Source organism: Bos indicus x Bos taurus, chromosome 15 (assembly GCF_003369695.1).
Source record: "Bos indicus x Bos taurus breed Angus x Brahman F1 hybrid chromosome 15, Bos_hybrid_MaternalHap_v2.0, whole genome shotgun sequence".
NCBI classification, from domain to species: Eukaryota; Metazoa; Chordata; class Mammalia; order Artiodactyla; family Bovidae; genus Bos; species Bos indicus x Bos taurus.
In genome coordinates, this window is record NC_040090.1 from 43,606,907 (window position 1) to 44,138,857 (window position 531,951).

The window sequence follows — 531,951 nt, forward strand, 5'->3', positions numbered from 1 at the left end:
GAACCTGAACTCTTGCATCATCCCATTCTTAGAAAAGCACTAAAACTATTAAGTAACACATGTGTTCCTCACGACTGGCAGCCACGTTTTATTGAGATGTGGCCTTGGTTGCACTTACCCCTTTTGCCAGAATCATGGATATGCTGACTTTCCCCCCTCCACCTTACCTCTTTGGAGCAGTTCCACAGAGCTTTCTGAGAGGCTGTCTCATGGGCTGTCATCCTCAATAGGTCCCCAAGGAAAATTGAAACTCACGGCTCTCCTGTTGTTTTTCTGAATTCGGTTGACTAGTAGTAAGGGTGCCTTGTAGGAAACGAGGATACCGCACACCGGGAAGTGGAGTATAAAGGTCAGCTACTGCAATGAGAACAGAACTTGGTCTATTCACAGTACTCTCCTTAGGGCCCTGAACAGAGAGCACTCACATAATTTTTGAAAAATACCTGTATTTTATTTGTCAAACTGCCTCCTGTTTTTTCCTGTTACCTTTTCTGTCTGGACAGCCTTCCCTTCTCCCCTCAGCCAGACTAACTCCATCCCATATTTCAAGACTCAGAGCCTCTTGTTACCTGGCCCAGCTCCATCTCATTTCTCCTCTAGGATCACCATACCCCACCTCCCCTCTGCCCATGTCCTTCCCCATGGAAGCCCTGACTTGCCATGATCTATAGGTCTGGTCACCGGCCCAGGAGCTCCTAGGAGGCAGGGACCAATCTGCTCACCTTTGTGTCACTGGGGCTTCAGTTATATTCCATACTTGGTCACCAAGAAATGGATGGACTGGTCATTCTATCAGCTACTATTGATATATCAATATAAAAGCATTTACACTACTGAGAACTTGCTACGTGCCAGCAACAACTATCAACTCATTTATTTCTCAGACAATCTCTGAGGTTGGTACTACTACTTTTATTCCATCTCACAAATAAGGAAACTTCCCTAAGGTCATGTAGCTCCTGCGTAATTGGTTGAACTGGGATGTGAACACAAGAATTGCCAAACTCCTCTCCTATAAACCTGGTCAGGAAGTATGAGAGGACTTGGGAGCATGAGATAAGCAAATTTCTGCAGGTGACCACTTAGAAAACACGTGTTTAGAGGAGAGAATTCAGGACATGCCGCCCCAAAATACGCCATTTTGGCACATTGACTATTTTGAATGGAAGGTGCTTGAGAAACAGCAGATGCACCTGCCCTTTTCTACCTAAAAATAGGCCATAAAATTTTTCGGGAGAGAGATGCCCTCCATGTACCAGGGAGAGAACATCCTTATCACCAGAGAGGAAGTCAATGCCAAAATGGATCTGTACAGACACATTTACTAAAATAACCCTTATCTTAGATTTGCCCCATATCGCTCCCAGTCACTTCCCCACAATTCACTGTCCCTAACCCAACGCCCTTGGCCTTGTCACTTCTTCACAAATCTATCATTTCTTTGACTAAAAGGTACATAAGCTTTCTGCTCTAGGTACCTTCTCAGGTCTTCATTTTCCTGTGAAGTCTCCCAGGTACATGTAAAATATTTCTGGAGTGGGCACGCAGCCTGTGGGGTCTTAGTTCACCGGCCAGGGATGGAAGCACCTAGTTCTAACCACTGGACCCCCAGGGAAATGCCTACATGTAAAATTTTAATAAAATGTGGATGTTTTTCTCCTGTTACTCTGTGTTTTGTCTGTTTAATTCTTAGGCCCAGCTGGGGACCCTAAGAGGGTAGGGGAGAAACTTTTCCCTCCCTACAAGGACCATGCCTCTTTGGCATGTTCATCCAGCTGAGTCCACAGCAGAGTATCATTCAGGAAGAAAGCATATGGGGGCCTTCTTGGCATCAGGCATGGTGCACACCCCAAATCTGTAGTGAGGGATGGGACCCAGAGAAGTCAGACCCTCTGCCCAGAGTCAGACAGCAAGTGAGAGTTTGGTCTGGAACTAGACTCCGAGTGTGACTGACTGTAAAGCTGGCACTCTTAACTTTCCTTCTCATGATTGTCTTTGCACATGTCTTCAAATCACTATATATCACCAAGATGTGGCTTCTAGCCATGTTCTCTTCAATTTCTGGGCCTTTGGATCAAGCCCTGCTAAGAATCCAGGGAAAGCCCATTCACCCCCAGTATCCCCTGCTCTGCAGCCCCGGCTCAGCTATTCCTCAGCTTTCTCGGGGCAGCTCACCCTGTACAAGAGCCTGGAATGCAATCTCCCCCACCTTGCCTCTCCAGGCACGTACACTGGAAGAAATGAAAGCAGAATGGAGACACTGTGGGGCCAAGACACGGCTTGCTGTGGTGCAGATTTACAGAGCCAACTGTGGAGTCCTGCCCCGAGGCCACTGCAGTGGCTCCCAGAACCAAGGGCACCTCCAGAACTGACTGAGACCCTTTGTAGCCATTGCCAAAAGCCCTGCTTGATCATCACCAACAAGCTTCCTGACCTCACATCAGGCCAAAAATGCCCACCCCAGTACCTACCCTATAGCACCCTATCCAATCACCTAATGCCAACCTTCCAGCAGGAATTTTCTTTGTCTTAAGGCTATAAAGATTAGCTACTTGCCCTTGAAAAGTGTCGGCTGTCCCTTGAGCCAGGCTGCTATTCTAACAGTGCCTCGTGGACTCTCCCTGACCTGTCAAGAGGTGTTGGCCTGCTGTGCTTCCGGTGCCCACATTATCTCTGCTCTTTGTTCTAATAAACTCACTCCTTTCTGCAATACTCTGTGTTTGGAAATTCTTTTCCAAACCTCGCTCGGACTGCCTCGACACAAATCATGGTCTTCTATTCCTCCAAGTTGCTGACTTAAGAGACTAGAATTTTCTCCAAGTAAGGCTTGTTTTCTACCTTATGTCTTTTGCCTGAATTCTAGAGTTCTTGACTTTTAGACTCAACTTTTAAAAAAAGAAAAAGAAAAATTTGACCTGCCCCCAAGTGACAAGTGAAGGACTACGCGTCCCCTCATATGAGGTCTAAATTTTGTACCCTGAAATGTAGGAATGTATCAATAGTGTCATTATTAAGTGAAAGCAGCAAAAGAGATAAAGATAAAAGGGAAAAAAGAAAGGAAAGGTAAGAAAATCTACACTCCTCAGATGTAAGTGCTCCCCGGGCCCAGCCTGGTGATGTAATCTTACCACCAGCCTGAGGCAGGAAAACTCGTGGGGCGCGGGGGTGGGTGGGGGGTGAGGGGGGTGGGAGTGTGCGTGTGTGGAGTGGGGGGTGGGGGTGGGGGGGGTGGAGGGGGTGGAGGGTCGGGGCAGGCAGGTGGCCACAGAGATGGGCCCCAACCAGACCTACACGTATTGGCTCCAAGAAGCTCAGGGACAGGAGTGGGGGGAGCCCTCTGGGTTTGGGGTCTGACTTGAGAAAAGGTCCCAGTCTGGATCTTCATTGTGAACAGACAGGCCCAGGGGCACACAGAGCAGGCAGAGCTGTCCAGATTGATCATCTTTAGGGTAATGAACTTGCTAAGACACCACAGTTTCTTTTATATCCCTGCTGTAAGTAAGCTCTATATCCATCAGGGACATTGTTTTCTTTCTTTTAGGGTGTTGGAAGCACTTCAGAATTATCATTCAAAATTTTTCTAAGTCCTCACATTTTCTCTCCTGGGGTCTCATTTTGTGATTGAAGAAGTAGAAGCAGAGAGGTTGTCACCTGCTGGAAATTACATACCAAATCGGCACCCACACAACAGTTTCAAGTGTAGCTATCTCAGACGTCTGCTCACGGCCATGTGCTTGAAAACACTTCTCAGTGTCTTTAGCAGAAGGATGGGTGAACAGGTTTCTACAAACAACAGAGAAGAAAATGGCAACCCACTGCAGTATTCTTGCCTGGAAAATCCCATGGACAGAGGAGCCTGGCAGGCTACAGTCCATGGAGTCACAAAAGAGTCAGGCAGGACTTAGCTGCTAAACAAGAGTTAAAAGTATGGACCAATATTTCTAGGCAACAATGTGGTTACATTTTGAAAGACAAATGTGGCAGTTTTCAAAATGAGACGCACAGAATGCCTTTTGTGCTTATTTTTAAATCTCAAAACAATTATCTACTGTTTTTGAAGGCTACAAATAAGGGAAAAATAACAGAAATGGGCAGGCTGCCTCTGAGGTGGAAGTCAGGGGAGGAGGTGGGGAACATCTTCAGTCATATTTCTAACATTTTATTTCTTTAAGAAAGAGAATGTGGCAACCTGGAGTTCTGAAGCAGAAGTGTCCAAAGACAAATGACTATAGTTGATGAACAACATGTAGGTATATGGGTGTGTCTGTATATTATTTTCTGTATATTTCTGAATATTTAATATACAAACTATATTTAAAATAGTTTGTGAATAAATTGGTGACTCAGTGTTAAAGAGCCCATCTGCCAATGCAGAACACATGAGAGATGTGAGTTCGATCCCTGAGTCAAGAAGATCCCCTGGAGGAGGGCATGGCAGCCCACTCCAGTATTCTTGCCTGGAGAATCCCATGGACAGAGGAGCCCGGCTGGCTACAGTCCATGGGGGTCATAAAGAGTTGAACACAACTGAAGTGACTTAGCATGTGAATAAACTGAAATAACCAAAAACTTAAAAGGCAAGCACCCCTACCCCGGGCCCCCACCTCTATCCTGCACCCCTCCAAAACAAAACAAAGCAATACAACCTCTTAGAGCCAAACAGACTTCTTAGATCTGTTCCTGGCAGGAATGCTCTCTTCCTCAAGGGCCAGCCGTGGCCCTACCGCTATGAGGTGAGAGGGGAGGAGGGGAGGGTCCACCAGGCCCATAGAAGAGGCCTTTCTCTTCATAAAAGGCCCTTTTGTCTGTTCCAGTGCTTAGAAGCTTTCCTTCTGTAGTGGATGCAAGGGTAGGGGGAGCTGGACTCACGAAATGACCCTGGGGACTGGATGGGGCTTATCTGTCAAACCCTCCCTCAACTCACTGCCACCACCAAGATAGGGCAGAGTTTGCAAACAAGGAAACCTCAGCCTTCCGCAACTTAGAGGCACACATTCTGGATAGGTGACTATCGTACTCTGATTTTTAAAACTTCAACCATTTAGAATAATTAATTAAACCAAGGAAGGATTTATTCCATATTTCCCTTTTCTTTCCCTTCCATTTTATTAATAGATAGACTACACTGAACATAATTTGCAAACAAATGTGAAGGGTTGGCTCAGAGATCAGGTATCTGCATGACTCTTTAGCGTTTAGTAGCTGTTTGCTGGAATGCAGGTCCCGTGAGATTGTCCAGGATACCGGGCTCTGCAACCACCTCCTGTCCTGTCCAGCAGCCAGTATGTAGGGAGTGTGCACTCAATAAGGAAATCCTGAATGAATGTGGGACTGTTAGGGACTGGGGTCCCCACCCACAAGGAGTCTAGAGTATATAAAGAAACAGAGAAGTAAGCAGATACTATCAGGGCAGTAAGAGAGAGGAAAAGACAAGAGAACTTGATTCTTTTCAGAACATCCATAGAGGTGAGAGGAGTCCACCATGGTCCAATTATCTCTAGGGAAGTGGGCAATCCTGTGGTATCTGCATGGATGACCCACCTCTCTCACCCTTTTGATTGGATCAGGATGGATACCTGTCTGAAACCCACCTGTTTTCCACCTGAATTTTAAGGCTGGAGGCACCATTGTTCAGCTGCTTGAGGATAAAAGCCAATGCAGTAAAAAATCAGAGAGAGAGATTGAAGGAGAGACACATTTAGAGAAATGAGAGTCTATGAGTGTGAGAAAGGGGGTGATGGGGAGAGAGGGGCAACCTCACCCCATGATGTCATTCTGGTTCTTGGTTCTAATTTTTCATGAGTTTGAAACCCAGCTGCTCTTAGACTCTGAGATGTTTGGGGATTCTCATATATTTCCCTTTTTGTTCCAGCTGGGTTTCATAACTTTCCTTTATTGGCTACCAAGCTGCCCTACATGTCTAGGGTGGGGCTGCCTATATTTTAACAAGACGATCTGCATCAAGGAAGTTTGCATTAGAGGAGGTCCATGACCAAGAAATAGAGGGCCACCAGGTTCAGCAGAACAGGGAATGGTCAGCCAGGGGTCTCCTCCTCTTTGCTAGCCACTCTGACCCACGGTGCCAGTCACCAATTTTATCAAGGCTTCCCAGTTCCTGTCTGTAAGTTATGATTGTTATGAAGAAATTGGTGCCAAGATTTTTCTGAATGGAAACACCATCTGGCTTTGGAAAGAGTGTTCATGTGGACTCAAGGTTTCCATGAGTAACAGCTACTGAATATCCAAAACATATGTTTACTGTGCCAAGTTTCCGTGGGTCAGTGAACAAAAGAGACCCAGAGGGCCATATTGCTGGCCGTCGCCCTCGGACTGAGATACTGGAAGGGTGAGCCCCAAGCCTGGTTGTCTTGCTTTGCTATTTAGCAGGTGGATTCATGTGCTCTGTATATTCTTGCATGTGTATCTGAAGAGAAGGACGACAAACGACCAAGAGAATTTTGGTGGAGCCAGTGACAAAAGAGAAAGAGCAAAGAATTGATCTTATCAGGCAACCATAGAGGAAGATTATAGATGTGTTTCTACCCAGTTCTTTGCATTGCTTTGGGTCAGAATGGTGTGCTTATTTCTTCCCTGGAGCAGTTTTCAGTGCTGGCTCCATAATAGAATTACCTGGGAAGTTTGCTAAACAATTTTTTTGGGCTCCCGAATCACTGGAGATGGTGATTGCAGCCATGAAATTAAAAGATGTTTACTCCTTGGAAGGAAAGTTATGACCAACCTAGATAGCATATTCAGAAGCAGAGACATTAGTTTGCCAATAAAGATCCATCTAGTCAAGGCTATGGTTTTTCCAGTGGTCATGTATGGATGTGAGAGTTGGACTGTGAAGAAAGCTGAGCACCGAAGAATTGATGCTTTTGAACTGTGGTGTTGGAGAAGACTCTTGAGAGTCTCTTGGACTGCAAGGATATCCAACCAGTCCATTCTAAAGGAGATCAGTCCTGGGTATTCATTGGAAGGATTGATGTTGAAGCTGAAACTCCAGTACTTTGACCATCTGACGTAAAGAACTGACTCATTTGAAAAGACCCTGATGCTGGGAAGGACTGGGGGCAGGAGGAGAAGGGGACAACAGAGGATGAGATGGCTGGATGGCATCACTGACTCAATGGACATGAGTTTGGGTAAACTCTGGGAGTTGGTGATAGACAGGGAGGCCTGGCATGCTGTGATTCATGGGGTTGCAAAGAGTCATACATGACTGAGCGACTGAACTGAACTGAACAGATGCCTGAGTGTCCTTTGGAGATACTGATTCAGTACTTAAGAGAGAGGGTCCTTCAGGGTACGATCTGGAATGGTCCTCACTGAGAATTCATTTTTCATCAAGTCTCACCAAAGATCTCCCCTCTCATGCCATCAGCCTGTCCCCTGACCTGTGCAATAGCCAGCAGCACTTGTTCCCCCTGGATGTGACTGGAAGCTGCTGGAAAGATGGCTGGATTTGGAGCTGGATAGTGCTGAATTTAGGTTTGGGCTTTTACCCTAACTGCCATGATGTGAATATCCCAGGACTCTCTAGCTTATGGGCACATCATGCCCAAACCACAGGGCTTTTAGCCCACCCCTGCTGTCACTGAGATAATCTGGGAAGTCCCCAGGAGATCTGTGCATGCGTCTGTGATTCAGTTCTGGTTTCCAGTCACCTCCGCTATCACCATCTTCAAAATTGTGTGCCACCTTGAAGATAATGAGTCAAAACTTAATAGGTGAAGACCTCAACAATGTAGCATGGAGTTTCCAGTAGGTAGCTGCTGTTGGTTTTTGCTACATTAAGATCTTTGCTGGGCAGCAGTAGAAAGGAATGAACTACTTACACACACAACACAAATGCGTCTCAATGCATTATGCTAAGTGAAAAAGAAGCCAGACCAAAAGGCTATATACACTGATTCCATTTATGTGACTTTCTAGAAAACGCAAAGCTACAGGGACTACCAACAAGGCTGGGGTGGAGGGAGGTGTTGACTGTAAAGGATCACAGGGACCTTCAGGGGATTCTATACTTGGATGTGATGGTGATGGTAGCAGACACACAAAGTTAGTATCCTTTTGTCAAAACTCATAGAACTGCCCTAAAATCTAAATCTAAATCTAAAAAACTAAAATCTCTGAATTTAATATATGCAAATTATACCTAAGCTAAAAGAAAATGGGGGAGGGAAATATGCAATTAACTTGCCCAAGGTCCAAGCCAGGGATTCAAATAGGTGCGTGGAAGCCCTGGATCCAGACTTTGAACCACTCAGCAGTGTGTGCTCAGGAACCCTGGGCAGCTCAAGAGGGAGGCACACCTCTCAGGAAACACTGTCCCCGGTCAGGAACATCAGACAAAGAAGTTCCAGGTGGGGGCACCATAGTGTGGGGAAAAGTGTTCCAGTCATGGTTTTGCTACCTTCTAGATTTATTATTATTTTCGATACGAATTCTTCTTTAAAATAAGTATTTATTTAGGCTGTGCTGTGTCTTTGTTGCTGCGCACAGGCTTTTTCTAGTTGCAGCAAGACGGAGCGACTCTCTAGTTGCGGTGTGAGGGCTTCTCACTGCGGGGGTTTCTCGTGTTATGGAGCATTGGCTCTAGGCACGCAGGGTTCAGTACTTGTGGAGCGTGGGCTTAGCTGCACTGAGACATGTGGTATCTTCCCAAACTAGGGATCAAACCCTGTCCCCTGCATTGGCAGGCAGATTCTTAGCCACTGGACACCCAGAGAAGTCCCCTTGTAGATTTATAATCTTGGATAACTCATTCTCTTTCTAAACCCTAGTTTTCTCATCTTTAAACTACTTTCTCCTTTGCTAGAAGCACTGCTATGTCATTGTAAAGAGAAGGAGCCCGGGAGCAACCCCAACTCTGTGTTACTTTCCAGCCAGGTGACTGGGACAAGCCTCTCTGAGACTCTGAGCCCCACTTTTTGCATCTGCAAAAAGGCAGGCACTGCATTGACCTCATGGGACTGATGAGAGCCTTACAAGAAGCAGCTCCTTAAGGCACTCAGCAAAGCGCCCAGCACTTAGCAGGCATCAGTGAGTATGAACTATTAAGATATGATCATTTCCATGTTGTTGCCAGGTCTGGCCAACAAAGCTCTTGCAAAGTGAGCTGGGAACAGAGCTCCCTTTGTGTGCCCTCAGCCGGGGCCCTGGGGAAGCCTGAGTGAGGGGAGTGTCCACGGCAATTTTGCTCAGACCGCGAAGGGTTGTGGAGGGTCTTGTGCAGACAGCTCTTCTCTGTTTATGCAGGCAAACCTTTTGTCTGCCTTGGTGCACAGTGCCGCCAACATGGCTGGGTCAGAAGAAGTTCACATAATAAACACGCTCTGTACTCAGAACACGCTCCCATCCATGCTTAAGTCCTGCAGCTGAGGCGCCTACAGTTTAAACTCTTTTTCTTTTCTCGCTCATGGTCTGCATACCCCTTCCTGCAATATGATTTCCATCCAGTCCCCTGATGACATGTGAGCAAGTGTCGAAATCCTAAGTCCCATTGTTAACAAGGGAAAGACTTTCTATGATTGGAGCAAAATTGTCTTCTCACTTTTATCCCTCTGTCATTGTCACTCTTGACTCCTTCTTGATCTAAAACAAATGCCTGGAGTGGGTATATTTGCTTAATGTCTCTGCAAGGCAACAGCCCCATGCCAGAATGATTGGACTATTTTGGAAATTCACCCTGCTGGCCCTGATGCTGACCATTGCTGCTGAACAGCACCTACCATCTTTTTGGCTAGTGTCCTTAAACCTTAGCAAGCATCAGAATTGCCTGGAGGCAGTGGCAGTGGGTCTTAGACTCCTGGATAAGGCCCTGGGCTTTGTGTCTCTAACAATTTTCTAGGTGATCTTAATACTATCTGTCTGGAGACCAAACCTTTAGAATGTCTATTCATAATTGTTGGAGGAGATGCTAAGCTTCGCCAGAGATCAGAAGATGGTGGCAGAGTTGCTGGTAGCACTCCAGCCCAGGTCAAAGAGAGAGCACAACTGTAGATAAAGTCAAAAGAGAAACTCAAGTGCTTTCCAAATTTTTCATTCTATTTTCTGCCAACGGCTATCAGCAAACGTTCTTGATGGGGTTCAAATTAAGAGCCAGGAAAGGAGAAATTGGTGAAAGATTTGCTCAAAGAAATGGACCATTGAAACCCAGAGGGACAAAGAATGATACTTATAGAACACAACTGATAACTAAGGAGCCAAGCTGAAAAGAAGAGTGTTAAGTGTCACAGCCAAGGCAAGGTGAGGTCAGAAACAGGGAGATAACAGAATGTGGACACATTAGAAGCAGAATAGGATGCAGCATTTGGCACAGGTCATGGCAGGCAGTGCAGGCTCAAGTCTGCAAGGGTACGTGGGGGCTGGGGAGTGGTCTGAGTTCATGAACTGATGGCTATATAAATCCTGGTGTAGATGGCTGATTGTTTATGGGGCCAGACAGGACAGAACAATTCTCTTAAAACTTAACTGCTAGATGGCCAGAAACCTTATGCTTTAAGAATCGTATTTGGTAAAACTACAATGGGATACTGTTCTTACCTATCAAAAAAAATGAGGTAGCTCTATCTTTTTCCATTCATTCATTCATTCATCCATTTTATTATCCACATGCTAACCTCTGCTCTAGGAGCTGGAGAAGACCCTGAGGTTGGGAAAGATTGAATACAAAAGGAGAAGGGAGTGGCAGAGGATGAGATGGTTAGATCGCATCACTGACTCAATGGACATGAGTTTGAGCAAACTCCAGGAGATGGTGAAGGACAGAGGAGCCTGCAGTCCATGGGGTCGCAAAGAGTTGGACATGACTGAGCAACCGAATAACAATGAAAGGAACTGGGAATAAAGATGGACAACACAGCAAAGTATCTGTCTTTGTTGAGTTTTCATCCCAGATGATAGAGAGAGACCTTCAAACCTACACACACATGCATATACACACAGAATATTTTATATTTTAGGAGGTGATAAAATAAAGCCAAGGACTGAGAAGGATGAGGAGAGTTGCTATTTTAGACGTGCTATGCATAAACCTCTGATAAGGTAATATTTGAGCAGACACAAAGAAAGTGAGGAATGGTATCTGATAAAGTTCTAGCATGTGGAATAGGGAAAGAACTCTGGAAACGTGAAAGCAAAAAGACAACCCCACTTATTAATGGACAAAGGACTTGAGTAGACATTTCTGCAAAGAAGATAAACAGGTAACAAACACATGAAAAGACACTCAACAGCTTACACCTTACACCTAGAATCATTAGTCCCTGGAGAAATGCTAATCAAAGTGACTTCATACCCATCAGAATGGCTATAATAAAAGAATCAGAAATAACAAGTATTGGTGGAGAGGTTGGAGCCCTCACGAATTGCTGATAAGTCTGTAAAATGGCTTAGCCGCTGTGGAAAACAGTTTGGTGGCTTCTCAAAGGGTCAAATATAGAATTATCATATGACCCAGCAACTCCAATCTTAGAATTGAAAACAGGGCCTCAGCACATATATGTTCATAGCAGAAAAGCAGAAGCAGCCCAAAGTCATCGATGAATGGATAAACAAATTGTGGTGTATTTACACAATGGAATAGTATCAGCCTGAAAAAGGGGTGAAATACTGATGCATGCTGCAACGTGGGTGAACCTTCAAAACATTATGCTAAGTGAAAGAAGTTAAACACCAAAGCTCACGTATTATATGATTCTACTTATATGGATATCCAGAATAGATAAATCCATCCACAAATCTGTTCAAGACAGAATGCAGGCTCTGGTTACCAGGGGCTGGAAGAAGAGGTGAATGGGCATAAACTGCTTGATGGGTAAGGACTTGGAGTGATGGGAAATCTTTGGAACTAGATAGAAGCTGTGGTTGCACAGCATTGAGTGCACTAAATGGCACAGAACTGTGCACTTTAAAATGGTTGACTTGGACTTTTCCTGGTGGTACAGTGGATAAGAACCTGCCTAACAATGCAGGGGACATGGGTTTGATCTCTGATTCAGGAAGATTCCACATGCTGCAGAGCAACGAAGTCCGTGCACCACAACTATTGAGCCTGTGCCCTGGAGCCCAGGAGCCACAACTACTGAGCCCACGTGCTGCAACTACTGAAGCCCTTGGGCCTAGAGCCTATGCTCCGCCAACAAGAGAAGCCACCTCAGTGAGAGACCTGTGCACTGCAGACCTACCTCTACTCTCTGCAGCTAGAGAAAGCCCTCACACAGAACAAAGACCCAGGGCAAACAAAAAGAAATGAAATAAATTTTTTTAAAACTGTATGACTGGGTGAAGGAAGATGGGTTATTTTAATAAAATGACAATTTAAAATAAAATGAAGTGGTTGACTTAACATCTTGTGAATTTCACCTCAGTTCGGTCCAGTTGCTCAGTTGTGTCTGACTCTTTGCAACCCCATGGACTGCAGCATGCCAGGCCTCCCTGTCCATCACCAACTCCCAGAGTTTACTCAAACTCATGTCTATTGAGTCAGTGATGTCATCCAACCATCTCATTCTCTGTCATCCCCTTCTCCTCCTGCCTTTAATCTTTCCCAGCATCAGGGTCTTTTCCAATGAGCTGGTTCTTCACATCAGATGGCCAAAGTATTGGAGTTTCAGCTTTAGCATCAGTCCTTCCAATGAATATTCAGGACTGATTTCCTTTAGGATGGACTGGTTGGATCTCCTTGCAGTCCAAGAGACTCTCAAGGGTCTTCTCCAACGCCACAGTTCAAAAGCAACAATTCTTTGGTGCTCAGCTTTCTTTACAGTCCAAGTCTCATATCCATACGTGACTACTGGAAAACCATAGCTTTGACTAGATGGACCTTTGTTGGCAAAGTAATGTCTCTGCTTTTAATATGCTATCTAGGTTGGTCATAACTTTTCTTCCAAGGAGCAAATGTCTTTTAATTTCATGGCTTCAGTCACCATCTTCAATTTCACCTAATCTATTATTAAGGGGAAGAAAGTATAGACTAGCATGATCCCCCAGATAAGCTGCTAGGTCAAAAAAGGAAAGTACAAAACAGTATGTGTATGATAGTGTCTGTCTATCAGCATGAAATAGCCACTATTAATCTTTCTGTACCTGAAAGGTTTCTGTACAATTTCTGTACAATTTGCAAATTGTCCATATACTACTCATGCAAAAAATGAAAAGTGAATTAATGAACTGCTTTTAAACACAGTGCTGACCTCAGAGTCAGACCAGGTTTGAAATCTCAACTCAAACAGGCATCAATTGATAACTTTGTGTTACTCTCAGTCACAGTTTTCACTTCTGTTATGGAGGCACAATAACTGTACCTACTGTCTGGGGGGCTATCAGCTACATTAGTGAGATCATGAGGGAAAGGACCCAGTGCTTGGGATGCTGTGAACACTGAATGAATGGTGGGAGTGTTTCCTACTCAGAGCACTTCTGATATTGACTATGTGGGCTTTTCCCACACCAACCACCAGTTTCACAGCCCTTAGACACCGACTGGGTGTCTTAAAGCTCAGTTCAATCCTGATGCTATTCATTCAAGGTTAGTGCAGACTCTCAGCTTAAAAGCTCAATCCCACAAGACTGTCCCCACTTCTGATACCAGTCCCAAGTCCCAAGTTGTCACCTATACTTCTGACTGACTAGCTGTAAAATAGAGGTTCCCATGCCTCCCTCCTTCAGATTTGATAATTTGCCAGAAATGCTCACAGATCTCAGAAAAGCGTTTTCCTGGCTATTCCTGGTTTATTATAAAGGATACAACACAGGAACACCCAAATGGGAGAGATGCATATGGCAAGGAATGTAGGAAGGGGTGTGGAGCAGCTTTGCTCCATCTAGGCGTGCCTCACACCCAGCACCTTGAGGTGCTCACCTATATGGAAGCTCTCTGAACTTTGTCTTTTAAGGGTTTTACTGGAGGCTGCATCATGGAGGCATGATTGATTGACTCAATGGTCACTGGTGATTAACTCAATCTGAACTTCTCCCTTCCCCGAAAATCAGGAAGTTGAGGTGAAAGTTCCAACCCTTTACTCAAGCCGGTCTTTCCGGTGACCTCTCTCATCCTGAAGCTACCTAGGGTCCTCCAGCTTCCAGTCATCTCCGGAGCATACAAAAGACACTCTCAGCACTCCAGAGATTCTGAGAGATTTTTGGAGCTGTATGTCAGGAACTGGGGGCAAAGACCAAATATATTTCTCCCACAGGATATTAAGCAGATCCTTACAGAAGAAAAAACAAAAAAGAGCAAGAAACACACGATTTAGATCCTGCTCCCCAAATCTAAGCATGCTTTCTCACTTTGGCTAGGTGCTCTGGTGGAAGAGCCCAAGAAGTTTAACATGCCAAGGAGGGAAGGTCATGCATCAGACACATGGCAGTGATGCGCTCTGAGGCTGGGCGAGGTGGCCACGGATGGTGTTCTGAGGTGCTAGGGCACATTGGAATAAAAGCAAACCGTGGCCAGGTGGACACAAAATCACTTCAAAGAGGGATCAAGAAAGCCAGCTGGCATTGCTCTAAAGTCAACTTCTTTGTGGCCCTACCAGGCTATACTCCTGAAGCCCAAGGCGGGTGCCTGGGCACCCCTTGAGGTGCAGCCTGCGACTTCTGAGCACAGGTCCATCCTCTGCCTCCTGCCCCCAGTAGTCCGGCGCCCAGAGTGAGATGCTTCCGCAGCCACCTGGCCTTTCCCCTGGGCTGCTGAATCAGTTTCCCGGGAGTCACCTGAAAGAAAGTTGCGCTTACGCAGCAGCTCAGGAGGGGAGTGGTGAGGGTCAGGAAGGACACAGTCAGTGCAGGCTTGGGCCCTTCGGTGGCTCCCGAGAGAGCAGGTACAGAGCAGGTACATAGCTCCTCCTTGCCCACTGGTCTGTCAGGCTCTTACTTCAAATACAAACGGCCGTTCCATTTTAAATTCCTATTGAGGTGCTTGGCTCTTGTCTCTTGGTGTATGTCCTGGTGGCTCAGATGGTAAAGAATCTGCCTGCAGTGCAGGAGACCTGGGTTTGATCCCTGAGTTGGGAAGATCCCCTAGAGAAAGGAATGGCCTCCCACTCCAGAATTCTTGCCTGGAGAATTCCATGGACAGAGGAGCCTGGAGGCTACAGTCTATATGATCACAAAGAGTTGGACATGACTGAGCGACTAATACTTGAAATTTTGTCATTCTCACTGGGCCATGAGCATCTTGAGGGCAGATGCTTCTGTTTATCATCATTCAGTCCATTGTACAGGAGGGCAACGCTTCCCCATGGGCAGTGTCATCTCTGCAGGGCAAGAATTGGTTCTTGGGGGGAGAAAAATTCTTATGCTTATATATAAAGCACAGAAGTATATACAGTATGTAAACAGATATACAGTATGTGTGTGGTACTAAAATTTTATGAGTGGAGTCAGTTAGAAAACATTGCCTAAGAAGGCTTGTAAGGGAGAGACATGTGTATGTATGGCTGAGTCCCTTCGCTGATCACCTGAAACTATCATAATATTGTTAACTGGCTATACCCGAATACAAAATAAAAAGTTAAAAAAAGTCTGAGAGTCCCTGGAGCAAGAAGTCAGAATGTCCACTTCTCAAGATGGAGCTCTTAATTCCTTCCCCTTGTCCTGTTGTGAGGATTAAATGCGGTAATGGGAGGTGCAGCACACAGCAGACACACAACACACGTAAGATCTATCGCACCGTGGCGGCCGCCCGAGAGTGCCACTCTCCCAGAACCTGGTCTTTCTCAGTCTCTTTGGCTGCCTCTATCAGCTGCCTACCTGTGCACCTGCCCATTGGCTGCTGCGAGCACAGGTGAAGATGCTTGTCATTTGGGCTTAGCAGGCCCCTGCAATAGACAGGTGAGGCAGGTCCATGCAGAGCTAAGAAGTGCAGCCCTGGGCCCCTCTGCACCACTGACTCCATGGACACAGCGCAGTCCCTTTGCAGGGCTATCTCTCCCCCTGCTGCCTGGCTATCCTTTCTATTTGTCCAGCTCCACAGAAGGCAGGAGAAAAAAATCTCTGACCAGAGCACTCTCAAAAGGGCTCCTGTGATCAAAAAGACAGATAATAACAAGTGTTGAAGAGGATGGGGCTCTCACACACAGCTAGTGGGAGTATATATAACACGGTGCAGGCACTGGGAAAATGTCCCAGTTTCTCAAATGGTTCAACATAGTGTTAGCATATTGTCCAGCAATTCCACTCCTAGGTATGTACGTACCCAAGAGAAATGAAAACACGTGTCCCCACAAAAACTTGTACATGAATGTTCATGGTAGTATTAGTCATAACAGGACAAATGCAGAAACAACCCAAATGTGCATCGACCTTTGAATAGAGAAATAACGTGTAGTCTATCCATAGGTAGATGTGCTCAGTCGTGGGTGACTCTTCAGCCCCATGGACTGCAGCCTGCCAGGCTCCTCTGTCTATGGGGATTTTGGATTTTACCAGCAAGAATACTGGAGTGGGTTGGCATTTCTGCCTCCAGGGGATCTTGCCCACCCAGTGGTTGAACCCTATATCTCCTACATTGGCAGGTGGATTCTTGACCACTGCGCCACCTGGGAAGCCCCAGTATATATCCATACAATGGAATGCTGTTTGGCAATGAAAAGAAATAGAGTCTTGAGACCTGTTACAGCATGGCTAAATATGACACTAAGTGATTATTCCGTGTTTGTCTTATCCCATCTATCTGAAGGAAGTGCTCCAATGATTTGCCTTCCTCATCCCTGTTTCTGTACTTACCGAGCACTTGTTTGTGGGCAGATTAGGGTTTAGGAAATTGTTACTAGATTGAATTACTAGTATTGCTTCCCCTGTCCCCACCTATACTATGAGTCAGCACTTGTTCAAGATGACAAAGCTAGTTTCCTTTAAATGTTTCCACTCTGAATCTAAGTCCTGATATATTAGACTATTAAGTATGTTACCTGAATTTCATACACCTTGGGACCTAATTCATTGTTATCCTTAGCAGGTGGGTAGAAGACATTAGCTGAATGTATGATTTGGACAATAGAAATGCTGCAGGAGCCCAGCACCATTTGAAGCCTGCCTTTCCCCAGGGGGTTACTGTTCAGCGTGAAAACAGTAACAGAGTTACTGTTCAGTGTGTTCAGGAGAAAAAGACCACAAATCCTTGTGTGCTGTGAGCTTTCCTCCTCTCAAGATGTCTGCCCAGGGTTTCTGTCTGTGTGGATTGGGAAATGATATTAACATTTGCAGAATCCTAATTACTTGTCTCAGGAGCCCAGTGGATCTATTTGTATGCCTATATTGCATTTATTTATTCATTCAGTGACTAGAGACTTACCAGTTATGATGCCTGGCTCTGAATACATGAAAGTGAAGAAGTCAGGGTCCTATGTCTAAGGAACAGAGACTTGTTTTCACATTTTCTTTTCATCAGTTGAGAACCAATATTTAACAGCCTCTCCACCCACCTTTTTTTTTTAATACCATTTTCTCCTTTATTATTTTTAAAACGTGTTTCCCACTAAGCCTAGAATAGACTCAGCTCTAGACTATTTTGTAAGCTTGTTGCAAGAGTCCTGAGGGCTAGTTTTTTACTTATTGTTTTTTTATTTGACACACACTCTGTACTTCAGGGCCAGCCAGGTGGCAGCCTTTCCGGGCCTTGTCCGTTCCCAGATCTGTGGGGTATCCTCTTAATGTTCCCCAGCTCTCAGGGATAGTGTGAGGGCCGTGCTGAACCCTGGATGCTGAAAGGGCTTGCAGTGAGCAGAGATGGATGGGCGCGTCATGCATAACACTCATTCTGCGCTGCCTGAGCCATCATCACAGTTTGAAGAGAATCTGGGCAGAAGTCAAAGAGAAACTTTTTAATTCTCATTGGAAACACCTGTCTTTTGAGACATGGATTTTGAAAGCAGCTGCGTGATCGTAAGTCATCTCTCCTTCCTGAGTCTCAGTTTCCATGAAGTAAGGCTGTGGGACTAGAGGGACAGGTTTCAAACAAGGCTCCAGAAAAACACTCACTGGGAAGAGACTCTTCTATCCCCACAACTGCAGACATAATTTTTAAAAATTCCCCCTCATTTTACATATTTGGCTTTTATGTAGGTTTTCTGTTCTTTATTTTTTTTAATAAAAAAATCCTGGAGCTAACACAAAAAGGAAAATAAACCGTACTGCTAACTAATCTGTAAAGAATATCCTCTGGCTCTGGCCATCCTACACACACACACGTGGACCCATGTGCTACTGCTCAGCACGTGTGCATGCCTCTTGCGTTAGCTGTGCGGCTGGGCCTCTGGGTACTGAATTCCTTTGTAGAGGAGAACCGGCATTGATCGGCGGTCTGCACTCCACTCAGAGATGATCATTTTCCATAGCAGCATTCCTGAGTCTGAATAACCTTTGGCAGATAAAAGCCGAGAAAGAAATTCAGCAACTGGTCCAGGGGGAAGCATCTTTTTCCAAATGCTGGCAATGCGTTTTAGTTGCAATGACGGGGTTGCGGGGGAGTCTGTGGGGACAGCGCCACCTTGTGGTTCCTGTGGTCATTTTCTGGAGCAAGGACTGGCAGCTGCTAAAGCCTGGATCCTGGACGAATGCACTCCCGGAACTGGGGATTTTGAATTTACTGGGAAGGGTCTTTCTGGAAACACAGCCTGGGTCGAGTGCAGGTCCCGTTCAGGCATCAGGCCCAGGGGCCTGACTCTGAAGCCCTTCTCTGGAAGCCACTGCACTGCTGAGGCCTGTGAAGGTCATGGGGCAGATGTGCAAGTTCTGGGGAGCAGTACGCTGTTCCTGGTGGGAGAGTGTCTGGATCAGGAAGATAAGGGCAAAGCCTGAGAGGCTATGGGACAGTTGACAGGGCTGAGGCCAAGTTGGGAAGATGGTCCCCCAGGAAGTACATAGAGGGAGGGTAGGAGGTGGCAACAGAATGGGAAAGACTAGAGATCTCTTCAAGAAAATTAAAGATACCAAGGGAATATTTCATGCAAAGATGGGCTTGATAAAGGACAGAAATGGTATGGACCTAACAGAAGCAAAAGATATTAAGAAGAGGTGGCAAGAATACACAGAAGAACTGTACAAAAAAGATCTTCATGACACAGATAATCACAATGGTGAGATCACTCACCTAGAGCCAGACATCCTGGAATGTGAAAGTCAAGTGGGCCTTAGAAAGCATCACTACGAACAAAGCTAGTGGAGGTGATGGAATTCCAGTGGAGCTATTTCAAATCCTGAAAGATGATGCTGTGAAAGTGCTACACTCAATATGCCAGCAAATTTGGAAAACTCAGCAATGGCCACAGGACTGGAAAAGGTCAGTTTTCATTCCAATCCCAAAGAAAGGCAATGCCAAAGAATGCTCAAACTACTGCACAATTGCACTCATCTCACATGCTAGTAAAGTGATGCTCAAAATTCTCCAAGCCAGGCTTCAGCAATACGTGAACCGTGAACTTCCTGATGTTCAAGCTGGTTTTAGAAAAGGCAGAGGAACCAGAGATCAAATTGCCAACATCCACTGGATCATGGAAAAAGCAAGAGAGTTCCAGAAAAACATCTATTTCTGCTTTATTGACTATGCCAAAGCCTTTGACTGCGTGGATCACAATAAACTGTGAAAAATTCTGAAAGAGATGGGAATACCAGACCACCTGACCTGCCTCTTGAGAAATCTGTATGCAGGTCAGGAAGCAACAGTTAGAACTGGACATGGAACAACAGACTGGTTCCAAATAGGAAAAGGAGTACGTCAAGGCTGTATATTGTCACCCTGCTTATTTAACTTCTATGCAGAGTACATCATGAGAAACGCTGGACTGGAAGAAACACAAGCTGGAATCAAGATTGCCGGGAGAAATATCAATAACCTCAGATATGCAGATGACACCAACCTTATGGCAGAAAGTGAAGAGGAACTAAAAAGCCTCTTGATGAAAGTGAAAGAGGAGAGTGAAAAAGTTGGCTTAAAGCTCAACATTCAGAAAACGAAGATCATGGCATCCAGTCCCATCACTTCATGGGAAATAGATGGGAAAACAGTGTCAGACTTTATTTTTCTGGGCTCCAAAATCACTGCAGATGGTGACTGCAGCCATGAAATGAAAAGACACTTACTCTTTGGAAGGAAAGTTATGACCAACCTAGATAGCATATTCAAAAGCAGAGACATTATTTTGTCAACAAAGGTCTGTCTAGTCAAGGCTGTTTTTTCCTGTGATCATGTATGGATATGAGAGGTGGACTGTGAAGAAGGCTGAGCGCCGAAGAATTGATGCTTTTGAAGTATGGTGTTGGAGAAGACTCTTGAGAGTCCCTTGGACTGCAAGGAGATCCAACCAGTCCACTCTGAAGGAGATCAGCCCTGGGATTTCTTTGGAAGGAATAATGCTAAAGCTGAAACTCCAGTACTTTGGCCACCTCATGCGAAGAGTTGACTCATTGGAAAAGACTCTGACGCTGGGAGAGATTGGGGGCAGGAGGAGAAGGGGACGACAGAGGATGAGATGGCTGGATGGCATCACTGACTCGGTGGACGTGAGTCTGAGTGAACTCCAGGAGTTGGTGACGGACAGGGAGGCCTGGCGTGCTGCGATTCATGGGGTCGCAAAGAGTTGGACACGACTGAGCGACTGAATTGAACTGAACTAAACTGAGGAGGTGGCAACCCCCTGTCCAGAAAGAAACTCAAGATTAATGCAAGGAAGAGAGGAGTCTATCCATCACCTTGACCTCATTCTGACCCCAACCCCGGACTCTGAAAGAGCCCTCTTGCTCTGCCCCTCTCTCCCTGCTGGGAAGATAAACAAAATTTCAGAGTTTAGCCCAGTGCTCGGCACATGAAAATTCCTGTCCCTTGTCTGTCTCTACCCTAGTCCATTTTGTGGACTAGACCTAAGGGTGACGGCAATTAACCCAGCCCAGGCAGTATGAGAACTCACAGCCTGGCACAGCGCTGTCTGTTACAAATTTAACACGCGCCACAGATGCCAACTGCTTACTTATTTAAAAAAATTTTTTGGTAACTACATGAAAAGAAGAGGGGGAAAATGTGAAATTACTTTTTAATAATATATTTTATTTAATCCAGTATCTTGTCATGTCAACATGTAATTAAAATAATAATCAGTAATGATATATCTCATATCCCTTTTTTCTCTGCACTACAATTCTGTCTGTATTTCACACTTGCAGCACGACTCTCTCTGCCCTCCGGTATTAAGAGGCTGCAAGAAGCACTATTTACTATATCTAGAACATGGAAGCAACCTAGATGAATGGATAAAGAAGTTGTGGTACATATACACAATGGAATATTACTCAGCCATAAAAAGGAATGCATTTGAGTCAGTTCTGATGAGGTGGGTGAACCTAGAACCTATTATACAGAGTGAAGTGAGTCAGAAAGAGAAAGAGAAATATCGTGTTCTAGCACATATATACAGAATCTAGAAGAATGGTACCGAAGAACTTATTTTCAGGGCAACAGTGGAGAAACAGACAAAGAGAGTAGACTTACGGACATGGGGAGAGGGGAGGAGAGGGGAGATGTATGGGAAGAGTAACATGGAAACTTACATCACCATACGTAAAATAGATAGCCAACGGGAATTTGCTGTATGGCTCAGGAAACTCAAACAGGGGCTCTGTATCAACCTAGAGGGGTGGGATGGGGAGATGGGAGGCAGGTTCAAAAGGGAGGGGAGATATATATACCTATGGCTGATTCAGGTTGAAGTTTGACAGAAAACAGCAAAATTCTGCAAAGCAATTATCCTTCAAAAAAAAAAAAAAGAAAAGAAAAGAAAACAAGCAAACAAAAGAAGAGGCTGCTAGAACTTTCAGGGCTCCCCCCAAGGAGCTACTTCTTTGTCACTGTCTCCAATGTGCCCGTTAGTCCAGCACATGTCACTCCCTAATGTGGGGCTTGATGTCCTTTCCTATGAAATGCCAAGCTGGACTGCTGACCTCTGACCTTCTTCCCTGAGGGAAGTGTTGCTGTCATAAAATGCAGCCTGACCCTAACCCTAGTCCTGCCTGCCCTGCCACACTCAGGTAAGAGGCTTGGCTGTACTTTCCAACGAGAGAGTCATGCCTGTTGAGTGGTGGCCCTGGTTCCCCATCTCAGCTTCCTAAGGGTTGCCATTCTGACTCCTCCCAAAGGCTCCAGCACTAAAGATGCTGCTGACTCTGTAGCCCCCTGAGAAGGACTCCCGGGGCTCATCTGATGGCGTCCTGGGCTGAGGAATCTCTTGGGAAAAAACCTGAGGTGGGAGACTTCCCTGGTGGTGCAGTGGTTAAGACTTCACCTTCCAATGCAGGGGGCGCAGGTTTGATCCCTAATCAGGGAACTAAGATTTCACATGCCACACACACACACACACACACACAGGAAGAAATCTGCTGTGGGCTCCTCAGGTTTTTGTCACTAGACAGAGCCACAGACTTCCCCCGGCACCTTGACAGAAGGACCCCCTTGGTAGAGATGATGGAGAAACTCTGTGAGGCTGAACTCTGAACAAGAGACTCCTCCCCTATAAGCCTCTAAGGCTCAGCCATGTGTCTGACCCTCCATGAGGGCCTGTTTCCCCCAGCGCCCTTACTGAGGAACTCAAGACTCGGTGGGCTTCATTCAGCGTCTGCACAGAACCAGAGAAGGGCTGCAGAGCCCCACCCACACCCTCCTGGGCAGGGGCTGTTCCCCAGAGCATGGCTGTCTCCACTCCTCACTCCCTTCCTGTGCTTTGGGACTCAGACTGGTTAAGCCAAAGGTGATGGACACCATCAGTCAACTCCTTTCTGTGGAGGCAGCTGCGGCCAAGCGAGAGGAAGAAGGTTGCTGGGTCCCAGAGCTGGTCAGCGGCAGAATGTCCTGTCTCCCAGCCTGGGCCTCTCTCCTCCCGTCACCCCCACCCCAACCCCATATAGCTTCTCTGCTATACTTGCCAGCTGCTCCAGCTCTGTCATGGGTAAAGCTCTGGGTAAAACCACTCAAACTCAGAAGCCCCTGGGTGATCTGGACCCTGAGGCTCCCTCAGCCTCACCCCAGCCAAGGGCCTTTCCCTACACACAGACTCTGCTTTCTGGCCACCCGGAACCACTTCACCTCCCCCAGAGGGTCTCCCTCCTTCTCACCTCCAGGCCTGACGCCCAGGCAGCTCCCTCTGCCAAAAAGTCATTCCCTCCCCCTTCTCTGGGTGCAGCCAACCCTTCTCATCCCGCAGCCACTCCATCACAGCCATTGCCAAGCTCATGTCTGCTTTCTCCTGGTATATCCCCAGCTTGGGACAGTTTAGCGATGAAGGTGTGAACGAGGTCCCAGGTTCTGGAAGGTACCCATTCCAAACTCACGTCGTGCTTGAGCTGTCTCCCTTCCCCTTTCCCCGGCACTGTGGTCTCACCCTCCCTTCCATCCCTAGGTGTCCTTCCCCAGCAGGAAGGGAGTGGACCCTGTTGCTGTCCCTCAGCCTGTGACCAGATGGGGCCTGCAAGGTCTCTGATAGCTGCCAATGATCAGCAGAGGCCCGTCCTCGCTTCCCCCCAGCCCACAGACGCTCTGCAATCTGCCCAGGAGATGGCGCCAAAGTGCTGCCTGATAGGTTTCTGGGTCCCTGGGCTCCCCTTCACCGGGCCAGAGCCCACCCTGGGTTCTGTGGCCGTGGCCAGGGTGCTGCTCCCTAATGACCATGGGGCTGCAGGCTCCTTGACCATGAAGGCCAGGAAGGCTCACTGCCACCCCGTGCTCAGTGAGGCTGGGCTCTGAGTCACCCTTTGCACCGTAGCCTCACCTCGGAGCCTGGCACCAACTGTGGGGAATGGAGGGGACAGAGACCATGTGAAGACTGACAAGGTCCCGTGCACGTCCCTTGAATGTCCTCATCACAGTGACTTTGGTGTCCTAGGCTTGGAGGCTAGAGCTGACCGGGAACTCCTCGTTATGAAGAGCCGTTGTGCCTGGAATGGGTTCCACGTTCACTGCAAACATTGACCCTGAGGGACGTAACTCTTGGGGCGGCTGGGTGGGAGCAGGAGGGCAGGACTCCTTGGGCCAGTTGTCCCCAGTAACAAGCACCTCACCCACTGTACAATTATAATTATTTTCTGCCTTTACTTGGTGTGAACATGGTTGGGAAGCAGTGACCCAGAGACACACTGTCCAATATGCTAGCCACTAGCCACAAGCCGGAGAAGGCAATGGCACCCCACTCCAGTACTCTTGCCTGGAAAATCCCATGGAAGGAGGAGCCTGGTGGGCTGCAGTCCATGGGGTCGCTAGGAGTCAGACACGACTGAGCGACTTCACTTTCCCTTTTCACTTTCATGCATTGGAGAAGGAAATGGCAACCCACTCCAGTGTTCTTGCCTGGAGAATCCCAGGGATGGGGGAGCCTGGTGGGCTGCCGTCTCTGGGGTTGCACAGAGTTGGACACGACTGAAGCGACTTAGCAACAACAACAATAAGCCACAAGCCACTACCTACAGTTCGGTCAATTAAAATTAAGTAAAATTTAAAATCCAGTTCCATAGCCACACTAGCCATTTTTCAGGTCCTCAGTGGCCACATGTGGCTGGTGTCTATCCTACCAGACAGCACAGAAATGAACTTTTCTCTCATTGTAGAAAATTCTGCATGCATGCTCAGCCATTTCAGTTGTGTCTGACTCTTTGGGATGCCATGGACTGTAGCCCAACTGTAGGCTCCTCTGTCCATGGGATTGTCCAGGCAAGAATACTGGAGTAGGTTGCTGTGCCTCCTCCAGAGGATCTTTCCAACCTAAGGATTGAATTTGGGTCTCCTGCATTGCAGGCAGATTCTTTACCACTAAGCCACCAGGGAAGCCCAGTAGAAAGTTCTACTGGACAGCATTAATCTAGTGCTTGCTTTAGACTCTTTTCTAGATAGGATGTTCTTTAGAATTTCAGAAAGTTCTCGACTTCTTAGTATACTGCCTTCCACTGCTATGGTTGCTGCAAGGCAACTGAGAAATGGAGTCAGACCAACCTAGGGTTAAATCCTGACTCTGGCATTTGCTTGTCTTGTGGGCTTGGAGAAGTCACGTGTCCTTCCTTATCCTCTGTTTTCTCATCTATGAGATGGGGATAGTATTACCCAATTCCCACGGTTATTGGAGGATTAAATGAGGTAGGGCTGGTGAGTCACTGGGCACAGTGCCCAACTCGCAGTTTTATGGCTTGACCACCCCCAACCCCAACTTCATCTACTTGTATCCTCTCACCCACAAGCCCTTATCACTGGTCTGTACTGTGTCGAGACCTGCGTCGGGTTCCATAGCTTATTCACAGTGAGCACAGGGCTCGATTCTAGCAGGAGATTGCAATCTAGGTGGGAGGGCGAGATAAGTGCAGTGAAGCAACTTGAAAACAATTCTTGGGCAATTCACAGGGCGATGTGTCATCCCGTGATACAGGGCCTGATGGGAAAGGCACTTCAGGATGGGAGATTTATCTGAGAAGGACTCATAGGGGAAGGGTGGGAGTCCAGCCGGTCTGGAAGGAGACTCAGGGCGTGGGCTGGCAGAGCTGATGGCAGAGAAGAGGCAGGAGAAAGGGGTTGTGGCAGAGCAACAGCGGAGTAAAGACAGGCTCAGAGGTGGACGGAGGAGGGGGGCCAAGCTAACCCACAGCAAGGTAGCCCTGCCAGGGTTGTCCCGAAGAAACCAGAGGGTTTGCTGAGAAAAATCGCTCAGCTCTTAGAAGCTGAGTCGCTTGAGTTTGATGAAGCTGATGCTTCCCTGGACAGGTAGGGCCTTGAGCTCAGACACGGGCAGAACTTGTGGAAGATTGTAGTGAAAGCACTAGTAAGAGGGTCTGTGAGGGAGATCCTGAAGGCAGGGTGACCTACAGTGAGATGTGAAAGGAGAGGCCTTCCTGGGGCAGCAGGAGGCACCATTTACCAGGAGCTGGTCACACGCTGTGAGCTCAAACTGCTGGGTCCCCACCTGACCGGCAGCCCTGTGCAAGAAGCTCACGTCCGACCAGGAGTAGTGGGCAGGGGGTGGACACTGAGAGGAAATGGAGGAAATGCATTTACAGCATATCAGAATCTGAGCCCCAGCTCCTCATTCAGGTGAGAAAGAGAACAGGATGGGGGTGAAAGAAGAAGGAGAGAGGAAAGTGTCTACAGAGAGGCCTGGATGTCTGAGGAGCAGGGCTGGGTGCAAAAGCATCAGGCAGAAACATACACACACACACAAAAGCACATGCACATGCCTATTACACACACACGCACATAACGGTATATGCACACACAAGTACACATGTTTAACTCCCCATATACATCTGCATGCTAACTGTACACAAAGATCCATAAGGAAATACCCTATGTACATCTGTGCAAATGCACGTTCATGCACACGTCCAGGCACACATCAACACCCATGTGTATATACATATGTTCTCCTTCATCCTGGCCTATCCTTCCAGAGCTGGAGCTGGGGCTGGGGTGGGGTTTACAGTCACCAAGCCAGAAAGCATCTGTCCTCCTGGGCACTGAGTGTGTTTCTGATGGAGGCTTCCCCAGGCTTTGCTTGTAAACACTATTTGTTTTGGAAAGCCACTTCTCTGTTTGCAAATAAAAAGTTGGGACATGTGGTATTGGATTTCCCTGATCTGACATTGACCTAGAAAAATGTGCTGGCAGGAACAGAAAATGCGATGCCCCACTGTGCTGGCAGGCACGAGGGAGTTTCACTCCTCTTGGCTTTGATGGCAAAGGTTAAGATGCAAGAGAAGGGGGCAGGGCTGTCTCCCTGCCTGAGTGGCTCTCTCACTGCAGAGCTGGGGGGAGTGGAGGTAATGCGGGGTGGGGGCTTCCTGCAGGCCCGGGTACATTCATGGCCTTGAACAGCAGGTTGACAGGGGGAATCAGAGCAGCTGGAGAGGGGCTCTGGAGAGGCAGCCTGTCCTAGAGACCAGTGACGCAGAGCACAAGCAGCTCCAGCATGTACATACTATGAATGGGGCCAGGCTCTGAGGGTCCCCAGAGTTGTCATCAAACAAATGGGCAATGCAACCTCAGCTCTGGGTGCAGTTTGAAGTGAAGAAGGATGGGCTCCTAGGAGGCAGAGTGACCACAGCCAGCTGCAGGGGAAGGTCATGGTCTGCTGCAGACCTGTGGGGACCTGGGTACTGGTTGCATAAAATAGAAGCAGTACCTGCGAGGAAGGTCTGAGGTAGGAGCCCTGCATTATGGTGGGAACCTGAGCCCCCAGGGTATCATGGGGGCACAGGGTCATTGTCTGATCAGCATCAGAGGAGACCCAAGAAGTAAGATGCAACCCTTGCCTCAACCAAGTCACAGAATCCCTCAGCTGAGCTAGCAACTTCATTCTGGGCCTGTTAAGGCCAGGGTTCATGTTCCACTCACCTTCCTCAGGGCCACTTAGAAGGATGAAGTGGCATCAGAAATGTTAAGGGCCCAGCCAGGGCCAGCAACAAAATAAGTGCCCAATAAATTTGAGATCAAATCCCAGCTTCACCACTCACTAACTGTGTAGCTGGGGTCAGTCTCCTTATCTGTCCTTTAACCTCCTCTTCTGCAGATGCAGAGATAATAATATGCACCTTATGGAACTGTTAGGGGTGAAATGAGTTAATGTATGTACATCATTTTTGAACAGTGCCTGACCCTGAAGAAGCACAGTTACTGTTTACTAGGATATTAAATCTTATTCTTAATAATTCATTCATGTATTCATTCGCTTATTCATTCAATGAGTGTCAGATACTGTTCAGGCCCTGGGAATAGACCAGTGAAAAAGAGACAATAAACCCTCTGGTGGGAAGAATGCAGGTCCCCCAAGGACATCCATATCCTAATCCCCAGAACCAGTTGGCAATTAAGGTTGGTAATCAGCTGACCAAGAGGTAACTTGGCCACCTGGGTGGCCCAAGATAGTCACAAGGGTCCCTGCAAGTAGAAGAGGGAGACAGGTGAGGCAAAGTCAGAGAGGACATATGATGAAGCAGAGATCAGAGTGGAGTGATCTGGGGCTTTGAAGCTGGAAGAAGGTCAAGGGCCAAGGAATGCAGGCTGCCTCTACAAGCTGAAACAGGCAAGGAAACAGATTCTCCCCCGAGTCTCTCAGTTCAGTTCAGTCGCTCAGTCGTGTCCAACTCTTTGCGACCCCATGAATTGCAGCACGCCAGGCCTCCCTGTCCATCACCAACTCCCAGGGTTCACTCAGACTCATGTCCATTGAGTCAGTGATGCCATCCAGCCATCTCATCCTCTGTCATCCCCTTCTCCTCCTGCCCCCAATCCCTCCCAGCATCAGAGTCTTTTCCAATGAGTCAACTCTTCGCATGAGGTGGCCAAAGTTCTGGAGTTTCAGCTTTAGCATCATTCCTTCCAAAGAAATCCCAGGGCTGATCTCCTTCAGAATGGACTGGTTGGATCTCCTTGCAGTCCAAGGGACTCTCAAGAGTCTTCTCCAACACCACACTTCAAAAGCATCAATTCTTCGGCACTCAGCCTTCTTCACAGTCCAACTCTCACATCCATACATGACCACTGGAAAAACCATAGCCTTGACTAGACGGACCTTTGTTGGCAAAGTAATGTCTCTGCTTTTGAATATGCTATCTAGGTTGGTCATAACTTTCCTTCCAAGGAATAAGCGTCTTTTAATTTCATGGCTGCAGTCACCATCTGCAGTGATTTTGGAGCCCAAAAAAATAAAGTCTGACACTGTTTCCACTGTTTCTCCATCTATTTCCCATGAACTGATGGGATCGGATGCCACTGCACTTGATTTTAGTCCAGTGAGACTTCTGACCTCTAGACCTGTAAGATAATAAACCTGTGTCATTTTTGTTTAAAGTCTTTATTGAGTTTGTTTCAATATCTCTTTTGTTTTATGTTTTGGTCTTCTGGACCCAAGGCATGTGGGATCTTACCTTCCTGACCAGGAATCGAACCTGCAACCCCTGCAACCCCTGGAAGGCGAAATCTTAACCCTGGACTGTCAGGGAAGTCCCAAATCTATGTTGTTTCAAGTTGCTACATTTGTGGGAATTTTTTGTAGCAGTAATAGAATTACTAACACAAACGCTCCATCATGGGCTTACATTCTTACATGAATGGAGATAGACAATAAGGAAATAAATGAATACATGCTATGTGGAATGGACATTTCCTCTCCCTCTGGTGGGGTGATGAGCCAGGCTGCTGAGCACAGATGTAACAGAGGGAGCAGGGGGCGGGGCAGGCTGATCAGCTGATGGGTCCCCCTAGCCAGGGGCACTGCCCACTCCTCGATGTGCACCCCACTGGGGGGCCTGAAAGACAGGGCTGCTCTGTCCCAGTGCTTCTAGGCTCTGGCCTGCCACACAGCCAAGCTGGGCTCCTGGGCTGGGGAGGGGGCTTGTATGCAATGTCAAGCCCAGGAGTGGGTGGGGCCTGCTGCCAGAAGCCTGGAGCAATTAGCATGTTCTTCAGATGCCTGCTGGTGGGGAAGTGAGTACATGTGATTTGTCAAAGTGAGTCAGGAGTGAAAGCCAAGGCCAGGCGGCCCGCCTTGCTAAGAATCTCTTTGGGTTTCTGTAATTGCAAGCTCTTGATTGGGCATAATAAGAAGCACTAAGAATCCTCCCATTAGGAGGCTGTAAAATACCACTTGGACTTGGCTTTCATCTTGCCCAGCTGCTTACTGAAGCCTTCCTCTTTCATCTTGAAGGCCTGTAATTGGCAGCCTGAGCCCAAAGAGCTACCTTAGGAGATGGCTGTGGCCTGGGGTGGATTCTGGCCCCCTCCCCAACCAGGCCCTCCTACTCAAGGCCCTCAAGTCTCTGCTGAATTCTTGAGCCTAGGCTGAGCAGGGCCGGGAGGTCTTGAGGAGTCCAGCCCACCACCAGGTGGGGTACAGCTCATAGATCTTGAATGGACGGTGCCTTGCAGCCTATGTTCGGGAATTCAGATTGTGTACTGCTCAAGGGCGCTACATCTATGGGGCATCGTCCACATGGGAGACGCACGGTAATTTATGTGGGAGAATACTGATGGTACAGAAACTCTGGGTCTCCAGATAGGTAGCAGGGGAGAGCCACTTTTGACCTGAATTCACAGTGGCACTCCGGTCTATGCACAGACTCTCTGCACACGCATGTGTATCCTGCCCCACCTGCACTGCAGCTGCCCTGTGCAGTCTTATCACCTGGTGCCCTTTCGTGCCTGATTCCCAGGCCCTTGAGCCTTTGAACCTGATGTTGTTGCCTCACCTGATGGGGGTGGGGTAGGTGGGGTGGAAGAGTGGCCCTCTGAGTGTGTGTGATGTTGGCCATGAATGTGACTCCATGGCTTGTGTGTACATGGAGCCAAGGTGCTACTCACCCTGATCCTGCGTTTTTATCCTCAAGAAGGGACATCTTTGCCTAATTTGCACAAAGGTACTTTATGGATCCACCAGGTCCTTCCCTGGACACAGCCTTTACTGCCACTCATGTGTGCTGAGGGTTCACTCTCCATGGCTCTGGGTAAAGTGTCAGCTCTCTAGTAGCTCCAGCTCTGCCCCCAGGACCAACATTGATCTGGACGCTGGCTTGCTCACCTTAGTCTCTTAAGCCTGGGGCTGGACCCAGACCGTGGCCCTGCCTGATGTCCACTGTGTCCGAGCCCACTGCCTGAGCCTGCAGCCCACCTGCCCTTCAGAGCGTTCAGCCAGGGCAAAGGCAATGTCCATTGTCCAGCCACAGCCAGCAGAGAATTAAGGTGGGAAGACACTTCTGAAACCAGACCTAGGGGAGTACAACAGGAGAGCAATTGGCAATATGGCAGCCTTTGACACAGTGGTCCTACTCCAGGAAATCTGTGCTTAAGAAAATCAAGGATGTGTGCACAGATTTTGCCAGAAGGATGTTATCTGAAGCATTGTTTGTTCTAGCAATAGTTGAAAATAAACCAAATGTCCATCAAGAGAAGCAGTAATTGATCACAGGCCGCCCTCTGCTTTCATACATGTTGAGTGTTCCCAGAAATTTATCCATATGTCAAATGTTTGAAAGTTGGACACCTGCTTATTTTTAAAAACTGACAATAGCTTTTAAAGTTATGAGAGATGTTTATACTCCCTACTAACTCCCGAATTAAGAGCATTATCAAATCACTAAACATGTCTAACCTTTTAGATACAATCTTTAATAATATATGTCTTATTTGGGTTTTCCCCAAAATAACACCTGAGACAAAAAGTTGCATGCAGGTGGTTAATTTGGGAAGTGCCCCTAGGAAATGCTGCTTTGGGTGGCATGGTAGGGAAATGAAAAAGGGAAGAGAGAGAGCTAAGAGAGACTTCTCCAGAAAGTTAACCACTGCGGGCAGCTGGAACTTGCCTCCCCTGGGTTCTCTGGGAAGCCAGGCAGAATGTTCCTGTCTCAAGGGGCAGACGAGCTGGGGTATTTACCCACCACCTCCCTTCAGTCATTGGCTACAACTGCTCCTGAGGGCATGGCTTCCCAGCAGTGCCCAGAGAAAGCAGTCTTAGGGGCTGGGGTGGGAAGTTAAGTGGAGTGCACCGAAATGGGAAATGCTAAAGTCAGACACAGAACTGAACTGAACTGAAGGGGATAGGCGGGCACTGGTGGAAATTGTTATAGTACATTTCTGGATTCTCTATGGTGTTTTTCTTTTAAATCTGTTCTTTTCTTAAACAATTCAACCTACAAGTGGCAAAGAAATCCAGAGGATATTTATTTGAGAACAAAGATTTCCTGCTTGATTTCCCCATCTTTGTCACAGTTTAATAATCATCAGCACCAACACTTCTACATATCTATTTCCCACTGGTGTTTATAAAATAGTAGTACCAAATGCAATCTCCAGCTAAGTGCACAAAGAAAAATAACGATGGCTAACACATATAGACACATACTGCGGGCCAGCTTTACGATATCCTTGCAACAATGCTACGTGGTAGATATTACGACTGTTATTGTTATTTTACAGATAACAGTCTGACTGTTTGTGACCCTATGGACTATACAGTCCACGGAATTCTCCAGGCTAGAATACTGGAGTAGGTAGCCTTTACCTTCTCCAAGGGATCGAACCCAGGCCTCCTGCATTGCAGTCAGATTCTTTACTGGCTGAACCACCAGGGAAGCCCAAGAATATTGGAGTGGGTAGCTTATCCCTTCTCCAGAGGATCTTTGGACCCAGGAATGGAACTGGGGTCTCCTGCATTGCAGGCAGATTCTTTACCAGCTGAGCTACCAGGGAAGCCCATATGTTATGACTGGTATTGTTATTTTATATATTAAGAAATGGAAGCCCAGGAAAATTAAGTAATTTGCTCAAGGACACATAGCCATTATGGGACAAAGCCTGACAGTCTTGCTCCAGAGTGCCTGCTCTGTCACGTGACTGCTAGAAAATCCCTCCCCCTCCGCCACAGCTAATTGATGAAGGCTTGAGCATGGTACAAGATAGGGAGTGGGTGCGGGGGCAGTCAGTATTACTGTATATACAGTACAATTTTCAGACTTGGATATATCAGCACCACAGTGGCACAGAATGGTTTATGACTGTAACAGGTACAAATATAAATCTGTTCACTCAGTTGGGTTAGAAACATCGTTTCATCTTTTCCATGGCTAGAAGAGAATTTTAAGATACATTTCATCCGGTGAGAGAAATTCGCCCTAGTCAGCAAGGGGCTGCCTTGACCCTTTCCCAAGGGATGAAGAGGTGTTTCCTGTCAGACATTAGTCTGCAAGGCCGCTTTGCTGTTCGCTTGTCAGGCCCTCGTGCACACCATCCCCTCCATCCTGCCCCGGATCCTCTTTGGGGAGCTGGCTCTGTAGCAGTACTCCCATGCCCCTTAGAGTCAGGAGCATCATCCTCTGACGTGCTTGAAGACCTAGCGTCCCTCTGCTTTCTGAGATCAATGCCTGCACCTTAGTGAGACCACCATCGTGTCCCCCGCCCACCTCCACATGCAGGGACTCTGCCTGGGAGAGGGAGGGGAGGAGGGGAGGGAGCTGGAGCCTCTCCTCAGGAAACCAACATCGGCTCAGCTCTTGTCCCGGCCACTTTATTTCTCCTTTTCTCCCACCGAGGAAATTTCTCTTTCTTTCTCTCCTTTCTTGCTCCCTTCCTTCCTTCCTCTTTTTTTTTTTTTAATTTCGAGAGTGAGAACAACAGCTCTGCTAGCAGTTGTATACTTCCAACCCAGTGTATTATACGAGAGAAAGATTCCTTTCTCTTCCCACTGTTCTGGTTATCTACTGCAGCATGACAAACCACTTCCAAAACAGCCGTATTAAGCATATATTTTCTTTTGGTCTAGGATTGCCAGATAAAGTACTATGGATATTTTACCTCTAAATACTATACCTATTTATCTTTAACGTTAAAAATATTAACATTTATCTTTGTGTACTATATGAGTAAAAATTTAATCCCAGTTAAATTTGAATTTTAGATCAGCAATATATATTTTTTAGTATAAGTATGTCTTAGCATATTTGAGAGATACTTGGACTAAAAAAAAGGTTACTCATCCTTGATCTGAAATTCAAATTTAATGGAGCGTCTTGCTTTTTGGAATATTTTTTTTAATTTGGGAGCCCTATTTGGGTTCCAGTTTTGTGGGTCAGGAATTTGGGTGGGGTTTGGGCAGCTGAAAGATGCTCTGCTGCTACGGGTGGTACTCCATGTGCGTGTCTGGTGCCTGGGTGCCCCTGGCCTCACACTCTCCCTTCAGGTGGAGTCTCATCCTCCAGGGCTTTTCCGTGCAGCTGAGGACTCTCACAGGAGGGCAGCCTCAGGTGGCCAGACTTCCTACATGGAGACTCTGAGACCTGACTCGGAAAAAGGAAATGAAAACTGCCTGTCTCTTGAATCTTGGGCCTGTCAAGTAGTACAATATCACTTCTGCCTTATTCTATAGGTCAAGCAGTCACAAAACCAACCTGGCTTTCACAGTGGGGGATGCAGATCTCACCTCTTAGGGGAACAGTGATGAAGAATTTGCAGTCATCTTTAGTCTATTGCACCCACTAAGAAGGAACAGATTTTCTGCCACCTGAAGATTGAATATCATGTTTCTCACTCTCAGCATCCCTTTCTTCTTGAGAGATACTTGGACTGGAAATACTACTCATTGTTGATCTGACTACTGGTACAAGTCCAAGGCAATGACAACGGCTCATTTCAGCTTCTGGCTGGTTGGGAGAAGGACATTAGGCAAAAAGGATGCTCAGAAAGGTAGGGGAATTGTGGTTAGTGTTTCAATATATGATTCCTGGGGTTGAATAATATATAATAATTCAGAAAGATATTATTAAATTATTAAGGTGACTTTTGTCAAGTGACAAACGTGTTTTTACAGTATCAAGTTTTTCTTAAATGTTATTATACTATATAAATCAGAGAAGGCAATGGCACCCCACTCCAGTACTCTTTCCTGGAAAATTCCATGGACAGAGGAGCCTGGTAGGCTGTAGTCCATGGGGTCGCTAAGAGTCAGACACAACTGAGCGACTTCACTTTCACTTTTCACTTTTATGCATTGGAGAAGGAAATGGCAACTCACTCCAATGTTCTTGCCTGGAGAATCCCAGGGATGGAGGAGCCTGGTGGGCTGCCGTCCATGGGGTCCATTGAGTCGGACAAAACTGAAGCAACTTAATAGCAGCAGCAGCACTATATAAATGTTGGATAGCTATATGCAAAAATATTAGCAGTGATTCATCTGTAAAAGGTGCGATTCTGGCACATTTTGATCTTTCTGCTTATAAATGTTTTTGATGTTTTAAAAAATGAATATGTGTCACTTTTATTTTAGAAAAAAGGAGGTCATAAAATAAGACAAAAAGGAATCCACTGTCCTCCTATTTATTAACCTTTTAGTTATTCATACAAATCCTATCGAGCATCTAGCATGTACTGGTTACTGTACTAGATCCTGGGGATTCTGCCATAAGCCAGACAAAGTCTTCTCCAGAATCTCTGGAAAGAGCATGGCCCTGACAATGCTTTTGGTTTGGACTTCTAGCCTCCCAGATGGCTAGTGGTAAAAGAACCCCCCTGCCAATGCTGGAGATGCAAGAGATATGGGTTTGATCCCTGGGTCAGGACGGTCCCCTGGAGGAAGGCACTGAAACCCACTCCAGTATTCTTGCCTGGAGAATCCCATGGACAGAGGAGCCTGGCAGGCTACGGTCCATAGTGTTGCACAGAGTTGGACATGACTGAAGCAACTTAGCACAGCCTCCAGAACTTGAGAAAATTTTCTGTTTTTTTTTCTTTGTGTGTGTTTATTCTTTTTGCCACCTGCATTGCAATAATTTGTTCTGGCAGCCCTGGGGAACTAAACACAAGCCCTTCATTCCTGGGTATCTTATTAACCAATGGTGGAGATTTCCATTTTGGAAGCAAGTAATCTAATTGTTCCCACTTTACAAATCGGGAAACTGAGATTCTGTAAAGATCAGTAGTTTGTCTCAGACCCCACAGAGCATGGCTTCCATAGCAGATCCAGGATTCAAACTCTGGTTTCTCCATCACCAGTGTTTGGGCTGTCTCCATGATGCGGCAGCTTGTAGACCTGGGTTTCCAGCAGTTTCTTTTAAGACTCATGCAACTGTTTCTGAGATCCTTGCTCCTTGTTCTGTCCCCCTGCAATGACAAAGCAACCAGCCCTGGGGCCTCTCCACAGCAGAAGCATCTCCTCCTCTTGGCCAATGAGGGGAAAGCGTCCTTGCAACAGCACCTGCCCTGTTCCTTCATCTCTAACCGGCTGTGAGTCCACGCTGGGATGAATGGGACCCAGACAGCTGTTTGCAGGTGTGCTCACTGCCATTCATGCCTGCATGTGCTGATAAGCCCTCTACATCATTTTGTTGAGGCCGCGGTGTGCCCCGCACTCAGGATACCTCAGCCTCTCCTCTGCCCATGCAAGGAGGGACTGCCATTGCTTTCCTTCCTTTAAATATTTTCTTTCCAGATTTTAAAATGAATACATGCTTTATAGAAAAAAAATACAGAAAGATAATGGAAGGACAAAGAAGAAAATAGAAATGACTTATAGGCATCAGCAGTTTCCTATTTATAAATGTGCAAGAGGAAAAAAAATAACTATATTCAGATATGCCTCTGGTTGTGCTGCGTATGTAGACACATCCATTCACAGAACAAATTTAGCTATGTTTAAAAATGAACATTTTTATATAGATTCTTTCTGTGGTGGGGGGGGGGGAACAGCAGAAATCTGGCCATAAGAACAATTTTGTAATCTATCCTCAGCATTTCCCCAGATCATTAAAAATCCCTTGTAAATACCATTTTTAATGGCTGCATGGTATTCTATCAAGTGGATCATCACTTACTAAGCATGTATTATCTATTATTAAATATTCAGAGATTTTTACAGTTTTTCTCGAGAAGGCAATGGCAACCCACTCCAGTACTCTTGCCTGGAAAATCCCATGGACAGAGGAGCATGGTAGGCTATAGTCCATGGGGTCACAAAGAGTTGGACACAACTGAGAGAGTTCCCTTTCACTTTCATTAACTTAAAACACTGTTATGAGCATACTTGACATGAGCCTTTGTGTGCCTTTCCAATTATGCCCTTGTTATGAAATTATTGGGTTCAAGCTTATGAACATAACATTTTTACAGCTTTATTGAGGTATACTTTATGAAACATAAAATTCACCATTGTAAGTTGTTCATTTAATGATTTTTAATAAATTTATACATCCATGCCAATCACCTCCACAGTCCAGATTTAGAACATACTGGTCATCACAATACATTTCCTCAATTTCTTTTATGACCAAACTCACTCCCACTCCAGCCCCAAACAACCACTGATCTACTATATATAGAGATTTACCCTTTATGGACATTTCATAAAACAGAATTGTACATTATGTACTCTTTTTCTACATAGCTATGTTTACTTATCATATCATTATTTTGATCCAGTGATGTTGCAGCATGAATTATGACTTTGTTCCTTTTTGTTGCTGAGTAGTATCTCATTGTATGGATTTGCCACATTTTGTTCATCCATTCATCCGTTGGTGGAAATTTGGATTATTTCCAGTTTTCTCCTATTAAGAAGAAAATTGCTATGAATATTTACCCACAAGTCTCTGTGTGGACATGTTTTTACCCAATTCTCTTGGGTAGATAGATACCTAGGAGTGAGTCATATGGTAAGCTTATATTAAACATTTTAAGAAATCACCAAAGAATGTCCCAAAACTTTCCATTTTACCTTCTCACTAGCAATGTATAGTATCAAGGTTACACTTGTTTCACATCCTCACCAACACTTATTGTTTTGAGTATTGTCATTCTAATCAGTCAGTTCAGTCGCTCAGTCGTGTCTTTGCGACCCCATGAATTGCAGCACGCCAGGCCTCCCTGTCCATCACCAACTCCCAGGGTTCACTCAGACTCATGTCCATTGAGTCAGTGATGCCATCCAGCCATCTCATCCTCTGTCGTCCCCTTCTCCTCCTGCCCCCAATCCCTCCCAGCATCAGAGTCTTTTCCAATGAGTCAACTCTTCGCATGAGGTGGCCAAAGTTCTGGAGTTTCAGCTTTAGCATCATTCCTTCCAAAGAAATCCCAGGGCTGATCTCCTTCAGAATGGACTGGTTGGATCTCCTTGCAGTCCAAGGGACTCTCAAGAGTCTTCTCCAACACCACACTTCAAAAGCATCAATTCTTCAGCACTCAGCCTTCTTCACAGTCCAACTCTCACATCCATACATGACCACAGGAAAAACCATAGCCTTGACTAGATGGACCTGTGTTGGCAAAGTAATGTCTCTGCTTTTGAATATGCTATCTAGGTTGAACATACCTTTCCTTCCAAGGAGTAAGCGTCTTTTAATTTCATGGCTGCAGTCACCATCTGCAGTGATTTTGGAGCCCCCAAAAATAAAGTCTGACGCTGTTTACCCATCTATTTCCCATGAAGTGATGGGACTGGATGCCATGATCTTCGTTTTCTGAATGTTGAGCTCTAAGCCAACTTTTTCACTCTCCTCTTTCACTTTCATCAGGAGGCTTTTTAGTTCCTCTTCACTTTCTGCCATAAGGATGGTGTCATAGGTAAGCATTAGTATCTCTCTGTGGTTTGAATTTACATTTCCTTAATGACTAATGATGAACATCTTTCCATGTGCTTCTTAGCCATTTGTGTATCTTCTTTGGGGAAATGTCTATTAGAATCTTTTGCTCATTTTTTAATTGACTTGTCTTGTTGCTCTTTAAACATTCTGGAAACAAATCCTTTATCAAACATGATTTACAAATCTTTTCTTCTAATTCCTGGCTTGGTTTTCATGTTTTTCAAACGATGTTTGTTGATGAGCAAAAGCTTTTAATTTTGATAAAGTCCAATTTATTTACTTTTTGGATTACCCTTTTTTGTGACTTGTCTAAAAGCTTTGCCTTACATAAATTTACAAAAACTTTTCTCTGATATTTTCCTCTAGAATATTTTTGAACATAATTTGAAAATGATTTTTGTTTTTTCATTTTGAACAAAATCCATGGTAATTTTTTAAAATTAGAAAATATGGGTGAACAAAAAGAAGAAAATACAGATCACTCATAATCAGACTACCCTAGATGAGCCACCATGAATGTCTTGTTGCGAATGTGTGTATTAGTTACGTATTACTATGTAACAAATTATCCCAAAAACATAACTTAAAACAAACATTTATTTTCTCAAAGTTTCTGTGGATCAGGCATCTGGGAGCACTTTACTGGGCTCCTTTTTCTTGGGATCACTCACAAGGCTGCAATCAAGGTGTCATTGTGACAGCAGTCATTTCAAGCCTCGACAGAGAGAGATGCGTTTCCAAGCTCACTCATGTGGCTGCCAGCAGCCCTCTAGTCCTTGGTGGCTATTGGTTGGGGACATCAACTCCTTGCCATATGGGTCTCTCCACAGGGCAACTAGCAACATGGGAGCTGTCTTTCCTGAGAGGAAGAGAGGGAGGAGGGTGCGCATAAAGAAGTCATAGTCCTTTCGTAACCTGGTCTTGAAATGACGTTCCATCATTCTGCTCTGCTTCATAGAGGTGAGTCACTAGGCCCAGCCCACTCACAGGGGGGGCAGATCACACAAGTGCATATGTCCTAGGAAGTGGGGATCTTTGGGGCCATTTTAGAAAGCTGCCACCGTGTCTTTGTTTGTTTTCTATTTTTCTTATGAATTAGGTGGTGAATGTTTGCCTGTGACACATAGAGACGCAGGGGCCCCTTTCTAGATGCTGGATTCTACTGGATCAGAATCTCCATCGGAAATGCCTCTTTCTGTAAGCTTATTTTTCAAAAACATCACAGGTTACTCTAACAGGATCCAGGGTTGAGAGTCACTGGCTAGCATAAATTTAAGTGTTTCCTGACATGGATTACCACTGTGCATACTGCTTAGAAGTGTGTTCTGTTCTTCCCCTCAGATAGGCTTGAAGATAAATGTGCTCAGTTCCCGGTGTGGGACTGCCATGTTCGCCCCTCTGCTTCCTCGGAGCCGCATCTGAGGGGCTGTGCCAGGCAGTCATGACCTTCACTTCTAGGAGCTTCAGGGAAGTCGAGTGGGTGGCAGGGACTGCCTGCCTCCGTGTTTGGCTCCAGAGCAGTTCTGACATCAATTCATCAGTCCAGAGGACACTTTTAGATGCAAGGCTGCTGGTGTGAGGACTTTATGAGAACAAGAATCCCTGGCTGTGAATTTGCTGGCATTTCATGATGTGAAAGAAGATTTACAAGCTCCATGCTGTGCTAAGCTATAAAACCAAGCACAGCAGTTATGCAACCAAGCCTGTGAGGCAGGCAAAACACAAGGAAGTGGCAGGTGGAAATAAGGGAAGCTACCACCTCACTGTGCCTGGGACCCCCTGGCCCCAAACACATGCCCACGGGGGAGTCAGGTCAAGGTTCCTTCAGCTATATCCACCTTCTGGGGAGGCTCACCCAGTAGTCATTAGGGAACAAATGGCCAAGTAGTATTATGTGAGATCCCCATGGACTCAGAATGGAAGGGGTTTCAAAGGTCCCTAGCTGATACTCCCTGAACACCTTCCTTGCTAAGAGGCCATTTTGCTTCTGCTTGATATTCACCCTGTGACCCAATTCAGGGGAGACACTTGGAATGTACTCTCCCATAACCCTATTTAATTTTTTTGTATAATTAAAAATTATTTGTCTTCCCCACTAAAACGTAAGCTACCTGATAGTAGTAACCTTGCCTGTCTGGCCCTCAAAGTGTAGCTTATATATGTAGCTGGCATATGCTTATATATGCAACAATGCATATATGTTGACCGAATAAATGAAAGAATGGATATTTGGATGCTTCCAGGGATGGGGACCTCACTGCCTTACAGGCCAGCTGTCCCCGGTCAGGATGGCTCATGAGTACTGGCTGTCCCTCACCTGGCTGCCATCTACCTCCATGTGGCCCTCCTTCATTGTCCTCACCTGTGGGGCCCCCTTTGAGCAAGTCCGCTTCTCTTCTCCACTGGAACCATCCAGAGAGTTGAAAACAGTGGCCAGCTGCATGCTGTTCAAAATGAGTGTCCCCATTTCTTTCAGCTGCTTCTCGCTTGTCAGGGTCATCTCAGCCATCCTCCTCCCAAGGTCTCTCTAATGGGGTACTGTCCCTCAGTAAGTTAGGTTAACTCTTTTGAGATCCTTAGCAAGCCTTGGCAGTTTGCAGATTTGAGATTCTTCTGCCCCAACACACATTTAGATCGCTTCTTCATGCTCAGAGTTTTTAGATATAAAAAGAGTCAGTGGATTTAACTGAGGAATGATGCTGTAAGCCAGTTGACTCGGTTCCTTTGCTCAAAGTTTCTTGAGAACAGCAGTCACAAGTAGGGGGCCCAGATTTGCGGGGAGCAAATGGCTCTACTGGCTTTGCCCTCCCACCCCCCTAACTCTTAGGACCAGGCTGAGGGGTACGGAACTGAGGGCAGAGTGTACTGTGTGCTGCCACTCAGCAGAGGAGGGGGGGACCCGTGCTTTCTCGTCATCAAGGGCAGTGCTTCCCTAGGGGAGTGGTGAAGAAACCGGGGGCTTGGGCCCCTAGGGGATGCTACCAGGGTCTGAGATGGATGTTGCGTTTGAAAATGAATATACAATATTTTTATTATTCTCATAATTTAACCTATGGGTCAAACTTCAAGTTTTCCTGCTTGCTGGGGAGGTAAAACAAAGTGCTCTGGTGTTATTGGGGAGTGAGTTTATAAAGGTTGGGACACTGGCTGGGACTCTGGAAGTGCTCAGATCCCCTAAGTTTGGGGCAGTCTCCTCATGCTGGTGTCCAGCTGGTGTGTCGATCCTGACCACCCCTCCTCCTGCTGGCGTGGTGGCCCTTTCAGTCAGAGGTGCAGGACCCCAAGGGCATAACAGGAGAGAGCCCCCCTGCCTCCTTGGTGGGGTGCTCTGGGAACCCATGAGGGAACCATGTGGCTGGGTTTAACAACCCAGGTTGGAAAGGGCTGGTGGATGCTGTGGGCACCTGGCCCGTGTCAACTGCTGCTCCGGCCGGGGCCTCAGGTGTTCCACAGCCCCTCAACATGGGGCTGAAGCCTGAACATGTGAGTGTTTGGGTGAAGTACTTAGGATTTCTGGACACTATTTTGCAGGTGACCAAAAGAGGAAAGGGAGGAGCAAGGATCCCTTAGATCAACTGCTTGGTGATAATTTTACTCATCCATCCATCCATCCATCCACCACTCACTCAGTTAACAGGTGTTCCGGACCCACCATAGCCAGGCCTTGTGCCTCTTCCTTCTTTATCCTTCTCTCTTCCAGCAGTCCCACCCTCCTTCTCTAAGGAATTCATGGAAATTTCTAAAGAAAGCATTCAACAATAAAACTAAATGCCCAGATAAAGCAAGTTGTGTATAAATGCTGTGTAATTTTTTTTTAATTTTAAGTAATAAAGTACCAAAAACTTTAATTTTGGAGAAAAGTCCACATTCCCATCAATCAAACTCCAGTCTGCTAAAATATCTGCGGGTCATTTCTTACCTGAAGATATCCTGGCTTGATCTAGTTTATAGGGGAGGGCTGAGGGGAAAGGGGTTTGGGCAGCAGCTTTGTTAAAGAAAGGAGCAGAGTGGGTTGCATCTTCCATGGAACTCCTGTTGGGCAGCTGGGACTCGGGTAGCTATCAGGGTCACTTAGAAAGCAAAGGTGACCTACGATCTCACACTGTCACCAAGCAAATGCAAACAGACACTTAGGGGGCTGGTAGTTTGGGGGCTTGTGAAGACCTGTATCTGCCAGTGCAAGGAAGGGAGAAGCCCCGTTCCATGCCCACGGCCACGTGAGAATGTGAGGTGCCTGCTCTGGCAGGTGAACCACTAGCTTTGGGGAGTGGATGGGGGCCTTTTGTACCACCAGTCAACCCCTTGACATCTAGAACTTAACGCTGACCATACACCTGTGGCTCACCTGGTCCACAGCTGGCGGGGTCCACCCAGAGGTAAAGTCGGTATTTTACTGGGAAGATGGTTATTACTCCTGTTGTTCAGTGGCTAAATTGTGTCTGACTCTTTTGTGACCCCATGTACTGTAGCCCTCCAGGATCCTCTGGCCATGGGATTTCCCAGGCAAGAATACTAGAGCTGGTTACTGTTTCCTTCTCCAGAGGATCTTCCTGACCCAGGGATAGAACCTATGTCTCCTACATTGGCAGACAGATTCTTTACCACTGAGCCACCAGGGAAGCCCCTATTATTCCTATGTACTGCTATTAATCGGAGCCCACTATTGGGCTTCCCTGGTGGCTCAGCTGGTGAAGAATCCACCTGCAATGTGGGACGCCTGGGTTCAACCACTGGGTTGGGAAGATCCCCTGGAGAAGGGAATGGCTAACCACTCCAGTATTCTGGCCTGGAGAAGTCCATGGACTGTATAGTCCATGGGGTCGCAAAGAGTCAGACACGACTGAGCAACTTCCAAAAAAAAAAAAAATCGGTGCATCAGATATTTAGTGAACATGCCTGGGGAACAAGGCCCACCAGTTCATCACTCTCACTAGTTTATTAATACTGATTTAGGCACACACCTCTTGGTGCCTCAGTCTCCCCACTTCTAACATGATGGTTACAAGGTGATTAACCTTGGAAAGCTTATAGCAGGGGTTGTTGTGTAAACAACGAGAAGTTCAGAGTGTTCTGAGGGCCCCTGCGCTGTTCCAGGAGGCCTGTGTCACTGGACCTATGAAATCTGAGGCCCGAAAGGCCACGAAGATGGGAGCACATGGTGCCCGCGGCCCCGGTGCCCAGGATGAGGGCCACCAGTGCACACCGTGTACCCTGGCTTTGCAGCTTCCTGTCTCACTCAGTGCTGGTCAAGGTCAGCGGTTACAGCCCTGGAACATTTACAACTTTCACTGTGAAACTGAGGGCCACAGTGCCTCCTTCTTCCGGTCTATTTCAGTCAGAGTCGAGTTCTAGAGGGAAGTCGCAAAACCACAGCGGTGGTTTGTTCCCAGACACCTCGGCAGGTGTCTGAGAATATGGACTTGGCTCCCACGGCATCGAGTTCCAGGGATAGCTCTGCCACGAACATCCCTGTGCTCTTGGGACTGACTTCCTTCTCTTAAGACTGGATCCCCCATCTCTAAATTGGAGATTAAAAGTACTTGCCCCCAGGGTGGTTGGTCAGCTGAACTATATGTAAAGAGCAGAGCATAGAGCTTGGCACAGACTATGTGCTCATCGATGGGAACATCCTTCTTCCCCCAGCAGGTCCTTCCTGGTGGGCTGCCCAGGCTAGTCGACAGTCCTGGGCTCCTCAGTGGTGATATGTCTCATGCTTGCCTTGCCTGTTTGTTGGCTAGGCTTTCAGAACTTTCTATGTCTTTTGGTATCAGAGGCAACAGGGTCTTCTCAGGACTCACCTTCCAACCAATCCCATTGACACACAGACCCAATCTCCCATAAAGTGTCATGGGTAAGATACTGATCACTGCCCAGAAGTGACTGCTCTGGGGTCCCAGCCCTCCCCAGCCTCTCTATCAATGTTCATGTACATCAGTACTGGGAGTCCCAGGCTCTGTTCTCTGTAGTTATAGGGACCCTCAACTCTTACTCTAGTGAAACACAGAGAAATCTAGATGTGGGACCCTTCCATCATTTGCCCAAAAGGACCATTTTGGAAAACAAGTTACATATTTCCAAGGTCATAGGCTCTTCCTACCTACTCCTGCCCCCTTTCTCCCCATCATGCATATGTAGAAACACACTCCTGCTTCTCTGCCCATGAAATCCTTAACTCCAGTTGCCTGACCACTGGGCTCATATCTTGTTCTTATTTGCCTGGTTTTGGTTTTATTTATCCTGCAGGTTTTGAGTAAACTGTCTTTGAGGCTTTTGAAAATAAACAACATAAAAATAAATCAGTGTAGAAGCTCTTCAAAACATTAACTTGTTTCTGTGCTAACCTCAGAATCAAACTTTTCTGGAGATCTGTTTAGCGAAGAATTTCTAGAGATCACGATAGATTAAAATACCCTGTTTTCCACTTGCAGTTATCTCTTTGTGCCGATCAGTGTGTTAGTCATTCAGTCATGTCCGACTCTGAGCAACCCCACGGACTGTAGCCTCCCAGGTTTCTCTGTCCCTGGAATTCTCCAGGCAAGAATACTGGAGTGGGTAGCCATGACCTTCTCCAGGGGATCTTTCTGACCTAGGGATTGAACCTGGGTCTCCTACTTGGCAGGCAGATTCTTTACTGTCTGAGACCCAGCAAAGTGCAAAACATAGAAATCTGTCAGATGCAGAGGACCGCCCACAGCTGAGTAGCCTGATTCCTGATTTCACTTTTTTGTGCTTATCAAGTAACCTTCTTGTTCAGTCCATGTCATTGATCAACTTATTATAATAAGTAAATCTGATATTTACTTATGAAATTGAATACCATATAAAATACACGAAATGCATTTATACAAGTTCTTTTAAAGTACATTTCTCTAGTTGTGTATTGTCAGTGTTTGGTTAACCACTGCAAGAAATGCCCCTCAAATTTCAACATCTTAATTGATGTCAAACTAGAACATGAGTCAGTGGGGAGACTGTCCTATGTCCTTCAGGGACCCTGACTTTTTCTACCTTGCAGTCCTCTTCCTCTGGGTCCTCAGAGTTCTCTTCACTTACGGGAAAAGCAGAGTCTCTTGGGGAGGTGGCTGTGGTCAGGTCTGTAAGTGGAGCCCATTCCTTCCGCTTGCACCCTGTTGACCAGAACTCAGCTGCATAGTCATCACACCTGAACACAGGGAAAGAGAGGGTGTGAAAAAATTTCCATGTTCTAATGCTCAGAATCTCAGAAGATATTATCTTCATGCAAAAGAGACTTTGCAGATGTGATTAAGAGTCTTGAGATAAGGAGATTTTACTGGATCATCTAAGGGAGAGGTGCAATGTAATCACAAGTGTTAGAAATAGAAAAGTGAGACAAGAGAGACAGAGAGAAGTTTGAAGATGCTACAATGGTGGCTTTGAACACGGAAGAAGGGGCTATGAGGTAAGTAAATGCAGGCAGCCTCAGGAAGCATTAGAGGCAAAGGAATGGAGTCTCCCCTAGACCTTCCAGAAGAAATTCATCCTTGAAAACATCTCGATTTTAGCCCAATGAAACCCATTTTGAACTTCCAGTGTTCAGGACTGTAAGATAGAAATTTATGTTGTTTTAAGCCACTAAGTTTGTGGCAATTTTCTAGAGAGCCATAGGAAATGAATGCACAGCTCATTTTACTTTGTATCCCTACTGTGTGCCTGGTACACAGTAAGTACAGATAGCAGGTGCATTTTTCACATGGAGTTTGATGGGGAGCAAAGCAAACTTGTGAAGCAAGAACTGAAAATCAAGGAAAGTGGGGCTCCTTCCCAAAGACTGGGAGACTGTTGTCATGGAGCCCAGGTAAGGAAGGAGACCAAATTCCCAGTAAGGAGGAGACTTGGAAGGTGGCAGCCTGGGAGCAGTTGAGTAAGAAGCATGCAGCCCCAGCATGGACGTGGGTGGGTAGAGTGGTTGCTTATGATGATTTGGTAGTATTGGGGGAGCTGGGGAGCCAAGCTTCTATCTGGAAGGGAACTTGAGGAGCATGGGAACAATAGGCTTTCTGAGGGGAAGCTGGAAACAGGCTCTTGGGTCAGAATTCCAGGATCAAAGTCTGACCTCGTGTTCCTTCTTCTTATCTGGCTGTGTAACCTTAGGAGTTTCACCAGTATTGCTGCGTAACAGATCTCCTTAAGACTTAGTAGTGTACCGCAAGCTTTGTACCATGCTCAGCATTCTCTGAGTTGGACGGGGCATGGTGGGGACAGCTTATCTCTGGTCTATGAATCCTGGGTCTCCAGGGGGAAGATTACAAGGCTGGGGATGACTCAACATAGTCTGGCAACCTTATATGGAAGTTCAGAGCTTCAGAGAAGAGTGTCCTAGCCCATAAAGTAGAACCTGTAGCTTCTTTTATGATTTATCCTCAGCAGCCATCCAGTGTCCCTTCTGCTGCACTTTTTTAGTTTACAATCAAATCACAAGCTCATCCAGATTCAAGAGCAGAACTAGAGTCTCCCTCCTGATGGGAAGTGGCAAGGTTCTAGTAGAATGCCTCAGATAGCAGAGATTGCTGCAAGTACCTCAGGAAAATGTAATCTGCCACATTGGGTAATTTTCCAACTTTTTGAGATTTGGTTTCCTCAGCAAGAAGAGAGGGTGATAGCTGCAAACCTCCCATCTGGGTTAAAGTATCTAAAGCTTTTGACGCAGTGCCTTGAATATAATAATATCCTAAGTCCTTCCAAGAAACCAGAGAGCAGGTCTGTTGTTTCTCATGACAGCATCCACAGTTCCTTGCACAGTGCCTGGCATATGAATGAATCTTAGAGAATTGTGCCAGATTGGGGATCGTCTGTCAGTGTATCAGCTAGATACCGCTGTGTAACAAGCTACTGCAAAACTTAGTCACTTAAAACAGCAGCCATTTTATTTGTCTGTAGTTCTGTGAGTCAGCAGTTCAGGCTGGATTCAGCTCAGTGGGTCTTCTGCTGCTCTCACCTGGGATCATTTATGTGGCTGCAGTTATGGGCAGTTGAATAATGTTGGATGATCCCAGACCCATCACACGCATCTCACACATCTGACAGTGCTGGCTGTCAGTTGGAGAGCCTCAGTTTTCCTCCACATGGCCTTTCTAGCCGGCTAGCTCAGGTCCATTTGCACCCTGGTCCCAGGGTCCCAACTGCAGCCAAAAGACAAGCCCTAATTTCTAGGCACTTCTGAAGCCTCTGTCTGTGCCTTATTTACTAATTTCCTGTTGTCTTAAAACTCAACATTCAAAAAACTAAGATCATGGCATCCAGTCCCATCACTTCATGGCAAATAGATGGGGAAACAATGGAAACAGTGACAGACTTTATTTTCTTGGGCTCTGAAATAACTGCAGATAGTGACTGCAGCCATGAAATTAAGACACTTGCCCCTTGGAAGAAAAGCTATGACAAACCTAGACAGCATATTAAAAAGCAGAGACATCACTTTGCTGACAAAAGTCTGTATAGTCAAAGTTGTGGTTTTTCCAGTAGTCATGTATGGATGTGAGAGTTGGGCCATGAAAAGGCTGAGTGCCAAAGAATTGATGCTTTTGAACTATAATGCTGGAGAAGATTCTTGAGAGTCCCTTGGACAGTAAGGAGATCAAACCAGTCAATCCTAAAGGAAATCAGTCCTGAATATTCACTGGAAGGACTGATGCTGAAGCTGAAGCTCCGATACTTTGGCCACCTGATGGGTAGAGTCAACTCATTGGAAAAGACCCTGATGCTGGGAAAGATTGAGGGCAGAAGGAGAAGGGGGCCACAGAGGATGAGATGGTCAGATGGCATCATCGACTCAATGGACATGAATTTGAGCAAACTGCAGGAGATAGTGAAGAACAGAGAAGCCTGGTGTGCTATAGTCCATGGGGTTGCAAAGAGTCAGACACGACTGAGCGACTGAACAACATGGCAGGTCACATGGCCAAGCCTGGACTTAAGGGATGGAAAAATAAACCCCACCTCTTGATGGAAGGGGCGACAAAGTTGCATTACAAAGTACAGGAAAGGAGGGATCATTACAGCCGTCCTTGCAAATGATCCATCACAATTAATACTGAGCTGTATAATAGAGGTTGAGATGGGGCTGGAGGCTCAGTGGCATGAGGGAGGTGGCAGGGGGTAGTGCTGAGCATACGTGACAGTCTATCCAGCAGGACACTGGTTTGGCGAGGAGAGTTCACTGCACCTTCTGCCTCAAACTACAGGGAAGTGTATCATCTCACCTGACAGGACTGCAAAGGCTGGGCTTGCTCCAGCATGGCTGAAGGAGCAGCTCAACAAAGTCAGCCATCCCAGGTCCTTACCCATCCACTCCCTGCCCTCCTCAGTGAGGGCCTTGTCCTTTAGGCTTGCAGTATGATGACTGCAGCAATTCCCAGAGCCCCATCCAGGCACCTGGAGAAAGAAAGGCAGAAACTTCTCAGAATCCAGCCTAGCAGTTTTTTTGATTATGGCTCCTTGGCCAGGATTGGGCCAAGAGGGTAGGATTACCATGGCTGCTCATGTTAGTTTCCTGGGGCTACCATAACAAAATGCCATATGCTGGTGCCTTAAAGCCACAGAAATGTATTGTCTCACAGTTCTGGAGGTTAGAAGTCCTACCTCAATATGTTGGCAGTGTCATGATCCCTCTGAAACCTGAAGGAAAATCATTGCTTGCCTCTTCCTAGCTTCTGGTGTTTCACCCCAAATCCTTGACATTCCTTGGCCCGTAGATGCATCACTCCAGTCCTCCATCTTCACATGATCCTCTCCTGTGGGTTCACACCATCTTCCCTCTGTGTATGTCTGTCTCTAGGTCCCACTTGTCCCTTTTAATAAGAACACCAGTCATATTGGATTAAGGCCCACCTTCATGACCTCATTTTAACTTGATCACCTATGTTAAGACCCCGTTTCCAAACAAGGTCACATTCTGGGGTGGTAGGGGTTAGGACTATAACTTACAATGTAGTTGAATGTTGAAAATGAATCGCAATGATCCTCACAGCCCTTGAATGAATGAATGAATGATTGAATGAAAGACCACAGTACTTGGAGTCTCCCATGGAGTCCATATTAGCTTCCTGGTGAGGTTTGCAGGGTAATTTTAGCCCTAGAACTTATTGAGGATATTTGGGTATTTGTGCCTTCTGCTTATGACAGATTGTTGATCACATTTATAATTTATTTCTGGCCTGTATCTTTAGTCAGAAGCACAACCAACTCCTCAAGGAGAACAAATGCTATTCCTTCAGGAAATTTTGACAAACCACATTATGACATAGTTTCCAGGAATGTATTGTGATGAAGAAGTCCAGTCTGCTTACACAGACACTCAGCAAATACCCACAAGCACCCACCTCATATACACAAACCAGCATCTCCAGGGCAACAAAGGACAGCAACTGGCTGCCTAGCAACACTGCCTCCCTGGCTCCCTCCTTCCACTACCCTCTCCTATGTGGAATGCAGGCCTTTCCCCTTCAGAGCAACTCTCTGTGGGTAAGATGATGAGATTTCCCTGCGGGAGGGAGTGGGGACTCTGGATACCCTATCACAAAACTTACCAAAGTTGCCCTGTTGTTTTAGAATATATTTAGGTCTACCCCACTGAGCGACTTCACTTTCACTTTTTACTTTTATGCATTGGAGAAGGAAATGGCAACCCACTCCAGTGTTCTTGCCTGGAGAATCCCGGGGACGGGGGAGCCTGTTGGGCTGCCGTCTATGGGGTCGCACAGAGTCGGACACAACTGAAGCGACTTAGCAGCAGCAGCAGCAGCAACCCCAGATATATCACACAATTCTTAGAAGCCAAACTTGAAGTTTGCACCCCTGACTGAAAGTCCTGAGTAATACATAATGAAAGATTAGGGGCTGCCAGTCTTGTGGTGTGTATGTGTTCAGTCACTTTGGTCACGGTCGACTCTTTGGCACCCTATGGGCTGTAGCCTGCCAGGCTCTGTCCGTGGGATTCTCCAGAATACTGTAGTGGGTTGCCATGCTCTCCTCCTTGTAGAGGAGGCACCAATTCTCTTACCTTGCTCTTTTGAGGTGGTGGGGGACTGGGTGGAACTGGGGTTTAGAGCCCCTGGGAGGCCCAGGGTTAAAAATAAAAATCACCTTCTTGACTATAAATTCATCACAGCAGATACCTTTAAAATGTGCATCTATCTGCACAGAAAGCTAGCACTCAGGTACTTTTTATTGTAGTTGTTTTTCCCATTAAAATGGACTAGGTTCCACAGCAGGGAAAGGAGAGTGTGGAACGAATTGAGAGAGTAGCACTGAAATATATGTACGTGAAATATATATACACTACCATGGGTGAAATAAATAGCTAGTGGGAAGCTGCTGCATAGCACAGGGAGCTCAGCCTGGTGCTCTATGATGACCTAGAGGGGTCAGATAGGGGATGGGATGAAAGGCTCAAGAGGGAGGAGATATATGTATACTTCTGACTGATTCATGATTTTGTATGGCAAAAACCAACACAACATTGTAAAGCAATTATCCTCCAATTAAAAATTAAAAAGACAAAGCTCTCTAAAAAAAAAAAATAGAGAAAAAGAGAACAAGTTCTCTTAAAAGAAAAAAAAAGGAAAAACGACTGGGTTTCAACCAGTGGAAAGAGGAGAAGAGTGGAGTCATAGAAATCGATTTGCAGCCAGGACACTTTTGAGGTCAGACCCCTGTGAAAATGGGTATTTGGGGACTTATAAGTGGTAGAGAAAAAGGGTACAGAACGGAAGAAGAAGGATGTTGTAATTCTGACCAGAGTCAAGACACAGGGGGACATCAATCTTTCTTCTCACAGTTGCCTTTGCCTCTGGAAAACAGTGATTTTTTTTTCACCAGGAGGCTTCCCTGGTGGCTCAGATGGTAAAGAATCTGCCTGCAATGTGGGAGACCTGGGTTCAGTCTCTGGGTTGGGAAGATCCCCTGGAGGAGGGCATGGCAACCCACTCCAGTATTCTTGCCTGGAGAATCCCCATGGTCAGAGGAGCCCGGTGGGCTACAGTCCATGGGGTCACAGAGTCAGACACAACTGAGCGACTAAGCACAGCACAGCAGTACCTGTGCTTGGACTTGAACCCTCTCTTAGGTAACAGTGTCAGCACCCACCAAGTTCCTCGGGCTACTCTGGACACCTCCCTTGTCCTTAGACTCCATCAACAGGTCATGACTGTTCCACTTCCTCAATGTTGCACGAATCTTTCCCTTTCCTGTGTTTAGTTCAGACCCTCATACTGTCTTCCTGTCCCTATCCTTCTGCCTCTGTTCATCCTCCATCCTGCCCAAGATGGTCTTGTTGAACTGCTCATCTCATCACATCACTCCTGGGCAGGACATCTTCCATCTGCCCCTGCAAACCTGTTTTATTCTACTCTTAGTCCTGGGAACTGACCTGGATGGACCACAACAATGCCCCCCCCAGCCCCCTGCCTTGGCTTCTGGCTTCTGGCTGGATTTGGCCAAAGGGGAGCACCACCAGGAGGTCAAAGGGGAAGGAGAATGAGGTTGGGGTCTTTGTAGCCCCTCATGATGGAGTCTTGCTTAGTCGCTCAGTCGTGTCCAACTCTTAGTGACCACATGGACTACAGCCCACCAGGCTCCTCTGTCCATGGGATTGTCCAAGCAAGAATACTGGAGTGGGTTCCCATTTCCTACTCCAGGGGATCTTTTCAGCCCAGGGACTGAACCCATGTCTCCTGTGTCTCCTGCATTGGCAGATGGATTCTTTAGCACTGAGCCACCTGAAAAATCCAAAAAGAAGTGGGCTTGTCCAGGATTTGAATCCAGGACCTCTCACAACTGAGGTGAGGATCATACCCGTAGACTAGCAAGCCCAACAAGCCAATTTAGGATCCCCATGGTAGGTTCACCTTAACCAAAAGCCTCAGCTTCTCTCAAGGTGACCTTCGCATGAGTCTTTCAGCAACTGCTCCTTCCCCTCATCTCTTCCTCTTGTTACCTGACTCAGGGATAGCATTTTACTTTTTAGTTTTACTGCATGCTGCGCAAACCTCAGTAAATAGCTTTTCCATTGAACACACCTCAGATTATCCCTGTTTGTGCCGTCTCTTTCCGCTGCATTCCTGAATGATTCACTTCTCCTACTCAAAATCCTCAGAGGTTCCCACGGCCTTTAAAATAAAGTCCAAGTTGATGATCTTGGCACTCAAAGTCCTTCATCACCCCATTTACCTTTCCAGCCTGGTTCTTGTCACAGGCCTTCACTTACTCTGGAATCTAATTATAGAGTCATACGTATTTACACTCAGATATTTGCACCCCTGAGCATGCAGTGTCTTATGTCTGAACTACTTCTCACTCTTTCTCAGTCTGATAACAGCAGTACTAAAGGTCTGGCACTGTGTCTAGCATTTAGAAAACTCTCCGTAATTACACAGTGAATGAAAAAAATGAGAATTTTTGAGAATCTCACTTCCAGGCCCAAAGTCATGCAAAGGCATGTTTATGGATACGTAAGCCTCAATTCTTAAGGAAAAGGATTTCATGCCAAATCAGGCACTATATAGTCTTCTTCCCTAAATTCTGGGGACAAGTGGCAAGGGGAAAGTGAGGAGGCTTCTAAGCACAAATCAGTGCAAGGTAGTACAGCCCTTTCAAAGCTGGAGAAAAACAATGGCATCTTCCCCAGATGGCTGTCTCTGATGATCCCTGGGTGAATCACTGCGGAAAAAATAGAGAGAAGATGTTCCAGGCAGCCAAACACGTAATCAGTAGGAAAATCTATCCCTTCAGGGTGTTCTCATTTAGTAAACATTCCCCTGCTGTGGGCTTCCTCAAGCTGGGGAAGCCCTGGTGAAAGGTAGGGATGGAGCAGGAGGTGGGAGGGAGGAGTCGGGATGGAAGAAGAGAGGAGGGAGGGAGGGTCAGCGCAGACCAGCCCGAAGCGGAGGCTTCCTGGCTCCAGGGAGTTGAGTCCATCACCTGGAACGTGGGCACCAAGCCTCGTTAGAGAGGGGGCCACAGGGTCTGGAAGGCTTGGGATCGCCCCTCAATTAGGTGGGACAGCTAACAGAGCAACTCACCAATCCTTTTACTCTGCGTCTGACTGCTGTAGAAATAACAGCAAAATCACAGAAGAAACTGGCTGATGGGTCCCAGTGGGAAGGGGAGACTCAGGAAGAGGATTTTGCGTTTCTATCTTATATTGTTCTATACAAATAACGTGCAGATGATACTGGATGCTTGGGGCTGGTGCACTGGGACGACCCAGAGGGAGGGTATGGGGAGGGAGGAGGGAGGAGGGTTCAGGATGGGGAACACAAGTGTACCTGTGGCGGATTCATTTCGATATTTGGCAAAACTAATTTAATATTGTAAAGTTTAAAAATAAAATAAAAATTTTTAAAAAAAGGAAAAAAAAAAAAACAAACAAATAACGTGCAGAGGTATTATTTTCGAAAAATGCCTAAGAGGTTATCTCATCTGTGGAACTCTGGACCAATTGGTTTTTACTTTATTTCTATATTTAAGAAAATAATATATGTTATTGAATGCAGCTACTGTACCTCTAAGATTCCCAACACAGCTCTGAGTTCCAATATTCTGTCCCTTTGGTCTCACAGAGCATAGAATTGTCCCAGAAATTCTGACAGCATGTTGGCATCTAAACTCCTCACCGACCTGGAAGTAGTGCCAAATATCAAATCAGACCTCAGTTCCTAACGTCGAGGAAAGAAAATATATTATAAATATATTATAATTTTCATGTCTAGTAAGAACATTCACTTTTTCTTTCTTCTCTGATAATAATAATACATTGTTATTACTATTATTATGGATGGTCAAGATAATAATACATTAATTTTTTCAAGAATCTGAGGATGCAAACATCCTTCACTAGGGCTGGTGTGAGTCTGCCAATCCCCAATTTTAAGAATGGTTCCCCAGGCACTAGGAGCACTCTGGAGGCACTCACTATACTGAGAAATGGGGAATCACTCCCCAGGTTGTCTCCAGTTATAGATCCTGCAGAGACATGGCCTTGGCCAGGGCAGCAGGTTTCCATTCCTGTTCTGGAATCTTATCTTTTCTATGGAGCTTCATCTTATCATGTCTTAGCAACTACTGACTCTCTTAAAGCAAAGGCAAGATATTCCACTGAAGACATTGCTGGAACTTCTGAAACAAGCTTCTTCTGAAGGCAGGCCTATCATTTTATTTTGTTAGAAGCCAATTGTTGTTCTGTCCCTAAGTTGTGTCCAACTCTACAATCGCATGGACTACAGCATGCCAGGATTTCCTGGTCTTCACCATCTCCTGGAGTTTGCTCAAACTCATGTCCATTGATTTGGTGATACCCTCCAACCATTTTATTTTTTGTCATCTCCTTCTCCTCCTGCCCTCAATCTTTCCCAGCATCAGATTTTTTCCCAAAGAGTAGGCTTTTCGTGTCAGACCGAAGTATTGGAGCTTCAGCATCAGTCCTTCTGATGAATAGTCAGGGTTGATTTCCTTTAGGATTGATTAATTTGATCTCCTTGCAGTCCATGGGACTCTCAAGAATCTTCTCCAGCACCACCACCAAGAATTGAAAGCATCAGTTCTTCAGGGCTCAGCCTTCTTTATGGTCCAACCCATTTTTGTTCAAGAGTATTCAAGTTGGGATTTTTGCCTCCATATAAAGATCCCTGAGAGGGATGCTATGCTGAAGGCAGCATAGGTCTGTCCCTGGTCTCTGGGCCTAGTGCTCCCTGCGTGTTCCAGGCTGCCAAGAGGAACTATTGACCCTCAGATCCCATACATGATGGTGCCATCCTGCCACCAGCCCTGCTCCAGCCCCTGCCCTATATAATCTCCCCTGGTTTCCTGTCTCATGGCTGGGGTCCCACTATGCCTTGGAACAATCCTCAGAGAACAACTGTTCCTGCCATGTCCTGACTAGATTAGTCTGGAAACCATATGAAATGAGTGTGAGGTCAGGGAAGTAATTGGCTTGTCAGGGCTTTCCTTGTGGCTCAGGTGGTAAACAGTCCGCCTGCAATGCAGGAAACATCAGTTTGATCCCTGGTCAGGAAGATCTTTAGAAAAGGGAACAGCTACCCACTCCAGAATTTTTTCTTGGAGACTTCCACGGACAGAGGAGCCTGGCAGGCTACAGTCCATGGGATTGCAGAGTTGGACACGACTGATCGACTAATACTTTCATACTTTTGGGGGAAGCTGTCACAGCAGAGGCTGGGCCAGTGAGGCCATGGTGGACAGGCCCCATAAACGAGACATGGAAAGAAACAAAGGCGCATACAGGTTGATTTCCCAAAGACGTTCTCCCTCCTAGAGCATCTCCTGGGACCTGCAGTTCTGAACCTGTGGCTTCCTTCCCTCAGCATAGCTGCTACAATCGTGCAACAGAGAGAAGGCAAGAGGCAGGCAACCACTTGGAAAATCATTTGCTAGTGCATCTAGTAAAGGTGAAGAAATGTGCATCCTTTGACCCAGCAATTCCACCGTTAGATACAAGCCCTGGAGAAATACATGCACATAACACCAGGCTATACATACCAAGAACGCTCATAACAGCATTGTGGTAACAGTCAAAACAACTCAAATGTTCACCAACGGTAGCATGGATAAATAAATCTGACATATATATATAGTGGAATACTATATAGCCACGAAAATGAGGGCACTACAACTGCACGTGACGCTATGGATGATTCTCAGAAACACAACTGAACAAAAGAATGATTCTATTTGAATTAAGTAATGATTCTGTTTATGTAAAGCTCAAAACAGGCAAAAACCATTTCCTTTAGGAATGTAAACTTAAGTGGTAAAACTAAAAGGCAGTAAATGTTATAAGTCTCAGGGAGAGGGAGAGTGTGATAAAACAGAGACATGCAAGGGGCTTCAGAGTCCTGGCAATGTTTTATTTCTTGATGTGAGTGGTGATGACATGAGCATTTGCTTTACAGTTATTTATTAGAATGTATAAAATTCTTTGCACTTTTCTATATGCATGTTAATTCTCAGAATTTAAAAAATGAAAGAATGAGAGGCCTGGTTTTAATAAGAGCTTGGATAAGGGCCTCACACTCTAATGCTCTCAATTTCAGAATCTACCATCCTGGTCCTGGAGGAGGGACATCCCTGCCCGGTCTTGCATCCCTGCCCTGCTCCAGCAATCAGTCCCAAGCCACCAGTACTGGCAGAAGCAATCTCATTCTTGACTAAGCCTGACTCAGCTGGCCCTGATTGCATCTTCTGGGCTCCTGCATCCCCAAGGATGTAATTGAGTGTGTTCTGTGGGAGACAGTCTGTAATGAATTTCCTAGGATGGAAACTGAACGGAAATCAAGAGAGTTGTGCCAGATTGCTGGTGTGGATCACAGCTGAGGAGTAGCCCTGATATGCCTGGCCCGGGCTGGTGCCTGGTATGCACGTCTCATGTCTGGTTTCCTTCTCTACCTCCTCCACCTCCTCCCCCATTTCCTCTGCTCAGGTGGCTGGTATGTGTGCCAGGTCTCTGAGTGAACCAGGAGGGGGTTGTGTTTAGCTCCAGTAGCTTCTCACCAGGGCATTTTCTGAGGATTTGGCTTGTTTGTTTCCACAACACTCAGCATAAATGAAGCTAACAACAATTATAATAATAAACCAACTTGGCATAAATAAAGCAGGTGCCCGTGATGGGTTGGTAGTAGGTGACACTTTGCTGTTCTGAGATGAGCAGTGATGAAGCTGGGACTGAGAAGGCCACTATCTCTGAGGAGAGCCTAGACTGAATCACCAGTGAAGCCCAGGAACTTTGTTCAAGGCATGTGGGTCCTCTTGTTTGGGGCCTGGGGAGTGGTGAGGCTACAGTTGTCCTAGTCTCCTGGGATGGTGGTCATTTGAAGACTTGCTATTTCAATGGAAGCTCAGATTTTCCTCCACCTTTTTCTCCATTGTCCCCAGCAAGGCAGGGTCAGAAGCCCTGTACTCAATGCCTTCATTAGGGATTGCAGAGGTCAATCTTGATTACTGCCCTCTTTGCCCATTCCCTTGTCTGAAGTTCCCTCTTCCTCCCTTTGGCCTCAGAGATCTCTGCTCCCTGGCTCTGTGGATACAAAAGCTCAGCTCAGCTCAGCTCAGATTGGGGGTCCCTCCCTGAAGAGGCAGCTGCTAAGTTCCTGGGACAGAATGCACTTGGCGAGACCCAAGCTTGGAGGCAGCTGGGCAGTCTATAGTAAAAAAAAAAAAAAGAGGGATGTAGGGATAGGCAGGAGGAAGTTAGGAAGGAGCCTGTATCATGACTGCAAATAGAAACCTCAGTTTGTGGTGCAATGAAATCACCGTATATGGCTTGGGAGGAAATTCTCTGCAAGGAGCTGCATGCAAATAGGTCATCAAGTAATGGCAAAAATATGCAGCCAAATGGAGGTGCCTCTGCAGGGCTTCTGTGTCTCTAAGGGCTAAGTAAGCTCCAGGAAGCCATAAGGACTCTGAGCTTCATGCCACAGAGAATGGGGGACAAGAGATGATCCCTCTGTTTCTCTGCCCAGCCTCCAGCCTCCTGCTTCTCCCCTCCCCACCAGGACCACACCGAGTCTAACTAGCATCCTTGCTCTCTATTGCTGAGATCAGGCAGGGATTCGGAGATTGCCTGAGACACTTTCTGGTGACTAATGCAGTACTTGAACAGGAAACAGACTGGAAAGGGCTTAGGAGGAGCTATAAATAGCTCATGTCCTAAAAAAATCTAACTTAGGGAGAAATGGAATTAACACACTGGAAGGAGAACAAGGAGATCACAGGCTTCAAGCAAGACCAAGACTCCTCTTGGGAAATGAGCTTTTCTCCCAGATGGAGCTCAATCTGCCCTTGTAGGAGTTAACTCTATTAAGTGTTGATAGAGTTGCACTTCTTGATCCTGAGGTTGACCAGCTAGCCCTGTCTGCCTGCCAGGTATACCTTTAATTATCTATGGTTCTGGGGATTGCGCCATGGAGGGATCACATAAGGGCGTGTGTGTGTGTGTAATGGGGGTCACTGAGGCTCAGAGCTCAAGGAGTACAAATGTTCTCACATTAGGGGGATGTAGAATTGAAAAGGTGTCAGTTTCCCCTCTATCCGTTAGGCTACGGCAATCCCTTTCCATCTTGAACCCAGTGAGGAGAAGAGAGAAAAAGCTAGGAGATCTAGCTTTGGAATGAACAGTGGATCAGCAGACTGGGGTTCTAATTCCAGCCAAGACATTCATTTGCTGGGCAACTTGGAGTAGATACTCACTTCACTAAGATTGGTTTTCTATCAGAGGGAGGAGTTGGTTCATTTCAGTGAAGTTAAAAATCTTTTTATTTTTTCAAAGCTGGCTAACATTTCCCCAAAGAAAGTCACAAAGCCAGAGCTAAGCTGCCCTGGTTAAGGCAGGGACCTCACACTTAAACACATTCACTCGCCTTGTGGTATCTGCTAAAAAGCCACCACAGAAGCCCAGGGCTTTGCAGAGTGCCAGTTGAAAAAGCACCAAACTAGAGCACTTGATAAGGGTGGCTGGCTGCCCCAAAGTTCCTCCTATGAACCCTTTTCTCTTTACCTCCATGTAGAGGCTGGAAGTTTAAATGAAAAGTAATATTGGATGATGGAGATCTACCTAAAGATGTCAGTCAAAACAAAGGAGAGTTTTTCGTTCACAATACCCAGCAAACTTCTTAACATCCTCATTGGCTATGGGAATAGACTGACTGCAAAACAGCCACAATCTCCACCCACACAGTATTCACACCCTCTGCAATGTGACTCTGTAACTCCTCCCATCAAGAAATAGAATTGATTTCCACATCTTTTGAGCATGTGCTGGCTTTGAGATTTGCTTTGAAGAATATTAGTGGAACTGATAGTATTCCAGCTTTAAGTTTAGGTCTTAAGAAGCCTTGTATCTTCTACTCTGTCTATTACACCCCTGCTACCACGCTGCAACTGGCCTGGGTTAGTCTGTCAGGGAACGAGAGGTCACATAAATCAGAACTGACTCATCCCAACTGAGACCACGATAGAACAGCCAGCCCCCAGCTGACTGCCTGAAGACAGATGAGCAAAGAGCCTTATGAAAAATATTAAATGGTGATTGTTTTAAGGCATACATTTTGGGGTAGCCTATTTCTGTTCTAGCTATCTATTACTAGTAACAAAGCACCCCAAAACATAGTGGTGTAGAACTATTATATATTGATTTGTTATGATCTCCATGGTTCTATGCCTTGACTAGTTTCATTTGGGTGATTTCCACGTGGGGTCTTTTCCAGGATGACAGTCCGTTGTCAGCTGCGGCTACAGTCATCTGAAGGTTTAACCAGACTAGGTGTCTGAGATGGCTCATGTGGATGGCTGGCACTTGATGCTGGCTGTCGTCTGAGGGCTCAGCTGGGGCTGTTGATTGTTCCTTATGGTGTTGACCTCTCTACGTGGCTTGAGTTTCTCACAGCATGGCCGCTGGTTTCCCAGGGGCTGGAAGAGAAAGCTGCCAGGCCAGTTAAGGGCTATGCCAGTTACAGTATGGCATCGCTTCCTCCATATTTTATTGGTCAAAGCAGTTACAGGGTCCTCTCATACTAAAGAGGGAATAGATGTTAAAAAAGAAATAGATGTTATCTCTTGATGGGGAAATGGCAAGATCACATTTCAAAAGAGAATATAGAATGAGAGATACTGTTGGGACCATCTTTGGGAAATAAGGCCTGCCATAGCTGAACAGCCTTATTGTGGCAAAAGATAAGAGGGCAGTTTTGTTCTGCATGGTCCTTCCCTGCAGCACTGCTTTCTGTCCATCCTTTCACATAATCACACAGAGATTGGCAAGCACTGAGAGGAAGAACTGCAGAGCTCTGCTAAGCATTATCAACTCCTCTGGGCTCAGTGGGAAAGAAGGCAGAGACTCAACAGCATCTCTGCCTACCAAGAGCCAGGAAAGGAGAAGGTGTCCAAAGTGGGAGGTAATAGTTTGTCCCCTTGGGGAGCTTCGCTGGTGGTTCTTAAGTTAAAAAATATGATCCCCGGGTCGGGAAGATCCCCTGGAGAAGGGAATGGCAACCCACTCCAGTATCCCTGCCTGGAGAATTCCATGGACAGAGGAGCCTGAGGGCTATAGTCCAAGGGGTCACACAGAATCGAACACAACTGAGCTGTATCTGGGTTTTCTCTTTTTCATTTTTTTAAGGGCTATTCAGCATGGGAATGAGGAAATGCAATTGCCAAATTTAAAAAGTGAATGAATAGAGTCAATGCTGCTGCTGCTGCTGCTGCTGCTGCTAAGTCGCTTCAGTCATGCCTGACTCTGTGAGACCCCATAGACGGCAGCCCACCAGGCTCCCCCATCCCTGGGATTCTCCAGGCAAGAACACTGGAGTGGGCTGCCATTGCCTTCTCCAGAGTCAATGCTAGTTAAGTGTTTCGTCAATGCCCGGTACTGTGGAGGGGAATATCAGATGATGAACAGGTTCAAGTTGAGATTCTCACCTTGTTACCCATATGATGAGGCTGAAGATGTCAGTCTCTGATGCCTGATCCAGGCCTATCTTCAGAGGCTGGAGATCTGCAGCTGCCCCCTTTAGCTGCTACTCCCAGGACCATTGCCCAGTGGATAAGAGCCCCATCTGGGCAGTGGGAGAGGGAAGATTAACATCTGCGTTCATGACTCATGGGGTGCCAAGGAAGCTCCCCAGCTCAATCTGGGTGACTGGGCTTCTGCTCTAATTCTCACAGGTTTTCCAGTAAATGGGGAGTCCCCTGGGCCCCATTTGGCCGGGACTCTAAGGACCCAAGCTCTTGTTCACTTCTCTCATCTTTCCCCTTGTACGCTGACTCCTGTTCCTGAATCCAAAACCACTTCCTGTTTTGAATGTCCCCTCAGAGTTGAGATGCTGCTGCCCACCTGATGACAGAGGCCAGAGTCTCTTCCTGCCAGAGTCCCTGCCAAGTCTACAGCCAGCCGTCACCTCCTCTGAGGGCCGGGCCCTGCTACCCCTGTCCCAGTGCCAGGGCCTGGTGGCTGGGCCCAGCAGGTCACAACAGGATGCCCCCACCTCCTGGGCTGACTTGGGCTCGGGCTGCTTTAGCACCAACATCCTGTCTGCCCTATTTCCTACCGAGGGTAAGGTTTTCACGAAGCCCATACCCCTGAGAGCCTGGGTGAAGAGACAGCCTCATAGAACTCCTTCCGCAGCTATCAGAACACGATAGAGTTCTGGGAAGCTGAGAGCAGGAAAGAGGAAGGTAAAAACAAAGTCAGAAATCCAGAGTGGCTCCCTCCTGGCTGACATGCCTCCTGTGATGAGTAGCTTGCCTGCTCACAGGAGAACCAGCCCCTCCAGGTAGCAGCCACAGCTACACCCACTGCACAGACACACCCGTCCCATCCATCCATCCACTGAGCGGTGGGGAGCATCTTTGAATGATGTCCTTCAAATCAAGCAAAATAAAGGGAACTGTATCGACTGTAATATGGACATAGAATAGACTATCTGAACAGAGGAAAGAACATTTCAGGAATTCCACCCTTAGAAATAATTTCTGTATTCTGGAAGAGGTTTTTTTTTCCTTAAAATAATGTTTAACCAAATTATAGCCTTCAGATATTATGTCTCTGGTGCTCCCTTTGGTCTTTAGCTGAGCCCCTCTCCGGGGCTACAGAGGTCATGAGGTCGATTTGGCTTTTCTGTCCTCATCTTAAAGGGCAGGGCTACCTTGGTCATTAGGCTCAGGATTTGCCCTTTCACCCCACGGCCACTAGGCCTCAAGGAGCCCTGCCTCCCCCATCAGAGAGGATCCTTAGCTGTGAAAGTCTGCCTTCTCCTCTCCTTCCTCCAAAGGCAAAACAGGGTACTCTCACAAGATTGCTGCAATGGGGCTTCTAGACTCCCAGGACCCAAGGACGCAGCCTCCAGGAGAGGAGGAGGAGGGCAGGCCTGGAGCCTCCAACTCCACCTGCCTCCCTCCCTCTGCTCTCTCTTCTCCTCCTCTCTCAGCTTCCTCCTTCCCACATCTTCCTGCCCGCCACCTCCTCTCTTCCATAATAGGCAGAAGTGAGTATGTGGCCCTGGACCTGGATTCTGCAGTCACAGGTAGACAGAGATTGGTTCTCGATTCTATCATTGACTGTGTGGCCTTGATTGAATGAGTCACTTTAGTTCTCTGAGCATTTATGGAGATGATAATACCACTGAGGTGAGGACTAAATGGGTTTAGATCTTAAATATTTAACCCAAGGCCTTATACAGGATAGACTCTTAAAGAATGTTAACCAACTGAATCTGCATCAACTAAGCCCCTACTGTGTGCCAGGTGCCAAGGGCCCAGAAGGGAACAAAGGGACGTTTTTAAAAATCTCTGTCTGAATCTCTTTGAAGTATATTGTAATGATCATTATTAGAAAATGTGTAAGGAAACTAAGTAGCTCCCACTGCTCAGCACTCGGGTACCAGATTTTAAGGGCTTCTGCACACCCAACAACACAGAGTGGCCTGGTGGCTGGAATGAAGTCAAAACCAGATCCTGTGGCAAATTATATCTCCCTTCATTCTACAGGGCTAATTGGTTTGCCTAAAATCTACTTCTCCGGGGGCGGAGATCTCTAAAATAGGAGGAGGTCACACATCGGATGTGCCAGCCCTTCTATCTTGAAAGACAGTAAGCTCAGAGTCCTGTGCAGGCCTTCAGGGCCACCAGTGTTGGGTTGTCACAGGGCCCCAGGAAATGCCCCCTCCAGAGAGGTTAGGTTGGTTTTGCTCGCCATGCCAGCTCTGGCTAATTTGGGGGCCAGGTTGAGAACCCAGGCTTGGACACCCTGCTTTGCGGACTAATACTACCTGCCACAGCAGGCTTAGAAAGCGGGAGTTTGTTTGCCACCCTTGGGTTAGGCAAACCTTGACAATCGGTTTGAAAAGCTTACTTTCGTTTCCTGCTCATATCCAGAGATCACTTTCTGGAAGCTTTTTACTCTTCCACTGGGAACTTCTTTGGGAATGATGCTCTGTGGTTCATTGCCACATCCCACACAAAGGGAAACGAATCAGTAGAGCTCTCTACCTGACCCATGGATTGGAAGACTCAGTACCATAAACATGAAGATGTCTCCCAAATTAATACCTGTGTTTAATGAAATGCCTATCAAAACCTCCATAAGGATTTTCCTAGACCTTTACAAGCTGATTCTAAAATTCACAGGGAAGAGACAAGGCCAAAGAATGGTCAGAATGGCTTTGAAGAAGAATAAGAAGCAGAGACTGACCCTGCCAGTTCTTAAGAACTATTATAAATCATTGACATAAAGAAATTTGTGCACCAAGAGACAAATATACCAATGGAATAGAACAGAGAGCCCAGAAATAGACTCACATGTATCTAAATACCCGATACCTGACAGGGAAGGATAGACCATTCAATATACAATGTTGGCTAATGGGTTATCCATATGGGAAAGTTAGTATTCAAGATGGAATGCAATTGGGATTGTATATTTATAACTGATTCTTTTTGCCATATAGCAGAAACTAACACAACACTGTAAATCGACTATACTTCGATACAAATTAATGAAAAAACAGAAAACAAAACAAAGATGGAATGCAAAATAAAAACAGGTTTTTAAAAAGTAGAAGGTAAAACTTTTTGAAAGACAATGTAAACAGAAGAGGACAGATTTATGACATTGGGGTAAGGAAATATTTTTAAAAATAGAGAATAGCAAGAACAACAAACCCACAGGCCATAAAGGAAACAATAAATTTGCCTAAATTCAAATTATAAATTTTGTTCAAGAAAAGACAAAGCAAACCAAGTAAAAAGATTCATTCCAGATCATACCAAGAATATATCAAGAACTCCCACAACCAGCATGAAAAAGGCCACCCAGGAGGATAATCAACAAAGGGTATAAACTTGAAATTCAGAAATAAATGACACCCAAGTGTCCAATAAACATAAGCGGCTTCACCTCTACAGTAACTGGGGAAACACAGATTCAAATCACAGTGAAGTTTCACTTCATCCCTATCAAATTGGCAAGGCCTTTAAAATGTGCACGGCAGTGGTTCATGCTGTATAGAACGGCACTAAAGAGGGTAAACGGTATAATCGCTTTGAAGAGCAATATGTTCCTAGTGAGTAGAGTTGAGAATGAATATTTCTAATTCAATTCTAGATGTATAGGATGATTGTCATACATGTACACAAAAAGACAAATACAAAAATGTTTTGCAACTTCAATTATAAAAGCAAAAGATATCAACAGGGGAATGAGCAAATAAAGCATTATTAGTCACTCAGTGGCATGCTATTCAGCAGTCAAAACAAATTAGCATATCCTCAAGAGTAAATCTCAGATATTAACATGGATAAATTTCAAAAACATAATGTTAAAGGAAAAGCAAATAGTCATTTCATATAGTATGAGTCTATATTTTAAGTTAATATGCTTTAAAATATGAAAAACCATATAAAACATTATTTGGAAATATATACCTATGTGGTGAAAGTATAAAAACATATATTAGAATGATAAACATTAAATTCATCAAAAAGTTAATGGATCTCTTTAACAGCATGCATTAACTATAATGTTTATTTTTTTAAGAAATAAAAAGTATATCTGAAATAAGCATGGCAAAATAAGATTCATTAACAAGAGCGTTTGGTGTGTTATGTTGGGTTGGCCAAAAATTTCGTTCAGATTTCTCTATAAGATGGTACACCTGAATGAAATTTTTGCCCAAACCACCTTGGTTTTCTTATGTTTGAAATATTAGAGGAAGAGCCCTCAGGTCCCTGGTCTCTGAGTTTTCCCCAAAAGCATGCTTATGGCTTGGGAAAGCAAAAGGCAGAAGTGTTTTTTGCCTTTATGTTATATCCAGCAGTTTTCCTAGAGACTTGGCCCTCCTTAATGCACCTCTCACACAGGATATTCAATGACTTTGAGCTCAATTCAGCACCAGCTCAGTGCTGTCCAAAATAAAAATTAAGAACTCTTCCTTTTCTATATAGGAGTTTGTAGGATGCTAAAACTGAAGTGTGTTTTAAAAAAAAAAAATGTTTGGGATAGCACAGTAGGAAGGAGTGAGTCATAATTCATTCTGCTGAAGGGGTGGATACTGAAAAAGCAAAGAATTGGGCTTTGAAGTCTACTTAAGAGTTGGCAAGACAAAGAGGATGACAGTGTGAGTAAGGAAAACAAGGCATGGGATTGTTTTATGGGGCTGGAGGGCAGCATCTCGACTGGACACGTGCTTCAGAAAAATCCTTCTGGCAGTGGCAGAGGATGGAAAATCTGAAGGAAAAAAAAGGCTTAGAGATTGGTTAGAAGCCACTGAAAAAGTGTTTAAATGGGAGGTGATGAAAACCTTAACGACAACATAGTGATTTTGGTTATAGTTTCCCTGCAAAACTACAAATTAATTGAAGGTGGGGCAATGGCTTAATCCGGTTTTATCTGTGTGCATCCCACAGATCCTACAGTTGTACCCGGCATATGATAGGAGCTCAATGAATACAAGTTGATGGAAAGAAGTGAGACAGGAAGCAGGCAGCTCACCCCTCTTTTGACAGATAAGAAGGCTGAGAGAAGGAGAGGAGGAGTGATGTTTTCAAGGATATTCTTAGCTGGAAGCTTACAGCAAAGAGCCCTGCAACCACTCTGCTAACAAATTAAGAAGCATGTAGGTTTTTTTTTTTTTTTTTTTAATATTTGTTTATTTGGCTGTGCCGGCTGATAGTTGCAACACACAGGATCTCCAGTCTTCATTGTAGCATGCAGGATTTTCAGTTGTGGCATGCAAAATCATAGTTGCAGCCTGTGGGGCCTAGTTCCCTGACCAGGGACCAAACCCAGGCCCCTTGCATTGGAAATGTGCAGTCTTAGCCACTGGACCACCAGGGAAGTCCCACACATAAGTTCCTAAAGACAAAGCCTAGACAGGCAAAGTTCCATTGTAGTCAGTTTCCTTATAAATCTGTGTTCTTCATGAGGAAGTACTTTCTCATTCCCTTAGGCAGAAAAAGAGTTCCTTTAAAATAGGCTAAATTCCCCAAGATGAATAATACAATATCCCTTTACCTGGCCTGGGTCCAAAGAACAGGCTCTATTCAGGTGACTCTGAAAACACCTGCTTGTGTGCCTTTGGCATTGTGGGCAGGGCAAGCCCAGCAGTAGTGAGAACTTTACAAGTCCTTTGTTCTGCCACCACGAGGTAATTGGCTCTCCACCCCAACATAAACTTCCAGCCACCTGAACAAAATTCACCTATGTTAACAGCCTGCATGCAAAGCAAAACCACCTCCACAGTGCATACAGGTTTGAAGAGCTCCACATCAACCCTCTGTGATTCCTCTGGCCTGGAGAGACTCAGTTCTCTGTGTAGGAATAAATGAAAGAATGAAGATAGAGGCTGACACTGTGTGCTCGCTGTGTGCTACCAATGTTCTAAGTATTTACAGGCGTTAATCTTGACCTGCTGGCCACATCACTGTGGTGTGAGTGCTACCGTTATTTACATTTGATAGATGAGGAAAGCAGGCCCAGAATGGTTGAATACTTACACTGGATCCCATGGAACCAGGATTTGGGCAAAGGCAACCTGGCTCCAGAACCTAAACTTTTTTACACTTTGTACTCAGTACAAGGTGGCTTGAAGGAAAAAAAATACTTAAGAAAATGGCATGAACCAAGGGCAAGCATTGTGGCCAGGCTCAGATCACAAGAAGATGGCATGAACCTGTCCCACTTATTTATTCATTTGTTAATTATTTAACACTCACTGAGGGCCTACCCTGTGCAAGGCAGAAGGGATAAAATACATAAATCTACCATTTAGATGCTCAGAGCCCAGAGAAGGAGGCAGGCCAGTAATATGGCGGCATGAAGAGCCCCGGTAAGTTGGAAAGTGGGGAGCTGGGGAAGCAAAGATGAAGCAGCTTGCTTTACTTAAAGTGGTTTCCATGCTTTACTCTGCACTGAAATCACCTGAGATCTCTAAAAATGACTGATGCCTGGCTCCCACCCCTAGCCTTTATGCTCTAATTGGCACTGGGAGTTTTAAAAGCTAATGTTCAGCAAAATTTAGGAAACATTGGCCTAACAGGTCATAAGCTGGTTTGCAAGTAACACAAAACCTAACTGAAATTATCTTAAGGAAAAATAATGAAAAGAAAAGGAGGGACATGGGGCTTAATGTATTAGGGTACAATAAAAAAAAGGGGGAACAATAGCAAAAGATACAAACTTCTAGTTATAAATGAGTCATACAGATGTCATATGTAGCATGGTAACTATAGTTAATAATACCATATTACATATTTGAGAGTAGATCTTGAAAAGTTTTATCATAAGAAAAACATCTTTTTGGTAACTATGTATAGTGACAGATGTTAAGGAGGTAATCATGTCGCAACATACAAATATCCAATTGTTATCTTGTACAACTGAAACTAGTACGTTGTACATCAATTATACCTCAATTTTTGAAAAAAAAGGAGAAACAAAGGGTATATGGTTTTGAGAAGGATTTGATTCAGTCTTAAAGATGTCACCAGAGTGAGGTTTTCCTCTTTCTCGGCTCCATTCGCAGGTTCCCCTTGGTTGCAAGCTGCAGCAGTCTGGTCTCTACCTTGTTTCTTCCTGTCCAGTGCAAGGAAGATGTTTGATTTCCTCCTGGCTCAAACAAAAGCCTGGAACTGCATTCCACTGACTGACTGGGGCCTGAACAGGTTGCTGGAGTCAGGTGGAAACTGCTGACTGGCTCAGCCTGTTTTGTAGTTTTATTTTTGTTTGGTTTTGTTTGTTTACTTTTCCTAAGTTTGATTTGCTCAGTTTGATAAAAGAGGTGTGACCAAGCTGTTAGGGAAAAAAAGAGAGGGAAGAGCTGAAGCAAAAGTGATTTTCCATAGAGACTGAAGCAGATAAGTGGTCACCAGGGGTGGGAGAAAGGGTAACGGAGAGGGATGCCTTAAAGGATGTGGGGTTTCCTTTTGAGGTGATAAGAATGATCTGGAACTAGATAGTGATGCTAGTTGTGTAACACTGTAAATTTACTAAATACCACTGAATTTTACACTTTGAAATGGTGAATTTTTTGTTATGTGTACTTTAAACATCCCATCCCCCTAACACACACACACAGTGATTTTATATACCTTGCTTGGTGGGTTTTATGTGGATCATTTTATTTAATCCTAACAACAAAATTAATTTAACTTTGGGGAATTTCCTGGTAGTCAAGTGGTTGGAACTCTGCTTTCACTACCAAGGGTGCAGGTTCAGTTAGGGAACTAAGATCTGGTAAGCTGTGTAGCACAGCCACAGAGAAATAAAAATTAATACAACTTTATAACTACTTGATTATTCCCATTTTACACAAGAAAAAAACCGAGGTTCAGAGAGATGATTAATTTATCCAAGATCACACAACTAGATTTGAGATTCTAATTCCAGCTGATTTAACTATAAAGCCCAAATTCTTAAACCCTCTCTCATACTGCCTCTATAGCTACATAATTTCATATCTATATATATATATAGATAATATAATAGATCCATATTCAAAGTATTGATGGTCTAAATCTCTGAGTGATGAGACTATATAGTTTATTATATTATTCTTTTTGATTGGGCATGATTTTTATTTAAAAAAGATAAATCCTATTTTTAACATAAGGAAGAAAAAGGTTTTTATAAGTACAGCACTTCTCTGAAGGAGATGTTGTGGAAACAACTAGAGAAGATGCGAAACTTCACAGGGACACAGGCGAGTCTGCAGGCTGTGGAAGGAGCATGAACTCCAAGGCAATAAGGAAGACTTCTCAAGGGGGTGACCCAGAGCACAGTCTGGAAGGGAGTGACAGTCATCAGTGGGTGGAAAGCAGGAGAGGGAACAGCCGGGCTGAAGCCCTGTGGCCAGGATGGGGAGGGTCAGGATCCAGCTGGGCCGTGTTTCAGGGCCTCCATCTGCCCCACTTCCAGGTCCCTCTGCTCCTCCTCTGCCCGGAGTGAACGACACCCCTCAAAGCTGCTTTGCTCTGTCTGTCCATGGGGCAGCCACAGCTTTATTCTGAGATGCTTTCCTCAGTCCTCTGGGGAATAGAAAACCTCGAGGGCTGGCCTCCCAGGCATTCTTAGAAGGCCGCTGTGGCCATGCCTTCCTGCTTTGTCCTGGGATCCTGTGACTCTCGGGCACAAACCCAGAGCAGCCCTCACTCAATCACTTCTTTGATTTTCTCCCAGTTGGACTGTCAGGGCTTGTTGGCCAGTGGGAGGGTGCTGAGTGGTGAACTGTGCAGAGAAACGACGATTGTATTTCTTTGGGTCAAAAGTCAAGTTTCTTTGCTGGGAAGGCTGTGCAGAGAGGACTCAGACCCCTTCAGAAGAGACAAGACCTAAACCAGTTTGCATAAAGAGCAAGTTGCCCCATGACTAGCAGGTCAACTTAACGCCCTCCTGACAGTGTTTTACATCTTTGAGGGTATGTCCGTCCCTTTTTTATTTTTCGCCATGTCTTTGGCAGGTTAAACATTTTAAATTAACATGTCTAAGAGTCTTTCCTCTTTTTTCTTTCAGCCACACCATGTGGCTTGCAGGATCTTAGTTGTCCAATCAGGGGTTGAATCTGGGCCACCCTAGTGAAAGTGCTGAGTCCTAACCACTGGACTGGGAAGGAATTCCCTTTCTATTCCTAATAAGAATATACCACATTTGTAGTACTTTTATAATTAATGAGATTTGTGCTTCTGATAAATTTCAGAGTGACCAAGTGATCCAAGCTTAGTCTCAGGAACTGGACACACCAGGGTTTAAATCCTAGTTCTGCCAGATACTAGGATATGGTATTTAACCTTCTTGATCTTTGGCTTCTCCAAGGGTGATGGTTAATTTTATGTGTCAACTTGACTAGGTCACAGGGTACTCAGATATCTAGTTAAACATTATTTCTAGGTGTGTCTGTGAGCCTGTTTCTGGATGATATCAGCATTTGAATCAGTAGACTGAGAGAAACATATGGCCTTCCCTGGTGTGGGTGGGCATCACTCACATCCTTTGAAGGCCTGGATAGAGCAAAAAGAGAGAAGAAGGGAGAAATCACTCTCTTAGCCTGTTGAGCTGGAACATTCGTTTTTTCCTGCCCTTGGACTGGGACTCACACCATTGGCTTCCCTGGTTCTCAGGCCTCCAGACTTGGTATAAAACCACACCTGTTTCCCAGGGTCTCCAACTTGCTGATGGCAGACCGTGGACTTCTCAGTCTCCATAACCAAATGAGCGAATTTCTCGTAATAAATCTATCTGTATCTTTACCTATATTGACTCACTGGAAAAGACTCTGATGCTGGGAGGGATTGGGGGCAGAAGGAGAAGGGGACAACAGAGGATGAGATGGCTGGCTGGCATCACTACTCGATGGACGTGAGTCTGAGTGAACTCCAGGGGTTGGTGATGGACAAGGGGGACTGGCGTGCTGCGATTCATGGGGTCGCAAAGAGTTGGACACGACTGAGCGACTGAACTGAACTGAACTGAACTGAATCTCTTATTGGTTCTGCTTCTCTGAAACACCCTATTACACCAAGTATAAAAGTGGGCTAATAATCTCAGTCCAGAATTCTCAGAAGTAATCTTGTACGGATGATGTGAAGATGTGTAAAGTAATGACAGGTCCACTGTAGGCCCATGAGGAGTGGCAGTCTCATTTACCTAGTGTATCAGTTAGGGCTTGATAGGGGAAGCAGGGCCACACTGGGATGTGGGATAAGGGATGATTATCGAGAGAGAAGTTCACACAGCCAAGGCAGCTGGTGAAAAAGTCTGGGAATGCTGTTGCCTCGATGTCTACTAGGGGCCTGAAGTTGTGTTGGCTAGCAGGGTTGGCAGGTGAGAAGACAACACAGATGTGAAACAAACAAACAACAACAAAAATAAAACAGAGCAAACGGAACACTGACAACCCTTGAAGAGAAGCTGGAACTTGTGTCTATTTTTCACCACCTCCTCCTTTGACAGCCTGGTGGCCCCAAGGGAGTTCTGGGAACCCCAGTTCTAGCTTCGTAAGTTGCTACAATATAAAATAATCACACTTACAAATAGGAGGGAAAACAACTAACATTTAGAGCCAACAATACACCTTCAAGTATGTTTGTCACCTGATTTAATCTATACTCTGTGCTTACCAAATAAGGCGTATTATCTCCATCACCTGTTCAAAGTCTACTGGAACCCAGGTTGTCGGGGCCTGAGCACTTTCCACCAGAATTTGACCTGTGAAGCTGAACTGTGCCTTTTTGTTTGGGGGTTTCAGCCCTGCAGACCCCACACATCTGGACAAGGGGAAGAACCAGCTCTCTGAACCCATCAGAGGCTGGGCTGCCCTGGGTAGTTTCTTGCTGTCTAAGCTGCATCTAGGAGAAGGATTTGAATAGAAGAGCAGTTGGGCAGGAATTTAATTTTAATTAAAATGTATTTATCTGCTACAAAATGCATGGAACTTAGAGAAAACCTTCATATGAGGTGGTATGTGGGTGGGGTCAGAGTGAGGAGCGGATGATAGAAGAGGAGGTCAGGATGACATACAAGGATATTGCTCAGAGGTGAAAAGCACAAATTCCTTCTGAGTATTCATATTGGCCAAAGTCCATGGCAAAGATCCAGACCCACTGGAGAAGCCGCGGTGGGTGGGACAAACACCTTGTGCTTTTGAATAGCTTCCTCTTTTATTCTTTCAACAAACATTTACTGACACCTTCCAGGTACGGGGTGCTGTTTCAGCTACACACACGGAAGGTACAGCATTGATAAACTCACTGTTGCTCATCTCAAGGAGTTGTAGGTCGGGGTTAGATGACTCTATAGTTTAGAATGGGTTCCCCCAGAAGCAGACCCTGAGAAGAGAATCTGAGTTCAAGCAGTTTATTTGGGAAGTAAGTTTGGAAAGCATCAGGAAAGAGCTGAGGAGGTGATAAGAGGGAACCAATATAGAACATGTTAATGAGCAATCACTGCTGTGGGCACCTGGGCTCTGCCCTTCTGGAGATCTCTGGGACAGAGACAGATAGAGCACATACCTCCAAGACATCCCACTTGATGCTGAGACATTTGGGGTATGTATCCACCAACTCTTGCCCACTCTTGTTTGAAGGCTACTACTGGAGGTGTTAAATCTCCAGTACTCTGGCCTGTGCTATGCATTGGCTGAGCTCACTGCAGAGGCCAGAGGAAACCCACAGGTATGGAGTCACAGGTGCTTGCAATAGAAACCCATTTGTGGATATGAAAACCAGCAGCATCTGCTATACCCACCCAGCGTATAACCATCTATCCCTTCTCCTCCCTTCCTAACCATCTCAGCTTTTATTCAGGTGTCCCTGTCCGTCCCATGTAGCCTGAGTGTCTCAGGGGAAGCTGAGCCTACCCCAGCTCCAGGCAGGGGTCCTGACTAGCACAGCCAATCAGCACATTCCAGACCTCTGGTTATGGTATGGGTTCAAGGAGGCATGTGACTCAGTCCAATCAGAGTGGATCTCAGGATTCCTGCTTGGAATGCTGGGTCAGAAATGGCTTTTGGTATCAGGTAGCTTCTGGCATTGAAGCTTTTCTGGTACTGGCTACAGAGAGAAAAAATCAGCCTGAAGACAAAACCAACACAAGGGAGGGCAGAGTCAAGAGAACTGCAAAGGATAGCTGGAACTTTACTTCTTCAGAGGAGTCTCCTACATGCCTATTGTAGTCAGATCTCTTCCATCACATGTGGGACACAGCTACTGGTAGCCCTGACTTCCAGGGGCAGAGAGCTTCTCTTGTGCTACCTGTACACTGGTCCTGAAAAAGAAATCTGCTTGGACCAGACACATGTCTGTTGGAACTGTCACCACTGAGCCTACATGGCTGGCTGGGCCTAGGTGCTCTGTCCTGTCTTGTAACCAGGAGTAGGGAGTCAGTTAGATTCACCCTGTCATATACCAGCTCCTGGGAGACTTTGGGAGAGTGGCTTCACTTCTCCAAGGTTGCATTTTTTTCATCTCTAAGGTGTGGATGATAATTATCCACCTTAAAATGTGGCTGAAGATACACAAGTGTAGCACTGGGAGGGGCCATGTCCCTGACTTGGAGTTGCTCATAACGGTGTCTCTTAGAGACTCCAGTTCTCTACCCCCTTACTGATACCAGCCCCCAAGTTACTTTAATCAAAACTCATATATGTCATTTACTATGTACATGTGTTCTAAGCACACATCTCCCTCTAACTATGCTATCCTGTAACTATTCCCCTATTATAGGTGAGGAACCTGCTGTACAGAGAGGTTAAGATCTTACCCAAGGTCACCTAGTTAATAAGTGGCAGAGTTGGGATTCAAACTCAGGCATCTTGACTTCACGGTTTGTGCAACTAACTACTTGACTATGATGTCTCTTAGAATAACTGCATTGTACCTATTTGTGGGGTGGATATATGTTGGATGGATATACAGATAAACTTGACTGAGTGCCCTCTATGGGCTAGAACAGAAGAGAGTATCCCCATCCTTGCCCCTAACCAGCTACCCTGTGGTGGTCTGGGAAGCTTTGTTGAATGAGAGCAGTATGTTCTAGAGTGGGCTTCAGGTTTGCATGAACAGGACTCTGCCAGGGCAGCAGTTGGGCCCAGCCTGCCACCAGGGTGCAGTTGGTTTGGTGGTATTGTTTAGTCTCATTTGTCTCTAGGGGCCAGAACTGTACCCTTGGATTTCACAGGTGGCTTTGAGTATGTATGTATCTACCTGTGACTCAGCCTCTACCATCTCCCCAGGCTGTTTGGAGCTGGTCAGACTACTTTCGTGATCCTGTGTCTCCTCCCCTCTCCTCTGCATACCTGCTCTGTTTGCTCTGGTTCTTCCATCATCACCTCCTGCCTGTGGCCTCATCTCTCCAGCGCTGATCTTCCCATCCTTGCAGCCAAATGCACACATTCCCCCAAAGTGCTGCGGTGGCTCTGAGGGCATTATTGATTTTGACAGGTGCCATCTCTTCTCCAAACTGTCTGGAAAATGCACTGCATGTGTGGAAGGCCTGATGAGTTCCTAGTGACCTTGAAAACTTTTATATGTCTTATCTGTGAGAAAGAGTGCATTCTGCAGCCATCAGGATGATAAGGGATTGGAATAAAACCCGAGTGATTCCTGCTTCTCACACAGTCCTGAGTCTGTTTGAGAGAGGTAAAAATGTTTCCACTTCCTGACTTAGAAAACCCTTCTCCAAAGATACCTCCCAAGGATAGGTGCCAGTCAGCCTTTTCTTATCATCTAACAAGGTCATCCGACTCTGTGTAGATATCAGCCTTCCTCCTCTTTCTAAGTATTCTTGCCTGGAGAATCCCATGGACAGAGGAGCCTGGCAGGCAACAGTCTATTGGTCCAAAAGTCAGACTAAACTGAACGATTAAGCGCACACCTCTTTCTAAAAGGACTGAAGTCCTTTGATAGTGGTTTGGGGAGGAAGTGTGTGAGACCACACTCACTGACCAGTTTTATCCCTTCCTGGAACATCTGTATATGAGGAAGGGGTCTGAGGGAACAAACCCTTTCTTATTTGGAGGAGGAGGCTCAGGTGGTGATTCTTTTCCTTAACATTCAAATGCTGTGAGACACACTCAGGCTCCTCAGCAGGAAATCTCTCCATTGGGAATCCACTTAGTTCAACTCGGACCTTTCTTCAAGCCAACTGCTTGGCTGAAAATAAGAAGAAAGGCCTGATCCCCCCTCCCTGCCTCCTGCCCCAGCCCCACCCTGGGACACCATCAGGTGGATAACTGCTGAGGATGAAGATCACCAGCTGGAGTTCTTTCAGGAGGAGGCATGCGCAGTGGTGCTGAGACTCACTGCTTCCAGTCTGAGATGCAGATATTTTTAGGAATGAATCTGGGCCTTCCTTTTCTCCCTTCCTCTGATGCTAATGTGGCCATCTGCATCTCCCAGACAACCTTCACAAGCACACATTCGCCATCCCAGAAGAGTGGGCTGGGGAGAGATTGTCATTAAATATAGAACTCTAAGCCATGGCCCAAAGAGGTTGAGTTTGCCTGGCATGCTCAGAGTGAAGTAGGGGTGTTAGAACCTCCTGGAACCCACTTTTGTACTCTGTGACTCTCATGGTACCTTCCCTTCCCGATTAATGTGTAAATTTCTTGAATCTGTTCAGTGAGGGTCTTATATAATATTTCCTTTAAGTTCACTCTAACATTGTAAGATCTCTTCTTTGACGATCTTAGTTGTATAAACTCCCAACAGAGTCCAGGCTACCACTTTGTCCAGAGAAAGGACAATTGTGATCTTCTGTTTCCATTCCTCTCCACCTCCTAGGGAGCTGGCCAGCAAGGGTGGCTTGGATGTAGCAAGAGGCTCTGACCACTGATTCAAGAAGTCTCAATGCTTATCTCCCTGCAATCAGCCTTCATCAGCTCCCAGCTTGCCCTACATCCAAGGAAAAGCTCACTCTTCAGCCCTCAGACTCACCTAACAGGGGCCTTTCTTATCTGAGGCCCCCAAGTCAAAAAGTTTGGGAATAGGGTTGGGAGAGGAGGCACCTAGGAACACATTGATTTTTGAGCTAATAGAATTTCTCTGCTGAGCCATGCTATCTCACTGTGGTGGGCACACAGTTGTTCCTGCAATAGGGTTAAATTTGTTTATTTGGAGAACACATGCCATAGATAAGGTGACAGGAATCATAAAAAATAAAAGTGATAAAGAACACAGCCCCCCTAGCACTGTGTACTTCTGATTATTTATCAGCTGAATAAGTTACATGAATGCAAGAATCATATTCAGCTCACAGTAGCATCAATGAAATGAATGAATGACTCTGTCTCCATCTCCATCCCTAGCATGGGTGTCTCAAGCCCAGACCAGAAGCAAGAAGCTTGTGTCTAGTGAGGATCTGGGCTGGGGGCAGAGGTAATGCTGTTTCCTCTATCAGTCACTCTGTAAATAAGGCAGGGCCATGTTGATCTCATTTCCTGTCCCTGACAGTGCCCAGGCCTGAGCTCACCAGAATGGTGGATGGACTGGGGCTGGTTAGGCCCCAGAAGAGTTTCTTCAGGGATAGACCTGGCCTGTCCAGTGCTCTAGAAGCATGGGCAGGACTGCAGAGACCCCAGTTCACAGTGATTAGGCATGCAGTTTCTTGAATCCAGAATCAAACCTAGGCTCTGAAACTTATTAACCATGTGACCTTGATAAGCTACTTTACTTCTTTGAGTTTTCACATCTGCAAAAGGGGATGATGATAAAAATGCACACTGTGCAGAGCCACTGTCAGAATTAAGTGAGATAATGTGTGTAGAAGACACTCCATCAACTGGCATCACAGGGAGAGTTGCATCCGAGTGGAGAGCTGCCCCTCTGAGAATCAACGCTGACTGAGTCTTGCAAACTGAGCAGGGACGGCTTTTGCTGAAAGTTCATCTGCAGGAAGTGGATTGAACTCTGAAGATGCTAAGTGAACAACCAAGTAGGACAATCCCTGGGAAAACCCTAAAGGTCTCAAATAGGGTCACATGGTAAGGGGCATGGGAAAAAATAAACCCCAGGTTTGATAGGGACAAACTGCTCTGTTTAAACTTGCCTGGCAAGGGAACACAGTCTCTTCAGGGGGTGGTCTGATGCTGCGGAAATTTCAGCAGCCTGGAGACACGATACTGTTTTCTTACTGCCCAAGTCTGCCTGTTCTCCTACCCCTGGGTCAGCTCTGTCCCAAGAACATTTATATTGGGCCAAGCCCATGACAGGCGCTTAGGCCCCAGAGGTAAGACATACCTCCTGCAGGGGGGATGCCTGTTTCATTATCACTGCTACCACGGCAGTCTGCCCAAGGTGTTCGCCGTATTCACAGTTCACAAAGCAGCGTCACACCCCTCTCACTGTTCACAGTTTTTTCTGTGAATGGTGCTCTCTGGAGTTGGGGGCAACCAGGGAGGGTGGGCAGAGCAGAGATTAAGGTAGCCATTTGACAGACAAGAGGGTGCTTGCATGATTTGACTAAAGTAACAGGTGAAAATTGCATAGGAACCTGGAATGTCAGGTCCATGAATCAAGGTAAGTTGGAAGTGTTCAAACAGGAGATGGCAAGACTAAACATCGACATTTTAGGAACCAGTGAACTAAAATGGACTGGAATGGGTGAATTTAACTCAGATGACCATTATATCTACTACTGTGGGCAAGAATCCCTTAGAAGAAATGGAGTAGCCCTCACAGTCAAAGAAAGAGTCTGAAATGCAGTACTTGGATGCAGTCTCAAAAATGACAGAATGATCTCTATTCTTTTTCAAGGCAAATCATTCAATATCATAGTAATTGAAGTCTATGCCCCAACCAGTAATGCCGAAGAAGCTGAAGTTGAATGGTTCTATGGAGACCTACAAAACATTCTAGAAACAACTCCCCAAAAAAGATGTCCTTTTCACTATAAGAGACTGGAATGCAAAAGTAGTTGTCTGAGGAAGCCTTACAAAAAGCTGATAAAAGAAGAGAAGCTAAAGGCAAAGGAGAAAAGGAAAGATATACCCATTTGAATGCAGCGTTCCAAAGAATAGCAAGGAGAGATAAGAAAGCCTTCCTCAGTAATCAATGCAAGGATATAGAGGAAAACAATAGAATGGGAAAAACTAGAGATCTCTAAAAGAAAATTAGAGATACCGAGGAACATTTGATGCAAAGATGAGCACAATAAAGGACAGAAATAGTATGGACCTAACAGAAGCAGAAGATATTAAGAAAAGGCAGCAAGAATACACAGAAGAACTGTACCAAAAAGATCTTCATGACCCAGGTAACCACGATAGTGTGATCACTCATCTAGAGCCAGACATTCTGGAATGTGAAGTCAAGTGGGCTTTAGGATGCATCATTATGAACAAAGCTAGTGGAGGTGATGGAATTCCAGTTGAGCTATTTCAAATCCTAAAAGATGATGCTGTGAAAGTGCTGCCCTCAATATGCCAGCAAATTTGGAAAACTCAGCAGTGGCCACAGGACTGGAAAGGGTCAGTTTTCATTCCAATCCCAAAGAGGGGCAATGCCAAAGAATGCTCAAACTACCACATGATTGCACTCATCTCACATGCTAGCAAAGGAATGCTCAAAATTCTCCAAGCCAGGCTTCAGCAATACGTGAACCATGAACTTTCAGATGTTTAAGCTGGATTTAGAAAAGGAAGAGGAACCAGAGACCAAATTGCCAACATCCGTTGGATTATCGAAAAAGCAAGAGAGTTCCAGAAAACATCTATTTATGTTTTATTGACTATGCCAAAGCCTTTGACTGTGTGGATCACAACAAAGTGTGGAAAATTTTTCCACACTTTGGAAATGGGAGTACCAGACCACTTGACCTGCCTCCTAAGAAATCTGTATGCAGGTCAAGAAGCAATAGTTAGAACTGGACATAGAAAAACAGACTGGTTCCAAATCAGGAAAGGAGTACATCAAGGCTGTATATTGTCACCCTGCTTATTTAACTTATATGCAGAGTACATCATGCGAAATGCTGGGCTGGATGAAGTATAAGCTGGAATCAAGATTGCTGGGAGAAATATCAATAATCTCAGATATGCAGATAACACTACCCTTATGGCAGAAAGCGAAGAAGAACTAAAGAGTTTCTTGATGAAAATGAAAGAGGAGAGTGAAAAAATTGGCTTAAAACTCAACATTCAGAAAACTAAGATCATGGCATCTGGTCTCATCACTTCATGTCAAATAGATGGGGAAACAATGGAAACAGTGACAAATTTTATTTTGGGGGGCTCCAAAATCACTGTAGATGGTGACTGCAGCCATGAAATTAAAAAATATTTGCTCCATGGAAGAAAAGCTATGACTAACCTAGACAGCATATTAAAAAGCAGAGACATTACTTTGCTGACAAAGGTCTGTCTAATCAAAGCTATGGTTTTTCCAGTAGTCAAGTATGGATGTGAGAGTTGGACTATAAAGAAAGCTGAGTGCCAAAGAATTGATGTTTTTGAACTGTGGTGTTGGAGAAGACTCTTAAGAGTCCCTTGGACTGCAAGGAGAACCAACCAATCCATCCTAAAGGAAATCAGCCCTGAATATTCATTGGAAGGACTGATGTTAAAGCTGAAACTCCAATACTTTGGCCACCTGATACAAAGAACTGACTCATTGGAAAAAACACTGATGCTGGGAAAGATTGAAGGCAGGAGGAGAAGGGGACAGCAGAGGATGAGATGGTTGGATGGCATCACTGACTCAATGGACATGAGTTTGAGTTAACTCCGGGAGTCAGTGTTGGACAGGGAGGCCTGGTGCAATGCAGTCCATAGGGTCGCAAAGAGTTGGACACTACTGAGCGACTGAACTGAACTGAACAGGTGATATGCACCACCGCCTCTTTCCACCAGTTTTATTCTAAGGCCAGTCCAGGTGAGGGGAAGGGCCTATCCGCTAGCAGGGGTTTGCTGAAGCCCAGAGTGATCAAGAAGCAAAGCAAGAAGGAAGGGCCACGGCCGGTACTAGAACTGGTATGCCGTTCCCCCAAGTCCAAAAGGGGACACCGAGGGTTGCTTTCCAGCTTCTTAGGCCAAGGAGCGTGAAGCCCAGCCCTTGCCTCTCTCTTGACATTTGGATACCCGCACCAGGGTTTTCATCTAGCAGCACCACCACGCCTTGTCCCCATCGGCCCTCTGCTGGTCTCAGAATTGCACTGATCTCGGTGGGAGCGCCGGGCTGCTCCCTACTCTAGGGCCGGGCTACAGCCCACGTGCGCCCGCGGCTGCCGCGGTGACAGCTGGCCCCCCAGGGGCGGGGCGGGTGGAGAGCGGGGGTGGGGGTGGGCTCCGCGCCGCGCCGCCATTGGCTACGGGCCTCCACCTGGGGGCGGGGCTGCGCCGCCCGTGGCCCTGTCATTGGTCTCGCCGCAGATGGGGGCGTCTCCCGGTCTTGTCCGCCGCAAGGCGCAGAACCGCAGGCGCTCGCCGGGCTAAGCCTGCGCGGGGACGCCTAGCTCGCTCACAGTTCGGCCGGCGGCCTCCGGGTCCCGACCACTGCGCCCGCGGCCCTGGGCGAGAATAGAGGCTGGACTCGAGGTTCGGCGGCCGGCGCCGCTCTCGGTAAGGAGGTGGGGGGAACGGGAGGGAAGGGGAGAGTGGGGTTCCAGGAAGAGCGGGCGGGGACCTTGGTAGCCGAGCCTGGACTCTGCGCCTTAGCTGGCGCCGGGGAGGGTCAGGTGCGGCGGCAGCATCTCCCGCCTCAGACCCTCTCCGCGAGGCGCCCAGCGAGCAGGTGGCGCTGCCCAGGGAGGCCGGTGTACCCCGATAGCTCTCTGAATCCATTAGAACGCAGTACCACGGACTACCACTTACTCCGCCCCACAACACCCAAATTCTTCCATTCTAAGCCTAGAAAATACCCAAACGTCGCCATGGAGTGGGAGCGACGCGCCAGCAGTACCGCCTGCCACCGGGGCAGATCATCCCCAAACTTACCTTCCCACGATTTGGACACCTAGCCTGTCACGTTCTTTCCCGGCGTTTCGCTGGGCGCACCCCACACCCTAGCAGGGTTCCCCTCCCTTAACAACAGGAAGTTAAGTTGGGCCAAATGTCGGTGGCCTGGCCGCCTGCGGGGTAGGATTGGGTCTGGGACGGTGGCCCGAGGGGCTGTGGAGCTGTCTTTTTCTGAACCTCGCTCCCCCAGCAGCACGCACGCCCCCCAGGCACCGGAGCACCCCCGCGGGGCTTGCCCTTGCGGACCGGCCCCGGGTAAAAGTGCCCGCTAACTTGACTTTCAGGCCGGGGCAGGTGGGGTTAATTTATCCTAGGCCAGCCTTTCGGCAGAACTAGGAACGGCCTTTGCTGGATGGGGAGGAGGCGTGTTGAAACCAGAGTAAACGTGCGTCTCCTTCCACATTGTTTATTCTGAAGCCAAAGAGCTTTTATTTGGAGGCACATCGGGCCCTAATGGGACCTTAAGCAGTGTGGGGACCTCTTTCTGTCAGTCTCACCTGCTCACTACAGTCTTGGGTGGTGTCCCTGAAGGATGAAGTCCCAACCAGTTCCCTTCTGGGCGGCCTGGTGGGAGAAGTCAGCAGCTGGTTGGCCCTGAGATGTTTGCTTGCCTGGGTGCTCTGAGACCGGGGTCCCCTGGGTCTCCAGGCCAGATCTGTTCCTGTCCCTTTCCCAGGGGAAGGGGGCTCAAGGGGGGCTCAGGTCTCCAGGGCAGCCACACATGATGCTGTGGAAGCTCTTATTGCAATAAGAACTGTCCTTCAGATAGAAGATGGTTCTATTAAGTGCCTACTGAGCAAGCTAGGCACTTAAGTCTTGGCTTGTGGCACTTTTGTGGCCAATTTCACGGTAATTAAAAACCTCTGAGAGGTTTGCCCTCCTCATTTTAGAGATGGGGAAACAGACTCAGGTAGGGTAAGTGCCCAAGGTCACATAGAAAGTGGCATAGCCAGGATTTGAAACAGACTGCCAGAGCTCAGGTCCAGAGCTCTTCCTGCTGACCCATGGCTGTGAAGAGTGAGTGTTGTAGGCTCCTGGCCTCTGAAAAGATTCTGTCCAAAGATCCTGAGGGTGCTTCTTATTATTTATTTATTTTGATGTGGATCATTTTTAAAGTCATTATTGAATTTGTTACAATATTGCTTTTGTTTTGTTTTAGTTTTTTGGGCCACAAGGCATGTGGGATCTTAGCCCCCTGACCAGGGATCAGACCCGCACACCCTGCCTTGGAAGGTGAAGTCTTAATCACTGGACTGCCAGGGAAGTCCCCTGGGTGTTTTTGTCTTTTTTTTTTTTTTTTTTAAGCAGAGCACTTGAACTGACCCAAGTTAGCCAAGTTGTTCAACCTGCAGACGTCTTGCCCACCCTGTCCTTCAAGGATGATGGCAAGTGTTGGTCATGCTGTGAGGGGGAGGGGTTGATTGTTGGAGTCTGGGTGGTATTTGAGGGGGAAGGCTGCCTCTGCCGCTGTTGACTTGAACCTACCTCTGAGAGCTGACTTCTGCAATGATTTAGAAGGACTGTTATTTGCAATAATCTGGCACCCCACTCCAGTACTCTTGCCTGGAAAATCCCATGGACGGAGGAGCCTGGTGGGCTGCAGTCCATGGGGTCGCTAAGAGTCGGATACGACTGAGCGACTTCACTTTCCCTTTTCACTTTCATGCATTGGAGAAGGAAATGGCAACCCACTCCAGTGTTCTTGCCTGGAGAATCCCAGGGATGGTGGAGCCTGGTGGGCTGCCGTCTATGGGGTCGCACAGAGTCGGACATGACTGAAGCGACTTAGTAGCAGCAGCAGCTACTTTAGGGCCGATTCTAGTTTTATTTTGTTTTTTTTTTTTTTAGGAGGGAGGGCAGATGTTGAAGTACATTAGCTGTGATTGTAAGGTGACTGAGATCCACAGTTGGAGTTTATGTTTATAAAAAATGAAATCACTGCCTCTTTCCTTCTTCAGGCCCAGGCCTGGCTTTCTGCTCATCCTTCTCTTCTTAAAGAAAATTGTGATTACCAATTAGTTACACCTTAGTATAAATCAGCTTATGGACTAAGGCTGATTGTGGTTTGGTCATTGGAAGCTTATTCCCAGGAACTTTAAGGAGCACAGGAGCACTGAGTAATCCCTCTCTGCCTGTGATTGGGATGTGTCTCTCTTTTCTCCACCCACGTCCACACCCATCTGGGTGTGCCTCCCAGTCATGGGCCCTGTTCCTTTCACTCCCTACTACTGAGGTCCTGCCTTCCTGGGGGAGAGCCTTATCTCTGCCAAGAGGAGTGGGGTTAGGTGCAAGAAGATTTGGGTTGAACATTGTCAATCTTTGAGGCTTTTCCAGGGCTAGAGAGTCTCTGTTGTTTAAAGAACCAGAAAAGGGAACCCTGTATATCATGCTGGGATTTTTCATTCTTTATAATCATTTGATTCTCACGGTAGCCCTCTGAAGAGGTATGTAAGGTTATTCCCATTTTACAGATTAGGAAACTGAGGTTCAGGGACTTACCTCCAATTATAAGCCTAGTGAGTGACCAAACTAGGATTCTGTTCTCCATCTGCATGAATGAGGTCTGTGTGGTAAATTCAACACTGAGAGAAACAGGAAAAAACTGTGGCCATCCTCTGAACTTTGGAGGCTTGGTGTGTACAGCCCTCTGTTGTGCTTATGATTCCCCAGCTTATGTTGTAATTATTTGTGAACATTTCTTTCCACCCCACTATGAAATGGCATTTAAAACGCTCATAAACATGGCATATTTATGGAGGTCCAGTGGTTAGGACTGGGCACTTTACTGCAAGGGCCTGGGTTCTATCCCTGGTCAGAAAACTAAGATCCCACAAACTGCGCAGTGTAGTCCCTCCCCCACTCCCCCCACCAATCATTGATATTTTCAAGCACAAAAATAGAATAGTATAATGAGCCCCAAATACTCATTATCCAGCTTCAGCAACCAAGATCATGCCAGGCTGGCTTCATCTCTCTCTTTCTCTTTTTTTCTTCCCTATCTATTTTAAAAAGAAGGTTCTTTCATGACCACATCACTATTATTGCATGTAGCAGAATCAACAGTAACTCTTTGGTCTCATCTGTATATATTCAGATGAAGTGACCTTCCTCATGAGTTTGTTCAAATCACGATCCAAACAAAGTCTGTGTGGTACATTTGGTCGTTAGTCCTTTTACGCCTACTTTAGTCTGGAGCACCACCCGCTCTGCGGCACTTCTGCTTTTATCCAGCCGTTTTCCGTTACCCTCCGTTTTTAAATCTCCCACTGAACAGCGAACCCTGTGATGCTTGAGTCTGCTTTTGTGCTCTGTTGGATCCCCAGTGCTGTCCCTGGAATGGGGCAGGGGCGTGGTGAGCATCTGCCCAGTGATGTTGCAGCCACTCAGGAAATGCATATTGAATGAATGAATCCTGTGGTGGGTTTGTATGACGGCCCGTGCGTGTGTTTAGCTAAGACGTTTTTTTTTTTTAAAAAAGATGACTTGCTCGAGTGTGGATATTTCCTCTGCAAGTGTCAGCCTGTAAACATCCTAAAACAATAGGAGAACTATTTGCCGTGCTCTTTGGCGCTGTGGTTTGCCGTGTGGGGAGCCCAGGCAGCTGCCGAGGTGCCCTGATCAGCAACTGGCCTCCCCAAATCACACGTGGGGCTGACAGGGACTGAGATCATTTCTGCCCAAGCTCTGAATGCTGACTTATGCAGCCACAGGCATTACCACATTAGGAGTCCGGCATTTGGCCTTGGGCTGCCCAGAGAATGCTGTCTACCTCTCTCTGGGCAGTGTAAGATTCTTGCCTTGTGCCTTCGGGAGCCTTCTCTATCTGGCCTCATACCTGGGCAAGGTGTGGGCTCTTCTCAAATCATTATCCACCTGCAACTGACAGACCATGACAGAAAACATACACTTATAACCTTTCAGTGTCTGGTCTGAATTTATGGTGAAGAGATAGTATCACCATCGGCACCTTTGTAGGCGTCCTAATGAAGGAGACCAGAGGCTCAGTGAGAAGGACGAGGTGTGTTCCCTCCCCAGATAACAAGCTTCACACCTGGATTCCTTGTCAGATCTCTCCAAGGTGCTGGGCTCTCTGATAGCCATCTTCTGACCCACCCAGCAAAGACCCTTCTCTGCAGATAGCCCCTAAATGAGGAGGCTTTTTTCTTTTCCTCCTCCTCCTCCTCCTAAACATAAACAGGCTTTTCCACTAGTCATTTAGTATAAGAGAATGTTGTTTTTCTCTCTGTATGGTGGAGATAGAGTTAATTTTTTCCTGTATATTTCTCAGCATTTTTCTAAAATTTTTATAATAAAAATGTTTTATTGTTCTAATGGAAAATCAAAATATTTGGGGATATTTTTCCTCTTAAAAAAGAGAACTTCCTTCAACTGATTTGTGTAGGTAAACAAGGTTATACATGCACTCTGTCCAGTTTTATGTGTGGATAGGTTCCTATACCCATTGGGATTTTGATATTTGCCTATTTTATTTTTTGACATTATTTTAAAGAATATATCTGTGTTTTTATTTACATTTTTTAATGTTTGGCCTCACCGTGTAGTTTGCAGGATCTTAGCTCCCTGACCAGAGATGGAACCCAGACCTGTACAGCGAAAGTGCCAACCACCAGGGAATTCCCATACCTAACAAAGCTGGAGCTGCGGAGACAGGAAGCTGTGGAATCCACGCAGCCTGACCCTCTTTCTCATTGTACTACCTCACTTTCTTTCATGAGAATTTCATTCTGGTTTCCTCAGAATGAAATCTTTCTCATGGTAGGCTCTTGATTTTGATTTTTTTTATTCAGGGAGTTGGAGATATCAAAAGAGGACAGAATAACATAGTGGGTTAAGAAAAAGGCAGGGCAAAGCTTCAGGCTCAGACGGCCTGTCTCGTCCCCTTGGGAAAGTGCCTGATGGCCAGATGCCCCACTCACCTCACTTCGGGGGACCCTGACCCCTCCCTCCACCATTTTCTGTTTTTCTCCCTGCCACCTCCTCTGAGGTAGAAAACACAGCTGCTCTGCACTGATAAGGCTCCTCCTTCTCAAGCCCTGATCATCTGGTCTCTGAACTCAGAGTTAGTGGGGGTGACGGGGACATGGGCCTTCTAGTCACAAACAAACCTTCATCTCAGGGCTGGGTCACAGTGGAGTGTGATTTTTGAGATCCTTCCCTTCTCTGCCAGCTGTTGAGAAAATGTCCATCCCTGTGTCCCAGAGGAAGAGCCGTTTGTGAATACCAGGTATGCTGGTTGTTGTTTAGTCACTAAGTCGTGTCTGACTCTTTTGAGACCCCATGGACTCTAGCCTGCCAGGCTCCTCTGTCCAGGGGTTTCCCGGGCAAGAATACTGAAGTTGGTTGCCATTTCCTTCTCCAGGGGTTCTTCCCAACCCAGGGATCGAACCCACATCTCCTACATTGCAGGTGGATTCTTTACCACCGAGCCACTGGGGAAGTCTGGTACTAGGTATTGTATGGTTTCTTAAATGCAATTGCTCTAAATATTACTACAGTTTATCCTAGGAAAACCCGTGTGTCTCCCTGGTGGCTGGCAGTGAGTTGTGTGTGTTTGTGTGTGGATGGTGTGGTGTTTGTAGGGTTGGGATTTTAGTGTGTTCTGTACTTGCACTGGTGTTTCTCTCCCCTGAGAGTCAGAGCAATCTTCCTGTCCCTCCCCACCTGAACCCCCCTTTTCTTGGGGGTATCCAGAGACCTTGCCACTCTTGTACTTCTTCCAAGGCTCGGTCAGCTTTCTCTTTGGGGAATACAGAGATCAAGGCAGGGACTTGTTTCCTGCTGGTTTGGGGCTCAGGTTTTCCCTTTCCCGTGCAGTGGAGGATGTCTAGTGCTGATGTCCTTTCTAAAGGCAACAAGGTAGGATAGCAAAGAGTCGGCTGGCAGTCCCTGATTCCTGAGCTGCTGCAACAGCAGGTTTAATGCAACATTTGCAGGCTGGAGCTCCTGACACACCCAGTGCAGAAACCAACCAGCCCAGAGACAGAGGGGGAGTCTAAGAACATCTTGTCCTGCACTGTAGTATCAATGTGTTAAGATGCGGAAACTACTTCTTGGCTCTGGTGACTTTGAATGGTTGGCTTTGGCTACTGATCTGAGAACTGACTGTATATGGTGAAGAGTTGCAGGATCTCAGGGTTTAACTTGTGCCAGGGCCAGGAGAATGAAGTGTAGGGGAGGATGAAGAAGTGCCAAAGTCGCTTGGATGTTCTGATCACCAAGGAGAGCTGCTGGGGGCCTGGTAGAGCTGCTGAACCCTTCTGTTGGACAGCTTCATCTCAGGGGAGCAGCATGGGGGGTTGAGGTGCGGCCTGTGGAGTTCACAGCTGCTGTAAAGTTGGGGCGCTGATGACTCTGCATGTCAGGACGGCTGGGCTTTTGCACAGTGGAATACAAAGATGGTAACAGTCAGGAGCTCTCTGCTTGGAGGGGTGAGAAATCCGATAGTGGAAGAAAGGGACAGAATAGAGGATTAAGCAGGGGAGTCAGGGAAGCCTCTCTCCAGACCCTCGAGAAGAGGATACAGTCAATCTGTTTCCTAAGGGGATATCATGGGGGGCTCATGCAACTGGTTGCAGCCTTGGAGACCAAGGGGTTCATGCTCAGAGAGCTTCTGGCCATCTGCCTGGGCTTGCAGCGAGTTACTATTGTGAGGGAGATAAGAAGCTTCTTCTGGATTCCAGGCTTGCTGCGACCAGGGGACCCAGGACTTCCTACTTGGTCCAGGTCACTATCTCCAGCTTGGGTGTGTCTGTTACCTTGTACCTGACATCTTAGGCTCTCTTAAAAATGACTCACCCATGGGAATTCCCTGGTGGTCTAGAGGTTAGGACTCTGTACTTTCATTGCCAAGGGCCCAGGTTCAATCCCTGGTGGGAGAACTAAGAGCCCACAAAGTGCATGATGCGGCCAAAAAAAAAAAGACTCATCCTTCCCCTACCACGTGCATGGATGACGGTACTCACCCTCCCCCGCCCCATGTATACACATACACACATACCACACAAGTGATGCTACTTACCTCCACACACACATGCATAGATAGTGATGCTCACCCAGCCTCCCCCCCACATACCTGGATACATGACATTCACCACCCCCCACACAGATGAGGCTATTCACTCCACACATACATGGGTGCGTGGTAACATATTCACTCAATACAAAGAGAATTCAATGAAAAGCAGTCCCCCAGTCCTCAGTTCTCTTCCTCAGCGGCACTACTGACCCCAGTCTCCTGTGGCTCCTTCCAGATAGTCTAGGCATATATTTGTGCCTATTTCCCTCTTCATTCCTCTCTCAGGCTGGGAAGCCACCAGGCTGGAAAACCAAAGGACCCGCAGGGCTGCTGAGACTCAGCAGTTATCTGAATTAGCCAGGCATGGCTTGACTCCTGCCCTTCCACCCTACTTTGTCACCTCTCCCATTTAGGACCCTCCTTTGGTTGGATTTGTGGGTGCAGAGAGTCTGGTCACTTAGACGCTCAGGGGCACTTTCTGGGTGCAGGTGACGGAGGCAAAGACAAACAAGTGTGCTAAGACAGACCTGGGTTTGAATCGGAGCCATGTGGCCTTGGGCATCAACGAACCCTAGTGTTTTAGTCTGTTAAAAAAAAAAAAAAAAAAGGAGATAATCACACTGAACTCAGGGAATCGATGTAGAAATAAAATATTTGTGAAGTGCCCCACTTAGGTAGGCACTCAGAACTGTCAGTTTTTTTCCACTTGTAATGAGTGACCCATTTTCAGAATGAATGACACTGGCATGGAATCCTCTGGATGACTTCCTGGAAATTTTCTTGGTGGATCCCTGAGCTTTTATTTCCCTGCAGATGGCAGCCAGTTCTCCATTTTCTGCCAAGTTGGGCTCTCCCCCACCACCTCTTCCTGCTGTGTCCACCCCAGCCTCTGAACACCACCTCTTCCTCTGTCCTTTCATCCCCTCACCTCTCCCCTACTGTTGGTGAGCAGGAAGCTGCAGGTGCCTGGAGAAAGCTCTGGGCTGTTTATGGCTGTTCTCTGGGGGTGTTTATGCTCTAATCTTCTTCAGAAGCTCCAGCAGATGTCTGTTTATTGCTGAAACTTCATCTTTATCTTCAGCATAAGAGAAGAAAGAGGCTATTTTTAAAGAACTTTAATTGGCAGGTCTGCACACCACGGCCTAGATTGCCTCCAAGTTTCGTTCTTCATCATGCTCACTCTACCCATTTGAAACCCTTCAGATCCAAACAGAGAGACCTTATATGTCCTGATTTTAGGGCAGCACTTACATTTGGCAGGCAGTGGTAATCTCTTAAAAAGGTAGGTCAGGGAGCAAAGGCAATCAGCTGACTGTCTTTCTGGGTTGGGACAAATGGAGTAAGAGAGAGTAGCATGTGTATGTCCATAGAAACCAGCATCTTCCCCCACTTCTGCCCCTTCCTTCTCCCTACGCTGAGAGGGGCCTGCCTGCTGTCTGCTGATTGGCTGGGAGATCTTTAGCCTTAGCTTTCCCTTTGGACTCCGGTGGGGCTCAAGGTAAGGGGGGAGTGGAAGCAGGTCGTTTGAAATGATACTGACCTCTCAGGAGGGAGGGCGAGTAGAGACTATGAGTCACAGAAACTTGAGATGTCAGATTGGAAGGGACCTCTGAGATCACCTAGTTCTCACTCCTGCCACCTTGTTGTTGTTTTTTTTAACCTGTGGGGAAACTGAGGCTCAGAGGCTTCTTGTATTTTTGTTTAATTGAGTTTTTTTGGCTGTACTTTGCAGCATGTGGGATCTTAGTTCCCCAACCAGGGAGGGAAACCACACCCCCTTCAGTGGAATCATGGAGTCTTAACCATTGAACTGGCGGGGAAGTATCAAGGTTTCCTGATACTGAGTGGAGGCCAGAACGTGTGGTTCCTGGCTCAAAGTCACCTAGCCAGGTCAGAATCTGTTCTCCATCCTCCATTTCTGTCAGGCTGTGAGCCTGTGACCAGGCTCAGGCAGCATACTTGGATCTGGCCTTCCCTTTTGCAGCACCAAGCTGTATCTCCCCTTTCTAGCAGGTCTCTTGTGCTTTGAACTGGGACTTCCTAGGTGGCACTAGTGGTAAAGATCCTGTCTGCCAATGCAGGAGACACAAGAGATAAGTGTTCAATCTTTGGGTAGGGAAGATCCCTTGGAGGAAGGTGTGGTGACCCACTCCAGTATTCTTGCCTGGAGAATCCCATGGACGGAGGAGCCTGGCAGGCTCCAGTCTAACAGGCTAGCAGAGTCAGGCATGACTGAAACAATTTAGCACCCTGGTAGCACTGGCTTGCACAGTGGTTTGGTGCAACATCTTCCCTTATCAGAACTACTGCCCCCAGAGTTCTGGGGCCTAAAATTCCCACCTTTGTCTTCAGCCCTTGTCTCCAAAGGGCCTTTGTTAAAAATACAGAATTTAACTGCGAAAGATATTATATTGATTAGTTTATCTCCAATTAACTGTCAGGTGAGAGCTAAACCTCGAGAGAATGGGGAATGAGTCAGCTTGAAGTAGGTAGAGGAGGGAGTCAGAAAGGACTGTAAATAGGGTGCTGTCTGGGCTGGCATGGAGCATGGTGACCTACGCTCCTTAGGGCTTGGTATTCAGCTGCCACGCCGAGGGGTACTCTGCTGAATGACAGAAGCAGAGCTTTCATCTAAAATGTGGAGGGAGGTGCCTTAGACAAGCCCATAGATGCCCACACATCAAGATAAGAGTTTGGAATGTTGCATTAGACAGTTGCAGTGTGAGGGAGTCAGGGGAGACCTCCTGGAGGAGGTGGCAGTTGGTCATTGAGATGGGCCTTGAAAGATAGGATTTCATAGGCAGAGATGGGGAGAGGTAGAGCGCAAAGAGATGTGGAAACATAACGGTATGTTCAGGATGTCACGTGGTAGAAATGTGGGGGTTGCCTGGGGGAACTGTGGAAGCTGAGGCTAGAATCAGGCTAGCCTTAAGTACTGGTGAGAGGGGTGAGTATGGCCCTAACCCTGCAGGCAGTGGGAACTATTGGAGAGGGATGGTCAGAGTGCTCCTTCAGGCAGATCAGGTTGTGCAAGATAAGCCTATGTGAGAATCAGGGGTGGGGAATCTCTTAGGAGGTCTGCGCTGCCCTCCATGTGCTGAACAGGTACTCTGACCAGAAGGTCGTGGGGGTTGGGGAACAGAAGGGTCGAGGGGTGCTTAAGTCTGGGCCCGACTAAGGCCTTGTCTGTGCTTTTGCCTCACCGTCTTCTGTGTGAAGGGGTCAGTATGGGCAACCCCCGTCTTTCAGTTGATCAGGAAGGCAGCCCATTTGGAATGCCTCAGTTAGGGTCTTAGAATATGGGACATCTATCACTTTCTGTGCCCCCAGTGTGCCTGTTCTGTGCTTCGGTGGCTCTGTCTGCTGTAGAACAATAGAATTGCCCTTACTTTTCACCACCATTACTACAGGAGGTCTCCTCCCTCAGGGTCAGCCTGAGGGGGATGCATAGAGGAGTCATGGGTGCTGAACCCCTGGAAGTGGGTACCCATGAATTAAGAGAAGGTGTTACATGCCTGCACATGGCTGAGGCAGCACAGCTGGCATGGGCAAGGACCTCCATGATCCCCTCCTCCTTTACTGGAATCATTTCTACAGATGTCACCTGCTCACAGCGCACTGTGGGTCATCATCAGAAATGACTTGATTCTCCTCTTCTATGGTCTCATAAGCCCCTGACTATCCCCTTCAGGCAGGTGCTGCTCTGGTATCTGGTGCCCACTTTGAGTTGTTCTCCCCAGTGGAGGAGGAAGCCTGGGCCTGCTGGCCGGCCAGCCTGGAACTGGACTGGATGTCTCCAGGCAACTGGATCATATAGGGCGGGGAGTTGGCTGAATCTCCAGCCCTCTGGACACCCTGGCCCTGGGAGGGGACAAAAGCTGAGCTCAGCTTCTGCCCGCTCCAGTGTTAACCTGGCAGGTGGGAGGCATGGCAACCTGGTGTGCTTACAGCTTTGACATTTGAGCAGAGCTGCTGGCACCTGTTCTCTGCCATAGATGTCTCAGAAACACCGTTGCTTTATGTGTTGGAATAAATTGCTTCAGCAGCGAGCAAATGGCATGAGTTTTGTGCTTGTGGGAGCTTCTGATAGAGGGTGGGGATGGAACGCTGAGACAGCTTTCCTCTTTCTTTGTTCTCCTAGCATCTGTGCTGCCAGTATGAGGCCAAGTTGGTTCATTCATTGATTGCTCAGCTGAGCACTCCATTCATTCTGCCAGTCAAAACTTTTGGAGGTCCCTCTATTTGAAGCATGTTGTCACGGACTGACCATGGCTTTCAGAGTGGCAGTAACACCTTGGTAAAGCCACTGACTTTCTCTGAGTGTCAGGTTTCTCTTCTGTAAGATGGGGGTGACAGTGCTTGTCTCACAGCGGGCTGTGAGGATTAACTGGGCAGGGTATGTAGCACACCTGTCACACGCCTGGCACATAGCAGGCATGTAGGTGGCCCCCGGCTGGCCCACCGGAGTCTGAGAACACAGTTGCGGGCCATGTTCCACTCTGCTTCAGATCCCCCATTCAGTGCTGTTTCCTAAATGGCTTTTAAGTGGTGACTTTTTAAGAGAATAACTGAGCTAAGCACGTAGGTGGGTAACAAAGAAAGACGGGTTGCCTTTCTCTTTGTGGTGAGTTTTCTCTGTCAGACCTTGGGACCACAGAGCTGTCACATGGGTGCTTGGTTTCCCCAGTGTGGTCCAGCCTGGGTTTTGCCTCAGAGGTGACCCATTCCATCTTTGGACAGAGCCTTCTATACCCCCTCCTGGCTCCCTATAGCTTCTGGCATCTGGGCCTAGATCTTCCTCCTTGGAATCATAGAGAACGATACTCTAGTCTCTCTCCCATTTGAAAGCTCTTCAGATACTTTTTTTATATATATATTTATTTGGCTGTGGAGAAGGAAATGGCAACCCACTCCAGGGTTCTTGCCTGGAGAATCCCAGGGACGGCGGGGCCTGGTGGGCTGCCGTCTATGGGGTTGTACAGAGTCGGACACGACTGAAGCGACTTAGCAGCAGCATCAGGTCTTCATTGCAGCTAGAGGATTTTTTTTTTTTTCAGTTGTGGCACGTGCAATCTTTTTTAGTTGTTGCATACAGAATCTTTAGTGGCACATGAACTCTTGGTTGCAGCATGTGGGATCTAGTTTCCTGACCAGGGATTGAACCTGGGCCCCCTGCATTGTGATTGCAGAGTCTTAGCCATTGGACCACCAAGAAAGTCCCCAGACACTGTCTTTTAAATCAAATCTGTGATATTGTTGATTGTAAGATATACCATTCTCTTACGAACCTGTAAGAAATAGAAAGTACTTCCAGTTAAACTGAAGAACAATGCTTTGTTATCACTTAAAATGTTTATATTTACTGAAAGAATTCTCTTAGATTTTAGATATAAGTTTTTTGTCCATATCACTCTTGCATCCACATAAAAAGGAAAAGAAATTAGTTACAGCATTTTGAAAATGTCTTCACTTTTGGAATCCAAATCTTTCAAATCACTTTCTGACTCAGAGTTATCAAAGTGTTCTTTTTTTTTTTTTGACATATTATATTTCTGGTGAAGTGGTGATGTATTTCTTAATCTCTATTGTCTTTGGAATTCTTTTTTCTAGGACTCACATTTCTTCCTCAAATGGTCCTTGAATGTTCTGGCTCCTGAAGTTTGAGGGTTGCAGTTGTCCAGACATGTCACGGGGAATAATAGTCAAATTTCCATATGGTAGTGGCAATGAGGCAATGACAACTATGCCACAGCTGCACTCTGGCCTAGAGACTGTTAGATGCTAGGGTATTATAAGATAATTCTGCTTTCAGACATTCTGTAACTGAAACAAATGCACATCTCCTAATAAGTAAAATATGATACTTAAACACAGCCCTCTTGTCCTCTCCTGAGTTTTCTTCCAGATTTACAACCCTTGATGTGGGTTCGGGTGTTTTCCTGTGGTTCTTCTCTGAACAAACTCCATTTTTGTCTGTATCCTTCTAATACAGCAAGGCTAGTGCCCAGACCAGCTATCATATTCATGGTGTGGTGTGACCACAGCAGAGGAAGGCAGGTATCCCCTCCCTAATTCAGGCCATTCTATTTCTTTTAATGCAGCCCAAGATTGCATCAGTTTTTCTGGCAACTACTTTACATTTTTGACTCACTGATATTACTCCTGACAAAATCTTTTTTTTTTTGGCTGTACCACACGACTTACGGAATCGTAGTTCTCTAACCCAGAATCAAACCTGTACCCACTGCATAGTCCTGATCACTAGACCGCCATGGAATTCTCCTGACCAGATCTTTTTAACATGGGGTATTGCTAAACTGCTTCTCCTCTGTCCTTAACATGTTCTTTAGAATTTAAGTGCAAGCCTCCTCCAATCTGATTCAGAACAAACGTTTCTGTTAAATTTCAGTGTGTTAAATTCTGTGCAACCCTTTCCCTTGAGCTTTTTCAGGATCCTGTTTAATGTGCTTTCCCTAGCATTGCCCAAGTTGCCAGTAAAATGCTTATTAGCAGAGAACCCTCTGCTAGAGTCCTCCCCTCCTGACATGATCTTTCATCGGCTTGCTTGGGGACCCCTGCTTCAGTCTCTGCCTTTTGCTTTCCTGACCTCTAGCCAGATGCCTTTTTGGATCTAGTTATGCCAAATCTATCGTAATTCTCCACCAACTGTCAAGTATCCTATCACAGAAAGGCATGGACACTCCTTGACATCACGTGCTCTCAGTTCCCAGAGGGCTCTGGGACTGCTTTCAGGTGTCCCCAGAGTGCCCTCATAGGTGCAGTTCAGTGGTCTCACCTGCCAGAGTTTCCAGTGCTCCAGGCCAACCAGGGGGTGGATGGCATTGAAATTATCTAAATATCCTTTCCTAAAACTCCAGACTCCCCCCACCCCCTACCCTTTCTCATCTCAGTCTTGGATCTTGGCGTGTCAGTCTAAGGATAGCGCTCTTCAGCAGGGGCCATTGTGTGCCCAGAGTCGGAGCCAGGGTCCCTTGGTACCTCTGGACCTCTTGGCTCAAGATGACCACTAGCTCTTCCTGTGGTCTGGGCGTGTTGTGCAGCCTCAGCTCGTCTCAGACTGTCCTCCTCTGGTTCATGGTCTGCGAGGAGGCTGTCTCAGGGGGTTCTTTTGGTTCACATCCTTCTCCCAGTGATGGGACCCGTGCTTTTCAGCAACTCACCTTGTCAAGGTTCTGTGTGTGACCGCGTGGCTCCATTCTCTCACACTCACATGCCAGCACCGTGTGAGGGCTCTGTAAACACTAACTCACTTCATCCCTTTTTTTGAAAACACAGTATTTATTTATTTCAATTTTGGCTGTTGTGGGTCTTTGTTGCTGCATTTGGGCTTTCCTAGCTGTGGCCAGTGGGTGGGGGGTAACCTCGCGGCGGTGTGCCGGCTTCTCCTGGCGGTAGCTTCTCTTGCTGTGGAGCACGTGCTCTAGGGAGGTTTTGCCAGTTGCAGGGCACGCGTGGGCTCAGTAGTTGTGGCTCCTGGGCTCTAGAGCGCAGGCTCAGTAGTTTGGGGCTCCTGGGCTTAGTTGTTCCACAACATGTGGGATCTTCCTGGTCCAGGCATCAAATCTGAGTCTCCTGCATTGGCAGGCAGATTTTTTTAACCGCTGAGCCACCAGGGAAGCCCTCGCTTCATTCTTGTGTCAGTCCCATTAGAGAAATACTCTCATGATCCTCACTTACTAACGAGGAAATTAAGGTGCAGAGGGTTCACTGACGTCTCCAGATTTCACAGCTAGGAGCTGGAGGGGGAGTTCGTATCCAGTCAGGTTGCCACCAGGTCCAGCTCTGAAGCATAATGGTGAGCTGCCTGCTTCCTAAAAAGCCCTGTCTGCCCTCCCTGTCCTCCTCACCCTCCTGCCCCTCCCTCTCTGTGCCTTCTTGTCTTCACTCCCCTCTGCCCTTCCCCCATCCTCTGCTGCACAGTTAGAATTGCATTTCAGAGCATCAGAATCATTTACTTCCTCAATCTCAGGTTCCAGAGCCCTCCTATTCTTTCAGCAATTTAAAGTCTGTTTCCTTAGAGTCTCAGACCCAACTTCCCCTTCTTGGTCCCTCCCAAGTTCCAGAGGAAATGATTGCTTTTCCTCCACAGTTCCTTCCTGTGTCCCCCGTGGTGGTCAGTACCCATTCCGTCGCTGCCATGGGAATTAGGTTAGTCCCTCTCCTGTAGACGCTTCCTCTCTCTTCTCGAAGGTGAAGAGCTCAGCGAGGCTGATTGGAGCTTTTAGCCAGTGGGGCTTTAATGCCAACAGAATGGTAGATGTCACTGCCTGCCCAGCAACCCCATGGGCTCTCATCGGCTGACTTGGGATTAGGGTCATGCCAAGGCAGTAGTGCCTGCGGTGACTGGACCTTTAACCTCAGTCACCTCTCACACGAGTACTCTGGAGAATTCTCTCAGCCCTCTCTCCTCACACACTGGTCCTCCAGAGTATTCCCTCAGCCCTCTCTCCTCACACACTGGTCCTCTAGAATATTCCCACAGCCCTCTCTCCTCTCACAGCTGTCCTCTGGAATATTCCCTCAGCCCTTGCTCCTCACACATCTGTCCTCTGGAGTATTCCCTCAGCCCTCTCTCCTCGCACACACGTCCTCCTGAATGTCTTTTTGTTTCATGGGACTTTCACGTAGACTCACCTCTTTTTCGTTGTGTAGAGATCCTCTGTCTCGCTGTCCTAGTCCAAGTTCATTCCTTTAAAAGAGAAAAGCTAGGCATAGAGATGTGTGTAGTCTGCCCCCCATAAGAAAGAATACATATTTCTGTTTGCATGTATGTACATAAACACCATCAGGGATGAGACACAAGCCGCTGATAACCAGAGTTACCTGTTTCAGAACAGGGACAGACTGGGTTGATGTGACGGGAGTAGGAGGGGCACATTTCCTGGATATATCTGTACTCTTTGAACCCAGTGAAGTGTTTGCCATTCAAAATTTTAAAAAGCATAGATAATCTGGGAGTCCTGATTGGCGAGCTGTAGATAGAGGATGACAGCTGGTTGAATTGGCATGCTGCCGTCTGCTCCCAGGTGTGCCTGCTTCCTTAGGTGTGAGCGGGCTGGTCACAGCTCACTTACTCACAGCGAGGACACCAGGAGACCCTTCCCTGGTCCAGCACAGAGAGATTCTGCAGCACAGAGGGCCCCCTCCATTCCTCCCTGAGTCTCATCTCTCCAAGCTCAGAAGTAGCTTGAGATTTTTCTGCCTTTTGTCCTAATCTCAGTTTACATTTTTCTGCCTTTTGTTCTAATCTCGGTTTACTTAGAGCTGGTACTCAGAAGGTGCACCTGGGCCTCGAGTGTTGGTTTTCTGTGGTAAGTCACCTAAAACATCATGTTTTGTTTTTTTATTTATTTTTAAAATTTATTTTACTATGTATTTTTTTGTTTGTTTTGTTTTCTCCTCTGTTATTCGAAGAAACTGAAACACTCTGAATGTCTGGGTTTGCCTGGAACAACTATGTCCTTTCCCTTTCCACACCTGTGGGACTTTACATATCGTTTCTTTCCTGGACATCCTCATCTGCCTAGTGCATGCGTGTGTGTGATTAGAAAGTGTCTGAACACAAGCGCATGACTGGGTTTGCAGATAACCAAGGTCAGAGCAGGCCCTGAAGAAAGAAATCAGGGCATTGGGAGAAGCTAGTCCAGGTACCTATAATTGAGGAAGTGACCTGATTGGGACGGTGACTAGCTTATGTTGGGCAGTTAATTAAAAAGCATACATTTAGCACCTACTGTGTGCCCCAGGCCCTGTGCCATGTGGATGACAATATGGTTAAGGCCCAGCCTCTCCTCCCAAAGCCTTCACAGTATTCTTGGGAAAACAAGACACACTTTTGTTTTGTTTTGTTTTTTAAATGAACAGATTTTGGTAACAGTTCAGCTCAGTCATAGCAGGCAAGTGACAAAGTAGTTCATGACTAATTTCCTTGTGACTGGTGGAAACAGCAGTGGGTGTGGGGGAGTGTTTTCTGGAGGCTGGAGAGGGCCTGGAAAGCTTCCTGGAGGAGGTGGAAGCAGATGCGGCTGCATTTGGTATTATCTTCAAGAGTAGGTAAAATATAGATGGATAAGTGGGAGGAAGATGAGAGCATCTCTAGTGGTGTCCAGGAGGGGAATCGCCTGGCTTGAAGGTGGGACTCAGAGATGAGGCTGGCAGAGGAGTTTAGGATGGATGCTGACTGCTTTCAGTATAATGGACAGAGAGGTGTGTGTGTGTGTGTGTGTAAAAGTTCAGAAAAGGAATGGGAGGATGAGGGCCCAGGGTCCTACAGGGAACTCTTGTAAATCCTGGGAAGACTTTGGCTTTTAGACATTTTAATCGAGGCATCTCTCGTGTATCTTCCAGAAATGTTCTCAGGAGCAAAGAGGAGGCCAGAAACACTAGGCATACCCCCACCATTGTTTTGTTTGGACACTTGCTTCTTAGAGGCATTTTAAATGTTTATTCATTCAGCAGTTATTTATGAGTTCTTGTTATTATTTAGTCGCTAAGTCATGTCCAACTCTTTGCAATGCCAGGGACTGTAGCCCACCAGGCTCCTCTGTCCCTGGGATTTTCCATGCTAGAATACTGGAGTGAGTTGCCATCCCCTCTTCCAGGAGATCTTCCCAACCCAGAGTCAAACTCATGTCTCTTGTGTCGTTAGGCAGATTCTTTACCACTAGCCACCAGGGAAGCACTTATGAGTTTTTTGTGCCAGAAACAGTTCTAGGTGCTGAAGTTACAGCAGGGAAAAAGAAAGAAGGTAAAATCCCTTGCCATATGGGACTTCTATTCTAGGAGTGAGGGAGAGAGAGTAAAGACTTAAAATGTGTGAGGCCAGGTGATGAGAGGTGGTTGAAGAACACTAAAGCAGGCAGGAAGCAAGGGTGTGTTGGGTGCAGGTGAAGGGAAGCAGTCGGGGAGTGCTGTAAGTTTAGAGTGGTCAGGAAAAGCCTTGCCGACTCACCCTGTTCTGGGACTTACAAGCCAGCAAGTGAGAAGTCTGGGGCCAAAGAGAAGGAGACTACTCCAGACAGATCTTCTTGGGACTCTGAATCCTTTATTGATCCTCTTCAATCCATTGGGGTCTTCAGTTCTAGGCGGCAGGGAGCCTTAGAGTATTCTTGAGTAGAGGAGTGTATGGGAAGATGTCCCCAGTGGTTTTGTAGAGGATAGGATATAGGAGACTGAGGCAGAGAGGCTGGTTGAGAGGCTGAGATTCCAGAAGAGGACCAGGGCCTAAGACAGCCCATTGGTTTGACATTTCCTGCCTAGGAGTGGTGGGCCAGAGCTAGGGAGCAAGCCATGGCACTGGGGTGAGGGTGAGAGTGGACACTGGCAGAAGAGGGATGATGACAGGGCTCAGGTTGTGGGGTAACGCCAATCCCCGAAGCTCTTAGAATGTGAGACTTACACATTCTTGCTGTGACTTTTCTTTCATTATTTTAGTATAGTAGAATGTTAAGAATCATGGCTGAGTTACTTTGGGCAAGTTATTTAACCTCTTTGTGCCTCAAGCTGTTGCCAAGTCACTCCAGTCGTGTCCGACTCTGTGCAACCCCACAGACAGCAGCCCACCGGGCTCCCCTGTCCCTGGGATTCTCCAGCAAGAACACTGGAGTGGGTTGCCATTTCCTTCTCCAATGCATGAAGTGAAAAGTGAAAGTGAAGTTGCTCAGTCATGTCCAGCTCTGTGCGACCCCATAGACGGCAGCCCATCAGGCTCCCCTGTCCCTGGGATTCTCCAGGCAAGAACACTGGAGTGGGTTGCCATTTCCTTCTCCAATGCATGAAAGTGAAAAGTGAAAGTGAAGTCGCTCAGTCGTGTCCCACTCTGTGCGACCCCATGGACTGCAGCCCACCAGGCTCCTCCATCCATGGGATTTTCCAGGCAAGAGTACTGGAGTGGGGTGCCATTGCCTTCTCCGTGTGCCTCAAGCTCCATATCTGTAAAACAGTACCTGTCATATAGGAAGCTTGTATATTACAGTATATCATCTTTACAGTCTATTTCTCTCTCCCCATGTATGAGTAAAATTAATGTGTTGGACATATTCTTTCTGTTGTCCTAAAGCTACACCAATTGAAGAAAGTGATGCTTTTAAGGATTAAATGAGAGAATACCAGTAACGGATTTAACTTAGTGACTGGTGAATACTAGTTAAAAGTACTACTGTTACCACCAAATATTGTGGGAAAAAAATGATTTTCCAATGGAAATCCTTTGTGAAGTCATCTGATTCATCCCAACGTATTAAGCCTATGGTGTGCCAGGTGCTACAGTAGACATGTTCCTCCTTTCTTCTTTAAAACGACTGCCTGAAATGAGAACTGCTAACCACATCTTACTGACGAAGAAGCTGAGGTTCAGAGAGGCTTAGATTTGCCTGAGGTCACATAGCCAAGTAAGAGGCAGAGCCTGAATTCGCAGTTTCCCCCTTCTGACTACCTTTTACAATAAGCACAAATTACTTCATAAATGAGCCGTTATGCAAATGTACATTGACATACAGTTTCTTACATCAATCTCCCCTGGTATTTGGTGCCCACATGGAGCCTTAGTGGGTACAGAGCTGTGGCCAAACTTCCTGAACAGACCGGGGCAGCATCAGAGTGGAGGCCCTGGCAGCGGTCAGAGCTGCCCAGAAGCAGGAGAGGCCATGAGTGAGTCGGTGCCCTCCCTCAGTGACTCATCCCTGCAGGCCTTATCAGGGCCTTTCAGCTGCAGAGAGTCTCTGAGACCTGTCTAGGTTGACTACGCCCCTTGTGTGCTAGAGGAGCAGTCTGATGGGTTCAGATTCTAGCTCCACCATTTACCAGTTGCATGAGGCCAAGAAAGAAGTGAATTGCTTTGTGCTTCAGTTTTATCATCTGTGAACCAGTTCATAGGCTTTTTATGAGAAATAAATGAGGTGGGCCATGTAAATACTTAGAGGTGCCTGGCCCATAGCAAGCACTCACAAAGAAAATATTATGCTAATAACTATTATAATATTATTTTTAAAAGCCTCCAAAATTCTGAGACCAGAATGAAATGTCCCATCCTCTCCACACAATCCGGCCAGTAACACGTGTTTGCCTTATCGTACAAATGTGGGTGGAGCTTTCCCCTCACTAGACAGTGAGTGTGTGGGACCAGGAAATAGGTCTCAATCAATGTTTTTGACATCCCTGAAGACATGTGCCTTGTCTAGAAGGTTTGCCAAATAGAATGGATTCCCAGTTTCCTGTTTCCCTTGCAGTCGAATATTTTACTTGAAGCCCCCGCCTCCTAAGACTGTGGGAAATGTCTGCCATTTCTAAGGGCACTTTACAGCTTGCTCAGTCTTCACAGTCATCCTTGTATGGTCATTGGTTATTATCTCCATTTAATAGATAAGGAGACCGTGACTCCTCAGAGTTAAAGTAATTTACCCACAGACTGGCCGGTGGAAGAGAATGACACAAGTGCCCCTGCCCATCCCAGGTGCCCCCACCTGGAGACTCAGGAATTGACCATTCCCACAAAGCCCCTTCCTCATTTCCCCTTTGCTCTTCTCTGGAGGAGGGTGGGGTGGAGATGTGACCAACACACCTTTCAACAGTTTTATCCTCTCCCTCCTCCAGGTCCTGTTATGTCTAAAAAAGCACATGATGATGGCTTGTGCTAAGCCAACGATCAGAGTTGCTTAAATCATCTCAGCCCTGTTCTACCTTTTGTGTGGGTCCGAGGCCTGGGCTGGGCTTGATCAGGAGCTGAGACATGGGAGGGCATTGTAGCTTTCGGCATTTGGAGCAGTGCCTGAGGACAGACACTGAGCTCAGTGCCCAGGCTGGCGGGTCTAGGGGTTAGGGGGGAACCTGTACTCGGAAGTGGAGGAGGCTGGCATCACGGCTTGGCCCAGGGGGAAGAGCAGGTACTAGGTGTGGAGTTCAGAACCATGTCCAGGGTGCATGGGGTTGCTGGGGGCCAAAGCAGACACTCCTGGAAGCGAGGGGCACTTCCTTTCCCGGAGGTGAACAGGCAAATGGTCTTTTCAGCTAAGGTGAACCTAAACCCCAGGCTCCAGGATGGACTATAATCCAGACTTACCCAACTGTAGGGTTGTTCCTTAAGCAAAATTTACCATTTGGTCCAGGTTATTGAGAAAGTACCTACCATGTCCTGGGAATACGAAGTCCAGTGAGATAAGGACTCTGCCTTGAAGAGTTATCTGCTACAGCCTGGGACCTGTGCCGCCTTCTCCTTCTTGGGAACCTTAAATGTCAGGATGGTGGTGGTGATACATAGGTGCTTATGCAGTGTTCAGATTCCCAGTGTCCTGGAGCTTGGGCTAGAATCTGGATCTAGCAGGTTGTCACAGCAGCATAGGCTGGGAGTTGGCAAAAACACCTGCTCCTCCAGTTGGGTTTTAAGCCTGCTTTGGGGAAAGAGGGGTTATTGGGCCTTTATAATCATGGTTTTTTATTCCCTCCATGATTATTGTGTGACCAAAGGAACAGTCACAGGTGTGCCTCTGGAGTGAGGATGAGAGAGAGCCTAGAAAGAACGACCACCAAGATAATGGTTCAGGCGCCCATCCGTTGCTCAGAGCAGTCCCTCTTTCTCTCATTCTCCAACTTGGTCAAACTCTGCCACCTCTCTCTGCCTACCTGCCTGGCTCATCCCTGCCTCCAGCTCTTTGCTTTTATGGTCTGCGGTGCTTTCCTTTACTTCTTGGTCTTTCTCCAGTCTCACCCTTCAAAGCTAAGATTTAGCCCTGCCTACTTCAGAAAGGTTTCCTAAACTCTGTCAGCCAAAACTCCCCCTCTTTTTTCTATATGCCTCCTGGGTGGAGAGCCAGCAGCCCCCAGTTTGGCATTTACATGTTATGTAATGTGTTTTGAACACTTGTCAACAGGCAGCAGAGCAGAGACTGGGACTTTGAAGTCTGGTGGGTCTGGGTGTGTGTTCTAGCTATGATTCTTATGAACTGTGTCATTTGGGGTAGATGCTTTGATTTCTCTAAGTTTCCTCATCTGAACTTGAGGATGTGCCTGTCTCACAGGCGAGTTGTAAGAATCTGGTGAAATAATCGACACAAAGCACTTAGCACACGATTCCTGGCTCATAGTAAACGGCTGATACACGGCAGCTTTTGTTAACTATTTGACATGTATTATTTTATTTAATCTCGGAGAAGGCAATGACACCCCACTCCAGTACTCTTGCCTGGAAAATCCCATGGATGGAGGAGCCTGGTAGACTACAGTCCATGGGGTCACTAAGAGTTGGACACGAATGAGCGACTTCACTTTCACTTTTCACTTTCATGCATTGGAGAAGGAAATGGCAACCCACTCCAGTGTTCTTGCCTTGAGGATCCCAGGGACGCAGGAGCCTGGTGGGCTGCCATCTATGGGGTCGCACAGAGTCGGACACGACTAAAGGGACTTAGCACACTTAGCACATTTTATTTAGTCTACACCCTAGCTTTATAAGGTAGACATCATTGCCCCAAGGTCTCAGGATATGCATTCAGTGAGGCTCACTTCCAAGCCCAAGTGCCAGCTGTCCCTGCTTCCCAAGTTCAGACCCCTAGTCTCCTGCTTTTTGGTATTTTTCACAGTCTTAGCCAGAAAACTTAGCAAATGTTTATTAAATGATTCTTCCTGGCTGATTTGATGGGAACCAGGAGGGCAGGAAATAGGACCCACTCAAGCGTTCCATCCCCTTTCAGATGTCTAGCTGATCCAGCTTGTCTACAGGTCCCTGCCAGTATACTGCATACCATTCCAATACCAGGCAGGGCATGGTGCCTTATTGCACCCAGTCAGGGAGGAGGGAAACCAATTCATCCCTTGAGGGCAAATCAGTCCACTCCTTTTAATTAATGTATTTATTTTTAAATAGCAGAAAATAAACTTTGAAAAGAATAAGAAAAGTAAGGGAAATACATGCCTGGCTAATCCCCCATGACTGGGCAGCCACTGCCTAAACCCAGCTGCTGGAAAGCAAACAGGAAAGCCGGTAGCTGGCAAGCAAGTTTTGGGCGGCCTGTGGTGTTGTGAAGTGTGTGTCCTGCGAGGGACAGTGGGTGAGGGCCCTCAGGAATGGCTTACTGAACTACCCAATACCCGTGGGTGCAACTGGGGCCCTGACAAGGCTGCTGCTCTTCTTGACATTATTGTAGTCAGGATGGTTTTCACATCATCTTAGATCATGGTTTTCAGTTTTTCTCCAGCAAACTTTGGAAGCTGCCACTTCCTTCTCCAGCTGAGTCTCCTTTGGTACCAGCTGATGTTTGTGTCTGCATAGTCCTCATGCCAACTGGTTATTTAGTTTACGTCTGTGTAGACCTTGGCATTGAGCTCCAGGGACCTGTGGAAGAAGACTGCTGTGCGTGCTGGTTCTAGTGTTCACCCCGCGGCTAATGCTGCAGGAGGTGAAGGAGGTGACCCGTGCGTTCTGATTCTTTGTTTTTGCTACCAGGACAGGGTTTGGTTTTTGCTTTGGTTTCTCTAAAACTCTTTAAAACACATGTGGAGGTGGAGCATCTTTCCCTGGAGGGAACTAAGAGGGTGCTGCTAGAAGGCCTGGAGGTACAGGAATAGATTCCCTTTGGGTGCTGGCCCAGGAGGTGGCAAGAACATGAGACAAAGTCTTTACGAATATTGTTCAGCCCATGCTGTGTGTCAGGCCCTGTAGCTGTACCTGTGGAGTCAGAATCTCGTGAGAAAAGTGACAGAAAAAAGCAACTCCCCCCGCAAAAAAAATCTTTCTGGGATTCTGACATGCATATCCTGTTTAAAGCCCATGGATACATGCTGTCTTGTTACCATCACACTGGAACTCTTGGAGACTGAAATAATTGATGCTCAGAGAAGGAAAGAGCCAATATGCTGCCTGTTCTGTCAGTGCCTGGGGGTTTGTCTCTGGATGGGGTGGATGCTGGTTGTAGATAGGGGGGCTGCGGTGTATCCTGTATCCCTTGGCTGGGTCTGAACACAGGTGTGAGTGGCAGCAGATGAGCCTGGAGGAAGAGGAGGCCTCAGGCTCAGGGATCAGAGAGTGCTGAGGAGGCAGCATGAGGGGTACCCCACGCAGCAGGCGCTACTAGTGTGACCTCAGCCAGCGAGTTACTGATCTCTCTAAGCCTCAGCTTCCTCACCTGGAAAATGGATTGCATGAGCATCCAGATCCTAGGGCTGCGTGAAAGTTAGATGCAATTCTATCAGCAAAAGTCATTTAAGGGCTCAGACAAGCTAATTTTTCTTTCCTCACTTGCCCTCTAAAGGGATTGTTTCAAGTAGCTGCCCGGATGTTTTCCTGTATCACTGTGAAGCCACTAGAAATAAGCTGTCTCTTTCTTTCTCTTCTTTCCTTTTCCTATTGCTCACGGCAAGTGGGACCCACATCTGAGGCTGGGTTCCCAGCCCAGGGCTGCAGGGCTGGGCTATTCCTCTTTTTGGTTCCAGCATCTTCCTCTCCCAGGAAGGGCGTGGGTCCAAGGGCTGTGGGCAGCTCCTGCCACCTCAGTTTGTGGAGATGCCTTGCTGCCCATGTTTGCTTTTTCTTGGCTGCCTGGGTCTCAGTGAGAGTGTGGGTGGAATTTAGTGATGATAAAGCAGCCAATTGTTGACTGCTGCTGTTAGTGGGGATTCTTTGGGTTTCAAGTGATAGAAACCCAACTTGAAAGAGCTTAAGCAAAATGGAATGCACTGGAAGGTTCTAGCAGAGGTACAGAAACTCAAAGGAGGCACTGCAGAATTCAACCCCAGAAAGAGAACAGGTGATGTCCAGCATCCCTGGACCAGCATCCCCTACTTAGTCTGAGTCGGCAGGCAGCTCCCACCTGACCCCACACAGTCCTGCATGTGATCCAAGAGGATTAGGCTTTCCCCAGGATTTTTTAGATTGGATTGACCCAGTGTGGAGTGCCTGCACACACTTTATACCTAAGAATGTGGCCAAGAAAGAAAGATACTCTGATGAACCTATCCTGAGCCCCATGCTTTTCTTTTAGGCTGCTGAGTGAGGGATGGAATGGAATCTATTATTGGAGCAAAGCTAGAAGGATGCTAGAAATATTAATAATTAAGTATAAGATGAACTTTTATTGAGTGCTTACTTTGAACCAAAAGTTAGTCTAAGCTCTTTATGTATGCTGCTGCTGCTAAGTCGCTTCAGTTGTGTCCGACGCTGTGCGACCCCATAGATGGCAGCCCACCAGGCTCCCCCATCCCTGGGATTCTCCAGGCAAGAACACTGGAGTGGGTTGCCATTTCCTTCTCCAATGCATGAAAGTGAAAAGTGAAAGTGAAGTCGCTCAGTCGTGTTCGACTCTTAGCGACCCCATGGACTGCAGCCTACGAGGCTCCTCCGTCCATGGGATTTTATAGAACTTGTTTAATCTTTACAATCAACCCTATTTTATACACCAGGAAGCTGAGGCACAGAGAGTTAAAGCAATTTGCTAAGGTCACATAGCTAGCTAGTAGGAGAGCCTGGACTGAACCCAAGCAGAGAACTCCAGAGGTGCTCCTAACTGCCACCTCTGATGCAGACAATACAAGATGCAGATGCCATCTCCAGCATTTATTGTTGTTGTTTGGTTGCAAACTTTGAACTAAACACCAGGCTGTGTCCTTTACGGCATTATCTCATTTCATCTTCTGAACAGCCTTGTGGAGTAGGTGCTAATGTTATCCCCACTTTCAGATAAGAAACAAGCTCGCAGAGATTATGTGACTCGCCTAGGGCCACCTGACCAAAGTGACAGAGCCGGGATGGGAATTCAGGTTTACCTGGTTCCAGGGTCTGAGCTTGTGCCCACTTTGCTGGGCAGCCTTTGCATTCAGACATTCTCCTTGCTCTGTCAAGTGCTCCCCCGGTACTTGGGGTGAAGAGCAGTTCTGACTCAGCATCTGGCCTTCATCCTTTGTCCCCAGAGGTTGGGGTGCGGCACACACTGCGAAGGGGCTGGCTGTGTGGTTCTGAGCTGATTTTGGTGTGTCTCACACTAACTCACACCGAAGGGTTCTTGAACAAGCCCTCAGTGCATCTAAGCTCTGGATGTCTTCATTCCTCCATTCAGCAAATACTCAGGGATTGCCTAGGGGGTGCCAGGCCCTGTTCCAAGTTCTTGAGGTTCCTCAGTGGGACTCTGACTCTATGGAAGTAGGAAGGTCCCCTGAGTCCCTCTCACATCTTTCGGGATCCATGAGGCTACTCAAGCTCACCGGAAACCTTTCCTGCACCACCTAAATCAGGCCCTCCCAGGGGCCTGGAGACTTCATACTTCTTTGTTTGGGATTGGCATGATGGCAAATATGAGAGCAGAGATTGTTTCCTCACTCTGATTGATGACAAAGGGAAACGTGTCAGGGAGCAAGTGTGGGCCTGGACTCCAGCCAGCTCCACCATGAATCCCAGGCTGCTGTGGCTGGTGCAGATTGAGACTGGGCCATCCCTCAGTTCTGCCGTCTGTGATGTGTTTGTGTTACCTGCCTCACTGGGTTGCTGGGAGGATTATCTGAAATAGCACATGCTAACCATCTGTTGTAATGCCTTCCTGTAGGTTAATCCCACTCCCTCCTCTTAACAATCACCTAGTTTCGTAGGTCTGTCTAACAATCAGGGCCTCTGGATGAGGGCAGTTATAAGGGATCCTTGATGAGGAAATCACCAATTACGTCAAGTTCTTCCTTTTGCCAATGAAAAAACTGAGGCCCCTCAAGGGGAAAAAAATGGCCTTCTGATTGAAGGGTGCTAAAGGGAGCTTGAAGTGTGTTTGACTGTTGGTCATATGGAGGGTACGAGGTGGCCCTTGGAGTGCCTGGATCAAAGTGTGTGCACAGGCCCGTGTACCCAGGCCTGACTGGTGGTTAGCCCTTGTGGACTGGTCCCAAAATGCCCACCTCCACCCAACCATGTAAAGAGTCCAAGTAAAACCTCCAAGAGGCCCTGTCTCCGACTGTTGGTCTCAGCAACATCCCACAGGGGCAGGGCTTCCATTCCTGGCATCAGGGGATTCCATGGTTCTCAAACCTGATTTTGAGAATGGTGGAATTCTGCACCAGGGTGTCCTGTTCCTCCACCCCCTGTACCCAGATACTGCAGGGGAATAGAGGAGTGGAGGCCTCCTGCCCCTGACTTCTGGCTAGAGGCGACAGCACAGAGCCTATAGCTCAGGCTGATAGAATGTGGCCAAGGTAGGCCAGCCTGTTTGTCAGCTGCCAGGGGCTGGAGAGGTGTGGCTCGATAATGTAGATGAAGACAAGGATGACTGTAACTTCTGCCCAGGTGGCTGCCATTGGGTGTGCGGGCCCATCACAGCTGTGGTGGGACAGCTCTCACCTCAGTGTGGTGGGAGAGAGACTGTGAGTACCTGTGAGCCAGGCCTGGGCTTGACAAGTGCCTTCTGCTTTCCAAGCCTCTTACTGCTGACTGTGAGGAGCCACTGAGATAAAGCATGTCTGGTCTCTAACAGTCCTCCTTCCACACATGGCCAGTGTTCAGTAAATAGTAGCTTTTCTCTCATTGATAGTCTGAGGATTTTGAACAGTGAATCCCAAATCCCAGGCTCTAAATGCAGCCCTTGTGTACTAGAGAGAATACATATGTGTTTTTGTGGGCATTAGGCCTCCTGTCTTGCTGAGCCAAGAGTGCCTATGTCCATGGAGTGTGGGGATTGCCTCTTGTTGGTCTCAACTTTTACATATGTCTTAACCTTTGCCCTTTTGAGGTAACCTCTTAGAAACTGGGAATTGTAAATCTTTAGAATTTTTGTAACTCTAGGCTTCATTTTCCAAACAGGTGTAGAAGAAGTTTCTGCAGAAGAAAGGGGATGTAACCAAATCACTTGGAAGCCAAAATCATAGTGTTTAGGAAACTCAGCCATGATCAGATGGTCCACTTTTATGACTTCTTAGTTTATTCAGCATTTTGGACCCTTCTACCTTGGGAAATATGGCAAATTTTACATTGTTGACTTGTTACCAAGTTTTTACACCATTTTGATTACTTTCTTCATGTCTTAATCTTAGAAATTCTGGCATTTTCTGTTTCTACTGAAGCAACTAACAAAGCATTCTTGGGAGTTTCCTGGTGGTCCAATGGTTAAGAATCTGCCTTCCAATGCAGGAGATGTGGATTTGATTCCTAGTCAAGGAGCTAAGATCCTACATGCTGTGGGGCAACTAAACCCAAGTACCACAACTAGAGAGCCTGTGCACTGCAACCAGGGACCAGCCCAGCCAAAATTAAAAAAAAAAAAAAAAGGCATGCTTTTCCAGATCTATCTTATTTTCTCTGCAAGCCTTTGTGTAGAGGTGTGATAAGCTTTAGGATGCCCAGAGAGTGACAGACAAAAGATAATAACAAAAGTGACATAATTCCTTTCTTCACATGAAAAACTTGGAGTGCAAAGAGACATTCACTGTCCATCTGGGACATTCTCTGTCCCAACCCTTGGGTAAAGTGTTACTACAGGGCAAAATATACAGCATGTAGGACCTTTCGGTAGGAAGAAGATTGGAAGCTGTAATGTAAGATAATATACTTGACATTCATTGTCGCACTTTGTTTTTAAAGGAAGATGGCAACCTGTGCATGGATCATCCTGGGAGGAGCTGACTTCAGTCATCACGATGCCTAAGAATCGAGTAAGTTACAGCAGTCAGTCCTTTTCTGCCATTGAGTCGCTCTTGGGGGTCTGGCTTTGGGAAGGATAGGGATGCTTGCATTCTTCTTTCAAGCCCAAGTGAATGGGACCTCTTCTGAAGAGAGAAATAGTGCCTGTCTTTGCCTACCATGTCCAAGGCTGCACAGCCCTCTTATGCTGTCAGAGAAGGGACGGTGGCAGGTATTGAGACTGAGTTGTGTTTGGGGACATGAAAAACCTGTGTGACTCAGTGGACTTCGGGTGGATGGAATCTCTGTTCCTCTTTCCCTAAGTAATAGCAGCAGCTCAGCTATCCTGACTCCTCTCCCAGCTCTGATGATGTTTCTGCCTCCTGCTGGGCCAGGTCTGTGCCAAGAAAAGAATCTGGCCAGGCAGCTTCTGCAGGGAGTGACTTCAGAGCAGGGTAGACCATTTGTCCAAGAATTGGAAATGTGATCACAGCATCTTCCTCTGCTTGGGTTCCATTCTAAGAAGAGCAAATCTGTTCACAACTTTCTGTAGATTCAGCAGGTGCATGGAGGCTTAGTGTCCGGAAGGCTTGCTGTAGGTGAACATCAGTAATAACTTGTTTGGTGTCGTTACCCTCGTGAACTGCATAAGAGCCTCCACACTGTTCTCCTGGCTCCACTCTCTGTCCCCCTGCTCTGTCCTCTTCAAGGCTGCCTTTGACCTTCTTCGGGGACGTGTCTGCCCATCCCTCTCTCGATGGCCTTCGAGGCCACCTCTGGTCACTTTCCACACTCATTATCTGCCTCTCCTCTCTGCCCTGGCTCCTGTCCCACCATTCCTGGAACAGGTCTACACATCTGGGACACACCTTCCCTCTTGAGAAGCATCCCTCACTCTCCCGAGCAAAGCTGGGGCCTCCTCCTCCTTGCCACTCCTGCAGTACTTTGTTCAGACCTCAGGTGTGTCATCAGCTGAGTTGAGTTTTGTCCAGCTGTCCATCTTCCCCATCAGCTGTAGGAGCCTCGACAGCAAGGACCTGTCCTCCAACATTCCTGTCTGAGCTGGGCAGCACCAGGGCTGGGCACATGGCAAGGGGGTGATACTGTTGACTCAAGGTCAGGTCCTGAGATTTCTTCAGGGCTTGATGGCTCACGAAGCCCTATCTTCTGTCTCGTGGGGGCCTTGTAACCTGGGAGGGGTTTATTTTACAGACGTGGAGATTGAGGACTGAGCCATCAGACTGTAGGCTGTTAAGCTCCAGGACCCACATTGCCTGTGAACCGGGCTAGTCTGGTTTCTGCAAGCAAAATTTATAGTTAGAGAGAACCCAAGAGGTTATTTAGAGCAAACCCCTCATTACTTGATAGGGAAACTGAGGCTTGGTCTGAGGATATTTTCTCAAGATTACATAACCAACTGCTGTCCAATGGAGAATTTGGAGGCAGGCCCTAGATTTCCAGTCTAGCTTTCTCTCCACATTCCCTCCTTCCTCTGCCTCCCTTTTGTGTATAGCCATTGGAGAATGTTTGGGGGCCATCAATCTATATTTCAGTTCAGTTCAGTCACTCAGTCGTGTCCGACTCTTTGTGACCCCATGAACCGCAGCACACCAGGCCTCCCTGTCCATCACCAACTCCCGGAGTTTACCCAAACTCATGTCCATTGAGTCGGTGATGCCATCTAACCATCTCATCCAGGAGGGTAAAGAACTTACAGAATACCCAGAGTTAGAGGGAAGGTAGACATGAGTAAAACTGGCCCTGCCTCCAAGAGTTTCACTGGGGTTGTGAGACCAGGGGCAGAGACAGGGACTGAAGAACCTGGTGGAGAGAGGATGGGGGACGGGTGAGCCTGGAGCAGGGTGGAGGCCTTGTGGAAGGGCAGCTGGCAGGCATGGCCTAGTGGGCACTGAGGACCCATGGGTGCGGATGGCAATCGTTAGGTTATGGTTAGGGTTATTGCAGGGGAGTCCACATTGACATCCCAAGCAGCAGCATGAGGAGAGGACCAAGGAGAAAGCTGCTCTAAGTTGTTCTGGTTCTTAGTGTCTGGGCAGAGAGGTCCTGACTAGCCAGCCTGCTGTGACTTGAGAATCCCTCCTGTTTCCTGGAGACACACAGAATGTAGAGGGGGCACACAGAGGAGGGTCAAACGACCAGTGGACAGAGAATTCCATCATTGTCTGAGATGTATATGGGAGGGAAGCGTGTGAATATCTGGCTGGCTTACTCCTACTGTGCTCAACTGAATTTTTGGTTTGTTTCTGACTGACCACACTTCCAGTTGGTCTTCACCCCCATCTCAGTTTTAGGGCTCTCCTGAAACATTCCTTTGGTTCAAGCATGATACAGGGCCAGGTAGGTCCTGCTCTTTCCAGTTTTACCCTGCCCCCTCTTGCAACTTCCTGGGCATGCAGACTGGCAGCCTGGGACTGACTGCAGGCTCCATCTCCACTGGCAGGTTGAAACATACACTTTGCCCAAATTACAGAGAATATGGTGTTTGCCAAATAGGTACCTTGGGTTATTTTCCAAAACATGACTAGGTTATAAACTTCCACAGGGAAAGGGTGCAGTGTTACATCATTATTGTTTACACCCTAGGTTTACATTATACTCCATTTCATCAGGACCATTTCATCTTTATAAAAAGGCAGGTGGATTTACTCCCACTTTGCAGATGAGGAATTTGACTTAGACAAGCTGTGACGTGCCCTGCATTAATGTAGCTGCCTATGGGCTGAACTGGGCCATAGCCCAGGCCTCCTGTTTATAAATTCCCTCATCTTTCTACTCTTCTAAGCTTCAACCATATGCAAATTTCTGAAGGACCAAGGACATAAGAGGAACTCAATAAATATTTGTTGAATGAGTGAACTTTGGTTATTTCCTTTTTTAGGGGGTAGGTCACTCTTAACCGTAAATGGATCCTCTTTGGCAGCAAAGGAAACACTACCCTGTGAAGTATTTGCATTTCTTACCATGATAAGAAACCAATGAGTTCTCTTCTCACCCAGCCTCACCTCCAGGAACTGGGTCACCCACACTGAATAATTAATTCCTTGAGTCTTTCGCTTGGAGCTTCCTCCTCCTGATGCTGAGATGATCTGACCAGCACTCATCTGACCACCAGAGGCAGAGCCTCTTGTTTGTCGTCATCAACCCTCAGGTGACCCGTCTAATTGCTTATGGGGAATACTCTTGCCTAATCAGGTCAGACTTCCAGTGGTTAAATTTGATTTCCTCCTGCCCTTCTTCCCCATCAACCTCCCCTAGATGGAAAGAGAGAGATTTCTGTGGGTTATCTTAGGTATTTAGGCCCACCTCTCCTTTCTCACTCTCCCTCTGGACTCCCCAGAATTTTCTGGTGAGGGCTGGAGAAAGAACAGTAGCCCATGTCCGGGATGAGAAGGAACACATGGGGTGGGGGTAGGGGGCAGTTATCAAAATATCTGCTGGGTCTGCTCTTTCCCTGAGTGACACTTGGGTCATGTTGCTTGGCATCTGCAGAGGATCCAGCTGGCCTCATTAGAGCAACCTAATTAGATCTTGAGGTCAACAGAGTCGAGTGGAAAAAAAGAGCGGGCTGAGGCCCAGAGACCCACGACCTGGTGCTGGTTGTTCACGGCTTAGCCACGTGGCCATGGGCCAGCCACAGAACTTCACCTGCCCTCAGATTTCTTATTAAGGAAGTGAGGGAGGCGCAGAGGGTTGTGGCATCTTACAGGAGCCTTCTAGACTCCTGTGTCCCCAGTGGCCACTCTGCTTCTCCTCATGATCAGCACCGACTTCTCCTACAGGTTGCCACCTCCTCTGCTTGTTTCTGTAGGCATTTTTTTTTTCTTGGACTCTGAGGCATTGCCACCTCTCCTCTGCCCCACCCTGAGATATGCCTGAGCGCAGATAAGAACTGCCTGTTGTTGCCCTAGACTCCAGCCAAGCAACCTGGAAGAAATGTCTAACCTTTCAAAAGCATGTTGGGACCTAGGGCATTCAGGTTGGTATAGGAGATGAGTGGGATTAATCCTCAGTGGAGCAAGTCAGGTCAGGTGACTAGAGCTTTTTGGGATACAAGAGATCTTGACGCCCCAAGGCATCTGTCCAGTTGTTTGACCAAAGGGTAGTCGATGTGTTCGTAAAAACATGGCTCCAAGCTTATCATCATCTTCCCTGGCCAGGGTCTGTGGTCAGAGGGGACCAGACACTTTGGAGTAGAAAAGGTGATGGTGTTGGTGGAAGGCTGCTCAGGGGGAGCTAAGAGATGTCTCAGACAAACAACTAACACACAAAAAGGCCAGGGTTGGGAGGATGGATCTGTCTCTAAGGTTGATAATCTTCGGGTATGAAAGCTGAAAAGAACCTACAGGTCATCTGATCTATTTCTCTGATTTTATGGGTGAAGAAACTGAAGCAGAGAGACATGACTTAACCAGACCCAGAAAGCAAGCTAAAGATGGATCCGAGATGCAAGCCAAGTCTCCTGATTCCTAGCCTTGGAATCATAAACCTGATACAAAGTGGCTCTTTCCCCAGCGCCACATTGCCTCCTGTCTGTGGGTTTAGCCACCACCCTTCCCACTCCGCTCCTTGACCCTGAGCTTGATTGTCTAAGGTGTCAGCAGGGCCCCACTGCTCCCACCTCCTTGTTTATTGAGGCCTAGTAAAACCTGGGTGTGACATCACAGCACAGCTGAGACTACTCTCATGTGTGGGCTATTTGACTTGTACTTAGGGACTTAACATTGTTGGGTCATCAGTATTCTGTTTTATGTGGGTCTTGGGGTGAAAGATTAATGCAAGACAGGAAACGAAGGACCTGATGGCCCAGCCTCAACAATAGTGGATTCGCGTGGGTTTACGATTCAGATAAAAATCAGCTTTGTTGCTAAGCTCGCCTCGTTCTGAGACTCTAAAGCTGAGGACATGGATCAAGTGCAGCCTGTACCGTCCCTTGCTCTTGACAGAGTGCACTTAGGGTTAGAGGCTGTCTGCCTGGTCGCCGTGTTGCTGGCATGTGAACCAGAACGGAAGTCATTCACTTTTTTCTAGAGAGATTCATTTGTCTCAGCACTTCCTGCTGAGCTCAAGAAAATGTATCATGAACTCTTTCCAGTGAGCAGGCACTGGGTTTATAGACTTGACCTTGTTTTTCCTCACCATGGTTCTCTGAGAGAAGTGAGCATGGCTGTTTGTTGTATTGAGGAGCAAACAGGCAGATAACAGGCTAAGTAACTTGCCCACGTCCCATAGAGGCCAGGGTTCAGAGGCAGGGGGTCTGATCTTAAATCTTTTTTCACTCCACATTTCACACGGCCTCTCTTTGCATGGAGAAAAGAGAGCTGGGCCAAGTGGACCGGGCATTGGTGGAGGTATCGAGCATTCATGGTGGGACTTCTGAATGCTGAGTGTCAGGCTCTGGTCTTGGCTGTGAGGGTGCAAGGGTGAGTAAGACCTGGTTCCTTTATTCCCAGAAGTTCATGGCCTGACCTGGAGGCAGGACTGATGTGTATGGAGTCACAGCCATCAGTCTAAGCTCTGTCATAACGAGTCACACACCAAATGCCCTGAAAGAACTGAGGGGAGAGTGACACATGGGGAGCATGGCCCCAGGCATGGGCTCTGGGACTTGGGTGTTGAGGGATGAGCAGGAGACCTCCAGGCAGAGACTTTGCCGAGCGAACCATGTGGTGGTATGAAGGCTTGATTCGGTACCTGGAAGTGAGGAGGAGTCATGGGCATGTTTTCTTCTCAACTGACGTAGAAGGAGTGGAACTTTCAGTTGGGAGATAAGCTGGGGGAGGAGGGGTTTAGAACTAGACCGTTAAGGGCTAATTGTGTGAGAGCTGTTGAAAGAAACATCAGTCAGAGCCAGCAAAGATTCTCCAGATATGTATTATCTAGGTAGCTGAAGTACCCTTCCCTGCAGAAATGTGCATGAGCTCGTATTCAGACAGTTTACGCCCATTTTCCACATTTTGTGTCTCACGCACCAGTGGAGGTGTTTATTGATGGTGCTAAGGCATCGGAGCCGGCCGGGCCATGCTGACGGTTCATATTTAAAATGTCTCGGATTCCTCTTGCCAAATAAGCTGATAGCAGACACCCTTATGAATTCATGTGCAGACTTTCTCCCCAGGGACTGTTCTGCATTCCAAACCCGGCCACACAGTCATTCTGTAGGAGCTAGGGGTGTGGGGTGAGAAGGCTACTTAAAGATCAACGAAAATATATAGCTGTTTTTAAGGACAATATTTACAGGGCAAGAGTATCTAGGAAATGGATCATTTGCCATGAGAGTGAGCCAGATGCTTTTAAAAATTCCAACCCTTTCGAGTGGGAAGGGTCGTGGGGAAGAGAGAGAGCCTTCCAGGAACTCTTATCTGTCTCCTCTCTGATGAGGTCCTTGCTGATGTCTGCCCCCAGCAAATCCATTCCGGAAGCAGATCTTTGAGCCTGATGTACCCTTCTGGGAGGGGAGGAAAGCAAAAACCCAGACAGCAATCTGGGGTCCACAGCTTCCCAGTCTCAGATCACAGTCCATCTTTTGTGACCTCCTGTGTTTCATTTTTTTATAAGAAAAGAGAAAATCCTTTCTGGGACGATGGCTGCTTTAGTGAATATGTTTTTCAGAACATAAGCCCAAACACCGAGAGAAGAGTCCAGCATCTTCATTCAGCCAACCAAGTTTATTATGTCAAAATGGTGGGAGACTGTCTCCTGAACGTTAACAGAAAATTCACCAGCTCGGTCACACCTTCTGCTGTCCTTTCTGGGGCAGCTCTCTGGTGGAGTGTGAGTCAGAGAGGGGTGTTTTAACTCACTGAGTGGACAATGACCAAGCTGGCAGTCACTGGTCCTGGAGTGCTTATGCCAACATCTCTGAGCTCACAGAAATGTGGCCTCTGAGCGTCACCTGGAGAGCCGGCTGTCCCTCCCTCAGAGCTCTGCGCCCCTCACACAGGCCCGTGTCGCCCTCCACATCAGCCTCTTGGCAGCTACCAGCAGTGCAGCACAACTTACCAAGCTAATCATCTCCTCAGAAGTGGGGTCAGCAGTTGAGTGTATTTTAGGGACTGGTTCCACCCTGTCTTATCAGAGAGGCCTTTCTGCATTTGCTGTCTGAAACCCTGAATGGTTTTAAAGAGCTTTTGTAAAAATAGTTCATAGGCGACTTTAGTTCCTCTGCACAGTAAAGACGTGGCCCAAACTTTCTCTCTCTCTTCTGCTCAGAGGTCTGAACTGCCCCCTGGTGAGGGCGCATTGAATGTGGGCACAGAGCCCCTTGGGCAGGTCTGGAGAAGGGGAGACAGCACTGCTCGGGGCTATCTTGACCTGTCATTGTCTGATCTGCTCACTTCCCAGACGCTGCATCTCAGGACTGTTAAGCTGTGTTCATTTAGCACATTGCCTGGCACAGGGTAGCCAGTGTCTGTGGGATGAATGCGGGAACAAATACACTACCAGCAAGAAAACCATCCAGTTTTCCAGCAGAAGCCAAGAGAAGTGAGCAGCTCCCAGGCTGAGTGGCCCGAGTACTCTCCACAGCCCAGCACACACTCCAGGAAAGATCCCTTTGGTCCTGGGTACAAAGGGATGTACAGATCTCCTATCTCCCGGGTTGGGTCTAGAGGGAGGGTCAGAAGAACTTTGATCCACATCCAGAAATTCCCCCACTCAAGACTGTGAGTCCTATTTCCAGGGATTCAGATAAGCACAACACACCAACAAAGAGCAGTGACAGCAGCAAGGCGTGGGAACGTGGGCCCAGCACAAGCAGCGTGCAGCCCATCCTGCTGGCTTCCCCAGCTTGCCCAGCCCACTGCCCTCCCCCCGCAACTGCTCCCTTGGCTGAGCATCCCATGCTTGGATACGTCTTCCAGGAGCCTCCCGTTGGGCATCTGTGTTTTGTCAGCCTGCTTCTCTACAGCACAGGGCTTTTCACCTTTACATCTCAGGTCCCAGCTTCCCAAGTATGTTGACAAGTAGGTTTTGAACAACCCATTAGGCCTTTCTGACTCAGGCAGGGCTCACCTGCCCTGGCAGGTGCACACACCTGCTCGTAAAGGCTGACTGTAGTTCACAGGCCCTTGTGTGGAGACTGAGGTAATTGGCGTGGCCAGCTGAACTGCCAGCTGGGTGGACACCTCAGTGGAAGAAACAGGCAAGCACCCCCTCCCCTGCCCCAGGCACACCTGCTCAGAGGCCGCCCGACCGTCAAGATCTAGGGAGGTATTATTTATATTGCTAATAACATTAATGACAATATAAACAACAAAGCAAATGTAATGGCAGATCAGGAAATTAATCCTGAAATTAAAGGTCTATAACTCAAATGGAAATGTTAGAAGCCCTTTGAGTGAACTCTAAAGATGGTGGGTATAGTGTGAGCTGTTCCATTCCTCCCGAAATAAATTTTTACTAGTAAATATTCATTCAACAAAATGTACTAATTACCTACTAGGAGCAGACACCACACTGGCACCAAAGTTAAAAAGATAAAAATCAGTAGACAATTCATTAATGGATAAATTAGTCCAAAGGGACATAATACAAAAAGTTGAATTATTTGCTTAAATATTAATTGAAAGTCAGTGGCATACTTAGAACTGAGCTGAATACTCTGGGAAATAGAAAAGAAACAAAAGACATTGGCCTTTTCCTATATAATGTAAAAGCTATAACGTTAAGTTATACATTAATTGTCTAGACAAGATTAATGCACAAAGCTGTTGGGTTCAAGGTTGTAACTGTCTTTCTCCAGAAATTACTGAATGGTAGTTGCCCAGAAGCTAGGGAGACAGAGCTTGTTCCCCTGATGTCCAGAGTGCCTAGCAGGTTTCCCCTTGGACCTGTATGTGTATGGGAGTGGGCCCAGGAAGCTGTATTTTGGGATACTGCCTGATAAATCTTCTGGTATGCAACTAGTTTTGGTGACCTCTGGCAGAGAGTCTGGAAATTAGAAGAATGCATGAAAAAGAAAGCTATGACAAACCTAGATAGTGTGTTAAAAAGCAAAGACATCACTTTGCTGACAAAGGTCCATATAGTCAAAGCTATGTGGTCTTTCTAGTAGTCCTGTACGGATGTGAGATCTGGAAAATAAAGAAGGCAGAGTGTCAAAAAATTGATGCTTTTGAACTGTGGTGTTGGAGAAGACTCTTGAGAGTCCCTTGGAAAGCAAGGAGATCAAACCAATCAATCTTAAAGGTAATCAACCCCAAACGCTCTTTGGAAAGACTGACACTCCAGTACTTTGACATTAGTCTTTGCAAAGACTGACGCTCCAGTACTTTGGCCATGTGATGAGCTGACTCATTGGAAAAGACCCTGATGCTGGGAAAGATAGAAGGCAGAAGGAGAAGAGGATGAGATGATTGGATGACATCACCAATGCAATGGTCATGAACTTGGGCAAACTCTGGGAGATGGTGAGGGACAGGGAAGTCTGGCGTGCTGCAGTCACAAAGAGCCAGACACAACTTGGCGACTGAACAACAACTTGGGAAAGAAAAGTCAGTATGGGATGGGGAAGCTTTTGTTCCTGAAAGCTCCAGCCCATCCCTCAAGATCCAGCTCTGGCACCACTTCTACTGTGGGCCTCTCTCCAGGCCACACAGGGGTCATTCCATCTCCCATCTCTGTGTCCACACATCTTGCTGCCCATCTCTGTGTAACTCTTACCTATAATCATTATTTAAAATTGATTCCTTGAATGGACTGTGATGATAGCATTCTATTAGTACTATGGGGCCTGACTTTGCTTCAGATGATGGGTAAGATTTGAGCAGGGGTGGGAGGAAGAAGACCGAGACTGGATGTGAAGCATCAAATAGCCCAGCCTGTCTGATGCAGCCACAGCGGAGCCCTAATACCTTTGGGAACTGAGCCTAATGAGGAAATGGGAGCTGCATGGAGTAGGCTGATGAGACCATCAGGGGAGTTGGGACTTACACAGTGGGGTATAGGAAGCACTGAGAGCTTTATGAGCAGAGCAGGGTGGTGCTGGTCAGATGGAAAGGGGAAGATGGGGAGTGGAGGCTAGTTAGGAGGCTTCCATGATAATTCTGGTGGTGGTTAGAGAGAAAGGGCTGTCACAATTCATGTCACCATGTTACCTAAATGTTGTGGCTGCTCTTGATTGGGTTTTTCCAACAAGAAGTGGTTACTGAGCGTCTACTATTGCCAGAGGCACAGGTGCCTGGCCCTAGATGTGCAATCTCTGGCATCAGACAGTTCACAGTCCATTGAGGCAGGCAGACCCAAAAGCAGTTCACGCAATAGTCTGTTTGCAATGATCACTGGAACCTCCATGCAGCACAGCGTGGGAAAACAAGGTGTGGGGAAGCCAAGGGAAGACTTCAAAGAACAGTGCAGCCAAGGATACTGCCTAGCCTGGCGTCACTGAGTTTCATCCTCATGTAATGCAGTGGGATCAGGACTGTTATTATCTCCATTTTATGGATGAGGAAACTGAGGTTCAAAGAAGTTAGGTGACTCATCCAGGCTCACACACATAGTAAGTGATGGGGCAGGTTTACAATAAGTCTGCTTGACTCCAGAATCCACCCTGGGACCCCTCCAACATTCTGCTGCCTTTAATGTTTCAGTCCTAAAGCCAACTGGGTTTTTACCAAGTGAACAGAGTCTGGATAAACTTTCTGGATGGAGCGACCAGCATAAGCAAAGGTGAAAGGAGGGTAGCCTGAAAGATTTCAGTTTGTCAGGAAGCTGCAGATGGCTCAGTAAGTCTGGACTCGGAGGGGACGGGGACATGGTGAGGAGACAGGCTGGAGAGGCAAGGGACAAAGCATGAAGGGGGCTTTTGTCTTGCTCTGCTAAGAGGTTTGGTTCTCACCCTGAAGACAGTCAAGGAGCTGATGAAGGATTTGAAATAGGAACAGGACCTGACCAAGTGTGCATTTCTGGTGGAACGATCTCTCTGGCAGCAACTCAAGAGAGAGGCTGGTGGATTGGAGGGAGCAAGCAGGAAAGGTGTTTATGAGGAGTTTCTGAGAGTTCAGGTGACTGGCTGGCTCCTCAAGATGAGGGAAAGGGAACAGAGAAAGTGACTCCAGAGGTTTGGTGTGAGAGTCTGAGTGCAGATGATGCCATTCACTGAGGATGGGGATGCAGGGAGGTGAGGGCAGAAGGAAAACTGACCACATGTGAGGTCTCTGTAAGATAGTCAGGGGGAGTGTGTAACTGGCAGTTGAATACAACCCTGGAAAGCAGCTCGAGGTTCACAGTGGGTCATCAGGATGTAAAGTGTGCTGTATCTGTGGGAGTGTTGAGAATGAGAGGGGTGGTAAAGATCAGAACCTTGGGAGATTTCAGGAACATTCAGAGAGAGATGTGTCTGCAATAGACTGAAGATGGGAGAGACCATGAGCAAGATAAGGTCCGATAGGTGACAGTTGGATTTAGTGACAGAGTTGATGTTGACCTTGGGTGTGATGCCTGGAGTGGGCTATGTGTATGAGTGGGAATGAGATTCTGGAAGATTTGAGGGTGAATGAGGTGAGGAAGTGGATATTACCAGGCTAGACTCTACTACAGAAGGAACCTAGGCTGTGAAGGGAAGAGGGGAGGGTACCATTTTGTTTTGTCCAATAAGAGCAAGTATAGATCAACTTGCGTTGAATTTGTGCACATTTTGGAGACTGACTTCACACTGATAATTCACACCTCAAAAAAAGAACAAAAAAATTTTTTCAGATGATGAATTCTTTTTTCTCTATTTGGTTTGAAAAATGTGGTCACTTGGCAGGGGCCTTTGGAAGAAAGACTTCATAAGACATGGTTGGGCTTCGAGCTTCCAGAGCCGGGACTGCTCTGCGGTCTTCCTGGGCTCCTGGGTACGGTGTGTGTGAGCGAGCAGGTGTTGTTGAGAAATCCTTTTCAAGTTCACTTTTCCATGACTTCTGTGCCTCCTCCCTAGCATTCTTCTCTATTCTCCAGACTAATTACTAGGGTTGCATTTCCTGAGGGCTGAACTCACCTGTCCAGGCACAGAGGCTCACCTGGGAAATGACTTTAATGGTGTGCTAGGCAAAGACTTGGTGGAAAATATACTTTAACTGTCCCATCTCAGCTTAAGGTAGATTAAAGGGAGATGATCGCCCTTACCATCTATGTGAACATGCCCCAGTTTCTGCTGCAGTTTGGCTTGGGCTCCCTCTGGGTGGTGGGAGTTGTCCCTGGGCAGTGGGCTGGAGTGATGCTAAATAAGCACACCCAAGCCCACCCTGTGAGAGGCACCTTCATCCGGTTCTCACAGATGTTTGTGACCGGCTCAAGGGAGTGCTGGAGGACTCAGAAGTCCACATTCTTTCGACTGCACCACATGGGCTTCTAGGCACTCAGGACCTGAGGGCTCAGGGTTGTTGAAACCAGGGAAATGACTAGCCTATCCATCCCAATCTCGAGTCTTATTACAGGGAAGGATGTGGATTCTCACCATAGGGTATATATGTGTGGGGAGAGGTGCTTAGGTGAGGGGCGGTCAGCCGTATTTCTGGGCGGGTCAAGTGACTTTTCCAGGGTATAGAGAGCCTAATGAAAGGGAAGATAGAAAATGCCAGAAATCGTTGTTTGGAAGTCAGCCTAAAATAGTGTTGGTGACAAGAGGGACGTTAATGCCCATGTGATCAACCTTCTTACTGGGAGAGGGTTCTTTCTAACCCAGGCTAAATTTGACATACCCACTATACTATGGTTTACCTACTGGATTCGTTGATACTTCCTGCCTAATAGATATAGCCTTGATTCTCAGCGTCTTCACATGCTTAGGTTTATTTCTCACTTATGTGAGGTCCAAATGTTCTTGGTGTAGAGGGCTTTCCTCCCAGTGGGCATCAGGGGGCCTAGCTCCTCCTCCTGTGGCCTTGCCATCTTGCGCATGTGATTTCCAAGGCTGCTGTACCCTGACAGAGGTGGAAAGAGCCCGGAGGATCGCCATGAGAGGTTCTCATGGGTTGGTCCTAGAAGTTGTGTGCATCACTTCTGCTCACCTTCCATCACCTTGAACTGGTCATGTGGGCTCACACAGCTGCAAGGAAGGGCCCAGGAGGAAGGAGAAATATATCTGGTGATCAGCTGGCCTATCTCTGCCACACCCACCCAGGGTAGAAAGTCACTCCTCAGCTGACATTTTATTGTATTCATCACTGTTATCCGAAACTGCATCGAGATCTCATTACGAGAGATCCTGGCATTTGGAGTTTGATGAAAGAGGGGAGTATCATGAACCAAAGTCTAGACCAGAGACTGTGTCCCTGATACGGTGTGTGAGGCAGAACTTGGATCCCTCCATGCATTTTGTGTGGGAGCAGTATGGGATGGTGGTCATGGATGTGGGCTCTGAACTCGGGCTATAGGACTTCAAGGCATAGCTTCTGTACTTCTGGCTATGTGACTTTGCCAAGTTGCAAACTTTTCTACTTCTTTGAAAAGTGGGGATAATAAATAGTGTCTCATGATGCCTTGACTTCTTACAATGATTAACTTCTTTAATACATAGAAAGCTTTACCATATTGCCTAAAACTTTATAGATGATCATTAAATGTCAACAATTATTATGTTCCCAAGGATTGAACATTGTTCATTCATTTTGCACATACTGTATAGGAAGGGTCTTGTGCTGGGAACTGGGAGTAGGGAAGTGAAAAATTAAGTTCAGCACAGAAAGACTTACTGTGACTGCTCCAAGTACAGGTGCTGTGGAAGGGATCCATTCCATTTGGGGAAGGGGTCAGGGTTAGGGAGGTGGGGAGTGTCTAGAGGAAAAGAGCCTTGAAGAAAGATTAGGAGTTAGTGGGGTAGGGATTAGTTCACATCCGTGTGCTTTGCTTAAGAACAGTAAGGATGGTATATGGTATGTCAGACATACTGTTTTTTTCAAATTGGCAAGCTTCTTTGCCTTGCAGCAAGATTCTGCTAACATGACAAGGATTCATACCCAGTGTCCCTGAAATTGATGTTAGTCAATGAAAAATGTGTAAAGCTCTGACTTTGAGAGACAGAAGTCTCATCTAGTTGCATAGCCATTGTCTCCCCTCATTTGGGCCCGATGGCATGTCCACCAGATCTGAACTGATCTAGATGGGCCCTCAGGGAGTCTTTAGGGAATCTGTGTGCTGCAGGGAAGAATGCTCCCTGCTTTCAAGGAACGAAGTCTGCTGACTGTTCTGTCCAGGTCCTGTTAGAACACAGGAGTGTTCTCCCCAGGCAAGGGATGGTGGGCTCTGGGAGCTAAGACCAGGGAGCCCTCACCCAGCCTTCTCTGAGATGTTGATGCCGATTTTACAGGTGCTGAAGGGGCAGGGGGTGACAGTGGTGATGGTGTCCCCAGGGAAGGCAGAATAAGAGATAAATTTTGGAATTTGGCAGGGCTGAACTTCCAAAGGCTTCCTGGAGTCAAATGAGGTTTGGAAGGAAGACTGAAAGCTGTCTACATGACTTACAAAAACAACAACAACAACAACAAGAAATTATGCCACTGAGCCAAATAGAAAACAACAGGATTCTTTCACTGTTTATTTTATTACATTTTAACTCAAAAATATTTTTTAAAAAAGGTTCGTTGTTAATTAGGCCACAGATTCTGTACTCTGGCCTTGGGCAGCTCCTACTAGAAGGTGGTGATAGTTGTTTGTTTTTTAATGGATTTTATTTTTTTATTGTGGGAGAATATACATGACAAAATTTGCCACTGTGGCCATTTTTAAATGTTAGAATTCCGTGGCTTCACATGGTTGTACAATGATCACCACCTTCTACCTCTAAAACTTTTTCATCATCTCAAATTGAAGCTCTGTCCCCATTAAACCATAACTCCCGTTTCCCTCTTTCCCCAGCCCCCGGTAACCACCCTTCTACTTTCTGCGTTTATGAATTTGCATATCCTAGGTACCTCCCACCATTAGTTTTGAGAAAGGCTAGACTCCTGAAATGGAGAAGGCAATAGCACCCTACTCCAGTACTCTTGCCTGGAAAATCCCATGGCTGGCAGAGCCTGATAGGCTGCAGTCCATGGGGTTGCTAAGAGTCAGACACGACTGAGTGACTTCCCTTTTGCTTTTCACTTTCATGCATTGGAGAAGGAAATGGCAACCCACTCCAGTGTTCTTGCCTGGAGAATCTCAGGGACAGGGGAGCCTGGTGGGCTTCGTCTATGGGGTCACACAGAGTCGGACACGACTGAAGCGACTTAGCAGCAGCAGGTACCTCCCACCATTAGTTTTGAGAAAGGCTGGGCACCCCACTCCAGTACTCCTGCCTGGAAAATCCCATGGACGGAGGAGCCTGGTGGGCTGCAGTCCATGGGGTCGCTGAGGGTCAGACATGACTGAGCGACTTCACTTTCACTTTTCACTTTCATGCATTGGAGAAGGAAATGGCAACCCACTCCAGTGTTCTTGTCTGGAGAATCCCAGGGAAGGGGGAGCCTGGTGGGCTGTCGTCTATGGGGTCGCACAGAGTAGGACATGACTGAAGTGACTTAGCAGCAGCAGCAGCAGCAGCAGACTCCTGAAATGGAGAAAGCAATGGCACCCCACTCCAGTACTCTTGCCTGGAAAATCCCATGGATGGAGGAGCCTGGTAGGCTGCCATCTATGGGGCCACACAGAGTTGGACACGACTGAAGTGACTTAGCAGCAGCAGTAGCAGCAGAAGACTCCTGAAAACTGGAATTTGCACTTCACAGTCCTCCCAGGCAGCCAGTGTGTGATGAAGGTGACTCAGAGCATATGCAGAACAGGCTGCTGAGTTTTTGTTGGTGAAATGGACTCGCTGTATGTGGTGAGATGTGTGTTGTTTTGTCAGCTCCTGGACTGCAACCTAGGGCTTCTCAGGTGGCACTAATGGTAAAGAACCCACCTGCTAATGCAGGAGACCTAACAAACACTGGTTCGATCCCTCGGTCGAGAAGTTCTCCTGGAGAAGGAAATGGCAACCCACTCCAGTATTCTTACTTGGAGAATCCCATGGATAAAGGAGCCTGGTGGACTACAGTCCATAGGGTCACAAAGAGTCGGATACGACTGAGTGACTGAGCACACGGACTGTAAGCAGGAAAGCAGGTGTCTGTCTTGTGGGGTGTGGCTGGTCAGGGGTCTGTGGACACAGCTGAGACTGTCAGAGGTACTGTTTTCCCCCTACCCCAGCATGGCTCTTTGGAAGGGCCTGCCTCACTGGACTTGAAGGTCTGTGATCCAGAGAGCAGAAGTGTGAGAGGAATGCAACCTAGGGGACCTTGTCCCTCACCTGTTGCAATATAAGCCCCTTCATTAAATTAGCAGTGTCAGGACTTCTTACAGGAAGGCTCTTTGTTTTCTGGAGAAAAACGGCACTGCTAGTATGACTGGAGTTGGATTGGCCAGAGGAAGGGAAGATACATGAGATGAAGATAGTCTAGCCAGGGAGAGAAGACTCCAGGACTTGGGATGCATATATAGGAGGGAGTTATAAAAGCTGTATGTGCTTCCAGTGGGGAATCTGGGAAATACAGAAAAGTATAGAGCTACAAATAAATCAACCGAAATACCATCACACACACACACACACAACATGGCCAGGGATCATGTTTGGCTTGATTCCTTTCTCCTCTGGATATTACTCTAAGGAGTTGGAATCGTTGAGCACCTTAATCTGTATCCTGCTCTTTTCACCATGATTTAGGGCATAAGCATTTTCCCCAAGGATTAAATGTCTTCATAAATATTAGTTTTAAAGGACTGCCTAATACGTTATTGTTTGGTTGCACCATAACTTAAGAAGCCACACCCCGTGTGACATTTGCAGGCTCTCGGAGCCTGAAAGAACTTCAGAGACTACAGAACTCACCCTGTTTAATTTATACAGCGACTTCAGAAAAGGCAGGTTGTATTATTAACATTTCCATCATCATGGCTCATGTCAGTTGGTGACTAAGAGCGTGGATTTGGAAGTGAGGTAGAACTGAGCTCCTTTACAGCATGCCCATTCAGTACTTGGCATATGAAGGGGGTTGCTTGCCCCTCGGAATCTCCTTCTCTTTTGTCAAACAGGGATGGATAAATGAAATCATGGATGTAAAAGATCTGGAACAGGGTCTGGCACTGGGTGAGCAGCTGAGCAGTGCAGTTGTTGCATTCTGATGAGGCTCAGTCTCCTCATGCCCAGGCCCAAGTTTTGCCTGCCTCAAAGGCTTTGCTTCTCCTAGAGGTTCATACAGATGGGCTTAGCAGTACAAGCAGAGATGGGGGGCACTGGCCAGAAATCATTATGGAAAAATTTTTAAATTTGTATGTGTTTGTGTGCACCCATGTATACATACACACATATACACAATACACATACATGCATATATAAACATTTATGCACATACTAATATATATGCATATATTAGCATGAACACATGCGTATACGTACAGTAACCACACATGGCAAACTTATACTTGCCTTGCAGGAAAGTGAGATGATCAAGTTCTGGAATCACCACCTACCCTCAAAGTCCTTGCTTCTTGTAGAGTAGATACAGAGGGAGAGCAAGAGAGTCACCATACCCTCTAGACTTCCTGGCACTTTGACTGGTCAGCATATAGCTCTCTGACTCATGGGGGTGGGGTTGGGGGGGTTGACCTAGGTCATCCTGGGATCTGTTAGTGTGAGTGATTCCACAAGGAAATGGACTGAGGTGAGGAAATGGGAATGTGTGAGGTCATTTCAAGCCAGAGCAGTGGAGTCAACTCACTATTAAAAGACAGTGAGGAGAGGGCTGGGGATGCATGGGCAAGACCACATGGCCTTGGACTCTCAGAAGAGGAGCAGCACAGAAGACCAGGGCCTCCGATGGGCCTGGAGTCTCTTTCCTGAGCTCCCCACCTGGGCCAGTGTAGACAGAGGGCAGTGTCCAGGCCCTGCTGCAGGCTAGGGACTTGGGTGGGCTTTCAAGTACCTCTCTTGGATGTGTTTTCATTAGCCTTTCCAGTAGGGGCTCTAGAGCGCATGTGTAAGAAGACTGCACATGTGGGTTCAACCTGCATGGAAAGGGCTTTGACTTCCTGTGGGTGATCTCAAGGGCTAAGACCAATCGCGGGGAGAAGCGGTTGGAGAGACAGCATCAATCTTGCTGGAGAGGGACCAAGAGAAGTCATCTCACTGAGGCTGTCTTCCTGTCAGCGGAGACAAGGGTGGGCAGGCTGCCCCAGGAAGCGGTGCGTGCTCAACCTGGGGAGGTGACGGAGGGAAGGCTGGGGACCCCTGGCTGGAAGGAAATTACAAGGGGGCCCTTTCGGCCCCTTCCCAACCTTGGGAGTTGCCCCAGGGTTAGGTTCAAGTTAGTGTCTCATGCCCTGGTAGATGGAAAGCCGGGCCTCCCTGGGCCAGGTGAGAAGATGACATCTGCAGACATCACCTGTAAGGCAGGTGTTCTGCCTGTGCTGGGCTCTGCAGAGATGCAGTGTGTGAGGATTTCCCACCGCTTTGGCCCTGGCTGCCTCCTGCCTCATCTCAGATGTCGGATCCAAGTAACCATGCCTGAGGGTCTTCTGTGTGTGAGGTGCAGACCTGGGGGCTTTAAGTCTTTCCAGCAGCTCCGTGAGTGGATGGGGTGAAGACCTCCCCATCTTTCACTGGTGAGGAAACTGGACCCTGCCCTCATGGCCCCTTGGGGTGGTTAACCTGAGAGATGGTGAGTTTGAATAGGGGTTTGGCAGTGGAAATGACAAGAGGGTTTGGTTTTTAGATTGCATTTGCCTTGAAATGTGTCTGTGAGCCTTGAGGGTGGGGTTGAGGGCTGCCATTTCCTCATTCTGCTTTGAGAGAAGGTTTTGCTCATTGTCTCTTCCAGCTTTCCTTCAGTTTTTCTAGAACTCCCTCTTATATTTATTTATTTGGCTGGGCCATGTCTTAGTTACACCACGAGGGTTCTTTAGTTGTGACATGTGAACTCTTAGTTACAGCATGTGGAATCGAGTTCCCTGACCAGGGATCGAACTTGCGCGCCTGTATTGGAAACGTGGAGTCTTAGCCACTGGACCACCAGTGAGGTCCCATCTTTTATACGCTGCCTGGTCACACTCTTTGATGCCATTTCGCAGGTGATGAGGCCAAGGAACAACAGAGGTGTGGGAGTCCCACACGTGAGTATACTGGTAACTCTTGGGCCAGGAGCTCATCTCTTATTTTGAGGACTACTCAGGGCCTCTACATAAACCTTGAACTGGTCTCCCAGATGTTATGGGCCCAAGAGCCCATTACCAGTGCTGGCAGTCTGAGACTCTGAGCTGTAATTTGTAACAGCCAGAGGCAGGGAGAGGGAATTGCTTTGTGACTCATGAAGTCACATAGGCAGAACCACAAATAAGGGACTCGTTGGCAAAGACCAAATTGCTTCAAGGCTATTCTTAGAAACTAAAGCATCATGTCTTGTTTCTTCCCAGAAAATGCAGAAACCTTTCATATTTCTGAGTAGTTCATTTATTTATATTTCATACCAAACTCCCAAAAGGCAACAACTGGGTAGTGATTGACAAGGAAGGCTAACAAGGGCTATTACCCAGGATCCTCTGGCTTAACTAATCCTGACTTTCTTCTCTGGCAGAAAGAGAAGGGTATCCAGCAAAATACTACACTCCAGTTTCTGGAAACTCAGACTCAAACTTATGGGAGTCCTTCTAAATCAGCCTTTCTAGTTCATTCACAAAACTACTTTGTACCATGGATGTTTTCAGCTCATCATCCAAACTTCTTCATGTGAGGTTCCCCACATTTCATATGGGAACTTAAAACTCAGAAGTGGAGTTAGTTGTCCAAGGCTACACAGCTAGGAAGTGGATTTGAAACCAGATCTTCTGTATTGAAAGCCCATGGCCTCTAATTGTAAAGTGTATATAATTGTTTGACTTGGGATGCTAGTGCTGCTGCTGCTGCTGCTGCTAAGTCGCTTCAGTAGTGTCCGACTCTGTGCGACCCCATAGACGGCAGCCCAGGCTCTCCCGTCCCTGGGATTCTCCAGGCAAAAACACTGGAGTGGGTTGCTATTTCCTTCTCCAATGCATGAAAGTGAAAAGCGAAAGTGAAGTCGCTCAGTTGTGTCCGACTCTTCGCGACCCCATGGACTGCAGCCTACCAGGCTCCTCCGTCCATGGGATTTTCCAGGCAAGAGTACTGGAGTGGGGTGCCACTGCCCTCTCCGAAGCTAGTACTAGTGGTCCTCAATTATATTCTCTTCAGTTTGGTCTGATGGTGTTTGAGCCATTTGATGAATAGTAGTGAGTGGTGGTTGTCAGGGAGTCACAGGTGCTAAATATATCACACATGATTGAGTTTATTCCTTACCACCTTATGACTCGAGTATCAGTGTCCCCATTGAGCAGATGAGAAAGCAGGCTGAGAGGCTAGATAACCTTCCAAGGGTCCTGTGGCTAGTGAGCGCCTGAGACCAGACCCACAACCAGGTTTGCCAGACTCCATATATCCAGATGGTCTTCTGTGAGGAGACTTACTCCTAGGGGCTGTCAGTCATTCCTAAGGTCTCTGACTTAAACTAGAAAATGATTTTAAAGGCTGAGACCAGACTCTTTAGATGCAGGGTGGCAGGGCTGAGGCTGGCACGGGCTGCGGGGGCACAGCCCCAGGCAGGGCTTATCTCCTCCTGTCCAGTCATCTCCCTCCACCTCCTCATATCTCCCTCCAGATAGGAGCTAGTTCCTACAGCTCTCACGCCCACCCACAGCCCTCAACACCACTCTCGCTCTTTCCCTTGGAGCTGTAAAATTAAGTTGTTCATTTTTCTTTCGGGGGAGGAGAGGAGGCAGCTGGATTGGGCGGAGGCAGTTTCTTCCAGTTTATAAATTATTCTCTGGGAGTTGGGTCTAGCTTGATAACTCAAAACAGTTCACCATTTTAGACAGGGAGGACCTGGTGACTTGGAGAACTGATTTTCAAAGCTCTTTTTTCAAACTGGGGCATTCCGCAGATTCAGATCATCCACAGGCGATGGCTTCAGCATACATCTTCACGTCTACCCAGCGCCTCCTTGGGCCAGGCTCTGCCATCACTCTCGTATCTCCCCCTCCACAGCAGCTCTGCAGGCTCTCATACAAAAGAAACAGCAGGGGCTCAGAGTTTATGTGGCTTGTGTGAGGCCAGGTGGGCAGCGAGGGGCCAAGCTGAGCTTTGGACATGGCTTTAAGAGCCCCAAAGCCTGTGGTTTCCTCTGCGCCACCTGCCCATCCCATACTACAGGATTCTGGTGGAATTCAAGTAGCTTTGCAGCTGTCAATTAGCTACTCCTGCCCTTCTTCAATCCCTGGCATGGAAGCAATTCCAAAGATAAAGACTGAGGATGTTAATATGCTCTGCAAAGCAGATAAGTCTTGTTCTCTGTTTATGCTCTCTGGGTGGTGAGTCCTGCACAGGGGAAAGGTTGGAACACAGGAGGAGGCAAAGTTTATGTGAGTGATACCAATGTGAGCACTGCAGACACTAAAGGCTCTGACTGATCCATGTGGGAGGGAATCCATGTCTTCTCAGTCCCGGGTAGAGCACAAAGCCAGCTTTCGAAGTTGGTTGAATTTGTTGAGTTGAGGGAACCAGAGGACAGAGGCCTGGCTGCAGAGTAGAGTTTGGCTGGGTCTGAAGCAGGGAATGTACTATTCTCCCTTCTGCTGAGTCTGGCGCCGGGCCTGTTGGAAGCTCTTGGAGAAAGAGGGACGGGAGGGAGGTGTCCTATGCTGTAGCCCGAGCCACTTCACCCATCAGATCTGGGTGTCTGGAGAGCTTGTCTGCCCCCAGCGAGCGGCCCCTCACAGGTGGCGCGCAGCCAGGCTGTGCATAACATACGTGTGCGTGCGTTCCTTCCCCTGCTCTGCCAGTTTCTTCCCTCATTGTGCCTGGGCAGTGCTCACCCACCTCCTTCTCCAGTCCACCCCTGACATCTCATTTTCCCAACGACTCATCTCACCCCGCTGCTCTGTCTCCTATACCCCACGGCCCACTGGAGAAGCCAGGTCCCCTCTACAGTCTGCCCCAGACACCTTGTCACGAGTCCTGAATTCCCAATGCCTTGAACTTGCTGTCATTCTGCAGCCATGCTGGCTCTTTCCAGATCCGTGCCTTTGTATGGTCCATTCCCAAGTTGTCTAGCAAAATCCACCTCATTCCTGAAATCACAGCGTTTAGGCATTTTCCTGCTGTGGCTCCTCTGGGCTTCTCCAGGCTCTGTTGAACATCTCCTTCTCTGGGCTTCCATGTGCTGTGTTCAGTTTTACAAGCACTGGCCTGTTGTCTTATAATCAGCTATGTACGGGGCTGCCTTCCTCGCTAGGCCCTGTCTCTGTACCCTCCTCTAGCATCTAGGGTGATGTGTGGCCCTTGCTAAGGCACCAGTAGTTATTGCTTAATGAATGAGTAAAGGATTAAGGAAGAAGATAAACACCATCCTCTGCTTTTAGTTTTATAAGGCCAGCCCGCAGGCCACGCGCACCCACAATGGCGTTTCCGTCTGGAGAGTGGGAAGCTACCCAGCCCGAGGGCTTTGTCTCTGTTTGCTGACCTCCGCCTGCCAGGCTTCTGTCTGGGGGAGCTTGGTATGCTCTGTCCTCTGTTTACAGACTCCCTCAAGCCCTCCTGACACCGGGGCCAGCCCCAGCTCCTCCATGCTTGTTTTCTTGCACCAGCTTCGGATTCTGGAAAAATAGCTAGTGCTTTGGAAAATCAGTCTAATTTATTTTTGTTCCTTTGAAACTTAAATGACTTTCCTAAGAAAATGCTTGAGGTTAGAGTGGTGCAGAGAAGAAAGGATGATGGCCAAAACCCCGGCAAGCTATTTTTGTGATGTGAATGAGCCTCCATCACATTTTTCTTTCCTTTAGCACTTGTTCCAAATAGTTCCCAGCTTGGGCTTACAAAGCACAGGCTTGTTTTGTGCATCAGGAGGAGACCCACATGTCTCTCTGTCTTTCTGTATGTCTCACTGAAGCAGATGCTGTCCTTCCAGCAGATTTGAGAAGTTGCCATTTGTTGTCTGTATAAAGAGAAGATCCGCCCTCTGATAACTAATGAAGGAAAATGTAAAAGAGTGATCTCTAAAGATAGGTGGGATGGTGGTCATGAAATCTAGAGAACTTTACTTTTGGGGAACTGTGCCTTCATGTCATGTGGTTAGGTTACATTAATATTAGTCAATCAGTTTATGGTACCAAGAATTATAGGTTTTCAGCAGTGTGAAATCTGGGTTTCTGGGTTTGTTTGTTTTCCTTTTGCTAGTTCCTACTTCCAGAACCATCTGGCTTATGGCAAGATTGACCAGATAATATTGACATCAGCCAGGGTATGTCTTTGGCAATCTGTAGTTCTTTGCAGCCAGCCAGGGGAGTGGAGTGTTGGGGAGAGAGATTGCCAGCAAGGCAGCATTTCCAGGTTAGATGGTATGATTATACCTCTCCTGTAGAGTATGTATGGTTGGCATTATGTTTACTATGTTAGTATCTTAAAGGAATTGTATTTTTACCTCTCTGCACCCTCTCCCCAGCCTACCCTCGTCCACGGAGCTCACCTCTGCCTCCATCTACCTTTGCAGGTGTGACATTTCTCCAGGCACTTCATGGTGTTCTCCTCCATCCTCTCCACATCGCTGCTCTGGGTGGCTCCTGAAACATGGGGGAGAATGAGGATGAGAAGCAGACCCAGGCCGGGCAGTTATTCGAGAACTTTGTCCAAGCTTCCACATGCAAAGGTACCCTTCAGGCCTTCAACATCCTCACCCGACAACTGGACCTAGACCCTCTGGACCACAGAAACTTTTATTCCAAGCTCAAGTCCAAAGTGACCACCTGGAAGGCCAAGGCCCTGTGGTACAAACTTGACAAGCGTGGGTCCCACAAAGAGTATAAGCGAGGAAGGTCTTGTATGAACACCAAGGTAAGGGAACCCCTGCAGAGATGCTTCCTACCCTGTGGGGCATGTGGGCTGGATTGTTGGAAGGTTAGGGAGCTGTTGCCATTTTGGCATTGTAAGCTTCTTAGCGGGTGTGGTTGTGTTTTATTGTTTGACTCAGCTGAAGGTTGCCTTTGTCTGTATATGCACAGCGTATCTTGGTTGGGGGCTTCTATCCTATCGTAGTGGTCTCAGCAATTCTTCTTATGTGCTTTCCGAGGCACAGAAAATAAAGGTGTCAACTTGAAAAATATTCCTAACCTAAAGGCTGAGAGCTATGCTTTATTTGGTAGGGACTTTTAGGATTTTTCAGGAGACAGCATCTCAAGTAGGAGAGAATTGCTCCAACGAGGTGAGGAGAGGATCCAGGTTATATGGAAGTTTTGCAACAAAGAGCAGATAGTCTGAATATCAAGATTATTGCTAAATAAATCCAGATACCCCAAGTTAAGGAAATCAGTGCTTCTCTGTGCATGGGAAGATGCAAGAGTCTGGGCTTACAGAAATCATTCCTTTCATAGGCACCTCAGCTCTCTGGGGCCAGTGTCCTGTTTTTATATCCTGAGTTCCTCAGGGCTCACTGTAGGGAGTGGCTGCAGTCCTGTAGCTGCTAGATGGCAGGTATTCTGCTCCTTTCTGAGTGCCCTTAAGGCTCACCAGCTGGCATTGGAGGGCTGCAGTTGAGGATGACTTGTCACATCCTTGTTTATTGATACGGCAGGAAATATTCCACTCATCAAAGGCATGCTTGATGTTATCCTGTTTCTGCTATTACTACTACCACTACTTCTAGGAGCCATTATTTACCAAGTAGCTTCTCTGGGCCAGGCCCGTATGAGGTCTCATTGAATAGTACGGTAGTCCTTCGGGTCACTTGAGAGATATGGAACCTGCAAAGTCAGTCTCACTTAAGGCCACACAACAAAAAGGCAACCTCAATCTCTCTGATTTTAGGGCTTATGCCCTGAAGTCCCTGCAGAGACATAATTAGAGTTGTGCTCCTCTGGGAATAAACATTTGAGAAAGATCCCCTGACTTTAATTGGCTAAGAAATAGGTCTTTGGTATTTATTACTGTTTTCTCCCTCTCTTTCTCTTCCTCTTCACATCTCTGCATTCTCTACCACCCTGTCCCCTTCCTCTGCTCAGGATCACATGTAGGTGACATTGCTCTGAAAGCTCTGCATCGCCCATCCCCAAATGGGCAGCCAGAAGTCAAGACTTCCCTGGGGGCAGTCAGCCCTGGGCACTGGTCCAGGCTGTATGTTTAGGTTAAAAGCAAGCATGCTGTATTTAGACCTCACAGGAGGTAGCTCAGCCAGAGCCCTTGGAATTCTAGTTGGTGCCAATCCTAGACAAGAGGATTGAACTCTCCATAGAGATCAGAACTGTTGTGTTTTTGTTTTGGTGATGCGGAGCTGTTGAGTCCACCGTGGGATACAGCCACTTTCCTTTGCCCTGGGGAAGACAGCTGCCAAGCTCCTCTGAGCCTGGGACACACAGACTGTGCAGGGTATAGGAGAGCATTTTGTCAGGCGAAGCAGGAGTCATTTTGGCCCAGAGCATACTAGCCATCCAGGAAGGGCTTGACCATAACCTGCTAAGCTCCAGCCTGACCCAAGGAGAGGAAAGCTTTAAAGAAAGAAGAGGGGGGGCCAGTATCCTAAGTGCTACCCCTGCCCAGCACCTGCTTTCTAGCTGTTGTAGCTTCATGGTTCATGGCTCACTGGGCAGCTCTTCAGAGTTCTAGGAGTGGGAAGCTTTTAACTTACAAAGCATCACCCTTTTCAGTAACCGTATATAGTGGTTTCCTTTTTCAAAGGTCCTATGGAAGTTAGGTGGCTAGAGTGCAATATGTTTTCTCAAGGAAGATTTTCAGAGCTCTTATTGTATCAGAAAATGCATCACCCCATACACCCAACAGTTCCTAGCTATTGGGGACTCTCTCGGGGATCTGAGGACAGATCTTCAGAGGGAGTCAGCCAGCAGAGGGATGGAATGAAGGGATGACCACCGGGAAGGTGTCCTTCCAAAAATCACTGGCTGGTTGCCTAGCTTGCCTGGCCAGCCCCTGTTTTACAAGCTTTGATGGCTTGAAGTGGAGGAGTCTATACATCTCGTGGTTGGCAGGTCATCAGTGATGTCTAAGATATTAAAACAAAGGGAAAGGACTCATGTCTTTCCTTAGTGATGCTGAGTAAGAGTGGTTCTTGTGCAGGAATTTTTACACCTTTCTCAGGAGGAGGAACAAAGACATCAAATGTGGTGGCCCATCTCATAAAAGCTACTTGTTTCCTGAATTGTAGAAGACCTATTGGAAAATGTACTCAGTGTACAGAAAAAAGAATTCAAACAAAATATTGCCATTCTTCAGTTTTGTTTGTGATATTTGAAATTACTAAAATTTAAAATCAATTACTGGACTGTGGAAATAAAGAAAAATGGTTGTGACTATTAGGCGAATTTATTCGCACATTTCAGAAACTCAAACTAACCTGAACATAACAGGGAGATGATTAACTCACGTGAGCAGGAAGGTCCAGACACTCAAAGTGTCTGGACACTTTCCTACCCTCTCTTCTTCCATCTAAATATCTCTTAGATATTTTGCTCTGTCTTGGCTCCATTCTTCCCTCCTGCAAACATGTTTTCTCCATGTTGCTAGCCTCTTATTCATATCTTTATAGCTCTGGGACTCAAAAGACCTTTGTCTTCCTGCTCAATATGGAAAATAAAATCTCAGGCAAGGATTTCAGTTAGCTCACTTTTGGGCCAGTTGTTGAGGCCAAAACCAAGGGAGCTGACCGCTGTCTTTGGCAGCTCTTTTAAGCATCACAGGATTCACATGAGGGGAGGAACAGGTCCTCAGGGATGGGGATGGGAGATAGACAAATACTAGGTGTCCCCTACATGACGAGCAACTGCTTGTTTGCATCCTAGGTATGGCCCAGGCCTCTTCATGTTGGATTCACGTGGGTAATGGCAATGATAGGTGATGTTCACTCGAAGAGCCTGGGTCTCCTGGTTGTGAGTCAAGCAGAACACAGAACATGGTCTTCCCTCTCTTCCAACATGAACAGACACTGTCTTGCTCACACATCTCACTTAGGTTTATCCCTTGGTGTAGTAGCTGATGCTGAGCATTAACAAAACAACGAGTGATGGGCATTAGCATGCTTGTGGTCATCATTAATGCTAAGCCATGTGTCACAGATGTGTCAGGTACCAGGCATATAGCCAAGCTCCTGCTTAGTCACAGGTAGAGTGGGAATGAATGAACTGCAGCCAGAACTCCCACCTTTGCCCTGATGTGGATGTATCTCAGCACCATATGGGGTGGATCTAGGCCTCAGTGATTCACAAGCATTAATCAGCCCCTACCAGGTGCTGTAAGCTCTTCATGCCAGCAGGAGTTTGTGTGTGTGTGTGTGTGCATGTGTGCGTGTACACGTGCACGTGTGTGTGTGCACATGCATGCACTAGTGGTGATGGCAGGGGAAGACTGGTGACCAGGGTCTGTCTGGAGAAGACGACCTCTGGTTCATATGCCGGGGATAGGGAGGAGGACCTGCAAGGTCCATAGAGCAGTAGTTTAGGTGCCAGTTGCATAATCTAACTTGGGGTTATTGTTCATTATTGATTATTACTTATGAGGGTTTAGCCAAGCACTTAATAATTCTTTCCCTGGGTGTGATCTGTTTGGATAAGAAATAAGCGAACCAAGGAGCAGGCCAAAGAAACTCTTTCAGGGCTGATTTTGGCTGAGTTAGGGTAGTACCCAGATCAAATGCCACATCTGATTGTGCTGTTCCTGGGGAAGACAGCCCCCAAGAAAGTAAAATACATAATTTGGCCTGGGAGTTACTATTGCCACAAAGTCATTGAGTCTGGTCATTTATTTTATATATACTTTTAATGCTAGAAGGAAGTTGAAAGAATGTTGTATACAATCTCTGCATTTGACAGATGACAAACCAGGAGGCCCAGGAAGCTGAAGCTGTCTGGTTGAAGCTAGTGGGTGGCGTTGCCAGGGTTTGGATTCTATCTGTTGGATTGCTCGTATAGTGTTTTGTTTATTCATTCATTAGGTATTTCCTGTATCCTACACCTTAGTATGTGTTTGACAGAGGAGATTGTTTGAAACAGTAGTAAGAAATGGTTCTCACTTGAGCTTTCTATAGAGGGGATAGAAATGTCACCATTTCGGTATTTACTCACTTATTTAATCATTTTTGAGGTAAATGATTATTAAGCAGCTGCTATGTGCCAGGTACTTATCTAGGCACCAGTCAGTCACTTAAGAGCTCTTTGTCTTTGGGCAACTTACCTAATTCCTTATTCTCAGTAGCAGCCTCTGTAAGATGAGGACAATGATGCTTCTTCCTTCATGGAATTTTTGTGAATATTGAATAAAGTAATCTTTGAAAAGTGTCTAGAACTCTGCCTAGTACTTGGTAAATGATCAGCTAGTGTTTAGCCATTAATATCATTATTAATATCCTAAGTGATATGAGAGAGTTGTGTACACTGTACTGCAGGACTATAGAAGAGCAAGTGATTGGAGTAGTCTGGGAATGCTTCCTGGAAGAAGAGAAATGATTTAGGGTTTGACAGATGAGTAGGAGTTTGCCTGGCTTTATTGAAGGAAGAGCGCAAGGGAACATAAGGCAGAGAAACATATTCTGGGAAGAGTGGGTTGCTCATGTAATGGGAATGAAGATGTGCATGGGGAGAGGGAAGAGGAAGGGGAGAGCGTGAGAGCAGGATGGATGAATGGCAGGAGACCAGAAGGCCTCCTGGGGCCAGGCTCAGACAGAGGATTTGGAGGATCACTGAGGATGTGTCCCTGATCCCAATCCAGGGTTCCTGCTCCCACCTTCCAGGGGGTGGCTTGGTAATCACAGGTAACCAGTTCAGACCAGAAGGCATTTGTACATCACTGCCATAAAAACACGTTTGCAGGAAATGACTCACAGGCTCCTGTCACCAGCAGCCACAGGGCCAGCCTATATAATGAAAACTTGGATTATCCTGTGAGAAGGAAATGTCTGTATTTTGGGTCACACCATGCCTTCTGCTCTTGAACATGACCTTTGCCCGTCTTTGTGTCTGCACTGACTCCCCGGTGGTGGGTAACCCCTGCCTGAGTAATGCTTGCAGCCCAGCTCATTACAGCGTGGTTCCCTAGCTGCCTGAGCAGAGCACAGTAGAAGCAGGGAAGGGGGGAAGGAGAGGTGAAGCTCGGAGGGAAGGCTGCTATCTCGCAGCCTAGATAAGCCTATCTGACATTCCCCACTTCTGAAATCACCCACCAGGGCCCTCAAAGCCTGGCTCCGCTGCACCGCTCTGCCTAATACAGGCAGTTGCAGGCATAACCGACAGAGTAGAGGATGGCCCCTGCACTGTGACCTTCTGTGCTGTGTGTACAGTGCTTAGTCGCTCAGTCATGTCTGACTCTTTGCGACACCATGGATGGTAGCCTCCCAGGCTCCTCTGTCCATGGGATTCTCCAGGCAAGAATACTGGAGTGGGTTACCATGCCCTCTTCCAGGGGATCTTCCCAACCCAGGGATCGAACCCAGGTCTCCCGTATTGCAGGCGTATTCTTCATTGTCTGAGCCACCAGGAAAGTGCTAGTTGAACAGAAAGCTTCCATAAACTCTGTATCTGTCCACTTACCTGCCAATGGACTATGGCACTGCCCAAGTAGGCAAGTCTGCAAGCCTAGACTGCCAATCGAGTTCTGTGAATCACTACACTTGTCACCATGAAGTGTGACATGCACAAAGTGCACCTCACGAAGTGTGTGGAGTTTGCCTGAGTGCATGCATTGAACATGCTATGTGAGACTGAGGAAGTCAATTATCCCAACAATATTAAACTGAGATGAAAAAATTCTTTTTTGGCTGTCTTCATAGGAAGTGGTTAGTCTGGGTTCACTGTGGTTCATTTTACAAATACATTTATAATTAAAGAGTTCTTTGTCTATTTAAGAACCATCTAATTCGTTTTCTTTAACTAAAAAAGAAATGCAGGACTTCCCTGGTGGTCCAGTGGTTAAGAATCCTCCTGCCAGTGCAGGGGACACAGGTTCGATCCTTGGTCCAGGAGGATGTCACAGAGCAACTAAGCGTGTGCACCTGAACTACCGAGCCCATGAGTATCTCGTCCTGTTGCATGCTCTGCAACAAGAGAAGCCATCGTGATAAGCCCAGGCGCCACAACCAGAGAGTACCCCCCACTTGCTGCAACTAGAGAAAGCCTGCTTGCAGCAACAAAGACTGAGTGCAGATGAAAGTTAATTACATTTTAAAAAAATACATGCTCATGATAAAAAAAATTTAATTCAAGCAGGACAAGACAAGAAAATATACCGGGAAAGGAAATGCCTTTGCCCAGGCCCCCAGGTCTTCTCCCTAGAGGCAACCAGTATGCCATTTCCCACGCGCCCTTCCTCAAAGTCTCCATCTGTGTGTGTTCGCATGCATCGCCCTTCTTCTTATTTAATGGGAAGCTTTTTTTTTTAACATATTTGTTGTGTACCTTTTTTTTCACTCAAAAAAAAAACATATCTTGGAGATTGTTTTACATCAGTACATGGGGACTCTAACCCTTTTATTACTTTCATGGCTTTTTATGGCTTCCCATTTTATGGCTCCATCACAGTTTACTTAACTGCTTAGGTTGTTTCCAGCCTATTGCCATCTTAAACAGTGCAGTACACTTCCTCATATGGACTTTGTATGCACATGAAAGTTTGTCTGTGGGATACACTGTGAGAATTTCAGAGTCCTAGGGTGTGTGCATTGCATTGACAATGTTATAGGCATTGTCAAGTTCTCGTCCATGGAGGTTCTTGCAGTAGACACTCCCAATAGCGCAGGAGAGTGATAAGAAGGGCCCTGATTGAAAAGGGAGCCACAGTGGGATGTTGCCTACTTGGATTTCTTCGGCTTGGTTGAGTGGGTATTGTGATGGACACCCTCTGAATCCTGGAGTCTGGGCTGGGTGGTCTTGAATGGGACCACTGCCACCCCCGTAACAATCACAATGATTTCATTACTGTTACATCCAGCATTTGCATAGTGCTTCACAGTTTCATACACATGACTTCATTAAGAAATTCGCTTTGTAAAAGGTGACTGTTCTTTCAAAGAAGAATGAATACAAGAATATGCTTTCCTCTTCAGAATTTCATCACATATTGGGAGATTTTACAGCCTTGATCCATGGAGGGTCTGTACTCTTTGTGCTGAGCAGCGGCACCCTCCTGGCCTAGCTAACTTGTTCTCTTTATGATTCAGTTTAAGCTAGTATCACCTCCAGGGAGCCTGCCCTGACCTCCTTTCTCCATTTCCTTTCTCTTATTTCATCCCCAATTGAGTTTGGTGCTTCCACAGGCTCCCAACTCTGGCCCTATCACTATCTTGCCGATCAGTGTCCCTCACTGACTGCTTTTTGGCTTCTCACCACTGTGGGCTCCCTGAGGACAGGAACCAAGACTGGCTCCTCTTTGGGTCTAAAGCACAGCATAGGGCTTGACACAGGGAGGGTGCTCAGGGACTAAATGAACGAACTGTGTAGCTCAAGAGGCTTCTTTCTGCAGTAGTACAAATAGCATACTGGGGGCTCCCCAATGACTCAGCAGGTAACGAATCCTCCTGCAATGCAGGAGACATGGGAGACTCAAGTTCGATCCCTGGGTTGGAAAGATCCCCTGGAGGAGGAAATGGCAACCCACTCCAGTATTCTTGCCTGAAAAATCCCATGGACAGAGGAGCCTGGTGAGCTACAGTCCATGGAGTCTCAAAGAGTTGGACACGACTGAGCACTCATACACAAATAGCATGCTATTAACATACAGTTCTCTCTGTAGAGCTGTACTGGATGAGTCCCAGTATATTTCCAAGCCCTGATTGTGGGTTTACAGAAGCCAGGACTGGCCAATCCCTTATTTTCTTATTCAAACATCTGTCCAGATTTGCATCTGAGCACCCTCTCCCAGGGGTGTGTGATGAGGACCATAGCCTTGTCGGTACCTTGACTAGCATCTGGCTGTTCATGGAGCTTTCAAGGAGGATGGGGAAATTAGCCAGCAGGCTTGTTAGACTGAAGGGCTGGGTCTCTTTTTTTCTTGGCGAAAAAAGAAAAACCTCTCACAGTTCCTGGCCCACCCAGGGTTGCACAAGGCCTTAGGGAGTCTCTGGCCAGGATTATCCAAATTAATGTGTACCACTGGGCAAGGTAAGAGGAAGCCATGAAGCAGTTTCATGCTCTGTTTCCCAGACTGGAAGGTGTCCCCTGGCTTCCCTCCTTCCTGCTCACTGGAGGCACTTGCTCAGCTTTGCTTTTCTTCATAATAAAAATATCTTGGAGATAAATATATTCCATGGCAAGGGATTTGTCCACTTAAGTGTGAATATATCTGTCTAACTCTTATCAACTAGATGGGGTGCCAGGCTGAATTCAGCCTTCCTGCCTTAGGGCAGGTCCAGGGCAATTCATACTCCCTCTGAATCAGAAATAATTGCACTCAACTGCAGACTCAGCTGCAGTGACTTTAAATAAATAGGAGCTTATTTTTTAACCAGCTGTCAGGAGAAAGATAGTGACTGAAAATTCAATGGCTATATTCTCGGTGATTCTCTGAGCCAGTGCTGTCCAATAGAAATATAATGAGCTACATATGTGATTAAAAATGTTCTAGTATCCACATTTTAAAGAGTATGAAGAAATGGTGAAGTTTATTTTAATAATATATTTCACTTAATATATCCACTATATTATTATTTCAGCATGTAGTCAATATAAAACTTTATTGCTGAGATATTTTTAAAATTCTTTTTTTGGTATTAAGTCTCTGAAATCCTGTGTGTTTTACAGCTCCGCTCAATTCAGACTAGCCACAGCTGAAATGCTCAATAGCCTATGTGACTAATGGCTGTTGAACTGGATGGTGCAGCTCTAGGCTTTTCCTCATACTTGTCACCTTGTAGTTGCAAGGTAGCTGCTGCTGTATATCCAGCCATCATGTCTGCTTTTGAGGCAGGAAGAAGGTAGAAGGGACTGCTGTGGCTGCATACACTGCTTTATCACATAGACAAAAGTGTTTCCAGAAACCCTTCTATTAATAAAATGTAAGTTCCATGGGGGCAGGAGTTTTTGTCTGCATAGTTTCTGCTGATTTTCCAGCACCTACAATAGTAAGTAATGAATAGTACATATTTGTCACAGACTGAGTTCTGCAAAAGCAGATGCTTAGAAGGTATTCAGAGTGCAAGACGTTCATTAGTAATCAATACCTGTGAAAGGAATGCGGGAGAGAAGCAGGATTGGGCAGAAGTCGAACTGTACAAGAGAACACATGCCTGCGGGTTCAGGCAGCTGAATCTTTTCTTGCTTGGCCTTTCAGCCAGTGAGTTTTGCAGGAGACAGGATTGGGAGGCCACGAATATCAACTGATATAGGAGGTCAGCCATGAGCTACCAGCCCTCTCTATGACATGCTCAACACGTACACCAATACGAATAGTGTGTTTTAGAACATGTGTAGTTATAGACTTGTATACTTAAGGGTTGGAAAGCAGAGACATTACTCTGCTGACAAAGGTCTGTATAGTCAAAGCTATGGTCTTCCCAGTGTTCACGTACGACTGTGAGAGCTGGACCATAAAGAAGGCAGAATGCCAAAGAACTGATGCCTCGAACTGTGGTGCTGGAGAGACTACTAAAAGTCCCTTGGACAGCAAGGAGATCAAACCAGTCAGTCTTAAGGGAGATCAACCCTGTATAATCCCTGGAAGGACTGATGCTGAAGCTAAAGCTCCAGTATTTTGGTCATATGATGCTAACAGACAACTCATTGGAAAACTCCCTGGTGCTGGGAAAGATTGAGGGCAGAAGGAGAAGAGGGCGTCAGAGGATGCGATGGCTGTATAGCATCACCAATGCAATGAATATGAACTTGGGCAAACTCCAGGAGATGTTGAGGGACAGGGAGGCCTGGCGCACTGCAGTCCATGAGGTCTCAAAGAGTCAGACATGACTGGGTGACTGAACAACAACAATAATACTTAAGGGGAGTAAGTTACAAATTTAATAGTATATACATGAATAGCATATAGTATATACAGTACATATATAGTATATACATGAATATATTATGTATTAAATTATATTACATAAAAAACTATTTACCTTAAACTTTTATGCAGTATCTTGGGAAGAAAACCCAACTGTGTTCTAACTACAGAGCCTTCAACAGTACAGAACATGTTTCACTGCCACCTGGCATACCCTGCACCCCCTCCTATGCATCACAGCCTTAAGAGATATAAATACAGGGTAGCAAACTTCACCAGCGGTTTGTCCATGGGGGTTCAGCAGTGAGAGGACTTTATTCTCAGACCTTTCTCCAGGGAGAACTGTCTAAATTTGAGGAACATACCTGGAAAAATTCTCTATGTCCAAATCTGTAGAAGTCCAGGAAAGTTTCTTCGCCCCTTCTAGTTAGCAAGCCAGTGGTTACCATATAGCTGTGCATTGTTCTCTCTGCCATAAAGCATTCTCTTCCGTTTCCTCCTTCTCTCTCATTCTCTGTTTCCATCTCTGTCTCTGTCTTTGATTCCTCATGTTTACCTTTTTGACTGTGGTAAAAGATGTACAACATAAAATTTGTCATTTTGATCATTTTAAATATGTGAATCTGTGGCATTATATTCTCAATGTTATACAACCATCGCCATTTTCTACTTCCAAAATTTTTCACTGCCCCAGATAGAATCTCTGAACTCTTCAGCAATAACTTTCTACTACCCGCTTCCCCTTAGCCCTTGGTAACCTCTAATCTACTTTCTGTCTCTATACATTTTCCTATTCTTGGTATTTATGTAAGTAGAATCATGTAATATTTGTCTTTTTGTATCTGGCTTATTTCACTTAGCATAATATTTTCAAGGTTCAGCCAAGTGGTACCAAGTATCAGAACTTTAATCCTTCTTTTTCCAACTTTAGTAATATCTTTTATTTAATCCAACTTATAAAAATATTCTAAAATGTCTCTATAAAAGTTATTAATAGGATATTTTAGATTTTTGTACTATGACCTTGAACTCTGGTGTATATTTACTTTACTAACATATCTCAGTTTGGATGCTAAATTTTAATCAGAAGTACTTAATCCATATTTAGATTTCATAATATTTACAGTTAAAAAAGTAGATTGACGTGTGCGAGTTATTTCAATCGTACTTTGTTTTCCAGTAACTGAATTGAGTTTGGGTTTATTTTTTAACTGTGGTAAAATACATGACGTTAATTTTACTATTTTAATCATTTCTCAGTTTACAGCATTTACGTAGTCAAGCAGCCAGTACACCATTCATCTCTCAAATATTTTTCATCATCTCAGACTAAAACTCTACATATTAAATAATAATTTCCATCTCTCCTCTCTCCCCAACCCCTGGCACTTCCATTCTACTTTCTGTCTCCTCAATTTGGCTACTCTGGGTGCCTTATATAAATGGAATCATACATATTTGTCCTTTTCTGACTGACGGAGAAGGTGATGGCACCCCACTCCAGTACTCTTGCCTGGAAAATCCCATGGATGGAGGAGCCTGGTAGGCTGTAGTCCATGGGATCGCTGAGAGTCGGACATGATTGAGCGACTGCACTTTCACTTTTCACTTTCATACATTGGAGAAGGAAATGGCAACCCACTCCAGTGTTCTTGCCTGGAGAATCCCAGGGATGAGGGAGCCTGGTGGCTGCCATCTATGGGGTCGCATAGAGTTGGAACGACTGAAGTGGCTTAGCAGCAGCAGTATTTTACTTAGCATAATGTCCTCAGGGTTTATGCACGTTGTAGCACGTGTCAGAATTTCTTTCCTTTTCAAGGCAGAATAATATTTTGTTATATGCACATACTACACTTTGTTTATCCATTCATCCCTCGATGGACACTTGCGTTGCTTCCCCCTTTCACCTATTGTGAATGCTGCTGCCATGAACCTTGGCATACAGAATCAGCTCAAGTTCCTGTTCCCAGTTCTTTGGGGCATATACCTAGGAGCAGAACTACTAGGTTGTATGGTAATTCCGTGTTTAACTTTTTGAGTGCATGTGTGCAAGCATGCTCAATCACTCAGTCATGTCCAACTCTTTGTGACCTCATAGACTGTAGCCCGCCAGACTCCTCTATCCATTGGATTTTCCAGGCAAGAGTACGAAAGCGGGTTGCCATTTCCTACTCCAAGGGATCTTCCTGGCCCAGGGGTTGAACCCATGTCTTCTGCATTGGCAGGCAGATTCTTTACCACTGTGCCACATGGGAAGCCTACTTAACTTTTTGAGGAACCACCAAACTATTTCTTCTTACTCTTATTTTAAAATTGCCATCCCTGAGTTAAAAATTGCACATTTATTAATTCATTCAAAAAACCATTTGAAATGCCTGCTACATGCCAGGCATCAGGGTTACAGCAGTAAAGAGAACAGATAAAATCCCTGTCCTCGTGGAGTTTACGTTCTTCTCTGAGAAAGACAGACAACAAATAAATATATGTGACCCGAGTGTGCACACATGTGTGCCTGTGTTGGTGGTGGTAAATGCTATAGAGAAAGAACAAGGTGAGGGCGATGTGGGTGCCCTGAGTAGAGGTGGGTTGCTGTTTTATATCGGATGTGCTGGGAAGGCTTCTGTGTGATGGTAACATTTAAGCAGAGACCTGAAGGAAGTGCGCCTGTGGCTCTTAGAGGAAACAGAGTTCTAAACAAAGGGAACAAGTGACGCTGACAAGCAAATGTGCTCAGCGTATTCTCAAAATAACAGGGAGACCTTTGTGACTAGAAAGAGAGGCTGATGTGGTCAGACACAGGTCCAGGAAGGGAATGAGGTGAGGAGATCCAGATTGCATGGACCTTGTAAAACCCCTGGAGGTGGATGAACAGAGTCACATGATCCTCATGGAAGGACTTGTGAAACCCTGGAGATGAAGAAAGCGAGGTGGACTAGAGTCTCTCTCTCTGTGAATAACAGCTAGCTCAGGCCCAAGGAATTTATTGCATCCTTTTTCCATCCTATCTTAGAAGAGCTGTCTGCTCTTTCATTACAGACCAGCACATCAGGGACAGGCTGGGACCAGTCTTGCTGCCCAGGTGAGGGCAGACTTGGTGATACTTTGCCAACAAAGGTCCATATAGTCAAAGCTGTGGTTTTTTCAGTAGTTATGTATGGATGTGAGAGTTGGACCATAAAGAAGATTGAGTGCCGAATAATTGATGTCTTTTAACTGTGGTGCAGAAGACTCTTGAGAGTCTCTTGGACTGCAAGGAGATCAAACCAGTCAATCCTAAAGGAAATCAAATCCTCTGATGAATATTCATCAGAAGGACTAATGCTGAAGCTGAAACTCCAATTCTTTGGCCACCTGATGCGAAGAGCCAACTCATTAGAAAAGGCCCTGACAATGCTGTAGACTGAAGGTGGGAGGAGAAGCGACAACAGAGGACGAGGTGGCTGGATGGCATCATCGACTCAATGACCATGAACTTGAGCGAGCTCCGGGAGATGGTGAAGGACAGGGAAGCCTAGTGTGCTGCAGTCCCTGGGGTTGCAAAGAGTTGGACACAACTGAGCAACTGAACAATAATTGAATAGTCTTCCTGGAACGGAAAAAAATCCTCCTGAACATCCACAGCAACTAACACTATCCCCGGAAGGAGTAGATTCATTAATTTAGTCTTTCCTCACTCATTTAGTGATTGCTGAGTACTACTCCTCAGGCACCGGAGAGGAGAGGTGAAGACAGCAGAGAAGGCCCCTGCAATTGTGCAGCTTCCTGTCTGGTCCATGGGAGAACAGAAGTACACAAAAACAATCTTATCACCTCTTCTTAAGAAGGCCATAAATAGGGCATTATGATAGAGAGAAGCAGGAAGGGTAATTGATTCTAGACAGCGTATTGTTGTTCAGTCGCTAAGTCGTGTCCTACTGTTTGTGACCCCATGGGCTGCAACATGCCAGGCTTCCCTGTCCTCCACTATCTCCTGGAGTTTGCTCAAGTTCATGTCCATTGAGTTGGTGATGCCATCCAACCATCTCTTCTTATCTCAAGACAAGGTATTATAGGTGACATTTAAGCTTAGATCTCCAAGGAGGAAGCAGCTAGCTGGCAAAGAGCTGGCTATTCAGAAAGGGCAACAAGTGCAAAGGCCCTGAGCTGAGAAAGCTCTTGGCCAGCTGGAAGAGGCAGCAAGGCAGCCAAGAGGGGGCTGGAGGGGAGAGAGTGGAGGGGAGTGTGGTAGGAGGTAAGGTTGGGGGTTAGGTGGACAGTAGACAGATCACTGAAAGGCCTTTCATGTAGTCCATTCTAACAAGTTTAGGTTTTATTTTCTCCTTGAAAACCAGCTCCACTGCTTGCTAAGTAGTGTGACCTCACCTCTTGGAGCCTCTATTTGTTCATCTGTGAAATGGGAATAATAATAGTTATGTCCTAGGACTGGGGTGACGATTATAAACCAAATGAACATGAAGCACTTAAGTGCCTGGTAGCTGTTAATTGCCTCCTCTCCTTCTCAAAACTATCCTATTGGATTTGTGACACAATTTTTCAGACACATTTTTTAAAGTCATCCTCATGCTCTCCTTTCCTGGAGTACATGCTCAGTCTCCTCCAAGGGCTTGTCTCTGACACCTGCTTCTGCTGGGTGTGCTTCCCAAGGGAAATCTCAGTTACATTCATCAGTCACCCCTCCCTCCCCCATGAGGGCGACTCTCTACTTTTGTATCTCTGGCCCTACATGTCTCTTGAGCCCCATGAGTCCACTTAGGTAACTTAAGACATCTTCAGGATGTCCCTTGGGCACCCTTAAACCCCATTGACCTATCTTCTTTCTGAAACCTGTTTCTCGCCTCCTTTTTCTCTAAATCTTGAAGGCTCAAAACCATACCAACATCCTGGATTCCTGTCTGCTTTCTGCTATCAGTTGTCAGGTTCTGCACCTTCCTTTGCAATTTTTTTCATAATTGTCCCCTTCTATTTCCACTGACAACACTTTGGTGGGGGTAGCAATCTCTTACCCAAGTAATGGGATTTGTGTGCTCGAAGTCTCTTTTGCCTTTTCTTCCCATCCAGACCAGCTGCCGACCCCCACAGAATTATCCTTCCAAAGCACGGCTCTGACTGTGGCTCTCTGCTCACATTCACAGCTCCCCACTGCCTTGCACTGCAGTTTCCCCTCCAGCCTGGCCTGGTGTCCTGTTTGGTCAACCTGTCTCCTACTTCATATTCCAAAACTCCCTTCTCACATGCCCATGTTGGCTATATTCCCTCCTTGCTCTCAGCCTCATGTCCCCCCTGCCTCTGGCCAGCTTTTGAGCACTTCAGTCCAGCCTACGGGGCACTCCCTTCTCAGAGACTTTGGTCTCTGTGACTCCAGCAGCTTCTTCCTCCCACCTTCCCCTTGGCAACCCATCCCCATGGCCACACCTTGGAGTTTGCTTCACCTAAATCCTCCTTTGAAAAGCTCCTCTCTAACCACAGCTCTGAGCGGTTGCTTTTCTCACCGTGTTACTCTCTCAAAATCTGCTGCTAACCTGCCATCCTTTCTTTTCTGCCCATTTGTCAGCCTCCCCTGACCTTCACTTTCTTACTCACTCTGGAGCCTGTGCTCTGTCTTTGCAGCCATGTTCGGCAGCTTCTCAAAGCCATGACTTTAGGCCAGCCTCGCCTTGGGATCTGACTCTCACTCTGCCCCATCCACAAAGCAGAGCCTGACCAGCTGATCTTGATAGCAAGTTGTGAGAACTCAGTTCTGAGCATCTTTGTGCTGCCAGGACAGTGTTTTAAGGAAGTCTAGCCAGTTTCTATCCAAGTTGTCCCTAGCCTTTATCGCCTTCTCTACCCTTCAGTCCCTTACCTTTAAGCAGCTGTCCTACTTCTCAGGAAAACTGGTATCATCAGCTCTGTTTCTTCTTTTCTTTTTCTCAACCTAATTTCTGGGCAAGATAATCTCTATACTCCTTGCTCCCTGGCTTCACCTTCCTCTCATTCCCAACCTGCTGTAACCTGACTTCATTCTACTGTGCCAGTAGAGATGTCTTTTTTTTTTTGGTGTCATGGGGTCCTCAGAGTTATCCAAGACCATGGCTGCCTTTGCATCCTTGTCTGCTTGGCCTCTTTCTGACACTGGACATGGCAGATCATTATCTCCCTGAAACTCCTCTCCTGAGAGAGGCACCTAAGTGTAGCCCATGAGCTCTGGTTCTTGAGGGAAGGGAAAATATAGGTTATGCTTCTTTACAAGGAATTGTAAACCTGAGTATTGACAGGTCCAAACTCTCCCTGTTTTTTCATATTTTTTGGCAAGAAGGCTTTCTGTAAAGAGCACATCATTGACCTTTTTCTGCTGCTGAGCTCAGCAACAGGTGAGTGGCATGGATTTATGATGCTCTCTGGTGCTGCAGGAGCCTCTTGCCTTTTACCCTTATAGATTTACTCCAGGGCTCCAGATCATATCAAATGACACCGTTCACTAGAATTTAGCCATACATCACAACACTACAAAGCTTTTCCACTTGCAAAGCAATTTTGCATCCAGTATCTCGTTGGATTCTGACAATAACTCTAGGGGGGCAAGCAGGGCTGGCATCATCAACTGTACTTTACAGATGAGGAAACTAAGGCTTAATTGGGATAAAGGACGTACCTAGAATTTCACAGGGATAAATGTAAGAATGCAAGAATGTTCAAAACCAGCAGGCCCAGATATTGTTGCCAGTTGTTTGAGGACTTCAATACAGATAGACAGTGACCCTCAGAAAGATATAAAATCAATTGTGTCTCCAACCACATAATTTCTTCAATGCCTAGTATTGGGTGTTAAGGATACAATGATGGCTCAGATATTCTTTCTTTTATTTTCAAAAGAAATTTTACCTGAAACATTTAAGGTAGACAGCAGCATTACTTAGTATTTATGAATTTATGATTTTAGAACTTCACATTTTAATGTTTGCTTATTAAAAGGGTCTCAGTTAGTTTGCTTATACCATGAAAGCTCTTTTGATGGATGTATTAGTTTGAAATTCAGCATTAAGTATGGTGGTGTTGTTCAGTTGCTCAGTCCTTGTCAACTCTTTGTGACCCCATGGACTGTAGCACACCAGGCTTCCCTGTCCTTCACCATCTCCCGGAGCTTGCTCAAACTCATGTCCATTGGATCGGTGAGACCATCCAATCATCTTGTCCTCTGGTGTCCCTTCTCCTCCTGCCCTCAATCTTTCCCAGCATCAGGGTCTTTTCTAATGAATTGGCTCTTCACATCAGGTTGCTGAGCTTCAGCTTCAGCATCAGTCCTTCTAATGAATATACAGGATTGATTTCCTTTAGGATTGACTGGTTTGACCTTGCAATCCAAGAGACTCTCAAGAGCCTCCTCCAACACCACAGCTCAAAAGCATCAATTCTTCAGCATTCAATCTTTTTTATGGTCCAACTCTCACATCCGTACATGACTACTGGAAAAACCTTAAGTGTGGTACTCACAGCCTTATATCAGATTTAGCATCTAATTTATTTTGTCTTATTTACACAGATTTAAAATAGGGTTTCAAGTAAAATAATTTTTTAACAGCTTGTTTTGCAATCTCTCCAATCATAGTAATCCAGAAACTTGACATATAATAGGTAGATACATCCAATTTGCTTTAAGATTCAACTTTGAAACTGAAAATTTCTAATCTGTAGAATGAAGGTAATATTTACCCTATTCAAAGACTTGTAAATAGGAAATGGTTTACCATAACAGGGGGCTGCAACCTTGTAAACCTTCAGCAAATGGCCACTGTTACTGTTCTGCCCTACAGCTTTAAGGGAAGGGTTGACACTGTCCCACATGCTAAGGATTCATAGCAGTGTTTGTGTGGTATGGGTTTTGTTTGTTTTTTGTGGTTGCATCCTTTTTCTCTCTTTTTTCTTAGAGCAGTTTTTGGTTCACAGCAAAATTGAAGGAAAGGCATAGAGATTTCCCGTATACTCCCTACACCCACACATGCATAGCCTCCCACGATCAGTAGTCATCCAAAGTGACTATGACGTCATAGCACCCAAAGTCTGTAGTTTTCCTTAGGGTTCATTCACAGTGTTATAGACTCTATGGGTTTGGGCAAACATGTACAGTTGTGTATCTCTTTACTGCCCTAAAATTTCTCAGTGCTCCATCCATTCTTCCTGCCTTTTCACCCTACCCCCATGACTCTCCTGGCAACCACTAATCTTTTTTACTGTCGTCATAGTTTTTTGACATTTGTTTTCAGAAGGTCTTATAGTTGGAATCACATAGTAGGTAGCCTTTTAACACTGGCTTCTTTCACTTAGTGATATGCATTTAAGGTGCCTACATACCTTTTCACAGCTTGATAGTTCACTTCCTTTTAGTGCTGAATAATACTCCATTGTCTGGATGTACCTCAGTTTATTATGTACCATTCACGTACTGAAGAACATCTTATTTACTTCCAATAAGTAATTTGGATATTACTTATAATAAATAAAATAAGTAATTTATTTACTTATTCCACTTCATTTGCAGTGATGAAAAAACTGCTATAAATATTCATATGCAGGTTTTTAGACATAAACTTTCTTCTTCTTTGAGTAAATACCAAGGAGCTTGATTGCAGGATTGTATGGTTAAGAGTGTGTTCAGTTTTGTAAGAAACTGATAAACTGTCTTTCAACGTGGCTGTACCCTTTTTTGTTCATTCCCATCAGCAGTGAATGAGCGTTCCTATTGCTCCACATGCTCACCAGCATTTGATGTTGTCAGCATTCTGGATTTTGGCCATTCTGATAGACATGTGTTTGCAATTCCCTGATGACATATGAGGTGGAACATCTTTTCATGTGCTTGTTTTCCTTCTGTACTGTTATGAGGTTTTTTAATCTTTAGGAATCTGTGAACTTGGAAGGCAGGGGCGGGGGAATTCTTATTTTCACTAACCTCTAACTGAAATGTAGCATTTCTCCCATTTGCGAGTGTGGTACCTGTGCTTTGTCACCCATAGAAATCACAGATATTTTCGTTTATCCTTACAGTTGTAGATATCTCAACCTCTGGTTTATACATCACTATTTGGAAATTATTTAAGGCCTTAGAACTGCAGCTAAGTCTAAGGTCATCATTATTTAATAACATATTATGAGATATGTTAAGTGTGTTAACATTTTATTTCATGCATTTAAAGATTGAGAAAGTTTTCATAAACTTCAATGGGTTGCCAAAGTAACCCAGGGCACAGACATGGTCAAGGGCCTCTCGGCCGATGTCACAGACCTGGGAACCAGGGACCAAGAGCTGTGTGAGGCCTGCCTGTGCGCAGCCAGTGCGGGGAGGGTATGCTGGGAAGAGCCTGGGGCAGGACCTGAGTCAAATCTCTGCTCCTTCATTTAGTTTACAACCCTGGGCCAATTACTTGAGTGGTTTGATTCCCAATGTCCTTATCTGCAAAGCAGCGATATTAACACACACTTTACTGGCTTTAACAGGCAAAGAATCATTTCTGGCACATTGGAAGTCTTCAAGAACGTCAGTTCCCCTCTCCTTTCCTCCTCGCTCTGTTTCCTCTTGTGTGACATAAGAGGTCTCAGTAGAAGTCTTCTCTGAGTTCTCTCTTAAATTTGTTGTTATCCTGAATCTTACAATCAAGGCAAACCAGGTGGTCCATTGCTGTGGAATTGGAGCTGGTGTCTTCGTGCCCCTGGCACTGCCAGTCTCCATTCCTGGAGCAGCAGGGAGTACCAGCATCCTTGGACTTTTCCCGCCCTTCCGCTCTCCACCTGGGCTTTTCCTGGCTCCCCTCCAGGCTGAGCTCATGGGTTGGGAATGCGTAGGCCGAGCTGCTCCCTGAGTGCCTGAGAGAGGGCCGTTGGTGTAACATGTTCTAAGAGCGTTCTCTCCACCTCATGTCTGGGACAGCTGATAGCAGACCTGGGAAACCCATTAATCAACATCCTCAGTGGCTCAGCAGACCCCACTCTCCCTGCTTGGCCATCTGTTGTTTCAAGCTGGCTGTTCTTAGATGGAAAAAATGTAGCCTATTGTTGTCTTGGTGAGAAGGTGCTAAGGTGACAAAATGCTTCTCTGTACAGGAAGTTAGGAGTATGGGGGAAGATGGCTCGATGCCATCCCGGAACCATATCCTGGTCCTTTTTTTTTCCCCTTAATTAAGCTCTGAATATAAAAAGGGTTTGTGGTTCCTGGGTTCAGATGACACGTAATTGTGGGTTTTTTTCTTTCCATTGTTGAACTGCCCTGGGCCTTGGAACCATGTTCTATTCCAATTCAGTTTTCAGAATAGGTGAAAACCTGTGGTATACCTGGCTAATTGCTGCGCTATTCCTTAAGACAATTGCTAGAGTCTTGGCCCAGTGGGCAGCCATTTGGAGCACAGCCGGGGAGGATCATCATCCCTACTCTGCATGTTCGCCTCCCAGTCCCAGACCCGATATGGAGCCTCCACTCCAGTTCTGAGCCCAGAACTAACCTCTGCTCTGCCTCGGCCTGCAAGAGAATTGAAATGGAGTTTCTGAGACTGAGCTGAGCCAGTCTCACGTGTCTTGTCCCTTAAATATCACTGGGAAGACGCTGGCTGGGGACTGTTGAAGTGAGAGGGACCTTCCTGCCCCGGCACATAGGAGAGTTAGGTGTACCAAGGGCTCCACTGAGATAGACAGCCCTCCAGGCTCTCACTTCTTTAAGCCAAGAAGTGAGGCAGTGGTGTGCGTGTGGTGCTGTGCCTGGACAGCCTGGTCTTTGAGTTCAGACCAACCTAGGTTTGCATCTCAGTTTTAGCTGTGTGACCTTTGGTATCTTACTTAACCTCTCTGGCCCTCCATTTCCTCAGTTGTAAACTGGGGGCAATAATAGTACTCAGGTCACAGGGTGACTGTGAGACCTACATAAATTAATACATGTAGAGCACTTAGAGTAAGGTTATTGCCTTGGTCATTATTACTGTTTGTCAGGGTGAACGGGATCTAGACAGTGGGGACGTTTATCCCTGGCTGCCTCCCTGCCCTGGGCGCTGCTGCTTGTTCACCCTTCCCCCAGTGGTTAAGTGTGGGTGTCTGTGTCCCAGAGGAGGGAGGGCTCCACTATGGACCCTAACCACTGGCCTTATAGCCCATCGAGACTGCAGAGTTGGTGATCCTGGCTTCTCAGAAATTCCAGCCCAGGAGTGGTGAACTAGGGACGGTGCCAGCCTGCAGTCTGTCTGCAGGGCACCTAGCTCCTAAGTGTCCTGCCCTATTGTCTGTCTCAGAGAATGTCTGATATTTGGGTTTTGTGATAAAATTGGCCTCTCTGAGAGGTTTCGCAAATAGATTCCAGACGTTGTAGTAAACCAAGCCTTTCTGTATTTTTACCAACACAAGAACGAGCTTGGGGGAATGACTTCACAGATTGCTCTCATCAGTCTGCTGGGGAAGGAGGGCTGGGGTGGTGTTCACTTTGGTAGTTAACAGCAACAATGGTAACTAACCCATAGTAGGTTAGTTGAATTCTGCCATCAAGCCTTAGGGGTTGATGAGGTTATTTCCCATCTCTCAGCCTCTAGGTGCTCAGATCCTCTCCAGTTTGCTGAGTCTCCTGAATCTCACTGCCTTACGAGTTCACATAGCAGGAGGGGAGGATGCAAGGCTTTACATAGTCTAGAGAGTCATCAGAAGACTAATGTCCTTAGGAAGGGCTCCCCACCTACCACCCGCAAGGCACCTCCTGTTTATACAAGGCTCACAGCAGTGATTAGCTTCTGTTGAATGCATACATATACCTGGGGTCAGGATGGCAGTGTTCTAGAGGCTGGAGATAAAGCAGTGAGCACTCGAGAAATGGTAACTGCTAGAATAAAAACCATTGCTATTATCATGTGCTATAGAGAACAGTGAAGAAATAGCCTCACTTCCCTGGTTCAAGAGAACAGTCCCACGTTGCCCACATCCTTTCCCTCTTGTTCTAAGCCTCTCATGCCTCTTTTCCATCCAGATGACAGAGGCTGGTCATCTCTGAACCTCCCACTGCTGTGCTGGCCAGGGCGGGGGGCAGGGCTGGGGTCTGAGCCTCCTGGCAGCTCTCTGATGTGTGCAAGTGTTACAGGCACTAATTCCACGGATGAGCACATTGAGGCCAGAGGAGACCAGGGCACCAAAGTGCAGGAGCGCTGGTGGTCTCAGTGCTAGTTCTTAGTGTTCTTGACTGCACGGCCATGCTCAGCTCTCCCTGGGGAGGCCGAGAGGCTGGCCCAGCCCATAGAGTGTGTCTAAAGGAGAAGCTGTGGGACACCTGAGAGCCTGGGAGAGACTGGCACAACACCCCACTTCCCTGACAGGCTTCCTCTAAACTGCTTCAACCCCGGCTGCTTGCACCCCAACCCCCACCTATGGTCATGTTTCTAAAACACCACCAAAGACTTGGACATTCTGTACCTTCTTCAGGGTATCCCAGGTGCCCCCAAGGCACATGGTGGGTGCTTAGCACAGGAGCCCGGGAACTAGAAGGTGGACCCAGTGGCTCTGAGTGGGGCCCCAGTTCCTGGCACTGTTAGGGGTTTCCTTTCTTCTTTACTTAGGAGGGAAGTGGAAGTCCTCAAGCTAGCAGCAGGGGGAGGCTCTCCTTTATGGGATTAACTGGGGTCTGCACTTCTGCTGGAAACTGTGGCAAGCAGTGAAGAGGTCTCAAGTGCTTACAAACTGGGTTTTGAAAAACAGACAAGACCTTACCTACAACAGAGTTGAAGCAGAAGTTAGACATGGCTTTTTGGAAGATGGGATGGGGGTGGGAGGTGTTCAGTTGAATAAGAACTCTGAGACTAGAAAGAACACTGTAGGTAGGTCCATAAGTTTGTCTGGAGGACGATGTAATCAGAAACACCTAGTCACCTCTACCAGTTGTTTATAATAACAAGTATCATTTGTAAAAATGCTTTATAATTTATAAAACTCTTTTCACATGTACAGCATGTGTATGTAAATACTATATGTAATCTTCCCCTTTAAGGTTATTGAACATACACACACCTTTCTGCCTGTTACATAGTGGAAAGAACCCAGGTTGCCTTGCAGTCTCTGGGCCTTGGTTTACCCATCTGCAAAATGAAGGTGACAGCCTCGATTGGGAACTTTGGTATAGGGATGTGCCTCTCACCAGTTCGGTGCTATGTTGGAATGTGGAGAACAGGAGCTGGTTGGCTCTGAGAGTGCTAGGCATTTAGGGGTGCCTGGTACAGTTGGTGGGAACCTGGGCATCAGCTAAGGGATGTTCTCTTCTGGAGCTGCCCACTCAGAAGGGGGCATCTGCCCCTTCCTAGAGGCAGACAGGAGAGGCTCAGGACCCAGGGTCCATGGGCAGCTGGCCTGTGTACCCAGGCACTCTTCTACATCTTCAAGGTGATCTGATGGGGTCCGTAAGAATCCACTGCCATAGGGATTCTCAGCAGGTGGAGCCACTCAGGGGTGAGCGGTGATACTCCTCAGAGAATGTGAGAGACCAGTGATGACCAATGCACAACCCTGACTGCGAGAGTAGAGATGGACAGCACTTCCCTGCCCTCCACCCGAGGCTGGAGCAGGGGTATCAACTCTGCCATCCCCTTTTGCTCTCCTCCACAGCCAGGGCGGGGCTGAGGGGTGGGGGGCGGAATCCAGGTCCCCTGGTTCCTTTGTTTGTATCCCTCTGTCCCATTCCTGCTCCATTTATCTTCTTCCTTCCTCTCTTTAATCCTATGGAGCTGTTTGCTTTATCATTGTAAAGAGTTTTTTGTTTCTTGTTCCATGTATGAAACATTGATGAGCTAGCTGTTTTCATATTCAAGGAGGGACCATCTCTAAATCTTATTTTTGAATTATGTGCTTCAGGTTTTTTTAATTTTTTTCTTTAAATAATTAGTGGTGCATCCTAGCCCTGGCCCTTTCCAGCAGTGTGGTCCTGTGTCTCCGTCCATACAGTGGGGATGGTAATGCTCCTCTCAGAACAGCAGTGGCCTATTGAGTGAATAAATGAAGTCTAGACAGCCACGAGCCCTCAGTCCTTCCATTTGAATTGCCCCCAAAGATACGTTGATCACTACTGAGTGGTTCCAGGCAAGCGCCTTGGTTTTTCTGCATCTGACTGATGACTGACTCAGACGCTGTGGTTTAGAGGGCTTTGTTTCAGCGGTTACTTGGGCTGGAATCAGCCCTGCGTCAGCAGCTGCTGGTAGAGGTGACTGGGCGTTTCCAATTACAGATGAGTCGTCTGCCTCCCTGGAAGCTAGTAACTCCCATTGTCCGCGTGGGTGGGCGTCCCAGGACCCTCTCTCAGGTTTCCCTTCCACCTCTCTTAAACAGGTGCCTGCCTCCACTCCCACTTGCCCTACCCATCCCATGGAGTAGGTGGGTTGCTGGTGGGCAGGGACAGTTCTCAGAGGCGAAAGGAAAAGCTTGAGCTGCCAGCATCTACATTATGCCCTCTGACCACCGTTCAGTGTTGCCCTTGGTCCCTCTGTCTCCACCGTTCATAAATGTGGGTGAGGGAGCCTCTTCTTTCCTCTAGATCTGTGCTGTCCAGCATGGGGTGCCACTAGCCACATGGCTTGGGCACTTGAAATGTGCCAAGTCTGAACTGAAATGTGCTCTAAGTGTAAAATATGCACCTGATTTCAAAGACTGAATATGGAAAGAAAAAAAAATTATATAATAACTTATTATTGCTTTTTGTATGAATGACATATTGAACTAAATTACAGTATTAAAATTAATTTTATCTTTTTCAAAAAAAGTGTGGCTGCCTGAAAATTTAAAATTACATGCATGGCTTACATTATATTTCTGTTGCAGTGGTTCTTAACTGGTGGCGATTTTGCCTCCTCTCTAATTATTTAGCAATATTTAGAGACATTTTTGATTGTCATGCTCAGGGGGAAGGGGGATCTAGCTGGGAGAGGCCAGGAATGCTGCTAAACAACCTGCAATTCACAGGACAGGTCCCCACCCCCAACGATAAAATAAATGATGTAGCCCACATGTCCATCGTACCAAAGTCCAGAAACCCAGTTCTACTGGACACTCTCACTTTGGATGATGTAGTCTTTTCTTATGGGCAATGACTCCAAAGTCACAGGCCCTGTGGCCTAACAGCATAAATTGCTGGAGTTAGAGACCTGAGACTCTGACCATTTCTGAGTATCCGTTTCCTAATCTGTAAAATAGGCATAAGAATATCTGTTTTACAAGTTTCTCAGTTCAGTTCAGTTCAGTTGCTCAGTCGTGTCCGACTCTGCAACCCCATGAATCGCAGCACGCCAGGCCTCCCTGTCCATCACCAATTCCCAGAGTTCACTCAGACTCACGTCCATCGACTCAGTGATGCCATCCGGCCATCTCATCCTCTGTCGTCCCCTTCTCCTCCTGCCCCCAATCCCTCCCAGCATCAGAGTCTTTTCCAATGAGTCAACTCTTCGCATGAGGTGGCCAAAGTACTGCAGTTTCAGCTTTAACATCATTCCTTCCAAAGAAATCCCAGGGCTGATCTTCAGAATGGACTGGTTGGATCTCCTTGCAGTCCAAGGGACTCTCAAGAGTCTTCTCCAACACCACAGTTCAAAATCATCAATTAAATGAGATTGACTTGTACCATACCTGATATTTAGTAAACCTCCACCAAATAGAAGTTATTATTGTCATTAAAAAAAACATGTATCTTTTACTCTCTGTATCAACTATCGGGATTTCTACATGCCTTCCGGATTTTTCTGTGATACCTGACATTCAAAAGCTTGAAAACTAAATTTGTAATTTCACCCTTCCTCTTCTCTCCCACTCCCTAAATGTATTCTACTTTATGACTTTCAGTCTTAGCTCACAGTGGCACCACCCTCCCAGTCTTAGAATCTGAGTCAGTTTCACTTCCTCCTTCTACCCCCTCACCCTAATTTTTAATTTGTTAACCTCTTTGGTGAAAGAGGAGAGTGAAAAAGTTGGCTTAAAGCTCAACATTCAGAAAACGAAGATCATGGCATCTGGTCCCATCACTTCATGGGCAATAGATGGGGAAACAGTGTCAGACTTTATTTTTCTGGGCTCCAAAATCACTGCAGATGGTGACTGCAGCCATGAAATTAAAAGATGCTTACTCCTTGGAAGGAAAGTTATGACCAACCTAGACAGCATATTCAAAAGCAGAGACATTACTTTGCCAACAAAGGTCCATCTAGTCAAGGCTATGGTTTTTCCAGTAGTCATGTATGGATGTGAGAGTTGGACTGTGAAGAAAGCTGAGTGCCGAAGAATTGATGCTTTTGAACTGTGGTGTTGGAGAAGACTCTTGAGAGTCCCTTGGACTGCAAGGAGAACCAACCAGTCCATTCTAAAGGAGATCAGTCCTGGGTGTTCTTTGGAAGGAATGATGCTAAATCTGAAACTCCAGTACTTTGGCCACCTCATGTGAAGAGTTGACTCATTGGAAAAGACTCTGATGCTGGGAGGGATTAGGGGCAGGAGGAGAGGGGACGGCAGAGGATGAGATGGCTGGATGGCATCACCGACTCGATGGACGTGAGTCTGAGTGAACTCCGGGAGTTGGTGATGGACTGGGAGGTCTGGCGTGCTGCAATTCATGGGGTCGCAAAGAGTCGGACACGACTGAGCTGAACCTCTTTGGAGCAGGGATGTCTCCTCCACCCCTCCTCCCTGTTTCAGCCTAGCAGGACATCTTCACCCAGCCTGAGAGCAGCTCCTTTTCAGGTCCTGCCTTGGCTCTTTCCTCTTCCCTCTGTGTGTGATTAGTGAATCCCATCTTACTTAGAAGCCCTCAGCAGTTTGTTGCTTTCTTTTGTTTTTGCTGAAGTGGGAGTACCTGTGGGCAGGAAGTGTGACATGCCCATCTCCTAGCCCACTTCCCTAATTCTCAACATGATGCCTAAGAAAGGGTGTTCCTTGAGTGTTTTCTGAATGAAACACTTCTGAATGCATTCAAAATGCATGATGTTGTTGTTGTTTAGTTACTAAGTCATGCTTGACTCTTTTGCAATCCCAAGAACTGAAGCCTGCCAGGCTCCTCTGTCTGTGGGACTTGCCAGGAAAGAATACTGGAGTGGGTTGCCATTTCCTTCTCCAGGGGATCTTCCTGACCCAGGGATCAAACCCATGTCTCTTGCATCGGCAGGCCAATTCTTTACCACTAAGCCACCCGGGAAGCCCAAATGCATGATAGGTACCCTTTCCTCCTTGGTTCTCGTAGATCAGGTCCTGCATGGAACTAGAATAGTGATTTCCAAATGCCTTATTTTCCTTTTAATAGTTCAGCAGACCTTAACCCACGTCTTCATCTCTCTCTTCACTCCCCCCTGCCCAACTCCCACCCCGTGTTTAAGCTGGGGAAGCACTTTGTTTGTTCTCCCTGGAGGATTACAGCCATGATGCAATACACCTAGATCCCAGAAATCCCATCTTCCGTAAGTGGACTTCCGCAGCCAGCCTGAGGGGTGATGCCGCAGTCATTCTGCTGGTCCAGGCCCGCCTCCAGAGAGCAGGGGCCCTCGATGCCCAGGCACGCCTTCTTTCTGGTGGCAGAAATAATTCCCAAGCAGCTCCCAGCAGGCTGCGAGGGGAAGTTTTCCAGAGACATGCTCTTTAAGATGGTCTGATAAAGAAAATATAACGTGTTCCTTGGCAGGTTGCAGACATGGATGGGCAGAATGGTGTAAGGTTGGAGTCTCCCAATGTCTAGACACTGTGACCTGTTCAAAGTTTTGAAAACATTTTAAATACAAGCCGTTTTACAGTGTAAAGTGACCCACTTGGAAGTTGTCAAGAGCTTCTAAGTTTGCTCCCTTTTGTGGCAGCTGTGAGTCCAAACACTGCACTAGTGAGAAGAGATTCCCTGGCCTGGAAGGCAGGTGAGATCCTGGAAAGAACTCAACTTTCCCCTGTTTCCTGCAAGGCCTTAAAGCTCCTTTTCTAGAGAAGGCATCCAAGTGTAAATATTGGGGCTTGTCTTCTGGAACTGGGGAGCCGTGTCTGGGCATTGGACTTTGCTGCGCAGCTGTCTTCTGTGGGTTGGTACTAGAGGTGTATCCCTCCCCCAACAGACAGATCAAGGTGCAGTTGACCAAATGGTTCTTCCCTTAGGAAATGTCAAGCTTTGCTGTCACCCTTGGCTTTGTTACATCTCAAGTTTTTCCTCTGAATCTAGCTATTCCATTGGTAACATATGAGAAAAGCCCCATGCATTACATATATTAGATAATATCTTCCCCCCACTTTAAACAAATCCAGAGACACTTCACTGCTCTTCAGCATTTCTAATCAGCTGCAGACAATCTGTGTACATTCTAACTTAATATAATTTGAGGTAAAATTAAGCAAGAGTGATAGTTAATCGTTTGAGCTCCAGATTTGGGCAGGTCTGGGTTTGAAATTTAGTTTTGCCTCTTACCAGATACATGCCTTTGAGCAACAGGACTTTAACTTCATCAGAAATGGGGAGATAAAATAGTTGTTGTCTCATAAGTTAGTTTCTGTCTCATTTAATAAGGATATATATATATATATATATATATAAATCCCCAGGATACTATCTCAGTAAATATTGGCTATGACACTTCAGTTAGCCTCTGTTCAGTTCAGTTCAGTCGCTCAGTTGTGTCTGACTCTTTGTGACCCCATGAATTGCAGCACACCAGGCCTCCCTGTCCATCACCAACTCCCGGAGTTCACTCAAGCCTCTGTGGGCATCCTGATCTGGGGATAAAAGCATGATTTGATTTTATGCATGTATTCACTTGGCACATATTTAATGGCATCTCCTATGGGTCAGGAATTACGCTGGCCCCTGGGGATCCAGTGCGAGTGAGGGAGAAAAGGCCCCTGCTTTGGTGGAGCTTGCCTTCCAGAGGGAGAGACACACAGTGAACTAGCTGATAAATGAAAGCAGGGCTAGGGTTGTGAAAAGCACTGTGCGGAAAATGTATGGGGAGACGTGATGGAGCAGATGGGGTAGGGCTGGGGAGTTGTCTCCAGGGAATGTGAAGTCTGAGATGAGACCTGATCACAGAGATCTGAGGGAGGGCATCCCAGACTGCAGGAGCTGCAAGGGGCGCCCATCTGAAAAGGGCCTCTGCTCTCCTGTGAACATCTTCTCGGTCCCCTAAGGAAAAGACAACATGGGGAAGGAGATGTTAGGATAATCTAAGCCTGCGGTTGACAAAATGTCTGAAGTATTTACTGTCTGGCCCCTTACAGAAAAAATGCACTAACCCTTGATCTAAAGTCTTCTCCAGGTCGAACAGTGAACATACCTGTGAGCTCAGGGCCAACACGCTGGTGCAGGGGACAGCAGCTGGCTGCCTCCTGGCTACCCAGGTGGGGTTCATCTACCTGCTGAACATTCTCTGATAAAGGCAGTATACCTGTCCCAAGGGATGCAAACCACTCCCAGCCTTTGAACTGATAGGATCACAGCCTCCATATCCCCTGATGGATTGGACCATGACTCTCACGGGTCCCAATGCTGATTTTCACTTCTAGGACTGCTCGGGAAGAAGAGAGGGAGCAGAGGATCTGTTAGTCATTGCTGTTGTTTATTGGCTGCTCATCCTGTGCTAGGCTAGGCCCTTTTGTGAACAATTCTACAGTTTACTAATTCCATCCCTGTAACAACCATAGTTGGTAGGAACTGCTCTTATTCCTCTCTTAGGCTGAGGAAAGTGAGGTCAAGAGAAATAAGTGTAATAGACTGCTGTGCTCAAAGGCACACAGCTGATAGATGGCTTGCCAGCTTCAGAACCTGCCCCTTACTTCGTCCCTGGATGTGCTGTTTCTTGCTGGTGTTCCACTGAAGACAGGTAAGTCTTTGCCTGTTTGCATGCCTGAACTAAGCCATGCTTAGTTCATGCTAAGCCACAGTCATTCCGTACCTACCTATAGGGCTAGAGACCCTATAAAAGGAGAATATGAAAGGGGCCAGGGCGTCCTTACAGTATATTCTTAGGTGTATACTTACCCACCACCTCCTTGCTGGAGAATACGCCCGGGTTCTTGGCAGGGTGGTTAACTAGTCCACATGTGTCAGGGGTGGCCTGGTGCTCCTTGGGCTCTTGGCCCAGATCTGAGCTGGCTGCCGAATCAGCTTCTGGGTTCAGGTAAGTAGTCTCTCCTTTGCTGACCTCAGAGCAATAGGAGTTGATGAACGTGGAGTGAACACCTGGCCTCTTCTCATGCAGATCCATTACCAGGCCCACGGTGGCCTTTCTGTAGAGGCCAGCTGAGGACAAGGCTGCTGCCCACTGATAGAGTCAGCCTTGCTGGTGACCACAAGTGATCATGGGATGAGGTAGCACCAGAGGAGGAATGTCATGAGGGAGAGCAAAGGGGCCAGAAATGGACAGCGGGCCCCAACACTTGGGAGAAAAAACAGCAGTGAGAGCAATGTAAAATAATACTGGCTGCCAGAGTCAAGGACCCGGTGGTGACTGACTCCTGGCTCTGCCTTTTATTAGCTGTGTGATCTTAGGCAGATCTGAGTTTATGCTCCGGAGCTAGAATCCTGGGTCTGAACGCAAGTTCCTTCTTCTTAATTGTGATATGACCTTGTGTACTTCACTTAACCAATTCTGTGTCTTGATTTCCTAATCTTGGGTTGTTGTTGTTGGTTTGAATAAATTAATACATCTGGAGCATTTAGATCAGTGCTTGACATAGGCAGCCCACTCCAGTATTCTTGCCTGGAGAATTCCATGGACAGAGGAGCCTGGCGGGCTACAGTCCATGGGGTTGCAAAGAGTAGGACAGGACTGAGTGACTAACCCTTTCAACTTTCTTTTCTTTGACACAGAGTTAGACTTCAAGAAATGCTAGCTGTATTAAGTCATGTGACCTCTGGATCTCAGTTTCTCAACTGTCTACCAGGGAAAGCAATGCTGCTTTCACAATGGAAATAAGCTGGTTTACTTAAAGCATCTGCTGCAGGTCTGGCATATGTGGCATACCCAGTAGATGTTTCTCCTGAACTCAAGTGGCTCCCAGTCTTGGCACCTGTTGAGTGGAAATGTTTGACCTTGGGTAGATTGACAGCTGCTAGTCCCAACCCTGGCTGGCTTCTCTGGGCTGGGAAAGTGTAGGTGGGTGCATAGCCTGTTCTGCCTTTCTCATTGGATTGAGTTACCCATGATGTTGGCCCCTTTCAGATGTTGCTAAGTCCTGGATGGGAAGGGGCATTTTGCCATTGCTGTAGTTTTCCTACCGGGTCCTGCCAGTGCTTGCTGCTCTCACTGCCACCATAACAGATTGGCTCCAGGGGTACCTGGAGTATACTCAGGGCCTGCTGGATACTCTCACCCTCTCTTTTCCCCTAATCATCCCTGAACACTTAACCTGGGTCAGGCTGGTTGCTTGGGGTGCAAAAGTGAATCAGACATATCTCTACTTGTGAAGAGGTCACTGGAGGTCAGGTAGACTTGAAAAAAAAATTCATTGATGAATGGAGCAGTGGGGGGCATGGGCATTCCCTGCCTGCATCCTGTCTCTCCCTGTCTACCTGCAGTGGTCGCTGGCAGTGGTTTAGTTGCTCAGTCGTCTCCGACTCTTTACAACCCCATGGACTGTATGTAGCCCACCAGGCTCCTCTGTCCATGGGATTTCCCAGGCAAGAATACTAGAGTGGGTTGCCATTTCCTTCTCCAGGGACCTTCCCCACCCAGGGATTGAACTCAGGTCTCCTGCATTGCGGGCGGATTCTTTACCAACTGATTAAAGTCATGGTCCCTGGACCCAGGCACCTGAGTTTGAATCCTGGATCCAGCTCTTAAAAGTTACAGCTGTGAAATTGGCAGGGTGGTTATGAGTTGTTGTGAATAAAGGACTCTGAGTGCTGGCTATTATCATTGTAATGTTTAAAAGCAAAAGTTCACTAAGCAACTGAAAAGAAAGAGAGAAGTGATAAATGTGAACTTGTGTATCTATTTCTGGAGGCTAGATTGTGTATCTTAGCTCTACTTTCCCCCCCACATATGGATTATAACTGGCCCTAGAGTTTTCAGCTTTGAATATATCTAGACTCAGCCCATCTCTGAAGGCTCTTCACACTACTCCTCCTAAAGGAATATGAGATTCCTAACACCCTTTTTTGGAGTCTTGGAAGGGCCCATGGCTTTTGCTCTTCCAAAGGAAGGAAGGAGAGTCAAGGTAGTTGGCTGGTCAAGCCCTCCCCCCATGACTAGAAATTCCTTGCTGACAACTGTGTACACCAAGATGTCAGCATCAGAGCCCAGGGATAAGAACTTATGAGATCTACTGAAGAAAGACCATTGATGGGGAGAAAACCAATGCTATAAGAAGCAACATGTATTGTAAATTGTCACATCAAATGGTATGTTTAGATGAGTCCATTTTTGTATATAAATTTTACCTAAAAAAAAAAGAAATTCAATAATTATTCTTTTTTTTTCCTTTCCCAATTTTGTTTTTTTTTTAAATTTTATTTTATTTTTAAACTTTATATAATTGTATTAGTTTTGCCAAATATCAAAATGAATCCGCCACAGGTATACATGTGTTCCCCATCCTGAACCCTCCTCCCTCCTCCCTCCCAATACCATCCCTCTGGGTTGTCCCAGTGCACTAGCCCCAAGCATCCAGTATCGTGCATGGAACCTGGACTGGCAACTCGTTTCTTACATGATATTTTACATGTTTCAATGTCATTCTCCCAAATCTTCCCACCCTCTCCCTCTCCCACAGAGCACATATGGACACCTTATCTTTGACAAAGGAGGCAAGAATATACAATGGATTAAAGACAATCTCTTTAACAAGTGGTGCTGGGAAATCTGGTCAACCACTTGTAAAAGAATGAAACTAGAACACTTTCTAACACCATACACAAAAATAAACTCAAAATGGATTAAAGATCTAAATGTAAGACCAGAAACTATAAAACTCCTAGAGGAGAACATAGGCAAAACACTCTCTGACATACATCACAGCAGGATCCTCTATGACCCACCTCCCAGAATATTGGAAATAAAAGCAAAAATAAACAAATGGGACCTAATTAATAATTATTCTTTATTAACTTATTTTTATTATTGATTTACAATGTTGTATTAAGTACTGCTGTACAGCAAAGTGACTCAATTATACATATAGATGCGTTCCTTTTTTTTCTTCCATTGTGGTTTATCATAAGATGCTGAATATAGCTCCCTGTGCTACACGGCACCTTGTTGTTTATCCATCCTACGTACACCAGGTTGCATCTACTGATCCTAAACTCCCTCTGCTGCTTGCCTCCCCCTTGGCAACTCCCAGCCTATTCTCTGTGTCCCTGATTCTGTTTGTTTCATAGATGGCTTCATTTGTGTAATATTTTAGATTCTACATATAAATTATATCATAAGATATTTGTCTTTCTGACTTCAGATAGTAGATTCTCTCTATTTACATTCATTTTCCTGCAAATGGCATTATTTTGTTCTTTTTTTATGGCTGAATAATATTCCATTGTATTTCTGTACCACATCTTCTTTATCCATTCATCTATTGATGGATATTTAAATTGTTTCCATGTTTTGGCTGTTGTGAATAGTGCCGGCATGAACATGGGAGTGCATGTATCTTTTTGAATTAGAGTTTTGTCTGTAAAATATGCCCAGGATGGGGATTTTTGAAATGATATGGTAATTCTACTTTTAATTTTCTGAGGAACCTCCATACTGTTTTCCACAGCGGATGCACCAACTTATGTTCCAACTTACAGGATATGAGAGTAACCTTTTCTCCACACCCTCTCCAACATTTATTTGTAGACTTTTTTAACGATGGCCGTTCTGACCTCTGTGAGGTGGTACCTCATTGTCGTTTTGTTTTGCATTTCTCTGGTGTCGGAGAAGACTCTTGAGATTCCCTTGGACTGCAAGGAGATCCAACTAGTCCATTCTGAAGGAGATCAGCCCTGGGATTTCTTTGGAAGGAATGATGCTAAAGCTGAAACTCCAGTACTTTGGCCACCTCATGCGAAGAGTTGACTCATTGGAAAAGACTCTGATGCTGGGAGGGATTGGGGGCAGGAGGAAAAGGGGACGACAGAGGATGAGATGGCTGGATGGCATCACTGACTCGATGGATGTGAGTCTGAGTGAACTCCGGGAGTTGGTGATGGACAGGGAGGCCTGGCGTGCTGTGATTCATGGGGTCGTGAAGAGTCGGATACGACTGAGCGACTGAACTGAACTGAATAATTAATGATGCTGAACATCTTTTTGGGTACCTATTGAACATCTGCATTTTTTCTTTGGAGAAATGTCTCTTTAGGTCTTCTGTCCATTTTTCAGTTGGGTTGTTCATCTTTATGTTGACTTATACAAATTATTGTATGTTTTGGAACTTAAGCCTTTGTCAATTACAATGTTTGCAAATTTGTTGTTGTTCAGTCAGTCAGTCATATCCGACTCTTTGCGACCTCATGGACTACAGCACACCAGGTTTCCTTGTCCTTCATCATCTCCTGAATTTTGCTCAAACTCATGTCCATTGAGTCAGTGATGCTATCCAACCATCGTCCCCTTCTCTTCCTGCATTCAATCTTTCCCAGCATCAAGGTCTTTTCTAATGAGCTGGCTTGTCACATCAGGGGGCCGAAGTATTGGAGCTTCAGCATCAGTCCTTCCAGTGAACATTCAGGGTTGATTTCCTTTAGAATTGACTGGTTTTATCTCCTTGCAATCAAATATTGATTGCAAATATTTTTTCCCATTCTGTAGGTTGTCTTTTTGTTTGGTTTATGGTTCCCTTTGCTGTATAAAAGCTTGTAAGTTTAATTAGGTCCATTTGTTTATTTTCATTTTTACTTCTATTGCCTTGGGAAACTGACCATGGGTATAATTTATGTTAGAGAATGTTTTGCCTATGTTCTCTTCTAGGAGTTTTATGGTGACGTGTCATATGTTTAAGTCTTTAAGCCATTTGAAGTTTATTTTTGTTTATGGTGAGAGGGTGTGAAAAATTTGAATAAATATTGAACTCTAGTTAATTAGATTTACATCCTGAAATATTTGGGAAGAAATGTACTGATTCAGTGATTTCACTGAAATGCACCAAAAATTAATTTTTTACTCAACTGATGAATAAGTAGAGAGGTAGAAGGATGATAAGACATATGATGAAGCAAGGAGTATAAAATCTAATCATAGAATCTAGGTGGTGGGTATTTGGGTGTTCACTAAAATTCATTCAATTTTTTAAAATTTATTTTTAAAATTTTATAATAAGATACTGTAAAAAATATTTTAAAGCTACCAGACTGAAAATAAAACCAAATGAAAAAGCCCATAATGGAAAAATCTTTAAGTAGTTACTGGAAATATTTACAGACATTTAAAATAATGCTGGAAAACTGGATGTTAATATAAAGAAAAATAAAAGTAGTCCTTTATATATTCTGCAATATATTTCCTTTTTTGAATTATAAAAGTTATATATATTTATATAATAAATGTGTGTGTGTGTATGTATATTTAGAAGGATGTTGCAGACAGTGGGCAAAGCAAGTGAAAAGACCCTGTGTGTGCTTAGGGAGACCATTGTGGTTGGAGTGCAGAGGGAGGTGGGGTGGGCAGGAGCTGAAGACAGAAGAGAGATTGAAGGGCAAGGTCATGTAGGGTCTTGAGGCCATAATAGAGTCTGATTTTGAGTTCTGTGTGCCATGAAAAGCCATCAGAGGTTGTGAACTGGGTGTGACGTGATCTGACTTTAGAAGAGCCACTCCAGTTGCTGCTGGGGGTGTGGACTGTAAGGGACACGAGGGAAAGCAGGAGGCCAGGTGGTCCTGCGATCAGGGCAGAGGAGGAGGATGGTATCTTGCCACCCTGACGGTATCAGGGTGGCAGCATGGAGGAGGTGAAACTAATCAGGGGCAGACTCTTTTCTGAAGGTAGAGTCAACAGGATTTATTGGCAGGATTGGTTTGAGATAAGAGAAAAGGAATCTAGGTTGACTCCAGATTTTTGGCTCCAGGAGCTGGAAAAGTGGGAAGTGGATAAATATGAACTGAGATGACCATGACTGGGAGAGGAGCAGGGGTTGGGGGTGGTGGGGGATGAAGTGTGATCAGGAGTGTGATCGTAGGTCTGGTTTGACATCTGAGATGCTTATTAGAGCAGCTGAGAATGTCAGCAGACAGTTGTTTATCCGAGTCTAGGAGTTTAGGGGTTGGGGACAATTTTGAGCATCATCAGCATGAAGATGGTACTTAAAGCCATGGAAAGAGGATGTAAAATAAAGAAGGGAAGAGGATGGAGCTTGAGCCCCAGGTGCTGCCAAATGTGGAGGTCAGGAAGACGAGGGGAGCTAGTAGAGATGCATGGGCATCTGTGGCTGAGGTGGAGAAAGGAGATTCCAGACAGTGAGTCTGTTTCGAATGCTGCAGTGCTGGTTCTCTTCCTCTGGTTTCTCTCTCTCTCCTTACCGTCTCTTATTGCTCTGGAACTACTTGTCCTAAACTAGTACTTTCATTCTACTCCAAACCCATAACCTCCCAAGTAGGGATGGTGGGGGGAACCATTCAAATCCTTTGATCTGACATCCCAGGCCTTCTACCATCTGGCTCCCTCTCTGTCCCCTGCCTGGTTTCCCTTCAGCCCTTTCTTGTCCCACACAACACCAGGCTCACTTGAGCTCAGCCTGGCCTCCCCGCCCCCTCCAAGTCACCTCCCTCTTTCTCAGCCTGACATTTCTTCTGTCTCTCTTGAGTCCTCAGCCTCAGTTCTCCACTCCTGGACCATCTTCTGATAGGACTTTTTCATAGCCAAATTGGTCCCTTCCATACACATCCCTAATAGTCGCAGGTGGTCCCAAGCCATCTAGCATTTCTGGTCCCTGTTTCCCTTTCTCTCTGGTCCCCAGTCAGACAGCCTCCTGAGGTTTGGGAACAGGCACCTTCTCTTGCATCTTTTGCCACCCAAGAGGGGACTCAGTGGTCTTACATATCTTAGCTGAGAATGGAACATGCTAATTCATAATAAAGCCCAAGAAAACCTGGAAGAATTTTAATACATGATCATGATTTCAAGTACAACTCCTGGGATCCAAGGTTTGTTCTAACCCTAGTCCTGTGACCACAGTCAAGTTTACCTTCCCAAACGCCAGTTTTCTCATCTGCCAAATGCCCAGTTCAGGGTTATTGTAGGAAATAAATGAGGTGCCTATCTTACAAAGTGCTTAGCGCTATAAAAGCAGACAGTAAGTGGGAGCTCTGATTTTTATTATTGCTATTATGAAAACTGTCTTTACTATTACTCTTCCTGTTATGGGATGGACAGACACCCTCAAAGGTGGGACAGAGTTGGCACTGTTGATGATGTACTTTGGCATCTGAAATGAAAGGAGTCGTGGGCTTACTTGCTGCTGATCTCTAGGGGAGGTTTGGCAGCACACATGCCCAGACTTCAGGGAACTCATGCCTTAAATGAAGGAGATGCGGGAGGTATGAACAGCACCCAGAGGCAGGAAGCACAGCCTTGGTGATTGCACTTCTCACTCTCAAGTCCAGGGTCCAATGTGAGTGTACTTACACGGCCCAGGGGTAAGATGTTTGCAAATGAAACTGTCCCCCAAAATCCAGACCCCAATCTCAGCAGTTACAATTGCTCAAATGGGTCAGAGCACCGGCTCAGGCTGAAAGGGAGGGACAGAGGAATGGAATGTTTCTCAGAGGAATTCATGTTATTTTTTTGAGAGCAGACAGGGAGAACAGGATATCTTTCTTCATTTCCTCTCTGTAAATTTCTGAGGTTAGTAAGTGGGTAATTGTTACTCAGGAATAGCTGGGTGTGACCCAGATACAGGAGAGTCAGGGCAGGGCAGGGCAGGGCCCTGTCAAGTCAGATGAGGGTTTGCTCCTCACTGGAGTGGCCTTTGAAGTTGCCATGGAGAACCCCGTCTGGCCATCCCCACCCCCGCCACACAGAGCTTTTTCCATCCAAAGCTAGAATCGTAGGCGGCTGCATCTCTCGTGAGCTCCCCTTTCTTGGATTGTGGGGCTGTGAGGGCAGGCCCCTTAGGCCAGCATGTGGGTTATCACCTGGGGTTTGATAACCCTCTGCCCTGTGATTCTGAACGAGCTGTTTACACTCATGGTAACCCAGTAACAGTCAGGGCCTTCCTGTCTGGGTTTAGATAAGTGTCCAGGAAGCACAAGGGCACGTCCCTGGACCCTGAGCACTGCCCGGGGAGCTGGCCAGTGGGCCAGCATGCGGGAGGGCCGCCGCTACCAGGGAGACAGCACCACACGTGACATCGCATCTCTCAGCCCGCTGCCAGGCCTCCAGAGGCACTAGAGAGGCTGCCAGTGTTCATGCCTGACCCCCCACTGCCCGCACCTGCCTGAGTGGCTTCCTGAGAGCTGCAGAGGCTTTAGCACCATCCAGGCTGTAAATTTCCACCACAGAGAAGGACATGAAGTTCAGCTGAGTTCCGGACTCAGGGCTTCGGGGCAGAGGCCCCGTGCACTCAGCCTGAACCCGGCTCCGTTTGGAGGGCCAAGGTGTGCCCTGTGTAGGGAAGGAGCGGAGCCCAAGCTGGCCTCACTTACTCCTGAACACATCCCCTGTGGCCTGGCCTCATGGTCAGGCAAGCAGCTCGGAGCTCAGCCTTTGGACCCATGTGCCCTGGGTTTGTGTCCAAACTTGACCACTTCCTCATTAGGTGACCCATCTTGGGGCAATCTCTGACCCTCCTTTGCCTCCACTTCTTAGCTCAAATATGGGGACAATAATAGTACCCAGAGCAAGTTAACTTTTCAGTGCCTCAGTTTCCTCATTTACAAAGTGGAGGTAGTGATGACAGTTACCTCATAGGGCAGTTGGAAAGATGAAATAGGTGGAATAATTAGGACAGTGCCTCGCAAGTAGAACATGCTGGGCATGATATAGTTTAGATCCTATGGTCATCCTTTTCAAGGAGCTGCAGCGCCTGGGTGAGTGAGTTTATGAATGGCAGACCTCGATCTGCTCGCTCCCTCCAAGTGCTGGCTTTCTGCGCCCCACCTCCCTGGATTGTCTGCATGCAGAGCTCCCAAACAAACTGGAGGCAGAATTCAAAAGCGGAAATCAAGCCTCCAGACTGCTAACCCCTAGCTTGGCCCCTGGGTCTCTCGGCAGCTCCCTTTGGGGACTGATCCCTTTAGCATTCTTGGCACAGTCGCAACACTTTCCCCTCTGCCCCCCGCCCACCGCCACTGGTGGGCTGGATGATGCACCATGTCACCGAGAAGTCAGTAGTGCTTTGGGGGTTCCCCTGGGAGGGCACAGGGCTCCTGTCCAGCCCGGTGCCTTGACAGCGGGCGAGGCCTCACATCCCCTCTTCCCATCCTTTGATAAATAAAGAGCTGATTTTTCCATGGGGCGTTTGTCTCTCTCCACAAATGTGGAGGTCTAAGCATGGCCAAGCTTATCTATACAATGGACTTCCTGCTGGTGTTGGATCTACCCCGCTCCCCACTGTGTAATAAATTTATGTCGCCTGAGCACACAGACCTGCTGACGTCCGTGATCCTGGTGGCCTTGGCAGACCCCAGCTCCCCCAGCCTGGGTGGGAAATGCAGACATACACCCTGGCTGATGTGAATCGAACATCCTGGTTATAGTCAGACAGCCAGAACTGGGTGGGCCTTGAGGGTGTGGGAAGTTCCTTCATCCATCAAATGTTTATTGAGGCCTCTTGTGTGCCAGGCCCCATACTGGACATGGAGATAGCTTTTGAGGAGCTTTTACTCTGGTCTGGGAATCAGATGCACATAATTATAACACATGGAGCTTGGTTCTGGGGTGGCACTAAGGACAGAGCCTGTAGGAGGAATGTACAATCTAACTTGGGGCTCGGCTTCAGGGCTGACTTTTAATGAAAAATTTTCATTCCTTGGCACGGAATCCTCAGCAGTGAAGCCCGGATGCGTCTGGGAAAGGTGGAGAGTTCCTTTGGGTTGAGTTATCATAATGCTTTGCACACATGGTCTGTTTGCACTATGCCCACCATCCAGAGCATCAGCTGTGGGCAGGCCTGGAGAACCCTCTTCTTCGCCTGCTCCTCTGCCCAGGCGCACTGCAGCCGTGGTTTTCAGCTTCTTGTCAGAACTCCGAGTTCCCATGTTAATCATAACAAGTGTGTTCCTGGAGGAACTGGCCTGGCTCCGGCCAGCAAGCCTTCTCTCCTGTCTTGATAACATCTGTACCAAATTTTCTCCCTTTATATAATTAGGCCTGTTGGTATTTGCTTTGAGTATGACTGGTATCTCTGAAATTTCAGGCCCCAAAGTATGAGCTGGGGCCTAGGATGGTGGGAAAACCGAGCTTTCATTGGTGAGATTTCAGGTTTAGTTGAGAGAACCAGAGATGGTACACCAGCTACTGTTTGCATGAGAAATGCACAGCAGCCCCCCAGCTGGTGGGAGTGGGAATCCCTACCTTGCCCAGGGAGCAGTTCTGGGTCAGGCCTGGTAGATGGAAGAATGCAGGGTGATCCCTTCCTCCCCTCCCTGCCTTTCTTCACCCCACATCCTCCCGCCCCACTCCGTCTGTGGCCCTGGAGTGACAGAACTCAGCAAACAGGAAAAGATGCGCTAACTGCAAAGAAATGCAGTGAATCCAGACTTAACCCCAAAGCCAACCTCAGAGCGTCGGGGTTTGGAGTCTTGCTTTGAGATGCCCGTCATGGTCTGGCTATGTCCGAGCCAGAGGAGCTGTTTGGGGTATGAGATAAAAAGGAGAGCTGGGCTTGGGGGAGTTGGTTCTCTGTAGTCAGCTCCAACCAGAAAGGAAGCATTAGGTTTTGCCTACCCGCTGCCTGTCTCTGGAGTGAATTGTATCTCAGTGGTGACTTCATTTCCCCTAACAGTTTCCACAAACTCTCTGGACGGTTCCAGCGAGTAAGCCACACTGATTGTGGTGTGGGAGCTTCTGATATGCTTATTTGAAGTTTCCCTTTGGGAGTCTGGAGGCCCCAGATGAGTGATAACTGGATGATGGAACATTTGCTAGGGGAAGGGGAATGCTTTTCTTTTTTTTTAAGATAAGGTTTAATCCCGAGCAGAAGGGATGTTTCCAGATGCCTGTGTGGTATCAAGCAGTGATGTGTGGGTGCAGATCCCCTTCTCTGTGACTCTGGGGGGTATCCCCAGTTACTTAGACCCCCCTCCCAAGTTGAACTCTTGCTTCTTAAAGGTGCTTCGGGACCTGTCTAAGGGTAGGGTGGGCTGGTGCGAGGGGGATCTGTCAGCCAGAATACTGACCGCCACTTTCCTGTTTTTATTGGAGCAGTGATACTCATAAGATTTTATTTGAATAGAAGGGCTTTTCCCCAGTATAAGTAGTTGGTTAGGTCATTATGTGTCTTCTCTTCTTTCCTAAATGGCTGTAGCTTTCTTGGGGAAGGACCCTTGTCTTGTTCAGTGTTGCAGGATCCAGAAACCTAGTTCAGGACTGGAACAGAAACCTATTCCTGTCACTTCTGCCCACACAGTCCCAATGCCTTCAGGACCATGACCATACCCCTTCGCTTGACTTTTCAGACTCTCAGCATCTAGTTCCAGATGAATCCTTGTCTTTTTTCTCTCCTTTCCCCCAATGTATCCTTCTCTCCATCCACCTGAACTAACAGGTTAAATGCCAGAGCTGGGGTTTAAGCCCAGTTCAGTTTAACTCTGAACCTCACATGTATCTTACTGTGCCTTCCCCGAGTCTTTCGTGGACTCTGCATTCTTCCCGGGATTTGGCACAGTGATTGGTGTGGGGTAAACCCCAGGTAATGTGCATGGGATGTATGAATGGCAGGTCCTAATAAGTGTTCGATTTGCACTTGCTGGTTAATTTGGGTGCATGTGGGTTTCTCCCCAGTTACATTGCTGACTAGGGAGGAAGTTCTGTCCACAAGGCCAGAGGCCACTGAGTGTCTGTCTCCTCTCTCCCCTCTTCAGTGTCTCATCATTGGCGGAGGACCTTGTGGTCTGCGTACTGCCATTGAACTTGCCTACCTGGGGGCCAAAGTGGTCGTGGTGGAGAAGAGGGACACTTTCTCCCGGAACAACGTGCTGCACCTCTGGCCTTTCACCATCCATGACCTGCGAGGCCTGGGAGCCAAGAAGTTCTATGGGAAGTTTTGTGCTGGTTCCATCGACCATATCAGTGAGTGGAGCCAGTGGTGGCACCCCATCTGGGGAAGGGGCTGACCTGGGGTGGGGTATTTCTCCACATTGTGGAATCCCCAGGATATTCCATCTTGCAAGTCTCTGGGGGCTCCTCACATCCAACCGACAGACATTTAGTGCCAGACCCTGTGCTGTGCCCACTAGGCTGGAAGCACCATGAGGCCAGGGGCCATGGTATGTCTTCCCACAACATCTTTAGGGCATAAAATGGTGCCTGACACATAGTAGATGCTCAGTGCACTTCTGTTGAGTGAATGAATGAATGAAATATGGTAAACAGAGGCAGAGGTAAGTCATATAGTTTACACTCTTAGGGAAATCACTGAGATTCTGTCAACAATAAATTGTGCTGTAATAGAATAATCAGACTTGCCAGAGGCGCTTAGAAGAGGGAGTCACATAAAGCCACCCAGTGGGCCAGATTGTCAAGGGGTCTCTTGGTTAAAGGAATATGGGACATGGAGTTGCCAGTCTAGGGAACCAGGGAAGGATTTAGAGCTGAGGAATGACACCGTTAACAGATCCTGCACCAGGTTTCCTTGAGCTTTAGAAAGAGAGAGGCCATCCTGATGGGGGTCCCTCCAGAAAAGAAGGGGGATTGGGAAGGTGGATTTTGGGTTCTGGGCCATCCCTGAATGCTTAGTAGGGTGAAGTGAGCACTGAGGCGCCTCCTTCGCTGATGTTACTTGGGTCTCTTGAGGCAAGGTCTGTGCAGGCAGGCTTTGGGAGAGAAGTCTCCCTCCTCCTCATGCTTTACAGGGAAGAGGTCTTTTTTTTTTTTTAATTCATTTGGCTGCACCAGTCACTTACATCACTCAGGATCTTTAACTGTGGCATGTGGGATCTAGTTCCCTGACCAGAGATCAAACCTGGGCCCACAGCATTGGGAACCTGGAGTCTTAGCCACTGGACCACCAGGGAAGGAGTCTTTAGTCATTTTATATACAGCAATCATAACTCGTAAAAGTCAGGGAAGTTACTATTGTGGGGAGAGTTAAGGGTTTGAATAGATTTGGGTCCATTTTCTGTGTGACTTGGGTCAGATTTCTCACCTTCCTCCAGCCCCAGTTCTGTCTCCCCTAAATGTGATCAATGCCTGCTTACCAAGAGAGCTGAGAGGATTGAATGAGGTCACGTGTGAAATGTGTTTATCACTGTGCTTGGCCGGTCTAAGTGTTCAGGAAGCGCTTTGCATCCAGCGGGGTACAGTGAACAAGAAGCAGCCGGGATCCCCAAATTCAAATAAATTCAGAGCTGCAATCTCTCAACCAGTGAGTGGAAGGAGAACCCTGAGACCCATGCTTTTATGAGGACAGGCACTGATGGGAAAAGGGTGTGGGGCTGGGATGAGAACAACTGGAGAGAATTATCAGCCAGACAGGGTGTAATTTAGTCAGATACAGGAGACCTTACCAGCAGTGGCCCAGGGTTTGTTCCCGCCCTAGGATGAGAAAATTCCAAGACTCCATTGGAAAGAAATTTGGATTTGCCCAGAAGGCTGCAGTGTCAGCTTTCCGGATATTCCTTACCACCCCCGGATGTTGGTATGTTGGTATGTTGGTACCAGTTTAGAATGACAACATTAAGCACCACTTTCCCATCGAGCCTTCTTGAGAGGCAGAGCTGATCACCAGGAGGCCTCAAGAAGGCCTTTCTAGCCAGGGGGCCCCTCACTGCTCCATTGACGGGGCCCCCACTTAACCCCTGGTTCTTGTGTGTGGAAACACGGGAAGGACTCTGAAACTGAGATTCAAAGTTCAGAGTGATTGTTGTCAAGGGCAGCTCTAATACGTGTGAGAAGGGAGGCAGGGAGAATTTATTGAGTACCTACTGGGTGCCGAAACCAGATAGACTAGGAACCTTGAAACCATGAGGAGAAGCCTACCCGCCCCCATGGCCTATTTCCTGGCATGGATTCTTTAAGCACCAGCTGATTGGCTTCCTTTCAAACTGGCCATGGTCTCCAGCCCCAGCTCTGACCTGGTCTTCAGCTTTGCTCAGCAGTTTTCTGCTGGTCCTGTGTCAGCATCCTTCTCCAGCTCCCACCATGGCCGTCCCAAGCCCCCACCACAGCCTCCTCATTCTGAGCAGATGGCCTCCCTCCATCCGCTTCCCTCCAACGCTCTGCAGAAGAGAAGCCACTGGCGGGAACTCCCCCTGCCAGTCCCTCTCCTTCCTCCTGCACTTTCCTCTCCCCAAGTGCCCTTTCCTTCCTCTCACCCCAAAGTCAGAGGCAGAACTGGTCACTTCCTATCCAACCTTAGAGGCTCTCAGTTTCTTTCTCGCTTTTTCCCCCTGCCTTTGCCTCACTCAGCCCCTCCAGTCCTCTGATAGAGCCCATTACTTGCCTTCACCTCAAAGTACTCATTCTAGAAAGAGGCGACTTAGACTTTGCCTCCACTTTCCACTCATGCCGGCTTCCACTGTGGTCTGATTTCTCCCCAGTACTGTGCTAAAGGGATTCTCTCCAGAAGCGTCCCTGCCTCCCATGCCCTGGCCTCCTGCAGTCTTCATATTATTACTCTCTCCATAGGACCTAGTATTCTTGGTCCCTCCTCCCTTGGCTTTCAGGTCTGCAGCTCAGACCCTGTTCTGCCACCCCGCTGGCCCCAACTACCAGGTCCTGCCCCGTTCTCTTTACCCATGTTTCCTCCATTAGTTGGGGTTCCATATCTCCTGGGCCTGGTATGGCACTGTGCAATGGTAGATGTTCAATAAATGTTCAAGGAGTGAAGCCCACAAAATGCAGAGGGACCCACAGGTAATCTGAAACTTTGTGCTCTCAGAAGTGTATTTGGAGGCATGCCCTTTTGTGCTCAATGGCAGGGGCAAAATGGAAAAACAAAGAGCCACTCATTGGGACAGTTTGGGAGAGTGGGTAGTAGGTGGAAAACATGAGTCTAACTTTGTGGGGAGGATTCCCCACTCCACCCATTCCCAGGGATGGCTGAGAGCTTAGGCAGAGTAAGCCATTTACTCTCTGACTGTACATATTAACTCGTTACTCGCTGTTTACTTCTCTTTCCATCTTCGTTTTGTCAAACCCATAGCCCAGCTCAGGAAGGAGGCAGAAAAGAGAGTCACCCTCATGATAGCAGGTGTCATCCGCCTGACAGCTAGAGCACAGTCTTGGAGTCAGACAGATCTGGATCCACATTCCAGTTTTGCTTCTGTGTGAGCCTGAGCAAGTCACTTAGCCCTATTGAGCCTCAATTTCTCACCTCTAAAACGAGAGTAATTATCCCAAAGGGCCACTGTAAGGGTTAAATGAGAAAGCAGTGGAAGGGTTAAATGAGAGAACACAGGGTGCTTGGCACATAATTAGTGCTCAGTAATGATCATTATGGGCACAGGCATACCCTGGAGAAATTGCAGGTTTGGTTCTAGACCATCACAACAAAGCAAATATTGAATAAAGCAAGTTACATGAATTACAGCGCATGTAAAAGTGATGTTTACACGATACGGTAGTCTATCTAGTGTATATGCATATGGAATTAGGTGTAAAAAATGTAAATACCTTAATGTAATGTATTTACCTTAATGTAAATGTAATGTAAATACCTTAATTTAAAAATATTTTATTGCTAAAAAATGCTAACCATGATCTGAGCCTTCAGTGAGTTGTAATCTTTTTGTAATAGTAAACATCAAAGGTCACTGATCACAGATCACCATAACAAATACAATAATAATGAAAAAGTTTGAAGTATTTCTAGAATTGCCAAAATATGACACAGAGACACAAAATGAGCAAATGCTGTTGGAAAAAATGACACAGGTAGACTTGTTGGACACAGGGTTGCCACAAATCTGCAATTTGTAAAATACATAATATCTAGAAAGTGCAATAAAGCAAAGTGCAATAAAATGAGATATGCCTCTATGTTGTTATTCTCAGAAATCATATGGTAATTAGATAGTGTTCTGCATACAAGAGGCACTCAGACATTGTTAATGACAGTTCATCTCTTTCAACTTCCTTTCTAACAGGTATTCGTCAGTTGCAGCTCATCCTGTTCAAGGTGGCCTTGATATTGGGGGTTGAAATCCATGTGAATGTGGAGTTTGTGAAGGTTCTAGAGCCTCCTGAAGATCAAGAAAATCAAAGTACAGTATAATTTTCCTTTTGGTCTAGAAATCAGATATTGTGAAATGGAAACAACATTTGCAACTCCCAGATGATGATTCTGTAATAATTATTCTGGGGCTGTTTGACATAATTCCATGAAAGGATATTTTACTGTTTTGGATCATTGCTGTCACTTTAGGTTTGTTCTTCAGCTCACAGGGGATTTATTAGAGACATGAGTTTGATCTCTGGGTAGGGGAGATCCCCTGGAGTAGGAAATGACAACCTGCTCCAGTATTCTTGCCTGGAAAATTCCATGGGCAGAGGAGTTTGGTGGCCTAGAGTCCATGGGGTTGCAGAGTCAGACACAGCTGAACACACATGCACGTTAAACCTGTAATTTGGTTACCCTGTCCCTAGGAGGCAGTACTTTGACAGATGAAGTCTAAGTAGTGAGTGGGAAAGAAAACATAGATTTGGTTATCTGATAAAATTCATCCACATGCTCTTCAAGCTGTGTGTACACAGAGAGATATGTGCATACACTTACTGTACCTGTATGATATTTTAAAATCTAGTAAAGAAAAATGAAGTTTTGATAATAAATGTGAGATAAATGTTTGAAATATTATTTGGTCTATAATATTTTTTAAGCTTTATTTAAAAATAATTTATAAACCATAAAATTCATCCATTTTAGGTATGTCACATTGAACAATTTTTCTCTTGTTCCTTTTAGTATTTTATAAAAATTCTGATCTTTTATGTTCACCATGGCCAGAGTTTGTTCATGATGCCTCTATATCTTAATATCAAACTCTTCTGCTGCTGGACAGGGCTTTCAATTCTGGGTCCAGTTTTGTGTCAGAGACCTTGTAGTTTCACACATAGGTTACAATCCTGATTTCTCCTGTCCTTTGCCCAGAATATTGACATTTTAGGGGAGACATTAGTTGGCTTTTGTGGCAGGACAATATGTGTGATTTGACTCACGTCAAATTATGTGCTCTTAACCTTTGCCAGATCCCTGTGTGCTGAGCTTAGTTGCTCAGTTGTTTCTGACTCTTTGCGACCCCATGGACTGTAGCCCGCCAGGCTCCTCTGTCCATGGGGATTCTCCAGGCAAGAATACTGGAGTGGGTTGCCATACCCTCTCCAGGGTCTCAAACCAACCCAGGGATCAAACCCAGGTCTCCCACATTGCAGGCAGATGCTTTACCTTCTGAGCCTCCAGGGAAGCCCAAGAATACTGGAGTGGGTAGCCTGTCCCTTCTCCAGAGGATCTTCCCAAACCAGGGTATCCTGAACTGCAGGCAGATTCTTTACCAGCTAAGCTACCAGAGAAGCCCTCCCAGATCCCTAGTGGGTGTTAAATTCTAATTATGGGTAACCAGCAAGATTTCACCTGAGAATTGTTTCATAGACTCCCAGCCTTGATAGAAACCAGTAAAACCAGGCATGGAATTGGCACTGCTGATTTACCTTTTCCTGGACTGAACTGAAACTAAGCCAGAAGGGCTCCAAATACAAGTGTGAATCTGAACAGTCTGGGTCTGTCCTTTGGAGCCTCTATCTGGGGTGCCTGTACCTGGTGGCATTGTCCATTTCTCATGGCCAACACAGGGAGGGGCATGTAATCACTCTGTCCTCCCATCTCTCACTGCCAACTCATCTCATTTTTCTGTCCTGGCAGAAATTGGCTGGCGGGCAGAATTTCTCCCTGTAGATCACTCTCTGTCGGAATTTGAGTTTGATGTCATCATTGGCGCAGATGGCCGCAGGAACACACTGGAAGGTGATGACTCTTCTTGGGGCTGAGAATGGAGGGATGGGGGTGGGAAAGGGTGTATCAGGAAAGGCAGGGAGAATGGGTGTAAGATGGTAGGTGCCAAAGCTGGATTGGGGGTCTTGATAGAAGGGCAAACTGCCCTGCTCTGCTTGAGGCTGAGTATTTAGAGAAAACCACTTAATTCTCTTGGAAGCTCTGTAATTTGTGAAGAATAGGACCTCTCAGAACATTGCTATAAGGACTGGTCTAAGACTCATATGTAACCATTCTTTTTAAAGGTTAAACATCATGGAAATTAAAAGAAAAAATCAATATACATTTATTGAACACCTGCTAATGTGCAAGCCAGGGTGCTAAGTACTTTCATACTTCTTCCAACTAAGAGAATCATTTTATACTGTTGATGGTATTGGTTTACTGTGAAGTAGAATACACTAGGAGGAGGACCTCATCTCTTCTCATAACTTTACAGCACGCTCACTGCTGGGTAGTAAGATAAGTTTAGCCCAAACTGTCAAGGAATAAAACCACACCTCTCTGCTTCTAAGTTTGGAAGCATAACACGTTTTTTAGGGGAGAATCTAGAATCTATTAGGACCCTGGTTTGAAGGCCAACTGGTCCCACATGGCATCTCTTGGGCTGAGGACAGGTCTGTTTTTCAAGCTTGCCTTGCTCAGAGGCTACAGCCTGCAGATGTCTGCCGGGGAGGGCGCCTGGGGACAGAACACCCTCCCAGAACTGGGGTTGACCTGCCAGCCCTCAGGAAGTGTGGTCCTCCTAGCCAAGGCCCTTCCCTCCTACTCTACAGTGCTGCTCCTTTCCTCTCTCCACTTCCACACCCACTTCCCCACCTCAAGCAAGCAGTATTGGATACCGATCAAGAAAATGTTTAAGCTGCCCACCTGAATGTTGTACTGTTAGTTTATGAGGTCATTCTGATGGTTTGTAAGTCTGAATATAAAAGTCCAGGATCCACGCCCACCTTGAGGATGGTTTGACATTTTGTTAACAGAAGTAGGGCAGGAAGGGGAAGAACCATCTGAGCAACTTAAGACCAGGTAAGCAGACGAGATCAGACTTCTCAAATGGCACTCTTGGCACCGGGGCCAGGTAGTTTTTTGTCGTGGGGACTGTCGTGTGTGTGGTAGGATGCTTAGCGGCATCCCTCACCTCTACCCACTAGATACCAGCAGCGCCCTTAGTCGTAGCAAGCAGAACCGTCTTCACACTTGGCCAAACGCCCACTGGGGGGCAAAATCACCTCCAATTAAAAAATACTAGAGACTATTGGCCATTATTGACCACTTCCACAAAGGTCTAATGAAGAACCAAAATGAGGGAGTGTTGAACAGAAACTCAAGATGTTTAGTCAAAGAGATTTTTGGCAAAGAAGTTTGGAATCACCACGCTAGTGGTAGGAACCTGCCTGCCAATGCAGGAGACATAGGTTTGATCCCTGGCTTGGGAAGGTCCCCCGGAGGGAGGGCATGGCAACTCCACTCCAGTATTCTGGCCTGGAGAATCTCCTGCAGGGAGAAGCCTGGAGGGCTACAGTCTATAAGGTCACAAAGAATGGACTGGAGCAATTTAGTATTAGCATGAGTCTTAGCATATGCAAAGGGGAGGGGAATCCCCACTGGTGCTGAAGACAGTGGTTATGTCTGCTAGCAAGATAAATGCCTTGAGTTAAGCAAAGTAAACAGCAGTCAGTACCTGGGGCTGAGGTGGAAAGGAAATTCTGGACTGAAGGAAAAGACAAATGCTAAAAAGTAAGAGGATTAGAAGGTGGTGGTCCATTGAAATGGGACCACCTGTTGGTGATCCTGTGTGTAATCCCCCGTGATATTGTGATTTATAATAAGGCAAATATATCTGGGTCTTTGTCCCCTTTCTGGCACAGCTCCCCAAACCCTTGGAATTTCCTGAGTGATGAGAGCAAGAAGAGCATCTTTTGTTATGATATTTGTCTGTGGTTCCTGAAAACATTTCAGAGCCATAAATGTGAAATGGCTGTGTTGTTATTCATAACAAGCTCCTTTCCACCACACCTGAGTGTATGTTAATAAAGTGAGTTTTGGAAAGCACCTAAGAAAGGGAGGGGACTGGTTGCCAGGAGAGCCAAAAAAAAATGATTAGAGGGTTGGAACTTTTAATCCTATCCCCTGACCTCATGGGAGGGGAGAGAGGCTAGAGATGGAGCTCATTGACCAGTGATTTAATCACTCATGTGTCTGTAATAAAGCCTCCATTAAAAAAAAAAAAAAGGAAAGGAAAGGGTGTGGAGAGCTTCTGGGTTGGTGAACAAGCGGAGGTTTGCAGAGAGTAGAAAGTAGCGTGCTTGGAGAGGGTGTGAAAGCTCGGGCTTTCCCTACACCTTGCCTAAGCATCTCTTCCACTTGGCTGATCCTGAGTTATTCAGTAAGATATTCTCTGAGCTCTGAGAGCCACTCTGGAAAAATAAAACCCAGGAGGGAGGTCTTGAACCTACAATCTAGAGCTGGTTAGTCAGAAGCATTGGTGACGACAAGGGCTTGTAACTGGCATCTGAAATAGAAGACTGTCGGTGGGACTGAGCTCTTAACCTGTGGGATCTGATCTTATCTCCGTGTAGGTACTGTCAGAATTGAGTTGAAGTGTAGGACACACCACTGCTATCCTGAAATTGCTAGTTGGCATGTGAGGGAAAAGGAAAAAACAAAACAAAACAACAACCACATTGTAATTGGATGCAGAATTCTTACGGCCATTAAAAAAGTGATTTCAATGCACACCATTGAAAGCTATAAGAACCTCAGTTAGTCACTGAACTAAAACAATTGCAAGTTAGAATTCCATCTATCCATTATACATATATGGAGTGAGTACTAAATGCCAGTCACTGTGGACTGGAGACTGAAAGAGAATTTGTTAAAAATCTCTGTCCCACAGGAATTCAATCTCATAATTCTACTTATCAAATGGGGAAAAACATGAAATATGCTAACACAGTAGTTTTAATTATGTAAGTTTAAATTGCCTGTGGGTCTTTCATGAGCCTACCTTGCAGCAATGTCTGTATCTGCTTCTTCTAAAGATAATCTTTCCATGGGTGGTGGTGAGGGATGGGGGGGTGGTTTCAGGATGGTTCTAGGGCATTACATTTATTGTGCACTTTATTATTATATCCACTCTACCTCAGATCATCAGGCATTAGATCCCAGAGGCTGGGGACCCCTGTTGTAAAGGATGAGCCCTGTGATTGTCCACTGGAGAAGCACACTGTTGTTTTGGAAGCCTAACCAGGATAATTGGTCCCAGAAATTTGGGGAAAGGAACAGGTCCCCCTGAGAAAGGCCTCCAGTGGGTTTCTTCCTCAGGGACAAATCTTAGCATTTCTGTCTGCCTTTATACTCTAGATCCAAAATTCTGGTTTCACTGTCCCATGGGCCATCTGAGAGTAGCTTTCTCAGTAATCTTTTCCAGTTTTCACATCAAATCCAGAAGAAAGACTCACTTTTCCCTTTTCCTCACACAGGGTTCAGAAGAAAAGAATTCCGTGGGAAGCTGGCTATTGCAATCACCGCCAACTTCATCAACAGAAACAGCACAGCTGAGGCTAAGGTGGAAGAGATTAGCGGTGTGGCTTTCATCTTCAATCAGAAATTTTTTCAGGATCTTAAAAAAGAAACAGGTTGGACCTTCACCTTTCTCCAAACCAGGCTATTGTTCATGCTTCTCTGTTCTGTATAGGGGTTGGAGTGCGGTGGAATGGGGAGGGGTGGGGGCACTTGGCTTTCCTAACTCTTGGGACCGAGAGACTCATTCTGGTAAAGTGGAAGCAGGGGTTTCTCTTTAGGATAATAATGGACAGAATTCCTTCAGGGACAGGAAGGATTCTTGAGGGAAATTTCTAGATGTTGTACTCGAAAATAGATAACCATTTATTTAACCATCTATATGCAGGAGACATTTACTGATTGCCTGTCATATTTGTTCTTGTTCAGTCACCAAGTCGTGTCTGACTCTTTGTGACCCCATGGACTGCACCATGCCAGCCCTCTCTGTCTCTTACCATCTCCTGGAGTTTGCACTCAATTTCATGGGATACACAGTTGAGGTTGACATGGTCTCCTCCCAATAGTGGCACCTTGTCTGGGGAGAGACAGCCGCATAAACCATCCTAAAATAGGCTAGTGAATCTATGCCCTAAGTCAGTGTGGGGTTCCAGGAGCGCTCTGATGAGGAACCAGTAACCTGTAGGTGGTCCAGAAAGAGGCATAGGTGCTTTTATCAGTGTGCCAGCTGCCCTTCCCTCCAGGGATGGTCAGGGATGTGGAGGGAGGGTCACGACACCCAACCATGGGACTTGGAGAAAGGACTCATTCATTTCCTCAACAAATATTTATTGAACACCTACCATCCATTTTCCAAGGGCATGAGATAGAGGGGTTAGCAAAACAAACAAAAATCCCTCTTTCAGAGTTTATATTCTATAGGTGTTGTGGGGGTGGGGGGTGACCATCAATAGTCAAATCAATTACTAACATGTCATATGGTCTGTAAGTATAGTGGAGAAAAAATCATGCAGGGTGAGGGAGAAGCGTGAAACTCCTGTTCCAAATTGAGTAAAATTCAGATTTTTTTTCCTTTCTTTTTAACCTGACTTTGAAATATATATATGTCTCCTTGAAAAGGCAGTGTAGCAATGTTAAATAAAACTTTTATACTAAAAATAAATCATTAACACCCAGCACCGCCTAGCCCAGGAACAATCATTTTCATGTAGTCCTTTTCGGTACTTCTCCACTGGCATCCTTACTTTTTGCATGGCTGGAGCTTTCACCATAGTGTCAATACTGTTATTCTGCTTTTCTAATTCAGCATCACATTTTAAATGTCGTCCATGGTCCCCAGTCCTCCTGACAGTCAGGTTTGTTTGGAATAGCTCATGCAGTGCGTATATTGTCACTCACTGCTGAAGCATTTAAACCAGGGGTTGGCAAACCATGACTTGCCATGCATTTTTGTATTGCTTTCAACCTGAAATGATTTTAATATTTTTAAATGGCTGTAGAAATATCAAAAGAGCAAATTTAAAGGAAAAATAAAAAATTTATGAATTCAAGTCTCATTGTCCATCAATAGAAGTTTATTAGAATGCAGCCAGGCCGGTTTGCTTACCTTGGTGCCATGAGGGCTTGCAACACAGACCAGATAGCCCTCAAAGCCCCAAATATTTACTCTCTGGCCCTTTATGGTAAAAGTTTGCGGACTTCTGATTCAAACTTTTCAGTTATTTACTGTTACTGATAAAGCTGCTGTTGGATTATTTCCGTAAGGTCCTTTTCTAGGAATGGGATTAGTTATTGAGCCAGACTCTGCCTCTCACTGGCCAGTGATGTGTGTCCACTGCATGACCTTCTGAGGGTCACCACAGTGGCATTATTTTTTAAAAAAATATTTCCTCCCAGCATATTATGCCCTTTTGAATGATTTAAGAATTCTCCCGCCCTCCCTTCCCCTCAAACACCAAGACAATAAACCAACCACCAAATATAAATTATAACAGGATGTTGAGTGTGTTTTTCCAAATATTTCAATGAGTTCCTTCACACTTTGTTGCGGTCGTCACCTTTGGCCTTTTTTTGACAACAGTGCCCTCACAGAGTGACAGCAGTGAATTTCCTGGATCCTCTGGGGGGCCCTAGGCATGGATGGCTGTTTCCTATTTAACAGTAATAAAGGGGTTTCCATGGTTACCCAGCACGCCTCTGTGATAACTGCTAAGTTGCCTTAAACCTGTTCCTTTTTCTCCTAAGAAGCCACACCAGTGGTTCTCAAACGTGAGGGTGAATCAGAATCACCTGTAAGGCCTCTTCAAGCACAGATTGCTGGCCAGACCCCCCAGAGTTTCCCATTCTGTAGGCTGGGGTCAGGCCCCAGTTATTTGCATTAACAAGTCTTCAGGTGATGGTGCTGGCTAGAGAGCCTCCTTTGAGAAACACTGAGCTAAGCTGTTATTTTATGGCATTGTTTTAAATGGAGAAACCTAGCCTAAAAAGTCTTTCGCAGTTGGTGGAAAGTACAAAAAGATAAAATCCAGTCCTCTGACTTGCTCTACCAGAGCCACCTGGGTTTTCACACGTAACAGGAGGATGGTAGAAATGTCTCTTCGGCTTTGGAGAATTCACGTAGCTCTTGCATTTCTGTTCACATGGAGGAAACGGTGGATGGGACTTGGATTCAGACACACTATGGTTCAAATCCTGGTTCTGTTGCCACTTAACTGCCGTGCCACGAACAGCACTGTGCCTTTCTGCAGCATGTGCTCAGCTCTGACTTGGAAATACTGGTCCACAGCCCCAAAGAGCTTTGTGAGTTTGAAAAGAAATAGAGGCTTAATCGTATTGCATTATATAAATACATCAAATCAATATGTTGAACATCTTAAACCTGCACAAAGTTATATCTCAATTTAAAAAGAAAATAGTATCTTTGTGGGACTACGAAGGCTGTGTTGACTTGGGTAAATTCCGGCACTCGACTTTATCTTTGCCAGCCTTCTATATCTTCAAAACTTGTCTAACACAAATATTTTGCAGATAAATAATGAGACCTATAATGAGACAAAGCAGGACTCCTAACACACAGTAGGCGCTGAAGAAGTAATATTGTGTCCATAACCTTCTCTTTTCAGGGATTGATCTTGAGAACATTGTTTACTACAAGGACTGCACCCACTATTTTGTCATGACTGCCAAGAGGCAGAGCTTGCTTGACAAAGGTGTCATCATTAATGTATGTATCCCTTATCTCTTGGCTGTGTATGGATCCTGTCTTTCCCTTTGGGACCTGGGCTGGCAGCATCAGCGAGTGTGGGAGTAGAAACTGAGTCGGGATGTGGGGTGGGGACTGTAGAGGAAGGCACCACCCCCCACCAAGTCCTCCTTGGTGGCGCATGAATGTTGGATGGAGGAGCCCACACTAACAATAAGAGGCAGGGGTGTTCCTGCAGAGAGCTGGATGAGGGGGTTGCTGAGATTCTCACCCAGGTGTCAGTGAGGGTCTTTACCATGTGTCTCATTTACCCCTCCTTCTTTTCTGGGCTGTCACACATAATTTGGAGGCAGATAGTGGTTCGTTGTCCTAGTGGGACATGGGCACATTTACCTGTGAATTTCACGCTGTGGCCCCATTGTCAAGGTCTGGGGGAAAGGGTTATTGTAGTCAAGAAGACTCAAGTTGAATCTTGGCTCTGCCATGTATTAACTCAGGACTGTGACTAAGCTGCTTGTCTTCTCTGAGCCTCAGTCTTCTCATCTGCAGAATAGGAATAATAGTTTCTATTTAAAAGGATTGTTCAGAGGAATATATTTTAAAACGTATGCAGAGCACTGACATGTTGCAGGTTTGTAGATTCCCTCCGCAACTTCTCTGCCTGGTTTGCTGCTGCTTCTAAGTCTCGTCAGTCGTGTCCGACTCTGTGCAACCCCACTGACGGTTTGGACACCTGCTTTTTTGACCTGCTGTCCTTCCTGGCCTCTGCTTCCTGCTTTTGCACCTTCCTGCTTATACAGAGAGCAGGGCTGCAAGGAAAGAGCACATGGAGTGACCGGCCCTGGGCTGACAGCTTCTTTGATCAGGTTTCAATCCTTCCAGAGCCCTGGTTGCTGCCGCCACTGCTGCTATGGCCTTAAGATAAGGATCATGCAATCCAAGGTCAGCCTGCTCTCAGGGGGTCGGCCTGTAGCCCAGGCAGCATGGTGACCATTCATTGATGCTTGTCAGAGAAGAATGCGCCTATCCTCATGCCAGCTTGTGCTGGCAGCCCGCTGGGCGGCTTTAGTAACCCAGCCCTCCCCTGGGCCTCCTCTGCATTAGCTCAGGGCTTTGCTGAGAGCCTGAGTTGCTGGACAGGAGGCTGGGAATGGGAGGGGGGGTAGTGAATGAAGCCAACTTAGCCCAGTCAGCGGCTGTGGGTTTCAACATCTGGTGCCCCACTACTGACCCGGTCTGGGGGAGGTAAGGCCGTGCCCCCTTTTTCCCTCTGCTCCACAGATGTGCCTCCCAAAATTACCTCCTCCATTGGGATGCCTGTGTCAGATAGTGAAGGACTATTTAGGGCCCCAGGTGCAGGTACAGTGGGTACCTTGGCTTGGAAGGAGCTACACAAGTTCTTCTTAGCCCATCTCTGGGGAGTCAAGCCAAGTTTGAATTAGGGTTCCCATGTCACTGGCTGAAAACTCTGGCCTTCTGGGATGCTGAGGTTCCTCCTGGTCATCCCAGGGTGTTTGTCCTGGCCACAACATGTTGCTCACGGTGACTTGATTTTTTGGCATTGCCAAAGCCCTTCCATGCTACCCTCAGGCTCTGTGCCATGGCACAGGTGGGTGGGAACTTTGAGCTTTGGTCCCATAATTACTGCAGGAGCTGGGGGCCCATGGTTGTCCCCATCAAGGCCTTCCTTCTTCCTCAGAGCATCTGGGAGCATCATCTGAGCTGGTGCAGAGGGTGCTTGAGATATAAGACATGAACTCTAGAAATTGGAGGCCAGACTGGACATGGGAGAGCTAGACACCATTTGGTTCAGGGGTCCTGCATGGAGTCTCCAGGTGTCCAGCCAAGCTCTATAGTATTTGCACAAGCCGAGAGCTGACCTGTCTACCCCAATCTACTTAAATTGCCCTTCTTTACTTGCTCCCAGAGGAATGGCAAATCTTGTTTTCTTGTCTGTATATGGGCCAGCATCTTCCTTGAGATACATAAGGTGTTGAGTGAATGTTTGCTGAATGACTAACTGACCTGCTTCCCCATCTATTCCTGCTGATCTCTGGGCCTTTTCCCGTGACTACCAAAGGGAGAGTAAAGTTTCTCCTATAGGAGCCCCGCCTCTGGGCTCTGAGCTGCGTGTGTCCCTCCAGGCCCCCGCCTCTCTGACCTATGAACAAGCAGGCTTGGTCTTAACCCCAGTAGAAGGGAGCTTGGAGGCCTAGAGTGTGAGGTGGACAGATGCACATCACAGTTGGTCTCCCTGTGTGGAGTCCACCCTCATCTGAAGCAGTGAACAGGTGTTGCCTAACCTTCTTTTCTGGTCTACAGCCTCCTTCCACCTCTACACCTGTTGGCTTCCCCACTCTTCTTTCATGTTTCCTGCTTCCCTCTCTCCCTCCCCACCTCCGTCTAGGACCCAACTTGTCTTCCCTAGGCCTGTGCAAAATGAGGCCCAAACTCACCTCCTTCCTGTGTCTTCATTTGGCTCTCCTTCCTCGGCCCTACCCTCTTTCTTATAGCCCCATTCCCACTTTTTTCCTCTCATCCTGTACTTGCCTGTTTCCTACAAGTCTGTTCTACCATCCACCCTCTCATCTGGGACCTCCAGCCCAGCAAGACCCCTTGGCTCCTCCCAGCAGCCCTGGGGGAGGTGGCTGTCATCCCAGCACAGCGGGGGTCCGCCCTTTGGCCAGGTCCCCACAGTCTTGCATGTGGCATCAGCGCCGGGTGCCACCTTCATCATACAGTGTCCACATTCATCCATCACCCAGTCCTCCATAACGGTGCTTGTGGCACGTTTTGAAGAGGGTATATTTTTGAGATTTCTCCATTCACCCTCCCATACCCTCTGGGAGGAGAGTGATCTTGTGATCTAAGAATAGGTATGAGAAAGGAAAGCCAGTAATAGGAGCTCCAGCTGTGACCCGACAAAAGGCTCTTGGGCCAACTCTGGGTTCAATTTAGTTGACGTGGTTTGGATGTGGAAATACTGGAATTTGGGGGAAATCATGGCTGTTGGGAAAACTGCCACAGTAGGTCGCTGTTTGTGGTTGAGGCTGTGCCATCTAAGACCTTTGTAAATGCTCATGCCGTTACTCTTGGGGCGTCGGGGATGCACTTCAGCACATACTGCGGTTTGGCCGTTATTACTTACTACAGACTGGAATCTCAGTCATTGTAAACTTCTAATTCCTAGGCCTTGGGCTAGGGAGCCATGTACACACTCTCATTCAGTTCTCACATGGTTCTATGGAGTAGATTTTGTTAATCTCATTTTGCAAACTCAAATTTTACAAATAAGAGTACGGAGACTCAGAAAAGTTCATTAACTTGCCCAAATTTACAGTCAATGCAATCAATAAACAGAGATGGAATCTGACCTGTTGATCTCACTCACGCAAGGCCCATGTTAGTCTTACACACTAGTCCTTGCCCGCGCCCCAGGGGTTTACATGTTCTGTGTCACCTTTTGGGAAAGGTGGTCTTTTCGTTTCTGTAGCCACACTATGAGCAGATTTGGCTCTGGGAGATGTCCTAGAGATCATCGCCAGTGTCCCTCCAGGGGGGATATCCTAGTCCTCTAAGCTCAGGGTTGTCTACCTCCCAGTGGGAAAGTGCAACATTAACACTCTAAGAGCAAAGCAGGGCCCTGAGGAGCCCTTAGCCTCTTGAGAAAAGGGGTAACTGACCCTGGAGAGAAACTTTGAGAGTTATGCCAATTACCCGTTTCTTTTTCAGATTTGTTTGCCACAGCATTTCTGGGCCACATTAGCTTAGCTTAGTCCATCGTAAAATCACTCCTACTCACTTGCTTTTTTGTCTTTTAATTTTACTGAACGTTATCATAAGAACCAGCCATATGACATATGCTTCTGCACTTCTGCAGGACCATTATTTACACTGTTCATTACAACACACTGCTCTCTGTCAAAATTCCTATGTCAGACAGTTCTTTTAGAATTTAGTGCCAGGAATAAATTGCCTCCCCTAGGAATGTCTATGCTTCCTTCTTTCTGATAAGGAAAGCCCTGTAACATATCTCATTTCCCTTTTGCCTTGGATGCCAGGAAGCTCAAAGCCAAATGTGACGCTTAATCATAACTCTCAACATTCCAGATGACTGGTTTGGTTCCTCTTTGTTCCCTGGGCCCCAGTTTTCCAGTTCTCTCTCAATTAGCCTTTCTGCAAATCCATTCCAAGTCCTTTCGCAAAGAAGTGGATATGACTCCTTGCCCTCTTGAGGGGCAAGTTGCTACGCTGCGCTCCTGTTCTTTCCCCCAGGACTATACCGACACAGAGACGCTGCTGCGCGCGGAGAATGTGAACCAGGACAACCTGCTTTCCTACGCACGTGAGGCTGCAGACTTCGCCACCAATTACCAGCTGCCGTCTTTAGACTTTGCCATGAACCATTACGGGCAGCCCGACGTGGCCATGTTCGACTTCACCTCCATGTACGCCTCCGAGAATGCGGCCTTGGTGCGCGAGCGGCAGTCACACCTGCTGCTCGTGGCCCTCGTGGGTGACAGCTTGCTTGAGGTACCTCCTGCGTTTGGATTCCCCTGCTTCCTGCTGGAAGATAGATCCCCCACTTTGCTTTTCTAACTGGCAGCATCTGCTGTCCTGAAGCCCAGGGAAAGGACAGGCTCTCAGCCAATTGGCAGGACTCTGACGAACCCATCCTGGCCTCAGAGCTTGCCCTTTGACTAAATTCAGAGGAGTCAACTCTGCCTATGTACCGGCAGGAACACTTTCCCTTGCCCTTCTGGTTTCTTCTGGGCTGGCTTCTCGGTTGGAGCACAAAATTTAGCAGCCCTAGTCTGGACTTCATGGGCCATCCTTCTTAGAGCTTGTAGATCCTGAGACTTCTTCCTCCAGTCTGTGGATCTCTGTGGACTTTCAGCATAGAGTTCATATAGGAGCAAGAAAGGAGTGTTGGCTCCAAAGTCCATGGCCTCCTTGCTCAAAATTCTTCCCAGAAAATCTGCAGATGCTAGCATTCTTAGATTAAATGAATGCTTTCAGGAGGGAGAAATTTTTATCTTAATGTAAGCACTGACCAAAAAATGCTGATGCATGTATGCCACGTTAGCATCAAATTTCAAACCATGCTTTGGGTGCACATGGAGCAGTTTAGTTAGAACTTAGCTTCGTGAATCCACGCTTGTTCATCCCGGTGTGCAGACTCTGACCTAAGCTCCTTGCGTAAGCCCTCAGCACGCCCTGTGCTGCTGTCCCAGTCCTCCTTCCCAGCTTTCTCTCTCAGCACTCTCCTCCCACGCTCTCTGCTGCACCCAAACCAGACAGGCTGTTCTGCCATCGGGCTCTGTTATTTTCCTACCACCAAGCCTTTGCTCTCTGTTCCGGAATGGATCAAGATCAGAATCCTATCCATTCTTTAAAATCGGCATGAACGTACCTCTTCTATGAAGTACTCTTTGATTATTTCTGTCTCCCTCCCCCAGGGTGGGTGGGAATCTGCCTCTGCCTTTTTGAGCCCCCACAGCAGTTATGCTGTCCCGTGTCATAGCACCCTTGCATAGACTGTATGCTACAGTTACTTGTGTTTGTGGTGAATCCCAGGGATGTGCCTGTCACCTCTCTGTCCTCCCAGTGCCTTCCATGGGCCTGGCAAACACCAAGTGCTGGATAGAATGGGATGGCAGGCTGGGAATCACTGGAATCAACTGGAACTTTGTATGTGTCTTTTGTAGCCATTCTGGCCCATGGGCACTGGCTGTGCCCGTGGCTTCCTGGCAGCCTTTGACACTGCATGGATGGTGAAAAGCTGGGACCAGGGCACTTCTCCCCTGGAGCTTCTGGCTGAAAGGTGAGTACTGACAGCAGAACCCTCAGCTGGAGGCAGGGCCGAGTCAAAATTCAGGCAGGAGAGGGAATGAGGCTGGATGAAATCTGGAGCCCCTACCCCGCTCTCTCTGCCTTCCCACATGTGGCCGATTTGACCTTCAGTATCCCCGTACCTCTGTCATGATCTACTTCCCTAGGGGCCAGGCTCTTAAGTCTTGGATGCCAAAGAGAAATCTTCATCTTTCAGGGCAGCCCTAAAGTTGGGGTTCTCAGCACTGCTGAGGAGCCAGAAGAGGTCTAGGGGAAGCTTCCATTGCAGCACTGAGTCCCACTCCGTGGAGGGTTCGGTGCTCTGACCTCCTAGGCCTCTTCCACTGCTGAGATCCTGAGCCTCCTCCCAGACCCCTGCTGTGGGCCACATGGCTGTGACAGCTGGTGGACTGGGAAAAGTCAGGGCTGGAGGGTGGGGACAGGCCTCTGCTGGTCTTGGGTGTGGAGACCTGTGGTCATGAGGGAGCAGCCACAGGAGGCTGAGTGGCAGTTATAGCAAAACCACAGGTCGCTGGGCTGCCAGCTGAGTCCCTGCCCTCTGCCCAGGGGAGGAGGCCAGCATCACCACCTCCCAGGCTCCCTCCTGCTTCCTCCCAACCCTGTTGACTCTCCCTTGCTTTATAAATCTCAGGAACCAGGAGGGCCAGGCGTTGCTGGGAAGGGTTATGCAAGCACATCTAAGAAATTCTTGAGAACAGGGGAAGCGGGGCGGGGGCCTGGGAGTGGTGGAGGGAAGGGGTGGGACCGAAGGCTCAAGGTTGCAAGAGCAATCTTTGACCCCAGCTCTGCCTCCCTCCAGAGAAAGTCTTTACCGACTGTTACCTCAAACGACCCCAGAGAACATCAACAAGAACTTTGAGCAGTACACATTAGACCCGGCGACACGGTACCCAAACCTCAACTCAAACAACATCAAGCCGAATCAGGTAAGGCCTTGCCTGGAGTCCTGTCTGGGTCACTGTGCTCTGAGTGGTAGGAAGGGGTGGTCACCTAAAATCTTGGCACAGTCCTGGGACCGAGGTCACCAATGCCTCTTGGCCTAAAGGTGGGGCAGTTCCTCTCTCTAGGAAAGCCACAGGGTAGTCAGCATCTCTAGCCCACAGGAAAGAACTGGAACATGTAGGTGTGTGTCCACATATGTACACGTATTTACATGTTTGCTAGTCACTGAGCACACGCACTGCTGAGCATGAAGAGTGAAAAGTGTTAGTCACTCACTCATGTCCAACTCTTTGCGACCCCATGGACTGTAGCCTGCCAGGCTCCTTTGTCCGTGGAATTATCCAGGCAAGAATTCTGGATTGGGCCATTGTAGCCATTTCTGGATTGGGCAGCCATTCCCTTCTCCAGGGAATCTTCCTGACCCAGGGACTGAGCCCCAGTCTCTGCATTTGGACTTCCTAAGTGGCACTAGTGTTAAAGATCCCTCCTGCCGATTCAGGAGACACAAACGAGAGGCGCGTGTTTGATCCCTGGGTCGGGAATATCCCCTGGAAGAGGGCACGGCAACCCACTCCAATATTCTTGTCTGGAGAATCCCATGGACAGAGGAGCCTGGTGGGCTACAGTCCATGGGGTCACAAAGAGTCTGACATGACTGAAGCAACTTAGCACATGCACTCCTGAACTGCAGGCAGATCTTTAATTGTCTGAGTCACCAGGGAAGCCCATTGCTGAGCATAGCTCTCTTGAATAATCTACTTGATTAAATATCAAGTCCTTTCCATCTGAGGTTCTAGAGTCTATTTTTTCTCTCTCTGACTTAGAGTCACACAAGCTCTGACCTCTTCAGTTAATAGCATAAAAATGGTGTGAATTTTAAAAATCAGCCAATTATCTATATTCACTCTTGACTTCCCCCACATTTGGGTGGATAACAGATTCATAGCTCTGTATTAGGTTGCTGGTTCCCTTGCCGAAGGTCGTGCCCTTCAGTGAGAGAGGAAAAGTCAGAGGCCCTGCGACTGGGATTTGGGGAAGAACTGGCAGACTGCTGTGTTCCCTCTCCCCCTAGGTGAAGCATTTGTACATTACTAAGGAGCTGCACCAGTATCCTCTTGAGAGGCTGGGCTCAGTGAGGAGATCCGTCGGCCTCTCCAGGCGAGGTAAGAGGGCCTCCTGGGACCCCAATGATCCAGTGACCTTGGCCAGGTGCCTCTCATCTCTGCCCTTCAGTTTCTTCACCTGTAAACCCAGGACAGGACAATACCAACCATAGTATCACGGGTTGAAGTAGAGGCAAGTGCTTGGTACATTAAAGTGAACTGGAATGACTTCCCTTGGACTTGCTTTTCTTCTCCTGTTTCCAGTCTGAGGAATCTTGACTCCTCAGTTAGATAACCAGCTCCACGTGCTTCGCTCTTTTACTGGTCTCCGGGGCCTGGCACAGCACTGGGCACAAGGCCGGCGCTCAGTGCAAAAGGAAAGGAGGGCTAAATGGCCAACTTCTCAGGGTCCATCCGGCTGTGCTCAGGTCACCATCCTGCTCAAAGAGGCACCAGTTGCCCAGACCTGTGTCCTGCCTGCCACTCCTCTCTGCCCTCCACATTCACACGCCCCACTGCTGCTGGCCCTTTGATAAACCATTTCACATAACATGGCAGCTTTTTCTAGATTCTTTGCCATGCCACGGTCCTTGTCTCTTCCCTGGAGACCTCCTTCTGTCTTAGACACTCTTCTAGAAGCAGTTCGTATGTACCTCCTCCATGACTCTCTTTGGTGAATTCCCTGGCACTGCCAGACTCTAGCAAACCTGCTCCCCTGGCACGGTTTCTCCATCACTGTCACCCACTAATGCGTCTGTCTTCCCCACAGGATAAATGTGCTATTGACAGAGTCCGTGTCTTCCTTACCCCTATGTTCCTGACCTCTAACCAGGACCTGGACAGAGTAGGGGTCTTAGGGACTCTTTATTGCAAGAGACCATGCTTCCTGTCCCAGCATCCTGCATGCTCTCAATAGGACCCCCTCAGGGCTGTACCCATGCCCACAGCCCCTCACTTCCACACTTTTCCTCCGGGTCCCCACCCATGGTGGCAGATGGAGGGGGTCCCCAGGGTAGCTGCTGAGATTTCTGCAAAGCATTTCACCACTATGTCTCCTCCTGCTGCAGAGTCAGACGTCAGGCCCAGCAAGCTCTTAACCTGGTGCCAGCAGCAGACCGAGGGCTACCAGCATGTCAATGTCACCGACCTGACCACGTCCTGGCGGAGTGGCCTGGCCCTGTGTGCCATCATCCACCGCTTCCGGCCTGACCTGATGTGAGTCTGGGGCCCCGTTGGACCTGGCAAGCTCCTCACTTCTCAAGGGGACCCTGGAGACAAGGGAGACCAGGGCTGTTCTACATGCAGAATCCTTGGTTCAGTATTCTCTTCGCATACTTTGGATTTGAGTTTTTTCTTCGGTTTGTTCTCTTCCCTTTACACTGGTTACTCTGCCTGCAGCTTGTCTGATCTGTGAGGAGCTAAAGTGGCTCAGATTCACGAATTGATTGCACTTATATTCCAAACTCTCTTCTTTGGGGAAATTTGAGCATTTGCACCTTCAAGTTCTAGCCTCAAGAGAGGACTTAGAGGCAAGACTTAATTCTGGGGACCGGTTTGAGGTTTTACAGCCAAAAGAATTAGATTTGAGACCCAGATCTGTTAGCTGTATACTGTTGGGCAGGCCCCTTATCTTCTCTGAGTTTGCTTCTTCATCTATAAATTGGGAATAATAGCAAGGTCATTAGGAAGTTTGGATTATGTTTGTGGAAATGCTTTATGATGTCAAAAGCACTATATGTCTATTCTGTTGTTTTAAAATCAACTGCAGTGTAACCTCATACCCATGAGCAAATTTGTCCAGAAGGCTGGATGGCAACCTAGTAAAGGTACCCAACTGGTACCTTTAAGAATGAAGTTGCCTCAAGAAGGGGACAGGGCTCTCGCTTGTTACTTTATATAACTTGATTCTTTTATTTACAAGAAGCTCGTATTAGTTTTGTAATTAAAAGGAAAAGAATATAAGGGAACTACTTAAAAATAAAATAGCTCATAGATTTTCCAATCATTTTCTTATGTTTTCAGCCCAGTGACATTCTCATGGCCCAGATCTAATTTGGTCCCTCCCTGAGTGAGAATGGGGTTTACTTCTTCTGGCTGAGCCCCGCTAAGGGGTCGGGGGTGGTGGTAGAGGGATCCGAGCAGGAGCAGTGTCCCCTGCAGTGCTCCTTACGGCTGAGGTTGTTCAGCTCTTCATCCCTCTCCATCCTCTCCCTGAACTTCACTTCATTCTGATTCTCTAGCAACTTTGACTCTTTGAATGAAGACCACGCTGTGGAGAACAACCAGCTGGCATTTGACGTGGCGGAGCGTGAGTTTGGCATCGCCCCAGTGACCACAGGCAAAGAGATGGCATCGGCCCAGGAGCCTGACAAGCTCAGTATGGTCATGTACCTCTCCAAGTTCTACGAGCTCTTCCGGGGCACCCCTCTGAGGCCTGTGGGTAAGGACCTGCTTTCGGACGAGGCTTTCCCTTCCCCTGAGCCATCTCTGCTCTGCACCTACATCTCGCTGCTCTTCACACTGGTGGCCTCTGTTCTGGGGCTGACCCCTGCCCTCCCTTTGCTTTTGAGCCTAAATAGGGGTGGACCCTGTGCCCGGGTTCTATTCCCCAGGAGAAGGAAATGGCAACCCACTCCAGTATTCTTGCCTGGGAAATACCACAAATGGGAGGAGCCTGGCAGGCTAGAGTCCATGGGGTCGCAAAGAGTCGGACACAACTGAGTGACTAACACTTTCTGTGTATACAAGTGGGTCCTGTGTGGCAGGTGTCACATGGCGCTGGTCTGCACCTGCCCTTGTCACTGGGAGTTCACTGACAGAGTGGCACAAGCTCCCTACACAGGCCCTGGCAGCTTCAGTTGGGGGTGAGGGAGTTACTTTGGAGGGACTTTGTCTCAGTGACACCCCCTGGGAGCAGTGGCAGGATCCGAATCTGTCTTATTTCCTAACAGATTCTTGGCGTAAAAACTATGAAGAGAATGCTGACCTCGGCTTGGCCAAGTCATCCATTCCTCATCACTATCTCAACCTCACGTTTCCGAGGAAGAGGACTCCACGAGTAAGTTTCAGTCTGGGGTTGTTTAATCTCTCTTTGCACGTGGATGGGGTGAGGGGAAGGGAAATGCCACGGGCTGGGTCTGTGCTGATAAATTACACAGATTGCATACTCATGGAAGACATGAGTAGGATTCAGTCAACTTCCCTTGCACCATTTAGCCAGCTTCAAAGCCTTCAGTGTGGTTATAGGAAGGGCAGGGTAGAGAGTGAAGAGGACATGCCAGTGAGTATTTTTTAAAGTAAAGCAAATTAGCTCTGCCTCCTAAGCAGGGAGGAGGAGATGATATCTCACTTTGCTAAGCAGTTTAGATCAGGAACATGATGGCCCTTTAGTAGCAGAGGTGGATGAAGAGGCTACATTTACACATTCTGTTCCATTCTTTTTTGTTTTAAATTCACTCATTCAACAAATGTCTATTGGGCCCTACTTCATGCCAACTTTAAAGCTGAAAGTTTTGTTAGTTTTTGAGGGGAGCAGATATACAGAGATGATTAATAAGTGGGCCGTCGCCTTTAAGGAGTTCAGAGCCTAATAAAGAGGTTCCCAAACTTTCCTGACTCAGTGGCACCTTTCATGTCTTAGTCACTTTTTTCACACTGCTCCCAGATCAAAAGAAATACCTAAAAGTTTCATTTGTTAAGTATTTACATCCAAATATAATAACTTGGTAGGGGTGTTTTGCAAGGTATATGACAAGCATCACCATGCTTCCCTAGAAAATTTAAAATATCCTGCAGCTCCTCTGTGAATTCACTTTGGTCCCTTGGGCATGCCTTGGTACATAGTTTGGAAACCCACAGGCCTAGTGAGAAATTACAATTTTTAAAAAATTATTTTATTTTGGTTGTGCTGTGTCGTCATTACTACATGTGGACTTTCTCTAGGTGTGGAGAGTGGGGCTGAGGTGCTCTTTGTCGTGGTACTTGGGCTTCTCTTGTTGCGGAGCGTGGGCTCCAGATCATGAGGACTTGGTAGCTGAGGAGCACAGGCTTCGTTGCTCTGCAGCATGTGGAATCTTCCCAGACCAGGGATCGAACCTGCGTCTCCTACACTGGTAGGCAGACTCTTCTCCACTGTACCACCAGGGAGTCCAAGAAATTATAATTTTATATGAATGGCTACATATCCATGGAAGGTATAACACAAGTTGCTTTGATTGATGTGCCCATTTTATAGATAAAATGTGGAGACTCAGAGACATTAGGCTGTAAGGGAGCATGCTAAGCTTACCGTCCCCCTCGCCCTCACTCAGCAGAGGACTGCAGGCCTCGACACTCGTCTCCGTGTCTCTGGATCGTCGACAGGCTCTTAACTGCTGACCAGTCATGCCTTGTCCTGCCGGCCCCTCTGCCCAGGGTGGAGCTCGGGCTGTGTGGCCGCCTCTCTTTCCCTGGGCTGTGTGATCAGTGGTCACTTTCTCCACTACGGGCTGTGCTCCCTGGAATGTAGCAATGGTTGTGCTGACTTCAGGAGCAGGTACTTAGTCCTCTGCAGGCCCTGTCTGTAGGTGGGGACAAGTTGGGAGTCTGGGGAAGCAGGGTGAGCGGGTCAGCTCAGGTGTAGGCAGAGCAGCTGTACCCCAATGCTCCGTCCCCCTCTGCTCCCCGAGCTACCCCACTCAGAGGCTCTGCGGGAGGCACCGTAACCCACCATATGTCACACTGAGTGAAAGATGTTTTCTGGAGCCCAGTCATCAGCTTGTCCCAACCCAGCCACTTTTCCTCTGATGACCAAGGACCCCCACTTTGGGCTACTCCATCCTAGACAAGCCAGTGCCGTCTCTCAGGAAGCTCTCTGAGCCAGACACTTACCACTCTGCTCTGTTCACCCGATTTCTCTCAACACTTAGCCCACAACTGGGAACTGGAGAGGAATGTTTAAACCTTTCACTCACCACACCTCTGTTTACAGAGTGACCGAATTGAAACAGCCTGGCCAACTCTGGCTCAGGAGGTGGGAATGGTCAAAAGTCGGCCGTCAGCCAGGCTCTCTGAGGGCTTGCTGGAGCCTTGCTCCACTTTGCCCTGGCTCTGGGAGCAAATGCAGTGGGGATGCGTGGGCTCTGCCTGGCCCAGCCCTGGCTGGTTTTGGCCCATGTCCAGGGTGTGCTCCTTGGCTGTGCATGCATCTTGAGAGCAGTTGAAATCCACACATCTGATTCCCTCCCATGGCCCCATTTAACATCTGAAGTTTGTCCTGCTCCTCAGACAGGTAGGGAGGTCAGGTCATTGAAGTAAGTGCCTGGTGTGGGTATTTGTTGTCCCGCCCTTTCTCCTCAAACTGATTGAATGCTTCCTCTAGGGGGGTTGGTGGGTTTATAAGACCACTGAGTCACATTCTGCCCTGGTACTGAAACACCCCAGCATATACTGTCTGCCATTCAACTCCAGTGAATGGTCAGGCCACATGCAAAGTACCTTTTCCCCCTTTTATCTTGTGTCATAGGTCTGGATCCTCTTTTGGCTTGGAGATATCTGTTTGCAATGCTCTTTGGTCTTAACATGTCTCATGAGCGAGGGGTATTGAGTCCACTCCAGGTTGCCGCTGAACACACACAGGAGACTGAATACTGTACATACATGTGGGGCTCCCCCACAGTTACACCCAGATGTCAGTGCAATTAAACACACCGTCTTCACTGCCCTGGTACATATGTCCTACGGACTGGAGATGCAGGCTGGGCTGTTCTTGCGTGATTTTCTACACCAGGGCTCGAACACACGATCTGTATGTATAGGTGCATCTGTATTCCCCTCCCCCTCCCCATCCCTCCCTGCCTGTCCTCGCTCCTTACTAACTTCAGAGGAGCATCTTGATTCAGGGATTGAGCTGCCCACATTTGTTCACATGTGGTGTCTTAATCTGAAGTGGGCTCTCTGTTTCTCTCCTGAGCCAGGCTAACACTCTCTCTCCCTCCTGGTTTTTGATGTTGGTGTTAAAGTCTTCTTTCCTCCCTAATCTTGTTTTCCTGATAATATCCAAATTCCAGCAAAAGACAACAACTTTGGGCAAAATCAAAGGCTTTTTGCTCCATCCAGGAACTTATTTTAGAGAGAATGACTTTCCCATCCATTTCCTCTTCCCATGAGAAGAAGGCTGTACCTCTGGTGAGTGGTAACCAGCTGGGGCTGGTTATCTCTGAAGACTGGATGGCCCATGCCTGGGGAGAAGGAGAAGAGTAGGGGATTCTGTTTTCTCCTAAAAGGCCCTTGGTCTACTTCTGCAGATCTGCCTCTGCCCCGATCAGCATCTAGCAGCCTAGTGGTGTGGGACAGTTCCTGGAGACCCAGAGCTCTTGTCACCATGCTCACACATATGTGTGCACACATATGTGGTCTCTGTCCTTCTGTGTGTGCATGTGGGCATGTACACACACTTGTCACCATACTCACAGGTGAAATCTGAACACACGTATGTGATCTCTATCCTGTGTGTGCATGTGGGGGTGTGTATATACGTGCACACACTACCTGTCTATGCTTTTCTCATTTGACCCCACATAGATAATGCCTGGATTTATGGCCTCTTCAATCACAGTATATACGACAGACATAGTCAAGGTGTTTGGTCTTTGTTTTCCCCATTCTGAACCCATTCCTTGAGGGACAAAACAACACAGAGCTTGTCATTTGTCCCTGGAAATCCCATCCTAGAAGCCAGGTCAGTGGTCCCAGGATTTATCCTGGTCTGCTGGCTGATTCTGACCCGGGTCCTCCTCTACTGCTGGTCCCTGGTAGAGTAGGGTTCACAAAGCATGACTCAGATCAGTGTCTGGTCTGAGCCGGGGGTGGGAGGGGCCCTTTTGGCCCTTATCCTTGACCCTCCTCCACAGACACTTTCCAAAGATTCAGGGGCCATTATGTAAGAAAGTCCCTCCTCCATCCGCCCATTCATTCAACCAAGACTTACTAAGTCCCCATTTTATGCCAAGTTCTCATTGCTGGGGCACAGCAAGGAACAAGAGGGCCAAGGTCCCTGCCAGAAGGAGCTGACCTTCCAGTGCAACTTCCTAAGTTCCTTTCACTCCCCTTCTCCAGCTGTGCTCACAGAACCACCCACCCAGCAGCCAAAACTCCCACTAGGTTTTTCACACTTCTCGGTTCAGAGACTTGAAGACGGCTTAGGGAGTCAAGAGCCCTGGGTCCTAATGCTGCCCTGCTTGGCCAGTGTAGGCCTTGAGCAGCGTGGTCACCCGCACACCACCCTGGGCACCCGTGGTCTGCAGGTCTCTGTGGACAGTGATCACTCCTGTCCTCTGTGTTACCATAGCCTGGCATTCGGCACTGACTTAATAGAATGAGGATGCACTTTAAAGCCAGGCCGACAACTACGTATTTTGGTCTGCTGGTGATTCAGCACATGTTTGAACCTCTCTAAGTTTCTTTGCTTGGGTGCAAAATGTGACATAGTAACAAACATTGCATTGCTGTGAAGACAAGTGTTGAACCAGTGTGAGCTGCAGATCTGATCTCCTTCTCTGGCACATACAAAGGGCTTTGTACATGATGGTCCCCAACCTGTCCTTTAGGAGTACTGACTAAGCAAAGATGCTCATTTTCTGAAAAGGGTAGAACTAGCTGGGTTGACCGCTGGCTTGTATACTGTAACCGTGACGAATCCAGCATCGTACAGTGCACAAGCAGTGCTGTAGACAGCTCATTTGCTCTTGTTAGGTTTGAGGAAGTCAAGGGACATATTCTCATCCCAACTTTAGAGATGGGGAAACTTGGTCTTAGGGAGGTTATACTGTGACGCCATCAGTTCAGTTCAGTTGCTCAGTCGTGTCCGAATCTTTGTGACCCCATGAATTGCAGCACACCAGGCCTCCCTGTCCATCACCAACTCCCGGTGTTCACTCAGACTCATGTGCATCGAGTTGGTGATGCCATCCAGCCATCTCATCCTCTGTCATCCCCTTCTCCTTCTTCCCCCAATCCCTCCCAGCATCAGGGTCTTTTCCAATGAGTCAACTCTTTGCATGAGGTGGCCAAAGTATTGGAGTTTCAGCTTCAGCATCAGTCCTTCCAATGAATAGCCAGGACTGATCTCCTTTAGGATAGACTGGTTGGATCTCCTTGCAGTCCAAGGGACTCTCAAGAGTCTTCTCCAACACCACAGTTCAAAAGCATCAGTTCTTCGGCGCTCAGCTTTCTTCACAGTCCAACTCTCATGTCCATACATGACCACTGGAAAAACCATAGCCTTGACTAGACGGACCTTTGTTGGCAAAGTAATGTCTCTGCTTTTCAATATGCTATCTAGGTTGTTCATAACTTTCCTTCCAAGGAGTAAGTGTCTTTTAATTTCATGGCTGCAGTCATCATCTGCAGTGATTTTGGAAACCCCAAAAATAAAGTCTGACACTGTTTCCACTGTTTCCCCATCCATTTCCCATGAAGTGATGGGACCAGATGCCATGATCTTAGTTTTCTGAATGTTGAGCTTTAAGCCAACTTTTTCACTCTCCTCTCCTCTCATCAAGAGGCTTTTGAGTTCCTCTTCACTTTCTGCCATAAGGGTGGTGTCATCTGCATATCTGAGGTTATTAATATTTCTCCCAGCAATCTTGATTCCAGCTTGTGTTTCTTCTAGCCCAGTGTTTCTCATGATGTACTCTGCATATAAGTTAAATAATCAGGGTGACAATATACAGCCTTGACGTACTCCTTTTCCTATTTGGAACCAGTCTGTTGTTCCATGTCCAGTTCTAACTGTTGTTTCCTGACCTGCATATAGAGGCAGGTCAGGTGGTCTGGTATTCCCATCTCTTGAAGAATTTTCCACAGTTTATTGTGGTCCACACAGTCAAAGGCTTTGGCATAGTCAATAAAGCAGAAATAGATGCTTTTCTGGAACTCTCTTGCTTTTTCCATGATCCAGTGGATGTTGGCAATATGATCACTGGTTCCTCTGCCTTTTCTAAAACCAGCTTGAACGGCTGGAAGTTCATGGTTCACGTATTGCTGAAGCCTGGCCTGGAGAATTTTGAGCATTACTTTAATAGCGTGTGAGATGAGTGCAATTGTGCGGTAGTTTGAGCATTCTTTGGCATTGCCTTTCTTTGGGATTGGAATGAGAACTGACCTTTTCCAGTCCTGTGGCCATTGCTGAGTTTTCCAAATTAGCTGACATATTGAGTGCAGCACTTTCACAGCATCATCTTCCAGGATTTGAAATAGCTCTACTGGAATTCCATCACCTCCAATAGCTTTGTTCGTAGTGATGCTTTCTAAGGCCCACTTGACTTCACATTCCAGGATGTCTGGCTCTAGGTCAGTGATCACACCATCATGATTATCTGGGTCGTGAAGCTCTTTTTTGTACAGTTCTGTGTATTCTTGCCACCTCTTCTTAATATCTTCTGCTTCTGTTAGGTCCATACCATTTCTGTCCTTTATTGAGCCTGTCTTTGCATGAAATGTTCCCTTGGGATCTCTAATTTTCTTGAAGAGATCTCTAGTCTTTCCCATTCTGTTGTTTTCCTCAATTTCTTTGCATTGATCACTGAGGAAGGCTTTCTTATCTCCCCTTGCTATTGTTTGGAACTCTGCATTCAGATGCTTATATCTTTCCTTTTCTCCTTTGCTTTTCGCTTCTCTTCTTTTCACAGCTATTTGTAAGTCCTCCTCAGACCGCCATTTTGCTTTTTTGCATTTCTTTTCCATGGGGATGGTCTTGATCCCTGTCTCCTGTACAGTGTCACAAACCTCCGTTCATAGTTCATCAGACACTCTGTCTATCAGATCTAGTCCCTTAAGTCTGTTTCTCACTTCTACTGTATAATCATAAGGGATTTGATTTAGGTCATACCTGAATGATCTAGTGGTTTCCCCACTTTCTTCAATTTAAGTCTGAATTTGGCAATAAGGAGTTCATAATCTGAGGCACAGTCAGCTCCTGGTCTTGTTTTTGCTGACTGTATATAGCTTCTCCATCTTTGGCTGCAAAGAATATAATCAATGTGATTTCAGTGTTGACCATCTGGTGATGTCCATGTGTAGAGTTTTCTCTTGTGTTGTTGGAAGAGCGTGTTTGCTATGACCAGTGCGTTCTCTTGGCAAAACTCTATTAGTCTTTGCCCTGCTTCATTCCGTACTCCAAGGCCAAATTTGCCTGTTACTCCAGGCATTTCTTGACTTCCTACTTTTGCATTCCAGTCCCCTATAATGAAAAGGACATCTTTTGGGGGTGTTAGTTCTAAAAGGTCTTGTAGGTCTTCATAGAACTGTTCAACTTCAGCTTCTTCAGCATTACTGGTTGGGGCATAGACTTAGATTCCTGTGATATTGAATGGTTTGCCTTGGAAACGAACGGAGATCATTCTGTCGTTTTTGAGATTGCATCCAAGTACTGCATTTCGGACTCTTTTGTTGACCATGATGCCATATGGGTGGGTAAATGTCAAGGCCAGACTAGAATTCAGATTTTCTAATTCTATGAATAGCACTGACCTATCTTCAAACGTCTGACACTTATAGAGCACTACATAGAAGAAGTGTCTTATATACATGATTGTATTCGTCCTTACAATAGCTTATTTATGACAGAGACAGTATAGGATCCTAGAGGTGAGGAAACTAAAGTCAGAAAAGTTGGGTGATTTTCCTAAGCTCACTTAGCTGGAAAGTAATTCACGTCAGAACTTGAACCCATGGCTCCTTGCTGCTCTGCCACAGAAGGAGGAGCTCTCTTGCCCGTATCACTGGCCATCTTTCTAAATATCGGTGGCCACTGTTCTCTCAGTCAGGCCACTGCATACAATGACCAGTCTCTTTATATGACCTTGGTCTGAATTTCTCCAGGGTTTGGGTTCATCAGCTACCTAAATATAAAGTTGGTTTGTTTGGGGCTAAAATCAACTTAAGTCAAGTAGTATGGGACCAAGAATATTTTGTGCTGATCAAATAAATGATAAGTTTGGTAGATATATGTCTGTTTTTTAAAATGAAGATCACCAAGTAGTTTAATAAATGTCTTTTGATGTAGAGACTCTTTCAAATCATTGGGAAATCATGATAAGAAGGTGTCTTAGGGTGAAAGGACAGGAGAAATTTATGGGAAAAGGAAGCGAGTTATTTGTTTAATCTCATGCTGCCTCTGGGCACAATAACCACTTTCTTCCTCCTTGTACCCCAGTTCTCTATGGTGAAAAATAGAGTTCAAGGAGGGGCATATGGAGGCATTTTTTTGGCTCCCAGATAGAGGTGTACAGATAAGAAAAATTAGAAAGAAGTCCAGGTTTGTGTTTCCTCAAGCTTTGTGTTTTAACTTAGCTCTTGGTTGAGCGTAAGTGCTTTCCTGATAAATCCGTATGGAAGAGCAGAGACCCTTTGGGTCTGTGTGTGGCTAACCTTTCCATATAGACTGCATTTTATTGTCCTGTGGGTCAGGCTGAATCAGAGGAACTGATGTTGCCCCCACCCACTTCCTGTCTCCCCCCAAAGGATCTGGGGGTCTTCTTAGGTCCTGCTGCTGGTACACTCCCCCCAGGAATGTTTTCTGTGCATCTGCCACTGATGTAGAGTATGGATCCAAGCAGGCTCTGATTGTTGGACCAATCACACCCAGAGAGTAAGACATGTTGCTCTTTGAGGGAAAAACCAAGTCCTCATTTAAGGTGGAAACAAGAAGAACAGCAGAAAACTCTAGGATGATGCCTGGAGTGTTCTTGTGGGGAGGACACCCTGTACTTTCACAGGCTTGTCTCGGGGCCAGTGCAGCACTCACAGGCTGCGGAGCCAGGCGCCTAAACTGCCTAGGCCTCTAGAACCCGACGCTGTAAATAAGGTCATCTGTTTCTCTTGGTGTTTGCCCAAACATTTGGGTTGAAATTATTTCCATTCACAGAAAAATGGTTTGTTAGAAGCTGAGGGAAATGTTGAAGGGAAGGTGAGGCCCTTTGATCTGTTGTTTTGTGCTGCCTGAGCAAGGGAAGGGTCACATTTTTGAACAAATATCAATGACTAAACTGCGGTTGATCTTGTTTTAAAATGTTTTTAAGTTGCTGGTAAATAGGAGGAGGGGCAGAGGTGGTGGGGAGTGTAAGAGCAGGGGGAGCAGGTGCTTGCCTGTGAGAGCAAGTGGGCACAGACTGGACTGTGTGCTGAGGGCTCTGATGATTCCTGTTGATTTACAACGTCCGGGAGGTAAAGGGTCCTCTGGGATGGGGCAAGGTGAGGACGTGTGGTGCTGATTGGGCTGCAGCCTGGGTTTGAGGGGAAGGAGAGGCCAGCCGTTCCAGCTGCATCCAGTGTGAACAGAGGCTGGGATTTAATCTGGCCTTCTCTGATGGCTCAGACAATAAAGAATCCACCTGCCAATGCAGGAGATGTAAGAGACGAGGGTTTGACCCCTGGGTCAGGAAGATCCCCTGGAGAAGGAAACGGCAACCCACTCCAGTATTCTTGCCTGGGAAATCCCATGGACAGAAGAGCCTGGTGGGCTACAGTCCAGGGGTAACACACTTTTCACACTTTGTTATGTGAGGGCCCCGCTGAGGGGGTCGGAGTCTCCCATGGGGAGGGAGGCCTTGTCAGTGGGATGGCTCCATGGTCCTCAGTGGGCTGGCCATATGGGGAAGGTCCCAGATGGAGGTCTAACCCCAGTGGCAAGGAGAGGGTTGGGGGTGAAGGGAGGCACTAAATCCAGCCTGCAGCCCCATCCCAGCTCGTAGCATCAGCTCAACTTGTGCAATCCCACTGCTCCCCTTAAGTTGAAAAGCCAGACCACAGGTGTGCCCTTGGGTGGCCCTTGCAGGCATCATGCATTGGGCTGAGGTAGAAGGGGGTCTCTGGATTTAAATGTCCAGATCTGGGAAGCAGAGAGTCAACTGTAAGGGGTTATCAATAGGACAGCCATGCAATTTGTTGTCTAAACCAGGGTACTTTTGAGAATGAAGGACTTCCCTCGTGGTCAATGGTTAAGACTTTGACTTCTAGTGCCGGGGGCCAGGTTTGATCCCTGCTTGGGGAGCCAAGATCCCGTATGCCTTGCAGCCAAAAAAACCAAAGCATAGAACAGAAGCAATATTGTAACGAATTCAATAAAGACTTTTTAAATGGTCCATAACCAAAAAAAAAAAAAATCTTAAAAAAAAAGTGGGCATTATTTCTAATTATGCCTGGGGGGGAAAGCAATACATCAAAATGTCCTGGGAAAACTGAGCTATATGGTCACCATAGTTTTCATGCCATATCTGATGCTGCTTTGAAGTTAACACAATATCATTTACCAGTAGCTGCAGTGGGACTGAATGGCAGAAGTAATTTGCCATCAATTTCCTGGACAGCTGATCTGAGTCTTGAGAATCCATGCCTGTGAGGGGAGCCAGTGGCACCTCTTCATAGGAGGTGATATCCTCAGGGCAGCATCAGCAGGCCTGGCTCTGATGGCTCTGAGTCCACGGTCACTGACAAGGAGACAATCCCTGCCCGTGTCACAGGGATTCTTTGTGCTTTGGGATGTTTCGGCATGATTTGGGGATCTGTATTCCCACCCTCTTCTGACAGAACCCCTGGCTCCAGAGATGGAGTGAGGCTCCCTCCGCTGTGCCTGAGCAGAGCTGAGAGCATTTGTCACGGTGCGGGGTAATGTCAACCCGTCTGTCCCTGGGCTGGCAGCTGCTGTGGGCAGGGTCACATCCCCAGTGCTGGCACCGCAGCCCTTGACCAGCCCTGAGCTCACCATGCTTTCTTGGCCATCACAGGTGGACAGTCGAACCGAAGAGAATGACATGAACAAGCGGAGGCGGAAGGGCTTCAACAACCTGCACGAGGTTCGTGTGCTCACTGTCGGTTTACACAGAGGCCTGTTTCCTGACAGCCGGTGGCCACAGCCCAGCGCCTGACCGAGGCAGTCGCCCTGCCCTTCTTGCTTTCCTCTCATGAACTGCCGGGTTCCAAGCTTAGCTTGATGGGAAAACAGTCGGGTCTGGTCACTAGCTATGTCACTCTCCCAGAGTGTGGCTCATGTCTGAGCCACAGATGATGCATTTGAAATGTAGGACATTTTGCAGAATTTTCAAAGATTAAATAGTAGGCATAGGAGGAACATATCTCAACATAATAACGGCCATATACAACAAACCCAGAGCAAACACTATTCTCAATGGTGAAAAACTGAAAGCATTTCCTCTAAAATCAGGAAACAAGGCAAAGGTGCCCACTCTCACCACGATTATTCAGCATAGTTTTAGAAGTCCTAGCCATGGCAATCAGAGAAGAAAAAGAAATTAAAGGAGTCCAGGTTGGAAAAGAAGTAAGATTCTCAGTCTACAGATGACGAGATTCTCTACATGCCAGAGTCAAGATTGCATGCATGCAAAGTCGCTTCAGTCATGTCCAACTCTATGCGACCCCATAGACGGCAGCCCACCAGGGTCCTCCGTCCACAGGATTCTCCAGGCAGAATACTGGAGTGGGTTGCCATGTCCTTGGTTTAATTTAATCTTAAAGATTAAATAAGAGGATGTGTAAGCAGGTATACATGCACATACCATGCCAGTCATGGTCTCTGGCACCTAGGTTAATCACGATATAATCACTATTAATGGTAAGTAGTAAAGAGGCACAAGCAGTCCCACTGTTCTCCCAGTCCTCATTTCTACTTTTTGTGTTTTCTGTACCATTAGTCTTTAAGGCGAATGTCCCAGTACCCACAGGTGCCACCTTCTGGTGAAAGAAGAAAGTTACAGGCTACTTTGTCAAAGCCAAAGTAGCCTTTACTTTGTCAGACGGTAAAGAGTCTGCCTGTAGTGTGGGAGACCCGGGTTCAATCACTGGGTTGGGAAGATCCCCTAGAGAAGGAAATGGCAACCCACTCTAGTACTCTTGCCTGGAAAATTCCATGGACTGAGGAACCTGGTAGGCTACAGTCCATGGGGTCACAAAGAGTCGGACACGACTGAGCGACTTCACTTTCACTTGTCAAAGCCAAGCATGAGTCTCTCTCCTGCTACTGAAAAATTGATCAGAAGAAAAAGCTTACCTGTTCTTGCTTCTCCAGGCAGCTCTTTAAAGAGACCTGAGATATATACCTCATTCCAAGTGAAAGAAAGTGAAAGCTGCTCAGTCATGTATGTCCAACTCTTTGCGACCCCATGGACTATACAGTCCATGAAATTCTCCAGGCCAGAATACTGGAGTGGGTAGCCTTTCCTTTCTTCAGTGGCTCTTCCCAACCCAGGGATCGAAATCAAGTCTCCTGCATTGCAGGCGGATTCTTTACCAGCTGAGTCACAAGTGGAGCCCAAGAATACTGGAGTGGGTAGCCTATCCCTTCTTCAGCAGATCTTCCCGACCCAGGAATCAAACCAGGGTCTCCTGCATTGCAGGCAGATTCTTTACCAACCGAGCTATCAGGGAAGCCCCACACCTCATTCCAAAGAGCCACTCTAATCCCACAAAAGCAGGCTAGATACTGTCTGTGAATTGTAAGAATACCAGCTTTAGCTAGCCTACTGGCTGATACCAAAACAATGACTAAAAGGCACAAGGGATAATTTGTAGGATACATTCGTACTTGATTTATAGGACTTAGGAGAAAAGTTCTGTTACTTATATGATTGAGAGCTGTTGCTCTTGGGTCTGGTGTGAGCAGGAAGCCAGCTGAGAGGATGAAGCCGTGGCTGAGAAACATCCCATTCTCTAGTTCCGGGGCACTGCCTCAGCTCTAAGCGCCTGTGATTTGCTCCCGCCTCCTCCTAAGAAGCTTCCCTTGGATACACTTTGTCCCGGGGGAGAAGTCTTCTCCCACCTTTCATCTGTGCCTTATTTGAGGGGGTGTTTGTACTGTTTCTGTCGCTGGCAGCACAGGAGTCAGTGTGGGAAGAAATCTGGTCACACCTGCCTCTTCTGAAATGGCTCTATTTTCTTGGCCAGCTGTTTGCTTAAGTGAGATTTAACCAAGCAATAATTTCCTCTAAATTCTTACTACGCGAAGTGTGAGGCAAGAACCAGGGCAGCAGTATCACCTGGAAGCTGGTTAAAAATACAGACTCTCAGGGCCCACCCCAGACCCACTGAATCCAAATCTGGTTTTGAAGTGATTCATGAGCACATGAATGTCTGCAAAGGGCCAGTCTGCATGACCCACTGTCCTGGCCTACTTTGGGCTGTACAAACAGTGACCAGCCTAATAAACTTGCCCTATTCACACTCAAGACTGGATTGCTATGCAGAGTTGCAGTTCCCGCTTTGAAGTGGGGAGTGACTCTTTGATTTGTATTTGTCCAACTCTTCAGAGTGGCTGTGCATACCAGGTTTCCCATGGGGCTGCTACACTTAGGGAATCTTAAAAAAAAAAAAACCCAAAACAATTGACTATAGCTTATTTCTTCTCATGAATTTCTTCTAAGTGAACATATCTTTGTTTTGAGAACATCTGTTCCTGTAAGGGAGATGCATTGTTTCCTTGGGAAAACTGACTGCCCTCTTGACATGACAATGCCATTTGTATTTCTGAGGCTGATGGGAGCAGATCTATGGTACCAGGGAACAGACATTTACTGGACAGCAATCAGTTTCAATGTTTTATTTTTAGCAGATGAGCTAAGAAAATCTTACATGGAATTCCATTTTATAAAGCAGCATAACCAAGCAGTCAAGGTCAGCCTCTAAACAGTCACAAGTCATGTTGATATCATGTATCTCAAAACAGAGCAATGAGAAGGACCCCTCACCTCTGTGACATCCTTCTTCAAAATCCCTAACTCTAGTCTAATCATGAGCAACCATCAGACCTACCCAGATGGAGGGACTTTGTACAAAATAGCTGACCTGTGTCCTTCACAGCTGTCAAGGTCATGAAAGAGAAAGATGGAGAAAGTGTTTCAGATGGGAGGAGGTGGAGGAGGCAGGATGATTAAATGCAGTGTGGGATGCTGGATTGCATCCTGGAACCTAAAAGGACATCCGTGGGAAACTGGTGCAGTCTGAATCAAGTCCATAGTTCTGTTAATGGTATCATGCCAGTGTGAATTTCTAGGGTTTGATAACAGTGCCATGATTATTCCATATGTTAATGTTAAGTGCAGCTGCATCTGTGGTATGCAGGAGCTATCTGTGCTGTCTTTGTAACTTTTCAGTCAGTCTAAAATTATTTCAAAATTAAACTTTTTTTTAAAAAAAGATAGAAACAACAGGGCAGAACTGGTTGCCATCAGGCTTGGGGTGCAGAGGAGAGGGGAAGCTCGGCGCCTGTGCCTTGCCCCACCGACACCCCCTCTTGCTTCATTCATCCCCACTACTCTTCACCTCCTATCAGCCACGTGATGGGTTTGCAAACTGTTCTTTTCATCATTTCATTATTTTATTTTTGCAACAGTTACGTGAGGGTGGGTTACTGCTCCCATTTTACAAATGAGGAAACGTCAGAGAAGTCAGAATTCAAACACTGTCTGGCTCCCAAGCCTGGCTGTGCCCACCTTTGGGGAACCATGTCCCACCTTTGAGCATTGTCTCCATTGGGCGTTGCCTGCTCTGTCTGCCTCACTTTCTCAGGCCATAGAGGGTGTCCTTCTTCAGGAAACTGTCCCTGTTGTGAGCCTCTAGGCCTACCCCATGATGTCTGGGTTCTGGATCCAACAACCAATGCTCTGATTTGGCCTTTGCAGCCTTCAGCCTTTTCCAGCCAGAGCTTGGGCTCCAATCAAGAGGGCATTAAGGAAGGTGGGAATCAGAACAAAGTCAAGTCCATGGCAAGTCAGCTGCTGGCCAAGTTCGAGGAGAGCTCACGGAACCCCTCAATCCTGAGGCAGGTGAGTCCTGTCAAACATCCACTGACCTTGCCTTCCTGGTGACCAGAACCTGCTGAGAAGCCAGCAAATGTCAGGCAAGTGCTGGATTTCAGGTATGCCAGCCAGTCCTGGCTCAAAAGGAGACTTGAGCTTCTTCTTGATCTGGAGTCAGACTTTCCTAAAAGGGGCCAGAAAGCAAGTATTTTAGACTTTAGGGTCAATGTGATCTCTCTTTCAATGACTCAACTCTGCTGTAATGGCAGAGTCACTGTGAAGGCAGCCATGAACAGGATGTAAATAAATACATGTGGCGGTGTGCCAATAAAACTTTATTTACAAACACAGGCAGCAGGCCGGATTTGGCCCGAGGACTGTAGTTTGCTGATGCCTGTTCTGCATTGGAGATAAAATCCTTTCCCTGATTTTGTTTTGCTTTGCAACCATGGCTGGGTTTGCAGTCATCTTTGAGATGGTACAGCTGGAGGAAGCTTTAGAGATGCTGACTGTCTGAGGGTCTAAGGCCATGGTGAAAACCCTGTCCAAACCAGGGGAAAAACTGAACCACAGGTCTTAGCTCCATGTGGGCCTACAGGAATGGAGACCAACCTCCTGAGTGTACCCTGGTGCTCCTCTCTCCTTGTTCCCTTGGGTCAGGCTGGCAGGGCTGTTTGTCTGACCAGGATCTGTGTAAGACTGAAGACGGTGAGATGCTGTGGGTCAGGCTGCAGACCCAGCCCTCTTATCTAAGACTCTGACTTGGAGTGTGTACTTGCGTGGTTTCATTTGCTCCCCTGAATTTCTTTGGGACACCACTGACACATTACAAAAGCTTGGGACAAGGGGTTCAGTTTCTCTTTGGAGAATATCCGTCACAAGACAGAATTAGGCCCCTCTCAGGAGAAGGACTAACTCTTGGTTAATTTGGTTCAGAGGCAATCATAAACATCTTTCTAGTCTTGATGTAGATCATGCCCCTTCTGGAAAAACTGACCTTCCCCAGGAAGCCAGGTTTTATTGTAAGGAGGTTTCTGAGATTTGTAACTGTCTGAATTGTTTGCTCAACTGGCCCGTCTGGAGGCTTGACCCCTTGCGGTCCCCAGGTATTGATGAGGGCTCTCTTCCTTTAGAAGGACTGTAGCATCCCTGTCGTCCAATGGGCAGGAGGGACTTTGGGAATAGCCACCCTGGCCTGGCACGGGCTCTGGCAGTGCCTGCTCAGTGCCCCGGTCCGAGCCAAAAACACTGGCTCCTGGGGATACACACATTGTCTAGAGAAGGGGACCACGAGACTTGCTGTTAACAGGGACAGAGGGCTGGGGTTCATGTTTCCAGCTGGGCACAGCTTGCCAGAGCTCAGCCCTGGGCTTGCTCAGCATCTGCAAACTCTGTCTCCCTGCCTCTTCTCCTCTCCTGCCTCCAAGTGTCTCAGTCTGACTCGCCTTTTCCTTCCTATTTCCTGTGGCTGCTTTTTTTCGGACTCACCTTCCTCCTCCCAGGAGCACCGTGTCTCAGGGATAGGTAAGCCTATACTGCGCTCTTCCTCTGACCCTCCTGTTAACTCTCGCTGTCCCAAGCCGGAGGAGCCCACACCCAGCCCATCACCACCTCTGAAAAGGCAGGTAGGGCTCCTTCCAGTGGACGCTGTCTTGGTGAAGCCAGAGGGGACTTTGATCCAGAGGGGTGGGGTCCATAGCTCTCTCTGCACCCCACGTAGGGCTGAGTGTAGATTCTCTGGGAAGGCAGATACAACTTGAGGTTACCACCCTTATAGGTAAGGATAACCAAGGATGCAGCATCTTAAATACGTGCCAGTTGGCGATATCGGCTGACCAGCTACCATGCTCTCGGTGCTTTATTTGTTTAGGAAAAAACAGACCACACCACATGCGGTATTTTGTGTAGTGCCCCTGGGATACTCAGCTTATTTGCAGATCTCTTGAGTAGACTGATTTCTAAATCGATGTGGAAAAGTGGCAGTGATGATGGAATGGGCTCAGGTGGCCAGTTAGCCAGATGCCAACAAAGGGGTAAGACTGGGATGTGGTAAGGACCTCCCCAGGTCCCCCAAGGACCTGCCCAGTGGGCAGGGAGGAGCCAGGAGCCATGGGCTCAGGCTTTTTTCCAGTTAACATCTCTGGGTTTGGAATTAGAATCGCTATTATTGACACAGCACTCAAAACGACTGGGCAGCATTAGGAATTTTGTGTTGCTTCCAGGGGTGGGGGTGGTGGATGTCAAAGGAGGTCTGTGTGGATATAGTGCAGTGATTTTATGTCCCTGTGTATAAGAATCAATTAGAGAGCTTTATTTAAAAATGTCAATCTCTGGTACGCACCCCCAAACCAATTACACCTGACTCTCTGGGGGTTGAGCCCAGACATTGAGAACCAGGACAGTACAGGTTCTGATTCGGGGGATCTGGAGTGTTGTCGATAACACCCCAGATGGTACTGTTAGGGAGGCTGTCGGGTGGTTCTGATGCAGGTGGTGAGAAGCCAACACTCAAGGTTAGTTTGGAATCTCACTCAAGGTGGCACGTGGCATGCCCTTGCCCCTGATCCTGGTGGGGATTCCTCCAGTGAGTGGTGGGAGGGGTCCATGAGAGGGCCTTCCTTGGGAAGGAAGCTTGATTTTCCGTCTCCCCCAGTTCCCCTCCGTGGTTGTGACAGGACACGTGCTCCGAGAGCTAAAGCAAATGTCTGCTGGTGGCGAGTGTCCAGCCAGGCCCTGGAGAGCCCGAGCCAAGTCTGACCTGCAGTTGGGCGGGCCAGAAAACCTCGCCAGCCTGCCTCCCACCTGCCCGGGAGCGCTGGCTCTCTCTGGGGTGCTGCGGCGGCTGCAGCAAGTGGAGGAAAAGGTTCTCCAGGTGAAAGCCTCGCTCTTCGCCCTGCCTCTGCCCTGGCCGTGTCTTTGCCCTGCCTGTACCCTGCCCATGTCTTTGCCCTGCCTCTGCCCTGCTTGTGTCTGGGATGCCTTCCTTTCCCCCCGCTCCTCCTGCCCAGGGTGGGTTCCTCCTCTGACTGCTCTTCCCCATCTCTCATCCTGCCTGCCATGTGTACTGAGCGCAGCAAGCCCACCTGGCTGCCTCTCTGCCTCTCTCCCAGAGGGAACCCTCACCATCTCTGTCACTGTCTCTTTTTTCTTTCTCCTTTCTCACCTTGGCTGCAGAAAAGGGCCCAGAACTTGGCCAACAGGGAATTTCACAAAAAGAACATTAAGGAGAAGGCGGCTCACCTTGCCTCCATGTTTGGACACGGGGATTTCCCACAGGTAAATTCAGGGCTTTCAGAGCCCCAGGGAACCCAGGTGTTGGACCTCTGGGGAGATGACATGAATTGGTCTCTGGAGCTTCATTTTTTCCTTCCTCCACTCTTGACAGTCTGTAAAGCTATTTACTTTTCAAGTTACCGAAGGCTTTGGACTGGCATCTAAAAAAGCTCCAAATGAGGAGACTCAAAATAAGTAGATAAATCATGACAAAGGGAAAACCAAGGCAGAAAAGCAGGCTCAGGTCACAGGAAAATAGAAGCATGTGTACTGTAAGGTCTTAGCTTCTGAGTAGGCTGAGCGTCCTAGGGGTCAACACAAAGAGGGAAAGCTGGTCCATTGCAGGAATCACAGCACAGTGGCTTTAAGTGAAAGCAAACCAGTGGCTCGTGATGTTTGGCAGTGCAGTGGAGAAATACCACCATAGCCCTGATCTGGAGGACCCTGAATGCCAAGGTCAGGCACGTGCCATAACCTGCTCTGCTTTCCCAAAAGGCAGCACCGGCCGGACAGAATGGCCCTGCCTTAGAATGGGAAGCACAGCCCAGTCCAGGCACTTATTTAGAAACCTGCTGCACAGGAGAGTGCGTGCTTGCAAGGAGATGACAGAGTTGAGGGTGAGGACCCATGGTGCATGAGTGTAAGGTGCTTGCAGCAAGCCTGGTCTCTAGAACACACGTCCCCTGCTGCTTTCACCCGGCCTCCTCCAGACCTGTGTTCTCTGCTGCTTGGCCGAGTCATAGACATGGGAGGGATACTCTGCCTTTCGTTCATTTTCAGGGTTCCATGTGGCCACAGAGGTCCCTGCTGGGGCATGTGCCCCAGAGCCTCCTGGGGTTGTCCTTTCCTAAATTTGAAGCTGCTGCTTTATCCCAAGCTCCGGAGTGAGGCCTTCAGGAGTTCGTGTCTATGTTCGTGTCAGGAAGAGGATGGCTCTGCTCTAGCTATTTTGTGATGAGGGAGCCGGAATAGCTGCAACAGAGGGCATTGTAACCAGGAACTAGACCGTCCTGCTGGGCTCCAAAGACACAGGTTACTTATTTGTCCTGAGACATGAGCCTGGATGTCCTTTCCCCTCCTTGGATGTGTAGACTAGGGGGCTGTGTCATCGAGGCAGGCACCACTGTGCATTTCCCTATGGATAATCAGAGTTTCCTCTGTTTCTATTCTGTGCAGAATAAACTCCTCTCTAAAAGCCTGTCTCATACTCATCCTCCGTCTTCTCCCTCCTGCCTTCCATCTCCTGATTCAGCTGCTACTTCCTCTCCATCAACTGTTGACTCTGTTTCTCCTGCCAGAAAGGTAGTTATCCCAAACAATTGGCTTCCCCTACTCTTTGCATGTTCTTAGATATTCTCCTGCTCCGCTCAGCCTGCTCAGACAACCATGTGAAGCTTGGCTTGGCTGGGATGAAAATTTATAAGGTCCTTTACAACAGTCCTGAGTTTGGGTTTGGTTTTGTGTTGGAGCAAGAAACCAAATGGAACAGACAGCACACAAAACCTTATCAAATGGTGCTTACTTGTCTAGCAAGCACTTTCTGAGCACCCACTGTATGCTAACCATGATGCCAGATGCTGAGAAAACGAGGAGGAGGGAGGTACAGTTCTCTTCCTACGGTGTAGATGACGAACAGCATATCAGCATAGAAATGTATCACATTTTACTGTGGGATATTTCCAATATTTGGCTATTTTTTACCTAACAAGACATTCTCATATTGTGAACCTCAGATAATACTATTGATGAATTATGTGAGAGGTTTAAAAGGAAGATTCTAGGAACCCAGAACGGTGAAGCCTAGGAAGGCTTCACAGAGGAGGTAATACAGGAGCCAAGTGTTGAAGATTATATGGAGGGATTTTGCTAGAAAGAAGTGTAGGGGAAGGGCATTTTCAAAAGGATCTGGCATGTGGTAAGGAAGGCAGATAGGACTTGCATGAATGGAAAGACCATTCTGGTGCAACTTGATTTCAGGATAAAATATTTATAGGAGTGCGGACAGTAAAAGTGAAAGTCAGTCCGCTTTCTCTGTGTTAAAGGGATTCATCCCGTCCTCTTATAAAGGGCCACTGCAGGATCTGCTCTGACTTCTAGAAGAATGGCACAGGCAGTGGTGCAGAGGGTGGAGCTGGTGGGAGCCCATGATGGTTGAGTAGATAACGTTATTAAGTTTGGGTTCTAGAGCACTTGTCATGTTTTTCACTTGTCTGCCTGGTGCCTCATATGCCAAGAATACCACCAGGCTGGGATGGGAGAGGGGCAGCCTCTGGAGAAGCTCAGCCCCTGTAATGGGTGAGTCTAAAAATGGAGTGAAGTGCACTTGTTCAGCTATCACTCATGACAGTAAGTTGGAGCCTCTTTCTGGAGGACTGTGCTCCCCTCAGCACCTCTGTTCTGTCTGCCCCCACTAGGGCTCGTCTCCATGTGTGGTGCTGAGCGTGCCCATGGCAGAGTTACTGCTCATTTGTTTCCACTCTGTTAGACTGAAGCACAAACCAGAAATCCACTGGGCTGTTCCCTGGGCTGTTGCATCAGTGGGAAGTTAGGAGCTGCCTCCTGGGAGTCCCACCCCCACTGACCCCCGTTACTGAGGGGAGAAGAGTGCAGGCAGGGTCTCCAAGGAAGGAGCAAGGAACCTTAGCAGCCCCACCCCTCCATGGTCCCCAGAGTAGGTGCGAAGCCTCCCTGGAGGGGAAGCTGGGGGTGATGTGGGGAAACAGAAACACTTCTCATCTTCAGCTCTACTGAACACAGCTGTGGCTGAGATGCCCAGCAACTTGTTCCAAGTCAGCTTTGGTCAGCGGTTTGACCTTAAGTCTCCTGACCTTAAGGAGTCTCCATTTTCTCATCAACAAGAGAGTGACTCTTGGCTCATGTGATAGTGACCTCTGTGGTTAGAGACTGGCATACTGGTCGTCACCACCACCAAGGCTTCCGAGTAGCCTTTGGGAGAAGAACTTTCCCTGGCGGGTACTTCCTGCTATGGAAAAGGTCACTGGTGCCCTGGCCAGGATGAAGGGAGGGGCGAGGGCCCCTAGGCACAGGCAGGCAATGACTGGTGCTCCTAGCTGGGCAGCTGGGCCCCCACTGTGCTTCTGTCTGGCCCAGACCCTTTCCTGCTAGCCCTGAGCTTGCCCTTTCTTTCATCCTCAGGGAAGGCCTGCCTTGGTCACTGTCCTCTCAGATTTGAGAGCAGAGGTAGAACAAGAAAAGTGACCACACTTCCCAAGTTCCCTGACTTGGTTTCCAGTAGGTATTAGTTCTCTAGGTGATGGCAAGAGGCAGCCTGCCCAGGTACACGCAGGGCCACTGGGGTCTGGCAAAGACACTTCTTACTGTGAGAATACCCCGTAGTTCATTATCTGACTCCACTGAGGCCTTTGGCTGCTTCTCCACTGCGCTCTTCAAACAGCTTTAAATCCACATCACTCATTAAGCCAATGAGTGAGCGTTCGTTCATCCAACAAATATTTATTGAATGACAAGCTGGTGTCAGGCATTTCACTCTTGGGATACACATCAGTTATCAGGGGTTACCTTCCTGCCCTGATGAGGCTTGCATCCTAGTAGAGGGAGGTATAAATAACCTATACTATCTAGGTAAATTATATGATGTATCAGAAGACAGTTTTTCCCATGGGAAAATTAGAGCAGGTAGCAAAGACTTGGCATGTTGGGGGAGGGTAGCAATCTTAAATGGATAACGGTGGGAGAGCTCTTCCTGGGAAAGAGAACTAAGCAGGAACAGAGCCTCAGAGAAGAAAACAAAGGCAAAGGGAGGACACTAGTTCCCAGGCTCCTGATTCTAGCCTGTGTTCTCTCCTCTGTAACACAGAAGCCACGTGTGAATGGAGGCCTTGTCAGAGGGAACAGCCCAGAGGCTATATGCATAGAGCCCCAAGCCCAGGCTCAAGGAGGGCTGCAAATGGGGTGGGTGGGCTTCAGGGGCTCCTCAGGCCCCCACCTCTACAGCTTTGTTCTCTGTTTCTCCCAGGTTGGGGTGAACAATTGCTCCCTATTCTTTCTTATCCCATCTCCCTAGCTAGTCTTGGCCATCGGACAATGGTGTCATTGAACAATTTCAGTAGCTTCTGACTTACTAATTACAGGCTGATGAGCCTGTCACTGTGTGGCTGGGAGCGATTGGGGAGTTCTCAGGAAAAGGTTGCCGTGGGACACTTACCCTGTCTATGGACTTGGACTTGATACCCACAGACCCCTCCACATCTCACTATGAAGCCGTTGTAAGCAGTTAAGCACGGAGTGGTGAATTTCTAGCTTCCAGCAGTCTTGGAAAGGATCTTGCCAGCTGCACTACTCCCCTGCCCCAACCTGCAACTTCCCCGCCCTGCCCAGACCCCAGCATTGATTCCACACCAGGCTCTGTACGTGCAGAATCTGGCAGAGTGATGGCCTCCTCTGAGGGGACTCTGCTGCCCCTTAAAGCAGGTGACAACCTGGTGACAGTTTCCTTCCGTCCTGATGGAGCTGAGAGAGCTGCTGCCCTGGAGAGAGCCTGGGGCCTTCACGCTTCTCCCCAGCAGATTCTGGGGCTGCTCTGATGCCCAGAGACTGTGTGTGCCTCAATTCGGGGGAGCCAGAGAAAGGGAAATGCTCTTGGAAACTGGTGCTTGGTTCTTGGCAACCTCCTGGCAGGCAGAGTGTTTCGGTTCCTGCCCTAGAGCCCTACACCTTAATTCTGAGGATCCAGGGATAATCATCTCCTCTTAGACCTAGTCAAACTTGTCACAAGGAGCACTTGTTACAGGAATGCAAACTTGGGTCACCAAGTCCAAGAAATGTAGCCAGGGTTCTGCCTTCAGACTATACTTGCCTGCCCTCTCGGTTGACATGTTGCCTTAAATTTCAGTGTGATGCAGCTAGGTTTTTGGCCTGAACAGTCACAAGAAATCTTGAGGTCCCCTCATTTAGGGACCAAATTCTTACCAGGGTCTTACCTTTTAAGTTATTTTTTTAAGACTGTGGGCTATGGGATCATGCCCAGTCTGATCATTCATACCATCAAACCAGTCCTCCTGCAGCACTGTTAGCCCCCATCAACCCTTAGTTAACTTCTTTCTTCAATGCAGGAGGCTGCTACCTTTAACATGGCTGCTAGCCACTTACCAAGGCTGGTGAGCTCTTGCAAGATCAAGATGGCAGCAGTATTTACACGGCTGAGCCAGAGGGAGGGCCTCGGGGTCTGGAGACTGTAGTTGAGTCCTCCTGAGTCAGAAGAGCAATGTGCATTGCAAAAGGAGCTTTCTCTACCCCGGGGGGTTGTTTGTTTTAAAACTGGATTTGCAGGGTTTACTCTAGAGATTTGCATATTAGAGAGAAGCTGGGTGAGTCTAAGCTGGGTGAGTCTTAGCTGGGCAATCTGCCAGTGTTTCATCTGATAACAAGGGTAGAGTTCAAGGCTGGCTCCAACCTCATTGTTCTCTCTGTTCTGGGGATAGAGCTAGGCAGTCCTTTGGAAGTAACCTGTGTACATCCCAGCCTGGGGGATTTTAATTTGCAGGGAGGCAGGTGCTGCAGTGAGCAGGATGAGGCTTGGAGTCACATGTGGGTTCAGCTCCCAGATGACTTGCTTACTCGCAGTGTGGCTTTGGATGAATTCGTAGACCTCTCAGCACCTGAGTTTCCTAACCTTCAGAACGGAGGTGGCAGCAGCTACTCCTGAAGGTGATTGGAATAATGCAAAGACTTAGCACATATCCAGTCTCTCAAATATCCAATAACTGTGCTATTTCCCCAGTGGAGAAGAATTCTGGACGAAAGCTCACTTACCTAAAATGCATGTTGATTCCTCTCTTTCTAAAGGCAAAGAAGTCACCTTCAGGTTCCCATTTCCAACCCAGCCACTTAAGAACATTGCGGCCTCAGGTGAGTTAGAGCCTCCCTGAACCTCAGTGGCCCCATCTGCGAAGGCGGATTATCAGACCCACCTCACGAGGCTGTGAGGGTTCAGTGCAGCTCAGCGCCTGGCACCAGGGGACACTGGCACCCACTTGGAGGTCACAGCCCCTGAGGCCTGCCTGCATCTCAGCTCTGAAGGTATCATTTCCGGAGTCCCTCAAATAAGGCAGTTTCAATCCTTGCCCTGAGCATATGGCTGAGGCCTCAGGCACACCAGTCTGTCGGCTGATTTTCCTCATCCAGGGACTCCTCAGGGAGGAGTATATTCCTATTTGCCCAGGAGACTTCCCTTGGCCCTATATGTCGAAACCTCCCCTTCCCTCAAGCTCTCAGCTCCAAGGTCCTGGAAACTCTATTCTCCAGCCCTGCCTGACCCATGTGGGTTTCCTGATCCTCACGGCAGGTCAGGTGGAGAAGTACAGCTTGGACACCTGGTATTCTTGGCTGAGTTCCAGGCCCAAGAGGGATGTTACCATTGTCTGGACGCAAACAGACCCAAGCGCCTGCTTCCTCCTTCCTTCAGAGCATCTGTCATGTGCCAGGAGTGTAGAGATGAGAAAGACAGGGTTATGACATCAGGGAGTGCAAACCAGAGTGGAGATGACCCATCTCCCAGCTCGGAGCAGGGTAAGAAAGGTTCCAACATCCAGACAGGGACATGCTTGGTGATGGTGCTTGTGACGACCATTAACGTCATCATGTTTGAATCTCAGTTGACTCGAGAAGAAGAGGGAGAAGCCAGTGCCTTCATCTGGGTGGGCTGTATTATTCTTACTCGTGCCGAGGAGGGAACACAGCAACTGCAAGTTCCTTTGTGTGAAGGCCACCCAGGAGAGGAGAAAAAAAGTTCCAGAACAGGGAAAATTAAAGCTGCATCAGTGGCGGTGCTTTGGACTCATTAACCATCTGCCAGGCAATTCTTGGGAACCCAGCACCCTGTGAGGTGCACCGAGATTCTCTGATGACTCTTTCACAGCCCTTTGAGGATGGCAGTGGTCTCCCATTTTACAGATGAGGAAGCTGAGGTTCACAGAAGGGAAATGATATATGTGATATTAACCTAATGTAAAGTTAGATGATGGCCCACCTGAATTGTCCAACCATTCCAGCTTGTTCTAGTTAATTAGCTGGAAAAACCTAGAATTTCCAAGAGGAAAAAAATACCCCAAATAGTATTTTGGTTTTTCTTTTTAAATCTCTAATCTATGGTGGCCTGATTCTTCCAGATACAGTGAAAATGAATTACTAGAAATATGATCACACACTTGGATGTGTAGCTATGTTGAACTGCTCTATAAGTGTCTAATGCTCTCACTTACAGTGTTCCTTGGATCACAGATCAGTTCCTGTTAGTGAAAAATATCCCAGTTCTTAAAAAATTACAGAAATATTGAAAGATACATAAAGGGTGCAAAAGCAGTCCCATGGCCCTCCAAAATTATCATTTCTTAAAAAACCAGTGACTGTGACATGTTCGTTTCTGACTAGGTCATCTGATTGCCCAGCTTTGGATTTGGAAAACGTATTCCCAGCCGAATTGTAAGCTTGCCTCTTGACCAGCTCCCCAGGAGCCTAAGTGCTTTTGCCTTTCAGTGCAGTAATTTCGTTGTTGAGAACCTCTGGCTTCTGGTTCTTACTCTGAGGTCAAACCATAATGAGTTTTCTGGAGGTTTCTCCATGAGTGGAGTTTCTTTTCTTCTTCAGGATGCCCAGGACCCATTCATTTCCAGATTGGTTAGAACAGCGCAACTTAAAGTGTGTTCCATCGGCAGGAACTAGTCTGTGATCCAAGGAGCACAGCAAGTAAGAGGAAGCATTAGACACATGTAGAGCAGTTCAACATAGCCACACATCCAGGTGTGTGATCTTATTTCTAGTCATTCATTTTCATTGTATCCGGAAATATCAAGCCACCATGGATTAGAGATTTAAAAAGAAAAACCAAAACCTAGTCATTCACCGCTGACCATCTGAGGAGCAGTGAGTTAGCATGAGTCCAGGTGGTCAGGTCTGCACTGTCTTGGAGCCAGGAAGACATCGTACCGTCAGGAAATGGGAGATAACCTGAGACTCCCGGGCAGCGTTCTCCTTCACGCTGGTCTTTGGGGTGGCCTCCTCTCATCCCTGAGACGAGTTCTCCATCACCTGGCCTGCGGTGTCCTTCCAGCAAGTCCTGGCTACCTCTTGTTCTCGGTGTTCCTGGCATGGTTTCCATGGTACACTTGGGAAGGGCATATAGGAGCGCCAGTGTTGCTTTCCTTGAGGGTGCCTTCATTTCATTATTCCTAGGAAAACCGCTGTCATAGGTGGGCATGTGGATGCAACTGGGAGAAAGGAGTCTTTTATGACTAAGGGCCCACAGTGAAAGGAACGACAGGGCTTGATCTTCATCCTGGATCCCTTGTGCTGATAGAACAACCAAGCAGGCCCACGACTGCACAGACATGTTTTGGCGGCACCCCCAGCCACCCCAGGGCCCTCTGCTTGCTCTTATAATTGTTCCTAAGTCAGGATTGCATGGAAGCTCAGCAGCGCAAAGTGCTTATTAGCTAAGTAGTTAATAAGGTCTCATTAGGGACTTGTATTTAAAGCCCCAGAAAGTAGAGTCTCGCTCTCTGCTCACTCAGGGGAGGCAGTGATTGTGCATGGGCATCTGGCATCACACGGTGCCTTCCTGGGAGAGCGCCTCAGAGCCGGTTCACACATGGGGTCAGGAGAGACAGTCACGCAAGGGGAGTATGGGCAGTGAGGTAAATCTGACCTCTTCTGTCTTTATTTTGCTGTAAACCCAGGAAGTACTTGGTATTCTCAGCTCCTATCTGAGGAGGCCTGTGTTGGAGGCCCCAGCAGGGGGTGGAACATCAGGCAAATAATGGCTTATTGTCCAGAGCCAGTGCACCTGAACCTCTCTTAGGAGCAGGAGCCAAGTTTCTTGGCATTTGTGAAATCTTGAAAATGGCAGCATGTATGCTCAGAAGCAGAATCCTAATCTCTTCCAGACGGGGCCAGTTTTGAGAGTGGGGAGGGTAAGCGGCCTGGCAGCTGCTGCGACTAAGAAGGAGCGAGCTTTGTGAAGTCTGAGGGGGTCCCATCTGTCTGGGATCAGACACCCCAGAAGGCCCCCGGCCACATCTTCCGTAGTTCCCCAGAGGGCCCCACACATGGTCTGGCACGACTGATCCAAGTAGCTGCTGGTGTTGCGGCTTCCTTAATGAGAAGCGGGCAGACATCCGCTGGGTCGTGTCTTTCGCCCCAGCCTGCTTGGCAGCCCTTCCCTTTTCATCCTCTTTTTGCACCTGTGCGTTTGTTGGTGCCCAGTGAGTTGGCCTCAGGTTCTGAGGGTGGGCCCTGCTTCCAGGAGGCAGGACCGGTGGGCACCTGCTGCCATTTGCTTTGTTGCCCCTGAACTTCTGCTTTATCTTTGGGGCTCTCACCATGAATTCAGTGTGGCCTTCCAAGAGCGGTATTGGGTTTAGATTGAGGGCCTTCCTTTGTCCCCACTCAGGTCACTGTTACTTGCCATGAAGATGGCTATCAACCTGTGACTGAGGGCCAGCAGCCTACATTGCTGCAGTCTGTGGCCACATCTCCCAGAAGCTGGATTCAGAGGCTGGGGAGCATCTGGAGCCTCCCTCCCTATAAGGCCTTAGGATCAGGAACCGTGTTTACAGATACAGCCTCATATCATGCATGTTTACCTCCCTGCAGAGGAGATAACAATATTCCCGAGCTGGCCTTTCAGAGCTGGTGGGGAAAGAATAAGCTGGGATTTGCCTGGGTTTGTATGTGTGATTGTACCACATCTGCGTGGATTGTCAGCTCTCACCCCTTCCCCAGCTCCATGACACACCAGTAGGGATCCAAGCATTCATGGGTAGGCACGGACCATCATGCCTTTGGGAGCACAGGTGCCCGCAACCTATCAGGCTGTGATCTCTGGGGCCAATGTGGAACTGACTTGCCTGGCACCAGCTCTGGGGCCCTGGGCACTGCCACCTGGAGTTCCCTGTCCTGCTCCCTGCACCTGCCCAGTGGGGACCACCATCCATTCCCATTTCGGCCACTCTTTATTGGCAAGGTAGTTTGAGTCCTGACCTGATAGAACTGAGGTCAGGCATAGCCACAGCTCCCTATGGGACACAGGGGCTGCAAGGGAGGCTGGGGCTGCCAAATTCAGAGGGAGGAGGGAGGGAGGAGTCAAGTTCATCTTGGCCCAGCCCTGCCAAGTGCCCGGCATTCACACACATGCTCTTTCATTCTTGCCACAGCTCCACGAGGTAGGCACCATTTATTCCCATTTCACTAAATGAGGACACTGAGCTCAGAAGTTGAGGGCTTTGTGTCCCATCTTAGAACCGTTAGTGGTAAAGCTCGGTCCTAACCCTCCTGATCTGGGGAAATGGGGAACAGGTCTCCCCATGTAGCCGCTCCAGGCCCTCTAGAGAGGGGAGTCTTGGGAAGGTCAGCTTCAGTGCAGCTGGCTTGTTTTCTTAGTGTGAAGGTCCCCCAGCTGGGGCTCAGAAGACCTTAGCAGAGTCCTGGGTCTTGCACTGATTTCTAAGTGGCCTTGGATAGATCCCTAAGGCCTCTAGGATTCATTCTCCCTATCTGTGAACTGAGCAAGCTGAACTCCTGAAGACCACATGTAGTTTGTGAGTCACCCTGCTGATCTCTCTCTTCTCCATCTGCAGAGTGCCTGCTGCCGGCTGCAGGCTAGTGAGGCCTCTCCTGGGATGCTGGGTGCTGTTTGCATGTGTGTGTGGAGCCCTCTCCCACCTCCAGCTCGTTCGTGTTTTCCTTCTTGGTGCTAATGGCCTCTCCCTTTGTCTCTGTCTCCTTTATCTCTGCTCTTGGGTAGCTGACAGTAGGGAAAGTATCCAGCGGAATAGGGGCTGCAGCTGAAGTTCTGGTCAATCTGTACTTGAATGATCACAGACCTAAGACTCAGGCCACCTCTCCAGACCTGGTAAGGATGCACACCCTTCCGCCTTCACCCACAGACACCGCCTCTGGCCTCCCAGGGAGGGTGCCTGGGATGCGGAGAGGATGGCCTGGCCCCCTTCTCATGGGACAAGGGGCTGAGAACAGGCCAGGTCAGAGCAGAGGTTAGTGGGGGGGCTGTGTTTCCTTGTAGACGAACCTCAGTCGTCCCCCTTGTGGGTCATTTCAGAAAGCAGAGCATCTTCCCTGCTAGCTGGGGCTCTGGAGAACTCAGGGAAAAAGTCAGGGGAGGCTATCTACAGAGATGGATAACCCTCACTACCAATGTTTAGCATCCAGTATAGATTGGATTAAGAAGTAATGGGGAAAACATCCCTTTCCTCTGAATTCCCTCCTTCTCTGGATGACTCTGCTCACTATCACCACCACAGTTTGAGCTCTTTCAGTGTCCTTTTGGCACATTACCCTGGAATCACCCAGGGGTGCCCCTCCTGCCCTGGGCCTCGCCCTCCCCTTTTGCATTGAAGAAGTTGATTGGCAGCCTGATGCCCCTTTCCTGCGTTCTCTTGAACAGTTTTCATGCCATTAGCCTTCCCTGCCTGACTTGTGTCACTGCAAGGGGACAAGGATGGCTAAGACATTCTTTCAGTGACCTCGCTCTAGACCCAGGCAACACTTAACCCCTGACTCAGATTCCTGGAGATGGCATCCCTGGGCAGGCATGTTTGTGAGGGACACCTGCTCTTTCAGACAAGGAAATGTCACTCCCACTATGAAACCAGAGTGTCCAGCAGCCTGCCTGGGAGTACAGTCAATGCTGCCCTGGCAGGGCTGGGGTCTGCGTACCTTCCCACCCTCACTCTTTGCAGCGGTGCCCCCAGTGACAAATGCAGCACATAGCCTGTGAGGCCCCACAAGGCAGGCTGGCATCTCTACATGCCCAGCCTTGCGTTTGAAGATGCAGTGTACACCCTAACACGCTGTTCTTCTCTTCCGATGCCCTGTGCCTGCCAGGAGTCCGTTCGGAAGACGTTTCCCCTGAACGTGGGTGGCAGCGACACCTGTTACTTCTGCAAGAAGCGCGTGTACGTCATGGAGCGGCTGAGCGCGGAGGGCCGCTTCTTCCACCGGGAGTGTTTCCGCTGCAGCGTCTGCGCCACCACCTTGCACCTAGCCACCTACGCCTTCGACGTTGACGAAGGTAACCTCCAGGGGCCAGGGCAGCACTTGTCTCTGGCCTGGGCTCCTGACTCTGGAGGCTCTGGGACAGCCACCACTTCCCAGAGAGTAGTGGTATCATCAGAAAAGCAGTTTAGGGAGCAGGGATCCCCTGCTAAGGGGAGAGGCTGCCTGTGGTGGGCAGGGGTCCTGAGGAAAGGGGAGCTGTCAGCATAGGGGCTGCACATGCGTAGGGAGCACCTACCAGGCGCCACGTGCTTTATGGACATTTTCTCACTCAGTCTCACCACCTTCAGTTGCCCCTGTGTGGTCAAGAAAATCGAACCTGGTAACTTATGTCACATGCTTGGCACCACACCTGACATGTGATAGGGGTTCAATTTGTTGTTATTCGGTTGCTAAGTCGTGTCCGACTCTTTGCGACCCCATGGACTGCAGCACGCCAGGTTTCCCTGTCCTTCACCATCTCCCAGAGCTTGCTCAAACTCATGTCCATTGAGTCAGTGATGCCTTTGACCATCTCATCCTCTGTTGCCTCCTTCTCCTCCTGCCCTCCATCTTTCCCAGCATCAGGGTCTTTCCCAGTGAAAAGGAGAGGAGGGTTCCATAAATGATGTCATATTCATGTTATTATGAATGAAGCATGTATTGTAGGAATGACCATAACTGTAACATGCCCTCTGCTGAGTGGGCTACCAGAGTCATCAGTGAAGGAGTCTCTTTCATTGGAATGAGTGATTCATTTCTAACCTTCAGCACTTGATGTTTGTGCTATCATATAATGACAAAGCTTGTGATTCCATACCCTAAAACTAACTGCCTGGGCTTACATCCAGAGTATGCCACTTCCAGCATATGGCATATGTATGCCACATGCAAATAACCTCTTACCTGACCTCTGGGTCCCTCAGTTTCCTTATTTATAAAATGAGGATAATAGTACTTTGCTCATAAGGTGATCACTGATTTACCTCATGGGAAGGATTTAAGATAGTGCCTGGTATATTGAGTCCTACTCAAGACTTCACTGTTGTATCATTATTCCCATCACTGTTGTCACTGCGGTAACAGTGGCGCAAAGCAGGGTTTTCTGGAAGGCACCCAGTATCCTGGGCAGTGGCCTGTGGCCCAGTGTGTGGCTCACTGGGTTTTTCTGCCACCATCTGTTCAGTGATGTTCCTACCCCCAGGGGTCCCAGAAGCAAGAGGAACTGCAAACAGAGTTGCTATTCCAGGCTGTCCATTTTGCTGCCTGGCAACTGGCCTTGGGAAGAGACTTGGCCTCAGGGATTATCTGAGGGTTTCTGCCCCATTCCCGGGAGCGTTCCCCCCGTTCCCCACCACCGTTGCTGCGGCTGGTGGCCTCCTCTCAGCGCCTCTTCTTTCAGGCAAGTGACGGAAACTGTTTCTCACGTTTGCGCCTTCCTGGGCTTGTTTCCCTTAGTGGTGTTTCTCTGACCAAATGGTGGCAGGCACTTGGCTTAGGCTCTGCTGTGGCTCTGGTTTACAGGAGAAAAACCTCTGAGTGTCTGTGTGTTTCTTTTTACAGGCAAGTTTTTCTGCAAGCCTCATTTCATTCACTGTAAGACCAACAGCCAGCAACGGAAGAGACGGGCAGAGTTGAAGCAACAAAAAGAGGTAAGTTTTATCTTGAAAATGGTGGTGAAATGGGAAAGTTCCCTGGTAGGAGGAGGTTGTCAAGAGTTCCTGCAGGTTAGGCCAATGTTTCTACCTTTGGGGGGCTTGAGACTCAGGTGAAGAGGGCTCTGCTCCCTGGCAGGAAGGTCCCTGTGTCTCAGTCTATTCAGCTGGCCTCTGGGATGTGAGCTATTCCAGAGGTCAGCTCCCAGAGCAATGACTGCTGCTTCTCATGAGAAGCCCAGAAGAGCTTTCCTATGTGCCAGGGATGGGGCTAAATGCTTAGCCATGCAAAAGCCACGTAGCCCCCAGGGCCTGGGGCCCCAGTGGCCACAGAGCACTGTGAGCAGGGATCCCTGGTATAGGGCCAACCCTCTGTGGTTTCCAAGTCCTTTCCCCAGGCTCTTGGGGAAAGTGACTGGCCTGTTTAATTTGCGAGTGGGTTGTGATAGCACCCTCCCTGCCCCCACCCATGGTAGCTCTTAGCCAGCATCTTCTTTACGGCTTGATTAATCACCCATCTCCAGCAAGACCAACAACTTCAGCTTTTTTCTGATTTCACAAGTAATATGGGCTTCCCAGGTGGCTTAAGTGGTAAAGAATCCGCCTGTCAATGCAGGAGACACAGGTTCAATCCCTGGGTTGGAAAGATCCCTTGGAGGAGGAAATGGTAACCCACTCCCGGATTCTTGCCTGAAATATCCCATAGACAGAGGAGCCAGGCAGGCTACAGTCCATGGGGTCGCAAAGAGTTGTATACAGCTGAGTGAGTGAGCGGTCACAGGCACACACACACACAGTAGAAAAACGGCTAAGTAACTGAAAGTCTATAAACAAGTAAAGTGAAATAACCCACCATCACTCTATCCTGAGAAAATCATAATTAACATTTTGGAACATTTCTTTGTAGACTTTTTCCTATATGAAAAAGTTGACCCTTGAACAGTGTGGGAGTTAGAGCCTTTGACTCTCTGCAGGTTCAAAAATTTGTGTATAATTTAAAGCCAATCTTTCATATTGATGGTTCCTCCATATCCATAGATTCAACCATCCATGGATTAGGTAGAGGTGTAGTATTCATTATTGAAAAATTTGCATTCAAGTGGCCCCATGCGGTTCAAACCCACATTGTTCAAGGGTCAGCTGTATATTTTCACCCAGTTGGAATCCTACCTTGCAGTTTCATAGCCTTCTTTTTTCACTAACAGTATAACAGTTTCCCATTAAGAATTCTTTTGGAGCCTGATCTTTGATACTTGTAAAAGATGACTGATAATTTATTTGCATCCTATATTGTTGGACATTACTATTTTTGCCTTATAAACATTTTACAGGGAATGTCTTTGTGCCTGTATCTTTATCCATATTTCAAATTGTTACTTAGGATAAATCATGAGAATGAGATTGCTGAGTCAAAGGGCATGTATGTTTTGAAGGCTCCAGAGGAAACTGATCCCTGTGATCAGTTCCCACCGCCACCCCAGGAAAGTTACACCTGTGTTCAGCCCCCTTCAGCAGTGTACAGGAGGTGCTGAGATTTTGGGGAGGGGGTCCTGGTTGCAAATTGTAGGGTCTGCCAAGTCCTCTCTTTATTGAGTCTTCCTCTGCTTCACTGGAGGAGCCCTCTCTGAGCATTATGGACTCAATACCCTCATCTTGATCTCTTTCTCAGGAGGAGGGGATGTGGAAAGAGCAAGAAGCCGCTAGGCGAGACCCTCCCTCGGAAAGTTCTTGCGCTGCCGCTGCCATCGCCACGCCGGAAGGCAGCCCCCCAGGTATCCCCAATTCCTTCTTTAGGAAGGCACTAAGCTGGCCCCTCAGGCTGCCGTGGGGCCTGCTTCACCTTCCCCGGAGGCTGATTAACTGGATTCAGGGACTCCTACGCGCCACCAGCCTGCATATCAGGGACAATGCTTACAACTACTGCTACACCTACGAGCTCCTGAGCCTCGGGCTGCCCCTGCTCTGGGTGTTCTCCGAGGTCCTGGCTTCCATGTACCGGGAGTCGGAGGAGTCCCTCCAGAGCATCCGCGACTGGCTGCTCAGACGCGTCCCGGCCAAGCTGCACTGAAGCCCAGCCCCACAGTACCGTAACATTTCCCGCGTAGATGGCGGCGTGTTCGGCCAGCTCAGGCGCTGGCCAGGGAGCCCCACGCCCTTGAACCAGTTAGCGCAAAGCCAAAGAATTTCCCGTCGGCCACCTGCACCTAGCCTGGTCACGGTGAACATCTGCTTCAGGCCACCATGACATGAAGGATGTTTTTTTAAATAGCTTTGTACTTTTATACCAAAGCGAGCCATACTTCTAGGTTTACATTTCAATTTTCAACGTTTAATAAGCCAAGAGAAAGCATTTTTTTTTTTTTTCTATGAGTGTCAGTTTTTTTAAACACGGGTTTGAGGTTTATAACTGGTATTACAAAAACCCCTTCCACTCTGTGGTCTTGAAATAGCCGCTCCCTGTAACGTGAATACTTGGGAGCGAGCATGCAATCTCCTGACAGTGCCTTCTGATTTTGTGCCTGGATACCACTTGTCAACACAGGACAATTGTTGCAACATGAAAGCATAGTAATTTAGAAGGAAAAAAAACAAAACAGAAAGGACGAAAGAGAATTAAATACAGAAGGATATGGCAACATGTAGTTGCCTGTTACCTGTCCTCCCAGGGAGAAGGACTATTTTGCTCCCTTGTTCTGATGTAAAATAGTAGCTTCAAGATGCCCCTGACCCCAGTACCAAATTGCAGCCAAATTATGTAGAACCACAGGATTTCAAGTGAATTGCTACAGACATACGTTTTCCCTTCCCACTAATGAGCATGGCAGCCAAAGCCCATTGGCCCCTGGCCACTCAGAACTCCATCAAACTGATGCAATCCTAAAGAGGAGTCGTGTCAGCTGGTGGCCTTTCAAGCCCTCCTTTTGAGGTCCCCAATCCAGGTTGCAGTCTGAGCCAAGGCCATTCAGGGTCCATAACAGTCAGGCTGAGGGAGGAAACTGCCCTCTCAGGCCATGTCCTTTGGGATGAAGGGTATTTATTAGCACCTGACAGTATTATTTCTGGAAAGCGTGACCTCCCCCGTGAGCATGGCTAGCAGGCATTCTGGCTTCTTAGCCAATCGGCTGCCATGCATATTTGGTCAAACGGTCAGAAACCATTGATTATTGAATTGTCCCAACTGAGGAATGCATCTGATCCAGAGGGAAGCTCCCGTGTCTTGACTAGCAGAGGAGGCTGGGAGTGGAGGCTGTTATTGACTTATGCATAAGAAATATACCTTATTAAGGGCAAAACGGGCCTTGGGCCCACCTACATTCTTCATTCTGGGCATCTGGAGGAGGCCTCAGTCTTCCCAGCTCCACTCTGCCTGGACATGCACGGCTGCTGGGTCTGGCTGAACAGTGGAGATGGCTAATAGAGAAAGACCTTCCACAGAGTTCAGTGTATCTAGAGTTGCTGGGCCCTGCCTGTTAACACTAGAAAGATCCTCTAGATTAAGAAAGGATGGAGTCTGGTGGGTTAGGAGCCAGAACTCTTAAGGGCTTTGAGATGCCAAGTTCTCCAGGGTGGGAAGAAGCAGGGAGGCATTTCTATAATATAAACACTTCCCTGAGTCCTTGGGTAAATCAGGGGCATGACTGCGGCCAAGTCCGTGGGAACTGGCGCCTCTGTCTTTGTTGGAACTGTTCTCATCCTATGACTTGCATTGTGTTTTTCCAAATTTTTGCTGATATTTTAGTGTTCTCTGGTGGGAGGAGCCTTTGATTTGTTTCATGTTTGATTCCGAAAGTCATGATGTAAACACATCACAGCTGTGTCATTGTTATTCCCGTCAGCTCAGGGCAGGATGAGATGCTTTGTGGGATGCTCCATGAAGCTAGAGTTAGGATCTCTGAGAATGTCACTTCTGGCCATAAGGAGACTGGTTTGAATTACTCTGGTGAGACAGGGCGTGCCTGTCAGAAGCCTGAGATGTTTGTTCTGAGACGTTGAACCTTCCTGGTGGGGCAGCACCAAAACACAAAAGTAAGTCCTGGGAGCGGGATGTTTCTAAACCTCCACAACGTATTTAAGAACAAATGTGGGATACTAGAGTAAAATCAGGGAAGAGAGGATGTGGGGGGCGGTGGAGACACGGGATTATTTCCAATTGCACGGATCCACCCTTGCAGATAAGTCACTGCTCACTTCCAGAAAGGTTCATCTGTCTTAAGCAAGCCATAACTTGTTTGGGGGAGTTGCTCTTTTTTTTAATGGTTGCCTCGTTTTCAACTCCTGTACCTTTTCATATTGTCCATCAATTTCCTTGTTCCCCCAACTAAATTCTCTCTTCTGTCTCTCTCTCTCTCCAAACCTTACACTGTGGCCATCAGTCCATTTCAGCCTTCCAGTGCTGCACCCACTTCTTGGCTGACACACTTCTGCTCTGAGGTGACTGGTTTTCTTGCCAATTTTCAGAGAGTGGTACTAACCCCTGACCTGCTTTCTGCGCCCCGTCTCCCCCACTGCCCCCGCCGTGGCCTTGGTTGTGCTAACTGCGAGCGTCTTGCCTACTAATGGACTCATTCATTCGGTGGCATGGTTGGTGAACAATGTGGGGTGGTGTTCAGCTCGAAAGCGTTTCTGATTCCATCCCTCTGAGCCGGCTGCCCAGTCCACTCCAGGTGCATGGCCCACCTCCTCTCTATACTCCACGGCCTGCATGCATGCTTTTCTGGTTGCACTTACAAAGCCACTTACCTTCCTGGGAGGATTAACCTGGAATATGAGACTGTGCCATAGAGAGGGCCCTTCACCTTTGAAAAGAACTCTTTCATCTCTCAGCCTCTGAAAAAGCATATGCATACAAGCATCTTCTTCAGTTGCTTTCTAATATGAAGATTATCAATGTTATCAATCCACACCATAGGTGACTCTTTTTGGAAGGATTTAAAAAAAAAAAAAAAATTTCTCCCAGGCTTCATCACAAGCTTGGCCCGGACTCTCTATTTTAAACACACGATCACAATTTTTCTAGTGAAGCTTTCCTCCCCTGCAGCCTATACTTTCCCTCCCAGGGTTTTGCTTTGACTCTTCTGGTCTCTCTAGGCTCATAAAGCCCCAGAGGATACAGAAGCTTCAGCTAGAGCAGTCATCGTCACAGGCCAAGGGTGCCTTGGAGAGCAGCCCCCTTTCAATGCCCCCAAGCTCTGCTCAGAACACATCCCCCTGCTGACTCTGCCTGGAGCAGCAGGACACTCACATTGCTTTTAAAGAGAAACACCACACCTAGTCCGGTGGGGCTGTTGAAGGCGGCCTCGCAGTCCCGGGCTGCAGGTGCTGGTGTCCTGCATGCGGCCCAGAGCCATGCTGACCTCTCTGCACAGCCCTGCATGCTGCATTTTGCTCCCTTGTTGGTGCAGATCCCAGCCAGGACGAAGTCACGGTTCTTGTCTTATCTTCTCTTGCAGAGTCTCTCCCCTTTATAGAATGTCAACCAAAGAGTGCCCTCCTCCCCCCAGCCTCCTCCTTAGCTAGCCTCCCCCACCTTGTCACCATGCATGTTTGTGACCTTTGGTAGTCCTTACAGTGCCACGTGGAACCCTGTATTTTGCACACAGCGAAAAATGTTTAGCTTTATTTATGGTATTTGATGCTGTACATGGAAATAAATATGGTTCTTTATAAAGCTCATTGTTTCCTCTCTTCTTTGCCATGGAAGCTGCTCAAACCTCAAACACAGGGGTTGGTTGAAGGGGTTGGCCTTTCCTGAACTGGCGGGCCTTGCCCTTGTGGTGACATGGGAGCTCTCTGGGGCTGTGCTGGGTACTCTCAGAGGAAATATTACCTGGGGGTAATATTTGGAAAATATCACCCATGCTCTGCAGCCAGGCTTTGGGGGGCTCTTCCTTGAAAACTCACAGTACTTTTCTGCTCTAGGTGCTGGGCATTGCTGGCTGAGGGTCAGGGTGCCCTCAGCTATAAGGAACAGACTGTACTGACAACTGCTTGCACCCATTTGCTGCACACATCCAAGCCACGGACCTGTCAGAGAACTTTACTTAGGAACCTTATTCTAACTTAGGTTCCCGTGCGACAGAGGTTGCTCTTGAAAGTTTTGTGCTAGCCCAGCTGAGTGATGGGTATAAGGTAAGAGGAAGGACTGGACATTGGCTTCAGGATGGCCGTGTGCATGGCAGGTGTATTTATCCAGGGAGGAGAGTCATTTGGGCTGCTAAGAGACCCACTTTGCCCTCAAAGGCTCAGGTCACTCAGTTTCTTAGGCTGCAAGGCTCTGCCCACAGGGCCACTCTGAGGATGTTTCCATGGCAGGCTCTGGCTCAGTTCCACTTGTCTTTAAGGGAAGGATTTGAAGTTTCACTCAACTAGTCTGGACGGTGTCAAAGAAATCTGGTCCCTCGCCTCCCTAGGGTGCGTGCCTTTCTTGGCCAGACTGGATGTGCTGAGCTTCTGACACTGGCATGTAAACTCATCTATGAACTTCATGAGGGCCTTTATGTCTCTAAAGGGGCACTTCTGAGGCCCTGGGCCTCTGAGCCCAGTTGCTGGTGCCTGGAGCTGCCTGGCATCATGATCAAGTGTTGTTACTCTTACCCAGGTGAGATACTCTTTCTGTTTCCTAAAAGGAAGGGTGTTAGGGACTGAAGTCAGGAGCTGGGTTGGACAAGTGACTTATTCTTTTATTCATTCATCTATTCACGTGTTCATTGAATGCCTGGGCATATTCAGGACCTGGAGATGTAGCCGTGAGCTACACAGAGCACCGCCCCTCCCCGCATCTTGGATTGTGTATAGCTCAGGGTCATTGTACTAGGCTTGCTTTGTGTAGTTGTGCATGCACTTATTTATTTGTACATGCACACATTGGTTTACTCAGCTAATATTTAGTGAGCATCTACTGTATGTTGAGGGAATGAGACAGACAAAAGTCCTCATTCTCATGGAGCTTACAGTGTGGGTTTGATTTAAAGTTGGGTTAAAGCAACATTTTCCAAAGTGTGACCATAGAACACTAGCTTTGAGAGGTGCTTTGTGAAGAAAGGGCTCCATAGTCCCAGAGTTTGGGAAATGTTTTATACTTACCATGCTGATCCTCCCAAATCTTGGTGATCCACAAGACTCATTAGCACATTCAAGTCTGAGGAGTCCTCCAGTAAGGAAGCCTAATTAACTTTTTTCAACTGGGTTTTCCTATACCTCTTTGAAATGAGTTTTTTGTTTGGGGGGAGTTTTTTGTTTTGCAGATTACATTCTATGTAAGTGTTTATAAAATATTCTTTACCCAGAAACACTGGATGAAAGAAATTAAAATAAAAATGTAAATAATAGAATTAAGTATTGGTCAGATAATGGAGTGGTGACTTTCTAAACTTTAAAATCTCTGATGGAAAAAATCTCAGAGGGGAAACGTGGCACAGATCTGACTTATAAACATTTTTTAAAACTTAATGTGCAAAAAGTAAAAAAATAGTCAATAGGCAGGCAGACCAGGGGAAAATCTGAATTTGATGTGATAACAAAGATGTTCATTGCTGTGGCATTTAGAAAGTTCCTGCAAAGCAGTGGTCTCAGGCACCTTGCCCATGTAGGTAGTATTTGTTGATTAAAGACCCAGTGATAAACGGGCAAAGGCTATGCATGAATAGTTCACAGTCAAGCAAGTTTTAAAACACTGAGACAGCAAGCATTTCCAAAAATGTTCTAACCTGGCTTTCAAAGGAATGTAAATTAATCATGCTGTACCCACTAAATAAGTAAAGGAATAGTGAATAGATTTGTAAGAAAAAAATGCAGACTTAATCACTAGTATTAAGTGAAAAGTTAAATGGGGACAATCTTTTCTGGAAAGCAATATGGTAACGATTATTAAGACCCAAAAAAAGGGATTCTGACCTCTGGGCCCAGAAATCCCACCCCAGGAACTGATCCTAAAGAAATAATCCGGCCAGAGAAAGGAAGTCCCTGCAACCTGAATACGGAGTAGGGTAAGTGAGTCAAGTGAAGTGGGTGAGCATGGGCTGCTCTCCTCTATTTCTGTGAACTCATTTGCTTTCAGGGCTTTTCCTTTAATCCCTTAAATAAGTAAAAGAAGCAACTGGTACTTTCACTGCCCAAGGCCAGTGTTTCCAAGGAGTCGAAGAGTTCCTGTGTGGTACCTCATTAGCTCTTTACCTCCTTGGGTTGATACTGAAGCTAGAGGCGCCCTAGAGCAGGATCTTCAACTATTAAGCATCTTCACCTGTCCAAGGCTCAGGCCAGGAATCTGGTGCTGCTCACAGGAAAGGCCTTGGCATAGAGCAAGGCCTTGGACTTGGCTGAAGGCCCAGCTCTGACCCCAACACTTTGTACTGACTCAGAAGCACTGGGCAAGTCCCTTCTGTGAATGGAGCTAGCAATGCCTCTGGCTGAGGCTTTTGTGAAGGCGGAGTCTGTGAGCGTGCCCAGCAAGGGCTCTTGCTGAGTTATAGGGTGAACTTTCCTGGTTTCATGCAGCAGAGAGTGTCCTGAGGGAGGCATTCTGGGTCAGAGAGACTCAGAGTCTGATAGGACTTCTGAGAACTAAACGGGTCTCGGTTCACATGGGGTGGCAACACCTATTGCTCTCTAGTCTTCCAGTCCCCCAGCTCTCTGGAAGGTAACTCGTTCTTCCCTTTGGACATTCTGGCCTCAGTTTGAGCCCCTCTCTCCCACCACCTGCATTTTAGTTTTGCTGTAGTGAGTGTCTTGAGTCTCAGCAGAGGAGCTGTCTCCAGCTCTGCCATGCGCTGCCTGCTCACCATCTCCACTTCGCTCTCTGCACAGAGTCTCCAACTTAGATGTCCACCTCTGATCTTCCCCTGAGCCAGACTCCACCCTTGGCCTTCACAGTCTCCAGAAATGGCAGTTCTGTTCTTCTTGTTGCTCAGCTCAGAGCCTTGGTTAGAGTCATTCTTGGCTCTTCTTTTCTTGGTCCTGCATCCAGTCCGCTAGTGAATTCCAAGTACAGCCAGACTCTGTCTGCATCTCACCACCTCCACGCTACTGCCTGGTCCCAACCACTATTATTTCTTCCCACGTTTTTCCAGCGACCTCCTACAAGCCCTTCTTATAGAGAGCTCTCCCTATGCCATTCAACCTATTTTCAACCCAACAGCTGGAGTAATTCTGTTAGAACTTAAATCTGATCTCTCCTCTGCTCAAAACTCCAATGGCTGCCCAGCTCAGAGGCATATGGTGGAGTCAGACGGTTCTGTACAGTCTGGCCCCTGTTACTCTGACCTGCTCCGCCTCATATGCTGTGTCCCAGCCACGCTGGCCTCTGCCATGCGGCATTTGCACTGGCTCTTCTCTCTGCCAGGAACATGGTTTCCTGGTATCCATATGACTGATCTCTTTGTTTCCATGTCTCCCTCCCTGTGAGGTCCACCTTTAATACCACGACCTGCACCCCCAGCTCTCCTGATCCCCCTACCATTTATTTTTTCCCTCATACTTATCACCTCCAACTGTATTATATAAGTCACTTACTACCTGTATGTATTGTTTATGTTTTCCTTCTTATTGAACATAAGCTCCTCAAGGGTGGGAGTCTGTTTCTTTGGAACAATCGTATACACCCATCAGGTAGACCAGTGCTTGGCACATAGCGGACCCTCGATAAATATTTGTGGAATAAATAAAGGTCCTGCCTTCCAGCCTGGACCTCTGACTCCTCTGACTAGGGAGCCTGTGGCCATCTGGGGCCTGAGATGGTCTTACTGGTGTCAGGTCACAGGAGCAGAGAGAATCCGTGAGAGCAGTAGGCATTGTGTCTTGCTACCTCTGCAGAGTCTTTGGATTGACTGGGAGAAGGGAGTTTTGGTTTAGCTTCCATTTTGCCTCCAAGGGATATAATCTGCACACAGCCTGTCTTGGCTGCGTGTCAGAGCAAGTATGTCGGAAGCTGGAGGCCCAAGGTTGGCCAGCATGGGCAGGAAAAGGAAGAAGAGAAGAGTCAAAATCTCTTGACTCCAAAGCTTGGACTCCAAAGTCCAAGATCTCTTGATCTCCAAGATCTCCAAAGCTGGCACTGTGAGCCAAACACAAGTAGGAAAGTCAGCTTCCTCTCTGCCTTCGGGCCAATACACTGTTGGAAAGACACCTCATGTACCATTCCTTCCTCCCAGCCCTGATGGAGGAGGCCTTGCTGCTCGGAGGGCTCAGGCCAATCTGGGGGCCCATCTGTAGCTGGTGTTTTCATGGTGTGTCTGGGCAGAGGGCTCTGTGAGATGAGCAGATCAGCTCTGCCGAGGGCTGTGAGCAAAGGAAGGGCTGGGTCCTCCTTCTGGTTGGCTTTTAGTTTACTTGAGTTGGTTTCTGCACAGAAGTTGCTGCTAAAGCCAAGCAGGGTTCTTGGAGGAAGACTGCTCACGCTGATTCAAAGCAGGAGAGGGTGAGCCCGAGTACACATGTCTGAACACAAACATGCCCCATGGTCAGCCTGGGGACGCCTGATGAGAATGCCACTGGGCAGGAGAGCCATGCCCCAGCATGGCAGGTGGGCCCAGGGCCACCCATCAGTGTACTCATCCCCTGAAAGCCCCTGGAAACTGGGATTCCTAGTAGCATACTCTCCTCCAGGATGGCAACCGTGCTGTCTTTAGACACCTGTGCCTGTGTCTTTGAAAGGGACATGCACTGCAAAGGCCCTTGGTACTAGACGGACAGATCCCTCCTAGGGCAGTTGGGTGGAGGGAATGCTGGACACAGGCTCCTTCCCAGGGCCCTCGCCCATCCTGCTGGGGGCCTGTCAGTGTCCCCTCACTTATCACAGTCCAGGAGACTGCACTACGCTTAGTACCCTGGACAGCTGCCTGTTTGCTCTCGGGCGCACTCCTTGTCTTTCCCCTGCTCTGCTCTGTATTAGAGGTGTGAGTGAGTGAGTGAAGTCATTCAGTCGTGTCCAACTCTTTGCGAGTCCATGGACTGTAACCCACCAGGCTCCTCAATCCATGGAATTTTCCAAGCAAGAATACTGGAGTGGGTTGCCGTTTCCTTCTCCAGAGGATCTTCCCAACCCAGGGATTGAACCCAGGTCTCCCACATTGCAGGCAGACGCTTTACCATAGAGGTGTAACCCCTGCAAACTACGTCTCCCAAGCTCCTTTGCAACTGGTTTCCTATTAAGTTTGACTGTGGAGACATTACTAGTGAGGGATTGGAGGGTAGGATCAAGGGAGAAGCCAGGGTATTCCTCCATCACTCTGCATCCCAGGCAGTGCTGTCTACTTCCTATGGTACCCACCACCTAATGTGTGGCCCTGGCCTCTGGGCTCATAGCACCAGCTCCTCCCAGAGTCCCCCTCGCCAGTAGCTTCCTATTATTACTCATCTGTGCATTGCCTTGTCATCCCTATTTGACTTTTCCGTCAAATAACTCAAAAAAACTTTGACCAATCATTATTCGTTTCCTTTATTAACTTTACTCTGTTGAACTCCCTGACTTGGGTTCTATTTTCTTGACTGATAAACTTTCATTGCTCTTGTTAAACTTCTCTCTTCCAAGAGAACAATGGGCAAGAGAGCAGAGGGAGCTTTTACAAGCCCAGAGCCAAAAGTGGCTCTGGCAGTTAGGAGCTGTGTGACCTTGGACCAGTGAGATAACATCTCTGAGTTTCAGTTTCCTAATCTGTAAAACAGGCTTAATGACAGTACCCAGGAGAACCTGTTGCTTCGTTTTCTTCCTGGGTTCTGGAGGAGAATGGAGGGTCTCCAGACTTGGGGAGAAAATGGGAACAAGTTTGCCAGCAGAAAGAGGGGCAAGGCCTGGAGGGGCCTGGCCACAAAAGAGCCTCAGGACTGGGCTGCTTGGGGCCAAGTGAGGATAGACATTTCCCTGGACACTGTCTGCCTCTGCCTCTGGAGACTCCTCTTTCTCCAGGGAGCAGGTGTCTGGCCTGAGCAATGGGAGGAGACTGAGATGTTCAGCTCTGAGCAGATTTCCTTCCCTCCCGGAGGCTGGGGCGGCTGCCCTGGGAAGGGCTGGATCATCCTCACTCTCCACAACCAGACACCTCCTCCCCTGGCAGCTCCCAGCCCCACTGAATTCTCCCTATGAGCACTGATGACTTCAGGCAAAACCTAGGACAAAGAGCAGCTGGGCCTGGGGAAGGCGGCACCAGTGAGCACACCCAGGCCCGTCACTGGGGGCTGGTCACAGACACGCTGCTCTGTGCCAGGGCTGGCCGATCCCACTCACCCTTGGGGTGGCCCTGGTTGAGTTACTCTGGTCTCTGCATTCTGCCACTCATGCAGTGCAGATGACCATAGCATCTTTTCAGGACTGGGGGATATCAGAGAAGATGAATGTAAACTCCTAGACAGGCCTGTGGCCCCAGGTGATGAGTTGGGGCTGCTTTTGTTATTGCTTTTCAATCACTTCTGTTACAAGTACTAGTACCACTAGGACTATCGCTACTGGTCTGGCTGGGGATCCTCAGGGGAATGCGAAGAAGTATCTGCAATAGAAGCTTGAGTGGAAATTTCCTCTTGGGGCAGCGCTGAACCTGAGACCCAGCAGTTGCTGGGCCTTGTGGGGCAGAAGGAAGGGAGGAGCATGTCCTCCTTGTGGGTCTTCTGCCTGTGCGGGGTGGTGACCAGAGGAAGCACCAGCTTCTTTTCCACAAGTCTCTGTGACCAGGTGCTCCCTGGCCCCTGCCCCTCCACTGATACCCAGGCTCTCCTGTGAGAGACACTGGCCCTGACCCTGCTGCACTGGATCTTCATTCAGCCACATCCCCACCCCTTCAGAAGCCAGGGAGCCAGCCTTACTCTGATCTATCCCTCAGCCCTGCCGGCAAAGACAAAACTCTCCAGGAGAGAGAAGGAGGAGGAAAGCAGACCCTGGGTGTTTTTGCAGGTTTGGGCTGGCCTCTGAGATATAGTGGGTGTGTGTCTGCCGCCTGGCACAGCTCACCTCCACTGCCTGCAGCCACCCATGGGGCCAAACTGCTCTCCACTCCCTCTCCCCTCTTCTCCGCCCTGTGTGCTCAGCTGATAGGTCTCCTCCAGTCATCACAGCTGCCTCCTCACTGGTATCCCTCTCTCCTCTCTACTCCTTGTGGGTCCTTCCATCCACCTTCCACTCTGTGACCAGAGCTGTCTTTCTTGGAGGCAAATCTGATGATGCCAACTGCCAGCTTCCAGCCCTTCAGTGGTTGCTCCCAGAGCAAAACCCACCTTTCACCTCACCATTCCCGGTCTGGTGTCAATGCAGTCATTTCCCACTGGCTTCTTTTCTCTACACTCTTGCCCTCCAGTCGTGTGGACTTAGTTTCCATCCTATGCAGGTGGCAGTGCTTTCCCACTTTGTTTTTGCTCCCAGGGGTCTGCCCCCTGGAGCACCACCTCTCCTTTCCCTCTTCAAATCCTACTCATCCTCAAGCCCCATTGAAACGGCGCCTTGTAACCAAAGTCTTCATTGCATGGAAGTTTGACCTCCCTCCACTCACACCTCATCTTGGCCTCACTCTTTTGGGTCTACCTTATAACACAGGTATTTGTGAACAGACCTTTTTCCTGTGGGGCAGAAAGAGGTGCTTTGAGGCAGACCATGGCTGACTCATCTTCAAATCCCCAGTACAACCTGGATCAGAGAAGAGCACAATAGCTTCCGTTGACTATGCAAATAGCTGCTCACACAGCTCACAGGCACACACATCTATACTCACAGTGAACCATGTATAGAGCCAGGTCTCTGCAGCAGCAACTCTGTGTAACAAACCTCCCAAACCTTAGTATCGTGTAATGTCATTTTTTCTTGCTTGTGGGTCTCTGGCTTGGCTGAGTGGCTCTGCTTCAGGCTGCAGGTGTAAAGTTAGCCTGGGATTCCATGGGATCAGCCAGGCTGTAGGCTGGCTCCAGATCTGCCCCATGTGCCACAGTCAGGGACCCTAGGCTAAAAGGGCAGTAGTCACCAGGGACAAGCTCTTCGCATGGCCAGCAAACAGGCATGCAAGTGGACTAGCCAAACAGCAAGGGCATTGAAAGCTGCAGCTCACATCATGCCCACTGATTTCCGCTGGTCAAAGCAAGGCTCAGGGCCAAGCCTCAGGGCAACTGGACAGAGAAGTTCACCCCACCTCTTTAGTGGGAAGGACTGCAAGGTCATAGGACAAACTACAACTCTGTTACGGGGAGGGACTGAAGAACTGGGGACGCATCCCAGTCCAAACTCATAGAATAACCCCCATGCATATTGGGGCCCATTTGCACTACTGTTCTGCTCACAGACACACAGACTAGGCCTCATCCTCTGATGAAATATACTACTGAGTGCTGGTCTCTTAACCTCTCTGTACACCTGTTTTCTCAGCAGCAAAATGGGGATAATACTTCTTTTCCTAGAATCTTGTGTGACACTTAATAGACTTACTACATGCTAAAATTCTCATAAAAGTACTCAGTAAAAGCTGCTGCTATTATTATTACTACACAGTCAAGTATTCAATTATAACACTTACTCCCCAAATGCATCCCCTCCATCTACAGCCTCACCAATGCAGAAGGGTGCATACATGTCCTCACAAGCAAGCATGCACTGTACCAGGGCTTACAAACCAGTGACCACCTGGCTGCATCTGCTTGTAAACATGTGTTATTGGACCTGTACAATATTTTAAAATGTGCGGCTTTGCACATAAAACTCAAAATGAATTATCTTCACAGATGGTCAATAGAATTAGGGAGTAGATAACATTTCCCAGAAAGAGTGTGTGGGTGAAAAAATGAGAGGGCCTAGGTGGAAGCATGAAGAACCTATCATTTAAGGGTTGGCTAGAAGCCAGAATGGTTGAGATGGAACGGTCTGCAAGGCAGGGAGAGAAAGTGAGCCTGGGAGCAGCGAGGAGCAGAGTACAAGAGCTGCAGGAGGGCCCCAAAGCCCAGAGAATTGGATTTAGAAACAAGGAGGGCACTAGGGACTCTGTTGGGGGTCATTTGGATAGTGGAGGTATAGGCAGGATTATAAGGGATTGAGGAGTGAGTGATGCGAGGTGAAGAAATGGAGAAAGTGAGTGCAACAAACTCTTCCAAGAAGACTAGCTAAGAAGGAAGAAGAGTTGGCTGGGAGCGGGGATGGGAGGACTGGGAATAAAAACAGTTTTCTTAAAATGGTAGAGTATGTAAACGCTTATGGAAAAGATGCAGGAGACAAAGACTTAATGACACAGGAAGAAGAGAGAATGACCTTGGGGGATGTGTAGGGGGAACCAAGATCAAGTGCAGTGTCATCCTTAGGAGAAAGGACTCCTTTCCCACTGTGACCAGAGAGGACATCACTGAGCTGGCTTGTGGCCAAGAGGGAACTGCGGCCCGGGCTGCCTGTCTTGCTCATTTATTCACCAACTGATTCATTGATTCATTTAACAGGTATTTATTGAGCATCTACTCTTCACCAGGCACAATACTAGCAAGAAAGAAATAGGCAAAAATCACTGCCTTTATTCTCGGCATGGGAGAGAGAGATAACAACAAAATAAATGGGGAATGTGTGTAGTTCATTAGAAGGTGTGATATGCTATGGATAAAAGTAAAAGGAAAGGAGAGCCCTGAGGGTGTGGGTTCGCATTTGAGGAGGATGATTGGGATCACCTACTTGAGAAGGCAACAGCTGGCTGAAGGCTTGAAGGTAGTGGGTGAGCAAGCCCTGCTGTTTGGGGACAGTGTCTCCGAGGAAGAGGCAAGAACCTCTGAGCTGGGGGCTGAGACGGGGGAGGGCTGAGCGTGGGAGAGTCAGCATGGTGTTCATGTGGTCGGAGCAGAGAGCCAGGGGAAGCACTGGAAGATGAGATCACAGGGATCCTGGGGGATTGTGAGAGGAGGTGCTGGTATTGTCTGACTTCCTTTTTTTTTTTTTTTAGTTTTTAAAAACTTTTTAACTAGAGGATAATTGCTTTACAGTGTTGTGATGGTTTTTTGCCATACATCAACATGAATCGGCCATAGGTATACCTATGTCCCCTCCCTCTCGAAGCCCCCTCCTACCTCCTTCCCCATCCCCGCCTCTAGGTTGTCACGGAGCACCAGCTTCGGGTTGCCTGCATCATATAGCAGTTTTAACAGTCACTCGGCAGCTGTTGCTAACAGACTGAAGGGTGGGCGCGGCCTGAGGGAAAGCAGGGAAACTAGCAGCGTCTGTATCTATAATCCAGACGAGATGGTGGCCGCTGGGGCCAGGGTGGTAGCAGAGGAGGTGGTGACAGGTGCCTGGATTCCTGGCGTATTTTCAAGGTAGAGCCAACAGGATCTGCTGATAGCTCGAGTGAAGAGTGGAAGGAGTCAAGAATGCCACTGCAGTGTTGACTGGAGCAACCAGCGGGCCCCAGTTGCCATTTACGGAGATGGGAGGGCTGTGGGGAGGCAGGCTGGGGGAGAGGTGGAGATGGAGATTTCCATGCGTGTGAGGTTAAGGTATCTATTGGACATCTCCCTGGAGATGCCAAGAAAGCCTTGGTGTGCATGCATCTACATTCAGGGAAATGTCCACGTTGGACAGAGAGATGTGCGAGTCCCTGCTGTCTGGGGTTATTTAAAGTCATGAGACTGAATAAGGTCATCAAGGACATGAGTGTAGATGAGAAGAGAAGCAGTTCAAACACTGAGTCCTGGGACCTTCCAGTGCTAACGGGTCAGGTCCTGGGGAAAGGGGAACACTGAAAGAAACAGAGAAGGGGATAGCCAATGGGGAGGAGGGAGCCAGCTACGCTGTCCTGAAAGAAAAACTGCTTCTAGAAGGAGGAAGTGATCAGCTGGGCCAGAGGCTGCTGGTGTGTCAAGTAAGAGGAGAAATGAGAAGCTACTGCTGGGTTTAGCAGCACAGTGTGATTTTGACAAGAGCAGTGCAGAGTCTGGTGGGCCCTCTGCACGTTTCAACCCTCCTTTATGGGTTAAATGGGATGGTGTGTGTGTTCATGCCCAGCACACAAGATGTGTGCTCTAAATGTTGGGATGTCTGGTGGGCTGAGTGGTGGGGACCCGGTGATGGCATGGAGGAGGAGGTCTATCTTGGAGCACCCACCCAAGCCTCTGGAGGAAGGGTAGGCTCCCTGCAGGGCTGTCCATTCCCACCATCTCTCTAGACCCTCTTCTCCTTTCAACAGATGAGCCGACCTCCCCCAAGAAGCCCAAGAGCGTCCCGGAGCCCGAGCCTGGGGATGTGGCAGGTGGAGCCGCCTCCCCCCTGCCCTCTGAGTGGACCGCAGTGAGAATCAGCCCCGGGGAGGATGTGGTTGGACAGGACGTGCTGGCCGTACGCGTCCTTGTCACCAGCGATGACAGCAGGTACGCTCCCACTGCTGTAGGACGGGGGCAGGGTGGGCTGGGCAAGCAGACAGCTCTGGGGCACTAGTCTTCTCCCTACTCACTTGAAGCTTGGTTCCTTCTGAGGATCATGAGGGGAGACTATTCCAGGCCCCTCTCCTCAGCTTGGAGATGGTGGTCTTCTCACTTATGCGGCATTTTCCTTCTATGTATGAGTGCATGCTGAGTCACTTCATGGACACTCCTCTGTCCATGGGGATTCTCCAACCAAGAATACTAGGGCAGGTTGCCATGCCCTCCTCCAGGGAATCTCCCCGACCCAAGGATCAAAACCTGCATCTTTTATATCACCTGCATTGGCAGGTGGGTTCTTTACCACCTGGGAAGCCCCTTCCTTCTATGTATACCTGTGTCTAAATTTCCTTGTAAGGAAAATCATAAGGACTCCTGCCAGATTAGGCTTCCCTGGTGGTTCAGATGGTAAAGAATCTGTCTGCAATGCAAGAGACCCGTGTTCGATCCCTGAGTGGGAGAGATCCCCTGGAGAAAGGAATGGCAGCCCACGCCAGTATTCTTGCCTGGAGAATCCCATGGACCAGGGAATCTAGTGGGCTACCATCCGTGGGGTCATAAAGAGTCAGACATGACTGAGCGACTTTCACTTTCACCTGCCAGATTAGATTAGGGCCCAGCCTGATGACCTCATTTTAAATTAATGACTTCTGTAAAGACCCTGTCTCTAGAAGCAGTCCCATTCCCAGGTACTTGGAGTTAGGACTTCTTATGAATCTGGGGGGACACAGTTCAGCCCAGAACCAAGCCAGAGGCTGGGTGCCGGGCACAGAGGTAACTAAACTACAGCCCATTCCCTGGAAGCCTTTTGTCTGATGGAGGCAGTTCTGGGCAGAGCACAGCGTGGTGGGGGATGGGGAGTGCAGGCCTCCAAGCTCACCTGTTCTGTCCCTCCCCCTCCAGCTCCGATGCAGAATTGGACCGTGGTGACAGTGAGGCCTCCAGTGTGGAGCCCTTTGATGAAAGACCCCAGCAACCGGAACTCCAGCTCCCACCCCTCCTGAAGCCCCTCACCCGGCACAGCTCCCTGAGGGAGGCCCTGCCCAGGGCAGTCTCTCCACACGACCTCGGGGAGCCCGAAGCTGAGCCTGGTGAGTAGAGAGCCTGCCTGGGAGAGAGACAGGCTTGCCTGACCCTGGGACACGGGGCCAGGAGTGGGAAAGGGGGCAGAGACTGACTCTCACAGCCAGTGTTTCCTCATGGAGGACCATGGGACAGTACGTCTGGCCCTCAGGCTCAGAGGCGGTGGAGCTGGGACACTGGGTGTGAGGGGACTGGACGTAGGGCCAGCCTCCCTCTCCACAGGAAGCTTTGGAATCTCAAGTGGGAAGGTAGCAGAGGGGCCTGACTGGCTGTCGTGTGTCGCAGGCAGAGATAAGGGCTGGGGGATGGCCTAGGACCCTCTCGCCTGGAGCAGTCTCCTCTGTGAATATCTCCTGAGGGGCCCTCTGGCATCCCATGGCCCACGAGGGAAGGTCCAGCTGCTGTTGGACCACAGGTAGCCCTGGGCAGCGGAGTTTCCCTGGGGCAGCACAGGGCCACTGTCAGTGCCTGGGGCCTGTGGAATGTGTGGTAACAAATGCCCTGTCACTGAGTGCTGTATTGGTCAAGGCTTTGCCTGTACATGGCACCACTTCATCCTCAGGATGACCCTGTGAGGTAAGTAGCGTGAAGCCCAATTTACAGGTGTACAAACGGACTGTTTTCCCAAGGACTCACAGCTTAGTGGGTGCTGGGTGCTCCACGCTCTAAGAAGTAGTTGTCTTCAGCACTCCAGCTTGTTTAACAAAGGTGGCCTCGGATTGAGTGTTCTGAGTTAGTCAAGAGTGACTGCTAACCCTTGGATGTGAAGAAACAGGCTAACAGCAACTTGCCACCGTCAGGACCAATGGCCTGAGCGGCCCTGGGAAGAGCCGTAGCGCCACCTGTCCTGTGCTTCCCTCTGGTGGCCGAGAGCAGGACTTCCACATGAACCTAGAAATGTTCTCGGGAGTAATGGTTTCACAGGAAGACCAGAGCTGGGGCGGAATCCTGGAAACTGTGGGTTTACCCTCCCATGTGAGCTGTTTTTTAAAAGGACAAGTTGTCCTCCAAACACATTTGCTCAGGACCATTTGTGGTGCTATCCAGAGAGGATTAGCGCATGCAGAGGACAGAGGCTTGGGTACCGCAGGCCTCTCCCTCTCCCTGGGCTCCAGCCTCCTCAGTTATGTATATGAAGTCTGCCCGCCTTTCATTTCTTCCCTCCATTTCTTCGCTCTCCTTGATTGCCAGGGGATTTTAGGCAATTTACAAGAGAGGCATAAAACAAAATTGTGTGTCTCTGTATATGAAAGAGCGCCTCAAGATAAAGTCTCAAGATATCTATATATATGTGAAAGTGAAAACCAGTTTAGGAGGTATAGACCTCAGAGAGGCAGACCATGATCCTAAACTGTTGCTCTAGTGGGATTATTTGATACCGAGTTTTCCTGAAGCCATGGTTCAAATGGAAACAGACAATCATTTCTCATTATTCACAAGGGAAAAATACACTGGTTTGCAGCAGGTCTCAGTCCCACTTTTCCTAATGCTTCACCCTATGGAAATTTCCTGAGAGGGATATTCCACCATGTCTTGAACAATGGCCCTGCAGAAAGTGCAGCCATAGTTTTCCCAAGGCTGTTTTATGCAGCGCCCCTTGCTGGCAGGTAAGAGCATGACAGCGAAGCGTGACAGCTAGAGCGTTTCTCCCAGGATGGGGTGGAGTGGAGAGATCAAGGCAGTGTGGCCAGAGCATTTTGTTTGACAGTCCAGTTTAATTCCAGAATAAGAAACCTAGTAGACAGAAGTGGATAGACCTCATGACTTTCAAGCAGTCTTCTGTCGGTTTTGTCTTCATCCATCGTAGTTTCCATCGTTGCCAAGCAGACCACTTCGTAAGGTTACAATCTCGGACACAGTCTAAGTGCTGTGTTTTGTGTTGCTGGTTATGGTGAGTCTGCCACTGTAGCAGGTGATGTAGGGTTGACATCATGTTGCAGGTGTTATAGGGTTTCGTTAATCACACTTTTCACCTAGATAAATGGCTCAGAGTTTAGCTGAAGGGATGCTGAAAAATACCAGGACATCACTTTAAAAAGACTCCATTTGTACACCAAATGTACACCATTTGTACACTATGCTCAAAGCAGCATTTTTTACAATAGCAGAAAGGTTAATGACCCAAATGTCCATCAACAGGTGAATGGACAAACAAATCATGCTATATCCACACAATGGAATGTTATTCATCTTTAAAAAGGAATGAAATTGCAACACATGCTATAACATGGATGGACCTGTAAGTTATTATGCTAGGAAAACTAAGCCACGAGACAAGTATTATATGATTTCACTTCTATGAGGCATCCAGAATAGTTCAGGTCATAGAGGCAGGGAGTATAATAAAGTGGTTACTAGGGGCTGGGGGAAGAGGGTGGCTAGGGATTATTGTTTAATGGAGACAGGCTTTCATTTGGAATGAAGAACAAGTTCTGGAGATGGATGGAGATATTGTTTGTACAATGATGCGAATGTACTTACTGCCACTCAACTCTACACTTAAAAATGGTTAACATGGAGATTTTAATATTATATATGTTTTATAACCTTTGAAAGGACTCTGGGACTGCCTCAGCTCATCAAGGAACCTATCGCCTTCTCAAAGTTTTTTAGCATAGAGCATGTCCATGATGATGGTTTAAAATAGAACTTGAGCCCTGTCTAATAGAGGTCAGAGAAAACACTCTGTAATGCTCCCCTAAAACACCATGTTCAGTGGTTCCTAAATAATACCATTTAAGAGGCAGGTTTCTAGGTTCCCTCCTTCAGAGACTCAGATGTCTTGAGTCTAGAGTGGGGCCCAATATCTGCATTTGCATAAGTGCCCCAGATGCCGCCAGGAAAGAGGGCCACCACGGAGGCCAAATTTGAGGGTCCAGTGTGGGAATGGGATACATTTATACCCCGCTGCCCACTCTCAGGCCCCAAATGGCCAAGACCCATTTCTTCTGCCTGTGATGTTCATTTTGCTCAGCTGATTCTCAAGGCCCAGCCCACAGCATCCTGCAAGTGTGTTTCCATTGGAACCAGGACAAGAGGAGGGGTCGTGGCCATGGATTGTACAGTGGTTCAGTTAAAATTGAAAGGGCTTGGGGACTCTGGGGGTAACACAGAAAGAGGTTGCTGTTTTCTGCAGCTTCCAGGCTTCAATGAGAGCAGCTCTGGTTCCGCTATGACACAGTTGTGGCATTGATGTTAGACTTCAGCTTCAAAGAGCTGCTCTGCTAAAAACAGATGTGTTATATATGCCTGTGTACATATAGGCATATATGTATACATGTATGTACATAAACATGTAAGTACACATGCTTATTACCAATGGGTGAGTTAGAATGATGGCACTTAATTTGAGATCTTTTCTGAAAGAGGGCATTACCTGGCCCCCAGCAGTGTCTCAATAACTGTTTGATGACTGAATGAATGAAAACTTGGAGGTGTGTGTTATAGACACAGGGACAGCCGGAGTAAAGGAAGGGGCTCAGTCAATTATGACCATGAGTCTATTAGCTTTTGGTAAATGGGCCATAGGAGACAACTCCCTATTTGTCCTATCCATTTAACAGACTCTTCTTCCCTCCTCATCTCCCCTGCCTTTTTCTTTTTCCCACCACAGCTCTGCAGCGGGCCAATAGTTTCCAGTGTCCAACTCCCAGCGAATACCAGAGTGGGAGAAGATTCCAGTCCAGTGAGTCATGAGCTCCCTGGGGAAGGTGGGGGAGGGCAGGAGCTGTCTGATTAATTCTCAGGGGCAGCTGTTCTCACTCCTCACATGTCCTCTCTGAACTGGCCTCCTGGATGTGAGGGGAAAGGAAAGAAATGTATGTTTGACTCTATTTCCGCTGCTCACTAGACAAAGCACTTTCCAATGGATTTTCTACCTTCAGCGAACCTTAGAACGTTACAACTGCACTTGAAAGGGACCCGAGCTCCAAGCTTCTTGAAACAAAGATGAAACTGTGGCCCAGGGGCTCTATACATTTTGGTTCAGTTCACTGGAACTGGGCTGGGGCTGTCAGCTTAACCTTGAGCAGTAGTGGGTAAAGCAATGAAAGAACACGCACCCACACACACCCATCCACCCGCCCACTCCCTACTTCTTCTGAGCAGGCTACCAGGACCAGGACCTGCAGCAGGTGCCAAGGCAGCAGGCTCCCACTAGGGGGCGCAATGACTGAGCGCACGGTTGGCGACGTCCCAGGGCCAGCCCGCGCCTGGCGCCACCCTAGTTACCAAGCAGAGATTTCCCTCTCCAATCTTGAGAGCGGGCACGGACTCTTCATCTGATTCCAAGCCCATCGCTGCCCTCACACTCCCTCTCCAGACTTTGCTCTAAGAGAGATGGACCCAGGAAAGCCTTGGGTTAGACCAAAAAAAAAAAAATGTAAGTTGGAATAAATAGCGTGCTAGTTTAGTTAACTTCTTCCTTCTGAGTCATCACTGACTCCTAGCCAGTGAGTCATTCTCCCCGAAACCCCAAGACCTGCAGCCCCTTTCCCTTGGGCCAGGCTGGGACAATGGGCACTTCTGGACCAGGGCCGCACACCTGGGCAGGCCTGAGAAGGGAAACGCTACCCACTCCAGTATTCTGAGACCAGGGAACAACCTAAAATGACTCTTGAGCCATTCTGTAGTTCCAGGCAGGGAAGGTAAGGGGGAGGAGGGAATTAACCTTCAGTGAAGGCCCAGGTCAGGCCTTTTTCACATGTTATCTCATTTACTCCCCCACCTCAACCTCTCCCCAGCCACGGGAATTCTACGGGTGGGTCGATTTGGGCGCAGATTCTGTCCAGTGCTTCCAGCTTTCTTTACTGAGTGCCACTGGTGTGAGGGGTCCGTCCTCGCCCTCAAGGAGTCCTGGTCGGGCGGTGAGGGGTGGGGGGCGGTGGGAGCTGGGAGTCTGGTAGGTGACCCTCCCAGCAGGGTGGGGGATCCTGGAGGAGGCACAGGGGAGAGGAGACTGCTTAGCAGTGGCGTGGTTTCTCAGCTATGTCTTTAGTTAACCCAGGAGTATCAGCTGTTGCTTCTTAAATGTATATAAAAGCTGGTTTGAGAGCCAGCCTCGAGTTTGAATCATTTCTAGGGGCTAAGTGCTTAGTATGGGCCTGGCGCAGAGGAGGCACCCAGTCCTTGCTTACAGAATGAATAAATGAATTAACGGAGGAACTAGCTAAAGAATCCAGGACCAAGCTGGTTAAACTGAGTGTAGGAGCAGAGACCATGACTTCAGCCTGAGCAGGCTCCACCCCTAGAGGGCACTCCAAGACTTTGGGAGGATTTAAGAATTGCCTACGCTCCAAATTTGGGGAAGCTGCACCCTGGGATCCCAGTCTTTGTGAAAATCTCCAGAGCCATCTTTCCAGTCATCTTCGTTGTGCCCAAAAGGAAACCCAGTAGGCAAGGCTTCAGGAGGCTCCTGAAGAAGGGAGCAAAGCTTGGAGTACTGTCTCATCTATCCCTTCACTGGCCTGTTAAGGCTGGCTCGGGCCCCAGCCCCAGACAGGTGGATGGAGTGGGCTGTGTGCCTGCCCTTATCACTCTCCCCCAGCTGACCACACTCAGCAGAATGATCTCTAGGATCAGAGGGAAATGCCTCTATTGCCAGAGGGCCCAAAGAAGAGGCAGCTGACCCAGGGAGGATATGGGAGGAGCTGCAATCTGGATTCTGGTCTGCTCATCAACCCCCTTTGCACAATGGGACTGAAAGGCCCAGTGGCACCCAGGATTGAGGCTCCCGCAGAGGTCAGGGCAGCCCTGGCTGGACCATGCCAAGGTTTCAAGCAAAACAAGAAAGGGCCAGCAAGGAAGGATGTGAGTTGTAAGTGAAAATGAAGCCTCTGAGCCCTGAGTTGCAGAAGTCCTGGCCAGGGTGGGTATGTGCAGTCTCCCCTGAAACACGTCAGCGGTTCAGCAATGCCTTTATTGGACACCACCTGTGTGCCTGGGAAGAAGGGAATGGAATTCATATTTAGCTACCATGTGGCATTTAGGGCTTCCCTGATAACTCAGTTGGTAAAGAATCTGCCTGCAATGCAGAAGACCCCAGTTAAATTCCTGGGTCAGGAAGATCTGCTGGAGAATGGATAGGCTACCCACTCCAGTATTCTTGGACTTCTCTGTGGCTCAGCTGGTATAGAATCCGCCTGCAATGCAGGAGACCTGGGTTTGGTCCCTGGGTTGGGAAGATCCCCTGGAGAAGGGAAAGGCTACCCACTCCAGTGTTCTGGCCTGGAGAATTCCATGAACTGTATAGTCCATGGGGTTGCCAAGAGTCGGACACGATTGAGTGACTTTCACTGTTCACTGTGGCATTTACTTTGTGCTCTGCACTGAGCACCTCTTTTTAATCCCATTTTATTTCTTCAGCTTCCCCATGAAACGCTAGGCTTCCCAATTTTCAGATGAGAAACCTGAGGGTTACGTGACTCGCTCAGTACCAGCTGGCTGGCGTGGGTGTGAAGGGGGTGGTGTTCCAGGCTCCCCGGTACCATCCTCTAAGGGAACCCAAAGGCCTCAGTGGGTGAGATTTCCAGTCGCCTCTCAGCTGCGCTCTGGCGCCCCCTTCCTCTCCCAGACTGTGACTGGAATGGCAGGTGCGTTGCTTCCCCCATCTCCTCAGGGCCGCCTCCCAGTTCTGAGGCCTCACTCTTGAGGCCATGTGTGGAGAGAGACCCCACTCACTGGGTGGGGGTGGGAATTAGATGAAGAGAGGGGGGAGCTCCCAGGTCATGACCTTGAGAACCCCAAGGCTCTCCTGTCAGCTTGGTTCCCAAGGTGTCCTGACTCTGTATCAGAAGATTCCCAGATTGCTCCTCAGGGGAACAAAGAGGCAGTCTGTGGAGCTGAGGGCCCTTTGGGACAAGTTCAGGAGTTTGATTCAGGAGATGGCAGAAAGAGGAGAATGAGGGGGCGAGGAAGAGGAGGAGAAAGAATTTAGCAGGAATTTGGCAAGCCCAGGACAGGAAGCGCAGCAACAACTGACTCACAGCTTTTGCCTTTTTAGGCTCGAACCATCTAATTGTGGACTGAGATGGGGGTTCGTTGGGGTGACAGGCAGGCCAGCCAGCTGCCCACCCCAACCCGTGTCAGCTCCTGGCAGCCAGTGTGGCCTTTGTCCCGAGCAGCTCCTTCCTGCCACTCTCAGACCTGTTTCCCTGAGTTACCTTTTCCCCCTGGAGCTCTTCCGTTGGGAAGCTTGCTGACCGTGTGTGTGGCCAGCTTTTCATAGCCCAGGCCTGGGATGCATGCTCCAACATGCTTGCATTTGAGAGAGGAAAGCAGGTCAGAGCACTAACAAACCCCCTGTGTGGCTCCCTGGTGGTCTGGAAGGAACTCCTCTTGTGGTGAGCTTGGGTTTGGCTTGGCCTGGATGGGTCCCAAAGGAAGGGCCTCTCAACCAAAGCTCTGGGGAAACTGAGGCCAGGGGATCATGTTAAGAAGCAAGCTGAAATCTCATGCCTTGGAGGGAAATGGAAATGGGTCAGCCGAGCAGCCAGAAGTAAGGATTCTGACAAGAATGGATAGACAGACAGGTGTTACTGTGAGGTTCCCTGGAGAACAGCCTTTATGTGCCTGGAGGGCTTACGGGAGAGCTGGCTGGGCTGGTGGGTCAGACACTTGATGGGTAAATCTGCAAGTGAGCATGGCATCTTCTGAATCCCTTTGAGGACTGGTTACTGAAATGGTGTGATAGGGAAAGAAAACTCTTGAGAGTTTAGGTTTGTTGCTGTTGAGTCGCTAAGTTCTTGTCCAACTCTTTTGTGACACCATGGACTGTAGCCCACCAGGCTACTCTGTCCATGGGGTTTCCCAGGCAAGAATACTGGAGTTACCATCTCCTTCTTCAGGGGATCTTCCTGACTCAAGGATTGAACCCACGACTCCTACATTGGCAGGCGGATTCTTTACCACTGAGCCAGCAGGGAGGCCCCGATTTAAGGTTCCTAGAGGGTACATGTGCACACGTGGTGCATGCACTCAGGAGAGAGAGGGAATGAGATTGATCTTGTAGGCGACATCTGTTAGAACTCAGTTGTAACTAGACTAATTGATTTCAGCTCCCACAGTTCAGAATGAGGCCCATCCTCAGTCCCAGGCACGCTCCTTTCTCCTGTCCATCTGAGCACATGCACTCTCTCTTGCTTGTTCCCTGACCAACAGGAGCTTGGCATGAACCCCACTCCATATGCTTCAGATGCTTTGATGCTCATTATGACCTCCCTCCCTCGAGTTCTCTTAACATGTCAGGCTGGCCATCTCATCCGAGAGCTGCTTTGCGCACCCGTGAGAGGAGGAGCCCTTTTCCTCAGCTGTGACTGCCTCTCCTGTGTTATCCCATCCATGCCCATGGCAAATGGTCCAGCCTCTTGTGGGAAGAGGCCTCAGGTGGCCTCTATATTGACTAAGAAATTTAATGCAGCCCCAGCCCCCCACCACGATGGCTTTAGGGCAGACATTAGAGGTAGATGTCCGTTTCCCAGAAAAACCCTAGAGACCCCTCTTCCCTCTCTCGGGAGCATTCTCTTGTGCGTGTGAGACATAGTGGTTCTTGGACTTTGCATCCTGGGACCTTCTTCCCCTAAGGAATCTGACACTCCTGCGCCTGTTCTTCCAGGTCCCAGGCTCTGGGCTCCAGGGCCTCTGAACTGGTCTCCAGCATCTTCCTCTCCTGACTCAATTTATAGAGTGGAGCTTCACTGATAAACCTCCCCTTTTCTTGATAAAATAAGGAAAAGCCACAACTCCGTAATGGAGAGCATATTCTTTCCTTGGTAGATTTCATGCCAGTGAACAGCAAAATGACCGTGTCGCCTCCAAAGCAAGCTTGTCCTCCCCCGCCTTCTCCTTCTCCACCCTCTTCTTCCTCGATTGGTGACCTGAATGCCTTGGACAGTCCCTCCCTGCCTCAGGTAAGTGCCCTCAGGGCCCTGCACAGGCGTGAGGATGATGCCTGTACTCCCCCTACTTCCACACTGAGCTCTGGATTCCTAGCATCCTTAGGTCACCCCAGTTGCAAAGCCAGGGCCAGAGAGATGCTCTGTCAAGAGCCCACCCCAGGCTTCTTCATTTGTACCTTTCACAAAAATGCACTCTGCTCCTTCTCAGTCACCAAGGGCATAGCCAGCCACTCACTCACTCGGCAGACTTTACGAGGCCTGGAATCTGGGCTGGACTGTGGGGTGCAGAGATGCTCGGGCTTATGCTCTGCCCTTGATGACCTCACAGAGGGTGTTGAGGAGCTGGCAGCTATAGGGTGGCAGGTACAGAATGGAGAGCGCCTTTGGTCGCAGCTGAGAACCTTGAACAAGGGGTCGAAGAATTGATGCTTTTGAACTGTGGTGTTGGAGAAGACTCTTGAGAGTCCCTTGGACTGCAAAGAGATCCAACCAGTCCATTCTAAAGGAGATCAGTCCTGGGTGTTCTTTGGAAGGACTGATGCTAAAGCTGAAACTCCAATACTTTGGCCACCTCACGCGAAGAGTTAACTCGTTGGAAAAGACTGATGCTGGGAGGGGTTGGGGGCAGGAGGAGAAGGGGATGACAGAGGATGAGATGGCTGGATGGCATCACTGACTCGATGGACGTGAGTCTGGGTGAACTCTGGGAGTTGGCGATGGACAGGGAGGCCTGGCATGCTGCAGTTCATAGGGTCGCAAAGAGTCGGACACAACTGAGAGACTGAACTGAACTGAACTGAGAACCTTGGAAGCAACATCCTTCTTGAATAGAAAATGGCATCACTGATATAGACAGGATTGGACTCTTTCCTTCAGTATGAATCTATCAAGCCTCTGTTACCTGCCAGAGCCTGTTCTAGACTCTGGGAAGTAGAACATCCAAGACAGAATATTTCATTCTCCTGAGGAGCTCCTGTTCAATGACCAGAGCTCTGGGCAGGACACAACCATTCCTTCTCAAGTCTGTTATGTTCTCCCTCTGCCAAGGGCCAAGCTCCTGAATGCTGGCAATAATTGATTGCCTTCTCAATGGTGAGGCATGAATCAGATTTTAAAGGGTCCTCGTGCAGTCGCTAAGTCACGTCTGACTCTTTGACCCCATGGACTGCAGCATGCCAAGCTTCCCTGTCCTTCACTGTCTCCTGGAGTTTGCTCAGACTCATGTCCATTCAGTGATGCCATCCAACCATCTCATCCTCTGCTGCCCCCTACTTCTCCTGCCCTCAATCTTTCCCAGCATCAGGGTCTCTTCCTAAGAGACCCTTTGCATCAGGTGGCCAAATTATTGGCGCTTCAGCTTCAGTCCTTCCAATAAATATTCAGTATTGATTTCCTTTAGGATTGACTCATTTGATCTCCTTGCTGTCCAAGGGACTCTCAGGAGTCTTCTCCAGCACCACAATTCAAAGGCATCAATTCTCTGGTGCTCAGCTTTCTTTATGATCCAATTCTCACATCTATACATGAAAAACCACAGCTGAAAGGGTTATTGAGAGATCCCAAAGTCTTTCCTGCCACCACAGTTCCAAGCCAGAGGGTAGTTGTCTCTCTTTAATGGTCTCCAATGAAAAAAGTCTTGGTTTCTTGGTTGTTGGAGGACCACACCTATGGATAGAATATGCCTGTTGGTAGGGACCATAGCTGAGCCTCCGGATGTGCCTGGCCCCACCCATATGGGCCAGGCTAGCCCTGCCCTCACTGGTCAGGGAGCTTGTCAAAGACTTGGCCTTCCCTCTGGCTTTCTACCCACCTAATCTAAGACTCAGGTAAGCCTTTGATCAGTGATATGGAGGCTCTGGGCCAATTCTAGCCCATTCCAAGGTAGCCACTTAGAAGGAAGAGTGGCCCTCTGAAATCACCCTAGACAGAATTCTTTTTGACTTTGGGTGTCTGAGATCTGAAGAGAGGAAGGGAGGGGGCTGTGGGATGCGATGCACCTTCCTCATGTAAGTGAATGGTGGGAGCTTCTAAATCACTGCTGGGTTTTGCCTGTCCCTTCCAGGTGACAGTTTCCAACACCGCCTCACAAATCTCCAGAGGTCACTGCAGTCCATCCACCCCCATCTTTCTGAGGCGTGCCAAAGCCCATGGACCACCCAAGGATCTCCCCCTGCGTCTGCCTCGTGGGCAGGTACTGGAGCGGACAGAATACTGCCTGGTGAGGCCTGGTGGAAATGGCCTCCAGAGCTCCAGGCCACCCAGCCCTACAGAGATGGCTTCTGATGGGTGTCAGGAGGCAGTGGCCCCTCCTAGGGACATCAGAAGCATCCACAGAGGCCCACACCCCGTTGAAGGGAAGGACAGGTGCTTGCCAGACCACCCACTGTCTCCCTGGGCTGGAGAGGAGCCTGGAGAAGGGAGTACCAGACCCAGGAGGGTAGAGGATGGTGGGTTAGAGCTGGCAGAGGAGAAGTCAGGCTTAAAGAAGTTGGTTCTCACTCCGGAGCAGAAGACTTGGTTGTTGGATTGGAACGACTCCAACCTTGAGAACTTGTACCTGGAAACCGGAGCACGACTTTCCCAAAAGAGCACTAGAAATGGTTCAGGAGGCCATGTGCTGAAACCAGTCCGCCCCTTGCTGCTTCCTCTGGCAGAGAAAGAGACCTTGCCAGCCCAGAGACAGTCTCAGGAGAAGATGGGGGCCCCAGCTGAACGGGCTCCTGGGGAACGAAGCACGGCCCCACCCAAGTCTCCACTGCGGCTTATAGCCAACGCCATCCGGAGATCCCTGGAGCCGCTCCTCCCCAACTCTGACAGTGGGAGGAAGGCCTGGGCCAAGCCAGAGTCAAAGACTTTGCCCACCAGCCCACCTCATGCTTACACTCGCTCATTCAGCTTTCGGAAAAGCAGCTCCAGTAAAGACAGCGATCAGCCATCCCCCAAGAGAGACGTGGCAAGCAAGGCCTCAGCCTTCTTCTCCCTGGGCTCCCCGACTGCAAGGACTGCCCAGCCCTCAGCCCCGAGCCCTCCTGCCCCCGCCCTTTGCACTCACAGTTTGCCCAGCCGGTCATCCAAGGTGTTTCCTGCACTTGTGCCCCCACCCTGTGGCAAGATGGAAGATGTCCCCACACTCCTGGAGAAAGTGAGTTTGCAGGAGACAGTCCCAGATGCTTCCAGGGTTCCCAAGAAAAGGACCTCACTCTTCTCCTCCTTCAGACTCAAAGACAAATCTTTCGAGAGTTCCCTCCAAGAATCTGGACCAAGAAAGGACTCCCAAGACCTCTTCAGCAGCCCCAAGGGGAAGGTGCAGCCCATGGGCAATGCCCAGCCCCCAGAGAAGCAGGGGCAGCCAATCAGTAGCACCTGCCTGGGGCAGAGGGTCCATCCTGTTTCTCCAGAGAAAGATGCAAGTAAGTGCTTCTTTCCTAGCAAAAGTCTCCCATTCGTGCGGGGCAGTTAGTTATCCTTATTGTATTAATAAGTAGCCATCTTTCACCTCATTTTGCTTCTTAAATTCTGACAAAAGTAGGAAAACTTGAGTTTGGAAAATTTGGAAAAAAATCTGAAAAAAATTAAATTTGAAATTATTTGTATAAAGTTTTGAAAGAGACAAAGTATCAACCATAATTCCTCCTCTTTCTCACTCATTGACCATATGAATATTTTTCACATATTTTGTACGTAAAATTTTATATCTTTTAAATCAACATTCAACATAGATATTAAGTCAATTACCTTATATTCTACACAAATGTGGTTTAATGGCTGTAGAATATTCTATAGTGTATATGTTATTTAATGAACTATTTTCTTATTAACTTATATATTTTATATGAATATATTTTTATTTTATATATGGTATTGAATGAACATTTTCTGCACATAGCTTTTTCTTTCCTTTTAATAACATTTTTAGGATAGTTTCCAAGAAATGGGATTGCTAGTTGAAAGTGTGAATTTTTAAAGATTCTTAACTGACACCGACAAATTATTTTTTAAAACAGAATTACATGGGTAAAGACTTCATAGGTTCTCTCTGTGTTATTTCTTACAACTATATGTTGTAAATTTTAGTTAAAACAAGGGAAAGGGACCAGTTTATATTTCACCATTAATGATGGGAGTACCTTTTTCACAACACCATCACCTGCATTAAGTATCATATTTTTTCTATGTTACTATTTTACTAGTCAAAAAAAAATTGGTGTCTCTTTTAAACTTGTGTTTTTTTAATTTCTAGCTTAAACATATTTATGTATATTTGGCTACCAGTGGAACCTTGGGTTTTTTAAATATTTAAATCTTTGTATAATTTTAAAATTATAAAATTAATTAATATATCAATAGATCAGAATAATTTAACAATAAAGAAATATTTTTAGAATGTAACGTGTAATCTCTCACCCTGCTCTCCTCCTTGCAGTGGGGGTACTTACCCTTAAATAGTGTAAACAACATGATTTCTTTTTTGTTATTGATATTTGTTTGATTGCTTTAAACAAACTGATTCTACTGTCCCTATTGTTGAGAACTTTATTTTTTTTAACTTTTAAAAAATTTAACTTTTATCTTGGAACTTCAGTTTTCAAGCAAAAATTATTTCTCTTCTGGCACTTTAATCAAAAAGCTGTGTAAGTCAGGGACTTGATTTTGGTCTATTCTAAAACCAGATTAAGTAGAGAGTCTGTTGCCTAAAAAAAAAAAAAAAAAGCTGTATTGATTAACAATAGACTTTATTTTCACCAAATTCAGGATAAATATGGACAGACCAGAATGTAACTCTGCCCTTTTTATTACATCGTAAACCTCAATGCGTTGTGCATTTTTTGATAATACATTCACATGGCTCAAAATAAAAGGGTACAAAAGGCATAATATGAATAGTCCTATCTTCTGTCTCTGTCCCTAAGTCATCCAGGTCCTATCCCTGATGACAGATACTGTTATCAGGTTCTTGGGCATTCTTCCAGACAGAATTTATGAATAAATGAGCAAATTTACATATCATATTCTTTCTTTTTCCAGAATTAATAGCATGCTATTGTATTGTACACACTGTTTGAACTTTTAATTATTTTGGAGGTCAATCTGTACTGGTACATAAAGAACTTTCTCCTTCATTTTATGGTTGCATGGTATTCCATTGTGTTGATGTGTTCAATATCATAATTGATGTAGCCAGTCCCCTATGGTGGAAAGTTTAAGCATTTCAAATCTTTTGCTATTGCAAACAGTGCGACGATAATGAAGAACTTGGGCCATTTGACATATGTGTAAGTTTGGACAAATTTCTAGGAACGGAAATGCTAGAACAAAGCATGTATGAATTGAGAATTTTGATAGATATTGACAAATTGTCCTCCATCAAAATTGGGCTGGTTCACCCTTCCAGCAGCAGAGAATGAGAGTACTGTTTCTACACTTGCGCTAACCACTGTGTTACCCAACTTTAAAAAAATCTTTACTAACCTGACTGGCAATAGATAGTCTTTTCATATAATAAAGAATCATTTGTATTTCCTTTTCTGTGAATTGTTGTTTCTTTATCTTTTTTTCTGTTGGGTTGTTGGTATTTTTCTTGATATTATGTAGGGGTTTTATGCAAAGGGACATTTAGCTTTTTTCTTGTGATATAAATTACAAATGCTTTATCCAGCTTCTTGTTTGTGCTTAACTTTGTTTATGGTGATTTTTGTCACATGAAGTTTTAATTTTATATAGTAGTTGTAGCAATTTTCCATTTTATCACTTTTGAACTTTAAGTTTATACTGATTCAGAAAGAATTTTTTTCTAAGTTTATAGAAGAATCTTCTTACAGTTTCTTTTAGTCTTGTTTGCTTTAAATTTTTTACATTTATATGTTCACATGAAGAAATTACCCTAGTATAAATGTGAGCTATGAATCCAACCTTCTTTTTTTATTATGTCTCTTTGGTTACCCTAACATAGTTTAGCAAATAACTCATCTTTTCCTCTCTTATGTGAGATAACATCTTTATCGTATATCTGATTCCTGTACTTGGACTGATTTCCACACCATCTATTACCTTCTCTTGAGTTGTCTGTTATATATCAGTACCACACTGTTTTAATTATTTTCCTTTATATATTTATACATTTAAAATTTTCTATATTTTACCATCTGGTAGGAAGAGAATTCTATTACTGATCTTCTCATTCAAAACTTTCCTGGCTCTCCTTGTTTGTTTGATATTCTATATGGACTTAGTGTTAGCTTGTCTATGTCCCTAAAAAATCCTAAAGAGTATTTTTATGGAATTAACTTTACAAACTAACTCGGAATCTAGTTACAATCTTATGATATGAATTGTCTTTCCGTTTGCTCATATCTTTTTTTATGACCCTCTGGAATAGTCTAAACTTTACATCATATAGATCTTACATATTTATTGTTGTTTATTACTAGATATGTTCATTTTTGTTGCTATTATAAATAAGATAGTTCCCATTTTATCTTCCTACTAGTGAATATATGAAAGTTACTGATTTCTATATAGTAATTTTCCACCCATCCATTTTTACTGAATTCTCTTTGCTTAAAAATGCTTTTTAATGACTTCTTCTGGGTCCTACCCAAATATACAATTATAACTCTACAGATGATAATTTTGCCTCTTTTACATTATGTACCACTAACATATGTTGTTTCCTCGTTTCTTTGGTTTCCACAATCTCCAGAACAGTATTAAGGTAGTGATATGGTTCCCATATTCTTAACTTTAATGAGAATTCATCTCATTAAATGTTTTCCCATTTAAGCATAGTGCTGGCTTCTGTGTTGACACAGATATATTTATTCATATTGAGAAAATAGCCATCTAGTCCTATTTTTTAAAGTATCTTAAATCATGAATGGATGTTCAGTTCAGTTCAGTTACTCAGTCGTGTCCGACTCTTTGCAACCCCATGAATTGCAAGACGCCAGGCCTCCCTGTCCATTACCAGCTCCCGGAGTTCACCCAAACTCATGTCCGTCGACTCGGTGATGCCATCCAGCCATCTCATCCTCTGTCATCCCCTTCTCCTCCTGCCCCCAATCCCTCCCAGCATCAGGGTCTTTTCCAATGAGTCAACTCTTTGCTTGAGGTGGCCAAAGTATTAGAGTTTCAGCTTTAGCATCAGTCCTTCCAGAGAACACCCAGGACTGATTTCCTTCAGAATGGACTGGTTGGATCTCCTTGCAGTCCAAGGGACTCTTAAGAGTCTTCTCCAACACCACAGTTCAAAAGCATCAATTCTTCGGTGCTCAGCTTTCTTCACAGTCCAACTCTCACATCCATATATGACCACAGGAAAACCCATAGCCTCGACTAGATGGACCTTTGTTGGCAAAGTAATCTCTCTGCTTTTGAATATGCTATCTAGGTTGGTCATAACTTTCCTTCCAAGGAGTAAGCGTCTTTTAATTTCATGGCTGCAGTCACCATCTGCAGTGATGTTGGAGCCCCAAAAAATAAAGTCTGACACTGTTTCCACTGTTTTCCCATCTATTTCTCATGAAGTGATGGGACCAGATGCCATGATCTTCGTTTTCTGAATATTGAGCTTTAAGCCAACTTTTTCACTCTCCTCTTTACTTTTATCAAGAGGCTTTTTAGTTCCTCTTCACTTTCTGCCATAAGGGTGGTGTCATCTGCATATCTGAGGTTATTGATATTTCTCCCAGCAATCTTGATTCCAGCTTGTGCTTCTTCCAGTCCAGCGTTTCTCATGATGTACTCTGCATATAAGTTAAATAAGCAGGGTGATAATATAGTTGAACTTTATTAAATGTCAGCACATTTTGAGACGATTGCATACTTTTTTTCTCCATAGTTTAATATTATGAGTTATGTAATAGATTCACTGATATTGAGCCATCTTTGCATTGCTGAAATATGACCATTTGGTCATGATATCTTATTATTTAATATATTTTTCAATCTGTTTGCTAATATTTTATTTAAGATTTACATCATATTCATAGTAAGAATAGCCTTTACTTTACTTATATCACATTTATGTGACTTCTTTTTGTGCTGTTTAGAATAAGGTGGAGTAGGGAATTCCCTGGTGGTGCAGTGGTTAGGAATCTACCTTCTAATGCAGGGTACATAGCAGGAAACTAAGATCCCACATGCTGGAGGACAATTAAGTCACAACTACTGAGCTCCTAAGCCACAATTAAGACCCGATGAAGTCAAAAATAGATAATAAATAAATATTTTCTTGAATTTGGGATAAATGTGTTTTTCTGATTTATTTATCATGGAGACCTTCATTAATTTATATTCCTTAAAGAAATAATGTGAATTCCTTACCTTAGAACAGAATGGAAATGCAAAGAAAGGAATTAGGTTAAGGCTGACCAGCTCTGAAAATAATACCTGTACCCATTGTTATTTCAATAGCCAGGACATGGAAGTAACCTATATGTCCATCAACAGATCAATGGATAAAGAAGATGTGGCACATATTTAATGGAATATTACTCAGTCATAAAAAGAAATGAAATTGTGCCATTTGCAGAGATATGGTCATGAAAACAGTCTTTATTGACCTAGAAGCTGTCATAAAGAGTGAAGTAAGTCAGAAAGAGAAAAACAGATATCATATATTAACATATATATGTGGAATCTAGAAAAATGGTACAAATAAACTTATTTGCAAAGCAGAAATAGAGACACAGACGTAGAGAACAAACGTACAGACAACAAGGAGGGAATGGGGTACTGGGATGAACTGGGAGATTGGGATTGACCTACACACACTGTGTATACACCCAATATATAAAGAGGGGCTTCCCTGATGGTTCAAGCAGTAAGGAATCTGTCTGCTATGCAAGAGATCCAAGAAGCCACGGATTCTATCCCTCCTTTGGAAAGATGCCCTGGAGGAAGAAATGACGGCCCACTCCAATATTCTTGCCTGGAAAATCCCACAGACTGAGGAGCCTAGTGGGCTACAGTCGATGGGATGGCAAAGAGTCAGTTACGACTGAGTATGCATGCCCAATGCATAAAATGAATGGCTAATGAGAGCTTACTGTACAGCACAGGAAATGCTACTCAGTGCTCTATGGTGACCTAAATGGGAAGGAAATACAAACAAGAGGCGATGTATGCATATGCATGGTTGATTCATGCTGCTGTACAGTAGAAACTAATACAAAGTGTAAAGCAACTATACTCCAATAAATTTTTTTTAAAAAAAGAGCTTTGTGTTTCTGAGGTCTTCTTAAGTCAGTATCCTAAGAATGTAAAGATTTTACCTACTCTATTAAATTAGGTCCATTTAGTTTCCTTGTATTTCCTTGTCCTTGCCCAGCCCACCAAACACACACACACACACACACACACACACACAGACTCACACTCAAAGCTCAGTTTACATTTAACTTGCTACTGCATGCTTCCATAAAGTGTAGAGAGAACCAGTATTCAAACGGAAAGTGAGAAACTTTCAAAACCTCAAATTTATGATCACTTGAATAAAAGCCAACTGAAATTTAATTTTTCTTATTTTTACAACATATTTTGCCAAACTAATGTAGACATAAACCTCTCAGTCTTTAAATTACTTTGGGGCATAGACTAATTTCAAGCACTTTCTGCCAGTGCCAGTTTTATACCAACAATTTTAATACTAATTATTGTTCCTATATGTAATTGAACAAAGCACCCGGAGAACCTATTTTAAAATTTTTGTGTAAAATATTTATTGCAGTATAAAATACATACACAAATATTAAGTGCACAACTGATGAATTTTTGCAAAGTGCACATTTGTGTAGTCACCTTGGAGATCAAGATGTAGAAGACTTACCAACATTCAGAAGCCTTCGTCAGGTGTCTCCCCAAATACACGTGCCACTCAACAAAAATACCATCTGACTTCTGTCATCTTAGGTTACTTTTGCAGTTTTTTGACTTGATAAAAGTTGCATTGTTCAGTCTTGTGGTAGACAAAATTCTGGGAGGGCCCCATGCTGCCTGCCTCCCACATACTTGCCCTGTATAATCTCATTCTGTTGAGTTTGGTAAGATGTGGATATGATGGATATCATTCTGCTGCTTAACTTATGGGATTTTGCAAATGTGATTACATTTCAGACCAATTGAGTTTGAGTTCATCAAAAGGGAGATGAGTAGGCCTAACTTAATTGGGGCTTCCCTCATGGCTCAGTTGGTAAAGAATCCCCAGGTTGATTCCTGGGCTGGGAAGATCCGCTGGAGAAGGGATAGGCTACCCACTCCAGTATTCCTGGGCTTCCCTTGTGGCTCAGCTGGTAAGGAATCCGCCTGCAATGTAGGAGACCTGGGTTTGATCCCTGGGTTGGGAAGATCCCCTGGAGAAGGGAAAGGCTACCCACTCCAGTATTCTGGCCTGGAGAATTCCATGGACTGTAAAGTCTATGCGGTTGCAAAGAGTCAGACACGACTGAGCGACTTTGACTCACTTCACTCACTCACTTAGTCGGATGAGAACTTAATAAGAGGCTGGGCCCTTCTGAAGTCAGAAATTCGAAGCATGAGAAAGACATGGTCCTGCTGGCCTCGAAGGAGTAAACTGTCATTGTTGTGAGAGGGCTTGTAAGCAAAAGGCCTCAAGGAACTATAGCCATCTGACGGCTAGCAAGAAACGGACTCCGTGTCCTACAACCACTAGGAACTGGATGCTGCCCACAACCTGAATGAACTGGAAGAGAACTCTTAACTGCAGAGGAGACCCCAGCCCAGTGGATACTTCAACTGCAGCTTGTGAGACACTGAGCAAAGGACCCAGTGGAGCCAGACCTGTACTTATGACCTACACGGCTGTGAGATCATCAGTGGGTGCCATTGTAAACTGCTACACTGGTGGTCACTGCTCCCACAGCAATGGAAAACTAATACAAGTGTGTGCTCTTTGGGGCCTGCCTTCTTTCATTAAACATTATGGGCAGAGCAGGGGGAGGCAGGGATCCGTGTCCATCTGCATTGCAGTGGTTCCCACTTTTCCGCCCCTGCGTTTTATGCTCTTGTATGAATATGCCACTCTTTATTGGTGCGTTCTGATGCTGGGCACTGAGGTCGTTTCCAGTTGTGAAGAACGCTGCTTTCAGCATCCCTATACATATTATTGGAGAAGGCAATGGCACCCTACCCCAGTACTCTTGCCTGGAAAATCCCATGGATGGAGGAGCCTGGTAGGCTGCAGTCCATGGGGTCGCAAAGAGTCGGACACGACTGAGTGACTTCACTTTCACTTTTCACTCTCATGCATTGGAGAAGGAAATGGCAACCCACTCCAGTGTTCTTGCCTGGAGAATCCCAGGGACGGGGGAGCTTGGTGGGCTGCCGTCTATGGGGTCGCACAGAGTCGGACACGACTGAAGTGACTTAGCAGTAGCATACATATTGTTTCTGTTGGGTATTGTCAAAGATAAAGCCAGATACTAGTTAGAATGGTAAGGACAGAGTTTAATTAGTAATTTGGTGTCACAGTGGGGAAGAGAATTCAGTATCAACTGAACTCAGCTTTGATTTTGCCAGAGGTGGCTAGGTGTGTGACAGGGAGAATGAGGGAGTAGCAAGAGGGATAAGTGGGGTCTCAGGAGAGACAGGGAAGTGAGAAATCCCATAGGGTTCCTTAGTGTAAATGCTTTTTACTCAGCTGGGTCTGTTAGCTGGCAGAGATTGAAGTTAGGATTCTGTCCTCCCCCAGAAACTGGAAGACAGGCTCTATCCTTCCTGATAATTGCATTTGAAAGGGCTGGCTTTCTGGTCCTCCTCAGTGGTAGGAGATACATATACCTCTCAAAGGGACAGGTGAAAGATGGATAATTGTAAGCCCATTTTTTAGTAAAGGCTCTAAGAAAAGATGGTCAGGAGTCTATAAACAGATGTTGGCTAAAATGAACAATAAATTCATCAGTCTTGAGTTTTCTCAAGCAAGGACTTTAAGAGGGACTGAGCTGTTAGAAACCGTCAGTGTTTAAGACTTTGCCATGCAGGAAGAATCGGGTATGCTAAACTATTTGTGTTGAGAGGATAGTTACTAAGGGCCAGGGTTGAGGTCTAGTTGAGAAGAGGGCTCAAGGGAGCTTGGCTAGAGTGTGGTCAAAGAAAGAGAATCATCATCAATATGTACGAGTACCTGGGAGTGAGTTGCGAGGTCCTGGGATTAGGCGTGATTGCTTTGCTTCAGCAGATACTGTCAAATGGTTTTCTAAAGTGAATGTACCAATATATACACCCTCCAGCAGGAAATGAGAACTCCCCTTCACCCATATCTTTGCCAATACGCTGTAGTCTCAGTTTTGTTTTGTTCATGTCACTATTTTTATGGGTGTGGGGTGGTATCTCATTATGATTTTAATTGGCCTTCACTTGATAATGATGTTGTGCTACTTTTTACATGCTTATGTATTGACAGATATTTTCTTGTATGAGGTACCTATTCAAGGCTTTTGTCCATACTTTCACTGTGTAGTCAGTCCCTTCCTGATTAGTTTGTAATCTGTGTAGACTCTGGATATAAACCCTTTGTCAGATATATATATTAATATTTTTTATACATTATATAAAATATCTCCTCCCACTTTTTGACTCACTTTTTCATTCTCTAAAGATGTTTTTGATAAACAAAGACATGTATTTTAATGAAGTCAAATTTAACAGTATTTTCCCTTATTGCTGATTTTTGCTTCCTATTTATGAAATCTTTCCCTATTGTGAGGTCACAAAGATACTGTTGTATGTTACCTTCTGGAACTGCACTGTCTAGTATGGTACTCACTCTTTCACACTAGAGAATAGCTAGTGTGAGTGAGGAATTGAATTTTATTGAATATTAATGGATTTAAATTTTGCAACTGAAGCAATATAAAATATCTTTCTATTCGACTCAACTTTTTTCTTTTGATAGGATTACATTTCACTTTAACTATTAAAAATGCATTATCTAAATCAAGATATGCTATAATTATAAAATATGCACCAGATCCTGAAGTCTTAGTATGAATGAAATAATCTAAAAGATCTCAATATTTTTATATTGATTATACATTGAAATGATAACATTTTTGAAATTTGAGCTAAACATAGGATTAAGATTAATATCATCTGTTTATTTGTGCATTTTTTATTGTGGCTACTAGAAAATTTCAAATGGCATACATGGCTCACATTGGATTTCTATTGTCCAACTTTGCTAGAGAAGCTTTATTATTTTATCTTTTATAAATAAATCTGTGACCAACATAGCATAGATGTTGGTATATTCTGAGAAGTAGGGTGAGCGTTTATTTTGTCCCATGTTGCTATCCAGTTGATTCAGCAGCATTTATTAAAAAGGCCCTCCTTTGCCCTCACTTCGTTGTAGTGACACTTGTCATAAATGAAGCAGGTTCAGTTTTGAAACTTCTCTTCTCTTCCACTGGTTTGTCCATCCTCGCACCTGAATCGCACTGTTTTCATTATGTGGTTTTATAATAAATCTTCATAGTCTGAAGTAAATTTTCCACTTTGTTGTTCTTCAAGATTGTTTGATATTCTTGGCCTTTTGCATTTCCATATGACTTACAGAAGCAATTCATCAATTTCCACAAAAATATTTTCTGGGCATATGACTGGTATTGCATTGGCTGCAGAGATAAATTTAGAGAGAATTAACATCTTTGCAATATTAAGCCTTCCAATTCATGGACATAATATATTCCTGAAGACTTCTGCAGTTTCTGTCAGTGTTTTGTAGTTGTGGTAATCTGGCACAATTTTCATTACATATATGCCCAGTATTCAATATTTGTGTGTGCAGTTATAAATGATACAGTTTTAAACTGATTAAGTTAGAGACATTTGATAACTTTAGAATATTGTCTTCAGATCTAAGAACACACTATAACCCGCTATTTAGTCAGAGTTCTTAAAAATTCTGGATATAAGTCCTTCATCAGATATATGTTTGCAGATATTTTCTCCAAGCTGGTCAATTGTTTTTTTCAATTTCATCATCATCCAAAAAAATAGAAGCTTTTAATTTGATGAAGACAAATTAATTAATTTTTTTATAATTTGAGTTAGAGTTAAGAAATCTTTATAAACCCAGAGTCACTAAGGCTCTCTCCTATGTTTCCTCTCAGAAATTTTACAGTCTTTAGCTTTGGAGCTTAAGTCTATAATCCAATTCTAATTAATTTTGTATAGTATAAATAAAAGTCAAAGTTTTTGACCATGGTTATCCAACTGTTACAGTCCCACTTATTAAAAAGACTGTTCTTTGCTCATTGTGTTACTGCAGCATCTTCACAGATAATCAGTTGACTATATGTGTATGGGTTTACCACTGCACTTTCTACTCTATTTCATTAATCTGTATGTTTATCCCTACATTCTCCTGACTGCTATAGCTTCAGAGCAAGTCTTGCAAACACATAGTGAGAGTCTTCCAATTTTGTTCTTAAATATTATTTTTGCTATTCTCGGTTTTCTGTGTTTCCAAACAGTTTAGCTTGTCAATTTCTACCAAATAAGCCTACTGGGATTTTGATTGAGGCTGTTTTTAATCTCTAAATAATTTGGGAACAGTTGGTACCTACTGAGGCTTTCAGTCCATGGAGATGGAATATCTCTCAACACAGGTTTTCTTAGGTTTCAGTGTGTACTTCCGGCACACATTTTGCTAAATGTATTCCTTAAGACAACTGAACAATAATGTTCCTTGGGAGTTTCATACTTTGTTGTTGCTGCTATTATATGTGGAACGGCCTTCTTAATTTTTATTTTCAGTTGTTGTTCGGTCACTAAGTCATGTCTGACTCTGTGACCCCATGGATTACAGCCCACCAGCCTCCTCTGTTCACCACTGTCTCCTGGAGTTTGCTCAAATTCATGTCCATTGAGCTGGTGATGCTATCTAATTGTCTCATCCTGTGGCACCCACTTCTCCTTTTGCCTTCAATCTTTCCTGCATCAGGGTCTTTTCAAATGGATTGGCTCTTTGCATCAGGTCGCCAAAGTTTTGGAGTTTCAGTTGCTAATATATAGAAACACACTCGACTTTTTATGTTGTGCTTGCTGAACTCTCTTATTATTCTAGTAGATTTTTTTGTGAGATTTTCTACATACATAATGATGTTGTCTGAAAATAAAGACAATTTGACATCTTCCTTTCTAGTTTGTATACCTTTTATTTAATTTTATTGTTCTGCCTGGGATCTCCTAAATAGAAGTGGAATGCTAAATAGTGCATTGTCTTTTTAACCCAGTATCAGAAGGCTTGTATTTCACTACTAAATATATATTTGCTATAGATTATATTTATTGATTTATAACATTATGTGTCTTATGTGTACAGCATTATATTTTGACCCCTATATACACTACAGCATACTCACCACCAAAGTTTTAGTTTCCATCCATTACCATAAAGTTGACCTTCTTTACTCATTTTCCCTCCCCCTACCCTCTTCCCTCTGGTAATCATTATTCTGTTCTCTGTATTTACATGTTTTTAATGTGCTTTCATTTGATTTGTTCAATTAATTTATTTTTGCATTCCCCACACCAGTTGCATTATGTATTCCCCACACCATTCCCCATATCATATGCAATCGTCTTTCTCCGTCTTGCTTGTTTCACTAGCATAAAATCATCAAGGTCCATGCATGCTGTCACAAATGGCAAGATGTCATCCTTTTTTATGGATTCTACCATGTGGGCTTCCCTGGTGGTTCAGCAGTAAAGAATCTGCCTTCAATGCAGGAGAAAGGGGTTTGATCCCTGGGTCAGGAAGATCCCCTGGAGGAGGGCAGGGCAACCCACTCCAGTATTCTTGCCTGGAGAATCCCATGGACAGAGGAGCCTGGTAGGCTAGTCCATAGCGTGGCAAAGAGTCAGACACAACTGAAGCAACTTTGCAGGCAGGCTGGATTCTATCATATACCACATCTCTCTTTTCATTCATTGATGGACACTTAGGTTGTTCTCATAACTTGGCTATTGAAAATAATGCTATGATGAACATGGTGTGGTGTATATATCTTTGGAAATTAGTATCTTGTGCTCTTTGGATAAATATCCAGAACTGGAATAGCTGGATCGTATCTGTTTGTAATTTTTTTTAATCAATTTTATTTTTAAACTTTACATAATTGTATTAGTTTTGCCAAATATCAAAATGAATCCGCCACAGGTATACATGTGTTCCCCATCCTGAACCCTCCTCCCTCCTTCCTCCCCATAACATCCCTCTGGGTCGTCCCAGTGCACTAGCCCCAAGCATCCAGTATGGTGCATCGAACCTGGACTGGCATCTCGTTTCATACATGATATTTTACATGTTTCAGTGCCATTCTCCCAAATCTTCCGACCCTCCCCCTCTCCCACAGAGTCCATAAGACTGTTCTATACATCAGTGTCTCTTTTGCTGTCTCGTACACAGGGTTATTGTTACCATCTTTCTAAATTCCATATATATGTGTTAGTATACTGTATTGATGTTTTTCCTTCTGGCTTACTTCACTCTGTATAATAGGCTCCAGTTTCATCCACCTCATTAGAATTGATTCAAATGTATTCTTTTTAATGGCTGAGTAATACTCCATTGTGTATATGTACCATAGCTTTCTTATCCATTCATCTGCTGATGGACATCTAGGTTGCTGCCATGTTCTGGCTATTATAAACAGTGCTGCGATGAACATTGGGGTTGTTTGTAATTTTTTGAAGAACCTCCATAATGTTTTCTGTTGTGGCTGCACCTATTTATATTCCCACCAACAGTATATGGGTGTTCCTTCTGATAGATATAGAAATAATCAGATTTTCTATCTCTTCTTATGTTAGTTTTGTAAGCTGTGTTTTCCATTAAGTTTGTCTATTTTATCTAAATTTTCAAATTTATTGTCACAAAATGGTTTTTGGTTAGTAGCTCCCTTTAATACTCTGTAGAACTTTTTATCTTAAGTATTGGTAAGTGTGTTTTTTGTCTCATTTTTCTTAATTATTCTTGATGGAGGTTATCAACTTCATTCATCTTTTTAAGAAAAAGATTTTTGCTTTGTTACTATTTCTGCTTTGTTTTTATTGTCTCTCATAATCTGTTCTTATCCTGAGTATGCTCTTCCTTTTAGTTTCCTTAGGTTCGTTTAGTGGCTCTTTTTCTAGTTTCTTAAAGTATTAATAGATCTTAGAGCATCAATTCTCAACTTTTCTCTTTTACGTAACGTGTACATTTAAAGCTACATTCTAGTCATTTTGTTGTACTGTATTTTTATCAGCCAGTTCAAATTTATTTTACTTCTTTTTTGATCTATAAGTTGTTACAAATTATTGCTTAAGTTCTAAACGTCTACTTTGTATTTTTAAATTTATTTATTTTTAATTGGAAGATAATTGCTTTACTGTGTTATGTTGGTTTCTGCCATACATCAACATGGATCAGCCATAGGCATACAAATATCCCCTCCCTCCTGAACCTCCCTCCTACCTCCCACCCCACCCCACTTTCTATTTATACTTCTTATTCTTGGTTTCTAGCTTAACCTCTCTGTCATCGGAAGATATACTACGTATGACTTCAGTCCTTTGGAATTTGTTGATACTTGCTTTATGGTTTGGCATATTACCAATTTAGTAAATGTTGCATGTGCTCTGAAGAAATATTCTCTAGTTATTGTGGGGTTGTTCTCTGTCAGGCGGTTACATCACATGTGTTGGTGTTTGCTCACATCTTCTGTGCCCTTTCTGTCACTTGTACTTCTGACCAACTAGATATGAGCAGAGGTTCTTCCCGTTCCTTCCCTTGGGTTCAATAGTTTGCTAATGTGGTGTAGAACTCAACACACATTTACTTACACTTATTAGTTTATTATAAAGGATATGATAAAGGTTACAAATGAACAGCCTGAGAAGAAATACATAAGGTGAAGTCTGGAAGGATCCCAAGCACAGGAGCTTCTGCTCCCATGCAGCTGGGGTACGACACCCTCCCAGCACATGGATGTGTTCACCAATGTGGAAGCTCTCCAAAATCTGTACGTTAGGGATTTTTATGGTGGCTTCATCACATAGGTATAATCGGTTATTGGCTCATCTTCCAGCCCCTCTCCCCTCTTGAGAGGATGGGTATTAGGGATAAAAGTTCCAAGCTTCTAATCATGGCTTAGTCTTTCTATTGACCAGCTCCTATTCCCAAGCCCACCAACAATCACCTCATTAGGACAAAAGATACTCCTATCACCTAGGAAATTCTAAGGGTTTTAGGAGCCCTGTGTCAGGAATTGAGGTCAAAGATCAAATATTAGCAGAAACTGGGACAGAGACCAATACAGAAGGTCCTTGATTTATAATGGTTCAATTTACAATTTTATTTTATTTTTTTTACTTTATTGTGGTGCAAAAGCAATAGGCATTCAGTAGAAGCCACTCTTCGATTTTGAATTTTGATCTTTTCCCAGGCTAGAGATACAAGATGACATATTCTATAGAGAGCCACAGCTCCCAATCAGCCAGGAGATCACAAGGGTAAATAACTGATACTCTTACACTCATCTGCACTCAATCGTTTGGTTTCCCATTTCAGCAGAGTATTCAATAAACTATATGAGATTTTCTACACATTGTTATAAAACAGGCTTTGTATTAGATGATTTTTTCCCCAACTATAGGCAATGTAAGTGTTCAGAGCACCTTATGGGTAGGCTAAGCTAAGCTATGACATGTAGTAACTGAGATATGGAATGAATTTTCAACCTAACAGTATTTTCAACTTAGGATGGGATTGTCAGGATATAACCCCATTATAAGTTGAGGATTATCAATAGTTGTATTTCTTATTATTTTACACTAACTTACATTAAACAGTCAATTGTATTTTAAAGAAATTAAAAACCACAAAGAAAAGTTATTTTTTATTTACCATTCTGAAGTTCTTCATTCCATCTGGTATATTCCTTCTGCTACAGAGTTTTCTAAAATTTTTTTATATCCATGTCTGCTAACAACAAATTATTCTAACTTTTTTTTTCCTTAAGAAAAGATCACCTTTATTCTTGCTTTAAGTTGAACGTGTTGTTTCACTGGACATAGAATCAAAAATTGACAGATGATTTTGTTCTTTAAGCATTTTAATGATGCAGTATTGTCTTTTGGCTTATTTCAGTTCTGACAAGATGTCCATGGATATTTTTATGTTTGTTTCCCTGTAGGAAATGTATTATTTTTCTCAGTCTGCTTTTAAGATTTTGTCTATATCTCTGGTCTTTGGCAATTTTATTATCATGAGGCTTGCTATGATTTTCTTTGTGTTTATCCTGCTTGTGGTTTTTTTGAGCTTATTGAAGCTATGGATTTACAATTTTCTTTAAATTTGCATGATTTTCAGCAATATTCTCTCAACTACATTTTCTGTTCCTGCCATTCTCCCTCTATCTCCTGGTTCTCCAATCACATGTATTTTAGACCATTTGATTTTGCATCACACATCACTGAGGTCTGTTCATTTTTTTCAGTGTCTTTTTCTCTGTGCTTCAATTTGGATAGTTTTTTATTTTATTGCTATTTTTTAATTTCACTGAATATTTTCTTCTTTAGTACTTAGTCTGCTGGCAGTATTTAGTCTGCTGTTAAACTGAGCTGGTGAACATTTCATTTCAGATTTTATTTTCATCTTCATAGGGTCCATTTGATTCTTATAAAAATATTTTTCATTTCTGTCCTCATTCTGTTCATGCTTTCTTTTTAAATTCTTGAGTACATTAAAATAACTCTTTTTAAAATCTTTGTCTAGTTTCATGGGCTTCACTGGTGGCTCAGATGGTAAAGAATCTGCCTGCAATGTGGGAGACCTGGGTTCAATCCCTGGGTTGGGGAGATCCCCTGGAGAAGGGAAAGGCTACCCAATCCAGTATTCCTGCCTGGAGAATTCTAAGGACAGAGGAGCCTGGCAGACTCCTTCAGATTTCAGAGTCAGACACAATTGAGTGACTTTCACTAACTCACTCACCAGTTTCATTTTTGAGTCTTATTTTATTGATTGATTTTTTTCTTGATTATCAGACTCATTTTCCTGCTTTTTTTGTGTATCTAGTAACTGTTTCTAATTTTCTTGAAAAGATCTCTAGTCTTCCCCATTCTATTATTTGCACTGATCACTTAGGAAGGCTTTCTTATCTCTCCTTGCTATTCTTTGGAACTCTGCATTCAAATGGGTATATCTTTCCACATCTCCTTTGCCTTTCCATATCTCTTCTTACCTGTAAGTCCTCCTCAGACAACCATTTTGCCTTCTTGCATTTCTTTTTGTTGGGAATGGTCTTGATCCCTGCCTCCTGTACAATGGCATGAACCTCCATCAATAGTTCTTCAGGCACTCTGTCTATCAGATCTAACCCCTTTTATTTATCTCTTACTTCTACTGTATAATTGTAAGGGATTTGATTTAGGTCATACCTGAATGGTCTAGTGGTTTTTCCTACTTTCTTCAATTTAAGTCTGAATTTGGCAATAAAGAGTTCATGATCTGAGCCGCAGTCAGCTCCTGGTCTTGTTTTTGTTGACTGTATAGAGCTTCTCCATCTTTGGCTGCCAAGAATATAATCAACTTGATTTCAGTATTGACCATCTGGTGATGTCCATGTGTAGTCTTCTCTTGTGTTGTTGGAAGAGGGTGTTTGCTGTGACCAGTATGTTCTCTTGGCAAAACTCTGTTAGCCTTTGCCCTGCTTCATTCTGTACTCCAAGGCCAATTTGCCTGTTACTCCAGGTATTTCTTGACTTACAACTTTTGCATTCCAGTCCACTATAATGAAAAGGACATCTTTTTTGGGTGTTAGTTCTAGAAGGTCTTGTAGGTCTTCATAGAACCATTCAACTGCAGCTTCTTCAGTATTACTGGTCAGGGCATAGACTTGGATTATTGTGATATTGAATGGTTTGCCTTGGAAACAGACAGAGATCATTCTGTCATTTTTGAGATTGAATCCAAGTACTGCATTTCAGACTCTTGTTGACTACTACTCCATTTCTTCTAAGTGATTCTTGCCCACAGTAATAGACATAATGATCATCTGAGTTAAATTCACCCATTCCAGTCCATTTTAGTTCACTGATTCCTAAAATGTCGATGTTCACTCTTGCCATCTCCTGTTTGACCACTTCCAATTTGCCTTGATTCATGGACCTAACATTCCAGGTTCCTATGCAATATTGCTCTTTACAGCATCAGACTTTATTTCCATCACCAGTCACATCAACAACTGGAAAGAAATAGAGGAAAACAATAGAATGAAAAAGACTAGAGATCTCTCCAAGAAAATTAGAGATACCAAGGGAACATTTCATGCAAGATGGGCTCAATAAAGGACAGAAATGGTATAGACTTAACAGAAGCAGAAGATGTGAAGAAGAGGTGGCAAGAATGCACAGAAGAACTACACAAAAAAGATCTTCATGACCCAGATAATCACAATGGTGAGATCACTCACCTAGAGCCAGACATCCTGGAATGTGAAGTCAAGTGGGCCTTAGAAAGCATCACTACGAACAAAGCTAGTGGAGGTGATGGAATTCCAGTTGAGCTATTTCAAATCCTAAAAGATGATGCTGTGCAAGTGCTGTACTGAATATGCCAGCAAATTTGGAAAACTCAGCAGTGGCCACAGCACTGGAAAAGGTCAGTTTTCATTCCAATCCCAAAGAAAGGCAATGCCAAAGAATGTTCAAACTACTGCACAATTGCACTCATTTCACATGCTAGCAAAGTAATGCTCAAACTTCTCCAAGCCAAGCTTCAACAATACGTGAACCATGAACTTCCAGATTTTCAAGCTGGATTTAGAAAAGGCAGAGGAACCAGATCAAATTGCCAAGATCTGTTGAATCATCGAAAAAGCAAGAGAGTTCCAGAAAAACATCTATTTCTGCTTTATTGACTATGCCAAAACTTTGACTATGTGTGGATCACAACAAACTGTGGAAAATTCTTCAAGAGATGGGAATACCAGACCACCTGACCTGTCTCCTGAGAAATCTCTATGCGGGTCAGAAAACAACAGTTAGAACTGGACATAGAACAAAAGACTGGTTCCAAATTGGGAAAGGAGTATGTCGAGGCTGTATATTGTCACCCAGCTTATTTAACTTATATGCAGAGTACCTCATGAGAGACACTGGGCTGGATGAAGCACAAGCTGGAATCAAGATTGCTGGGAGAAATATCAATAACCTCAGATATGCAGATGACACCACCCTTATGGCAGAAAGTGAAGAAGAACTAAAGAGCTTCTTGATGAAAGTGAAAGAGGAGTGTGAAAAAGTTGGCTTAAAATTCAACATTCAGAAAACGAAGATCATGCCATCTGGTCCCATCACTTCATGCAAATAGATGGAGAAGCAATGGAAACAGTGAGAGACTTTATTTTGCGGGGCTCTAAAATCACTGCAGATGGTGACTGCAGCCATGAAATTAAAAGATGCTTGCTCCTTGGAAGAAAAGTTATGACCAACCTAGATAGCATATTGAAAAGCAGAGGCATTACCTTGCCAACCAAGGTCTGTCTAGTCAAGGCTATAGTTTTTCCAGTGGTCATGTATGATGTGAGAGTTGGACTGTGAAGAAAGCTGAGCGCTGAAGAACTGATGCTTTTGAACTGTGGTGTTGGAGAAGACTCTTGAGAGTCCCTTGGACTGCAAGGAGATCCAACCAGTCCATCCTAAAGGAAATCAGTCTTAAATATTCATTGGAAGGACTGATGCTGAAGCTGAAATTCCAATACTTTGGCCACCAATGCAAAGAACTGACTCATTGGAAAAGACCCTGATGCTGGGAAAGATTGAAGGCAGGAGGAGAAGGGGATGACAGAGGATGAGACGGTTGGGTGGCATCACCGACTTAATGGACATGAGTTTGGGTAAACTCCGGGAGGTGATGATGGACTAAGGGCCTGGCATGCTGCAGCCATGGGGTTGCAAAGAGTCGGACACGACTGAGCAACTGAACTGAACTGAACTGAGTAGCTGTTTACTGGCCGCTAGATTTGTGGGGCTGCAAAGAGTTAGATATGACTGAGCAACTAAACAACAAAATAATTTTGTAAATATTACATTTTCAAGTGTCTCTATTTTGTTCCTTCATTTAAAGAATGTTATATAGGCATTAAAGAATGTTTGGCAGGCAGTAAAGTAACTTGCAGACCAATTTGTTTCTTTCAAGGCTGGTTTTTAAACTTATTCAGTTATGTCTGTAATTACCTTTATTCTAGAACTAATTTATCCCTATTACTCAAGTGTGACTCTTCTATGGTCTCCCCTCTAATGCCCTCAATATTTTCTCTACCTTAGTTGGGTAAAACTTGTAGCTTTCCCAGTCTTGTGGAAGCTGTAGAGATTATTTACGCTATAACTTTGCAACAGTTATCGGCCCAACCTTTTGCAGTTTCTCTCTGTGAACCTATGATAGACTGAAGTTGATGTCTATGCCTTTTTCTGAAGTCCTTTTTCTGCAAAGCTCCTTCCTCTCAAGTACTCTTCCCCACCTATTCCAATTGCCTCAGTCCAGTCAAACACTGACCTCTGTCTTCTCCAAGAATCTGCTGTGCTCTGTTTAGGTTCTTCCTACCTGCCCTGTGTTCTGGAAAGTGTCTGTAGCAGAAAACTACTGGTTGTGGGGCTTCCCTCGTTTGCTGTGTTCCTGCCTTTATCACAGGTCTGCACTGCCTCGTGTCCAATGTCTGGAAGCAAAGCAGCTGCTTCGTATGTTTCGTCCTGACTTCTGGTGCTTTGTGGTGGGAGATCAATTCCAGAATCAGTCGCTCCATTGCAACCAGAGTAGAACAATGCTGCCAAGCTTTATAAGCTTGCAAGTGAAAACTAAACTAGAACGAATGGGTCTATGATGGAATAGAGTACAGGGGAAGAGATTCAGGTGTAACTATTTAACTTTATATAACTTTGCCAGAAGTATAAGAAATGCTTCATAATTAGAAACATTTTCTTCTCAATTTCAAAATAAAATTCAATAGAAATATTTATTTTTGAGATTTAGAAAAAGCTTTAAATTTAGATACTATACTTCCTCCACAAAATAAAGATTAATCAGGCAGTTTTACAGGTGGCACATGTGGTAAAGAACCCACCTGCTGATGCAGGAGACATAAGAGGCATGGGCTTGATCCCTGAGTTGCGAGAGTCTCCTGGAGGAGGGCATGGCTACTCATTCCAGTATTCTTGCCTGGAGAATCCCATGGATAGAGGGTCCAAAGCTATAGTCCATAGCGTCGCAGAGTCAGACACGACTGAAGCAACTTATCACGACACTAATATTGCAGTAGTGTTCATTGGGATCAATGATGATGATGTAGCAATAGCTGCTGCTTCATTATATGGGTGAGGCAGCTGATGGTAATGAAAACATCTACTTAAGCACCTGCAATGAACCAGGCGGGATTCCCAAGTGGCTCAGTGGTTAAGAATCATCTGCCAATGCAGGAGATGCGGGTTTGATCCCTGGGTCAGGAAAATCACCTGGAGGAGGAAATGGCAACCCACTCCAGTATCCTTGCCTGGACAATCCCCTGGACAGAGAAGCATGGAGGGCTGTAGTCCATGGGGTCACAAAGAGTTGGACACGACTGAGCATGCACGCATGCATCCAGTGGACAGGTACTGTGTTAGACTCTTTACATTGATCTTTCTTCTTCCACAGCAGTTCCGCAAGTTAGAAATCACAATCCCCAGAAACTCAAGGGGTGAAGTTAGTTCCTCAAGCTTACAGAAGGGAATAGTCAGTGCTTAAAATACTCAGCAGTAATTTAGTGGCTCGAGCTGGGACACAATCTCAGATCCCTACCAACAGTGCCTCCACCATTATTATGCTGCTCCTGATTCTATCTTCACCTGAGCTTTCCCATCTGGCAAATTAAAGTGAAAAACAGTTAACTCCCTCCCCAGAGAGGCTGTGTTATTATATAGATGTTTTGCATTATTTTGCTTTGAATAACAGCATATGTAAATGTGTTCCTGGAGGTTAAAATTACCCTTATTTTTTAAAACTTGGCCTCTCCCACTGGGGTGAATAGTTGAAAATTATGGGGAAGAAAAGGCAGGCTGGAGAGAATGTTAGTCAGCTTGAAATTGCCTCTCCTCCCTCCATACCCAGCACACATTTCTCTTTAGACAGAACCTGCCATGGCAGAGTAAAGATGAGTAAGTTTTCTATCACCGAGTCCTAGCTGGTTCTGATATCCAGTGTTTAGGGTGGGTTAATCCAGATATTAATCATTGACTCTGCTTCAGGTTGATGTGTCTGGGCAGATGTTGTTGCTGAGCAGAATACAAGTCTCCTATGGAACCTGGAAGACTTTATCACACGTGGGCCCCAGAGAAGTCACAAAGAGATTCGAGCAAACATGGGCACTTCCTGCCTCTAAACATCTACCTCTTGTTGAGGAGTTGGCATGTCCCCTCGACTTCAGCTCTCCCATGGGCCTGGAACTGTTGAGTCCTCCGTATCTTAAACTGCCTTTTCTGGCATTTGAATCATCACTTCAATGATGTGATAATATCTGCAAGTTGGGAAAATAAAAGTGGCATTTGTTTAGCCATAATTAATGAAATATTTATGTTGCATGAGACTATGTGATAAAACCTTAGGCTTAGAGTCCTTTTGCTTCTGATTACATTTGGGATTTTTTTTTCTATGACCAGACATTCTGACGCCAGCCCTTTTACACTGAGCAGATGTCATGTAGTAAAAATGGGTGCCAGATGCTGTGAGCCGCAGAAGGGCGATTTGTTTAAGAGCTGGCTCTGACTTTTTTGCATTCAATTACTCTGCAGAACGGAACCTTACACAAGCATTTAGGTAACTCAGCTAACTTCAGACACGCATTTTAATAATAGATTTCATCTCTGAATGCATTCTAAGCAACACACTATATAAATGGTGTTTAAGGAATTAATTGATTTCTGCATAATACCTTTTTTTTTTTTTTTAAACATGAAAAGAGAGCTGCAAAGCTCTTGGCAGGGACCCAGAAATGTAATTAACGTGGAGGGCCAAATTTTCAGTTGCCCTTAGGTGCTGCCGCTTCATGCTCACGGCAGGTGCAGGGAAGGGAGGGTGGGGAGGAAGAGAACGGGGGTGGCAGGGAGGAGGGAGAGGCGGCTCTGGGTCATGAAGCGGGAGAAGAAGCTAGGAGTTCAAGTGAGTTCTGTTCCCATTTCAGGTCCCACTCACGTCCCCATCAGAGCGCAGGGGACAGGGACTGTCTCTTCCACCTCTTCCTCCACCACCTCCTCTGCAGATGAGGAATTCCATCCCCAGCCTTCCTCGCGGTCAAAGGTAACAATACTTGGCAAACCAACGGGGGCCTTGGCTTGTGGGGGCCGTTTTACCATCCTGATTTCAGACCCAATGTGGGCTCCAGCTGCAGCAGTTTCATTAGGAAGATCATGTTTCATTGCATCTGACAGCAACCACTCTTTTTTACCTGGAACACCCTAAGGATTATCTTTATATATATATAAAAGATATATATATATCTTTATATATATATATATAAAACTTTTAGAAGCTTGCCTTTCTCAGAAATGTCAAAATGGGAAGGCGGAAAAAAACAGACGTATTGACTTGAAACCATTTGGTGACTGCAGCTCTTAAAGTGGGTTTAATATGTGATCCAACAAGCAAACCATCGAAAAAAATTACAGCAAGCAGATGCATATTTCCCTGGGGGAAGCACAGCTTCATTTAAGAAGCACTAGAGGCAGATTGCATGGAAAATGTTATGTTTATTCTAATCAGAAATGCGAAATGAACCATGCAGTTGCATCTAGACTCCGAGGATCCCCACTGACTAGCTGAGTGCCGGCAGGGGGACAGCCGTTCTTCTCTTTGCTTAATGAACATTAGTTTATGGAGCACCCTTTAAACAACTCCCGTACCAATGGATTTAAAAACACAAACGTTGTTGTATGTCTTTAAATGCGTCTGTATGTCACATATGTGGAGACATGCATCCCATGACCAAATCCCACCATTGTTTCCTTTGTCTGCTGGGGCTGGAAGGGCTGAATGGCTGGACCGCGTGTGCTTCCTGGGTGGACAGAGAAGCGGTTCACTGCTGCGGCAGTGTTTACTTTCTGGAGCAGTGAGGATCTGAGGAGAAAGAGAGAGAACCAAATTTATTTACTTAAACTCAACTTTTCCATATCTGGCACTAGGAGCTTTGGCGTCATCTCAAGTCACTCAGGGGTTCCAGCTCCCCAAGGCCCAGCTTGGAGCAAGTCAGGAGGGAACTGGGATGTGTGTGTGTGTGAGAGAGAGAGAGAAAGAGAAGAGAGGGAGGGAGGGGGAGAGAGAGGGGGGCGGAGAGAATGAGAATAAGACAATACTGAGAGATTTCTAATTTCTGACTGTGGGTGTGTCTGATTAGTTTGGCACTCAACACAAATGAATCCTGTGTGTTGATTTCTAGGGTTTCCCTATAGGCCCTCTCACCCCCTTGAGTGACCCTGAGTTAATTCTGTATTCAAATGAGGCAGAGACCCCAGCATCAACCATCTTGACACTCATGGGGACCAAAAGAATGGAGTGGCCCAAAGCTCTCAAAACAGCAAGACCGTGATAAACTAGGGCAAGCCTTCCAAAAAGCTTTGTGTCTTCCTGGTGACCCAGAACAGAGCCGGTCATCATATAAGCCTGCAGTGGGGGATAGCTGGGCTTCCCAGGTAGCGCCTTGGTAAAGAATCCGCCTGCCAATGCAGGAGACATGGGTTTGATCCCTGAGTCTGGAAGGTCCCTGGAATAGGAAATGGCAATCCACTCTCGGTATTTTTGCCTAAGAAATTCCATGAACAGAGGAGCCTGGCGGGCTATGGTCCCCGGGGTCGCGAAGAGTCAGATATGACTGAGAAGGCATGTATGTGGTAAAGCTCACTGGTGCTTCTGGCTTCTGACATGGCCCATTCTTCAGGAAGGGAAGCTGGCAAAAAGGCTCCTTCTTTACCACTTCTCAGAGCTCACACTGGAGGAATGGAAGGAGTGTTTTCCCCTCTGGTTTTTAAATCTATTTTGCCCCATACAGATATGTCCCCACCCATGTGGCATAGAGCCCATGTCAGCTCAAGTGAACCTTTACACAGGAAACTGGTATGTGTGTTAGTTGCTCAGTCGTGTTTGACTCTTTGCAACTCATGGACTGTAGTCCACCAGGCTCCTCTGTTCATGGAATTCTTCAGGCAAGAATACTGAGTGGGTTGCCATGCCCTTCTCCAGGACAGGAAACGAGACAAAATAAATACCCTCACCTCTTTGCTCTGCACCCCTCCCCTCAAATTAATGCCTGGATCTGACAGATGGGGACAGGCAGCTTGTCTTCAGCCCTGCCAGATTTCTCTCTTTCTCTGTCCTTTATCTTTTTCTTCCTTAGCCTCTTTGCTTTCCTCTCTGTATCGTCACCACTAGCACTGAGGATGTAAGAAGTGTGCCTGGCGCTTCATAAGGTTATATGAGTGCTTGTTGATATAGCATCCCTTTTGTTTATGTCATCATCTTAAGAAAAGGCAGTACAAGACTTTCTTTACCCATCTAAGTTCTGCTTTGCTGACTCTTGATAAAGGAGTTGGGCTTTAGCAACTTCGCTGCTGTAAAGTGCTGAGATGGTATGAGGCTGTCAAGGCATCCTCGCTGAAATTGTTTGAATGGTCTTATTTAGGGTGAAAGTCTAATATTTCTATAAAACAGAGGTGCATGATGTACCTACACTGTATTGGGCATGGGAAAGACAGAGTAAACTAGATGGACATACGGACACTTGGATTCAGGTTACCTGGGCTTAGCTACTGGTGCTTCCAATTCCTGATTGTGTCATCTTGGCTAAGTTACTTAACTTCTCTGAGTTCTGATTTCCTTGTCTATTAAAAAAAAAAACATACTTTGAAGAATAAGTAAGATGGTATTTGTGAAGTAATCAGTACAGTGTCTGGCACATAGCACTCAGTACTTGCTGGCATTTATTATATAGATTAGTATCATGAGAGCTCAAGAGATATTTGTTAAATAAGGGACTGACTCTCCACAGAGATTGAGTTAGCCAATCTCTGGACAACTACCAGTGATTTCCACCATGCCCCTCTCCACCCCAGCCTTCTAAGAAAGGTCCTAGCCACTTAAAGTCGGGGTTTCCTCATCCAAATGGCCTAGAACATTTGCAGTGGTTGGCAGTCAATCTAGAAGTTGTCCTAGACTTGTCATGAAGACCTGGATCAAGCTTTGTAAATGCCCCAATTCTGAGTGTTCTGTATTCCACTAGCCCAGGCACACAGAAAAACCAGTGATATTAATGATGTATTTGCACAAAGTGAAGCAGGGAAGGAAAGCAAGCTTCTGCCTTGATAGAGAATATTTCTATCATTGCAGAAAGCTCTGTTGGACATCATTGTTCTAGAAGGTAAACAGTGGTTTGGTTGGAAAGGATAGAGACTGTGACAGTATTTTGTAAGTTTCAACTCCATCTTGCTTAGACATACTTTTCTTCTTGGTTTTCGTAGGAGAGGAAGGCACTTAGAAGAAGAAGGAAGCTGGAAAAAGCAACAAAGCAATTGGTTAAGCAAGAAGAATTGAAAAGACTTCATAAAGCTCAGGTCAGAAAACAAACGAGTGAGTGGGTCTGGGTTGCTGGGGATCTGGGTCTGGAAGCCCTTTGGAAATCTGTATTGAACTGGGGAAGCTGAGCTGGGGAAAGATCAGTCTCTCTTCTGTAAGCACCAGGCTTGTGGCTGTTCTGAAGGCTGTGGTTCAATCCCTGGTGGGACTCCAGGGCCAGAGAGCCCAGGTGTTGAGTTGGCCCACTCCCAGCTGCCTTTCCATCTGCAGGCGTGTGTCCTGCAAAGTGAGCTGGAATGGCAGCCAACACATTGCCTTGGAATCCATCCCAGGCCCTGACTGCCACACTGCAGTGGCCTTCGTTTTGTCCTCTGTGAGGATATAACCTTCTCTCGAATTTCTGACAGTATCTTTGCTGAACTGACAGCTCTTGGGGCTGTCTCTGTTCCAATGTTAGTTGAACGCATAAGCACCTACCATTCTGCTGTAGACTTCCTGGCTTAATTGTTTACTGCAAACATTTTTGCTCAAGTGGATCTACTGACCTGCAAAATGAAGCAGAAAATCAAGGCATTCCCCCTCTCCCTGAAGACCCCAAACCTAGCCTTGAAGAGGAGTTGAGTTTTTGGACAAAGGGACCTAAATGACCACTTGTGTTAATGCAGTGTACCCTTACATCCCCTTCTCCAGTAACTCACTTTATCCAGTTGTGTAGTCCCATAAGTTGTTTCTGACAAGAAGGAAGTCACTAAATCTAACCTTCTTTACTCTTCTCAGTGGCTGACTTGGAAGCCACCCTCTTCACCTAGCAGTCAGGGAAAATTAAATTCCCTTTGTCCATCCTCACCTTCTGAAACAGGCTTTCTTGAAACATTTCAACTTTTCCTTCTGAGAACAAGATATCTTTATGAAATGGATTGGCAAACTCAACAATTTCTTCTTCTTATATTGGGTTGACCGAAAAGTTCATTCAGGTTTTTCCATGAGATGTTATGGAAAAACCCCAAGAGGTTTTTTTGGCCAACCTGCTATTTCTGCTCCAGACAGTGAAAGTGAAAGTGAAGTCGCTCAGTCATGTCCTACTCTTTGTGACCCCATGGACTGCAGCCTACCAGGCTTCTCAGTCCATGGGATTTTCCAGGCAAGAGTAATAACAGAAGAATCACAGTTGCCTTTTGAGTCCTAATCTGCTAGCATCCATACCCGCCCTGTATTATCTTTGAGATTTTCATTCTTAGTTTCTAAAGAATGATGACTGTATCAATCAGCTTGAGCTGCCATGATGACATACCACAGACTGGGTGGCTTAAACCACAGAAATTTATTCTTTCACAGCTCTGGAGGCTGGATGTCCAAGATCAAGGTGTCTCCAGTGTTGGTTTCCAGTGAGGACTCTCTTCCTGGCTTGCAGACAGCTGCCTTCTTGCTGTGTCTTCACATGGCCTTTTCGTGTGTGTGCATTCAGAGCAAGAGAAAGAAAGAATTCTGGTATCTTTTCCTCTGCATGTAAGGACACCAGTCCTGTTGGATTAGGGCCCACTACTATGACCTCATTTAACCTCACCTACCTCCTTAAGGGCCAAACAGTCACTTTAGGCGTTCGGACATCAATAGGTGAATTTAGTGTGGGGTGGAGACTGCTTAGTCCATAACAATTACATAGCCATAATTACAAAGCAATCAGCCATAAAGTCATTTAAATGTTTCCCTTCCTTTAGCAATGCTACACTCTACCAGCGAGAGACAGATCTATAAAGATATCATTGTTTTTAAAAAAGAGACAGAGAGGAAGAAAGCATAAAATTACAAGTAGTTTTAGTTAGAATTCCCATCTATTTCAGATTTTATGTTTGGGATTTAAACACTCTCAGCTAAGACAAGAAGCCAGGTGGCTGCTGAGTCCCTGCCCCTGCCCTTGCTGGGCCTCTTCACAGATTGGAGGTGCCTCAGCAATTGTAATTTGACTCCAGGGGAGACTTAGAACAAAGTAGAGTTAAGGAGGAAGAAGAGTGAGACAGAGCTAGGAGAAAGTAGGGAAGGAAGAACACACAGGTTATACCTGCCCAAACAGCTGCCACTTCTTTGAAGGTGCCTGGTCCAAAGTCTGTTCTGCCAAGAGATGTGCCTTGTGGCAGCATGTGATTAAAAGCAGAGAAAACTGATGGGGATGAAAAAAATGTATATAGGAAAGGGATTTTTTCCCCCTTAATTTTCCTTCCTAATACACTCAAGACAGAAATAGCTAGTGGGGAAACTAAACATGTAAATACAAAGCCCATCATGACCCCAAGCCGTGATAGGTACCTACAGTAGTCTAAGGAGGATATGCCTTAATGAAATAAACATCTCTCTCTGGTCTTAGTAAACTGCTAGTGACAAGCCACAGTACACTTCTGCAGACAGTAAAAAGCCCCATGGTGCAATGAAATAATAGGTTGCCAATTTGTAGCTCAGGACAGGGGCAGGGCAGACTGAGAGAGGAACACCCAGCCCCAGGAGTTGGCTCCCATCTCCTGTTCCAATGTCTTGGGAGGTATCTGCTGGTTCTTCTTGGGAAAATGGATCGTGAGCATGCTCTGTGTTTGTCCCCAGAGATCCTGTCCAACTCTGAATATGGCCAGTAGCTCCAGCAGCTGTGCCATGACCATGGTCAGAGGCCGAGGCTCCGAGGAGTCCAGGAGCCACGAGGGCTGCCCACCCAGGCCGGCAGCCTCTGCCTGACAGCATGTCTGTGTGATTGGCCTGGTCAAAAGGGACTATCTCCCTGGGGGCAGATTGAGCTTACACACAGACTCCTTGCTTTATGTTTTCATATTAAAGAAAGGAAATATCAAATTCCAGTTGTTTGGGGAATTCAGAGATTCTTACCCAGTTAACTGAAGAGCTGGCAACCCAAGAGAAAGGGCTTCTTCCTCTTGGAAAGTAGGTGGCAGAACTAGCCCCCTTGTATGACTCCGCATGTGGAAAGCACCTGCATGACACACAATCCTGGCATTGCAGGCCATCCAGAGGCAGTTGGAGGAAGTGGAGGAGCAGCAGAGGGCTTTCGAGATCCAGGGCGTGAGGTTGGAGAAGGCGCTGAGAGGAGAAGCAGGTAGGTATCACTGTGGGCAGATCCGATGCAGTGGGCTCAGGCCTGTGACTATGGTCTGAGAATAGTGTTGGTCTAGCCATCCAGGCAAAGCAGTGAGGCCTTGTCACTCGCTGCGGAGCTATCAACATTGACCTGGGTGCCCAATCTGCAGCTGCTTCCCACTTGCAAAATCAAACTGGTCATCCTGTTTGAAATCCCCAGGACATCGGTTGGCCTGTGGGCCTTGGGTTTCTGGTCTGTTCGGTCTCTCTGCTGCTATGTTCTTGCAATTCGGAGGTTAAGATAAATTCAGGAGAAATAGTTGAGTGTTTTCAAGCAATGTTGGTAGAGATTCAAAGCTGGACTTGGAGTCAAAGTCCTGATTTCTCCCTTTACCACCTGTTTCTCTCTTTATCAGCCTTGAGGCCTTGGATCACTCACGTTCTAAACCTTTATGAACTTTTGTTTTATGCTATAAAATGTGGATAATAGTGGTTTCCTATCTTATAGAGCTAAGATAAAGATTAAAGAAGAAATTATATATATATGTATAGTACTGTGTTAGTCACTCAGTCACGTTCAACTCTTTGCAACCCCGTGGACTGTAGCCCACCAAGCTTCTCTGTCCATGGGATTCTGCAGGCAAGAATACTAGAGTGGGTTGCCATTCCCTTCTCCAGGGGATCTTCCCCAATCAGCACATGCCTGGTACAAGGGAAAGCAATAAATGATATCTATTCTACTGATAGCTTCAGATTCTTAGATGCAAACAGAATTCATCTGGTGAAGGCTTGCCTTGCCTTAGACATGGAGACAATGTTTCTATAACAATAAACACTTTTTCTGCCTTTGAGAAGCCTGTGGTCCACTGAGGGACATAGACACGTAAATAAACAAACCATAGTACAGGGGGATGAGGGTTGTGATGGGAACACGCATTAGGGTAGAATGAGGACAGAATCACGGGTTCCTAACTGATCTCAATGGAGGTGGGGCGGGGAGGGGAGGTCAGTCAGGCTAATCACCTGGAAGGGATGATCTGATAAGACAAGAACCAGAAGAGGAACAGGAGGTAACAAAGGAGGTGAGAAGACTGTTCTGGCAGAGGGAACAGCACCTGCAAAGGCCAAATGTGAAATGCCTTAATGAATGAGGAGCCAGCAGAGGGTTTTGGGTGAGGGATAAAACTGGAAGAAATCTATGTGTTTTTGGAAACCATCCAGCAGTGTGTGGCTAATCAATTGGAATTAGTGGTGGGCATTGTCTCTTTTTTTATTTAGTTGAATTTTATTACAATGTTGTGTTTGTTTCAGGTATACAACAAAGTGATTCAGTTACACACACACACACATATGTATGAAAGTGTTGGTCGCTCAATCGTGTCCAACTCTTTGTGACCCCATGGACTGTATGTAGCCCACCAGGCTCCTCTGTCCATGGGATTCTCCAGGCAAGAATACTGGGGTGGGTTGCCATTCCCTTCTCCAGGGGATCTTCCTGACGCAGGGATCAAACCCATGTCTCTTATGTCTTCTGCATTGGAAGGTGGTTCTTTACCATCTGAGCCACCAGAGAAGCCCCCATTTATATGTGTACACACATCCATATACTTGGAGGCATTGTCTCTTTAATTTTCTGATGTGATATCTTTAGCCTTCTGTAGCTTGGATATAAAGCATGAAAAAGCAGATACTGAAAGACATATTTCTGTGTGCAGTCGTGTAAACAATATAGAGAAAGGTTAGGACTTCAATTCTCTTAAAAATTCAGCAGATACAGACTCAGATTTTGTGAGACCTGAAGTTGGGGGCTACTCCCAGAGCCTTAAAAAGGCCCATCCACTTGAGAAGTCCTATGATTTCAACTTCAGTAGCTACATGGTTCAGAGAAGGCGATGGCACCCCACTCCAGTACTCTTGCCTGGAAAATCCCATGGATGGAGGAGCCTGGTGGGCTGCAGTCCATGGAGTCGTGAAGAGTCAGACACGACTAAGCAACTTCACTTTCACTTTTCACTTTCATGCATTGGAGAAGGAAATGGCAACCCACTCCAGTGTTCTTGCCTGGAGAATCCCAGGGATGGGGGAGCCTGGTGGGCTGTCGTCTATGGGGTTGCACAGAGTCGGACACAACTGAAGTGACTTAGCAGCAGCAGCAGCTACGTGGTTAGTGTTTCTCTGGAGATGTCAGGGTCTGACTTACTTTACCCCTCTGTGCCTCAGTCTCTGTGTTTACAAAGCGGGAGTGATGATTGTACCTGTTCCTCAGGTTTATGTTGAGGACCAGTCAAAACAATGTATATGGAAGCCCTGAAACAGTGCCTGGCATAGGAGAGATGGTTAATAAATATTTGTTCCTTTTCTTACAATACTCTGTGCATTTCCTTACAATGAGAACTCAAATCCACCCGTTGGAAGTAGGGTTTTTGACAAAAATGATAACTGTTTGTCACTACTTGGAGTGAGGGTCACAGCCTGCCTCTATAGCTGTTGTCAGGGCTTTTGATACAACAAAATGTTTGGTCATATTCCCAATCAAGAAGGCTTGGCACTTGTCTTTGGGGATCTGCTGACTTCAGTGAGAGACTTAGAAATGAAAAGGATAAACCAGCAAAGCTAGGACATGTTTTGGTTTTCTGGGGAGGCAGTATGGCATGGTGGAGTAGGTAAAATCATAAGCATCAAAGAGCCCCGTGTTCAAATTCTGTTCCACTGCATTTAGGCTGTGTGGTTTTAGGAGAATCACTTAACCTTTCTGGCCTCAGGTTCCTTGGAGTAAAAAATGGGGCTAATAATCCTCACATTACTAGATCATTTTGAGAATTACGGGCATTGGTGGGCCAGTAGTCTCCCAAGAGTGCCCACCACATTGTAGGCATTCAATAAATGGCTACCTGATATTACTTTATGAAATATTATTAAATATCCTGCACTTTTAAAAGACCTGAGTCTCTGATCTTTATTGCTTGAAATTTAAAGTCTAGAAACCAAATTTTTAAAGCTCCTGAAAAATCTCCCTCCCTGTAAAGAAAGGCTATTTTGAGTTATCAGCTAGAGAAACTCAGCCAGCTCACGGTGTTCTCAAAGGTAGTATTTCGCCGGCCAGAAGATGGATTCTGTTCATTCCCTTTATATCCTTGGTAATTTAATTTCCCTGTTAAGTTTATGGGCTTTTTTCTCCTTGATTGTCCTTGTGTGGGTGACAGATGCAGATCAACAAGGGGCTGGAGACGGGAAGAGTCAAGTCACAGCGGCCCCAGAGGAGACCGAGCAGAAGATGTACGAACCAGGCATCGAAATTAATACACTCTAACTTGTAATAACATTTGTGCAATAATAATATTCCTGTGCAGTTTAATATTCCACTCAGCCCCTTTAAGAGATTGCCCTGGTGCTTAATGAATGACCGATGCTTATTAGGTTAAGTTGTATTTGAGCTGGCCTGGGCTGCTCTGGTTCAAGTGATTGGGAATTATTTAATAGGTATTATTAGGATAATTAGAAAATAATCACAGTTAGACAATAATATTGAGCTATAAAGGTTGTGAATAACCAAATTTAGAGACAGGCCTGAAAACATGAGTTGTCTGCGACAGTTATGCAAGTCTCCTCCGATAGTGATGTGCACCAGCCTGAAAGGGTCTTTTGTTCCTAGGAGTTATTCATTAGGCGGGCATTGAATTAGAGGAACATGCGGGGGTGCAGGACAGAGGGCAATGATGGCTGATGAGCAAAATAAGCCTTTGATGAGCTTCTAATTGTCGTGACAACAATTCCTGCTTTCTCTTTTTCCAACAGTCAGAAATAAGCTCTCCCACCCCAGGAAGGGTTTTTCCCCATTTTGTCAAGGCAAGGGAAACAAAGAAAAACAAAAATCCACCCCAGATAACAAGTCATTATGTTCTGTAAGGTGTGTTTGTGAGTGTGTGTGTGTGTGTGTGTGTGTGATGTCCTTGACAAAGGGATTGGGTTGTCCTGATGGTTCTAGCTGCCCAGAGTAAAGGACCATGATGTGCAATGACCTGATTGCCCTGAGCTTCACTTTCTATGAAGAGGTCAAGTTGAGCTTTGCAGCTGCTTAGACTTTTTGGTCAAATGCTATTACCTACTGGTTTGTTGATTGCCAACGTGGTGGTCAGTGTTATGTGCCAAGGTGGCGGGACACCCCAGTTTAGCAGGAGACCACCATTCAAATTTAGGCAAAGTAAATAACAGAATCTCTGCTTTCTTTCAGTACCTGGAAACAGGTAAAATCTGGTGAAAACTGAGATCGGGAGCGTATGGGAATTATTCCTCCCCGATAGCTTTACCAGCTTTGAGGAAGGCTTACCAGTTGGTTGCCTGCGTTGAGCTTCTTGTTTCTTTTTCCTTGGAGTCAGATGGCTTTTCCTTCACACAGATAAGGGGTTTACAAAAAACCTGTCTGAGGTTTACAAAGAACCTGGATGCCTGAGGCTGCCAGCAGGTGGCAGCAGGAGCATACACGACAAGAGAAATTGCAATAACCCTCAGGCCGGAAGAGGGAAGTAGTTTGGCTTCCACTCTGTGGTTTCTATCTTGATTGCCACTGAGGAACAGAAGGAATAATAATTTCTTGGATAAAGAAACAGCAAGGTGTCCTGCAAAGAACACAGAGAGTAGAGTCAGACACTCCTGATTTTGAATCTTGATGCCATTCATGGCAAAGATGCTGAAGCTGGTAGCCTAGCAACCGAGGAATTTGGATGGGTTTGCCACACTCCATGTGCTGAAAGTAAACAGTGAGATTCAGTGCATCAGAGCAAGGGAGTTTTTACTCACAGCGCAGCAAATGGCAAGAGCAGCAGCGTGGTACAAGTTGCCCTGTATCTAAGTGCTGGGGTGTGGCCGGATAGACCCAGATGGCAGCTGTGCACAGAGGGGATTGTACCACAGCAGAGGAACTCAGCAGCACCTGTAGCAAGCAGTCAACAAGCCAGCCCATTTCCCAGGAAGCAAGTAATCTACTTGACTGGTTGCAGAAGTGGCTCGGGATCATAGGATGGTCAGTCCTTGCTGTTTTGCACACTCAGCAAAGACATGCAGGAATGCTCAAGGTTTATGGCAGACTGCCTCTCTCAACAAATGGCAATAATCCACTTATTATGTAGTCACCTCTATTTCCAGCCTCAGTAGCTACCTAGTCGAGCAGTGGCCTTATTACAGAGATGGACCCAGTGAGGGCCAGACAGACAAAGATTCTCTTCCTAAAGAAGCCTTGGGTCCTCTCTCCATCGTGTGGATCCTCGGGTCACTGAGTTATGTGCTTCAGAGTTATGTGCTCTAGACAATTGCTTTACACAAAAAAATTGTCCATGACAGCAGTAAGAAATATGTTTTATATCGCAAGTTATTAGTATATATAAATATATAATCGAATACAATGTTTCAAGAGATAATTTTAAACTTTACTACTTATAAAAGACCGATATTTTTTATTCTGTCTCATTTTCTAGTGCTTGTTATGACCCACAAAGTTAATTTTACATCCCTCAGCTTTAAAAAACACTATTACAGTGATTTTACTTGAAAAAAATTTTTAATTAAATACCCAAGTGACTGCCTCTGCCAAGAGTACAGAACATGGTTCCTAAAACGTATGGAACAGCAGAATGGTGGAATATATACTGAAAAGCCCATTAACTACAACAAGACATTTTTGAAGATGTTGCTAGACTTTTAAGTGAGAGAAGTCTCTCAGGGCCAAGAAAGAGAGGGAAAAGAATAAACATCTGCTAAAACCTATGTGTTCCAGGAAGGAAGCAAACACAGAAATAGTAATCCAGGGTTGCTTCAAGTCTAACAAGAAGTAGGGGAGCTAACCTTGGGATTCCCATGTTAAGCCAGGTCTCTAGAACTCTAAGACCAGTTGTAGATTCTGTATCAAAGAGACCATGCTTCAGGTTAGGCTCTCAGGATTCAGACAGATTAAATTCAGTAAACTATGACCTTATAATAATTTTTTAAATCACCCGAAACACAAAGAAGTGAGCCACTCAGAATGAGATTCAAGCCAAATCAACAAATTACCTACAAACAAAATTCTAGCAAATATGCTTTAATCAGGAAAAAAAAAGATAAACCTAAGAGGCTGCTCTGAAATATTCAAGAAGAAATGGTGAATGCAAAAAATAATAAACACGTAAGTAAAACATTGTCAATATAAAATAGCATGGGTTTTTTTTTTTCCAAAGACAGAACTAAAATACTGGACTAAAATGGACAGGAGTTGGGAGTTGAATGATTAGAAGTAAAGCATTCCAGGGTCCTTCTGTTGTTTAAAAGGATAGACTTTGTTAGAATATTTAAGAATATCAGGATGGGGAGCACGTGTATACCTGAAATTTTTTTAATTAAAAAAAAAAAAAGAATAATGAATTGATGCTTTTGAACTGTGGTGTTGGAGAAAACTCTTGAGAGTCCCTTGGACTGCAAGGAGATCCAACCAGTCCATCCTAAAGGAAATCAGTCCTTAACATTCATTGGAAAGACTGATGTTGAAGCTGAAACTTTCATACTTTGGCCATCTGATGCGAAGAGCTGACTCATTGGAAAAGACCCTGATGCTGGGAAAGATTGAAGGTACAAGGGGAAGGGGATGACAGAGAGTGAGATGGTTGAATGGCATCACCAACTCAATGGACATGAATTTGAGTAAACTCCGGGAGTTGGTGATGGACAGTGAGGCCTGGTGTGCTGCAGTCCATGGAGTCGCTACGAGTCAGACATGACTGAACAACTGAAATGAACTGAGCTGAGGATATTTTAAAATGCCTATTTAGATTTTAACTATAATTATGAAAAGAATAGGAAAAAATGTATAACTTCAAATCAACTAGGGGAAACAGAGGGAGAAGAAATAAGAAAAAATAATCAACTAAACCAAACCCCCAATTCAATTCTAAACAGAAATTTTTAAGCATTTTTAAAAAGATAAAAAGCACAAAGATGATAGAAAACAAGTCTAAATATCTCAATAATTGTAGTGAAAGTCAATGATCAAAACAAGAGCCATTTATATGCTCTTTAGTAGACATGTATAAAGCATAAATAAGTGAAAGGATTAATGTAAAAAAGAAAAATGGCAAGTATATACTAGCTAAATAAGACAAATAAAGCTAGGGCAAATGGATCAAACCCACGTCTCTTATATCTCCTGTATTGGCAGGCAGGTTCTTTACCACTAGTGCCTCCTGGGAAGCCCAGATAATTAATTTTTAGTAACAAAACTATGATTAGCAATAAACAGTGTCACTACATAATTTTAAAATGACCAACTCACCAAGAAGATTATGACAGTTTAAAATGTTGAACCTATAGCAGCCTCAAAATATATAAAACAAAAAATGACAAAACTTCAAGGAGAAATTTCTATTATCATGGCAGGAGGTTTTACTATATCTCTCCGTTAATGAGAGGCAAACAGACAAAACATTACTATAAGTTTGAACATTGCAGTTAATAACTTTAATAAGGAAAGAAAGTGAAGTCACTCAGTCATGTCCGACTCTTTGTGACCCCCATGGAGTGTAGCCCACTAGGCTCCTCCATCCATGGAATTTTCTAGGCAAGAGTACTGGAGTGGGTTGCCATTTCCAATGGACATGTATAAAACCCTGCACCCTCAAATTAGAGGATGTGTGTTCTTTTCAAGTTTATATGATGATTTATAAAAATTGACCATGTTGGTTCATAAAGTAAATCTCAGAGAATCTATATTATACAGGCCACATTCTACACTACAATGTAACTAACTTAGAGATCAATAACCAAAGGGTATTTTTTTAAATCATGCATTTGGAAAGTAAAAATATACATTTCTCTTGGGTCAAAAAAATAAAAAATATATTTTAAAAAATACTTTGAAATTTAAAATATAGTAAATATGAAAAGGAAAACAATAGATCAAAACTCATGGGATGCAGTGAAAATTGTTCTTAGAGGTATCGCCTTAAATACTTTTATTAGAAAGGAAGAAAGGCTTAAATCTACGAGCTAAGTGTCCAACTTCACTTAGAAAATGAAGAACAATATAAACCTAAAGAAAGAAGATAATAAATATAAGAGCAAATGTTAATGAAACAGAGAATAAAGATAAAATAGGGTCAAATAAACCAAATGATTGTTCACTGAAAAAGTTAAAAGACTAAAGGCAGTCCTTTAAATTGATTTTTAAAAATAAAAAAGAAGAAATAAATAACAAGTGAAAGAGGCAGACATAACCATAGATATAGCAAAGATTCAAAAAGATAAAAGAATATAATTAACATTTAATTCAATGCATTTTAAAATTTGACAATCTAAGGGTGACTTAACAATCTTCATATTACCGAATTAAAGAGAAAACCATATGATTTCTCAATAGAAGAAGAAAATATAATTTGACAAAGTTCAACATTCATTTAGGATAAAAACTTTTAGCAAAAAAAGAACTTTTTATTTTGCCTTCTTGGAGCTTAAAATTTTTTTTATTATGTAAGTTTCACTGTATAGCGTGACAATTTGATGTCTGTATACACTAGAGAGTGGTCACCTCCACAAATCTAGTTACCATCTATCATCAAACAGGTGACCCCTTTTTCCCCATTTCATCCACCCCCTACTCCTTCCTTTCAGGTAATCACTGCTCTGATCTCTGTATCTATGACTTTGTTTTTGTTTTATTTTGTTTGTTAGATTCCATATATGAGTGAAATCCTATGGTATTTATTTTTCTCTGTGTGACTTCTCTTAGCATAGTACCTTCAAGGTCCATTCGTGTTGTCAAATGACAGGATTTCACTGTTTTTTAATGGCTAATATTTTGTATATATACCACATTTTTAAAATCCATTCATCAATTAGTGGACACAGGTTGTTTCCACATCTTGCTATTATAAGTAATGCTGCAATGAGCATAGGGCTTCGTATGTCTCTTCAAATTGGTGTTTTTGTGTTCTTAGAAGTGAAATTGCTGAGTCAGAACTTTCTGAATTTGAAACATATCTTCCAAAACCCTGTAGCAAACAGCATTGTTTAATGGTAAAATAGTAGAAGCATTTCTTTTAAAATCAGTAACAGGAGAGGATGCTTGCCATCACCTCTTCTATTCAACATTGCACAGGAGACCAGCCAGTCCAGTAAGACAGAGATAAAATGGCACAAGCTTTGGGAAGGAAGAAACAAATTTTTGTCATTTCCAGATGATAGAATTAACCACATTGAAACCCAAAAGAATGTACAGATGATTTTTTTTAAATAATAAGAGTCTATATCATGTGATTGGAAATAAGATCAAAATAGAAAAATCAATTGCATTTCCATATCTCAGCATTGGTTTCTGGAAAATGAAATAACAAAGAAGATATCATTTATATTAGCATAAAAACACAATGTGCCTAGGAATAAATCTAAGAAAAAATATGCACATCCTTTATGGAGCCAATTTGAATACTTCACTGAGAGCCATCAACACACCCAAATATAATCTCACATATATGAAAACTTGATATAAGCCAGCAGTAGCATTGCAACTCACAGGAGATCAGTGATTCTGGGACAACTGGCTTTCCGTACAGGAAAAAAATGAAGTTGAACCTTATCTTAAACCATATAATCAATGTCATAAAAATTAAAGACTTTAATTTGAAATGTTAAGAATCTCTTAGACTTCAAGTTGGTAGTCTATAGACATCATAAAGGAAAGGAAAAAAATAAGCCACTAATTTGGAAAATAAGATTTGCGATAAATATAACTAGAAAAGAAAACCTACTAATTTGGAAAATGTATTTGTAACAAATATAACAAATATTCAGTATTCCAGAATATGTAAAGAACTCTTACAAATCAATAAGAGATTAACAACTCCATATAAAAATAGGCAAATGGTATAAATATACATTTCACAAAAGAATAGTAATAGTTTTACTCAGTTGTGTCCAACTCTTTGTGACCCCTCTGACTGTAGCCTGCCAGGGTCCTCTGTCCATGGAATTCTCCAGCAAGGATACTGAAGTGGGTTGCTATTCCCTTCTCCATAGGATCTTTCCAGTACAGGGATCGAACCCGGGTCTCCTGCATTGCAGGCAGATTCTTTACCATCTGAGCCACCAGGGAAGTCCTAGGTCTCACAGAAGAATATTCATTAGTAATTAGGAAAATGCAAATTTATATTACTATAAATTTATACTATTATACTATTATATATTATACATATATATAATATATATATTATATTATATATTATACAAATTTATACTATTATATTTTCAAAAGCTTATAAAATCTGATAATACTAAGTATTTGGCAAGGGTAAGGAATAAAGGGAGCTTTTATTCAATGTTAGTGGGAGTATGAAAAGTGAAAGTGAAGTCACTCAGTCATGTCCCGCTCTGTTGTGACGCCTTGGACTGTGGCCTATCAGGCTCCTCCGTCCATGGGATTTTCCAGGCAAGAGTACTGGAGTGGGTTGCCATTTCCTTCTCCAGGGGATCTTCCTGACCCAGGGATTGAACTCAGGTCTCTCGCATTGTAGGCAGACACTTTACCCTCTGAGCCACCAGGGGAAGACAGTGGGAATATAAACAGCCACAAATCTTTGGAAAACAATTTGACTTTATGCTGAAAGCTGAATATTTGCATACCTACTACTCAAGAATTTCATTCCTAATTATATATTCCAGAGAAACTCATACCCACATGAACCAGAAGATATATACAGCAATGTTCACGGTAGCATCATCCACAGTAGCAAACTACTACCAACAACCTAGCTATCCATTAACAGAAAAATGGATAAACTGTAGTACAGTTAACTGTGGCACATACAACTGAATATTATAAATACAGCGGTGAAAATGAGCAGCATAGAGGCATTTTAGAAGCATATAGAAAGAATTTAAAATAAGCAAGTTGTAGAAGACTACATATATTATGATATCATTTCAGTAAAATTCAAAAGCAAGAAAAACTTCATTTATGGTGACTAGATAGGTAGCTAAAAGCAAAATAAAAACAAAAAGCTGTTTAATAAAGGAAGGGCTAGAATTTATGGTTTTCAGCTGCAGTCCCTGACTCCCAGAATGGAATCATGACCTACTTTCCAGTATCCAGTTTTTGTCAAGACTGAATCAGACCAGACCCCCAGTGTAGCATTCTGGATTACCACCATCATGTGTAAGGAGCTGTGGGAAGTCAAGTACCCAGAGTGCTGGGTACAGGAGGCCTGGCTAGAGATGAAATGAAATAGGCCCATGGATGTGCACAGGAGCTAAGAGCGACCAGAGGCCAGAGAGCCAGAGGCAGGGGCTGAAACCCACCATGTGAGGGAAATCCCACTGCTACCAAGGATTCTGGCTGTGATTACTCTAATGCCCTTTCGTGCTCCAGATCATCACTGAGGATGTCAAGGGCATTGACAGGATTGCAGGAAACACCAAAGTAGAACTTCTCATAGGTTCTGAGGAGGTGGGAAATCACATCTAAAGATTTAGATAGTTGTGAATCAGAGAGGAACACAAGACCCAACTTGGAAAAACCACACCCCAATACACAGAGGAGCATTCAGCATTACCGACAAAAGGAAATGGTTAACAAGCCATGACTTTAAAGAATAGATTGTTCATTTAGTCTGTTATTCTCCACTGAGAAAAAGTTCTGGATGTTAAGTACCAGTCCCTCTATTGTAAGCAGGGACTAAATGCTGTCAGGCTAGGTGATTTAAACTCAATTGTGTATATGTTTGTGGGGGGGTGGTGGGGAGGGGAGTATTGAATTTCAGTAGGGAGTGACAAATTTTGCTTTGTGTTTTTGAGAGCTCACTAGGGACAAGAGGGTCAACTTATATGACCCCATTAGTAAAAAGCTGTTTTATATTGAGTTTTGATGACTTTAATTTGCCTAACAAGAGGATCCTTGCATCTTGTCTAGGAGAAAACATGTTACGAGGGCACAGGGACAAAGGAAGAACCAGTGCATGGTGGCCACAGCAGGGGTGGCATTCACAGCCAGAGGCTGCTCACCTTCGGGTTGCGCCATTCTAGCTGCATCCTGGTTCCCAGGTGCAGGAGTCACATCCCTGTCCTGGAAGGGTGTGCGGTTCACCAGCAGCCATGAGACCAGCTGGAGGTGTGGCTGAGCTCACAGTCTGTGTAGGCAGTCTCTAGGCTTCCTCCCAAGCAAGTGTTGATGATCCAGCCGTATGATCTCTCTGTTTATGTGGAGACAAATATATATATATATATATATATATTATTATTTAAGTGCTTTTATTAATCTCAAGGGAAGTTACCTGATAAAGTTTAGCTACAGGTAATCAAGTCAGGGATTACACTCTAGCTGAGTTTTAGAGATATACAGCAAATAGTCCACACAGAAACATAGAACTGGACGCTGGAAGAAGCACCAGCACAGTAGTAATAATGGAACGACTTACTGAATGTTTACTATGTCCAAGCACCATGGTCAACATTTTACATGCATCTCGTCATTTCATCCCCATAACCAATTTATGAGACGGAGACTGTGATCACTGCATTCTTCTCTTTTGTTTTTGGCTGCATAAGCAGCATGTGGGCTCTTAGTTCCCCAATCTTAGATCAAACCCATGACCCCTGTAGTGGCAGTCTTAACCACTGGACCGCCAGGCAGGTCCCCACCCCCATTTTTCAAGGGAGGAGACTGAGGCAGAAAGAGGTGAGGTTACTTGGCCAAGGTCACACATTGTAAGTGGGAGAGACAGGTCTGATCGATCTCAAAGCCCACTCCCTCTGCCTCTTCACTCTACTACATCTACAGTGAGGAGCAATGCTCTTCGAGACTTCATTAGGACCTACAGAGAAGCTCTCTGGTGGGTAGTGAGGTGATGGAAATCTCAGTGCATTGTTCGGGTTGAGAGCAAGGCAAGCCTGGGCTAGGCACCATCTGCCTGTACCCAATGTCTTGGGAAAGCAGATTCCCTAGAAATCTGCACTTGATTCCATGTTCAAAGATCCTCAAAAGTAATTTTGACTACTGAGGAAAGGAAGAGTCTAAGAATAAACTGTAGGCTATAAAATTGCAAATTATTCCACTCAAGAAAGTAAATTAAATTGATTGATTCAGTTCAATCTGTGTTTGTTGAATACAGCATCAATAGAAATCAATGAGGCTGCACAACTCTCAGAGGGACCACATTTTAGAAAGACTGAAGAAGGGACATAAATGCAGGGTAAAAGTCTGGCTTGAATCTGTAGGTAGAGTGTAGCGAAGAGGCTGAATCTGAAAAACAACAACAAAAAACACTCTCAAGACAGCAGAACAGTGCTGTTTCTTTTGGATTGAGAACAAGGCAAGGACAGCCCCAGAGCTGAGACAGATGGTTTAATGTTACATGACTGGGGAGAGGCAGGGTTTTCTTCTCTCAGCCTTTCTGTTTTCTTAATCAAGGGAAATGGCCCTCAATCTAGAAATGTTAAGCAAGTATCTAGATGAGGAAATTAAACCTGGATAGGTGAGAGAAATGGGAGAGCAAGGAATTCAGGTTTCTCAGCCGTGGTGAAAGATGATACGTTCACAATAGAGTATGTCTTCGATGTGACCTTACTCAATCAGAATTTGCTTATTGACCGAATTAACCCCCTGGTGTTGAAATAACTTGCAGAAATGACCCCAGTCTTTGAAAACTCAGGAAAAATTCCAGAACCAAAGGACTAGAAATGGGTATATTTTCTAGTTTCATATGAGAAAGAAACATGAGTTCTGATCTTTGTCAAAATTCTAGAAAGAATTATTAAAGAAACTGTGGATATTGAGACAGAAATTTAGGAACCACAGGCGTTTACTTCGACGCTGTGGAAAATAAATGTCATTTCCTCTTCTGGGTGGTGTTTTGAGGTTTGTCATGCCAATGGGCACAACAGGCTTTGTGAAGCTTGATTTTGGAAAATTGTTTTGTTATTAATATTAAAGTTTTTAATAAGATCCTAGTGGACAAGGTATAGAAATGGGGGCTGGATGATACTAGTTGGGTGCTATGCATTTAAAATTTGTAGGACAGTCTTGCCCAAAGGGTAAGAAAGGTCCCTGCGGGGCTAGATGGCTCTGCTCTTGGTCCAGTTCCATCTGATGTTTCATTTCTCAATATCACATGAAGATGCAAGATGCCCTATTTACCAGTTCACAGAAATCCCAAACGAGGAGAAATGTGTCAGGTGAATAAAATGTCCCAAAGATTCCCCCTTAATGGAACAAAATAAGTTGATATTTAACAAGGCACAAGTAAGTCTTGAATTACTTTTAGAAGATCAGTTGCACAAGTTGAATATGAAGTCCTCAGACTTCACCACTCCTGGTGTGGGAAGACAAGATTCAATTGCGAGTTAGGAAGAGCCAGGTGAAGACACTGCTGCTGGAAGGACTCCTGCAATTCCAGGGCTCAAGGTGAAGATGTAAGCGTGTCTCTCCATTCTGGCCTGTTGATATTTTGTTTGATTCTGGACTCTCCTTAAGATATGTTCTGGGAAATTAGAAGGCAAATAGAGGTGGACAGCTCTTTTATGATAAAATGATAAATGACCTAGAGGTACTGACTCTGAAATAAGAAAACTACAGTGGATCATGAGATCAGTCTTCAAATATCTGAATGCCTTTCGCGTAAAATACACAGTTATGCGTTCTCTATTTGCCTTCAGAGGGCAAAATTGGACTCAGTGGCGAATAGCCAACCCATTGACGAGCAATAGAAGTTTTCAGTACCTGAGAGTACACAGCTCTGCAGTGGGCTTCTTGGACAGAAGGGCATTCCACCATCCATGGAGAATTATTGTAGAGGCTGGAGTGGAGGGTGGGAGAGGAAATTCTTTTGTGCCTCAATGGCTGGGAGAGATGACTCCTAAATGGTCTTCCATCATGTACATGACATGATTTGAATAATGACCATTACTATTTATTGAGTTTATACTCAGTGCCAGGGCTGGGTTAAGGTCTCTGAATGCACAATCCCATTGTATCTTTAAACAGATGAGGAGACTGAGGCTCAGGGAGGCTGTTAAGAACTCAAGCCCCCACAGTGACAGGTCAAAGAATGGAAGTTTGATCCTAAATCTGAATTTAAAGTATATGTTTTTAACATCTATGTCATATATATGATCTGCAGTCTATAAATTTCATTCTTCCATTCAGCAACTAATGCCCTGGAATGCCTTGTTCTTCACCTCCTCCTGCCCCTGGAAAACTCCCAGTCATCCACTTCGACTGAGCTCACCTGCTGTCTCCTCTCTGAGGTTTCCCCACTTCCTCCATATAAGATGAATCACTTCCCTCCTGTGTTGCATGGCAGGGGGCACATTGTATCCCGTTTGGCTGTGTGGTGTTGGTTTCCCCACTGGATTGCAAGGTCCCAGTTTCCTGGATAGCTGGAGCCAGTGCTTATCCATCCCTGGCCCTCAGCACCACCAACAATGCTCAGAAGATGTTGGTACTCAACAGGTTTATAAGTTCTTTTATTCATTCATTCATTCAAGAAACCTAAGAAAGAATAACACTTATTTCTCTTTCCTTTTTAATCCTTCCTGCACCAACTCTAGGTATCATTCTCCTGCTCAACCACCTTTAGTGTCCCTTTGTATTTACAGCATAAAGTGCAAAAGCCTTAGCACGGCGTTCAGGGGCCTCTGTGATGAGATGGTCATACACTTTGAGGTCTCATGGGCTACCTTCTATGTCCCCTTAGCCCTTCCTGATCTCTGTCACCACCATCTTCTATCCTCTTGTCTTTGCTCATATTGTTCCCTCTTATTGAACTGTTCTCTCCCACCCTCAGTGTTTCCTCTCAAAGTGTTATCCTTTCTTCAATACCCCAGTTCAAACATCACCTCCCCTGGGAAGCCCAGCCTCATATCCTGACCAGAAAACCCCTCCCTGCTGTGTATTCCCAGAGGCCTTTTTTTGTTGTAGCGACAGTTTTCTGATATTCTATTTTATTCTAGCTTTTTGGTCTATCTGATACAAAAGATTATCTAACAATACCCTTTTCAGCAGATACCATGCCTTGCTGCTGCTGCTGCTGCTAAGTCGCTTCAGTCATGTCCAACTCTGTGCCACCCCATAGACGGCAGCCCACCAGGCTCCCCTGTCCCTGGGATTCTTCAGGCAAAAACACCAGAGTGGGTGGCCATTTCCTTCTCCAATGAATGAAAGTGAAAAGTGAAAGTGAAGTCGCTCAGTCATGTCTGACTCTTAGAGACCCCATGGACTGCAGCCTACCAGGCTCCTCCATCCATGGGATTTTCCAGGCAAGAGTACTGGAGTAGGGTGCCATTGCCTTCTCCGATACCATGCCTTACTATCTCTAAAATTCTGGTGATAAATAGCATTATCTATCACTGTATCCCCAGTACCTAAGGCAATACCCGACTCCTATTCTGTAAACAGGTGTTATTGAATGAATGAATGAATTAATCAGAAGTCAAGTTCTGCATTGTAGCACCAGTTTGTACATTAACTAAATATATAATTTGGGACATTGCACATCAATCACTCTGGACCCCAGTTTCCGTATCAATAAAAGAGTGATCAAGGAGACAGGGAGAAAGAGAACTCATTTTTATGGATGACTTTGCAATGTGCTAGGGGCTTTATTTACTTTATGGGGCTGTGAGAGGAATGGAGGGAGTAATGAGGGGAGAGGGGTATACAGGCAGAGAAGAGTATGAGCTTAGGATAAGGCTCTCCTGAACTCAAGCCCTGGCTCTGCCACTTACTAACTCTGAGCTTGAGTACATTATTCTAATCTTTCAAACTTCTGTTTCTTCAGCCATCAAGTAGTGATAACAAGGGAACCTACTGGTGAGTTTATTGTGAGGATTCAGTGAGGTATTGCATATAAGGTACTTAGCCCATTGGCTGGCATGTAACCCTGCGTTATCAATAGCAGCTCTTTATTATGATTCTATTACCTGTGTGCCTTCTTGTTTAGTTTATCCCATGAAGAAGCAGAGGTTCTGAGAGGTTAAACCACTTGCCCAAGGTCACACACATTTTCCGACTGCCCTGTTTTCCTCTCTACCTTTGGGACAGAGGATGAGATGGTTGGATGGCATCACTGACTCAATGGATGAGTCTGAGCAAACTCCAGGAGATAGTGAAGGACAAGGGAAGCATGGCATGCTGCAGTTCCTAGGGTCGCAAAGAGTCAGACACGACTTAGCAACTGAACAACAAACAACAGCAATGAGACTTACCAAGTTAAATCCTTGGAGAATGGCCGTGAGCTTTGCAACACAGCCTGTGTTCCCATTTCAGGGTGAGATACTAGAAAGCCACTGATGTTACTACTTCTCAAACATTTCTAAATTTTAACATTTTATTATCTAAACATTTAGCATCTAACACTGAATATCTAAAAGCAATGTGAATTTTATCATGATAATTCTTCTGTTTAATAAAGGAATAAAGGTCATAATCTAAGTTATAAGTGTATATGGATAAAACTTTTTCCCTATGAGACTCAAAGCTAATAACTTTTCCCCTCTAATCATTTGGCTTTTCTTTGTGCAAAAAAACCAAAATGCCAGTTACCACTCTTCTATAACCAAATGGTATGTGAACTTTCCTGCCCCACAGCCAACCTGGGCACTCAGTAGGCATTCGATTCAGAAGAAAAGGAGATAGTAACCAGCAGGGTTATTAGGGCTTTCTTTGGTGGTGGATATGATATACAAATGTATAGAAATTTTATGGAAGACACTCATATATTCAGAGGAGGGTCATTAGTGTGGCAGGTCATTGTCAAGGGTATACGAACCTTCGAACTGGAGTATTCACGCCCTAAATGTCCAAGGGGACCGCCCCTAGAGCATGCGCAGGTGTGTTTTATTTGTTATGCCCATGACCTTGAGGCTTCAACAGGCCATCAGGGGGCTGCCACCTGCAGAGCCCTTTTTGCTACAAACATGGCCCCGTAAAGTAGCTTCAAAGCAGTTTGATCATGGGAAGAGAAATGCCAATCTAACCCATTTGCCATTGATTTCTTAAGCAGATTCAGGCACACAGGATGAAGCACAGCTTTTGCAGGAATGGCTTAAGCTGGTTCTGGAGAAGAATAAATTAATGCGATATGAGTCAGAGCTCCTGATCATGTAAGTAAGGCAACACGGATAACAGTGAGACCTAAAAGCAAGCAGGGGAGGGAGGGTGGCAGTGGGGTGGCCCACCCTCCTCGGTTGAAGTCCCAGGATTTTTCTCCTTGTGCATACAGAATTGTGATTGAGACAAATTGGGATTTGAGGTCTTGCATATCATGCTGGCATTAGTACAGAGAATCTTCAGTTGTCTGTTCTCTGCTGTGGAGTCCTATGGCTAAAATGATTTCAGGTAATAGGTCTGGGCTGGAGGGCATGTGGATAAGGCACTTGCAGTCCATTCCTGCCCCCCAGGGCAGAGGAGACCCACCTGCAGTCACACATCTGCAATGGGGTAGCATATGTCTGGCCTCTGAGTGTGAACAATGGGAAGGGCTTCCTTACCACTCCTTGTGGCATTAATGGATTGAAGGTGGAGATCTGTCTGGCTGTCCTCTGGATAAGAGGCTGCAGTCTGGCTGGGAGATCAGAAAGTAGAGATGGATCTCACTGCACTCTGAGAAAGTTGAAGGTCACTTTACCTGTCACCATCCTGGAGGGAAAGAAAGTGACATTTAATATAAACTGACTAAGCACCAGGTTGTACAGGGTGCTTTCACTTATGCTGACCCATTTCATTTTCACCCAACCCTGGGAAATAATTTGGGGAGTCTTAAAGGGGTCTAATAAATTCTATTCCTTGTCTCTGCCTGGATTCTGAACTGGGTAAGAAATAAGACTACTGGGTCAACAGATGGAACATTAAACTAAGGCATTTATTACTGACCATAGCTAGCATGGCTAAATATGAGAGTCCAAGAAAGCTTGCTAATTATATTCATTTCCTAGGGCTGGACTAACATGTTACCACAAACAGGATGGCTTACAGTAATAGAGAGGTATTCTCTCACAGTTCTGGAAGACTGAAGCTGAGGTGTTAGGGGGGGACCAGGCTCTGGGGAAGAATCCTGCCTTCCCTCTTTGGCTCAGCAGGCTCCAGGCATCCCTTGGCTTGTGGCTGCATCACTCCAGACTCTGCCTCTATCTTCACGCGGCCTTTTCTCTGTATCTGTGTCTGCTCTTGTAGAAATACTTGACACTCAGTTTAGAGCCCACCAGGATAATCCAGAATATTTTCATCTCAAGGTTCTTAACTTTCCATCCTCAAAGACTCTTTTCCAAATAAGGTCACATTGAAAGATTCTAGAGGTTAGGATCACTTGGGTGTTCACCATGGAACCAAACTTCAGAATTAGACACACTTACCTCCCTAGTCACAAAATGTAGTGAATCACTTGCTTAGGGGTAAGGCTTTTACCCGAGACCGGGGGAGGGGGGTGCGGGGGCTCATCGGGGGGCAATTTCCATCTCTGCCTCCTCCCTCCAGGGATATTTGACAATATCTGAAGACGTTTTTGTCTAAGACAACTGGGAGGTGCTACTGATATCTAGGGAGGGGAGGCCAAGGGTGCGGCCGAACATTCCACAGGCAGCCCCACTTCCTTCACCACCACAGAATTACCCAGCCCCAAACGTCAGTAGTGTCAAGCCTGAGAAATCTTGCCCTAGACCACTAGCAAGGCTCAGAGTAAAAGAACACTTTTTTTTTTTTTAGGTTGTAGTTGTTGTTTTTTTTTTCTTCCAGTTTTATTGAGATGTGATTGACATACAACACTGTGTAAGTTTAAAGTATACAGTGTAATGATTTGACTTACGTATATCATGAAATGATTATCACAGTAAGTTTAGAGAACATCCAGCATCTCATGCAAAAATATCGATACAAAATGAAAGAAATAGAAACATTTTTTTTTTCTGATAGAACTCTTAAGATTTACTCTCTTAACAATTTTCGTATTTAACATACAGCTAGTTGTTTTGAGCAACTTGAACTTAGTAGCGAGTGGGATACTCAGTAGGCAGGTAGGTATACAGGCTGAGACATGGATGGGGAGGTACAATTTTTGGAATCTACTCCTTATCAAAAGAATTTAGAATCAGTAGCTGCCAGAGTAGAGAGAATTCCCTAGAGCAGTTGATTTTAAACATTGTTGACAGTGACCCAGAATATATTTTACATTGGCTCATGACATATGTGTGTATAAATATGTGTATTTATTCACGATGTGTACCCAGAGAACACACGTTTGCTGCAGGCAGGCTGATCCCAGGTGAGAAAGGGTATCAGCTCATTTTCCCTGTTCATCCCGAATTCACCACTCCTGGGTGAGAGTGAATCTGAGAGAGAAAGTGGAAAGAAGAAGCCCGGACTTATACTCATCAAGGTCCACTGGCGTGGAAGGAAATGCCAGGAGTGGGGAAGCAGGGCTCATCTGTAATTATTTTTTCTATTACTATTACTATTTTTTTATATTGATACACATGCTGAGATTCAACAAAGTAATTTGTCCACATCCACCTGACCACAAAGCCCTTTTTACACAACCATACCATCTGCCTTTGGGCGAGATTTAAAGTATTAAATTCATTCAACAAACATCTATCAAGCATGTTCTCTGTGCCAGGAACCGTGCTGGGTACTGTGGAAGTAAAGATGAGTCAGGCCCCAGTCCCTGCCTTCAAGGATCTCATGGTTTTCAGAGACGGACACGTGAGCACACAGCATGAGAGGAATAAGAAAGCATAGCAGTTGCTCTGTGAAGACTTGGAGGAGGAGTATTCAGAGCACAGGCCCTACCTGCGCAGGTCGGGGGATGGTGACTGCGCGGTGACTGGGGCTTCCCTTACTGGTACGCTGTCAGAGGGAATGTTCTCCTCCAAAGAGGCCAACGAGGAGAACTTGGAGTGTGAGCCAGATGAGAGCTCTGGTCAAGGGCAGCTTCTAGTTTGGAGAAAGTCCTGGCTAAACAAGGAGAAATGTCTTAGACTGGTGTGTGATGTTGAGTCCCTTGGGAAAGCAAGTGCCGGGACAGAATTAGAAGCACAAGAGATACAACAGAAGGAAGGGAAAAGGGAGCGGGAACGAGAGGGAAATCTTCAGACCCCCCTGCAGTCCTGACACCTGTGAGAGGAGAAGGGCGGGGAGAAGGACTGTCAGGAGGAGCTTCAGACTGCAGTGCAGCCCTGAGAAAAATCTGAGCCAGGCCACAGGGAGCACCAGCCACGGCTGCCCATCCGAGGAGCCCAAAGTGGGGCAGAAATGGCCGAGCTCCAGCACCACCGCTGTGCCTGGGGAGAGTGTGGCTTCAGCACGACACTGAAGTGGATTCTGCTGCAGCTTCAGCTTACTACACACGACACTCCTTTCACAAAGTCCTTTCTTAAAGGAAAATCTGAGTGGTAGGTACATTTCTACTGGGAGCTAGAGCGGGTCAAGGGAAGTTCAGTGTCAATAACAAAAGGCAGAGTATTGAACAAAGTGAGGACCTTGGCCTAAGTAATAGTAGAAGTAACAACAACAACAAAAAACCCAGCCACAACAGGGTATAGTAAAGTGGCCCAATGCTGTAGCAGATGTGCGCACAGCCTGCAGCTGGGGCTGGAAGGGAAGCCCCGGGGCCCTGGTGTCAGTCCTCACCCTTTTCAGTGTCTCTGTAGCAATGGACAGCCTTGACCCCTCTCTTCTCTCCTAAAACTTGCCTCTCTTGGTTTCTGTGCTGCTGCATATCCTTCCTACCTTCCACTTGCTTCTTCCCTGCTTCTACCTCTTTTGATGAGCTTCTAAATGTAGACATTCCCATGCTCCTGTCTTCAAACTTTTTTTTCCTCTATTGTCTCCCTTTTAGGGCTCATGTGACTTCACCTTTCACCTCTGACCCCTGCCGCATTTGTTTGTGGTCCTCATTTCTCCTGAGAACTCCAGGGCTGCATTCCCAGAGGTTAGAGGAACCTCCACATTACCACATGGCCCAGGATGCGGGGAGCTGACACAAGTTCTGTAATATACACGGCATATCGCCAGGCATTGAAAGGTCTTGAAGTTCCAGCTGACCTTCACTGAAAGCTGACTTCCCTTCTTGACTTTGCTGGTGGGCACATTGAGTACCCAGCACTCTAGCTTGACTCCTCCAAAGCATCACTGTTCTTTCACCATCGCCTGCAACCAGATGGGTGGTTGTCTGAGTACTATTGCCTCCACTGACAAAATGCCTCACTCCTGTTTCCTCCTTGTTTTCTTGCTTACCACGGTCAAAGATTTGGGAGTTGTACTCTTGCCTGGAAAATCCCATGGATGGAGGAGCCTGGGAGGCTGTAGTCCATGGGGTTGCTAAGAGTCGGACACGACTGAGCGACTTCCCTTTCACTTTTCACTTTCATGCATTGGAGAAGGAAATGGCAACCCACTCCGGTGTTCTTGCCTGGAGAATCCCAGGGACAGGGGAGCCTGGTGGGCTTCCGTCTATGGGGTCGCACAGAGTCGGACATGACTGAAGCAACTTAGCAGCAGCAGCAGCAGAGGTGATGCTTGAAGTCACGTTGCCCCTAAAAGAGAGGAGTTTTAGATTGTCATTGCTTCTACCATTCTAGTCATTTCTTCATGATCCATTCCAGTGTGGCCTTTCAGAAGTTCACTGGAAGTTTGTGATGGAAGTTCATCACAAACTTCAGCTCCCCTCCATTATCTACTGAGTTCGATGTATTTCAGCAGCAGTAGTAACAAAACTTTTGGTTTAGAGGCATTCCAAGACCCAGTCTTAATAAGGAAAAAGGAAAGCAGTCGCTGTGGTCAGTTCAGTTCAGTTCAGTCACTCAGTCGTGTCCGACTCTTTGCGACCCCATGAATCACAGCACGCCAGGCCTCCCTGTCCATCACCAACTCCCAGAGTTCACTCAGACTCATGTCCATCGAGTCAGTGATGCCATCCAGCCATCTCATCCTCTGTCGTCCCCTTCTCCTCCTGCCCCCAATCCCTCCCAGCATCACAGTCTTTTTCAATGAGTCAGCTCTTCGCATGAGGTGGCCAAAGTACTGGAGTTTCAGCTTTAGCATCATTCCTTCCAAAGAAATCCCAGGACTGATCTCCTTCAGAATGGACTTGTTGGATCTCCTTGCAGTCCAAGGGACTCTCAAGAGTCTTCTCCAACACCACAGTTCAAAAGCATCAATTCTTCTGCACTCAACCTTCTTCACAGTCCAACTCTCACATCCATACATGACCACTGGAAAAACCATAGCCTTGACTAGACGGACCTTTGTTGGCAAAGTAATGTCTCTGCTTTTTAATATGCTATCTAGGTTGGTCATAACTTTCCTTCCAAGAAGTAAGTGTCTTTTAATTTCATGGCTGCAGTCACCATCTGCAGTGATTTTGGAGCCCCCAAAAATAAAGTCTGACGCTGTTTCCACTGTTTCCCCATCTATTTCCCATGAAGTGATGGGAGTGGATGCCATGATCTTCGTTTTCTGAATGTTGAGCTTTAAGCCAACTTTTTCACTCTCCACTTTCACTTTCATCAAGAGGCTTTTGAGTTCCTCTTCACTTTCTGCCATAAGGGTGGTGTCATCTGCATATCTGAGGTTATTGATATTTCTCCCAGCAATCTTGATTCCAGCTTGTGTTTCTTCCAGCCCAGCGTTTCTCATGATGTACTCATGTTAAATAAGTTAAATAAGCAGGGTGACCATATACAGCCTTGAAGTACTCCTTTTCCTATTTGGAACCAGTCTGTTGTTCCATGTCCGGTTCTAACTGTTGCTTCCTGACCTGCATACAGATTTCTCAAGAGGCAGGTCAGGTGGTCTGGTATTCCCATCTCTTTCAGAATTTTCCACAGTTTATTGTGATCTACACGATCAAAGGCTTTGGCATAGTCAATAAAGCAGAAATAGATGTTTTTCTGGAACTCTCTTGCTTTTTCGATGATCCAGCAGATGTTGGCAATTTGATCTCTGGTTCCTCTGCCTTTTCTAAAACCAGCTTGAACATCAGGAAGTTCACGGTTCACATATTGCTGAAGCCGGTCAATGGGTTTATTAATCAATATTTCTACACAGGTCTTCAGCATTTATAAAGTCTGAACATTTTCTCATTCCCAGGGCCCACGAACTAGAACTGGAAGATCATCAAAGCAGACTAGAGCAGAAATTAAGAGAGAAAATGCTCCAGGAAGGTGAGTACAGTGATGTGTTTCAGGCCTTTGCTAAAGATGTTTTTTCCTATGCAGACACTTGACCGAACATGCTGCACTTTATAGAGCAAAGTACTCTTCATGTCTGGTGCCGCCAACCTGGAAGCCAGAGGGGGCACAAAGCCAGCTTCTTCTGCCCCCACTACAGCACAGCAAGTCCCTCTTAGTTTTGCTCATTAGGGCTGGGAGAGCAGCATTTTGCTCCATCCCAACCCATGTGCTAATAGGAATGAAGTCATTCATTCACACCTTCATTCACTTATCCATCCATTCATTTAACAAATGTTTGTTGAGAATTTAGAGTGGGCCTGGCAGATGGAGAAGAGCAGCCCTGCCCTGTGGCCTCCCTGGGGAGACTGACAGTCAGACTGGTAATTATAACACAGTGAGATGAGGACCATGATGTATGTGTTTCCACAGTGAGAAGAAGGCAGGCCTGGTTGTACCAGGCACTGGGGATGGTAAAGGAAGCATCCTTCCTACCACAACTGGGCCAGGGCATCACACGTGAGAAAATTATTTCCACCATGACGGAGGGAGAGTTGGAATAAACTAGTACCATATACTGGCTTATTGGCTCCAACCCATGAGGCATATTCGCTCTATTTTGTGCCTTTGTGTTTCTGGGGGCCAGATCTATGCATGGCTTTCCTACATTGGGACCAAAGCCTAAAAGAGCAAATTAAATCTTTTCTGTATACATCTGCTGCTGCTGCTAAGTCGCTTCAGTCATGTCTGACTCTGTGTGACCCCATAGAAGCCCACCAGACTTCCCCGCCCCTGGGATTCTCCAAGCAAGAACACTGGAGTGGGTTGCCATTTCCTTCTCCGATGCATGAAAGTGAAAAGTGAAAGTGAAGTCGCTCAGTCGTGCTCGACTCTTAGCGACCCCATGGACTTCAGCCTACCAGGCTCCTCTGTCCATGGATTCTCCAGGCAAGAGTACTGGAGTGGGGTGCCATGGCCTTCTCTGCTGTATATGTCATGGACCATATATTGCTCCTACCTATGGGGTTACCTGCTACAGAACAAGCACCTAGTAAATATGAGATGTTATCATCATGATCATTCTCAGGTATATTACTCCATTTTACAGATTGGAAAACTGAGTCTCTGAGAACTTAAAAAGCATGCTCAAGGTAAAGGATGGGGCTATGACTTGGGAACAGATTATAGACTCAGGCTCTCCTATTCTTTCTCACATAGTAGTGTTTGTTCAGTTCAGTTCAGTTCAGTTCAGTGGCTCAGTCGTATCCAACTCTTTGCAACCTGAGGAACCGCAGCACGCCAGGCCTCCCCGTCCACCACCAACTCCCGGAGTTCACTCAGACTCATGTCCATCGAGTCGGTGATGCCATCCAACTATCTCATTTTCTGTCATCCCCTTCTCCTCCTGCCTTCAATATTTCCCAGTATCAGGGTCTTTTCCAATGAGTCAGTTCTTCACATCAGGTGGCCAAAGTATTGGAGTTTCAGCTTCAACATCAGTTCTTCCAGTGAACACTCAGGACTGATCTCCTTTAGGATGGACTGGTTGGATATTCTTGCAGTCCATGGGACTCTCAAGAGTCTTCTCCAACACCACAGTTCAAAAGCATCAATTCTTCTGTGCTCAGCTTTCTTTATAGACCAACTCTCACATCCATATATGACCACTGGGAAAACCATAACCTTGACTAGATGGACTTTTGTTGGCAAAGTAAGACCTCTGCTTTTTAATATGCTGTCTAGGTTGGTCATAACTTTCCTTCCAAGGAGTAAGAGTCCTTTAATTTCATGGCTGCAATCACCATCTGCAGTGATGTTGGAGCCCAGAAAAATAGTCAGCCACTGTTTCCACTCTTCCCCCCTCTATTTGCCTTGAAGTGATGGGACCAGATGCCATGATCTTAGTTTTCTGAATGTTGAGCTTTAAGCCAACTTTTTCATTCTCCTCTTTCACTTTCATCAAGAAGCTCTCTAGTTCTTCACTTTCTGCCGTAAGAGTGGTGTTATCTGCATATCTGAGGTTATTGATATTTTTCCTGGCAACACTACAAACAGTAGTGTTTGTAGATTGTCTCTTTATAATAGAAAACTATTTTTAACAAAATTCTTATAGAACTGCTCTGTTAGAACAGATAAAAGTAGTAATGTGAAGCCAAAGTGTTAGTCACTAGTCATGTACGACTCTTTATGACTCCATGGACTGTAGCCCGCCAGGCTCCTCTGTCCATGGAATTCTCCAGGCAAGAATACTGGAGTGAATAGCCATTCCCTTCTCCAGGGGATCTTCCCAATTCAGGGATCAAACCTGGGTCTCCTACACTGCAGGCAGATTCTTTATCAAAATCCTTATAGAACCGCTCTGTATAGAACTGATAAAAGTACTATACATCATCTTTTAATTGTCAGAAGGGGCTCAGATGTTTCCACCAATGACAAACCAAAATTGAGATTGAAATTTTGAATTTCTCTGTGTTGACAGTCAAATAAGGGGCAGGAATAATGAAGTATACCTAAATTAACAAATCACAGTAGGCAACTAAGATCTGATTTATACATCTCAAAAAATTTTAAATTTACTCTGGTTCAGGGTGGTAAAATACATATCACCAAAGACTCATGAGCCACTTTTGAATCTTTTTTAAAAAATTCTTACGAAGAGTGATGGTTATACATTTTCTCACTCTTCTGAGGTATACCAAAAGATGTTCCTTCATTTTGCCTTGTCATCTTGCATGAAAGCTTCATCCCAATAGTTAGCAAGAAGAAAAAGAAGAAGGAAGAAGGAAAGGAAGAAAGGAAAGGGAACTCCCTCTCTGGTAAATTTCAGTCAGTTCAATTCAGTCACGTAGTCATGTCCGACTCTTTGCAACCCCATGGACTGCAGCATGCCAGGCTTCCCTGTCCATCACCAACTCCCAGAGCCTACTCAAATTCATGTCCATCGCATCGGTGATATGATCCAACTCTCTCATCCTCTGTCATCCCTTTCTCCTCCTGCCTTCAATATTTCCCAGCATCAGGGTCTCTTCCAATGAGTTGGTTCTTCAGGTGGCCAGAGTACTGGAGTTTCAGCTTCAGCATCAGTCCTTCCAATGAATATTCAGGACTGATTTCCTTTAGGATGAACTGGTTGGATCTCCTTGAAGTCCAAGGGACTCTCAAGAGTCTTCTCCAACACCACAGTTCAAAAGCATCAATTCTTTGGTGCTCAGCTTTCTTTATAGTCCAACTCTCACTTCTATACGTGACTACTGGAAAAACCATAGCTTTGACTATACAGACCTTTGTTGGTAGAATAATGTCTCTGTTTTTTAATATGCTGTCTAGGTTTGGTCATAGCTTTTCTTCCAAGGAGCAAGCATCTTTTAAATTCATGGCTGCAGTCACCATCTACAGTGATTTTGGAGCCCAAGAAAATAGTCTGTCACTGTTTCCATTGCTTTCCCATCTATGTGCCATGAAGTGATGGGACCAGAGGTCATGATCTTCGTTTTCTGAATGTTGAATTTTAAGCCAACTCTTTCACTCTCCTCTTTCACTTTCACCAAGAGGCTCTTTAGTTCCTCTTCACTTTCTGCCATAAGAGTGGTGTCATCTGCATATCTGAGGTTATTGATATTTCTCCCAGCAATCTTGATTCCAGCTTGTGCTTCATCCAGCCCAGCATTTCGCATGATGTACTCTTCATATCGGAGAAGGCAATGGCACTCCACTCCAGTACTCTTGCCTGGAAAATCCCATGGACGGAGGAGCCTGGTAGGCTCCAGTCCATGGGGTCGCTAAGAGTCAGGTACGACTGAGCGACTTCCCTTTCACTTTTTACTTTCATGCATTGGAGAAGGAAATGGCAACCTGCTCCAGTGTTCTTGCCTGGAGAATCCCGGGGACAGAGGAGCCTAGTAGGCTGCCGTCTGTGGGGCCGCACAGAGTCGGACACGACTGAAGCAACTTAGCAGCAGCAGCAGCATTCTTCATATAAGTTAAATAAGTAGGGTGACCATATACAGCCCTGATGTACTGCTTTCCCGATTTGGAACCAGTCTGTTTTTCCATGTCCAGTTTTAACTGTTGCTTCTTAACCTACGTACAGATTTGTCAGGAGGCAGGTCAGATGGTCTGGTATTCCCATCTCTTGAAGAATTTTCCACAGTTTGTTGTGATCCACACAGTCAAAGGCTTTGACATAGTCAATAAAGTCAAAGTAGATGTTTTTCTGGTAAACTTAGTCTGATGCAATAATTTTAAAAGTCCCTCCAGGAAATGCTCAGTCTCTTTGGGATGGAAACGTTCAGTCTTGCAGATCGCCGCCCCTTCCATCTGCTTGACCCTTAAAGGTAACTGCCAGGTGTTAGCGAGAGGCAGGTCTGTGTGACTTTGCAGCACTGGAAATTGGTGTGGGTGGCTCTGATCCACTGACCCCCATGTAGCTGTCTCCTGTCATTAGGCTGCTCTCTGCTGCCATTTACAGACCAGGTGCGTGGCTGGCATGACCATAGCCTGGCCATGCTCTCAGCGTACCTGAAGCCTCACTCCTATCCTTACTCAGCTTCGCCTCAGCGCATCCTCCACTCAGCCTGGCCAGACGGTCTACCAGACAGCCTGCACTGTGGAGCCACCTCATCCCTCACCACGAGGAGCCCCGTGGCAGGCCCAGTGGCCAGCGACCTTTGCACTTCTGGGCCAAGTAAGACACTTCTGGCCACTGCCTATGTGTGCCACACACAGCAAATCAGGATCTGGGGAGCCACATCCAGACCCCTCTTCTCTGCCCAACCATGAAGTTCTGCCTGTTCCATGTTTATACCCAGGGTGCTTTTCCAACTGATATCTTTCTGGAGTTCCGAGCAAGGGTCAGGGCAAGGGTCTTGGCCCCCAGTGTTCCCATCAAATGGTGTGATAGAAGCCCCGTGGGGGCTTCTAAGGCCCAGAATGGAGAGACTGGAGCCCAGGGCTCTCACCTTCAGTTTCTCCTGCTGCTCACTCCTCCCTCCCATAAAACTTGAGCTGCAAAGGGACTGTTGCCTCTTTATTTCCCCTTTGTCACGTGTCCCTTATTCCTGATGCTGGTCTCAGAACTCAGCCTGAGGCAAGAGACAGTGGTACCATGTCTACTCTGGGATCCAGCTCACCGCCTAGTCCCCATGCATTAAACAATGGAATTGTTCATGTATTAATGGAATAATACATAAAATCTTCTCCTAAGGCAGTAATCTGACAAAACTTAAGATCTGCCTTGAGAATCCTATTTTGAGCATCAGAAAGTCATTACTACCAGTTCCTTACTCTTTTCCTTCCTTTTATAGCAATCATATCTTCCCCAGGCAGTTGAACATCTCGGGGCAATTAGGAAGAAGGTCATGTACTCAGAAGGCAAAAGGGAGAAGCCTAGTCGCAGTCTGGAAACGTCCTCCCAGCAGCTAGCCACAGCCTCACTTGGCTGCCGCCTCGTCTCTATTCAGAGGGCTGCAATGTGTTATTAACTGCAAATGAAAACAGGATTCTTGTCATTGAAATAACATCCACTGATGCAGATGGTTTACTCAGAAACTTCTCTCACAGATTGCTCTGCTGTAGCTCAGATGTATTTAGGGAAAACCGCCTTGGTGTTGTTTTGCTGGCTTCTTTTTGGGGAGGGGAGGACAGGTGGGAGGGCTTGGCAGGGCTTGGCTGGTATGAATTTCTTTTTCTCACAAAGGGGTTTTCCCTGTTGCTTTATATAGTCTCGAGATGAAAACTGAGCTGAGAGCAGCACAAAGCACCCACCTTTCTAATCTGTGGCTTGCAGGGCAGGTCCCCGGTGTTAAATTCATTTCCTTGTTTTCTCCTTAGAAATTAAAGAGCAGAACAAGTCCAGAACAATCAAGAACACCCCTGCCAAAAGCTCCTCTGAGGTCAAATGTTACCTGAAGTCCAATGTGTCTTTTTTGTTTGTAATTGGGGTTTTTTTGTTCGTTATTGGGGTTTTTTTGTTCTGTTTTTTTTCTGCAGAGAGCCAGAAAGATGAGAATGATCTGAATGAAGAGCAAGAAATACTCACCGAGATGATGCAAGTGATTGAGCAAAGGGACAAATTGGTGGATTCCTTAGAGGAACAACGCATCAGAGAGAAGGCCGAAGACCAGCACTTTGAAAGCTTCATATTCTCTAGGGGCTGTCAGCTGAGCAGGACGTGAGCAGGCCCCACAAGGAGCAAGCTGACGACCAGATCAGGCCAAGCACCCCACTCACTCATTCCTCCTCTCACAGGTTGTTAGACCTGAAACATAACTTATACCACGCTGCAGTATTTTTTTTTAATTAAGATTCTCTCATATGTACTCCAGCTGCCTAAGATACTTCCAGAGATTATAATGAAGAAAATATAGAGAATCTTTTGAAATTGGCAGTCAACTTTAGCTGGTCTCTCAGATTGGAGATGACTTTGGCAGATAATCAGCATTGTTTTCTATAAAGAGTGACACAGAGATCAGTTTTCCTGCTGCTTTCATCATTTCTCTTCCCAATTCATTGAGTTACACATCTTAAGATTTTTGAGAAGCTGCCTGTTCATTACTATATCCATATTTGCCTTTTTTTTTTTGCACGGGTGACTGGTTTCCAAATGTCAGAAAGCAGCAGCCGCCGTTTAAAGATTAGGTTAATATTTAAATTGTGCTTCCAGAGAAAGGGAAGAAACCTTGAGATTACTGATTACATAAAGCAAATAACTCACATAGCAGGTGTTAATTCAATCCAGGGTGAATTTAATTCACCAGGTGTATTTATAAGCCTTAATATAATATACATAAGCAATGAGCATTTAATAGAACATTTGAGCCTTAATTTTATTTTTAAAAAAAAGAAAAAGGAAATAAAACTTCAACTTCATACCAGCAGGATTATTAGTTTTCACCAAATGCTGTTGGCTTAGAAAAGCTTTTCATTTTTTTTTTTCAGAGCACTCTCTTTATTTCCCCCAAATATAGTGAAAAACAGTTTCAGAAGATGAATAGTTTCTAAAGACAGAACCAATATTTTAAAAAAGAATTTTGAAGTGCTTTTTTATATCTGCTGGTAATGGCAAAAAGGAAAATTCATTTGTTGATAAAATATTAGTGAGGTTGATGCTGCTACTGAAAGCGAACATTCTAGTGATCAAGGGTGGAGAATGCTTTTCAGCAGTGGTCTCCTTAGGTCCAAACAGGGAAGTGTCTCTGACACTCTCTACAGGGGCTTCCTGGAACTCCACAGGACAAGACAAGCCCACTTCTGCCTTCAAGGTGGAGTGAGGTGCAGTGGCCCCATTCACCAAATCCCAAATTGGATAAAGGATTTTTTTGTTGTGGCATTTTCCATGGGAAAAAAAAAGCTGGGAGGTGGAGTTTGTGCACTGACATGGGATTCCTGGGACATTTTGATGGTTCATATGGAAACCAAAGAAAAGATTTTAAATGGTGATTTGTTGTTCTAAAGTATTTGATTATTTTCCCTCAATGGGATTCTTTGAGGAGTCAGTCCATCATTGACAAGAGGGAGACTGAAGAAGTCATTGTTGTATGTTTGGCCTCTCGCACGTCTGCAAGTGTTTAAATGTATGTATTGTTGGACAAATGGTGCTTTGCAACTGCCTGGAGAGCTAACTTTCCTCAATAGAAGTTGACCCATAAGCCACTTTTGTCTGAGATGCTCTCCATACATGACAATCTGGTCAGCTGATCGGGCTGGAACTTAGAAGTATGCCTGCGTTTCCTGAGTCAGCCAACATTCTGGGCAGTATTAAGACGCAACCTTTCCATGGTATACCAAGTTCTAAAGGTTGTGGTTCTTTTTCTTTCTTCTCTCCCTTTTTCTTTTTTAACATGATCAGGTCTTCTACTGCCTGAATTCCATTATTAGGAAATATATGCAAGCATCTATGTTATTAAATATATTAAATATATGTAAGCTGTCTCTGAAAACGGTGCCCCTTAGGTCTATTTATCTATTTTTATTTATTTATGTATTTAGTGGAAGCGGTTAAGGTGATTTCCTCGTAATTCTGGTTTTCCTGTGTTAGAATTTGGAGAAGACCTATTAACACTAAGCTATTAGTATATAAGCTATTTAATATACAAATAACCCAGAGGTTTGGGGCATTAAGTTATATAGTATTAAAGATTTACGGAGATAGTCAAAATAATACTTTCTGCCATCAGGCGTTTAGAGGTAAGACTACAGATGTACCAGAATGTTAATTCATTTTAAGAAAGATACATAACTTCAGTTTTCCTTCTAGAATGGGTAGAAATATTCAAGCTTAGTCATCATTTGACGCTTGCATATATTTAACGGATGACGCTCAAATGTGTCGTGTCTGGGTTGGTTTTGTGTGAAAGAATTAAGTGCCACTTATTTTAACTTGTTCTAGTTCAGTCTTAAAAGAAGATTCTCCCAAGAGGGCCAAAAAAAGAAGGTGGTCCTTGGCCCCAGTATTCTGTTAATAGATGAGAGAAGAAATTTGTTCATTTTCTCTTCCAAAGATTGTATTCTGTGGTTTAAGGCTGAGTCTTATCTGGCCAAGTTAAAACATGAACCTTATATTTAACAGCCTTCTCCTTACTCTAGCTTTCAGTTTTCCCAGCACTTAAAAACCATTTTAATGATCATTTCCAAAAGGACACAAATATTGTGGTTGTTGAACTATGTTAAATGATTACAACAGAGAATGTTCTGAGACTCTCTAAAGGTAAAATGTTGTACCATTTGAAAAGTTTCTGTGTAGGCAGTATGAGTAGAATCATGTTGAAAACAGATGGAGCCTTCACTTTTCCATAAAATAACACTTGTGATCAAGGCTGAACCATTTAGGATGAAACAGAAAGCCCCAGCCTCAGGTCATATTTCATAGTCTCACACAGCTTTTAAGTTGAATGAAAGGCTCATGATTAAAATTTCAGAATTTTATGTAAGTTGGACCAAGAGGACAGTTCTTAAATTAAGCTTGCTCTCCCAAACCATTCATCTATTTATTTGTTTAATAAACATCTTCCAAATACCCATGGGATTCAGCAGCCCTGTGCTAGGTGAAAAATTCAGAAATAACATTATTCCTCTACCCACAAGTAAACACAAAGATAAACAAGTACAACTCCAAATAAATACAAGAATAAAGAATGGTTTTTATTATGAACATCAACCTATTCTACTCACGTTTATCTCAAGTACAAAGACTTATACCCCCAACTATTTGTAGTGCTTCTTTGGCAATAAAAACACAAGTGTGTTCATGTTTCTAAAACCGTGAAAAATAATATCAGGTTATACTGTTTCATTTAAACCTTGACTTTGGCAGTGTTAGGCTGCTTGGAATCAATCAATGTTGAGATGCAGCATGTTAATTGCAACTGAGAAAGGAAGTGGCAGGTGTTTCCAACTCTGATGAGCTGCAATGAAATTGATGTTTTCTGCGTTCTGGAGGCAGATGACAATTCAGCAATGTCTGTCTTCCCAGGAAGCAGATTTACAGGCTTTTCCTTCCAAACTGAAAATGGCAGCATGTCCCACCCAGGTGGTTGATCAGAGAACTCCCTCAGCAGGGCAGAGGTGGCAGGGGGCAGCTGGGGCTGCCACGTGAATGGAGAGAGCGACACTCATTGGATGTAGCGAGCTCAAATGTAGGCGTTTATTGTATTATAACAAGAAGGTTCACATACAGGGGAGCGTGTACTGTTTCACCTACTGTTTATCTTCTAACCTCACTGCTGAGTGGCTTGTGAAAGATTAATTTGCTCCAACAATTGGGAACTGAAATGATTTACATGTGCACGGCTATAAATACTGAAATGGACCAAAAATAAATGATTTTCTGTCTAGAAAATCCAAACATGTGGGCTTGGTCTGGCATCTCTGAGGGCAGCGCTCATTTCATGTCTTAATTCCAGTGAAAGGACATGAGCAAAGCTTTGATTTCATGTAGGAGTCTGAGTTATCGTTGGATGCTTTATTCCCTCTGGGACACCTGGCAGGACTTACCTGGATGTGAGTGGGAGGAGGAGTGAAGAAGGCTCACCTCAGGTGTATTCGCTCAACAAAGAAAGCTGTTCTCAGAGTTGGGGTGGAGGATAGAGGGGAACTCTCTTAGTCCCGACTCCTATTTCTCTTACCCAGTACAACCTGGTTTTGTATTTCATTCAAGCAACAGGAATACTCCCTTCTGCACAGGGCTGGCCCCTCCCTTCAACTCACACTCTTTCAGGACTGAGGTTTTGGTTTATTTGTTTCTGCTCTGAGTCCCAGCACATGCAAATCATGAAATGTGAGCACGGTTCACCAGAAGAGCCACATCAGGTGAATCAAGTGCTGGTCCCATCATTTCCACTAAGCTGCCCCATTGCTTGAAATCTTTTGTCTGCAGGTGGACCACTTGAAAAGATTCATTTTTTTTTTCTTTTGACTGTCAACAGAAAGTAAACGTGACTGCACATGAGAGCTCCTGCTCCACAAGTGCTAACTTGCCAAGGGTAAGGCCAGCCACCTTCCAGGGCATCTGCAAGTTTTCCTTCACCCGTGCAGGGGCTCATCCAGGCCCACAGAGCCACAGACTCTCAGCCTGGAGCTGACCCCGTCGCTGCAGTTCACCACCCCTGGGCCTTCTGGGCACACTTGGTAATTTCATGCTCACTCCCTCTCCCAGCTTATTTCTAGAAACAAAAACAGCTGGACCTATGCTGGCCCAGCTCCCCTCAGGAGCCCTCTGACCCTGATAATGGTAATGGATCCTGAGAATTCACCTGCAATAAGCCCTGTAGGGGCATTACTCCCTTTAATCCTGAAAGCAAAATACTTAAGATAAACATTGCTCCATTCTGAGATGATAAGATGGAGACACTGAAGTCAGGAGCTTACCTGGTAGCCCAGGTACAAAGTAGGGAAACTGGGGTGAACCCAGACATCGGCCTCTAGAGCCCAGCCCTTCACCGCCCAGCTGTGTGACCTCCCTGTGTCCCCACCCAGACCTGTGCCTTGTGCTTGCCTGTTTCTTTCCTTGATTGGTTCTCACTGCCACGCTCTCCCAACACAGCAGTGCCCAGCCCTGTTCAGGGGAAATCTGGCACTAGAAGACCAAGCTGCCCTTTTGAGTGTTTCATTTCTTTCTATACTACGTCTACATATTAGATCAGATCAGTCGCTCAGTCATGTCCGACTCCTTACGACCCCATGAATCGCAGCACGCCAGGCCTCCCTGTCCATCACCAACTCCCAGAGTTCACTCAGACTCACGTCCATCAAGTCGGTGATGCCATCCGGCCATCTCATCCTCTGTTGTCCCCTTCTCCTCTTGCCCCCAATCCCTCCCAGCATCAGAGTCTTTTCCAATGAGTCAACTCTTCGCGTGAGGTGGCCAAAGTACTGGAGTTTCAGCTTTAGCATCATTCCTTCCAAAGAACACCCAGAAATGATATACTCAAACTCAAAAACAATCGTTTAAACACTTAAATTACCTAAACTCCACCACCCCTCACAACAATCTTACAATAACCGTGATTCTCTGGGAACCGGCATCTTGCTTATCCTGGGGAATCAAGTACTGCAGACGCACTGCCGTGGACCCAACCCAGGGGACTTTTTGCACTAAATTGAGAAGCAGGGTACCGTGCAACTCAATCTCTAGTCCCAGGGGTAGGGAGCCAAGAGCACAGGCCAAGGGGATGGGAGTGGAAGGTCAGGGAGCGTGTTGGGGCCTAGTGTGGCTTCTTCAGGTCCTTAGGAAGAGCGTGCAGAGGTGAGAGGAGGCGCAGGGATAGTGGGGAGCAAGACGGGGTCACTGGGAAACAGTCCTCGAGGGCCTATGTGACCCCGAAACAAACCACCTGATGCTGGTGCAGCTGCCCATAGGACACTGGTGGCACGAGAATTCAGTTCCCTGCCCATCCCCAGAATAACATAAACTGGATCCCTAAGAATTCAGAGGAAATATATGTGCATGTGTGTGGGGTAGTCCCCAAACCACAAGTGTGTGATTTGAAAACAAATCAATAGCTCAAAAAAAAAAAAAAAGGTATAATCATTCTAAACAGTAAGCTGAGCATGAATCCCTAATTAGGGCTCAAATTCCAGCTCTTCTACTGTTCGCCGGATGATCCTGAACTACTCAGTTGTGCCTCAGCATCTTCATCTGTGAAGTGGGGCTAATCCTCTCTCTCTGCCTCCCACTCCTCCTCTCTGCCTTGTAGCTTCCTTACAAGAGTGAGTCTGCTCTACATACACTCCAATTTTAAAATGGAAATGGCTAACAAATAACTTTGTAACTGGAATGACTGTGGATAATCTCAAACTGTTTCAATCCCACAGCAGAAACAGAAAATGACCCCTCAGATCTCAGCAGAACGGGTAAGAATGGACAGTTCCCACAAGAGGAGATATAAGCAGTAAACAAGTCTAAGAAATGCACTCTCAGAGTGTCGTCACCTCCCTTTTGGGACTCTCTCTCTCTCTGAGCTGGTCTCTGCTGACTCTTGCTCAGCCTCTTGCAGATTTTTTTGGCTGATTCTTTAAATCCACTCTTAAGACACTGTCTGGCCCTGGTGATTTGATTGCATCTCACCCTTAGATGTAATACTTCTAACCCTTCTCCCTAAAAGGAAACATTTAAGTATGAACAGCAAAATATCTTCCCCAGAAAAGACGGAGGCAGAGACTCTTGCTCCGCTAGGCCACACAAATCGGGGTGGGTGTGCGAGGAAACTGGATTAGAATGGATTACAACTGCGATAGAGAAGATCTTGTTCCCCTGATCATCTGCCCTGGGAGGGAAGAGGGGAGACCCTGGGGATAATCTCAGTGGCCTGTGACACAGACCACACCAAAAGATGCACTAGAACCCCAGGCATTCTTGCCTGGCTGAGTCTAAAGCAGCTGACAACCGTGGCTTTCTATCCTTAAAACGTTACCCCTGCTACTGATTCTCTGGAGGGTTTTCTAGTCCTCTGCCAAATGACTCCAGTAAGAGCCACTGATTTTAAAGTTTCACTTCTACATGCAGTTGACACTCAGCTACCATGCTCAGGGAGGAAATCCCCCTGCTAATGTTTACAGTTAGTTTCTAGGCATCTGAAGGATAGGTAAGCAAGTCACCTGTCTTCAAGAACTTGGGACACATTCCCCCATGGCTGGATCAGAGACCATTTGAATGGAATCATCCATGGGATCCTCAAAAACATCCCCACCCTCAGTCCATGATGTCACAAACCAAGACTGAGGTCTGCCAACCTCCCCCAGCCCCATACCTTCCTAGCTCACCGAGAGAAGCACTCGTCCACTCTTGCTCTCAGCAAGTAGGGACCCTGAAGGACACGGCCACTGGCAGCCTGGTCTTCAAAGGCCACTGCTAACACCCTGGAGCTCCTGAGGGGGACATGCAATGAGAATTCTCACTTAAGACTCTGAGCGCAGGCGCCATGCCATTTTCTCACATGTTCTTTTCATCCTGAGAGCATGCTCTGCTTTCAGTGGTTAAAGAAGTCTCAGGAGGCTGTATCTAGCTTTTCTCCACATCCCCTGATCCTGCTGCTTTGATGTGGTCAAACCTCCAGTGACCGATTGGGAGCCAGACCCTTTGTAAAACCCTCTTCATGACCTCCTGGGGCCTCCCATTTTGTCCCTTAGATAGTGTATCAGTTTCCCTAGGGCTGCCGTAACAAAGTGCCACACCTGGGGGACTTAAAACAAGAGAAACTTATTCTCTTACTGTTCTGGAGGCCAGAAGTCCAAAATGAAGGTGTCTTCCCGGCAATGCTTCCTCTCAGGCCCCTAGAGGAGGGTGTTTGCTGGCCTCTTTCAGCTTCTGGTAGCCCCAGGCGTTCCTTGGCTGTGATGACACTCCAGTAAACTTGTTTCTCCCATCTGTCTTCACAGTGTCTTTCCTCTGTGCTTGTCTGGGTCTAGATTTCATCCTTCTGTCTCTCTCTCTTTTAATAATTTATTTATTTTTGGTTGGCTAGGTCTCTGTTGCTGTGCATGGGCTTTCTCTAATTGCAGTGAGTGGCGGCTGCTCTTCATTGCGGTGCACGGGCTTCTCACCGTGGTGGCTTCTCGTTGCAGAGCACAGGCTCTAGGTGCACAGGCTTGGGTAGTCGCAGCTTGTGGTCTCTAGAGCATGGCCTCAGTAGTTGTGGTACAGGGGCTTTGGTTGCTCTGCGGCATGTGGAATCTTCCTGGGCCAGGGATCAAACCTGTGTCCTCTGCATTGGCCAGGCAGATTCTTATTCACAGTACCACCAGGGAAGTCCTCATCCTTCTCTTAACAACACTGGTCTCACTGGATTAGATGCCCATCCAGTATGACCCAGTGTGCTATTTTAACGTTGCTAATTACATCTGCAATGACTTCATTCCCAAATAACATCACATTCTAAGGTTCTAGGGGTTAGGACTTCAATATTTTTTTTTAGGGGATACAATTCAACCTATAACAGACAGTATTCACAGTTGGGGAATATGAAGATTTCCCCAGTGAAAGCCTCTTCCAGCTTGAATTGTACCTTAACTTGATTTGAAATGTTTAGTTTACCTCTATCCCGGGTTTTAAACCTATACAACAACAACAAAAAAGGAAAGTAGCAAAATAAAACAGAATGCAAAAGGCAGATGACGGATACAAACACAGTTTATGAAATCCGTCTGAATGGAACACGCAGGCTCCAATTTACTGTCCATTATCTTAGTAGTTACTCTTTTACTATTCTTTTAATGGTTAGCCTAGAGGTTACAACATGATTCCTTGATTTATCAAAGTCCAGGATAAATCGTTACTTTTACTTCTTCCCAGACAATGCCTGGATCTTAGAACTTAACTTCATTTACTCACTTCCCAATTTAAATGCTTTTGCTTTAGTGCATTTTAATTTGATTTATATATTTGTGAACTCTGTAAGACATCACTTTGTCATTTTATGTAGTCAGTATTCTTTTAGATACACCCACATATTTACCCTTTTATTTGTTCTTCTTCCATCTGGAAAAACGTTCTTCCTGCCATACACTTTAGTATTTCCTTCTGTTTGGATCTGCTATTTATTAATAATTTTTCTCAGTTGTGTTTTTTTACTGAAAGTTCCCCTATTTTCAATTTGTCTACTAGAGTGGGGTATTTTGGAGTCCCAAATCAAGCAAGGGGGTCTTACTGGGGGCCCCAGTTTGGTGCTGCCTGAACTTTTTTTTTCGGCTGTGCTGGATCCCAGCTGCTGCGAGCGGCCTTTCTCCCTACTTGTGGCGAGCGGGGCCTACTCTCTAGTTGGGGTGCGTGGACTTACTGCGGTGGCTTCTCCTGTTGTGGGGCACAGGCTCTAGGGCACTCGGGCTTCTGCAGTTGTGGCTCTCAGGCTTAATTGCCCTGTGGCATGTGGGGTCTTTCAGGACCGGGGATTGAACCCATGTCCCCTGTATTGGCAGGCAGATTCTTAACCACTGGACCATCAGGGAAGTCCCTGCCTTCAGGTGCTGCCTGAACTTTTGTCTGAAAAAAAAGTGAAAGTATTAATCACTCAGTGGTGTCTGACGCTTTGCAATCCCATGGACTTGTCACTTGTCAGGCTCCTCTGTCCATGAGATTCTCCAGGCAAGAATACTGAAGTAGGTAGCTATTCCCTTCTCCAGGGGATCTTCCTGACCCGGGGACTGAACCCGGGTTTCCTGCATTGCAGGTGGATTCTTTACTGTCTGAGCCATTGTCTACCTATCCTTGTTAGGTTGGTAGGTAGGTTAGGTTGGTAACTGCCCTGCTCAACCTCTTGGCTTCTCAGCTGCTACCTCTGATTTGGCAGGTGCCTCTCAGGGGAAAGTAGTCCCAAGTGACAGGCTCACCTCTCTGGGGTTCATCCTTCTCCTAAATCTTGGTCTTGTAAATTCTGTTAGCTTTCCAGGGCTCTCAAGTAGACTTATTTTACATTTTGTCCAGCTTTTCCAGCTGTTCTCAGTGGGAGGCTTGGCCTGTATCACATAGTTGTCTGGTTGTCTGAGAAGCTGAACATCCAACTCCCACATATTTGTTGGGAAGATTCTTAGAAGCTGCTGCATAACAATTTTGCTTACATCTCATTGATCAACATTTAGTCATCTGACTGTACCTTGCTGGGAAATATAGTCTTTATTCTAAAGGACAATAATCCCAGCTGAAAACTAGATTCTATATCTTGTTGACAGAACAGATTCTAAGGTCTATCATTCTCTCGGTTATTTGCTATATGATCTGAAGCAAGTTGTTTAAACTCCAAATTTCAAGTTATTCATTTGTATAATGGAGGTAATAATAATATCACTTATGAGTCTCAAATGAGATACTAATAACAAATAGTTATTGAACTAAGGTTTGTTATCTGCTAGGCACTGAGCTGAGTAATTTATTTACACTAACTCTGTTGGTTATCCCAGCAACCTCTTGAGGAAAGTACTCATTTTGATGAGAAAATAGGCACAGAATGATTAAATTATAAAGATATTTGGCTGATGAGTGGTGATTTGAACCCCAGATCTTCACCATGACATGGTTTTGCCTTGTAAATCACAAAGCCCTACATGTTGGAACTGTTGAGGAAAGATGAGGGGACTAGGATAGGAACAAGGCTGGGTGGCTGAGAGCTGCATGTGCTTAGCTGGAAAAATGGTCCTCTCTGGGAAGGTCTGGGGGCAAAATTGGCCTACTTGGAATGGATTTTTGAGTAACACGGGCCATGAGTCATCAGTTTCATCTTTCCCAAGGGTTAGATGATTAGAACAACTCAACTAACAGCTAAATCAAATGTGGGAGTTGGAGAAGGAGACCATAGAGATAAAGGGGAGCTTCCAGAGCATGCAATCCCATGGCTTCATTTTTAAAAATCGCCCATTTTTATGATGTGTGTAAATTGTTATTGAAGTAAAATGTTACATAAAGAAAATTGCTCAAATTATTAAGTAAATGCTCTATGGATTTTTAAAGTAAATACACCCATGTAACCAGTATCCAGATCAAGAAACAGAGCATCACCAGTTCCAGTAGCCTCTCTCATATTAATGTCTTCCCCCCTGCCCTGTTATAGACACTATTGCTCGCAAGCCTAATCATTAACCTGACTCTAACACCAGAGACTAGTTTTGCTATTTATGAACTTCATATGAATAGAATGATACAGCATATGCTCCTTTATTTCTGAATTTTTTCACTCAACATGAAGGATGTTCCTATTGCTGCTTATAGTTGCAAACTGTTCATTCTCATTCTTGTATAACATTCCATTGTCTGACTATTCCAATTTATCAATTCAACTGTTAATAGGTGTTTAAATGGTGCTGCTATAAATTTTCTAGAACATGTATCCAGGTAAACAAATGTGCTCATTTTCTTGGGCATAATCCGGATTGAAATTATTGATGATAAGGTAAGTGGGGTGTCCAGTGAGTAGGAATTATCTTGACTTGACTTTATTGATTATGGAAATGAACATACAGAAAGGGTAGATATTTGTCCAAGGTCATCTAGCCACTGAGCCAGGACTCGAATGTGGGTTCTTTTCTCCCAGGGCGGTTGGCTTAGATCTAGATTTTGAAGAAAGACTGACTAGAGAGTTAGTAGTCTCTCAGCAACACACATGAAACTTATGAGCCGTCCTCATCATCTAGCCACTGGATAAGATGAAACCAATGGCCAAGCATGAGAGAGGCAGCTAGCTGGTCAGTGCAGCCATAATTGTAAAAGCCAAGTGAGACTGTAGTGAGCTGGTGCAGGTCCTTCTTTGCATCTTATTAATCAAACAACAGCCTGAGGTGTATGTCCCTGATTAAGCTAGATTTAAATTCAGCCTACTTCAGTGCCAGGCGCCATGAAAGCTGCCTTCCAATATATTACTGATTTAATTTTGAACAAATTCATAACATAAGGATATGATATCAAATTCTGGCATATGAATTGCCAGAACAATTTATATCCATAAGGACTATAATATCAAGAGAGTATATGAAATCTATAAGAAAACCATAATAATTTAGAATAGTGTTTTTCACACAATCCACAGTAAAGTTTCAATCCATTGCAGATCAATATTTTTGTAATATACAATAAAAAGGAATAAATGTAAAACTGCACTGTTAAATTGTATAGAAGTTTCTAAACACTCTCAGTTTCTATCTTTAGATTAGGACTAATAGCAGTTTGCATACAATACTGGTCTTCACACTACACTTTGAATAACGTTGATTTATAAATAATTCACCATCCATTCAACCTGGGCTTTCAAGAGAGATTGAGAATTATCTAAGAGGCAGAAAATTTGAATAAAAAAACAGCTGCGCAATTTTGAGAACTTGGAGGCCATTCACACCCGTATAGGTTACTGTCACATTTTAACAGGACTTTATCAGTCCTTGCCTTTATCAACATAAACTATTCCAAAAAATTCTTGCACAGAAAGATAAAAGGTACAAATAACTTCATTGTTTAAGGACTTCATCCACAATCTCATTGAAATGAACATAAAACCCTTAAACTTTTCAATAGATAGCATTAAAGACTATTTACTCTCCGAGACACTTTGAAAGTCTTACCTCATGTCCACCAATCCTAAACTAGTCTATCACAATCCTTAGTCAAAATTAATCAAACACTATGTCAGGAAGCAACAGTTAGAACTGGACATGGAACAACAGACTGGTTCCAAATAGGAAAAGGAGTACATCAAGGCTGTATATGGTCACCCTGCTTATTTAACTTATATGCAGAGTACATCATGAGAAACGCTGGACTGGAAGAAGCACAAGCTGGAATCAAGATTGCTGGGAGAAATATCAATAACCTCAGATATGCAGATGACACCACCCTTATGGCAGAAAGTGAAGAGGAACTCAAAAGCCTCTTGATGAAAGTGAAAGTGGAGAGTGAAAAAGTTGGCTTAAAGCTCAATATTCAGAAAACGAAGATCATGGCATCTGGTCCCATCACTTCATGGGAAATAGATGGGGAACAGTGGAAACAGTGTCAGACTTTATTTTTCTGGGCTCCAAAATCACTGCAGATGGTGACTGCAGCCATGAAATTAAAAGACGCTTACTCCTTGGAAGGAAAGTCATGACCAACCTAGATAGCATATTAAAAAGCAGAGACATTACTTTGCCAACAAAGTTTCGTCTAGTCAAGGCTATGGTTTTTCCAGTGGTCATGTATGGATGTGAGAGTTGGACTGTGAAGAAAGCTGAGCGCCGAAGAATTGATGCCTTTGAACTGTGGTGTTGGAGAAGACTCTTGAGAGTCCTTTGGACTGCAAGGAGATCCAACCAGTCCATTCTAAAGGAGATCAGTCCTGGGTGTTCATTGAAAGGACTGATGCTGAAGCTGAAACTCCAATACTTTGGCCACCTCATGCGGAGAGTTGACTCATTGGAAAAGAGTCTGATGTTGGGAGGGATTGGGGGCAGGAGGAGAAGGGGACGACAGAGGATGAGATGGCTGGATGGCATCACTGACTCGATGGACATTAGTCTGAGTGAACTCTGGGAGTTGGTGATGGACAGGGAGGCCTGGCGTGCTGTGATTCATGGGGTCTCAAAGAGTTGGACATGACTGAGCGACGGAACTGAACTGAACTGAACCCTCATTGAATGATCTGACTTAAACCAGATTTCAAAACTTATAAATATTCCTACTCTGCTCTTCCTCAGTCCGAGATGCTACTAAGACTCTACCAAGGTGGGGCTCTCCTTACCATAGCATACAATGAACTCATACAATGAACTTTATAGCTTATTTTGCTGGTATTTCCTGGGAGCAAGCATCCAACAAGCAAAACTTTCCTTTATTTCTCCATTTAGTCTTGCTCAGTCACTTCCAAACCTCAGTATGCATAAAAATTACCAAAAAGAATTGTATATACAAAAGCATGCACGAGCAGTTAAGAGATCTCCATGTACAAATCTGAGCATGTTGTATTTAGAACTTAAGCCCTGCATGCAGAGATTAGCAGTTGGTAAAGAATAGAGAACCATAGAACTTTTGAGTTGAAAGTGATTCTAGATGCCCGAACATCAGTACCTGAATCAACTACATCAAAATCCCCTGATGTAATTAATCCCTATTTAAAAAAAAAAACAAACCCTATCCCTGGTTTCACTTCAGATGTACCGAATCAGAATTTCTAGAGCACAATCAGATTTGGGAACCATTATGCTCTTCTACCACATCATTCTGTAGATGAAGTAAAAGACTCCGAAATGGAAGTAAACTTGTCCAAGATATCACAGCTGTTGAGCTGTGTGTCTCATGATTCCTTGAAAAGAGTTTCAAGGACAGAGAGCAGATTTTGGCGATGTTGAGATTGCCAAATCCTTACCACTAGACCACCACGGAGCATTTGGAGATGTTGAGAAATGGAATATTTTCTGCCATATTGTTAAACAAGGATGTCACAGTCACCAGCAGCTGCAGCCACACGGGTGGTGAGAGGGTGAGCCTTGAGGGAACTCAGGAAGGAAAGAATACCTGTCTTCTAGCAGCCATCAGACTGCAGTCACTTCCTATGGTGGGCTCTGAAGAAGATCAGTCATCTAGCAGTATCTACTAGATAAGAGGAAACAGATAAAGTATAATTTTCAAAACAGGTAAAATTATGACTCTTAAGCAAAGACAAGAAGAACACTGAGAATCTGCTGACCACCTTGTTAAATTTATGTTCTCAGGAATTGTTAATCGGCTCAAGCACAGGCAGATGGGTTATTACAAGGCTTTAGGAGCATGTCCTAGGAAGGAAGCAGAAGTGTTCCTCCTGAGAACTACAGGTGGGCCCTTGAAAGAGGTTCTAAGTCCAGGCAGCTACTCCCAAGGTTCTTCATTATTCGGACCACAAGGTTTCTCCAACACACTTATTTGTTCCACTGTTTTGCTTCTCTACTCATCAGTATGAGTGAGAGCTAAGTCACTTCAGTCGTGTCTGACTCATTATGACCCCACAGATTGTGGCTCGCCAGGCTCCTTTGTCCATGAGATTCTCCATGCAAGAATACTGGAGTGGGTTGCCATGTCCTCCTCCAGAGGATCTTCCCAACCCAGAGATTGAACCTGCCTCTCTTATGTCTCCATCATTGGCAGGCGGGTTCTTTACCACTAGCGCCACCTGGGAAGTCCAGGCATCAGCTTCCCCCTGGCTAAAAATGGATGCCCCCCATCTGGAGTCTGCATGATCATCACCAAGTGCTGGACTTCTGACAACAGTGTTTAGCTTAGATCAGGTTCTTGATGGAGACTATCTGATTGGCTGTTCTCCAGTCAAGCATTAGGGCCCTTTGAATCATGTGATCACTCAGCATCAATCAGCTGTAGCTACTTGAAGGAAACAGTTTGGGTGGGTGGGTGTGTATTTGTGGGGGGAGGAGAGGGGTGTGTATGTGTGTCAGATTCATGGCAGGGGAGTCCAAGGGAGAACCTCAACTTGGCCAAGCACTATAAAACGTGCCTTTAATCATTTCCAGCAAGAGTCTTTGAAATGCGGACATTTGTGCCCCACCTCCCCACCCCGTTAGCCCAAATGAGTGTGGCTGTCACTGTTGCTTTTAATTAGGCAACATAAGTGGGGGGGGGGGGGGTTGGAGCCCCCACAGGAGCCGATGACCACATCTTCCAATGCATGTCTCCACCTGCATTTGAGATCCTCCTTTGTACAAGCCACTGAGCTGCTAGAAACACGGATGCTTCTAGGTGTTGACGAGTGCTCATGACCTTCAAACTTCCCACTCTAGAAGGGGTTGAAGAGGAGGTTGATAGCCATGATAAGAGCAGAACAGTTGGATGTGCTGTTCGGGTAGGGCCCGAATACATTTCGGTTCACTTTCTTCCCGCAGCAAGCTCATTCTTTTTCGGGGGCACAAGAAATGGGCCCAATAACTACACTTAGAAATGCAGCAGGTGAAAAGCGAGCTCCTCACCAAGCAGCCGGGCCAAATCAGCGCGAGGCAGAGTAGCAGGTGGGGTCGGTTCAGCAATCACTGAACTCAGGGTTGGAGCGAGGACGTGTGCCGATTGCAGAGCCGGGGAAGAGCGGCCTCCAGGCTCCAAGGCTCCCAGGCCGGAGGCTCACACACAGCGAAACAGATGAGACCCCACGTCCTGCCAGGCGCATGTTTGGGGCATCCTCCCTGCTCCCAGCAGCAGCGGGCGCGGGCCCCGAGCGCTCAGCTCCTTGCAGGGCGGAGGGCGGCGCGAGGGAGGGAGAGAGGGAAGGGAAAGGCGAGCGTGAGCTGCCTCGAATGCTTGGAATAATTCCGCTTCCGTTTGGAAAGCCGCAGCCTCAGTCCCGCCGCGCCCGCCGCGTCCGCCCAGCGCCAGCTCCGCGTCCCGACCGGCCCGCGGCTGCCCGCTCTGCCGCCATGGCCACCTCCCCGCAGAAGTCGCCGTCTGTCCCCAAGTCCCCCACTCCCAAGTCGCCCCCGTCCCGAAAGAAAGATGACTCCTTCTTGGGGAAACTCGGAGGGACTCTGGCCCGGAGGAAGAAAGCCAAGGAGGGTGAGTGCGGCCCGGGCAGGGCCGGGAATCTAGGGGCCGGAGCTCCGGGGGTTGGGCGGGAGCGCGCCGCGGGTGCCCGGCGCCGGGGAGGGGGGCGCGCGGTGGCGCGGGCGCGCGCTGCCCGGGAACGTCTCGCGGGGCCAGTCCTCGCCGCTGCCAGGCTCGCTGTCGCCTGGGCGCTTGCCCTCCCGGGCCCCGAGGCGGTCGGGTGGGGCGGCCCGGGCCTGGGATCAGAAAGCGCCCGCGCTGGGCCAGGGGCCGAGGAGGCGGCCGGGCCCTCCTGCCCGGAGGCGACGGCCTCCCCTAGGCCCGAAGTCCCCGCCTTCTCCGCGCCGAAGGCTGGCAGTTCCCAAGTTTCTGCTGAAACTTTTCTGGGCGCCTTCACTCTGACTTTTTGCCTTCATTGGTCTTTGAAATCAGATCTTTTCCTAGTATGCGGTTGCAGTCTTGGCCTCCTGGAGCTTTTGTCTGTCCCCAGGGCCAAGCCGAGCTCTGTAAATGCGTAGATCAACACCAAATGTTTGTTGAATGAATGAGTGGAGCGGTGGCAGTCTTCAGTGGTCCCACCTTGTGAAAAATGATAAACTCGCACCCTAGGAGAAAACCTCGATTAGACACACGCACACTGTAGCATCCTGGGCTCTGACCCTTCTGTGAACTCTAGTTAAGGCCTCTTGCAAAAACCATTTCCTTTTTCCCATCAGGGTGAATTGAGGAGAACTTACTTTTTTTCCAGGACAGTTTACATGTAAAATATTTTGTCCCGTGGCAGATTTTACATCCTGTTTTTTTTTTTTTTTCTTAATTGAAGTATAGTTGATTTACAATACTGTGTTAATTTAAGGTGTACAGGATAATGATTAAGTATTTCTGCAGATTATATTCCGTTATAGGTTACTTCAAGATAGTAGGTATATTTCCCTGTGCTATACAATATATCTTTGTTGCTTGTCTATATGTAATTGTTTGTATATGTTAATCCCATACCTCTTATTTGTCCTTCCTCCTTCCCTCTCTGGGGCTTTCCAGGTGGTTCAGTGGTAAAGAATCCACATTCCAATGCAGGAGATGCAGTGTAGGGAAGATCCCCTGGAGAAGGAAATGGCAACCCACTCCATTATTCTTGCCTGGGAAATCCCATGGACAAAGAAGCCCTGCTGGGCTACAGTCCATAGCGTCAAAAGAGTCAGTCCTGACTTAGCATCTTCACCACCGCCACGCTGTTTTCTAAAGTGGCTGCACCAGTTTACATTGCCACCGGCAGTGTATGAGAGTTCCCTTTTCTTCACATCCTCTCCAATAGTTGTTATATGTAGCACCCTGATTGTTGTTTTGAGCAACGAAGTGACGGTTTGGGAAAAGGCCTAGTGATTGGTGTGAAGGTAGAAGTTGCTTAGTTAAAAAAAAATTTTTTTTTCAGACTCCTTAGTGGTTTGGGAATAAACCTTTTTAAGTTAGTGATGGTGATATGTAAAATAAGCTTCATGTTCCTGACTTAACTTAAACCATGAAAACTCAGTGTTGAGAATTATCAAACATGACACAGAGAACTAGACTTCTGATTATCTATATTGAATTGAGAAGCAGCAAAATACATCCCTAAAAATGTTTCCCCCGAGTGTGGTTACTTTGGTAAACCACTGTGGAATAGTGTGCTTTTGTTGTTGTATGGTTGCTAAGTTGTGTCTGACTTCGTGACCCCATGAACTATAACCTGCCCGGCTCCTCTGTCCATGGGATTTCCCAAGCAAGAATACTGGAGTGGGTTCCCATTTCCTAATCCAGGGGATCTTCCTGACCCAGGGATCAAACCTGTGTCTTCTGCCTTGCCAGGCTGATTCTTTACTGGTGAGCCACATATATTGTGCAATACATGTGGCTTGGGGAGTGTTTTTCTAGGCTATCCCTGTAACTTTCCTATGGTGTTCTCAATATGGGCTCTCCAGCTTGAGACTGGGCAACTCAGAGTTACTGAAGCTCATGACCTATCAGAAGTGCTCACCCCACTTGGCCAACTCTTTAGAAAAGTTTACTTTGTATTGAGCCCAAAGTTGGTTTCTCTGTATCTGTTACTGTTCTATTCATGCAGCCAGGGGAGTGGGATGGTGGCTCTTCACTTTCTCCAAGTGGACCTGCTTTGTGGAGTCCCTTGACCCTTCCAAACATCCTCTTTTCCTGTAGCTGATTCTTGCAGATGAACTTCATGGCCCTCTGGTTTCCTGTCTTTTCAGTTTCAGTCAGAGTCCCTACAGGAAACACAGGAACAAATTAGTTGCGATTTTAAAACTAATGTGGTAAAGAACCTTCTGTGTAGGTTCTTAGGTTTCGCCTTTCAGAGTCTCCTTGCTAAAGGGTCACTTTTCACCTTCCTTCCTCCAGATCTGTCTTCAAGGCTTGCTCTTTCCAAGAACACCATCCTGAGTGGTATCTGCCAGCTGAAGGTGCCCTAAATTAGTCCTGCAGCAATGGTTATTCCTTTATTTTATCCACTTATTAATTATCCTTAGAGTTTTTATATTTTGTCTGATGCCCAAACTGTACCCTTTTGGTTCCCGTAGGCTGTCCAGTATAACTGGGGAAGTAGATGTTTGGTTTCTAGCATGAGAGGAAGTCTCAGTATTGCTGAGCAACCCTTCTCTCCTAATCAGCTTGCATCCTCATTTTCCAACAGACCTGTTTAAACCCTTGTCACTCAGTCTCTTCCCCAGACTTTGAGATAGAAAATTCAGTGCCAGATCTAGACACACACCCTTCGTCCACAATTTTTGTTAAGGAGATATGTTAGCATTGCTTTGCTGTTTTCCCAGAGTATTACAAGATGCTCTCTGCATTGCATGCTCTCATGTAACTTGCACCTTTCTGGTAAGACAAACAGGTACTGTGCTTGCAAATTTCTCCTCTGACACCACTCTTATGAAAATAATGATAAATAATAGCTAATGCCCCTTGAGGAAGAAAATTAAGTGCCAAAACTTTTGGAATTTTCTTCACACCCCCTACCCCCCAGTCCCATCTATATATAAACCCGTCCTTTCCTGTTCCGTCTTGTCTTAGTCCCTTCCAAAGAGATCCCTTCTTCCCTTGCTCAGGAGGCCCTTCATTTCCATTCTTCCCAGACTCAGTGTAGCCATCCCCTTTCTCTCATACTCCCAGTCTTTTTCATGCTGCTTCATCCCCCTAACACCTGCAAGTGTGCTCGAGTCTTTGCCATGTGTAGACACTCTCCCGATGCTGGTTTCCTCTCAAGCTGCTCAGCAGAGGCCTTGGAAGAGCCATCTGTACTGGCTTCCCCTTTCTTAGCTCCTAGTCACTTCCCAGTGCCCTATACCCATTCTTTCACCAACTATATATTGAGTTGCCTACCATGTGCCAGGCATTGCGCTAGGTACTGGGGTATGGCAGGGAAAGAACACACAAAAATCCCTGCCCTCACAAGCTTGCCTTCTAATAGGGAAGACAGATAACAAACAAGACAGTGAGTGGGTAAAATTTGTGTGTTATGTTATAATGGTGATCAGTGCCGCAGAGCAAAATAAAGCAGGGAAAGGGGAGATGGAGTGTTGTGGGGTGAGGCAGGGGGGATGGTTGGCAGTTTTAAGTAGGGTGGCTAGAGAAAGCCTCACCAAGAAGGGTTTACTCGGGTAAAGTCCTGAGGAAGTCAGGGAGAGCCGTATGTGTATCTTGGAGAAGAGCACTGCAGGTGAGGGAATGGCCGATGCCGAGACCCTGAGATGGCAGTGGGCCTGGTGTATTGAGGACAACTGTGGAAGGTGGTGAGGTCTCAGGGGTGCTTAGAGTGAGGGTGGGGACAGGCGGTGTAGGGTCCTGGAGGCCTTTACTCAGTGACATGGGACGGTCTTAGAGATTTTTGTGCTGAGGAATAGCATGATCATGCTTCTGTTTTAACAAGATGGCTCTGATGGGGATAAGTGGCTAAGCGGGCAGGGTTGCAGCAGGGAGATGGTCTGTGAGGCCACTGCAATGATCCAGCTAAGCCGTGGTGGTCTGGTGCTGAGTGGTAGCAGTGGAGGGGTGATCATTCAGTTCTGGATATAGTTTGAAGATATAGTGGATAGGATTTATTGAAACACTGGAAGGGAAGATGAGAGAGTAGAATCAAGATGACTCCAGGGTTTGAGTTTGAACAACTGGAAAGGTGGAACTGACTTAGCTGAGTTGGAGAATTCTACAGGAAGAGCTGGTTTGGAAAGAAAGGGCAGGGCTCTGTGTTGGATCCATTTAATTCGAGGTGCCTCTTGGATTTCCCAGAGGCCATATTGAGTTCACAACTGGTTTTAGGAATCTAGTCAGGAGAGGGATCTGGGCTGGAGACACTCTGTGTAGGTGTATTTAAAGCCCGGAGACTGAATGGGATCATCAAAGGAGCACAGGACATACAAGAGGTCTAAGGACTCTCCAACATGTAGAAGGTGGGGAATGCAGAGGAACCAGCGAGAGAGGCTGGAAAGGAGTGGCCAGGATGATAGGAGGGAAACTGGGAAGGCGTGGACTCCTAGAAGTTGATTGGAGAATTTATTTCCATGCTTTACACTTCACTGAATTGATGCTTTTGAACTGTGGTGTTGGAGAAGACTCTTGCCTTGGACTGCAAGGAGATCCAACCAGTCCATCCTAAAGGAAATCAGTCCTGAATATTCATTGGAAGGACTGATGCTGAAGCTGAAACTCCAGTACTTTGGCCGCCTGATGCAAAGAACTGACTCGTTGGAAAAGACCCTGATGCTGGGAAAGATTGAGGGTGGGAGGAGAGGGGATGACAGAGGATGAGATGGTTGGATGGCATCACCGACTTGATGGACATGAGTTTGAGCAAGCTCCAGGAGTTGGTGATGGACAGGGAAGCCTGCTGTGCTGCTGCCCACGGGGTCGCTAACAGCTGGACACGACTGAGCGACTGAATTGAACACTTCACTGACTAATGTCTCCAGAATCCACTGCCTCCTTGTCAGTCCTCATTCTACTTGGGCTCCTGGTGGCATTCGTATTATTCAACTTTTTATTTCCCTTAAAATTTTCCTCTCCCTAGATCTTATCCACAATGAATTGTTCCCTGTGCCTTTATTTTATTTTTTGGACTCCTTTTCAGGCTTTCAGTATTTGTTTCCCTCTCAGCAGTATTTCCCGGGGACCTGCTTTGCCCTTTCTTTCTATTTTCCCCTCCATGGATTCTCTTACCCAATCCCATGGTTTTGGCAACTACCTGCCAATTGATGGTTCCCAATCCACATCTCCAATGCAGATCTTTCATCCGTATCCAGATTCATCTTTCCCCTGTCTCCTGGGTGTGTCAGGGATGCTCAGACTCCGCATGCCCGTGATGGAATTATTGTGTGTCGCACTGGCCCAGATCTGGTGCTTGTCTTTAAGCATTCTACCAGCTGAGGTGGAAATGTTGCAGTCATCCTGTTTCAGAGGTCAGCATCTTTTTTTTTAAGAGGCAGATGGTAAATATTTTAGATGTTGCTGGCCCTCTGGCCTCTATTCAGCTCTGCCTTTGAGGCCACAGATGATAGGTAAATGAACAAGTGCGGTATGTTTCAATAAAAACATAGTTATGGACATTGAAGTTTCACTTAATTTCATAATATTCATATTTTTCATAATTAATTCATAATTTCATAAATTGAATTTCACATAATTTTCTTATGTCAAAAATATTCTTCTTTTGTCCTTTTTCAGTCACTTATAAAACGTGAGAATCGTTCGTCGTACTGGGGCTGTGCAGAATCAGATGGAGACTGGATATGGCCATGGCCGTAGTTTGCCTGCCTCCGCTCTGTTTCATCCCCACCCAATCATCTCTCGTGAAGTCCTGCTGATTCTGCCAGCTAAATATTTCTGTTTTGATTCAGACCGCATTGTCTTCTTCGGGATTGCACATTTTGTTAAACTTGAGCATCTTTAGTCTCCACCTAAAGTATTGCCGTAGCCAGCCCACTAGTCTCCCTGTCTCTGGTCCTCTTTTGTTCCAGCCACGCATCATCCTTTTGCTGATATGTTGTTTTATTTTTAAGCACAGAGATGAAATCTCCCCAACAAAGTCCCTAGCATGGCATTCAGTCCTTCACAGCGCTCTGCGGTCTACCCTCTTTGTCTTAGTCTTCTTCATTTCCTTTTCAGAAAGGCTCGTTTTAGCCATATGAAACTGCTCTTCATCCCCCAGACACGTCCTGTTCTTCGACGTGTTTGCACCTTTATACATGCTGTTCCATGTTTCTGGAATGACCTTCTTCCCTTCTCTATGCAGCAAACTCCTATTCAATCATGGAGACCCAACTCAGATATCCCATCCTGCTTGAGGCCTGCTATAGATCCGATAGGAAGAGTGAGATACTTCCTTCTCTGTGATTCCATACTACCTTGCCTGTGTACGGCGGCATGCTGCATTGCCCGCCTTGTGGCTGTGCATGTCACACTATGATGAGAGTGCTCTGGGCCTGTCCTGCCTGCTATAGCATTTCACACATAGTGATATTGCAATTTCTATGGAATGAATTTCCCCCTGTTTTTCTTGGTGAAAACAGCCCACCACTAACTGGCTGTGTAATCTTAAACAAGTCTCTTCCCCTTTGCTCATTTCTAACGTAAGTGATTAGGCTAAGTAACCTTTTGGGCCCCTTGCAGGTCTGGTATTCGATGACTTCTGAGCTCTCATTTCACCAGGCTTCTCTCAAATTCAGTTTTATTGTCTATGTCGGGTGGTCTGGGAGTGACATCATCACAAAGACCTCTTTCTTTCCTCCACTAATGAAGGCACCTCTGTGTCGGGAGGAGGAGATGGAAACCAGGATAACTGGGCTGCAGCCCAAGGACACCTCCATATTAGGAATCTGTCTCCTTGTCTCAGGGAATATCTCCATTTGGTCAACAAGCGCAGTTCATAATTATGTTTTAGCCATTAGTACAGGAGGAGAGATGAAATCCTGTAAACATTTGTAAGTGTCTAAAATCTCCACTCGCTATCATGGAAAAAAGAACACAGTTGGGGAAAGTTATGACAATTTTAATAATAAAAGACTTCAAAAATACGTTACAAAATAAAAGTAAAATCCTTTAAAAATGTAAACCTTCTGTTACATGTTCAGTATGTTCTGTAGCTTTGCAGTCAGTGGGAAGCCCGGATGAGGGCTTTTCCCTGAGGACCAGGGCCCCTGGGACAAGGTGGCCTCATTCCTCCTTTTCCATCTTCTCTGCAGACTCCAGATGGCAGGCATTGTTTATGCTGCTCATATCATACCCTGTGTACCCGGCACAGCGTTGGCACTTAACAGGTGCTCTGTAAAACAGTACTAACTACCTGAACTGTCAGTGAGAGTAAGATGCCCAGGTTACTTGGAACTCTGCTCTAAGCTTTGATGACTCTTCTGGTGCTCTGATTCCACCCAGGCCTTCACTTCTTGCCCTGTGTGAGGGGTGGGCAGGGGGCAGGGGGAGGGAGCTTAGAAAACAGCCTCCTCTCTCCCCTCAGGAATCTCTTTACCCTTTTGTGGGAAGACGTCACTTAGCTCTGTTATTTCACAAACACACAAAGGCCCCTGAGACTGGAGGAGTGGGTCCTAGAACCAGTGGGCATGGATTGGTCAGTGGCAGCGGCAGCAGGGAGCCTGAGAGGAGGCCCACTGGTCAAGGGTGGTGACAGGCCAGTGTTCTTTGTTTTCATACAGAAAAGCTTGCTTTGTGGAAATGACATTTCACATGTTCATGTTAAAGTGCTTAAAGGAAGAAAGACCAGAGGAGAAATAGCTATTTGCAAAGTTTGGGGAAGATGAGAGCAATGTTCAGATGGAAGCTCTTGCAAGAGAGATTCGGAATCCCTTTCATTCCCCCGAGTCAGCCCCATCCCCTCACCCTGTTTATCCCTTCTAGCTTAATTTACGCACTAAGTGAGAACTCAGGAAATCTGAAAATCAGCCAGGGGCCTACCTCTATCACTGCAAGGGAGCTTCAGCACGACAACTCCCCCGACTCCAGCCCACCAGGAGAAGGACCCTCCCTGAGCCCAGCCTCACTCCTGATCACTGTCACTGCCACCTCGTTCGGGCTTGGGACAGCTGTCTGCGTGGTGTGCGATCACTCTCGCCTGCGTTTGAAATCTGGCTCTATTAGCATTTCTAAGTGATAATTCTGTTTTCTCTGAACATACCCCCCTGCCACAGCCTTAGAGAAACCCACTTGTGACTAGTGTCGTTGGCTTTCCTTCAAACCAGCCTTAGGGAAATGGCTAGGCCATGGATGGAAGAACCAGTGAGCTTAATCAGTTTAAACTGATATTAAACAGATATTAAACTGAAATATCCTTAACTACTGCACACTCTCTTGGGGAAAGGGAAATGAAACCAAATTACTTAGCTCCTGACTTTTTAAATAAAAGTTATTTTTTTATTCTCCATTATAAAATTAACCTGTGCTTATGGGATTTATGGGAAAATAGAGAAAACAATCATGCAATGTTCTAATTCTCAAAAGTAATCATTATTAGGATTTTGGTTTATTTTTTCTATTTTTTTCTTTATAAATTTTTTCTTTTTTATAATTGTAACTGTGCCATTTCTGTTTAGTCACTCAGTCATGTTTGACTCTTTTGTGACCCCATGAAAGCCCATACCATCTTTATACAGATAAAAATTCTGTATCTTTATTTTCATTTATTATAAATATTTTTCATCTTATTAGATTTTGTTGAACATGCTTTTTGGTGCATAATACTGCATTCATAATAGTGAATGTCCTATTGCTTATTTAATCATTTCTTTTGGTGCTCTTTTTTATTTTTCTAGAAATAATGCATAAATTTTTTTTTTAATATTCTAATAATTTTTTTGCCTGGAGCCCCAGAAGTACAATTACAGGGTCAAAGGGTAACAGTTGACTTGCTTACCATCAAGAGTTTATAACTGGTAACCAGGTGACATGACTGCTTTTGGATCTGGTGGTCTTCCTGGTAGTTTGCTTGAAAGTGAAACCAACATTGTTAGGCTGAAATATTCTGGTCCTGGGAGGACTGGTCATCGGTGGGGTGGGCTGGGAGAGTAATGGGTCAGGAGAGCACAGATTTCCAGCCTGGCCACTAACATGTACAAAGTAAGCTCTACTAGAGGCAGGTCTTCGTTTCAGAACATTTTCTTACGGCCATTCTTCATGCTTTTATGGCCTGGCCCTCAGCCCCAGTGCTCGTCCTTCTAACACGACCCAAGGAGGGGCTGCCTTGGGAATAGTCATCCTCGAAGTCAGGGCTGTCACTTCCTGCCCCACTCTGAGTTCTCCCCAGGCTTGTGTGAGACCCAGTCGAGGTTTGTTTAAGAAGTCCCTCCTTTGATCACTTCCCCTTACCTCCTGAATTCTTGGACTTGCCGCCCAATTTGGTGACCACTTCCTCCTACCTCCCTGAATTCTTGGACTTGCCGCCCAATTTGGTGACCACAGACAGATGGGAGGAAATCAAGACAGTGGGCTGAATGCTACAGCAGACAGATTAGAGTCGGGGTTGAAGGACCCCTTAGGAGATACAGTGCTCCAAGACACCAAAGGAAGAAACCCATAGGCTGACAAGAGACAGGACGGGATTTGGGGGCCTTCTGAGCTTCAGATTGGATTTTGACAGAATGGGCTGGGCTGTTGCCTCTGGGGTTGTTTCCTCAACCTGCACAGAAGGCAGTATTCAGGTGTCCCATTTCATCTCCTAAGAATGGATCGGAGTCAGTTGGAGCACGTAATTATCACACCTACCACCCTAGCGGGTATTTCTGGGAGTCACTTGTGGAGGCAGGCACCCTCCCTTAGTAGTGATGTGTTGCGGGCATTTATTTCATCACTGAGTCATATCCTATTCTTTTCACTCATCCCCTTATCACTTTTAAAATCCAGAGGCAACTCCCCTCCTTATGCTGTGAAATACAACCTGACACCAAGGAGCCGGGGATGCTGCAGCAGATCTCCTGGGGACGAGGATGCTGGATGATAAATGGGCAAGGCTGCCAGCCTCTATCTGCTCCCTCAGTGCCATAAACTCAGGCTGCAGGGCTCCCGATGACCCTAAGGGGCTTCGTGGAGCAGGCCCTGCACTTGTGTTTTTCCAGGAAACATTTATTGGTAGAATAGTTAATCTGCCAATCACAGTGTTACATTGACTTTTCATTCAAAACCATTATTCCTAAAGCAGTTTTTGTCTTGGCCAATGTGACTTTGGCTACGGGGCATGCTGGGAGGGAAATGCTTCCTGTGGGGAGGGGAAGTGAGAGAGGAATTCAGGAAGAGGGTCTGCAAGCCCAGTCACCCAGTTTCAGGGGCAAGGGCATTCCTGGTCTGTTGTGGTGGGCACCGAGGTGGCAGGATACAGAGATTCTTAGCATCCACTGGGTGTCTGAGTTCTGAACTAGGGAGGCTCGTCCAGATTAGGTCTGCGATTCAGGGTCTTGGCAGTGGAAGCTGGAGGAACTTGTGTGTGTTGGTCGCTCAGTCGTGTCCGACTCTTTGTGACCCCATGGACTGTAGCGCACCAGATTCCTCTGTCCATGGAATTCTCCAGGCAAGAATACTGGAGTGGGTTGCCATGCCCTCCTCCATGAGGAACTTAAGCAGTCTAGTCAGGACCCTGACTGAGGAGGTGAAGAGCAGAGACAGTCGAATGCTTGGTGTGGACTCAGGGTTCACCACCTTCCCCAAAGTAGAGGTAGGTGAGGGAGGCTGCCAAGGCTCACAGGACGCCTGGGTTTTGCCTCACTTACCTCCCCTAGACTCCAGGCTTGGAAATAAACTTTCCTTTCGGGATAGGGGAGGAGGTTTCTGACTAAACATAAGGCTGAGCTATCCTGGGCTCCCAGCCCTGGTGGGTAAAGCTGCAGATGACAGCTAGTTAATGATGACAGTTGGGAGAAACAGGGGGGCAGTCGGAACTGACAGTTTTGATGCTGTTTGCACAAGGCAGAAGAAGGGTAACACAATTCCATCTTAAACAACTCAGGATACAGGCAAGTCCCGAAGTAGCCCCTTGCAAGGAGGAGCAGCTGCCCCTTGGCTGAGGGTGGCGAGGCTCAGCAGCCCCTCCACTGCGTGTCCAAGCGCCTGGAGAACAGCACGATCCCTTCGCCTGCTTTCCCTCCACGCCTGTCATTATGGTAAATTACAAGGCTCCCATTATGGTCGGGAGAGGCAGGTTGATTTGTTCCTTCTGATTGTTACTGTGCTGAACTTGGCCGGGGTGAGGGGCACCCAGATTTCACACCTTGTAATGGCCCTGCCAGGGGTGGGTGTTAGCACAATTGGGACCTGACACTTCAATAAATCTGAGACATTCTGCCGTGGAGATCAAAGTTCAGAATTGCTTAAATTGGTGTTGGAGCAGGTGGGAAACAGGAGTCCAGGGCCATGAATTAGATAGATAGCAATTGTCGTTCAGTTTGTGAGGCTTGAATGTCAGTTTTTCAAATGATACGACATCAATTTAAGTAATTTGGGCTCCCAGCTACCTAGCCCTTTCAGTATTTCTGGTTCTTGGAAGTGTGATTCATGGTCTCGCTTATGTTCTTAAATGGAAAAAACCCCGAAGACAAATAAAACCTCAAACACACCTTGCTTGTATCACTAGGGTTGGACAGTTGTGTTGGATTATCAGTTTCCATGGGAGTGTGGATGACAATTGCATCTCCTACCTGGATGTGCTGGTAACTGCCCAAGCTACCGTAACCTCTCACCTGAGCTTCGGACTCATTAACATGTGCGGGTTATGGCATTGTAAATTGTGCACAGAGATGCACCTGGATTTTAACACAGGGCACATAATTCTCAAAGGCTTCTGATGAGGTGAGAAAGTGCTGTGGTTTCTGATGACAGCTCGAGTCCAGAGGAGAGGTGGTCTGGTTTATGTGAAAGAGTAGGCACTTCAAAAAAATATTGCAGCTTTATTGACATACAATTAACTCATTTAAGTGGTATAACTCAGTAGTTTTTAGTGTAATCAAACTTATACAACTATTGATACCAACACTTTTAGAACATTCAGTTCAGTTTAGAACATTCTCACCACCCCCAAAACATAACCTGTACCTGTTAGCAATCTCTCCCCGTCTCCTCCCCATTCTCCTGCTCCCAGGTAACCATCAATATGTTCCGTCTCTCCAGATTTGACTGTTCAGGGCATTTCATATAAATGGAGTTCTGTGATATGTGGTCTTTTGTGATTGACTTTTTTCACTTATTTTCAAAGTGCATCCATGTTGCAGCTTGTATCAGCACTTCATTCCTTTTTATGACTAAACGATCTTCTGTTACACAGATATACTACATTTTGTTTATCCATTCATCAGTTGATAGACATTTGCATGGTGTGTAGTTTTTTGGCTATTACGAATAATGTAGCTGTCAATTTTCAGATTAAGTTTTTGTGTGGGCATGTTTTCATTTCTCTTGGGTATAAACCTAGGAGTGCCATTGCTGGCATTTATGCTGACTCTGTGCTTAACCTTTTGAAGAACTGCCGGGCTGCACCGCTTTACCTGTTCACCAGCAGTGTATGAGGGATCTAATGCCTCCTCATCCTCGCCAGCCCTGGTTGTTATCTGTGTTTTTTGACTGTAGCCCTTCCAGTGAAGTGGGTCTCATTGTGGTTTTTATTTGCAGCTCCCTAACGGCTAATGATGTTGAGCCTCTTTCCATGTGCTTTTTGGCCATTTGTAGGTCTTCTTGGGCGCTTAGGTTTTTAAAATTCCATGGAGTTCAGTGCACATCTCCTTTGTCCTGAGCAGGATGGGAGTTCTGCCTGCTCATGCAGAAAGGGGAGGCCTGGCGAAGTCTCCCCCTCCCTTTTTTAGATGTTGGCCGGGAGCCTGGGGGACATGCCGCGTCTTGTACTGGGTGTATCTTCATCTTGCAGAATGACTGTATTCCTCAACTCTTTCCTGTGGAGCAAATTGTCATCATCCTATTACACCACTGATTTGCATTATTAAATGAGAAATTGTTTGGCTGGAATACAATTTTAGCCCCAAATTGTTAAAGAAAAAATATGCCAGAAAACCAGCAAAGATTTAGAACATGTCCATTTAAGTGAAATGTGGAAATTCTTGGTATTACACCATTACTTTTCAAATAATATTAACATAACAATGACAACAATTACATAAGAGCTTTGTGCTGTTATGGGCCAGAACGCAGTAGATGCTTTATGTATATTAACTTATTTGATCTTCCTAACAACGCTATGAAACAGATATTATTAGCATCTTTGCCCGTTTATAGATGTGGAAAGTAAGGGACAGATAGGCCAGGCAACTTGCTCATGGTTAAGGCTAGTGTTCTCCAATGCATGAAATTGAAAAGTGAAAGTGAAGTTGCTTAGTCGTCTCTAACTCTTAGCGACCCCATAGACTGTAGCCTACCAGGCTCCTCGATCCATGGGATTTTCCAGGCAAGAGTACTGGAGTGGGGTGTCATTGCCTTCTCCGAAGGTAACACTAGCAGCAGTAATAGATAAGCCCCCATTTCTTAGAAGCTTAACATCATAAAAACGTATTTCTTGTTTATAGCAGAACCTAATGGCAGCATTCTTGATTGAATTGCCCTCTACACGGTCATTCAGTGATCCCAGACCCCTTACCCCTTGTGGCTCTGCTTCCTCCAGGTTCTTTGAATCCTCATCAATCACCCAGTTAGTGAGAGAACAGGACTGCAGTGGGAGGTTTTTATGGGTCAGACACCTACAAGATCACTTCTGTCCACTTACCACTGGCCAGAACTCAGTTATGGGGCCATACCTCCATGTGAGAGAGGCCACGAAACAGAGTTGAGTTGTCTGCCCGGAGGGAAAGGAAATGAGCTTTGGCAAGTGTATCCATCATTATGCCATTGCTAGCAAGTGGAAGACATGAGATTTGAACCCTGGCAGTTTGGGACCAAAGACTGACTCGACCGCAGCACGTTCTACCTCCTCACCATGAACAGTGGCTCAAAGCCTGAGAAAATGTGGTGGACTGCACCAGTTTTTTCTGTTTTCTTCCCACCTATAACTATGTGGCTGCCTGGTTGCTGTGCTTAGGAATTCTGTCAAAGTTGCTATCTTCAGAAAACAATAACCATGAGAACAGATACTGAGTGTTTGCTCTGTTCCAGACATGGCTCGATGCATTTTACATATTCTGCTTTATTTAATCGTCACAATTACCCAGGAGATAGGGAATTATTATTGGTCCCATTTTCCAGGCAAGGAAGCTGGTTATGTGTCCAAGGCCACATAAGTAAGCAGTGTCTCTGGGCTTCAAAAGGCCCTTACACAAAACCCCACAGTACAAGGTGGGGGCTGAAGGGAAGAGAAGATGAGAAGGCCAGACACACTGCAGGTCCCATTCAAAACCCACCCAGAACCTTGTTTGGATCTTGCTTCAAACAAAGCAGCTCTCTAAGTCGTTTATGAGACAGTGGAGAAAGTGTAAACACTGGGGATGTGATGACACTAAGGAATCATTGTTAATTTGTAGGACGGCTGTATTAAAAAAGAAAAAACTCTTTCCTAATATTTTCAAAATACATCCTGAATGTTTATGGACAACATGATCAAATGTCTAGGATTTGCTTCAAATCACACAGTGTTGGTGGAGAAGTGACCATGAGTTGCCAATTGTAGGGTGGTGATGAGTCCATGGAGGATTATGGTACTAGTCTCTCAGGAGTCTATTTGAAATTGTCCATAATAATTATAATAAAAAAGGAGACGGCAAAACTAATACAATTATGTAAGTTTAAAAATAAAATAAAATTTAAAAAAAAATTCATATAAGGAAAGGAATAAGAAAAATGTAAAAAAAAAAAAAAAAAAGACTTTGAACCAAACTTTGATGAACGGACTTTCTGCAGCCCCCTGGTTGGTAAATGAAGTGCTGAGGGTGGGCTCAGAGCACTAAACGAGTTTGCTGAAGACCAGCTGAGTGGCCCGGGATGTTTTGTGGATCAGGCCCTCCAGGGCCCTGGGGGCCATTGGCTGGTGTTTGAATTATGATTTGAGATACACCTGGAGGCAGGGTTTAGTGCCTGGAGAATGGAGCTTCTGAAAATGAGCCCCAGGGCCTCCAAAAGGCAGGAGCACAGGCTTCTGGGTGAGGAGAGACCAGGTCAAAGTTAGGCTCTGCCCTGGCCAAATGGCCTCAGATACACAGGCTTCTTGTGCAGCCCGTGATAAATATCTTGCTGAAAGGTACAGCTCGGCCCCAGGCCCCAGCTGCACTTTAATTAAACAGTGAAAATCCATCAAAGACGTGGCCTCCTCAGCCGGCCTGTTCTCCGGAGTCCCAGGTGAAGCCAGCTCTTGGCTGGCCATGGGCCAGCAGGAAGGTGGGCTGCTGGCTTTCCCAAGCCCCTGCCTAAAATCAACATCTACCGCTTAGCAACCCGGCTTCCAACTTGATGCAAATTAAGCCTGGCATTTGGAGATGGTATTAAATGTCCTAAATCAATATTCTAGAGGCAGGATCAGAACAATTAAAACCCTGATTTTCTCCTCAGATCATTGGTGTATATATGAATAAGTTTTTCAGCTCACTTAAAAAACTTAGCGGATTGAAAGAGATGAGGGTCAGCTTGGCGGTGCTCTGAGCATAGCTTATTCCATCCTCAACATCTTTTCCTATTTTTCCATGTATCCAAGGTATGTCCAGCACAGAGGGGTTTTCATGTGTGATGTTGCATTTAATCCTTGCAATAACCCTAGGAGATCCTGTCATGTACATTTTACAGGTGGGAAAACTGAGGCTCAGAGAGGTGAAGTGACTTGTCCAAGGTCTCTCAGCTGCTAGGTGGTAGAGCAGGGAGCATAATTTGTTTCTTCATACTCAAATTCAGTGCATCACTCACTCTAAAACAACTGGCTTTTTCTGAATAGCTTCCGTGGCTCAGATGGTAAAGAATCCCCCTGCAATGTAGGAGACCCAGATTCGATCCCTGGGTTAGGAAGATCCCCTGGAGAAGGGAGTGGCTACCCACTCCAGTATTCTTGTCAGAGAATTCCAGTCCATGGAATTACATGGACTGGATTACTGTCATGGGGTTGCAAAGAGTCAGACACGACTGAGCGACTTTCACTTTTCTGAAGTTTTTCTTTCGCCAATAATAATAATAATTAACAGTGATAAATAAAACAGTATCAGTAGTAAGTGGCTAATAATTTACAGTTTCTCTGGCCTTAAAGGTGGTGGCAGCTTTTCTAGTTTGTCCATTTCTTTGTTCAACAAACAAAGGCAACCCAGTCAGGAGGGTTCTGGCTCTAGAGCCTACCAGACTCCCTGGTCCTACTACACACTGGGTGTGTGACCAGGGACAGTCTCTCTGAGCCCCAGTTTTCTCATCTGTGAAATGGGATGTTACCAGTACCCACTTCACAGAGGTGTCATGAGGGTTAAATGAACTGGTACTTGCAAAGTGTTTAAAGTGGGGCCTGACCCTCAGGGGGCATCCCATATATATGAGTCCCTGGCAGACACTGTCAAGGCCATAGGGATAGCTGTGTCTTGTCTCCCTTGGAACTTACCTCGTATGTATGGCCAGATGATATTATTGCTTCTTTTTTATTAAACTAAAGATATTTATGATAGAAAAATTCAAAGAGGCAAGAAATATGAACTGGAAAGTAAGGAAGGGCCCATTTCTTTTTCAGCTCTCAAGCTTTCAAGATAATAGTGTATCTGATGATGATAATGTGGTGTCAGGTATTCTCTTATAAAGCATAAGTTTATACTCTCTCTGGAATAGCACTGTAAAGAGCATTCAGATGCTGCTGCTCCTGCTAAGTCGCTTCAGTCGTGGCTGACTCTGCGACTCCATAGACAGCAGCCCACCAGGCTCCCCCGTCCCTGGGATTCTCCAGGCAAGAGTACTGGAGTGGGTTGCCATTGCCTTCTACAAAAGAGTATTCAGCAGTTTATACTTTTCACATACTCATTTATCTTGAGTATCTTTCACATATGGATTTATTATTTTTTTAATAAACATTTTTATGTACTGTCTGGATGTGCCACTGTTAACATTTAAGCAGTTCCCTATCAATGGATATTTAATTTTTTTGTATTTTGCTACTCCAAATGCTGCATTGTATAGGCTTGCAAATGAAAACATTCTGTATCTGTTTATTTGTAGAGTAAATTCTTAGAGGTGAAATTGCTGAGTCAAAAATTTGTTCTGTTTGAATTTTGTTGGTTATTACCAAATTGCTCACTAAAAAGGAAATACTTGGGAAGAAAAACAAAAGTTGTCCTGAACTGTAGTTTTATTGGAAATGCTTTTCCTTGCCATATAATTTTAGCCCTCAGACTTCAGGTATAGATAGAATGTTCTGGATTTCAAGGCAAAATTCTGTATGTTCTTAACTGTCTACTCCCAGGTCCCCTATCCCTGTTCTCTGAAGGAAGTGTTTTTGTTTTCTCCCTTCAACTTTCAGGATAAATATGTAGAGATTTCACACTCTTCTGGAATGGATGCTCTATACTGCAGAGGGCCCAGATTTCTCATTGGTGGGGAAAATTACAGGAGAACATCCCCCAGTGGATGGCTGGAGCCAGGGTCTTGCTGAGCATCCCACAAGCCTCCTTGAATCCCTTCAGACCCGGAAACAGCTGGGTGCTGCCAGTGTCCTCCCTTCTGCCTCCAGCCCCTACGGCAGGGAGAGATGGGACTCGCTAACAGATTGATTTCCTTTTAGGGATGACTGCTCCACCAACCCCCAGCCAACCAGGAGCAGAAAGCCCAGTGACGAAGGTAATAAATTGTATCCAGGACCACAGCGAGGACGGGGAGTGAAATGACTCACGAGTCTCTGCATCCTCCCTCACATTCCAACAGCTGCCTTCCTCGGGGCTTAGGTCACTCCCTAAGAGCAATACCCGGACTGGGCTGCAGAGCACGGTCACTGGTGGCTGGCCTGGCTGAGGGGGACCCGCTGAGGGGGCTGCAAACGAGTCCTGGATTTTTCTTGTGGCCTGGTCCTTGCATAGGCTGGTGACTCTGGCTCCCCCTGGGAACAAGACACAGTGTGTTTCTGCTCTCAAAGGGCTCACAGTCTAACCTCTAGGGACCCCTGTCCTGTGCCCAGCTCAGTGCCCTAGAGGGAGATACACCTATGAGCTTGGTGACCTTGGGCAAGTCACTTCATTTCTCTGAACCTCAGTTTTCCCCTCTGCAGAAAGGATGGGATGAACTTAGTACCAATCTCTAATGAATAAGTTGATTCATGTCAGAAACTCAGCTTGGGACCTGGCACACAAGCACTTAATATTAGTTGTTGTTATTACTACTATTTCTACTGTTCCTCTTGACCCGTTTTGCAAATAAAACATTGGGAAATGTGAATTGGCTGTAGCTCTCATCCCTGCCTATGATTTGTAATAATAAGAGTGAACATTTATAGAGAGCTTATTATGTTCCAGGATCTTATGTGTGTTGACTCATTTAATTCTGCAAAAACCCTATGAGTCACCATGCTGCTGCTGCTGCTAAGTCGCTTCAGTTGTGTCCGACTCTGTGCAACCCCATAGGCGGCACCATGAGATAGGTTCTATTATCATCCCCATTTCAGTTCAGTTCAGTTGAGTCGCTCAGTCGTATCCGACTCTTTGCAACCCCATGAATCGCAGCACACCAGGCCTCCCTGTCCATCACCAACTCCCGGAGTTCACCCAGACTCACGTCCATCTAGTCAGTGATGCCATCCAGCCATCTCATCCTCTGTTGTCCCCTTCTCCTCCTGCCCCCAACCCCTCCCAGCATCAGAGTCTTTTCCAATGAGTCAATTCTTCGCATGAGATGGCCAAAGTACTGGAGTTTCAGCTTCAGCATCATTCCTTCCAAAGAAATCCCAGGGCTGATCTCCTTCAGAATGGACTGGTTGGATCTCCTTGCAGTCCAAGGGACTCCCAAGAGTCTTCTCCAACACCACAGTTCAAAAGCATCAATTCTTCGGCGCTCTTCAGCCTTCTTCACAGTCCAACTCTCACATCCATACATGACCACAGGAAAAACCATAGCCTTGACTAGACAAACCTTTGTTGGCAAAGCAATGTCTCTGCTTTTGAATATGCTATCTAAGCTGGTCATAACTTTCCTTCCAAGGAATAAGCGTCTTTTAATTTCATGGCTGCAGTCACCATCTGCAGTGATTTTGGGGCCCCAAAAAATGAAGTCTGACACTGTTTCCACTGTTTCCCCATCTATTTCCCATGAAGTGATGGGACCGGATGCCATGATCTTCGTTTTCTGAATGTTGAGCTTTAAGCCAACTTTTTCACTGTCCACTTTCACTTTCATCAAGAGGCTTTTGAGTTCCTCTTCACTTTCTGCCATAAGGGTGGTGTCATCTGCACGTCTGAGGTTATTGATATTTCTCCCGGAAATCTTGATTCCAGCTTGTGTTTCTTCCAGCCCAGCGTTTCTCATTATGTACTCTGCATATAAGTTAAATAAGCAGGGTGACAATATATAGCCTTGACGTACTCCTTTTCTTATTTGGAACCAGTCTGTTTTTCCATGTCCAGTTGTAACTGTTGCTTCCTGACCTGCATACAGATTTCTCAAGAGGCAGGTCAGGTGGTCTGGTATTCCCATCTCTTTCAGAATTTTCCACAGTTTATTGTGACCCACATGATCAAAGGCTTTGGCAGAGTCAATAAGCAGAAATAGATGTTTTTCTGGAACTCTCTTACTTTTTCCACGATCCAGTGAATGTTGGCAATTTGATCTCTGGTTCCTCTGCCTTTTCTAAAACCACTTGAACATCAGGAAGTTCACGGTTCACATATTGCTGAAGCCTGGCTTGGAGAATTTTGAGCATTACTTTACTAGTGTGTGAGATGAGTGCAGTTGTGCGGTAGTTTGAGCATTCTTTGGCATTGCCTTCCTTTGGGATTGGAATGAAAACTGACCTTTTCCAGTGCTGTGGCCACTGCTGAGTTTTCCAAATTTGCTGGCATATTGAGTGCAGCACTTTCACAGCATCATCTTTCAGGATTTGAAATAGCTCAACTGGAATTCCATCACTTCCACTAGCTTTGTTCGTAGTGATGCTTTCTAAGGCCCACTTGACTTCACATTCCAGGATGTCTGGCTCTAGGTCAGTGATCACACCATCGTGATTATCTGGGTCGTGAAGATCTTTTTTGTACAATTCACCGAGGCATGGAGAGGTTGAGCTACTAGCCCATGGCTGGTAAATAATGGAGTGGTGGATCCAGGGTTCAAACTCAGACTGTCAGCTCTGAAATCTTATCTTCCTAACCACTGTATCTTCCTGCCTCCCACTACATGTTTATGTATTTCTATAGGAAAGTTTTTCAAAGTTATAACAGTTAAGTGACATTTATTTTCCTCTTTTTACTTGCATTAAAAAAAAAAAACCTGTTTTTTTCTTATAATAGCAATATAACATTATAACAATTTTGTAAAATATAGACGAGGAAGATTAAATTATCTACAGTGCTATCACCTGGACCATTGGTCCACAGGAAGGGCCAGTTCTTTCGTATTTCCAGTCCACTGTGGACTGTGATGTCCCACCGTGTGTGACTACTGTACAGCTTGTGTAACCTGGAACTTCCATCCCAGTTTGACAGCATTCACGCTGGTCTGCACCCTGTTCAACTCACAGTTCCATGAGACATGTGCTTGGATGTCGCAGCAATACCAAATTGCTAAAAGTTTCCAAATGCACACTCTACGCTTATTTTCCTGATCGGGTAACACACAGTTCACAGGCTGCTCCTGTCCTGTGAATCACACTGCAAATTGCATTGACTTAGACACTGTTTCCATTTTAGCATCTTTATTTCCAGAATTTTTAAAAAAAATGTATTTTTAGTTTCTTCACATTTCTTTTTCTCACTGTATTTCCTGTTACAATGTTCACTATAAATAATTATTGAATATAAGAATTTAGTCTTTAATAATATTCCATCTGAACAATGTACTGTAGATTACCAACCTAGTCCTTCTGTCATGAGGTTCAGTATATTTCCATTTATTTGCCATGATAAAAGTATGATGTTGAGCAGGTTTAGTCTAATTGCTTTTCCATATTTAATATTTCCATAGGGTAGATTTCCTAGAATGGAATTACTGGATCAAACAATATGAAACCTTTTCAGTTTCTTGATAGTTATTACCAAAAGGGGATATACAAATATATGCTCCCAGCAGTAGTCTATGAAAGTGTCTGCTTAACGACATCCTTTTCTGCATTCGTAATTATAATTTAATTAATGAGAACAACCTTAATTGTTTTTAATTTCTCTGATTACTGGTGAGGTTGGACATTTTCCATGCGTGTAACCATTTATATTTCCTCTTTTGCTTTATACTTGACTGGGCACTAGAATAAAATGTTATTACTTTGAACAGATTTCAAACTACTTTAAATTGGAGGCCAAGTCAATCCATACAGGAAGTCTGTACTTCCTGATGTATGGTATCTCCTTTTTCTGGGTCTCTTTTCTCTGCTGCCAGAATTAGGGGATGCCTTTATATGGTCTCGATGGTCCCATCTTTAGAATAAGCCATCTGAATTCATACTGAATAGTATATGGGATTGTGGTGTTTCTTTGTTTGGTTTGGCCACGCAGTGCAGTTTATGGGATCTTAGTTTCTTGACCAGGGATAGAATGTGGGCCTTCTGCAGTGAAAGCTCGGAGTCCTAACCACTAGCCTGCCAGGCAGTTCCCTATATGGGACTGTTATCTGAATGAATGTGTTCCCCCAAATTTATATGTTGAAATCCTAACCCCCAAGTGGCGATGTTAGGGGGTGGGGCCTTTGTGAGGTGACAGAGAGAGGTTAGCGCCTTTATCACAGGGGCTCCAGAGAGAGCCCTTGTCTGCTTCCACCATGTGAGGACCCAGTGAGAAGCATCAGCTGCACACACCACGCCAGCGCCTTGGTCTTAGATGCTGACCCTTAGGGCCGTGAGGAATAAAGTTCTGTTGTTTGTAAGACACGCCATACATGGCAATTTGTTATAGCAGCCCAACAGACCAAACTGAGGATATTTCTAGAGTATTTTCAATTCTTTGCTCAAAAATATTTTTTCTTTTTTTTTTTTCTTTTCCTTTTGTTTCTGTGTGTGTGTCAAATTTTGTCTTTTGTCAGTATCACATGCCAACTTGAATCAAGCAGTTTTTGAAACTACTGATCTGCTGGAATTTCTGATGTATTTTTGTTAGTGATGGGGAAAGTAGGAAGCATTTTTGAAATCTGCATGAGTTTAGGACAGTCTAGATGTCTGAGTACAAATATTTAACCGTATTCCCATGCGCTGTGTGCTTCACTAGCAGTGTGGGCAAAGTGGGGCCCGAGGAGCGGTTCAGGCTGAGGTCTGGCAATAGATGTGGACCTGTGTTTCCCTTAAAGGGATATGTTGAGAGCGCTTAATTAATATTGGGCTTCCCTTATAGCTCAGCTGGTACAGAATCTTCTTGCAATGCAGGAGACCCTGTTCGATTCCTGGGTTGGGAAAATCTGCTAGAGAAGGGATAGGCTACCCACTCCAGTACTCTTGGGCTTCCCTTGTAGCTCAGCTGGTAAAGAATCCACCTGCAATGCGGGAGACCTGGGTTTGATCCCTGGGTTGGGAAGATCCCCTGGAGAAGGGAAAGGCTACCCACCCCAGTATTCTGGCCTGGAGAATTCCATGGACTGTATAGTCCATGGGGTCACAAAGAGTCAGACACAACTGAGCAACGTTTCACTTTTAACAATTAGTATCAGGAGATATCTGTCAGTGAGATGTGATTTCTCCGTGTGCCCTTTCAAAGTCTGTGCCAACGGCAGGGGTAGCAGTGGTAGTGGCACCAGAATATTCTACTGCAGGTGATTCTCACCTTAACAAACCTCCAGTCCCCTTGCAGGGTTGGTGGATATTTTTAGGCAATGCAAAAGACCCTAATTGGAACCTATAGTTACCATAAGGGCAAATAATTTTAACTAGCTAAAATACATAGACATTAAGGGAATTGAGAATGGAAATTATTTAATTTCATACTTCAGTTCAGTTCAGTCGCTCAGTCATGTCCAACTCTTTGTGACCCCATGAATCGCAGCACGCCAGGCCTCCCTGTCCATCACCAACTCCCGGAGTTCACTCAGACTCACGTCCATCGAGTCAGTGATGCCATCCAGCCATCTCATCCTCTGTCAGCCCCTTCTCCTCCTGCCCCCAATCCCTCCCAGCATCAGAGTCTTTTCCAATGAGTCAACTCTTCTCATGAGGTGGCCAAAGTACTGGAGTTTCAACTTTAGCATCATTCCTTCCAAAGAACACCCAGGGCTGATCTCCTTCAGAATGGACTGGTTGGATCTCCTTGCAGCCCAAGGGACTCTCAAGAGTCTTCTCCAACACCACAGTTCAAAAGCATCAATTCTTCTGCACTCAGCTTTCTTCACAGTCCAACTCCCACATCCATACATGACCACAGGAAAAACCATAGCTTTGACTAGACAAACCTTTGTTGGCAAAGTAATGTCTCTGCTTTTGAATATGCTATCCAGGTTGGTCATAACTTTCCTTCCAAGGAGTAAGCGTCTTTTAATTTCATGGCTGCAGTCACCATCTGCAGTGATTTTGGAGCCCCCCCAAAATAAAGTCTGACACTGTTTCCCCTGTTTCCCCATCTATTTCCCATGAAATGATGGGACCGGATGCCATGATCTTCGTTTTTTGAATGTTGAGCTTTAAGCCAACTTTTTCACTCTCCACTTTCACTTTCATCAAGAGGCTTTTTAGTTCCTCTTCACTTTCTGCCATAAGGGTGGTGTCATCTGCATATCTGAGGTTATTGATATTTCTCCCAGCAATCTTGATTCCAGCTTGTGTTTCTTCCAGCCCAGCGTTTCTCATTATGTACTCTGCATATAAGTTAAATAAGCAGGGTGACAATATATAGCCTTGACGTACTCCTTTTCCTATTTGGAACCAGTCTCTTGTTCCATGTCCAGTTCTAACTGCTGCTTCCTGACCTGCATACAGATTTCTCAAGAGGCAGGTCAGGTGGTCTGGTATTCCCATCTCTTTCAGAATTTTCCATAGTTTATAGTGATCCACACAGTCAAAGGCTTTGGCATAGTCAATAAAGCAGAAATAGATGTTTTTCTGGAACTCTCTTGCTTTTTCCGTGATCCAGCGGATGTTGGCAATTTGATCTCTGGTTCCTCTGCCTTTTCTAAAACCACTTGAACATCAGGAAGTTCACGGTTCACATATTGCTGAAGCCTGGCTTGGAGAATTTTGAGCATTACTTTACTAGCGTGTGAAATGAGTGCAATTGTGCGGTAGTTTGAGCATTCTTTGGCATTGCCTTTCTTTGGGATTGGAATGAAAACTGACCTTTTCCAGTGCTGTGGCCACTGCTGAGTTTTCCAAATGTGCTGGCATATTGAGTGCAGCACTTTCACAGCATCATCTTTCAGGATTTGAAATAGCTCCACTGGAATTCCATCACCTCCACTAGCTTTGTTCGTAGTGATGCTTTCTAAGGCCCACTTGACTTCACATTCCAGGATGTCTGGCTCTAGGTCAGTGATCACACCGTCGTGATTATCTGGGACATGAAGATCTTTTTTGTACAGTTCTTGTGTGTATTCTTGCCATCTCTTCTTAATATCTTCTGCTTCTGTACGGTCCATACCATTTCTGTCCTTTATCGAGCCCATCTTTGCATACTTAGGAATTTTATACTTAGGAAAGCTATTAGTAAGCATCCACTCAAAAAAAAATGCACAATGTTCAAATTAGTTTAGAAAAAGCTAGGTTAAAGGAACTTATTTTCTTCCTATCAAGGCTTAATACTCTCTCTGAATTTCTAAAGCAGGAGCTAAGTAACATATAGGATACAATGTTTATAAAACTTTTCCTGTAGGATCCTACATTTCAAGAAGCATCTATTAACCTCTTGCAAAATAGGTATTTTGCAGCATATATCATTCAGTGGAAAATGCTGGAGCTGCCCAGCTTCTGTGGCATTGATGTTCACATTGATTATGAGTCTTTGAAGCTGGTGATTGTTGTGCTGAATTATATAGGATCATCTGGGAAATAGGATGGACTTTCCTGATAGCTCAGTTGGTAAAGAATCTGCCTGCAATGCAGAAGACCCTGGTTTGGTTCCTGGGTCGGGAAGATCCCCTGGAGAAGGGAAAGGCTACCCACTCAGTATTCTGGCCTGGAGAATTCCATGGACTATATAGTCCATGGGGTTGCATATCCCCTGCTTTATAAAGATTGATTTTTTTTGTAATATAGTTATTCACCACCAGCTCTCTTTTATGTCCAGTGGTAGACCAGTGCCTTTGGGGAGCAATAGGATTGGGAAGTCATCATCGCAGGTCAGGTGTTTAATGGCACTAAAAATGTGTCTTCCTTTTACTAAAATAGAACAACCAAGACAGTGCAGTAAGCTAAGACATGTGATACAATTTAGGTTAGTGAGCCAGTACTTCATAGTGGTTAAGGAGAGTGGACGCCTAGAAATACAGTTGCATACGTCAGACCCAGACATCGCCACTTAACTAGCTGTATGACTTTGGGCAGTGAGTCAACCCATAAGAATTCTCAAGTTCCCCACCTGTAGTAGAATGAGGATAATAATTTCACCTACAAGGTTTGATGTGGGAATTAACAATGCATGGTAAGAGCTCAGAATTTCACGTATCAGTTGAGAGCCTGGCGGGGAGCAGTTGGCATCCATGATGAGGTAATCAGAGTGATGAAGGGACCTTCATCACTCCACCCAAGTGATGTGGGTGGAGTTGAAGGAATCCAAGGATGGCAAGGCACTCCAGGGCCGACAACCACTAGGAACAGATCCTACCCATGAGCCTTTAAGGGGCAAGGGATGGGGCACTGACCAGCAGCTGGCAAGAAAGCTGTAGCTATAGAAGAGCAAACCATGGCCCAGCAGGGAGGGAGCCAGGGGATAAACATCTCATCCACTGGTCCAGCCCAGCTATGGTAGAGAGTGGATTTGGAGCAACAAATGGTAAGGGCTCAGGGGGTGTTAACTAAAAAACTTTTTTTTTTTTGGCATCAACTCTTAGTTGTGGCACACAGGCTTCTCTAGTTATGACGTATGATCTTAGTTGACTGAGACGTATGGGATCTTAGTTCCCCAACCAGGGGTTGAACCCTTATCCACGGCATTGGAAGGCAGATTCTTAACCACTAGACCACCAGGAAAGTCCCCAGCTAATTTGATGGATACTATGTAATTAACTTCCTCTTTTCTCCCTTGGTCACAGAATCTTCTACAGGATTGCTCTTGCTTATTCTCAGTGGCACTTCTGGAAAATTGAAAATGACTTAACCTTATTGTGTCTCAGCTTGCTTTCTTTCTGCAAAGGAGATACTGCTGGTATGTTTCTCATGATGTGAGAAATATAATGAATTAATACATGTCAGGCACATAGAGCAGTGCCTGGCACATAATAAGCTCTCAGTAAAAATGAAGCCATGAGCTGTTGCCTTTCCTCACAGTTCCAAAGGGATATCAATGTGTATATTCTGCTTTGTTGCAGGTAATACGTATGTACATAAGAAGGAGCTTGTTTTTCTCCTGGGCCTGGCCCTCCATCTCAAAGTTTAATACCTTTCTGATTTTGTGTTTCAGTGGTTGAGTCTCCATGCTGGACCTTAACTCAGTCCCAGAAACCCGAATACATTTTCTGATGCTGATGGCAACTTTTCTGTACTGTACTTGGCGCAACGAAGAAGGCATTTCTCAATCCTGCTCTATTAGCTCTGCCTATTAAATCTTTGTGCTGAAGCACATGCCATCAACCCCGCCAGCATATGTCTGGCAGCCTTCCTCCCTTCTCACAGAGGCCAGGAAGGCGGGGGCCATCGCTAGGATCCTGTCCACTTTTCTTAGTTTCCTCTTCTCTCTCTCTTTCCAAGGCATCTTTGGGGAACCCCTGCTTCACTCTGCCTTCTCCTTTATTTTCCCCTTCCCCCACCTCTTTTATTGAAGACAAGGGTGTGGAAAGACAGGGAGAGGGATCCTCTTGGTTTTCCAGTTTTGCCATGAGCAGGATTCTGTGGCTTTGATGTCACCTGGATAGAGAGCAGGTGCCCTGATTAGTCCTCTAAGGGCACGGGGACCCTCCACACCCTCGGGGTGGAGAGCTTATAATCAGAAGCTGATCGAAGCCCCCACTGTGTTCCCCAGCCAATGCTCTGGACATTTCCCCTGTGGCCTGAGGGGTTCTGCTGTGGGACTCAGGCCAATATCAGACCAAATAACTCAAGTATGTGTTCAGTATTTATGTAGGGTGGATGGGGAGAGGCTGGCATTTATATAAATGAAACTACAAGGCTGTTTCTTTGTCTTCACAATAAGACAAAGGGATTACAGTATTTTTATTTTGCATCATTTTCTGAGCTAAGCAACATCTTGAAAAATATTTAAAAAGGGAGCTTAATAGTTACTCAGATATATCACTTATTCCCCTAAATAGGTCTAATGGCTAGGGTTAGTTTGGCTTTTAAATTTCAGCAGACCTGGACCGGCTGAACTCAGGATCCTGTCAGCTCGCTGGTTTCAGGCTTGGTGGTGTGGCCTCTTGTTGCACCTTGCAGTTCGCTCATTGGGCAGTGCAAACAGCTTTATCCAAAGTAGCTTTCCAAGAGGACTGTGCCTTTCCTCCCCATCCCACCAAGTGCATCATCTTCTTTGACAAAGAGGGACCCATTATGTTTTATCAGTATGGAGGAAGCAGTGTGGAAACTTGAGTTAACTGGTACCATATTTCCAATTTATTCCAGGGATGTTTTAGAATTTCTTATAAATTTGCACCCCACAAAGCCATCTAACTGGCTTACCACTTAATATAGCACTTCTTCTTTTAATCACTAGGAAGCGCTTAGATAGGAGGCTGGCCAGGACCTGAGTTATGGCCTGTGTGTAGTTTGTTTATTCATGTGTTCAGCAAACAGCCAAGTGTTATTCCAGCCTGGATGGCCTTTAGGTCTTGGGGTTGCAGGTGACAGCAGGACATCCTGGGGTGCTCGTGCTGGAGGTGAAGGGCTCACGATTTGGGAAGATCAGCCCATTTGTGGTAGGGATCATGGTACATGCAGACCCTGCTCCCTGGGGATGCCAAGGTGGGTGTCGGGGTCCCAGGGAAGGGATCCAGTCCTAACGGGATTCAAGAGTACTCTCAGTCTCAGCAGGCCCAGGATGGGGGGAGAAGGAAAGCCCTTCATGCTAGAGCCCAGTCCAAGAACTTGATGCTGCCAGCAGTTGGAATTGCTTTTGTAGCCTAAGTCTTCTGCGGTGGGGCCATCCCTCATGGGCATGGGTTGGCAGATGGCCAGGACCTTGCGCCAATCACTAGGTGGGGACTGGAAAGAAAGCACTGAGTTTGGCCCCATTTGGGGCAGTGCGGGTGGTCCTGCTCACTTCCAGCTGTGGGGCTTGAGTCATCAGAGGCCCTGGCCAGGGTGCTTGGACGTGTGGCCAAACCCAGAGTCCTTTTGGTCCTGGCACCTGACCCTGGCCATCCACGTCTCATCTAGAGATTAATGAGCCATTGTCTGCAGTCACTGAGGAAGGCTGTGGCAGGCCAGGGAGAAGACCTCAGAATATAATTGACATGGTTCTCACACGGTCCATATGGGAACAGTAATGAAAATCACTCCCATGTGCCTGGTTTTCCAGTTTACAAAGAAAGGAATCTGGGCTATGTCAATTACCAGCTGGGTATCTATGTACAAACCACTTAAACCCTCTTAGCCTCAGTTTCCTCGTTTATAAAACAAAGATAATGAAAGTCACTGCCTTGCCCATCTAATGGGTTTTTTATTTGAGATAATGAAGGACAGGGCAGGAGGCCAAACGGGACACACAAAAAAAGGGCTGGGACAGGTCTGGAGGAAATGCAGAGAATATAGTTTGTGACTTGAGAAGCAGGTGAAATGGTGAAGAAGGGCGTGCTCTTCTTCAGATTGCCTAAAACTGTGTCGTCTCCCTCTCAGTGGACACTGAAATTGCAGTGTTCAATGCAAAGCAGATTGTAACTATGATTTCCCTGATCATAAAAGAAACACATGCTTATAAAAATTTAAAAAAATATTAAATATCAAGACAAACGTTAAAATAAACCATAGTCTTTATATTGCTAATGTTTGGATGTTTTCTCTCTCGTTCATATACCTAATATTTTAACAATAAAATAAAAATCATACTGTATATTCAGTTATGGGAATCAAGCTTTTGCAATGTAATTTGTAACATAAATGTTTTTAACAGAAGTAGACTCATGCTGTGTATCAGTCGGGGTTCTCCATAGAAACAGAACCAATGGAGATATATCTGTATGTGTGTGTTGTGTATATATATACACGCATACAGACATATAACATACACACATAAGCATTTGTACTAAGAGATGCACACAGACATACACATATATTTGAAGAGATTTATCTCAAGGAGTTGGTGTACATGTTTATAGGATTGGCAGATCTGAAACCTATAAGGCAGGCCAGCAAGCTGAATACTCAGGCAAGAGTTAATGCTGAGTCTTGAGGCAAAATCTCCTCTTTTCTGGGAAATCTCAGTTTGTGTTTGTAAGGCCTTGAACTGATGAGATCCGCCCACAGTACAGAGGGTAATCTTTTTCACTTAGCGTTAATCCTATCTATAGAATACCTTCACAGCAACATCTAGCTTTTGATTCATTAACTGGGTACTATAGCCTAGACAAATTGACACACAAAACTAACCCATCTTTGTATTTTTATCTTTTTGTTTCTCACGTCATGAATATTTTTTTCACAGCAGCACCAAACATTATATAAGAACTTGATATGACTATAGTGTTTTATTCACCAAATGGCTTTACCATAATTTGTTTATAAATTTCCCTGTTGTCAGATACTTAGGTTGTATCCAGTTTCCACTGTAGATGTAACATTTGTGATAAACATCTTTGGCTACATCTTTTGAGAAGGCAGTGGCACCCCACTCTAGTACGCTTGCCTGGAAAATCCCATGGACGGAGGAGCCTGGTGGGCTGCAGTCTATGGGGTTGCTAGGAGTCGGACACGACTGAGCGACTTCACTTTCACTTCTCACTTTCATGCATTGGAGAAGGAAACGGCAACCCACTCCAGTGTTCTTGCCTGGAGAATCCCAGGGACGGGGGAGCCTGGTGGGCTGCCGTCTATGGGGTCACACAGGGTCAGACACGACTGAAGTGACTTAGCAGCAGCAACATTCCTTATTAGTCCCTAGAATATATCATTAGTGAAGAATTACTGAGTCAAAAGTAATAAAGATTTTAAGGCTTTTGATACACTTGGTCAGATTTTCTCTAAACTTCTCAAGGTGTGATCCTTCTACCAATGCCATCAGTATAACCAAGTTGTGGTTGCTGTTTTTCAGTCACTAAGTCATGTCTGACTCTCTGACCCCATGGACTGAAACACACCAGCCTTCCCTGTCCTTCACCATCTCTCAGAGTTTACGCAAACTTACATCCATTGACTTGGTGATGTCATCAGCCATCTCATCCTCTGTTGTCCCCTTCTCTTCCTGCCCTCACTCTTGCCCAGCATCACGGTCTTTTTCAATGAGTTGGCTTTTCACATCAGGTGGCCGAAGTCTTGCAGCTTCAACTGGGTAGCTTATGAGAAAGGCAGATTCTTGGGCCTCACCCCAGACCTACTGAATCAGAATCTGCATCTTAACTAGATGTCCATGTGACTTGTGTACATTGCAGTGTGAGAGGCACTGCCCAAGAACATTTGTTCTGATTTGTAAACCAGCTGTACTCTGAATGTTTCTGTTCTGAAATGTATCTGCTGAACTCCTGATACCTGGTGTTGTGGTATGAGTAGGTGAGGCCTTTGGTAGGTCCTTAAGTCATGAGGGTAGAGTCCTCATGAGTGGGACTAATGCCTATAAAAGAGAGTCCAGAAAGATCTCTAGCCTCTTCCACATAAAGGGACACAGGGAGAAGGGGCCAGTTATGAACCAGGAAGACGGTCTTCACCAGAGAACTTGGCCAGGCTGGTGCCTTGACTTTGGACTTGGGTCACCAGACCATGAGAATTAAATTTTTGTAGTTTATAAGCCACCCAGACTGTAGTATTTTGTTATAGTGGCCTGAATGGGCTAAGACATACCAGAAGTATTTGGGGATACTCGGTTCTCTTATCAAAACTGGGTGTTCTTTTGTTTTTTACCTTATAAATTTGCTAGCCGAAAAATGATATTCTGTTGGTCGTTTGATTTTTATCCTGTAACAAATTTATTGAATCAGCTGACTTCCATTGGAATTCAGTCAGGAAAGAGCTCTCCCTACCCCGAGCACTGCCTTAAATCATGCTCTGTGACATCTTAGGTGGATTGCGTGTCCAGCTATGAGGACATTTAAGGAATTAGGACTCACTTGTAGGTATGAAGGCCTAGTCCAGTCTGAAATCAAAACTTCAGCTTCCCTTCCAATTCCATGCTCTTCCACTCGCCCTGGCCCAGCCTGCCCCACAGCTCCGGCATGGGAGTGGGTGGTGGGCCTGGCGTGGTCTTCCACTCTCTTCATTCCCTCCTCCTATTTCTCTTATCTACAGTTGGGACAAGAAGGAATATGAGAAGGGACAAAAGTCCTCCTATATTGGTGCCATTGTTACAGTGCTCTCTTGATGGTTGCTGGCTCACTGCTAATGTGTTTGGTTCTTCAGAGCTCCTTCAAGGAGTTTTAAAAGAGTTCTTCAATGTGGTTAGCTTGCTTGGGGTTTCAGTCTCTGAATCCGTGATGCAATGGCCTCCCTGTCATGCACTAGACTAATGGCATTCCAGGACTGCTGTTGCTATCGCCCATAGGAAAGCATAAGGTCATCTGTTTAAAGTCCCGCCAAATGACAGCAACGTGGAATGAAAATTCTGATGTTTAAAAAGCATATTTCTGATTGTTAGAATACGGAAAAATCACTTCCTTTGCAGACTGGAACTTTTTTCTTTTTTAAGGTTCATTTCGCAGGCCTCAATTCCACTAGATTAGCCCAAAAGTTCATTTGGATTGTTTTCCCCTGATAAGGAATTCTTGGTTTGCCGTGACCATGTCTTCTCCCGATCTGGTTTTGTAGCTCTCCCAGCCAAGTGTGCAGACCAGTCTCCGTTAGGCTCGCTGATTGATTGGGCCGTGGTGCTTGGCCAGCGGGTTGTGCCACTATTTCACTGCTGTCCAGTGAGCAGGGGACTGCTCAAGAGCTCGATCTGGTGTTTTCATCCCTGCACCGCCCAGCTGGCCGAGCGGTGTCTGATGAGAAGCTTGGGGGTGGCTTGTTGAGAGGCTGGAGTGTTGAGTATGCTCTGAGTTGGAATTCCAGCTGACTAGCTCTGTGAACTTGGCCTTATCACCTCATTTCCTCACTGACATAATTCAGATTAGTTCATTTATAAATGTGTATCCTGTGCCTTATGTGCTAAGCACTATTTTAGGAGTTGGAGATGTGGCAGTGAATAGGCTAGAGATCTGAATAATGAGAGAGGGTCGACAATCTTGGGGATGAACGTTCCAGAAAGAGGGGTCTGCAGGTGCAGCCACAGAAGTTCAAGGAACTGATAAGGCTCCCATGGTTGAAGCTTGGAGGTCGAGGGGAAGCTGGTGGGAGATGGAGCTGGGAGTCGGGCCAAAGTTAGATCCCATGGGGCCGCCAGAAGCCTGAGTTTTTCCCTAAAACATATGGAAAATTATCAGAGGATTTTAGAGGTGAATAACATGATCTGGTTTACTAGGAGTGGTAGTTACTACTACTCTTTGAACATTAACTGCAACTAAATAAGATAATATATGCAAAAGTACTTAGTGGTGTGCCTTGTATGCAGTAGGTGCTTGATAAGTGTTAACGAATATTTTCACCTTTTGGCGAAACACTGGTGGTCTCCTACAGTTTGACCTGAAAAGATGAAGTCTGTGGTAGACTGAATACTGGCACTCCACAGATGTCCATGCCCTAACCCTTGGAGCTGGTAACTATGTCACCTTATTTCGCCAAGGAGAATTAAGGTTGCAAATGGAATTAACGTTGTTAATTTCATTTTAAGGTGAGACCTTAAAATAGGGAGAGTGTCCTGAGTTTTCCAGATGGGTCCAGTGTAATCATCAGTTCAGTTCAGTCTCTCAGTCGTGTCCGACTCTTGGCGACCCCATGAATCGCAGCACGCCAGGCCTCCCTGTCCATCACCAACTCCTGGAGTTCACTCAGACTCACATCCATCAAGTCAGTGATGCCATCCAGCCATCTCATCCTCTGTCGTCCCCTTCTCCTCCTGCCCCCAATCCTTCCCAGCATCAGAGTCTTTTCCAATGAGTCAGCTCTTCGCATGAGGTGGCCAAAGTACTGGAGTTTCAGCTTTAGCATCATTCCTTCCAAAGAAATCCAGGGCTGATCTCCTTCAGAATAGACTGGTTGGATCTCCTTGCAGTCCAAGGGACTCTCAAGAGTCTTCTCCAACACCACAGTTCAAAAGCATCAATTCTTTGGCGCTCAGCTTGCTTCACAGTCCAACTCTCACATCCATACATGACCACTGGAAAAACCATAGCCTTGACTAGACGGACCTTTGTTGGCAAAGTAATGTCTCTGCTTTTGAATATGCTACCCAGGTTGGACATAACTTTCCTTCCAAGGAGTAAGCGTCTTTTAATTTCATGGCTGCAGTCACCATCTGCAGTGATTTTGGAGCCCAAAAAAATAAAGTCTGACACTGTTTCCACTGTTTCCCCATCTATTTCCCATGAAGTGATGGGACCAGATGCCATGATCTTCGTGTAATCATAATAATCCTTAAAAGAGGAAGAGCAAGGCAGAAGGGAGTCAGAGGGAGACATGACCATGAAGGAAGGTCAGAGAGAGACAGTGTTACTGACTTTGAAGATGGGGGAGCAGCCACGAGCTCAGGAGTGCAGGGGGCCGCAGAGCTGGAAAAGGCAAGGAAATAGAACCTTTTACATTCCCCTCGGAGCCTTAGATGATTGCTTCTTGACAGGAAAGCTACAACAAACCTAGACAGTGTGTCAAAAAGCAAAGACAGCACTTTGCCAACAAAGGTCCGTATAGTCAAGGCTTGGATCTTTCCAGTAGTCATGTACAGTTGTGAGAGCTGGACCGTAGAGAAGGCAGAGCACCGAAGAATTGATGCTTTCGAACTGTGGTGCTGGAGAAGACTCTTGAGAGTCTCTTGGACAGCAAGGAGATCCAACCAGCTAATCTTAAAGGAAATCAACCTTGAATACTCATTGGAAGGACTGATGCTGAAGCTGACGCTCCAATACTTCAGTCACCTGATGCAAAGAGCTTTTTCACTGGAAAAGGCCCTGATGCTGGGGAAGATTGAAGACAGAAGGAGAAGAGGGTGATGGGGATGAGATGGTTGGATGGCATCACCGATGCAATGGACATAAACTTGGGCGAACTCTGGGAGATGGTGAGGGACAGGGAGGCCTGGCCTGCTGCAGTCAATGGCGTTGCTGAGTCGGACACAACTGGGCAACTGAACAACAAAAACTAGAGCCTCTGGAGGGGATGCAACCCTGCCAGCATCTTTTTTTTTTTTTTTGGCTGCTCTGGGTGTTGGATGCTGTGCGTGGGCATTCTCTAGTTGTGGTGAGCAGGGGCTTCTCCCTGTGGTGGCTTCTCCTGTGGCAGAGACTAGGCGCTCAAGCCTCAGTGGTTGCAGCACTCAGGTCCAGAGCATGTCATCTTCAGTTGTGACACACGGGCTTAGTTGCCTTGTGGCACGTGACATCTTCCCGGACAAGGGATTGGACCCACGTCCCCAGCATTGACAGGCAGACTCTTAAGCACTGGACCACCAGGGAAATCCCCTGCCAACATCTTGATTTGAGTCCAGTGAAAAACCCATTTGGACATCCGATGGCCAGAATTGTGAGATAGTGAACTTGTGTTGTTTCAAGCCTCTAAGTATGTGGTAAAGATTTTGTACTAAATATTCCAAACTCCAGTTCAGTTCACTCCAGTATGACCTATGACGCATGCATTTTAAGATTTCTGTTTAGTTCACCATCTATTGATGGATGCCTACGGCATGCCAGGCTAGATAAGACAACTCTGGAGAAGTTGACGGTCTAGGAGACTTTCTGGTATTTTCCACAACCTCTAGGGGTACCAAACTCCATATGTGCCTCTGGTGACGCATGGCAGCCTCTCAAGTACAGAAGTGAAATGAGGCCTGCTTTTCATTGACCTGGGAGGGCAGGGGAAGCGGCTGAGCTGGTGGTGAGAGGTTGGGCTCTCAGCTCCAGTCCCCTTGGCTGGTGACCCAGACACAAGGACTGCAGGGAGGGGTGGGCTTGCCCTGGGCCCAGCCCCCAGGCCTCCTCCATGAGGCACCCCAGCCCTCCCCCTGCCCCCATTAACACCCCTTCTCAGGCCCTGCCCCTCCCCTGGGGGGCTCTGGGCCAGCTGCCTCCTTGCTTGGACTGCTCTTATTTTCCCTTTACTAATCATCAGGTCCTGTCTGTGGAGGCAGCCAAGAGGAGCTCCTGGAGGCAGACCTGTCCAGGCACAAGTTAGGGGCTCAGCAATGCCTGGGGTATGATTGGTTGGGGCTGGATACAAAGGGTTCCTGTATAAAGCAAGGGCCTTCGCTTTATCCTTTTAGGGAAGTTCATTCTCTCTGATTGCCTCTCCTCCTCCTCTTGGAGATGTTGCTAGAATATCTCTGCAGCAGGGCCCAGCCTGTACTAGTCCATCCTTCACACTGAAACTGTCAGAACGTTTGCGCCAACACCAACCACCAGCTCTGACCTAGTCCCTCATTGACTGGAAATCCCCCTCCTCTTATCATCCCATTTATAACTGTGGTTTTAAACCTTAAAAAGAATAGTAAAATCAATGCATTTTTTTTCAGTGAAATATCAGTATATAAAGCTGAATACCAGGAGGCAGTAAAGTATAGAATTGTCATTAAGTATCCGGACTCTAGCATCAGACAGAGCTGGGTTCAAATCCAGACTCTGCCACTTATATAATTCCAACAAGTTGTCTAATTGCTGTCTTCATTTCCTCACCTGTAAAATGGGATGTTGGCAGTTCTTAGTGCATGGGGCTCTTTTGGAGATCAGAAGTGATTACTTAGGAGAGTGCCTGGCTGAGCATACGTGCTCAATAAAATGTTGGCTCTTATTACTAGAATATGAATCAATCTTCTAAGTTCTCATGTGTAACATGTATTATCATTTTATTATACAGTTGTATAATTAATATTTAATTATACAACCCATTGCAGACAGTAGTTTGGCTATCTGTATGAACACAGAACTTTTTAAAAATTAATTTTATTTTTTCAAACCACTTCAGACTTATAAAAATTTTGAGGAGTACAGAAATTCCCATTTGCCTTGCATACAGTTTCCCCTATTGTTAATTGTTAACATCTTACACTAGTATGGCACATTTGTTACCATTAATGAACCAAGATCAATACATAATCATTAACTAGGCTCTGTACTTTATTTCCTAGTTTTCACCTAGGAACGTCATTTATCTGTTGCAAAATTGCATCCAGGATAGCAGATTACATTTATTATTTTTTTTAAGTGTGATAGCATTTTATTTTAGTTTTTAGAATACTTATTTACTTGGCTGAGCTGAGTCTTAGTTGTGGCATGCAGAATCCTGTTCCCTGACCAGGGATCGAACCTGGGACCTCTGCATTGGAAGTGCAGAGTCTTAACCACTGGACCACCAGCGAAGTCCTGGCATATTACATTTAATTGTCACTCAGAAATGGAATTAGGCTCCTCTAAGGAATTAGGCTCCTGTTGCCTGTGACAGGCTCTCAGACTTTCGGGAGTACTGGTGTTTTGTAGATATTTTGTAGGATGCCCCTGTATTGGAATTTGATGTTTCTCTCCTGGTTACCCTGGAGTTAAACGCAAGAATTTGCAGTCAGTGGATCGTGGATGGCTACCACAGAGTTCTTTTAGCTTCAGCATCCATGAAATTAGAATCAAATGTCTGCGGGAACTCTCAAGCACAGTTTGGAGAATCACAGTTAGATAAGCAGGGCCCTTGGTGTGGCCTATGAGATCCTTCTCAGCCTGTCCCACCCACTTCTCTAGCCTCTTCTCCCTGCTGGGAGCCCTCCAAATTCACCACAGTCCCCCAAGAAGTCTGGGCCTTGATGTATATTGATTCTTCTATATTGATGTATATTGTATATTGATGTATATTGATTCTGGAATGCCTGTCCTCCTTTCTCTGTTCAGCTACTTCTTGGCCTATGAGATCCAGGTTAACTCTTGCCTCCTCCCTGATGTCCTTCCCACTTTGCCTAAGGAGACTGACACTGTCCCCGGGGTTCCCTCAAAACTTGGCATTTCTCTCTGTATTGTCCTTCTTGGTACAGGTATTGGTCCACCTCTCCCTCTGGGCCAGAAGCTTCTTGAGAGCAGGGACTGAGTCATAATCCTGTCTATTCTTCATGCCTGGTGTGAGGCCTGTCATGCAGTAAATGCTTGAGAGCTAGCTGTTCAGTGAACGACTCTGACATTTAAGAGAGGTGCTGTGTCTGTACCAGCCTTAACACAGCATGTTTCCTTGATCCTAAAAGTGTGGGGGTGTCCCTGTGGATGAAGGATGCCAGTAACCACCCCTTGGGTGGCTCTTTTAAAGCCACTTTCTCCCTGCCCCTGAGGGGTGTGAGTACATGGTGTGAACATGGAAAGGGCCACCAGGGGGCTCCAGGGAGCAGCTCACCGACCCAGCCTGAGAGGAAGATTGAGTGGTGGCTTCAGCAGCCAGCCTTGAGTCCTGCAGAATTCACAAAAAAAAGTGTGTCCAAAGAGAGGTCTGTTTTGCTACTGATGTACCAGGCTCTGTAGCAAGGACAGGATGTACCAGCCTGTTCTGAAAACACGTGTGGGCCCCAGACAGTCTTTTTCCCCCCGAGATCTCTGCCTGCAGAAATTCGCACAAAAGATACCGATAGCCAAGAAATAACATTTGCAGGAGCAAATGATCTCGTTACAACTGCCAGCAGACCTTCACTTCATTCAGATATCCGAGTTTCTGCTTCCACTGCAGAGTTAATAGTTCTCCCTGGATTGGAAACTCTTAGTGGATATTCCTAAAGCCAAGATTATCACTGAGAAATTGGAGCCAAAATCTCAGGGCTTTTTTTCAATTCTATGAGAAGGGGGAAAAAAATAGCTGAGTTAATTTAAGATAATGAAGTTTGAATTAGAAATTTTTCTCTGGGGTCAGTAACCTCTTTAATTTTGTCCTTGTGGCTGGTATTATTAACACTTAGAAGAATAACAGTAGCTCTAGTGTATTGGGTACCTACTCCATGTTACACTCTGGATGCCCATGCCAGGCACTTGCCCTTGGGCATCCAGGGGGGATTAAAGCAGCATAATCCTCACCCGTTCTGCTACAAAGAGCTCCGTCTCATAGGTGAGGCAGCTGAGGGTCAGCCACATTAAGTGGTTTGTCAAGGCTGGAAATCAAATTCTTTCTGGCTTCAAGACTTGAAGTCTTGTCAGTCACACAAGCACACCCCAAAAGGATCTAAAATAGCTGCCAATCATGAAACATGTCCGTGCTCCAGGGGATGGGATGGGATTATTGCAGGAGACAGAAAGATATGGTATTGCAAGTAAACCCATCATTAATAATAATGATAAAAAGGATGATGGTATCTTACAGTTCTGGGGCTACAAGCTTCCTAGCACTCACAGTAGACAAATGAAAATGCGGGGGGTGGGGGGTGGGTATCTGCTAGAATTGAATGAGGTTTGCACTCAGAAGACTTTTATAGTTTAAGAGCAAAGTTAAGATGGAATCTCTGAACTCGCATGTTTTAAGAGGCAGACTCCTCCTCCTAAGGGCTTTGACCCAGCTGCTCATGATCCTCCCGCACCCACCTTCTGCTTGGCTCCCCAAATGTGACAGTGATCAGGTGAGGTGCCTATCGGACAGGTTCCAGGAAACTGGCCCTGGCGGCTCCCTATCCCAAAGGCTCTCTAGCCAGAATTTCTGAGAATGAGCATGCTAAACCATAGAGCCCAGAACCAAACTTGGAGAACACTCCAGCCCCAGCTGAAAGGCATTAATTGTCTATCCACAGCTTTCTTAAACAGGAGAGCGTTTGTAACTGGAGCGCAAAGCAGTTTCAACACAGAACCATGACTAAAGGAGGATGTGCAAAAACCTCTCATACTTTTGTCCCATAGCCTGAGTCCCTTCAGAAGCCTCCAAGCTTCTCAGGACCGGGTGTGTGCCATGCCCTTGGCCGGGCATCACGCGCCCATGCCCGGCTCATCCTTGGCCAGTTCACTTCGCTGTGCTCCAAGACTTACCCTGGGGTCAGCATGGAGCTATTAATTATTTTTCTTTGTCAAACCTTTGTCAGCAACTTCATCCCCAAAGAAGTGGTTTGTGTTCCCTTTGGCAAGAGTTGTGACTCTAGTAAATAAGAGATAATTATACTCGGGTTTTAAAATTAAAACACATAAAAAGCTAACAGTACCAGTGAGGAGTTACTTACGTTTTACGGCAGCCTGCTTCCCTCGGGACAGCAGACTGAATTTGCTGTGTTTCATGCAGACTCTGAGGGGTTTGAAGATAGATTTTTATTTTAAGAGGCCTGAAATCCTCTCTTGCTTCTAGTTAGTATGAAATCATGCTTCACATTCTTTCGTATTTTAGCACCTTTGGAGGAATTTAAGGCTCCAAGACTGCAATTAAAATGTGAGCATTAAGGAGTCGCAAGATTAAATGAGAGAATGTATCAGAAAGCATTTGGAGATGTTTCTATTGCATCATGTTCATTCTATGTGCATAATGCTTGGATTTGGCAGGGAAGGAGAAAGGCGTTCTTGTCTTGTGGCTGCTGAGAATTTCTTTTTTTTTTTTTTTTGTCCTCTACTTTGTGCTTGGAAAGTGAAAATATATTCAAGTGAGTCCTTACAAACATTTGATCTTGTTTTCATAAGAAGTGAGAGGAATTGTGAGATGTAATTTTAAAAGTGGAAATATATATTTTTTTCTCATGTAGAATTATTTGCTTAGCCCCGAAGATGGGGTCGGGAGAGAAGTGTGAGGTGTGGCTGACCCTTGCTGCCTGTTCACAATGAACCTCTCCTTAGTGTGCCTGGTGGAAGTTGCTGAAGTTTTGCTTCGTGGAGCTGCTGAGAGGAGGAGACATCCTGCCGCTGTGTCAGAGGACCTAATGCCATAGAATGAAGGGCTGTGCTCCTTTTAGAATGTAAGGCTGGCTGCGGAGCCCACCTGGGCACTGGTGGGCAGGCTTAGCTCTTTGCTTTTCACCCGCGTGCCCCTCCCCCACCACCTTGATGAGTGATGTGCGGAGGCCAGTAGGGAGCACCGAGGACTCCAGGACTTGGGGAGAGTTTATGTCTGAGAAGTGAGCTGCCAACTGTACTTACACAGATGGGTGTTTGGGCTCTGGATATCTATGAATACACCCCAAAAGACATTGTCGGGCCCGTAGGAGTAAAGATGGTGTGGGAAACTTGAAACCAGGATTCCAACGTGGTGGAGTGGAGAGAGTTAAATTTCATGTGTTGTGTGCTAAACTTTCTCATAGGGCTTTCATATCTGTAATAATAGGAGAAAGCCCTCTTTTGACAACCCTGCGTTTAAGACGTTTCCACCACTTTGACTATTAAGTGGCATTATCTTGCCCTCCCCACCCCCACCCCAGATGTGCTTTGATAACCGGGCAGCACTCCCTGATGTCATCAGTACTTAAATTTATTTGGAGGGATGAGGAGAGTTTTAGCCCTTGAGAAACAATGGCCAGTGTTTACTCTCCAGGGGAATCAGCCTTTACATCATCTGAACCTAAGACATTTTCTGAACTGTAATATATATTATCACAGATCTTAATTTGAGGCATAGATGTTAGAATAATTTCATTTTGAAATATGGTGGTAGTAAAATCCAGCATTAACATGAGCAGTCAGTAATTCAAACTTTTATTTGCTCTGGTATCAAAGGACTGTCTTTCTGCTCCCACCAGCCGCGTGTGGGGAGCAGGGAGTGTGGGCGTGGGGGGAGGGGGAAAGATTTAGCTTTTTGCTGATTATAGTACTTTTCCAGTCCAATTTGGTTTTTTTCTTAAAGAACTGCTTCCCCTCCCCCCGCCCCTTTGTAACTGATTTGTTTAGTTTCTGAAGTCCACAAGAGTCCTGCGTGGCTCCCTGGATCTTTGTGAAAAGGCACATGACCTTTCCCACTAAGCTGTTGGCGCTAATCTATGCATGCCTTACCAGGGGCAGAAAGTTTGAAAACTTATGAGAACTGTTTATAATCTCCATTTGTTTCCCCCTTTCAACATCTTAATGCCACAGTGAACTGGCTGTTTTGGCAAAGAGGTCTCAAGTGGGATGATTGAGGGGGAATTTTCCCTCTTGGTGGAACTGATTGACTAGCCTATGTGAGCTGCTTTAGAAAACTTTTCATCTGTAGAATAATTTTGGCCATTATGAACATAAATGGCTTTGTCACCCTTTAGCAGGCAGATGGAGCATGTGTTTCACATTATTAATTCGAGGCGGCGTTAGGGCTGGTTGAAGCAGCTTTTAAGAAAGCAGAGTCTACACGTCCCCATCGTGCTTCCAGTTCCACTGCAAAAGGCAGTGTTCACACTGCCCGGGGTTGCGGAACAGCCCCTTCTGATGGGAATGCTGTGTGACATGGACCTTGCCAAAAACTAATGGATCATTTACAGGAAATAAGAAGTTAAGGAGGAGGATGAGTCAGTAGACTTCAAAGCGAACCCATTTCCACAGAACTTAAATAATGAATACCAAAGACTGAGGATTTCACAGACAGCTTCTCCAGCTCTCCGTGCAGCTGGAAACTTCGTGCAACTCCAGTACTGTCTGCTCTGATACAGGGTCCCAACTGCTTCAGGAAAGAAGAGGCGATAAGGAAGGCAGGGAGAAAGAGTAGGGCAGGGATGAAAAAGAAAGAAGGGGAGTGATTTGAAAAGAAAGATAGAGGAAGAAGGATGGATGGGTGGATGGATGGGATAGATGGAAGGAGGGATGAAGGAGAAGGGAGAAGGAACAGAGGGATGGATAGGCAGAGGTTGGGGGTGTCAGATGGTGGGTAGTTAAGTCTAATTTTGTACAAATATATTTTGTGTGGCAAGTATCCTGGTACCCCTGTCACGTGGGTCTCTCTTTAGCGGACTGTGCTGTGCTGTGCTTAGCCACTCAGTCGTTGAGTGGATTACTAAAGTCAAAATAAAATTGTGTATCTTTTAAATGCCACTTAGTCATTTATGAGATCATAGACAAGGGGTTTAAGGAGTTTTCTTTTGGAACTGCTTATGATGGAGAACTGTGTTTGAGAAAATTGAGGGCTGGTTCAGATTACGAGCATAGCGCAGAGGTCCCTCACTTAAGGAAACTTGTATATATCAGTGAAACAGTTGGAGTTGGGAGATTTATGTGTATGACATAAATTTTTTTTTTTTTTTTAGATTTAAGGGAAACTTTATTCAGTCTTTTCCAAAAGCAACCTAGTTTAAAAATCGAATTGAGATCAATAGAGAAGGAAACCCTAGACAGATAGACAAACACACACACCCACGAAGGGAAGGTAGTACAGGTAGGGCTGCTAAGTCAGATTCTCTCCATCTTGGAAGTGAGGTCATCCCAGATCCTGGTCAGCTCATCCTCTTTAGTCTTCTGCTCAACCACCTCCTCCAGCGAGTAGACTCGCATCTGCTCCTTCCTCAGGACCACCTGCAGTGCCAGGGCGTCTGTCGGGGCCTTGTTCCAGACCTGGGCAATCTCCTTGTTTGCCTGCGGAAGCTTCTCCTCCCCCTGGGCCTTCAGCACCTGGTACTTCTGGCCCTCCTTCCTGATCCTCTCTGTATAATCCTCAATGCACTTCCTTGGCGACTCTTCATTCGTGCCGTAGCCTTCGATCACCTTCTTCTGTTTCTCAGAGGGCTTGACGAGGTCGAAGAATGACTTCTCCTTGTAGTACAGGTCTGCCGTCAGCTGAGCTTTCTCCTTCAGAACCTTCTGGATCTGAGCCTTGACAAGTTCCTTCTCTTTCTGAGCTCCTCCATCGCGTGGTTCACAGTCCCCTCAAACCCGTCCATGATCTTTCCCGTCTCCAGGATCCTCTCCTGCAGCTCCGCGCACCTGCCCTGCGGCGCCTCGTTCTCCTGCGTGACCTCCACCGCTGTGTCCAGCGGTTCCACTTTCAGGAGTTTATTCATTAAAAATAATTAGACAAAGGTATGAACACTGTGTGGATAACAGCATTGTTCATACTTGTAAAAACCTTGAAATAAACTTATACGTCTAATAGATATCAAGTAAATCATGGCGTATGTATATTGCATATACTATAACATCATCAAAAATACAATGCGGTTCTGTATTACTGACATGGAATGATTTCCACAGTATATTAAAAAATTTTCAGAAAGTATATGCTTATATGTGTATAAACATTTATATTTACATTGAAAAAAAGTCTGGAGGGATATACCTAAATGTTAACAATGATTAAAACTAGGGAGGTAGGGTTGGGGTGATTTTAATTTTCTTGTCTGCAGTTTCTCATTTGTTTTCTACAATGAATATGTATTACTTGCCTACTCTAAAAAAACAATTGAAAGAAAAAAAAAAAAACAATTGGTAGAAGAGGGGGATTTTTCACTGAAGAGAGGATTTATTCAAGCTTTTTTCCCACAGACAAGGGCCCAAGTTAAGTTTGTGTTTACAGAGCCCCTCCCAATGTTGGAAGGGGGAAAAAAAAACCTTCCCAAATGTCAAAATCCTGTTTCTGGATCTCTTTTGCTTCAAGGGCCCTCTGGTGCCAAGCCCTCCTTCTTGCTCATAGCCTGACCTGAGTCCCCTCGGGGGGCCAGGTGCCCTTGCAGCCAGCAGCACTGGAGGAGGAAGCAGCAGGGGTACCTCTGGCCAGATGGTAGGCACCCTTGCCTCTGGGCTGGAGACTCTAGGTTCTAATGCCAAGTGACCAGAGACCACCCAAGGCCAGCATTGGTATTTTAAAAGACTTGGGGACTGGAGGGGGAGGAGAAATCACTTATTTAAAAGAGGAAACCCTAGACTGCCTGTCATTGGAAGGTTTGTGCTGGACCCAGGCTCTCTTGGTCTGGAGGAAAACCAGAAAGTGCATTCGTGCCCTGTTCTCAGAAGTTCTCCAAGCACAGCATGGGCCCATCGAGGGTCTGAGGCAGGGGGTGGGGGCTTTCTCTGCCTTTTCCATGATAAATGCTTCTACTTTCTGGGTGATATGGGGTTTTATTCCCTCACTGTGGGCTTGACAAGGGTGCTCTGGCAGGTCCTGACCACTGTGTCTGCTCTTCCATCTGCTGGAAGGCCATGCTGACCTCTGGGACTACTTCCCACTCTTGTCTTGATTTTTCTTTGTTGGATCCAGCTGGTCTCATCCCCGGGGCAGGATGGGTGTGGGAGGAGGACCAAGACAGTTGGGATTCTTTAGCTGGTGGGTTGCTGGCCTGGAGCAGAGCCCAGCTTCTCAGCCATCCCTGCCACAGCCTCCCCCCACCGCCTAGTTCTTAGTTGGAATGGAAGATTCAGTTCTATCTTGGTTTGGAATCAGCGTGCTGATTGCTTACTTCTCAGCAACCGGACCTCATTGGAGCCAGACTTAATCTTTGTTCATCACCCACTGGCTATGTGATCCAGGCAGGTCATTTAACCTTTCTGAGCCTCTGTTTCCTCATCTGTAAAATTTCAGCTTTACTGGGGGTGGAGGTTGGAGGGAAGATGGGTAGGTTGAAGACTTACTTCCCTAACATAGGGAAGTGCTTCGAATAATATGTCACACACTGTAATAATATAATTACTGCTGTGATAACTGACATTGACTGAACAATACTTTATGTCAGGCAGTTTTCTAAATACTTTGCATATAGAAATTTACTTAATCCTCACAATGGCCTCTGGAGTAGATACTAACTAATCCCACTTACAGATGAGAAAAATGGAACCATGGAGAAATTGAATTAACTTGCCCAAGTTAGTATATGAATTAGTGAAATAACCAGGCTGTGACCAAGAAGTTTTTTTTTTTCTTTTTTTAATTGTGGTAAAATACACATAACATGGGCTTCCTAGGTAGCAGGAGACCTGGGTTCGATCTCTGGGTCAGGAAGATCCCCTGGAGAAGGAAATGGCAACCCACTCCAGTATTCTTGCCTGGGAAATCCCATGGGCAGAGAGAGGAGCCTGGCAGTCTGTAGTCCATGGGGTCGCAAAGAATCAGACATGACTGAATGACTAAACAACACATAACATAAAATTTACCATCTTAACCATGTTCAAGTGCAGAGTTCAGTGGTGTTAAGTAAATTCACATTGCTGTGCAGCTGATCTCCAGAGCCCTTTTTCATCTGGTAAAACTGAAGTTCTATATCCACTAAACAGCTATTCCCTATTACCCCTCGCCCATCCCAGACCCTGGAAACTACTGTTCTACTTTCTGCTCCTATAAGTAGAACCATGCAGTATTTGTCTTTTTGTGACTGGCTTATTTTACTTTGCATAACGTTCTCAAAGCTTACCTATGTTGTGGTATGTGTCAGAATTTCCTTTCTAAGAGTGAATGATATTCTATTATGTATATATATATACACCAGATTTTCTTACCCATTCATCTGTCCCTAGACATCTGGCTATTGTAAATAATGCTCTTATGAACATAGATATATCAGTTTGAGTTCCTGCTTTCAGTTCTTTTGGGCATATACCCAGGGGTGGAATTACTCTGTCTTATGGTAAATCTATTTCTAATTTCTTGAGGAACAGCCATACTATTTTCCATTATGGCTATACAATTTTATGTTCCCACCACAAGAATTCCTATGTCTCCACATTCTCCCCAACACATGTTTTGTTCATAGTAGCCATCCTAGTGGGTATGAGGTGGTATCTCACTGTGTGTGTATGTGTTTTTTACAGATTTTGGGGTGTGGACATTTTTAAAGTCTTTACTGAATTTGTCACAGTATTGCTTCTGTTTGATGTTTCGCTTTTTGGCCCTGAAGCATGTGGGATCTTAGCTCCCCAATCAGGGATTGAACTCGCACCGCTGCATTGGAAGGAGAAGTTTAACTACTGGACTGCCAGGAAAGTCCCTCATTGTGGTTTTGATGTATGTTTCCCTCCTGATTAGTGATGTGAGCTTCTTCTCATGTTCTCCTTGGCCATTTGTGTATCTTTGGAGAAATGTCTATTCAAGCTCTTTGCCCATTTTTTAATCAGGTAGTTCATTTTTTTGTTGTTCAGTTATAGGAATTTTTAATATATTTTGGGTATTAACCCTTTATCAGATATATGATTGACAAATGTGTGCTTCCATTCTGTGGGTTGCCTTTTCACTCTGCCGATTCTGTCCTTTGATACACAGAAGTTTTAAGTTTGGTGTAGTTCAATTTATTTATTTATTTTTTTTTTACTTTTGTTGCCTTTGCTTTTTGCACCATAACAAAACAAGGAATACTTTTGGGTGATCTATAGTTGAGGAAAGATGAGGGAATAAGCAAATTCTGTTCATTTTGTTTGGAAAAGTAAGATGTGAAGACAGGAGCCAGCACCCTTTGTGGTGTTGAGTAGACTTAAAAAAAAAAAAAAAAGATAAGAAGCTATAACTAAGCAAAGGCAGTTTGGGATTGGACCCCAGCCCAACATGAAGAGAAAAAGAGCCTAAGAATACTGTATTAGCAGACAATGTTTGAAGCAGAAAAAAGAAAAAGTCCTAAAGGGCTGAGAGCCAAAAAGTCCAAGTAAGAATAAAAAATTAGGAGAAAATGGGGAAATGATGGGCCTTTGACAGTCTAAAGGGGGGGAAAGGTGGTGTGCATTAGAGAAGGATTATTGGGTTGAAATTTGAGCAGGGAAGTTAAAAAATTCTTCTGGCTGGGCAAAAAGGGAGATTCTACTGCCAGGGAAAATGGATTTTGCAACAGTAGGGGAGAAAAAGCAGGACACAGAGGTAGTGAGGCTGCTAATTACGAGAGGGAGGGCTTTTCAGAGACTCAAGGAAATGACTGCAGAGCTAAATTCTTAGTCCCTTTCAGCCTTCCCTGTCAGGGGTTCCAGCAACAATGAATCGAGCACAGCCAGAGCAGGCGAGGAAACAGGAGACATGGCAGCCCTGAAGAGTGTGCGGAGAAATATCTGAAGCCCATGTACACCCTTTGGTTTCTATTATTTACGTTAAAAATGGCGAGCACTGTACTGTGGCAGGAAGAACCCTGGCCATGATTGCTGCTGCAGACCCCTGAAAGGCAGGAGAAGTCTTCAGTGTCTGAGGCAAACAGACCTTGAACAGCAGTAGCCTGGCCGGAAGACAGTGCCACAAGCCAGGGGAGAGTTCACCTGGAAAGAGCACTGTGCTGGGAGTCCAGAGGCCTGGTGCCTTCCGGCTTGGCCATAAATTCACTCTCCTTCAGTGATTCCTCGCATCTTCTTCTAGAAAACAAAGGCCACAGCTAGTTGATCTTCTTTTCAAAGAGGCAAAGAGTCTTATTCAAATGACCTGAAGTCGATGGAGATTATTTTAAGGACGTACGTGGACAAGAATTCCGAAGAAGCAGAACCGCTGGGCCAGTGGCTGAGCAGCCACCACAGGAGAGCTGGAGGGAGGACCGTGAAGGGTGCTCGGAACCTCAGGCAGCAGGAGAGGCCTCAGTGGTAGAAGTTTCTGGACTGTTCATCTGGCATTCTGCCACTAACGTGACTCTGTTCTGTTCTCTTGCTACTGGCTTCCTGCCCCTCCTCTCTGGATCTTTTCTCTCCTTTGCTCCTGCTTGAAGTAAGGATTGTTCTGTGCTCTGATCCTGAGCCCAAGACTTGTTCTTAGAGGATAATGAAGATGATAATAGCAGCTTACATTTATCGAGTGCCTACTATGTGTCAGGTGGTGTTAAAAGCACAAGATAGGTCTTAAATTACTTTATAGTCTTAGCAATCTTGTGGGGGCAAGAACCACCGTTATCCCCAGCTGGAAAAAGCTGAGGCCCAGGGAAGTGATTTGCTGTGGTCACACAAATAGTAAGTGTCATAACCAGCATTCAGATTCAGTCAGTGAACTCCAGAGCCTGTGCTCTGCACACCACCCACTGCTCCCAGCAAGGAATGGGAGGAGTGAGCTGCCAGAGGTCTTCAATTCCTGTTTCCCTCAATGGTTACCCAAGCAGCAGTCATCTGTCTGTTCATATCAAGCTGTTTAGGACATTTTTGGGGGGTATTTTTCAATCTGTACCAGCTCTGAGAGTTAGTGCTGAGTTTACTGTATGTAACATCTTGATGGACTCCGGCATTTGCCATTATGAATTGCTTGACATGGGTTGGTCAGGGAGGCAGGCCAACAAGAGAGGAAATTGAGGATCTGGTTCACTACACATTCATGGCACAGACAAGGGCATTCAAGCCTGGTAACAGAGGGGTTACAAACATCTCAGCCCTACTCGGATGTCTAGGCAAAGATGTGGGACTAGAGTTCAGGGTGGGGGTGGTCACGGTGGACATTAGGCCATGAGAATGAATGAACTTTCCTGGAGAGAGTGTACAACGTGGTCAGTCTGACTATATTTATCAAATTCTTTCTCTGCGAGTCTAAATACCGGATGAATCCCAACAACAGGTTTTTTTTTTTAATTTGCCTTTTTTTTTTTTTCTATTTTTGTGATAATTTCAGACCAGTTTTGTTGAAATGGACTTCCCACGTGCGTAGGCTATCCACTAAGACATGTCTCAACTGCTCGCCTCTAATACCTAACTGCTCAGGCCATGCATTACAGTCAGGTTGGTGGTGATTGCAAGGGTAGTCAGAAATTAAGAGCTTGTTGGCAATCATCTAGGTGCAGTGCTTTTAGTCATGTATGTATTTTGGTGGGAAACAATTGGCTTAAGTTCTTCAACTGAAATTGTGCAATTATCGTCTGTGCACTCCGACCCTTAAGCCGTGAAGTAAAAGGACAGACCAGAAGGATGTGTTTCAAAAGTACTGGGGCCGATCAAATCTTTTCTGATTATGTTCTTTTGGAGTTTAACTGTCTAAGCTCTAGAATATGGAAATGGATCATTCCTGGAGCATTCTGGATTGAGTAGTTCAAGATCTATTGATAGAATTCAAAGCCTCCGTAGATGGCTGTGCCAGCCAGATGCTGCTGCTCTAATTTCACTTCTCCCTGCATTTGGAGAGCAAGTGTCCCAGTCAGGTAAGGGCTTCCACTCACAGTCATAATCTTCTGTGTATGATTGGAAATGTTCGGGAGTATGCTTGCTCCCATTTAGGATTCTTACACTTTTTTTTTAACTTAAAAATTGTTCCATGTTTACATTTCTATCCATAGATCTACTTATGTGATCCCTATAGTTTTTAATAACTTCATGGAGTCCTGTTGGGTTGCTATACTGAATTTATTTAACCTGTTCTGTGATTGGACGTTTAAACCAGTTTGATTTTGCTTCTTAGTAATATGCCATTAGAAACTTTGTTCGCATTGCTTCCTTTCTTCCTTTCTGTCTCTCTTTTCCATTTGAGTATTCCCTTGGGAATATAGCCCAAAGAAGAATTAAGGATCAGAGGTTTCATAGCTCTTGTTCCATGGCAACAGGCAGCCAGCAGAAACGCTGGAGCACTCACAGTGCTCCCGGTGATGGCTGAGCACGCTCGTTCCCGACATCTCTGCCAATATTGTTCTATCATTGTCTCTTGTACTGTTTGTTAGTAGGTTTACTGTTATTTTGACTCATATTTCTTAAGTTATTACTGAGGTGGAACATTTTCTCCATGTTGGTTTATTGGGTACATTTCCAGGGAGCATAATGTGTATATAAGAGGCTGGCACAGAGTACCACTTTTTAATGTTCCTTCTCTCTTTTCCCTTTCCCTCATTAGCCGTTTGTCAAATAGGGTGTCATTACTGACGACAGTATGTTTATATCATAATATAAGATTTCATTCCTATTTTGGATCATAAATATCTGTTATAATTTAAAACTTTATTTTGCTCCTTTTATGTTTGTTTTGTTAGTTTTTATTAGGAGACTTTTTATTTTTTAAATTGAAGTACAGTTGATTTACAGTGTTGTGTTCATTACTGCTATACAGTGAAATGATTCACTTATCCATATATATTCTTTTGTAAAATATTATTTCTATTATGGTTTGTCATTGAATATTGAATATAGTTCTCTGTGCTTTACAGTAGGACCTTGTTGTTTATCCATTCTATGTATGAAAGCTTACATCTGCTAACCCCATCCTTCTGCTTCATCCCTCCCCAACCTTCTCCCCCTTGGCAACCTCCAGTTTGTTCTCCACGTCCGTGATTCTGCTTCTGTTTCATGGAGAGGTTCATTTGTATCATATTTTAGATTCCACGTATAAGGAACATCACATGGTATTTGTCTTTCTCTTTTTGACTTACTTCACATAGTACGATAGTGTCTAGTTGCATCCATGTCTGCAAATGGCGTTCTTTTCTTCTTTATGGCTGAGCAGTATTCGATCGCGTGTATGTGCCGTGTCTTCTTTATCCATTCTTCTGTTGGTGGACATTTAGCTTGTTTCCATGTCTTGGCTACTGTGAATAGTGCTGCTGTGAACACAGGGCTGCATGTATCTTTCTGAACTATAGTTCTGTCTGGATATATGCCCCGATGTGGGACTAGTGGATCATATGGTAATTCTATTTTTAGTTCTCTGAGGAACCTCCATACTGTTTTCCACAGTGGCTGCCTCAACTCACAGCAGTGTAGGAGGATTCCTTTTCCTCCACATCCTCTCCAGCATTTATTATTTATAGATTTTTTTCTTTAAATGATGGCCTTTCTGACTGGTATTAGCGAGTACCTCATTGTAGTTTTGATTTGCATTTCTAAAGGAGATCAGCCCTGGGTGTTCTTTGGAAGGAATGATGCTAAAGCTGAAACTCCAGTACTTTGGCCACCTCATGCGAAGAGTTGACTCATTGGAAAAGTCTCTAATGCTGGGAGGGATTGGGGGCAGGAGGAGAAGGGGACGACAGAGGATGAGATGGCTGGATGGCATCACCGACTCGATGGACGTGAGTCTGAGTGAACTCCGGGAGTTGGTGATGGACAGGGAGGCCTGGCGTGCTGCGATTCATGGGGTCGCAAAGAGTCGGACACGACTGAGCGACTGAACTGAATTATTAGTGATGTTGAGCAACTTTTCATGTGCTTCTTGGCCATTTGTATGTCTTCTTTGGAGAAATATCGATTTAGATCTTCTGCCCATTTTTGCATAGGGTTGTTTGCTTTTGTTGTTGTTGAGTTTTATGAGCTGTTTGTATATTTTGAAAATTAAGCTCTTCTCAGTCACATCATTTGCAAATATTTTCTCCCATTCTGTAGGTTATCTTTTCATTTCTTATGGTTTCCTTGCCTGTGAAAAAGCTTGTATGTTTTGATTAGACCCCATTTGTTTATTTCTGTTCTTATTTCTTTTGCCTTGGGAGACTAAGAAAATGTTGGTATGATTTATGTCAGAGAATGTTTTGTTCATGTTCTCTTCTACTAGTTTTATGGTGTCATGTCTAATGTTAAATATTTAAGCCATTTTGAGTTTATTTTTGTGTATGGTGAGATGATCCAACTTTCTTAATACCACTTACTGAGAAATTGTCTTTTCCCCATTGTACATTCGTGCCTGCTTTGTTGAAGATTAATTAACCGTAGGCATGTGAGTTTATTTCTGGGCTCTCTATTCTGTCACATTAATCCAGTTGTCTGCTTTTGTGCCAGTACCACACTGTTTTGATTACTGTAGTATCAAAATTGTAGCTAAAATACTAGTTTTGTAGTGTTGTATGAAGTCTTGGGAGAGTTATGCCTCTTGCTTTATTATTTTTTGGGGGGATTGTTTTGTAGATTCCTGGTCTTTTATTATTCCATACGAATATCAGGATTATTTGTTCTAGTTCTGTGAAGAATATCATGGGTAATTTTACAAGAATTGCATTAAATCTGTGGATTATTTTGGGTAGTGTGTCCATTTTAACAATGTTAATTCTTCAATCCAAGAGCATGAAATACCTTTCCATTTCTTTGAATCTTCTTCAGTTTCTTTTATTAATGTTTTATAGTTCTCAGAGTCAAAATCTCTCACCTTCTTGGTCAGATTTATTCCTCAGTATTTTATTTTGGGGAGTACAGTTTTACAGGGCATTGGTTTTTTTTACATTTCCTTTCTGATACTTCATTGTTGGTATAAAGGAATGCAACTGATTTTTGTATCTTAACCCTGTATTCTGCTACCTTACTGAATTCATTTCTCAGTTTCAGTAGTTTTTGTTTGGTGTCTTTAGGGTTTTCTATATATAGTGTTTTTCTCATCTGCATATAATGACAATTTTACATCTTCCCTTCCAATTTGGATACCTTGTATTTATTTCTTTTTCTTGTCTGATTGCTGTGGCTAGGACCTCCAAGACTATGTTGAAAAAAAGAGATGAGAGTGGGCATCCTTTTCTTGTTCCAGATTTTAGTGGGAAGGCTTTCAGCTTTTCACCACTGAATGTGAGTTTGTCATAAGTAACTATTATTATGTTAAAATATGTTCCCTTTATACCCACTTTGATAAGAATTTTTATCATGAATGGATGTTGAATTTTGTCCAGTGTGTTTTTTCCTGCATCTGTCGTGATGTGCATATCGTTTTGTCGTTTGCTGATGTGGTGTGTCACGTGGATTGATTTGCATATGTTGAACCATCCTTGTGAACTTGGGATGAATCTCACTTGGTCATGGTGTATGATCTTTTTTATGTGTTGTTGGATTTGATTCGCTAATACTTTGTTGAGAATTTTAAAGGAGACTTTAAATAGATTTTAAAATATTTGAGTCTACCTTCTTCCTGCCTTATATTAATAATACTATTTAGTCAGTAGTCATGAAGTCATCTCTCTACTATAACTGGGGTAAATATACTTTTTGATTAAGTGCTGAGTTTAATTAGTTCATTGACCAATTTGGAAAGTATTCTCATATTTGGTAAGTTAAGATTTAATCTACTTTTCTTCTTATTGATACCAGATTCTTCCACCAGCATTTAGTAGATGGTGATTCTCTCATCCACTTATTGTGATTCTTAGTTTTTGTTTGTTTGCTTGCTTGCTGTATTCTAAGGACTTATAGGTACTTAAATTCACCCCTGGAATCACTATTTTATTGGAATCTTTATCCTGGCTTTGATCCAACAAAATTCAGTTTTGATGAAGATTACTTTATAATATATCCTTAAATTTGATTATTACATCCTCCTCCAATCTTCTTTGGTATTATTGTGTATTTAGTTTTACTTATAAATTTTGCTAGTGATTTATCACATACTAGAGCACTCTAGCCGGAGAAGGCGATGGCACCCCATTCCAGTATTCTTGCCTGGAGTATCCCATGGACGGGGGAGCCTGGTGGGCTGCAGTCCATGGGGTCCCTCAGAGTCGGACACGACTGAGCGACTTCACTTTCACTTTTCACTTTCCTGCATTGGAGAAGGGAATGGCAACCCACTCCAGTGTTCTTGCCTAGAGAATCCCAGGGACAGGGGAGCCTGGTGGGCTGCTGCCTATGGGGTCGCACAGAGTCGAACACAATTGAAGTGACTTAGCAGCAGCAGCAGCAGCAGCAGCAGAGCACTCTAGCAGGAATTTAATTGTTCTTATGCTAATCTATTTTGATTTATAGACTAATGTTAGTGATATTACTCTAAATCAAGAGTAGTGGCTCTATAAGAATTGCTTTATTTTTAATTCCCATTATAGTTTGATATCAATAATTTCTACTTCACCATGATATGCTATTCATCTAGATTCTCAAGCTTTTTTTTGTTTGTTTTTTTCAGTACTGGGAATCGTATCATTTTTCATTGCCTTTTCTAGCTTTATATCACTGGTATGTATTTGGTTGGTTTTGCATTCTCTACACTATTGGGCTTCCCTGGTGGCTCAGACAGTATTATCTGCCAAAAAAGTAGTATTTTTATTTCTGCCTTTCCTATATTTATTCTCTATTTCTTATTCATCATAATCTTTTCTACTATGACTTCTAATAGAAATACTGAGAGGAGAGTCTTAGACCTCTGACTGTGTTTGCAAAGTAAAGCCCTTGGGACTGCGCTATCCATTATGGTTAGCTGCTAGTCACTGATGGCTATATTTCAATTCAAATAAATTAAAATTCAGTAAACTGAAAATTTTGGTTTCTTAGTCACATTAGCCATGTTTATGTGTACAATATGCCACATGTGACTCGTTGCTACTACACTGGACAGTGCAGGAATATTTCCATCATTACAGAAAATGGACAGCTCTGATCGAGGCTCTCCATACTAAAAATAATATTGATATTCAGCTTTTAACCTACAATCATTTTTATCTTAAGGAAAATATCCCTTATTCCTAAATCAAAGGTTTCTTATGAAGAGGTAGTGTTGAACATTAATGATGGCCCTCTCAGAATCCACCAAAGTAATTCTTAGATTTAAAAATAGATTTTTCTTATCAAAGTGTTGAACAATCCTAATAAATTTCCCCATGTAGTGCAAGTTCTATCTTTGTAGAATAGCTCATATTATTCATTTTTGAAAATTTCCCCTGTCTATAGGATATTATTTGTGATTTACTAAACTATATTCTTCAGTAAGATAATCTTATAATTTCAAGACACCTCAACCCCCCACAGTATTGTCCTCATCAGATGTTCAGTCACGATATTATTGGCTTCCTAACATGAGTTTATGGTATATAATGGTTGGATGGCATCACCGACTCAATGGACATGAGTTTAAGCAAGCTCCAGGAGTTGGTGATGGACGGGGAAGCCTGGCGTGCTGCAGTCCATGGGGTCATGAAGAGTCGGACACAACTGAGCGACTGAACTGATATTTTGAAACAGTTTATGTAACTGGTATGTGAAAATTTAGTGATGTTCTCCTGAGAATTCATTAGGGGCTTCTTTTAGAAATGGATGGATGGAGCAAAATTTTCCCAAACAGTTTCTCTGATATGAGTCTTTTCATGTTTATAATTTGTTATCCAATATAACTGGTTTTTTAATCCAATATAATTGGGCTTCCCTGGTAGCTCAGTTGGTAAAGAATCCACCTGTAATGCAAGAGACCCTGGTTCAATTCCTGGGTTGGGAAGATCTGCTGGAGAAGGGATAGGCTACTCACTCCAGTATTCTTGGGCTTCCCTTGTGGCTCAGCTGGTAAAGAATCCGCCTGCAATGCAGGAGACCTGGGTTTGATCCCTGGGTTGGGAAGATCCCCTGGAGAAAGGAAAGGCCTACCACTCCAGTATTCTGGCCTGGAGAATTCCATGGACTGTATAGTCCATGGGGTCACAAAGAGTAGGACATGACTGAGCAACTTTCACGTTCATAATTAATTCGTCAAACACCATTGAATGTAAACTTCTGGTAGAACACCAGGCAGCATGCTGGCTGACAAGATGAATGTGACATTGGCCGTCAAAAAGAATGAGGATTTTCATGCCCCCTCGTCATTGGATTCCTCAAGGCTTCCCCCTACCCCTCAACCCCTCCAACTGGACTCCCCAGCTTTAGTCCCCAGGTCAGTCTCCTCCTCTCCCCACCTCCATCCCTTGACCTCATTACCTCTGCCCATCTCCGAGTTTCTAATGCAGAGAATACCTTTTCCCTCTTCACCTTTCATTCACCCTGAGGATCCACCCAAAGTTTCTGTCTAGGATTTTCTCTGAGTGATTTCTCTCTGCTCTCATCTTAATGTATTCCTTGATCATGTCATTCTTTTTGGCAAATAACTATCCACAGCCTTGTCATATTATCTAATTATCTTCTGTGTCATTATGTATGTCTCATATGTCTAATATCCCTGTAGGGGTGAGAGTGGAGGGAGATTTCAGGTTTTCTATTTCTTTTGTTTAGCAAAGAGAGTCCAATACATAAAGCTGAGTATGTGGATGAAGTTAAGAGATACTTATTGAATAAGAATTTTGATAAATTAAGGATTCTCATTTCATTACCAAGCAAAGCCAATAAAATCTGTGGCCAAGGGCAAGTTTTATGTAACCTAGGAGGAGAAAAAGGCAAAGGAGATTCCATAAAGGACCAGACTCATCTTCCAAGTTCGTTAATTCAGCCGCTATTTCCCCTTCACTAATAGATGACTCTTGAGTACCTAGCATGTGCTGGGTGTGGGAGATACAGGGTTGAACAAAATCAATATAGTCCCTGGCTTCATGGTGTTCACACCCAAGTAGGGGAGATTGGTATTAAACCAGTAAACCAATAAGTTGTTGGTTTCAGTTGGTTTTCACTCACTAAGTCACATCCAGCTCTTGGTGACCTCATGAACTATAGCATGCCAGGCTCTCTGTCCTCCACTAATTCCGGGAGTTTGCTCAGATTCATGTCCACTGAGGAGAAGGAAATGGCAACCCACTCCAGTATTCTTGCCTAGAGAATCCTGTGGACAGAGGAGCCTGGGGGCTGCTGTCCATAGGGTTGCACAGAGTTGGACACGACTGAAGCAACTTAGCATGCATGCATGCGTTGGAGAAGGACATGGCAACCCACTCCAGTATTCTTGCCCGGAGAATCCCAGGGACAGAGGAGCCTGATGGGCTGCCAGACACAGAGTTGGACACGACTGAAGCGACTTAGCAGCAGCAGCATGTCCACTGAGCTATCTGACCATCTCATCCTCTGCCACCCCCTTCTCCTTTTGCCTTCACTCTTTCCCAGCATCAGGGTCTTTTCCAATGAGTTGGCTCTTCTCATCAGGTGGCTGAAGTATTACAGCTTCAGCAATAGAGCTTCCAATGAATATTCAGGGTTAATTTCCTTTAGGATTGACTGATTTGATCTTCTTGCAGTCCACAGGAATCTCAATGTCTTCTCCAGCACCACAATTTAAAAGCTTCAGTTCTTTGGTGCTCAGCCTTCAAATATATAATTCCAAATTGTATTAAGTGCTATAAAGGCAAGAGAAGGATATTGACAATTAAAGTTAGCCTGGGTGGTTGTTTAGGGCCTCAGTCAGTGCGGGAAGTGACATTTAAGCTGAGTGCTAAAGGATGGGTCATTAGCCCAGTATAATCAAGTAAAGAAACCAGGCAGAGGGAACAGCTTGTGCAAAGGCCATGAAATGTGAAAGAGCTTAGTGGGTCTGAGAAACCATCAAAGGCCATCGTGTCATTGAACATTTAATTAACTGTTCAAAGAAAAAAGTGTTCCCTAAAATAACAATTATAATGTTAGAAAAACTAAGTCATTAAAGATCTGTTGTGATAGTTGGTGAATATTTTTCTTTAATTTTAGACATTAATTCTGAAATATATAGCTTTCTTTTTTAAAATCTTACCATTTTTTCAAAAGTCCAGTGGACCTGACTGATATTTGAACATCATGCCTGCCAATATGCCTACAAAGTCATTGATAAATGTCCAAATGAACCCAAATTGTTGGTCATAATTTTAATCATGCCTTTTTTTCTTCTTTCTTGGGAAGAAAAAAAAAAAAAAGAGGTGTTATTTTGACTTTTGGCTAAACATATTGTGTTGTAGATTATCCTTCAATGAACTATTTAAAATGTTTAAATTAGGTGCTACTTAAAATTTTATTTTATTATACCATCAATAGCCAATTTAAAAGAGCCAACTATTTCTAGTTAAGAAAAAAAGGCCACTGTATGACTGGAGCTTGATGAATCAAGGGGAAATTTCCTATGGTTGAGGCAGATTCAGATTCAAAAGTACTTGGATTTTAAGCTATCTGACATACATTTTAGAGATTTTTTTTTTTTTTCCAAGCCAATGTATGTGCCTAGTACTGTCCAAGTAATATTACCATGTATAATCTTATTTAATACTGAGAACATCCAGATTACATGGGTACTTTATTATGCCCATTTTCCAGTTGAGGAAACCAAGGCCTAGAGATGTTAAGCAGTTAGCCTGGGGTCACACAGAATATTGGTGAAAGAGTCTATATATAAACAGGTTGCCTTGAGCCTCCAGAGCCTAAGCCTAAGCTCTGACCACTGGGTCAGAGCCTTGCCAGAAGGTCACTTGACCACTGTGTGGCTGATGGAGTTAGGCAGTAAAGGAGCAGGCAGATAAATTAGGAGACTCTTTCAATGGCCCAGGTGAGAGGTCAAAGCTTGGACCAGGGACTGTTGTGTAATTGAGAAGAAATTGGTATTTGGGGGTCAGGACAAAAAGTTAGAAAAGGAAATATGATATAAGGGAATAAATATGCTTTACTTAGACTCTTTTTTTAAAAATCTTTGAATTCTTATTTTAAAAAATTTAGAATTTAGGGGGAAAAAAAGTAACCAGCAAAAGCATAGCAAGAAAATAAAATTAGGATCAGAAATGAAGTACAAATCAAACTAATAATTGATAAGTAGAAAAAAAGAAAAGTGAAAAATGATAATTATTATTGAGTCATTTGTATGGAATATTATTTATAACTCCTAGCTAAATTAGCTAACCAAGCTGAAGCAGATAAGTTGAGTGAGATAATGAAATTAGTCAACAATTTATTGTTATGAGATGTGAGAGGAAATATATTGCCCTCCGTGGGGCCCGTTCTTTTTCTTTTTTCCCCCCTTTTCTTTCCCTGTCTGTTGAAGTCTGGCCAGTCTGCATTATCCTGTTTAAATCCCTTCCTAAAATAGAAAAATGAAACCATCAATGTGTACACATGGTTATTTTAGCCCAAATCAACAATTACCAGCAGTAGAGATGGCCTTGCCTTTGTGCAAGCAAAGGTTACTTTATATTCAACCTTTTCTGTTGAAGGGAGCAGAGATGGGTTTCATCTGCTTTAGAAATGCTTTCTACCCCAACAGACGTATTATTAAAAAGCAAGTTTTGTACGTTTATCATGTGGATTATCAAGTCCAATGAACAAATCAGAAGGAAGCATCTGTGGGTGAATTTAGGTTGTGCGTTCAGGTGCAAAGGTCAAGTATAGCTGCTGTGTTACTTACTTTTATTCTCTTGAGAAAAAGTGAATGCACAAAGCTGAGAAGTAAATTATCATCAGGCTTTCCAGCTGAGATGTGAGGAAACCTGTTTTCGGTTTCCAGGGAGCAGGACTGTGTCTGTCTAGGTGTGTACCCAGAAACTCCTGTAGTGAGAGGGCAAGAGAGGGGGGAGGAGACCCCGGGAGCGACTGCCGAGGCCCACTTCATGTAAATGAGAGATTCACCTGAGTCTGCTTCGAGACTCCCTCCTCCTGGGAGAAATCTTCACATCTGGGATTGGACCCTCCTTAGAGAGCCGGCAGCCCTCTTCCATGGTTCCAGTTGCTTTCTATAAGAGGAATTAGGAAACTTGCAGAACAGTGCGCGGAAGATGAGCAGAGAAGGGCAATAAAGGAGTCTCAAGCCCTGTGCATTAGACATGAAAAGAAGGAAGGAAGGAAAGTTAGGTAAACTGAGAGAAGAAGAGAAGCAGCAGAAAGGATGGATAACTAGATGCTAACACTAGGCCATTCAGTCATTCATTTGCACACTCATGTATGCACTAGACATTACTAAGCCAGGACAGAGTGGGCTCCTGAGATGGCCAAGGTACCATAACCTTTAGGTATCTTCTCTGGATGGTCCGCCACAAGTTCACAGACACTGGTGTGCCTAGATGTTATATTCAAAATCCTTGGCATAACTTCTGGCACATATTTGGTACTTAGCAAACCCTGACAGTCATCACATCACCAGCATTGTCATCATTACGAAGCTGTGAGATCCTTGAGGACAGACAGGTTGTTCTTACATCTTGAAACTCCTGGGTTGGCAAAGTGTCTAATGCAGAGATCAGACTCCATGAACCTTACGTTGAGCTATCGACCAACTGAATGGAGACACTTTTGAGCACCTAACTCCATGCTGGCACCTTTAAAAGGCATGGAGAAAGCTTCTGAGACTGACCTTTGTCCTAAAACAAGATGGGGCATAAATTTAAAACGTTTTAAATTGAGAAGTCAATATAGGGGTTGCATTTGCCAAGTGCCAAGTGAATGGAAACAGAAGGAGCTTCAGGAATTTGGAGGAGGAGCAAATTCTGTCAGTTGATAGGGAGTGGGTGATATGTATTAATCCAGAATCTAATCAGGTTCAGAGTTTTAAAAGAAGCGCACCGATAAATATTTAACAAATAGCTCTCTAGGAAAAAAGTATATGTCTGAATGCATGTGTAAGTGTGTTAGTTGCTCAGTCGTGTCCTACTCTTTGCCACCCCATGAACTATAGTCCACCAGGCTCCTCTGTCCATGAAGTTCTCCAGGCAAGAATACTGGTGTGGGTAGCCATTCCCTTCTCCAGGGGATCTTCTTGATGCAGGAATCGAACCCAGGTCTTCTGCATTGCAGGCAGATTCTTTACCATTTAAGTCTTACTGATAGGAAGGATCTATAGCACACAATTCACAAGTAATAATACAATGTCTAATGCTCTTTGTTGTAGATTTCACGCTCCAGTTGATTCTCACTGATTTTTTTTTTTTTTGCTATTTTTGTGTTGTGTTATCCATAGCTAGCCTGTGATTGCGGTTCAGCCATGGTTTGACTAATGGAATTTCATCCCAATCCGCCCACTCTTGCCCAATGCATTTGCTGTCACGGAATTTGATACGTGATTTGCTACTTTTTTACCCTTGTGCAATAGTTCAATCTATGATTTTTCAGCTTAACAATGGTGTGAATGCTATATACATTCAGTAGAAAGAGTACTTCAACTTTTAAATTCTGGTCTTTTTCTAGGCTGGTGATGAGCTACCGGTTTGATACTGTCTCGTGATGCTGGGCAGTGGCAGCAGCCACAGCTCGCAGTCAGGCATCCAGGGGTGAACAGCCCATACTCTTATAACCTTTCTGTTCTCATATAACCAATCTGGTTTTCATTTTCAGTATAGCATTCAATCAGTTACATGAGACACCCCACACTTTGTTATAAAATAGGCTCTGTGTTAGATGAGTATGCCCAACTGTAGGTTTATGTAAGTGTTCTGAGCATGTTTAAGGTAGGCTCAGCCAAGCTATGATGTTTGACAGGTTAGATGTATTGAATGCATTTTCAACTTTTGCTATTTCCCCTGGTGGCTCAGATGGTAAAGAATCTGCCTACACTGCAGGAGACCCAGGTTTGATCCCTGGGTCAGGAAGACCTCCTGGAGGGAGGGAGGGAATGGCAACCCACTCCAGTATTCTTGCCTGGAGAGTTCCATGAACAGAGGAGCCTGGCAGGCTACAGTCCATGGGGTCACAAAGAGTCAGACACAACTGAGTGACTAACCCTTTCACTTTCTGTTTCAGACTTAATGATGGGTTTGTGTGTTTTGTCGCTCAGTCATGTCTGACTCTTTGCATCCCCATGGACTATAGCCCACCAGGCTTCTCTGTCCATGGAATTTTTCAGGCAAGAATATTGGAGTGGGATGCCATTTCCTACTCCAGGGGATCTTCCCGCATCAGGGATCAAACCCACGTCTCTTGTATCTCCTGCATTGTCAGGCAGGTTCTTGACCGCTAGCGCCACTTGGGAAGCCCCAACAATGAATTATCGGGATGTAACTTCATCGCAAGTCAGGGATGATCTTTGTTATGTTCACTAAACTGAAACCTCTTTCAGCTTCAGCATTACATTTGTCAGAGCTTACTCATTCACCACCAACCTCAACACCTTCTTTGCCGAATCAAATAATCGTTTTCAAATACTGGGAGGGTAATTTTCCTTTTTTTTATACCATTCACAATGTAATGACTACAGACATGACTCACATCTGCATTATTGACATTTCTTCCATTACTTTCTTAACTGTAGATAATCAACAGAACAAGAAACCAAGCTCTGACCTGCAGTATTTTCTATTTACATACTTGTAGCATGCTTTCCTGGTGGCTCAGTGGTAAAGAATCCACCTGCCAATGCAGGAGATGAGGGTTTGATCTCTGCCAATGCAGGAGATTTAGGTTGGGAAGATCCACTGGAGAAGGAAATGGCAACTCACTCCAGTATTCTTGCTTGAAATCCCATGGACAGAGGAGCCTGGTGGGCTACAGTCAATGGGGTCGCCAGAGAGCCAGACATGACTTAGCAATGACTTCAACAACAGCAGTGTATAAATACCACCCCATCGTGGCCAATTTTGTGGTATCTTTGATTGTGGACTTGGGAAGAGAAATGTGATACAGAACATCATTATACAGCATTTCTACCATATAGATCCCATAAATGCAAATAATCCCAAGAGCATAGATAACAGAACAAGTAATGAATGTTGAGTATTTATTACCCTTGTTTTTCAGTATCATTAATTATAAGTGTATGACTTAAATTTTAATAATGGCTGTTTTTAACAACCAGCCCCATGAATTCCTGAAAAATGTAATACCAGAGAGCTGGTCAGAGCAGGCTCTAACACCCCAGTGGCCCCCACTCCTAATGAGGAGGGAGGTCTCCTCTCTGGGGAGGAGCTCTGTATACCTCCTCCCCCTCCCCGCTCCCAGACATACAGGGTGTAGTTGCTCATGCCGCCCCAGCAGGAAAGCTCACATAGAGGCTCATTTCTTTCCAGAATCTGATACCAGGCATTCTCTGGGGGGTTTGACATGGATCTTCCCAGGTCCATTACTCACCCTGATCCTGACGTTTAGTGCAGTTCCTAACAACTCTACAGTTCACACTTACTTCCATATCTCTTTCTTTAAACATGAGAAAGAGGAGCACTGGGGCCAGCCGTCAAGTCGTCAAGTCGGTTGCCCTACAGTCTTCTTCACAGCCCCTCCCGCCCAGCCTCCTGAAAGAGACCCAAACCTGCCTGACGGGTTAGAGAGGTTCTCAACCTTTTTTTTTTTTTTTTTTTCTGCCACAAGAACAAAGAGACATGATTCCTAATATAAAAAACACATATTTTTATCAGGAAGGCATAATTTTATTGAAAAATTTGACCAAAACAAGCTCTGCTGGCTCCACCCTCAGCTGTATTTTCCTTTCTTAAGCAATATTCCTTTCACACAGATGTGAAAGAAAACCACCAAGTGGGAGATTGGAGTAACCTGCCTGCTGACACGTAGCACTTCATTTTTGTGTTGGTTGGTGCATAGCTGATCCCCCATTTCCACTAGTACCTCCCGCCCTGCATGGGCAAGCTTGCCCCTCCCAGGCTGTGCCAGACCCTCCCACAATCTGACCCCAGCAGGTACCCCCACACCTGCTCCCACCCTGCCTGGACAGTGCCCAGATGTTGCCATTCACCATCATCCTGGCCTGCATCCTCTCAATCCCAAGGTTTGAGCCGCAGAATACCCTGTGTGCTCAGCGCCCACCTCTGGATCAAAGCCAAAAGGCTCAGGCCTTGTGGCTGTGCAGCCCCTCTTGGTTTTGATAGAGAAGACCTCTCAGCAGCCTAGAATCAGAAAGGGGTTTTCAGAATCCAAGCCCCTTCTCTGATGTGTCTACCCTGCCTTTCCCATCCTTGGCGGGTTCCCAGGTAGCTTCACTCCTTTATCCCCACATTCTATTTCCTTTAAAACCCAGTGAGCTCTCACCTGGCCAACAGCCCCACCCCCACCTCCATCCCCACCCCCGTCCATGCTTGAGCCTTACCATCTACTATTAGACCTTCCACATGCGGACCTTCTGCCCAACTGACTGGGCCTTGGCTTATGTCCAGATGACCCTGAGGCTGACGCCACCTGGATCCTCACGCCAATCTCCATCAACTTTCCTGCCTCTTGGTATTCTCCTTGTGCCATCAACACTTAGTCACAGCGCTTCACTTGCCCTTGGAGACTTTTTCCTTGTCTTCTGCTGTGGGTGCAAACTAGTGTGTGTGTGAGCGCTAGTCCAAACCCGGTGGTTTTTGGAAATCCCAGCTTTCCCTGTTTTGACTACAACTCGGACCTTCATAGAGATAAGGGTCCTAGGTAACACTGGCATCTCCTGTCCGTTTGACCAAAGCCAAGAGATGGAGTCTACGTCTCCAAAGGGAAAGGAGCTGTGATGTGACTGATGTCCAATCATAGAGTAAAACTGTTTCTTCAATTAACGTGGAATTTTTCCTGTTGTTGTTGAGTTGCTAAATCATGTCTGACTCTTTTGTGACCCCATGGACTGTAGCCCATCAGGTTCCTCTGTCCTTTGGGTTTTCCAGGCAAGAGTACTGAAGTAGGTTGCCATTTCCTTCTCCAGTGGATCTTCCCAACCCAGGGGTCGAACCCACGTCTCCTGCATTTGGCGGGTGGACTCTTTATCACTGAGCCTTCAGGGAAGCCCAGATAGCTCCTACTATGCTTTGAATTGTGAAATTACTACTACAATTGAGGAATGATTAAGTCGTCGTTTTTCTTTTTCCCCCTCATTTTCTTTCTTGCCTGTTGCTTGAAAAACATTGCTCACAGATGTTTAAGAACATATATTAAAAGTGAATTCCAGTGAAAGGCCTGTTAATTACATTATTCAGCCTGGTTCAGTAACTCTCTTTAAAAATAACATGCGTGTTTAGGACAGGAGTGTTTTCCAGTTGTCATTTCATGAGATAAATGTGTTGGGAAATGAAGAGAGTATAAATAGATGTGAAAGTCACTTTATCTAATTGAAGATGAATGCTGAGCTTTGGGAGCTGTAGCAGAATTGAGTCCTGGTTCAAACTTGCCTCGAAAGAGATTTATGATCATGGGATATGAAGCTTCATTTCCCAGGGGCTCTCCTGGTGACCATTAACTCTTCAACTCAGTATTCCGTCTTTTTATCCAGCAGAGGCGGCTCGCAAGGTGGATGAGGGGAGAAGAAGGATGCGGCGGTTCATTTGTCAGGTCAACAAAACTAAACAACAACCACGGCAAAGCCACTGCTCCATGCTGTGGAATTTAAAGTGCTTTGACAAACCAAGAGCCGCATTCTGTCATGAGTGTGTGATGCCAAGTGGCCTTCCCTTGGGCTTTGATGTCTTCTTTTTCTGTTTATGTCATCGAGATTTTCCAGAATGCTTTTAAAAGGGAGAATTAGGAGTAGCTCTAGCACCGTGGGTTTTAGACATTATTGTTGAAGCCTGGCAGAGCCATAGTATTTGAGCTCGTTTTCTGCCTTGACCTCAGAAAACCTTTTTCCAGAAAACTGACTACTTAGGTCTCATCTGTGGTTACACACAAAAGAGATCTGGGCTAGAAATGAGGGTTCTATTGTGGCCATTGTACTGAAAGATACTTTCCTGATGGAATACTGCAATACCACCTGGGTTAAAATATTAAAAGGTATATTAAACTGAATTGTTTTAATGGTTGGAATACCCTTAGAGGTTGCCAGAGGGAGGCGGGGAGCTAGAGTTCTTAATGACAGACTGGAAGAATAAAATGCACTTGAACCTCAAGGTCGGATGCTGAATTCCTCCTGCAGGTGGAAACACTGCCCCTTACAGGGAAGGCCAAGTCTCATTTTTGTGATGACCTTACCCCCTAGAAACTTTCCAGGAATCCCTTATCATCAGTTCCCCACCCAAAGGATGAAAAACACCATCTGATTTCCAATTTTCCCATCTCTTATTGGAGTTTGCAACTTTCTTGACTAACAGATGGCCAGAAAATGTGTAAGCCCAAATAAAAGCAAAGCACGCCTTCACTGTGTCTTCACAAGTGTCAGTTGCTTTTTCAAATTAAAATTATGTAAATCATCCCTTGGCTGGAAGTAGGAGAATCAGATATGAAGGAAACAAGCCTAGCACTCAAGAATATTTTAGTTTGGGTTGTGTGTTGGGCTTTTTTTTTTTTTTTTGCTTTGCTTTCCCCCCTCCCCCGCCCAGCTTTTAATGTTTCCTTTTAAAGAGAAAGAAGAGAAGAGGCATTTGGTAGAAGCATTTTGCAAGTTGCTCATTCACAAAGCTCGCCGAATTTCACCAGCAGCCAGCCTAGAATATTAGGGCTGGCAGAGACCTTAGAGGTCCTTGTTTTAATTGACTTGAAGAGGGAGGGAAAGATTCTGGAGTAAAAGACGGAAGGAGGGCCTGGCCTCTCTGGGTTTGGTGTCTTTCTTACCTCAAGGAGTTAAAAGTCTGGGGCTGAGCGTGATCAACCAGATGGTCTTTAACAGTAACATGGTTCATATTGTTTACATTATCCTCTTGCAAGTACCGTGCCTCGTTTACCTTTTATGGAATAAAGTGTGGAAAATTGACCACAGATGTAAGTAACCAAGAATGACGGGGAAGCTGTTGTTACCAGGCCTCCTCTTTTCTCTCCAACACGCCTGATCCCGAAGATAAAAATAAAGAGAGAAATGGGAGGCCGGCCGAGCAATAATTTGCCTTACCTCCACGGCTCGGATACGGGCCGCCCTCTGCTTGACATCTCCATAAATCCACGGTTGGCCTTGAGACTCCTGTGCAGGCTACCCTCACTTTCTGATTTTCCAAGTGCCATCCGGTTAAAATATCATACGACGTAAGCAGTTTTTCCATCCTGTTTGGAAAGGCAGAGGGGGCAAGTCCAACATACTGGCAGAGAGCGGTTTTGCAGCCCTCTGGTCCCTGCAGGAGAGCAGAGAGCGGCATTTTGCAGCCTGAGGGGCACAGGTCAATCCTGCCTTCCCAATGCTATGATTGCTACCTCGGCTGCAGCTGCAGGCTGGGCCCAGTGAATTAGAACTAGGCTTGCATGATTCTTGGGAAGGTGAGATCTCTGAGCTTGACAGAAGACTTGAATACCCAGAAAGGGCCCAGCTAGGAAGGAGCTTGTTGAGACAGGCCTGTGCTTTCCTTTACGGCATGCTTTTTAGGATTAGAAAGGCATTTATGCCTTTTTAAACCTTCAGAAGAATAGTCTCCCACCAAAGTCATAAACTAGATTTCCTGAAGTCCCTTTGTTCTCTCCATCTTTCTCTCTCCCAGGTTCCATTGCCAAGGCCATGTTGGCCCTCACCTTTCATCTTTCTCCGTGGCATTTGCTGCCTTTACCTGTGGCTGTGACCACCATCAGGTGACCAAACTTCTGCTCGCAGGGCAGCTGGAGGCAGGGAGGGCCAAGGTGATCCACTGGGGGACCACGGGCTGCTCTGGGCCTCTGTGAGATGGTTGCTGTGCCTCAGAGTAGAAGACCAGATTGCCTTCCCTTTATGAGGGGCCAGCATGAGATGGGACTCCACTCCTCTGCTCTCTTGTATTCTCTGTCTTCTCATTCACATCAGTGCAGCTCCCCTTCTTCCTGCCAGGCGCCTCCACTCACCCCTTCCACCAAGCTCTCTGTCTGGAGTCCTGGCTCTGCTGTCAAGAAACTCCCCACCGTCAGACCGCCTGAGCCCACTCCTCATGCACTTTCCCAGACACTCAGGCCTGTCTCTGGGACATGGCCTTTTTCCCACACTCCCCTGGTTTTCCGTGCATACTTGTAGCTCACTGGCCTCCAGGACTCCTTTGAAACCTGCCCTGCTCTTAAGGATTAGCCCACTCTCCCTGGAGGAGGAAGTGCCAACACACACACACAGACACACACACACATACACAGACACACCCACCCACCCACACACCTCTGTTACAAGCCCCTGGAAGCATCTTGCTCACCGAGGACTTGAGCACTTGGAGTTGTCACACACGCCCTTCCTCTCTGTGAATGCAGCAACCTCCTTCCTGACCTGTCCATCAGCCATGCAGCTCCTCTGTCCTCTTGGCATCGACAGCTACTCCATCCACTCCACCACGTGACTTTGCTCCCACTCCTGGCATCCCGAACGCTTGCCCTCTGAGCGTCCCCTCCCTGCCCACAACCGTCTGTGTCAGCACCTCTTCTAGTCCGCCATCCCCAGGAAGACGTGCTCGCCAGCCTCTCGCTCCTGACCCTCGCTTCCCCCAGACCCTCAGTCCCCCACACCTCAGCCTGGTCAGCTGGAGATTATTGCAGCCACACTCTCCAGCATCCTGTTTTCCCCACCTCCACTCCAACCCCTTTTGTTCTTTCACTGTTCCAGCTGTGCAGTCTCCAGCCTGAATCCACTCACAATGCCTTTTTGCAGAGCCTGGCACTGGCCCACTAAGAGCTGCTGGAGATAATCTCATAAGCTGCCTGAAGGACTTGGGACAAACCCCTGACTCTTAACGTTACCCCAACCCTCAGGGCTGCCCAAATCCTTTCTCCTCAGTTATCTCCTCTTTTCCCCTTATTCAGCAAATGTCTTAAAAATCCACCTACAGCACGGCGCTTTCCCAGTTTCTAATGGTGTATCAAACTGCAGTCTTTCTGCTTCCTGTGAAATTGTTCCAGCAAAGGCTACCCATGACTTCCCAACTTCCAAATGTTCTTTCTTCGTCTCATGTGATCTCTCTTCAGTGGTCAGCCTCTTGGAGTACTCCTCTTCCTTGGCTATAACAGGTATCCCTGAGGGTTCCCTGAGCACTTCATCTGTTTTTTCCCCATAGAATCTCCCTTTTCTTCCTGCTTCTTAAAAATTACAATTCCCTGAGTTCCATCCTCTGCCACCACTCCCCTCACTCCTATCCATGACCTTGATCCTGCAAGGTGGGAAAAAAGCAAATAGGGTTGATCTTTTGAAACCTTATTTCAACCCACTTCTGAAAACATCCTTCCCATTTAACACAGAGGGGGAGGGAAACACTAGGTGACCATTGGTGCCTGACAGTCCGCTTCTGAGACGATGGCATGTGTCTCAGGGCTGAAAAATACTCATTTTGGTGCCAGTGCTGGTGGGCCATAGAGGGGCAAACCCATGACATCTGCAGAGGGTTTGCACTGCTGTGTTGTGGATACAATTCTTATAGGCCATCAGGAGCAATGAATGGGCAGTTCCTAGAACCTGGGGAAGAGCTGCCATTTAAAAGCTGGTGTATACAGCGGAAATGGTGCTAGGTTTAGAGTTAGGCTTTTTATTTTGAATCCTATTTTCCTCTTACCAGTTGTGTGACCTTGGGCAACTGACTTCTTTCCTGGCTGTCTCTTAGTGTTTTCATTTGTAAAATAGATAAACATTATCATCTACCCAGGATTGGGGATAAAGCATATCATAGGAAGATATCATGATTTGCTAGACTTTGTTCAGTAGGATGATTGAATTGATACAGTGGTATTCTCTTAAGTCACTACTAAGCTGACAACTTACCCCATATTACTTAGCATCCTCTTTTTATGGCACTGGCATCAAGAATTGAGGAGAGATTAAGCAGAACTTGTCCCTGGCCTCAGGCTGGTTGAAATCACACACAATACAGGTAGAGTACTTGCAGTAATCATCTCTAATCCAGGTTTCATTGAAATTGCATAGTAGGAGCTCTGAGAATAGAAAGATAAGTGCGGGCTGGAGTAGACGGGACAGGTGGCCTGCGAGAAACTGTGGCTGCTTGGAGTGGAATGTCACGTTATAAAGCAAGTAGTGAGTGATCCAGTCATAGGCTTTTTTTTTTTTTTTTAATATGGATCACTTTTTAAAAAGTCTTTATTGAACTCGTTACAGTATTGCTTCTGTTTTATGCTTTGGCTTTTTGGCTGTGAGGCATGTGGGGTCTTAGCTCCCCAACCAGGGATCAAACCTATGCCTCACCTGCCTTGCAAGGTGGAATCTTAACCACTGGACCATCAGGGAGGTCCCAGTCCTGGGCTTGTATTAAAGTTAGGTAGAGAAATTAAAATTGATGCCAGAGGCCCCAGGGAGTCACTAAATATTTTTGAGTGGGAACATGAAAATGGTGTTTTCAGAAGCTTAGTTTAGCTTCCTCATATATAAGACATTTTTGATTGAGGGAATTGTGCCAAGGAGGACATTGGACAGATGGTTGCAGAACCTGATCTGAAGAAGTGCAGGGCTGGTTGGGAAGGAAAAGATGGGAGTGCAAGCTATTTCATAAGAAAAAAAAAATAAAAAACACCTTCAAAAAGCAATAGTGACCATTTTAATATTGTAGTTTCGGTGTGTGTTTTCCAACACTGTCAAGCAGTCATCCGATTCTCAGTGGCCACTGACCTGATGTCCTACAATTTAACTCAATTCTGATACTATCTACCTGAAAGATGCCGCCAATCCAGCAGGTTAAGGGCCTCAGTTTTACAAGGGTCTCTCATCCATACCCACTCATTTTAAATAAAACTAGACTCAAGTCCAGGTTCTTACCTATGTCTCTGTCCTGTTATGGATTGAAGGCTCCCACAGCCCCCTCCTCAGTTCAGTTAATTTGCTAGAGTGGCTCATGGCGTTCAGGAAAACAGTTTACTTACTAGATTACCTATTTATCAGTCGTATAGCCCAGGAACAGCCAGAGGGAAGAGATGCTTAGGGCAGGGTGTGTGGGATGGGGCTCGGAACTTCCAAGCCCTCACTGGGCGTCCCCCTCTCCCAGTACATGAATGTGCTTACTAACTGGAAGCTCTCAGAACCCCATCCTTTTTCGGTTTTTATGGAAGCTTCATTATGCAAGCATGACTGATTAAATCATCAGCTGTTTGTGATTGAACTTAATCTCCAGCCCCGCTTCCCTCCCCTGAGGTCAGGGGGTGGGGATAAGTCCCAGCCCTCTCACCTAGAAGTTGGTTCCCCTGACAGCCAGCCCCCATCATTATTAACATAAATTCACCTCACTAACAGAAATTCAGGAGTGATCGAAAGGGGCTTGTAATGAGTATAAAACCTGTGTTGCTTTTATCAGGAAATTTCAGCAGTTTCCAGAGCTATGTACCAGAAATGAGAATGAAGACCAAATATATGTTTCTTATTGTAAATCACAATATCACAGAGATGAAAGCACAAAATGACTTAAAAGTAACTTTGACTTTTCTAAAACTTTGACGGGGGTATTATGAAAATGAAGGAGAAACTATTGTGTGCGGTAAAATGTACATAACAGAAATCTGGAGTGGGTTGCCATTTCCTCCTCCACGGGATCTTCCCAACACAGGGGTTTAACCCACGTCTCCTGTGGCTCCTGCATTGCAGGTGGATTCTTTATCTCTGAGCCACTGGGGAAGCAAAATATGCATAACAGAAATCTTACCATTTTAGCCATTTTTAAAGTGCACAGTTCAGTGGTATTAAGTGCATTTACATTCTTGTGCCACCATCGCCACCAGAGGAGAAACTTTTTTTTAAGATTTATTTATGTATTGTTTTTGTCTGCACTGGGTCCTCATCACCGCACCTGGGCTTTCTCCGGTTGCAGAGAGCAGGGGCTCCTCTCTAGTTGCGGTGCGTGGGCTTCTCGTTGCAGTGGCTTCTCTTCCTGTGGAAAAAGGTTCTAGGCACACAGGCTTCAGTAGAAGTGTGTGGGCTCAGAAGTTGTGGTGCACCTACCTAGTTGCTCTGAGGCACAGTCCCAGACCAGGGATCAAACTTGTGTCCCCTGCATTGGCTGGAGGATTCTTTACCATTGAGCCCCTGGGAAGCACCAGAGGAGAAACTTTTACAGCAATTTGACTCACTGTACCACCAGAGCACGTGATCGATGTGCATGCATTTTGTGTATTCTGTTACTTCAACATTTTCTACTAATTTATTTGGTCAAATATTGCAAAATACCAGTCTACAATGATTTGGAAATTTTAAAAAGCTGGTGCTTTTCTTCAGATTGCTTGAGAAGCACTCTGCTAAAGGAATAAGAAAGAGACGGGGTGGGGGGTGGATAAATTGGGAGATTGAGACTGATATATACACACTACTATATATTAAAATAGATAACTAATAAGGACCTACTGTATAGCACAAGGAGCTCTACTCAATACTCTGTAATGACCTGTCTGGGAATAGAATCTGAAAAAGAGTGGATGTATGTGTGACTGATTTGGTGTGCTGTACAGCAGAAACCAACACAACATTGTAAATCAGCTGTCAGTTCAGTTCTGTTCAGTCGCTCAGTCGTGTCTGACTCTTTCCGACCCCATGGACTGCAGCACGCCAGGCTTCCCTATCCATCACCAACTCCCAGAGCCTACTCAAACTCATGTCCTTCGCGTTGGTGATGCCTTCCAACCATCTTATGCTCTGTTATCCCCTTCTCCTCCTGCCTTCAATCATTACCAACATCAGGGTCTTTTCCAATGAGTCAGTTCTTCACATCAGGTGGCCAAAGTATTGGAGTTTCAGCATCAGTCCTTCCAAGGAATATTCAGGACTGATTTCCTTTAGGATGGACTGGTTGGATCTCCTTGCAGTCCAAGGGACTCTCAAGAGTCTTCTCCAACACCACAGTTCAAAAACATCAGTTCCTTGATGCTCAGCTTTCTTTATACTCCAACTCTCACATCCATGCATGACTACTGGAAAAACCATAGCTTTGACTAGATGGACCTTTGCCTATCCTTCTCCAGGGGATCTTCCTGACCCAGGAATCGAACCAGGGTCTCCTGCACTGCAGGCATATTCTTTACCAACTGAGCTATCAGGGAAGCCCAAATCAACTATACCCCAATAAAAATTCATTAAAAAAAAAAAAAAAGAAAGGTATAGCATCCCTGGGAAGGAAGAGGTGGGCTATAGGAAGGGTATCTTCTACCCTCCTCTACCAGGCAAGATCCTATCTATTCTTGAAGCTCAACTCCTGGGTCCCTTCCTCTGAGAAACCTTCTCTTCCCAACCTCCCTGAAAACTCCCAGGCCTCACCAGAGATCAGTCAGCCCTCAGGTTGCTGCTGTCCCACGGACATACTTCTTTCTTTCTTTCTTTTTTATTTGGCTGTGCCAGATCTTAGCTGCAGCACGCAGGATCTTTGACCTTAGTTGTGGCATGTGAACTCTTAGTTGCAGCGTATGGGATCTAGTTTCCTGACCAGGGACTGAACTCGGGGCTCCGGCGATGGGAGTGCAGAGTTTCAGCCATGGACTAGCAGGGAAGTCCCCATGGACATATTCCCATAGCTACTGTTGTGGGACCAGGTGGACTGGCCGTCTTGGTGGTCTCCCTGCTAAAATGTGAGCTCTGCATGGATACTGAAGCCTTCTCATCTCTATGTGCACATTACCCTGCACGTAGTAGGTGTTCCGTGAAGATTTGTTCACAAGAATTAAACTGAATTTAGACAGCTGACTTAGAGAGTGGATATAGAGTCGACGACATGTTGGAGTATAAAAGAAAGGATGTCAAAGCCATGCTTGGTACCAAAACTCCTTTGGGAAGGATGAGGCCATTCATCTATTCTGAGGAAGATGTGTGGGGAAGACACAGAAGCTGATGCACAGAAGTGGAGTTGGGCAGCCTGTGTAGGGAATGTGCTGGGGAGGCAGAGAGGAAGAGAAAAAGGCAGCAGCATGGTCTGTGCTTTCCATTCACTCTTTAACCTCATACTTCTGTTGAAGCATTCATCACAGTTTCAATATCCAGTCATCAGATATACTTCAACCCTGTCACTCATTTATTCGTTTATTCAATCAGTACTCACCAAGGGCCTATTTTGTGTCCAGCTTTGTGTTACAAACTTTGCTTAATAACGCTAACCCCTGAACATCCTTTCATGGTAGGTATTTTTGTCTCTGTGTCATAGAAGCAGCTCAGGAGATTGAGTTATTTGCCTAAATTAAGGCAGCTAATCAGTAGCATATCAGGTTTTGAACCAAGGGCCTGAATCCCTCCTGCCTTGCATAATGTCATGAGGCTGGTGCTCAGTGAGTGTTCATTGGGTTGATTCCAGGAAAACTTGGACCAGAATGGGAAGAAAGGAGACAGAAGAGGCAGTTTGGGGTTAAGGGTTGGCTTATCCAGTTTGGAGGAAGATTGTGAGAGAATGGGGTTAAGGTAGGCACTGTGGAGCCTAAAATGACCCATAACCCAGGAGAGAGAGGTCTGGGAGACTGTATTTATACCTTGTTGGGTCTCAGCCAATCCATGTCACTCCCTTGCAGTCAGCTCTGCCGCTTTTGCAAATTCTCTACCGTGGCCTCTCCACTCTACTTGAGCTGTCATTGGCTTCCTTGTTCCATTCACAGGACATTTCCACACAAAAGCCTTTTCACTTTCTGTTTCCTCTTCCCGAATGTTCTTTCCGCTTTGTGTTTGCATTTCTGGCTCCTTCACATCACCCAAATATGTTAAAATGCTCCCCTCTCTGCAGGCCCATGACCACCAATTTAAAAAGAACACTTCTGGTTTCCCTGTATCCCGTGGCCCTGCTCTGCGTTTCCTTACAGCCTGTCTTTGCTGGCCTGACGAATGTATTTACTTGCCTTTTCATTGTTTCCCCTTCACTAGGCCTGAAACTGCCTTGAGCAGGAGTTTATCTTGTCTGTTGTTGTATCCCCATAGCACCTAGAACAATTCTTACAACATTGATTGCTCTCCATTCATATTTGCCGGATAAATGAGATGACCAGCGTCTCTCTCAGAATCTGAACTGAGAACACAGTGACTTTCTTGGTTGGAGTTAGGTGTGGCCCCATGGAGTCGGTCAGGCTTGGGTTGACAGCCACGTTCATCACATGTAAGCCTGGGAAGTTGGTCAAGATCAAAAGAAAAGCTAAAGGGAGAAAGAGCCAGGTGTTAGAGAAGGTTTCACGGCCAGGGGATTCTCTTTCACATCGTGGCCTAATGATATTTGTATTGGCTTCTGTATTTGTCTTGTCCATAGACTTGTCTGGGTATCTGTATTAGTTTTCTCTGACTACATCATGAACTGTCACAAATTCAACAGCTTAAAGCAACACCCATTTATTATCTCACAGTTCTATAGGTCAGAAGTCTGGGTGGGCTGGGTTCTCTGCTCAGGGTCTCAGACTGAAATCAAGGAATTGGCAGGACCGGCCTCATATCTGGAGACCCTGGGGAAGATTTCGCTTCCAAGCTCATTCAGCTTATTGGCAGTCTTCAGTTCCTTGCAGTTGTAGGACTGAGGTCTCTATTTCCTCTCTAGCTTTTGGCAGGAATTGCACATAGCTTGCAGAGGCCATTCTCAGCTCCTTGACATGTGACCCCCGACTCATCAGCAAGGGAGAGCTTCCCACATATCGAATCCCTCCCACAAAGCTCTTTGAATTCCTCTTCTGCTACTAGCAGGAGAAAACTCTGCTTTTAAAGCACTCATATGATTAGATTAGGCTCACCCAGGTGATCTTCTGTTGATTAACTTAAAACCAACTAACCAGTAACCTTAATTATATCTGCAAAATCCCTTTTGCCTTTTAACCTAACATTATAGGGCATGATAAAGTCACAGTCCTAGCTTTAGGGTAGGAAATCTTAAGGGCGAACTTTAGGATTCTGACTATCACAGTATTCATTTTTCTAAGCTCCTTTAATTCATTAGCTTGGAGGGCTGGTAGAAGGGGGAATCTGTTATTTGCAACTGAAGAGCAATGGCAATAATTGCTCTTTATTGCAATGGCAATAATCCACAGAGGCCTGGCAGCCCAGTGAAGTGGGGGAGGTGAGTGTACAGTTATAAACTTTGTCTTCTTGACCTCTGCTAAATTGTGGTTCTTTCTTTTTCCTCTGGAATAGAGTTCAGTATATAGAGATGTGAAAGATTAGACCATCTGCCATACTTCAGATGCCAAAAATAATGAAAATAGACCCTTGCCTCTAAACTCTTGGGTAGAAAACTTTTTTTCTTGTTTTAATGCTTTTCCTTGCGGATTGCTCTCCAAATGAGATCATTGGTGATCCTGAGCCTTTTCCCATGACTTAATTGATGAGGAGAGGACCGCCCAGCTAAAGCTTACAGAATACATTGGAGGTAATTGGCTTAAAGCCTACAGGCTCTTGTCGAAATGAGTGGTTTTGGTTAAAGCACACCATGCAGCCGAAAAGTATTATGTATGTATGTTTTCGTCTTGAGGTATTATCAAGAAATTCCACATAGAAAGGAATAAACTATGGTTTGGGACTGAAAAAAAATTTTTTTAAAGAAAAATGCAAGAAGTAAACTGTTTCCTGCAGATGTAAATCAGGGTAAATTTTAAAGCCTTTCGTGACTCAGAGAGAGGTCACCAACCAAATCTGCGGAGAGAGGCAGACTAAAACAAAACGGCTACGTTTTTTACGATTTTTCCTCCTGCTGCTTTTAGCTCTTCGTTTACCCAACCTAACACAACTTTCCAGACGCTGCAGGAAATCGGAGATACGGAATTGCTGTCCACTTCACTGCCTAGCTTCAAAAAATGAATAGTCAGAGCTGAGCGTCAAAACCCAGTAAAGTGGGGATTTGAGAAAGAAAGCATACTCTGTGGCACATTGGTCGAAGTTTTCAGGATTGGGAGATGAGCGATAGAAGGATCTTCACCCCTCGGAGCCTAGTCCGACCCTTCTTTAGTGCACGGACCGACTCAGCAGCATGGGGACAGGAGGTCATCAGCTCTGCTTGATCCTACTCTTTGGAGTGAATCAGGAGCTAAGGAGGCAGCAGCTATGAATGAAGATAAGGAATCCTAGATCTTGGGTAGTACCTGGTGCTGCTGCTGGGGGACCTGGCAATTTTGAGCCTCAGTGTCAATTAGAGATCATGATGCCTAGTTAACAGGATTGTTTCAGAATTAAAGAAGATGTATGCCTAAGCTTTGTAAACCATTAAGCAAATGTAAGTGATTCTATTATATGAGCATTATTAATAGGAAGACATTGAAGTTCCTACCTAGTCCCATCCAACCTAGTCCCTAGGTTCCCATTCCATGGAGCCCAAGACAGGAATGGGAAATGCAAGGAGAGGCTTTGTGTTTTCAAGGCCAATAAATCTAACACTGGAAGCTTGAAGCTGCTTTTAAAAGGGAAAAGGGGGCAGCCACTGTGCAGCACAGAAGCCTCAGGCCCTAGACAGAAATCCAGGTCGAGCTCCAGGAGTTCAGCCCAAGAGCAGAGCTCTTGCAAGCTACCTACCAGGCTCCCTGAGGAACCAGATTGCCAAGCGTGAGTCTGAGTACCCGAGGGGATAAGAACCTGAAGCTTTATGAGGGTAGAAGGCAGAGGGCTTCCATGGCCCCTAAATGAAATAGAGGTTGTTTCCATAACCAGTGGGGAGCTATCCAGGTGTTTCATGTTTCTTGTTGACTTAAGTTTTTAAAAGCATCTGTCACAAACTGTTTTTTTTTCTTGGGTAACTCCTTCCCCCTGCAGATGTAGGATTCAAAGATAGAAAGCTGAACTCTGGGCTTTTGGCAATAACCGAGTCAAGTATATTGATTGATTTTTTTATTCAACAAGAGTTTATGATGCCTGCTCTTTTTCAACCCTGTTCCAGACCCAGGGGAATCAGAGATGCAGCATAGTGAGTATCGGATGGGTGCACGTAGATACTTGGATGGAATGGAAACAGATGTGGCATAATTTTTGACTTCCCTCTCCATGCTCTCGGCCAATAGTGATTTCGTACAGTGACCGTTGCTGCTGATTTCTATCCCTAAGATGCTGATTTCTGTCCCTAAACCTTGCTTCCGTACTTTCTTCCTTTCCTCTACCTTTAAGTTCTAGCTTGAGCCCAGCTTCTCCTCCAGAGCCTTCCTAGATCTTCTCATATATGTGGATCACCACTTGCTTGTTGTCTGTGCCCCACATTTCCTGTGTTGAGATCTCATTCCTGTTTGCCTCGTCCTTTTCAGCTTGGTTTGTAGATCCTGAGCCTGGCTCAGTGGGGGCTTGTTGAGCTGAACCTAGAGATAGTCACTTCCAGCACTGTGTGTTTTGAATTTTCTGCCCTGACTTCTGTCTGCCCGTGGTTTCTCCACAGAGTGGGGGCATGTCAATGTTGCCCCCAAATGGTATAGACTTGGCAGAAGTGAAATCCACATTGTCATTGGGAACAGCTGTGGGTGAGACATAGGTCAGTAGACAAAGGAGGCATTGCAAGGTCCTCCAGGCAACACCATAAGGCAAAGTTCAAGGGCAAAGAAGAGGGGGGGCCCCCACTAAAAAACATGTGGGGGACCAGGAACAGGCAGCTCAGATGATTATCACTGTGTGCTTGCAATGACTCATCCAGTTTTTATGTGTAAGGGCACTGGCCCAGTGTGTCTTAAACGTATTAGTCTGACTGTCTGGTTGAAGGAAGAAGCCACTGACTGTTGCCACATAGGTGGGCCTCCTGAGCCCCTAACCCTGGGCTGGGGGAAGAGAGAGCAGCTGGGATGGGATAGAACTAGGACAGGAAGTTTAGGATTTCAAGATCATATGAACAGCTGGATTGTAGTGCCTGGTGGCCTATCTAGGATGGAGCAGTCCTATAGTCAGTGGGTAGAGCTGAGGGGTCCTGTCCTCCAAGTAAGGGGCTGATAGAGTGGTCAAGAAGGCTGTGGTCTTGGGGAGGGCTGTGCTTCAAGATGGAAACTGAGCACTGGGATGGAGTCTGGGGAAAACTAAGTGCAGTTGGAGGTTGCATATACTAACGCACCGAGGCAGCCTGGACATTGGGTGTCAAAGTTAAGGTCCCTGCATACTCCAGTTTGTGTAAAAGAAGTGAGCTAAGTGTACTCCATCCTGGGGTCAGTAACCATGGGAAGCTCTTACCACTCCTGGGCCTGAGTGGTTACGGAATTCCAGAGATAAAAAAAAAAATGGTGCGCAGAGGGCCACCCAACAGCCAGAGCCTATGACCTTTGGTGATGGTGACTCCATAGCAAGAGAATCAGGAAATAACCCAAGCTCCTCTCTCTCCTGGCCTTCCCGGGCTACTTCGCATTGGTCTACTTAATCAGAGGCAGAGGGCAAGCTTGCCCACTAACACAGCCACTCTCGGGCAGAAGAGGGAGGGGAAAAATGGATCTTGAGGGGCCAACTGTAGGCTTTTGCAACATAACTAATTCTCGATCCTCCCTTCTGAGGGAACTGGCCCTACCAACAGCCTCTCTCTCCAAGAAAGGCGGGGCTCAGGATTCGTGTGAGGTGAGCCTCAGACTGAAAATCTCTGTTGCTTGGAGTTGACAGGAGCTGAGAAAAGAGGGTCTGGCGCTGTACCTTTAAAATAACAGCTTGCTCCATACGTACGGGGGCCATGTGTCCTCAATTTTCCAAGGCAGTCTCAATTTCAAATATTCTGTCCCATTTTGCCCATAAGAATACTGGCACTTGTCAGATCGTATGTTCCAATTTTTGATTCAGAAAATATGGTCACTGTATCCCTATACCACAACAAATGCCAGATGGTTAAAAAAGCTAATTTTTTATAATGGTATACTTATCCCAATTGTTGAGAAAAGACAATTTTCTGAATATTGAAGCAATTGAAGAAATTATCAATGACAAGTTTGATGGGTTCGATTACATTTTTAAAAATCACCTTTTTTCTTTTTTCTGTACAAAGAAAACCAGCAAAGCTAAAAGGTAAATGGAGAAGCAACAGATTGGGGAAGTAGTTACAATAAACATAACAGCTAAAACTCACCATCCAGACACTTTGGAGAATTTTATATAAATTTTAAAGGGTACAATCAAGACTTCATTGGACAGATGGTCAAAGGATATGAGTAGATAATTCACACAAGAAAAACATTCACTGTAAACAAATCCCAGGGAGGTAATTTAATATGTTCAAGTTAAAACAACTGTGAGTTACCATTTCACACCTATGTATATTATAAAAAATAAATAAAAGCTATAAAATATAATGTGAACAGGGCTTTGTAGGAACATGCACATTGCAGAAGGCATTAATATTTCTTTTTCTTTTCCCCTTCCTAGAGGACAGTATGGAGATATGTAAAATATATCAGGACACAAAAGCAATCCCTGACTGACTCAGCAATTCCACTTTTGGAAATATAGCCCAAGAAAATTATTAGAAAAACTATTATTATTAAAAGTATTATTAGAAAAAAGTATATATACTATATTGTATATTATATGTGCACACCCTTGATACAACATAGGTTTGAACTGCATGGGTTCACTCACAAAGATTTTTTTCAAAAGATATGTATTGCAGTATTACATGACCTGCAGTTGGTTGAATTCTTGGATGCAGAACTTCAAATATTGAGGACTGACTATAAAGTTATATTCTATTTTTGACTAAGGAGAGGATGGATACCTCTAACCCCCGTGTTGTTCAAGGGTTAACTGTACATATGCACATACACACACACACACTTTTACCTGAGACAACCCAATTTACCAACAACTGTGTGATGACTGAAATATAATAGTCTAGAATAAGTATTATATTATTAAAATATCAAATATATTCACTTTGTAGACATGCTGCTAAGTCACTTAGTCGTGTCCAGCTCTGTGTGACCCCATAGACAGCAGCCCACCAGGCTCCCCCGTCCCTGAGATTCTCCAGGCAAGAGTACTAGAGTGGGTTGCCATTTCCTTCTCCAATGCATGAAAGTGAAAAGTGAAAGTGAAGTCGCTCAGTTGTGTCCGACTCTAAGCGACCCCATGAACCGCAGCCTACAGGCTCCTCTGCCCATGGGATTTTCCAGGCAAGGGTACTGGAGTAGGGTGCCATTGCCTATGAGAGAAGGTATATTTTAAAATGTTAAGTTTTGAAAAAGTACAATGAAACTCTGGCAATAATGATGTGGTCATGTGAAAGCTGCTGCTGCTGCTAAGTCGCTTCAGTCATGTCCGACTCTGTGCGACCCCGGAGACGGCAACCCACCAGGCTCCCCTGTCCCTGGGATTCTCCAGGCAAGAACACTGGAGTGGGTTGCCATTTCCTTCTCCAATGCATGAAAGTGGAAAGTGAAAGTGAAGTTGCTCAGTCGTGTCTGACTCCTTGCGACCCCATGGACTGCAGCCTACCAGGCTCCTCTGTCCATGGGATTTTCCAGGCAAGAGTATTGGAGTGGGGTGCCATCTCATTCTCCGATGTGAAAGCTAGTTTTGTCCAATTATAAGGATCAGATAAGAGTCTAAACTGTGCTGTTCATCAGTTTTCTAAGGTAAAAGTGTATTCTGTGGTTTCTGGCTCATTATTCATTATTGCTGATTTTAGATATTCTAAATGTAGCCTGTTCACCATAAAAATAATGAGTAAAGTAAGAATAAGGCTCTGACTCCTACTGGTTTGTAGATTGAGTGTCAAGGGTGATGCTGGTTACTCCTTCAAATGTATCTCCATACAGAAGGGGTGGTGGTGGTGTTCAGTCGCTCAGTCGTGCCCGACTCTTTTGCAACCCCGTGGACTGTAGTTTGCCAGGCTCCACTGTCCATGGGATTCTCCAGACAAGAATACTAGAGTGGGTTGCCATTTCCTTCTCCTGGGGATCTTCATGACCCAGGGGATCAAGACCTTCTTGACTGCATTGGCAGGCAGATTCTTTACCACTGAGCCACCAAGGAAGCCCACAGGAGGGGTGGCCACTTCCTATTTAATGCTGTATTCCTCGCCTGTGGAACCCTCTGTTCCCTGTCTCTTTTCTCTCCCTCTTGATTGTGATCTGTGAATACTGATGCACCTGGTTCTAGTAGGTGATGAGGCTGCGTGTGTGTGGTACTCAAATCCTTGAACATAGCCATTTAAACTCAACCGTGAAGTCGCTTCAGGTCCATCCGTGTAAAGGTCAATCTAGTTACTGTCCTCCACTGCAGGAAAAAGACAATTCAATCTCTAGTGTATGTTTCTGTGGTATTTTTAAAGCCTTAAATGCTAATCTGTTAAAAATACGGGTGGGGAGTTCATTGTGCAAATGTGAAACTTACAAATGCCAATCCCTGTGTTCCTCCTGTGAACCAGCGGCCAGTGTCTAGCTGACTCCTTGATCTCTGGCAGCAGGGAGAGAGGGACTGGGGCACACAGCTGAACCCCAAGCCCTGGAGGTAGCATCCCAGTCTGCTTGGGTGCATAGACTTCCTCTGGGAAACCCAGGGCCCTCTGGTACCTTGCTCACTGAGACAGTGACTCCCATAAACATGTAATAAGTTCTTGTATGCAGACCCCTTGAGAGTGTTTGTGGAAATTCCACCTTTCATTTTCTGTGTGACCTTGAGGAAAGCACTTGAAACCTGAATTCTCATAGCAGAAAAAGCATAGGAGAGGAGGCTGAGGAAAGTTTGTGTGAGTGCTCTGAGTTCAGTCGCTAGCCCTGAAAGTAGATGCCATACATATACTATGAAAATTTATAAAAAGTGGAAGAAAGGATAGAAACCCCATAGAGCTCCAGTTATCCATCAAAAGGACTACTCCTGGTTGTCAAGGAAATGAGCATAAGTTTTGAAGTCAGCTGGACCAGTGTTAACCTAACTGATGCCTCATTGCCTCTCCTCGTCACACCGAAACTGTTAATGATGGTATCTACCTCTTGGAGTGCTTGTGAGTTAAAATTAAATAATCTTGTAATGAACATAAATGAATGTATGATACAAAATAAACCTTCCATAAGAGTTAGTTCTCTTCCCCTTCTCTCCCATAGGTTATCTTGCATACAGGAGGTATTTGGTTTATAGTATATATACACTGTATGATAATTGAGTCATATGTAGAGAGTGACAGTCTGATTCACCTGCCACACAACAGAGATAACCAAACACTGGGAATACGATCTCTCTTGGCCATAGTGCGGCATGGCCAGCTACAAACAACAGAAGGAAGAAGGCAGAAAGAGATGGGATATGGATGTGACTCTTCTCAGGGATAGGATTGCAGTCTCTGAGCGCAGTACTGGTCCACATACTAACATGAAGATGCAGTCTGTCCAGCATGGGATACAGTAATCTCTGATCACCATTCCCCAAAACCAACAGCAACAAATAGTGTCCAACACGAAGTAGTGGGATGTCCCAGTGGGTAGACGGAGCACAGCAGCAGGAACTTGGGGGAGTGATGCTCAGATGTGCAGAAAAGCAGATGGTAGTCTTGGGACACATTTAGCCCTAGACACTGGGGAGGGGTTCTTGGACCAGGATTCATCAACAGGGACTAAGGCAGAAGGTCAACAATAAGAACTTTGATAACAGACTGGATAATGAACTCTGTCTGGTACTAGAATGAAGCTCTGTTTTGGGGTCAGATGATCATGCTCTTGAGCCCAGGACAATCTCAGATCAAGTTGGAATCCTGGAAACTGAGTCACAGATGACAGTCAGTTGGTCCAAGTCATGAGGATGGGATGGGATGCAGCAGCTGGGAGCCAGAGTGGACCAAACCCTGTTCCTCTTGAAAGCGGACTCACTTGCTGCCACTTGGTTAAACTTTGGGCTAGTCTCCACAGATGTCAATGGAAATTGCTCCAGAGTTTTCCGAGGATGCCCCAGAAGTTTCCCTTTCCCTGCTCCTTTCTCTTTATTCTCTCCCCAGCTTATCTAAATCTGTGTGGGTAACATTTAGCCAAGAAGCTCTAGCAGGATTTTGGTGAGAGGAAGGAACTAACTGTAGGTAATGGAAAATTATATTCAGTGTATTATGGTTGCTTTAATTGGGGCTTAGTCATGATGCTTAATTCATTTCTAAATCTGAAATCTCACTAAAGTGAATTTTCTGTTTAGCAAGAGGGATCTGGATTCAAGATGGTCATGAAGCACCATTGCGGCCCCTCTTGAAGCAGCCTTCCCTGACTTTCTGTTGAAGGGCTCCCTCATGGACTTACTGTTTCTCTTCTCCTTTTGACCACAGACTCCAACTCTGCATTGTCTCCCTTCCTCTCGGTGTGTTATACTTTCCAGCTAGACCAGTGGTTTTTTTTTATGGGGGCGATTTTTCCTCTCAGGGGACATTAGGCAATGTCTGGAGACATTTTTGATTGTCGTGACGGTGGGGGTGGATGCTCTTGGCATTAGAGGGTAGAAGGCCAGGCTAATACTAAAAGCCCTACATTGCACAGGACAGCCCCCAACAACAAAGACTGATCCAGTCCAAAACATCAATAGTGGCTCTGTTGAGAAACCCTGGTCTAGATTGTAAGCCTGTTATGAGCTGACGTGATGTCTTAGATTCTGGCAAAATAATAATCACCACTAGCAACTAACATTTATCAAACTTTTACTATGTGCCAGGCATTGTTCCAAACACTTTCTACATATTAGCTCATTTAATCTTTTTTTGTTAGGAATGATTGTTATCCCGTTATACAGATGGGGGACCTGAAACGTGAGAAAATTAACTTATTTAAGGTCACACAGCCAGTAGCTGGTGAAGACCCTCACTAACAGTAAGAATAGTAGTACTAATAGCAGTGGACTTTTTATTAATTTTTAGCAAGCCAAGGGCTTTGTATATTTTGTTTCATCTTTGCCAGAACCTCTGGCAATAGAAGTCATTTAAGGTTTGCAGAACCTAGGTCTCAGTTGAACTTGCCTTGTTTGTTTGTTTTTGTTTTTTAATTAATTTATTTTTAATTGAAAGATAATTGCTTTACAGAATTTTGTTGTTTTCTTTCAAACCTCAACATGAATCAGCCATAGTTATACGTATATCCTCTCCCCTTTAAACCTCCCTCCCATCTCCCTCACCATCCCACCCCTCTAGGTTGATACAGAGCCCCTGTTTGAGTTCCCTGAGATGTACAGCACATTCCCATTGGCTGTCTGTTTTACATATGGTAATGTGGGAACTTACCCTGTTTTTATGAATGTGTATGTTTTTAAACTTAGTGTTTCTCTCCCCCACTGCACTGTAATCCTAAGACTGCAAGGCTCTTACTGCTGTCCTGCTCCCGGAGTGGCCTCTGTATTCAGCTTGAGTTCTGGCAGTGGTGCGCGCTCTGTAAGTGATTAAGGGGCGAGAGAATGAAATGGCAGAGTGCTGGATGCCCATAGATGGGCCTGCTGAGACCTAGCTGTGGCTTGGCAGCTGTGCCATGTTTTCTCTGCCCTGGAGCTTTCCTCTGATTCTTTCCCTCCACTGGACCTCAAAGCTGCCCCGTGAAAGGGTCTGGTCCTTATCACCATATAGAGTCCAAAGAGTGTTGGGGACGGGCTAAGAGTTTTCACTGTCTGGCCTCTCCTGGGCCTTGTCAAAACAAGCAGGGGCATCTTATTGTTTATAGGAGCTAAAAATCATGACCATGTTAAACCCAAGATTGTCAGGCTCCTTTGGACGTTTTTACAACCCACTCTCAGACGAGGGATGGTCTTTCTTGTGGCTGGATATCAAGTCCCTACGTAATGAAATTTGATGCCGTATGATGCTAGGTAGAGATACTTCTTTTTCTTTCTGATATCTGGACATTTTCAGAACTTAGATAATTTTATCCTATTTACATCAAACATGCAGGTAACTCTAGACTTTTATATCTGTATTATTTCTGGGGAGGTCTAATATGATTATGAATGACAGTAATTGACATTACATGCTTTGATTAAATTTCCTTTGCTGTGAATCAAAACCTTTTAGCCCAGTCCTGCAGTGCTATTTCTGGACTTCTCTTTTACATACTCTGATGCGTTAGGCAGCAAGTATGACACAAATTCACTGTCATAAATTCTGCATCCCATAGACTAAATGAGATAGGGCATACAAGGTTGACTTAATGCGAGCCACATGATAATTAATCAAAAATGTTAGTTGAATTGCTTACTTTATGCCTTTTGGGTGTACACTATTTGAAGAATTATAGTGTTTCTTGAATGATAATCGTAAAGCTGATGTTTATGAGCTGGCTGTTTACAGATGATCATGGATAGCATAGTAATTACATCCCAGGATTTTTCTCCTTCCAGGGTTTTCAAGTCAGTAGGACCTTAGATGAAACTACCCCAGATAGCTTCCTGCCTCCTCATCCCCTAAACAACAGCGGCAAACTCAGTCATCACCTGGTCAGCCTGCCAGAGAGGGGTAGAGGGGAGGGAGGGTCTGGATCAGTTACTTGATCCTGACCGCCTCTCCCCTTCATTTGGGTGCACAAAGCATGTTGCTTTGGAAAATGCACCGTAGCATTTCCAGGTGTCCAATGCTCCTGGCCTTTGAGCGTCCTCGGGCCCCTCTGCAGCGCTGTCTCCACCACAATCCATACTTTGATCTTTGCGGTCAGATAGAATAGGAAGTAAAAGTCCTCTGCTTAATTGGCCATGGCATCTCCTGCCAGCCTAGGGATTTTTCCCAGGACTGACTCTCAGTGAAGCCATCTCTGTCTCTTTGTTAAGTCTCTCCCCACCCCTGGGGCAGAGTGATTTGGACACAGGGTCCTGGAGGACTGATCGCAGTGGTGGGCATCCCCACCAATGCCTCATGAGTTGGCATCTTGGGAACCTGTCCTGAGTCTCTGCAGTACTCTACTAAGGTGCAAATGAACTTGTCCCAGCATCTGAGGAGTCCACTGGGCCAGGGCCAGTACTGGATCACCTCCCAGCTTAATCTGGGAGTGAAACAGGTGCACAGGCCACCCCTCACCCCTAGCCAAGCCTTTGCCTTAAGCCATCTAGCCAACAAACCCAATGGGCCATGTTGGCAAATGTTCAAATACAAGAACATTTTCTTCTTGGCCTTAATGCATGTCTAAGATGATAAGTTCATGCCTGGAAATGTCTATGTAGATACCTTCCCATCTGCATTACCTAACTGTGGGTTTAGGTTATCCTTCCTGAAAGAATGAGTTCCCCATAACTGAGATAAGACTTGAAAGCACAGCACAGCCCTCATGCTGTGTCTGGGGCAGCTTTAGGTCTCCCAGCTATACCCATACTTTGCTGTGCTTAAAGAGATGCTTATGACCTTGAGTCTGTGGGCAGGCTAAGGAATTTCAGGTCCCCCCAGATGAGACTCACTTCTCAGTAGTCTAAGCATCAACCCCTTGAAAACACCCTACCCAGCTCTGACTGAGGTGTATACCCAGCCTAAACAGAAAAAAACAGGCACTCTAGATTTCTAGTTGCCAAGAGGCAAGCGCTAGAATCCTGTTTGCTTTGCAGCAGGTCTGTGAGTCCCATGTGGCATCATATTAAATTATATAGGCAGCCACTTGTTCTCAACTGATGCACTGAGCTGAGAGTTGTGGGTTGAGCAGGCAGCCTTCTCCTCGGGAAATGGCTGAAAAGATGCTGTAGCTCCACAGACCTCTGGACCTTGGAAACTGGGCCTGAAAGCAAAGGAGTGAGGGCCACCGCAGGGAGACCTCAGCTCTGGGCAGAAGATACCATGATTGTGGCTGAAATCCTAGACCATGGGCTGCGGGGCACTTTGCCCTAAAGGTGGGTCAGAGTCTGGGCGAAGTTGGATGTGCTGTGGTAGGGGTGGTTCTCTGCTGGGGGTGCCCTGGCCACCTCCTGGTTGCATCTCTTGTGTTTGGGCTTCTGAGATGGCAGATGCCCCTCTTGCCTCTCAAGGTTTATTGTGTCAATCTGACCTGCCTTAGCCTAGCTCTGTGGTTAGAGAGAGCTCTGGAGGGATGGGGTGTGTAGGTGGGGGAGAGTGTGTGGGGTGTGTGTAAGGTGTTTAGAGGTTGGGGTGGGAAAAAGAAGATGAACATGGAAATAAAAGAATGAAGGACTTTTGAAAGAAAAGATCTACCTAATTTTACTGCTTGCTGTCCTCTGCTCCCTTGTAAAGGTAAATCTAAGCATGCATTCTGAAAGTGTAGTGAGAAGCTTTTGGCTTCTGTGAGGTATTAGCCTGCTAAATGCTTTTCCTGAGACCTAACAGCCAGCTCTGCTCAGTAGCTGGAGCAGGGAGGGTGTTGTAATTCTCATTAGTGACAGTAATATCAACTGGACAAATATCTTACTTCAAGAGCTCGTAATTACTGATGCCTAATGGACCTTTGAAATTCTCCCAAATAGTTTGGGATAAATAGATAAAGGCAAGGACTGAAATGGGTTTGACTGATGTGCATGCAAGTCCTTGGCAAGACTTCCCACTCGGTTTCCTTTCAGATTAAACATGGCTTGAACCTAAACATGTTTGGGTTTATGCCTGGGCTGAAATTCCTCCCCATGGATCTTGATAGGTTAAAGATTACATCAGTTTCGGCTCTTGGATCTGGGTTCTGAAAAGACCACAACTAAAAGGAGTAAAAAAGGTAGCTGTGAGCAACGTTTAGTCAACGTGGGAGCCCGAGGGATGGCTGTGTTGACAGTCTCCTTGGCTCCCCTGAAGATGTGCAGGGGGGACCTGACTCCTCCCGGGGGTCCACAGTGCTTTTATAACAGATTCACAGCTGGTTGATGAATCGATGGACCCCAGAGTCACTCATTTGCACCCTCTGGGAAAGCACTTGTGTTGAAAGTCCCAGCATCTCTCGGGGGAAAGAAGGAGACTTGAGGGATCCTGAAGTTACAGCTGACCCTGGGATGCTCCAGAGCAGAGCTGGGTATCAAAATTGGGGCAGGGGTTGGAGCAGATGCAGAGGGAAGGAAGGGGATGGAGAGAAAAGAACCCAGGCTGATGCTGAGTGAGAGGCATTTTGTTGTTTCATTTAAGACATTGTGGAGACCATTGAAAAGGATGATTTTCCCCTTTATTTACTAGATATTTATATATGTTTTCCTTATATTAATTGCCACGTAATATATTGTATTACATTTCCCTAGGGACTTTGATAGACTGTTATTATGGATTTTTAGAATGCAGTTGTTCTCCATTAAGAATATTAATCATGCTTACCCTATTAATTCCATTTTTTGTTTCCAGATTGACCTTATTCTTACTTGCTTGACCTGATCTGCCTCCTTAGTTTATAAAACAAGCCTGTGGTTTCCTTCTGCTTTTCTTCACCCAGAATCTAGTTCTTCAGTACCATGAAACACACACACACACACACACACACACACACACGAACTTCTTGCTGTAGAAAACTTCTGACAGATACTAAAGTAGAAAGAATAGCATGGGACACTCTCAAGCCCATCACTCTCTTCTGCAAGGATTAATCCACGGCCAACCTTGTTTCATGTATACCTCCCATCTGACCCTCAGCCCCCACCAGAAGATTCTTTCGCAGTGAATCCCAAGTATACCATTTCAGTATTTTTATTTCCGTTATAGCTCTTAAAGATAAGGGTTTTTTTTTTTTTCCAAAAAAGAGAAACACAATTATTATATTACATGTAGATAAAAGTCTAGTAATTTCTTAACATGTTTAGCTATTCAGTCTCATAATTTTGATCATTTTTTATTTTTAGTTTGTTGAAATCAAGATCAAAATAAGACCCATGCCTGGCAATTAATTGATATTATACCAGATCTCATTTATTCCTTGAAATATATTTATTGAAGAAACTCATTGAGTTCCCACAGTCTAGATTTCGCTAGCTGTGTCTTGACAGTGTCAGTTAATGTGTTCGTCTGTCCCCTGTATCTCCAGAGAATTGAAAGGCAGACCTAGAACTGATGGTGGTGTGTCCCTTTGGGGGCAGGAGGAAGGAGAGGCACGATGTCTGGTTGTCACTGGTCTGTCAGGATCCATTACTGCTCATTGCCTGGAAACCTTCATTCATTAGGGGTTTCCAGATCATCGTGTTCTAATTCATCTGTTCTATCATCATTTATCAGCTGAAATGCCTTATAAGGATAAATGTGGCCTCATTAAGCATTTGATCAATGCAAGTATGGTTTGATTTAAAGAGAGAGGATAAACATCAGATATTTGCTCTTTATTCACCAGTTTTCGGAATGAAGGGGTTTCCTAGCCTCTTCCAGAGGTGACGGAGAGGTGCTGAGTTCTGTTTTTCTGCATCATTATTGACTCATGGATTTAACTGTATTTGATGTATTTGGGCCCCTTGCAGTTATCCATGTTGATGCTTTAACTTTTCAGTCTTTGGCCAGTGAAAGCCTCTTGGATATGATCTTAATCTGGTGCAAGTTCATACCTAACTGATTTCTAGCAATAAGATGCTCCAGGCTCATCTTATATATTTTCTGCCTCAGAGCTAGAATTGGCCATTTGTCCAAGAAGCCCTGATTCCTTTTATAGGAAATGGCATTATTGTTTAGAGCCCACAATCCAGGTGCTATGCATGTTGAACAGCATCTTTTTCCACCTCTGAAAATACAGCCAAACCACAGTCGACACCACCACTCGTTAAAACCGTGACGGTCATCACCCCTCTGTCATCTCCGTCTGGCCTTCGCCGTGCCTCCAGACCCCCTCCCAGTCTCTGTAACAACCACAAAATATCACTTCTTAACATTCCTGGGTACTTTCACCATGCCACTTGACCCAAAACTTCCTTCTGCATTATAAAGCATTTCATGGGCCTTTTTCTACTGTCTCTTTCACAATCCTATCTGTCCTTATCAACCCAAGATAAAGGGATAGATCATCACTTCTTAAAAGTCTCCTCCAACTTGATTCTTAAGCTCTGCTGTCTCGCCAAAGTCTTGCCTGTTTCATGAGATCATCTCTAAGCAGTCCCACTCTCTCCCAGGGCTTGTCCACATTCCTAGACACACTCTGGGGAGAAGTGGGCTAGCAGTTACCAAATGCTCACTAGGGCATGTCCTCCTACTGTGCTGAGCATTTCGTGTGTGCTGTGTCATCTAAGCTTATTTACAGTCTTGTGAGCTAAGAATTATGATTTCCATTTCAGAGGGGACAAAAGTTATTAAATAAGAGGCAGAGCTTGGATTCATCCTTTTTTTAGAGCCCAGGCCAGCTCAGATCGCCTAATCATGGTGCTAGATCCCAGGAGGACTTCTGCATGGATGGATCCACTAAGGAATCTTCCTGAGCCTTCTGCAAATCTGCAGAGCTCTGCTCTCCTTATCCTACATTGCTTTCAGGAGTAAATCCACACCTTGTGTATTCTAGCTCTTGGTTTAACTCTCTGACACCTCAGAGACTCATTGCACTCCAGCAGTCTTCCTGAAAATGTGTCTGTTCTCTTGTCTCCTCTTCATCTGATAAACTCCGACTTCTCCTTTAAGAAGCAACTGAAGCATCTCTTTTAAGGAGCTCCCCCCAGACTTCCACCTCCAGATGAGTTAAGTAATGCTGCTTTGGCTCTCCCAGGGGACCATGCTCTGGGACTGGGTCTTATTCATATCTTTGACCCCAATTCCAATTATTTGTGGAACTGGATCCAATGGCAGGTTGTACAGAAAGAAGTTCAGTGGAAGTGTTGGGCAGGCAATCAGAACACCAAACACAGTAAAAGCATCTCTGATTTACTACAATTTCTTTTAATAGGTTCTCTGTATAGTACCTGGCCCAGGAAAGTTGCTCAGCAACACTGTTAAATCCATACTTACACAAATGGATGAGTGTTTGGTACCAGTCATCCTATGCTTGCTCACATGGATCAAATGTTAACCTTCCTTGAAATGGCTTTTACAGTTTCTTGTGGCCTCTGTCACTCTCTGCTTCAGTTGTACATGTGTATTTTTGTCCATAAGTTAAATTATGTTCTGGGCCTGGAAGATGCAACTGGCGTGAGGCTCCCAACGCATTGCCTTGCACGTAGTCAAGGCTCAGTAATTATCCGTGGAATTTAATCAAATGGCAGGTTGTACAGAAGGAAGTTACAGTGGAAGTGCCGGGCAGGCAATCAGAACGCCAGACAGACAGTTAAAACATCTCTGATTTACTACAATTTCTTTTAATAGGTTCTCTGTACAGATTTACTGTCAACGTGGATTATTGGTTTAGTTAAAAAAAAAAAAAGTAGTCCAGGGAGCTGCAGTAACTCTTGTGAGGCACAGAGACTGGCAGCATTTTGTCACTGCTTCCAGGGTGATGGGCACAGATGTCTGCTCTGGGACAACACTTTGTCATAATGCTGAAGACGCCTAGATAATAAGTAAAAAATGCTTCCGCCTAAAGAGCCAAGACCTGTTGGCCTTCTCTGCTCCTTCCTTTGCTGTCTCCAATTCTTTTTCTTTTTAAAGCCCAGACCCACCCAAGATTACCATCTGTCTCTGACCTAGAAGGTGGAGCTGTTTGTACTATATTTATTTCTGCCTGAAGGGGGCACTGTTCAAGGATCAGCCTGGCCACACTGCCCATTCATTCCGAAAATACGTATCAACATCTCATGGCCTCTTGGCACACTCGAATTAGTGGAGGAGATGGGTTCTTCAGATAGGTGCACAGATAGATAATTACAAACAGTGCTAAGTGAGATGGATAGAAGAACAAAGCTGCAGCCATGGAAGGGTCTGGCACTGCCTTCTCCATGAAGCCCTCCCTGGTCCCTCCTGGTGGTGCAGGCCTAGCCTGGTCTCCCTCATTGCCCAGAGCCATGCCTGTATTGGTTCTCAGACCACTGAGACTCCAGGTATACGTGAACGTGAGCTCCTAGGGCAAGGGTTCATTCTTTTCTAGAATATGTGTGGCATATAGCAGGTGCTCAATCAGCATTTAAGACTGGGAGGAGGCCAATGAGCACATTTTACCAGGCCTCATTCCATTAGATGAAGAAGTCAGGAACTTCCCGCAGCACTGTGATTATAGTGGTGTGATGATGAGTTAGTTCCAAAACTTCTGCTCCGTCCCAAGAAGGAGGAGTCTCTCTTCCAGAAGGGATGGAGGGAGTGAATGATGAGCAGAAGTCTTTAGCATAAGGCCTGGCCTATTCAGGAGCTCAGCGCAAGGCATGTCCCTTCCCCTGCCCCCTAGAAGTTTCCTTAGAGTGGTCTTGTGCTCTGATGCAAGCACCCTGCCCAGCAGCAGTACCAGCCTCCTCTCAGGGCAGACCTGAGCCAGGTCAGGTCCATCTCCTGCTCAGCTCTGAGTCTCCAGCCTGGGCATGTCACAGTTGGGACTAAGGGAATGTCTGTTTTGAATGGCATGGGCTTAGTGTCAGAATAAGAACAGGGTTCTACAGCCCATCCATTCTGGTTTGCTTCTTCCTTGGAGAACAAGAGTATGTTCCCTTCCCAGATATGTTGCCAAAAACATACCCTCTTAGCTCCCATCGGGTCTCCTAGAATTTGTCTCCTAGGAGAAGGGGTGGCAGACCCTGGCCCCCAGATCCCTGGGTGAGCACAGTAGATGCTTTTGCACTGAACACAGCATCCCAGGTCACCTCCTTTTTCAGTCCAGCTTAGTAGATGGTTTGGTGTACACAGAAGGCTCCCCACTTAATCAGGCACCTCCACTTTTCTGTCCCAGGGCTCTGGCTCCTGAAGCCCCCTCAGTTGGCACCCAGTGTGGCCTGGAAGTACAGAGAGGTAGCACCTGGGGGCCACCTCAGTAGTAGGGAAGTCTCCTGGAGACACTGTGTATGGTTCCTTAGCCCCATAGGAGCTGCGGTTCAGGTGCCCACAGGTAACCGGCTCAGTAACATGGGCCTCCTTCTCTGGCTCTTCCTATGTCTCTGCGTCTCTTTCCTCACCCCTCACCCCTTTTCCTGGGATTTCTTTCCCCTTTCATATGACTTCAAACTCATACACTGGGGAAAGGAGACAGCTAACTGGTAGAATCATCTTCCAGAGAACTTTTCAGGAAGTCTCCTACACTTTCTGAACTTTAGCTTCCTCATCCACTAAAGAGAGCGAAGAGCCTGTAGCCTGAACCTCACATCAGGCTGTCATCTGGTTCCCCAGAGGCCCCACATTTTTCACTTGCTGGTCCTTCTGCCTGAGCACCCCCTCCCCTCCCCACCTCACCCCCTTCCATAGCTGGCAAATGACACAACCCTCCAGATCCAGCCGCCTTCCCCGAGGACTGGGAACCACCTAAATGTCCAACAGTTATGGAAGGGTTAAGCAGTGTGTGCATACCTTCAACAGAGGTTGAGAAAGCCAGTTAAAGGGATATTTTTGATGGCATAAGGAAGTACAGTGAGATTATCTGATACTATAAAAACTGGCCATGGAACTACCCAGAATGTACCCAGTATGGAGTATGTGTAAGTGTGTATATAAAACATAGAAAAGCAGAAGAAAACATGTTACCTCTAAGCAGTAGGGTTGTTTTCCTCTTAGTTTTTAAATATTTTTCAGGTTCTCTTAAATTAGCATTCTTTCTTTTCTAGCCAGAAATAAGTCAACTTGTTATTTAAAACAAACAAAAATACAGCTTAAGTGTCGCCTCTGTCCTCAGAGAGGCTAAGCCTACAAAGAGTGACCAGACCACCTGTAGGGCTCAGTGTACAAAAAAAGTTGTTACACAAAACGGGAACAACATACAGTGTAGTGTTGAGGGTGTAAACCCTGGAGCCAGCTGTGGTTGTTCAGTTGCTAAGTCATGTCCGACTCTTTGCGACCCTTTGGACTGTAGCACGCCAGCTTCTCTGTCCTCCACTATCTCCCAGAGTTTGCTCAAGTGACTGTAGCTGTGAAATTAGAAGACATTTACTTCTTGGCAGGAAAGCTATGAGAAACCTAGACAGCATATTAAAAAGCAGAGATATCACTTTACTGACAAAGGTCCACATAGTCAAAGCTATGGTTTTTCCAGTAGTGTACAGATGTGAGTGTAATTGAACCATAAAGACGGCCGAGCACCGAGCACTGACGATTCGATGCTTTTGAATCACTGTGGTGCTGCAGAAGACTCTTGAGAGTCCCTTGGACAGTAAGGAGATCAAACTAGTCAATCTTAAAGGAAATCAACCCTGAACATTCATTGGAAGGACTGATATTGAAGCTGAAGCTCCAATATTTTGCCCACCTGATGCAAAGGGCCAACTCATTGGAAAAGACCCTGACGCTAGGAAAGATTGAAGGCAAAAGGAGGGGAGGGTGGCAGAGAATGAGAGGGCTAGATAGCATCAGTGACTCAATGGATGTGAACTTGAGCAAATTCCGGGAGCCAGATGACCTGGGATCAATCTGGGTTCCACTTTTTTGCTCAAGTTACATAACCTCTCTGGGCCCCATTTTCCTCATTTGTAAAATGGGGATAATCAGTTCCTACTCATCAGATTGTCAGGAGGATTAAATGAGTAAATGTATATATTCTTAAAGAAAGGGGCCGCATCTGTGTCCCTGGTACAAAAGAAATGCAGTGCGAGTATGTGTTCTCTTCACCGTTATCCATTCAAGGGAGAGTTCCCACCAAGAGTGCTCCTTCAGGGTAAACCAGAGCTGACCTCCAGACAAATCCAGATTTAGCCCACTAGTGAACTGATCCAAACAAAACACAATGATGCCGCGGCAACTCCCTGGCCAGCCCCCTACCCAGAGCCCTTGCTTCAGTGGAGTCCACCACTCGGAAATTCCAATGAACTGGTACTTGATGTGGCACTTTAAGCAGCACTGAGCCACTGCAAAAATAAATGACTGGCTTACTTTGAATTAATAAATAAGAATGCTATAGACATGAAGGTCAAAGAGCCACAGAGAAAGAAAGAAAGAAATTTGACTCCGGCGATGCAGAGATACAAAGCCAGTGAGTTGCAGAGGCCACGTGGTTGCCTAGAGCCCCACGGGGCTTCCCGTGGTCTCTGCATCTCCCATGTACTCCTCTGTTCCCTCCACTTTGGGAGAATGCTCTGCTCTCAGGACTTGGTTCAGAACTGCGTGGAGGACCGTAGCATTACTGCAGTGCAGTTTGTGGGCACATCGTTCCCCTCCCTGCTCAACTACAGCATTCTCTGAGCACTTACTCAGTGTGTAGCAGCACACGCCTGGTGTACTGGTCTCTCGCCGTCAAGGGCATCTGCCAACCCCAGGAGGAAAGTACTTGTTTGTCATTGTATTCACAGCTCCTGGCCCAGCCCCTGGTACCAGAGATGCCCATGTGTGCTTATGAGTGAAAGAGATGAGCAGGGCCAGTTCCACCCTGGCTGTCCTGAGTTGCTGTGCCCACACTTCACATCTATTAGCTAACATACCAGGTCAGTTTCTGTGGTCTCCCCAAGGCTGTTATTAATACAAATGCTAGGGTATATGGATGCACAGAGATGCACACGCATGCATGACAGCCTGGTGTCACCCGTTATAAACTCCCAGAGCGACACACCTGCACCACTTTGTACTTAAGTAGGAACAGACCTTTAAAATCAAGAAAACCATTCTGGTGCTAGATCTAAAGCGACAGCGGGCATGGTGTGGCAAAAGACGAAGAACGCTGATGTGTCTGATTTTGATCATAGACCCTCTGTGCCTGAGCAGTGTTTGAAATTCCCACGGCTAACTTGAGACCTCACTGGTGTTTCAGTTCACAGGGTTTTGACAGCCCAAAGCTAGTCAACGGTGCATCCGTCTCCCTCTGAGCGTACTTGCAATTCGAGGGCTGCTGAATCACGTGTTTGGCTGAACAATGAATTAATGTCCAGGGGCCATCTGCCTGGCAGCCTTCCAACTCTGCAGAGACTATAAAACTGACCAAAACAAAGACATGGGTGGAAACTTTAAGACTTGGCACTATAGATTCCCCTGTCGGCTCCCATCACCATACCAACCTCTAAGTTCCTTTTTTGGCTGTGCTTCAAGGCCCAGATGTTAAACCCTGGTGACTAAACAGCTGTGTCAGGTAGAGCAGAGTGTGGGGAGACCTTGACAGTCTGCTGAGGCCACTCTGAGCTGTTCCCATGTTTGCCTGATGCTTTATATTATGGCCGCTGAAATAAGTTTGTTTGTTTGTTTTTAAGTAACAAAACTCTGGTTTAAGGGCTAGGATGGAGGGGGTGGTGATTTTGCATTTCCTTTTGATAATTTCACATAGAAGAAGAATGAACCCACACGTTGTAGGCAGGGGTGAGTATTGAGAACAGAACCTGTCCCCCAAGAAAATGTTGGAGCCAGAGTAATGCCCCCCAGAGATATCCATATCCCAGATATGGATTTTAATGAATCTAGGGATATATTAGCTTACATGGCAAAGGGAAGTTAAGGCTGCAGGTACAATTATGGCTGCTCATCAGCTGACTCTAAAATGAGATTGTCCTGGGTTTTCCAGGTGGCCCAGTATAATCATAGGGTACTTAAAAATAGAAGAGATAGGCAAAAAAAGAGGTCAGAGTACTGCAATGTGAGAAGGATTTGACCCCCATCCCCCACTGCTGACTTTGAAGATGGAGAAAGGGGACCACAAGCCAAGGAATGCAGGTGGCCTCCAGAAGCCAGAAAAGGCAGGAAAATGAATCCTCCCCTAGAGCCTCCAGAAAGGAGCAAACCCTGCCAATACCTCGATTTTAGCCCAGTGAGACCCATGTTGGACTTCTAACCTACAGAACCATAAGGATAATAAATCAATGTTGTTTCAAACCACCAAGTGTGTGGTAATTGTTACTACAGCAATGGAAAGCTAATATAACAGCCATGTCATAAAAGCCCCATCAGGAACAATGGATAGATTTAGCTTCCAAAGCAGTTCCAGAGAAAGCAATAAAGACACCTTCAGTGATGGTTGTACTAGTGGGACAGATCTCTCCTTGGGAAAGCAGAAATGACCTTGCCAGGCATCCTTAAGTTATGAAGAAGCTCTGTCTTCTCATCTCAGCCCTGGAAACAAACCTAAAAACCATGCAGTTTCTATGTGGAAACAAGTTCTCACTTGGGAATAAGTACAGCTTGCACTATAGGACTTTGAGATGGTCTTTGTGCTTTGCTTCCTGTACAAATGCTTCTATAGGGGTCAGCTAATGTTGGATAAATTACCACTGTCTCCTTGGTGATGGAAAGAAACATATGCATCTCTTAAAATTATGGATTTCCCCGCAGTGAGCACTATATTTCGTTGGAAAAATAGCAAATTTGGGTTGATTTTTTTTTTTTTTTGGTATGTGAATTATGTCTTTATTTTTTTTATTTAATTTAATTTTATTTTTTAACTTTACAATATTGTATTGGTTTTGCCATATATCAAAATGAATCCGCCACAGGTATACATGTGTTTCCCATCCTGAATCCTCCTTGCACCTCCCTCCCCATACCATCCCTCTGGGTCGTCCCAGTGCACCAGCCCCAAGCATCCAGTATCGTGCATCAAACCTGTCCTGGCGACTCGTTTTATATATGATATTATACATGTTTCAATGCCATTCTCCCAAATCATCCCACCCTCTCCCTCTCCCACAGAGTCCAAAAGACTGTTCTATACATCAGTGTCTCTTTTGCTGTCTTGTACACAGGGTTATTGTTACCATCTTTCTAAATTCCATATATATGCATTAGTATACTGTATTGGTGTTTTTCTTTCTGGCTTACTTCACTCTGTATAATAGGCTCCAGTTTCATCCACCACATTAGAACTGACTCAAATGCATTCTTTTTAATGGCTGAGTAATACTCCATTGTGTATATGTACCACAGCTTTTTTATCCATTCATCTGCTGATGGACATCTAGGTTGCTTCCATGTCCTGGCTATTATAAACAGTGCTGCGATGAACATTGGGGTACATGTGTCTCTTTCAATTCTGGTTTCCTTGGTGTGTATGAACAGAAATATGGGTTGATTTTTTTAATAGACTTTTTATAATACTTTTAGATTTATAGGGAGAATGAAAAGATAATACAGAGAGTTCATTTATGCCTATGTTCAGTTTCCCCTCTTATTAACATTTTATATTAATATGCTGCATTTGTTATAATTCATGAACCCATATTAATATTATTAACTTAAGTTATTCAGATTTTTTTCAGCTTTTACCTAATGTCCTTCTTCTGTCCCAAGTTCCCTTGCAGGATACTGTGTCACCATCAGCTGTCACATCTTCTAAGGTTTCTCTTGGCTGTTACATTTTCTCAGACCTTCCTTGTTTTTAATGACCTTCTCACAAAACTCAAAATTATCACAGACTTAAATATAAAATATAATGTATAAAATTTATAGAAGAAAATATAACAAATCTATTTGATTTAGGAGTTTGGCGATGAGTTTTTAGATGCAACACCAAAATGACAAACCATGAAAGAAAAATCGATAACTTGGACTTCGTTAAAATCTGCATAAGATCTTATTAAAATGGAGGGTATATGGTCTGTGTCTAGATTAATTTTGGCAGTTGGCTATCCAATGGTTCTAGCATTGGTTGGTATGACCATCCTTTCTACATTGAATTGCCTGTCCTCGTTTGTCAAAGAGCAGCTGGCTGTATTTGTGTGGGTTTGCTCCTGGGTCTCTGTTCTCTTGCATTGACCTGTGTGCCTGCTCTTTTGCACCACTGTCGTTTTTCCTTGACGTCTGGTAGTGTCAATCCTCCAGCTTTGTCCTTCTTTAGTATTTTGTTGTCCACTTTAAGTCTGCCTTCCTATGTGAACCTTAGGATTGGTTTGTCAATATACACAAAATAGCTTGCTGTGACTCTTGACTAGGATTACACTGAATATATAGGTATACAAAAAAGATGTTCATGACCCAGATAATCACAATGGTATGATCACTCACCTAGAGCCAGACATCCTGGAATGTGAAGGCAAGTGGGCCTTAGAAAGCATCACTACAAACAAAGCTAGTGGACGTGATGGAATTCCAGTTGAGCTATTTCAAATCCTGAAAGATGATGCTGTGAAAGTGCTGCACTCAATATGCCAGCACATTTGGAAAACTCAGCAGTGGCCACAGCACTGGAAAAGGTCAGTTTTCATTCCAATCCCAAAGAAAGGCAATGCCAAAGAATGCTCAAACTAGTGCACAATTGCACTCATCTCACATGCTAGTAAAGTAATGCTCAAAATTCTCCAAGCCAGGCTTCAGCAATACGTGAACCGTGAACTTCCAGATGTTCAAGCTTGTTTTAGAAAAGGCAGAGGAACCAGAGATCAAATTGCCAACATCCACTGGATCATCAAAAAAGCAAGAGAGTTCCAGAAAAGCATCTATTTCTGCTTTATTGACTATGCCAAAGCCTTTGACTGTGTGGATCACAATAAACTGTGGAAAATTCTGAAAGAATTAGGAATACCAGACCACCTGACCTGCCTCTTGAGAAACCTATATGCAGGTCAGGAAGCAACAGTTAGAACTGGACATGGAACAACAGACTGGTTCCAAATAGGAAAAGGAGTATGTCAAGGCTGTATATTGTCACCCTGCTTATTTAAGTTCTATGCAGAGTACCTCATGAGAAACGCTGGGCTGGAAGAAGCACAAGCTGGGAATCAAGATTCCCGGGAGAAATATCAATAACCTCAGATATGCAGATGACACCACCCTTATGGCAGAAAGTGAAGAGGAACTAAAAAGCTTCTTGATGAAAGTGAAAGAGGAAAGTGAAAGAGTTGGCTTAAAGCTCAACATTCAGAAAACTAAGATCATGGCATCTGGTCCCATCACTTCATGGGAAATAGATGGGGAAACAGTGGAAACAGTGTCAGACTATTTTATTACTCCAAAATCACTGCAGATGGTGATTGCAGCCATGAAATTAAAGGACACTTACTCCTTGTAAGGAAAGTTATGACCAACCTAGATAGCCTATTCAAAAGGAGAGACATAACTTTGCCAACAAAGGTCCGTCTAGTCAAGGCTATGGTTTTTCCAGTGGTCATGTATGGATGTGAGAGTTGGACTGTGAAGAAAGCTGAGCACCGAAGAACTGATGCTTTTGAACTGTGGTGTTGGAGAAGACTCTTGAGAGTCCCTTGGACTGTAAGTAGATCCAACCAGTCCATCCTAAAGGAAATCAGTCCTGGGTGTTCATTGGAAGGACTGATGCTGAAGCTGAAACTCCAGTACTTTGGCCACCTCATGCGAAGAGTTGACTCATTGAAAAAGACCCTGGTGCTGGGAGGGATTGGAGGCAGGATGAGAAGGGGACAACAGAGGATGAGATGGCTGGATGGCATTACTGACTCGATGGACATGAGTTTGGGTGAACTCCGGGAGTTGGTGATGGACAGGGAGGCCTGGCATGCTGCGATTCATGGGGTCGCAGAGAGTCGGACACGACTGAGCGACTGAACTGAACTGATAGGTGAACTTGGAAAGAACTGACACTTTAATACTATGTCTTATAATCCATGAACACTGTCTCTCGATTTATCTAGATCTTTGATTTCTTTCATCAGAGTTTTGTAATTTTCTGTATGCCATCCCTGTGTACATGCCACTAGATTTATATCTTAGTATTGCATATTTGGGTGCTACTATAAATGTTATTGGGCTTCCCTGGTGACTCAGATGGTAAAGAATCCACCTGTAATGTGAGAGACCTGGGTTCAATCCCTGGGTTGGGAGGATCCCCTGGAGGAGGCATGGTAACCCACTCCAGTATTTTTGCCTGGAGAATCCCCATGGACAGAGGAGCCTGGTGGACTGCAGTCCATGGGGTTGCAAAGAGTCAGACACAACTGAGTGACTAAGCACAGCACATAAATGATATTGTGTTTTTAGTTTCTAACTTTAATCATTTATTGTTGGTGCATAGGAAAACAATTGATTTTTGTCTGTTAAACTTCTATCCTGACCCCTTACCATAACTGCTTATTAGTTCTAAGAGATGGACTTCCCTGGTGTCTCAGAGGGTGAAGAATCTGCCTGCAGTGCAGGAGCTGCTGCTGCTAAGTCGCTGCAGTCGTGTCCGACTCTGTGCAACCCCATAGACTGCAGCCCACCAGGCTCCCCTGTCCCTGGGATTCTCCAGGCAAGAACACTGGAGTGGGTTGCCATTTCCTTCTCCAATGCATAAAAGTGAAAAGTGAAAGTGAAGTCGCTCAGTCATGGCCGACTCTTTGCGACCCCATGGACTGCAGCCTACCAGGCTCGTCCGTCCATGGGATTTTCCAGGCAAGAGTACTGGAGTAGGGTGCCATTGCCTTCTCCTAGACCAGGGTTCGATCCCTGGGTTAGGAAGATCCCCTGGAGAAAGCAATGGCTACCTACTCCAGTATTCTTGCCTGGAGAATTCTGTGTCCAGGGGAGCCTGGCTTCCTATGAACAGTCCATTGGGTCACAAAAATTCAGACATGACTGAGCAACTAACACATAAGACTATGGGGTTTTTTTTGTTGTTGTTTTGTTTCATCATTGGTCAGTTCTTTGGGAGTTTCTACATAATCAATCTATGAACAGAAGTGAAATTCGCGCAGTTGTATCCGACTCTTTGCAACCCCATGGACTATTACAGTCCTTGGAATTCTCCAGGCCAGAGTACTAGCGTGGGTAGCCTTTCCCTTCTTCAGGGGATCTTCCCAAGCCAGGGATTGAACCGAGATCTCCCACATTGCAGGAGGATTCTTTACCCTCTGAGCCACAAGGGAAAGTTGTATTTCTTCCTTTCCAACTTGTGTGCCTTTTATTTCCTTTTTCTGCATTATTGCAATAGCTAGAGTATTTAGTATGATTTTGAATAGGGGAGATATCTTTGTCTTGTTTCCAGTCTTAGCATATAAGCATCCATTTTCTCACCAGTAAGTGTTTTTTGGTAGATGTTCTTTCAGGTTGATTTTCCACATAGAGAAAAGTTGTTGGGATTTGCCAACCAGACAGTGTAGATGTGTCTAGCTGCAGGAACTTCTGGGGGACCATTGAGCCATTTAGAAATTAAAGGAACTTGAGTGAGCTTTCATGACGGCCAAAAAGTCATGGGGTCCCGAGAACGAGCTCGAGCAGCCTGAGTACCTCACTGGGGTTCGCTTGCACTGAAGGAGAAAGAACAACCTGCATGTCCTCTTGCTGTCCCTCAGTATGGTGTTTGGGTTTTTCCTCTACAGACATGGGGAGCGTGGTCCAGCGCACGCTGGGGAACAGATGGGTTCACAGCCCTCGACGCTCTGGACCCTACCTGCTTATTCACCCCTGTTCTTCCACCCTGTTTCTCCTGTGTGAGCCCTACATTCCCAGTGCTCAGGCGTAATCACTGCTGTCTCAGTAGCTGCCCTGTTTGTCTACATTTTGCTGTTTATACACAAGGCGTGCTTTTTGTGAGGCACCTGTGTTGGATGAAAATGTAAGTTTTTCAAAGTCTGGCTCACGTGTCCCCCTTTCTGAGAATCCTTCCCAGTCTTCCCCATCTACAGTTAACCTTGTTGCCCCCACCACTGAGCTCCCACAGACCTCTGGTTACATGTATGTCATCTGAGTGCAGCATACTGCCCATTGTGTTTTTCTGTGCCTGCCTCTCCCACCAGAACAGATTGAGGCAGACTCATGTCAAATCCCCAAACCCTATGCCCGGTGCTGGCACAGGGTTTGCTTCAAAGGAGGTGCCCAGTAATGTGTACTGGTCACATGAATGAAATTACTAGCTTTGCACAAATGGACCCTTTTGTACTCTTTGAAACCTCTGTCCGTTCTTCTCACCATACTTGTTTTCCATCTGGTGTTCTTCAGGCCCTTGTGTATATATTTTGGACTATAAGAGATATCTGCAGCTATTCTGTTTCTCATGGAAAAAAAAAAAAAAAAGGAAGGGAAAATTACTGTTCTTTGTATACCTACTGTCTTCATCCATCAACTTTATAATCTTGGTGTCCCATGCACCGATTAGGGAGTTAAGGCTCCAAGCCCCAGAAGACACCAACTCAGCTGACTTAAACAAAAAAGGAACTTCCTTTATCACTTATAGCAAGACACAAAAAGCTAGGGTGGCTCTAGGGATGGTGGCTTAGCAGTATCAACAAGAACTCCTTTCTTTCTTCCCTGCCAACCTTAACGTATTAGCTTCTTTGGCCAGACCTAACTTCATGACTATAAATCTAGGCATAACATCCTGATGCAGGAATGTTTAGAAGGAGAAAGATACCTTCTCTTTCCTTGAGCCTCTTTTTGAAATGAAGGACAACTTTTCTAGAAGGTTCTAGAAATTTCCAGTTACAGCTCTTTGACCAGAATTGTGTTACATGACAGTGCTTGAGCCAGTCACCGCTAAAGGAATTGAGATTATCATGATGAGCTTAACTCAATCGAAATCTCACCTAGAAGCATGGTGGTGGGGGGTGGGGGGGGCGGTGAGGGGGTTGTGCAGTGTATACTGGAACAAAATGAGAGAGTATTATTTCAGCAGAGAGAGAGAAAAAATAAAATCAATATTGGGGAAGAAACTAATAGTGTCAGCTGCACCTTTGTTTTAAACAAAATTGTTTTCTATCACATTTCATGTTGAACTGTTTAAATCACCAACATAAGGTCCCATGGCTGATAAAAAGGAGAAGTAGGATTCAAATCCAGGTCTTTCAGACTTCAGAGCCCATCCATGTCCTTATTCTGCGGCACAGCTGGACCCAGAGTCACGCTGTGTTTCCCAGAAAAGCCAGGCTCCCTCCCTCATGGTGAGCGCTTCAGGAGTTGAGGCGATCGCCCTGTTCTCCCAAGCCCGACCTTCAGCCGGGCATTTAATCTGTTTATTAAGTTATGACTAATGGCGCCGCGAGACACCGAAGGCCGCACATTCAGACCTAGTTTTAGGTGGTTAGAAGAGGTTCAGGGGAAAACATCATATTCATATTCTATGCCGAGAAAATTCAATTGCAACTCTTTCTCTTTCGGAGTGCAGGGGTGGCGAGGGGCTTCTGCTGGGTCCTGCTTTGGTTTAATAGAAATGAAACCTCCAAAGCACGTGGGCTGTTTTGGGAACATGGCCACTAATGCGGCCCCATGGGGCGGGGGGCCAAGGCTGAGCCGGGCAGTTTGCATATTCACTTTTACAAACAGTTGGCTCCGAGTCAGCAGTTAATGGGATGGGAATGATGTTCCTGTACCAAATCATTTCCTGAAAAAAAACATTTCCAATTGCAAACATATCTCTCCCTTTCTTCTTGGGTTTGTTTTGTCTCTGTGAGTGAATTAAAGAGGCAGGGCAGAGGGGAGTGTTTCTGACTGGGGATTTTTCATCTAAAAACATTTCTAACAATGATCTACACAGAAAAAGAGGTCCTGTTCAGATCCACCTTTAGGAGTCCTGGCTGCAAATATGGTGTTTCTAGTCACACGTTAGAGGTATAAATATCTCTATATTCATAGATTGGCTCTTACTCGACAACAGTCTTGGGACAGAGGTAGCTTTTTTCTCTTTACAAAAGGTAAGCTGGAAATTCTGCCCTAGAAATGTGCCCACACACGCACACACAGGATCAGGCCAAAGTATGGTTTTCTCCCCTAAGGACAGGCTGAAAGTCTTCTTTGCATGCTGTACACTGCTCTGGTAAATTGTGCTTTAACTTATAACCTGTGCAGTGGAAGGTAGTCTTAACAGGTTTATTCATTTTATTCAACAAATTGTCCTTGAGTGCTTATCATTTTAAGTAATAATTGCAAATAATTACATAGCTCTTAACCAGGTACCAGACACTCTTCTAAATGTTTTACATGTATTAACTCATTTAATCTTCTCAACAACTCTAGGAGGTAGGCAATATTATTATTACCCCCATTTTGCAGATAAGGAAACTGAGGTGTAAGATGGATGAACTTGTCCAAAGTCACGTACTAGTAAGTGGTAGAGCCTGGATTTGAATGTAGGCAGTCTGACTCCTCTTCAGAGATCTAATCGCAAACAAAAGAGAAAAAGTGCCAGTCTTTCCACAGCTTACATTCTGTTGAGGAGGGGATAGATAATAAATGTAGAAATAATAGTTACTTCAGATTCTGACGAGTGCTATGGAGAAAATACAACACAAGAGGGAGGCAGGGGACTATTCAGAGGGTCTTGTAGGTCTTAGGAAGGAGTATTTATTCTGAGTATACTGGGAATTCCCAGGTGGCAGTAGTAAAGAATCCTCCTGCAGTGCAGGAGATGCAGATTCAATCCCTGAGTCAGGAAGATCCCCTGGAGAAAGAAATGGCGACTCACCCCAGTATTCCTGCCTGAGAAATCCCACGGACAGAGGAGCTTGGCGGGCTACAGTCCACAGGGTCACATAAGAGTCAGACATGACTGACCTACCAAGCATGCACATGAGGGGAAGCCACAGGAGGGCGTAAAGCAGGAGAACGCATGATTGTGTTTAATCCTTACAGATCATTCTGATTGTGCTCTAGGAAGTAGACTGGCATGGGGAAAATGCATCAGAAAGCAGTAGGCAGGTTAGAAGGTGGTTCTGGTTATTTAGGTGAAAGATAACGGTGGCCTGAACCAGAATAGTGATGATGGAGCTGGTGAGAAGTGGTTGGAATAGGGTCCTGTTTTGGAGGTGGAACCCATAAAACTTGCCAATGTATTGGCTGTAAACAGTAAGGAAAAGAAGGGAAGGGTGATTCCTCAGATTTTGGCTTGAACTCTTATGCAAATGGTAGTGCCATTTACTGAGGAGGAGGAGAAGGAAGGTGGACGAGTCTTGATGTGTTGTTACGGTGGAAGTAAGGGTACTGAAGATCACGTGTTCTGTTTTGGATGTATAAATCTGAGATCTCCATTAGTAGACAAAAGAGGAGATATTGAGTGAGTCTGGAGCTCAGGGTCAGGCCGAGGCTAGAGATTTTGTTTGTTTTTGTATGTTTCTGGTTCTTGTTTTAATAATGAGTTGACTCTTGTTTTCACAACCCAGTGATGCTGGGTAAATAAAACCACTCAAAAGAATAAATTAGGACAGAGCTTGGTTGTTTTTGTAATGAAAAATATCTAGGAAGTTGCTGCATTTTTACCCTATCCCTGATTTTGTTGCCTTGGATTCAGTTTTAGATAATACAATCTTATTAACTTTAAAAATATATAATACAGCATACATCAGGCTGGAGATTTAAATTTGGATATCATCAGCATCTGGACCTATGGCATCAGTCAGGATAGCGCCATCCAACTGAATCTTCTGTGATAATGGAAATCTACATCTGCACTATCCAATGGGCTGCCGCCTGCCCCACGGGGGCCACTGAGCACTTGAAATGTGACAGGTGGAACTAAGAAACTGAGTTATTAATTCATTTAAACTTCAACAGCTGCATGTGGTTAATGGCTACTGTATTGGACTGCACAGACCTGGTGGCAGGGTGGGGTGGGGTGGAATATACAGATGGAGAAGGTTCTGGGCAAGAGCTAGTCTCTTCACTGGCCAGTTAACCGCGTCTCACACCCACACTGAAATGTAACTTTATTTCCACTTCCCATTGCCTGTGTAGTGATGCTTGTTAAGTGGTAGAAATCTTGCTTCTTTGTGAGAAACAGCCTGGAAAAAAAAGTGAACGGCTAGTCCTAGGAGGAGTGCTAGGAGACATTATAAAGCCTAAAGAAGCAATTGTGCTTTGCTGGAAAGCAAACACAAGCCCATATTTATAGAATCATTTGAACCTTGAAAGTGTCACTTATATTTTTCAATTATGTTTTGTGGGGGGAATTATATAGAATGGTGGGTGTCTGTGGATTTGGAGATTCAAGATGGTGACTGGCTGATATCCCATCTGAATGTCAAGAGCCCACAGCAACAGGACTAAATACCAGCTTCATAATGCGAGTTGTGTCTCTCTAGGGCAGAGTGGGTTTCACTCCCTTTGTTAGGCAATCTCGCTCCCTGTCCAACTGCAACCATCAGTGACGTCTGCTAATATGAAAGAACTCTTTGTAAGCAGCTGCCTGTGCTTAAGAGTACTTGCAAGTGTATGCTGGCAATCGGTGAGGCCAGAGTCAATACAAAAAAATAAAATGGAAAGATGGGACATTGCTTTTACCAAAGTTGATTGCAGCTGCCGAATCACCTCTTTAAGAACTGTTTGGTGACAAGCTTCTTCAGAGAAAATGGTTGTTCTGTGCTTAATTGGTGCAAAGGAATTGCCCAAACTGGAATTGAGTAGAACTGAGGGGATTTGAGCCACTGCTGTTAGGAGAGGTAGTAATCCAAGGTCAGTGCTCAGCAAAGGGCCATCACACAACTGGTTTTGTGGTAGGAATTTGTATTTTTTTTTTTTTTTTTACTAAGGCTTCATGTGGGGGGTGGAGGTCAGTGGATGGAGGGGGTGGGCTGGAAGTATCTAGTGGTCACTGACCTCTCGTTATTTTTCTTGAGGACAGTGGAATCGTAGACTTCTAAGATTTGGGAAAGTATAAAAGAACTTGATGGTCACCTGTCCAGCTTTTGATGTTCAGCTGAGGGAACAGGCCTGGAGAAGTGAGGTGCCTGACCCCAGGGCCCATGACTCCCTACGGTTGAAGGGATAAATCCAGAGCCCAGGGAGAGGCCAGAATGAGGCATCCTCGAGCAGTGCTGGATGGGAGGAGGGGGGGTGGGAAGGAGGGAGGGAGGGAGAAAAATGTCCGAAAAAATACACAGGAGCCAATTCAGGAGAGAAGTCAGAGGAGGGTTGACCTGAGGATGGAAAAGGCCTGTGGCTCAAATGGAGCCTCACCGTGGGGACCTCATGCATCCAGTCAGCAAAGACTTGTCAAGCGTGCACTCTGCACCAGACGGCAGGAGGGACAGGAGGGAGGCGTGGCAGAGACTTAAGAAAGACGTCAGTGCTCACTTTGCTTCCATTTATTCCAAGATCATTTCTGAAGGGAGGCAGATGTCCATGCCCGATTTTTCTAGGAAAGCAAGTGATGTGACAGAAGGAGTGAGATGAAGGGGACAGTCTGCTCCTTTTAGCAAGGAGAGGCAGGAATCTGATGCAGGCTGCGCCACAGCTGTAGGCTAACCTTGGTGCTTTCGTTTCTCAATCTGCCTCAACGTGGAACACGGCTATGGGCTGCCGCATAACGCTGCACTTCCTTCTTACAGTGTCCGAGCTTCAGGAGGAAGGCATGAACGCCATCAACCTGCCCCTCAGCCCCATCCCCTTCGAGCTGGACCCTGAGGACACGATGCTGGGTAACGGGGTCTCTTGTTCTCTCTGGGTTAGCCTGATGCCTTCAGAGCCACCACCTCGCTGACTGCCTTTTCTTTTTAAAGAGGAGAATGAAGTGCGAACGATGGTGGATCCCAACTCACGCAGCGACCCCAAACTTCAGGAACTGATGAAGGTAAGAGGAAATTAGAAGGGGGTTCAGGTGCCTCCAACTCCACAGGTGTCTCTAGACCAGTCAGCCTGTGTAGGCAGGCACCACTCGAGCCACTGCAGAGGGAACAGAAATCCACAGCAGTCCCTGGCCACAGGCAGCTTGCAGTCCAGAAGGTGGACATCTGCAGGTTAACAGAGGTGGGACGTAACAGGTGCCCAAGGAATGGTATTGACCATAGGCACTGGAGAATTTAGTGCAAAAAACTCACATTTGCCAGGATCTTCTCACTCACACAGTCCTTTCACTGCATTTCCCAAGGACCCTCAAAAGTACCCTCTGAAGTTGGATTTAGTATCATCTCTATCTCTTTTACAGATGAGGAAACTGAGTCTCAGAAAAGCCAGGTGATTGTTCATTTATAGTCATGGCATGAGTGGAGGAGATGAGATTCAAACAGAAATGATTATGATGAAATAACATACTGTGCGTAATGTACTTGGCACAGTGACTGACCAATGGTCACCCTCAAAAAATCTCTATTTCCTCCCCCTTCTGATTCCCTGTCCTGTATCTGTCTTCTTCAGCTTCTCCAAGCTGCACTTAAAACAGGACCAAAAGGCACTGGGTGCAGAGTGATTCACTCAAAATGCAAAGCTGAATGTTCATTTTCCTGTTCAAAACCTGTTTATAGCTTCCTATGAACTGCAGGTTGAAGCCCATAGTCCTGGGGGTGGTGTTTGGCATCTCCATGCTCCAGCTGCCTCTTTAACCTCAAATAATCCCTGCTTGGCAAGGGTGCCACAGGGACAGCAGACCTGTTCATGGCGGCTCCCGGCGCGCACCTGCACACAGCTGCTCTGCACTCCCACCGCCAGGGCTTTGGCCATGCAGTCCCTCTGCCCAGGCGCTCTACTTGCCCTTCAAAGCCAGGTCACGTCCTTCGGGAAGCCCTCTCTAAACCCCGGGGCTGTCACTCAGCCCCTCTGTGTGCCGCTGTGGTTCACTAATTTGCTTCTGTACTGTTGTCATCGCATGGCGTTCCAACGACTCATATACTTCTCGGTCTCCTTCACTAAGTGGGGAGCTGCTCGGGGTTAAAGATTGTCCTTTTTTTTTCATCAGGGACAGTCTTTTTGTACCCTCAGGATCCAGCACAGACTGATATATAGCAGATATTAATAAATGCTGGATACGTAGATGGTTGGATGGATGAAGGAGAGAAGGAGGGAAGGGGGAGGGGAAGAGAGAGGAAGGAGGAAGGGAGGAAGCATGAAAGCTCCTGCCTTAGGCCAGTAGAACAATGTGCTTTGAAAGCCCGAGCCTCCACTCAAGGGTGGAAACCAAGCCCAGCTCCCGCCTGTGTTGTAAAGACTATCTGCTTATGTGAAGTCAAAGAAGTCAAAAGGTGATGCTCTGGGACCTCGCTGGCAGTCCAGTGGTTAAGACTCCACGCTTCCACTGCAAAGGGGTGTGGGTTCAATCCCTGGTTGGGAACTAAGATCCCACATACCACGTGGCATGCCCCCCCCCACAAAAAAATGGGTGATATTCCGTTTAGGTGAAGTGGTCAAAAAGTCGGAACTGTAGTGCTTGCCTGAAGCTTGTGATCAGGAGAGGTGACTGAGCACAGAGACCAGAGGGACCTTCTTAGGGTGAGGGAACTGTTCTGTATCTTGATTGTGGGTGCGGTTATAACCGTGTACAGTGACCAAAAGTCATCACACTGTATACCTAGAAGTGGTTAATTTTATCGTATATGAATAATACCTTCATAAATAAAGCAAGACATTGAAATTAAAAAGGCAGTGGCCTTGTGCAAGCTTCAGTTTCCTCACCTGAAAAACGAAACTGATGCTGCCTGCCTCTCGGGATGCCGTGTGCATTAACTGAGTGACTGGTCACCTGGAACGCCTCTGCTGAATGCCTGGTGCACAGAGGCTAAGACACGGACCACAGAGGACGCCATGCAGCCCCACTGAGAGGAGGCCTGGCGCAGGGAGGAGAACGTGTGCTGTAGAGTGAGGTGGACAAGAGTCTGCTTATTCCTGTCCCTGCCCACAGTTAGCTCTGGGAGCTGGGGCTATGATTACTTCTGTGTTTGGTTTTACCTCCTGAACATAGGGGTGACAGTAACCACCTGGCCAGATGTCATAATGGGAGAGTGCTTTATTTATTAATAAAATCTGCCCTTATTGAACATTTGGCCCTTGGTGTATGTAATTCCTTTCTTTTTTCCCCCTGATACTGGTTTTGACTTTTGGCCACTCAGTATGGCATGTAGGATCTTAGTTCCCTTACCAGGGATCCAACCCATGCCCTCTGCAGCGGAAGTGTGGAGTCCTAACTACTGGACCACCAGAGAGACCCTGTAATTCTTTTCTACCACCGAGTGTGGGAGGTGTCTTCAACTTCCATTATAGAGGTGGGGAGTCAGAGGTTCAGAGTAGATAACTAGCTTGCCGTAGATTCATAAATCATAGAGATATGCACACAGTGTTCATGGATGACAGAAGTACACACACACGAACACATACCAGTCCATCGATCCCAGAGATGCACAAATTATTTTAGTAGGTAAAGTGAGGGTTTCAACCCTGGTTTGCATGACTCCAAAGCCCATCCTCTCCTGGCTGCAAAGCCACACAGCCGAGCACTGTGTGAATGATCCTTGCCATTCGGGGAAGGGAAGGCAGGGCCAGAGGTATTAGCAGAGACACTGGAGCCACCAGCACTAGCAGAGCCTATACCTGCAGGTTAACAGGACTGTTGGGCTCACACTCACAGCTGCTGGCACACATACTCAGGTGTGTGGATAATTCTGCTCCTTTCAAAATCTGAAGTTCATTTAAATTTTCACTGTCCAGGATGAGAACACTGGTATGTAAGGAAACACCCTATGACTCTTCTCTTATTCTCTCTCTCTCTCTGCAGGTATTAATTGACTGGATTAACGACGTTTTGGTTGGAGAAAGAATCATTGTGAAAGACCTGGCTGAAGATTTATACGATGGCCAAGTCCTGCAGAAACTTTTTGGTAAGAGGAGAGTTGAATGTCGCAGTGGGTGTCTTTAAATCTAGTTCAGAGCTGTTCTCCAGACACAGTTCACCGAATGGAATAGGGATGGGTGCCTTGGGCTAGCAGACCAGTGAGATGTACTCAGGATGTTTTACATGAATGCATTGCAAAGGGAGGCTTTGTGACCAGACAGGGTTGCTCCGCCTAGCAGGTGAGAATCACCAGCAGGGCAGATGACAAGACTCCACTGCGCACTGAAAACATGCTTCACCCTCTCCAGAAAATTGTGCACCTGTGGCCTCTGTAGATGTATTTACATGTGCATGGAGCTGCGTGTGTGTGTTTGTGTACCTCTGTCACCTGTACGTATGTGTGTGTTTGCATGCATGTATGCATACCTCTGTAATCTATGGCCATGTATGTGTGTGTGTTCCTCTGTGTATCTCTTTCCAGTTGGTGCAAGCACGCAGGTGTGTGGGCCTCTGTGACACTTGGCTCCCATGTGTCTCCAGGTGTCTCGCCTCTGGCAGCGTACGCATCCCTGCGTCAGTTCGCAGCTGTTCTCTGAAAGTGTGAGGCTGCTGGGGAGGGAAAGGAGACTTGCGGGTGACATTAGTAGGGAGAGGACAGACTCATCGTGACTGGATTTGGACTCCTCCTCTCTGTCCCCCACTTTCTGTCCTCCTAACGGCTGCCCTAAGTTCTAGACTCTCATTCTTAGCTTCCCACTAGCGCCTCACACTGAGCGCATCCTCTTTCCTAAGGATGTTTCTTTCCTTCCAAGTGAATAGAACCCCTTCCTCCCTTCCCTGCCCCTCCATGGCTGTGGGGCAAGGGTCTCCATGGCCCAATTTCTTGCTCGGAATTCTCTCCCGCATCCCCTCCTCCCTGCCATTTTCATTTGTCTGAACTGTTGAAACAATTTCCGAGCTCACCTCTTTGCCTTCCATCTCACCTCCTCCACCCCATTCCCCTTTGCAGAGGGAGGCTTTGTGACCAGATGGCGCTGCTGGTGGAGGAAGCTTTTTCAATTGCAAGTCTCATTTTGTCAGTACTCGCTCTCCCCTACCTGTGGGACAAAGTCCAGACCTGTTAGCACAGCATTCAGAGCACTGCATCTGTCTTGTCAGCCTCACCTCCAGTCACTCACACGCGTGGCTCATGCCACGTAAAATGCTTGGACTCTCACCTGACACACAGTGAGTGCCCAGTCAGTCAGTGTCTTCTATCATTTCACCGGTAGTTTATGAACACCACGCCATATCATGACATACACCGGGCATATTCACACCTCTTTTCTTCTGCCTTTTCTTTTCTTCTGCCTCTGGGGCCTTTCTTCCTCCTTTATCCACTGAGGGAAACCATCATTGCTCATTCTTCCTATCTGTAGAGTCAACCAAACGTGCCTCCCCTCACCACATAGTCACATTTGAAAGAAATAGTCATGTGTTCTGTGTTCTCTCAGATATAGATACACACACGTATATAAAGCATTCATGCTTTTATTATATAGATAGACACACATGTACATAATATGCATGCCTTTGTTATATAGGTACACACACCTATATATAACATACATGCTTTTATGTTATAGATACAGAAGACATGTATACATAATATATATGCCTTTATTATTGTAAGACATTCCATTTTGTTTGTAGCTGTTTATGTAAATGTATGGGCTTCCCTGGTAGCTCAGCTGGTAAAGAATCTACCTGCATTGCAGGAGACCCTGGTTTGATTCCTGGGTCAGGAAGATCCCCTGGAGAAATGATAGGATACCTACTTCAGTATTCTTGAGCTTCCCTGGTGGCTTAGATGGTAAAGAATCCACCTGCAATGTGGGAGACCTGAGTTTGATCCCTGGAATAGGAGGATCCTCTGGAGGAGGGCATGGCAACCCACTCCAGTATTCTTGCCTGGAGAATCCCCATGGACAGAGGAACCTGGTGGGCTACAGTCCATGGGGTCATAAAGAGTCAGGCCCAACTGAGCGACTAAGCACACACGTATAAGTGTATGTAGGCTTCTCAAGGGCAGGAGCCATGTCATATTCCTTTTTCTGGTCTTCTGCAGTAATAACACATTGCCCAGCACTTAATCAGTGTATACTGAACAAATGAATGAATAATATACAATCTAGTAATTTCTAGGAGGCTAAGCTCATTTGGTACTCAATCATCAATATTAATGAGTATTAATATTTAAAGGCTTGTAAATGCAATTGAACACAGAGGGGAACGTGTTTGGCACATGCAGATGTGGAAGCACCCTGAGCCTCACTGATGACCTCTCCTAACATTTGTAGCTTTTAATTGCACCACCAAATTTCTAGTTGGGACGTGACACTGTCTGCTGGCCTTCACAAGCAGGGGTGGGACATGGCTGTGGGGTAATGGAACACGGTCATGAAGCAGTGTCCCCTCTGGGAATGGTTACAAAACAGCCCAGCATCATCCATGCTGCCCCGAGTCAGGCATCAAGTGCAGTCAGGTTAGACCACCTCAGATCTCAAACTTCATGTTGAAAAGGTGATTAAAAACAGAGCTGATGCCTCTTTTGTTAACGTAAGTGTGGGTCTAAGGCTAGACATACACATTCAGAAGCCACAGACAGCATGCCCACTGGAGAGAACTCGTTTGCAGTTTAAAATATGCATCAGGAGCTCCTGGGAGGAGGCGGTCTGGAGATGGGGGTTTGGGGTGACCCCTCTGACCTTGAGGTCCCCTCTGGCTATTTTCCTTTCTTCATGCCCAACCACATTTCTCAAAATAATGGTTGGCACTCCCTCGCCCTGCTTCCCCACCACTAAGCATTCCCTCCTGAGGTACGGGCTGGGTGCCACCACCTTGCCATCAACGTTTCCTTCCCACGCCACCAGTGTCACCTGAGAGTCCCTCTTGCGTGGTGACACTTGACCCTACCGAGCATCTCACCTGCCTTCCCACCCGACGGTCTCTGTGGCCTCGCGTTGCCGTTCCTCTTCCACCTCTGACACCCGCTTCTCAGCCGTCCTCCTCCTCTGTTCTTCTCTCCATAATGGTTGGGTTTCCTCCAGCTTCCATCCTTGGCCTCCTTCTCTTTTTCTTTCATACCTTCTTCCTGGGAGATTTTGTCTGTTCCTACAGTTTCACCCATCAACTATATGATCATCAGCCTCAGATCTCTATCTTGGAATAGCTCTCTCTTTGAAGCTGTGAGTAAGGTTATCTCTTCCCTGCCTTTCCAGCCTGCCCACCTGCATGTCACATAGGCACCTGTAACCCGCCTGCCCCCAACTCTGCTTATCTTCCTCCTCCCCAAACCCATTTTCTTTTCCCCCTTGAGGAATGCTATTACAAGCCCAGATTAGAAATCTGGGGGTAATCCTGAATTGCTCCTTCTTCCTTCATATTCTGTTGGTCACAGTTCTGACAACTGTATTCCCATATATACGTGTCACACCCATCTCATTTCTCAATCAGCTAGAACACATGCAATGGCACCCCACTCCAGTACTCTTGCCTGGAAAATCCCATGGGTGGAGGAGCCTGGTAGGCTGCAGTCCATGGGGTCGCACAGAGTCGGACACGACTGAGCGCCTTCACTTTCACTTTTCACTTTCATGCATCGGAGAAGGAAATGGCAACCCACTCCAGTGTTCTTGCCTGGGGAATCCCAGGGACCGGGGAGCCTGGTGGGCTGTCATCTATGAGGTCGCACAGAGTCGGACACGACTGAAGCGACTTAGCAGCAGCAGCAGTAGAACACGTGCAGCGTTTGTAGAAGTGCCTGGCTAACTGCGCCCTGGGTCAGTGTGGCTGTCACCAATATTTTCCAACCCCACTGCTGCCTCCGTAGCTCAGAGCCTCATCATTTGTCTTAACTTCTCTGGCTCCAAACTCCTTTTCTTACGTTAAGCTGTTTCCTGCCTTGGGAGCATTCTGAAGTTCTCCCAGATCTTCTTTATATTTCACTATTTGTCTTACCACTTACACCCATAGCCCATTTGTCAGTGTTTCTTTAAAACTTTTTTTATTTTGAAATAATTTTAATAGAGTTGCAGAGACAGCCAAGAGGTTTCCCGTCTCCCTTTACTCAGCTTCCTCTAATGTCAACATCTCAGCAAGCAGACGGTAAGCATCAAAACTAAGAAATCAGTCTCAGGACAGTGCTTAACTGGATTGCAGAATTTATTTGGATTTCACTAGTTTTTACATTCATGTCTTTTCTTGGTTCTAGGAGGTAAACCCAGAATCCCCCATTACATTCAGTTGTCACATCTCCTATCTTTCATGACCTTGGCACTTTTGAGGAGGACTGGTTAGTTATTTTGCAGAATGGACCCCAATTTGGTTCTGTCTGGTGTGTTCTCATGATTAGAGTTGTACGTTTGGGGAGGGGTAGCACAGAGCTGATGTGTCCTCAGCGCATCATTTCAGGGCAGACACAATGTTACCGTGACTGCTCACTTGTGACATTAACCTTGACCACTCAGTTAAGGTGGTGTGGCCAGGCTTTCTTCACTATAAAGTTTTACTACTTTACTCTTTGTTATTAACTTATTTGCAGGGAAATACTTTAAGACTTTGAAAATATCTTGTTTTTTCTTAGACTCGTCCCACTAACTATAATCGGTGGAGCATATCTGCTGGTTATTGCTGTGGTGGTCTAAGGAGGTTTTCTATTTTCCTATTCTCCCATTCCTTCTACGTTTATTAATTCAAAGTCTTCTGTAAGGATAGGACTTACATATGTATACAGTATTTATTTATATTAGTGTGGATACAAGGATACTTACTTTATTTTTTTTTTTTTTTTTTTTTTACTTTTTTTTTTTTTTATTTTTTTTCTTCCAATTTTATTTTATTTTTAAACTTTACATAATTGTATTAGTTTTGCCAAATATCAAAATGAATCCGCCACAGGTATACATGCGCTCCCCATCCCGAACCCATAATCATTCGGTTCAGTTCAGTTCAGTCACTTAGTCATGTCCAACTCTGCAACCCCATAAACCACAGCACACCAGGCCTCCCTGTCCCTCAACAACTCCTGGAGTCCACCCAAACTCACGTCCATTGACTCAGTGATGCCATCCAACCATCTCATCCTCTGTTGTCCCCTTCTCCTCCTGCCCTCAATCTTTCCCAGCATCAGGGTCTTTCCAGTGAGTCAGCTCTTTGCATCATGTGGCCAAAGTATTGGAGTTTCAGCTTCAACATTAGTCCTTCCAAAGAACACCCAGGACTGATCTCCTTTAGGATGGACTGGTTGGAGCTCCTCGCAGTCCAAGGGACTCTCAAGAGTCTTTTCCAACACCACAGTCCAAAAGCATCAATTCTTTGGCGCTCAGCTTTCTTTACAGTCCAACTTTCACATCCATACATGACCACTGGAAAAACCATAGCCTTGACTAGATGGACCTTTGTTGGCAAAGTTATGTCTCTGCTTTTCAATATGTTGTCTAGGTTGGTCATAACTTTCTTTCCAAGGAGTAAGTGTCTTTTAATTTCATGGCTGCAATTGCCACCTGCAGTGAGTTTGGAGCCAAAAAAAAAAAAAAGTCTGACACCGTTTCCACTGTTTCCCCATCTATTTGCCATTAAATGATGGGACTGGATGCCATGATCTTAGTTTTCTGAATGTTGAGCTTTAAGCCAACCTTTTCACTTTCCTCTTTCACTTTCATCAAGAGGCTCTTTAGTTCTTCTTCACTTTCTGCCATAAGGGTGGTGTCATCTGCATATCTGAGGTTATTGATATTTCTCCCAGCAACCTTGATTCCAGCTTGTGCTTCTTCCAGCCCAGCGTTTCTCATGAGGTACTCTGCATAGAACTTAAATAAGCAGGGTGACAATATACAGCCTTGACATACTCCTTTTCCTATTTGGAACCAGTCTGTTGTTCCATGTCCAGTTCTAACTGTTGCTTCCTGACCTGCATATAGGTTTCTCAAGAGGCAGGTCAGGTGGTCTGGTATTTCCATCTCTTTCAGAATTTTCCACAGTTTATTGTGATCCACACAGTCAAAGGCTTTGGCATAGTCAATAAAGCAGAAATAGATGTTTTTCTGGAACTCTCTTGCTTTTTTGATGATCCAGCGAATCTTGGCAATTGGATCTCTGATTCCTCTGCCTTTTCTAAAACCAGCTTGAACATTTGGAAGTTCACGGTTCATATATTGCTGAAGCCTGGCTTGGAGAATTTTGAGCATTACTTTACTAGCATGTGAGATGAGTGCAATTGTGCAGTAGTTTGAGCATGCTTTGGCATTGCCTTTCTTTGGGATTGGAATGAAAACTGACCTTTTCCAGTGCTGTGGCCACTGCTGAGTTTTCCAAATTTGCTGGCATATTGAGTGCAGCACTTTCACAGCATCATCTTTCAGGATTTGAAATAGCTCAACTGGAATTCCATCACGTCCACTAGCTTTGTTTGTAGTGATGCTTTCTAAGGCCCACTTGCCTTCACATTCCAGGATGTCTGGCTCTAGGTGAGTGATCACACCATCGTGATTATCTGGGTCATGAAGATCTTTTTTGTACAGTTCTTCTGTGTATTCTTGCTACGTCTTCTTAATATCTTCTGCTTCTGTTAGGTCCATACCATTTCTTATAATCATTACAAACATTATAATCATTATTGTCATTATTCTTGGTTTGTTCATATACTTCCAGCTTTGAGCACCAGGAGCTCTTTCGGGTTGGCTCCAAGTACGTCCTGTACATACTGCCCTTTACTTATTTTTTTTTTTTTTTCCTGAGCATTTTCTTACTTTCTAATATCATAAGATGCTCCAGGCTCATCTTATATTTCACTTTTACTCTGACCCTAGAATCAACTACTTCTCCAAGGAGGCCCAGTTTCTTGAATTTGAGAATGGTGTTTAGAAGTCAATATCAGGGTATATGACTGAGTGTTTTGAAATTGCTCTTTGTTGCTCAAATAAACGTCCATGTGTAAGGACAGTACTATTACCTGGTGGTATCAAGGTGAATCAGGCATGAATATTTCCATAAATTTAGCTTAAAATTGTACTGGGGCTGGGCATGGAGAGCAGGAGGGAACTGAGTTTGGGACTAATAAACCAACTATGAAATACTGGCACTTAGAAAAAATAAAACGGCATAGGGGCCTCCAGGAGGCCAGATATGCCAAGTCACATCTTGGGAGCAGGATACAGATCTGGAATCTGGGAATCCATGCTGATGATATCGTGCAGCAAGGGCTCAACTCAGAAATGAGCAAGATGCCAAGGCAGGGATCTCTGGACCAACAGGTGTGTGTATGTGTGTGTGTGTATGTGTGTGTGATTGTTGTGAAGTTCTGAATAGGTGAGCATCCCTGACAGACAGGGATCTCTGGACCAACAGGTGTGTGTGTGTTTGTGTGTGTATATCATTGCTGTGGTGAAGTTCTGAATAGGTGAGCATCCCTGCGGTGACAGGTGGACCATCTGGCTGGGTGCTCTCTGATCATGAGCTCTGAGAGGGCAGCAGCGTACCCAGTGCTCCACTGTGTGGCCAGATGCCACTTGCTCAGCATCAGTGCCTGGTCTGCTTTCTGAGTCCCTAGGCATACCTGGGAAATTCTTCTGGCACAGCCTTCTGCAGGTCCTTCTTTCCAAGCTGCCTAACCCAGCTGCCCATTTCTGCCTCTGTCGTCTGCACCTTCCCTCTTGTCCTGGCAACAGAGCTGACGAAGTTTTCCTGAAAGGAGATGCTGAAACAAGGACATAGGTGGAAGAAGTTTATGTGATGGGTAATCTTAGAAAATATAAGTAATGAAGTGGAAAATGTAAGAGAGGAAGAGAGAAACACCATTAAGTGTGCATTGATAAGAATGACAGCTGTGTTTGCAACCAAGGCTCAGTGCTGCGGGGGTCACCACCCATCAAAATCAGGAAAGGGAGCAGGGGCATTTATCCTAAGGCTCCCATCACTGTGCAGATGAGGACTGTGTGGGAATTAAGAACCCCTGGAATGTACTCCTGGTAGAGAAGGAGAGAGCTTCAGAGCTGGAGACAGGAATCATCAGCATGCTGAGAGCTGCCCGCAGTGGCAGGTGAACACAGGGAGCCTGGAAAGGGGTATCAGCATCATTTAGGGAGACCGGAGGGTGCAGCTTCTGCTATAAGACTGCTCCTCCCGACGCCGGCCATTTCTCTGTACTGTTGCTGTAGCCACCTGGGAAAAACCAGCTGCTGGCCGCTCTGGCCTACCTCTTCGTGGTACCCACCCCTGTGCTCTCACAGCAGTGGCTCCAGCCCTTTCCACACCTCAGAAAAAAAGCTTCCCACCCCACCCCTAATGAAGAAGTTTCTCCCTACCCTGTGCGGAAATTCACCTCCTCTTTTATCCCAGGATTAACCTCTTCTCGGCTGCACGGGTGGCACTAGTGGTCAGGAACCCGCCAGCCAGTGCAGGAGGCGCCAGACACGTGGGTTGGATTCCTGGGTCAGGAAGATCCCCTGGAGTAGGAAATGGCAACCCACTCTAGTTTTCTTGCATGGAGAATTCTGTGGACATAGGAGCCTGGCAACCTACAGTCCACGGGGTCCCAAAGAGTCTGACACGACTGAGCACGCACACAAAGACTCTTCAGGTTAACTGATAGATGTAACATCCTCAGTTCCCCTGGGTGTACTCTTACCCCAGTGCACCAATTACAGAGTCTCAGAACTGCCCAAAAGTGGGATAGCTTTCCCAGTGTCTCAGTATACAGGTGCATCCATGGACACCTTGCTATATTTGCATTCCCAACACCAAGGCAGTAGATGTGACTGAGTGAGTGAGGCAGGAGGCGAAGGGTTCAAGGGAAATGCTTACCCCAGATCATCATTTCACTTGACCGTGGGCTGCTACCTGTTTCTTATTGGGGTTTTCTGACTTGGGACAGCTCTGCCAGTTTCCTTATGGCTTGTTTGATTCCCCTGATCCCTATCTATGAATATGTGTGTGTAACTGGGAACAGAAAAAGCCTGTCCTGAGAGATGCAAGCCACAAGGCTCTCCCTTCTGGTTTTCACAATTGCTTAGGACTGAAATAGGATATCTTCTTGAAGCATGAGACCAGGAGGGTTTTTAGTTTTGTGTTGGGTGTCTGTATGTGTGTCCTTGATGAATTAACATTCATCAAGCAATAGCCACTTGATTTGCTATGTGCTGCTGCTGAGTGTACAGCTTTAGAGGCAAGTGCATCACAGTGCCGCCTTTAGAAACTCACAGCCTGGCGCTGTGAAGGGCTGTGGGCTATCAAGTTGAAGATTTAGAAAGGCATCCTGAAAGAGGGGACGTTTTGAATCAGGCCTTCTGGAAGGAGCAGAATTTCAGCCAGATGAAGGAGGAGAAGAACATTCTAGTAAGAAATGTTGCTGGTAAGCCCCTGTAGATTTCGGTGTGAGTGAAGAGAGAGTGTCAAAGAGACAGGAGCACATCCGGTGACCATCAGGATTGGTTGGGTGGGGTATGTGGCGAGCAAAGAAGACGAGACCCAGCACCCAGACCTTGGTTTCTGACACTGATCTCCAATAAGAGAAACCAGGGCCTCTGGAGTATCGGCGACTCTGAGACTGGAGCTGGGCATACCAATGAGCCTGCAGTATCTTGCAGTGCAGAAAGAGGCACTAAGGAAAAATATGCACATATATGTGTGGCAGCATGCTGACAGTGTTTAGGGCCCATGCAAAAGAGTTCCCAATGGTTAATTCGAGCAAGAAAATGAGGGACAATAATGTTGGATTATAACCCAAAGTCTAAAATAATATCCTTAAGTTCATATTGATATCAGTAAATAGCTGAATAAATAATGAAGGAGAAGAGACAAATCTTCTTTACAGAATAATTCCAAATAAGTTATTAATTTATAACTCCTTCAAGGAAGTAGAATTTAACTCCCCACCCTTGAAATGGACTGAATTTAGTGACTGGCTTCCAGTGATCAGGGTATGGAGGAACCTCACGCAGACACTACTTTGGCCAAATCAAGGTTGCGTCTCCAGTGATAACTCCCATCCATAGCGTGAACCCTTGATAGGAGGCAATGAAAGGGCACTTCACCTCTGTGGTCTTCCTCTCCCAAATCTCCAGTCTAACCATGAGAAAAACAGAAAAAAAAAACCACAGGATCCCTCAAAACTGTCAAGGTTTTGAAGAAACAGGTATCTCTGGGGGGGAAAAAAAAAATGATCCTAGAAGAGAGGAGTCTAGGTGGGTAATGAGGAGGTGTGAACAGAACAAGATGTTAGGGAAAACTAGTGAAACCCAAATAAATATGGAGTTTAGTTAATAGTCATGTACCAGCGTCGGTTCATTCGTTGTGACAAATGTACCATAGTACTGTAAACTAGGTTAAAGATAGGCGAACCTGGATTTAGGATGTAGGAACTATCTGAACTGTCATTTCAGCTTTTCTATAAATCTATAAACCATTCTAAAATGAGAAATTTGTTTAAAGAAACATGAGCCTGCCTCATGGAAGACCCCTGCACTAAGAATTTTAGACTATATTCAGTGGGCAGTGGTCACTGTTGGTGGCTTCTGAGCAAAATGGCACCATCAGAAATAGGAGCCGCAGAAGGATTGCTTAGAGGCAGTAGAAGAAACTCCAGCAAAGCATCTTTTTACAAGATAATGATGGTGTCAAACTACAGGAGTGGCAGTAGGTAAGGAAAAGCTTCAAGAGAACCTGTTGTTTTTCAGTCACTAAGTCCTGTCTGACATTTTGCAACCCCATGAACTGCAGCACGCCAGACTCCCCTGTCCTTCACTATCTCCCTGAGTTTGCTCAAACACATGTGCACCGAATCAGTGATGTCATCCAACCATCTCATCCTCTGTTACCCTCTTCTCTTGCCCTCAATCTTTTCTAGCATCAGGGTCTTTTCCAATGAGTCGGCTCTTCCCATCAGGTGGCCAAAGTATTAGAGCTTGAGTTTTAGCTGAAGTCTTTCCAGTCCTTCCAATAAATATTCAGGCTTGATTTTCTTTAGGATTGACAAGTTTGACAGTCTTCTCCCACAACAATTCGAAGCATCAATTCTTTAGCACTCAGTCTTCTTTATGGTCCAACTCTCAGATCTGTACATGACTACTGAAAAAACCATCGCTTTGACCATATGGACCTTTGTCAGCAAAGTGGTCTCTGCTTTTTAATATGCTGTCTAGGTTTGTCATATCTTTTCTTCCAAGGAGCAAGCTTCTTTTAATTTTGTGGCTGCAGTCACTGTCTACATTGATTTTGGAGCCTAAGAAAATAAAATCTGTCACTGTTTCCACTGTATCCCCATCTATTTGCCATGGAGTGATGGGACAGATGCCATGATCTTAGTTTTCTGAATGTTGAGTTTTAAGCCAGCTTTTTCACTCTCCTCTTCCACCTTCATCAGTTCAGTTCAGTCGCTCAGTCGCATCCGACTCTTTGCGACCCCGTGGACTGCAGCACGCCAGGCCTCCCTGTCCATCGCCAACTCCCAGAGTTTACTCAAATTCATGTCCATTGAGTCAATGATGCCATCCAACCATCTCGTCCTGTGTCGTCCCCTTCTCCTTCCACCTTCAATCTTTCTCAACATCAGGGTCTTTTCAAATGAGGCAGTTCTTCGAATCAGGTGGCCAAAGTACTGGAGTTTCAGCTTCAGCATCAGTCCTTCCAATGAATATTCAGGACTGATTTCCTTTAGGATCAACTGGTTGGGTCTCCTTGCTGTCCAAGGGACTCTCAAGAGTGTTCTCCAGTGCCACAATTCAAAAGCATCAATTCTTCGGTGCTCAGCTTTCTTTACAGTCCAACTCTCACATCCATACATGACTACAGGGGAGGGAGGAGGGAGGAGGGTTCAGGATGGGGAACACATGTATACCTGTGGCAGATTCATTTTGATATTTGGCAAAACTAATACAATTATGTAAAGTTTAAAAATAAAATTAAAGTAAAAAAACAACAACAAAAAAAGGAAAAACCATAGCTTTGACTAGGTGGACCTTTGTTGGCAAAGTAATGTCTCTGCTTTTTAAAATGTTGTCTAGGTTGGTCATAACTTTTCTTCCAAGAAACAAGTATCTTTTAATTTCATGGCTGCAGTCACTATCTGCAGGGATTTGGGGAGCCCAAGAAAATAAAGTCTGTCACTGTTACCACTGTTTCCCCATCTATTTGCCATGAAGTGATGGGACCAGATGCCATGATCTTAGTTTTCTACATGAGTTTTAAGCCAACTTTTTCACTCTTCTCTTTCACCTTCATCAGGAGGCTTTCTAATTCCTCTTTACTTTCTGCCTTTAAAGTATATCATCTGCATATCTGAAGTTGTTGATATTTCTCCCAGCAATCTTGATTACAGCTTATGAGTCACCCAGCCCAGCATTTCACATGATGTACTCAGTGGGTAAAGAATCTGCCTGTAATGCAGGAGACCCAGGTTTGATCCCTGGGTTGAGAAGATCCCCTGAAGAAGGAAATGGCAACCCATTCCAGTATTCTTGCCTGGAAAATCCCATGGACAGAGGAGCCTGGAAGGCTACAGTCCTTGGAGTTGCAAGAGTCAGACACAACTTAGCGACTAAACCACCACCACCACTCTGCATATAAGTTAAATAAACAGGGTGACAACATACAGCCTTGACATAGTCTTTTCTCAAATTTGAACCAGCCCATTGCTCCATGTCCAGTTCCAACTGTTGCTTCTTGGTCTTCATACGATTTTCTCAGGAGGTAGGTAGTATGGTCTGGTATTCCCATCTCCTGAGAGAACCTAGTGATGTGTGGAATGAGCAGCCAAATGTAGAGTAGGCTGACTCTGCCTTGTTGTTGTTCAGTCACTAAGTCATGTCCACCTTTTTGCAACCCCTTGAACTGCAGCACACCAGGCTCCCCTGTCCTCTGCTGTCTCCCAGAGTTTGCTCAAATTCATGTCCATTGAGTCAATGATGCTATACTCTAAATGGTGAGTGTTAAATAGGGATGATTCCATGAGTCCCAGGAGGAACAGCATCTTGAAGGGTTTGGTCATACTGGTTTTGAGAATCTCTTCCCCACACCCAAAAAAGTACTTAGGCTGAAGTAGTAGCTATGCTACAATTGAAAGAGTAATGAAAAGCAAGATAGATCGGAGTTCCAATCCTGGTTCTGCCACGAAAACATTCCTCTGCAACTCGGGTCACTCTTCTGTAAAACCAGGAAGATGACCTGTACAGCTTTACAGTAGAGCTGTTCAAAGAGTACCCACTAACCACATGTAGTTATTAAAAGAAATTAAAAATTCATTTACCTAGTCACACCAACTCCATTTCAAATGCTCCCTTGCCAAATATGTCTAGTGGCTACCGTATTGAATAGTGCAGAAATGAGCATTTCCATCAAAATTTCTTTTGGATAGCACTGCCCTGGCTGTTGCTATGATAGTCATTGATTCTAAGATGATTGAAGATAATGTATACTGCTATTCTTAAATTGGAGGGGACATTTTCTGGTCTCTGAAAAACTCAAAAGCTGGATGAAAGTCTTTTTATTCTTATTCTTTTGTTTATAAGTAGTAGAGAAGCTCTCCAGAGTGTCTCACTAAGTAAAAAAAACAGCATGGTGCAGAAGTGTTGTGTCAGTGTGTCTGTGCATTGAGACACATCTAATATTTGAGTACGTAGAGAGTATCTCTGGTGAGTCACAAAAACTCTCCATAGTGTGGAACTGGGGTATTTGGGACAGCAGAGGGAAGAGGGGACTTAATTTTCACAGCCTGAATTTTGTCGGTGTTTGTATATTCTCAATTTTAAAGTACACATGTAAATTTCAATAGCAAAACTAAATCTCTCAGTAGATGTCAAATAATAATACGTCATACATTTCAACAGCTCTCCCAAGTGTAACAGGAAGAGAAGGAAACTACCTAAATATGATAAAGACCATTTATACAAAACTTAACAGTGAACACATTAAATAGTGAAATATCAAAGGCACGGCATTAGGAACAAGTCAGAGAGGGTGGCTATCACCACCATGATAAGTGTTTTGGATATGCAAGCTAATGTAATAAGATAAGGAAATAGGTTTCCAGGCTGAACATTATGGCTCACTAAATGTTGAAGCAAATCTTCTTGGCCTGCATACTTTAATATAAACCTTAAAAAACACATATTTTTTTGTATTGTATGGCTTAACTGGAAAGGAATGAAATCCTACTGATGCCAAGAACAACAAGGAAGTGTAAATCCAGTAAAATAAGTGTTAATTTCTAAACAGTAATTAGCCTGAGGTTTAATGGCTCACACTTACAGGGTCAAGAGAGAAAGCCTGAAAGGAAGGGGAATTGGATCAGATGCTCCTGAGTATACACCAGGGTCTCTGAAGTGTAACACTTTCAATGGGTGAAATAGAAAATCTTGTCCCACAGAGAGGGTAAGTAAGGATAAATGTCTGTCTCAGCCTTGGACGTGAATAGGACACAAGAAAGAAGTCTGCACTGATAATTCCTTATCATCAAATGTCTGTACTCACACACATTTTGGACTAGAATTCACAGTACTTATGTGGTTTTAAATGCCCCAAGCTGAAAATGTAGTTAAAACCTGTTCCAAGTTTTTAGTGCTTCCCAAGGCAGGAGCAAACATATGCCTCTTTAAAAGGATGAACCTTAAACCCAGGCTACAAAAAATTCCCAGAGATAAAATTCCAAGGTAAATGAGCTCAAGATCAGAAATCACCAAACACATGAAAGTAAGCCAGTATGACAGCATCAGCCAAAACAATAAACTACAGATTCATCCCACAAATGCTATAGATATGAGCAATTGATCAGTTATGGAATATAAAATACATTTAATATGTCAGAAGTTTTAAGACTATTGAAAGGATGATAAAAGCACAAGTAACTATCAAAATTGGACAAGCAAACTATGAGAGAAAACTAAATCGAACTTCTAGAAATGGGAAAAAATGGAATAATGTAATTAGAAACTTCAATGGATTAGACACAGCTGATTAGGAATTGATGAGCTGGAATATGGCACTGAAGAAATTACCCAGAATGCAATGTGAGAAAGACAATGGAGTGGAAAATGAGAATTAAAAACAGAGATTAAGAAAATCCAACACATGGCCAGTTGGAATTCTAGCAGGAGAAAACAAAGAGAATGGTGTATAGATAATAATTAAAGACATAGTGAATTAAAAATTTCAGAACTGATGGAAGATATGAAGTCTAGATTCAGGAATCTTAGAGTATCCCAAACACGACAAATAATCAGAAATCTTCATAATGAAACCTAAGACACTGAAGGCAAAGAAAAGATCAAAAGCAAAGAGAAAAAAAGAGATTACCTATAACAACAGACTGAAAGCTGTCTTTTATCAGGAACAATAAAATCCCAAGGCTACTGGAATGAAAATTTCAAAGTGCAGAAAAATATTGTTAACTTACAAGTTTATATCCAGGAAAAAAAAAAAAAAACTTTTAAAAATGGGGAGAAAATTAAGGCATTTTAAACAAACATGAAGTGAGAGGGTTTACTACCAACAGACCCTCACTAAAAGGAATTTCTAGAGTATTCTCCACAAAGAAGGAAAATGAACCCCCAGAAAAGATATGAAATGCAACAAAAAATGAAGATATAGTAGAATCAGAATCCCAGACAACTATAGCACTTAAGTCAGGAATAGTGATTAGTTAGTGTACTGAGGTCCTTGTATTATTTAGTACGTGGATAAAGAGACTAATTAGCATAAGACTGTAAGTTAAACACACATGATAAAACTTTTAAGGAAACCACTAAAACAATAAGACAGAGTATATAGCCTCCCTACTTTTAATAAGGAGAAAATGAGAGGGAATAGAAGCCTTAATCTAAGAGATGACAAGGATGAAAGTGGGACATAAAGAATCAGAAAAATAGAGTAACAGAAAGTTCAAAATAAGCTGATACAAGTGAATCCAAGTATATTTGTAAACCCAATCAATGTAAATTGGCTCTATGCTTTTAAAAGATTGTCACACTAGATAACAAAAAATCTTTCTATATGCTGTTTACTAGACATAGTCTTTAATATATGAGGATACAGAAGGGTTGAAAGAAAAAATGGAAATAATCATATCTACTAGACAATACTAATTAAAAGAAAGCTAGGTAACTATTTTAATATGAAATAGACTAAGGAGAAAAACATTGCTGTGGAAGAGTCTCTACATTATTAATGAGACTAACATTACTAGGAAATAAGGACATTTTGAATTTCCCTGGTGGATCAGATGGTAAAGCATCTGCCTACAATGTGGGAGTCCCAGGTTCGATCCCTGGGTTGGGAAGATCCTCTGGAGAAGGAAATGGCACCCCACTCCAGTACTCTTGCCTGGAAAATCCCATGGACAGAGGAACATTGTAGGCTACAGTCCATGGGGTCGCACAGAGTCGGACACAACTGAGCGACTGCACTTTCACTTTCAAGGACATTTTAAAACTAAAACATTTTATGCATTAAATGTTACTATATAAAAATTTTAAATGTTGGTCAGAATTACAAGAACTTGACAAATCTACCATTAACATATTTCTTTTAATAACACATTAAGAAAAAGTTCATAAAACTAGAGAAGACCTAGACAATCTAAATGACCAGCAACACCTCCAAATGAGTATTCTCATTCTTTTCAACTGCATGGAACACTTACAAATTTTGACTATGTCCATAAAGCCTGAACAAGCTATACAGACCAAATTCTTTGACCATAATACAATAAAAAAAAACTTTTTTAAACTAGCCCTCTCCATGTTTTTGGAAACAAAAATATAATAACTTAGGAATTGTTCATATTGGAAGGAGTAGTTGATGTATTCTAATTCTTTGAAGGGTGGTTACATTTATATAGTATGATATATGTGGTGACTGTGTTTGTTAGAATATCTAACAATTCTAACAATTCTGAATGACAACCATTCAGAATACTTGAGTTTATTCTGCCCTGTTTTGATATTTGAGAACTTTTTGAATACTGTTTCATTGTTTCTATAAATAACCTCTGCAAAAGCCTATTTGGATGCTAACTTCAAAAACAACTGAAAGATTTACAATATAATCCTACCTGAGAAAATTTTCTAAATAGCATCCTATTTCAAAATCATGTCTACTACTTTACAACAAGTTAAACTAATGATGAACAATTTTCAGAACTATAATAACATGAGAGAAACAATTTCCTGGAAGAATAAGAATTTGGTAATGGAAATTTTCATAGAACTAGCTGAAATTAGCTGAATAAAGGGGAAAAAAACTAAAGACTTTAAAAAGAAATTATCTATAAATTCTTAGTAACACTGAATGAAGTTATTTAACTGTAGGACTATTTGAGTAATCTCTTAAATTTTAAGGGTTGAATATTTTTAAAATAATATGAAGGGTAGAAACAATAGAAGAGACTCTCAAAGAAATCTATCTTAAAATGTCATAAAATTGAAATAAGTGACATAAGCTTACACAATAGGGACAGTAATGTTTTATGTTATTTGTGTGCCTAGAGAATATTGAAAACCCAAAGAATAATAAAGGAATTTGGTAAGATGACTGTATTCAAGAAGAAAATTTGTAAGACAATAACTTCTATTTTTACCAGTAAAAATCAGTTGGTAATACAGATATACATACATACACACACAGGATGTTTACTGCAACTTTATTACAAATGGGGAAAAAGTGGAATATAACCTGAGTGTGTATCTACAGGGGAACGATAAAAATTCATTCAGGCTTTTCCATAACCTATTTTCTACTAGGCAATTTTGTCTTCAAAGAATTACTCAAGAGGCATTTGACTTGGATAAGCTACAACTACTGAGAAGTAAGATAATATAAGCTATATGGGGACCATTGATGGATGGTGAACTTTCATTAGTTTCTCCTCAAAATGAGGAGAAAAGACATTTTAAACATGCTTCAGAAAGTCCTGTCAGTCCTCCAGTGAGTTGTGGAGAATGGATTAGGTGAATCCAAGAGCAACCTAGATAGCATATTGAAAAGCAGAGACATTACTTTGCCAACAAAGGTCCGTCTAGTCAAGGCTATGGTTTTTCCTGTGGTCATGTATGGATGTGAGGTTGGACTGTGAAGAGAGCTGAGCACCGAAGAATTGATGCTTTTGAACTGTGGTGTTGGAGAAGACTCTTGAGAGTCCCTTGGACTGCAAGGAGATCCAACCAGTCCATTCTGAAGGAGATCAGCCCTGGGATTTCTTTGGAAGGAATGATGCTAAAGCTGAAAATCCAGTACTTTGGCCGCCTCATGTGAAGAGTTGACTCACTGGAAAAGACTCTGATGCTGGGAGGGATTGGGGGCAGGAGGAGAAGGGGACGACAGAGGATGAGATGGCTGGATGGCATCACCGACTCGATGAACATGAGTCTGAGTGACCTCCGGTAGTTGGTGATGGACAGGGAGGCTGGCGTGCTGCATTCATGGGGTTGCAAAGAGTCGGACACAACTGAGCAACTGAACTGAACTGAACTGAATAGCAGACAACATTATTTCCTATTCAGTTCAGTTCAGTCGCTCAGTCGTGTCCGACTCTTTGCAACCCCAAGAATCGCATCACACCAGGCCTCCCTGTGCATCACCAACTCCCGGAGTTCACTCAGACTCACGTCCATCGAGTCGGTGATGCCATCCAGCCATCTCATCCTCTGTCGTCCCCTTCTCCTCTTGCCCCCAATCCCTCCCAGCATCAGTCTTTTCCAATGAGTCAACTCTTCACATGAGGTGGCCAAAGTACTGGAGTTTCAGCTTTAGCATCATTCCTTCCAAAGAAATCCCAGGGCTGATCTCCTTCAGAATAGACTGGTTGGATCTCCTTGCAGTCCAAGGGACTCTCAAGAGTCTTCTCCAACACCACAGTTCAAAAGCATCAATTCTTCGGTGCTCAGCTTTCTTCACAGTCCAACTCTCACATCCATACATGACCACTGGAAAAACCATAGCCTTGACTAGACGGACCTTTGTTGGCAAAGTAATGTCTCTGCTTTTCAATATGCTATCTAGGTTGGACATAACTTTCCTTCCAAGGAGGAAGCGTCTTTTAATTTCATGGCTGCAGTCACCCTCTGCAGTGATTTTGGAGCCCCAAAAATAAAGTCTGACACTGTTTCTACTGTTTCCCCATCTATTTCCCATGAAGTGATGGGACCAGATGCCGTGATCTTCATTTTCTGAATGTTGGGCTTTAAGCCAACTTTTTCACTCTCCTCTTTCACTTTCATCAAGAGGCTTTTTAGTTCCTCTTCACTTTCTGCCATAAGGGTGGTGTCATCTGCATATCTGAGGTTATTGATATTTCTCCCAGCAGTCTTGATTCCAGCTTGTGTTTCTTCCAGCCCAGCGTTTCTCATTATGTACTCTGCATATAAGCTAAATAAGCAGGGTAACAATATACAGCCTTGACATACTCCTTTTCCTATTTGGAACCAGTCTGTTGTTCCATGTTCAGTTCTAACTGTTGCTTCCTGACCTGCATATAGGTTTCTCAAGAGGCAAGTCAGGTGGTCTGGTATTCCTAACTCTTTCAGAATTTTCCACAGTTTATTGTGATCCACACAGTCAAAGGCTTTGGCATAGTCAGTAAAGCAGAAATAGATGTTTTTCTGGAACTCTCTTGCTTTTTTGATGATCCAGCAGATGTTGGCAATTTGATCCCTGGTTCCTCTGCCTTTTCTAAAACCGGCTTGAACATCTGGAAGTTCACGGTTCACGTATTGCTGAAGCCTGGCTTGGGGAATTTCGAGCATTACTTTACTAGCGTGTGAAAGGAATCCAAAATTGTTCCTTAAGATAGAAATATAAATTTACATCAATAAAATAGACTTTTTTTTTGCCTTTAAGTATTAAGGGGTTATGTCATTGCATACCTGAACCATTGATTTTAAAAGATACCAGGATAAGTACCACTCAAAGAGAAAAAAAAAACCTTCAATTAAACTATTACCTGATGCTTTCTTATGACTTGGAATTTTTATGTTCTACTTTTTGAAATTGCTCATGTAGGCTTTCTTTAAATTTACTGAAGTATAGTTGATTTACAATGTTTTGTTAATTTCTGCTGTACAGCATCTTGTAGGCTTACTGAGACATGGACGTGACCACACTGTGAAGAGTTATGACCAAGTTCATCCACATAGACGCAGTGGTAACTCTTACAGCTTCCATCTGGCTGTCAGCAGTTGTAGGGTCCCATCAGTTTTAAGACAGCCTGATTTCAGGGATGTTAAAATGTGAAAGGATGTGTGCGTTAGAGTTGATTAAATAGGACACATCAAATTAGTTATCTTCCAAGTGGGTTTAAAAGGAAAGAAGGTGATTGAGACATAAATATGATTCATACTGTACTGCACTACGAGAGTATTCGGAACACCTTGAATTAGGACTTGACCACTGCCCAGGGGAAGCACGGAAGGCTTTCCAGTCGGGGCACAGGAATGTCCTTGGAGAAGAAGGCAGACATGAAAAAAGAGGGTAAACCCCAGATATGAGGGGAAATAGCTCAAATATGATAAACTGGGTTAAATGCCCACCTATGGTCCTGGATTCTCTGGAGAAGGGAAAGGCTACCCACTCCAGTATTCTGGCCTGGAGAATTCCATGGACTGTATATGTATATAGTCCATGGGGTTACAAGAGTCAGACATGACTGAGTGACTTTCACTCACTCACTCATGGTCCTAAGGCCTTATCATTTTGGGGTTTCAAGACACAATCCCTAGGTCTTCACAATACATACCAGCAGCACAATGCCACCATCAGCTGAGGAAGGGACAGCAGCAACCCTCTTACTAGGTGCCAGTATGTATTTGGTGAGTGAGTGAATGAGTGAAGGTGTGAGTGCATGGCTTAGGGTGGTGTGTAGCAAAAGTAATAGCTGTTCTCTTTCCCTTGTCACCCCAGAGAAACTCGAGAGTGAGAAGCTGAACGTCGCTGAGGTCACCCAGTCAGAGATTGCCCAGAAGCAAAAGCTGCAGACTGTCCTGGAGAAGATCAATGAAACCCTGAAACTTCCTCCTCGGAGCATCAAGTGGAACGTAGACAGTGAGTTTTGTGAAGGGAAATGGGATTGGTACAGGACACCTGTGGGGTTTCCCCAGGAGGTTGCATCATAAGCTGGGTGGGTGCAAACCCATACATCTCTGAGCGAGATCTGCCTTTCCTGAGAATGCAAGCTCATCACCCTCATCCAAAGGAATCTGAGGAAGACCACAAAATGTCAAAATCTAGTGTGCTTTTTCTGTAAAAGACATTCTGTAGAAACCTCATGTAGATTGTTGGGAAGGAAACTCCTGCTCATTGAGCTACATCTGAGTCCCAGCACAACCTTTTGAGAAAACTGTCTCCAGCTTGTCAAAGCTCTGGAAAGTGGAGATCCCTAGTTTGAGCAGCTGAGAAGCGGGGAGCAGGGACTTGGCTCTATTCCAATGCCCAACCTCTTCCTCTCACCCCCTTACTGTCCAGAGGGAGCAAAGATATGGTTGAGAGCACAGGTACTGGAATAGGATTTTAAAATTCAGGTTTTCATGCAAGTGTAGCTCATGGATCTCAGAGAGTATAAATGGTTCATTCTCTTGCTGCCTCAAGGGCCTGGCTGTCTAATATGGACCTAATTGAGTCCATATCAGTCAACATGAGATCAATAGATTTGAGCGAATCCAGTAGCAACAACACGTTTTCCTATCGGGAGCCCAACATTGTTTTGTTCTTTGTGATAGAATAAAAATATGCATTTAGATGAATAAAATGACTTAAATTGTAGGTTTTGCCTTGTAAGTGTTAAGAGATTGAGTATTGTATCTATTGTATCTGATGTAGACAACTTAAAACATTTTTTTTTTTGGCTGCACTGGGCCTTTGTTGCTGCACGCGAGCTGTCTCTACATGCGCTGTGTGGGCTTTTCACTGCGGTGGCTTCTCTTGTTGCAGAGCACAGGCTCTAGGCACCACGCTTCGGTAGTTCTGGTGCGTGGGCTCTAGAGTGCAGCCTTAGTAGTCGTGGTACACGGACTTAGTTGCTCCACAGTATGTGGAATCCTCCCAGACCAACGATGAAACCCACGTCCCTTGCATTGCAGCCTGATTCTTAATCGCTGGACAACCAGGGAAGTCCTGATGTATACTACTTAAAATGGACGTCTCCTCCCCACCTCTGCTAAGCTGCTAAGTCACTTCAGTCGTGTCCGACTCTGTGCAACCCCAGAGACGGCAGCCCACCAGGCTCCCCCGTCCCTGGGATTCTCCAAGCAAGAACACTGGAGTGGGTTGCCATTTCCTTCTCCAAGACGGAAATTCTTCTGCCATTTCCTTCTCACTCCATGAAAGTGAAAAGTGAAGTCGCTCAGTCGTGTCTGACTCCGAGCAACCCCATGGACTGCAGCCTACCAGGCTCCTCCGCCCATGGGATTTTCCAGGCAAGAGTACTGGAGTGGGGTGCCTTCTCCAACCTCACCCCACCCCAAAAAACCACCTTTTAGGCCTGAGAAAGTAAGGTCTCTGACCTCTCCAAGTCAGAGACATAATAGCTGCCACTAGCGATCTCTTCAGCAGGTTCTTAATATCCTTCATTGGAAAAAGATGCCAAGGATGCCTCCTTCAGCATAATTGCACTTTTGCTTGCAGGCGTGATAAGCCGCCTGCAGCAGCACACAGCACGAGGAACAAGGCATCCTGTGCCGAGCAGAGCAGACACCTGACGGTGGGAGGGGGCAGGCCGTTGCTGTGAGCCCCAGAGGCTGCCCCAGGCCCCAGGAATGCTAATCATGTTCAGCGGGGGAGGGAAAGGGAGCTGATCACTAGTTTGGGTAATTGGGTAATGTATCTGCATTCTGGAAATCCATAATATTAATAAGCATTAAAGTCCTCCGATGCTGACCTCTGGTCAGTTTTATTTGATCCTATTTCCTAGTCCTTTGAATATGGACCATCTCTATATACCTCTCCAAAACAAAACACCTTTTACCTTTTTTTTTTTTTTTAATTGAAGTATAGTTGATTTGTTAGTTGCTCAGTCTTCTCTGACTCTTGCAACCCCATGGACTGTAGCCCACCAGGCTTCTCTGTCCATGGAATTCTCCAGGCCAGAATACAAGAGGGAGTTGCCATTCCCTTCTCTAGGAGATCTTCTCAACCCAGGGATTGAACCCAGGTCTCCTGCATTGCAGGCAATTTCTTTACTGTCTGAGCCACCAGGGAAGGAATGAAATATTGGGGAAACCCTCTGGAGCTCTCTTTTTTTTTTATTGAAACATAATTGGTTTACAGTGTTGTGTTAATCTCTGCTGTACAGCAAAGTGATTCAGTTATACATATATATATATACACACACATTCTTCTAAAAATTATTTTTCACTATGATTTATCACAGGATATTGACTATAATTCCCTGAGCTACTGTAGTAGGACCTTGTTTCAAAACTCCTTTTCGTGTATCATGGAATCCAACTCGGAAAATAGGAAAGATGGAATTGTTTTTTTTCATTTGTTTTTAGGCAACAGAAATTTATTTGCTCCCAGTTTTGGAGGCCACAAGTCTGAGACCAAGGGGTGGGTATCTTGGTTCTTTCTGAGAGCTGCAAGGGGAAGATCTGTTACAGGCCTCTCTCCTGAGCTCACAGAGGGCTGATTTATTGCTATATTTCTTCACATCATCTTCCTTCTATGCATATCTCTGTGTCCAAATTTTCTCTTTTGATAAGGACACTTGTCATGTTGGATTAGGGACTCCCCCTACTCCAGCATGACCTCATCTTAACTAATCACATCTGCATTGATTTTACAAATAAGGTCACATTCAGGGGGACTGGAGGCTAAGACTCCAGTGGGTTTTCATTTCCTTCTCCAGGATGAATTTGAGGCTGACGTGAGCAAATCAACCCTTAACATCTGGCCAGCCCCCCACCTACCTCTCTGTCCGCAAATGTATTTGATGCTGTCTCAGCCTCTCTTCTTGTCATCCATACACTGGCCTCATTTAAATAGGGCACAATATTCCCACCTTTCTAGAACCCTTTCTGGAAGACATTTCCTTGATCTGAAACATTCCTCATTTCATCTTCCCCATCCCCAAACCATTTTGCCTGGTTTAAGATTGGAATTTTTTAAAACCACATCAGAACCCTTGTCTTCAATGGCTTTGAATGATTTGTTTTGGGTTTGCATTCACTTTCATTTCTTATAGGGAAATGTCTACAAGTAAAATAATCACATCTATTACCACTCTCATCTAGCTGTTTTCATTTTTTGGTCATTACTATCCACATCAATGCATAGTTTTTCATATTTTTACTTGATGAAGGCATGTACAAACTCATTTTGTTATCCTCTCTTAATATTACATCATACGTATCTTCTATATTCGCATGTGGTTTTTGTAGTTATAATTTTTGATAGCTGCTCTGTTTCCTGGGCTAGGTGTCCCGTAGTTAACTTAAACCCTATGTTGACATTGATCTTTTTTAGAATGTTTTCCAGCTTATTGCTAATATCAGATAGTGCCGAGTTAAATGTTAGGTTGTGACTCTTTGCTTTTCTTGAATTATTCTCATCAGATAGCTTTCCAGAACTGAGAGGAATTACTAGGTCAGAGGGAATAATTATCTCAGGGACCAGCTCCCTGTGATGCCCTGGGGCTTCAGGCTGCAGTGGTTTCTGTGATAAGGAACGTGGCGGGCATGACTCGCAGGGCAGGCTCTAACCCCTCCTCTCTTGGTTATCTCCCCTGGCTCTTTCTGAGGACATCGTGTCATCTTTCCACTCAGGATCAAGATGGCAGGGACAGCACTGAGTTTCCGAGGTCCTTGATCCACGGTTTTAGGGGATTCTTCCTTTTCTTTTTTTTTTATTCACAGTAATAATTTTTATTATTGAAAATTTAGAAAATACAGTTAAAAGACGCTTAAATAACATCTAACATATTTAACATATTTATCATGCTGTATGCCTTGTACTTATCTAAACACTTTACATATTTTGAGCCTTGCAATCGTTATTCAACCATCTGAGGTAAAGATTCTACTGTCCCCATTTAACAGATGGGAAAGTTAAGGCATAGAGAGGTTAAGAAACAATAAATGTAAGCTTCCCAAGGGCAAGGATTTTTGTCCCTTTACTGTTGTATCCCTAAAGCGTGGAAAAATGATTGGCAATACTAAGAACAATACTATTTGCTAAAGGAGTGTCATTGTTCAAGGTCACACGTGGGTGAGTGGTGGAGCCAGGAATGAGACCCGGAGAGTCTGGCTGCAGAGCCTGTGCACTGAGCCCACACGTACTGCCCCCAAGAGCTGTCCATCAGATACAAGCACTGTCAGCCTTGTGATGTTCTTTGGGGGTGGTGTGTGTATGTGTTTGTAAGAACTAAATACGTCAATAAATGAATAAAATGTGTGCATATACTTTGCATATAAAATATATTTTTATGAAGATGAGATAAACCTGTATATATGTTTAGAAAGTGTTTATCTTTACAGATCATTATCCTTCTTTATGTCACTTTTTAAAATCTAATATGATATAGATTAGGTATATCATAATTTACTTATGACAGATTTTAAGGTTTTTTTTCCATTTTCTCACTAATATCAGTACAGCCTGAGGAGTTCTGTCTGCTCATAGACATAATTACTTCTTAGGAATAAAACCTCAGCAATGTTAGTTTAGAGCCAAAGGATATGTACATTTTAAGGTCCTAACACATACTGCCAAACTGCCTCCTCCCAAATTGCACCAATTTCTGTTTCCACCACAATTCATGTTTGGAGAACTATTTCTCACTCAGCAGCACCCTTGAAACAGTTTCCCAGCCCTGGAGCGACCTTCGTGGGGTCTGCAGGGCCCAGTTTATACAGTGGAGGCCTGGCTTCTCAGCCCTGCTGTCGTTCTGCACGTTTCCACCCTGACTTGAGCACAGGCGCACAGTGGCCCTGCATTCTGCCCGGCATCAGGGAGAAGACACCCGGAGATGTGCTGAGAGATAAAGGGATGAGAGTGCCCAGATACACAGAGGTTGTCAGAAGCTTTCTTAATTGAAATGATAACATGTCTTTATTCTAAAGAAACATTTGAAGCAGTAAAAAAGAATCTTTCAGCTATAGCATTTTGTTTTTTTTTTCACTTTCCAAGGCTTGGCAACAAGTACATGTGTGTATGTGTGTATTTGTGCACATATGTGTATGTGTGTGTATTTATATACATGTATGTATGTGTGTACAAATATATGTGTATTTATAGGCATAAATCCATAAATGTATATATTTACCTTATTTCTAGTTCTCTTTAATATTCTTAATATTTACATCTATCTACTTTGTCAATGATTTTCAATGCATGCAAACTATCTCATCTTGTGGATGTCCTATAATTTATTAAAGCAGTGACTATTAAATCGTGTTTGTCCCAACCTTGGGATTTGCAAGGAAAATCTCAGGCATCACTGAGGAGAAGAGAAGCAGCTCTGTAGTTAGGATAAAGGGGCCAGAGCAGTTGTACTCCTTTTCATCAGTTTTGCCTGCTGGCTTTTGGAACAAAGGATTTCTCTGCTTACTTTTTTAAAAAAAATTGAAGTTAGACTGCTTGTCTGAACCATCGTCTTACATTTGGGTGTGCGTTTCCCAGATTTTTTAAAATGATAATATATTAATGATAATTACCCATTATGTTTTATCACAACATACTGAATATAGTTACCTGTGCTGTGCCGTAAGGCCTTGTTTATCCACTGTGTGTGTAACACCTTGCATCTGCTGACCCTAACCTCCCAGCCCATCCCCTCCTCACCCACCCTCCTCCTTGGCAGCCGTACGTCTGTTCTCTGTGTCTGCGAATCTGTTTTGTAGATAAGTTCGTTTGTGTCATATTTTAAATTCCACCTAGAAGTGATATCGTGTGATATTTTGTCTTTCTCTGCCAGGCTTACTTCCCTTAGTATGATCATCGCTAGGTCCATCCAAATGGCATTATTTCATTCTTTTTAATGGCTGCTGCTGCTGCTAAGTCGCTTCAGTCATGTCCGACTCTGTGTGACCCCATAGATGGCAGCCCACCAGGCTCCTCCATCCATGGGATTTTCCAGGCAAGAGTACTGGAGTGGGGTGCCATCACCTTCTCCGTTTAATGGCTGAGTAGTATTCTATTCTGTAAATATGCCATATCTTTTTCCCCCCAAACTTTAAACTTAATTTTGTATTGGGGTATAGACGATTAACAATGTTTAGTATTGGGTGAACAGCGAAGGGACTCAGCAACACATAGACATGTATCCATTCTCCCCCAGACCTCCTCATACGCAGCCTGGCACATAACACTGAGTCGAGTTCCAAGTTCTATATGACAGGTACTTGTTGGTTGTCCATTTTGAATATAGCAGTGTGTCCATGACCTTCCCAAACTTCCTAACTGTCCCTTCCCTCTGGCAACCATAAGTTCATTTTCTAAGTCTGTGAGTCTCATTCTGTTTTGTAAGTTTATTTGTATCATTTCTTTTTAGATTCCACATTTAAAGGACGTCATATGATATTTCTCCTTCCCTGACTTACTTCACTCAGTATGATACTCTCTAGGTCTGTCCATGTTGTTGCAAATGGCATTGTTTCATTCTTTTTAATGGCTGAGTAATATTCCATTTATATATTACCACATCTTCTTTATCCATACCTCTGTTGATTACACCACATCTTCTTTATCTATTCATCTTTCAATGGACATTTAGGTTGTTTCCATGTCTTGGCTATTGTAAATAGTGTTGTTATGAACATAAGGGTGCAGGTATCTTTTTGAATTATGATTTTGTCCAGATATATGCCCAGGAACAGGATTGCTGGTTCATATGCTAACTCTTATTTTTTGAGGAACTGCTGCACTGTTTTCCATGGTAGCTACACCAGTTTACATTTCCACCAACAGGATAGAAGGATTCCCTTTCTCCGTGCCCTCTCCAGCATTTATTATTTAACATCCTTTTTACATAGCATGTATGTGATGTGAGAGAGAGAGAAAAAGAGAGAAACTATGTAATTTTCTCTCTTGAAAGTATACCCAGAAAGACAGAGCACTCATTGGAAGAGTCTGACATCTGTATGGTGCCTGCAGCACAGCTCTGCTTTGCTTACCAAGACAGTCAAGGCAGCATACAGTATCACCCGAGTGTGAGAACAAGATTTCTGACCACAGCTTTTCCAGCATTATGAGAAAAGGGAGTGGTAGCAAATGTCCTTACAAGCCTCAGTGACAGGACTGACATGGTCAGTTCTGACTGGAAGAACAAACCCAGATTTTGCCTTGTCCATCATGTCAGTGGGTCAGTCCCATGCAAGGGGCCCTTTTTTGAAAGGGTGAGTGGGTCACACTGGGTCTTACTTGTGGTACTCGGACTCTCTAGTTGCTGCATGGGCTCAGCTGCCTCATAGCACATGGGATCTTTGTTCCCCGATCAGGGATTGAACCCGTGTCACTGCATTGGCAGATGAATTCTTTACCACTGGACCACGAGGGAAGCCCCCAGGTGCCTTTTTTAAGGCTATAAATGTTGGGGGATTCTTAGTTGACAAAGCCAAAGGCCCCAAGCTGAAAACTCCTTCTGGAAGGCCATGAGTTAAGAACAGTTCATCTGCTGTTTGGTGGTGGTATTGAGTTGCTGTTCATCAGAGTCAGTGGAAAACCTTCTTTGAAGCATCAGTGATAACAGAAAACTCTAATGAGTTCCCAAGAATGGTCTGAATCATTTCATTTTCTTGGTGATTTCCCAAAGCTTCTGTTGGAGCAGGTTTATTGATCCCAGGGCAGACAGAATGACACCCTAATAATGGGCCCAGGTCACACTCACTAACTACACAAAATAGACATTTCTTTTTCCTTCCTTAAATGCCCCTGTAATTAGACCCATAAGGCTGGCAGGACTTACTTTCCCTGTGAAGGCAGTTAAAGTATCTGGAGACTTTCTCCTTTCGTGAAAGAAAGGGGAGAAAGTTGACATGGTTTAGTTGCCTGGATGCCAGGCACTTTCTCATAAGTGATAATAAAAAAATCTCCCTGGAGAAGGGAATGGCAACCCACTCCAGTATCCTTGCCTGGAGAATCCCATGGATGGAGGAGCCTGGTAGGCTACAGTCCACGGGGTCGCAAAGAGTCGGACACGACTGAGTGACTTTTTACTTTTACTTTTTACTTAGTAACTATGTAACATCCAGCTAAAGACTAGCAGGCAGGTAGTCTTTCTGCCCCCTTCTGATGTCTATGTCAGAAGCTTTCTCTATCTCCTTTATACTTTAATAAAACTTTATTACACACACACACACAAAACCCCACCATTCCTAGGCATTGCTATGTGCTAGGAGCTTTGCCTATGTTATGTCTGGAAGTTCTTACCACCTGCCTTTCTTCACAGGCATTGTTGTCCTCGTGTGCGAGGTTGAGCAGGTTGAGCCTCAGGGGCCTTGAATGGCTTACCCAAGGCCGTGAGCTCAATAAGGGAATGGTAGTTTGTCAGGTCAGAACGCAGGCTCCAGTTGGCCTGACCCTGTGTGCCCGTTACATCACACCTTTTGTCCTCTCGTCTCAGAAAGCTACAACTCAGTAGTTTCCCAGCCTTTTCTGGCATACACGGCTTACCATCCAGCACACAGCTCAGCTATAGAAGGCAGCTGGGGCATGAACATCCCCTCCCAGCTATGACCCAAAGGGCACTGCCTGCACTCAGTATGCATGGCACTCAAGAGAGCAACAAAATCCTGGGGTGTCTCCCATGCCTTCCTCTGGGGGTCTTAAAGCCCTGGATGAAGGAAGGCACCCGGTGTCCTGACTCCGTGTTCACTGATTGAGGGCCTGCTTTGTGTAGAGCCTTGGAACAAGAGAAGGGGTGATAACCCATAGAGTTCCCATCAGATGGGAAGGGAGGGGGAAACAGCAGACATGCTTACGGTCATCGGCAGAGAGTGAAGAAGGTGGCGGTGGCGCCGCGCTGATCAGCATTCAGGTTCCAGCTGTTGTCAGGATCCCAGTCAGAGTGGAGAAGCACCACACTGCAATCCAGGAGTAACACCATCTAAGAAGTGAATCCACGGGATCTGGCTGAGAACCGAGGGGGCCCAGGGTGAGGCCTACAATGACTAAGGGTGTCCCCTGACCCTTAGGGGTTGGATGAAAGGGGCATTGATTGTGGATCAAAGTGAATCAGGATGCTGGGTGAGGGGTCACTGAACCCAGATTTCTTTTCCATTTTGTGTACAAGCATTTAATTCTGCATGTAGCTGAAGATGAGGTTTGATGGCCATGAACGGCCTCACAAGACCAGGACACAGACTGCATTAGCCTGTGTGGCACTGCTTTGTTTTGAGTATCTGTTTATATCTGCCTAGAACCTGAAAGAAGATTCTCTGATTTATAAATCATCTTTTATTTCAGCTGTCCATGCCAAGAGCCTGGTAGCCATCTTGCATCTGCTAGTTGCTCTGTCCCAGTATTTCCGGGCACCAATCCGACTCCCAGACCATGTTTCCATCCAAGTGGTTGTGGTCCAGGTAAGTCAGAAACCCCTACAAACATCAGTGCCCTTAACGGGGTGCAGGGGCTGAGCTCCGGGGTGAGCTCGGGCACACTGGGAAGCTTGCTAGGAGGACCAAATGAATGCTGAGTGTGCCTGGTGCACTGTATGTTGGGAAGCTTGTCAGTGAGCTCTCTGATGCATGTGGGCTCATCTCCGATAAATGTACAAAGGGTGGAACAGCGTGTGCTTGTGTCTGGGACAGCCTTATGTGGGGCGTGCGCCTGGGGTTTACATGCTTTTGTGAGGAAGGCGCCTGGGTGTTATATATTTGAGGGTGGGTGCTGTATATATTTGTGAGGTCTGTGTAGTAGGATTAGGAGAACACATTCCTATGTGTGTATGTATATGTCCTACAAGCCATGGAGAGTCATTTTTTGGTTAAACAACCAATGCACAGTTATTGAGAAGAGGCAGGTATTTGTGCATGTGAGGGCACATGTGCATGTGTACACATGTGTGTTTGAGAGAGACCCTGACAGGCCGTGCCCATGTTGAGGGCACTACCACTTTTCACCTGCCCAGAGAAGCGCAGCTGGGGTATCAAGTCATCTTGTGCAGATTATTATGTGGAATTTCCATTCACACATGGCTCTGTCCTTTCCACAATGAGGGGATGCTCTCTCCCCATGACTATCTCATTCTGCTCCTAACCCCATTAGATATTCAAATTCAATTTTATTTTCCAACTTTATGCTGTTGAGCAAAAGGTCGTCATTTTGTTGGCTTCTGTTCTTTTCCAAATAAACATGCTGCAAGGGAGAACATCCCTAATGAACAACTCCCTGGTTATTCAAGGTTATCCAGGGTTCTGTCTGGCGGCTCTGCCATCCCTTGGTGAAGAAGAGCCTGGAGGGCCAGTAGGATTTGCTTGAGAAGCCAGGCCAGGCCAGCTTCCTGGACGAAAGGTCTTTGGGCCAGGCTTTCAGGGATCAGAAGTGAACCGGAGGAAAGGCGGACATGGGGGTGCCACTCAGCTGTGCCCTAATGAAAAAGTATTTTTTCCAATGCCTTCTGGGTACTTAACTTGCCAAACATTAAGGGGATATAATAGGAATATGACACCTTGGCCCTTCTTGCCCAGAGACAGGACTGCCTAAGCAGCAGAGAGGGCTATCAGAGGCCCCTTGTCAATGCAAACGTGTGTGGTTCAGACACTGAGTGCAGCTGACTGAAAGGGACTAATTGGCCTCACTTATTGGGCTCTCAACTGTGTCAAGCATGGCATGAAGGATTTTATGGATATGCGGCCAGCCCAGAGCCTCCTGGTATATGCATCTTCCTAGTGAATCCAGGCCATCTCTATTGTATCATTTTTTTTTTTTTTACCAATCAATAAAGTGTGAATCCATTTCATTTTATTTTTTAAAACTATGATTCAGGATTTGTGAGGATGAGGGGTGAAACAGTGGTCACTGCAGGCCCGTGTCTCATGCCTTATTTTGAGCTCAGTTATAGGCCATCAGAAGCCTATCGCTGGTTTAATTTCTCCTGCAGGCCGTTTCGTTAGCATGAGGGAGAAAGGAGGACGTGTTACGCAAAATGGCATCAAGGCATGTCAGGTTTTATGGGGTGTTTTGCTTTATCAAGTTAAACAGGCACAGAAGCATGACTCAAATGGCTGTAAGATGCTGACTGAACTAGAGGGTTAGTTCTTTAGGGAACAAATAGTGGATCGAAGTGAATCAGGATGCTATGAGGGGCACTGAACCCAGAATTCTTTTCCATTCTATGTACAAGCATTTATTAATTCTGTCTGTTGTTGGAGATGAGGTTTGATGTCTGTGAATGGCCTTATTAGTCCTATGTGAAAATTTTTACATATGTTGAAGCTGAATTTGGAGAAAGTCCTGGTTTATCCTCACTGGATCTTTTTTAAATGGTATTTTACATTTTTTTCTTCCTTTTTTGCTTTGATAGTTCATTCTTCTTAATCTAATCCAGATACAGGCTTGGCCTTTATCCAGCTCTACCTTTCCTTCTGTAAAAGGATTTTGTAAGGATGCTAGTTTCTGTGGCTGTTGGGAATGCCAAGAAAAGCTTGTGAAAGTTGGGCAGGAGGGTCAGAAGGTGGGCTTTAGCTAAGAGAATGAAGCTTGGAGGCTCCTTCTTGACATACCTTGGCCTTTGTGGAAGATGGATTTGCTCTGACAACCTCTTGCCATGCCTAGACTATCTTCCAAGTGTCTGGTAACTGATTGAGTAGGGACCTGATGAATGCATCTCTCTCCTCACCTTCATCAGAAGGTCTCCCTGAACCCCAGCACTGCTTCATCAGCTCACATGCCCACGTAAACCAGCACTCAGCTGACTAACAGTAGGGACTTCTCTTGGTCCACTGGCTAAGACTCTGCGCTCCCAAAGCAGGGGACCCAGGTTTGATCCCAGATCAGGGAACTAGATCCTGCATGCTGCAACTAAGACCAGGGGTAGCCAAATAAATTAACTTTTAAAAAACTGACTAACAGCAGCCTCTGTCTCTCCAAACAGCATTCTGATCGTCCCTGTGCTCCCCGGACTCTGCCTTTTTTGCTGGGGCCATTCCTCCCACTAGAGTGGTCTCTCATCTGTGTCCAGCCCAATCCTAGGCTGACCCTGCCAGCTGAAAGCACTTGTTCTGGCCCTGCTCTCAGCACTTCCTCTCTGCAGGGGGCGACCATGTTATTGCTTATCCACCACACATTTGAGAGGGAAAGAAGATCCTATTCTAATAATTGAGCTGGGTCCTAAGGCATTAAACCAGGGGCTTGTTTGAGGAAAACCTTCTTGCTTACCTGTTCATCTACCCCATTTTATTCTTAAGTTCCTCGAGGTCCGAAACTGTCATAAGTCCAACAGAGGTGCTTGTACGGAGAAGACACTGATTACTGAAATGGAGAAGAAAGAGGATGAGTTGATGGGAGGGGGTAGACAGATGATGGGCAGATGGATGAGTGGATGGACTTACAAAGTGCTTACCCTTTTCTCAGAGCATAAGCTAGTTACCTAAGGACTGTACTACTTACTTAAAAGCTCCCCTAGTTAAACACTTTTTAAAAACTCTCCTCCTGATTTCTCCAAGTTGGCCTCAGTTCCTCCACCCAAACCCACCCCCCCTCCCCCCCTTCCCACCCCCCCCCCCCGCCCCCCAGTTAAATGTGTTTCTCGGCTTCCCACTGTGGCCCCAGTCGGAGGGCAGACACACCCTGGCCTTCATTTCCATTTGGTTTACTGTGGATTTCTCCAGGAGGCAGTGTGCTTCCAGCAGAAGGTCTTCCAATAAAGAAAGAAAAGAGTCACCATCCAAGAAACAGCCGACTTGTTTGGAATAAACACTAATTGCACTTAAGTATAAATGGTACAGTCCAGTCCCAGGAAACCAGGGGCCTTGTTTCACTTCTAGCGGTATCTCATCGCTGGATTCATTTCTTAAATGCCAGTAACTTTCTCAGTATCAGGAATGTTAATCAGTTTTTTGTATTTTTCTAAAGCATATTTTTCTCTCCTCCTCCCCAACCCTCTCCCCACCCCACCCCCGTTTTCAGAAACGAGAAGGAATCCTCCAGTCTCGGCAAATCCAAGAGGAAATAACTGGTAACACAGAGTATGTCAACACCATTGTTGCCAGCGATTCTGTAATGGAACACAGATGTTTCTCCGAAATTCATCCATTTGCTGATATTTAGTTTTCATTTATTGGGATTGCAAGAGGGATTAGACTTCAGCCAATGATTATAGTTTAGCCTTTTCCGTGCATTCAAAACATGCCTCTCAATGCTTAAGGTACAAACTTGGGTGGGGAAGTGGGGAGAGGGAATTAGCCGTGATTGAAAAATTCTAATTTTGTGGCACTCCAGGAAAAAGTGTGCCCAAAAAAGCCAACCAGCATGAAATCGTCATGCCATAAACATGGGATTGAATTTAAATTGTTAACCTTCAAAAGGACGTTTTTCTTCCTTTTCTGAATCTGATTTATATGGTCACGTGCCATGACCCAGAAAGTCCCTCTCTACCTTACAGTGGTGGATTTTTTTTTTTAATTTACATTCACAGAAACTGGAATATCCGAATATGTAAGAGGTTTGTCATAAGAAAGATAAGTTTTGTTCTCAAGCACAAAGAGTGGGATGGTGTGTGGGGGTCTGAGATCGGTGGGCAGGCCTGAGCCCTGGCCACACGCAAAACCAGGCAAAATTTATTTGTATCTTCTCCTGCTCCTCCAACTTTCCTCTATAATCCCTCGAACAAGAAGAGCCAGTGGAAAGGGCAGCGGCACATGAAGCAATGATTACACCCCCTAAAACCTCACCACCCAAGGATGGAGGAGAAAGCCATCCTTGGTTTACTTGACTTGAACACTGAGTTCATTATTCTTCCTAGTACACTACCTGCAAGCCATTGCTTAATAGGTGATAGATATACAGTTAGAATGAACATAATAAGAATTGAGAAAAAAGATGTATTGAGCATTTAGTATATACTAGAAATTATACTAAAATATTTGTATATATTAACTCATATAATGCTCAGAACATCTGATTGAGTTGTTTACTGTGTTATCTTCATTTTAAGGGTAAGCAACCTGGAGCCCAGAGAGGTTTGGTAACTTGCCCAATGTCACACAGCAAGCAAACGGCTCTGTAAGACTTAAACCTAAGTGGTCTGTCCCTAATTCTTGTGCTCTTACTACTTCACTGCATCACTGCTATGAGTATGGTTCCAATTCCTGCCCTCTTTGAGAAAACCTATGCTAGGTCAATGGCAGGTGCGCCTTGGTGAGTATCACAGGATGGACGGGAGAGAGCCAAACCTACCTTCCCAAGCCAATGCCTTCAGCAAACTGGGCAGTGAAATGCCATATTGGGATGGTCCCTGAGCCCTGCTCCTAAAACATGGTTGGGGATCCTGAATTTCTGAGTCCAGTATTTCTCAACTGTAAGCAATAATATGAGTTTATTTAAAGCAAGAAATAAAGTTAAAGCAAGTCCTTTAAGCATCACTTATACCAGGCTTTGTGTGAACACCAGTATATCTGTAAAGCAAAGGGGAAAAAGAAGTGGTAATGTGGTAAAGACCACCCATAGTTGGAGACTCAGTGCAGAATAAGATGCCAAGGAAGGAAGCTTTGGGGGGTCTGCAGCCAAAGGTGAGGAGAGGAGAGTCACACTGTTTTTTCTCTTCTTCCCGCAGGGCTCTATCTGGAAGGCATGGTGAGTTGCGTAAGATTGTCCTCTGGTGCTGGTGACTGCCAGTGGGGTCTAGTTAATTCTGCAGCAGCTAAAGAACAGGCACTCAGCTTGCTTCCTGCCTGTCTGTCTGCGCCAGCCTGGTTACAGGGCTGGCTGGTGGGGAGGGAGGGTCAGCCGCTGGTGGGAAGAGAAGGAACCACGGCTGCAGTCCTCCTGCAGGTCACTAGACCGTCGACACTGCTGGGCTTCTGCATGGGTCCTGGGCGCTCGCAGGGCAGTCTTGCTCTGCGAATATTGTGGAAGTAGAGCAAGTGATGCGCACAGCACAGTCCCCTTTCCCTACTCTGTCCAGCCCTTCTCAAAGCTGCCTCTTTGCTCATCACACCTCCTACCTCTCCCATTTCCCAGAACCTTGGGTTTATTTCTAAGGTCTCTGAATGTCCAAGATCACAATTCCCATTCTCAGATTTAATCATCAAGAGTGGGTGCAAGAGTGGGAAAGGCAGCGCAGGACCACGAGCCTCCCAGGCCTGGGCTCCTCTCGGAGACTCCCCATTCCCAGTGGCAGATCCGTCTCCACTCTTTCTTTCTACTATTTATTTTTTATTTGTTTATTTGGCTGCATCGGGTCTTAATTGCAGCATGCTGGATCATTTAGTTGCAGCATGTGGAATCTAGTTCCCTGTTCAGGGATTGAACCCAGGCCCCTTGCATTGGGAGCAGAACCTTAGCCACTAGACCACCAGGGAAGTACCTCCTTCCACTATTTCACCCCTCAGATCAGAGGACCTAGGGGCTGTAGCAAGGAAAATCCCTGCAGGGGGCATGGCTTCACTATTTTCTCTGATTCTATATTCACTGTGGATAATATTTTGAAATATTCTAATCATACTACTAATAAATCAGCAGATACTTCAGAGTTTAAGGACCATGTACTTTCTAGTCTTTCATCCTCATAACCCACCTAGGGGAGCTTCATGTCCAGTGCACATTTTACAGAAGAGAAGGCAAGGCTAAAAGGATTGGAGTGACCGGATCCCCCAGGAGCGGGAGCTCCCCTTCTGTGGGCAGCTCTGTGGCTCCCAGTCTGCCTATCTGCCCTCTACCAGGAAGCCTGTCTGGGTTTTGAAAATTAGGGAGTGAAGTGATTTGATATTTGGATGATATTCTGCTTCCAGAAAGCTTCAGAAACACTTTAGAACCATGACTAAATCATGGTATCAAGGAATACAAAACAGTGAAGAGAAATGGCCAGTTCCAAGCCAGACTGCCTGCTACAGCCCCCCTCAAACCCAGCCTAAAGAGAGTCGATGTAGAGGGTGGACACACGAGCTCACACACACACAGGGGGAGAGGCCCCCAAGATAAGAGTCCACCCCAAACCTCTGCCTAAGCAGTTTCCCAAGTTTCCAGCACAATTTATCCCCCAGAGAATTCTCATCTGGAGTTGACCACTGGTCTGTAGAGGCTGGGGCCTGGGGCCTGGGGCGGCACTAGCTCTGGGCTCTATTTGCTTTCTCTTTTTTCCAGAACGTGATGCCTTTGACACCTTGTTCGACCATGCACCAGACAAGCTCAACGTGGTGAAAAAGGTGGGAAAGAGGTGCCTGAGAGGGAGGGCGGGAGGGAGGAAGGGGAGTGAGGTGTCAAAAGACATCAGGAAAACTGCCCCCAGCAGCTTGCAAGCTTTCTGAAACTGGTGTCATGTCCAGATGACCACAAGCACAGGGCTTTCCTGCTTGATGTCTGTTTCACCTGTCTTGTTCTTGCTGGATGCCTTATCTAGTTTCTTTCTTCTCCCATTCAGATGACAGCATCTCTGGGAGGTTCTGAGGCTATGGGCCCCTGTCTTCCACCCACACTGAACCCCCAGCCATCCCTGCTCCTCACGCAGACCTCCCTCTGTCTCCCTGGACACAGGCACCCGTACCTAGTGGAGGGGGGACCAGAAGGGATCCGATGTGGTCATTTCTCCTCTGGCCCCTGAGCCTGGGCCCAGGCACCCAGCTGTCATTCTGTCCTCTCACACCCCCTGCTCCTTGCCCAGTCTTGGGCCTGGCTATTTGAGTCATACAGTGCCTGGGACTGCAAATCCTGGGGGCCGCCCTTCTCTGTGGACACAGGAGTTCCACAAGAGCTTCACTGGCTGCGCCCGCCTTGGCTGGGCCTCGTCCTCTGTCCTCACAGTAGAGTCACGGGGCAGCCTCCAGGGCAAGATCTCCATCTCAAGGCCTGGCTTGTGCTTTTCTTCTAGACACTCATCACTTTCGTGAACAAACACCTGAATAAACTGAACCTGGAGGTCACAGAACTGGAAACCCAGGTGGGTGACAACCCCAAGTGCAGGGTCGGGGACAAGACCCCGCAGGACCACCACTGTTCCCAGGGCCCCCCGTTGCCGGGAGGCCTTCCACCCTGACCCTGGAGCTTCTCTGGGGAAGGGAGGGGAATTCTCTTCTACTCAGAGGGGTGAACTGCATGAGATTTCTCTGAATTTTTTCCTATTTTTCATTTTGAAAATCTGCAAAAATATTGTCATGAACCCCTGTGTACTGTTCACCCACATACACCAATTGTTAGCATTTGTCCACATTTAGGGTTTTTTTTTCCTCTTCCCACCTCTAAATACTTCAGCATACGTCTCTTAAGAACAAGTACATGCTCTTAGAGAATCACAATACAGTAATGACATTCAGGTGGTTTTAACATCAGTGCGGTGTTAACCTATTTTGGTTGAACCGTGTGAAATTGCTGATACTTGACTACTCTTGACATGAGCAGTGTCACATGGTTCAAAGAAACACAGATGTCCTGATATTCTCACCTGATACGTTTAGTCGTCGTGTCTCTTTAGTCTCTTTTTAATAAAGAACAAATCCTCAGCCTGTCTGCCTAACACTGACATTTTTGAAGAATGCGAGCTATATGGTGCATAGAATCTGTTTCTCTCTCTCATGATTAGAGGTGGGTTATGCATGTTCAAGAGCAGGACCACTGAGACAATACTGTGTTCTCAGGTATTTTTGTCCATCAGTTCTGTACCTGGGGGTGGTAACTTTGATCACTTGGCTAAGTTGGCATTCTCCCAGATTTACCTACTGTAAAGCTCCTCCCCTTTATAATTAATAGCTAATCTGTATTTAGCAGATACTTTGAGACTATGTAATGTGTCCCATTTCCCAATCTCCTTTCATTTGCAATTAATTTCTAAGTGTGATTTTCTTTTGAATACATGGGCACCTCCTATATTTTTAAGGGTAATTCCCAGGTCTGTGACTGAGCTCTCCCTGGGTATGTCTCGACTCTGAGGCAGCATCATATATGGGAGACGGGGACACTCTGCAGAAGTAATGATTCCTGGAGAGAGTTGGAATGAGCCCTTGGAACTTCCTCTTCACTTTTCATGGGCAGGGAAGGGGGTCTCTGCTGAGCACATGTGGGATCTGTCTGCAAGTTTCACCACCAAGTCATTAGAACTGCAATCGGGGGTGGGAGCAGGCTAGGTCTATGGCACTCAGAGCTATGAGTAACCCTGACCCTAACCCAACGTCCTCCTTTGAGTTGACAGATTGGATTCTTTCATCCTCAACCCATTCCAGCCACATCCAGAGGAAGACCCAGCTAATCTGTGCCATGGAAGGGCCTTGATTTTGACACAGATGTTGGGGTCTGCTTCTCATGGTCCACCCTGGGGTGGCCTGGAATGAGTCATGCTCAGGCCCTACCCGCCTGACTTGAAGGCCAGATGGATGAACACAGGGAGGAAGCCACTCCTAGGTCAAGTTCATGCTCAGGGTGGTTTGCCCATAACCAAGATTGAGCCACAGCCCCACCAGCTAGTCACCCAGGAGAGCTCAGACTCTGGGCCCAGCCCAGATTCTGGGTAATTCAGTCTAATATTTTAAAAGTTTCCTAAGATGCTTCCAAGAACTTTGACCTCTTGTGAACTCTATCAACTGTTGTTTATACAAATGTTTGATGGCTCTGCCTCCTTTGAAAGGTTCTAGAATATCAGGTATGCACCTGACCGCTATATCTTCACTCAGGCCATTTATCTTCTAGACCCACAGCACCTACTCCTTTCACACTCCCCTCATCTCACAGCCCCCACTGTGCCCACAAAGCCTGCCCAGCACACACGTGCCCCCCTCCCTTGAGTGGAAAGCCTGCACCCCCTGCTTGGCTTCAGCGCCTGTTGTTCCTTTGACCAGGTTCTCAGCCAGTCAGGCCTCTGTTGTCCTTGATGGAAGGGACTAGCTCTAAGCCTCCTGCCATGGCCCTGAGCACACGGTTGTGCTTCGTCAGCAAGAGCCAGGACGTTGTGTCCTGACCGCTTTGTTGTTTTCCAGGATAAAAAATAACAATAGCTAATACGTGTTAAGTGTTGCCTACATGCCAAGCAGTGTTCTAGACAACATAAACATATTTACCCTTTCCCTCCTGCTTGCCCTCCCGAGCTAACTCCTGCTCAGCCCTCACGTCTCCATCCAGGCAGCACCTTCTCCGGAAGCCTTCCCTGGTGCCTGCCACGGGATGAGTGACCTCTCCCAGTCTCACGCAGGCCAGCATGTTGCCCTCCCTCAGAGCAGCAGCAGCTGCATGTCTGTCCTCCACAGGAGTCTCCCCACTGGACCGTGAGTTCCTCCAGGGCCGGAGCCACACCTGACCCACCTCTGTGCTCCCTGTGCCAGATCAGGGCTTGGTACAGAGTCGGTGCTCAATAAATACTGGACCATTTGAGATCAGGAGCGTGGGCCTGTGTGTGGACCAGCCGGACGTGGGGCAGCAGGCCTTCCCACCTTGGGCCACTGTTCGTCAGTGCCCGCCAGCAGCCTGCCTGAGGACATAGCCTTTGGGGGCTGACCTGGAAGCTGATTGGCCCCTGGATGGGCCGGGGCTGGAGGGCTAAGAGGGCCCAGTGCCTTCACCTGGCTCTCTCCTCCAGTTTGCAGATGGGGTGTACCTGGTGCTGCTCATGGGGCTCCTGGAGGGCTACTTCGTGCCCCTCCACAGCTTCTTCCTGACCCCAGACAGCTTTGAACAGAAGGTAAGAGGAGGCCCCAGCCCACATGCCTGACCCATCTTCCCATACTTGTACTGGGACCATCTGGGTAAAGGTGGCGGCTTCCTGTCTCCCCAGGGTCTTCAGTGGTTGAATGAGGGGGGCCGTGGTGACGCACAGCTGAGCTGGGAAGCAGCGACTTACAGGCCCCTGAGCATTCCTCCCCTGCACCCCAGACCCCTGGCCACACCCTCCTGCCGGGGGCCACAGCCCAGCTTCATCCCTCCCCAGAGGTGACAGGGAAGGTGGCTGCAAAGTGGTCGGATGTGAGGCTCCCTCTCAGCCGAGTTCTGATGCCTCTCCTGGGCTGCCACTGCCCGCCTGCTAGACAACGGGCATTTGGCCCCAAGCAGAAACCTTTCTCTGCCTCTTGAATGTCTTTTTTTCCTAAACTTTATTTTTAGATTTATTTTATTTTTGGCCACACAGGGTCTTCCTTGCTGCTCACAGGCTTTCTCTAGTTGCTGGCGAGCTGGGGCGGTGCATGGGCTTCATGCTGTGGTGGCTTCTCTCATTGTGGAGCAGAGGCTCTAGGGCTCACGGGCTCAGTAGTTGCGGCTCGCAAGCCTAGTTGCTCCACAACATGTGGAATCTTCCCAGACCAGGGTTCAAACCGGTGTCCCCTGCATTGGCAGGCAGATTCTTAACCACTGCGCCACCAGAAAGGTCCTTTTGAACATGTCTTACTGTCTGATTCTTTCAACTGTGAGCACAGATGTTCCTGAGTTTACAGTCCTGGCAGTGACTCAGGAACACAGTAGGACATGGAGAAGATTTTTAACTCCTCCAGGAGTGCTTCACCAACAGAGGCTAGGCCTCGTCCACACTCCGTGTGGCAAGCCCAGTTTGGCCACCTTGTTTCTGCTTCAAAAGCCAGCCTCAGTTTAGCTCAGCCCCTGCCCCTCTGGCTACAGTGCTCGTTCTTCCACTTTCCAGGGGCAGGTCCCAGGGAGCCTCAAGGGGCTAGGAATGAATGTGCAGCGCCTCACACACTTCATTTCTCTTTCCAGGTCTTGAATGTCTCCTTTGCCTTTGAGCTCATGCAAGACGGAGGATTGGAAAAGCCAAAACCACGGCCAGAAGGTACTTTGCTCTTCCCTGGGTTCGTGGCAAGAGGCAAGACCTTACCCTGCAACACAGGCTTTCACGGCAGAGAGCATGATTCGTGTTTGATACCAGAGGGAAGACTGTCTTCTCTGAAACCTTCTTTGTGGTTGCAAGGGAAGGTGGGACAGGGTGCAGCTGCTCAGTTCTGGGGATCCTTGGTGAGCTGCAGATTGCACAGCCATGGGGGAAAAAAAAAGGAACCTGAAATCCCACGTGTGGGATCATCAGTATAAGGGCCCATGCAGACATGATGCAGAGCAGAGGTGCTGCTGCAGAACTGTCCTGGCCTGATTTCCAGGTTCTTCTGTCCCTGGACAGGGTGCTGACCTGCCTGAGAGCTATCTCCCAGGTAGGCAAGGGGAAGATGCAGAGGTCATCACAGGCACTCTGCTCTGAGCGTAATTACCTTTTCTGCGCTCTGCCAGCTCCAACTCTGCCTAAGGACAAGGCTTGATTTGTCAGGTTTGCGTTGCAAAGGTTAAGGCTGAAAAAATGCAAAAAGCAGCAAAATGCTCCAGCAGGGCTCCCTTGCTTGTGCTTAATTAAAGCAATGTGCGCATTTGTGCATGTCGGAGGAGATGGTGGGAGTTGGGCTCAACTGGAAGGATCAGATAAGGCTTTTGTATTTTTTTTCTTTTATACTGGAGTATACAATGTTGTGTCGGTTTTAAGTGTACAGCAAATTGATTCAGTAATACACATAATGGATCTATTCTTTTTTAAAATTCTTGTCTCACTTAGGTTATTATAGAGTATTGAACAAAGTTCCCTGTGCTATATCATAGGTCCTTGTTGCTTATCTATTTTAAATATAACAGTGTGTACATGTCAGTCCCAAACTCCCAATCTATCCCTTCCCCTCTGGTAAACATAAGTTCCCTAAGTCTGTGAGTCTCTCTCTGTTCTGTGGTAAGTTCACTAGGATCATTTTTTCAGACTCTGCGTATAAGCGATATCATATTGTCTTCATCCGGTTTACTTCACCTGGTATGACAGTCTGTCGGTCCATCCATGGGCTGCAATCCATGGGGTCGCTAAGAGTCGGACACGACTGAGCGACTTCACTTTCACTTTTCACTTTCACGCATTGGAGAAGGAAATGGCAACCCACTCCAGTATTCTTGCCTGGAGTATCCCAGGGATAGAGGAGCCTGGTGGGCTGCCGTCTATGGGGTCGCACAGAGTCGGCCACGCCTGAAGCGACTTAGCAGCAGTAGCGACAGTATCTTGTGGGAATGCCTTTACTCATGAGGCTGGAGGACAAAGCCAGAAAACCAGAGGAAAGAGGTCGATTGTGAACACATTAGTTGGTCCCTGTCTCATGACGCTTTCCAGACCTCAGTAACTATCAGCTGGCCAGCAAAAGCCAGTTTCTTAGTCCTATTTATCACCTTGTTTTGAGCACCTGGTTGCTGCCAGAGGTGAAGTTGTAGCAATGCTGTTGTCCCTTTTGAGGCTTTCTCCCTGCAAGGCCACTCAAGCCATTCTAATGCCTTGAAAAGTGGGCTCTAAGCGTCCTGTGGCCAGCTGTTAAAAGCACCCTGCTTCTGGGTATGGGAAATGTAGCAGGAAGAGTTCTGGCCAGCATTTCAGCTGCATCTTCTTGATCTGCTTAATGTGAAACTTCCTGGTTACAGATTGGAAGTTCTCCTTCTGACACCAGTTTTCAAGCATTTATACCCTTTGACACAGTTTTTCCAATATCAATTAATCTATAGGGATATTTCAGCATATAGATGACATTTCTTATATAATTATTGAACTGCTTAATATGAAATTTCCTGAGTGATGTGAATGGAAAAACACGTCTGTTTTATTTGCTATTATACTGGGCACTATGCCCATGCTGAGAATTTCCAGTGCATAAAGTAGAAGTGAAATGGAATTCTGTGAGACTGTACTTTGTGAGACGTGTACCCCAGCATTCTCTCTTGTTTCTTTGCTTCTACCTGGGAAGTGAAATTTGGTAGTAAACGCTGTAGACTTTTCAAAAAGTGCTCATCTAGGTAGTTCTTTGAGGGTGTTTCAACATCAAACTGGCTGTAGTAGAGGCATTTTTTTATGGCAGATATTTTTAAGGTCAGGAAAATGCTTCCTCTGCCATGCTGTTTCACACTCAAAGCTCTGTTATACCTGGAAATCCCCTGGAAACTTTGGGTTTCCATCTCAGATGACTGTTGCTACTCACGCTTCATAATCTTTTAGTGCCCCAGTTGCTGCTCAGTCATGTCTGACTCTCTGCAACCCCATGGACTGCAGCACTCCAGGCCTCCCTGACCTTCACCATCTCCTGGAGCTTGCTGAAATGTATGTCCATCGAGTCAATAATGCCATCGAACCATCTCATCCTCTGTCATCTCCTCCTCCTCCAGCCTTCAATCTTTCCCAGCATCAAGGTCTTTTCTAATGAATCAGCCCAGTTAGTGTAAATGCAAGCCAAGCTTTAGCATCAAGTTCATGGCCAAAAGAGCAGCTGAAATATCGGCATGAAGGTGGTGGCTTTTTATTTAGGGTGTCATACCATGCCTCTTCAGTTGCACATGACCACTCTGTAATCATTCAAATAGACTCATCTTTGAATATGGTTAAGATACCAGCACTCTAGGCAGATGGGGACTAGAAGACACTTAGAACCAGATAGGAATGAAGTCTGCACGTAAGACAGCCAGCAGGCAGATGGAATGTCTAAAATATAAGGAGTCTAAGAGCTGGGACCAGGCTACTTCAAACAATGCTGAGAATCCAGGCAGGTTAGTTGTAGATGATCAATACTGTTTGTGGAAGGATTTGGTCAGAGGCTGGAAATATGGGAAATGATTGAACTTCCCTCCCCCATTCCCTTAGGAGATAGTTTACAGACCAGTGGAAAAATTTTGAAGCTCTGATACAAGTGTTAGCAAGGATGTACAGCAACAGAGGCTTGCTTTTTGTCCTTGTGTGCTTGCATGCTAAATCACCTCAGTCGTGTCCAACTCTTTGTGACCCTATAGACTGTAGCTTGCCAGGCTCCTCTGTCCATGGGGTTCTCCAGGCAAGAATACTGGAGTGGGTTGCCATTTCCTTCTCCAGGGGATCTTCCCGACCCAGGGATCAAACTCACATCTCTTATGTCTCCTGCATTGGCAGGCAGGTTCTTTTACCACTAGTGCCACCTGGGAAGTCCCTATTTGTCCTAGGTAATACATTTAAGATTTTATCATAGGGGCTTCCATGGCACAGTGGGTAGGAATCTGACTGCCAATGCAGGGGACGTGGGTTTGATCCTTGATCCAGGAAGATTCCATGTGCTGTGGAGCAACTAAGTCTGTGCGCTCTGGAGCCCACAAGCCACAAGTACTGAAGCCCATACTCCACAACAAGAGCAGTCATCATGATGAGAAGCCTGAGCACCACAGGTAGAGAGTAGCCTGCATCAACTAAAATAAAAGAGCACCTGCAGCAGCTAAGTCCCAGAGCAGCCAAAAATTTAAAAAAATAATTGTATTTAAGATTTATCATACAAATGTAAATGTATGATTCAAAATGTCCACATCCTAATCCCTGGGACCCATTATTACCTTACATACTAAAAGAGACTTTGCAGATGGAAGTTGAGGATCTTCAGCTGGATCCTCATTGGAACCCCCCAGATGATCCAGGATAACCAGAGTGATGCAACATGAGAAAGACTCCACCAGCCATCGCTGACTTTGAAGATGAAAGGAGGCTGTGAGCCAAAGCATGCAGGCAGCCCCTAGAGGGTTAGAAAAAGCAAAACAGATTCTCCCTGAGAATCTCCAAAGGTGAACACAGCCCTGCTGACACCTCGATTTTATCCCAGTGACACCCGTTTTAGATTCTGACCTTTAGAATTGTAAGATGATAAATTTGGATTTTTTTAAGCCACCAGATAAATGATAATATGTTAAAGCAGCAATAGAAAACTAATATACCCTATGACTAACAGTTCCACTCCTAAGTACACAGGTCCATATACCAGGCCACTAGTCTAAGAATATCCATAATAGACTATACTGGCATATGCATCCCCAGTAAGCAAGCTAAATACATTGAAGTATACTCATACCATGGATTATTGCACAATGGCAACAATAAAAAGGAATGAAGTGAGAAATCACGAGAGAGACTTCTAGTTGCTGAAGCATGAAGAGGTCAGTGATTATCCTCTGCAAAAAAAGCAAGTGTAAAACTGGACAAATGATCAAAAGCAGCCATTTCAAGGCACTGAAAACTCACCAGAAGTAGTCAAGAAATTAAGAAATTTTCTTGAAAGACAACAGAGCAGAGTTAGTTAGTGATACCTCAACAAAACCATAAAATATACATCAATGAAATTGTTTAAAGGATGAATCCTATAAACAATTTTGAGTAAAAAAAAAAATCACAAAATAATGTGTAGTATAAATCTGTGTATTATGAAGTATAAAAATAGGCAAAACTACAGTTTGATGTTTAAGGTTCATATATTGCTGATGGAACGTAATCTTACATCCTATGTATCAAGAGTAATTGTGATAAAAGTGGGGATAGTGGCTACCTTTGCAGGGTGACTGCGAACCTGAATGCAGAGAGGAAGGGGGTGCTTCTAGGGTACTGGCAATAGTCAACCTTGGACATGAATTGTGGTTACATGAGGGTTTTCATACAACTGTTTAAAACTCTGTGTGTGTGTGTATAGCATGTACTTTTCTGGATGCTTGTCATATTTTAAAAAATTAATGTAAAGCTTATGGCTAAATCACTAGACAGGGTAGCAAATCACTGCCAAAATAACCCATACCAAAGGATGGAAACAGGAGAGCAAGGCAAAGACTGCATATGAGCTCCATCCGTTGGAGATGGGATGGAGGCTGGAACACAAAGGACATCTTAGAGCCTGGGCTCACCCTGAGTAGGGGGCTTGTGACCACCCCATTCATTTCAGCCCCCACCAGTTGGTGGCACGGAGCCACCAGATTTCCTCCCACCTTGGTCAGGGAACTCAAAGATGGAGGTAGGAAGGCATCAGAGAAGGGACCTCAGACTGGGATGAGGGAGGCTGGGGTGGCCTAAGTGGGTCCATGGAGGGCGTGGCCTTGAGTCTGACTTGTCTCTTCCTTGGCCTTGACCAGACAGCTTCTGCTCTGGCTGTCTATCCAGGAGCCCTACCGTCCTGTCTGCTCCCAGACAGGGACTCTGGACCAGCACAAAGAAGAGATCAGAGCAGTACTGACTTGCTATTAATACAATTTATTAGCCCAAGGTTTTAAAGAGGCTGTATTTATATTGCAGGGAGTCATAGATCATTCCTAGGAATCCAAAGCTCCTTTCCTAGCTGAGAGGGCCCACCTACTGGCCTACCAGGAACTACCTATGTGGCCCTTGGCTTTCTTGCTAAGAACACACAATAAGTAGTGTCTCTGCTTGTAGTCCCCCACTTCACCAGGCCCACCTAGTGGTAATGACCTACAGAAAGAATGAACTCAGATTTCTCAAGGAGCAGGGCTTACGTTATGTGAATGGTACCCCCTGGAGTTGTGCAATGGAGACTTAACAGACTTAAGCACAGACTTAACAGCTATCCGTTAAGCTCTATTACTAGGCAAAGATGGGAAAGTTGAAAGGAAACTACCATTTAGGGAGCCCTTCATATGTTCACAAGGCTTCCCTGGTGGCTCAGACGGTAAAGCATCTGCCTTCAATGCGGGAGACGCGGGTTTGATCCCTGGGTTGGGAAGATCCCCTGAAGAAGGAAATGGCAACCCACTTCAGTACTCTTGCCTGAAAAATCCCATGGACAAAGGAGCCTGGTAAGCTAAAGTCCATGGGGTCACAGAGTCAGACATGACTGAGCAACTTCTCTCTCTCTCTCTCATATGTTCACGAAACCCAATCTCACCAGTAAGAAAACTGATTCCAAGACATCAAATAGCTTTAAGCAGATCATTAACCCATTGTAGTGAAGATACACTTCAAATTTCAGTGGAAATTAAAACAGAGGAGACGTATCAATATGACAGAGTAGAAGGATGCAGAGCGCACCTCCTTCATGAGCACATCAAAAATATATCTACATGTGGAATAATTTTCACTGAAAACTAACTGGAGACTGGCAGAAAGACTCTTGTACAACCAACGCTATGTAAAAGACCTGCACAGAATTGGGTAGGAAAGGAAGGGCAGCGATCAGAGACCTCTGATCCTGGGAGGGGACGCAGATGAGGAGGGGGATCACATAGACAGAGATCCTCCCTGGGGAGGGGGCAGTCTAAGCCACATATTGGGCACCCTGGCCCTGGAATCTGACACCAGGTGGATGAGTCCCCTTAGGTTTGAAAATCAGTAGGACAAATAGGAGGGCTATATGAAACCTAGACTCTTCTCATGAGGAGCATGCTTGCTAGCTCTCAAAACAAGGCAGAGGAAGCCAATTGAAACAGCAGGGGACCCTGGCTGGTTTGACATAACTGCCCCAGCCTGAGCTGAGTACTACTCCAGCCCCACTTGCTCCATGAGGCTGCTCCACACTAGGACGAGGGCTGCTGCAGCCGAGGGGAATGCTCAATTCTGAGGGATGGAGCTGGTTTGGACATGGAACAGCCTCTGAAAGGGGCAGGGGAAACTTCTACTGGTGCTTATGGAGACAGCACATCAGAAGCGGTCTAAGACCCTAACTAGGGCTGGGACTGCCACAGCCCACACACAGACCGCCTCTGTGACCCAGTCCAGCCCAATCCTGCTCTGCTCTAGGGAGATGGTGATGGGAGGGGGAGATCACACACTTATGGGGAACAGAGCCAGTTCAGATCATACATTAGAGCTTCTGCTTCAGCAACTTGAGACCGGACCTCTCTCCCAGTAGGGTGATATCAGCCACTGAGCAAAGCAGACGGCCCAGCTCACACCTAGCTCTACATGTAGCCCCTCCATCTCCAACCCCACCTCCTACCAACGTGACACCTGCCAGAACACCGTGGGGAAAGATGTGACCCATGCTTATGTCAGATCCAGTTCTCCCACCAAAGCCACTGGACACATGCAGACTGTATAGAGTCACTTCCACACAAGGACATCCATGGAGTCAGTAACTGTTTCACCTAATCTCATAGGGACAGAGCAAGTTAATCAAGATGACAAGATACAGGAATTTATTTCAATTGAAAGAACAAGAGAAAACCCTGGAAAAGAAACAATGAAGTGGAAGTAATTTACTTGGTAAAGAGTTCAAAGCGTTAGTAATAAGAATGCAAACTGTATTAGGGAAAAGAATAGATTAATACAGTGAGATTTTAATAAGGAACTAAAATATAAAAAAAGAACCCATCAGAAAGGGTGTGGAGAGAGGGAACCCTCATACATTGTTGGTAGGAATGTAAATTGGAACAGCCATTGTGGATTACAGTATGGAGGTTCCTTAAAAAACTAAAAACAGAACTACCATATGATCCTGCCGGAGAAGGCAATGGCACCCCACTCCAGTACTCTTGCCAGGAAAATCCCATGGACGGAAGAGCCTGGTAGGCTGCAGTCCATGGGGTCACGAAGAGTCGGACACGACTGAGCGACTTCACTTTCACTTTTCACTTTCATGCATTGGAGAAGGAAATGGCAACCCACTCCAGTGTCCTTGCCTGGAGAATCCCAGGGACGGGGGAGCCTGGTGGGCTGCCGTCTATGGGGTCGCACAGAGTTGGACACGACTGAAGCGACTTAGCAGCAGCAGCAGCATGATCCTGCAGTCCCACTCCTGTGCATATATCTGGAGAAAACCATAATTGAGAAAGATACATACACCCTTATATTCATTGCAGCATAATATACAATAGCCAGGACACGGAAGCAACCTAAATGTCCATCAACAGAGGAATGGATAAAGAAGACATAGCACATATATACATGGAATATTATTCAGCCATAAAAAAACAGTGAAATTATGTCACTTGCACTAAAACTCGTGGACCTAGAGATTGTCTACTGAGTGAAGTAAGAGAAAAACATCATACAATATAACTTATATGTGGAATCTAAAAAATGTTACAAATAAACCTATTTACAACCCAGAAATAGTCACAGATGTAGAAAACAAATTTATGGTTATGGTAGGGGGGAGGAAGGGGTGGAGACATAAATTGGGAAACTGGGATTATACACGTATAATCTTAATTATTATATTATATACACACTAACTATATAAAAGAGATAACGAATAAGGACCTACTGTATAAAACGGGGAATTCTACTCAATACCCTATATAGTGACCTACATGGGAAAAGAAGTTTTAAAAGAGTGGATATATGTATATGTTGAACGGTTCTATGAAGACCTACAAGACCTTCTAGAACTAACACCAAAAAAAAAGATGTCTTTTTCATCAAACGGGACTGGAATGCAAAAGTAGAAAGTCAAGCCTGGAGTAACAGGCCAGTTTGGCCTTGGAGTACAAAATGAAGCAGGGCAAAGGCTAACGGAGTTTTGCCAAAAGAATGCACTGGTCATAGCAAACACCCTCTTCCAACAACTCAAAAGATTACTCTGCACATGGACATCATCAGATGGTCAAGACCAAATTCAGGTTGATGGTGTTTTTTGCGGCCAAAGATGGAAAGACGCTATACAGTCAGCAAAAACAAGACCAGGAGCTGACTATGGCTCAGATCATGAACTCCTTATTGCAAAATTCAGCCTTAATTTAAGAAAGTAGGGAAAACCACTAGGCCGTTAAGATATGACCTAAATCAAATCCCTTTTATGATTATACAGTGGAACTGACAAATAGATTCAAGGGATTAGACCTGATAGAGTGCCTGGAGAACTATGGATGGAGGTTCGTAACATTGTACAGGAGGCAGTGATCAAAACCATCCCCCAAAAAAGGAAATGCAACAAGGCAAAATAATTGTCTGAGGAGGCTTTACAAATAGCTGAGAAAAGAAGAGAAACGAGAGGCAAAGGAGATAAGGAAAGATATACTCATCTGAATGCAGAATTGCAAAGAATAGCAAGGAGGGATAAGAAAGTGAACAATGTAAAGAAATAGAGGAAAACAACAGAATCTGAAAAACTAAAGATTTCTTTAAGAAAATTAGAGGTATCAAGGGAACATTTCATGCAAAGGGGCATGATAAAAGACAGAAACACTATGGACCTAACAGAAGCAGAAGAGATTAAGAAGTGGCAAGAATATATAGAAGAACTGTACAAAAAAGTTGTTAATGACCCAGATAACCACAATGGTTTAATCACTCACCTAGAGCCAGATATCTTGGAGTCCAAAGTCAAGTGGGCCTTAGGAAGCATTAGTATGCACAAAGCTAGTGAAGGTGATGGAATTCCAGGTGAATTATTTCAAATCCTAAAAGATGATGCTGTTAAAGTGCTGCACTCAATATACCAGCAAATTTGGAAAATTCAACAGTGGTCACAGGACTGGAAAAGATCAGTTTTCATTCCAGTCCCAAAGAACAGCAATACGAAAGAATGTTCAAACTACCACACAATTGCACTTCTTTCACATGCTAGCAAGGTAATGCTCAAAATTCTTGAAGCTAGGCTTCAACAGTATATGAACTGAGAACTTCCACATGTACAAGATGGTTTTAGAAAAAGCAGAAGAACCAGAGATCAAATTGCCAACATCTGTTGGATCACAGAAAAAGCAAGAGAATTACAGAAAAACATCTACTTCAGCTTCATTGACTACACTAAAGCCTTTGACCATGTGGATCACAACAAACTGTGGAAAATTCTTAAAGAGGTGGGAACCAGACCGTCTTATCTACCTCCTGAGAAACCTGTATGCAGGTCAAGAAGCAACAGTTAAAACTGGAGGCAGAACAACAGACTGGTTCCAAAACAGGAAAGGAGTACATCAAGGCTGTATATTGTCACCCTGCTTATTTAACTTATACGCAGAGTACATCATGAAAAATGCTGGGTTGGATGAATCACAAGCTGGAATCAAGATTGCCAGTAGAAATATCAACAACTTCAGATATGCAGATGATACTACTTTAATGGCAGAAAGTGAAGAGGAACTAAAGAGCCTCTTAATGAAGTTAGAAGAGTGAAAAAGCTGGCCTAAAACTCAACATTCAAAAAACTAAGATCATGGCATCCAGTCCTATCACTTCATGGCAAATAGATAGGGAAAAAGTGGAAACAGTGACAGACTATTTTCTTAGGCTCCAAAATCACTGTGGATGGTGACTGTAGCCACGAAATTAAAAGACATTTGCTCCTTAGAAGAAAAGCAATGACAAACCTAAACAGCATATTAAAAAGCAGAGACATCACTTTGCCAACAAAAGTTCATCTAGTCAAAGCTATGGTTTTTCCAGTAGTTATGTACAGATGTGAGAGTTGGACCATAAAGAAGGCTGAGCTCCAATGAACTGATGCTTTCAAACTGTAGTGTTGAAGAAGATTCTTGAGAGTCCCCTGGACAGCAAGGAGATCAAACCAGTCCATCCTAAAGGAAATCAGTCCTGAATATTCATTGGCAGGACTGATGCTGAAGCTCTAATACTTTGGCACCTGATGCAAAGAGCAGATTCATTGGAAAAGACCCTGATTCTGGAAAAAAATTGAGGGCAAGAGGAGAAGGGGCTGATGAGATGGTTGGATGGCATCATTGACTCAATGGACATGAGTTTGATTTAATCTCCGGAAGATAGTGAAGGATAGACAAGCCTGGCGTGCTGCCACTCATGAGATCACAAAGAGTTGTACACAACTGAGCAGCAGAACAACAGCAATATATATACTTATAACTGATTCACTGCTGCTGCTGCTAAGTCACGTCAGTTGTGTCTGACTCTATGTGACCCCATAGATGGCAGCCCACCAGGCTCCCCCGTCCCTGGGATTCTCAGGCAAGAACACTGGAGTGGGTTGCCATTTCCTTCTCCAATGCATGAAAGTGAAAAGTGAAAGTGAAAGTGAAGTCGCTCAGTCGTGTCTGACTCTCAGCGACCCCATGGACTGCAGCCCACCAGGCTCCTCCGTCCATGGGAGTTTCCAGGCAAGAGTACTGGAGTGGGTCGCCAGTGCCTTCTCCGTAACTGATTCACTAGAGACAATTATATGCAAACAAATTTGACAACCTAAAAGAAATGGACAAGTTTCTAGAAATATAAAGCCCACAAAAATTGAATCAAAAAGACAGTTTGAACTGACCTATCACTCGAGATGAAATTTTTGTTGTTGTTGTTTAGTTGCTAAGTCATGTCCTACTCTTTTGTGATGCCATGGACTATAGCCTACCAGGCTCCTATGTCCATGAGATTTGCCAGGCAAGAATACAGGAGTGGGTTGCCATTGCCTTCTCCAGAATATCTTCCCGGCCCAGGGATCAAACCTGTGTCTTCCACACTGGCAGGTGGATTCTTTACCACTGATCCACCAGGGAAATCCAGAGATGAAACAGAATCTATCAATTTAAAACTCCGTACAAATAAAAGTCCAGGACCAGGTGGCCTCACAGGCAATTCTACCAAACAAAGGAGAACTTATACCAATGCTTCTCAAACTCCTCCAAAAAACTGAAGAAGGGAAAACACTCCCAAAGACATTCTCTGAAGCCACCATCACCCTGATACCAATACCAGATAAAGATACTACCAAAAAAGAAAACCACAGGCTTATATCTTTGATGAATAGGGATGTAAAAATTCTCATCAAAACATTAGCAAACTGAATGCAACAGCACATGAAAAAGATCATAGACCACAACCAAGGGGATTCATTCCAAGTACACAAGCATGCTTCAGTGTATGCAAATCAGTCAATGTGATACACCACATACAAAAGAAAAGACAAAAACCACATGATCATCTCAATAGATGCCAAAGAAGCATATGATAATATTCAACATCCATTCATGTTAAAAACTCCTACCAATGTGGGTATAGAGGGATCATATCTCAACATAATAAAAGTTATTCATGACAAATCTATAGCCTATATAATACTCAATAATGAAAAGCTAAAAGTCTTCCTGCTAAAATCTGGAACAAGGACATACACTTTCACCTCTTTTAATCAACATAGTATTGGAAGTCCTACCAACCACAGCAATCAGATGAGAAAAAGAAATAAAAGTTATCCAAATGGGAAGGAAGAGGTAAAATTGTCATTACATGCAGATGTCACGATTCTATATATATAGAAAACCCTAAAGACTACATACAAAAACTACTAGAACTGACAAACAAATTCAGCAAGGTAGCAGGATATTAGATTAACGTACAAAAATCGATTGGATTTATTTACACTAACAATGAAATATCAGAAAGGGAATGTAAAAAACAGTACCAGACTTTCATGGTGGCCCAGTGGTTGGGAATCCACCTGCCAATGCAAAGGACACAGGCTCGATCCCTAGTTCAGGAAGAGTCCACATGCCATAGGGCAGCTGAGCCCATGTGAAACAACTACTGAAGCCCGAGAGCCCTAGAGCCCATGCTGCACAACGAGAGAAGCCCACACCCTAAGAAGCCCACGCACCGCGACTAGAGAGTAGCCCTGCTCGCCACGAGCAGAGAAAGCCCGCACACAACAGTGAAGATCAGCACAGCCAAAAATAAATAAATACAATTTAAGATAAATATTCTAGAAGCAGCAGCCGTGGCAGATGCATGTTGATGTATGGCAAAACCAATACAATATTGTAAAAAAAATAATAATAATTAAGAAAAAATAAAAATAAAAAATACCCTTCAAAGTTGAATTCCCAAAAAAGAAATACTAGAAATAAACCTAACAAAAGAACTGGAAGACTTATACACTAACTATAAAACATTAATAAAGGGAATTGAAGATGATTCAAAGAAGTGGAGAGATATCCCATGCCTTTGGATTGGAAGAATTTATATTGTTAAAATGGCCATACAACCCAAGTGTGTGTGTTTAGTTGCTCGGTCATGACCGACTCTTTGCAACCCCATGGACTGTAGCCCACCAGGCTTCTCTGTCCATAGAATTCTCTAGGCAAGGATACTGGAGTACGTTGCCATTTCCTTCTCCACACAACCCAAAGAAATCTCCAGATTTAATACAGTCCTGTCACTCATGACATATTTCAAAGAACCAGAACAGATAATCCTAAAATGTATAAAGATCCATAATTGCCAAAACAATCCTGAAGAAAAAGAACAAAGCAGAAGGCATAATCCTCCCAGACTTTTGGTTACTACAAAGTTTCAGTAATTGAAGATAGTGTGGTACTGGCACAGAAACAGCCATATGGATCAATGAGACAGAACAGAGAGCCCAGAAATAAACCCAAACACCTCCAGTAACTTTATTTTTGATAAAGGAAGCGAGGATATACAAAGGGAATAAGACAGTCTCTTTAACAAATAGTGTTGGGAAAGTTGAAGGGCTGCATATAACTCAGTGAAGTTAGAACACATCTTCTCACCATACACAAATTCAAAATGGCTTAAAGATTTAAACATAAAACATGACACCATAAAATTCCTAGAGAGATCATAGGCACAACATACTCTGACTTAAATCGTACCAGTGTTTTCTTAGGTCAGTCTCCCAAGGCAATAGAAATAAAAACAAAAATAAACAACTTACAAGCTTTTGCGTAGAAAAGGAAACCATTTTTAAAAAGACAATGTACAAACTGGGAGAAAATATTTGCAAGTGATGTGACTGACAAAGGCATGTAATTTCCAAAATACACAGCAGCTCATACAGCTCAAGAACAACAAAAAAAACAATGCAATCCAAAAATGGGTAGAAGACCTAAATAGATCTTTCTCCAAAGAAGAAATAAAAATGGTCAAGATACATGGAAAGATGCTTAGTCTTGCTAATGACTAGAGAAATGCGAGTCAAAACTACAATGAGGTACCACTTCACACCAGTCAGAATGGTCATCATTACAAACTCTACCGGGGCTTCCCTGGTGGCTCAGTCAGTGGTCAGGAATCCACCTGCTAATGCAGAAGACACATGTTCAATCCCTGATCTGGGAAGATCCCATGTGCCACAGAGTGACTAAGTCCACGCACTGCAACTAGTGAGCCTGTGCTCTAGAGCCCTGGATCTGCAGCTGCTGAGCCCATGTGCTGCACTGCTGAAGCTTGTGTGCCCAGAGCCTGTGCTCTGCAGCAAGAGGAGCCACCACAGTGAGAAGCCTGTGCACCACGACTAGAGTGGTCCCTGCTCGCCACAACTAGAGAAAAGGCCCGCACGGCAACAAGACCCACCACAGCCAAAAATAATGAATACATAAGTAAATACAATTATTTTTAAAACTCTACAAATAACAAATGCTGGAGAGTATGTGGAGAAAAGGGAACTCTCCCACACTTTGGTGGGAATGTAAGTTGGTACGGCCCCTGTGGGAAACAGTATGGAGGTTCCTCAGAGAACAAAAAACAGAATTACCATATGACCCAGCAATCTCACTCCTCAGAATATTTCTGGACAAAACTACAATCCAAAAAGATACGTGCACCCCTGTGTTCACAGCAGCACTCTTCATAATAGCCAAGACATGGAAATAACCTAAATGTCCATTGACAGATGAATGAATAAAGAAGAATCCATACATATGTTAATACACAATGGAATACTACTCAGCCATAAAAAGGAATGAAATGATTCCCTTGGCAGCAACACAGGCACAACTAGAGATTATCATACTAAGTGAAGTCAGAAAAAAGACAAATAAATACCATATGTAATCACTTATATGTGGAATCTAAAATATGACATAAATGAATGTATCTACAAAACATAAACAGACTCATAGACAGAGAACAGACTTGTGGTTGCCAAGGTAGAGGGGGTTGGGGAAGAGATGAAGTGGGAGGTTCGAGTTAGCAGAGGTAAGCTATTATATATAGAGTGGATAAAGAACAAGGTCCTACTGTATCACACAAAGAACTAATATCATCCTTCTCAACTGTTAAAAAACACTGGAGAGAGGAGAACATTCATAAATTCATTCTACAAGGTCATCATTACCCAGATACCAAAATCAGGCAAAGATACTACAAAAAATAAAAAATTACAGGCCAATATCTATGATAAATATAAGTAAAAATGCATGACAAAAATATTACCCTAATTCAACAATATAAAAATCACAAAATTAAATGGGACTTATCCCAGGAATGCAAGGATGGTTCAGTATGCCTAAATCAATGTGCTACATCACATTAAAAAAAGGAAGGATACAAATCATATGATCATCTCAGTCGACAAAAAAGGTATTTGACAAAATTCAACATCCATTCATGATAAAAAAAAATTCTCAAAGTTGGTATAGAAGGAACATATCTTAATACAATAAAGGTGATTTAAGATAAGAAAGCCTTTTTAAGTGAACAATGTAAAGAAATGGAGGAAAACAATAGAGCAGGAAAAACTAGAGATCTCTTTAAGAAAATTAGAGATAACAAGGGAACATTTCATGCAAAGATGGGCATGATAAAGGACAGAAACAGTAAGGACCTAACAGAAGCAGAAGAGAGTAAGAAGAGGTGGCAAAAATACACAGAACTGTACAAAAAAGGTCTTAATGGCCTGGATAACCACAGTGGTGTGGTCACTCACCTAGAGCCAGACATCCTGGAGTATGAAGTCAAGTGGGCCTTAGAAAGCATTACTATGAACAAAGCTAGTGGAGGTGATGGAATTCCAGTTGAACTATTTCAAATCCTGAAAGATGATGCTGTGAAAGTGCTGCACTCAATATACCAGCAAATTTGGAAAACTCAGCAGTGGCCACAGGATTGGAAGAGGCTGGCTTTAATTCCAATTGCAAAGAAGGGCAATGCCAAAGAATGTTCAAACTGCTGCACAATTATCCTCTCATTTCACATGCTAGGAAGGTAATGCTCAAAATCCTTCAAACTAGGCTTCAGCAGTATGTGACGGAGAACTTCCACATGTACAACATGGATTTAGAAAAGGCAAAGGAACCAGAGATCAAATTGCCAACATCTGTTGGGTCATAGAAAAAGCAAGAGAATTCCAGAGAAACATCTACTTCTGCTTCATTGACTACGCTAAAGCCTTTGACTGTGTGGATCACAACAAACTGTGGAAAATTCTGAAAGAGATGGGAATACCAGACCAACTTACCTGCTTCCTGAGAAACCTGTATGCAGGTCAAGAAGCCAGTTAGAATCAGACATGGAACAATGGACTGCTTCCAAATTGGGAAAGGAGTATGTCAAGGCTATACATTGTCACCGTGCTTATTTAACTTACATGCAGAGTACATCATGAGAAATGCTGGGCTGGATGAATCACAAGCTGGAATTAAGATTTCCAGGAGAAATATCAATACCCTCATATATACAGATTATACCACCCTCATGACCAAAAGTGAAGAGGAGGAACTAAAGAGCCTCTTGATGGAGGTGAAAGAGGTGAGTGAAAAAGCTGGCCTAAAACTCAGCATTCAAAAAACTAAGATCATGACATCCATTCCCATCACATCATGGCAAATAGATGGGGAGACAATGGAAGCAGTGATGGACTTTAATTTCTTGGGCTCCAGAATCACTAGAGACAGTGACTGCAGCCAGGAAATTAATAGATGCTTGCTCCTTGGAAGAAAAACTATGACAACCATAGACAGCATATAAAAAGCAGAGACATCACTTTGCCAACAAAGGTTCATCTAGTGAAAAGTATAGTTTTTCCAGTAGTTCTGTATGCATGTGAGAGTTGGACCATACAAAAAGCTGAGTGCCAAAGAATTGATGTTTTCGAACTGTGGTGCTAGAGAAGACTGTTGAGAGTTCCCTGGACAACAAGGAGATCACACCAGTCAATGCTAAAGGAAATCAACCCTGAATATTCATTGGAAGGACTTATACTGAAGCTGAAAATCCAATACTTTGGCCACCTGATGAAAAGAGTGGATTCATTGGAAAAGACCTGATGCTGGGAAGGATTGAAGGCAGGAGGAGAAGGGAACGACAGAGGATGAGGTGGCTGGATGGCATCATCGACTCAATGGACATGAGTTTGAGCAAACTCTGGGAGATAGTGAAAGGATAAAAAAGCCTGGCATGCTGCAGTTCATGGGGTTGCAAAGAGTCACACACAACTGAGCAACTGAACAACATGATAAACCCACAGTTAACTCTATACTCAACAGTGAAGAGCTAAAAAGCCTTTTCTCTAAAATCCGGACTAGGACAAGGATGCCCATTTCATCACTTGTAGTTAACACAGTGTTGGAAGTCCTAGCCATAGCAGTCAGAAGAGAGAAATAAAAAGTATCCAACTGGACAGGAAGAAAAACTACCAGGGTGACATCTACAAAGTCACCTTTGTAGATGACATGATGCTATATTTTGAAAACCCTAAAGTCTCCACCAAAAAACTATTAGAACTAATAAATGAATTCAGTAAAGTTGTAGGAAGTGAAAGTTCTATAATCTGAAAACCATGAAACACTTATGAAGGAAATTGAAGATGATACAAAGAAATGGAAAGATATTCCATGTTCATGAATTGGAAGAGTTAATAGTTAAGATGTCCATACCACTCAAAGCAATTACAGATTTAACATAATCTCTTCCAAAATACTCATGACATTTTTCACAGAACTAGAAAAAATAATCCTAAAATTTATATGTAACCACAAAACACCCCACTTGCCAAGGTAATCTTGAGAATAAAGAACAAAGCTGGGGGAATCATTTGCTCTAACTTTACATTGCAAAGCCACAGTAATAAAAATGACATATACATCAATGGAACAGAATAGAGAGCCCAGAAATAAACCCACACACTTGTGCTCAGTTTATCTACAACAAGGGAGGCAAGAATGTACAATGGAGGAAAGACAGTCTCTTCAATAACTTGTACTGGGAAAACTGGACAGCTACATGTAAAAGAAAGAAATTAGAACATTTGTTCATATTGTATACAAAAATAAACTCAAAGTGGATTAAAGACCTAAATTTACAACCTGAAACCATAAAACTCCTACAGTAGAACACAGGCCAAATATTCTTTGATATTCTTTGACAAATTGTAGCAGATTTTCGTAGATCTCTCTCCTAACAGGAAAGAAACAAAAGCAAAAATAAATAAATGGAACTTAAATTTAAAAGCTTTTACATCAAAAGAAACATTGATAAAATAAAACAAAACAAACAAAAAAAACCTACTGAATGGGAGAAAATATTTTCAAATTGTATTATCAGTAAGTGGTTACTAGAGGATCCCCTGGCAGATCAGCTAGTAAAGAATCTGACCGCAATGCAGGAGACCTGGGTTCAATCCCTGGGTTGTGAAGTTCCCCTGAAAAAGGAAATGGCAACCCACTCCAGTATTCTTGCCTGGAAAATCCATGGACAGATGAGCCTTGCAGGCTACAGTCCATGGGGTTACAAAGTGTCAGACACAACTGAGTGACTAAACCACCATCCAAAGTATGTAAGTAGCTCATACAACTCAATAGAAAAAAGTCAAACTACCTGATTAAAAGATGAGCAGAAGACCTGAACAGACATTTTTAAAAGAAGATATACAGATGGGCAACAAGCACAGAAAATTTTGCTCAGCATCACTAATCTGAGAAATGCAAATCAGAATGACAATGAGATAGCACCTCACACCTCTCAGAATGGCTGTCAGGAAAATATCTGCAAATAGTAAATGTAGTGAGAGGATGAAAAGGGAACCCTCCTATACTGCTGGTAGGACTATAAATTACTGAAGCCACTATGGAAAATAGTATATGTGCTGCTGAAGTAAGCACTTTATTTTGGGGGGCTCCAAAATCACTGCAGATGGTGACTGCAGCCATGAAATTAAAAGATGCTTGCTCCTTGGAAGAAAATCTATGACCAACCTAGAGAGCATATTAAAAAGCAGAGACATTGCCAACAAAGGTCTGTCTAGTCAAAGCTATGGTTTTTCCAGTAGTCATGTATGAATGTGAGTTGGACTATAAAGAAAGCTGAGCACTGAAGAATTGATGTTTTTGAACTGTGGTGTTGGAGAAGACTCTTTGAGAGTCCCTTGGACTGCAAGGAGATCCAACAAGTCAATCCTAAATGAAATCAGTCCTGAATATTTATTGGAAGGACTGATGCTGAAGCTGAAACTCCAATACTTTGACCACTTGATGCGAAGAACTGACTCCTTGGAAAAGACCTTGATGTTGGGAAAGATTGAAGGCAGGAGGAGAAGGGGATGACAGAGGATGAGATGGTTGGATGACATCACCGACTCAATGGACATGAGTTTGAGCAAGCTTCCGGGGTTGGTGATGGACAGGGAAGCCTGGCGTGCTACAGTCTATGGGGTCGCAAAGAGTCGGATATGACTGACTGAACTGATGAAAAATAGTATGGAGCTTCCTTAAAAACTAAAAGTTGAACTACAATATGATCTAGCAATCCCACTGCTGGGTATGTAACTAGAAAAGATGAAATCTCTAATTCAAAAAGATACATGTACCTGATGTTCATAGCAGCTCTATTTACAACAGCCAAGATGTAGAAGCAACTCAGGTGCTCCTCAGCAAATCAGTGGATTAAGAAACTGTGACATTCGGCAAGATGGATGGACCTACAGAATATTATGCTTAGTGAAATAAGCTAGATACAGACAGACAAATACTGTATGATCTCCCTTATATGTAGAATCTAAAAAACAAATGAATGAATACAACAAAACAGACTCGCAGATATGAGAACAAACTAGTGGTTACCAGGAGGGGAAGGGAAGGAGGGAGGAACAAGATAGCGGTAGGGGATTCACGGATACAAACGACTATGTATAAAATAAATAAGCAACAAGGGTATACTGTACAGCACAGGAAGATATAGCCATTGTTTTTAGTGACTTTAAATGGGGTATATCTATGAAAATGTTGAATCACTGTGTTGTACACCTGAAACGAATGTAATATTGTAAACCAACTTATTTCAATAAAAGAAGAAATAAAATTAATTAGGTTCAATGGACATTTTGAAACCTTTTCCCATATTGGCCATTTTCTTTCTCAAGCAACCTTAGAACTCACCTGTCTTTAAAAGAGAAAAACAAATCCTCTCGTCTCCTTCCGTGTCTGTCCTTCATCAGGCTCCCAAGTCCCTCCTTTGCGCCCATGCCCACTGCTCATTCTGCTGTGAACACTTTGCCTCCACCTACATGTGGCCATGCTCTCTCCCAAGCCACCAGTAGGACCATGTCCCCTGAGACTCTTTCCAGCTCTTACCTTCTTGGGAGCATATGGCTCTACTAGTCATCCCCTCTTTCTAGAATTTTCTTTCTTGGCTTCCAGGACACTGGGCAATTATTCATTCATTTCAGTTCAGTTCAGTCGCTCAGTCATGTCTGACTCTTTGTGACCCCATGAACCGCAGCACACCAGGCCTCCCTGTCCATCTCCAACTCCGGAGTCCACCCAAACCCATGTCCATCGAGTCGGTGATGCCATCCAACCATCTCATCCTCTGTCATCCCCTTCTCCTCCTGCCCTCAATCTTTCCCAGCATCAGGGTCTTTTCAAATGAGTCAGCTCTTTGCATGAGGTGGCCAAAGTACTGGAGTTTCAGCTTCAGCATCAGTTCATTCATTCATCTCCTACTAATATGTCTGAGGTCTGTGCATGCCAGGTACCAGGCCAGGCACTGGAGCAAAACACGATCAATTCTCTGCAGTCACATTGCTCAGAGTCTAGGCAGAGACAGATTTCATCAAATAAGCACACAAATCATTGATTTAGAACTGGAGAGAGTGCTGTGAAGGAAGAGTGTGAGAGTTTTGAGAACATAAGACAGGGTGCCCTCACCAAGACCAGGTGTCAGAAAGACTTCACGAAGGAGGCAGTGCTTTGAGCTGAGGTCTACAAGAGGATCGGGAGTCAGCTACTTGGGAAGAACAATCTAGGTGTTTAACAGTGTGTGCAGAGGCTGAGATAATGGAGGACAGCCTATTGGGAGGTTGTAAAAGAAAGCCAGTGTGGTCAGTGCAGAGTGAATGAGCAGAACATGGCAGGACATGAGATTGGAGAGGTGGGCTGGAGTCAGCTTTTGCCCTGTGAAACCGTGGATGAGGATTTTGGGCTTTAAGTGACATGGCTGTATGACCATACAAGCTGTGAGCTGCACACCTCCTGTTAGTCACTCAGTCATGTCCGACTCTTTGTGACCCTACGGGCTATAGCCCACCAGGCTCCTCTGTCCATAGAATACTGGAGTGGGAAGCCATTCCATATTCCAGGGGATCTTCCCGACCCAGGGATCGAACCCGGGCCTCTTGCATTATAGGCACATTCTTTACCATCTCAGCCACCAGGGTAGCCTCCTAGGACCAGAGTTATGTTGTTATCTATGGTAACACTGTGCAAATGTGAATAATGTACCGTGGAGTGTGCATCTTGCACAACCATACCCAGAAACCAAGTAGTCTAACTGCAGTGAGTACAATGGACAGGAGAGGGCAAGAGGCTTTGAGGAGCCCAGTTAGGAACCAGCGGCAGTGGCCGCAGTGTTACCCTACCTGCCCCTTCACACACTCCCTTGTTGAGCTCACCTTTGCCCCTGTCTGCCTCTCTAGCAGTTCCTCCTTAGGCTAACTCCCTAATCTTTGACTTGAGTGGAATTTAAGGAACACTCAACATCAAGCAGTAAGGGGAGGACAGGAATTAGCCCAGAGGACATGGGACTGTATTTGGCAGAAAGTGATTCAGCCTGACCAGGGCGAGGTAGCAGGTCTCAGCTACGGGTCAGGATCCCAGTTAGAGGCTCAGATCTGTGCAGGAACCAACGCGGAAGCAGAAAGGGGGCTGCGCTCCAGGTCTGGCGGCTGGTCCCTGAGCCCTTGGTCTATCAGCGAGAGAGCTTGGAGCAGAGTCTGAGCCCCGCAGGGTGGAGCAGGATTGGTGTACAACTGAGACGAGGCCTGGGCAGGAGCAGGCAGGAGGCTTTCCAGGAGTTGAGGGAGCCCTAAGGAGATTCCCGAGCCCTGGGCCCTCGGCTTCTGGCCCAGTTGGTCTTAATTTTTGCGGTGCTGGGACCTGGGCACACCTGACTATGGCAGTAGCCACAGCTGCCTGGGTTCCCAGGCTAAGACCTGGAGCCACTGGAGCCCCCGCCTCCCACTCTGCTGGTCCTGAATGATCCCCGTTCCTCTTCACCAGGCCACTGCTGGAACCCTGACCTTGTCCCCAAACCCTTCTCTCACAGCAGCTCAGCCTCCTCTCTCCCACTTTTGAATCCTAGAGCATTTATTATTTTCTATTCTCTGACATCATTTACTTCATCTGACGTTCTGCACAGTTAGGGTGTTTTTTTGTGTTTTTTTTTTCCTAATAACTTTTACTATGAAAAATATCACATAAAGAGTGGCACATAAAAGTGTGGGTTAGTGAAATATTCCACGAGCCACCTGTAACTAGCACCCAGTTCAAGGGAAACAGCCACCCCGGCTCCTGAAATTTCCCTCCACTTGCCCTTTTTCGACTTATGTAATCCTCAATCTCAACTCTCCTGCCTTGTATAGTCATTAGGCTTTCACCTTTCTCTTTTTTTAACTTTTCCTTATAATTACCACAGTTTGTAACTGTATATGGGCTTCCCAGGTGGCTCAGTGGGGAAAGAATCCACCTGCAATGCAGGAGATGCAAGAGACATGGGTTTGATCCCAGGTCAGGAAGATCCCCTGGAGGAGGGCATAGCAATACCTATTCCAGTATTCTTGCCTGGACAGTTCCATGGACAGAGGAGCCTGGCAGACTACAGTCCATAGGGTCACAAAGACTTGGACACAACTGAAGCGACAGAGCACACACAAGCATGTAACCCTATAGTAGGCAAAGAGTTCCTTTCTTTACGTTTTCTCTATGCTGGTTCTTCAGGGAAGGCTCTCCAGCAGAGTCATGAGTGCAGAAGGGCCAGAGCAGAGCCTCGTGGGGAGAAGGTGGAGAAGTCAGTGTCAGCAGAGGGTTAGTAAGGCAGCCAGAGAAAGTGACCAATGAAGACAGGAACAGAGAGAGGGGACAGGGGAAGTGAGGGGGGAGGAAATGGTTGCATGAAAGCTCAGGACCCGCAGTGGAATTCTCCTGATAATAGAGTCCAGCTCCCAGTCTCAAATCCGGCCACCTTGCTCTGTCCTTAATCTTTCAGATGACACCTGTCTACCCAGTATTCCCTGCCAGGTGGGCTCCTATGCCATCTAGGGGCCCACCCTCCCTTCTTAAAGGAGAGGTGGCTTAGTCCTAAGCCACTGCCTCATCCCCCACTGTAGCCCCAGGCTATCCCCTCCTTTCCACCACTCACAGCTGGCTCTGTGGTGCAGGGTAAAGGCAGAGGGGCCCCCAGACACAGGTGAGACCAGGGACAGAGTCGGGTCAGGTTCCTCGCACCTGAGATGCTGATTCCAGGGCAAAGGCTGCGTGCCCTGGAGCCCGCTGTCTTTCAGTGAGAGGTGCAACACCCACACCCCAGCACCTCTGCCCCTCACTGTCCCCTGCTCTGAAGTCTTGCTGCATAGCCCTCCCATCCTTCAACACCCACCTGCCCCTGGTTGGCTTGTGGGGCTGCTCTTCTGTCCTAGCAGGACAGGGAGGTGGCTCTCCAGGAGCACACCCCTCCCCTGGGACCATGCTGGGCACCCATGGTGGGTGGCAGGAGGAAGGGGACAACCAATGCCAATTTGGGCACCACTGAAGCAATGTGTTTTTTGTTTTGTTTCCTATGCAGACATCGTCAACTGTGACCTGAAATCTACCCTGCGAGTGTTATACAACCTCTTCACCAAGTACCGGAACGTGGAGTGAGGGTCAGACTGGACCATCCCCGGAAGCGCCTTATCCTGCTTACTCCTGTCTCCTGCTCTGTGCTCTCCTCCAAGTCCAGCTGCTCTTTTCTCAGAGATAGTGGGAACTGAGATCAGGAAGGAAATGACCTCAATGGGCTGACCTGACCTCCTAGGCTCTGAGGCTGACCCATCCTGGTACCAGGTCCAGATTTCCTTCTGTGTAATCTGGAACCAGCTTAGGCACCACAGCCCATCCACCCACCTACCCACCCTCACAAGATGAAAACAAAGATAAGAGTTACCATTTAATGGGTGTAACCTATGGGCTGGGCACCACGCTAAGTGCTCTGACCTACTCCAACTCGTGAATACTCATGACTCCCACTGAAGAAGATGTTATCAGCCCCTTTTACAGATAAGGAAACTGAGGCTCAGAGAGGTTACGTGACTTGGCAGAAGCTGCCATTTGTTTTGCTTCTTTGAAGAACATGTTCGTTAATAACTAGCCCATTATGTTACATTCTCTATACATCCTGTACTTGCGTTTACATGTGCACCTGCGCCCTCCAAGAAGATAGGACCCCTGATCTCAGCACAAGGCAGGCTAGGTCAGGACTCAGTGGTTCACACTGAAATTGGCAAATCAAATTTAGCCCAATTAATAGTGTGTGTGTGGCAGGAGCCGTATCCCTCAACTCCTTTGTACAAATGAAAATTACTCTTAATTCCTTCAGATTTGTAATAACCCCTTATTCTAGTTTCAGGGTGACATTTGGAAAGGATTCTGTTTGAAATTAATGGAGTGGCACATTTTGCAGCCTTTTTGCCTGATTGCATGTAATGGAAGTGCCCTATATTTTCCTACAAAATAAGTCCTTGATTCATTATCGTTAGGCAAATGTACAATATACCCAGGCACCGCAGAGAGCTGGGCACAGGCCCATGCGAGCAGGGCTTGGGAAGCAGGGCTCTTCAACAGGGACTCTTGAGCTTTAAAGAAAGGAACTCCTTTTTGCCCTCTAATTGATCATTTAGACCATTTCTGGCGAAGTCTACCCACATGCAATTACTGGCTAATTCAGGCAAGCAAAAATGCAAGTTATTTAGACCCAATCTGAGTAGGTTTCCTTGCGTGGGTTACCCGCGGGCTTGTGGTTACATGGATCCCCTCTACATGAACCGAAGTTTGGAATACAGGGCTCAAGTTGTCTTAGCCTGAAGGGCCTGGGATAGGAAAGGGGCTGAAGCGGGGTGATTAGGAGGACAAGAAGCGTGGGGCAGATACTTGCACACTTAGCATACAGGGGGACATCCTCAGACCGAGGGATGTGGCTTGTGGTATTTCACATTTGTACTCTACGTTGACCAAAGCCTTGGGATAGGTAGTAACTTGTACTGATAGATCTTCATTATAGAATTTACTGAAGTATGCTAGGTGGACACTTGCCCGTATTCCCACCTCTGGATGTCTGTGCCTACTTTCGTACTACTTGAGGCCCAGTTGCACAAAGCCCCTCTCTGATTTGAGGAATTCATCGTGATCTCTATCTACACCACCCAGAGGGAGGCCTTCCGTCATGTCCAAACATTCCTTCCTGCTTTTCATCAATTCTTACTCTACAGTCTCGCTGCAGTTGCTCAAAACCCATATAATTTCAATATACTACTTATTTCTGGAGAGATTTCACTCGAAAAGTATTATTCAGCATTTAAGATACAAAGAAAATGTACTCTCTTGTGTCGATCTGTGTAAAAGAATACAATCCTTTTTTACATAATTAGTGAAATAATTCATTTGTCATTAAGAAACACTAAATACAGTACTATCTCAGTTTGCTCTTTTTTAAATTCCTGATAGCGATTCAGCATAAATAATTGCTTTGTCTCCTTGAGCAATACTAAAGCAGATGAAATAAGAGAAATGAACTCATTTAAATGTGCTTTGCTATATGAATTTTGTCTCCATGTTGTGCTTTTTTCTTATATTCAAGCTGCAAATGGACAGTGGACAAGTGACTTATGAAGAGCACTCCTTTTTATATTTTACATATGTACTATATGAAAACACATCAGAACACTTGGAAATTCTTTTAATAGCAGGTCCAATCTGTCAGAAAATGGTGTTTTGAGACCAAGGTCTTTACCTTACTCTGAAATTCCAGGGCTTGGGCCTGCTTTTATAACTCTGCCATCTCATTTAGAGGTTTTTCTTTACATTATGGAACCTTGTGCCTAAAACGTGACTGTTTTTGAAGGGGGGTAAAAGGCATCAGAAAACAAATAAACCAAACGTAACCTTTGTCTCTTTTAAAAGAAAAAAAAAAATCTGAGGCAAAAATCAAGTCTCTGTAGGCTCACTGGATCCTTTTTTCGTCTTTTCTAAATTTAGATTATTTCATATTTTTAATAGTTAATGTGTAAATTGTGCAAAATTCAAAAAGCATGAATGGATATCTAGTGAAAAACCCAGTCTTCCTCCCTCCTTTTTCCCAGCAGACAATACCTGTCTCCAGAGGCAACTATTTTGTTGTTTCTAGTATTTGCTTCCAGATATCCCAACAATATAAAGTATATACATGTCTGTCAACATATATAAGATTATTTTAAGCATAAATAGCATATTATACATACTATCATGCACACTGCTTTTTTTCATTTAATGTTCTATCTTAGAGATTATTTTGTGCTGGGTATTAAAACTCTCATTAAACTGAGAATATGAGTACTTTATAAATCCAGATGCACATCCCTGCTCTGTATGAGCTAGAAAATGAAAGCCCCACCAGAAGGAGGAAATGTTCTCAACAGTCACGACTGGGACCTACTGGAGTGGGGAGTGGGGGTGGGGAGGACATTACCAGAAACATTCCCCTGTGTCCTCAACTGAATTTATTTCTTAAAGGCCTCTTTTGGATCATTATGGTAAATGGTGTACAGTTTGATTAAGCTGGTAGTTATACATATTACTAGGGCTACTAATTTGTAATTGACTCAGAAAATACTAAAAGTTACTGAGTAGCCACAGTATCCTGCTACAAGCCCAGCCACCCATGCAGAGCCCGTCTACTCTATGGGAAGGCTCCAACTTCACATGTGCAGGCACAGAGCTGACATTTCCAAAGTCTGGGAGAAGGACTCTTTATCAGCACATCATCAATGTTGTCTTGAGTTGGTTGCTATTTGCAATTGCTGCTCTTGGTACTTTTTAATTATGAATTACAGTTAGCTTAGCTTTATCATTATCAGTTTATTTTGTTGTGGTTTTCCTGGTTAACCCAACAGAGTACACTGAAGCTTATTTGCATCAACAGTATCCCTGGGCTGTAATTTTCCAATAACTTGACTCTCAGACATGTATACATTGTGGTTCAAATATGAATCATCCATACTCCAGTGCTAGAACAAATGTATACATAATCCACTCCCCCTAAATTATCATTAATTTATTTTTCCAGTGGAAAATGAGACTAGATGGAGTCGGTAAGTCAAGCAGTTTTGCCCTAAGTAGGGGCTGATCAAAAATAATTTCAGATCCACTGCACTTAATTACAACCCCACCTCAAGAACCCTACCTACATACAACATACTAAAGATGCCAAAGGGGTGTGTTCTGAAACCTCCATTAATGCTAATATTGCATGCAATCTCCTCCCCCACCCAAACTTCGCTTATATCCGTTGGAAAACTTGAGAGTTGCTGCGAATACTGAGAACGAGAAGACTGAATTGAGATGCAATTCCTGGGTGGCTGGTGGACTGATCAGCTTCCTAACACTTGTAGATTCAGGTTCCAGTAACAGACTAGTAATGTAGGAGCGGCTCACTGTTATAACTGCAAAGATTCTATCTGCACACAGCGAATTTTGACCATCTTTTCCTCTCTCTTTCCTAAAAAATATAAACCCAGGCTAGCTACAAGATTTGTTCATGCCCAATGCTTTGCTCTGGTAGTGTTTGCACATGTGTTCATGATGCTAGCCAGGCACCATGAGGGTGCTCAATGGAAGATGCCCAGTCCCCACCCCATGCTCGACAATCTTTTGAGATTTGCAGATTTCCCAGGCAGGAAGCACCGCTGAAGCATCTTTTAAAAGTACATTCTGTAGGATGTTAATAGATGTGAGGTGAAAAATATGTCACCCTTGAGTTGAGAAAACAAGACGCCAAAGAAAATTAAACTCCCTTTCTATGGTTTGGGTTTTACTTTTTGCTTTTTTTTTTTTCTCATTGGAGCCTGACTCAGTGTTCCCTGCACTAATGAAGATTATGACTCTCTAAGGGGAGACCAGAAGAGGGCATCCCAATCGTGCTTGACCACGGGACCTATTTGGTTCCTGAAGAATTTGCAGGCTGAGTACTCTGTGGAACTCATCCATTCATTTAGCCCTTAGGCCATATGGTCTAGAAGTATGTATTGAGTGTCTACGATGCATTAGGTGAACTGTGACCAGTGGCCATCAAGGCTCACTCATAGAGCTTAAAAATAATCACAAATTAAAGGTACTGACAAATTGAGATGACCCCTGTAGAGAAGTACATAAAACTTTGAAGGAGGTCTCATTTAAATTTTGAGGTCAAGAGAGGTCCCTGGCAAAGTAATATTTTAAAGTGACACCTGAGGGAGTTTCCTGGTGATCCAAAGGTTAAGAATCCACCTTACAAAGCAAGGAACACAGGTTGGATCCCTGGCCGGGGAACAAAGATCCCACATGCCAAGAAGCAGCCAAGCCTGTGTACCATAACTACTGAGCCCACGTGCCCCAACTAGAGTCCGTGCATCACAACGAAAGATCCCACGTGATGCAATGAAGATCCGACACAGCCAAATAAAAAAAACATTTTTTTAAAAGACATTCTAATAAATAAATAAAAATAAAGTGACACCTGAATCACTGAGCTATTCAAGTAAAGAATATTAAGAACAGGATCCCAGCTAGGAGAAGACTCAGTTCCCTAAACAAACTGGTAGGAAGTCAGGATGGCTCGAGTACAGAGTGAGAGGGGAGAAGAGGTGTCAGATAAGAGGATTACAGATTCTATTATAGGAAAAATGGGAAGCAATGTATGTTTTTAAAAAAGCCTTCTGGCCACTGTGTGGGAAAACTTTGGAGAAACCTATGTCAGTAATATGGACTGCCCTTCCCATCTCCTTACCATGGTTGTTGCTGGAGAGCAAAGGGCCCAGGAGAGGAGCTCCAGCTTCTGCCCCGCCCCACGCTAATCTGGTCTCAAGCCTGCATAGGAAGCCTGGGTGTGCTATCCAAAGGCAAGGCCTGCTGGGCACTCCTAATACTCTACCCTCCTGCGGGGATCGAAGGAGCTCTCAGGCATCCCCATCCTCTCTACATTTGGGTCTTATGAGAAGAGCTAAGGAACCAAAGGGGGCTTCCCAAGTGGTGGGGTGGTAAAGAAACCGCCTGCCAATGCAGGAGACCCAAGAGATGCTGTTTCGATCCCTGGATCAGGAAGATCCCCTGGAGCAGGATTTCCAGTATTCTTGCCTGGAAAATTCCATGGACAGAAGAGCCTGGTGGGGTATAGTCCATGGGGTTGCAAATAGTCGGACATGACTGAACACACACACAAGGAAACCAGAAGGCTGGATGAGGCTGCACATGTAAAGCAAAGGAAAGGAGCGCCTACCAGGCAGAAAGCTGTGCCCTGGGGACCAGTGCCTGCAACCTGCTTACCAGAGGACTTGTACTGTCTCATCCCTATTCGGGTTCAATGTGGGGAGTGGGAATGCCATTCTGCAGCCTGGGCACAGGGCAAGGTATAGGGTTCCTGGAAGTGGAGTAATAATCTCATTTTCCCAATTATTATTAATCAGCATGAATTATTATTATCATATAAGGCCTACCAAAAGTGGGTCACTTATGCTGCATAGTTAGGGTCTTGTGAAATATCTTTCATAGGAAAGTAGTATATTATTTTATTTTCATTGGAAGTGAAATACCAGAAATATTAGAAGACACCCCCACTTGGGAGCTCCTTGGTTGGAAACCAGTCCAGTGGGCGCCTGCCCCACAAGCATACTTCTCCTTAGCCGGCTCCCTGGCCCAAGCAATCAGGATTCTTGCCTCAACTCCCCTCTGCACACTGTGGGCACTAGCCTTGATGCTGGCATTTAAAAGGGCACTTAGGAATTTCTGAGAAGCCCCAATGATTAAGATAAATGATGTTTTATCAGTGAAATGAACTTTTCATTTCTTGTTATTGATTTTCATGTTTTCACATTTTCAGATGTTGTTTGTTTGCCCTGGGGTGGCATTCCAAGACACACAAACGTCATTAAGGCAACCACTTTAAAGAGTGCCCTGTTTTATTGAGGTGGACAGGACAATAGATAAATATTTAATCAGCTACACATTTGCTCAGTCTGGGAGCTAGGATTAGGACTGCACGATGCTCAGGCTCTTATGTGTCTTCCTGGAAACCCTGACAATGGCCTCACCACCTGCCGTTTAGAAACACAGTGTTGCCCATGGCAAACATTTGCCAGTGTTTCTGAAAAGCAGCTCTTGGAAGGCTTTCTTCACTCAAGCTTCAGAGGACATCCAGTCGCTCCTTAATTGCCACAATACTGGAGAATATACTCTCATGGAACAGGAGACATTTGGCTTGAAATAATAGATAATAAGACAGTCCCAGTGAGCATGTGCTAAGCTAGGCACTCAGGCCATGTATGCTGCATTGATGAGTGCACATTGCAGGGAGGGGCACTGATCGCATCCTCCATTCAGTACCTGAGCCCACATTTCCTGCATCGCCTGCCCTAGTACTGATGAACAAAACACCAAATACCCTGGAACAAGTCCCCAAACTGCACATGATCAGAATGCGATCAAGTTAGAGGATATTTGTGAAATGCCTGCTCTGGGGTCAGCCCCATTCTATGCAGAGAATGGGATCAGAGAGTACAGGATCCCTGTCCAGATGGAGTCTTCCATCCTAATGGGGGTGACAAATGCAGCTCATTTGAGATAATTCAGTGATGAGGCAGGACAGATGCCTTTGAAGATCCCTAGTTAGCTTCTCCCATAAAATACCCCAGCCCCAGCTGCCATGTAATCCTTAGTGGCATTCACCCCCAGGATCAGCAATTTCATCTTCCATACAGATTTGGTGCTTCAAAAAATCCACACAACTCATCCGAAAGCCAAATGGAGACTTAGGAACATTTTTCTAAAGTCTTGCTTTTTGTTGGGAAATCACTTCATTCCACAAATTCCAACTAGCCAGCAAGGAGCCCAAAGTCCAGCCTGATGTTTTAACTGCAAGACGTTTTGACTGTCACTGCACCCAAAGCTCTCTCTCCACTCCAAATCACCCTTCGTTCAGCCCCGTCGAGAGGCATTGCTGGTCTTAATCCCCAGCACAGAACTGCTGCAAAAATATCAGAGTGAACATTCACCAGCAACTGGTCACTCTTGGGGGCATCTTCACTTGCCATTGGGTGATCCCTGGCTTCTGCACGTCTCCTCTCAACTCATGTGAATTACCTTCATCTCCCCAAACACCTGTTCCTACCTTTTCCCCAGGCCACTCTCTCACTTCCTCCCCCTTTAAGTCTTCATCCCTTTCTTCACTAAGAAATCAAAGCTGTATGTGTCATGTTCTTCCCACAACATCAACTTCTCGCTGCCTCTCACTTCTTCCCACCTCAATTTCCAGGCTGCCCCTACCTTCACCTGCCTCATCCAAGACCAGCTCCCTCACCCTCCTACAAACTCAAGCCTCCCTCCTCCAGTATCTTGACTTTTACTCCAAACCATGCCTGTTTCTAGGATGAAAAATACCTGTGTTTGTGTTAGTCCTCCCTGAGATTCCATTTTCCCCCCATTCTTTTCCTTAAGATGTTCCCTGAAAGTCTACAGATCCATACTGATCCCATTTCCTTCCTTTCTTTTTAGAAATTCCTAAAACCTACCACTAGTTTTCAAGAAGCTGGAACTGCTCTCAGTGGTCATCACTCCATCTATCAGGCTAACCCAGCCCTTATTTCCCTGGCTGTGGAGCATCTGACCCTGCTATCCATCACTTCTTTCCAGGAACTCAGCTGCCAAGGTTTCAGAGGCGCTGTGTCTGTCTGCTTCCCTCCCACACTCTGGCTGCTGCTCTGTCTGCTCCCAGGTCCCGTCTTCCTTGCCCCAGCCCCCGATTGTGACTGCCCCCTGGAGGCACCTCCACAGTTCTCTTCTTAGGTCTCTCTGTGGCCGCCACCTGCACCTGCTCTCCCCCAGCCCCGACGTCTCACCCTGCCAGTTGGGCATTTCCAGCTTTATAACATCTCCTTTTGAATGGGGTAGCCCACGTCTAACTTGGCACACCCCAAACTGAATTTTTATCCTTCCTACACCTGCTTCTCCTTTAGACATCCCTGTCTCTTGCAGAAGTGGCTTCTTCTTCCCAAGAATCCTCCTTCTCAGATGTGCGTGCTCTGAATTTTCTGCTCCCCACGCTGCTTTAGCCAATCAGTTGTTAATAATCTCTTCATGAACCGCCTGTCTTGCACTGATCCCCCTCCTCTTCAGGCACTCAATGATTTCCCTGACTCAGACCCCATCCTCTCTCACTTGGACATTGAAATGACCTCTGAAATAGTTTCCCTTTGGGCTATTTCATCTTGTGCATGTTCCCTGCTTAAACTTCTTGAAACACAGCTCAGATAATCTTACACCTTGTCAAACAAAATGAACAGAGGTGCTTCTTGAGAACTTACAGTACGTACTTTATACAAATCTTCTCACTTAACCCTCTCAACAACCCTGTGAGGTGGGTACTATCATCATCCTTATTTTACAGGAAGAAAAATAAAGGCACGGAGAGATTTAGTGACTTGACACAGGTCACATGCCTCGCCAGCGACAGAGCTGGGCTCTGAGCCCGGGCAGCCTGGCTCCAAAGCTCGGGTTCTCACCTAGAACTCCAAAAACATTAGTGGCTTCCACTGTCCACACACCAAAATCCCTTTGCCCACTCAATGTCCCCAGAACCTGGTTCTATACCACCTGACCAATCGCTAACTCTTTACATCCAGACAGACCCATCTGTTGCCAGAGAACCTTTGTTTCCTGCCAGCAGCTGTTCTCCTTGTCCTTGTTTTTTTTTTTTTTTTTTTTTTTTTTAATTTTCTCTAATTTTATTTTATTTTTTAAACTTTACATAATTGTATTAGTTTTGCCAAATATCAAAATGAATCTGCCACAGGTATACATGTGCTCCCCATCCCGAACCCTCCTCCCTCCTCCCTCCCCATACCATCCCTCTGGGCCGTCCCAGTGCACCAGCCCCCAGCATCCAGCATCATGCATCGAACCTGGACTGGCAACTCGTTTCCTACATGATATTTTACATGTTTCATTGCCATTCTCCCAAATCTTCCCACCCTCTCCCTCTCCCACAGAGTCCATAAGACTGTTCTATACATCAGTGTCTCTTTTGCTGTCTCGTACACAGGATTATTGTTACCAGCTGTTCTCCTTGTCCTTGTTTTTAAATGGAATTCCTGCAACAACCAGGCTCTGACCGATAAGGTTGTTCATTCATCGATTTATTCTTTACTCGTTCAATAAATATTTAGACATTACCTATGCCTCCAGACACAGTTCTAGGCAAAGACCACCACAGAGAACAAAGTAGACATGCCTCGTCCCCCTGTGTATACACTCCAGACCCAGCGTGGACCTGGGCTGCATCTCCCATGCTTCTGCTCAGTCTTGTCCCCCTCCACCTGCTATCCCTGCTACTCCCTCTGTCTCTGGGATCAGAACCCCCTTTGGTTGTGTCATACATAACCTGTGCTTTGCCATAGCCAAGGATATTGCCAGGGACAGATGCTCCCTCTTGCGAAAGCTAAGCTTCCAGCCCCTTTCTGCTCAGGAGGCCATGAATCAGTGATGAGTTGCAGCTGTAAAGCAAAGACTTTAAATAAACTCCTGCTGGACTCTGACTATGTGCCAAGCATAGGGTTGGCTCCTGCAGACGTCTCAGCAAACTCTCAGGTAGGAACTACTGTTATCCCTATTTTACAGAAGAGAAAACCGTGTCCACAGAGGTTCACCAGCTGGGACTCAAACCCAGCTCTGACTGAAATCTCATTCTTTCCACAATTCCCTGCTGCCTCCATATTCTTATAATCCTGGCCAAGCCAGGCCACACAAGCTAGAAACAGGGATTAGGGACTTCCCTGGTGGTGCAGTGGATAAGAATCCTCCTGGCAATGCAGGGGACGCAGTTTCAATCCCTGGTCTGGGAAGATTCCACACCCTGTGAAGCAACTAAGCCCGTGTGTCACAGTCACTGAGCCCACACACTGCAATTACTGAAGCTGCACGCCTAGAGCCTGTGCTCCGCAAGAGAAGCCACCGCAATGGAAATCCATGCGCCATGACCAAGAGTAGCCCCCTCTCACTGCAACTACAGAAAGCCTGCTCGCAGCAGTCAAGACTCAGTGCAGCCAAAGATAAATAAAAATCTTTAAAAAAAGAGCAATGTGGGGCTTGACTTTAACTGTGGATCATCTTAAATACTATATTTCCTCTTGATTTCATTTTATGTATTTCATCATTTGATTGGCAAAGGAGGAATGGTGGGGCTTTCCTTAACTGACTATAAGAAACTTTATAATTGGGTGAAGAGAAAGTGAAAGTGTTAGTCACTCAGTCATGTCCGATTCTTTTGCAACCCCATGGACTGTAGCCCCCAGGCTCCTCTGTCCATGGGATTCTCCAGGCAAGAATACTGGAGTGGGTTGCCATTTCCTTCTCCAGGGGATCTTCCCAACCCAGGGATTGAACCTGGGTCTCCTGCATTGCAGGCAGATTCTCTACCATCTGAGGCATCAGGGAAACCTAGGGTGAGGAGAGGTTTAACAAAACTCCAAAGGTGTTATTTTGATGGTATGTTCTGTCTTTTCTGCCAAATACTTGGTTACTTGGATGCTCTGAGAAGGGGTGCAGGCATAAAAGTCTGAAGGAGTCTCACTTCCATTCCAAAGACATGGCCTGTCATTGCCCTGGAGTAGCAACCAGGGGGGCTGTGCAACTTTGGGCAGAAAGCAGGAGACAGGTTGAGTGCAAGGGATGTGGCTGGAGGGAGAGAAGGGCCTGGGTCTGGGCAGGCTGAGGCTGCTGACAGTGGCTGGGCCCAGGACCAGCAGCCAGACCTGCTGAGGCCCCACAGGTGTGACTCACACAGGTTCCACAGTCCAGGCAGGTATACAGGGAGAAGGACTCCAGCAGGTAGGGCTGAGCCCTGGCAGTAAACAAGGCTTGAGATCACCGAGGGGGCTGCCCAACTAGCCTTCTGAGCGCCACTGGGGAATGGCAATGTAGGGAGGGGTCAAGACAGGAACTTAAGGACTTTCCTGGTGGCTCAGTGATTAAGAATCCACCTGCCAATGCAGGGCACATGTGTTCAATCCCTGGTCTGGTAAGATTCCACGTGTCGCGGAACGACTAAGCCCATGTACCACAATTACTGAGCCTGCGTGCTGCAACCGCTATGCCTAGAACCTGTGCTCTGCAACAAGAGAAGCCACCACAATGAGAAGCCCCCTCACGGGAACAAAGAGTAGCCACTGTTGGTGGCAACTAGAGGAAGCCCACACGCAGCAATGAAGACCCAGTGCAGCTAAAAATAACTGACTAAATAAAAAAGTTTTAAAAGACAGGAGCATAAGCCTGTGAGGGGGACGAGAGAGCCGGGACAAGACAGATGCCATCAAAGTGCCCAGGCGCTCTAGCCAGACAGTGGGTCTTGAATAACCCAACCTTTCCAGGGCTGTTGAGCTGCTGTCTGCCTTGAACCCTACCCCCACCCTCTCCAGTCTTCCTTCCCAAACTCCCCAGTCAGGGAGTTGGCTCCTGTGTCTGTGGCTAGGCATATCAGTGGACCCAGGACCCAGCGGTGGGAAACTAAAGAAATGTGATGACAGGCATCCTGGCTCAAAGTCCAGGCCCCGCCCAGACTCCCTGCTCAGACCACGGCTCCACTGGCAGGGCCTGCGTTCAAGTGTGAATGGCTCCGCCGAAAGTCTCTGCTTCCTCCCACCATGATCCAGGATTACTCACACTGGCCTCCAGATAAATGTAGTTCAAAAAGTTTAAGGTGCCGCATCGATGCATATTTACAAAAACCATGAGATCACACTTCAGAACGGATTTCCAAGAGAAAGCAAGCAAGCCATACACAGCAGCCATCTTCTCCTTCCTTTAGATTTCCCAATGACACAGGGAGTCAACTTACAAAGACCCACAACAAACCCAGGAAAGAGGGTACAACCATTAGGTACAGCTAGAACCCCTGAAAACGTCTATTTAGAGCAAAAGACCTGGGTTCAAGCCCTGGCCTTTGCTAGCTGTGTTTCATCAGGTGAGTCACTTGACCTCTCTGAGGCTCTTTTTCTGTAGAAAGGTGCAAGGGGAGGCGGGGCTTGTCACACAAAGTATCGGGCTTGGTTCTGTTTGCCTGACTTGGAAGGTGCCAGCTTCCCACCTCACCCTCTTCAGGGCTCCCTCCTGAAGCTGTGTTCCAGCTACGATAGTAACCATCCCAGGCCGAGCAGGACCACAGTATAACCCAGCGCTTGTAGAGAGGACTGAATGAGTGTGACTGTGGACACTGTGTAGAGCTGAGAATGCCGGGGTAGGTATGAAGTTCTTATTGCTCTCATTCCGACACGTACAGGACCAGGGCCAGCCAGTAGCAGCCTGCTCACTCTATTTCTCACATTCCTATGGCAGACGTGACTAATCGAGCCTGCAGTCTTCCTCCTTAGGCTGACCAGTGATGTCTGCCCTGGAGTGGGAGCAAGGGAGGAAAGGAAAGCTATTTGCCAACGCAATGCTGTACAGACTTTACCGCTTGGAAACCAACACAAAGCTCTAATAGGTGCCTGAATGCTAATCGCTGCCCCTGTTTAGGTCAGAAGCCAATAAACTGCCACTGGGAGTAGGGGCAGGAGGCAGAATCCATAAGAGAGTAACTACCAACCAAGCTTGAGAGAAGGAAACATCTGCTAGAAGAGAGTGTCTTGTTCCACAATTGTTCTCTTCTGGACAAGCCACTATCCCAAGCTCTGAGGGTAGCACCAAGCCACATGGGAGATGAGCCAACAAACCCAGGGGGGGTTAAGTGGCATGGCCAAGATGACCCTCTAGAAGGGGCTAGAACCAGCTTCCGTGCTTTTTACCTTTGGGCAGGCAGCAAGGTTTGCAAACACCCACATATTACCCAACCATCCTTGCAGAGAGAGGCCCACAGACCCTGCAGCCAGAGAGCAGCCTGAAATGTGAGACCTGGCAAGCCCTTGGCCAGGTTCTCAGAGCCTGAGAAGCAACCTCAGTGAAATCCAGAAGGCACTATATCAAGAAGCCGGCAGTTTGGGAACAATCCTGCTAAGTCATAAATGCTTCAAATTCTTCGGCTTTTGCCTTCAGAATTTCTGGCAGCCTTGGGCAGGGGGCAAGTGTTCGCGGACAGACACTGACTCGCCTCGTCTCTGTTAGGGAAGGCCAAGACAGACTGAGACGGAGAAGCCAGCAGACCAACTCTCCTCTAGAAAAGTCTGCGGGTGGGAAGTGCTTTGCTGTGGATACTCTGGTGCCCACCCAGAACCCTATTAAAACCCAGGCTCCCATGCCCCCACATCCTCTCCCTTCCCCCTACAGCTGCCTCCCAGGCCGCCATCAACCTCAGCCAAGGAGGCGGGTGGTCCAAGTCTACACGCCCTCCCCTGGGGACCCAAGCACTGGTCCACAGTGACACAGAGGCCAGTACCTTGTTTCTGTCCATGCCGTCTCCACGTAACCAGCCCTTCAGAACTCCTGGCGAGAGTTGCAGCTGCCTCACTGTTGAGCTTTCCTCCCCACCCGCTCCTGCTCCCTCTCAGGTGTTGGCCCTGTGATCCGCACTCCCAGCAGGTGTATCTTGTTCCCCACTCCCTGTCTGCCTGGCACTGGCAGTCCCCCATCTTAGAGTGGGCTTCCCAGGAAGCTGATCTGCAGAGCCTAGAAAGGGGAGGAAGAGTCATGGGGTCTGGGTGCTGAGAGCACTGTGAAATAATCTCATTCAGCCCCACCGCCCCACCGTGGAAACAGCCTGCCAGAGGCCACAGAGTGGACTGTTAGTACAGCTGGCCCCAGGCGCTCTGACCCCACTACGGGATGATATGAAAATTGCTTACATGTCCGATGTTGGGCTGCACCCCACAGGCCTGCAAGCCTTGTAGTTGTTCAGCCTCAAGACAACTAAACAGTCCAGAGACAGTGACAGAGGCCTCAGTGGTTTCACGGCTAGGGAGACCTTACACGTCTGAAGCAAGGCCAGAGCGACACCCCGCCATGTGCGGTGGGGAGGACACAGCAGAGGTCTTCGCCACCCGGAGGAGAAGGCGGCTACCGCTTACAGGGGAACTGACATCAGGTTGGCGCATCAGCTACCAGGGAAACCAGCGGCAGGAGCACGCCCCTCACAACCCCTCAGGTTAATGAACAGCATGAGGGCAAATGTTTTCCTTTAACAAGCTAGCAGGTGGAGCTGTTACAGCCTAAGGGGCAGGGAGCAAGCGCATTAGTGTCATCAGGATGGAGGTGAAGCAGGTGTGGGTCAAGCAGGGGAATGTCCAAAGAGCAAGAGGACAGCCATCTTGAGTGGCCTGACCGTACACTTGAATATGTGCTCTGTATATAAGCATTTCCCCTAATCTTCACAGCAGCCCATTAAGGGACATGTCATCAGCTTCATTTTTCACAGATGTTATAAATGAGCTGTCTGCAGCTTAGAGATGGTGGCGCCAAATTCCAACCCAGGTCTGCACGACTCCCCAGCCTAGACTCTGGGCGCTAGCCACAGTGCCGCTAGCTCTTGGGTGAGAACAGGTTGTTTATGACATATATGAGACCCACATGGGTTCTGTCTCCTGATGCCTCTGGGTGGGGATGGTGTGGGGAGGCCCTCTGTGGGCGAGGCTGAGCTCCAGGCCTTGGCGGGATCCTGACCCGAATGTGGCCCGCGTGTCGAGTCACTCCTTCTGCAGATCAAGTTCCCCCTTACTCCTCAGGGCCACCCTGTGAGGTTGGCCTTCCAGCCCAGGAATGCCAGAACCTGTAGAGTCAGGAGTTAAACCAAATCCCATGCCGCTCCTCAGGGAGGTCCCCAGAGGTGACAGAAATGTGACGCTCATGTTCTACGAACTAGGCTGAGTCAGAATCGTTGCGACATGGCTCGAGGAGGAGGCAGCAGGCTGCAAGTCCAGGATGATGTTCAGTGGGGGAGGGGGAAGGATGAAAGCCCCCTGATACACCTGCCAGGAGAGAGAAGGGGGGACCTACCTCTGCACAGGCGAGAATGGGAAATGGGCAGAACACCAGGGGGCAGGCCCACCAGTTCCGAGGGTACCCCTGCATTGCCCCTCTTGTACACACACCCCAACCCTGTGCACCTCAGGCTATGAGGCTCCTACCTGCAAGGTCAGCCTCCTTCAGGCCCTGAGCCCACAGAGGGCACCTCGGTGCCCCAGTGAGGTTATCTTACTCACACTGATGAGCCTAAGAGACTGCAGAGCCGAGCGTTGGCCTCTCGCCATTTTCCAACACCCCTGCATTTCTGCCCCTGTTTCCTTTCCTATCTCGCTTATTTTCCAAAGGAAGTATTGCTGATCATGAGCCCAGCTTTGGCTCCCTTCCCCAGCGGTGAAGGGTAAGGATGTCAGTATTTGTGCCCCCAAATCTGGCTACTGGTTATGGTCTCCTCAAAGGGATAGAGCTCTTGGCACCAGTGGAGGTGTTGGAGCTGATGATGGAGGTAGTCCTCGGAGGTGACACTGGTATGGCTGCTGAAGCTCACACAAGGTTTAGATGGGCAGACGTGATTCCAATATCCAACATCAGGCAGAGGGAGGAGAATCTGGCCACCTACCTAGCTAGTGACCAGGAGCTCGACAGACTGGAAGCTTTGGGGAAATCCCTGGAGTTCAGTGCTGAGTCCAGAGCCAGGAAAGGCCTCAAGGGCTGGGCTCTGACGACTAGGCTGAAGGGCTGAACTGCGCCTGGGTCAGTGACGAAAGCCTTGGAGAAGGCGAGGCCAATCAGGGCATGGTGTCTCGGCCCAGAAGAGCCAAGAGGAATCTGTTCCTCCAAAGTGACCCAGGGTAGGCAGGGATATACCACAGGAATCACAGGAGAGATGGGATGCAAAAGTGCTCAGCCTTGCACAGAAGTGTTGGGGCTGCAGTACAGGGCCGGCCCAGGTAGCACATGAGATGCATCATCAGGCAAGGAGTCCTGGGACCTCGGTTCAAGAGCTAGCTCCACTCCTGAGATGCCGAGAGACCTTGGGCAAGTCACAGCACCTCTGTCTCAGTCAGGCACTAACTTGCAGGAGTCCCTGCGAGAAATGCAAGAGCCACTCAGAAGGAGGGAGAATGTCACAGTTTCAAAGCTGGGGGTGGGGCTAAGGGAGCAGTTCGGGAGGCTGAAGCACTGGAAGCAAGCACTGCTGGGGACCTGGTGCCACACAGGGCTGGGAGCAGACCCCTCAGGGACCCAACAGGATCTATAGCTGCAAGAAAGGGCCGCCAAACGGGACCTGTGGCTTTTGGTGGAAAAATCTACTCACTACTGCCAAACTGAGGCTGGGCAGGGAGGAGCAGGGGGTAAACACCCCCTCCTTCTCCTTTGGTCCTCCAGTCTCCTGCCAGCCCCCAGGAGATCCCAGCTGTTGCAGCCTCCTGGGGCACAGAGAAGTGTGGACCTAGGCCTGGAAGCAGGCCTGGAAGGGCAAAGAGAGGACCCCACACAGCCCCTCTGAAAACATTTCCTCCTCTAAGAAAGGAGACAATATCTGTCCTGCTAACCTCCAAGGAGCCTCTGAGGATCAAGCAGGAGGGGGACCAGGGGACTTCTGAAGTTCCTCCCAGCTCTCAGAGCCTAGGATTCTCGGCAAATAAAACCACTAGAAGGAAGGGCTGAGTGGAGTGCCTGGGACAAGAGATCAAAGACTGTGGAAGCTGACAGAGCCCATGTGCAGACCCAGCAGAGTTTGCATTTATGTGGCCACCACAGTGGGCTCCAACTTCCTCAGGAGACAATGGGTATATATAGAAGGAGTAGTTACAAGGCCCAGGTTCAAATTCCAGTTTCGTCACTGTTCAGGTAAGGAACGATACTAAAGGAAAAGGTACTATCCTGAACTGTAAACATGGGAATAAAGTCTCACAGACTTACTATGAGTAAATTCAGGGAGATGGTGTGTCCGTGCCCGGCTCACAGTGGGTTCTCATTAAATAGGAGCAGTTTACTTTCCCTTCTTAGGGACATGGGAGAAAATGGCACAGACAATGTGAAGTGGTGAAAAGTGAAAAAGCAAGTGAGCTCGGCTTGTCTCAGGAAACGGGTTACCTATGAAACCATTCCACCCTAAAGGTGTGCTGAGGAAGGTCTAGAAAAAAAAATGCTGTAAGACAGGTAACATGAGACCATAGAGCGACCCAGTGTGAATGTCCAGAGATGACTCAGCCTCAGGACAGGACGTGGTCCAAAGCACGTCCCAGCCAAAGCCCCAGGTCCCCCAGCAGCTGGCTCATCATCTTGTGAACACGTGCTTCTTCAAAGGGCATCCC

The 531,951-nt window shown here is 45.6% G+C and overlaps 2 protein-coding genes and 2 non-coding genes across 17 annotated transcripts; 2 read left to right on the forward strand and 2 right to left on the reverse strand.

The window, feature by feature from the left end:
* Positions 1–79,990: 79,990 nt before the first annotated feature.
* On the forward strand, positions 79,991–324,579 carry LOC113905683 (F-actin-monooxygenase MICAL2). 12 transcript variants are annotated; one of them, XM_027563290.1, is made up of 37 exons: positions 79,991–80,150; positions 109,142–109,212; positions 132,748–133,088; positions 175,105–175,312; positions 179,329–179,445; positions 181,101–181,202; positions 184,712–184,867; positions 187,874–187,974; positions 192,229–192,486; positions 193,662–193,777; positions 194,606–194,732; positions 195,821–195,911; positions 196,919–197,066; positions 198,092–198,291; positions 198,803–198,909; positions 209,615–209,683; positions 213,521–213,664; positions 215,140–215,262; positions 216,291–216,509; positions 216,812–216,913; positions 218,087–218,212; positions 222,737–222,799; positions 227,691–227,798; positions 228,788–228,974; positions 230,501–230,589; positions 232,262–232,364; positions 247,710–247,890; positions 248,845–249,032; positions 252,638–252,709; positions 257,797–257,930; positions 259,981–261,328; positions 284,129–284,244; positions 287,454–287,546; positions 290,509–290,602; positions 308,595–308,694; positions 314,675–314,748; positions 320,743–324,579. In XM_027563290.1, exons 3-37 carry the CDS (start codon positions 132,825–132,827, stop codon positions 320,925–320,927), a joined length of 5,913 nt encoding a protein of 1,970 aa, XP_027419091.1. In that variant the 5' UTR covers positions 79,991–80,150; positions 109,142–109,212; positions 132,748–132,824; the 3' UTR covers positions 320,928–324,579. The 12 variants fall into 12 exon arrangements, with proteins under 12 accessions (XP_027419091.1, XP_027419092.1, XP_027419094.1 ...); XM_027563291.1 differs by lacking the exons at positions 215,140–215,262; positions 216,291–216,509; positions 216,812–216,913; positions 218,087–218,212 and having other exon boundaries at positions 79,992–80,150; positions 308,592–308,694; XM_027563293.1 differs by lacking the exons at positions 215,140–215,262; positions 216,291–216,509; positions 216,812–216,913; positions 218,087–218,212; positions 227,691–227,798 and having other exon boundaries at positions 79,992–80,150; positions 308,592–308,694.
* Positions 92,725–92,797, reverse strand: TRNAV-CAC. The gene has a single exon. It is a non-coding gene; the product is annotated as a tRNA-Val (tRNA).
* Positions 324,580–336,734: 12,155 nt separating the features above from the next.
* PARVA (parvin alpha) lies at positions 336,735–516,283 on the forward strand. Of its 3 annotated transcripts, XM_027563305.1 has the most exons (14): positions 430,750–430,755; positions 445,065–445,070; positions 445,488–445,577; positions 445,659–445,729; positions 448,640–448,742; positions 469,619–469,759; positions 479,114–479,229; positions 482,777–482,835; positions 484,422–484,441; positions 485,951–486,012; positions 486,675–486,743; positions 489,366–489,467; positions 490,493–490,565; positions 514,272–516,283. In XM_027563305.1, exons 3-14 carry the CDS (start codon positions 445,511–445,513, stop codon positions 514,346–514,348), a joined length of 960 nt encoding a protein of 319 aa, XP_027419106.1. In that variant the 5' UTR covers positions 430,750–430,755; positions 445,065–445,070; positions 445,488–445,510; the 3' UTR covers positions 514,349–516,283. The 3 variants fall into 3 exon arrangements, with proteins under 3 accessions (XP_027419104.1, XP_027419105.1, XP_027419106.1); XM_027563303.1 differs by lacking the exons at positions 430,750–430,755; positions 445,065–445,070 and adding an exon at positions 336,735–337,231; XM_027563304.1 differs by lacking the exons at positions 430,750–430,755; positions 445,065–445,070 and adding an exon at positions 424,217–424,259.
* TRNAG-UCC lies at positions 373,911–373,983 on the reverse strand. The gene has a single exon. It is a non-coding gene; the product is annotated as a tRNA-Gly (tRNA).
* Positions 516,284–531,951: the final 15,668 nt, after the last annotated feature.

Coding starts and splice junctions, on each gene's coding strand:
- PARVA (XM_027563303.1), top strand. CDS start 336,847: ATGTTTGGGGCATCCTCCCTGCTCCCAGCAGCAGCGGGCGCGGGCCCC. Junction 445,730..448,639: donor AACTTCAGGAACTGATGAAG/GTAAGAGGAAAT, acceptor CTCTCTCTGCAG/GTATTAATTGACTGGATTAA. Junction 479,230..482,776: donor TCCAAGTGGTTGTGGTCCAG/GTAAGTCAGAAA, acceptor CCCCGTTTTCAG/AAACGAGAAGGAATCCTCCA.
- LOC113905683 (XM_027563290.1), top strand. CDS start 132,825: ATGGGGGAGAATGAGGATGAGAAGCAGACCCAGGCCGGGCAGTTATTC. Junction 133,089..175,104: donor GGTCTTGTATGAACACCAAG/GTAAGGGAACCC, acceptor TCCCCTCTTCAG/TGTCTCATCATTGGCGGAGG. Junction 197,067..198,091: donor CGCTTCCGGCCTGACCTGAT/GTGAGTCTGGGG, acceptor CTGATTCTCTAG/CAACTTTGACTCTTTGAATG.